Below are 576716 nucleotides of genomic sequence, written 5' to 3'. Positions count from 1 at the left end.
TCTGGCACTGAAGCAAGGATATGCATATTCTTGGTATCATTTGAAAGGAAACACTTTGAAGTTTGTGGAAATGTGAAAGGAATGTGTAGAATATAACACAATAAATCTGGTAAAAGATAATACAAAGAAGAACAAATGCAAGACAAATAATAATCCAGCCCAGGTGCAATATACATTTTGACCACTAGATACAGCAGTGTATGTGCAACGTTTTAGACTGATACAATGAACCATTGCATTTCGGTTCAACATTTTGTATCAAGAATGCCCAAATATGCCTAATTTCTTTATTAATAACTTTTGATGTTCAAAATTGTGCACTCTCATCCAACAAAAGCATGGTATTCTTTCACTGTAATAGCTACTGTAAATTGGACTGTGCAGTTAGATTAACAAGAATTTAAGATTTCTGACAATATCAGATATGTCTATGTCCTGGGAAATTTTCTTGTTACTTACAACCTCAGGCTAATCGCATTAGCCTATGTTAGCTCAACCGTCCCGTGGAAGGGATACTGATCACGAAGACGTTTTAAGGGCTTGTAAAGCATTTCACAGTAACCTGTTCTATTCAGCGCATGTGACAATTAAAACATTTGATTTGAATACTTATGTAAATGTGATATATAATTTATTTTTTATAAATGTGCAAATAAAGTGGGGTATTGTGTCTAGATGAGGAAAAATGATTTAATCCATTTAGAAATAAGGCTGTAAGGTAACAAAGTGTGGAAAAAGTCAAGGGGTCTGAATACTTTCTGAATGCACTGTATTCCACCTACCTACACAAATTACTCATCATACAAAATACATTTGCAAGACTAGCCTCCCCCTCTAATTACCTGACACCATCTGCACCTTTTATTTAAGAAACTCAATATCTTCTATATTTACGACATTAATGTACGCCCATTATGCACTTTAATCTACAAATACTCATACCTCCCAGACAGTTGACCTAAACCCTTCAATGGATTCTTCCAAGTTAATTCTTAAATCCATCTATATAACACAAGTCACGATAACCTTCACCCTCCCCACTGCCGCACCCCACATAGTCAATTCTCTATCAGATATAGAGGTAACATAGTCTGGAATTCTCATCTTCACATTGCCAAAACATCATCATCCCTCAATAACTTCAAGGGAAGACTGGGGGTCAGACTGATGAACCAAACTAGTCAGTAATCTCCTCCATATAGCCTAACTCTCACACACTCACATGCACACACCCATTTAAACAAAACAAATATACATACAGTACCAGTCAAATGTTTGGACACACCGGTTCCCAACCCTCTGTATTGCAACCACTATCTAGAGTCTTGAGTCATAATAATGCACTGGAAAATCAAGATCAATCACGGATTGCTCCTCCTGTTAAAAGCCAGAAAGAATGTTCTAGTGCAAAAGGAAATCAGGAAAGTGAATGCTTAGTTGGAGGCTAGGGAAGGCACCAGCACTGAGTCAAATTAGTGCAATTCAGTATCTACCACAGAAGACGACTAGCTCTTATCCTCTCTGCAAGCAAATAGGATTTGACCTGGATTTGAAAGTCTACTGAAAATTTTAAAAAACTTGACCAGCATGTGTTGACAAATGGCATAAGGTATGAAGTTCACAATTGGGCCAAAAAGTCAGATGGAGTTTACAGATATGCAGCCCTAAGTATTTTAGTGTCCAATTTTGATCTTTGTCTGGACAGTGAGCAACAGACAATAGGCTTCTCTAAGAGAGTAGTTTTAAAACTTAAAAGAGTGAGGGGTCCATTTAAGGTGTTTGTCCGCTTGGCAGAGAAGCTTTCATACCAGGAGCAAGTGTTTACATTGCCTGATTACCAATAACCCCCCAAAAAGTGACCCCATGCTAGAGGTGTAGGCATACTATCACCAGTGATGTCCAGTGAAACCGACATTGATGTTGAGGGCAGCACCATATCTCTAGTGAAAGACGAATATATAACCTCAAAAAGGCGATTGATAGAAAGCGACTTGTCATCAAGATTTGAAAGAGGCAAGAGGCAAAGAAAGAGAGAGGAGTGCAACTTCAGAGTGCTTATAGGGACAACAAGTTCTTGTTCAGTAGATACAAGAAGCTATCTAAGATGTCTGTGTGTAACGAGGGAGAATGTGAGAACTGAAACAGACCCCAGGTTGGTGAAGTTAAAGGAGAAAGTGTGCTTTTGGAAACAAATGTACACAGAAACTAAGGATGAATTGGACTCTTTCCTCACCCAAAACGTACCAACACTTAAAAAGGGAGAGTTAACTGGCGGATAGCATCCAATTTTTAGGTGCATACACCGCCACCTACTGTACTGGTGTGTGAGGCCATTCACGGCCTTACTACATGAAATTATTTGATACAGTAATACAAAATTGTGAAAAATTCAAATTGCCCTGCTAACTATTAGCCCTCTCAAAAAAATATCACAAAATAATACACCACCCAATTCCACTATTTAATTCAATCTAGTCCTACTCCAGACCAACGGTCTGAGAGAACATAACACTACCACTCAACACCCCCTGTAGCTGTTCTGCAGTAAATCCTCTCAATCCCAAGTACTTCTCTGCCGCTGCCACCGCTACCACTATTTTCTGTGACTTTCGATCCATTCCTGCAGTACAATTGACAACCATGGCTATACACGCTAAAAAAAGTCCACCTTACTAAAGAACATATTCTTCCCATCACTCTCTCCTGCCTACTCACAAATCCTCTCAGGATCCATCACCCTGTACCCATCTTACTCTAATACCTTCTCACTGCTTTGGCATACAACACTTTCTGTACTACTCTAACCATGGAAACCTCAATCGGCCTTTCTCTCACCGGACACCTCCGGTCTAACACACACCCCCACAACTAACACACAACTTTCTCCACAGATACCACACATTCCATCATCTCATGCCCTCCTGCACACTTCTCACATTTAGGCATCTCCCTCCTACACATTGCTGCAACATACCCATACACTTGAAACCTAAAACCATAGTATTTTCGGAACATAAACTCTCACGGGATAACTAACATTTCCTACCTTGACCTTATCTGGCATATAAACTCAGCATGACAGATAATGCCTTTTCCGTTTCCCCACAATCTCCACCGGCTCTACGTCTCACCAAACGGCAGTGTCACAGACACCGGGAATCTTCAATTTCAACTGCTCCTCCTCAACACTTAATGCCGACCCCGTTGTAACACCTCTCATAGGCGCCCTGCTCCAGAGAGCTAAGCAAGTCACAATTCTTGTCCCTAATCTCGTAATCCGGAGCACCCGTTCCCTCTGAGTGGAGGAAACACAGTAAATCATCATGAGTCTACTCAGAGTTACCTTCACCAACTCAACAGTTCCCAACCTCTCCTCCACCCAGCCTGACACCACATATGGGCTCCCGAGTGGCGCAGTGGTCTAAGACACTGCATCTCAGTGCAAGAGGTGTCACTACAGTCCCTGGTGCGAATCCAGGCTGTATCACATCCGGCCGTGGTTGGGAGTCCCATAGGGAGGTACACAATCGGCACAGCGTCGTCCGGGTTTGGCCGGGGTAGGCCGTCATTGTAAATAAGAATTTGTTCTTAACTGACTTGCCTAGTTAAATAAAGTTTAAAAAAAATATGGATCAGCCAAAATGCAAGGATCTATTCTCTCTACAAATCTTACTGGGACTGAATCATCCTTATCATCCTCGGGATGAGGCCCGGACTCAGGGGTCCTCACCGCAGGTACTTCATCCTCACTCTCGCCAGGTTCCATCTCTGAAGTACTTGGGAGTGTATCCCTCTTTTTGCACTCAATGCCAAACTTCCTCACCATACTACTTCCCTCTACACTCAACTTCTTCTCAGCAGTCATCACTGCAACTGCCACAGTTAATTCATCCTCACTCTCGTCACGTTAAACTTCCTCCTCAAAGTTTTCCAAAAGCACTTAATCTTCCATTCACTCAAAACATATTCCACTTTTCTCCTTCTTTTCTTGTCTACCGTCTTCTCCTTTACCAGATCTCCCAGAAGGCTTGTGCAATCCCCTACTCCATATTTATACATAAAATATTCCACTTTCTTCCTTTTTTTCTTGTTCACCATTTGCAGCATGTCCCAACCCGAGCAAACTCTTCTTCTTCTTTGGCAGCTGCTATGTTAGTTCTCTTAGCCTGCTATATAAACATTAAGCTGACCCCCGCTGCACCCTATGGCCAGTCTAAGCAATAATGGAACGCTGATGTTCCACCCATCGCTGTTGATCACCCCTTTCTTTTGCAACGCCCACTTTCAGACACACTCAAGGCACGGATAGAACAATGAGCCAGATATTTCACAGGATGTATAAATGTGAAGCATCCTGTTGGCATTTCCACTCACTGCTAAATATGGTGATGAGAGGAAGCCCAGGGGCCGGCAAGTGGGAGAAGATGGAGAGAGATGGATTTTGGCCTAGATTCTGCACATTTTCTCATCGATGAAACATTTGATCTCCATACAGTTTTCTGTTTCCCAAATTCTAATCTGTAACAAACAACGTGGACTGCGTTTTGTAGACTTTACCCTTTGCCAAAGTTGCGTTGTTTAGAAGGACTGCAAGGGCAAATTGAGTTATTGCACACGCTCACATCAGAGTAGTCATTCCCTAACGGAAATATGCAAATAAATACTAAAACGTACCAATAGGATTTCACTATCTCGTGCGTGACTCTGCACACCTCCTTGCTTGTTCTATCATTCATTTGCTCCCATTGGAAACGACAGGATCTATCTTGGGTTAGTTATAAAAAATCTTTGCTCCAAGTATGAGATTAATCATACTTGAATCTGGAGCGAGAACGACGAACTCGGAATCATAACACTTGAGCGGAGTTCCCACATCCGGAAAAGGAAGCTAGGTTACCCAGAACCACAACTTGTCTATGTTTTTGTGATTAAGATGCTAGCTAAGTGTCTCGAATGACTTTTAAATGTTTCGATATGCACCGTCGGACTCAGTTAACCAGTTACCCAACTGGAAGATGGGGTATTTTGCCGTAGGACCAAATTTTTTTCAAATTCCCAACTGTCGTATGGAAGGCTACTCTCTTGGTCAGTTGTTATAGGCCGAACGTTACACTTGGAACCAACTGTATTTACACCACTAACGTTATTTATAATATTATAGAACTTATTTCCTCAGAATCTCCTCATTTTCTTTGTTGTTGTAAAAAGGGCTTTATAAAATCAATTTGATTGATAGGATTAAGGAGATAGGCCTGGTCAGCTACTTGGAAATGACTAGGTCTAGCCTAACTTACTTCATTTAAATGGACCCTGGCTGTCACCCAGATAGATAGTTTAGTTGGTGTGAGATGGATGTAGATATAAAGCCAGAGGAGGAGGTGGAGATATCCCCAGTTATCATTTGGTCTGACACTTTGATGCAGGTTATTCATATGCTGAAAATTGGTACGACACAACAAAACAAAGCCTTATTTGTGGTCCGTTAGAAGATACAAAATCAAGTGATAGGGAGATTAAAACGAATTCAACAACTGTTGGTGCTCAACTTCAAACAGCTGTAAACGTCAGGGATGCAAACTAGTCACCTTTTGGCGACCTTCGTGATTTGTGTAGATCCGATGAGAATTTTTTTTTGAGGGGGCTTAGGATCACTATTGGCTGTAAGCGAACGAGTGATGCCGGTTTGGAGCAATACTGGCTGTATCCAAGGCTCAGCCAATCGTTCACATAACAACAGAATGCAGCATGTGACTGAAGAGAGAAGAGACAACCGATTTGCTACAGTAGTTACAGCAACATTGCATGCTCTTGAAAGACAGCAGAGAGTGAAAAGGCAGTTTTCCAGTTACAGCTGCATGTCCCCAGAACACTAGTGAAGATGTAAGTGAGAAGCCTGGCCACGGAGATGAGGGTGAGAAGGTGATGAAGCGTACTTCATGAGCTGTAACCGAAAAACAACAGGCATTTAGAAAGTTTGAGGTGAGGGAGAAAGTAGCATTTTTAAGAAAAACATGTCACAAATGAAGAATTGTAAAAGTAAGTGATTATAATACCTCTTGTGGCTAAACAATGCAAGAAAAAAGAAGCTACTCCACCTGCAAGATCGTCAAAAAGATTGGATTTGAAAAGGATACAAGAGGCAAATGATACAGAGGAGAAGATGGTTAGCAAGATCGGTGTGAAATATCTGGTCGTTGATGCAGGAACAGTATGGTCTCTGCATGCTGAAGAGACAACCTCTATCGAAACCGATGAAACAGCCAGGATAATGGACCCACTGACCTCTGCTTAAAGGTATTGGGACCGGTTCTGAAAAGAAATTTGAACAAATCCTCGCTGAATACAAATCAGACATCCTACCACTGATAGTTGAGAAACATGTTGCCTTTAGTTCCACTGAAAAGACAATGATGTCCCTTGTAAGTCAGCATTTCTGTGGCTTACATTTGATTGATGGTTTAGTTCACCAGGAAAAACGACTCTTGTAATTTGGGAGAATATGATTTTAGGAGATAAAGAAGTAGGAGTCCATAGCTCCTGTAACATTGGGACAACAGAGTTTGGAACAGTCTGGAACAGTGTGTTTGGTGAATTATGTGTGTGATGCTGTGCAAGAGCTTGGATGGGCAGAGGACGGTCAGCTCGTTGCGTTCTAAACCTTTTTGACCAGAAAAAAAAGAGAATTTGATGAAGTTCCTTTGCCTCTATCCATTGGACAGAGAATTGATGGTCTGTTTCATAATTATGTTGGGGTGTATAGCATCCAGGATGATTTGGTTGAGTTTACCAGTATGTACAGAGCTGAGAGTAGTTTGCTGCAGCAGGTTTTGCTGACTTGGAGGTTCTACAGTTCAAGGCCGGATGCAGAGCTCTGGGTCTGGTTTTCATTATCATTGATCCTCTCTGGAGAGCCTTGACTTTGAAGGGAAACGCGTTGGAGACGGAAGAAAGATACCAAACCCTTGTTACCAAGCTCAAGGAATGGCATGGAAGATGGGAGAGACCTTGTTGAAGGAAATGTATGCTTGTTTGATGACATTGAGGAACCCAAGAACCTTGTGTTTGACAGGCTTACCGTGTGGTCAGACAGACTTTTTTTTGAGTTGACTGTTCAGATTGTTGAGTTGATCCAAGCCAGTTTTCTGAAGGTATGCTGTATAGTCGATCTAGATCTCCTGTCAAAGAAAAATGATCGATTCAGGAAGGATTTGGCAATATTCGATCAATTGCAAAAAGCTAAGCCATAGGCAATAAGTATTGCCATTGAAGGCATGGACATGTGCAAGAAGAATCACACTTGGGATTGGCTGACCTTTTTGGATGTTTTGGATGAACCAAAAAATAGTGTCAATGATGAACGCATCCCAGACAGCGTAGGCAAAGGAAGAAGAAAAGTGCACTGCCACACCTGCAGACGAATGGAAATTGTAAAGGAATAGACATGGCAGACAGGATGAATGAGACTTTTTTTATTTGTTTGTTATTTATTTATTTACTAATGAACTAATGAACCACAGTACAGAACATTTTAATAGCATGGCATTGCCTTGACAGCTCTTTCAAAAAAATGACAATTTTCTTTCTAGCCACCTTCGCTTTTGTATTCAGACTGGTGAAAGATAAACAGCAATGCAACCTCAGACAAGAGTTCAGACAAGAAGTAGATGCAAGTTTTAATATAGTTACATTATATACCTATTTTAAGATCTACTGTATAGCCTAATGATGTCCAAACGTAGTGTCAGTAACTGTTGAACGTCGAATAATGTCCATTCAGTACCACATGTAGTTGGGAATGTGAAGGGTTCCACGTGCTTACCTGTTTTTATATTGTTTTAAAATCCAATATGGAGGTTTTTCACGAAATGTGCTGTCAGGAAAAGTGCTGGGGCTTAATCTAAATCATTTGTAGATTCCCTTGGCCTTCTATTCACGTTTGATGCCTGGTCTTGTTTTTGAAAAGATTAATTGAAAGAAAAAAAAAGAAAATTATAATTTTGAAAGGAGACCAGTCATTATTTAGTGTTATTAGCTCATTTCTGGACATTCCCCCCCCCTCACTTTTTTGTATGACCATGGAATTTGCTACTTGAAAAATCAACTTAAATAGAAACAAGATGGAGAGCAAGATTGTCAAAATGAGAGAATCACGCTTTATTTACATTTTTTATGCAAATTTTTTTAAATCATATTTTGGTCATCCATTTTTGAGAGCTTGTTTTATCTCTATATTTTTGTTGGAGATAGAGATGTTTTCATTAAGACAAATGCACACTGGACTGCAGTGCTTTTCTATCTGCTGCAGCATGCAATCTTGCACATTACTGTAGACTTCAGGAAGAACATGCTTTAATTTGCAAAAGGTGAGTGAGCTTCATTCACTTTGAAAACTATTCACTGTTTCAAATAAGTAGCTATTTTGTTAATTCAGGTTTCATTAAACATTTGTACCATGACTATGCATTCTGTCTTTCTGCAGGATGAGTTCCAGGTTTGTGATTTTCACCATGAGAAATTCTTATTGAAGTTGAACCAGTGACTGTGAGTACTGTATATTAGAGGTCTTCTCAGATCCAGAAATTGAAATCGGAACCAAATTGGATCTGTGAAATTCCCATCCCGACACAGGGCAGGACCCACATTGTTTTGCGTGAAAATCAAAACTCCATTCGATTCAGGTCCGAGGTGGACCAGATCCGACTCAAAATATATCCGAGATGAGGGAGATTTGGATCCAAATCGGGTCAGGTCTGTATCGGGTATACCCATAGGTATCCGAAAGAAAAAGATGAAAAAAATGCAGCGCTTTATTGCCACGCAACCCAGCAGAATTGTTTAGACTTGTCTGCCAGGCAGTGAAACATTAATGTTTCACATGCATTTTCTGTTATAGGCTAAACTCTAAAAGTATAAAATAATGCAGCGTAATATTTTCATAAATGACATCCCTAATTTAATATGTCAACACAATTTCTAGCGAAGGGGTGTGTGGCGAAGACGCACTAGTAGGCTGCCTCTCTCTAGAATGTGCTCTCTGTCTCCCTCTAAGAGGCTGACTACACCGCTCGCGTCGTGTGCGCGAGTGTTGTAAAATAAATGTAGAAATCTATATTATTCAATTATTGCACCCACACTGCTCGCTCGCGCCAACGAGCGTCTGCGTTGCCAAGCGTTAAAATAGAAGTCAGTTCTATTTGTGACGCAGATCACGCTGCAAGTCCTGCCTCTCCCATCTCCGAAAGTCTCAACTTCACAGGAGAGTCAATTTTTTACATTTTTTAAAATAAAAATGTGTTTTTGGGCAGAAATGCCTTCTGGGACATGTGAACTTTCATGTGCCTTAATTTTTTTTATTTTTCTAGGCAAGTCAGTTAAGAACAAATTCTTATTTTCAATGACGGCCTAGGAACAATGGGTTAATTGCCTGTTCAGGGGCAGATTTGTACCTTGTCAGCTCGGGGATTTGAACTTGCAACCTTTTGGTTACTAGTCCAACTCTCTAACCACTAGGCTACCCTGCCACCCCAAACAAACTTGCATGCCATATGAATAAAATGGTTCAATTACGAAACTTGTTGGTTCAGCCACAGAACGAGAGGCAACCTTCCCACTATCCATGATTGGCTGAGATAATGAGTGGGCTGGACATGCCGAGAGAGACGTTTTTTGCCTGGTGTGAGACAGCTGATGTGTTGTGCACTGAAGTCCACAAGCAAAGTGAAAACACGTAGATAGTTGTGAGAAGGAATTATATATACAACAAGGAAAGTGATCATGCTGTTTTTATGTGGTTGCTATGAAAATTAACCTTGTTTGTGTGTGATCAGGGATGTATTCATTCTACCGATTATGTTGAAAAACATTTCTTAAACGGAAGCAAATTCATAGATGCCAAGGGAAGCCAGGCTTCCACCCAAAATTGACCAATATTTTTTAAAAATTTTTTTTATATAAAAAATATGTATTGTTCGTCTCTCTGTGTTTCATAATTTTTCTTCAATTTGCAAGAGGCTGAATGCATCTCACAGGAGGACTATGAGCAAGTGAAACAGCGCCCTCTGTCTCTATGTTTAGGCCATGTATCTGATGCTGTCTGGTCCAAACGAGAATGACATTGTTGCTGCTGGTAACATTGAAGGCAAGAGAAGCCAGCTAGCATCTGGCGTACCTTGACAATAAAAGTATAAAATTAGCCAATCAGCTTTGAGCTAAACTAAGCGAGCGCAATTGTGAATGGTCATGGAGCACAAGACAAGTGAAGCCAGTTGGAATCCTATCAAATCCCATTGAGAACATATGTAATTTACAGAAAAACTTGAATTGTCCTGGAGCACAAAAAAAAGTGACAAGTGAAGCCAGTTGGAATCCTATCAAATCCCATTGAGATAATATGTAATTTACAGAAAAACTTGAATTGTTGCATCTCGTTGTGTTTTTGTCATCCGAGGGCTAGATAGCCAGCTAGCTAAAAATGTCCTTTTCCAAAATTAGCCATGGATGGAAATAGGGATTTGGACTTGTGGTTTTACTTAATTCTCCATACTGGCCAATGATTATAATTCCGATTCTGATCCAACCATTAATTCATACATTGTTGTGCCCCTGGCCTGAGTGGATGGAAGTTCAATATGTAGCTAGATGGAGAAGGCTAGTGTTAACTCGCTAACTTTGCCCATGAATGGAAGTTAGGCTAGCGAGCAAGCATTTTAGCCCGGTAGCCTAGGACAACAAAAAATAAAAGTGTGTATTGTGTGACAGTGGTAGGACATTTCGTCAACATTAAAGAGAGGAGGATGGCATTGGCTTTCCTGTACAAGTAAGGTGAGTCAACATGTTTTCTACTTGCGTGAACGTGCATACACGGATACACACGCACACACACACACACACACACACACACACACACACACACACACACACACACACACACACACACACACACACACACACACACACACACACACACACACACACACACAGAAATCAGAACCATGGACAGCAACATCATATTTAGTTACGTTGATTGGACTAAAATGTTTTTGGTATCTTTTAGTTGTCACTGTATTAGACTAAGCGTAGGTGATTTATTTGATGATGTTGAAATGATGCTGGAATAGTGGAGGCAGCTCCTGTTTCCTTTGCGACTTGCTGTAACTCTCTGTGGTTCAAAATCAATAGTTGTTTAGTGGTCCGAAAATGTCAAACACATGAACTTGCTTGACCATGCTGTAGGTCATGTACCCATGTCCGTTTACTGTACGTGTAATATGCTTTGTGGATTTCACTGGAAAGAGGTTGCCATATGGTTTTGTGATAAACAAAGTTGTGCTATAAGAATTTATTCTGCCACTGTGTCTTCTTATTGTCTCTGATTTAGGCCTATAATATATATCACGGTCGCAAGGCATATGAACTAACAGGTTATAGAGCAAACAACACAAATATAACAACACATAGGTCACTGACTTCCCCAGTGATTTTACCCACGCACCTCTACTGCCAATAGAAACTCTCATTTGTGACTGTTGGACTAATGATTGCACACTAAATCAGCTAGATGCAGGCAAGAGTGTGCAAGGTGGTATTGAATGTGTCACTGTCAGTCACTTTGATTACTCAAAATTCTTTCGACCCGTCTACCTACGTTGTAAACTTTCATTCATGGGCTAGGTCGTAGCAACCTCATGATGGGTAGCCTAAACCTATCAATGTTACATTGAGCTGGGCAAATGAACGATAGTTATCCAATAGGCTGTGATAGAAATAAGGCCATGCTCATGAAAAAAAAATCATCCTCACTCATTTTAAACGGCACCGACCACCACTGAGGTGATTTGCATTGTGGACAATGTAATGGGTGGAGTAAAAGGCCAGCAACACTCCGTATTATTATTGAAATGAAACCATATATAGATTCTACAAACCCTACAGGCACCTCATTTGACCACAGTAAAAGCCCAGCAACACTTCCTATGACCTAGTTTTTTTGTTCAAACTCATCTGAATTGTATTCTAGGGACTCTAGTGAGTAGACTGGACCCGGGTTTTTTTGTTTTTCCTGTACAGTGCAATTTGTTTGTGCAATACAACAAATATACAGTAAGACTTTTCATAAACATGACATTTCAAAATTGCATCCTTTAACAACAGCACCAATAAATAAACAAGAATCATACAATGCAAATAATGATAAAAAAATAAATAAAAATGAATTGCATATTTTTTTTACCAGTAGGCTTTTAGTATGCCATGATCAAACCTACAGTGTTATTGCACAACATGCTACGAAGCATCATCTTGATATGTGCAACAAAAGTTCAACATTCACCTTCTGCTACCATTTCTGTGTTCACATACAGTTTGACACATATGTTCGATAAATCCTACGTATGCACCATAGAGAACGCATTGCAACTGCCTCTGCAAAGCAATGATGCAAGGCAAACGCAGAGTTCCATCAGAAATTAATTTATTTCTGGTGTATCCAAAATGTAAACCCTGTCGGTGTGATCGAGGCGTAAGGGGGATACGGGTGTGTTCATACAGGAACCAATGTGGTGCACTTAGGTGTGGCGTTAATGCAGGAACCAATGGGATGCTATAGCATACACATACCGTTTACAGCGTACTTTTATTTTGGAGGCTAAATTTGAAAACCGGAAGTATTAATGGTGATCCAGCTCGTGTTGCTACCATGACGTTATTCAACACTTCCTGGAACTGAGTCGAGAACCACAGAGTAAAACAAGGAAACAGAAATGGTGTTACCGCCACCTTCTGTACTGGAGAAGGAGCGCAATGTAAACTGATTGCGGAGCTCCTGAAACGTGTTCGCCCAACGGGAATTCAAATGTGTAGGCTACTATTTCTACAGTACTGATATATTTTAAAGCGGTTCTAGTTTTACAACGGGAACCTCACGCACAACTAGAGAAAGGGAGAGAGAGGGAGAGAGAGAGACTGAAAGTTAGGCTACTCACCGAGTATCCTACAGGGAGGACCATTATTGACGAGAAAAGATAGAGGTAAGCCTACATTTCCCTGGCAATATTGTTATTTCCAGCCAATTCCCAGATTGCAGACCTAGCTAACATACTAATTGATGTTAATGTTTTGGGCAAACTATGTTAATTTTATATTTTATGACACACACACAGATAATAACTATTTATTATTATGACTGCAACTTTAATACTTTTTGGGAAGTGTTTTGGATACATGGTCATGGCAACAAGCAATTTCTTATCATCATGGCAACATCTTCAAAAATCACACAAATATTCCAGAGGAGAGTTAGCATTACAGTGGTATCTTTCCTTCACATAGGCTACTTAGTGCTACTAATTTACTAAATCAATATTTATCCAATCCCATAGCAACCACATGATGATTCAAATTTATCTCAGCTTTAGTTTTTTTCAAATCAAAATCAAATCACATGTTATTAGTCACATGTGCTGTATACAACAAGTGTAGACCTTACAGTAAAATGCTTACTTTTACAAGCCCTTCACCAACAATGCAGTTTTAAGAAAATATTTAGCAAAAAAAAAAAAAAAGACAAGAAAATACAATAATGAGGCTATAATATACAGTGGGTAGCTGTGGAGTGAGGAACAAGAATGGGTGTCAGAGAAACATTCCCCTGTTTCAGGATAACATACAGAAATAAACTTTCCATAGAGAATAACATTTCAGAATTCCAAGCATTCCTGGAGCTGTCACCTCCCTTGTATTGGCTTTCCTTCTTTTGGAAGAGTAACATTGAGCCCCACTGACTGCCCAACTCATACCCACAGATAAAGCCAGGCTGATCAGCCCTACAGTACAATTTCATCATAGGACAAGAATACTTTATGTGGTCTTACAGGCTGGTATAGGAACTTTGGATTTTTTTCTATTACAAATGTCTTAACTTCCATTCTCTACAGTGTATTCGGAAAGTATTCAGACCCCTTGGTTTTTTCACATCTTGTTACGTTTTATTCTAAAATATTTATATATATATATATACATTTAAACGTCCTCATCAATCTACCCACTGTACCCCATAATGACAAAGTGAAAACAGATTTCTAGAAACGTTTTCAAATGTATATAAAAAAAATAAAAACAGATACCTTATTTACATAAGTATTCAGACCATTTGCTATGAGACTCTAAATTGAGGTCAGGTGCATCCTGTTTCCATTAATCATCCTTGAGATGTTCCTACAACTTGATTGGAGTCCACCTGTGGTAAATGCAATTGATTGGACATGATTTGGAGAGGCACACACCTGTCTATATAAGGTCCCACAGTTGACAATGCATGTCAGAGCAAAAACCAAGCCATGAGGCCGAAGGAATTGTCCATAGAGCTCTGAGACAGGATTTTGTCGAGGCACAGATCTGGGGATGGGTACCAAAACATTTCTGCAGCATTGAAGGTCCCGAAGAACACAGGGGCCTCCATCATTTTTAAATGGAAGAAGTTTGGAACCACCAAGACGCGTTCTAGAGTTGGCCGTCTGTCAAACTGGTCAGGGAGGTGACCAAGAACTCGATGGTCACTCTGACAGAGCTCCAGAGTTCCTCTGTGGAGATGGGAGAACCTTCCAGTAGAACAACCATCTCTGCAGCACTCCACCAATCAGGCCTTTATGTTGACCAGACTGAAGCCACTCCTCAGTAAAAGGCACATGACAGCCCACTTGGAATGCCAAGCGTCACGTTTGAGGAAACCTGGCACCATCCCTACGGTGAAGCATAGAGGTGGCAGCATCATGCTGTGGGGATGTTTTTCAGCTGCAGGGACTGGGAGACTAGTCAGAATTGAGGGAAAGATGAACTGAGCAAAGTACAGAAAGTTCCTTGATGAAAACCTTCTCCAGAGCGCTCAGGACCTCAGACTGGGGAGAAGGTTCACCTTCCAACAGGACAATGACCCTAAGCACACAGCCAACACACCGCTTCACGGCAGGTCTCTGAGTGGGCAAGCCAGGACTTGAACCCGATTGAACATCTCTGGAGTGACCTGAAAATAGCTGTGCAGCGACGCTCCCCATCCAACCTGACAGAGCTTGAGACAAACTGCAGAGAAGAATGGGAAATATTCCCCACATACAGGTGTGCCAAGCTTGTATCATTATACCCTAGAATACTGTAATCATTGCCAACAAAGTACAAAAATGTCTAAAAACTGTTTTTTTGCTTTGTCATTATGGGGTATTGTGTGTAGATTGATGAGGGGGGAAAAAACAATTTAATCCATTTTAGAATAAGTCGGTAATGTAACAAAATGTCTAAAATGTCAAGGGGTCTGAATACTTTCCAAATGCACTGTGTGTTTTGACCAACCAACTGAGGACCATCAAAGTGATGTAACTCTTGTTGTTGATGTTGTATATTGCAGCAAAATGCTTAAGAACGTGTCGGTGTTATGACAATGCCGAGCTTGGTAAACGTAGTGAGGGCACAGACACCGCCTCCTCCATATGCGCTCCCACGCTTCAACAGGCCAACGCGGGTGAACTGATGAACTCTGACTTCTCACTTGGCTGTAGCCCACTGTTTACATTGACTTGCACGAGCCGAGAGCAAATGGAACAGGCATACCCCAAGTTTTGGCCTTTTCTATTTAGCCATGTTTTTTTTCTCCTGTTGTGTTCCCTAACAAGGCCAAGGTTTTAAAAAAGTATTTGAAAGGGGGAGGGGGGTGGAGAAAGTAGAGGGAGTGTTTACGTTATGCTCCTGCAGCTGGTGTTGTTTTTGTCCTTGAGAGTTTTGTGGGCGACTTGAAGCTCCCTCTTGGTGTGCCAACATTCGGGTCGGGATAATTATCACAAACACTGGCTCCACTGAGGGTGAACATGCCAACCCAACTCTGTATAGTAGGAGTGTGTATGTGTGTAAAAGAGAGGGAGAAAGAGGTCATAATAAATAATACATGTTTTGTATCATCAGTTGCACACAAGGTCCAACCGAAACTTGGCTTCTGCTTTTAACCCAACCCCTCTGAATTGGAGATGGGCGGGGAGGCTTTTTGTTGTGGGGGGTTAACTGCCTTGCTCAAGAGTAGAACGACAGATGTTTCACCTCGGGGGATTTGCACCAGCAACCTTTTGGTTACTGGCCCAAAACTCTAACCACTAGGCTAAAGGTGTGTGTGTGTGTGTGTGTGTGTGTGTGTGTGTGTGTGTGTGTGTGTGTGTGTGTGTGTGTGTGTGTGTGTGTGTGTGTGTGTGTGTGTGTGTGTGTGTGTGTGTGTGTGTGTGTGTGTGTGTGTGTGTGTGTGTGTGTGTGTGTGTGTGTGTGTGTGTGTGTGTGTGTGTGTCCTTTTAAGTGGAAGGAACAATTTGTACATACAGGTGCTGCCTTCTAAAGGGAAAATATAAAGGGAGAGGGGATGTACAACTAGTACTAGACGGGCACTGTACTGCATACACACACTTCACAAAATGTACCATTGTGCCTCTTGTCAGGTTGGTTGTGAGATCAGATGCCGATGTGATCAAGGCCATGCTGGACCTATTTTGAAGTGTCTTTTGTTTGTTTCCTATTGTGTGGGAGAGTGCTGACGTTAAGTGGAGTGTAAAACCAAATGCCTCAACCACACACTCTTCCTCCCTCTTAGTCTCACCAACACACCCTTTACACAACAATAAACATTTGGGCAACAATGACAGCATCTGTCTCTTGCTCAGTCTCTCTTCTTTCTCTCTCTCTCTGTCTCTCTCTCTCTCGTTTTCAATTATATTTATTTTGTATTTCAGTGAGACTACATTGATTTACTCTTTGCTGCATTTCAAATGCTGTTGTCCAGAATGTCACGAATGAATGTTTTTTTTGCCAATCATTCTGTGGGAAGTTCCCTCAGAATGAGTACACTTTGCAATAGAAGGCTCATTAATATTTTGATGGTTTACATGGGGCTATTTAGACCTCTGGAGAGTGACAGGGTATCAAGAGTTTATCTTGATACCCAGTAATCTGGCATAGTAGTGAGATTGAGTGCTTGTAAAGATGGCGGCTTCATTCAGTCCACAACTCAATACTCCGATGGTAAAACTCTGTCACACATGAATGTGTAATCAGCTGACTGAGGAGCTTTCTTGCAGATCTGATCGGTTTGATCAGGTGGTATTGTATATGCCTGGTGTATACTGTGATAATGCTCCTATGCTATATTGTATAGCGCCTTTTAATGAGCAAAAAAGCTCTTTACTGTATGACATTAAGTATTGTAACACTAAAAAATGCTTAACACGCTGTTGTGAATTTGGGGGATAGAGCCAGGAGCTGGACTTGAACCAGGGGACCTCATGCATGTCAGCACAATTCACACGCACTTTGTTGAAGAGCCTGCTCTTGATAGTCAGCAGGCCGCAGAGTGCTAGATTTGGCGACATGGTTGCTGCATTATCTATCTATTTATTGCAAATAAGTCCTTTTTAAAGACTAATTTTCCATTCCACCTTTTCACCTCATCCTCCCCGCTGCTCTCCTTGCAAATATTATAAATACAGCTGAAGTGTCACATCAAACACCCATTCCAGTTCAGGGTGTTTGATGTAATTATATCCTCAATTAGCTCCCAGTGTCTGTCGCACGTTGTTCGCATTTAAGCATATTATACTGAACAAAAATATAAACACAACATGCAACAATTTCAAAGATTTTACTGAGTTACAGTTCAATTGAAATATATTCATGAGGCCCTAATCTATAGATTTCACATGACTGGGCCCAACCACTTGGTAGCCAGGCCCAGCCAATCAGAATTATTTTTTTGTAGAAGCACCATTTAGGCGATTACAGCTTTTTAAAATATTTTTTTTATCCCCAATTTCGCGGTATCCAATTGTTTAGTAGCTACTATCTTCTCTCATCGCTACAACTCCCGTACGGGCTCGGGAGAGACGAAAGTTGAAAGTCATGCGACCTCCGATACACAACCCAACCTAGCCGCACTACTTCTTAACACAGTGCGCATCCAACCCGGAAGCCAGCCACACCAATGTGTCGAAGGAAACACCGTGCAACCCAGGAGTCGCTGGTGCGCGATGAGTCAAGAATATCCCTACCGGCCAAGCCCTCCCAAACCCGGACGACGCTGAGCCAATTGTGTGTCGCACCAGGGACATCCCGGTCGCGGCCGGTTGCGACAGAGCCTGGGCATGAACCCAGAGTCTCTGGTGGCACAGCTGGCGCTGCAGTACAGCGCCCTTAACCACTGCGCCACCCGGGAGGCCAGGCGATTACAGCTTTGAGTCATTATGGGAATGTCTGTATCAGATTTGCACATCTAGATTGGGGGATTTTCTCCCATATTTCCATGCAGATTTTCTTAAGATCTGTTAAATTAAGTGGGGAGCTGCGGTGAACAGCAATCTTCAAGTCTTTCCACAGATTTTCAATGGGATTCAAGTCTGGGCTTTGGCTGGGCCAATCAAGGATTTCACATTCTTGTTTTGAAGTCATTCCAGCATTGCTTTGGCTGTATGCTTGGGGTCATTGTCCTGTTGGAATACAAATCTTTGCCCCAATTTAAGGTCGTTTGCACTCTGAAGCAGGTTCTTATCAATAATTTGCCGGTATTTGGCACCATTCATTGTTCCCTCTATCCTTACCAGTCTCACAGTCCCTGCCGCTGAAAAGCATCCCCATAGCATGATGCTGCCACCACCATGCTTCACGGTAGGGACGCTGTTAGACGGGTGATGAGCTGTGCCTGGTTTTCTCCAGACAGCGCACTTTGCATTCAGGCCAAATAGTTACATTTTTGTCTTACCACAGATTATTTTGCCTTATGCACTCAGAGGATTTCACTTGCCTTTTTGAAAACTCCAGGTATGCTGTCATGTGCCTTTTTCTCAGGAGTGGCTTCCGTATGGCCGCTCTCCCATAAAGCCCAGATTGGTGAAGTGCTGTAGAGACTGTTCTCCGTCTGGCAGATTCTCCATCTCAGCCAAGGAACTCTGTTGTTCTGGCAGAGTGACCATTAGGTTCTTGGTCACCTCCCTGACCAAGGTCCTTCTTGCCTGGTTGCTCAGTTTGGTTGGATGGCCAGCTCTAGTCAGAGTCTGGGTAGATCCATACTTTTTCCATTTCCCAATGATGGAGACCCCTGTGCTCTTGGAAACTTTCAACACTATACATTGTTTTATACCCTACCCCAGATATATGTCTCATCTCAGAGATCTACGGACAGTTCCTTGGACTTTGTGGTATAGTTTCTGCTCTGACATGCTCTGTCAACTGTGGGACCCTATAGACAGGTGTGTTTCTTTCTAAATCATGTCCAAACAATTGAATTGGCCACAAGTGGACTCCTATCAAGATGTAGTGACATCTCAAGGATGATCAAAGGAAATTGGATGCACCTGAGCTCAATTTGGAGTGCCATAGCAAAGGGGTGTGAATACTTATGTAAATGAGATACAGTATGTGCTGTCTGTCATCTGGGGCTGAATTCCAAATGGCCCAGGCGCACAAGGAAGACACAACGGACAATTCCCAAGGATCAGTCAGCCCTTCCCCTCTCTAAGGGGCCAAAATATATTTCTCTCGCTACAGTATCCAGAGGACCGATTTTAATGTGATATAATAATTCTACAGCAGCCATGTCTGGAATCTATCTAAACTTGTCCTCTGAGGATAACCTTTATGCCGTCCTATATGGATGTAGGATCTCTATGGTAACTTGTATCTGTACCAGTGGAACTCTTAAATGACTCGATACAAAGGGATTTTATTGTCTTCTCGGGAATTCTGTCTTATTTACGTTGGTCTCATCCCGCCACACAAGCCTTTATATGCTGTGACACCCTGTGGAGATTGGGCCTGGGTGTTCAGGTTACTGTAAACTTGGTATCGTTTGATTGGCCTTCAGATGTTATACATCGTTTGACCTTCAGATGTTACCAGTGGAATTAAACACCTTTGTTCTGTCTCTTATACTATATCTAGTCCACGGAGGAAGGTTGTATGATCAATTCTAATTTCCTAGGCCTCTGGCCTAGTGGGCATCTCTTTGTTCATGCTTTGTCTTGTCAGTTAACCTTTGGATCTACAGTGCATTTGGAAAGTATTCAGACCTCTTGACTTTTTCCACATGTTGTTACGTTACAGCCTTATTCTAAAATCCTCATCGATCTACACACTGTACCCCATAATGACAAAGCAAAAACAGGTTTTCATCCATTTTTTCAAATTTATAAAAAATAAATACCTTATTTACATAAGCATTCAGACCTTTTGCTATTAGACTCAAAATTGAGCTCAGGTGCATCTATTTCTGTTGATCATCCTTAAGATGTTTCTACAACATGGTTGGAGTCCACCTGTGGTATATTCAATTGATTGGACATGATTTGGAAAGGCACACACATATGGTCCCACAATTGACATTGCATGTCAGAGAAAAAAACAAGTCATGAGGTTGAAGGAAATGTCCATAGAGCTCCGAGACAGGATTGTGTCGAGGCACAGATCTGGGGAAGGGAACCAAAAAAATGTATGCAGCATTGAAGGTTCCCAAAAACACAGTGGCCTCCATTATTCTTAAATGGAAGAAGTTTGGAACCACCAAGACTGTTCCTAGAACTTGCCGTTCGGCCAAACTGAGCAATTGGGGGAGAAGGGCCTTGGTCAGGGAGGTGACCAAGAACCCGATGGTCACTCTGACAGAGCTCCAGAGTTCCTCTGTGCAGATGGGAGAACCTTCCAGAAGGACAACCACTCTGCAGCACTCCACCAATCATGCCTTAATGGTAGAATGGCCAGACGGAAGCCACTCCTCAGTAAACGGCACATGACAGCCCACTTGGAGTTTGCCAAAAGGCACTTAAAGGACTCTCAGACCATGAGAAATAAGATTCTCTGCCTGTCAACTCTTTTGCCTGAATGTCAAGCTTCACGTCTGAAGGAAACCTGGCACCATCCCTACGGTGAAGCATGGTGGTGGCAGCATCATGCTGTGGAGATGTTTTTCAGTGGCAGGGACTGGGAACAGAATCGAGGGAAAGATGGAACAGAGCAAAGTACAGAAAGTACAGAAAGATCCTTGATAAAAACCTGCTCCAGAGCACTCAGGACCTCAGACTGCGGCAAATGTTCACCTTCCAACAGGCCAATCACCCTAAGCACACAGCCAAGTCAATGCAGGAGTGGCCTCGGAGGGAAGTCTCTGAATGTGTTTGACTGGCCCAGCCAGAGCCCGGACTTGAACACGATCGAACATCTCTGGAGAGACCTGGAAATAGCTGTGCAGCGACGCTCCCCATCCAACTTGACAGAGCTCGAGAGGATCTACAGAGAAGAATGGGAGAAACTCACCAAATACAGGTGTGCCAAGCTTTTAGCGTCATACCCAAGAAGACTCGGCGCTGTAATTGCTGCCAAAGGTGCTTCAACAAAGTACTGAGTAAAGGGTCTGAATACTTATGTAAATGTGATATTATATTATCTGCAAACCTGTTTTTTCTTTGTAATTACGAGGTATTGTGTGTAGATTGATGAGGGCGAAAAAACAAACAATTTAATCAATTTTAGAATAAGGCTGTAGTGTAACAAGATGTGGAAAAAGTCAAGGGGTCTGAATACTACCTATAATTATGTTTTGTTAATGTCAGTATTGCCGAGTAGCTTAAGCTTTATGCCTTGTATGTGAATCCATTCATTTTTGCAAAGTTAAAATACTTGCTTTGATATTCTTTTCTCATGACCATTCCTTGATCTTAGTCAGCTAAACGCATAATACTTGATTTCACACAGTTTTTCTAGAATGTTAAATTTGGTCAGCTATTCAGTTTAATAGACTTTGTTGACATACACAGTACATAGTCTTATCATTTAAAATGTTTTATTAGACCTTTATTTAACTTTTACCTTGTCAGCTCGTAGGTCGCATGTGAGGTATACAGTGCCTTCAGAAAGTATTCACACCCCTAGACTTATTCCACCTTGTTGTTTTACAGCCTCAATAAAAAATTAATTAAATAGATTTTTTTCCCTGATCTATCTACACACAGAATCCCATTAATGACAATGTGCAAACATGTTTTTAGACATTATTTGCAAATGCATTGAAAGTGAAATACAGCATATGCCAATTACCAGACACTTTTATCCAAAGTGACTTATAGACTTAATGTCTACATTTTCATATGGGTGGCCTCATTGGGAATCAAACCGACGATCACAACTCCGCAAGTGCCGCGCTTTTCCGACTGAGCCACACCGGACTCCATGTAGGGTACATGCAGATCACCCGTCATGGATGGGTGTTTCATCTTGCGAAGAGTTGCTCGATGGTGATTTGCTGTCTTCATTGAGGCAAATAGAGATCCATGGTTGGAACAAGTAAGTACACTAAACGCAACAAATCAAATCAACCAAATGGAAACTTCTGTAAATGTGTTTGCTTCTATTAGTTTCACCCCTAACAAGGTCCTCCATTATATCATTAGCATGCATGGTCCCCCACACCACAGTCCACAGTGACTCGCTCCCTCATTGAGAAGTTCACAAGGTGCTGTTTTACTTGCTCAGCTCGGGGTTTAGTTGCCATGGCGACAAATCTGTTGGAAATCGGGAAGAGAGTGTTGATGCTGGAGCTTTCTTTCGAAAATACGTTCTGGGTAAAGTTTGCGACACGGTTCACACAGCCATAGATTTTCCTAGATCAAGTATTCCCCCTGTTTTTGAAAAAATAGTGAGCCTGATCAGAGTCCCAGGGCAAAGTCTCTCTCTCCTACTCGGACTCTCTCTATCTACCTCTTACTCTCAGTACCTCTCCTGCTCTCTCTATCTACCTCTTACTCTCAGTACCTCTCCTGCTCTCTCTGTCTACCTCTTACTCTCAGTACCTCTCCTACTCTCTCTGTCTACCTCTTACTCTCAGTACCTCTCCTGCTCTCTCTCTCTCTCCTCAGTACCTCTCTCTCTCCTTCTCAGTACCTCTCTCTCTCCTTCTCAGTACCTCTCTCTCTCTCTCTCTCTCTCTCCTCTTCTCAGGACCTCTCTCCTCTTCTCAGGACCTCTCTCCTCTTCTCAGGACCTCTCTCCTCTTCTCAGGACCTCTCTCTCTCTCTCCTCTTCTCAGGACCTCTCTCCTCTTCTCAGGACCTCTCTCCTCTTCTCAGGACCTCTCTCCTCTTCTCAGTACCTCTCTCTCTCTCTCTCTCTCTCTCCTCTTCTCAGGACCTCTCTCCTCTTCTCAGGATCTCTCTCCTCTTCTCAGGACCTCTCCTCTTCAAAGGACCTCTCTCCTCTTCTCAGGACCTCTCTCTCTCTCTCTCTTTCTCAGGACCTCTCTCTTTCTCAGTACCTCTCTCTTTCTCAGTACCTCTCTCTCTCTCAGTACTCTCTCTCTCTCTCTCCTCTTCTCAGGACCTCTCTCCTCTTCTCAGGACCTCTCTCCTCTTCTCAGGACCTCTCTCCTCTTCTCAGGACCTCTCTCCTCTTCTCAGGATCTCTCTCCTCTTCTCAGGACCTCTCTCCTCTTCTCAGGACCTCTCTCTCTTTCTCAGGACCTCTCTCTCTTTCTCAGTACTCTCTCTTTCTCAGTACCTCTCTCTCTCCTTCTCAGTACTCTCTCTCTCTCTCTCTCTCTCCTCTTCTCAGGACCTCTCTCCTCTTCTCAGGACCTCTCTCCTCTTCTCAGGATCTCTCTCCTCTTCTCAGGACCTCTCTCCTCTTCTCAGGACCTCTCTCTCTTTCTCAGGACCTCTCTCTCTTTCTCAGTACCTCTCTCTCTTTCTCAGTACCTCTCTCTCTCCTTCTCAGTACCTCTCTCTCTCTCTCTCTCTCCTCTTCTCAGGACCTCTCTCCTCTTCTCAGGATCTCTCTCCTCTTCTCAGGACCTCTCTCCTCTTCAAAGGACCTCTCTCCTCTTCTCAGGACCTCTCTCTCTCTCTCTTTCTCAGGACCTCTCTCTCTTTCTCAGTACCTCTCTCTCTTTCTCAGTACCTCTCTCTCTTTCTCAGTACCTCTCTCTCCTTCTCAGTACCTACCTACCTGCCTGCCTGCCTGCCTGCCTGCCTGCGTCCATCCGTCCGTCCGTCTGTCTGCGTCCGTCCGTCCTTCCTCAATTGTTTTCTGAACATTTAATAGATTAGCCTGATTTGATATTGTTAATCTGCAGTAGTTGACTGACTCTCATTGTTTTTTGTGCAGTTGAATTACTCTTCCTGGTGTCTTTGGAGAGAGTGAAGATGCAATTAGGGATAATGACATGCCAGCTGTCAAGCGTTCCTATGCTTGGAGAGGGAGGCAGGGGACGTTATTTATGAAACAGACACATATATTTTGTGCTCACTCTGGCATTGTTTACTTCCTGGGTGACAGTGGTGTTATGGCTACTTTGATTTAAAAGCTGAATGAGGCCACAAAGGACTTACTGCATCAGCAGGTTTGACACTGTCGGGATATAGTGTAACGTTTCTGTGAGCGTGCAGGGTTTAAATTGACCACCAGTGGGAAAGATAGTCAAACAGAAATGTGTCTCACCTCATCTAAACATTGTCAAGAAACATCATGGTAGTGTGTGTGAATGAAATAGTCTGAGGGATTGTGTGTTTGGTAGTTATTTAGTGTTTTGCCCTTCTTATCATTACATCAACTACTGGAGTTGGTTCCCTCGTCCCACAATTACCCTCTGTCGATCTCATTCCCCAAAACATAAATAGGTGTTCTACTCTACACTCCCCCTCTTTTCTCACCTCCTTTCATTTCCATATGTGCTCCAGTTTTCTTTCCTGCTATTTATTTTCGCCAGTCACCAGAACATTAGCATAAGTCAGATAGATATGCAGAAAAACAAAACAAAAATAGACCGACCTGAGACAAATAAGCCAATTGGGATGTATTACGTATTATGACTATCAACATTCTGTTGGAGCAAATTGTCTGCCGATTAAATAAGTTGTCCATCCTCCCCACTTCTCCCAGCCACCACTGTTGTGTAGGCCTACTGTTTAACATCTTTGGTTTGGAGTCATGTTGGACAGCTATGTCCTGGGAAATGTTCTTGTTACTTACAACCTCATGCTGATCACATTAGCCTACGTTAGCTCAACCATGGTTTTAAGTAACAAGAACATTTCCCAGGAGATAGACATACAGTGCCTTGCAAAAATATTCGGCCCCCTTGAACTTTGCGACCTTTTACCACATTTCAGGCTTCAAACATAAAGATATAAAACTGTATTTTTTTGTGAAGAATCAACAACAAGTGGGACACAATCATGAAGTGGAACGACATTTATTGGATATTTCAAACTTTTTTAACAAATCAAAAACTGAATAATTGGGCGTGCAAAATTATTCAGCCCCTTTACTTTCAGTGCAGCAAACTCTCTCCAGAAGTTCAGTCAGGATCTCTGAATGATCCAATGTTGACCTAAATGACTAATGATGATAAATACAATCCACCTGTGTGTAATCAAGTCTCCGTATAAATGCACCTGCACTGTGATAGTCTCAGAGGTCCGTTAAAAGCGCAGAGAGCAGCATGAAGAACAAGGAACACACCAGGCAGGTCCGAGATACTGTTGTGAAGAAGTTTAAAGCCGGATTTGGATACAAAAAAATTCCCAAGCTTTAAACATCCCAAGGAGCACTGTGTAAGCGATAATATTGAAATGGAAGGAGTATCAGACCACTGCAAATCTACCAAGACCTGGCCGTCCCTCTAAACTTTCAGCTCATACAAGGAGAAGACTGATCAGAGATGCAGCCAAGAGGCCCATGATCACTCTGGATGAACTGCAGATATCTAAAGCTGAGGTGGGAGACTTTCCATAGGACAACAATCAGTCGTATATTGCACAAATCTGGCCTTAATGGAAGAGTGGCAAGAAGAAAGCAATTTCTTAAAGATATCCATAAAAAGTGTCATTTAAAGTTTGCCACAAGCCACCTGGGAGACACACCAAACATGTGGAAGAAGGTGCTCTGGTCAGATGAAACCAAAATTGAACTTTTTGGCAACAATGCAAAACGTTATGTTTGACATAAAAGCAACACAGCTCATCACCATGAACACACCATCCCCACTGTCAAACATGGTGGTGGCAGCATCATGGTTTGGGCCTGCTTTTCTTCAGCAGGGACAGGGAAGATGGTTAAAATTGATGGGAAGATGGATGGAGCCAAATACAGGACCATTCTGGAAGAAAACCTGATGGAGTCTGCAAAAGACCTGAGACTGGGACGGAGATTTGTCTTCCAACAAGACAATGATCCAAAACAAAAAGCAAAATCTACAATGGAATGGTTCAAAAATAAACATATCCAGGTGTTAGAATGGCCAAGTCAAAGTCCAGACCTGAATCCAATCGAGAATCTGTGGAAAGAACTGAAAACTGCTGTTCACAAATGCTCTCCATCCAACCTCATTGAGCTCGAGCTGTTTTGCAAGGAGGAATGGGAAAAAATGTCAGTCTCTCAATGTGCAAAACTGATAGAGACATACCCCAAATGACTTACAGCTGTAATCGCAGCAAAAGGTGGCGCTACAAAGTATTAACTTAATAAGGGGGCTGAATAATTTTGCACCCCCAATTTTTCAGTTTTTGATTTGTTAAAAAAGTTTGAAATATCCAATAAATGTCGTTCCACTTCATGATTGTGTCCCACTTGTTGTTGATTCTTCACAAAAAAATACAGTTTTATATCTTTATGTTTGAAGCCTGAAATGTGGCAAAAGGTCGCAAAGTTCAAGGGGGCCGAATACTTTCGCAAGGCACTGTATCTGATATGGGCAGAAAGCTTAAATTCTTGTTAATCTAACTGCACTGCCCAATTTACAGTATCTATTGCAGTGAAATAATACCATGCTATTGTTTGAGGAGAGTGCACAGTTATGAACTTGAAAATGTATTAATAAACCAATTAGGCACATTTCGGAAGTCTTGATACAACATTTTGAACAGAAATGCAATGCTTCATTGGATCAGTCTTTAACTGTGCATATACACTGCTGCCATCTAGTTTCCAAAATGTAAATTGTGCCTAACCTGGAAAATTACATTTTGGCCTTTCTCTGCATTTCAAAGATGATAGACAAAAACAACAACAAAAAAACACGTTTTTTTCTTTGTAAACTCAGCAAAAAAAGAAATGTCCTCTCCCTGTCAACTGCATTTATTTTCAGCAAACTTAACATGTGTAAATATTTGTATGAGCATAACAAGATTCAACAACTGAGACATAAACTGAACAAGTTCCAAAGGCATGTGACTAACAGAAATTGAATAATGTGTCCCTGAACAAAGTGGGGTCAAAATCAAAAGTAACAGTCAGTATCTGGTGTGGCCACCAGCTGCATTACGTCCTGCAGTGCATCTCCTCCTCATGGACTGTACCAGATTTACCAGTTCTTGCTGTGAGATGTTACCCCACTCTTCCACCAAGGCACCTGCAAGTTCCCGGACATTCCTGGGGGGGAATGGCCCTAGCCCTAACCCTCCGGTCCAACAGGTCCCAGATGTGCTCAATGGGATTGAGATCCGGGCTCTTTGCTGGCCATGGTAGAAGAATGACATTCCTGTCTTGCAGGAAATCACACACAGAACGAGCAGTATGGCTGGTGGCATTGTCATGCTGGAGGGTCATGTCAGGTTGAGCCTGCAGGAAGATACCACATGAGGGAGGAGGAGGTCTTCCCTGTCACGCACAGCATTGAGATTGTCTGCAATGACAACAAGCTCACTCCGATGATGCTGTGACACACTGCCTCAGACCATGACCGACCCTCCACCTCCATATCGATCCCGCTCCAGAGTACAGGCCTCGGGATAAACGCGAATCCGACCATCATCATCACATGTCCTGGTTAATTGAACAAGCATGGGAAACAGTGTTAAAACCCTTTACAATGAAGATCTGTGAAGTTATTTGGATTTTTACGAATGATCTTTGAAAGACAGGGTCCTGAAAAGGGGACATTTCTTTTTTTGCTGAGTTGATCTTTTGCTAGATCTAATGTGTTATATTCTCCTACATTAATGTCACATTTCCACAAACTTCAAAGTGTTTCCTTTCAAATGGTATCAAGTATATGCATACCCTTGCTTCAGGTTCTGAGCTACAGGCAGTAAGATTTGGGGATGTCATTTTAGGCAAAAATTGAAAAAAATAGTTTTTTTTAACGCAACTCAGGCTGTGAAGATATGTGTTATCTCACAAGCTATCGACCTGCCGTGCAAAGAGGGAAGATCAATGTTGGACTCACCACTTTTTTTTGTATTATTTCAAACTGAATCGTACTCTTTTATATCATATAAAAATATATACCATTTTAGCAGATGCTTTTATCCAAAGCGACATACAGTCATACGTGCATACTTTTTTTTTTATACATGTAAAGACAACATGACTGAAATGGTACTATATGTTTATTGGAAAGATGTGTGGAGGAGTGGCCCACAATCTGTTGGAGTGCTTATCTCTCTATATTACTGTATTTCTTTCTATTTGATTGTTTTCCTATTGTTTATTATTATTATTATGGTTCTGTGTGAGTCTACTAATTAGCATCCTCTTTCTCCATGCAAACAGTCCTCCACTAACTCCACCAACAGCAATTATGATTTTGATAATTATGTTCTCACAGGCTTTTGTCCTTGAAAGAATTCGTAAGAATATACCTCCACTGTTAACTAGTCTCAATTTCTTTGCTACTTAACAACTTCGGTGCTGTTTCAATTAACTTTTTAGTACATTAGCTAAACATCCAACGTCTAGTTTTGATTTAATTTGGTTCAACGGGAAATTCAATGGGAAATTAACAAAAAAAATTCACCATGTCATTGGATTTAGGTTAAAAGTTACATTTTTTTTTTAAAATCCCTTATGTTGATGACTTTTTTTTGTGGGGGACACACACTTTAATTCAACCTGTTTTTTTTGCCCAGTGGGAAGTGTATTTGATTGTCTTCTGTGAGTAACTTTTTCGGACTCCTTTGAGTTAGTCTATTTTGTTATATATTTTTTTTGAAGCGAGCTAAATTGCAAACACTCGCGAATTGAAGTGAACATAATTAGTGCTGGATTCTATCAGACCAGTACTGCGAAACAAACATGATGTCTGTTTCAACCAGTCACTCTGTTAGGAAATGTGGGGGAGCATATGCAGAGGACTATAATATAATTCATTAATTTCAAACATTAATTACTTACCAGCCGGTGTTTCAACTAGTAAACACGATCGTCCGGGTTACGGCACCGGAACTCTTATGTTCCCACAGCGGGGGTGTGAACTGCAGCAATAGAATGTCTAATTATATTTATACGATAATTAATTCTATATGGTGAGAACCTCTGAGGAACTCTGCATTTCCCACTAACAGTTTTAACTCAATGTCTCTAAGCTTGCACTGATTATGATGAGGCCAGCTTTACCACAGTTGAGCTACGCCTGCAGTGAGAGTTTGATTGAATTCTACACTCTTAGAAAAAGAAATGAACTACTCTTAGAAAAAGAAAGGAACTATCTACAACCTAAAGGGTGCTTTGGTTGTCCCAATAGAAGAACCCTTTGAAGAACCCTTTTTGGCTCCAGGTAGAACCCTTTTCATAGAGGAACCAAGAGAAGCAAATAGGGTTCTCCTATATTCTGAGAGTTTAGCCCTATGCCATTGGCCATGTTGTTTGGCCTTAGCTCACCAAGCAACACTGTCTGCACCAGGAAAAGCCTGCTAAGCTGGTAGCTACCATAATCAAACAACAGCATATTGGTTCTCATTCTTTATACTGCCAGGTTAAGTGGATGATAAATACCCTTGGGAACCGGGAATCCATTACACGTGAATGCAAGACAGATATGAGGCAGTAATGTGTTTGTATCTGCTGAACTATCTAGTGCAATCTAACGTGGAGAGGGTAATGAGGAATGATCCTTGGGAAGGAAATGGTTTTGGTTATAATCAAAGACGAAGTAACGCACAGTACACACACACACACACACACACAACTGCCCGCTGACCTGACATTGAGGGCACCCCAATACTCTCTGTCTTAATCTGCATTTACCACTCTCTTTTACCATTGTCACTTTCCTTGCTTTCCCTCTTAATCAAGTTCTCTGGTTGTCGCCAACACCTGTCAGAGAAAGCTAGTGACGAGATTACTCATACTGCGATTTCAGTCGCTTCACCGTAATTCACCTGCTATACTGTGTTAACGCCATGATGTAAGTGAGCCCAGTGGCTTGTGTAGGTGTGTGCGGGGCTGTATGCATGCTTAGATGTGTGCCAGGTGCGTTCAGAACAGGCCTTCTGCATTTGTGTAAGATCCCTTTCATACCAAGATGTTTTTTTCTGCCAACTTTACCATACCGCCAACTTTTCCTTATATCTGAAGGGTATTGCCGGTATCAAAGCTGAAACTTTTATTTCGACCTAACAACCTAGTAGTCATTTCAGTAAACTTCTGCTTAAGGCGTCCAAATTCTTCCCATCTGAAAATGTTTGTGCATATATATATAAATATATATTGACAACCTTTCTGTGATGTTTTTGTTCGTTTTGGTCTGCAACAAGGGTTTTCCGGCTGTTCGTGCGCTTACAATGTTTGTCTCACGGCAAGCCGAAGTAGGTACGTTGGTGATTAGTCAACAGTAGGGATTATTCAACAAACCTTTTAGTTAGATGTAAAATCGTGCGACTAAAATCTCATTGGCAAAAACGTCAAAATTAATGACAGATTTATTTTAGATTTATTCTGGCTACGACGTCTCAAGATAGACACAGAAATATTGTCGATTTATTTTTTCTTCTTCGTTTTTTTCAAGCAAATATCTTTTGAAGGGAGTTTGCGAGCACACTTGCTAGGCGCCAGCCGAACAGAAGCATGCCTTTAGTATGAAACGTAGCCTTAATGCTGAGGCGGCATTGGCACGCACTATGCTCTTAAATGGTTCTCTCTTGATGGTTGCTAGGCAGCACCAGTTAACCATCCTCCTGCCAGTTCTAAACTTTGTCAAGCATGCAATGTCTCACCGCATAGCCCACCACCAAGCATGTACTGTTTTCTTAACCCCAACTGGATGGATCCATAAAGAACTGCAGTGGGAGTAAGTATCACTGAATGGCAAAAATATTGGAATAAAGTAGGCTATTGAAATTCAAGGTATGTATCAAGTTGTTGCTTACTGAAACTCCCGAAGTCATCCAAGCAATAGTGTGGTCAACTAGATGATGAGCTCAGCACCGTTTTGATTGGGACAGATCCATTGCGGGGACTGAATCTCCGTTTTCATATTGGTTAGCCTACAATTACTCTGGGGAAATGCTAGCTAAGTTGAGGTGAGTGCTGCTCATGATCATCTTGTCTAGTTGGCTCATCTATTGGAACATTTTGCCAGCATGTTATGTAGTTTAACAAGTGGATGATTTTTACTCTTCAGGCGCTTAGTAGCTTAGGCCTTCTCTCGACCAAAAGCCTGAGACCACTGACTTGTCTCAATCAATGTGAGTTTGTTTCAATGAATCTGTCTGTATAGGCTATTTGGTTAATTGGTTTCTGGCTGGGCAAAAAATGGTTTCTGGTTGGGCTCCCGAGTGGCGCAGCGGTCTAAGGCACTGCAACTCAGTGAAATAGGTGTCACTACAGACCCTGGTTTGATTCCAGGCTGTATCACAACCAGCTGTGATTGGGTGTCCCGTAGCGTGGCGAACAACTTGCCCACTGTCGTCCGGGTTAGGGTTTGGCCAGGGTAGGCCGTCATTGTAAATAAGAATTTGTTCTTAACTGACTTGCCTAGTTAAATAAAGGTTAAATAAAAAAAAACAAGTGGATGTGGTATAGCTCATCAATTCGTTTGCTCATCTATCACTGATCAGAAACATTCAGCATGCAATAATGTAGCCCAAATCAAGTTTAGGCCTTTCATTTTGCACGATCGCATATAGGCAACGACACAAGCCCGCGGAGGTTGAAATATTAACGTGGGGGTCACATGCTTTTGAAAATAGGATTGCTATTATTTTTTATCAGTAACATGATGAAGATACTCTCAATGTAAGACTGTACGCCTGCTCCCTAACAAAGTGGGTAGGAAAAAGATGAGACATGGGCTTTTTATCTCTTTTTTTAATATGAAAGCTGTCCCACATCTTCCCGTGACACAAGTTGTATTTTATTATGTTAAGTTCCATTATATACTTACTACAAAATATATGTGTGTTGACTGTGATCGAGGCAGATGTGCCTTGTCTGTTTTAATGAATAAAATAATTAACTATTGATTTCATTCTTATATTTTACCTTTATTTAACTAGGCAAGTCAGTTAAGAACAAATTCTTATTTTCAATGACTGCCTAGGAACAGTGGGTTAACTGCCTGTTCAGGGGCAGAATGAGGGGGTTTGAACTTGCAACCTTCTGGTTACTAGTCCAACGCTCTAACCACTAGGCTACGCTGCCATTTGAACGTAACATAATTCAATTCAAAATATACCATGCTAGTGTTTTAAAAAATACATTTTTATTCATCTTATAATGTTTCTTAGCACCCACCTAAACAAGTGAATAATGGATTTACTTTTGATGATGTATATTCAATGGATTTATTCAAATAAACGCCCACCCACATCTGCGCACCACTACTACCACTTGTCACAGGCATGCACACGGGAGGTATAAAAGGCATATGCTGGCAAGAATGAGGTAAAAATGCCTGTTTGTAAGGGGGTCATATAAACATTGCCCATTTTTTTTTATATAGGCAAAATACCATAATTCCTGTGTAAAAGCAGTATAAGTGTGCGTGTGTGTGTGTGCATGTGCGGTGCGTGTGTATGTGTGGGGGGGAGTGATCTATGAGTGTGTGTATGTGTGATAGATGGATGATGTGCTGCAATCCTTACACTCTGTCCTCAACAGGGATTTTCTCCCCTAATCTCATCTAATTCCTCTTGAGACAATGGCTGCAGGATTAGATTTGCGATGAGCCAACACCTCCCCTAACCCCAGTTTTGTGTCCCTGTGTCAGTCTCACATACATCCTCTACTGTCACGTTCTGACCTTAGTTATTTTGTTGTCTTTGTTTTAGTATGGCCAGGGTGGGTTGCCTATGTTCTTTTTGCTATGATTTGGTATTTCTGTGTTTGGCCTGGTATGGTTCTCAATCAGAGGCAGCTGTCTATCGTTGTCCCTGATTGAGAACCATACTTAGGTAGCCTGGTTTCACTTTTGAGTTGTGGGTGATGATTTTCCGTGTCAGTTATTGTTCCACATGGAACTGTTTCGGTTTTGTTATTTCAACTTGTCGTTCATTGTTTTGTTCAGTGTTCATTATTCTTATTAAACAATATGGACACTTACCACGCTGCGCATTGGTCCTCCAATCCTTCCTACTCCTCCTCTTCGTCAGAATCGTTACATCTACCCCGTCTCAACACCCCATTCATTAGAAACTCACTCATTCCCAGTAATGTTCGTAATCTGCATTTCCGGATGCAGAAAGAAAGCATTCCTCGACTCTGCATAGAAATTGAGCGGGGAAGATTATTCTCCAAAACAGGGAAATAAATCTGATGTCGGTGAATATGGATTAGGCTCGTAACATCACTGAGAGATCTGACAGATATGCATACATCCTGATTGTGGCGGGTGAAGAGGTTTTCACAGGGGCTGTTCGAAGGTGTGACGAGATCAGCATCAGGCTGGCACCTTTTGACACTGTCCCCGGCTGGGAAGTGTGATGGATGGATGGCAGGTGCCCTCTCACATATCACTATAGTTTATTTAGGGCCGAGACCGATGTTCTGTTTTGATGTTTGTTTCACTATTAGCTGTAATTAAGAAGAGATAACAGACAATGTGCTCACTTACAAATTATTCTTTAAAAAAAGTTGGGTGCTGGATCCACATTTGTTAAATCCATTTAGTGCTGTGCATGGTTTCCTGCAGTGTAAGTTTGATTGAATACCACCCAGTGTTGATATACAGTTGAAGTCGGAAGTTTACATACACTTAGGTTGGAGTCATTAAAACTCGTTTTTCAACAACTTCACAAATTTCTCGGTAATTTTCCCAACAATTGTTTGCAGACAGATTATTTCACTTCTAATTCACTGTATCACAATTCCAGTGGGTCAGAAGTTTACATACACTAAGTTGACTGTGCATTTCAACAGCTTGGAAAATTCTGGAATGATGTCATGGTTTTAGAAGCTTCTGATAGGCTAATTGACAATATTTGAGTCAATTGGAGGTGTACCTGTGGAAGTATTTCAAGGCCTACGTTCAAACTCAGTGCCTCTTTGCTTGACATCATCAGAAAATAAAAATAAATCAGTCAAGGCCTCAGAAAAAAAATGGTAGACCTCCAAGTCTGGTTCATCCTTCGGAGCAATTTCCAAACGCCTGAAGGTACCACGTTCATCTGTACAAACAATTGTACGCAAGTATAAACACCAAGGGACCACGCAGCCGTCATACCACTCAGGAAGGAGAAACATTCTGTCTCTTTGGTGTGAAAAGTGCAAATCAATCCTAGAACAACAGCAAAGGACCTTGTGAAGATGCTGGAGGAAACAGTTACAAAAGTATCTATATCCACAGTAAAACAAGTCCTATAATCGACATAACCTGAAAGGCCGCTCAGCAAGGAAGAAGCCACTGCTCCAAAACCACCATAAAAAAGCCAGACTATGGCTTGCAACCTCACACGGGGACTAAGATCGTACTTTGTGGAGAAATGTCATCTGGTCTGATGAAACGAAGATATAACTGTTTGGCCATAATGACCATCGTTATGTTTGGAGGAAAAAGGGGGAGGCTTGCAAGCTGAAGAACACCATCCCAACCTTGAAGCACGGGGGTGGCAGCATCATGTTGTTGGGGTGCTTTGCTGCAGGAGGGACTGGTGCACTTCCCAAAATAGATGGCATCATGAGGAAAGAAAATTATGTGGATATATTGAAGTAACATGTCAAGACATCATTCAGGAAGTTAAAGCTTGGTCGCAAATGGGTCTTCCAAATGGATAATGACCCCAAGCATACTTCCGAAGTTGTGACAAAATGGCTTAAGGACAACAAAGTCAAGGTATTGTAGTGGCCATCACAATGCCCTGACCTCAAACATTTGTGGGCAGAACGGAAAAAGTGTGTGTGAAACCTGACTCAGTTACACCAGCTCTGTCAGGAGGAATGGGCCAAAATTCACCCAACCTATTGTGGGAAGCTTGTGGAAAGCTACCCGAAACGTTCGACCCAAGTTAAACAATTTTAAGGCAATGCTACCAAATACTAATTGAGTGTATGTAAACTTCTGACCCACTTGGATTGTGATGAAAGAAATAAAAGCTGAAATAAATAATTCTCTCTACTATTATTCTGACATTTCACATTCTTAAAATAAAGTGGTGATCCTAGCTGACCTAAGACAGGGAATTTGTACTAGGATGAAATGTCAGGAATTGTGAAAAACTGAGTTTAAATGTATTTGGCGAAGGAGTATGTAAACTTGCGACTTCAACTGTAAGTGTGGAACTGTGTTTAGATATGCACTGCCCAGTATGACTGCAAATCAAATACAAATCAGTTCCATGGAGGCTGTGTGTGTGGAGGCTTTGTGGTAGATTTGATGAATTATTAAAGTTCCATTTCCTTTGTCGTTTCACACTAGGAGAGGTAATCTACCGTTGCTCTTCAGAGGTGAACAAATATAGATGTCAACCGTTGTTTTTCTCTTGGTTTCTTTTACTGGGTTTGGTATCTGGTAATTGTACTGATCTCCGTTGTATGGAAAGTCAATTTTCCCCTGCCTCCTTCCAAAATAAAACCCTTGGATCTTTGTCCAATTAAACATTTTCCACTACATGGGACTCACCATATATTTTTGTGCAGCTGAAAAACAGAGGCAATAGAAAGATAATATGTAGTAAAATATATGAATCTTTGATGGAAAATGTGGACATTTTAAGGACATATTTTGGCCAGCTTGAAGGAATTAACTACATAGTCATATTTTATTTATTTAAATCCTCCAACCAACCTGTACTCCAGTCACGATCCACCACTGGGTCTCCGACCCACAGTTCGGGACCATTCATCTACATCCCATTGAGACAGTCCCGCTCTCAATATTCAAGCGTTGATCATTAACATTGATCTAGCATGCCATTGACTTGGCCTCAGCATGAAAGTATTGATGTCACTCCACAACTATTACCATTAGTTCACTTCACAAAATAATAATGTCACGTCCCAGCGGTATAGATTACTCTTCTATTAAGTGTCCTTGTCTAGGACGTAGGGGGTCTGCTAATTTATGATGACTACATTACAATGTAGTCTCACAGTCTTCTCCCCTACTTTAAGAATATGGTATTTCCTGGTCATTTAGTCTGTTTATTGAAAGTGGCTTCTAACGTGTAGAGCATTTAACCACCTGCTGAGCCTCAGAGTTTCACTGTAAACTGTCAACGGGCCAACTGGCCGACCAAGCGACATGTATAATAGCCTGGTACTCATTCATTCTCTGTGGGTCTGAAATAAAGCCAAGCCTACAATAGCAAGGGTATAGAGGTAGAACATGAATGTGTCTGTATGTGTATAGTATTTACATTAAATGATGCATATTGTCTGAATATGTTTGATGTGCTTTACCCAAATGTACAAGAGGTCAGTTTTCCCCTTCTCACCTGGACCAGCCTCCACTGCTATGTTAATTTATCATTACATTGTCATAATGTAGTTTATCATTGCTTTGTTTTGTATTTGAGATGGGGCTACCAGGCATGGTTCTCTACGCCTGCAGAAGGGAGGTTATGCTGTAAACTGGACTGATACGCATATCTACAGGGAACTGTCCTACATTCCAGGACGTTTATGCCTTCCTTATTTTGTATGTTCAGCAATACGTGAGGATTTATTTAAAATCATTTTTGATAGGTATATTACACAGTATAGGATTGCGCTTTATATCAACACAAATGCTATGTTTTAGATGATCCACACAATTACCGAACATCAATAGCAAGCAATGAACAATTATAGGCTTATCAGTAACTCGCCGCCTTGCAGTCTAACATGTGCGTCTAAGAACAAACGGAAAGTTCAATATTCTGCTACTGGCATCTTGGTGAGTAAAATTCAAGTTCAATCATAATGGGCCTTTTTGTTATTAAAAACAAAGCTTTCGTCACAATTCATTGTTTTGACCCGGATGGTCGTCGGAGTTGTGGAGCGTGTTGTTGTTTTGTCTGATTGTCTGTCAGGTGCAGCAGTGTGAGGCAGTGTGTTTCCCATCTATATTAATGCTTTTGCACGTCTAGGGAGAGTTGCTTGCAGCATGGGATTCTAGCTGCACTGTGTGGGTATGTTTGGTCCTGTCGGGGGATAGAGGTTGAAAACACGACTGTAGTCAAGCGTATATAGAGTGCAGGTTTGAGTGAGAGAAGCACCGTGGAATGTGGAGTGAGATGGAGAGAAAGAGAGAGAGGGAGCACTAGCTTCTTGCTGGTATGTTATTAACCAAGGAGCAGGTCCTCTTTTGTGTGGGGTTAAGGCTCACGTGTTTGTGTGTGTCAGAGAGAAAGAGAGAGAGAGAACGAGAGAGAGAGAGAGGGATAGAGAGAGAGAGGGAGGATGGGATGCAGGAAGCGGATTGGCTCAGCTCTGTAGTAGGGTGTGGCTATAGGCTGTGAATGACTGTTCCAACCCATCTCACTGTCGAATTTGGGGACAGTTATCAAGGAGTAGAAGGGGAGCGCTGAAATAGTGTGAGTGAATGCGAGACAGTAAGCGAGAGAGGGAGGGAGGGAGAGAGAGAGCGAGAGAGGTAGGGAGAGAGAAAGAGAGAGAGAGCGAGCTTTAGACAGGCTGGACGGTTGCTATGACACTGCAGTCTTTTTTTTTCTCCAAGGAATGTGTGTCTTCTTCTTCTGGCCATGACCCTGGCGGATACTTTACTCTCGTTACCAACCGATAGAGAAAGAGGAGAAAACAAACGAACAGGCGCACAGAAGGGAGGGAGAAAAGAGGAGGAGAGGGAACCCTGCCCTAATACAACGCACTACTGGCTGGACTGTGGAAATTAAGGAAATGTGTCTTCATCAGAACGGATAGACAGAAAGGGAGGGAGGCCGAGGTGAAGAAGGAGAGAGGCAGTGAGACAAGTAGCAGGTAGACCTGCAAAACAGCAGCTGCGGGAAGGGGGGACAGAGGAAAAGCAAAGTGGGAGTTAGAGAGGAGGAAAAAGAACGAACAGGAAAACCAGACAAGGAAAGTGGTAGAGCGTTCACCTAATGGAAACCAAAGAATGCTCTCATTTCAGTTACCTATCCTTTTCTCGTGCATCTTTCCCTTCACTCATTCCCACACATTCACACTCAGTGTTGTCTCTTGGTCTGCACATCTTCTCTCTTTTGAACTTTTCTGCATGTGAGGGAAAGTGAAGCCAAGACAATGGGCACTGGTGAACATTCAGAATAAATTCCAACTGGATGGAGTACTAGCGTGCGTTCTTAATGAAGAAGTGGTTCTGGTGTAAAAGAGACTGATTTGCTAAAGCACTATCGTCGTCAACAGTAGCTGTTTTCTCTGCCAGAGCGCACCTGCTCCGGAATTTCTAATGTTACCAGGTGTGACATATCACTCAGCCGACCGACCAGATTAGAGCAGTTCGGGTAGTGCCAAGCGCTCCTGCGATTATGTGCGTCCGATTGATCTAAGATTAGCAGGAATTGGAAAAACGAAAGCTTATTTTTCAAGTGATAGACAGCTGTACAGTAGTTGTGGGATTCAGGAAAGGAACATAATAACGAACAGGTGTTGTAGGATTAAGCAAAGGGAAACCGGAATATACAGGTGTTGTAGGATTAAGCAACGTAAGAAATTTGAGGTGATGTGTTTTAATCTTAGCTGGTCTATCACTGCAGGGGCACAGTTGGACTACATGCCTGATCAGTGTTTTCACCACAGAAACTGAAGCACGTAGGCTGGTTAGCTTAGAAACTATTGGGAACAGTTGCTGTTCCACATTACTGTCACCACAATTCTGAACATTTGTCCCCTGAGGACACATTGTTTGGACTTTGTGTCTCTGTTCAGGTCTTAAGTGACTTTTTTTTGTGTGGGCTCTCAAAGACCACTTGAAGCTCTTGAAGGAAGGGGTTGAATTAAAACTTCAGCTGTCGCTAGCGTCTCACCTCCAGTTCGTACATGAGGCGCTCGAGCACGGACGAGACGCCGTACCGGCGCAGTCCCTCACTGGACAGCAAGCCCGAGACGCCGCCCTTCACCTCGGGCTTCCACAGCTACAGTGGCGAGTACGAGTATAAACGTCCGCCCTTTGCGTTTGGCTTCCACACGGCGCCTGGGCCGCAGGCGGCTAAAGGCCGCTACAACACCTCGCAGGGGAAGAAGTATGTGGTGTTTTACCTGGACCTCTCCTTCATCTTCCTCCTAGAGCTGCGGCGCTGCAGGATGGCTGAGGGCTGCATGAGGGGCCTGCGTTACGGCATGGTCTTCTTCAACCTCCTCTTCTGGGTGAGTCCAGCTTTTTGGTATTTGGAGTGTGTGTGTGGTGGGGGTGTTTTTCAATGTGGCAAGTCTTGGTGAGTCCAGTGTGTGTGTCTGTGTATGCGTGTGTGTCTGTCTGACTGTGTCTGTCTGTCTGTATAGGTGTTATATGAGTGATTGTGTGGGTGTGCTTCATTAAATTTAGTTTTTGTATTTCTATGTGGGTATAGTTCTGCCTGTTTGTGTTCAGAAAATGCATGCGGAAACCTGTTTGTATCACGACTATCACTTTATTGAAATGGTCACTCTCTAATTCGTTATCCCATCTATCTTACTCTTTTGCAAAAGTGGCTGCTGTGAACTCGGTCCGTCTACGACACGATCCTATCTTTTTACACTTGGGGGCTCTTGACTGTCTGTGTCTGTTTGACCGTGTCAGTCTCACGGCAATAACGTCCGTCCCCTCACTCCTTTTTGACGCCTGCACAGCTCTCAAATGTGACCATTATGCTTCAAATTCACAGCTCTTTCTCTTCTTTAGCATTCTCTCTCTACTCGCCCTTCATGACTTTCCTTTATCCTTTTCTCTGCATGCCCTGGGAATTTGGGTCTCTACAATGTGCTGGTCCTATGGTCCCCTTTGACTAAAACTGGCAGAGCTCTTCAACTGGAAATTGTTGGCCTTTTGAAAGTCTGGAGCGAAATGACAGGGATGTTTGTTATATCCTCTGTATATCCTCCCCCCCAACACACAGCTTAAAAGGGAAAGTTCACTGGGAAAAAACATTCTAACTCTTGCCTGGTCCTTTGTCAGTACCCAGACTGTTTTTAGGCCCATTGCTTGAGTATTTAGATGTAGGTAATAAGCTGATTCTACCCCTCCTTCCCCATAGAAATCCCATGCAACGTCAAAGTCCATCATAAACACCTCCCAAAACATACTGCTCTGGCCGCTTTATTCATGTATCATGTTATTTTTGTATTGAAATCCAAGAAGTGGATTCATGCGAGTCGGGACCTAGGTCGGCGTGGCTGAAGGATGTAAAGCAATCAATTTTCTGTTCTCACTCCCTCACAGTATTTACTGCCCTCGTCAAATTTGATTAGAGTAAAGAATGTCAGATTCGAGAACCAAGAGGAAATTGAAGACCTGCCTTATTTTCAGAATGGTACTGTAGTACCATATTGTTTTGAGCCGGAGTATACTGAGGCTGTTGTTCCGTTTGCGGACTGACCGAGAGAAAAGAGAGACAGGAGCGAGCAGATGTTGAGGAAACACAGGCTCTTCCCAGAACGCACGGCGACTGTTGGTGCAGTTGCTGGACATACCAACAGACCTTTTCCGATAATGGAGGAAATAGAACATCAGACTGACGATCCAGCTGAAGATGGCGTGTGTGTACATAACTAAACCACTATGATTTCTTGTCCCTCATCAATCCTGGTGTGTTGGAGACTTTCTTTAGAATGCCCAGGATCACCTTGGAAACGCCATGCCACACTTCACGGTCCAAACGGGAAGCTCTCTGAAGTGTAAGTGTTTTGGCCAATATTACTCACAGGGTATATTTATATTGCTCTCTAAAATGGAAATAAATAGCTGTATTTTCGAGTATCCTGCCTACACCCCATAATGTAACTGCCTACTATAGTCCCCTTCAAGTTTGTCTGACAATGATGACATGCTGGCTAGGTAAACAGTGTCTACAACGAGTGGATGTGAGCCATAGAAAAATAATGTATGGGACACACGCACTTCAGTGTAATAAGTATAAAGTCAATAGTGGTAGTAGAGGAGAACATGTTGCTTGCGATTGCCAGTCTAGCTTTTATACCAATAACATCCTAACTAGCCTGTAAACCCACAAACAAAAAGAAGACAAACAGCCTCACACTTGACCACTAACACCCTTTGAGCAGTGAGTTGGCTAAACATTCTTCAAGTATACAAGACCAAGAGAGCCATCAATAGCATTGTGGCAGGTAGCCTTTCGGTTAGAGTTTTGGGCAAGTAACCGAAAGGTTGCTGGTTCGAATCCCAGAGCCGAGAAGATGAAAAATCTGTCTGTGCCCATGAGTATTGCTCTTAATCTTAACTGCTCCTGTTAGTCGCTCTGGATTAGAACGTCTGCTAAATGACATAAATGTAAATATATTGTGCCATCATCAATACGGCTAATTATCCCCCGGCTTGTAATATTTTATGTTTTATAGGCCTAGGCCCATTTATTTTCTGAAATTCACTGAAGAGGATGGTCCTCCCCTTCCTCCTCAGAGGAACCTCCACTGCTGCCTATCCATGTGGTAGGCCCACCATTTTGTTAAACAGGCTGTTTGCATTGGCTTTTTTTTGTCCAGATTCCTATGACGAATCAATTTGACTTTTTAAGCTATGATCAATTTGTCAAACTTGAAACCACTGATAATAACAATGGGATGAAACTCCTGGACAACAGTTGTGATTGTCTATTATATACTGGCCATTTTACTTCGACCTGTCCTGTTTTTAGGATATGTTGTTTGTTAACATGACAGCACATTTTTTTTTTGATTGCGTGCCATTTAGATTAGGCTATTTGATCGGAGAAGCATGATGTTAAAAGTGTCCGTCTCATTACATTGTCATACATCTTATCTCCAGCCTGTAAGCTACAGAAAAGGCCACATACTCTTTCTACCATATCCTATATCTGCTACATGATTTATCATAGATATTATTTTTGACAGAACGTTGGTGGAGAGCCGCAGCGATGCATCTCTCCAACAGCACCCTTGAGAGGAGTGCTGGGAATGGAGAAGCAAAATATTTTGCACCTCCTGCCTTTGACCAAGTGGGCAGTGCTTATCACAAGGCAGCATCAGCGCTCACCCAAAAGTCCATTTGCCACTGGTTGAGAGAAATTGTCATTGTTTTTAGGCAAAATTCTGTGAGGTTTTATGTGTTGTTGGAGGTGCGTCTTGGTCAGTTTAGCTCAGAAAACGCCGCCCTCGTCAATCTGCAGCAATATGCAGAATGACAGGATAGGCAGTAGGACAGGATAACATAACGCTAAGGATTGGGTAGAGAAGAGTGTCTGAACTGAAGACGTTCAACTTTAGAACCCGGTTGGTCCAGCAGGCTGTCAAGTGGGGGGAAGATTAACAGGTCATATACAAAGACCCATACTTCAAAGTTGACACACCAAACCTACCTCCCAACATCGCCCCGGTTGAAAAACCAGCCAAGGAGGAGCTGGTGGTGAAAACCGTTCAGCCTAACTTTTGCTAGCCTAATGATGGCAGTGTAATATTGTGGAACGCCATCAGTTACGTCATGCAATCATCGGAAAATTCCAGAAAATGATGTCATGGCTTTAGAAGCTTCTGAAAGGCTAATTGACATCATTTGAGTCAATTGGAGGTGTACCTGTGAATGTATTTCAAGGCCTACCTTCAAACTCAGTGCAAAGGCTTGACATCATGGGAAAATGAAAAGAAATCAGCCAAGACCTCAGAAAAAAATTGTAGATCTCCACAAGTCTGGTTCAGGCGTTTGGAAATTGCTCCCAAGGATGAAGGTCCCACGTTCATCTGTACAAACAATAGTACGCAAGTAAAAACACCATGGGACCACGCAGCCGTCGCTCAGGAAGGATACGCATTCTGTCTCCTAGATATGAACGTACTTTGGTGCGAAAAGTGCAAATCAATCCCAGAACAACAGCAAAGGACCTTGTGAAGATGCTGGAGGAAACCGGTACAGAAGTATCTATATCCATAGTAAAATGAGTCCTTTTTTAATTTTTAATTGATTTATTTCACCTTTATTTAACCAGGTAGGCTAGTTGAGAACAAGTTCTCATTTGCAACTGCGACCTGACCAAGATAAAGCATAGCAGTGTGAACAGACAACACAGAGTTACACATGGAGTAAACAATAAACAAGTCAATAACACAGTAGAGAAAAAAAAGAGTCTATATACATTGTGTGCAAAAGGCATGAGGAGGTAGGCAAATAATTACAATTTTGCAGATTAACACTGGAGTGATAAATGATCAGATGGTCATGTACAGGTAGAGATTTTGGTGTGTAAAAGAGCAGTATGGGGATGAGATAGGTAAAATTGGGTGGGCTATTTACCGATAAGACTATGTACAGCTGCAGCGATCGGTTAGCTGCTCAGATAGCAGATGTTTGAAGTTGGTGAGGGAGATAAAAGTCTCCAACTTCAGCGATTTTTGCAATTCGTTCCAGTCACAGGCAGCAGAGAACTGGAACGAAAGGCGGCCAAATGAGGTGTTGGCTTTAGGGATGATCAGTGAGATACACCTGCTGGAGCGCGTGCTACGGGTGGGTGTTGCCATCGTGACCAGTGAACTGAGATAAGGCAGAGCTTTACCTAGCATGGACTTGTAGATGACCTGTAACCAGTGGGTCTGGCGACGAATATGTAGCGAGGGCCAGCCGACTAGAGCAGTGGTGGGTGGTATAAGGTGCTTTAGTGACAAAACGGATGGCACTGTGATAACCTGCATCCAGTTTGCTGAGTAGAGTGTTGGAAGCTATTTTGTAGATGACATCGCCGAAGTCGAGGATCGGTAGGATAGTCAGTTTTACTAGGGTAAGTTTGGCGGCGTGAGTGAATTAGGCTTTGTTTGCGGAATAGAAAGCCGACTCTAGATTTGATTTTCGATTGGAGATGTTTGATATGAGTCTGGAAGGAGAGTTTACAGTCTAACCAGACACCTAGGTACTTATAGATGTCCACATATTCAAGGTCGGAACCATCCAGGGTGGTGATACTAGTCAGGCGTGTGGGTGCAGGCAGCGAACGGTTGAACAGCATGCATTTGGTTTTACTAGAGTTTAAGAGCAGTTGGAGGCCACGGAAGGAGTGTTGTATGGCATTGAAGCTTGTTTGGAGGTTAGATAGCACAGTGTCCAAGGACGGGCCGGAAGTATATAGAATGGTGTCGTCTGCGTAGAGGTGGATCAGGGAATCGCCTGCAGCAAGAGCAACATCATTGATATATACAGAGAAAAGAGTCGGCCCGAGAATTGAACCCTGTGGCACCCCCATAGAGACAGCCAGAGGACCGGACAGCATGCCCTCCGATTTGACACACTGCACTCTGTCTGCAAAGTAGTTGGTGAACCAGGCAAGGCAGTCATCAGAAAAAGCAAGGCTACTGATTCTGCCGATTAAGAATATGGTGATTGACAGAGTCGAAAGCCTTGGCAAGGTCGATGAAGACGGCTGCACAGTACTGTCTTTTATCGATGGCCGTTATGATATCGTTTAGTACCTTGAGCGTGGCTGAGGTGCACCCGTGACCGGCTCGGAAACCAGATTGCACAGCGGAGAAGGTACGGTGTGATTCGAGATGATCAGTGACCTGTTTGTTGACTTGGCTTTCGAAGACCTTAGATAGGCAGGGCAGGATGGATATACGTCTGTAACAGTTTGGGTCCAGGGTGTCTCCCCCTTTGAAGAGGGGGATGACTGTGGCAGCTTTCCAATCGATATGAAAGAGAGAGGTTGAACAGGCTGGTAATAGGGGTTGCGACAATGGCGGCGGGTAGTTTCAGAAATAGAGGGTCCAGATTGTCAAGCCCAGCTAATTTGTACGGGTCCAGGTTTTGCAGCTCTTTCAGAACATCTGCTATCTGGATTTGGGTAAAGGAGAACCTGGAGAGGCTTGGGCGAGTAGCTGCGGGGGGTGGGCGGAGCTGTTGGCCCGAGGTTGGAGTAGCCAGGCGGAAGGCATGGCCAGCCGTTGAGAAATGCTTTTTGAAGTTTTCGATAATCATGGATTTATCGGTGGTGACCGTGTTACCTAGCCTCAGTGCAGTGGGCAGCTGGGAGGAGGTGCTCTTGTTCTCCATGGACTTCACAGTGTCCCAGAACTTTTGGAGTTGGAGCTACAGAATGCAAATTTCTGCCTGAAGAAGCTGGCCTTCGCATTCCTGACTGACTGCGTGTATTGGTTCCTGACTTCCCTGAACAGTTGCATATCGCGGGGACTATTCGTTGCTATTGCAGTCCGCCACAGGATGTTTTTGTGCTGGTCGAGGGCAGTCAGGTCTGGAGTGAACCAAGGGCTATATCTGTTCTTAGTTCTGCATTTTTTGAACGGAGCATGCTTATCTAAAATGGTGAGGAAGTTACTTTTAAAGAATGAACAGGCATCCTCAACTGACGGGCTGAGGTCAATGTCCTTCCAGGATATCCGGGCCAGGTCGATTAGAAAGGCCTGCTCACAGAAGTGTTTTAGGGAGCGTTTGACAGTGATGTGGGGTGGTCGTTTGACTGCGTCTCCGTAGCGGATACAGGCAATGAGGCAGTGATCGCTGAGATCCTGGTTGAAGACGGCGGAGGTGTATTTGGAGGGCCAGTTGTTCAGGATGACGTCTATGAGGGTGCCTTTGTTTACAGATTTAGGGTTGTATCTGGTGGGTTTCTTGATGATTTGTGTGAGATTGAGGGCATCTAGCTTAGATTGTAGGACTGCCGGGGTGTTAAGCATATCCCAGTTTAGGTCACCTAACATAACAAACTCTGAAGCTAGATGGGGGGCGATCAATTCACAAATGGTGTCCAGGGCACAGCTGGGAGCTGAGGGGGGTCGGTAGCAGGCTGCAACAGTGAGAGACTTATTTCTGGAGAGAGTAATTTTTAAGATTAGTAATTCAAACTGTTTGGGTATGGACCTGGAAAGTATGACAGTACTTTGCAGGCTATCTCAGCAGTAGACTGCAACTCCTCCCCCTTTGGCAGATCTATCTTGGCGGAAAATGTTATAGTTGGGTATGGAAATCTCCGAATTTTTGGTGGCCTTCCTGAGCCAGGATTCAGACACGGCAAGGACATCAGGGTTAGCAGAGTGTGCTAAAGCAGTGAGTAAAGCAGTGAGTGTCTGATGTTGACATGCATGAAACCAAGGTTTTTTCGATCACAGAAGTCAACAAATGAGGGTGCCTGGGGACAAGCAGGGCCTGGGTTTACCTCCACATCACCCGCGGAACAGAGGAGGAGTAGTATGAGTGTGCGGCTAAAGGCTATCAAAACTGGTCGCCTAGAGCGTTGGGGACAAAGAATAAAAGGAGCCTGAAGGGACGCTCAGCAAGGAAGAAGCCACTGCTCCAAAACCACCATAAAGAAGCCAGACTATGGTTTGCAACTGCACATGGGGACAAAGATCGTACTTTTTGGAGAAATGTCTTCTGGTCTGATGATTCAAAATAGAACTGTTTGGCCGTTATGTTTGGAGGAAACAGGGGGAGGCTTGCAAGTCGAAGAACACCATCCCAATCGTGAAGCACGGGGGTGGCAGAATCATGTTGTGGGGGTGCTTTGCTGCAGGAGGAACTGGTGCACTTCCCAAAATAGATTGCATCATGAGGCAGGAAGATGATGTGGATATATTGAAGCAACATCTCAAGACATCAGTCAGGAAGTTAAAGCTTGATCGCAAATGGGTCTTCCAAATGGACAATGACCCCAAGCATACTTCCAAAGTTGTGGCAAAATGGCTTAAGGACAACAAAGTCAAGGTATTGGAGTGCCCATCACAAAGTCCTGACCTCAATCCTATAGAAAAGTCGTGGGCAGAACTGAAAAATCGTGTGCGAGCAAGGAGGCCTACAAACCTGACTCAGTTACACCAGCCCTGTCAGGAGAAATGGGCCAAAATTCACCCAACTTATTGTGGGAAGCTTGTGGAAGGCCACCTGAAACGTTTGACCCAAGTTAAACAATTTAAAGGCAATGCTATCAAATACTAATTGAGTGTATGTAAACTTCTGACCCACTGGGAATGTGATGAAAGAAATAAAATCTGAAATAAATCATTCTCTCTACTATTATTCTGTCATTTCACATTCTTAAAATAAAGTGGTGATCCTATCTGACCTAAGACATGAGAATTTTTACTAGGATTAAATGTCAGGAATTGTGAAATACTGAGTTTAAATTGATTTGTCGAAGGAGTATGTGAACTTCCGACTTCAACTGTATTTAGCAGTCTTATGGCTTGGGGGCAGAAGCTGTTTTAGGGTCCTGTTGGTTCCAGACTTGGTACATCAGTACCGCTTGCTGTGCGTGATGCAATCATTTCCATGGTAATGTGAAATGTTCATTCAAATGATGCTAACTGATGTGGCTCATGCAAAGGAATGTATTTTCTGTCATTTCAGTTGAGTTGATTAAACAACCCACAGCACAGATTGATGGGTGCACTTCCTGCTTTTCCTTACCGCATGGCTCCTATGGGTACGTTTGCAATAGCCTGCAGTCCACCCATTATGACATCGTTGTCTTGAATGGGATCACCCATTCTATTCAATGAGGGGATTAGATTAATCTGGCCCAGGCGCGTAGAATTCTGTGGGAAGATCTCAATTGCATACTCCTTGCATCCTCTCTCGTCTCTTTGTTTGACAATTCAATGCCGAGACACCAGTCATTGTTTATGTAATATTAAATACATAATTTTTTATGCATTTGAGTTAATTTCGGGAAATTCAGCATTTTGATATAAAAATACAGAAATCTAAATACTCAAACAATGGAACCAGAGACTGTCTGGGGTACTGACAAACAGCAAGGCAAGTGTTTTATAAAGGGCCCGTAAGTGTTTTGTGGTGAACTTCACCTTTAACGCCTGGCTGTTTGTTTATTACAACTGTCAACACTATAAACATACTTTCACAGACAAAAAGCATACTCCTTACCAGCAGACAGAAACTCAAACACACACACACGCACACATGCTTTCTCTCGCTCTCTCTCATATAAACACACACTGCACCTAATACATTTTTATGAAACATATTTTCCTCATACACAGACAATAAAAAAGGTCACAGCCAAGGTTATTATAGTTTGGGGTTTTTGTGTTTGTTTTTATTGCTATTAGTTTTAAGAGTTTTATTTGAAATTCAGTTTAGTTTCAATTAGATTTCAGAGTCTTTTTACTCATTTCTATTTAGTTAAATTTTTATAAAAACAAATATATATTTCAATTTTATATTATTTAGTGTCAGTTTTTGTGTTAGGGACAGAAAGTAACCTATGCCTGTGAGGCTTTTGGGATGGATTTTGGGACATCACTTCTTGCCACTGTGGGGAAGTAATACATGAAGTGATGGTTCAGGTCATAGGTTAGGTTAAGATTTAAAGGTTTTATTTTAATTTTTATTTAACCTGTTTACTGACTTGCCTTTCAGAGTCACTTTACTAGTTTTATAAAAACAAATGTCATAAGTGCAAAATCTTATTTACAATGACATCCTACTAGGGAACAGTGGGTTAACTGCCTTGTTGAGGGGCAGAACGACAGATTTGAACCTTGTCAGCTCGGTGATTCAATCCAGCAACCTTTCGGTTACTGGCCCGACGCTCCTGCCACGAGGCTACCTGTCGCCCCAAAGGTAGACTCATGTAATGTAATGTATGAAGTTAACAGTGGTAGTGGTTCAATTTCCGCAACATCCAGGAGCATTGAAGCGTGACTCTAAACTTCTCAGCTGTTTTGGTCCCGTAGCTACCACGTTGTAGCAGAATGAATTGCACCCGTGCACATGCACAGATACTCTGTGTGACATCAACCCGACTGGGCACAAACTGGTTGAGTCAATGTTGTTTTAGCGTAATTTGTCAACGTATTGTGATGTGGAATCTATGCTGTAAAATACATTGGATTTATAAAAAGTAATCAATGTAGTTTTGAGGGTTACATGTATGTTAAATTTGTACCTTTGAAAGAATGTCCGCTCTTCAATGTAATATCCACTATAAGAAAATAACTATAGGCAGGGCAGCACCTCTTACTGGAGAGTTGAACTATCTACAGCAGTGGTCACCAACCAGTCGATCACGACTGGTCAATCTCCAATGCTTTCCTAGTTGATCACCAAACATTTCTGTAAAAACAAACAACGATAAAGACTTGCATTCCAATTTTTTATATACTTTTCGCGCTGTTCGTGGTAGGTGCACTTGATTCAACAGCCCTAGCACCAGGAAGGCAAAGTGTTCCCAATTTGAACCATTTCATGTGTCTGAAAGTAGAACTCTGCCTACCCGGCAGCTCGTGTCTGCAGTTTTCTTTAGCCATAGACTGCAAAAACAAGCCTCAAGCGCACAGCGAAGTTGATACTGTAAGATTTCAAAACTTTTAAAACCATGACTAGAGAGTAAAAAGCGTCTGTTTTATGTGTAAGTTCATGTTTAAGTTGTTATCCAGCACTGTCAACACTTTGTTCAACGTTTTTATAAGCCGTTATCACTTATGGTGATTTTCATTTATTTTTTGTTACTTTTTGAGTCAAAGATAGTTTTTCAAACAGGATTGTTAATTATTTTTTTTCAGTGTACTAAATTGTTTTTTCATGATTAGTTTTAGTTTACTATTGTAAAAATATTTTAAGATAATTCACAACACAGAGGACTAGAGGTCAATCGGGAATTAACAATCAATGGAAATAGTTGTCTTTCAGTTCTACATCTGTTTTAGAATCGCTGTAGGAGTTTCAGTCCTGGACTCATAGCTGGTTTTCATTGGTTCAAATGGTCTATACATTGACCTTGGTGCAGGATACTTGTTATTTGGCCATTGGCCCAATTTTACTGCAAGGAATTCTAATTGGTCAACCACAGACTAGGGTTGGGGGTTATAAATTGCATAATGTCGCTTTGTTCTGTGGAGAATTACTGAGGACAGGGACGAATGAACATCTACTTCCCAGCATAACATCAATGATTTGTTCTCTTTGAATAAACCTATATTTCTCCCCCTGATTTGCTTTGGGGTCTGTGTTATTGAAGAATAACATCAACTGATAACACTTGGGACCATGACCCGGATGAATTGGTCGTGACCAACAACAAGGAACAACTCATGAGCTGTGTGTTGACCCTGGGTGAAAGAGAGAGGGCTGAGCGTAACCCACCATGGGAGTCAACTCTTAATCTCCTGATTGATGACATATCATATTCCTGGGTGAGTCTAGACCTATGTCATTTAAAAGAACCAAAGCAGATTAAAATGAGTGAATGCAATGAGTGATACGTATCTGTGATGTATAGGGGTTTGAGTCCTTTTATTAAAGGTTAGTCCTTTTCTCTATTGAAGGTTTGAGTGCTTTTGTTAAAGCCCTATCAGTTAAATAAGCCATAATTGATTAAGGGTGTGAAACCTTCCTGTTGCATAGAAGTGAGTTGCTATTTGAGTAGCAATTTTTTTACGTGTGTGGGAAATGTAAGCCTTGTGAGCTGTTGAAGTGAACACAAGTTTTTATGGTTAACCAGGCCCTGCAGAAACAATTAGTGTTCTAGAAGATAAGAGGTTAGAGTCCTCAAGGGGTTGTATGTATGTAATATATATAAATGAGGTTAAATAAATATATAAGATATATATTATACATCTTTTGACGTTAATGTAATGCCATTTTTAAGTGAGAAAACCACTCTGGAGAAGGGCGGAATGGCTGATACGGATGTGAATATAAAAGAGATTTTGAATTCACTGTCTCGTGATATAAAGAACCATTTCAAAGTAGAGGAGAGTAGGCACGAGATAATAAATTGATATTCTGTCATTGTTGACAAAGATGGAATATGTCTGAAATTCAAAATGCTTGGGGAAAAATACAGAGAATGTCTAACTCATTGACATTGCAGAGAGATATAGAGAGTTTGAGGGTTCTTGGCGAACAGATAAAAACCTTAAAAGGAGAAATTCAACTATTGTAGGAGGAGACACGGGTGAAAAAGTAAGACTTTTGACCCCCACCTGTGGGCTCTCTGTTCCCTCCATCTATTCCTCACACTGAATTGCGCAAGGCAGATCAGGTTTCAAGCATCTGGTCAGCACTACCTGGCTTTGAGTCAACAGATTCTGACAGCGGTGACGAAACAATGTCTTAGGCCAACCAGAACACAGGCTGTAAAAAGGTACTAAAGACAAACCTCCAGTGACAGTAATCACACACAAATCAGCATCTCCAAAACAGTTGGATGAATGGTCAAAGACTGAAGCATCCACGAGACGTGGGTATGAAGACGTGGGACCATTTGAAGCAATATAAGAAACTCTACAATCACTATCCTTATGATGGGTTACAGTTATTAGCCTTTGTTTTAAGCAGCCGTGAACATGGTGTACTTGAAGAAAAGGTTTATAGAGCAGAGGTGGTTAGACACAGTGGGTTACCTAACATGGAAGATGGAGATGCACTCAATTCCTCCAAAATGGGGCAGTCACCCATCAGTTGATGCAATCCATACATAATGATTTGCGGAAAACAAATTGTTTCCACAACTACTGACTGGGAGAGACAAAACTATGGCAACTTCATTTACAGGCGGTCACGACTGGACAGGGACATAAATCAACATGATGAACGAGCTGTCATCAGAGTTGTGCAGGTTCCATGTGAAACCGACATTATTCGTTCAGCAGAAGAGAAAGCCGGTGTATGTCATTATTGCGGGATTTCTGGTCACTGGCAACGAGATTGTCGGGAAAGGAAACCTGTCCTTATGAGGAATGGACAGAGGAAGCAGAGTCCATCTAAGGGAAAATTATAAACAGAACAACAGCCCCAACGACACAATGCTAATGCAGAAATATAAGAAGCTCTTTCCGGCTCAGCAGCAGAGTTTGCTGGATTCCATGGAGGTAAAACTAACAGACCCACTCTTACATCCTATCTCAGATGGTGTACATATGAAATCGGATGGAATATATGTGAACATGATGGTTAACAACTTTTTTGTTTATTGTTGTCGATATGAGTGCCCATATCTTATGCAAAACATATATGTCCTCAGTACACGGGCAAGAAGATGAGAGCTACAGGGGGGGGATATGAAACAGACCAAACCATTATACATTTCTATTGGTCCAAATGAAGAATAATGCAGGGGTGTGGATAGGTTCCTTTGAACAACCTATTTTAGGCCTTAATGTTATAATGCAACTTGACTCTCCACTGAACATCTCTGAAGGAAAGGTGATGTGGCAAATTAGATAACTGCAGGGCTTTACAGTTCAGAACCATCCTATTTGGACTGCGAAGAAAAACGAGTGTGGAACATTGGATATGGAACCAGTGTGCTTGACAGGTGTTGTCCCACCTTGCACAAAACAATATCCCATTAGCAAGGAAGCTATGGGCGTTACTAAAGTAGTGATTAAAGATCTATGGGACAGGGTTATAGTTGAAAAGACACATTCTGCCTCTAATAGCCCAGTATGGCCAGTGAAAAAAAATCAACTATAGGAATGCAAATGGAGCCATCTCCTAGCTCACTCCAATGTTGCCTGACACCTAAACCATTGTTTTCCTCAATATCACCTGCTCACTCTGGGTTCTCAGTTATTGATATGGCTAATGGGTTCTGTTTGGTGCTCTTACATCCAGAGGTCTGTCCATGGCTTGCCTTTTCTGTGGCTGGTCAACAGTATCAGTGGACTAGGACTCCTATGGGCCTTAATAATAGTCCGTTGATTTACCATCAGGCATTGCGGAGACATCTCCAAGATCTCCCTCAGATGTCATACAATATGTTGATATATTGTTGGCATCAGAAGATGAGGAAAGGCATGTTAAAATCACTGTTAGACCACTTGCATGCCAAAGGCCATAAAGCTGGCCCTAAGAAGGCCCAACTCATGCAATCACAGGTTATCTACCTTGGTCAACTGGTCTCACAGGGAAAGAGAGTGATGACACAAAGTCGTACGGCTGCCATACAAGCTGCCAAGGAGCCCACTACTATTAAAGAACTTCGCTCCTTCATGGGAATGTGCAACTATAACAGATGCTGGGTGGACCCCTTCGTCAAAAATTGCACAACCCCTTAATGACCTCCTCAAGGGAGGCCCTGATTCAAAAGACTCTGTAGCCTTCACGGAAGAACAGCAAAAGGTTTTTGGCAAGTTTAAACTAGCTCTGTCATCAGTGCCGGTTGTGGGCATTCCGGACTCAGGCCAACCGTTCACCCTCTTTGTACCTGAAAAAGATGGCCACATGACCTCAGTGCTGACACAAGACCACAGTGATTGTCAGAATCCTGTAGGCTACTATTCGAAGAAGCTGGATGTTGTGTGTTTGGGAAGGGGTCCCTGTCTCAGAGCTATGCAGTCTGCTTACGTCACTGTGTCGATGGTGGCATCGCTTGTTCTCCACCACCGTCTTACTATCAAGTATCAATCTGTTCATACTCTTTTGACTGCTCGTTGGAACAAACGGTCAATTGTGTTGGAGGCTCCTAACATCATCATCCAACGTGGCACACCATGCAATCCATCTCCTCTGATGCTTCCCCCAGATGCCACATTACATTGAACACAACTGTTGGGAGTCGGTTTTGGATCAGCTCTCTGACGGGTTTATTAAGAGTCATCCGTTGGAAAACCCTGAGTTGATCTTATACACAGACTGTTCAAGCGTTGTGGAGGTGGGTGTGAAGAAACTAGGCTGGGCAACGGACAATGGGATAGTGACAGGCACATTAGCTGCAGGAACATCAACACAGGTGGCGGAACTGGTGGCTTTGACAGAAGCACGCAAACAGGCGGAAGGAAAAAACGGCTAATATCTACACAGACTCAAAGTATGCTTTCAGGAGTTACCCATGATGGTAAAACTAATATGTAACAGGCACACTGGGTCCAAAATGGGAAAGTCCTTATCAAGTTTTGATCATAACGAGGGTCGGCATATTAGGGAAATCTGTGTGAAATATCAATTTCTCTTGAAACGCGGACATGTTACTTTCACTTTTTAGTTTCCTTCGTTACAGATGATGAGAATCTACTGTCTGAATGCTGAAGCAATGTCCCTTAACCCAGGGACTGTACTTAAAACGATACAAGATCACTGGTGAAGTGTTCATTGGCGACGTCCTCATCAACCAGTGGAACAGAAGAAGAGTTCCTCACTACCGGCAGACTGTCAGAACATCATTTCTAATAGTTATCTATGTGGGACTGATACCAGTGTGGAAGAGCTGGTCATTTTTAAAGGACTATGTGAATGATTACCTTGACAATAGGACGATTGAATGTTATTGTCTCGCAGACAAGTGAAAGATGTTTGAAATGATTTTCCTTGTGAGTTTCCTCCTAAGACAGGATGTGGGTGGTGTTTCCAATTCTAACACAGAGATGCATCAGCAGGATGAGGGACACTCGGGCGTCAGTACGTTTTGAGCTCTTTCTCTACACTATGCCGCAGGCAAACATGGGGTACATGTGCTGAATGCCGTACTTACATTCCTGATAATTCTGAGGAAATAACTGACCTAATCCAAAAGATCAGGACTGAGGTCGCTAAACATCATTACAATCCAGATGATCTAGGCTCAGTCGTGTGGTTGTCTTCCACATTCGGCACATGGGGAAGTTTTTTGGTGAGCATGATACTTCCAATAGCGGGAGTTTATTTTTCTTACCCTCATCCAGGTTATCAAGTGTGCTATTGCCCGATGTTTGTCTGCTAAATTCCGACGGTTACGTGACAGGGGATACCATAAGATTCATCAACCGTCTGCGTTATTGAAGAATGAAATCAACTGCTACCACTATAATAACCTTGGTTACAGCGAGGATTTTTGTCCTTTTGATGTTGAAAGCATGTAAAAAGGGGATTGTGTCAGGTGTGTGTCAAATAGGGAGTGTATAAGAGAGACTTTGCGTGTGTGTGTGTGTGTGTGTGTGTGTGTGTGTGTGGCCTTTCTGGCACTAAGACACTCCATTCAAATTGAAATCCAATAAGCGTTCACTTACTCCGGGGCTAAATTCAGTTATCCTTATGTTAATCTTCCCCATTACCTTAACTGACTGAAATATGCTTAATACATTCTCATTCTACCCTGGACTATTAGCGTCTTCTGAACTGCAGCGAGGCACAAGAGTCAGTCCTTCCCAGACAAGCTGTAGAAAAGACAGGGGAAAAAAGCGACCAGCCCCCAAATGTTGCCAGAAGAATTACAATAACAGTGGGCCTCCCAAAATACGCCAGGATGCACGGCGCTAATCATATAGCTTTCAGCAGCCTCAGCGCACTTGAGCCACAAAAGGCACACACACACACACACACACACACACACACACACACACACACGTACAGTAGCAGCAAAGACCCCAATAAGTCACTTAATTACTGTCACTATGTAATAAATCTCGTTAGTGCGGACTTGGTGTACTCATACTGCGGGGACCCACGGGTGAGACCCAGGCCTTGCGCCACGAGGGTGTAAAAAGTTTGAATATTGTGCCCCCTCAGTTTTATATCCCTATTCTGTCCCACAATAGGCCCCCTCCGTCATGCCCAACCGATTTGTTGTGTATGCTTCATTCATGCAACTCCCTTGCATGCATCATACGTACGTCATACACATTTTACCGGTTTGAATTTTTTGGGGGGCTTTCGCAGTAGAGGGGGGGGGGGCAATTTGACTGTTTAGGTTTACTTTCAATGTTAATTACTACCAACAACAAAAAAATGATGTTTCACCGCACAGCTAGATGGAATTTAGCTAACGTTAACAGATAGGTAGCTAATAGCATGGATATTAGAAAGCACAATGGCAGCATCAGATCAAAGCGGCGAGGAGAGGGAGAAGCCTGCCACAGAGACCAAGGCCGCTGAGCAGAAGCTAATCACCTCGGCCAAGGCCGCTGTGCCGACGCTAATCACCTCGGCCAAGGCGGCTGAGCCGACGCTAATCACCTAGGCCAAGGCTGCTGAGCCGACGCTAATCACCTAGGCCAAGGCTGCTGAGCCGACGCTAATCACCTAGGCCAAGGCCGCTGAGCCGACGCTAATCACCTAGGCCAAGGCCGCTGAGCCGACGCTAATCACCTAGGCCAAGGCCGCTGAGCCGACGCTAATCACCTAGGCCAAGGCTGCTGAGCCGACGCTAATCACCTCGGCCAAGGCCGCTGAGCCGACGCGAATCACCTAGGCCAAGGCCGTCGAGCCCAGCAGCAAATGTACCTGCACAACCGTCTTGCAGCCTGGTGACACAGGAGGTAACCAACCCGAGGAGGGGCCTGCAAACCTCCAAGATACCCAACCTGCCTGTACTGTGGGAGAAAACTGGCATTTTGTAACGCGTGGTTTAAAGGCAGAGAGTGGCTGGAATATTCCTGCAAGGAAATACAAGCACACGGACACCCCCGCTCCAAGCAAATGGCAAAGAGTAGTGAGCAGTAGTCTGAAAGAATATGTGGTCGAAAACAACAATGGGCCAGCAAGAAGAGGATAATGAGAGGGAGTGCAAAAGACTGTTTTTCAGCACTCTGGATGCTGTACTGGGAGAAATGTCAGCAAGATTTAACAAACGAAACAGCCAACTGAGGCCCTGTGTGCCTTGCACCCAGGGAATGAATCCTTTATGGATGTGGAAAATGTGAGACCACTGCTGGACTTCATCTCTGGAGATTTTGTGGCAATTGAGTTTACTGTCGCACACCAGTTTCTACAGACTGAAATAGCCCAATCTGGAGAAGAAAATTGGACTAACATTATGTAGAGCATTTTGGATAGATACCCTGGGCCTCTAACAGCTATGCCTACTATGATGATGGCACTGAAGCTGGGATTAACATTTGGAGCATCCACAGCAATTTGCGAGAACTCTTTTTCAACGTTGAAAAAATGTATTCAGTGAGCACAGACGGAGCATGTTGCACAGGAGGAAAGCACATGCTGATTCAACTGGCATTTTGAGAGGGATCTTGCAAGCAACTTCCCTGGGGAGTGGAACGAGAGATTTCTGAGGAGGTTGAACACAGCACCAAGGAGGCTGCAAATATTTTGAATCTGGGTAAGAACAGGCAGCCTGGCTGGCCTGGTATTGTTTTGTCATTTGCTAGCTTTTGGAAAAGTGTGGCACATGTCAGAGGCGTAGACGTGACTTTCTTTATTGGCAGGTCTACTGCTTGGTTTCTGTGACGTGATAGGATTGGAAATGTTTGGTTTGTTATATAATGGGGTTGTTTTTAATGTTGTTATATAGTAGAAGAGGTGCTCTGCATTACATTGATGAGGGTAGGCAGACCTTGACCAATGGTTGAGTAACAATGTAGCCATAGTGTTGCTATAAACAACTCGTTGCTATAGAATACACATTTCTCTTATCATACGCAGTATAGTACGGCACTCTTGTGGGAAGACAGCTTGGTACTTGTGTCCAAGCTCCATTGTACTGATAAATTGTGGTAGTGCATTGCACATTATTGTTTGCTTTCCGCCATTGGAAGTACATTGTATTGGCATGTGGAAGTGTTATTGCTGCAATTAGCAACTGTTTTGCATTGCATTGATGGGTATCGTGCGTGTAGCGTTGTCGTAACTTGCCATCTCTCGAGACGGTTATGCATTTTTGTATGTTTGTGAAGCGGTGCAGTGTCCTGTATTCTTGTGACTAGACAGCCGTGCGTGGCTGCAAATACATTGTGTGTAATTGTACTCTCGATTATTATCCATCCTGTGTTACCGGCAAGCGAAAATAGTTGTGCCCTCTTAGTAATTTCTGATGCCCCCTTTCCGAGTTAATCCAGCTGCCGGGCCTGGTGAGACCCAAATGGAGAGGAAGACAAAAAGAAATGGAGTATGAAAAACAAAAACGAAAAAAGAGAGAGATTGAAGTTCCTAGTACTCAAACGTTTTTTTTTTGTTGCCTGTGTTATGTAGGTCAGAACCCAGCAGTCTACAGGATCCATAGGCTCCCAATTCCTGGAGTTCTGTAGTTCTTAGCTCCACTCTGTCTTCCTTGATTTAGTCAGATCAATGGAAATTTCCCTGCCTTGTGAGCTGAGTTTCCCCTGGCCTCCTCCAGACCATCGATCATATTCAGTAGGAACATACAGTAACTTGCATTGTAGCTCAGGCTTATAGACCACAGTTTGCTGCTTTGGTGGAGGTTGGTATGTGTGATATATGCATCTGCAGCTGTATGTGTTTTAAGCCAGTCTCATGAGAAGTAAGACAAGACATCCCCTGGGTTGCATTTGTAAAGTGGAAATGTAAAAAATGTATAGAGATGATTGTTGCTGCATTGTGGTATCAATGTTTATTTCAGCTCATGTAAAGTGTTGGTTCCATGTTTCACGTTGCGTTTTATATTTTTGTTCAGTATAGATCTGAATCAGGTGGGATATGTATATGCCGTACGGTACAACTCGCTAACAGAAACTAGTCCTTCGGATTGATTGCCTTAGTTTGTCAGGCAACATTATGTCAAACCTCATGTTTCCTCCTGTTGACTTAGAACAGTGTGGTCCTGGACCTGGGTCCCAAAAGGATGCACATGTGTGTCCCCCCTAGCATTACACACCTGATCCCACTCATCAACTCCTCATCAAACCACTGATTGTAATGCACCATATGAATCTCTGGATGTCCAAACGAACAAGCCATGGAGTGAAAGTTAATTTGAAGAGAAATTAGACACCTGTTCCAACACACTCGTTCATCTTTGGACACGTAAAGGCAGACTCGTTTACGTTGACATTTCTCACCCCATATCGCTTTCCATTACCGCCGGTAGAGAAATTGTGTCTCGAACTCTTGCATTTGAATTTTTTTTAGATCAATTGGTTTATTATATGTTCAAGCAATAGGCAGAATAAACATAATTGGACAAATATCAATTGGCTTGTCAGCGAACATCCAACACGTGCTCACATCATAATCCATAATGTGGTATATTCATAGTACATACACAGACCTACCACTCTTGATGAGCAAAGGGGTTTACTCCACCCGAAATCTGTCTACGTTAAGCAAATCATGAATTATTAAGCAAGTGAGGAGTTTTTCTATGGGAGGAAATGAGAGTGTGTTGAATTTAGTCATGATAAAAATGAATTGCTCTTTTGATACACAAGGCTTATTTGATATAATAGAAATATATTCATTAAGTTGTTACGGATGTACTGCGTATACAAAACATTTGGAACACCTTCCTAATGTTGAGTTGCACCCCCCTTTTGCCCTCAGAACAGCCTCAATTTGTCAGGGCATGGACCCTACAAGGTGTCGAAAGCATTACACAGGGATGCTGGCCCATGTTGATTCCAATGCTTCCCACAGTTGTGTCAAGTTGGCTGGATGTCCTTTGGGTGGTGGACCATTCTTGACAGACACGGGAAACTGTTGAGTGTGGAAAAACCCAACAGCGTTCCAGTTAACCCTCTAAATGGAACACACTATCCATGTCTCAATTGTCTCAAGGCTTAGAAATCCTTCTTTAACCCGTCTCCTCCCCCTTTATCTACAATGATTTGAAGTGGATTTATCTAGTGACATCAATAAGGGATCATAGCTTTCACCTGGTCAGTCTATGTCATGGAAAGAGCGGGTGTTCTTAATGTTTTGTATACTCAGTGTAACATCCCGGCCTCTTTGAGAAAAAAAACATTTTATATCGGAGTTGTCGCTATTGAAATTTGTGACGGTCTACACTCTTAGGAAAAAAAGTTGTTATCTCTAACCTAAGAGTGTATGCATATTTTTGAGGCTAGCATCTCACTCTCCGTTGAATACAGGCGTTTGACATCAACACCCCTCATCGAATATTCAAAAGGTATTCAAATAATGAGATGTATCCACTAATTCAAAGAGAGGAATAGGTGGGAGCTTGAGAGCACGCCGTTCGGCTCTGTCGACATTGTTAGGGAGCAGACACAAGCATCTCTTCACACTGGGCTCCCGAGTGGGGCAGTGGTCTAAGGCACAGTATCTGCGTGCTAGAGGCGTCACTACAGACACTCGGGTTCGAATCCAGGCTTTATCACAACTGGACTATATTGGTAGTCCCCCAGGGCGGCGCACAATTGGCCCAGCGTTATCCGGGTTTGGCCGGTGTTGGCCGTCAATGTAAATAAGAATTTGTTCTTAACTGATTTGCCTAGTTAAAAAAGGTTAAATTAAATTAACAATGAGACATGTTAAGGGTCTGTGGCCTTGGATTACACAAGGTAAAGCTACAGATATACCACGGCTACTGGGAGCCAGTGGGAAAGGTACTGGTCCCCTTAATAATCCTACAACAAAATTACATCACTAGGGTTTACAGGGGTATAGTACACACTACTAAACAAGAGCAAGAGCGACTGTGAGAGTAAAAAGAGAGAGCTGTTCCAAACGAACAAGCCACGGAGTAAAAGTAATGTCAATTTGAAGATAAATGGATTCTCTTTGATAAATGGGGTGGCTGTTCCAACACACTCGTTCATCTCTGGACGTGTAAAAGGTTTTATGGGAGGCACGTTTTATGTAGAAATTTCTCACCCCTTGTTGGTTGCCATTACCGCTGTAGAGAAATTGAGAATCCCATTCCTTTTTTTTGGGGGGGGGGGATCAATTGTTTATTATATGTTCAAGCATAAGGCAGAATAAATATAATTGGAAAAATAACAATTGGATTGTCAGCACATGTCCAACACATGATCACATGATGTTCAATAATACGGTATATTTGTAGAACATGCACAGACCTACCATGCACAGACCTACCACTCTTGGTCAGTCTCCCATTCTAAATACATCTGAACTCTGGAAGTTGTGGTTTAGGGCTTATTCAGTGGAACTGGTTTCAATGTTTCACATAGAAAGGTAAATGGATAGAGTGGATGCAAATCTCCATTCTACACAACAGAGAATCATGGCTGGTCTAGACAATACATCTCTATCTGATCTTTCTATAACCTTCCACTCTGCTGAATAAGTACTATGGTTTGATTTGCTAATGTTAATCACACATTTACAGCCTGAGAAAGGTTCTTTGTCACCGGCGGTTTCTGAACAAACCTTCACCGTTGTCAAGAAAATACATCAACCACAATTGAATTATGCGAACGACATTCACCTCATGATTACATCCATCCAGCACCTGCCACGGTTGAGCTAGTCTCGTATCGCTCCAGAATCACAGTGCTTTGAAGTCATAATGGAGTGAATAGGCAAAAAGACTACTCCCGAAAGTGATTGAACTGGGATGCAGTGCCTAACTTTGTATTTTTTAAGGCCCTATGGAGAGAACATTTTTTTATATAATGATTGCCCAGCAAGAACGATTACCCCCCCCAAAAAAAAAAAAAAAATAGAATATATTTCTTGAAGGAACTCAGTCCGGCTTTCAACTTACTCTTGAAAGTTGTAATAGTAGAAATTGGGTAGTGCATCATCAGTTTTCCTCTTGTCACGGCAGTCACCTTCGAGAGCTATTTTTTTGCCCATAGATTTTGTTGTAATGTTTGAGTCACTCAAATATTGCATCAATAAACATTAGACATGGCGAAATGTATAGAATTGCAAGACAATTAGCTTTTAAACTGTAACATTTTCTCTGCAACCCCATGACAAAATGTGTATAATTGCAGGAAACCTACAAAAGGTGTATCTCCGCCAACAAGAGGAGTGTGAACAGTTTGTGTCATGAACAGTGCTTGTGCCCATATAAATAGTTGTGGCGTGCAGGGTGGTGCGGGATGTTCCCCAATGCTAGAAGGGGAGCCTGAGTGGAAAAAGTTTGGGAACCCCAAACTTAATGGGTTGTCGTTTAGAATGCACTGTGGTTTGTTGATCGGCTAGTCTGTCAAGTGTCTTGCTCAGGCATACCCTCTCGAACACGTTTGATTACCTTACTGGGTTTAACAGATGCCAACCAGGTGATGACATATGTTGTGCATGAGGCAAAGACTGCTAGTGGTTTGGTTGTAGGGTAGAGCATATATTTGAGCAGCTTAGAGTTGTCAGAGCGTAGTGAAGAATCAGGCTTCTAATCAAGCAGGGAGCAGGATCGACTGCTGAGCTTTGGAACATACTGTACAGTACCAGTCAATAGTTAAAACCTCTTAAAGAGCTTTAAGATTTTTTTCAGCTTTTTGTTAAAAATCGCGCAAAATTTCAACGTCCTGCTACTCATGCCAGGAATATAGTATATGCATATGATTAGTATGTGTGGATAGAAAACACTCTGAAGTTTCTAAAACTGGCAAAACCCCAAAGAAAACTGTTCACAAAAAAACAAAAACAAATATCCCTCCGCCAGTTCTCTGTATTGTCTATGGCAAGGGAAAATAGATAGCGCCCAGTTTACAGTTCCTACAGCTTCCACACGATGTCGCCAGTGTTGGGAATTGGGTTGAAGTTAATCCTTGGTGAAATGAGGAATAGGCACTTCCTGTCATCGGGTACACCAAAGGAAGTTATGAAAGAGAGAATATCAACCATGATTTCAAGACTTGCTGCTATTGAATACAGATCGCCCCGTGATCAATTTGATCGATTATTAACGTTTACTAATACCTAAAGTTGGATTACAAAAGTAGTTAGAAGTGTTTTGTCAAAGTTTATAGGCAAAAAAAAATCTATTTAAAAAAATGACGTTGCGTTTTGAAAAGCTGTTTTTTCCTGGATCAGACAGGCTTCATAAATGGACATTTTGGGTATACATGGACGGATCGAAAAAAATACCCAATTGTGATGTTTATGGGACATATTGGAGTGCCAGCAAAGAAGCTCGTTAAAGGTAATGAATGTTTTATATTTTATTTCTGCGTTTTGTGTAGCGCCGGCTACGCTAATTATTTTGTTTACGTCCCCTTCAGGTATTTTGGGGGGTTGCATGCTATCAGATAATAGCTTCTCATGCTTTCGCCGAAAAGCATTTTAAAAATCTGACATGTTGGCTAGATTCACAACGAGTGTAGCTTTAATTGAGTACCCTGCATGTGTGTTTTAATGAAAGTTTGAGTTTTATCGAGTACTATTAGTTGTCACTCTGAAATTTCCCCTGATGTTGATCCCTGTACAGGGACAGCAGCCATAACTCGTTTAATTAAGGGGTTTTCTTTATTTTTACTATTTTCTACATTGTAGAATAATAATGAAGACATCAAAACTATGAAATAACACATGGAATCATGTCGTAACCAAAAAAGTGTTAAACAAATCAAAATATACTTTAGATTCTTCAAAGTAGCCATCTTTTGCCTTGATGACAGCTTTGCACACTCTTGGCATTGTCTTAACCAGCTTCACTTGGAATGCATTTCCAACAGTCTTGAAGGAGTTCCCACATATGCTGAGCACTTGTTGCCTGCTTTTCCTTCACTCTGTGGTGTGGTAAAACTCATTCCAAACCATCTCAATTGGGTTGAGTTCGGGTGATTGTGGAGGCCAGGTCATCTGATGTAGCTCTCCATCACTCTCCTTCTTGGTCAAATAGCCCTTACACAGCCTGGAGGTGTGTTTTGAGTCATTGTCCTGTTGAAAAACAAATGATGGCCCCACTAAGCGCAAACCAGATAGGATGGCGTATCGCTGCAGAATGCTGTGGTAGCCATGCTGGTTAAGTGTGCCTTGGATTCTAAGTGTCACCAGCAAAGCGCCATCACACCTCCTCCTCCATGCTTCACGGTGGGAACCACACATGCCGAGATCATCCGTTTACCTACTCTGCATCTCATAAAGACACAGCAGTTGGAACCATAAATCTCAAATTTGGACTCATCAGTCCAAAGAACAGATTTCCACCAGTCTCTGTTTCTTGGCCCAAGCAAGTCTTTTCTTATTATTTTTGTCCTTTAGTAGTGGTTTCTTTGCAGCAAGGCCTGATTCACGCAGTCTCCTCTGAACAGTTGATGTTGAGATGTGTCTGTTACTTGAACTCTGTGAAGAATTTATTTGGGCTGCAATTTCAAAGGCTGGAAAATCTAATGAACTTATCCTCTGGAGCAGCGGTAACTCTGGGTCTTCCTTTCCTGTGGCGCTCCTCATGAGAGCCAGTTTCATTATAGCGGTTGATGGTTTTTGCGACAGCACTTGAAGAAACTTTCAAAGTTCTTGAAATGTTCTGGATTGACTGACCTTCACGTCTTCAAGTAACAATGGACTGTTATTTCTCTTTTCTTATTTGAGCTGTACTTGCCATAATATGGACTTAGTCTTTTAACAAATAGGGCTATCTTCTGTATGCCATCCCTACTTTGTCACAACACAACTGATTGGCTCCAATGCATTAAGAAGGAAACAAATTCCACAAATTAACTTTTAACCATGCACACCTGTTAAAACTTCTTAGGGCTGCAATCCCGTTAACGGGATTGATATGACAACAGCCAGTGAAAGTGCAGAGCGCCAAATTCAAACAGAAATCTCATAATTAAAATTCCTCAAACCTACATGTATTTTATACCATTTTAAAGGTAATCTTGTTGTTAATCCCACCACAGTATCCAAATTCAAATAGGCTTTACAGCGAAAGCACCACAAACGATTATGTTAGGTCACCGCCAAATCACAGAAATATTCAGCCATTTTCCAGCCAAAGAGAGGAGTCACAAAAAGCACAAAGAGATAAAATGAATCACTAACCTTTGATGATCTTCATCAGATGACACTCATAAGACTTCATGTTACACAATACATATGTTTTGTTCGATAAAGTGCATATTTTGATAAAATATCAGTATACATTGGCACGTTATGTTCAGTAGTTCCAAAAACATTAGGTGATATTGCAGAGCCACATCATTTTACAGAAATACTCATTATAAATGTCGATGAAAATACAATTGTTAGACATGGAAATATACATACACTTCTCCTTAATGCAACTGCTGTGTCAGATTTCAAAAAAGCTTTACGGAAAAAGCAAACCATGCAATAATCTGAGAACGGCACTCAGAAAACAAAGATATAACCGCCATGTTGGAGTCAACAGAAATCAGAAATAACATTAGAAATATTCACTTACCTTTGATGATCTTCATCAGAATGCACTCCCAGGAATACAGTCCGTAGAAACATCAAACGATCTATAGAATCAATCTTTAGGATGTTTTTAACATAAAACTTCAATAATATTCCAACCGGAGAATTCCTTTGTCTTCAGAAAAGCAAAGGAATGGGAGATGTGAAATGTGCGTGAGCAGCGCGTTACTACTGGCAGACCTCTGACTCATTTGGTCCCGCTTCACAGCAGCATCCTCAAACAAGTTTCTAAAGACGGTTGACATCTAGTGGAAGCCTTAGGAAGTGTAACATAACTAATATCCCACTGTGTATTCAGTAGGGGATGGGTTGAAAATTGACCAACCTCAGATTTCCCACTTCCTGTTTGGGTTTCTTCTCAGGTTTTTGCTTGCCATATGAGTTCTGTTATACTCACAGACATCATTCAAACAGTTTTAGAAACTTCAGAGTGTTTTCTATCAAATACTAATAATCATATGCATATATTAGCAACTGGGACTGAGGAGCAGGCAGTTTACTCTGGGCACCTCTGGGCACCAGAATCAGACCAAGGTGCAGTGTGGTAGGCGAACATTTTAATTTATTAAATATTCACCAAAAAAAAAACGTAATTTAATGGAAAAAGGCTGCTTAAAGTATGATCTCCAAACAGAAACAACGATAGACAGCTGCCTTTGATTGGTAACCATTCCCGGCCAACAAAGAAATAGATAACATAGATTGCCCACCCTAGTGACAAATATATTTAGATTTGTTTAACACTTTTTTTGGTTACTACATGATTCCATATGTGTTATTTCATAGTTTTGATGTCTTCACTATTATTCTACAATGTAGAAAATAGTTACAATTATGAAAAACTCTTGAATGAGTAGGTGTGTCCAGACTTTGACTGGTACCGTAGATATTTGTGTATCATGCTTGCCTTTTCCCCTCTTGCTTTATTTTGTCTCTCTCTCTTTCTCAAAACTCACGTGCACACACACACACACACACACACACACACACACACACACACACACACACACACACACACACACACACACACACACACACACACACACACACACACAAACACACTGGCAGAAGACATGGACCCTAATCCCCTGCCAGGCTATAAAAATAGAGGGTTTATTAACACAGATAAAAATTCATCTTCTTATCGACAGAGGAAATTGAGAGAGCGAGTGTTTCCGGAAAGAAATAAGAGGGAGAGGGGAAAACAGAAGGAGAGAGGAAAGCTGGAGTGGAGGGAGAGGGGAAGCAAGTAGGCATTAAAGTTTTATCCCAAGCAGGGGGAAAATGATAAAGTAAGAGCAGGGGATCAGGGATGTAGTTGGGAAGTGGCTCAGCGTGGAGTGGGTTCTCAGCTCCGCAATTCTCCTGCCCTCGAGAGAGACAAAGCCTGGTTTTCGTCCCTAATGCCCTTGTTCAGTAATTGAGCCAGCCTGGTTCTGCAGAGCAGAAGTCCACAGAAAGCTGCCTTACTGCCTGAGCAGTAAACACAGAGACGGACAGCCCAGCCCGTGCGAGAAAGGTGCCTCATATTAGAAAGACAAACACTAAGCACACAGTGGCATAAATGAATTAGGACGACCCAAGCTATATAACGATAATGCATTAGGTTCAGCAGGGAGTCCTAATGGCATCGATATAGAAAGAGCAAATCTGTAAACACTGCGGGGCCCGTGAGCGGTCCGACTGCCTCGGGAAGAAGGCAAAGAAGAGGGTGGAGACGAGGGACGAGAGAAGGATATAGGGATGCATATCGATGGGTCGAGGGAACAGGTGGAGTAACAGCAGGAGGCGTAGGGGGAGGGGAACATTATGGAAAGGGTCAGGCCAACTGATTCATAAACCACCTTGATGATCATGTAAGGACCGGAATGAGTTTGTTAATGGAAAATGAGCTCCATGCTGTAATAAATGGAAGCAGACTCAATATGGATACAGATTTCTGTAGCAGTTCGCACCAGTCCATCCTAATAGCCGAAGGCCTGTGTTATTCACAATTAGTTGATGCGTCTATTGATCAGTATATCTAGTAGCGCAGGTATGAAATAATAGACAAGTATTTTGGTCTGATTTATTATTTATTAAAACCCAGGATATATTGATACAATTATACACTTAATATGACCTTGCTGGCTGCCACATAGGCAAGGTTTCTAATATTTAATGGTCCCCTCCTAAGTTATGCACGGTATCTTTTTTGCTCATTGGGAAGCCTCCCTTTCCTCCCGATCTGTCTGTTTCTGCTTACATGGATGGGGCTCTGTCTGGCCTTACAGTAATGTGCTTCAATGCCGGAGATAAAGAAACACACTTTTCAAGGAGACTGGTCGATTTGAATCATGACACATTCTTTTGAGATCCTATGATTTTCAGGATGCTTTAGTCACATTACTCAAAATACACCTCCTTTGTGGTTATCACAATGAAACGGTCAAGTGTCGCCTCTTTTCCAAAATCAATATTTTGGTGGAGGAGCATAAGTGGAAAATACAACTGAGTCTGCACTGGAGCGAGATAATTACAGGGGTCAGCCACAATGCAGCAGCATTGGAGCGATGGACAGTGGACAGTGGACAGTGGACGGTGGACGTTTACACCTCGGCCAAATACATTTAATCTCAGTTTTTCAAAATTCCTGACTTTTAATCCTAGTAAAAAATTCCCGTCTTAGGTCCGTTAGGATCACCACTTTATTTTAAGAATGTGAAATGCCAAGAATAATAGTGGAGAGAGTGATGTATTTCAGCTTTTTAAAATTTTATCACATTGCCAGTGGGTCAGAAGTTTCATCATTTTCTTGAGTTGTCCAAGCTGTTTAAAGGCACAGTCAACTTAGTGTGTGTAAACGTCTGACCCACTGGAATTGTGATACAGTGATTTATAAGTGAAATAATCTGTCTGTAAACAATTGTTGGAAAAAATTACTTGTGTCTCATGCACAAAGTAGATGTCCTAACCGACTTGCCAAAACTATAGTTTGTTAACAAGAAATTTGTGGAGTGGTTGAAAAATGAGTTTCAACCTAAGTGCATGTAAACATCCGACTTCAACTGTTTATGTCCATTGGGGTGGAGGCAGAGTAAAGACAGTTGACGGGGTGGGGTGGAATGACCATAGGGGGAGCAACAGCATGACCACTGAGTGAAATGAAACAAACAAAAAAAGTAATAATATGCATATTAACAACTGCAACAGTGACAAATGTCATTGGAAATTTGTGGAGTGGTTGAAAAAACAAGTTTTAATGACTCCAAACTAAGTGTATGTAAACTTCCAACTTCAACTGCAGGTGTTAGCCTAAGTCATTTAGGTGTTGAGTGCCTAATGGCAGTAGACGGTAGGCTTTCTAAGATTCAGATTCTGATATTTGTAGTCTTTTGCTTTTTCCCAACCCCAGTCCGGGCTAGAAAGACACCCATGTGTTGGTTGGAATCACAGGGTCAGCAACAGTGCAGTGCCACATGAGCAATTTAGGTGTTAAGTGCCTTGCCTAAGGGCAACAGATGTACTGTACATGGTAACAGCAACCATCAGCTTGCCACTTCATGTCTCATTCCCACTGTTGCCAGGCCTGACATTCAACTGGCAACCCTCCGACTCTGGTTCACATGTCTAACCTCTAGCCTAGGCCTTGTTTTTGTGTGCTTTTAAATAGAGAATGATTACAGGATAATTATATCTTGAAAGGCCACACCATCTACCAATGTAGAGTAGTCACTAGTGGCTTCCTTTTCTCTCTTCAAAATATTTGCTAGCGAGTCGCTGGCATACACTAGCAGAGAGGATACTGCCAAGTATATTCCCTCAGCCTTGACTGCCAGTCAAATGATGTGTACTCGAAGCATGCGTGGACCAACTGTCAAGTGTCTTCACGGACATTTTCAACCTCTCCCTGACCGAGCCTGTAATACCTACATGTTTCAAGCAGACCACCATAGTCCCTGTGCCCAAGGAAGCGAAGGTAACCTGCCTAAATGATTACCACTCCGTAGCACTCACGTTGGTAGCCATGAAGTGCTTTGAAAGGCTGGTCATGGCTCACATCAACAGCATCCTCCCGGACACCCTAGACCCACTCCAATTCACATACCGCCCCAACAGATGACACAATCTCAGTCGCACTCCACACTGCCCTTTCTCACCTGGACAAAAGGAACACCTATGTGAGAATGCTGTTCATTGACTACAGCTCAGTGTTCAACACCATAGTGCCCACGAAGCTCATAACTAAGCTAAGGACTCTGGGACTAAACACCTCCCACTGCAACTGGCAACTGCTTGGCATCTGACCGTCAGCCGCTACAGAGGGTAATGAGAACGGCCCAGTACATCACGGGGGCCAAGCTTCCTGCCATCCAGGACCTATATTATAGGTGGTGTCAGTGGAAAGCCCATAAAATAGTCAGAGACTCTAGTCACCCAAGTCATAGGCTGTTCTCTCGGCTACCGCACGGCAAGCCGTACCGGAGCACCAATTCTAGGACCAAAAGTCTCCTCAACAGCTTCTACCCCCAAGCCATTAGACTGCTGAACAATTCATAAAGTCGCCACCGGACAATTTACATTGACCCCCTCCACCCCCTTTTGTACACTGCTGCTACTCACTGTTTGTTTGTTGCCTATGCATAGTCACTTCACCACCACCTACATGTGCAGATTACCTCAACTAGCCTGTACCCCTGCACACTGACTCGGTGCTGACGCCACCCTGTATATAGCCTCGCTATTCTTATTGTGTTACTTTTTATTATTACTTTTTATTTTAGTCTACATGGTAAATATTTTCTTCTTCTTGAACTGCACTCTTTGATTTCATTTGAAATGAACTGGGCTCTTCTGCGGCTAGCCAGCTAGTTGATGCTGCAGCTGGTGATAGGACTGTTAATTATGTATGGCTTTTCTAAATGCTTAGCAAAGTAAGCAGGCCAATGGCGTGCCAACTGATTGTAAGTCAGACTCCAGCAGCCCACACCCCCTAAGCAGTCTCTAACTCACCCACGGGGTAGCCAATGATGCGTCATTGTGACAGCCTTAAGCTGTGACCCGTGACAATGTGGATTGTTTCGTGCTGTTTTAGATCAGCTCATAAATGATGCAAGCTAAGCCAACCACCTGCCATTCCCCTTTAATAATGACTAGGTATTCTATCATGATGGCCCTAGTGTAGCTCTTATGACGGTGGCTATAAGTGAAGTGTTATTTTACCATGGTTCTTTTAAATGAATACAGTACTATTGAGACTTCAGTCATTACAGTTCCGCCAAGAGCCACGTACCGCTCGTGTGTATGATCAGGTCACATCTTCCGATGCACTCGTTTTTGTTCCTTAGCAGATGCAAAGTTGTTTGTCAAAGGGGAATTTACAACCCCAACGCCATTTTGCTCCCACCTCATTCCGTTTGACGCTGAACCCTGTTGAAATGTTCGACACTAACTAACCTTCCCACTAGCCTGAAACCCCTTCTATAGTAATCCTCAAATGTGCTCTTCCCATGCCACTCTCTTCAGAGCAGCATTGGCTGGTTGAGATGCCCCTGCTACTTTTATAAGCTATTCACCCAGGGTAGATTTGCCATTTGGAGAGAAGAAAAAAAAATGTGTGAACGTGGGATGATTAAGGCTGCAGTGGGAAATATGGACTACCATAGGGTGGACGAGAGAAAGGGAGTGAGGGAGGGAGGGAGGGAGAGAGGGAGGAATGGAGAGAAAGAGAGAGAGGGGAACAGGAGGAGGAAGGAAGGACAAGGGAATTGTGTCCAGTCTCACTCAAATTGAGTGTTAACACACACACACTCTGAGATTGAACTAGGGAAGTCTGCACGCACGAAAACAGACACACACACACACAGTGAGGTGTCGTGGTCGGGGGTGTTTGATTGCTAGCTTATGAGTTGGAACACATTTTGATAAATGATTTTCTTAGGTGCAGAGATTTAGTGCCTCCATGGTAGGGGCCCTTGGGAGTGCGTCCGTTAACTGAAACGTAGGGAAAATGACCCATTTCAGGATAAGTCACCAGCCTAATGAAACTCCAATGTGTGCTCTTCAGATTCGCCGAGTCCATTTTTCCTCCCATCGCTCTCTAGCCTCCACGAGTTGAGCCTGTTTTTCTCTTCCCCTGTTCCTTCTGCGTTGCACATGCTCTCTCTTAATCTTCTTCCTTCCTCCTTCCCTTCCTCTCACCGATTTGTTATGCTGCTCCCGCCAGGCTATTGTATAGGTCTCACGGGTCACTGTTTGCTTCTATGTCTCTTTGCTCTCGCTCGCGCTCTTCTTCCTCAGCTCCATTATTAATGTGTTATGCAACTGCCATTCTGCAGTACACTTCTCGTTGCCAGTGGCGTGTATTCATCGATGCCAAGGGAAGCCAGGTTCCCACAAAACATTTACCAAGAAGAAGAAAAAAAACATACAATTACTTGATTTAGTCTTTGTGTTTTCATCATTTTCCTTTGAGTTTGGGTCACTGTGCATCCCCCCCCAAAAAAGTGTCAAGGGAAACTAGTTTGGATTTTGGCTTCACACCAATTACATCACATCAAAAGCAAAAAGTCATTGACAGAAGAAAACTTGAATTGTTGCATATCATTGTGTTGTTGTCCTCCAGTGGCTAGCTAGCTAACTAAAATTGTCCCTTTCCTAAATTAGCCATAGATGGAGATAAGAGATTTGGACTTGTGGTTTTACCTAATTCTCCGTACTGGCCAATGATTATAATGGGGATTCTGATCCAACCATTAAGTCATACATTGCTGTGCCCCCTGGCCTGAGAGGATGGAAGTTCAATATGTAGCTAGATGTAGGCTACCATGGACAACCACATCATATTTAGCTTTACGTTGATTGGACTAAATCGTTTTTTGTATCTTTTAGTGGTCACTGTATTAGACTAAGTAGAGGTGATTTGATGATGTTTCGGTTGAAATGGTGCTGCAATAGTGATTTAGTGGAGGCAGCTCCTGTTTTCTTTGCGACTTGCGGTAACTCTCTGAGGTTCAAAATCAGTAGTTGTTTTGTAGTCCAAAAATGTTGGGAACATGAACTTGCTTGACCATTCTGTAGGTCATGCATCTGTTTGTTACATGCAATATGCTTTGTGGACTTCACCGGACAGATGTTTCTCTCCGGTTTTGGGATGAAACAAAGGTGTGGTTGAATTTATTCAGCCACGGTGCCTTCTTTTAATCTCGGCCTTAGGTCTATATACAGTGGTGAAAGTAGGTCTTCCCGGTGCGATTACATATACTGTAGAACCCCTATTCATTCAATAGGATCTCTGTGGGCCTAGTCATAAAGAATTTGTCATTAAAACTTAAAAAAAAAAATATTGTGTCATATAAACACAAACAGTCATGATATTTTCATCTGACTGTCAAACAATCACTTCAAAGGGCTCCTTTACTAGGCGGAACGCGCACGTTCATCCACTCGCAACATATTCCCAGTCTCCAAACAGTGATGAATGGATAGAGACATCTGTTACACAAAAACACCACAAAAGTATCGTCATTAGGCCAGAATGTATGCGTCCACTGCTGTCTGCGTGCGTCTCGGTGTCGGCCACTCATCTCTGCCTTTTCCTGTGTTCTCCATGAACCACATCGCATTTTAGAGTGTTGGCCATACCACCCGTTTTGAAGTCCATTCGCTCGTTTTTCATGCCTCTGACAATGCGGTGAGGATTTTAAAAAAAGAGGTGTAAAAGCCTACAGTTTAATTGGCATTTTGTTTTAGTTGTTGTGATAGGCTCGTGTTTTTTTCATTTTGCCGGGACGCCGTACTGGACCGCCTTACCTTCACCCCTGCCTACATCACGATAGCAAGGCATATGAACTCGCAGGTAATAGGGCAAACAACACAATTATTGTAATGTGGCTTTTTTCCCCCCTTCCTGGCTTTCCCAATGATTTCCCCATGCCCCGCTACTGCTTCATTGGTCATAGTTATAACTAACAACCTGACGTGTCCAATGGGAGCAAATGAATCATAGCGGGCAGAGCAAAGCATGAGGTAGCAAGAGCGCATTGATATTTGCATGTTTCCGTTAGGGAATGCCTACTCTGTGGAGTTGCGCACGTGTCATAACGACATGTACCCTTGCACTCCTTCTAAACAATGCAATTCTTTGAAACTTTGGCAACGGGTAAAGTCTACAAAACTTCATCCACTCTGTTTGTAACAGATTCTCGTTTTGGGAACAGAAAACTGTATCGAGTTCAAAATGTTTTATCGATGAGGAAATTTGCAGAATGTCGGCCCAAAAAAATCCGTCTCGCTCCATCATCTCCCACTTCCAGCCACGGGTTCCTCTCACCGCCATATTTGGTAGTGAGTGGAAACGGCAACCAGATGATTCACATTTACACATTCGGGGAAATGTCTGACTCATTGTTCTATCTGTGCTGTTACTTCTTTCTTTCTTCCTTCCCCCGCTGTTTGATCTCAGACTCTCATTGTTGGCTCAACCCTGAGAAAATGTCATGTCACTAATGTGTGTCATCCATGATGCCTTTATCTCTCAGGCACACAGAGAGTACGTCTGAGTCCGGGCCATATGGAACCCTTATCGAAGAGGATGAAAGAAATCTGGAAAGAAAAGAGTGTCACATTTGTGTTTGATATTTGATTGGCAAGTACAGTAAATAGCTTCTGATGTTACTTTTTTTAAAGGTTGTGTGGTAGACTTTTTGTAGACATTCTTACCAGGCGGTGTCAGAGGAAGATTGTCAAAAACCGCAGACAACCTAGTCATAGACTGTTCTCTCTGCTACGGCAACGGCAAGAGGTACCGGAGCCAAGTCTAGGTCCAAAAGGCTTCTTAACAGCTTCTACCCCCAAGCCATAAGACTCCTGAACAGCTGGGCTATCCAGACCCCTCTTTTACGCTGGTGCTACTCTCTGTTTATTATCTATGCATAGCCACTTTAACTCTACCTACATGTACATATTACCTCAATTATCAGGACTAACCGGTGCCTCCGCACATTGCATCTCTACCAGTACCCCTTGTATATAGCATCACTATTGTTATTTTACTGCTACTTTTATTTTCTATTTTTACTTATCTATTTTTTACTTAACACTTATTTTTTTCTTAACTTTTTAAAGCATTGTTGGTTAAGTGCTTGTAAGTGAGCATTTCACTGTAAGATCTACATCTTTGTATTCGGCGCATGTGACAAGTACATTTTGATTTGATTTGACATCAGGAATGCCCACCAGAGCTGTTGCCAGAGAATTGAATGTTAATTTCTCTACCATAAGCCGCCTCCAACATCGTTTTAGAGCATTTGGGAGTACGTCCAACCGGCCTCACAACTGCAGACCACCTATAACCACGCAGCCTAGGACCTCCACATCCGTCTTCTTCTGAGACCAGCCGCCAGTACAGCTGATAAAACTGTAGGTTTGCACAACCAATGATTCTGACAGTTTGTGCAGCATTTCTGTCTCCGGGAAGCTCACCTGCGTGCTCGTTGTCCTCACCGGGGTCTTGACCGGACTGCAGTTTGGCGTCGTAACCGACTTCCGTGTGCAAATGCAAAACCTTCGAATGCACAGAAATACCGTGGCGAGATCCTGAGGCCCATTGTCGTGCCATTCACCCGCCACAATGACCTCATGTTTCAGCAAGATGATGCACGGCCCCCATGTCGCAAGGATCTGTACGTAATTCCTGGAAGCTGAAAATGTTCCAGGCCTGCCTACTCACCAGACATGTGTACGACAGCGTGTTCCAGTTCCTGCCATTATCCAGCAACTTCACACAGCCATTGAAGAGGAGGGGGTCAACATTCCACAGGCCACAATCAACAGCCGGATCAACTCTATGTGAAGGAGATGTGTCGCGCCGCATGGGGCAAATGGTCCTACCTTTTTGTTGTTGTTGGTATCTGTGACCAACAAAGGCATAACTATATACCCAGTCATGTGAAATCCATAGATTAGGGCCTAATTTATTTATTTAAATGGACTGGTTTCCTCATATGAGCTGTAACTCAGTCAAATCTTTAAAATTGTTGCATTTTGCATTTATATTCTTGTTCAGTGTACTTCCAATGGTTTACGAGCTAGCTTAAACACAACGTTAGCAAAATTATCCTAGCATATTAATGCCAGAGACCCGGGCCTTTGCTGAGTGACATGAACAGAGTTGATTGCTGTTAAGGGGGAGTGTGACAAGGTCTGACGAACATGGCAGCTACCACAACAAATCACTGTTCTCTCCAAGCAGAGTCGATAATATAATGAGCCTAGACTCTGGGGTACCTGTGTGTGAGCCTTGTGGGTGTGAGTGTGTGCTTTTGCCGTGTGTACAGTACATGCTATTGTGTGTGTGTGTGAGCCGTGATTGTGCATGTGTGAGCCATGTGTGTTTGTGTATGGTACCTGCTATTGGAACAAGGGGGTAGGAGTAGGAAGTAGAGGGAGGAACAAGGGAGAATCCCCTAGAGATGAGAGCATTATTGATTACCATTTGCGTGCTTCTCTCTTTCTCAACCCCCCTCTCTCTTTCCTCCTTTCCCTCCCTCGCTCTTTTTCCTTCCCTTCCCATCTCTCTCTCCATCTTTCTTCCTCTCCATCTCTATTTCGTCCTCGCTCCCTCTTTCTAACAGCCACAGTTTATTTATAGGGTTTTGCAGGGGCTGTGTTATTTTGTTTGGTGCCGTGCTCCAAAAGAGACAATCGTACCCCGCCTTCTGTAAACCATGCTTGCTGGAGCTCTTCCCATCTGCCGAGATCACAGCATCAGTGTGAAGAGATGAGCTTTCTTCTCTAATAGGCCTACAACCAACCACTGCATCAACGCAAGAAGCTTTGGAACTCGGTGGAATTTCACCAGAGGCTTGACACATATTATGCACCACCGCTGTGTACTTGTGTTCACAGAACCTGAAATGGTCTAACCACATGTACACCATAGTGAAGAAGGCATGACACCGACTCTTCAACCTCAGGATGCTGAAGAAATGTGGCCTGTCCCCTAGGGCCCTCACAGTGTTCTACAGGAGCACCATCAAGGGCATACTATCGGGCTGCACCGGAGCCTGGTGCGTCAACTCCACCGCCGCGGACCGCAAGGCTCTTGACAGGGTGATACGTGCAGCCTAACGCACCATTGGGTGCACACTGCTTGCCCTACAGGACACCTACATCACCAGGTTTCACAGGAAGGCCAAGAAGATCATCAAGGACCCCAGCCACTTAAGATTCTCCCAGCTTCAATCACTCAGACACACACAGTACAAGAGCATCATGGCAAAACTGAAAGACTGGCCAATAGTTTATCACATCCGGCCGTGATTGGGAGTTCCATAGGGCGGCGCACAGTTGGCCCAGCATCGTCCGGGTTTGGCCGGGATAGGCCGTCATTGCAAATAAGAATTTTTTCTTCATTGACTTGCCTAGTTGAAGGTTACATTACATTTTATAAAATTCAATCCTCAAACCATCAGGCTGCTGAATAGTCAGCTACCCTCCCCCCTGCTACTCCCCCCCCATGTACATCCCCAACTCTTCCCCCTAATGGACACCCCCCCCCCCACACACACACACACACACCCTCAATTCACACTTACAACAACAGAAAAAGACTGTTTAAAGATGCTAGAGGAAACCGGTAAAAAAAGTATCTACAGTGGGGCAAAAAAGTATTTAGTCAGCCACCAATTGTGCAAGTTCTCCCACTAAAAAGATGAGAGAGCGCCTGTAATTTTCATCATAGGTACACTTCAACTATGACAGACAAAATGAAGAAAAAAATCCAGAAAATCACATTGTAGGACTTTTTATTAATTTATTTGCAAATTATGATGGAAAATAAGTATTTGGTCACCTACAAACAAGCAAGATTTCTGGCTCTCACAGATCTGTAACTTCTTCTTTAAGAGGCTCCTCTGTCCTCCACTCGTTACCTGTATTAATGGCACCTGTTTGAACTTGTTATCAGTATAAAAGACACCAGCTGATAAAAATCATTCCCACTACTATTATTCTGACATTTCATATTCTTAAAATAAAGTGGTGATCCTAACTGAACTAAGACTAGGTTTAAATGTCAGGAATTGTGAAAAACCGAGTTTAAATGTATTTGGCTAAGGTGTATGTAAACTTCCGACTTCAACTGTATTTTTTGTCATCACTGCCACAGTTACTATTAAGTATGTAGTGTAGCTCCCTTTAGTAACCACGAGCACAACCGTTCCTTGATTTTAACTGGCGGCTTTATTCTGTAGTTTTAGTCAGAATTATCACCTTCCGTGAGAACTATAAAGTAAATGAAAAATACAGTTAAGCACTCTCTTACAACCTTATCTTACGAGTGACTTATTAGCTTGGTATAACTCTGAAGTGCTTACATGCATAACATTTTAACCGGCGTTATAACGGGTTCAGATTAAACACATGAATAAAGGAAAAAATACCTCATTGGCTGCTTATTACAGAAGGGAGGAAATCAAACTTCACACGTATTATTCCTGGCATGAATTCACACTTCATCCTAACATACACTCTTCAACCTTTATGAACTACACCCAATGACATGAAAACTTTGCTAACGCAGCGCAGGATTGCCTTCCCTCCAAAAGTGTGTTGCTACAATAAGGATCCCCGTTACAACAGTATTAGCTACGTAGTTCCGCTTGTATTATCATTTCCCCCGCAAAGCGGACACGTAAACAATTCAAACAAAAGACAACGACATAACCTGTAAGTCTAACTGTCAGTTACATATAGTGCTATTTCTATTGTTGTTTATGACCATTTTCATTATTTTATCTCACTAGTCCTGCATGTTGGAGCTCGAAGCCTAAGATTTTCTCTGTCTGCTGCAATCACACCTGCCACTCTGTGACTATTAAACACTCTCAATCAGTTTCAAACCCCCACTTGGCTATACTACTGAAAAAGCTATGGTCTCAAGATGCGATGCATCCTCCTCCTGGATTGCGTTCTTGTTAAAGACAAGCGTTTAGATTTAGATTGAATTGGGCCCTCAGTCTTGAACGAACCGCCGACCTGAGTGATAAATTGCATTTTTTACGTTCGACCAAGGTCTCAGAACACTCTACATTGTATGTGAGGTGAATGCCCTCCTCCACCACCAATGTGTAGCCCCCACTGGAATATGGTGATGAGGAGGCTAGCTACCAGCTGAGAGCTCTCTATTCAACATGAAGGGGAAACATTATAGTACTGGGGATGAGAGCATCTTAATATTCAAGACCCTTTAGCTTTTCAAGACAGTACTAGGGGGATGTAAGCAAGCTCACTAGCACTACCAGGAGGTGTTCAAGAGCTCCACTGGCTCTCAGGCTGTGTGCCTCCATTTGTTTTTGTTTTGTTTTTTGGTGGGGGTATCATTATTATAGAGTATTATTTTTATGAACCTTGGCTCTACTCTACAGGGAGATTACTATATATTGCTTTGTATCAGCTGCAGAGTCCATATAGTCATTGTTTTTTGTTTAAAACATTAAAATGCTGAGAGCTTTACTGGCTTTGCTTTCTTCTGGCATAAATTGCCACCACACTTTATTATTCTTTATGACGACACCAAATCACATCCTGAAACACGTGCTCCTTTGGTGCTTTCTTACGTTGCTTGAGAATAGGAGTGTCTAAATTCCAATAACTGAGACCTGGATTTAAATGAGAGATTTACCCACGAGCACAAAAAAACCATAGATGCATACTTGAAAGCATTTTCCCTTTATCTATTCTAACTCCCACATATACAAGCAGATTGTGGGAGATGTCACAGAGCGGAGGGGAACATTTGGCAGATAATACAGCATTACTGTGGGGACTCCTGGATAGAGATCTATAACACAACATCGGGAGGATAGAGATGATGTTATGATTACTGATATGTAAGAAGATACAAATCAGTAGCCTGGTCGCAGATCCGATTGTGCGGTCTTGCCAACTTCTATGGTGATTGTCATATAGGAGTTGGCAAGACCAAGCAAACAGATTTAGGAAGAGGCTAAAAAAAAACAGTTGTTTGGCCCAAGTTTTAGCTATAGACACCAGAAGGCCTCCGAGCGAGTCAGCTCCCTCTTCCAACCCACTTAACAAAGAATGAACAATCTGCTTAGACTCACTAATTATTTTGGTGTTTGTGTTGAACCAACTCGCTGCTGGTGAGAGATTCAATAGGATGAGTCCTTTACTGATTTGATCAATTTGTCCAATTAATCACCGGTAATTATGCAGAAGTTCACCATAATTACCGTTGCAATATTTTCCATGCCGAATAAACAATTAGTTTTAATACACATCTAAATCCGATTATAAGTGTACTGGGTTTCTGTTGAGGTTACAGGACTGCTGAGATGTAGCCTATAGCCTTTAAGTATGGTGAATTGTTCTTAGCTGCTGACAAGAAACGACTTCCGGTGATCAACAACTTTGACGTTTCATCAAGTTCAGATTGAACCTGATGATGCGGGATGCAACCTGTCCCGAATTGAATAGTCAATAAAAACCTTGATGTCATCTCGCAAGGAGGCCTACACCAGCTCTGTCAGGGGGGCAATGGGCCTAGATTCACCCAATTTATTGTGGGAAGCTTGTGGAAGGCTACCTGAAACATTTTACCCAAGTTAAACAATTTAAAGGCAATGCTACAAAATACTGATTGTGTGTATGTAAACTTCTGACCCACTGGGAATGTGATGAAAGAAATAAAAACTATTTTTCTGACATTTCACATTCTTACAATAAAGTGGTGATCCTAACTGACCTAAGAGAGGGAATTTTTACTTGGATTAAATGTCAGGAATTGTGAAAAACGGAGTTTAAATGTTTTTGACTAAGGTGTATGTAAACTTCCGACTTCAACTGTATCTCCCTCACTAACTTTAAGCGTCAGCTGTCAGAACAGCTTACCGATCGCTGCAGCTGTACACTGCCCATCTGTAAATAGTCCATCCGACTACCTACTTCTTCCCCATATTTGTTTTTCTGCTCTTTTGCACACCAGTATTTCTACTTGCACATCCTCATCTGCACATATATCACTCCAGTGTAAATTGCTAAATTGTAATTACGTTGCCACTATTGGCCTATTTATTGCCTTACCTCCTCACTTCATTTGCACTCACCGATTTGTCTATTGTGTTATTGATTGTATGTTTACCTTTCCCATCTGTACCTCTGTGTTGTTTTTGTCGCACTGCTTTGCTTTATTTTGGCCAGGTTGCAGTTGTAAATGAGAACTTGTTTTCAACTGGCCTACCTGGTTAAATAAAGATGACATTTTAAAAAATGTTTTAGGGAAGACCCAGATGCAAACAAAAGTGTGACAGGGGGCAGGCAAAATGACAGGGCAAGCAAAACGACAGGTCAAGGGCAGGTAGAGGTCAGTAATCGAGTGTGGTGTGGCAAGGTACAGGATGGCAGGTAGAATGGTCAAAAACAGGAACTATAGAAAAGACAGGAAGCAGCGGAAAACCACTGGTAGACTTAACAAACAAAACAAACTGGCAACAGACAAACAGAGAACACAGGTATAAATACATTGGGGATAATGAGGGGAGATGGGAGACACCTGGTGGGGGGTGGAGACAAGCACAAAGGCGGGTGAATCAGATCAGGGTGTGAATTTCTACACCACTAAGACATAGACTGGCAGATTATATTCCAAGCAATAAAATAACCAGTTGAAAGTCATTTTATGGTGTGTTCATGATGCCATGCTCTTATCAAAACGAGTTGGCACAGCTCATCTGCTGGCTAAAATATGTCATAATTAAGGTTTCATCATTATACTTTCTCTCAAGCATGTGCTTTTCAATTATAAATATTATAGGCTACATTGACATTGTTTAGAAGTAGATATAGAACTGCCATCGTTTACTTTTGATAGTTACTTTTTTGTTGCTTTTTCCCATTTTACCACAAGGACATCAGACATCATAACACCGTCGTCAGTAGACCAATTTAACAAAAGTAAGTGCTCAAGTATAACCAACACACTGATTTATACTCATCTATTGAAAGGGACGGCAGTCTGGCTTCACAATGAATAGACTAGAGCCTTGGAGAGTTTTATTTTTCTCAGCAAATAAACTCTTTAAAAGGATTATGGCAATGAGTCTGCATCGCAAATGGCACCCTATACCTTATGTAGTGCACTACTTTTGACCTGGTCACATAGAGCTCTGGTCAAAAGTAGTGCACTATATAGGGAATAGGGTGCCATTTGGGATACAAGACATGTCTCACATCTCACACCATGGATTCATGAACTACGAAAAGAGGGAAGTGTAGTCTCAAGGAGGGCAGACGGGAGTTCTTCGAAGACTCCCGAGATAATTTCCTTATCAACCCTCTGGCGCTGACCGGCGTTCTGATCTGTACATCTCTCTAGTCTCTCCGTCACAGTTCAGGGTTAGAGGGCAGCCCACATACTGTAGATGGCAGTATGAGGCCCTCTCAGCAAAAGCATGTTATGGAGATGTTGTACTAACTGAGGCACAGAACATGTGATATTTTAAGTAGAGGTTGACTGATTAATTAGGGACGATTTAAAGTTTTCATAACAATCGGTAATCTGCATTTTTGGACACCGATTGTGGCCGATTTCTTTTTACATTTTATTATTATTTAAAAAAATAAAAAAAAATTTTAACTAGGCAAGTCAGTTAAGAACATATTCTTATTTTCAATGATGGCCTAGGAATGGTGGGTTAACTGCCTTGTACAGGGGCAGAACGACAGATTTTTACCTTGTCAGCTCGGCGATTCAATCTTACAACTGTCCGGTTACTAGTCCAACGCTCTAACCACCTGCCTTACATTGAACTCCATGAGGAGCCTGTGTGGCAGACTGACAACCTGTTATGCAAGTGCAGCAAGAAGCCAAGGTAAATTGCTAGCTAGCATTAAAATTATCTCATAAAAAAACAATCAACATTAACACAATCACTTCGTTAACTACACATGGTTGATGATATTACTTGTTTATCTAGCGTGTCCTGCATTGCATATAATCGATGCGGTGCCTGTTAATTTCTCATTGAATCACAGCCTACTTCTCCAAAAGGGTGATGATTTAACAAGCGCATTTGTGAAAATAGCACTGTCGTTGCACCAATGTGTACCTAACCATAAACATCAATGCCTTTCTTTAAAATCAATACACAAGTATATATTTTTAAACCTGCATATTTAGTTAATATTTCCTGCTAACATGACTTTCTTTTAACTGGGGAAATTGTGTCACTTCTCTTGCGTTCCATGCAAGCAATCAGGGTATATGCAGCAGTTTGGGCCACCTGGCTCGTTGTGAACTGTGTGAAGACCATTTCTTCCTAACAAAGACCGTAATTAATTTGCCAGAATTGTACATAATTATGACATAACATTGAAGGTTGTACAATGTAACAGCAATATTTAGACTTAAGGATGCCACCCGTTAGATAAAATACAGAACGGTTCCATATTTTACTGAAATGATAGTTTCCGGATTTGACCATATTAATGACCTAAGGCTCGTATTTCTGTCTGTTATTATGTTATAATTAAGTCTATGATTTGATATTTGATAGAGCAGTCTGACTGAGCGATGGTAGGCAGCAGCAGGCTCATAAGCATTCATTCAAACAGCACTTTCATGCGTTTGCCAGCAGATCTTCGCAATGTATGACTTCAAGCCTATCAACTCCCGAGATTAGGCTGGTGTAACTGATGTGAAATGGCTAGCTAGTTAGCGGGGTGCGCGCTAATAGTGTTTCAAACGTCACTCGCTCTGAGACCTTGAAGTAGTTGCTCTGCAAGGGCCGTGGCTTTTATGGCGCGATGGGTAAAGATGCTTCAAGGGTGGCTGTTTTCGATGTGTTCCTGGTTTGAGCCCAGGTAGGGTCGAGGAGAGGGACGGAAGCTATACTGTTACACTGGCAATACTAAAGTGCCTATAAAAACATCCACTAGTCAAAGGTATATGAAGTACAAATGGTATAGAGATAAATAATCCTATAATTCCTATAATAACTACAACCTAAAACTTCTTACCTGGGAATATTGAAGACCCATGTTAAAAGGAACCACCAGCATTCATATGTTCTCATGTTCTGAGCAAGGAACTTAAACGTTAGCTTGTTTACATGGCACATTTGCAAGAAGGGCAAGGAACGTTAGCTTTTTTACATGACACATATTGCACTTTTACTTTCTTCTCCAACACTTTGTTTTTGTATTATTTAAACCAAATTGAACATGTTTCATGATTAATTTTAGGCTCAATTGATTTTATTGATGTATTATATTAAGTTAAAATAAAAGTGTTCATTCAGTATTGTTGTAATTGTCATTATTACCAGTAAATAAATAAATTGGCCGATTAATCGTTATCAGGTTTTTTTTGGTTACCTAGCATGTCCTGCGTTGCATATAATCGATGCGGTGTGCATTCTCAAAAAAGGACTGTCATTGCTCCAACGTGTACCTAACCATAAACATCAATGCTTTTCTTAAAATCAATACGCAAGTAGATATTTTTAAACTTGCATATTTAGTTAATATTGCCTGATAACATGAATTTCTTTTAACTAGGGAAATTGTGTCACTTCTCTTGCAACAGAGTCAGGGTATATGCAGCAGTTTGGGCTGCCTGGCTCTTTGTGAACTGTGTGAAGACTATTTCTTCGTAACAAAGACAGCCAACTTCGCCAAACAGGGGATGATTTAACAAAAGCGCATTTGCGAAAAAAGCACAATCGTTGCACGACTGTACCTAACCATAAACATCGCTACCTTTCTTAAAACCAATACTCAGAAGTATATATTTTTAAACCTGCATATTTAGCTCAAAGAAATCCAGGCTAGCAGGCAATATTAACCAGGTGAAATTGTGTCACTTCTCTTGCGTTCATTGCACGCGGAGTCAGGGTGTATGCAACAGTTTGGGCCGCCTGGCTCGTTGCGAACTAATTTGTCAGAATTTTCCGTAATTATGACATAACATTGAAGGTTGTACAATGTAACAGCAATATTTAGACTTAGGGATGCCACTTGTTCGACAAAATACGGAACTGTTCCATATTTCAATGATATCGAAATGATAGTTTCCGGATTTGACCATATTAATGACCAAAGGCTCGTATTTCTGTGTGTTATTATGTTATAATTAAGTTCATGATTTGATATTTGATAGAGCAGTCTGACTGAGCGATGGTAGGCAGCAGCAGACTCGTAAGCATTCATTCAAACAGCACTTTTGTGTGTTTTGCCAGCTGCTCTTCGTAATGCTTCAAGCATTGAGCTGTTTATGACTTCAAGCCTATCAACTCCCAAGATTAGGCTGGTGTAACCGATGTGAAATGGCTAGCTAGTTAGCGGGGTGCGCGCTAATAGCGTTTCAATCGGTGACGTCACTCACTCTGAGACTTGGAGTAGTTGTTCCCCTTGCTCTGCAAGGGCGGCGGCTTTTGTGGAGCGATGGGTAACGATGCTTCGAGGGTGGCTGTTGTTGATGTGTTCCTGGTACGAGCCCAGGTAGGGGCGAGGAGAGGGACGGAAGCTATACTGTTACACTGGCAATACTAAAGTGCCTATAAGAGCATCCAATAGTCAAAGGTATATAAAATACAAATGGTATAGAGAGAAATAGTCCTATAATAACTACAACCTAAAACTTCTTACCTGGGAATATTGAAGACTCATGTTAAAAGGAACGACCAGCTTTCATATGTTCTCATGTTCTGAGCAAGGAACTTAAACGTTAGCTTTTTTACATGGCACATTTGCACTTTTACTTTCTTCTCCAACACTTTGTTTTTGCATTATTTCAACCAAATTGAACATATTTTAGGCTGAATTGATTTTATTGATGCATTATATTAAGTTAAAATAAGTGTTCATTCAGTATTGATGTAATTGTAATTATTACAAGTAAATAAATAAAAACTGTCCAATTAATCGGTATCGGCTTCTTTTGGACCTCCAATAATCGGTATCGGTATCGGTGTTGAAAAATCATAATCGGTTGAGTATGACATTGTATCGACTGAGGCACAAAGCATGTGGTATGTACGTATGTAAAGTGTGTCGATAAAATAGGGCATTGGAGCATGTATCATATCTGTTTTACCTTGTCATTGTTATTTCATGTACATTACTGCAGTACCCTTGTCTGTCTGTCTCTGTGTCTATCAATTTCCTTGTCTTTTCTTCCCCCCCCCTCTCTCTCTCTCTCTCTGATTCCCTTCTGACTTCTCTCTCAGGGGGTATGATGATAGGCTTGTATGAGGAGAGACAGCAGTATAATCATCCTCTAATTTCCAGCTGTTCTAGTATTCTGATCATGGTGGAGGGTGATGGATGACTTGCACCAACCTGTCTAAGTGATTAGAGCGGCAGCACACAGTGCTTCAGAGCAGTTTTATTCATGACCTGCCCTACTTTGACCTCAAGAGCTGATTTAAAACCGATCTGGTGTGGTTGTACAGTTGGGATAGAAGTTAGGGAGAAAAACAATAATCACATATTTAACCACGCAAATCGAGTCTCCCTGTCTTGGTTGAGCATGCCGGGCAATGCATTTCCTGGCATCGCCTTGGGATTTGTGTGTGTTGTGTTGTGTGTAAATGTATATGTATGCACCAGATAATCCCAAAGTATTTTATGTTGTGTGTTTTTTTTAATATGCTACTCACTTTTTCTATTTTTTCTTTCCTTCTTCTTTTGTCTATCTCTCTCCTTCTTTCTCTGACAGTTGGGGGGTTGTGGAATACTGGGCGTGGGGGTATGGCTGTCAGTGACCCAGGGCAACTTTGCCACACTCTCCTCATCCCTCCCATCCCTCTCAGCAGCCAATCTACTCATTGTGGTAGGGACCATCATCATGGTGATTGGTTGCCTCGGCTGTGTCGGAGCAGTCAAAGAAAGTCGCCCGCTGTTGCTGAGCGTGAGTATCTGCCACTCTTGATGACAAAAATACCCTTGATAATTAGTATTTATAAACATTCACATTTCTGCTGTAAGCATCATGTTATATTCACACCTTTACAATTTAGCAGATGCTTTTATCCAAAGCAACATACAAATGTCAACATCAACAAACAGTGACACATTGTGTATATTTGTCAAGTCTCGGGAGAAGACCCAGATGCAGACAGTTTTAAAGTAACAAAATTGTATTACAAAAACAGGGGGCCAGGCAAATGACAGGTTAAGAGCAGGCAGAGGTCAGTAGTCCAGAGCAGAGTCCGAAAGGTACAGAACGGCAGGCAGGCTCAGGGTCAGGGCAGGCAGAGGTCAGTAATCCAGGGTGGTGTCACAAGGTACTGAATGACAGGCAGGCTCAGGGTCAGGGCAGGCAGAGGTCAGTAATCCAGGGTGGTGTCACAAGGTACAGAACGACAGGCAGGCTCAGGGTCAGGGCAGGCAGAGGTCAGTAATCCAGGGTGGTGTCACAAGGTACTGAACGACAGGCAGGCTCAGGGTCAGGGCAGGCAGAGGTCAGTAATCCAGGGTGGTGTCACAAGGTACTGAACGACAGGCAGGCTCAGGGTCAGGGCAGGCAGAGGTCAGTAATCCAGGGTGGTGTCACAAGGTACAGAACATTTACATTTAAGTCATTTGGCAGACGCTCTTATCCAGAGCGACTTACAAATTGGTGAATTCACCTTATGACATCCAGTGGAACAGCCACTTTACAATAGTGCATCTAAATCATTTAAGAGGGGAGGGGGGGGTGAGAAGGATTACTTTATCCTACGACAGGCAGGCTCAGGGTCAGGGCATCCAGAATGGTCAAAAACCTGGAAAGTTAGAAAACAGGAACTAGAAAAAGACAGGAGCATGGGAAAAATGCTTGACGAAACAAAACGTAATTGCAACAGACAGAGAACACAGGTATAAATACACTGTGGATGATGAGGGGAGATACCTGGTGGGGGGTGGAGACGAGCACAAAGACGGGTGAAACAGATCAGGGTATGACGATATTCAGTATATGCGGCCCGTGCGGGAATCAAACCCACAACCAGCACCATGCTTCAACCCAGTCATTGGAACCACACATTCATAACTCCAAACTCCATCTTCCCATTTAAAAACACTATTTCAAGTCACAATTGTCTGTGGTTGATAAGAACAAGTCTCACATCGTATAACAAACCATATAATTTTATTTACTTCAAACAACTGTCTGTTAATTTAGCCTTTAAACCTAGGTTTTAAATAAAGTTTATGACACCAGCGCAGCAGGTGGCTCAATTACTGGCCCCATGGGACCGACCATGAAACGTATCGCAGAGCAAAAGCCCATCATTAGTATCAGCCTTCACATTCTCCCAGAACACCTAGCCGGTTCAACCACTGTGTCGATGTGATTGGAAGACGATATTCGCTAAGGCTTTTTCCGCAGCGACTGACGAATCATCTTGAGCCTTCACATCAATTTCAAAAGAGACAGCTCTAACCCTCTGCTTTCATTACAAAAGCAATTAGGGGCTTCCCGACTTGCGCAGTGGTCTAAGGCACTACATCGCAGTGCTAGCTATGCCACTAAAGATTCTGGGTTCGAGTCCAGGCTCCAGGCCCGTCCGCGACCGGGAGACCAATGGGGCAGCGCACAATTGGCCCAGTGTCGTCAGGATTAGGGGAGGGTTTGGCCGGCAGGGATGTCCTTGTTCCATCGCGCACTAGCGACTCCTGTGGCGGACCGGGTGCAGTGCACGCTGAGTCGGTAGCCAGGTGCACAGTGTGTCCACCGACACGTTGGTGCAACTTCCGGGTTAAGTAGGCATTGTGTCAAGAAGCAGTGCAGCTTGGCTTGGGTTGGGTTGTATTTTGGAGGCTCTCGACCTTCGCCTCTTCCTGATCCGTACGGGAGTTGCAGCGATGAGACAAGACTGTAACTACCAATTGTATACCATGAAATTGTGGAGAAAACAGGGTAAAAAAACAATTAGAGATTTGATAACTGAACTGATCATTGAGGGGGAAATAGATCAAGATTTGACCGTGCTAATTGCTGTGGTGTTTCGTGCCTGATATGTGTTGTAATTCAAAGTAATAAGGTTGAGTGGTCATTTGTAACATGGCAATAACTTACAACAGTTGTGTACTAAACGTCTTGTAAGTCTATTAGTGAGGTTATGTTTTCATGTTTTATTCTATTATCTCCATGAGATTCATTGGAGAATACAAAGCATTTTTTCAATAGCCACACTAGCATATCACAAAAATATGTCATAATGAAGGTTTCATCATCTATACTTTCTGTCAAGCATGTGCTTTTCAATTATAAAGATGGTAGGCTACATTGACATTGTTTGGAAAAATATATAGAACTGCCATCGTTTACTTTTGATAGTTACTTTTTTTGCTGCTTTTGTTAGTTTTCATTTTACCACAAGGACATCAGACATAGCATAACACCCATCAGCAGACCAATTTAACAAAAGTAAGTGCTCAAGTATAACCAACACACTGTATTATACTCATCTATTGAAAGGGACGGCAGCCTGGCCTCACAATGAATAGACTAGAGCCTTGGAGAGTTTTCTTTTTCTCAGCAAATAAACTCTTGAAAGGATTCCGACACTGAGACTGCATCGCAAATGGCACCCTGTTCCCAAAATCATATCAAATGTTATTTGTCACATACACATGGTTAGCAGATGTTAATGCAAGTGTAACAAAATGCTTGTGCTTCTAGTTCAGACTGTGCAGTAATATCTAACAAGTAATCTAACATTTTCACAACAACTACCTTATACAAACAAGTGTAAAGGAATGAATAAGAATATGTACATATAAATATATGGATGAGCGATGGCTGAACGGCATAGGCAAGATGCAGTAGATGGTATAGAGTACAGCATATACATATGAGAGGAGTAATGTAGGGTATGTAAACATTTATATAAAGTGCCATTGTTTAAAGTGGCTGGTGATACATTTATTACATCCAATATTTTATTATTAAAGTGGCCAGAGATGAGTCAGTATGTTGGCATCAGCCACTCAGTGTTAGTGATGGCTATTTAACAGTCTGATGGCCTTGAGATAGAAGCTGTTTTTCAGTCTCTCGGCCTCCGCTTTGATGCACCTCTACTAACCTCGCCTTCTGGATGATAGCGGAGTGAACAGGCAGTGGCTCAGGTGGTTGTTGTCCTTGATGATCTTTTTGGCCTTCCTGTGACATCGGGTGGTGTAGGTGTCCTGGAGAGCAGGTAGTTTGCCCCCAGTGATGTGTTGTGCAGACCTCACTTCCCTCTGGAGAGCCTTACGGTTGTGGGCGGAGCAGTTGCCGTACCAGGTGATGATACAGCCCGACAGGATGCTCTCGATTGTGCACCTGTAAAAGTTTGTGAGTGTTTTTGGTGACAATCCGAATTTCTTCAGCCTCCTGAGGTTGAAGAGGCGCTGCTGCACCTTCTTCACCACGCTGTCTGTGTGGGTAGACCATTTCAGTTTGTCCGTGATGTGTATGCTAAGGAACTTAAAACTTTCCACCTTCTCCACTACTGTCCCATCGATGTTGATATGCTGTTTCCTGAAGTCCACGAACATCTCCTTTGTTTTGTTCACATTGAGTGTGAGGATAATTTTCCAGACACCACACTCTGAGGGCCCTCACCTCCTCCCTGTAGGCCGTCTCATCGTTGTTGGTAATCAAGCCTACCACTGTAGTGTCGTCTGCAAACTTGATGATTGAGTTGGAGGCATGCATGGCCACGCAGTCATGGGTGAACAGGGAGGACAGGAGAGGGCTGGGAGCGCACCCTTGTGGGGCCCCAGTGTTGAGGATCAGCGGGGTGGAGATCTTGTTTCCTACCCTCACCACCACGGCCCATCAGGAAGTCCAGGACCCAGTTGCACAGGATGGAGTCGAGACCCAGGGTCTTGAGCTTAATGACGAGTTTGGAGGGTACTATGGTGTTAAATGCTGAGCTGGAGTCGATAAACAGCATTCTTACATAGGTATTCCTCTTGTCCAGATGGGTTAGGGCAGTGTGCAGTGTGATTGCTATTGCGTCGTCTGTAGACATATTGGGGCAAATTGGAGTGGGTCTAGGGTGTCGGGTAGGGTGGGGGTGATATGGTCCTTGACTAGTCTCTCAACGCACTTCATGATGACAGTTAAATTTCTTGAGAACAGGAACAATGGTGGCCCCCTTGAAGCATGTGGGCACAGCACTGATTGAATATGTCCGTAAATACACCAGCCAGCTGGTCTGCGCATGCTCTGAGGACGCGGCTAGGGATGCCGTCTGGGCCGGCAGTCTTGCGAGGGTTAACACGTTTAAATGTTTTACTGACGTTTTTATTTATTTTATTTTTTTACCTTTATTTAACTAGGCAAGTCAGTTAAGAACAAATTCTTATTTTCAATGACGGCCTAGGAACAGTGGGTTAACTGCCTGTTCAGGGGCAGAACGACAGATTTGTACCTTGTCAGCTCGGGGATTCAAACTTGCAACCTTTCGGTTACTAGTCCAACGCTGTAACCACTAGGCTACCCTGCCGCCCCAGTGAAGGAGAGCCCACAGGCTTTGGTAGAGGGCCTTGTCGGTGGCACTGTATTGTCCTCAAAGCGAGCAAAGAAGTTGTTGAGTTTGTCTGGTAGCAAGACATCGTGGTCTGCGACGGGGCTGGTTTTCTTTTTGTGGTCCGTGATTGACTGTAGACCCTGCCACATACCTCTCGTGTCTGAGCCGTTGAGTTGCAACTCTACTTTGTCTCTATATTGACGCATAGCTTGTTTGATTGCCTTGCGGAGGGAATAGCTACACTGTTTGTATTCGGTCATGTTTCCGGTCGCCTTGCCCTGATTAAAAGCAGTGGTTCTTGCTTTCAGTTTTGCGCAAATGCTGCCATCAGTCCATGGTTTCTGGTTGGGGAAGGTTTTAATAGACGCTGTGGGTACAACATCACCGATGCACTTGCTAATAAACTCGCACACCAAATCAGCGTATTCATCAATGTTATTGTCCGACGCTATACGGAACATATCCCAGTCCACGTGGTCGAAGCAATCTTGAAGCTTGGAATCCGATTGGTCGGACTAGCGTTCAACAGACCTGAGCACGGGCGTTTAGGTCTATAGGCTTGAAGCAACAAAATGGAGTCCTGGTCAAATCTTCCGAAAGGAGGGCGGGGGAGGGGTTTGCATGCATCACAGAAGTTATAATAACAATGATCCAGTGTTTTGCCAGCCCGGGTCGCACATTCAATATGCTGATAAAATTTAGGGAGCCTTGTTTTCAGATTAATGTTGTTAAACTCCCCAGCTACAATAAATGTAGCCTCAGGATATGTGGTTTCCAGTTTCCATCGAGTCCAATGAAGTTCTTTCAGGGCCATCGATGTGTCTGCTTTGGGGGGATATACACGACTGTGATTATGATCGACGTGAATTCTCTTGGTAGATAATGTGGTCGGCATTATATTGTAAGGAATTCTAGGTCAGGTGAACAAAAGGACTTGAGTTCCTGTATGTTGTTGTTATGATCACACCACGTCTCGTTAATCATAAGGCATACACCCCCACCCTTCTTTTTACCAGAGAGATGTTTGTTTCTGTCAGATCGATGCATGAAGAAACCAGGTGGCTATACCGACTCTGAAAACGTATCCCGAGTGAGCCATGTTGCTGTGTAACAAAGAATGTTACAATCTCTGATGTCTCTCTGGATGGCAACACCTGCTCGTATTTTATCTACCTTGTTGTCAAGAGACTGGACATTGGCGAGTAGTATGCTCGGGAACGGTGCGCGATGTGCCCGTCTATGGAGCCTGACCAGAAGACCACTCTGTCTGCCCCTTCTGCGACGCCGTTGTTTTGGGTCGCTGGCTGGGATCCGATCCATTGTCCTGGCTGGTGGACCAAACAGAAGATCCGGTTCGGGAATGTCGTATTCCTGGTCGTAATGTTAGTGAGTTGACGTTGCTCTTATATCTAATAGTTCCTCCCGGCTGTATGTAATAAAACTTCAGATTTCCTGGGGTAACAATGTAAGAAATAACACAAAAAAACGAAATACTACATAGTTTCCTAGGAACGCGAAGCGAGTCGGCCATCTCTGTCGGTGCCTGACATGAATGTTTTATCTACAGTGGGGCAAAAAAGTATTTAGTCAGCCACCAATTGTGCAAGTTCTCCCACTTAAAAAGATGAGTGAGGCCTGAAAGTTTCATCATAGGTACATTTCAACTATGACAGACAAAATGAGGGGGAAAAAATCCAGAAAATCACATTGTAGGATTTTTAATGAATTTATTTGCAAATTATGGTGGAAAATAAGTATTTGGTCAATAACAAAAGTTTATCTCAATACATTGTTATATACCCTTTGTTGGCAATGACAGAGGTCAAACGTTTTCTGTAAGTCTTCACAAGGTTTTCACACACTGTTGCTGGTATTTTGGCCCCTTCCTCCATGCAGATCTCCTCTAGAGCAGTGATGTTTGGGGGCTGTTGCTGGGCAACACAGACTATCAACTCCCTCCAACGATTTTCTATGGGGTTGAGATCTGGAGACTGGCTAGGCCACTCCAGGACCTTGAAATGCTTCTTACGAAGCCACTCCTTCGTTGCCAGGGCGGTGTGTTTGGGATCATTGTCATGCTGAAAGACCCAGCCACACTTCATCTTCAATGCCATTGCTGATGGAAGGAGGGTTTCACTCAAAATCTCACGATACATGGCGCCATTCATTCTTTCCTTTACACGGATCAGTAGTCCTGGTCCCTTTGCAGAAAAACAGCCCCAAAGCATGATGTTTCCACCCCTATTCCACCCCTATGCTTCACAGTAGGTATGGTGTTCTTAGGATGCAACTCAGCATTCTTTGTCCTCCAAACACGATGAGTTGAATTTTGACCAAAAAGTTCTATTTTGGTTTCATCTGACCATATGACATTCTCCCAGTCTTCTTCTGGATCATCCAAATACTCTCTAGCAAACTTCAGACGGGCCTGGACGTGTACTGGCTTAAGCAGGGGGACACGTCTGACACTGCAGGATTTGAGTCCCTGGCGGCGTAGTGTGTTACTGATGGTAGGCTTTGTTAATTTGGTCCCAGCTCTCTGCAGGTCATTCACTAGGCCCCCCCGTGTGGTTCTGGGATTTTTGCTCACCGTTCTTGTGATCAGTTTGACCCCACGGGGTGAGATCTTGCGTGGAGCCCCAGATCGAGGGAGATTATCAGTGGTCTTGTACGTCTTTCATTTCCTAATAATTTCTTCAAACCAAGCTGCTTACCTATTGCAGATTCAGTCTTCCCAGCCTGGTGCAGGTCTACAATGTAGTTTCTGGTGTCCTTTGACAGCTCTTTGGTCTTGGCCATAGTGGAGTTTGGAGTGTGACAGTTTGAGGTTGAGGACAGGTGTCTTTTATACTGATAAGTTCAAACAGGTGCCATAAATACAGGTAATGAGTGGAGGACAGAGGAGCCTCTTAAAGAAGAAGTTACAGGTCTGTGCGAGCCAGAAATCTTGCTTGTTTGTAGGTGACCAAATACTTATTTTCCACCATAATTTGCAAATAAATTCATAAAAAATCCTACAATGTGATTTTCTGGATTTTTTTCTCTCATTTTGTCTGTCATAGTTGAAGTGTACCTATGATAAATTACAGGCCTCTCTCATCTTTTTAAGTGGGAGAACTTGCACAATTGGTGGCTGACTAAATACTTTTTTGCCTCACTGTATGTAGTGCACTACGTTTGACCTGGTCACATAGCGCTCAAGACAACTGTGAATTCGGGAAAAAACAGGGTCAAATCATGATGATGTCAATGATCTTCAGGTCGGAGCTCTAGGAAGAGACCCGAGTTCCCGATTTGCAATTCCGAGATGACCCGTTCAAAGCTTATTTTCCCCGTCTGAGTTTTTTTTCCAGTTTCCAGTTGTCTTGAACTCACTGAAATCTGATTTCCCAGTTCTGATTTTCCAGTTGTTTTCAGCGCGACAACAAACATGCTGGATTGACACAATGGCCAATTTTTTATGTTTATCCTTTTAAGCTTGGAAAAGAGACTTGGGACCACACACACACTTCACTGAATAGCTGGCTAGTGATTGCTTTGCAATGCTTGCAGTTAGCCACTGATTACTTTCAAACCACACATTGCTGAATTTGTGACTTCCAACTTGTTGTGTGATGTTTATGGCCGATGAGCACCGATACGTTTTATCTATAATTTCTCTTTTGCAAGTAGATTGTCGACTTAATTCATGATGACTGCTAGCTTGCAACTTAAGATTTCGAAAGTATGACGTTGACATGATCAGTCCAATCAAAGCTGCTATAGATATAACATCATTTGACCTGTGGCCAATGACCTTGAGCCTTCTTGGATGTGCACTTCTAATGTAACTCTATGGCAGCATCCAAGGGGCTTGAATTTTCGAGCTCTACTCTTAGATTTGACGGTGACGTAGTGTCTCCATGAGTGACAGAACACTGAGCCAATCACGGTGCAACTAGAGAACATTACCAACCCATATGCTCCGTATTTTCCGCTGGCTGCCCCACCACCACAGAAAGCACTGAGCTAGGCTGAAACACATGCATTTTCGAGCTGCTTTACTCAAGAAGGCACAAAAAAAGACCATGTTTGTATGCGGCTTTATGAACTAAATGTATTTTTAATTTTTTACATTGTTTGCAAACTGATATGTGACACGTATTAATGCCAAAATAGCATGCAAAATCAGCTAGAAAGGTGGGGCTCAAAACAGGCTCTGCACCACCTGCCCTGAATGATGTGTCACCACTGAGCCTTGCCCTTGTGCACACATTTCAAGTGGTTTGCTCGTATGCATATTGAAACAAAGCTTTAGGCACACAGTCTAAGTAGTGTACTAATATGGAACGTAGCCTAACAGCCATCTTGGTGGACTGCCATACTTTTACACTGGAGAGTGCTCCTTCTAGTCTGAATGCTCTGAAGTGGTCTTGTAGGGACAAATTTCAGATCCGATAACACATTTCAGTCCATTTGAACCAGGTCGCTCTAAACTGGGTTGTCGAGCGTTCCATTATGGTTAACCTGCAACCTGGGCTCTAAATGAAATGTTTCATTGGTAGCACCAGAATATTATATTTCTATAATTGATTGAGATACAGCCTATATGAATTCTAGCTACTTTAAGCACATGTTGTTCCCTAGAAAGAAGAAACTATCCACTGGGCACACTGGTTGAATCAACATTTTTTCACGTCATTGAATTGAGGTCTGTGCCCAGTGGGTAATATGTGACACTGTAAAGGCATATTGTTTATTATAAAAGCTCAAATGTTGATACAAATACCTGTCATTGATATTACAAAGTTTTTTGTGGAATAATCGGTTTCTGCATTGTGTAAAAGCACTGTTTTCCTATTGAGATGCATTACATTGAAAATTGTGCACTGTCTCTTTAAAAACGTCAGGTTGGTGACGAAGACATGCAAGAGATCTGTCATTTATTCATTGCTATGACCTTTTCCTTTCTGTCTGTGGCCCCAAATGTTTGGAGATACTGGTCATGTTACCAGGTTGTTAGCTAGCTAGCCAATGAGATGAAATGACTGAACAGAGTGTAAATGATGCGCAAGTAGTTTTAGTAATGCCCAAGACATGGCTAAGGAATGTAAAATGTGGTCCCTGCGATCCACTATAGGTAGATAAAAATATTGTGCCGGGAATATGGGTCGGACCTTTTGACCTAGTTGGGCTATAAGCAAGCCGTTTTCGCTGTAGTCATGGTGCAACCACGACGCTATCAAATCTGCACTCGCCTTATTATTACAGCAATTATTATCTGGGAGATTTTTTCCAAGGGGCACAGTGCTCCCAAAATAAAACTCCTGGTCGCACAGAAAAATATTTTGTTGCATATGCGAACAAATTGGTCGCACTTTAGAGCCCTGCCTCCAGCTAAAAACAGCCTTTCTGGAAGCGTCTACCTCCACCGCAGACTCACTGCATTAAATCACAGTCCAGGAGTAAAATCTCCACTAAATCTCTATGGGTGTAAAATGCGACGTGCAAGACTGGCCCAAGATCAAAGGTGATGAGCTGGAGGTTGGCTTTTAGTTAGTGCACCAAGGCCAGATTCCGGCCCAATCTTGAAAAACACCACCGCATTGCTTTCGCCTAGCCAGTCCTTTCAGATCAGTGGCTACAGAACAAAGCAAAAAGGGGCTGCCATTCGAGAGTATTTTGGGACCTGGCACAGTTGTAACCTCCCCGCCACCCCAAGTTAGTTTGTTACCGGTCCGACGCAGCTGAATTCCTCAAGGTATTGATTTGGGAGGCACCGTCTAACAGTGGCACACCTTCAGTTTCTCCCTTGTCCGTCTATCAACAAAGAGCCTCGGTAGCTTTCATGCTGAATGGGAATCACAGAGAGTCGATAACCCCCCCCTCCGAGATCAATGGCAGACCAGCAGTTTGATTATAGTTCTCCTCATCGCTCTCCCTGACAAGGCATTGATCTCCACTAAACTGGGATATCAGCAAAGCCTGACGAGGGGAGAAACAAGTCATGACATAAATAACAGGGCTGGTTTGGCTACTCGAGTGGGGGCTTCCCTCACAGCCATGTACATGTGCTCTCACAGTACCAGTCAAAAGTTGACACAGCCACTCATTACCAAGATGAAAACAAGATATTTTGTCACCCGTTTTAAACAAGATACAAAGATTTGAAAGCACAGGCAAAACCAAGATGAGATGGCATCAAAAAGGCTCTGTTTGTCATGGCTAGCAGTTCAGACGTCTTTTGTCCTCGTCTTGTCGTATCCCATATATAGTAAATATTATATATATATATAAATATATATATATATATATATATATATATATAAACTTTTTCATACAGTCTGCCCTTTCTGTTTTTTTTTTAATTTTCCATAAACTCATCCTCAAAACACCCGAACTGCATCACCAATTTATATTTATAAAAAAGTATAAAAAAGTATTATTTATCTCAAATCTGTACTCCTCCAAGAAGCTAGCCAGAAATTCCAAGAATTTTATTTAGCCAGAAACTGCAGCCAGAAGTTCAAAAAGCATATTTTGAAAATCTGCCAGAAGCTAGCCAGGGGCTAGCCAGGAGCTAATCCAGAAGCTAATCACAAGCTAGGTCAGAATTGCATAGCCATGAAGCTAGCCAGAAGCTAATCCAGAAGCTAATCAGAAGCAAGTTAAAGCATTATTTTAATTTTATTTGCGATTTTCGATTCCGGAGCAAACATCAGTTGTTCCGGAGCTAGCCAGCTGAGGAGTTCCATCAATCACTCCTGGGCTGCGGTCACCTATCCGGACCCGTTTTGCTGCCTACGCGGAGCCCCACCGGGCCTTCACGGCTGGACTGCCGACTTTATCTACCCGAAGGAGTTATCCGGCTGGTTCCTCCGTCGCGACGTTGCCTGGGCGCCCATCTGCGGCCTGCTAGCCATTAGCTGTCTTATCGGCTGCTATCTGAATAGACAATCGGACAATTTATTTATTTTTATTTTTATTGTTATATATTTTTTTCTTCTTCTTGGGCCTCTAGCTATATCTATTGTTTTTATTTTTGTTGTTGTTGTGTGATTTGGATTAATCCCCTCTACCACACGGAACCCCACTAATCTACTGACAGAACGCAAGAGGTGGCTAATAACAGACGTCCATCCTATGCTAGCTTGCTACCGATGGCCTGGCTAGCTGTCTAAATCGCCGTGACCCCCAACCAACCTCTCCACTCTCCGGACCCTTTTGATCACTCGACTAAGCATGCCTCTCCTTAATGTCAATATGCCTTGTCCATTGCTGTTCTGGTTAGTGTTTATTGGCTTATTTCACTGTAGAGCCTCTAGTCCTGCTCACCATACCTTATCCAACCTATTAGTTCCACCACCCACACATGCAATGACATCTCCTGGTTTCAATGATGTTTCTAGAGACAATATCTCTCTCTTCATCACTCAATACCTAGGTTTACCTCCACTGTATTCACATCCTACCATACCTTTGTCTGTACATTATACCTTGATGCTATTTTATCGCCCCCAGAAACCTTCTTTTACTCTCTGTTCCAGACGTTCTAGACGACCAATTCTTATTGCTTTCAGCCGCAACCTTATTCTACTCCTCCTCTGTTCCTCTGGCAATGTAGAGGTGAATCCAGGCCCTACAGTGCCTTGCTCCACTCCTATTCCCCAGGCGCTCTCTTTTGATGACTTCTGTAACCGTAATAGCCTTGGTTTCATGCATGTTAACATTAGAAGCCTCCTCCCTAAGTTTGTTCTATTCACTGCTTTAGCACACTCTGCCAACCCGGATGTTCTAGCTGTGTCTGAATCCTGGCTTAGGAAGACTACCAAAAATTCTGAAATTTTAATTCCAAACTACAACCTTTTCAGACAAGATAGAACTGCCAAAGGGGGCGGTGTTGCAATCTACTGCAAAGATAGCCTGCAGAGTTCTGTCCTACTATCCAGGTCTGTACCCAAACAATTTGAACTTCTACTTTTAAAAATCCACCTCTCTAAAAACAAGTCTCTCACCGTTGCAGTCTGCTATAGACCACCCTCTGCCCCCAGCTGTGCTCTGGACACCATATGTGAACTGATTGCCCCCCATCTATCTTCAGAGCTCGTGCTGCTAAGTGACCTAAACTGGAACATGCTTAACACCCCAGCCATCCTACAATCTAAATTTGATGCCCTCAATCTCACACAAATTATCAATGAACCTACCAGGTACCTCCCCAAAGCCTTAAACATGGGCACCCTCATAGATATCATCCTAACCAACTTGCCCTCTAAATACACCTCTGCTGTCTTAAACCAAGATCTCAGCGAGGCCTCATTGCCTGCATCCGTAATGGGTCAGCGGTCAAACGACCCCCACTCATCACTGTAAAACGCTCCCTGAAACACTCCAGCGAGCAGGCCTTTCTAATCGACCTGGCCAGGGTATCCTGGAAAGATATTGATCTCATCCCGTCAGTAGAGGATGCCTGGATATTTTTAAAAAATGCCTTTCTAACCATCTTAAATAAACATGCCCCATTCAAGAAATTTAGAACCAGGAACAGATATAGCCCTATGGCGTTCTGCATTAGCATCGAACAGCCCCCGTGATATGCAGCTGTTCAGGGAAGCTAGAAACCATTATACACAGGCAGTTAGAAAAGCCAAGGCTAGCTTTTTCAAGCAGAAATTTGCTTCCTGCAACACTAACTCAAAAAAGTTCTGGGACACTGTAAAGTCCATGGAGAATAAGAACACCTCCTCCCAGCTGCCCACTGCACTGAAGATAGGAAACACTGTCACCACTGATAAATCCACCATAATTGAGAATTTCAATAAGCATTTTTCTACGGCTGGCCATGCTTTCCACCTGGCTACTCCTACCCCGGTCAACAGCACTGCACTCCCCACAGCAACTCGCCCAAGCTTTCACCATTTCTCCTTCTCCCAAATCCGTTCAGCTGATGTTCTGAAAGAGCTGCAAAATCTGGACCCCTACAAATCAGCCGGGCTCGACAATCTGGACCCTTTCTTTCTAAAATTATCTGCCGAAATTGTTGCCACCCCTATTACTAGCCTGTTCAACCTCTCTTTCGTGTCGTCTGAGATCCCCAAAGATTGGAAAGCAGCTGCGGTCATCCCCCTCTTCAAAGGGGGGGACACTCTTGACCCAAACTGCTACAGACCTATATCTATCCTACCATGCCTTTCTAAGGTCTTCGAAAGCCAAGTCAACAAACAGATTACCGACCATTTCGAATTTCACCATACCTTCTCTGCTATGCAATCTGGTTTCAGAGCTGGTCATGGGTGCACCTCAGCCACGCTCAAGGTCCTAAACGATATCTTAACCGCCATCGATAAGAAACACTACTGTGCAGCCGTGTTCATTGATCTGGCCAAGGCTTTCGACTCTGTCAATCACCACATCCTCATCGGCAGACTCGACAGCCTTGGTTTCTCAAATGATTGCCTCGCCTGGTTCACCAACTACATCTCTGATAGAGTTCAGTGTGTCAAATCGGAGGGTCTGCTGTCTGGACCTCTGGCAGTCTCTATGGGGGTGCCACAGGGTTCAATTCTTGGACCAACTCTCTTCTCTGTATACATCAATGAGGTCGCTCTTGCTGCTGGTGAGTCTCTGATCCACCTTTACGCAGACGACACCATTCTGTATACTTCTGGCCCTTCTTTGGACACTGTGTTAACCACCCTCCAGGCAAGCTTCAATGCCATACAACACTCCTTCTGTGGCCTCCAATTGCTCTTAAATACAAGTAAAACTAAATGCATGCTCTTCAACCGATCGCTACCCGCACCTGCCCGCCTGTCCAACATCACTACTCTGGACGGCTCTGATTTAGAATACGTGGATAACTACAAATACTTAGGTGTCTGGTTAGACTGTAAACTCTCCTTCCAGACCCATATCAAATATCTCCAATCCAAAGTTAAATTAAATAGCAACAAAGCTTCCTTCACTCATGCTGCCAAACATACCCTTGTAAAACTGACCATCCTACCAATCCTGACTTTGTCGATGTCATTTACAAAATAGCCTCCAATACCCTACTCAACAAATTGGATGCAGTCTATCACAGTGCAATCCGTTTTGTCACCAAAGCCCCATATACTACCCACCATTGCGACCTGTACGCTCTCGTTGGCTGGCCCTCGCTTCATACTCGTCGCCAAACCCACTGGCTCCATGTCATCTACAAGACCCTGCTAGGTAAAGTCCCCCCTTATCTCAGCTCGCTGGTCACCATAGCATCTCCCACTTGTAGCACACGCTCCAGCAGGTATATCTCTCTCGTCACCCCCAAAACCAATTCTTTCTTTGGCCGCCTCTCCTTCCAGTTCTCTGCTGCCAATGACTGGAATGAACTACAAAAAGCACTGAAACTGGAAACACTTATCTCCCTCACTAGCTTTAAGCACCAACTGTCAGAGCAGCTCACAGATTACTGCACCTGTACATAGCCCACCTATATTTTAGCCCAAACAACTACCTCTTTCCCTACTGTATTTAATTAATTAATTTATTTTGCTCCTTTGCACCCCATTATTTTTATTTCTACTTTGCACATTCTTCCATTGCAAATCTACCATTCCAGTGTTTTACTTGCTATACCTCCCTTAACCTTTACCTCCCTTATCTCACCTCATTTGCTCACATCGTATATAGACTTGTTTATACTGTATTATTGACTGTATGTTTGTTTTACTCCATGTGTAACTCTGTGTCGTTGTATGTGTCGAACTGCTTTGCTTTATCTTGGCCAGGTCGCAATTGTAAATGAGAACTTGTTCTCAACTTGCCTACCTGGTTAAATAAAGGTGAAAATAAAATAAAATATAAAAATTCCAGGGTTTTTATTTATTTTTACTATTTTCTGTAGACTAATATTGAAGACAACAAAATGATGAAATAACACATATGGAATCATGTAGTAACCAAAAAAGTGTTAAACAAGTGAAAAATATGAGATTCTTCAAAGTATCCACCCTTTGCCTTGATGACAGCTCTGCACACTCTTGGCATTCTCTCAATCAGCTAGGCTACCTGCCACTCCATTTTCTTTTCTCTCTATGACCCCTTCAGCCTTGTGTTTTTAAAATGATCGTTTTCCCACATGATTGCATAACGGTAATGCAGCATTTCCTCAACTCTGTCCTGGGGACCCCAATGGGTGCACGTTTCGATTTTTGCCCTAGTACTACATGGCTGATTCAAATAATCAACTAATCACATCAAGCTTTGATTATTTCATTACTAGGGCAACAAACAAGACGGGGTCCCGAGGACTGAGTTTGGAAGACACTGAAGTAATGCATTAATAAAGCCGGGACACGCAGCCCGTGTGTCTGGAAACAAAGGACAAGCTCATAGAACAGCTTCTTCCTGGTTGAGTCGAGGAGAGAGCAGAGGCAAGGTCTTCACTAAGTCAGCCATTCTTTTATAATATAGAGTTTTTGTTTTTTTAATCCTCCCTGCTTTGGTCTCCCATTCAAACAAGCTCTGCCGAGCAGTCCTTGAAGGCGACGTCCGCCCAAACCTGACGAGGACTGTGAGAACCACTCTAACTAGCTTTTCACACTTAGAAAGTCCTGAAAATGACGCTTTAACAGTTAGAAAAGACAAATGCACCATACACCAAGACTGCAGTAAACCAAAGTATTGTCTTCACAGACTTAGTCGCTGTCACGCTCGTTTAGAGATGGATTGGACCAAGGTGCAGTGTGGTAGAAGTACATCTTTCTTTATTTTAAATGACACCGAAAAACAACAAAATACAAAACGAACGTAAAGTTACATGCAGTGCAGAAAGCAACTTCACACAAACAAGATCCCACAAACTAAAGGTGGAAAAAAGGCTGCCTAAGTATGATCCTCAATCAGAGACAACGATAGACATCTGCCTCTGATTGGGAACCATACCCGGCCAACAAAGAAATAGAAAAACTAGAATGCCCACCCAAATCACACCCTGACCTAACCAAGTAGAGAAATAAAAAGTCTCTCTAAGGTCAGGGCGTGACAGTTGCACTCGTAAACTCACACTTTCACTCCCTTGACATTCGAAAACTCGCTGTCATTCCATCACCCTCCCATGTTCTCTCCTTTCCTCTCCATTTGAGATTAGTCAAGTATTTTTCTGCGAGAGGGACGGAACGATTGCTTTGCGGGGGTAGGATGTAGGTGGTAACTTTTTCGAGCGCTCGCGTGAGGCCTGTAGGGGGGAAACGTATTACTCAGAAACTATCTAATCGAGACAACGATCAAGAAGGTAGGGTTTGTTGATTTAAAATATGTGAGCATTTCCAAATATGAAAGGCATACAGGTTAGGTTATATATCACGTAAAATATTGGGACAGGAAATATTTTGTTAGTGTTTTGGTTCTGTACTACAGCACTTTAGATTTGAGATAATCAATGACTATGAGATTAAAGTGCAAACTGGCATCTTTAATTTGAGGGTATTTTCATCCGTATCGAGTGAACCGTTTAGAAATTAAAGCACTTTTTGCACATAGTCCCTTTATTTTAGGGGACCAAAAATAATGCCAAATTCACGTGTGTATTTAAAGTAGTAAAAAGTTAAGTATTTAGTCCCATATTCATAGCACGCAATGACTACGTGACTCTACAAATTTGTTGGATGCATTTGCTGTTTCGGTTGTGATTTAGATTATTTTGTGCCCAATAGAAATGAATGGTAAATAATGTATTGTGTCATTTTGGAGTCACTTTTATTGTAAATAAGAATAGAACGTGTATCTAAACACTTCTACATGAATGCGGATGCTAACATGATTACGGACAATCCTAAGTGAATAATGATGAGTGGGAAAGTTGCAGATGCACAAATATACACCCAAGACATGTTAACCTCTCACCATTACAATAACAGGGGAAGTTAGCATTATTGGGGGGTATGATATTTGTAGAGTCACATGATGTAGTCATTGCGTATTAACGAATAATGGACCAAATAATACATTTTTTACTACTTCAAGTACACATATAAGTGAATTTGTCCCAATACTTTTGGTCCCCTAAAATGGGGGTACTATGTACAAAAAGTGCTCTAATTTCTAAACGGTTCAACCGATATGGATGACAATTCCCTCAAATTAAAGCTAACAGTCTGCACTTTAACCTCATAGTCTTTGTATCAATTGAAAGTGCTGAGGTACGGAGCCAAAACAATAATACATGTGTCACTGTCCCAATACATTTGGATCTCACTGTGTCACAGCCCAACCTGTCTCTCTGAGTATTACTGTCCCACTCCTCTCCTTCTCTGTCAGTCATAAATAAATAAATAAATAAATATATATATATATATATATATATAAATATATAAGGCGGAATGATCCAAAGGGGTTGGATCTCCCATGTATCTTCAACTCACTCTTCCTGACACTTTTGTCTCTCAAGTTAAAGTTCTAATGCTCTCTCTCTCTCTCCCCCCCCCACACACAGTTCTTCTTCCTCCTCCTTCTGATCTTCTTCTTGGAGATTCTGTCCATCACGCTCTTCTTTGTTTACCAAGACCAGGTAAGGCGACGTCTCGCTCTTATTTATTTTACTGTGGTCGAGTCCGGTACAGTTTTTAAGTATCACAGAATAATAACATAATATATATTGATTTAAACTAATCCAATATGCTTTTTTCCCCCCCTGTACAATAAGCAAGTCTGATTGAAAGGCAGAGGAGCAATGGCTTTTCAACATAAATCAATCTCAACACATCAGAGCATTTCCGACTTGGGAAGGTATTAATAATGCATTTCGCGCACATCCTGCTTCTACATACGCACGCATACGCTGGCATGCACAGACACAGTAATGCAATTCACGGTATTCCAAATTCAATCCGTCTAAACAAGCGTTGCTCCAATGACGGGACACCCTCCAATTTATCGACCACTCCACTCCATTATGCATGAGTTCTGGCGTCCTCGCTACCCCGGGGGCCAGGACAAAGGCCATTGGTGTCTAAAGTCTCTTTCTGTACCTTTTTAGTAAATAATGATCCTATCCTTTTGATATTTTTCTCCACCCTCTTTATTTCCTTTGAGTGTATTACATTTTCCCCCACTCTCGTACTGTGTATAGCCTTTTATCTGTGGTTATGTAATAAAACACATACAGGCTCTGTTAAATCGGAATCCTCTGCCCCACAGCCATTATAATCCGTTGGTTTGTCTCACTCGCTGTGTAATTCTAGAAGAGTTCCTGGATTGGTAGCATCTTCCTGGGCTCTCAGCCACTACATCCCATCCGTTATGAATGTTAACTTACCTCCGTCCCCACCCTAGTCCCTATGTCTATGCATTCCCCTGTTTCCCTATCCTCCATTCCGTGTCTGATTTATTTTGTTTCAGTTCTTACTGTTCTACACAAAGCAGTGCAACGAGAAACTGAGTAAACGAGAGGAGCACTATAAGAGTCAGGCGTACTGTAGATGTACTGTAGGACTTGTTAGGATGGAAGACAAAGGGGGAATGGTCCTCTAGTGGCTATTTTAAATGGACTCTACATTGTTCTTGAACAGCGGGGAGTTATTCCACATGTACATAAGAGCTATATATTAATGTTATTGTTGGGAAGGCTATTTTTTTAAGTGTTTTCCATTCCGAGTACTGGAAGGGAGATGTGTGTGTGTGCTGGCTTTTATGGCAGCCCAGCACTAACACACATGATTAAGCACGGTCTTGGTGATCAGATGAGTTGGTACGTGACGTTAACGGTTATGTCAACTTGCGTTATAGCCAAATGTATCAGTTCCCACTGCAAATCTGTTACATTAAAACAGCGTACAGTATGTTGTTGCCTTTTTCAGAAATATTCAACCTACCAGCAACATTGATTCAACATGATTGAGAAAGTATGAAATAACGAGGAAACTTTGCCCAGAGGGCTGATTCCCTGATTCCTCATCAGTATTCTGTTGCCGGGTCTCATTCCCACAACTCTGCTGCTCCACTGATGGACTGGAACACTCCCAGCTGTCTCATCACCACATCAGCCTGTGGCACCTAATGCCAGCCTACAGCTGCCAACCTTGCCGTCTTTGACTGACTTCAATCCCTGTAACTCCAGGCAGTCATGCCAGTACCACCTCGTCCAGTGTTTCCCAATCCTGGTCCCGGGGACCACAAGGGGTGCATATTTTTGTTTTTGCCCAAGCATTACACACCTGATTCAAATAATCAACTTATCATCAAGCCTTTTGATTATTTTAATCAGGTGTGTAGTGCTAGCTTTGGGGGAAAAAACTCAAATGTGCTCCCCTCAGGGGTCCCCAAGACCAGGATCGAGAAACGCTAACCTAGACTCATCACCAGCTAGTCACATAACCACCTAATCAAATAGGGTCACTAAAAAAAAGTTACGGCAGCCAGGCAGGGTTTCCTTTCCAACTAGGAAACCTTGTCAGTCAAACCAATTGAGTTACTGTAGGAAAAGGGTGACCCGTCCGGTGTCCATAAACACGTCTGTTTCTCAAACTAGACACTAGTTCAAGATGGCGGCAGGGCAGCTTTGCCGAGCGTGTTGTGTCACACTGTTTGTTTGTTTCAAGTGTTACACGTTTTTAATTACTTAGCACAACCATTATAGGCTGCATTAAACAACAGGCAAAATCTCAAATCCTACAGGGCCGGTGTGGTGCCCTCCCTGAAAGCCGAGAGAGGATACATCTGTGCTGTGACTGACGGTCTCGACATGTTGAGCCGACTTGCCTTGGATACTCCTCTACGGTCAGGTTTTTAATCGGTGTTTCGACATTCTACCGGAGTCTCCTGGGCTACCTAGCCCAGGATACCCCTGCCGGGTGGACTAGCAACCAGTGATTGGCTGGTCTACTGGGCCCGCTCTGCCTCACTGTGCGGTAGCCTACTGCAAGGTGACTGGGTGCATTGACCAGACCCACACACTGGGCAAAATCCCCTGTCAGTACATTCCTGCAGCGGTTGTTGAACGCGCTGACCGCTCTAAACTAAGGCAACAACGCTCAAAAACAAATCTCATCTCCCTAACCCAGAGATACCTCTAAACCCTACTTTGACTGATAGTATAGCAGCTTTTATCTTTCAGAGGGATCAGATTGTGTTACCATTTGACTCTTACTGTGACAGGCACATAAAACCTTCTCATCTACAGGGTTTGGTCTGGCTGGAAACTGTTTGCTGTATCAGATGACTGTAGTTTGGATTATTTTAAATCATCTAAGTGCAGAGAGATTTTAGGAAGAAACAAATTGAGGTGTTTTATTATTCTTCTGCTTTTGGTGTCAGGAAACATTCACCCAAACCTAGGCCCATTGGCTATGGATCAGGAAACATTCACCCAAACCCAGGCCCATTGGCTATGGATCAGGAAACATTCACCCAAACCCAGGACCATTGGCTATGGATCAGGAAACATTCACCCAAACCCAGGCCCATTGGCTATGGATCAGGAAACATTCACCCAAACCCAGGACCATTGGCTATGGATCAGGAAACATTCACCCAAACCCAGGACCATTGGCTATGGATGAACTTCCCACTCCAAATGATTTTAAAACTAGATCAGGGTTGGGACTGATGCATATTAATGTGAGGAGTTTGATGCTGAAATTGGACATGATAAAAGTCTGGGTTCACACTGCTGACCCAGATGTCTTAGTACTGTCCTAGGCCCGGTTTAAGAAATCTGTTCTAAATCAGTCTATAGGCTTGGATGGTTGTAATGTTTTGCGATGTGACCGACAAAGTAAGGGTTGGGGGCATATTAATGGGGTCTTTATCTAAATTATAAATCTCCATCTGCAAAAGTGGATTTTCTGGCTGAACTGATTTTAAGTTGGGATTAGTTATCTCCAAACTCTGAGGCCATAAGGGGACTGTGCAATACATTTCATTTTACTCAAATGATGAATGAGGTTACAAGACTCAATCCCAAAGACATCTTTAATTGATGTTATTCTAACAAACAATCCACATAAATACTCGGCCGTTGGGATTTTTGCTAATGATTTTAAGTGATCATTGTGCAGTTGCTTGCATTAAAGACACCAAAATCCCCAAAGTGCCCTCTCGGTTCATATTCAAACAACATTTTGGGCAGTTCTGTAAGCATGCTTTCCTGCATGAACTTCTTGCATACAACTGGGACAGGATTGCACTTATTCCAGATATCAAAGAGGCATTCTCCTATTTTCATTCTATGTTTTCTACCATCTGTGATAAATATGCCCCTCTCAAAAAGTACCGGGCAAGGGGTAGACAATCCCTGGTTTACAGAATTATCTGATTTGATCCAAAAACAAAATACACAGTGGGCCAAAGCCAGGAAGGGTAATTCCCAGACTGAATGACAGTTATTCAGGGCACTGAGAAATCAGTGCACCTTGTTAATATGAAAATGCAAATCTAGATTCTATTATGAATATACCAAGGAAAACCTCAATAACCCGACAAAATTATGGAAAACCATTAAATCCATGAATGTTAACACAAACTCCTCTGGTCTTCTGCTGAAATTGACCTCAAATTCAATGGATGTGACTAACAAGAATAAACTGCTTGACATGTTTAATGAGCATTTTGCTAAAGCTGGGCATTTATTTGATAATGAACTCCTTCCAACCATCTCAAATGAGGTTGTGAATGAAACTGCCACATGCCGGCCTACGGGTCATTTATTTCATTTTACAGAGATTGAGCTTTCAGGAGTTGTAAAGGAACTCAAATCTAATGATATTAAGAAAGCAGCTGGCCCAGATGAATTAAACCCATATTTTCTAAAAACAAAAAAACGGTGCAGAGATCATTGCTGCCCCTCTCACTCATATATTAAATCTTTAATTGGTGAGTAATACCATTCCAAAAGTCTGGAAAGCAGCCGATGTCACGCCTTTACATAAAGGTGTAGATCCGTCCCAGTTGGAGAACTATCTAAACTGCCTGCCCTGGCAAAAGTTTTGGAAAACTTGGTGACCTCACAGTTCAAAGACTTTCTTTATAATAACTCAGTTTATCTCAAATCCAGCCGGGATTTAGAGCCAATCATAGTACAATTACAGCTGTAAGTAAGATTGTAGGTGAAGGAGAATCACTGTTTGACTTTTTGACTTATCGAAGGCCTTCGACACTGTTGACCATGCCATGCTGTTGTATAGGTTAAAAAAGGTTGGTTTAAGTGTTGATGCATTGGATTGGGTCCAAAACTACTTTTCTGACAGAACACAGTGTGTAACTCAGGAGGGTATGAAATCTGAGTTTCGAAGACTTACAAAAGGAGTTCCCCAGGGCTCAAATTTTTAGGTCTGATCCTTTTTACACTGCATATAAATGATTTAGGGAAGACTGTTGACTCTGCAAATCTCCATCTTTATGCTGATGACACAATTATTTATTCTAGCGCATATAATATTGAGAAGGCTTTTCAGAACTTACAGTTGGCCTTTGATGTTATTCAAAGGCAACTTTTCAAATTGAAACTTGTGCTAAATGAAAGGAAAACAAAGATTATGGTTTTCTCTTCCCTGAAAGTAAACAGATGGACTCACGTGCAGATTTTAACTATAAAACACCAGCAAATTGATAGGGTGACCTCCTATAATTATATTTGGATTTGATTCGATGAAAAGTTGAATATTAAACAGCACATTGATACCTTGACCAAGGAACTGAAGTTGAAATTTGGTTTCTATTACGGGAACAAATCTTGCTTTTCAATGTTAGTCAGAAAATATCTTGTTCAAAGCACTTAAAAACAAAAATAAAATCTGTGCTGGATTATGGGGATATTGTCTATATGCAGGCCTCAGAAAGTACCTTAAACTCTGGACACAGTGTATCATGGTGCTTTAAGATCTATTGCAAATGCTAGATCCCTCACCCATCACTGTGATCTGTACGCTATGGTGAAAGGGACCTCTCTCTCCACCAGGAGGCTAAAGCACTGGTACACTTTGGTACAAAGCATTGATGGGACAACTCCCTTTGTATCTCTTGTTCTTTACTGGCCAGATCAGTCTCTCACTATAGTCTTCGTTCACAGTCGCGGCTGACTTTGTCTGTTCCTAAGTCTAGAACCGAGATGGGGAAGAAAAAAGAAAACAAATCCCATAATGCCTTCATCCTGGAACATGTTCAGGAGATCTTAAAGTTAGGGGAGTTAGTCTTTGCCTGTTTTTAGTTAAGACTCTGATCGACAACTGCAGTTGTTTCTGATCTTCAGTTGTATCTTTAACTTGTGACACGTTGTCTTTTGTGTGCATTTTGTATTTTTCTGTAATGTTTTATGGACTCGCTGCTATTTCCCTGTTTTGCTTTCTTGCCAGGTCACCCTTGCAAAATAGGTTTTTAACCTCAATGGGTTTTACCTGGTTACATACATTTGTTTTTAAATAGGACAGACTCAATTCAATGGAAGTTGTCAGTCATTTTCAGTTAGTTTACACATTATAAAATAAATAAATTATGCATACAATTGCTCAATTCACTGAGACACCTGTCAATATTATTCTCATATTTTAAATGAAAGACAGTGATGTTTTCTTCAATGTCACTGTTTCTTTTAGAACTGACGTTGGCATAACTCAGTTTGTTGTATTTAATCTTAGTATGAATCATATTTCTTAGATTAACAAGGTGCACATTTTACCTCAGCAACATGGGACTTCTGAGGTTCAATGTAGCAATTTGAAATTGAGTCATGTAACCCACTGCCTGAATGAATTTCAAGCATGGAAAAGTTTCATTTCACGCTGAGAGAAATGTTTAATTGGTAAAACGCACCACTAATCATATTGATTTACCCATTAAATGAATGGAAACATGAAATGACTAACTAATTGGACTACCCACAAAACATGTCAAATGTTCTGCTCTTTATGTGAAAAGGAGGAACCCATTGGTGAAATCCTGTAGTGGTGTTGACAGTAAAAAACAACAACACCTGGGTTCAAATGGCATTTGTTTTGCTTCAAAAGCTTTAGCTGGACTTCTGGCAGGAAGTCAGCAAAGCAGCATTGAGGAAAATAGGCTGTGGATAACAAAACGTGCTTCTGTCAATGTTTTCCTATGAATACATATGAATGCATTTGAATGAACATACAAAATTAAGGGGAATGACTCCAGAGAGAATAGAATCCAAAAAAAGGCCCCATTTTGACACTATTCACCCATTGCAGGGAGCATTCACAGACGAGCATAGATAAGCAGTTTGCCATTTTGGGACGATGCACAGAGCCTTCCCCTTCTCTTCATATTTCCTGATTCCTTGTCCAATAAACATGTCACACAGTACAATGTCTGAAGTACAGTGCATTCAGAAAGTATTCAGACCCCTAGACTTTTTCCACATTTTGTTACATTTGAGCCTTATTCTAAAATGTATTAAATATATCCACCCCCATCAATCTACCCACAATACCCCATAATGACAAAGAGAAAACAAGTTTAGAAATGTTAGCTCATTTATTAAAATAAAAACAGAAATAACTTACTTATAAGTATTCAAACCCTTTGCTATGAGAGTCGAAATTGAGCTCAGGGGCATCCTGTTTCCATTGATCATCCTTGAGATGTTTCGACAACTTGATTGAAGTCAACTTGAGGTAAATGCAATTGATTGGACATGATTTGGAAAGGCACACCTGTCTAGAAAGGTCCCACAGTTGACAGTGCATGTCAGAGTAAAAACCAAGCCATGAGTTCAAAGGAATTGTCCGTAGAGCTCCGAGACAGAATTGTGTCAAGGCACAGATCTGGGGAAGTGAACCAAAATATTTCTGCAGCATTGAAGGTCCCCAAGAACACAGTGGCCTCCATTCTTTCTTTCTTTAATTTTACCCCCTTTTTCTCCCCAATTTCGTGGTATCCAATTGTTTTAGTAGCTACTATCTTGTCTCATCGAGAGACAAAGGTTGAAGTCATGTGTCCTCCAATACACAACCCAACCACACTGCTTCTTAACACAGCGTGCATCCAACCTGGAAGCCAGCTGCACCAATGTGTCGTAGGAAACACCGTGCACCTGGCAACCTTGGTTGGCGTGCACTGCGCCCGGCCCGCCACAGGAGTTGCTGGTGTGTGATGAGTCAAGGATATCCCTACCGGCTGAGCCCTCCCTAACGATGCTGGGCCAATTGTGCGTCGCCCCACGGACCTCCCGAACTCGGCCAGTTGTGACAGAGCCTGGGCGCGAACCCAGAGTCTCCGGTGGCACAGCTGACACTGCAGTACAGCGTCCTTCGCCACTGCGCCACCCGGGAGGCCCCTTCATCATTCTTAAATGGAAGAAGTTTGGAACCACCAAGACTCTTCTGAGAGCTGGCTGCCCGGCCAAACTGAGCAATCAGGGGAGAAGGGCCTTGGTCAGGGAGGTGACCAAGAACACGATGGCCTCTCTGACAGAGCTCCAGAGTTTCTCTTTGGAGATGGGAGAACCTTCCAGAAGGACAGCTATCTCTGCAGCACTCCACTAATCAGGCGTTTATGGTAGTGGCCAGACGTAAGCCACTCCTCAGCAAATGGCACACGACAGCTCTTTAGGTGCCATAAGGCACCTAAAGGGCTCTCAGACCATGAGAAACAAAATGATCTGGTCTGATGAAACCAAGATTGAACTCATGGGCCTGAATGCCAAGCATCACATCTGGAGGAAACCGGGCACCATCCATACGGTGAAGCATGGTGCAGCAGGTAGCCTAGTGGTTAGAGTGTTGGACTAGTAACTGAAAGGTTGCAAGATCAAATCCCCGAGCTGACAAGGTAAAAATCTGTTGTTAACAGTTAACCCACTGTTCCTAGGCCGTCATTGAAAATAAGAATTTGTTCTTAACTGACTTGCCTAGTAAAATAAATAAATGGTGGTGGCAGCATCATGCTGTGGGGATGTTTTTCAGCTGCAGTGACTGAGAGACAGGATCAAGGGAAATATGAACGGAGCAAAGTACAGAGATCCTTGTTGAAAAACCTGCTCAGGGCCTCAGACTGGGGCGAGGGTTCACCTTCCAACAGGACAATGACCCTAAGCACACAGCCAAGACAACGCAGGAGTGGCTTCGGGACAAGTCTGTGAATGTCCTTGAGTGGCCCAGCCAGAACATCTCTGGAGAGACCTGAAAATAGCTGTGCAGCGATGCTCCCCAATCCAACCTGACAGAGATTGAGAGGATCTGCAGAGAAGAATGGTAGAAACTCCCCAAATACAAGTGTGTCAGGCTTGTAGCGTCATACCCAAGACGACTCAAGACTGTAATTCTTACCAAAGGGGCTTCAACAAAGTACTAAGTATAGGGTATGAATACTTATGTAAATGTGGAGGTTTTTTTTTTCTGACAACCTGTTTTTTTCTTTATGGGGTATTGTGTGTAGATTGAGAAGGGGGACGAAACAATTGAATCAATTTTAGAAAATGGCTGTAACGTTACAAAATATGAAAAAAGTCAAGGGTTGTGAATACTTTCCGAGTATAATGTCTGAAATAAAACTGTTTTCTCCTCTCCCTTCACTGCACTGACTGGAAAAGCTTTGCCAGTTGTTGAAAAATGATTCAAAATCCTTCCTTGAATCTCTAATCTTATATGGCAGGTTTAGCTGTCCTGTGGTGACCCGGCATATTATAAGTCAGTGTGTTCCAAGGCAATACACAGATAATATGCTCATGTCTCTCCCCCTACTGTATTTAAAGCCCCCTTTTCCTTTCAATTATCTCTCACTTTCTATGTTTCTTCCTGACTTGAGAGAAAATTTACATGTTTGTCTGTAGTGCTGGTTTCACTGGAAAGATACTTCTTTCACAAGTTCTCTCCTTCTGTTGACCTGATGCCATGAATGACGCCATTTGAGCGTTTTTTCTTTTTATTGAAATGGAATTTACCCCGCCTACGACAATGCGTTTTCTACCCACATAATGCAAACTTAGTTTATGTTTACTTTCAGGTCGCAGCTGCAAAAGCAGTGAATTATGGTCTTCCGTATTGTTTTGGGGGATTTTGTGTGTACCTTATCTTATGCTGCCTCTGCTATTAAAACTTCTTATGGCTGAGATCCCGCTAACGGGATCGATATGACAACAGCCAGTGATAGTGCAGGGCGCCAAATTCAAATAACAGAAATATCATAATTCAAATTCCTCAAAACATACAAGTATTTTACACCATTTTAAAGATACACTTCTTGTTAATCCCACCACAGTGTCCGATTTCAAATAGGCTTTACAGCAAAAGCACCACAAACGATTATGTTAAGTGAGTGCCTATTTCCAGCCAAAGAGAGGAGTCACAAAAAGCACAAAGAGAGAAATTAATCACTAACCTTTGATGATCTTCATCAGATGACACTCATAGGACTTCATGTTACACAATACATGTATGTTTTGTTCGATAAAGTTCATATTTATATAAAACAATCTCAGTATAAATTGGCGTGTTATGTTCAGTAGTTGTAAAAACATCCGTGATTTTGCAGAGAGCCACATCAATTTACAGAAATACTCATCATAAATATTGATGAAAATACAAGTATTATACATGGAACTTTAGGTAAACTTCTCCTTAATGCAACCGCTGTGTCAGATTTCAAAAAAGCTTTATCGAAAAAGCAAACCATGCAATAATCTGAGTTTGGCACTCAGAGACCAAAACAAGCCAAACAGATATCCGCCATGTTGTGTAGTCAACAGAAGTCAGAAATAGCGTTATAAATATTCACTTACCTTTGAAAATCTTTATCAGAATGCACTCCCAGGAATCACACAATAAATGTTTGATTTGTTCGATAAAGTTCATCATTTATGTCCAAATACCTCCTTTATGTTAGCACGTTCAGCCCAGTAATCCAAATTCATGACACGCAAGCAGACGAGCAGAAGAAAAGTCAAAAGGTTCCGTTACAGTCCGTAGAAACATGTCAAACGATGCATAGAATCAATCATTAGGATGTTTCTACCATAAATCTTCAATAATGTTCCAACCGGAGAATTCCTTTGTCTGTAGAAATGCAAAGGAACAGAGCTCGCTCTCACGTGAACGAGCGTCACCAGCTCGTGGCTCTCTGGCAGACCTCTGACTCATTCCCCTCTCATTCGCCCACACGTCACAGTACAAGCCTCAAACAGGGTTCTAAAGACTGTTGACATCTAGTGGAAGCCTTGGGAAGTGCAATATGACCAATATCCCACTGTATCAACCAGATTTCCCACTTCCTGGTTGGATTTTTTCTCAGGTTTTTGCCTGCCATATGAGTTCTGTTATACTCACAGACATCATTCAAACAGTTTTAGAAACTTCCGAGTGTTTTCTATCAAAATCTACTAATAATATGCATGTCTTATCTTCTGGGCCTGAGTAGCAGGCAGTTTACTCTGGGCACCCTATTCATCCAAGCTACTCAATACTGCCCCCCAGCCATAAGAAGCTAATTTATTTCCTGCTCTCTCTCCCATTCTCTCTCCCCCTTTTCTCTCTATCCCATTATCCCATTATCTTGCTCTCTCTGGCCTTCACCTACGCTCTCTCTCTCTCCTTCTAAGTAATTGATGCCTCCCTCCTTACCTTGCCTGGTGTAGTCAAGGAGGCGACGGCAGTCCCAAGGTCAACATCGATACCGAGCTAACAGTGAAACAGCAGTTCACACTCCCTACTAATGAGAGTCTATTAGGCTCAGCTTGAAAAGTCAAACTTTGAGTAGAAGTTTTAAAAATATCAGATTTGATTAGCCTTTCACCAGACATATTTGAGTTACAGCAGTGTCAGCAGAGGCATGATTGGAAGTCTGAGACAGTATCTGCTCAGGGCCATATTCTGACTTGAGATAGCACTAAACTCAAATTTGTCTCCCATTAACGTCAATGAATGACGCAAAAGTCAGAGTTAAGTTGCTCCTGTTATTTTCAGAAAGGGAATACAAGACAAGTACAAAGCTAAACTAATAAAATTGTTTTTTAGTAACTTCCCCTGAAGGCCTTACCCATGCTCTTTGATCCTTTGTGTTACCTTTGTGTTTTACATTGTACCAGTATATTATATTGCTCAGAAAAAATATCAGGTGTAGAGTCTATTATTCATGCTACATTGCGGCTGTGTTGAAACGGATGTAAACAGATGTGATTTAGTCGAGTGGGAAAACCCTTTTGACAGTGGGTTGAACAGACCACTGAGGGTATCAGCCTGTAGCCCTCTACATAAACATGCCAAAAGACTACATTACTCTACTGGCACAGTTTAGGAGAGCAATGACAATCAATCAGATTGATAGCTTGTTTGTTGACTGTCTGAATGTATAAATAAGGTTAAGTCATGTGTTTCGGAGACAGAGCCAGAATTCTTGTGTGTGTGTGTGTTTTGCATGAGTAAGGAAGTTTATGTCTTCACCTTGATGTCTTTGTGTGTCTTGTATCCAGATTGATCACTATGCCCAGAGGGATTTGAAGAGGGGACTCCAGCTCTTTGGCACCGAGGGCAACGTGGGCTTGACCAACGCTTGGATGATCGTACAAACGGATGTAAGTCCTTAAGCAGAGTGTTTGTGTGTGTGTACACAAGATGGCACCGATAGAGATGGCAGTTTTGTTTCTAGTCCTTAGGAAACTGTACAGTATTTCGTTTTTTTAATGTATTATTTCCTACATTGTTAGCACAAAAACTCTCAGCTTTCACGCTTCAAGATTGCTTCAATCACGTAGACTGGAATATGTTTCGGGTAGCCTCAGAAAATAACATTGACGTACATGCGGACTCAGTGAGAGTTTATAAGGACGTGGATAGGAGATGAAAGCACGTACCACCGCATTTAATCATGGCAAGGCGACTGGAAACATGGCTGAATACAAACAATGTAGCTATTCCCTCCGTAAGGCAATCAAACAAGCAAAGTATCAGTATAGAGACAAAGTGGAGTCACAATCAATGGCTCAAACACGAGACATATGTGGCAGGGTCTAAAGACAATCACGTATTACAAAAAGGAAACCAGCCCCATCGCGGATATCGACGTCTTGCTTACAGACAAATTAAACAACTTCTTTGGGCGCTTTGAGTACAATACAGTGCCACCAACGCGGCCCGCTACCAAAGACCTTGGGCTCTCCTTCTCCGTGGCCGACGTGAAAAAAACATTTCAACGTGTTAACCCTTGCAGGGTGGCTGGCCCAGACGGCATCCCTAGCCGCGTCCTAAATGCATGCACGGACATATTTAATCAATCCCTGTCTGCTGTCCCTACATGCTTCAAGATGGCCACCATTGTTCCTGTTCCCAAGAAAGCGAAGGTTACTGAACTAAATGACCATCGCCCAGTAGCACTCACTTCTGTCATCATGAAGTGCTTTGAGACTAGTTAAGGATCATATCACCTCCACCCTACCTGTCACCCTAGACCCACTCCAATTTGCTTAACGCCCCAATAGGCCCACAGACGATGAAATCACCATCACACTCCACACTGCCCTAACCCATCTGGACAAGAGGAATACCTATGTACGAATGCTGTTCATTGACTACAGTTTAGCATTCAACACCATAGTACATACCAAACTCATCCTTTAAGCTTGAGACCCTGGGTCTCAACCCCGCCCTGTGCAATTGGGTCCTGGACTTCCTGACGGGCTGCCCCCAGGTGGTGAAGGTAGGAAACAACATCTCCACTCCGCTGATCCTCAACACTGGGGCCCCACAAGGGTACGTTCTCAGCCCTCCTGTACTCCCTGTTCACCCACGACTACGTGGCCATGCATGACTCCAACTCAATAAACAAGTTGCAGACGACACAAGTGGGCTTGATTACCAACAACTGTGGTGTCTGGAAAATAACCTCTCACTCAATGTCAGCAAAACAAAAGAGATGTTTGTGGACTTCAGGAAACAGAAAAGGGACCCTATCCACATCGATGGGACGGCAGTGGAAATTTTAAGTTTCTCGTGTACATATCACCAAGAAACTGAAATGGTCCACGCACACAGACAGTGTGGTGAAGGCGCAACAGCGCCTCTTCAACCTCAGGAGGCGGAAAAAATGTGGCTTGTCACCGAAAACCTTCACTAGCTTTTACAGATGCACAATTGAGAGCATCCTGTTGAGCTGCATCACGCCTGGTATGGCAAAAGCACCACACACAACCGCAGGGTTCTCCAGAGGGTGGTGCGATCTGCACAACGCATCACTAGGGGCAAACTACCTGCCCTCCAGGACACCTACAACACCCGACGTCAATGGAAGGCTTTAAAAGACAATCAAGGACAATAACCACCCGAGCCACTGCCTGTTCACCCCACTTCCATCCAGAAGGTGAGGTCAGTACAGGTGCATCAAAGCTGGGACAGAGAGATTGAAAAACAGCTTCCATCTCAAGGCTATCATATTGTTAAACAGCCACCACAAGCACAGCGGCGGCTGCCTACCTACAGACTTGAAATCATTGGTCACTTAAATAATGCCACTTGAAGAATGTTTTACATATCTCTCATTACTCATCTTATATGTACAGTTGAAGTCGGAAGTTTACATACACTTAGGTTGGAGTCATTAAAACTCGTTTTTCAACCACTCCACAAATTTCTTGTTAATTAACAAACTATAGTTTTGGCAAGTCGGTTAGAACATGTACTTGATGCATGACACAAGTCATTTTTCCAACAATTGTTTACAGACAGATTATTTCACTTATAATTCACTGTATCACAAGTTTACATATACTAAATTGACTGTGCCTTTAAACAGCTTAGAAAACACCATGGGACCACGCGCCGTCATACCGCTCAGGGAAGAGACGCGTTCTGCCTCCTAGAGGTGAACGTACTTTGGTGCGAAAAGTGCAAATCAATCCCAGAACAACAGCAAAGGACCTTGTGAAGACGCTGGAGGAAACAGGCACATAATTATATATATCCACAGTAAAGCAAGTCCAATATCGACACAAGCTGAAAGGCCACTCAGCAAGGAACCACTGCTCCAAAACCACCATAACAAATCCAGACTACAGTTTGCAACTGCACATAGGGACAAAGATCATACTTTTTGGAGAAATGTCTGATGAAACAAAATATAACTGTTTGGCCATAATGACCATCGTTATGTTTGGAGGAAAAAGGGGGAGACCTGCAAGCCAAAGAATATCATCCCAATCGTGAAGCACGGGGGTGGCAGCATCATGTTGTGGGGGTGCTTTGCTGCAGGAGGGACTGGTGCACTTCACCAAATAGATGGCATCATGAGGTACAAAAATTATGTGGATATATTAAAGCAACATCTCAAGACATCAGACAGTTTGGTCGCAAATGGGTCTTCCAAATGGAACATTTCCCCAGGCATACTTCCAAAGTTGTGGAAAATGGCTTAAGGACAAAAGTCAAGGTATTGGAGTGGCCATCAGGAATCAGGAATTGCGAAAAACTGAGTTTAAATGTATTTCTCTAAGGTGTATGTACATTTCCGACTTCAACTGTATATGCTGTATACTGTATCCTTCACTATCTATTCTTTACTATCTATTGCATCTTAACCGCTCTGTCACTGCTCATCCATATATTTTGTACTTATATATTCTCATCCCATTCCTTTACTAGATTGTGTGTATTAGGTTTTGTGGAATTGTTCAATATTGCCTGTTAGATACTGCTCTTCTGTCGGATCTAGAAGCATAAGCATTTCGTTACACTCGCAATAACATTTGCTAACCATGTGTATGTGACCAATAACATTTTATTTTATTTGAAGCAGGGCACTTAAACCTAATTGCTCTTGTAAGTCATCCAGAGCGTCTGCTAAGTGACTAAAATGTCAAATGTAAGTCAACTTGTCCTGCTTAGACTGCCCCCTGGTGGTCAACAGTAGAACAGTACAGTCTTAAATTAGTCTGGTCCGAGATCGGTTTATGACACTGAATGACAATGTCCATAGGAGTTAGCAAGACAGCACAATCAGATCTGGGGCCAGGCTAGTGTTAAAACAGTTCAAGTTGGAGAAATACAGTACTGCATGCTAAATACATTATCATATGTACCACTTCATAGGGACAAGGGATTATACAATCAAACCTGATTCCAACCAATAAGAACAGCCTTCGATTCTTTAAATAGGCTGTCAATCAGTAAGAGGAATGCAAATTGGACCGCACGGCTCCCCGAAGAACAACATTGTTTGTTTCCACACTGACTTTGATCTGCTCGGCTTTGTATTATTCATGACCAAAAATCCAATGCTCAAATCATGGGCAAAGGAAAGTAGGAAACACAAGGTGAGGAAAGATAGTAGAGGAAAGGTTGAACAAAAGGAGCTAATAAAAATGTTGCTGGTGAAAGCTGCCGATAGACTTCAAAAGATACATGATATCAGACTTTGGGCTGTTTATCACAGAAGGGGCCACTTTTACATTAGAGTCCAGTATGATTGTTTGTAGTGTGCATTAGTTGTGTGTGTATGTGTATGTGAGTGACCATGTGTTCAACGTGAAATTCTAGATTGAGTCAAATGTCAAAACTGCAGCAAGAAAGGTTCTCATTCTATAAAACCAAGCTTACCCTCTCCAAACCCCACTGAATACATTACCACACTGCAAAATGTTAATCTAGTTCCAATTCAGTAATGGCCCATTTGGAGTGATGAGGGAGAACTATCTAAAAAGAAAAAAACAATGTGACAGATATGTTTAACATGTCAGTGCCTGAGAACGATCTCCGTTTATGAATCATGCAGAATGGTTTTAGTGTGTAGCATGTTCGGTTTTCCTCTCTGTTCTGTCATTGACATGCAGTGTCCTTGTCTGGTGTAGTTCCGCTGCTGTGGTGTGACCAACCATACGGACTGGTTTGATGTGTACAACGCCAGCCGTGTGCCCGACTCCTGCTGTCTGGAGTACAGCGACAACTGTGGCCTCGAGAACCCAGGGACCTGGTGGACTGCAGTAAGATGCACAGGATAAAAACATGCACGAACAAACACATATGCACACACACACACTGTCTCTCTGAAATGAATACACACCCGCATGCACACTAGTTCGTTCCCAAATGTTATTCTGTAGTTTTTGGTGCCCAAATGTTTAAAAACATTTTTTTTGTCTAAAAGCCTCCCTTGTGACCAACCAGCTAAGCAAAACATTATACTGCAAAAAATCTCAGACAATCCACACAGTCCACAGAGCTTTTGCTAAAACCCTTTACTGCACAAGTAATAGCACACTCTTAAATGGCAAAACAGACAGTCAAAAATGTATCATAAAGAATAAAGGTTTACATCTAGGAGAAAGCTCAGGAATAATTTTATATTTTTTGGGGGGGGCACATTTAACCCCTTTTTTGGGGGCACAAAACTACTTCCATACATTCATTCATTTTTTTAAACTGGTCCCGGGTTACCTTTAGACTAGTCCCGTGACACTTGTGGGAGTCATATGAAAAAAAAATGGAGAACACCATAGTGGGGTCATAGACTGATTCTCAGGATGCTTACTGGTCTGACAAATAGAGTAGTATTTCCACAGATATATCTCTAGACAGATTTTGATGTGGATTTGTTTATGTTAATCAACTCTGTTTTGAAATCTCGGCTTCGAGGTCTGCAGCAGCAGTGCTGACTTTCTTTCGCCCCTGGTAGTTCGTTAATATATAATTACTTGATTAATCCCCGTGTTCGGCGAGAGAATCCACTCAACTGGTGTCCCAGGTCTAAATCCATGATTATAGGGAAGACTGAAAAACAGCAGTGCTAAAGACCAACAGGCTGACTACACCGCTCGCGTCGTAACTTCCGGCGCCGACAGAGATGGCCGCCTCGCTTCGCGTTCCTAGGAAACTATGCAGTTTTTTGTTTTTTTACGTGTTATTTCTTACATTAGTACCCCAGGTCATCTTAGGTTTCATTACATACAGCCGAGAAGAACTACTGTATATAAGATCAGCGTCAACTCACCATCAGTACGACCAAGAATATGTTTTTCCCGACGCGGATCCTGTGTTCTGCCTTGCAAACAGGACAACGGAATGGATCGCATGCAGTGACCCCAAAAAACGACTCCGAAAAAGAGGGAAACGTAGCGGTCTTCTGGTCAGACTACGGAGACGGGCACATCGTGCCCCACTTCCTAGCATTCTTCTTGCCAATGTCCAGTCTCTTGACAACAATGTTGATGAAATCCGAGCAAGGGTAGCATTCCAGAGAGACATCAGAGACTGTAACGTTCTGTGCTTCACGGAAACATGGCTCACTGGAGAGACGCTATCCGATGCGGTGCAGCCAACGGGTTTCTCCACGCATCGCGCCGACAGAAACAAACACCTTTCTGGTAAGAAGAGGGGGGGGGTGTATGCCTTATGGCTAACGAGGCATGGTGCGATGAAAGAAACATACAGGAACTCAAATCCTTCTGTTCACCTGATTTAGAATTCCTCACAATCAAATGTAGACCGCATTACCTACCAAGAGAATTCTCTTCGATTATAATCACAGCCGTATATATCCCCCCAAGCAGACACATCGATGGCTCTGAACGAACTTTATTTAACTCTTTGCAAACTGGAAACCATTTATCCGGAGGCTGCATTCATCGTTGTTGGGGATTTTAACAAGGCTAATCTGAAAACAAGACTCCCTAAATTTTATCAGCATATCGATTGCGCAACCAGGGGCGGAAAAACCTTGGATCACTGTTACTCTAACTTCCGCAACGCATATAAGGCCCTGCCCCGCCCCCCTTTCGGAAAAGCTGACTACGACATTTTGCTGATACCTGCCTACAGACAAAATTTTTAAAAAGAAGCTCCCACGCTGAGGTCTGTCCAACGCTGGTCCGACCAAGCTGACTCCACACTCCAAGACTGCTTCCATCACGTGGACTGGGACATGTTTCGTATTGCGTCAAATAACAACATTGACGAATACGCTGATTCGGTGTGCGAGTTCATTAGAACGTGCGTTGAAGATGTCGTTCCCATAGCAACGATTAAAACATTCCCTAACCAGAAACCTTGGATTGATGGCAGCATTCGTGTGAAACTGAAAGCGCGAACCACTGCTTTCAATCAGGGCAAGGTGTCTGGTAACATGACTGAATACAAACAATGCAGCTATTCCCTCCGTAAGGCTATCAAACAAGCTAAGCGTCAGTACAGAGACAAAGTAGAATCCCAATTCAACGGCTCAGACACAAGAGGCATGTGGCAGGGTCTACAGTCAATCACGGACTACAGGAAGAAATCCAGCCCAGTCACGGACCAGGATGTCTTGCTCCCAGGCAGACTAAATAACTTTTTGCCCACTTTGAGGACAATACAGTGCCACCGACACTGCCTGCAACGGAAAAATGCGGTCTCTCCTTCACTGCAGCCGAGGTGAGTAAAACATTTAAACGTGTTAACCCTCGCAAGGCTGCAGGCCCAGACGGCATCCCCAGCCGCGCCCTCAGAGCATGCGCAGACCAGCTGGCTGGTGTGTTTACGGACATATTCAATCAATCCCTATACCAGTCTGCTGTTCCCACATGCTTCAAGAGGGCCATCATCGTTCCTGTTCCCAAGAAAGCTAAGGTAACTGAGCTAAACGACTACCGCCCCGTAGCACTCACTTCCGTCATCATGAAGTGCTTTGAGAGACTAGTCAAGGACCATATCACCTCCACCCTACCTGACACCCTAGACCCACTCCAATTTGCTTACCGCTCAAATAGGTCCACAGACGATGCAATCTCAACCACACTGCACACTGCCCTAACCCATCTGGACAAGAGGAATACCTATGTGAGAATGCTGTTCATCGACTACAGCTCGGCATTCAACACCATAGTACCCTCCAAGCTCGTCATCAAGCTCGAGACCCTGGGTCTCGACCCCGCCCTGTGCAACTGGGTACTGGACTTCCTGACGGGCCGCCCCCAGGTGGTGAGGGTAGGTAACAACATCTCCTCCCCGCTGATCCTCAACACTGGGGCCCCACAAGGGTGCGTTCTGAGCCCTCTCCTGTACTCCCTGTTCACCCACGACTGCGTGGCCACGCACGCCTCCAACTCAATCATCAAGTTGGCGGACGACACAACAGTGGTAGGCTTGATTACCAACAACGACGAGACGGCCTACAGGGAGGAGGTGAGGGCCCTCGGAGTGTGGTGTCAGGAAAATAACCTCACAGTCAACGTCAACAAAACTAAGGAGATGATTGTGGACTTCAGGAAACAGCAGAGGGAACACCCCCCTATCCACATCGATGGAACAGTAGTGGAGAGAGTAGCAAGTTTTAATTTCCTTGGCATACACATCACAGACAAACTGAATTGGTCCACTCACACAGACAGCATCGTGAAGAAGGCGCAGCCGCGCCTCTTCAACCTCAGGAGGCTGAAGAAATTCGGCTTGTCACCAAAAGCACTCACAAACTTCTACAGATGCACAATCGAGAGCATCCTGGCGGGCTGTATCACCGCCTGGTACGGCAACTGCTCCGCCCTCAACCGTAAGGCTCTCCAGAGGGTAGTGAGGTCTGCACAACGCATCATCGGGGGCAAACTACCTGCCCTCCAGGACACCTACACCACCCGATGTTACAGGAAGGCCATAAAGATCATCAAGGACATCAACCACCCGAGCCACTGCCTGTTCACCCCGCTATCATCCAGAAGGCGAGGTCAGTACAGGTGCATCAAAGCTGGGTCCGAGAGACTGAAAAACAGCTTCTATCTCAAGGCCATCAGACTGTTAAACAGCCACCACTAACATTGAATGGCTGCTGCCTACACACTGACACTGACTCAACTCCAGCCACTTTAATAATGGGAATTGATGGGAAATGATGTAAATATATCACTAGCCACTTTAAACAATGCTACCTTATATAATGTTACTTACCCTACATTATTCATCTCATATGCATACGTATATACTGTACTCTATATCATCGACTGCATCCTTATGTAATACATGTATCTCTAGCCACTTTAACTATGCCACTTTGTTTACATACTCATCTCACATGTATATACTGTACTCGATACCATCTACTGTTTCTTGCCTATGCTGCTCTGTACCATCACTCATTCATATATCCTTATGTACATATTCTTTATCCCCTTACACTGTGTATAAGACAGTAGATTAGGAATTGTTAGTTAGATTACTTGTTGGTTATTACTGCATTGTCGGAACTAGAAGCACAAGCATTTCGCTACACTCGCATTAACATCTGCTAACCATGTGTATGTGACAAATAAAATTTGATTTGATTTGATTAAAATAAATGTAGAAATCTGTGTTATTCAATTATTGCGCGCGCCAAACGAGCGTCTGCGTTGCCACGGGCTAAAATAGAAATCCATTCTATTTCTGACGCAGATTGCGCTGCAAGTCCTGCCTCTCCCATCTCCTTATTGGTTTGTAGAAGCAGGTACCCACGTGCCGTCTCCTCATTGGTTATACCCACGTGGGTGACTGAAAGACGAACAAGGTCGGTGGCGGTAATGCACCTAATTTATGAAAGTTGCCAATCGCAATATAAAGTCAAGAGAAGAAAAAGCCTGGAAGGAGGAGAGAACTAGAAACGATTCGTTGACGGTTTTATGTGTGAATTAATTGGCGGAGTAGAGGACCTTGTGCATTTCAGGTAATATAACAACTCATTGTTTATATCCCAGGACAAATTAGCTAGCAACAGCAAGTTAGCTAAATAGGACAAATTAGCTAGCAAGTGCCCAAATTCCCCAAATTAACATAATTGGTTCAGAGTTTGTTCTGATATTTTAACCTGCGTGTCATGATTGTGTTTGGTGTGGGGGGATAAAATACATTTATGTACAATGGTGCATGCGTGCAGCTGGTTTGGGTTCCCTTGTAAGGCGTAAATTATTTATGCCGTGTACCATGCCAAGCTCATGCACTCTGTGCCAGTCCCATCACTGTCTGCCATTGTCTATGCCACTATCTTGAATTATTACAACAACCACTTTGAGGATATATAAACTATTCAATGTTTTTTTTTTACATAAGGACTTGTAGTTGTCTAGTGGTCCATCATCCTTTTCACTGTGTTACACGTAATGAATGTTGGAAAGGGAGAGTCTGAGAAACTTTGGTTGATGTCGCCTATGTGTATATCCCGTTCATGTTGGCCATGAAAAATTCAGCTCACTCACTTGTCTAAATGTTGTCCCAGCACAGAGCGATGGTATCTGCAAGTCACTCCCATCCTCCCGTCCATCGCACTAGATAGGGATGTTAGCCATCCCAGGGAACAACAGAGCAGAGGTGGGCGAAATGTGGAAGGCAAGGGACCCACTTAGCTAACATGACAAGGAGATGATTTTCAGAGGAAAAGGCGTGTGTGGGATGCGTCACTGTGCAGGCTAGTGTATAAAAGAGTCTGTTGTCTACCAAGACAAGCACCAGATGGAGTGAATGAGGAAACACATTCAAATGTTAGTTTTTGTTTTCTCTAACCTTTCGAGTAAAATCACTTTTTTCTATGGCTGTTCTATTGACTGAAATGAAATGGAATTGATCCCAACCCTGCTGTAGGCTACACTTCGGGGGTTTTATATAATGCGCTTTAAAATATTTGTTTCCATTCTTGTGTGCCTCCACAGCCATGCTACGAACGGGTGAAGGATTGGCTACAAGAGAATCTGGTGGCCCTGTGGATCTTTGCTCTGTGTACGGCACTCACACAGGTACAGACACTGGTGACACCATTATACGCTTTACAAGCATTTCGCTACACTGCTAAACACGTGTATGTGACCAATACATTTTATAGAGAGATGTCTATTGACAGGGAACCACAGCATCTTAGCTTGGCTCCAGAAGATCGGCATTTTGCTTTTCCGACTTTGACCATTGGTTGTCATTGCTATACACAGACCCCATTCCAAATATCTGTGCATCTGAACGTTTTACGGTAGCTTGCATTGGGGTCAGACAATGGCATGACGACAAAAGTCAGAGGAGTTGGTTAAAAGCACATATTGTATAGATCTGGAACCAGGCTAATATCACTAACAATTGATAAGAAATTAGATGATTTGAAAGTAAGCCACTATTGTCAACTATTACTGTGAATTCAAATGCATGAGGTTGTACCTTTTTATTCTCAATGGAGACTGGCCGGTATCTGAATACCCATACTAGCTTATTATATACTTAAACTGCATGCTATGTACTCATCGTCGCATAGTAAAAAGTATACAGTATGCCGCGACCGCAACGTAGTGGTGAGTACGTGGGGCGGGGCTGAGTGCGGGTGGATTTTTCTTGCATCGCATTATCCAACAGTATACCGTAGCCCATATAGCCATTCTATCCTATTTCAAAGGGACTGAAGACAGAAGCAAATCATTTGGTCCCATTTCAACATATTTCTTAGTGAAACCAAAGTGCTGTATCGTATACATTAGCCTAGTACACACACCAAAACTTTTCAAATCAAAAGGCTATTGCACAGAAAAACGCGGACAGATGGGCGCATTGCAAATTCAAAACGCTGGACAGCAACATAATGACCTAAAGCACTGATCATTGGGAAGGAGTTAAGGCTTGATCCATACATTAAATAATGAAACAGGTAGCCTACAAAACCTAAACAGTCCATATGTTCAAAACAAAAAGCCTGATTAACATGACATCAATAACGCAGCCACATCCCGAGTCCCCGGTGCCGACACGCTCAGAAATCAACATGTTTCAGTATTTAGTTTAAAAGCTCTGATGAAGGCCAAGAGAACAAGAAACACTTTATGAGAAAACAGAAATCCATGTTAGGTAAAATAAATAATTGTTTTTTTAAGTGATGTAGCCTACGATGCCAAATTCGTGAACACCAGCGCAGAAGCTTCGCTATCGGCATCTTCCCAATTAAGTAGCATAGTTTTGTTGTTTGGTTACTTGACGAGAACTTGGGCTCGTCACTCACAGCGCCCCTCTTCCAATGCATTGTGGGAAAGTGTGCATCGAATTCTACTAGATGATGAGCTGAAATTAGTATAAACATCCTAGATTTTCTTAAATGTACACTACCTACTCATTCCAAGGTTTTTCTTTATTTTTACTATTTTTGACTTTGTAGAATAATAGTGAAGACAAATAATCACAGACAGTGTCACCAACAAAGCACCCCCACACCTCCTATGAAACAACACATATGGAATTATGTAGTAACCAAAAAAAGTGTTAAACAAATCAAAATATTTTATATTTAAGATTCTTCAAATATCCACCCTTTGCCTTGACAGCTTTGCACACTCTTGGCATTCTCTCAACCAGCTTCACCTGGAATGCTTTTCCAACAGTCTTGAAGGAGTTCCAACATATGTTGAGCAGTAGTTGGCTGCTTTTACTTCACTTCATTTGGTTGAGGTCAGGTGATTGTGGAGGCCAGGTCATCTGATGCAGCTCTCCATCACTCTCATTATTGGTAAAATATCCCTTACACAGCCTGGAGGTGTGTTGGAAAACAAATGATAGTCCCACCAAGTGCAAACCAGCGCAAACCAGCTGGGATGGCGTATCGCTGCAGAATGCTGTGGTAGCCATGCTGGTTAAGTGTGCCTTGAATTCTAAATAAATCACAGACAGTGTCACCAACAAAGCACCCCCACACCATCACACCTCCTTAATGCTTCCCAGTGGGAAATACACATGCCGAGATCATCCGTTCATCCACACCGCGTCTCACAAAGACATGGCAGTTGGAACCAAAAATGTAATGTCCATTGCTCGTGTTTCTTGGCCCAAGCAAGTCTCTTCTTATTATTGGTGTCCTTTCGTAGTGGTTTCTTTGCAGTAATTCGACCATGAAGGCCTGATTTACAGTCTCCTCTGAACAGTTGATGTTGAGGTGCCTGCTACTTGAACTCTGAAGCATTTATTTTGGCTGCAATTTCTGAGGCTGGTAACTAATGAACTTATCCTCTACAGCAGAGGTAACTCTGGGTCTTCCATTCCTGTGGGGGTCCTCATGAGAGCCAGTTTCATCATAGAGCTTGATGGTTTTTGCGACTGCACTCGAAGAAACCTTCAAAGTTCTTGAAATGTTCCATATTGACTGACCTTCATGTCTTAAAGTAATGATGGACTGTTGTTTCTCTTTGCTTATTTGAGCTATTCTTACCATAGCATGATTTGGTAAAAGACAAAGCCCATATTATATTCTGTATACGACCCCTACCATGTCACAACTGATTGGCTCAAACGCATTAAGAAGGAAAGAAATTCCACAAATTATTCCAGGTGACTACCTCATAAAGCTGGTTGAGGGGAAAATGCCAAGAGTGTGCAAAGCTGTCATCAAGGCAAAGGGTGGCTATTTTAAGAATCTCAAGTATAAAGTATATTTGAAAAATATAAAATATATTTTGATTTGTTGAACACTTTTCCAATTACTACATGATTCCATGTGTTATTTCATAGTTCTGATGTCTTCACTATTATTCTACAATGTAGAAAATAGTAAAAATAAAGAAAAACCCTTGAACGAGTAGGTGTTCTAAAACTTTTGACCAGTAGTGTATATACTATAAAACTTTCTATTTCCGCATACTGAGAATGAGTCTTAATTTCTGTAGCAAATCCCCATAGCTGATTATCAGCTGTTGTCAAAGCCGAAATGAGTATGACATTCGGGCATTTAAAGTAAACTAGATTTCCTGCTATAAAATGTAAAAACATTTGCGTACTCAAACGGCCTACTATTTAGGACGCAAGTACGGGTATTTGGACACGGGCCACTTTATTGATGATGTAGTTGTCTCACATTGATTTTGGTTGTGTATGTGATCCCTTTGTGTAGATTCTGGGTTTGGTGTTCTCTATGACGATGTTCTGCCATGCAGTCAAAGTGGAGACCTTCTACGCCTAGCTTTGCCCCCAAAGGACCCTGGGAATGAGGGCGGCACACGCACCCGTCCCACAGACCCTGTCCCTCTACTCTTTCTCAGCGACACCCTCGCAGACCAATCCTCATGTCACATCTTCACAACAACCTGTACTGTTAAACAGCCACAATGCCATATCGGGAGCTGATGGATGGTTTTTGCTCAATTAAATGTTATTCGCTCATTTTGTGCTCAACGTGTACATGTAATATGTAGAAATACGCATAGAGATGTAATCCTTTTTTTTTTTTTAAAGATGTTTTAAATTATTTTGAATCACTCTATAATCTAAGTGTTTTGAAACAAGAGGAGAGCTAAGGAATGCAGGTCGGGAGTGCGTTTAGTTAAACAGGCCATGCAAGTACTAAAGTGCATGGCTCTTATAGTGGTGTTTACTGAATGTTTGGCTCGTCCAAATCGACTTATCCTTGAGGTTTTTTTTTCTTCCACCATCAAGAAATATAGTAAATTAGAATCCATAATAACTTATTTAATGAACTAGTTAACCTGGAGGGATTTATTACATATAAAGGAATATAAGTATAGCAACTTCAATACTAAGAATGTCTGGATGTTCACAAAACCCTAAATTAGACAATGGTTCCAAGGATCATCTCAAGTGTTGCACAGAACAAAACCAACGAGTCATCCTAGGTACTAAAATGTCTCGATCTCGCTGTCACAGACTCTGTCAAGATACTCGACAACGTCTCCCTGCTGTGGCCTAGGGGCATTTCTTTTTCACAGTTCTCATCAATGTTATTACATTCACATTGACCCCAACTTCTGTGTGACCCCATGAATAACCATTCCTTTTTTCCCCATGTCTACAGTAATTTAGCTATTTCTAGCTTGGTAGATCAGTCTTCCATACCAAATGCATGAGAACATCAGAAAACTCCAAAAACAACGTTTGATTAGTGTTTGTGGTCACAACCGGCCGTGATCGGGACAATTGGCCTAGCGTCATCCGAGTAGGGGAGGGTTTGGCTTGGGGGGGGCTATTGAACATTGGCTATTCGCGCTCTAGCGACTCCTTGTGGCTGGCCGGGGCACCTGCAGGCTGACCTCGGTCCTCAGTTGAACAATGTTGCCTCCGACACATTGGTGAAGCTGGCTTCCAGGTTAAGCAGGCAGTACATTAGAGTGTCTAGTTTGAGAAACAGACGCCTCACAAGTGCTCAACTGGCAGCTTTATTAAATAGTACCCACAAAACACCAGTCTCAACGTCAAATCCAATCAAATTTTATTTGTCACATAGACATGGTTAGCAGATGTTAATGCGAGTGTAGCGAAATGCTTGTGCTTCTAGTTCCGACAATGCAGTAATAACCAACAAGTAATCTAACTAACAATTCCTAAACTACTGTCTTATACACAGTGTAAGGGGATAAAGAATATGTACATAAGGATACGTCAATAGTGAATAGGCGACTCCGGGATGCTGGCCTTCTAGGCAGAGTTCCTCTGTCCCGTGTCTGTGTTAATCTTTTATTTTATTGGCCAGTCTGAGATATGGCTTTTTCTTTGCAACTGCCTAGAAAGCCAGCATCCCGGAGTCGCCTATTCAGTGTTGACGTTGAGACTGGTGTTTTGCGGGTACTATTTAATGAAGCTGCCAGCTGAGGACTTGTGAAGTGTTTTTCTCAAACTAGACACTCTAATGTACTTGTCCTCTTGCTCAGTTGTGCACCGGGGCCTCCCACTCCTCTTTCTATTCTGGTTACAGACAGTTTGTGCTGTTCTGTGAAGGGAGTAATACACAGCGTTGTACCAGATCTTCAGTTTCTTGTCAATTTCTCGCATGGAAAAGCCTTCATTTCTCAGAACAAGACCAGACTGAGTTTCAGAAGAAAGTCTTTGTTTCTGGCCATTTTGAGCCTGTACACACATGCTGACACTCCAGATACTTAACTAGTCTTAAGAAGACCAGTTTCATTGCTTCTTTAACAACAGTGTTCAGCTGTGCTAATATAATTGCAAAAGGGTTTTCTAATGACCAATTAGCCTGTTAGCTAATCCAAGTTTAGCATTTTAAATGTGGCATTGGATGCTGATAATGGGCCTCTGTACACCTCTGTAGATATTCCATTAAAAGTCAGCCGTTTCCAGCTACAATACAACATTAACAATGTCTACACTGCATTTCTGATCAATTTGATGTTAAGGGACAAAATGTTTTGCTTTTCTTTCAAAAAATATATATATATATATATTATACATATATACACACACAAGACAAGTATATGGGGGATTGGAAATTATGCAGACAATTACATTGATGGAAGCTACAATATTAAACCTGATCTATCCCCCCCCCCCCCAAAAAAAAAAACTACAATTAAAAAAAATGGGAAAACCTCCTACGTCTTCAGATGCTACAGTTAAACACTAGCCAGTGGAAGGTAACAGGTCTATTTCCTGTCCACCTCAACATTTTTGACTGGACAGGTGTGCACGCGCACACACGCATGCACACACACATGCACACACGTAGGGGGAAAATATTAGAGTTAGAATATTTTTTTTACATCAGCAACAAACATCTCTACATTTCTAGGGGTTAACGATAACAGTGTCTTCAATGGTAAAAATGAGTGGTAATTGAAAAATGTTATGATTTTGATATTTGGAAAATACATTAAATTGACATATTTCCATTTGATCTTTTAGGCACATCATATTGACCAAAAATGGAATAGACAAAATCATATAGCCTATTTTATATTAGCATTCAAAACTATCAATTATAATTTTTTCCCCCTCATTTTTCTAAGGTATTGTTTATACAACGTTTTGCAGAATGAAATGAGGTGCACCATCTCATGTTAAGGTGTCCAAATAAAATAAACAAAAAACAATACTTTGTAACAATAATAGTAAGGCAACTACTGGTTAATAACAATTGAATAGTAATTTAAAACCTAAATAGCATAAAAATGTTATGTACAACTACTAACAGACCTAAAACGAATAAAAACTACTGCTAAACTACTAATAAAATGAATAAACCTAAGTACCTAGAATATATACCCTACATGCAATCATATTTATAAATATCTTATCTAGGGTGTAGTAAGTTATAACACGCTTTGGTGATTACATTTCACTTCCTTAAGTTAAACTATATTTTTGTTCAAATTAAACAATAAAAAAAAGTGAGTTACAATTCAAGTAAATCTGTCAATTAAAATAAATTCATTAGGCACTAATCTATGGATTCCACGACTGGGAATACAGATATGCATCTGTTGGTCAAAGATACTGTACCTTAAAAAAAGGTGGATCCGAAAACCAGTCAGTATCTGGTGTGACCACAATTTGCCTCATGCAGCACAATGTCTCCTTTGCATAGTGTTGATCAGGCTGTTGATTGTGACCTGTGGAATGTTGTCCCACTCCTCTTCAATGGCTAAGTTGCTGGATATTGGCAGGAACTGGAACCCGCTGTCATACATGGCAATCCAGAGCATCCCAAACATGCTAAATGGGTGACATGTCTGGTGAGTATGCAGGCCATGGAAGAACTGAGAAATGTTCAGCTTCTAGGAATTGTGTACAGGTCCTTGCGATGTGGTGCCGTGCATTATCATGCTGAAACATGAGGTTTATGGCGGCGGATGAATGGCACGACTATGGGCCTCAGGATCTCATCACAGTATCTCTGTGCATTAAAATTGCCATTGCTCATGAAATCAACACTTTACATTTTGCTTTTATATTTTTGTTCAGTATACACTGCATGACCACCAAACTGCAGCCCGCTTAACTACCTCCCCCAGTCACTACAGGCACCCTAAAGGTTATACTAAAATGTTTCACATATCAAAAGGGCTGTATGTTATTTCATTTGAACTAATTTCCACATGCTTTTCTCCCCCCTACTCTCGCCACCTTTTGGAGACCTCCGCTATTGCGCCTCGAGTTCATCATAGACCTACTTTCTGCAAACCTCTCCCTCCACTCAGCGGATCCATAATTCATTCCCATGTTCGCTTGCCTTTTTCCTTTCCCGCACTTGACCTATAAAACATATACGTGCGCTCGCGGTCATCCTCTTTCACCTCTCCACTCCCTCGTTTTTTGCGTCTCTGAAGCCGCTGACAGTTAATGAAACATTAAAGACGGAGAGCTGACTCGGAGTGCAAACATGAACATGGCTGAACTGGAGATATTTCACAGTCTACGAAGATGTGTCTGTACGAAGATGATTGGCCTGGGAGTACATCCATGGTATTGTCCTGGAGACTGAGGTCATCTAGTAGAGTTGCTTTGCCAATTGTTTTGTCAGTGTTCATTAATTACAACTACTTAATTTGTTTTAAAAAAAGGTAGTATAGCCCTAAGCTACACGGTGCACAGCTCTGTTCCTTGAATGCTGCATGCAGATTTCCATCATTGTTTTTTATAGGGACTGATTTCCACATTGGAAACAGTGGTGCACACTCTCCGGCCAATCACAATACAGTACCAATTAAGTACCAGATAGAAACGAAAATCAGGTGCGCGTTCAGCAGGACTCACAATTTTGGAAGATAGACATATGTTATCGAGGACAAACATGCCTCTGACACGATGAGGAATCATGTCGGCTCTATTCGCGGCATTTCTATCGACAACGTTTGGCAACTGAACGTGGTGCAGCCCTTGTTGGACGTAAGGGCCTGAGTTCTGCACCCCTGCTATAGAATAATGACATTTCCAAATTAAGGCTTTAACCGGCAGATTATTTTATTGTCAAAATGTGTATATTGCCATGGCTGAATTTCTGTAGTTTAATGCTTCCCTTGTCTCCCCCTTCTGGCTCTTGGGATAAAATCCAGAGTGTGGTTTCAAAATGTATATGGCAAGGTAAGCGAGATCAAATGAACAAACGTACAAAGAGGGAAATACATAGGACTATCCATACCAAACTTTAAATTGTATTTCCAGCCAGGCACTAGCATTTCGTCCCATCCTAAATGTGTTTCGACATGATTCTTCTGCCCCCCACTGGCTTGAGTATGGAGAGTAATATGATGTCTCTCCTATTGCAATGGATATATCCCTTAAACAATGTTAACCTACATGTTGGTCCTATTATTGCTCACACTATTTCTATTTGGCACAAAATAGCAAAAGAATGTAACTGGGAAACTAAATGGCATGCCCATATTCAATAATGCTTTGCGATCTGGAGGGCATTCCCCCCCCAAAGATCCAAATGTGGAATCTGTACCCTTGCTAATATCATTGACAGTAATGGTTGGAGAACATTCTAAGACTTGGAAAACACACATTGCCAGGTAACTCCTTTTTTGTCTTCATATTTACAATTTAGGTCAGCTATTTACAATGATGGGATTTATAAATAATTTATCTGGGCTTCCAAAAGGACTGATCACTATAATATATATAAGTTTGGAAAGCTCATATACTGAGCTAGACTTTAAAAAACTATGGTCCACAGATTAAGTGAATCCAAACAACCCTTTAACTGGAACAGAATATGGAGAAATATGACCTTGGCATCCCGTAATCCGAACCGTCAACCTTGTACATTTTAAGTTAGTTCATATCCTGTATTTAACATCAAGAAAACGTTTTAGGATGAAAATGTCCCCAACACCCAACTGTTCACTGTGTCCCCTAAATCAGTTAGCCAGACTCCTTCATATGATGTGAGAGTGCCATGTAGTTAAATGCTTGTGGGAAAAAGCCCCCAAATTCATCTCAACTTGCATTAATGTAAATATTCAATGCATTGCATCTACTGTGTTACGATGATAGCTCCTTGAATCTCTCGATCAGAGACAATTACTACTGACACAAAAAAAAAGATGTTGGCTCTTAGATCAAGGAACGAGTTAAAGAACAATTTAGACCTGGACAAATATACTTGACTCTGTAAAGAATAATCTCAGCTAAAGCCCAATACATACAAATAAACAATCTACACTGAAGCAAAATATACACGCAAAATATAAACGCAACATAAAGTGTTGTAAAGTGTTGGTCCCATGTTTCATGAGCTGAAATAAAAAATCCCAGAAATTTTCCATACTTACAAAAACCTTATTTCTTTCAAATTTTGTGCACAAATGTGTTAGCATCCCTGTTAGTGAAGATTTCTCCTTTACCAAATAATCTTGACAGGTGTGGCATATCAAGAATCTGATTAAACAGCATGAGCATTACACAGGTGCACCTTGTGCTGGGGACAAAAGGCCACTTTAAAATGTGCAGTTTTGTCACACAACACCACAGATGTCTCACGTTTTGAGGGAGCCGTGCAATTTGCATGCTGACTGCAGGAATGTCCAACAGAACTGTTGCCAGAGAATGAAATGTTCATTTCACTACCATAAGCAGCCAACAACGTTGTTTTACAGAATTTGGCTGTACGTCCAACCTGCCTCACAACCGCAGAACACCTCCACATCCGACTTCTTCACCTGCAGGATCGTCTCGGGGGGGGGGGGGACTTATGCCATAGATTAATGCCTAATTAATTAATTTAAATTGACTGATTTCCTTCTAAGAACTGTAACTCAGTAAAATCTTTGAAATAGTTTCATGTTTACGTATCTTTTCACTTTCACCCAACACATACAGTGCCTTCTGAAAGTATTCATACCACTTGACTTATTCCACATTTTGCTGTCACAGCCTGAAATCAAAATTGATTTCTCTACCATCCACACACAATACCACAGAATGACAAAATGAAAACGTGTTTTGACATTTTTGCAAATGTATTGAAAAAGAAAGAGAAATATCTCATTTACTTAAGTATTCACACCAGAGTCAATACATGTTAGAGTCACCTTTAGCAGCGATTACACCTGTCTTTCTGGATATGTCTCTTAAGAGATTTTCACACCTGTACTGTACAAAATGTGCACATTCTTTTAAAAATGATTTAAACACTGACAAGTTGGTAATCGTCATTGCTAGACAGACATTTTTAAGTCTTTCCGTAGATTTTCAAACCGATTTCAATCCAAACTGTATCTAGGCCACTAAGGAACATTCAAGGTTGTCTTGGTAAGCAACTCCAGTGTATACTTGGCCTTGTTATTGTCCTGCTGAAAGATGAATTTGTCTCCTAGTGTCTGTTGGAAAGCACACAACCAGATTTTCCTCTGATTTTGCCTGTGCTTAGCACTATTTTCTTCATTTGTATCAACAACAAAAAACTCCCTAGTCTTTGTCAATGTCAAGCTTATCCATAACATGATGCAGCCACCACCATGCTTTAAAATATGAAGAGTAGTGCTCAGTGATGTGTTGTGTTGGCTTTGCCCCCATTTATTTGTACTTTAGTGCCTTGTTGCATGTTTTGGAATATTTGTATTCTTTCAATTATCTTAGTATTGTTGTTGATCCATGCTCAGTTTTCTCCTATCACTGTCATTAAACTCTGTAACTGTTTTAAAATCACCATTGGCCTCATGGTGAAATTCCTGAGTGGTTTCCTTCCTCTCCGGCAACTGAGTCAATAAGGACGCCTGTATCTTTGTAGTCCCCCATATTATTGCTTGTATGTATCAGTCAAAAGTTTGGACACACCTACTCATTCAAGGCTTTTCTTTATTTTTACTATTTTCTACATTGAAGAATAATAGTGATGACATCAACACTATGAAATAACACATAAGGAATCATGTAGTAACCAAAAAGGTGTTAAACAAATCAAAATATGCTTTATATTTGAGATTCTTCAAAGTACCCACCCTTTGCCTTGATGACAGCTTTTCACGTGTTATTTCATAGTGTTGATGTCATCACTATTATTCTACAATGTAGAAAATATTACAAATAAAACATTGAATGAGTAGGTGTGTCCAAACGTTTGACTGTTACTGTATATAGTGACTGAAGAAAGTATTTACACCCCTTTTACTAATAAGTCAAGGGCTATGAACACTTTTTGAAGGCACTGTATACAATGTTTTAATTTCTTTGCTTTCAGGCCCACAGGAAAGGGGTGTTATGGGGAGGATTTTCTCTGGTTGCCTGGATAGGGTTACAGGAGGGAGGATCTATGTACCTTTAAATATTATTGCCCGTCTGTGATCTGAAAAATTATAATAATCAAAAGCTGTTAACAACAAAAAATAGTTTTTCACCTATGAGAACATAGGTACTTTTAGGTTAATAAAAATATACTTACAGTTGATGTGCCAGCTTGTGAGGATTAAAATAGCCCACAGAATTCTGCTATTTTAACGCATACAGTTGAAGTCGGAAGTTTACATACACCTTAGCCACATACATTAACTCAGTTTTTCACATTTCCTGACATTTCATTCTAGTAAAAATTCCCTGTCTTTGGGGTCAGTTAGGATCACCACTTTATTTTAAGAATGTGAAATGTCAGAATAATAGAAGAGAATGATATATTTCAGCTTTTATTTCTTTCATCACATGCCCAGTGGGTCAGAAGTTTACATACACTCAATTAGTATTTGGGAGCATTGCCTTTAAATTGTTCAACTTCAGTCAAAATTTTCAGGTAGCCTTCCACAAGCTTCCCACAATAAGTTGGGTGAATTTTGGCCCATTCCTTCTGACAGGGCTGTTGTAACTGAGTCAGGTTTGTAGGCCTCCTTGCTCGCACACACTTTTTCAGTTCTGCTCAAAAATGTTCTATAGGTTTGAGGTTAGGGTTTTGCGATGGCCACTCCAATACCTTGACTTTGTTGTCCTTAAGCCATTTTGCCACAACTTTGGAAGTATGCTTGGGGTCATTGTCCATTTGGAAGACCCATTTGGAACCAAGCTTTAACTTCCTGAGATGTTCCTTGAATATATCCACATAATTTTCCTACCTCATGATGCCATCTATTTGGTGAAGTGCACCAGTCCCTCCTGCAGCAAAGCACCCCCACAACATGATGCTGCCACCCCCGTACTTCACAGTTGGAATGGTGTTCTTCGGCTTGTAAGCCTCCTCATTTTTCCTCCAAACATAACGATGGTCCTTATGGTCAAGCAGTTCTATTTATGTTTCATCAAACCAGAGGACATTTCTCCAAAAAGTACGATCTTTGTCCCTATGTGAGGTTTCAAACTGTAGTCTGGCTTTTTTATGGAGGTTTTGGAGCAGTGGCTTCTTCCTTGCTGAGCAGCCTGTCAGGTTATGTCGATATAGGACTAGTTTTCATTGCGGATATAGATACTTTCGTACCAGTTTTCTCCAGCATCTTCACAAGGTCCTTTGCTGTTGTTCTGGGATTGATTTGCACTTTTCGCACCAAAGTATGTTCATCTCTAGGAGACAGAACGCGTCTCCTTCCTGAGTGGTATGATGGCTGCATGGTCCCATGGTGTTTATACTTGCGTACTATTGTTTGTACAGATGAATGTGGTACCTTCAGGTATTTGGAAATTGCTCCCAAGGATGAACCAGACTTGTGGAGGTCTTGGCTGATTTCTTTTGATTTTCCCATTATGTCAAGCAAAGAGGCACTGAGTTTGAAGGTAGGCCTTGAAATACATCCACAGGTAAACTTCCAAATGACTCAAATGATGTCAATTAGCCTATCAGAAGCTTCTAAAGCCATGACATCATTTTCTGGAATTTTCCAAGCTGTTTAACAGCACAGTCAACTTAGTGTATATAAACTTCTGACCCACTGGAATTGTGATACAGTGAATCATAAGTGAAATAATCTGTCTGTAAACAATTGTTGGAAAAATGACTTGTGTCATGCACAAAGTAGATGTCCCAACCGACTTGCCAAAACTATAGTTTGTTAACAAGAAATTTGTGGAGTGGTTGAAAAACGAGTTTTAGTGACTCCAACCTAAATCTATGTAATCTTCCGACTTCAACTGTAGCTGCTGAAACCCATCTGTGGTCACATCTACAGAGACATTTGGGCTGGTGAGTGTTAATATCTCAGTGTATTACATAGAACAGTAGTTAGTGAGTGCATTAATTATGCTTCAAAGTTATCAAGGTTGCATATTTATTTTATCATTTTTTATTTAACTAGGCAAGCCAGTTAATTGAAAACGGGTCTGTTTTCAATACAGGACAACAACAAACTAACACTACTTTCCTAGTCTTGCCCAACTCTCAACATTGTTACACTGTTTCAAGATGGCCGTACTTCTTCATTTCACAAAGGAATAACCTCAACCATTTTCCAAAGACTGGTGACATCCAGTGGAAGCGGTAGGAACGCCAAACAAGTGCCTTAGAAATCTAGTTCCCCAATGAAAACTCATTGAATAGACAGTGATCTAAAAAATTACATTTAAGTCATTTGGCAGACGCTCTTATCCAGAGCGACTTACAAATTGGTGAATTCACCTTATGACATCCAGTGGAACAGCCACTTTACAATAGTGCATCTAAATCATTTAAGGGGGGGGTGAGAAGGATTACTTTATCCTATCCTAGGTATTCCTTAAAGAGGTGGGGTTTCAGGTGTCTCCGGAAGGTGGTGATTGACTCCGCTGTCCTGGCGTCGTGAGGGAGTTTGTTCCACCATTGGGGGGCCAGAGCAGCGAACAGTTTTGACTGGGCTGAGCGGGAACTGTACTTCCTCAGTGGTAGGGAGGCGAGCAGGCCAGAGGTGGATGAACGCAGTGCCCTTGTTTGGGTGTAGGGCCTGATCAGAGCCTGGAGGTACTGCGGTGCCGTTCCCCTCACAGCTCCGTAGGCAAGCACCATGGTCTTGTAGCGGATGCGAGCTTCAACTGGAAGCCAGTGGAGAGAGCGGAGGAGCGGGGTGACGTGAGAGATCTTGGGAAGGTTGAACACCAGACGGGCTGCGGCGTTCTGGATGAGTTGTAGGGGTTTAATGGCACAGGCAGGGAGCCCAGCCAACAGCGAGTTGCAGTAATCCAGACGGGAGATGACAAGTGCCTGGATTAGGACCTGCGCCGCTTCCTGTGTGAGGCAGGGTCGTACTCTGCGGATGTTGTAGAGCATGAACCTACAGGAACGGGCCACCGCCTTGATGTTAGTTGAGAACGACAGGGTGTTGTCCAGGATCACGCCAATGTTCTTAGCGCTCTGGGAGGAGGACACAATGGAGTTGTCAACCGTGATGGCGAGATCATGGAACGGGCAGTCCTTCCCCGGGAGGAAGAGCAGCTCCGTCTTGCCGAGGTTCAGCTTGAGGTGGTGATCCGTCATCCACACTGATATGTCTGCCAGACATGCAGAGATGCGATTCGCCACCTGGTCATCAGAAGGGGGAAAGGAGAAGATTAATTGTGTGTCGTCTGCATAGCAATGATAGGAGAGACCATGTGAGGTTATGACAGAGCCAAGTGACTTGGTGTATAGCGAGAATAGGAGAGGGCCTAGAACAGAGCCCTGGGGGACACCAGTGGTGAGAGCGCGGCGAGGAGACAGATTTCTCGCCACGCCACCTGGTAGGAGCGACCTGTCAGGTAGGACGCAATCAAGCGTGGGCCGCGCCGGAGATGCCCAACTCGGAGAGGGTGGAGAGGAGGATCTGATGGTTCACAGTATCGAAGGCAGCCGATAGGTCTAGAAGGATGAGAGCAGAGGAGAGAGAGTTAGCTTTAGCAGTGCGGAGCGCCTCCGTGATACAGAGAAGAGCAGTCTCAGTTGAATGACTAGTCTTGAAACCTGACTGATTTGGATCAAGAAGGTCATTCTGAGAGAGATAGCGGGAGAGCTGGCCAAGGACGGCACGTTCAAGAGTTTTGGAGAGAAAAGAAAGAAGGGATACTGGTCTGTAGTTGTTGACATCGGAGGGATCGAGTGTAGGTTTTTTCAGAAGGGGTGCAACTCTCGCTCTCTTGAAGACGGAAGGGACGTAGCCAGCGGTCAGGGATGAGTTGATGAGCGAGGTGAGGTAAGGGAGAAGGTCTCCGGAAATGGTCTGGAGAAGAGAGGAGGGGATAGGGTCAAGCGGGCAGGTTGTTGGGCGGCCGGCCGTCACAAGAAGCGAGATTTCATCTGGAGAGAGGGGAGAAAGAGGTCAGAGCACAGGGTAGGGCAGTGTGAGCAGAACCAGCGGTGTCGTTTGACTTAGCAAACGAGGATCGGATGTCGTCGACCTTCTTTTCAAAATGGTTGACGAAGTCATCTGCAGAGAGGAGGGGGGGGGGGAGGAGGATTCAGGAGGGAGGAGAAGGTGGCAAAGAGCTTCCTAGGGTTAGAGGCAGATGCTTGGAATTTAGAGTGGTAGAAAGTGGCTTTAGCAGCAGAGACAGAGGAGGAAAATGTAGAGAGGAGGGAGTGAAAGGATGCCAGGTCCGCAGGGAGGCGAGTTTTCCTCCATTTCCGCTCGGCTGCCCGGAGCCCTGTTCTGTGAGCTCGCAATGAGTCGTCGAGCCACGGAGCGGGAGGGGAGGACCGAGCCGGCCTGGAGGATAGGGGACATAGAGAGTCAAAGGATGCAGAAAGGGAAGAGAGGAGGTTGAGGAGGCAGAATCAGGAGATAGGTTGGAGAAGGTTTGAGCAGAGGGAAGAGATGATAGGATGGAAGAGGAGAGAGTAGCGGGGAGAGAGAGCGAAGGTTGGGACGGCGCGATACCATCCGAGTAGGGGCAGTGTGGGAAGTGTTGGATGAGAGCGAGAGGGAAAAGGATACAAGGTAGTGGTCGGAGACTTGGAGGGGAGTTGCAATGAGGTTAGTGGAAGAACAGCATCTAGTAAAGATGAGGTCGAGCGTATTGCCTGCCTTGTGAGTAGGGGGGAAGGTGGTGAGGTCAAAAGAGGAGAGGAGTGGAAAGAAGGAGGCAGAGAGGAATGAGTCAAAGGTAGACGTGGGGAGGTTAAAGTCGCCCAGGACTGTGAGAGGTGAGCCGTCCTCAGGAAAGGAGCTTATCAAGGCATCAAGCTCATTGATGAACTCTCCGAGGGAACCTGGAGGGCGATAAATGATAAGGATGTTAAGCTTGAAAGGGCTGGTAACTGTGACAGCATGGAATTCAAAGGAGGCGATAGACAGATGGGTAGGGGAGAAAGAGAGAATGACCACTTGGGAGAGATGAGGATCCCGGTGCCACCACCCCGCTGACCAGAAGCTCTCGGGGTGTGCGAGAACACGTGGGCGGACGAAGAGAGAGCAGTAGGAGTAGCAGTGTTATCTGTGGTGATCCATGTTTCCGTCAGTGCCAAGAAGTCGAGGGACTGGAGGGAGGCATAGGCTGAGATGAACTCTGCCTTGTTGGCCGCAGATCGGCAGTTCCAGAGGCTACCGGAGACCTGGAACTCCACGTGGGTCGTGCGCGCTGGGACCACCAGATTAGGGTGGCCGCGGCCACGCGGTGTGGAGCGTTTGTATGGTCTGTGCAGAGAGGAGAGAACAGGGATAGATAGACACATAGTTGACAGGCTACAGAAGAGGCTACGCTAATGCAAAGGAGATTGGAATGACAAGTGGACTACACGTCTCGAATGTTCAGAAAGTTGATTGAAATGATACAGTACTGCTGGAGTAGGCTAGCTGGCAGTGGCTGCGTTGTTGACTTTGTAGGCTAGCTGGCAGTGGCTGCGTTGTTGACACTACACTAAAATAAAAGCAATCTGAATGGTTAGTCCTCTAGGTTTTGCCTGCTACATAAGTTCTGTTATACTCACAGACATGATTCAAACAGTTTTAGAAACTTCAGAGTGTACTAATAATATGCATATCTTATATTCTTGGCATGAGTAGCAGGAAGTTGAAATTGGGCACGCTATTTATCCAAAAGTGAAAATGCTGCCCCCTATCCCAAAGAGGTTTTAAAGGGATAGTGAGGGAGGAGTGGATGGATAGATAGATAGATGGAGGAACTGATTTGAATATTTTGTGTAGCCAGATAAGTGTGTGTAGGTCAAGAACAAATTCTTATTTACAATGACGGCCTTCCCGAAAGTCCAAAGGCCTCCAGCCGGGACGGGACCTGGGATAAAAAATATTTATATCTAGGACAAAACATGCATCACGACAAGAGAGACAACGCAACACTACATAAGGAGAGACCAAAGCCAACAACATAGCAAGGCAGCAACACATGACAACACAACATGACAGCTGCATAACATGGTAGCAGCACAAAACATGGTACAAACTAGAGGTCGACCGATTAATTGGACTGGCCGATTCCAAGTTTTCATAACAATCGGTAATCTGCATTTATGGACACCGATCATGGCCGATTACATTGTACTCCATGAGGAGACTACGTGGCAAGCTGACTACCTGTTATGCGAGTGTAGCAAGGAACCAAGGTAAGTTGCGAGCTAGCATTAAACGTATCTCAAAAAACAATCTTAACATAATCACTAGTTAACTACATTGTTGATGATATTACTAGTTTATCTTGCTTGTCCTGCGTTGCATATAATCGATGCGGTGCCTGTTAATTTATCACTGGATCATAGCCTACGTCGCCAAACGGATGATTTAACAAAAGTGCATTTGCGAAAAAAGCACTGTCGTTGCACCAATGTGTACCTAACCGTAAACATCAATGCCTTCTTTAAAATCAAAACACAAGTATATATTTTTAAACCTGCATATTTAGTTAAAATAAATTCATGTTAGCATGCAATATTAAACTAGAGAAATTGTGTCACTTCTCTTCTCCGGGTATATGCAACAATTTGGGGCCACCTGGCTCGATGCAAACTAATTTGCCAGAATTGTATGTAATTATGACATAACATTGAAGGTTGTGCAATGAAACAGGAATATTTAGACTTATGGATGTCATCCGTTAGATAAAATACAGAATGGTTCCGTATTTCACTGAAAGAATATTATTTAGTTTTATTTGACTGAAATGATAGTTTCCGGATTTGAGCATATTAACAACCTCAGGCTCGTATTTCTGTGTGTTATTATGTTATAATTAAGTCTATGATTTCATATTTGATAGAGCAGTCTGACTGAGCGATGGAAGGCAGCAGCAGGCTCGTAAGCATTCATTCAAACAGCACTTTTGTGCATTTGCCAGCAGCTCTTCGCAATGTATGACTTCAAGCCTATCAACTCCCGAGATTAGGCTGGTGTAACTGATGTGAAATGGCTAGCTAGTTAGCGGGGTGCGCGCTAATAGTGTTTCAAACGTCACTCGCTCTGAGTAGTTGCTTTGCAAGGGCCACAGCTTTTGTGGCGCGATGGGTAACAAATGCTTTGAGGGTGGCTGTTGTCAATGTGTTCCTGGTTCGAGCCCAGGTAGGGTTGAGGAGAGGGACAGAAGCTATACTGTTACACTGGCAATACTAAAGTGCCTATAAGAACATCCAATAGTCAAAGGTGTATGAAATACAAACGGTATAGAGAGAAATAGTCCTATAATTCCATCAACCTAAAACTTCTTACCTGGGAATATTGAAGAATCACGTTAAAAGGAACCACCAGCTTTCACATGTTCTCATGTTCTGAGCAAGGAACTTAAACGTTAGCTTTTTTACATGGCACATATTGCACTTTTACTTTCTTATCCAACACTTAGTTTTTGCATTATTTAAACCAAATTGAACATGTTTCATTATTTATTTGAGGCTAAATTGATTGGATTGATGTATTATATTAAGCTAAAATAAAAGTACTGTAATTGTCATTATTACAAATAAATTAAAAATTAAAAAATGTTATCGTCCGATTAATCGGTATCGGCTTTTTTCCGTCATCCAATAATTGGAATCAGTTTCGGCGTTGAAAAATCATATTCTGTACAAACATCATTGGGCACAGACAACAGCACAAAGGACAAGAAGGTAGAGACAACAATACATCATGCAAAGCAGCCACAACTGTCAGTAAGAGTGTCCATGATTGAGTCTTTGAATGAAGAGATTGAGATAAAACTGTCCAGTTTGGGGGTTTGTTACAGCTCGTTCCAGTCGCTAGCTGCGGCGAACTAAAAAGATGAGCGACCCAGGGATGTGTGTGCTTTGGGGACCGAATCAGGTTTAGTTTGGTAGCTGGGATGAAAGAGGAGCGATTACGATAAAGGAAACCAAGTCTAGATTTAACTTTAGCCTGCAGCTTTGATATGTGCTGAGAAAGGAACAGTGCACCGTCTAGCCATACACCCAAGCACTTGTATGAGGTGACGACATCAAGCTCTAAACCCTCAGAGGTAGTAATCACAACTGAGGGGAGATGGGCATTCTTCTTACCAAACCACATTACCTTTGTTTTGGAGGTGTTAAGAGCAGAGAAAGCTTGTTGGACATTAAGAAACCTTTTTCGAGCGTTTAACACAAAATCCAGTGTTGTGTCTTTGGCTATGCCGGATTAAGTGATATGACATGCTATTCTATAAAATAATTTATCCGTTATTAATATCACCTGATTGAGCTAATCATGTAAATGTAATTAACGAGAGAGTCGGGGCACCACAAAATAATATTTATAGAGCTGTTATCTTCCGAATAAACTCTTAAAGACCTAGTAATATTTTACATGAATAGCAGTCAGTATTAATTGTCACCTTAATTTTGTCTCATCTGAAAGTTGTAAATTCTTGGTTATCTTCACGAACCCTGGCTAACAAGTTGAATCAGCGATAGAAAATTGGGTTTAATTATTTATTTACTAAACACTTAACTAATCACACAGAATTACACATACAAATAATTAATCATAACTTGATTACATCATAAAGGAAAACGTCCCTAGCGGGCAGAACAGGTATGACAGCTTGTTACACAAAAGAAAAGGGGCTGGGTTTGAGTGAAAGAGCGGGAAGACTGAGTAACAAAGGAAGAAGCTGTGCTATCTCATGCATTCTAAATTACCGCCCATTTGGAAAAGGAAAATGCAATAAATATTTACTCTGAGCTGCACGTCAGTAGGTTGGTGGTAGATGGAAGGCCGTATTGCCAAACCGAGTCCTTTGTCCTTTGAAGAATGTCTCTGGTGGTCAATTGGATACTTTGTAGTAACGTCGTTGTGTGATAGACGGGATACTCTGTCTGTTTCTTCCTAACCCTCGTTTGCAGCTGCTGTTGCTAACTCAACGGCTAGGAGGTATCACTTCTGTTGTGAATAAGAGTTCAAGGTTCATACTATTCGCAACCAAAGCTCACGCTGATGTTGGCTTCGCTCTGTAGTTATTATCTGAACCATTCTGACATCGGACCGTCACATCCTCGGAACAGGAGGTTACATTTTCGTCAAGGCTTTATATAGTGGAGCGAGAAGGGTGTGTCTGAAAAGTTTTATAACCCATGACCCTTCACAGGGGAGGGCCACTGATTGAGCAGAGCCCTAACCTTATGAAAACCCAATTCTCACATTTTTGAAGCTAAAAATCACATTTTATCCCATCACGAATAATTTCACATTCAAACATTTAAATTGAACAACAATTCCATGTGAATCCAATAACTCTGGTGTGTAGACTTTCCACTGTAGAGTTTATGTCATCTTATCATTGATGAGAATGTCTGGTCGGATTACCAGAATAGAGTTAATTTCCCCCCACCTTCTGATGTTCGCAGAATCTCTATGTTAACCAAGGGGTTTGCAAATGTAACATCAGTAGGGTAGAGAGAGGAAAAAGGGGGAAGAGGTATTTACGACTGTTATAAACCTACCCCCAGGCCAACGTCATGACACCGGGAAGAGGCCAGCTGAGTATAAGACTGTATCATCTGCATATTATTGGATATTCCATTGTTGTTTTTATGGTTATGTGGAATAACTATCAGACCATAAAACTCAGCCTATGAGGACAAGCTTATTCCATCAGTAATCCTCCCTCGTGCCGCCAAATGTCATATTTAAAGCAATTGACAAAGCAGGCCTTCACTGAATATTTTATATGGCTATTCACAAAACATCTAAGCTAATTATGACAATGACTTGTAGTCAAATTTGATATTTGCTGTATGTAACTCAACCCTCAGAACAGTACATGTAATATTCAAACATTTTTATTTAACTAGGCAAGTCAGTTAAGAACAAGTTCTTATTTACAATGACAGTCTAGGAAGAGTGGGAGGAACGACAGATTTTTACCTAGTCAGCTCAGGGATTCGATCTAGCAACCTTTTGGTTACTGGCCCAATGCTCTAACCACTAGGTTAGAATCAATCTTTAGGATGTTAACATAAATCTTCAACAATATTTAAACCGGAGAATTCCTGTCTTTAGAAATGCAATGGAACGCAGCTAACTCTCACGGGCACGCGCGAGACTGAGCACATGGCATTCGGCCAGACACCTGACTCAAACAGCTCTCATTCAACAGCTCTCCCTTCACAGTAGAAGCCTCAAACAAGGTTATAAAGACTGTTGACATCTAGTGGAAGCCTTAGGAAGTGCAATTGGACCAAATTTACACTATCTTGGATAGGCAAAGAGTTGAAAAACTACAAACCTCAGATTTCCCACTTCCTGGTGGATTTTTTTCTCAGGTTTTCGCCTGCCATATGAGTTCTGTTATACTCACAGACATCATTAAAAAAGTTTTATAAACTTCAGTGTTTTCTATCCAAATATACTAATAATATGCATATCTTCGCTCCTGGGCCTGAGTAGCAGGCAGTTTACTCTGGGCACCTTATTCATCCAAGCTACTCAATACTGCCCCCCAGCCATAAGAAGTTTTTAATACACAAGTTAATTTAGTCCAAATACTTTGGTATTTGGGGGGAGGGAGAGGCGGGTGAGCTATGTACAAAAATTGCTGTAATTTCTACATTTTAGTCATTTAGCAGATGCGCTTATCCAGGGCGATTTATAGGAGCAATTAGGGTTAAGTACTTTGCTCAAGGGCACGTCAACAGATTTGTCACGAGTCGTTTTGGTCGTTTCGAACATTTCAGCTACTGACCCAACGCTCTTAACCATTAGGCTACCTGCCACCCGATATGGATGAAAATACCCTCAAATTAAAGATGACAGTCTGCACTTTAACCTCATCGTCACTATCATTTCAAAGCCAACGGGCTACAATACCTCAATCAAAATGGATAAGTTCCCATCGCTTTCATCGGATGATAGACGCAACAAGGCCAGGATCACCCACTCAGCTGCTGTAACGCATGTTCGCCATCAAACAAAGCACTGACAGACAAGGGAGAACCTGCCTAGAGAGAAAATAAATTAGGCATGCTGTTAGATTTAACGAGGTTTGGTCCTGGCGGAGGATGTTACTGACGTTCTGGTGTACAGTTGACGTCGGCAGATAATGCCTCTCTGGGGTTTCTTAAGAGCCCGTGTAACTACATATACACTTAAGCACCTCTGTTCAGATACAGGGGACATGTGGTCCAGTTTCCTCTCGTGTAGGCAGTAGTGCTTCTCTGTTCTAGGGCAACAGTTGGTTGCTGGCAGTCTGGCACCACCATTTTAGTAGATGTAATTCCGTCAAGGGTCTTGCCTACATCAGGGACCGTATGTAATATCAAGCGTCGGAGTGCTGATTTAGGATCTGTTTTTCCTTTTAGACCGCATCAAAAATAGATGAGCCGAAATGCTAAATTAATACGGGCCCAGCGCTATTCAATTCCAGCCTTCTCCCCGGCAGTTAATTAATCATTGGATTGACCAGAATTACAACCTGGTAGCCCAGAAACGCTGTAGATTAATGTCATGTAATAATTATAGCTAAGTACTTATCTCATAGCCCATGCATAGCTCATTCTGGTTCCTTTGGAACCCTGAGGTCTCTGCACACTGTCACAATATGCACCATGACTACCTACAAATACTCTTGACTTAGATTTATTAGCATTCACCCCTTTCTTATGCCATACGTGTCCCCATAGTCAAAATAGAGTTAAGAGAATAATTCCTCTACAGGAGACAATGCAACAACAAAAAAGTTCATAGTGCATTGTAGTAGTAATTTATCACAAAGGGCCATTACTGCACTCAGTGACATCGTTTAAGTCACGCAGTGATACATTTGTCATTTAGCAGAGGCTCTAATCCAGAGCTATTTACAGTAGTGAGTGCATACATATTCGATAAAAGAATGTCACTGTTGGTTGGCATGTGCGCTTCTATAAATTGCTTTTGAAATTATACTGTGGTGTAGGACTCTGGACATACTTTGAAACCGACTTAAGTTAATGCTCAGAAGTGAAAATTAAATGAATATCGTCATTCTGTGGAAAGATTGGAGACCTGAACTCAAGAGGTACACAGTACTAAAGCAACCTTTATTAAAAGAAACATGGAGAAACGTCAATGACAAAATAGCGAAGGTATCGTTATCCTACTTTAGTGGATCCCTGTCAAATCCATGAGTCATCTTTCCTCGTCCTCGCACTGCAGTGATTTGCCCCCCCCCTTCTAACCAGTCCCTTTGCCTGTCATCGTTATGGTCAACAGACCACTTTTGTTTATCCAAGCACCTGTGAAGTATTGATGTGGGATCGGATTTAAAAAACATTGTCAATTAATTTGAAGTCCGGAGGACGGTCATGCAAACACCTTTTTATTTATAAGTATTTACAGAGCCCTAGCCACCCCTCCACCCGACTCCCCTCCGTAATGGCCTGAGTCTGAGTGGGAGGGGCTAGTGGATCCTTGTCAGCTCCTCCACAATCTTTATGACCTCGTCCACGGTGGCTTCGCGCTTCATTCCGCTGCCGTCGTCAATCTGAAATGCAGACGAGGGTGTTGTCAGCTCACTGTCCCAGTAGTTTGCATTAACCCGCAAAGCTATGGGACACGTGCATCTAAGTGGTACCTTTATCAAGCGTTACTGCAGTCCAAGAAGTGCGAGCGAGCTTGTGTGTGTGTTTGAGAGAGTGAACGAGTGTGTGTGTTTCTGTGTGAAAGCGTGTATGTGTGAGAGTGTATGCGTGTCCGTACCTGTAGCGTGCTGATCACCTCTTGCATCTTGGCGCGGCCCAGGTCCAGGAAGCTCTCGATGAGGTCCCCGTCGATGAAGCCCGTGGCCTGCTCGGTCTTACGCTCCGTATGGAAGGACCTCCAGGTGCCAGAGTCAAGGAAGACAAATAACACACACACATCCCTACAGCAAAGCCAGTCCTCTTACCGAGAACTCTGCCCTTTTGAGTACCAGAACCTGCATTTTTGGGGGTTTGAGTACTCATAGAATGTTCACTCTAAAATATGGGCACCTGGTACTGAATAATTTAAATGAGTAGCAGCCCCTGAAATGAGAACTGGCACCTTTTTCAAAGGAAAGTACAGTGCAAGTGATTTTAGACCACTATGAGAGTCTCTCAAACGTGTGATTCTTAGGGCTGGCACAATTAGTGTATAACCGTGAAACTGACGGTTATGGATGAAGACTGTCTTGAAAATAAAACAACAGTCATATAAGAACGAACAGCTGACTGAAGACGGGACAGCCGGGAATTTGTGCAGTTGAGTCCGTTTCTAACATGATGAAACTTTGTTGCTCCTTCCTGAAACAAGCAAGTGTTGTAGCAAACAAGTCTTTGGTTGCCTAGGCAACAGCCCCTCCCTGCAGCAGCACAGAAATAGTGTACAGAAGTCAATAAAAAGGGGCTTGGAAGCTCTAACCCTTGCCATTTGACTGGTAAAATGATGGGTACACGCAATGGCTGCCTGGTATTGTTTTCTTTTTGAGCTTACAGCACCGGGTATTCCCAGGCGGTCTCCTATCCAAGTACAATCCGGGCCTGAACCTGCTTAGCTACAGTCCACAAGCATATATTGTTTTTTACTCTATTTTCTCTCCGAATTACTGCAACTCCTAAATGAGCCCGGGAGAGGCGAAGGTTGAGTCATGCATCTTCCAAAACATGACCTGTACTTATCACACAAACCTGAAGTCAGCTGCACCAATGTTTTGGGGAACACCGTATGACTGACAACTGAAGTCGGCTTGCAGGTGCCGGCCCTGCCACAAGGAGTCACTCGAGTGCGATGAGCTAAGGAAGGCCCTCCGGCAAAACCTTCCCCTAGCCCCAGTCAGCTCTGAGCCAATTGCACACTGTCCTATGGAGCTCCCGGGATCGTACCCCAGGCTGCAATGCATTGCTTTTGACCGCTGCGCCACTCACTGGTATTGTGATGCAATAATTTCCATGGTAATGAAGAATGTTGATTCAAATGATGTTCACTGATGTGGCTCATGGAATAGAATGTCATTTTTGTAATGTCAGTTCAGTTGAGTTTAAAATCAACAAATCACAGCACATATTGATGGCTACACTTCCTGCTTTGCGCCTCGCAATGGCCACCCATTATGCCATCATTGACTTGAATTGGGACGCCCGTTCTATTCATTCTATTTTTATGGCAGCACATGCAGTCAGGAGCGAATGAGTGCCTATTCGAATGGTTATTACAGTGACGGCGGTCATTTGGCTGGCCAATTACCATGATCCAAAATCCCAAGGCCGTCAACCCTATTGTTACTTCCCCGTATCACCTACACACGGCTACTTGTCAACTTCAGGCCGTCGCTTCATTCACGCATGACACGGTAAAACACGGGGCCTTGTCATGCATTCATTTACGGGCTTAGGCATGTTATGACAACCTTTACCATTCTGACAGAGCACGTCGAGGTCGGTGGTACCAAGTTGTCACCCATGACAGTGGTGCTCACCGGTTCTGAAAAGGCACTTTCAGTGTGATTTCATAGGGGCAGGTCCACACACACCAGAAGGAAAGGATATAAGCTGTGCTCGATCTTGCCCACGCTCTTGATGACCTTGTTGAGTCGGTTCTGCAGGTCCAGCAGCAGGCTGTACCAGCCCTCGGACAGAGAGGTCACAAGACCTAGAGACATAAGACAGGTGGCTTGTCATTTATGGGAGAAAATAAAAGAGAACCGAAATAGATATGTGCAGATCCGTATGCTCGTGGTGCTCGCCACTCATACCTAATGGAGGAGAAAAGATGGAAGATGAGAGGGAATTTGAGAGTGGGTTGTCTGACTGAGGGAAGGTGGCATTTTTTCCCGTCCAATTTGTGCCTACTGAATATGTTGTTGTCCACAAACACAAATGCCTTGTGCAGCTTTTTGCGGGGGGGAATAGTCATTGCAGAACTTCAGTGAACACTCCAATCATCATTCCCCTTTCTTTATGACCACAGCTATGAAAGAAATTGAGAAAGTAAATTGACTTTGATTTTGGAAGTCACATGTAAATTACGAGCAGATGCGTCCTCTCCACTGCCCCCACCTCTCGTCCTAAAGATGGGTGCTTATGTAGTTGAGGAAAATCTGTACAGCTTCGCTGTAACTGTACATTGCCTAAAAAAAAAAAATCATTAAAAGACACGGGGGAATTCGGGACCTTGAAATTGGCATCAGTACAGTCTGCACCAGAAAAACAACATTTTGAAACCCAAGTGCTGCTACAGCAACATGTCCAATAAGAACACAGATCTCTCTTGCGGTCTCAAACTGTTTTGTGCTAATACATACTCTACAACCCTGGGGTGTATTCATTACGGCAAACTAACAAACCATAGCTAAATGTTTTGCAATGGGAAAAAAAACAAGTGTTTCTTATTGTACAAATGCAGGTTAGGCCCTCCCGGTTTCATCCCATTTGCTTCCATTTTGTTTCTAGTGAACACAGCCCTGGCATGTGGCACTGGGGGGGGGGGCCCATTACCGATCATGCCGTTGACGGTGCCGAAGAGCACGGAGCCCTGCGTGGGGGTGGAGCTCTCGCCCAGGTTCTGCAGCACCAGTGACCCATGGGAGAAGACGTTGACAAACTCCCCCAGGTGGAACACGCCCACCTCCTGCAGGTGTTGTCGCTCCTCGTCTGTCGTGGCCGCGCTGCCAAGGGAGAGAGAGGGGGAGAGAGCTCAACATCTATTTTGGTCCTAATTATTTCATGCTTTGGCAATGTGTACCCATTCACTTCATTCTAAAAAAAGCTACATTTCAGAGAGAAAGTCAAAAATATATTTCTTTAAAGTGCTAATTATTGTACCCATTTATCTACACATTTCTGCGTTGGCAATGGGTACCTGTGTATTTCGTACCAATAAAGTAGCATTGAATTGATTATGATTGGGAGAAAGTAATGCGAGAAAGAGAGAGCGACTGATACAGAGGCAGGCAGAAAAATATAAAAATGGGGAAAAGCAATAGCAGCAGATGTAGAGGAGTGGCAATGAGTAAGAAACAAACGAGCACGAGGGAAGAGGTAGTAAGAAATTAGATGGTGACAAACAGAATGATGACCGCCGAAAATGAAACAGCACAGGAGGAAGAACGAGGGAGAGAAGACAGAAAAGGTGGCAGTAACAAACACGTGAGAGATAGACAAAGGTCAATGGAATTCAGTGATCATGGATGATTAACTTGACGGCTTATGGATGATGGCGGTGAGAGTGTGAGGACATGTCTAGCCCCGGGCTCCATCTCAATTAGTCTTTCTGCGATTCTACGCATACTACTTATTTGCCTCCTAATCTTCCTTCTGAGGCGAGAGGATTCCAGAAAGAGATCAAGACTCCCACCGCACCTGTCTTTTTGACACACAAAGAGGTTGAAGGCATTCTCCGCCCCCAGGAAGTTGTCATCGTCCAGGATCTCCACAGCACTCATCCAGTTGGGATTGAAGTCACGGGCAATCTGAGAAGAGTGACAGGTGAAAAGCAGGCTTATCACCAGTGCCTCAATTTCTATTCAATAAACTTTATTCACCCAAGAGGTGCAATTATTGATAACAAACAATGGTTCCAACTCATCACTCAAGTTCTTATTCATTGCAAGTGTTTGGTGTTGAATCCTCCTTGATAAAAAGCCCATGAGAAATGAGGGCGACAAAATAAAAGTATTCAAATCTATATTTTGGAGAATGCTGTATCCAAGGGGGAAAACTGTTTTATGAGCAAAACCAAACAAATTGTCATTTAGACCTTGAAGTGTGGCGTTGAGCACATCCACCATCCTCTTAAGGAAAAAGGGTGGACACCGGCAGGGCCTCTCTTAGTATCATTCCTTACCTCCTCAAAGTTGCCCTCCATGGGTTTATAGGCCAGCAGCAGCACAGACCTCATCAGGTCTCCCACCAGGATGAAGTCTCCTTTGGTCTTTAGGTAGAGTGCCATGATGTTGTTGTAGTGGTTACACTCGGTCCTCAGCTCCTTCTCAGCGGTCCACTCGTACAGACGCACCTGGGGGGGGGGCGTGTGCACATTGACAATGCGTTGATATTGACATGCACAATTGTCGAGGAGCAGAGTCCGGACGCTGCAGTGGAGTTTCGGAGTAACAAGGACTCGAAAGCACCGAGGTTGTTTTTGTAGGAGACATGCATATCATACAACTACAAGAAATACATTCTTCAATGTTCCTTTAGATTCCAACGTTCCATTGGAAAGAATACTACTGGATAGACATAAATTGTCCCTAACACCCTTTCCATATGGTTGTGGGCCCCATAACTAGTTTCACCGCGGCAGCCATTACGGGTCAGTACGGGTCATTGTAGAGGAAGCACTGAATTTGACAAGGCAGCAACACCAAGGTGTTTTCAACTCATTTTAACGTCAGGATTGAGAAATAAAACTGAAACCGCAGAATGTCTCCTTTAAAAAAAACTAATATTTTTTTTGTTTTTTGTCAAGTACCATGGGGCGAATCCTAACTTTCACTTAAATCAAATATTCACTTAGTGATGCATCAATGGCAAAGAGAGACATCGTGAAAGTTTTAATTTAAGTGGAGGTAAACATTTCCCCTCCATGCGAGTGTCTACAACTGTAGCCTATGAAATAGGAGCTGGCCTTGAAAAACATCTACTTTCAAAACATCAAAAGTGAAATGCTCACTGTGCTGTTGATGCTGGCCAGCAGTTTGCCATTGAACTCCACCATGGAGTAGACGGCTCCCTTCACCTCCTTCTCTGCAACCGTCTGCAGCTTACCTACACACAAGAAGAAGAAATAACAGTCTGGGTCAGAGCCGGTGCTGCAGTAGCCTGAAATCCAAACGGATACGTTTTGTTTAACCATTTATTTCACTGTGAAAGAAAGGTGAAACTGAGCATAATGGTTTAGATTCCAGGCAATTCTTTTAAACAAACGGAGAAAAGTAGCACATCAGTTTGGTTTTCAGGCTCGTGTTATAGCTCTCTGATACAGTATTTTCACAGCATTTGTTCACTCGGAGTCATTCATCTTCGTGACTGAGTTGATTATCGATAGGAAGGTGCTATCAGGCACTATCAAGGGAGGAAGAGGCATGGAACAAGTGAGGAAAAAGGTGAGAGAATGAGTGAGAAAAAGACAAAGGGAAGAAAGACTAGAAGAAAGCGTGAGCAAAAAAAGATGAGGGGGGTGAGAAAGAATAATAGGAACGAGAGAGCGAGAACAATGAGGATGGAAGAAAGAAGAAGTTAGCCCTCACCATCAGTGTAGTGGAAGACGATGATGCGGCCTTGCTTGGGCTCCGCCTCCTCTGGGTAGACCATTGCTGTGCCAACGATAAAGTAGACCGAGAGGTCCCTGCCCAGGCGGCAGGACACCATGCTGAGGGCGTACTCACTCTGGAGGAACTGGTGGGCGTGGAGCACTGGGAGGACGAACACACGTGTGGAAAATCACGCAATTGAGGACAACTCAACACAAAAAAAGTGAGAATTTGGTGTGCTCCTCCAAGAGTACAATCACCAGCACAATCACCATTAACTCACTTGAAAGTGTTTTCTTTAGTCAAGACGTTTTAAAGAGGGGGGGGGGCTTACCTTCGAAGGTGTGTTGGTCGACTACCAGGAGGCTGTGCACCTCCACCTCCTCCCCGAAGGAGGTCTCGTGTGGAGAGGTGCTGCTGGGGAACAGCTTACTGGAGCTCACGCTGCTAGACAGAGCCTGGGGGAGAGGTAGGGAGAGAGGAGATATGAAAGGCAGAGAAAGTGGGAAAATATGAAAACCCAGACTATGCACACCCACAAGGCCAGGGGAAAAAGGGAGTAGGTTCTTCCTCATCCACAAGTTTTCTTGTAAATAATGATTTCTCTCTCTTTTCTTAGTTTTTTGTGCAATAAACCTAGACTAAAGTAATCTGGACACATTGTCAGCCAAGCGATGTGCACCACTACCATTCAAGCCCCCCCAAAAAAACATAATTGCACTAAAACTGCTAAATAAAATACAGTAACTCTCTGAAAGCTGATATTTCCGGACGGTTCTTCTACAAAACACGCAGTTGCACTTCAGTCACGATGCATCATGAAAACGCCGTTGAATACGGGAAATGAGGCTCACGGCCGAAATGAAAAAAGGTCTTAATCCGTGATCAGCACTCCTACCCTGAGAATATTTACGACTACGGGGCCCAGAACAGGAGATCCTGGCAGTGGTACACTGAAATGGTGGTCTGCAGCTACCTGAGTGCTAGCGCTGGGGCGCACCGCTGCCGTGGTCCCGCTGGCGTCCTGCATCTCCACGCGGCTGGACAGCACCCCGAAACACTGAGACACTTCCTGGTAACAGATCCTCCTGAGAGGGAGGGAGCGAGAATAAAGTGGAGATAAGGAGGGGGGAGTGCGTGAATGAAAGAGTAAAAAAGAAACAAATAAATATTTCACTCTTGATTTACCCGAGGGGTGAATCCATTGGATAGATATACTTCTACTCTAACTAGTTCTATGGGTCTTGCTCCCTCTTACCTGGGAGACTCGTAGAGGGGAACCGTGCGAATGTGGAGCTTCTGGATCTCGTCGATGGTCCCGATGGTGAGAGTGCTGTTGTTGGCCAGCGCCAGACTGCCAAAGACACAGAAGCGCAGGTTACAACCACACACCAACAACAGGTACGTTACATATTTATGTCTAGCTTTGCTATCATTCCTGTTCTTTCTTTAGAGTCGTTGAATGAGAAAAATAATCAACGCACGACTCCGTCTCCTCTCCAACACTTGCACTGGTCTGAAACCACAGGACAGATGACAGGGGGGAAAAAAGGTTTCTGTTGAATTCGGCCCCACATCAGTCCAAACAGAGAAGAAGTGCTAAGGATGCCACTTTGGACTACTGAGACGAGCGTGACTGACTAACCTGTCGGGGTAGCCCTCGGAGTTGAGCGGACACATGTAGTTAACCTCCTTGAGGTTGACATTGGAGAAGACCAGCTTGTGGTTGGAAGAGTAGATGACGGTGGGCCGGTCGGAGCAGGCAAACACGTTGGAGGTGGACAGCGAGCGGAAGGTCCTCAGCACTGTGGGCTGGGTGCCCAGAGTCACCTTCTTCCGCTCGCTCAGCACGCCTGTTGGCAACACAATAGGGTCAATGCCAACCGTTTAACAATAAGTTTGCAAACCTGCCAGGGGTAAGTGCACTTTCAATTCAGTCTGTTCAGGAGATAAGTGGCAATTCCAATCCAAAACCCTTTCCATTTATAATATACACTGAGTGTCAATAACATTGGGAACATCTGCTCTTTCCATGACATACACTGACCAGGTGAATCTCTTATTGACGTCACATGTTAAATCCACTTTAATCAGCGCACATGAAGGGGATTGTGTATTTGTCCCATTCAGAGGGTGGAGTCAACATGGGCCAGCATCCCTGCGGAACATTTGACACCTTGTAGAGTCCATGCACTGACCAATCGAGGCTGTTCTGAGGGCAAAAGCAGGTGCAACTCAATATTAGGAAGGTGTTCCTAATGTTTTGTACACTCAATTGTATTTCCAATGAAGAGTTTGACATTCTCAATACATTTTCAGGATTCTGAAACAGAATCGAACTGCAGCTGTGAAGACAAATGAACGGGCCTACGAACAGCCTCCTATTTGACACATCTTAACCTAATTTGTTCTATCAATGAATTAGATTATGGTGCAGTTAACTGTCTGGAATCTTTAGGAAAATGTTGACTCGAAAGGCAACAGAAGTATGTTTCTCCAGAAACCTGTCGTCAGGTCCAGGCCGAAGTAGAAGAGAGCTCCGTCTCCCAGGGCACACAGCAGGTAGTAGCTGGCCTCGAACGTCGTCATCAGGATGGAGCGAGGGATAATTTCTGTACACACACACACACACACACAATCATGTCAAATGTGTGAAAAGCTTCAGAATAGTAGCAGAATTCCACTGTCAATTCAAAAACAACTATTATTCATCCTCCGAGAACAAATAAGAAGGCATCGACAGCTAGGTCTCACAATAACATCTTCTGCGTGGTTGTGCAACATTGCAAAAATGGATCGAGGACGTTTGAAACCAGCAGTAGAGTGCTTCTGTCCCTTAGGATTCCCTCCCCTTTCATGGCCAAGTCACACAGGCTTTCAATAGGAGGGGTATATTAACACATCCAAAAATAATAACAGAAGGACAAAGAGAATGTCCAATACAGAGAATGTGTGGCCAATTCTTCACTGCTCCCAATCATGATATCTTTATAAAAATGTTGATATTTGAGAAGCTTTATTAAAAGACCATGGTCGGGAGCAACAAAACAGTGGGCGGACATTAGGGACGGGCATTTGAAAAATGTCTGGGTTCGAGTACTCTGGAAAATAAATGTTGCATACTGGCATGTTAGCGTGAAATGGGGCTGCAATAACAGTTGCTCCAATTACTGGTTGTTCTGATACTCAACTAAAAACTAAACTAATATTTTCAATGACAGACTCCAAACAACAAACAAATCTTAGCATTAGAACTGTTGTCAGTGCTTATGAATTGAACCCGCTAAATAGTTACATTTATTAAAATGTTGTCAATTAATGGTTACCAAATACAAAATCTGGAACTGAGTACTAGTACCCATCCCAGTGGGAAATGGGCTTTTTTCTCAGTTACACAGACTCACCTGGCTACACAAAAGGTTCAAATCAGTTCCTCCATCTGTCCATCCCTCTATCCCTTTAAGTACACAGTTGAATCTCCATCTCACCTCCTCCGAGCATCTCCTTGTGCAGGGCGGTGAAGCAGGGCAGCTTGAGGACCCGGGCCGATATGTCCGTCCACAGGCCCACGGCGCAGAGGGGCGACTCTCCGCCCTCCCCTAGGGGCGTGATGTCTAGGCAGGCCACCTCATGCTCCATCTCCACTGTGCTGAGGGGGGACAGAGAGAAGGGCATGGGATTGGATTCATTTTTGTATTCCATTAGTTCAACAACAACAAAAAATGACTATAGCTAATAGATTTATTTGAGTTTTTACTCCAAATACAAAACAACTTAGACACACAAAAACAATGACTACATCTCACCTGGCCAGACATACGCCTTAAATTGTACCAATTCGTTTTTCCTCTTTCTCCCATGCGATTTCAATAATAAATCATTGGATTTTTCCATTGTGTTAATGACACCGGATTGATTTAAACGTTTTTTCAGGATGAGTGATGAAGAGAATAGACCACCCCATTGGGTATCTCACTACATCCTCATATGGGATTGGATTTATGAAGTCTTTTTATAGGTGCTCAAAGTACTTTAACGTTGTGTAGCTGAGTTCGACTTCATTGGATATTTGTTTGGCCCCAGTGTGTGGGTACAGCCAACTCTCAAAAAGGAACGGCTTTTGCTACAGCTCAGCAACAACAGTGTTTGCTGGACCAGACCACATTAGTAGAGCCTTCCTTGGCCAGCAGTGTAAGACTGTCCTCGGGCATGGTGATGGCCTGTAGAGCTGACCCAACTGGGTTCAAAGTGTGTGTGTGTGTGTGTGTGTGTGTGTGTGTGTGTGTGTGTACATACAGAGCATTCGGGAAAGTAATCAGACCCCTTCAATTTTTCTACATTTTGCTACGTTACAGCCTTATTCTAAAATGAATCAAATAGTTCAGCCGCCCTCAATCAATCTACAAACAATAACCCATGACGACAAAGCAAAAACAGGTTTTTAGAAATGTTGGCAACAAAAACAAAACTTAACAAATGAACAAAAAAAACTTAAATATCATAAGCATAAGTATTCAGACCCTTTACTCAGTAATTTGTTGAAGCACCTTTGGCTGCAATTACAGCCTCGAGTCTTCTTGGGTATAACACTACAAGCTTGGCAAACTTGTATGTGGGGAGTTTCTCCCATTCTTCTCTGCAGTTCCCTTCAAATTCTGTCAAGTTGGATCAGGAGTGTCGCTGTAGAGCTATTTTCAGGTCTCTCTAGAGACGTTCGATTTGGTTCAAGTCCAGGCTCTGGCTAAGCAACTCAAGGACATTCAGAGACATGTCCTGAAGCAACTCCTGTGTTGTCTTGGCTGTAAGCTTAGGGTCATTGTTCTGTTGGAAGGTGAACCTTCGCCCCAGCCTGAGGTCCTGAGTGCTCTGGAGCAGGTTTCTCATCAATGATCTTCCTGTACTTTACTCCATTCATCTTTGCCTCGATCCTGACTAGTCACCCAGTCCCTGCCGCTGAAAAACATGCCCATAGCATCATGCTGCCACCACCACCATGATTCCCCATAGGGATGGTATTGACCAGGTGATGAGTGGTGCCTGGTTTCCTCCAGATGTGACAATTGGTATTCAGGCCAAAGAGTTCAATCTTGGTTTCATTAGAGTAGAGAATGTTGTTTCTCGTGGTCAGTCATATAGGTGCATTTTGGCATACTCCAAGCGGGCTGACACTACCATAAAGACCTGATTGGTGGAGTGCTGCAGAGATGGTTGTCCTTCTGGAAGGTTCTCCCATATCCACAGAGGAACTCTGGAGCTCTGTCAGAGTGACCATCGGGTTCTTGGTCACCTCCCTGACCTTCTCCCCCGATTTCTCAGTTTGGCCTGGCGGCCAGCTCTAGGAAGAGACTTGGTGGTTTCAAACTTCTTCCATTTAAGAATGATGGAGGCCACTGTGTTCTTGGGGACCTTCAATGCAGCAGAAAGTTTTTGCTACCCTTCCCCAGGTCTGTGCCTCGACAAAATCCTGTCTCGGAGCTCTACGGACAATTCCTTCGACCTCATGGCTTGGTTTTTGCTCTGACATGCACTGTCAACTGTGGAACCTTATATAGACAGGTGTGTGGCTTTCCAAATCATGTCCAATCAATTGCATTTACCACAGGTGGACTACAATCAAGTTGTAAAAACATCTCAAGGATGATCAATGTTAACAGGATGGACCTGACCTCAATTTAGAGTCTCATAGCAAAGGGTCTGAATACTTCTGTAAATAAGCTATTTTTTAATTTTTTATTATTCTAAAAAACAGTTTTTTCGCTTTGTCATTATGGGGTAGTGTGTCGATTGATGAGGAAAAACATTTTAATACAGTTTAAATACATTTAAAATGTATTTCCAGGCACTAGCATTTCATCCCATCCTAAATTTGTTTAGACATGATTCTTCTGCCCCCCACTGGCTGAGTTTGGAGAGAAATATGATGTATCCTATTGCACTGGAAATGGAGGTCTTAATTGACATATCCCTTAAACAATGTTAAACTACGCTTTATTATTGCTCACACAATTTATCTTTAATTAGTAATTAGCGATGGTTTGAGAACATTCAAAGGTTTGTAACCCCCCACATATTTTAAACTTTAGTCAGCTATGTTGGCCTATGGAGTCCCTTGGGAAACCCAACTACTGGCCTATCCAATTATGGAATATAGAAATAATTTATCTTGGCTCCCGAAAGGACCGATCACTATAATATAGGTTTTAAAAAACTTTTGGAAAGCTCATACGCTGAGCTAGCCAATATAAAAAGTATGATCCACAGATAAGTTATTCTGAACAGCGCTTTAACTGGAACAGAATCTTCAGAAATACGACCTTGGCATCCCGTAATACGAACCATTAATCTTTTTTTAAAGTTTGTTCCCTGACCGTATTTAACACCAAGGAAAAGTTTTAGGATGAAAATGGTCCCAACTCCCAACTGTTCACTGTGTCCCCTAAATCAGGTAGACAGACTCCTTCATATGATGTGAGAGTGGGCAGCATTTAAACACATCTGGGACAAAGTTACAAAATTCATTTGAATTGAGTGAATGTAAATATTCAATGCGTTGCATCTGCTGTGCTACTTAAGATGATAGCTCCTTGAATCCTTGAATAACCTAAAACCCAAGGCCAGCTCTACACTGGAGTTGCTTACCAAGAACACTGTGAATGTTCCTGAGTGGCCAAGTTACAGTTTGGACTTAAATCTACTTGAAAATCTATGACAAGACCTGAACATTTTTGTCGAGCAATGATCAACAACCAATCTGACAGAGCTTGAAGAATTTTGAAAAGAATAAATGTTGCTCAATCCAGGCGTGGAAAGCTAGAGATTTACCCAGAAAGGCTCACAGCCGTAATCACTGCCAAAGGTGCTTCTACAAACTATCGACTCAGGGTTGTGAATGACTTTTACTTACTTATATTTCATTTTCAATACATTTGCAGAAATGTTTTACTGTCATCATGGGGGTATTGTGTGTCGATCAATTTACACACACACACAATACCCCATTAATTTAAATGATTTTGAATTCAGGCTGTAATAAAATGTGGAGTAAGTCAAAGGGTATGAATACTTTCTGAAGGCACTGTCATTTCTATTGATTCACACGTATTTACAATTCAGTTGGTATGGGGCTCACAAAGTCTCTGGTGCTGTTTAACAACACTGTCAATAAAGTCCGAATGGATTTGAGTTGTGTGTACCTGATCTGTTTGAGTTCCCCAGAGAGGATCTGGAGATAGTAGAGGGCGCGACCCACGGCCAGAACCACTTGGGAGGAGTTACATGCGGCCAAGCTGATGTTCCGGCCCTGGGGCTCCTTCCACTCAGACACCAGGGCCTTGCTGTCCTGCATTACTAGACGCACACCGCCTGACGTGATCTGAATCACACACACACACACACACACATAAATATATCAGCACCTTTGTTCGATTCACTATTTGAAAACTTTGTGTTCACACGTGTATTTGTTTGATTTACAACAGCACATAAAAAAATAGATAATTAGATTTATCAAAGTAAAAAATGGTGTGGATTAAATTATTCAAAATTCTAATTAATTTGTTTTTTTGGCAAGTGATTTTTGTTTATGTGTAATTTCTCACTTGTGGTAAGAGTCAGGTTTGTGCAGGTACAGCCAATTAGCAAAAAAATAATTATGAGTCAAAATTATACCATATATTGTCAAAAATAGTATCCCAATATGTAGCTATCGATTTTTTTCCCTCATAATTAGTGTGCGTGTGTGTGTGTACCTGGATGAGTTGCTGGTGGGCCACGTTGCCACAGTAGAAGGTCTGCAGGTTGTCCACAAAGCCAGGCAGCTCAGTCTCCTCCACCTCCTCCCCATTTAGCATCAGCACCCTGAGGACACACAAACACAGAACAACTTATTATATACTGAACCAAAATATAAAAGTGTTGGTACCATGTTTCATGAGGTGAAATAAAAAAATCCCAGAAATGTTCAATATGTACAAAAAGTTTATTTCTCTCAAAATTTGTGCACAAATTTGGAATGTCCACCAGGGCTATTGCCAGAGAATTTAACGTTAATTTCTCTACCATAAGCCGCCTCCAATGTAATTTTAGAGAATTTGGTAGTACGTTCAACCCGGCCTAACAACTGCAGACTACGTGTGACCACGTCAGCCCAGAACCTCTATATCCAGCTTCGTCACCTGCGGGATGGTCTGAGACGAGCTACCCAGACAGTTGATGGGTTTGCACAACAGAATCATTTCTGCAGACTGCCAGAAACGGTCTCAGGGAAGTTAATATGCGTGTCCATCATCCTCACCACGGTCTTGACTGCAGTTCGGTGTCGTAACGGACTTCAGTGGGCAATGCTCACAGTCGATGGCCACTGGCACGCTGGAGAAGTTTGCTCTTCACCGATTAATCACGGTTCAACTGTACCGGGCAGACCGCATGTATGGCGTCATGTGGGTGAGCGGTTTGCGGATGTCAACTTTGTGAACTGAGTGCCCCATGGTGGCAGTGGGGTTATGACATGGGCAGGCATAAGCTACAGACAACGAACACAATTGCATTTTATCAATGGCAATTTGAATGCACAGAGATACTATGACGAGATCCTAAGGCTCATTGTCGAGCCATTAACTTTTTTTTGTCACTTGTCCTTTGGACAAGTATGACATATTTTTTACTAGTCTGAAAGCTGAAGTCACTTGACCCAACAACAACGGTCCGTAACACCATCGGCCAAAGGGGTGACTGAAAATGAGTGAAGTACAAAAGATGAAGCTCGTAGATGGAGCGAGTGTCACAGTGCCTGGCTAGCTGTGCGGTCCTGTGCTGGGTTTTAAATCATTGTGGGCTGTAGAGCAACTCTGCTGTCCTCAGAACTTGATAATTATAAACCGATTCACATTTGTACCCCATCCTCCTCTCTTATTAGGCCTAGACTACTTATATGTGCTGTTGTAGATTGCACATTGCTAGAATAACACGGAAGGAAATCTGCCAACTATGCATTTCTTTCATTAGCATTCCTCAGCTGTTGCCTAAGTTTCCTTTTGACTCCTCATTTGATTTCTCCATCGTGTTATTGTTTGCTCAATTTCACTTCTTGTGGCCTAAAATATTTGTCACTCAAAATAAATATCAGAATAGTATAGACTCCAAATTTCATAATAATTCACATTTAAAAACAGCAAACTTTAAGACATTAAACACTTTTTGAAAAATTCAGAAAATACTACTCGTAACTTTAATTTGTCTTAATTGCTTTATGATATTTTAGCTAGTAGGATTAGGCTTTTGTTCATGTCACATATATATTATTCTCTTGCTTTGTGTAAATATAACATTAATTGAAATGATATAGCAAATAGGAATATAGGCAATTTACTCAGAATGCCGAGCACGCACTGTCCTGTGGCAGTGTCGCCGCCTGATCCGATTATGGTCAGAGTAATTGTTTGATGTTGTGATTTTTTTTAAACTTGTCCATCCGGACAACTGAAATCTACATTCTGGTTATCCGACTATTTATTTGACTTACCACGGAGAAGCAAACAAAACTTAAATGTCGAGCCCTGCATTCAACCGCTGCCATCACCTCATGTTTCAGCGTGATAATGCACGGATCGGTAAACAATTTCTGGAAGCCGAAAATGGTCTGCACAACTCACCAGAAATGTCACCCATTGAACATGTTTGGGATGCTCTGGATTGACGTGTATGACAGCGTGTTCCAGTTCCTGCCAACATCCAGCAGCTTTGCACAGCCATTGAAGAGGAGTGGGACAACATTCCACAAGCCATAATCAACAGCCTGATCAACTCCATGCAAAGGAGATGTGTCGCGCTGCATGAGGCAAATGGTGGTCACACCAGATACGGATAGATTTTCTGATCTACATTGCTACTTTTTATTTGTTTAAGGCATCTGTGTTCCCAGTCATGTGAAATCGATAGATTTGGGCCTAATTCATTCATTTCAACTGACTGATTGTTGAATGAACTGTAACTCTTTAAAATTGTTGCATGATGCATTTATTTTGTTATTCAGTGGAAATAAGCAATTTACATTGTAAAAATGGCTGGCTCACTCAATATGATTATTTGGCTTTTCCAACCAATAAGATCCAAGCCAGGCGTCTAGATGCAATCCTATTTAATTCATTCATATGTTTATATTATGCCACAGTTTGCTCATCTGCCTATTGTCATGTTGCATATGTATTTTAGTATCTTCTAATGATTGTATTGTTTCCCCTTTTAGAATCAGCTGTGTCTGTGTTTGCGTGGTGTGACAGTGTTCAGTATGGGCACCAACATGTTCTGACCAGACAGCACTATAGTGGGAAGATCTCAGTGAATCAGTTTAAGTGTAATAGTAAGTGAGGACATTCACAGTCGACTGCTCAGACAAGATCCAGCTGCCCGATTTTTCATGGTCCTAGTCATCGCCGGATTTAACAACCAACAGCTTCTTCATGCAATTTTGATCATTTCAACCTTTATAAACTTCTTATGTTACAATTGGTATAAAAATAAAAATAAATAAATCCATGTCAATGTCTGACGCTCGAAATTAAATAAATGTTTTGTCTGTCTATTCTCCCTTTTGTTATAATAGGTGTCAAATCAACAACAAGATCATATAAACAAGATATGTTGGCATTAGGCTAGGCTTCACCAGATTGGACAGGGAGTGATTGCATTGTGGCCAACACGAGCAGAACCTTTCTATAAGGCAACCACTGGTTGTCTCACCTTGTCTGGCCGACGAAAGACAGGACCAGCATGTCGTCTGTCTCCTCCCAGCCTCTGAGCGAAGGGGCCACAAACCTGGGAGGACAACAAAATAAATATGGAGGAAAATAAATGTCAAGTGTTCCACTGAACTAGAATACAAGCAGCATTCTATCTGTTTCATTAGGGCAAACAACAGAAAATGTTTCAAAGTATTTTGCAACAGAAAACAAGAATGAGTTTCTTATTTGGACTACTATTGGATTAAGTCCAGGTAGTCTCCTCCCGGTGTTAGTCGGTTTTCTTCCATTTAGGTGCTAAGTAAACAGGGACCTGAACTAGAAAGGAGTCAACGCTGTAGCTTAATTGATAGTTTCTCATTGATTGCCCAAGTAAACTAATTGCGTCTCATAACCGTGTTCAAGAGTAACAGGACGATAAAATAAAAAAAAACTACGACAATTCAAAAACAGCAAAGATTAGACAGATGCAAACAATATGGATAAAATCCCACTGATCCCATTTCCATTGGCACTTTGAAGTCTACCCAGGTTGGGGTGGCCTTGGTGGGTTAGCTCAAATTGCATTTCCACCGCCTGCAGAAATGAGAAATGTCATGTTGCTAGGTAGCCAATATGTGATTACAGCTGGCTTCGCTAATGTTGCTAGCTAGCCAGACATTGAAGAATTGAATTCAGCCTCAACCATGCTGTAACTCACATTATCCCATACTCCTGACAGTGCCAGCCAGACTCAGAGCCATGTACTTAGCTTGCTGATGTTAGCTAAACGGTTAGTGTCTTCTCTAGCAGAACAGGCTAGCCTCTTAGACGTAAATGGGAAAATGTAGATTTCTGCTTAAATCGACATACCCAAAAGTAACTGCTATTCATGTGTAATTACATGATTCTGACGAGTCAAAACTTGGTGTATTTGGAAAAAAGACAGCTGGGAGATTGAGGAAATTATCAGAAGATAGGAATTATAGTTCAGAATATACAAGATCAAGCACACACACACACACACAAAAAAATCAAATAGTTTTTTTTACTTTGAAACTAATCTTTCATTGACAAGCTATAAGTGAATTATTGATGCCCAGAGCTGGAAAAACAACACATGGCTTCCAAAACGTGAACAATATCAGACGAAAATGGAATTGATAGACCAAACAACTAGAAATGGCCAGATAGCTTAGTAAGTGGTGTCAGGTGTGGTCATAGGACATTTCCAAGTGTCCCCAAACCTCTCCAAAGTGGCATATGTCTGTAAATGAGAAAATTCCAGTGCCATTACAAAATTTGCAATCCCTAAATGCTATTTGTTAAGTATAACACCACAATTGCTACTGTATCAACCTCACTCAAACATTGTGGTGGTGTTATGGGGTATCAAGGGTACATGTGTCCAAATGTGGTAATTGTACTTTTTTTGGCACACTGGATGTGCCTAAAAGTGATTGTTCACTATAAAAAACTACATTTCTAGAACAGAAACCTCTCAAACATTGTGGTGGTGTTTATCATATTTTTCATAAACAAAGATAGTCACTCGGACATTCGATGTTGCCATTAGGTCATACATCATCAGATACCATTCGCAATAGGCTAGAATTGTTCCTGCCAACCTAAGGATGAATGTCATAACCCCCAAGTAGCTAAGGCTCAAACACAGACCAACTCGAAGCTTATCTTGTAAGATGTTTGCCGTTTGTTGAAAATGTTGTGTAAAATAAACATTTTGTCTCTCAGGGCTGGTGATCAATAACGGTAGGTCACAGGCAGACAAATAAGACATCCTCGTGATCTGTGGAGTCCCAGCCTTCGGTGTGAATCAACGCGTTTCGTGTCTATTTCGTTAATGCTTCACAACGCTAACCGGTGTCATGACGTTGGTCTGGGGGATAGGTTTATGACAGTCATAAATACCTCTTCCCCCCTTTTTACTCTCTCTACCCTACTGATGATACATTTTCAAAACCCTTGGTTAACCTAGAGATTCTGGGAACATTCAGAAGGTGGGGGGGGAAATTAACTATATTCTGGTAATCTGACCAATTGAACATATGCGGTGGTACTTAATGAATATGATGTCAGTTCGGTTGTAATCTGAGACATTCTCATCAATGATAAGATGACAAACTCTACAGTGGAAAGTCTACACATCAGAGTTATCAGATTCACATGGAATTGTTGTTCAATTTAAACGTTTGAATATGAAATTATTCGTGATGGGATGAAATGTGATTTTAGCTTCTAAAATGTGATATTTGGGTTTTCATAAGGTAGGGCTCTGCTCAATCAGTTGGCCGCCCCTGTGAAGGGACATGGGCTATAAAACTTTTCAAACACACCCTCCTCTCCCTTCCTATATAAAGCCTTGACGACAATGTAACCTGTTCCGAGGACGACGGTCCAATGTCAGAATGGTTCAGATAATAAGAATAGAACGAAGCAAACATCAGCGTGAGCTTTGATTGCGAATAGTATGAACTTTGAACTCTTTTTCACTACAGAAGTGATACCTCCTAGCCGTTGAGTTAGCAACAGCAGATGCAAACGAGGGTTAGGAAGGAACAGACAGGGTATCCCGTCTACCATACAACGAATGGACAGAGACATTCTTCAAAGGACAGAGGACTCTGTTGGGCAACACGGCCTTCCATCTACCACCAACCTACCGAAGCTCAGATTAAATATTTATTGCATTTTCCTTTTCCAAATGGGAGGTCATTTAGAATGCATAGGATACTGTATTTACGATAGCACAGCTTCTTCCCTTTGTTCCTCAGTCTTCCCGCTCCTTCACTCAAACCCAGCCCCTTTTATTTTGTGTACCCAGCTGTCATATCTGTTCCGCCCGCTGGGTGTTTTCCTTTATGACGTAATTTGTAATCAAGTTATGATTTAAATATGTGTAATTCTGTGTGATTAGTTAGGTGTTTGGTAAATAAATAATTAAACCCAATTTTGTATTGCTGATTCAACTTGTTAGCCAGGGTTCGTGCAGATAACTAAGAATTTACAACTTTTAGATGAGACTGAATTAAGACGACGATTAATATTGACTGCTATTGATGTAAAATATTACTAGGTCTTTAAGAGTTTATTCGGAAGATAACAGCTCTATAAATATTATTTTGTGGTGCCCGACTCTAGTACATGATTAGCTGAATCAGGTAATATTAATTGAGAAAGTATTTTATTGAATAGCATGTCATATCACTTAATCCGGCATAGCCAAAGACACAACACCGGATTGTAGGTAGCAACCATCTTGAAATGTGGTCATCGGCTCAGCCTGCCCTTACACATTCGTATGTTCATATATGGTAGTAAGTCACACCAAAGACTTTAAGGCACAGATCAATAGCCAAGATAGTCAGCTTTCCACAGACACCCTGCTTTTGCAGATAAGGGCTACCTTCTAATACCAGACTGAATTACAAATAAAACATCTAATAAGGTCCAAAAATATATGGGATTTACATACAAGAGGATAGCTAGCTAGCTTAATTCCTACCTTGCTTACCATGGCATTGGCTATTAGCTAGCTAGCTAACCAAGCAAGCCAGACGACAGGTTTGATATGATGTAGCTAGCGAACATTAAATACGGCCTGGTCAGCTAAAATTCCTGCTAGCTTAACTAATTTCAACTGATTTGCAAGCTAATACTAATACAAGCTAATGAATGAAGGATCCAGCTATGGTGGTAACTCACGTCATGTCTGACAACTGCATGTCCATGTGCTAGCGAACAGCAACAAGCCCAGACAAGCTAGCTAAATGTTGTCAGCTTCAGGCAGTGATCAGCTTGGTGGTTGTATAGTAAAGGTGTCACCAACCCCCGATTCTAATTGAGCTGGCACCAGTTGTGAAACTGGGCTGCGCTGGCCTGGGTTTCCCTCTACCCAGCTTGAATTTGATAATTCCATTCAAGCCAACTCGAATTTGGCCCTAATGTATCAGAGGTAGAGGCACTTCCATATATTGCTTATACCAATTCAACTCCTTCAGATCTTCAACTGTCCAGGGGTATAGGGGCTAAGGGTTCATTGGGTATTTGTCCAGGGAGAGCAGCACCCCCCCCCAGAGGGCCTAGAAGCCCTCACACTGACCTTTGATCCCTGGCAAGTCAATGCTGGCGTGCTCGTGGATCCCGATACCATTCCGGATGATCCTGAGGGAGCCCTCCTTGAACGCTCCAGAGCAGGTGACCAGCTGGCCCTGTCCCTGTCTCTCCAGGTCCACCACACACATGTCCACGATGGGCCCCAGGTTTGTGAAGGTCTCCATCACCGCCACGTACGACCCTGAGTCGTTACTGTCCACATTGAGCTGGAGGGGAATAATAATTTCCATTACACGCCATAACAATAATGTGACAACTCCAGATAAACAACATGTGGACTTTGACCATACTTATTTTTCTTTGAAACCAAGGCGGATGATGTCCACCACTCAGTACAGAAAAAAAAACAGTGAGGCTTGCTTATCCTTTCATATACTCTTGAATTTCAAAACAGGTTTGATCTGTACCTTTCGATTACTGAGTGATGGCCATTTTTATTTTTTTCACCTTTATTGAACCAGGTAGGCTATTTGAGAACAAGTTCTCATTTAAAACTGTGACTTGGCCAAGATAAAGCAAAGCAGTGCGACAAAAACAACACAGAGTTACACATGGGATAAACAAACGTACAGTCAATAACACAAGAGAAAATCTGTATACAGTGTGCGCAAATTAAGGAGGTAAGGCAATAAATAGGGCATAGTGGGGCAGTAATTACAATTTAGCAATTAACACTGGACTGATAGATGTGCAAGTAGAAATACGGGTGTGCAAAAAAGCAGACAAACGGGTGGGTGTTGCTATGGTGACCAGTGAACTGAGGTAAGGCGGAGCTTTACCAAGCAAAGACTTATAGATGACCTGGAGCCAGTGGGTTTGGCGACAAATATGTAACGAGGACCAGCCAACGAGAGCATACAGGTCGCAGTGGTGGGTAGTATATGGGGCTTTGGTGACAAAACGGAGGCACTGATAGACTGCATCCAATTTGCTGAGTAGAGTGTTGGTGGCTATTTTGTAAATGACATTGGTAGGATAGTCAGTTTTACGAGGGTATGTTTGGCAACATGAGTGAAGGAGGCTTTGTTGCGTAATAGGAAGCCGATTCTAGATTTAATTTTGTATTGGAGATGCTTAATGTGAGTCTGGAAGGAGAGTTTACAGTCTAGCCAGACACGTAGGTATTTATAGTTGTCCACATATTCTAAGTCAGAACCGTCCAGAGTAGTGATGCTAGTCGGGCGGGTGGGTGCGGGCAGCAATCGGTTGAAGAGCATGCATTTAGTTTATCTAGCATTTAAGCGCAGTTGGAGGCCCCAGAAGGAGTGTTGTATGGCATTGAAGCTCCTGTGGAAGTTTGTTAACACAGTGTCCAAAGAAGGGCCAGATGTATACAGAATGGTGTCGACTGCGTAAAGTTGGATCAAAGAATCACCCGCAGCAAGAGCGACATCATTGATATATACAGAGAAGAGTCGGCCCGAGAATTGAACCATGTGGCACCCCCATAGAGACAGCGAGAGGTCTGGACAACAGGCCCTCTGATTTGACACACTGTGTCAAATCGCTTGGTGAGCAAGGCGATGCAGTTATTTGCGAAACCAGGGCTGTTGAGTCTGTCAATAAGAATGCGGTGATTGACAGAGTCAAGCCTTGGCCAGGTCGATGAAGACGGCTGCACAGTACTGTCTTTTATCGATGGTGGTTAGGACCTTGAGCGTGGCTGAGGTGCACCCGTGACCAGCTCGGAATATAACAGTTTGGGTCTAGAGTGTCTCACCCTTTGAAGAGGTTTCCTATATGACCAGCCTTACCTTGACCAACTGGGAGTCACCCAGTCTGGAACCCACAAACACCACACCGTTGTCCAGGTAGGTCAAGCACTCCGCAATTGACGTCTGCAAGGGAGGGAGGGATGCACACAGACATTACTCTTGAGCCCATCTCATATGTCAGCAACTTACAAAAAGTGCCCGGTGTACACTTTTTGTTTTTCACAATACACACTCGGATAAGTCTGCCATTGAGACTCAATTGTGTAATGTAGAGGTTGAACGTCAAACAGGAAAGAAGCAGAGAAAATGGAGAGAGTTGAAGAGAGACATCATTGAAAGCAAGATGAGACGACAGAGCCAGATAAAAAAAGAACAAGAGATCATAGGGAAACAGAAAAAACAAGAGACATCAGAAAGAACAAGAGAGAAGGCTTTACATGGAGAGAAGGACAGATAAAAAGAACAAAAGACAGACGTTGAGAAGAAATGAGACAGACCACAAAAAAAAGAGAAAACAACCAGAAACACAGAGCAAGGGAGACAGATCACGAGAAAGAGACAGAAGGCCTACAACACGTACCTCTCCAAGCAGCTCGACGCGGAGGTCCTTGAGCACCACGGCCCCGTCCATCAGCTCCTCCTTCTCCAGCAGCAGCATAAACAGGCGGCCCTCCATGTCCCCCAGCAGGTAGCGCGAGCCGTTGGGGTCCACACGGTTGTGACAGACAATGGTGCTTTGCTGTTGGGGAAAAGGGAACAGAGGTGGTGGATGAGGGGAGTTTCCCTCTGATCTACGTAAAGTGCTTTGAGCATCTGGAGAAGTGACGTACTCCATATCCAATTCATCCTTGCTATGAAGGTGCATGATGTTGGAAAAGAGTTGAAAGCCTCTGCATTGTTTTGATTTAGGGTGACCTTACCTTGATGGTGGGAGGTGCGATGGCCAAGTATTTATCCCCGTTGTGGTAGGTGATGGATTCTTGTCCAATGATTATAGCCCCCCCAAATGGTTCTGGGACTAAAATATACAGACAAATACATGAACAACCAAGTCAATCAACGAACAAGGGAGTCACATTCAAATACGCTCGAAGAGGAAGAAGTAGAAGAGGACCCTTGGGCGCTGCAGTTCCAGTGGAAGTGATCTTTAAACACTCATCTAAGAGTTTCGAACATCAGAACACAGTCAATCTCATGAGGATTGGACGACAGCCCTGATGACCATTGTCGAAACCTGCCTGAACATTCTCTTTCCTCACCTGGGATAACCATAGAAGCCTCCGCCTCCACGTTCTCCTGTTTCCACGGCCCCTTGTTGAACTCCTTCTCCCTCAGCGACACCTCGTAGGTCTTTACATGCCGTCCTTGAGGGTCCTCCAGCACAAACACACAGATACAATCAGACTGACACTCGCAGATAGTTCTGCTAACTAAAGCACACATTCCCCCATTTACCAGACTGGCACTACTGTCTCATAGACACATCCCCTCTGACTCCCCAATGTTCTCTCACCAGCATGAAATTCCTACTCGTGCATTTTTTCAACTCCTCCCCAACCACCCCCTAAACATACACCCATATAAATGCATACACACAACCGCTCCAACATTGTACCCCTTTCATCCACCACTTCCGACCTGTGCCTCGCCCACCCTATTTTACCTCCTCCCCTCCCTACCTGATAGATGAAGCAGACTGTGGGCGCCTGACAGCCGTACAGGAAGTGGACGTCGATGACCTGCAGCTCCTCCAGGCGGATATTGAAGGCCTTGAGTTCTCGGTTCTCCCGGTCCAACGGGATCACCTTGAATAGGCCGTCATACAGCCGCAGGCCGATCATGCGGCACTCAGGGTCTACAATGCCGATGATGCCTGTCTCCGAGGGACGCCCGATGCGGTCCTACGCAAAAATAAATAAGTCGGTCAAGTTAAGGAGTCTCACGGCATCCTATTGTTTCAGTCTGCAGAGTATTCCTGTTGTAGTTTTGCAGAACATACTTTGATTTCCAACAGCTAAAAGACACTGGCTATGCTCGTATTTATTTTTCTCCTACCTGCACGTTGCCGTGGGCGCGGGTGATGATGTCGATGGTCTCCCCGTTCTGTTTGTACTCCAGGATGCAGGCGTTGTATTTGGCAGTGAGAATGAACAGCAGGTCCTTGCTTTCGCCCTGCAGTCAAAACAGACAAAAGGTTCCTCTCCATTGAAGCTCGTGAAAACATATGTCCATGTTCACATTCGGCACCAGGAGAAGTTTACAACTTGTATTGCTGTTACAGAAAGAAACCAGGGTCTTGTTCAGAAGGACACACCGTAGTTGAACCTTCCGCAGCGCAAAACATAATTTGGTGTTCTTATTGAACAAGTTCAGGTAGTACCTCCCTGTTTCAAAATGTTCTATCTATTGAAATGACTAACATGCACACACAAACATACAGGTAGTAGTACTCACCTTTGGCCTGAAGAGCTCCATGACGGCGATCTTGCCGTACATGCCCACCTCTTTGACAGGCCGGAGCCCTTCCGCTGTGACCACATAGATCTCCAGGCGTGTGTTTTTAGCTATGAGCAGATTCAGGTCCTCCGCAGAGGTGAAGTGGCCTGGAGAAGAGAGGGTGGTCTGGTCAGTCGGACTAACTTTTTCTAATAGTGAAATGAGTATTTCTTAGGAGTGCTTTCCGTATGACTAGCAGATCACGTTCCTGTATTTTAAAAAGGCACTGGGAATACTTTTCTAGCTAGGCAGACCATTTCTACTCACAAAATATGCACTAAGTTGCACTGCATTGATAGCGTGATTTATTGAATTAATAATATGGAATTTGCTAGTGTCATAATGCCTTAAATTAAGCTTTGTTTTTAATCACACGTGATTTTAACCTAGAAAATAATACATTGAATAGTTTGCCAATATATTGGCAATCAAAATAAATGCAGGGTAACGTTAGCTAGCTAGTTAACTAAATCTCCTACATCCTCAACTATGCAGTGTCCCCGATTGTATAATTTGCCAATGTATTGTGTAGGTGGACATATTGACTGGCACTGCAGTGGCCTGTCTGCTACCTGTGTAATTTAGCAACACTGACGTTCCAAACCTGTTTTAAGATTCTTGGTAAACTGATAAACAAGAAGATAATTGCAATCCAATTGACTGACGTTAGATAGCAAACAAATTGACATCGACAAACAGCTGAAGACAGCGAGCGCTGGCTTCAAAACATCCCGGCTGCGCAGGAGCACCCACTGACTCGTGCTATTTGGAGCTCACTTGAATGACAATTGATAACTAGCCATACGATATTAGTCGACCACATGTCCCGTGGATGGTTATTCAAAATGGCTATTTAAGGGACTTGATAGACTTGCTGGCAATATCAAAGGGAGCCTGGCCTGCAAGTGCCTGTAGCTTGGCTTCAGCTTAACGTTGTAGTGGATGAGGTTGCCACGATATGCTGGTGCGCGAAGCTAACAAGAAACAAGAACAACACGTTTACCGGTGATGCAGGCATTGACTGCCGTCGGTTTCTGCGCTGTTACCACGTAATTATACGACATGGCGTTCCAGGACAGAATAAGAAACACCAGCGAAATTGTATCAGTCCTTCTCAAGTGTTGAAACCATGGATATTAAAATGATGATAAAAAAAAAAAAAAGCGGAAGTGGATTGCTAAAAGCTCTAGATCGATATTTACTTTCACAGCGCCCCATGTGGCTCGGATGTCGAATTTTGTCGTTGGTGCGTTTATTTGTATAATACGGTGTGCAATGTCCATCTGCATTGGACAGAAGATGAGGGCTCCATAACTTCAATTATTTGGCTTACCCCGCTGTAATATGACGTTTTTTCACATCGGTCTTTAAATGGTCAACCTCAGCAGCAGAGAGCCAAGTGACTGAGGAGGACTAGAGATCTTTCAGAGCCATGGCATTGTTGCTCACGGTTGATCAAGCAAAATGCCCCTGTAAACGACACTTAATCTACTTACTGTATTAATCCATAATGGTCAAAGTGGCAGGCATTCTAGTACTGTGTGTGTGCACATACGCAGTTAGGTTAACATAGGACTGACACCAGAGATGGTAGAGAAAGCGAGACAACTCCCTCATTTTTTTCGGGCACGGGCCACTCCGGTCTACTTATTGTTCCCACCACATGGATGGGGTGTCAGAAGTGAGACATCTCCCTGGCAATTTTTTTCTAGTCAGGGTGTATGGGGAGAGTGGGGAGAGGACAATAAGTAGACCAGAGCCATTGGTCTCACACTGGAAAAGCATACTCACGGGAGAGAGGGAACACCCATTTACACAGAAAGGAACCTTGACCATTTTTCCAATGGTAAACTGCCTGAGTAAGACATCTTGGTTTATCCACCATCTTTGCTGACACCTTCATAAACACATGGCCTGAGGTGACATCAATGCCATCAAAAACACTGGCCTGTGGACTGTAGGCTAAAGACTAAATCCCTGATTAATCCCAGTTATAAGAATAGAGCCCTGTCTGTGGCTCCTTGAAAGCAAGCATGCTTGGTGTGTATTTTTACTGTAGAGCACTATTTATGGGGTGGGTTAGGAGAGATGTGGTGATAAATTGACTGACAACATCCAGTTCTACCTTCAGTAGTATATAGACTGACGCAGGTCTTTAGTCCCCTATTCTGAGACATATTGCATCTGCACAGCATACATTCTGTTCACCCAAATTGTTTTTGGAGATTTTGCATGCATGTGACTGTTTAACGGTTTGTCTTTTTCCATCTGTTTAATCCAGTGGGTTTACGTCAATGCAATGACTGCATAGGGTCATACGAAAAAGGTAAGCTCAGTCACAATGCTGAGAGCTTGTGACGTAAATTGATGTGTCACATAAATGTGTGCTTATGCTGAGCGCATGTGTGTGCATGCGTGTGATATAGGATTAACATTGGTAGTATTTACTGAAAGGAATACTGAGCACAGACACGGTTTATCAGTGTATGTACTGTCTGGGTTTTGTTTAATACATTAGTACAAAAAGCAGCAAAAAAAGTAAGCATTTTAAACACATAAAACATTATTGGTTTTTTCTTTTCCAGTCATCTTCACAAGAAAATCTGGCACACAAACTCACAAATCATCCCACATAAAAAAAAACAACAACACATAATGATTACATTGATAGATAAACGACACAGACAAACCCAGTTTCAAAGTGTGAAAAAAATACCACTTGTTGTGTGAATGTCACATCAAACTATGAGTTCCCACATGTTAGCATCAAAGTCATCATGGTATAACGTTCTGTCCATTAATCAAGGCCCTAAACCAGTTTGCCTGTACATCTGGCTTGCTCTGCATAGTGGCTTACCGTATCCAAGCAGAATCTAATTTTTGAAGTTAAAGTTGCCCCATGTCTGATAGAGCACAGAGGTCTTCCCTCTGGTTTTCCCCCTCCACATAAGCTCAGGCCTGTGCACTGTAGCGTCCATTTTAGCTCTGCACATACTGTAGCAGTGTCTCTCTGTGTCCGCGGGACGGGGAGGGCTTTATTTTGGATCTGTCCATGCTAGTTTCATGTCCACACACTGCTCTTTGCTCACTGGCGGGCCCTGGCATTGGCAAAAGCGTCTCTGAGCCAAGGCGAGTCTTCATAGAGCCGAGGGTCACCCAGGTACTCTGTGGTGCGCTTGTAGAAGTAGTAGTACAACACGGACGCTGCACACAAACACACATCACACGCCAATGAAATACAGACGTCATTTGGTTTTGAAACAGAAAAGACGACAAACAAACAATAAATCCTCTGAACCAATTAGGAGATGAAGGGAATGAAAAGCAGACCCATATGGCCGTCAAGGGTCAACCTGGTACCTATCTACGACGCTACACAAATAAGCAGTGTGAGAGCTGGGTGTGCGTGTGTTTGTGCATGTGTGTATGACAGATGTAGTACTACACGCCTTCAATAAGTATTTACCGTTGTAGCACTGATCTCCACCTTATTTGATTCAATGAAGGCACCCAAGATGGATTGCGTTTCAGGCCTAAAAGGTTTCCTAACATGTGATGAAAAGACAGCCTCACCTATTCTTTGGAAGACAAAAAGCACTTGGAGACCATCAGTCCACACATAGCGGTTTGATTTTAGCCAGCGTAGATTCTGCAGAGATAGACACAACCCAATACACCACACAGTTTGAGGGATAGCATTCTTTCACTAAAACATATAAATGAACCATAATTTGATAGTAAATTACAACACGCATGTAATAAACAATTCTGACGGCCTACAGAAAACTTGAAGCCATTATTAAGCTCGTCAGGGACTCTAGTCAACTGAGCCACGGACTATTCACTCTGTTACCGCCTGGCAAGCGGTATCGGAGCATCGGGTCTCAGAACAAAAGGCTTTGAGACAGCTACTACCACCAGGCCATCAGACTGCTGAACAGCTAATCCTAGCTGTCTGCCTGCACAGACCTGCACCTTGGAGACTATTTGAACCTCAAAGATGATCCGCACTTTAGAGATTATTTGCACTGACTACCAACACATCCATCCCTTACACACACACACACACACACACACACTTGACGTTCGTATATTTGAATCATTTAGCAGACGCTCTTTTCCAGAGGGACTTACAGTTAGTGATGGTGGGACAATCACATATCTCAGTCACATCTCAATCATAGTAAATACATTTTTCCTCAAAGTAGCTAATCACAAGGTCGGTGCTAGTTGGGGGGGGGGGGGAGAAAGTCAAGTGTGAGTGGTACACACACAGTCAACCCTGCTGTTCTATTAAATACTATTTATACCACTGCTAGACCAAGTCCCTCACTGCCCACTTTATATTTGTAAATGCAGTGTAAATACAGTCCATTATTACTACGCATATTATCTCTTACTTGTTATTTTTGACTTGACTCTTTTTGATGTTGATATTGACTAATGTGCTGCATTGTCGAGGGAGCTAACACGTAATCATTTCGCTGCACCTTCCATACCTGCTGCAAACTGTGTATGTGACAAATAAATGTTTGATTTGTATTGGCACACACACACAGCATACCATGATCCAGGAGTGTAGGGAGATGCTGAGGGTCAGGTAGAGGGCGGAGAGCAGCAGCAGGGCCCTGAAACGCTCCAGCAGCAAGGACACCAGGCCCACCTGGAACACGTAGGTGTTGAACAACATCAGCAGAATGATGATCAGGTTAAACAGGATGGCTATGTCCTGGATACTGAGAGAGAGAGAGAGAGAGAGAGAGAGAGGAACTTCCATTTAGTTACAGTCACGTTAAACGAATGAAGACACGCACACACTGTGCTGAGGGTCCAGATTTGAGAAACATTGAGTCAATCTACATTCTCTCCCACCCTTTCTACCTCTTAATTGAAGAAGCTTTGCATAATGAATTTACATCAGAGTCCTCCCCCTGGCTCTCCCATCCTTCCCCGCGTCTTACATGAAGAGCACCAGCTGGACGACGGGCGCGGCCCTCAGCAGCTCGCTGAAGGAGTTGACGAACAGGTCAAAGGTCAACAAGCTCAGCTGGATCAGCAGCACCAGGGAGTAGTTGTTGGTCTGTAGCATCTCCGGGCCGAAGGCTGGGCGCCCGGGCTGTGTGTGGCTCCGAGCAGGATCCAAGGTGGCGCACATTCACACACACATGCAGACAGGGAAACATACACACTAACTATACAGACACAAGTGCACACATGCAGAAGTGCCAGCTGCCAGCTGCCGGTTTGAGCTTCTGCACGGCAGCTTGATGTGTCCAATATATCTGTTTATGTAGAGCAGATGGCGGTGCAGTGCGCTTGTTGTTCCTAATTAAGGACTATTCTACTGACTGAGGAGCTCGGAGGCCTGCTGTCGGCCAGAGACATTGGAAGAGCTCTCTGAAAATGCTATTGTTAGCTATCAGCATGTTGAAAGTGGAGAGGGTCCTGTTTCCAGCCCACAGTAAAATCGTTGTAGCTCACAGTTCCTTATGGCATGGTGTTAGCTTTGAGAACCTGCAGGCAAAGGCGACATTCGCTTTCCAGTTCTACCCGCATCATCTTTCTACTGGCTGTAAATCCATTCCACAGCTATATTCAACAGAGACTCTGTAGTAGAGAAAAACAGAGTGAGCAGAGAGTAAACAATATACAGTGGTAAAAAAATAATAATCATCAGTAATACCTAAACTGCAGAATCAAATAATCCAGGTAGTTTAAAAAAAAAATATATATATATATATATGAGAGAGAGAGAGAGAGAGAGAGAGAGAGAGAGAGAGAGAGAGAGAGAGAGAGAGAGAGAGAGAGAGAGAGAGAGAGAGAGAGAGAGAGAGAGAGAGAGAGAGAGAGAGGAAATCTATCCTCCTGACCAGATTTTTTTTTTTTTGTGGAAATAGTGTGAGAGGAAGACAAGTGAGTGTCGTCAGCTCAGCCAACCCCATTGAGACCGTGTCTGTGCCTCGACCTAGCTTGGGCAAACCTAAACATGGCGGTGTTCGCTTTAGCAATCTCACTGGAATAAAGACCTCCTTCATTCCTGCCATTATTGAAAGAGATTGTGATAACTCACATCTCAAAATAGGGCTACTTAATGTTAGATCCCTCACTTCCAAGGCAGTTAAGGTCAGAGTACAAAAATTAGTTAACCACCTCACTGAGGAACTCAATTTAACCTTTCGCAATACCCTAGATGCAGTCGCACCCCTAAAAATAAAATCATTTTTCAAAAGAAACTAGCTCCCTGGTATACAGAAAATACCCAAGCTCTGACGCAAGCTTCCAGAAAATTGGAACGGAAATGGCTTTACACCAAACTGGAAGTCTTCGACGAGCTTGGAAAGACAGTACTGTGCAGTATCGAAGAGCCCTCACTACTGCTCGATCATCCTATTTTTCCAACTTAATTGAGGAAAATAAGAACAATCCAAAATGTATTTTTGATACTGTCACAAAGCTAACTAAAAAGCAGCCTTCCCCAAGAGAGGGTGGCTTTCACTTCAGCAGTGATAAATTCATGAACAACTTTTGAGAAAAAGGATCATGATCATTAGAAAGCAAATCCTCTTTAAATCTGCTTATTCCTCCAAAGCTCAGATGTCCTGAGTCTGCACAAATGTGCCAGGACCTAGGATCAAGGGAGACACAAGTAACTCAACACATTGCTGAAAACAATCATAGCCTCTAAACCTTCAAGTTGCATACTGGACCCTACTCCAACTAAACTACTGAAAGAGTTGCTTCCTGTGCTTGGCTCTCCTATGTTGAACGGCTCTCTATCGACCGGATGTGTACCAAACTCACTAAAAGTGGCAGTAATAAAGACTCTTGAAAAAGCCAAACCTTGACCCAAAAAATATAAAAAACTAAATTGGCCTATATCGAATCTCCCATTCCTCTCAAATTCTTTAGAAAAAGCTGTTGCACAGCAACTCACTGCCTTCCTCAAGACAAACAATGCATACGAAACAGTTCAGTCTGGTTTTAGACCCCATCATAGCACTGAGACTGCACTTGTGAAGGTGGTAAATTACCTTTTAATGGCGTCAGACCGAGGCTCTGCATCTGTCCTCGTGCTCCTAAACCTTAGTGCTGCTTTTGATAACATCGCTCGCCACATTCTTTTGGAGAGATTGGAAACCCAAATTGGTCTACACGGACAAGTTCTGGCCTGGTTTAGACCTTATCTGTCGGAAAGATATCAGTTTGTCTCTGTGGATGGTTTGTCCCTCTGACTGTAAATGTTGGTGTTCCTCAAGGCTCTATTTTAGGACGACTATTGTTTTCACTGTATATGCTACCTGTCCCAGACCTGCTGTTTTCAACTCTCTAAAAGACAGCAGGAGCGGTAGAGATACTCTGAATGATTGGCTATGAAAAGCCAACTGACATTTACTCCTGAGGTGCTGACCTGTTGCACCCTCGACAATCACTGTGATTATTATTATTTGACCTTGCTGGTCATCTATGAACATTTGAACATCTTGGCCATGTTCAGTTATAATCTCCACCTGGCACAGCCAGAAGGACTGGCCACTCCTCATAGCCTGGTTCCTCTCTAGGTTTCTTCCTAGGTTCTGGACTTTCTATGGAGTTTTTCCTAGCCACCATGCTTCTTCATCTGCATTGCTTGCTGTTTGGGGTTGTAGGCTGGGTTTCTGTACAGCACTTTGTGACATCAGCTGATGTAAGAAGGGCTTTATAAATAAATTTGATTGATGAGAGGGATTAATAGTCTTGGTTGATCCAACTTTGTTTCAACATATTGTAATGTTACACAAGGTCACTGGAGGGCAAAGACTGTTACATAGACAGACAGGCAGGCAGGCAGGCAGGCAGGAAGGCAAGCAGGCAAATGACAGGTGTAACCCACTGAGTGGAAAAATCTTCACTGTATGAACTATTCCCCTTCTTACTGTCACTACCTGGCGCTTAGGTCTGTTTCCCAAACACAAACACATGTACACACACACAAAGGGTTACTCAAGATACTTGATAAGACTATGTTCAGTGGCGGATTGAGGTAGAGGCGACATGGACAGCCGCCCAGGGCGGCAGCTTGCCGGGGGCTGCACGGAGCACCCGCACCAACAAATTTGGAATAGTGACATTTGCGCGATCAGTTTTCTATCGATCATTTGCACTTCACGTCAATGATATCATGTCACTGTGTGGGACTGTGGGTCAATTAACCTTGTCGGAGTGGGCGCCCTGATTCTAGTTTGTGAGCTAGGCAGGCTACTGCCTGGGAAGGTCTCCCACTCAGAAGTACGAGATGGGGAGGGGTAGGTTGACCTCAGGTCTCCCCACTGGAAGGTAGGGGGAGCGGGTAATCTATCAAATAGCGCACCTCTAACTTTGTACAGTACTAATACAAATTAGTCAAATCAGTCACATTAAGAAATGCTAACAAATAAACCAGGTTCTCTTCTTTATAAATGTGTTATTCTATTTTGTGTATGTGTGATTTGGGATTTGTGCAATTTAGTCTTATTTGTGTGTTTTTGTTAGCAATATGGTAATAGTGTAATAATTCAATTTGCTTTTTTATTTGTATTTACATGCTATGTTTTCTATTTGTCTGTGTTACTTCTTTTTGATATGTATGAGTCTTATTTTTGTATATATTTTTATATTTATATAGTTTTAAATGTTATGATTATTTATTTGTGTTGTTCCAAATGTCTGAATAAAAATGACAGGTAGTGCTGAATGGGGGGGTTCGCCCAGGAAGCCATACAGGCTCGAACCGCTACTGACTATGTTGCATGAACATCCAGGACAGTATCATTGAGTGCTCCAATCATACGCATCTTAAATCAGTCTGTTTTTAATTTCCCAAAATATTAATACCCTAAACTGGCCTAAATGTGACATGACATGTGTGGATGTAGACCTATAAGGCCGTGTCGAGACTTGACATTTCATGCAGCTTTAGTATTCTGATCATAGCGCTCTGATCACGGAATTCCGAACGCGTCATGCATCTACACCTATATATACACAATGTGTCTACCGCATCCGGATAGCTACTGCACTATTTTCAAATGCCAGTATGCATTCTACAAATGGTGGAATAAGCTAAATATAATAATAACACAACAACTGATGGCAGTAGCTAACTACTGTAGCTAAATAGCCAACCAACCTCTGTAGCTAGCTGGTAAGCAATTCTAAAGAGATCGCAACAGGTTAGCATAACTCGAGCCAAACAAAACCTTTTTTTTCTTCTAAATATTCGCTAGCATTTGTGAGGCCAGCAAACAGATTCCTCACACGCTAGGAACGTTTTTCCCAGAGAATAGTTGGCTACAGTAGTTAGCAGTACCTATCAGTTGTTGTGTTATTATTATATTTTGCCTATTCCACCGATGACGTCGCCCACTGTATGCACTTTCGATAGCCTGATTGCATCCAGAGTGTGGAGAAATCTGCATACAATGCATCCCAGACCAACTCCTGAAGTGGTCAGCCAGATCTGAACACAATCAGACCACAAAGCGACTTTCAGACCTGTCTTTTCAATGCAATCTTCGTATTCTAATTGCAGATGTCGCATGTAAGTGTCAAGTGTAAACAAATGAGATACATGGCAAATACTTTATGTTGACGATTTGGCCCTAAATAGTCCATGGCTGACAAGATACAAATAACAAGAACTGGCATCATATTTGGGTCTAAATTATGCTGTATTTCCGTAGGTGTGTACAATACTTTAGGTGTGACTGATTTGGCTTTCCAGGCACAATAGCAACCATGGGATAGTTCTAAAAGTGCAAACCCTCCCCATCCGACACTGACACCAGGTGAGCTAAACCAAGTGCACCTAAAGTAACTGAAAAAACAACAACAAATACAATTAACCCATGTCTGACTGGCTGTCTAAACTAAGATCACTTCTTAACAGCGTTGGTTTAGGCACCGCATACTGTAACTTAATTAGTTAAAGTAAACTGGCCCATCTCAACACAATTAACAAGACCTGAGCTTTTGCACCTTGTAAAAGTCACTTGTCTGGTCTGAGTGGCACATTGGCAACCTCACTGCCGCTGTCACCCGCTGGGTTTGTTTCACACAGGTGAACGGATTGTGACTGTGTGTCTATGCTGCCCAATGCCATGCTCACAGAATTTATTTATAGTTTTTCATGTAACTGTCCCGTATTCTTTTCAGACAATTGCTTTTGTTTTGTGGTGTAATTCTCATTTCTGGATAAGGCTTAAAATACAGGATAACATTTTGCTATATCACATGATTGCGCAAAACACAGGGCCCGAGTCATATCATTCTTGGCCAGTCAAAAGTTTTGTTGATACAGGCAGTCCAATTCTGATCTTTTTCCCAATTAGTGGCAAAATATCCAATCTGATGGGACAAAAGACCAATTAAGTAGCACAAGATCAGAATTAGACTACCTGTGTAAACAAAGCCTAATTGGTCTTTTGACCAATCACATCAGATCTTTTCAATTCAGATCTTTTTCTGAGCTGATCTGATTGGTCAAAAGACCAATTAGTGAATAAAATATCAGAATTGGGCTGCTTGTGTAAACGTAGAGATGTCTGCTTGTTGAGTGGACAGGCAGCGTCCACTGTCTCCTTCTCATACTAATACAATCAAACAATTACGGAGTGTTGGTGCAACTGCGGTTTGTGACAAAGCCAGGTAGAGCACTATAGTCCTTACACTTGCTGTGATGGCATCCTGTGAGGCTGGCTCACTGTCCCAACAAACCTCCTAATGACTCCACGTGGACTTTAATGACCTGAGACGCAATCGACATATTTATAGCCTCACACTGTGGCAGGTGTGAGGTGGATTAGAACTAGTTTCACACATTGAAGACTCTAGGTCAAGCCTTGCTGGTCCGATGCACAGACTGTTGCTGTAGTTGTAACCTAGTAAACTTACTCACAGAAGCACTTGAACAGTGACAGTGACAATCCCAATAAACTGTGCCCAATAATAACAATAATAGGCTACACTTTGTATCATCATTATAATTGTATACATACGGAAAGTTGACGCCATAAGACAAAGATTGTAATTACATATTTGATATATTGATTTGATTTATTTCCCCTTCGGATTGGAAGATGAATAGCAACTCTCATTCAAACAACCAAACACTTAACTGTGTAAATAGTGAGCCAAAACCTGCTGGTTACAAGCCAAAAAACAAGCCATCTAGCCAAGCCAAGTAAGGTTTACTGTTGTCATTGTGCTGTTAAACTATGTTGATGTATACTGAACAAAAATATAAATGTGACATGCAACAATTTCAAAGATTTTACTGAGTAACAGTTCATATAAGGAAATTGAAATAAATAAATTAGGCCCCAATCTATGGATTTCACATGACTGGGTAGGGGTACAGCCATGGGTGGGCCTTGGAGGGCATAGGCCCACCTACTTGGCAGCCATGACCACAGACTGGGGATCAAGGCCCTGGCAATCAGAATGAGTTTATCCCCACAAAAGGGCTCTATTACAGACAGAAATACTCCTCAGCACTCCAAAACCTCCCCCTCCTGAGACAATCCCCCAGGTGAAGAAGCCAGATGTGGAGGTCCTGGGCTGGCGTGGTTACACATGGTCTGCGGTTGTGAGGTCGGTTGGACATACTGCCAAATTCTCTAAAATGACGGAGGCGGCTTATGGTAGAGAAATTAACATTAAATTTCCTGGCAACAGCTCTGGTAGACATTCCTGCAGTCAGCATGTCAATTGCACACTCCCGCATTGCACACTTCCACAACTCCCCCCATCTGTGGGATTGTGTTGTGTGACAAAACTGCACATTAAAAGTGACCTTTTATTGTCCCCAGCACAAGGTGCACATGTTGATGTGCACATTCTTGATATGACACACCTGTCAGGTGAGTGGAGGATCTTGGCAAAGGAGAAATGCTCACTAACAGGGATGTAATCAAATTTGTGCACAACATTTTAGAGAAATAAGAGTTTTGTTCATATGGAAAATGTCTGGGATTTTTTATTTCAACTCATGAAACATGGAAACACTTTACATCTTGCATTTATATTTTTGTTCAGTTTAGTATATTTGAGTTAGTTAGGCCTACAACCTTATATTGACCTTGTACCTGATAATGATGTTGTCAAATTTTGCTTTTCGGCTTCTGCCGTGTTTTCAAAGCCTTAGCAACAAAAAGATTGTGAGGGCTAGGTAGTTAATCTCCTTAAGAAGCAACCTGACAGCTTGTTGTCTACGGGAAATGGTGAGCAGTAGTGTCAAATTTAAGATATTCTGAAAAAGCACCACATTGAAATTAAAACACATGATAAAATGAAGCTAGTACCTGAAATGTCCCTTTTTGAGATGTTGAGGATTTCTCTACGTGGCGTCTTCCCACACGTTAATTCTCTCCAAATTACGCAAGCTCTCCCGACCATCCACAACACAGCAGTGCACAGACCATCCGCACATACGCAACCTGCGCGTCTCCCTTGGTGACAGGTTTTTGCCGCGCTACATCCATAATAGATGGGCGTTAATTTTTGTACTATGGAACAAACCTCTGCAGCCTTTTTCTATTGCAAACATATTGCGCTCCAAATGTAATAGGCAAACAGCCTAGGCCCTACTTCAACGACATTTTTGTATAGCAACAGGAACAAATGGGCTATTATCATTTAATAGATCAAACTTAAAGTAAGATAAACAAAAGGGTATCTTCATGGGGTTTTCAAATGTGATGAAGGTCTGTTTGCAAATATCTTAAACGTAATATCCTTACATTTCAGATGATGCTAACAGTAGCTTTGCATATATAGCCGGCCCTATATACAATATTACGGTAATGCATAACATGAAACCGACCCTAAGGTAAACCATTGCCATCTAGTGGTAATACAACGTTTAGACTTGACGATTAGTAGGCTGTGTACGTACAGTGCATTTAGAGTTCAAACATTGCACATAGGCAATATGTTACCCCATTTCAAGTCGGTCTAATTTTACAATGAAACAATCAGTCAATCTGTCTCCTTTGAAATTAAATGAACACAGAGCATAATGATATGATATGGGATGTCAGCCTAAAAAGAAAGAATGTGCACAAAATCAGTACCAATAATTATGAAGATGCCATCATACTCAGTTCCAACTGTTGGCTCCCATACTCCCTTGTGTCATTTTCTTTATACGGTTAGGCGCATATGCTTTTTCGATTGATATAAATATATTTTGTTTGCCTGCTTACTTTTAGTATATCATTTATTTGTTTTATTTAACTAGGCAAGTCAGTTATGAACAAATTCTTAATTTCAATGGCGGCCTAGGAACTTTGGGTTCACTGCCTTGTTCAGGGGCAGAACGACAGACCTTGTCAGCTCGGGGATTTGATCCAACGCTCTAACCAGCGATCCAACGCTCTAACCACTAGGCATTCTGATAGTATGTTTTGTTACCTTTTTGAAAGATCATAAAACAGTAGCAAGTAATTTCCATGTAAAATGACCCATTAGCACCTACATGTGAAGTTCATAGGAGCATGTCAAATTTGGGTGTCAAATGAAGCCTACGAGTCTATATGAGTTGAGTTGAGTTTATTTTTATTTTTACAGGCACATTGCACATTAATCAACGTTTCAGTAAAAGTGCCGGTTTTAGCCAGCCGGCTAATTTTCAACCGCAGTCCCTGGGCAGGTTATTAAAAACAATTACAATATAGACAATAGCAACATAGAACAAGCAAGACATAGCAACATAGGACAAGCAAGACATATCATACAGACAGAGCAACATAGAGCAAAAAGCAGCAAGACAAAATTCATAAAAGCAACAAAGTGTTTCCACACCTCACAAGCTACAGACAACAGACAACATGGAAAGCGGCAACACACAGCTAGGGACCATGTTCACAAATCTGATTGACCTTTAGCCATGTCTTCAAGCATTTTGTGAAAGTGTGATATGTGTGTCTGATGGCAGTGTACTCCAAACATGGGAAGCTCTCACAGAGAATGCAGATTTACTAAAGGTGCTTTTCCTTAGGGGAACTATACAGTCACCTCTCATGGCAGACCTTGTGGATCTGCTGCCATATGTCTGGGTTTTCTGTTTAACAAAAATATTGAGTGGAATGGGAGCCAGGCCATTAAGGATCTTGAATACAAGACATGCGTCGGTGTATTGCACAAGATTTTCCCAACTCAAGAGCTCATGCTTTCTAAGGATGTGACAATGATGATGGCTATTGGGCTTCCTATCAAGCACTTTGAGAGCCTGTTTGTAGACAGACTGAATAGGTTTTAATGTTGTACAGCAAGCTTGGGCCCAACTAGTCAAGCAGTATGTTAAGTGGGGGAGTATCATAGAGTTGAAGTACAGTTTTGCTACCTCTGTAGTCAAACAATTTCGTATAAATCGGAAATTAGCTAGGTTGAATTTAGTTATTTGAAATACCTTTTTCACATGCTTTTTAAAAGAGAGGTTGGAATCAAGTATGATGCCAAGGTACTTAAAATTGGATACCACCTGGAGCTTCTCCCCTGACACATAGACATCTGGCTCAGTAGCATCTGTTGCCCTCTTTGTGAAGAACATGCAAACAGTTTTTTTCACATTGAGATGCAAACACGAGTCACTGAGCCACTTTGTAACCTGGACCATTACAGTAGTGAGTTCTTGTGCAGCTTGTTGTTTTCTCTTTGCATGCACATATATCACTGTATCGTCTGCATACATTTGAACTTCAGACCCAGTACAGACAGAAGGCAGATCATTAATGTACAGGCTGAACAGGAGGGGCCCCAGTATTGACCCTTGGGGCACGCCCACATCATAGCTACGATAGGGCGACAGCTCATTGCTCACTCTGACACACTGAGTTCTGCCTTCAAGGTATGATTTCATCCATCTCAAGGCATCAGGGGAAAAGTTGAACTTTGACAATTTTGTGATGAGAATCTCATGGTTAACAGTATCAAAAGCCTTCCTTAGGTCCAGAAACACAGCCCCAACAGCACCCCTTTGTCCATCTTGGACTTCACATTTTCCAGAAGAAAGCAGTTGGCCGTTTCTGTGGAGTGTTTCGCTCTGAAGCCAAACTGCATGGAGTGTAATGTGAAGGGGCTGTTGTTGAGGTGGGCAATCAGTTGTTCTGCTACACACTTTTCAACAACCTTTGACACCACAGGTAGTTTACTAATGGGCCTGTAGTTACTCACGTCAGCAGGGTCGCCTGATTTAAAGATGGCCGTTATTATGGCTGACTTCCATACCCTTGGAAACACACCGAGACCAATAGATGTGTTGGTGACCTTAGTAATGGGGCCAATGAGTGACTCTTTGTAGTTTTTAAGAAAGGTAGAGTCCATCCCAAACATATCTTTGTGTTTATCATTAATTATCATTATCATTAATTTATTATTATTAATTATCATATCATTAATAAATTAAGGAATATACATTTTTCAACCGTTTTCCATCCTAAAAATGTGGAATAAAGCAAAGGCTTTGATTGCTGGTAAAACAGATGGAAACAGGTCTTAGAAAACATCTACCAGAAAAAGTATATACATTGCATTCGGAAAGTATTCAAACTCCTTCACTTTTTCCACATTTTGTTACATTACAGCATTAATCTAAAATTCAGTGCCCCCTCATCAATCTACACACAATACATCATAATTACAGAGAATAATCTGGTTTAGAAATCTTTTGAAATTTGATCAAAAATAAGAAACAGGATGATGAAAGTTCACAGAAATAACAAGTAAAGGTAGAACTATCAATTAGTTATAGTGTTTTTACGGATATCAATTAGTGATTAAAACTCAAAGCAAATCTGTAATCGAATTTCTGACAAATCTGTAAGGGAATATCTGCAGTTAAATTGGCTACAATGGGAAATCATAGTAGTCACAAACCACAGTTGGATTCACAAGTTTGGACAGCACAGTACAGTAAAATACTGCGATGTAGAGTTCAGTAAAGAAAAGTAGAGTGTATTTCAGTACAATAGAGTAGAGTTCAGCACAGTACACAGCAGAGCACACTGGAGTTGAGTACACTATAATGTACTGTATTGTACGGAACTCTACTGTACTGTTCTGTGCTGTACTAATCAAATCAAAATGTATTTCTCACATGCGCTGAATACAACGGGTGTAGACTTATCCGTGAAATGCGTTCTTACTAACCCTTCCCAATAATGCAGACTTAAAAAATAATAATGAAAAGAAAATTTGCGCTACAGTGAACAAACATATAAATGCAAGATGTAAAGCATAGGTCCTATGTTTCATGAGCTGAAATAATAGATCCCAGAAATGTTCCATACACACAAAAAGAGCATTTCTCCTTTGCCAAGATAATCCATCCACCTGACAGCTGTGGCATATCGAGAAACTGATTAAACAGCATGACCATTATGCAGGTGCACCTTGTGCTGGGGACAATAAAAGGCCACTCTAAAAACAGCAGTTTTGTCACACAAAACAATGCCACAGAAATGTGCTCGGTTTCAATTGTACTAGGAGTTGTGTGGGCGAGTGGTTAGCTGATGTCAACATTGTGAGCAGAGTGCCCCATGGTGGCGGTGGGATTATGGTATGGGCAGGCATAAAATACGGACATCGAACACAATTACATTTTATCGATGGCAATTTGAATGCACAGAGATACCGTGATGAGATCCTGAGGCCCATTGTCGTGCCATTCATCCGCCATCATCACCTCATGTTTCAGTGGAATAATAATAATAATAATAAATGTTGCAAGGATATGTACACAATTCCTGGAAGCTGAAAATATCCCAGTTCTTCTATGGCCTGCATACTTACCAGACATGTCACCCATTGAGCATATTTGGAATGCTCTGGATCGATGTGTACCACAGCGTGTTCCAGTTACCGCCAATATCCATCAACTTCATACAGCCATTGAAGAGGAGAGGGACAACATTCCACAGGCCACAATCAACAGCCTGATCAACTCTATGTGAAGGAGAGGTGTCATGCTGCATGAGGCATATGGTGATCACACCAGACACTGACTGGTTTTCTGATCCACGCCCCTACATTTTTTTAAAGGTATTTGTGAACAACAGATGCATATCTGTATTACCAGTACTGTGAAACCCATAGATTAGGGCCTAGTGAGTTTATTTAATTTGACTGAGTTCCTTATATGATCTGTAACTCAGTAAAATCTTTGAAATTGTTGCATGTCACGTTTATATTTTTGTTTAGTGTATATACAGGGAGTACCAGTACCAGATCAATGTGCAGGGGTATGAGGTATTTGAGGTTTGGCTATTTAGCAGTCGTATGGCTTGGGTGCAGAAGCTGTCTCGGAGGATCTTGGTCTGTGAGCCGATGCTATGGTACTGTTTGCTGGACGGTAGCAGAGTGAACAGTATATGGCTTGGCTGGCTAGCGTCTTCGGCAATTTTTCGGACCTTCCTCTGACACCGGCTGATACAGAGGTCCTGAATGGCAGGGAGCTGGCCCCAGTGATATAGTGGGCTGTCTGCATCCCCCTCTGTAGCTCTTTGCGGTTGAGAGTGGTGCATTTGCCATACCAAGCTGTGATGCAGCCAGTCAAAATGCTCTCAATGGTGCAGCTGTAAAACTTGTGGAGTATCCGGTATCCCATGCCAAAACCTTTCAGCCTCCTGAGGAGGAAGAGGAGTTGTTGAGCCTTCTTCACGACTGGGCGGGTGTGTTTGTGAACCATTAAGTCCTTAGTGATGTGGACAATAAAAAACTTAAAGCTCTCGATCAGCTCCACTACAGCCCTGTCGATGTGGATGGTGGTCAGACCCACCACTGTCGTCTCGTCAGCAAACTTGATGATGCTGTTGGAGTCGTGCGTGGCCACGCAGTCGTGGGTGAACAGGGAGTACAGGAGGAGACTGAGCACACACCCATGAGGGGCCCCCGTGTTGAGAGACAGGGTGGTGGATGTGCTGGTGCCTATCTTCACCACCTGGTCCATGCAGTCAGGAAGTCCAGGATCCAGTTATTCAGTCACATGTTCCCCAGGTTGATGATGAGCTTGGAGGGGACTATGGTGTTGAACACTGAGCTGAAGTCTATGAACAGCATTCTCACATAGTTATTTCCCCTCTTGTCCAGGTGGGAGAGGGCAGTGTGAAGTGCAATTGAGATTGCGTCATCTGGGGATCTATTGGGATGGTATGCGAATTGGTGTGGGTCCAGGGTGTCTGGGTTGATGGTATTATGACCAGCCTTTCAAAGCACTTCATAATAATAGATGTGAGTGCTACAGGGTGATAGTCATTTAGGCAAGTTACCTTGGAGTTCTTAGGAACAGGACAATGGTGGTCAGCTTGAAACATGCTGGAATTAGGGGGAGATTGAAAATGTCCTTGAAGACATTTGCCAGCTGGTCTGCACATGCTTTTGTAACAGTATTGCTTCCGTCCCTCTCCTCGCCCCTAACTGGGCTCAAACCAGGGACCCTCTGCACACATCAACAACAGTCACCCACGAAGCATCGTTACCCATCGCTCCACAAAAGCCACGGCCCGTGCAGAGCAAGGGGAACCACTACTTCAAGGTCTCAGAGCAAGTGATGTCACCGATTGAAACGCTATTAGCGCACACCACCGCTAACTAGTTAGCCATTTCACATAGGTTACACTCACCCCCCTTTTGACCTCCTCCTTTTCTACAGCAACCAGTGATCCGGATCAACAGCATCAATGTAACAGTACACCTTCCGTCCCTCTCCTTGCCCCTAACTGGGCTCGAACCAGGGAACCTCTGCACACATCAACAACAGTCACCCACGAAGCATCGTTACCCATCTCTCCACATAAGCCGCGGCACTTGCAGAGCAAGGGGAACAACTACTTCAAGGCCTCAGAGTGAGTGACATCACCGATTGAAACGCTATTAGTGTAGTGTAACCGATGTGAACTGGCTAGCTAGTTAGTGGTGGTGCGCGCTAATAGCGTTTCAATCGGTGACATCACTTGCTCTGAGACCTTGAAGTAGTGGTTCCCCTTGCTCTGCACGGGCCGTGGCTTTTGTGGAGCGATGGGTAACGATGCTTCGTGGGTCTCAGAGCGAGTGACATCATCGATTGAAATGCTATTAGCACACACCACTGCTAACTAGCTTCCAGTTCACATCGGTTACACTTTGAAAACGCACCCTGGTATTCCGTCTGCCACGGAACCGGTTTGAAAGATGTACTCACATTGGTCATGGAGAGTGAGATCAAACAGTCATCCGGAACGCAGTGGCTTTCACACAACACTCAGTGTTGTATCCTTTGTATCGAGCATAAAAGGCATTTAGTTAATTTGAGAGTTCTGCATCACTGGGCATCTCACGGCCAGGTTTCTCTTTGTAATCCGTTTTAGTCTGCAAGTTCTGCCACATACAACGACCATCGGAGCCAGTGTAATATAATTCCACGTTCCTCCTATATTTGTCCTTTTGCATGTTTGATGTCGGAGATCGTAGCGTTTAGCCCCGCGCGGATATTGCCTGTATTCCATGGTTTTTAGTTCATCGGACCACTTCTGTATTGAGCGCATCACTGATTTTTCCTAATTGAGCTTTTGTTTGTAAACAGGAAGCAGGAGAATATAATCATGGTCAGATTTGCTGAAGGGAGGAGGAGAAAGGGCCTTATAAGCGTTTCTGTGGGTACAATAAAAGTGGTCTAGAGTTTTAGTGCCCCTAATGGCGCAGGAGACTTGTTGGTAAAAGTGAGGTAGAATGGATTTGACTCCCGGCATTAAAGTTTCCGCCCACCAGAAACACTACTTCTGGGTGAGCGGTTTCTTGTTTGTTTACGGCCCCATGCAGTTCGTTGAGTGCCAAAGTGGTGTTGGTTTGTGGAGGGATGTATACAGCCTTGCTGAATATGGATGACAACTCTCTTGGTAGATTAAAGGGTCTGCAGTTTACCATGAGGTATTCTATATCAGGTGAGCAAAATGTTGTGATTTCCTTCACGATGTGTTTATGAAGAGACACACTGTACTCTACTTTGCTGTTCTTGGATGTCCAAACTTGTGAAACATAGATGTCTATGATTGGTTCAGACTTGGTCCGAACCAGACCAACCAAATTTGGTCTTTTTTGGGGACAGAGCTCATTCAAATAATAGCCAGTGTGTAGAATAACACCCAAACATGCAAAGGAGGATATTGCATATTTTTACATTTGTGTACCTATTTAGGATACATCACCATTAATAGAATGACATTCATATCCATAACTATGCATTTCTGTGTAGTATAAATCAGGGACACATGATGAAATTCAGTTACCTCAATTATGTTACTTGGTGAAAATCCAGTTCACTTACTATATAGTTCAATAAGCAAAATAGATTTTTTTCAAAGTCAATGTGTCATGTCATAGCCAGCGGACACGCCATTCTTTCTGCAGACATCCTTGAATCTTAATTCAGAGCAGGTATTTAACAGTTTTCAGGAAAAAACGGGAACACACAGAATAGAGCGCACAGCTCTTCCAGCTCTTCCAGATAAGAGCGTCTGCCAAATGACTTAAATGTAAATAATAACATTTACAGTGAACTTCTTAAAAGTAGTCCTTGTGCATAGAGTTGTAGCCTATGGTTTGTTCAACTTTGAAATCAATATTTTTTGTTTGGCAATACGTTTAAAAAATCCGTTCCCCGTTCGCAAAGCAGCAACAGAACTGCCTCAGGGCAGAAAAAAAAAGCAAGGTGATTGGGGTGGAGTCGACACGACCTACAGTGCAGTCACAGACTCCAGTGGACTAGCAACTCACAAGTTTAGCATTTTGCGCTTTGGTTTGGACAATTGAAGGATTCCCTGAAAAAGATTGTTTTAAACGTCTCTATCTATTATTTTGGATACATCAACGCCTTGCTACTTGTAACAACACAGCCGCAGGTAGGTACGGAGCAGCAGCTTCAAGCTTGTTACTTTGTAAAACATTAACATGTTCGACAGCCACAATGTTGCAATTCACAGGAAAGTTTAATTTAAACGTTCCGTTTTGGATTATAAGGCAGCCTATTTATTTATTATTTTAGTGATACCAAGCAGGGTTTAAATGTCAATTTGAACGTATTACTGCGGGAAAGTGATTGTTGTCTAGCTAACGTTAGCATGTAGGCTAGGTTAGTTCACAGGAACACAGTAATTATATATTATTTGTGAATCGGAGTTACGCAGTCAACTGCTGTGATTAGGTACGCCAAATATTCTTTCGAACAGGGATCATCAACTAAATCTCCCCCTGCCAGACTTGCTTGTTAGTGGAGATTTCCTCTCTTCACTCCGTTGTCACTACATTTCACTGATCTTCGTAGCAGAAGGCATGTTGTGTGCGTCCTTCAAGGCAGCTGTCAAAGATTATGCTGCGTTTCATTTTTTTTATGGCTGTTTGATCGCGGGGGAGGCACTAGTAAAGTCTGCAATTTTCGGTTTGGCTATTTGTTTGAAGTGTATTAGTCTATAAATAAATCTCTTTGCAAAATGCGTCATCTCCCCCATGTCTTATTAACTAGTAGTTGTTCTGAAATGTTTATTGCTTGCCTACATTTTACTCCCTCTATGGGCGGAGCATATAATTGTAAATCATTCGTAGACTGCAAATTGACCGCAAGAAGCCTGAACAGATATAATATTTGACTAAAACATTTCGTTATTTCAAACCTTGGCTCACATGTTGTATGGTCACATACAATGCCATGCAAAAGTATTCACACCCTTTGGAATTATTTTCATTTTAATGTGTTACAAAGTGGGATTAAACACTAATGTCAAAGTGTAAGATTGTTTTTGTTTGTTTGGGGGGGTAAATACACAATTCATAACTCAAATCTAGTCGTTGTGTAAGTATTCAGCCCCTTTGTTTAGGCAAATTTTGAGAATGCTTGAGAACATGGTTTATTACCCAACCTATTTTCTTTTGTTCTTTGTCATGTAGCCTATTTTGTATGACAGTTGCACGCAATTCAAAGGCTATAATTGTAATTTATAGAGTTTCAATGATTCAATGGGGTGCTTCATTTGAATTTCCTACAACCCCCATCAAAATAATTATGTTTGGAATTGTTAACAAACTATTGTACACTGTAATAAGTATCAAATCAAATTGTATTTGTCACATGTGCCGAATACAACCTTATAGTGTAATGCTTACTGACAAATTCTTAACCAACAATGCAGTTTTAAGAAAAATACATAAAATAAATAAAAGTAACAAATAATTAAAGAGCAGTAGTAAAATAACAATAGCGAGGCTATATACAGAGGGTACAGGTGCGGTGGCACCAGTAAGTTGAGGTAATTGAGGTAATATGTACATGTAGGTAGAGTTATTAAAGTGACTATGCATAAACAGAGTAAAAGAGGGGGGGGAATGCAAATAGTCTGGGTAGCCATTTGATTAGTTGTTCAGTAGTCTTATCGCCTGGAGGGGTAGAAGCTGTTTAGAAGCCTCTTAGACCTAGACTTGGCACTCCGGTACCACTTGCCATGCGGTAGCAGAGAGAACAGTCTATGACTAGGGTGGCTGGAGTCTGACAATTTTTAGGGCCTTCCTCAGACACCGCCTGGCATAGAGGTCCTGGATGGCAGAAAGCTTGTCCCCGGTGATCTACTGTGCCGTAAGCACTACCCCCCCGTAGTGCCTTGCGGCCGGAGGCCGAGCAGTTGCCATACCAACCAGTCAGGATGCTCGATGCTGTAGAAACTTTTGAGGATCTTAGGACCCCATGCCAAATCTTTTCAGTCTCCTGATTAATAATAGGTTTTGTCGTGCCCTCTTCACGACTGTCTTGGTGTGCTAGGACCATGTTAGATTGTTGGTGATGTGGACACCAAGCAACTTGAAGCTCTCAACCTGCTCCACTACAGCCCCGTCGATGAGAATGGGGGTGGGCTCGGTCCTCCTTTTCCTGTAGTCTACAATCCTCTCCTTTTTAAAATGTTTTAATTTTTTAAAGAATTATTTATTACAAAAACACAAGGAAGGGGTAACATTAAAGTATTACATGAAGGACAAGCAATACAGCATCAAAACACTATCAGTCTTTGCGCAACAGAGCCATCTTTATGTGTTTTATTTATTTAGTTTTTATTTTTATTTAACCTTTATTTAACCAGGTAGGCTAGTTGAGAACAAGTTCTCATTTGCAACTGCGACCTGGCCAAGATAAAGCATAGCAGTGTGAACAGACAACACAGAGTTACACATTGAGTAAACAATAAACAAGTCAATAACACAGTAGGAAAAAAAAGGTCTATATACATTGTGTGCAAAAGGCATGAGGAGGTAGGCAAATAATTACAATTTTGCAGATTAACACTGGAGTGATAAATGATCAGATGGTCATGTACAGGTAGAGATATTGATGTGCAAAAGAGCAGAAAAGTAAATAAATAAAAACAGTATGGAGATGAGGTAGGTATAATTGGGTGGGCTATTTACCGACAAGACTATGTACAGCTGCAGCGATCGGTTAGCTGCTCAGATAGCAGATGTTTGAAGTTGGTGAGGGAGATAAAAGTCTCCAACTTCAGTGATTTCTGCAATTCGTTCCAGTCACAGGCAGCAGAGAACTGGAAAGAAATGCGGCCAAATGAGGTGTTGGCTTTAGGGATGATCAGTGAGATATACCTGCTGGAGCGCGTGCTACGGGTGGGTGTTGCTATCGTGACCAGGGAACTGAGATAAGGCGGAGCTTTACCTAGCATGGACTTGTAGATGACCTGTGTGAGGGTGCGTGTGCGTGATATAAAATAAATGTCATAGTTTCCTTTTCCATGATCACAATCTTGTGAAGCCTGAACCCTCCAAGATCCCCCCACAGTTCCCCAAAAGTTCTCCCTCAACCATTCGAGACACCTATCACAGCCCCCCCCCCCCCCCCAGAAAAAAAACAATGAATCCCATAATGAACTGAAGAGAAAAAAGGAAAAGACAGAAGAAAACAGCAAACAACAATGCAAAAAATAATACATTTAAAACAAAGGACATCAAGGACAACTGAAATCATAACAGCAATGCCTACTTTATATGTTTGTGTGCATGTCTGGCACTATTACATGTATGTGTGTGTTCTTGTATGTGTTTATTTGAATGAGTGTGTGTGTATATGCATGTGTACAAACACCTGTACGGCATCAGCCTCAGGTAAACCGGCATTAGTTGTAAAAACACTGCCACTTAGTGTCATTCAAATGTACTTTTATTATATTTTATTTTGACTTTTTCCCCCTTCATCATTCTCTCTCTCACACAGCAACTCCACTCCCACTTGTCTCCAATTCCACATACCAACCCTCAGCTTCCCTCAGCCCATCCCATCTATCTCTGCTGGCCACCCACTTTGTGTTTCTACGCAACACATACCATTCAACTATGCTGTGATGTTTAACGTACAATTTTAATCTATCTAATCGAATATAATCTACAGATTGCGTGTTGAAGATAAATACTTTTACTAAGATTTAGTATATTAGTAATTGACTGACCCGGTCTCTCCAGATCTCCTAACAGTACTATTTCTAGGGCCAATTTTAGATCAATGCTATTTTCAGCCATACCTGAGACCAGAAACAGGCTACCTGAAGGCAATACCAAAATAAATGGTTTATTGATTTTGTATCCTCACAACAAAATCTACAGAGCTTCGATGATTTTATGCCCCAAATATTCAACATTTTGTTGGTGGAAAGAATTCTATACAATAATTTTTGCTGAAAAGCACAAAGTCTTGAATCTTGCGTTGTTTTATATATCAACTCATACACCCTGGACCATGGAATCGGTACATCAAAAATCTCTTCCCAACTATTTTGTCATCTGTATGGCACAGTTGTCAACATCCTGGTCCTCAAATGAAACTGGTATACTTTCCTATTTATGCTAATTTTATTCCTCCGACAGTTTTGATCCTTTATATTGGGCAGACAGGCCAGTTCCCTACCTCCTCCCGCTGCCACCCGCCTCCTCCATTTTTGGGGCAATGCTGTAATCAATTGGTTGTACTCTTGGATTGAGCAGACCTTCCTGTACAATTCTGATAACTCCATGAAGGACACAACTCTACCATTACATTTTACAATATAATTTAAGAACAAAATACCCTTTTCAAACATCTTTCCCATAAATACAGCTATTTGAGTTCAGCCATAATATTTGTTCTATCTTTTCAGGGGGATGAAATTGAAATTGTAGCTAGCTCTGCAATGCTTGTTTGAAAATGACAGATACTTAGAAAAAGGTATAATTTTGAATTAATCGAAAATGAGACATGGCAATCTGCACAAAGGCAAAAAGGCCATTTTTAAACAGTGGATGAGCTTTTCTTATTGATCTACTTGAGAACCATTTAGGGTTCAAATAAAACTTTTGAATGAGTGAAGTTTTTAGAGAAGTGTTTGCTTTTATATTTAATAATCTCAACCCACCCTATTCATTATATAGATAGGATCATTTTATTTTGTCTGGTTTAGCTTCCCAGATAAAGCAAAATATTTTTAATTACTGAAAAATATAAGAATAATTACTGAAATTGAGAAAAATCAGGCATTTATAAATAAAATCCAGGCTTACTTTATCAAAATGCCTTTTCAAAATCCGCTATAAATACCAATCATCTCCTTTGTTTTGATCACCTTGAGGGAGAGGTTGTTGTCCTGGCACCACATGGCCAGGTCTTTGACCTCCCTATAGGCTGTCTAGTCGTTGTCATTGATCAGGCTGTTGTGTCATCGGCAAACTTGATGGTGTTGGAGTCATTCTTGGCCGTGCATTCATGAGTGAACAGGGAGTACAGGAGGGGACTGAGCACACACCCATGTGGGCCTCCTGTGTTGGATCAGTGTGGCGGATGCGTTGTTACCTAACCTTACCACGTGGGAGCGGCCCGTCAGGAAGTCCAGGATCCAGTGGCAAAGGGAGTTGTTTAGTCCCAGGGTCCTTGGCTTAGTGATGAGCTTTGAGGGCACTATGGTGTTGAATGCTGAGCTGTCGTCAATGAATAGTATTCTCACATAGGTGTTCCTTTTGTCCAGGTGTGAAAGGGCAGTGTGGAGTGCAATAGAGATTACATCATCTTTGGATCTGTTGGGGCGATATGCAAATTGAGTGGGTCTAGGGTTCCAGGGATAATGGTGTTGATATGTGAGCCATTACCAGCCTTTCAAAGCACTTCATAGCTACAGACGTGAGTGCTATGGATTGGTAGTCATTTAGGCATGTTACCTTAGTCCCTGTGCCCAAGAACACTATGGTGGTCTGCTTGAAACATGTTGGTATTACAGACTCAGACAGGGAGAGGTTGAAAATGTCACTGAAGACACTTGCCAGTTGGTCAGCGCATGATAAGCCATATGGCCCTGCGGCCTTGTGAATGTTGCTCGCTGTTCTGATTTCTAGAAGATCTTTTCGGTCATAAGACACGTTGGCAGAAACATTATGTACAAAATAAGTCACATATAACGCAAAAAAACATGCACAATTGGTTACGGGATTGTAAAACGTCAGTCATCTCCTTCAGCGCCATGCCAGTCGTTTGAAAAATACCCCAAAACCTATATATTAATTATTTGAATGTCTTTTATTTATCATTAATAATAGTTTGACTTAACACGTATAGGCCTATAGCCAGTATAAAAGTATGCGAATGTGAAGGAACATGGTTTTCTTCTGTCAAGTCCTAAACATGTCTGGAACTGGAAGGGTTCAATGCCTTCAAATACTTGAATGATCTGTCATGCACAGGAGAGAAGTCAGTGATTACTCATGGGGGGTAAGTTGGGAGCCTATTTCATACAGGTGTGGTGTGTCTGGGGGTATTTCTGCTTGCCAGTTGTCTTGTATTGAAGGTAGGCTCAATTAAGATTTGAAGGAAAAAGGGGGATTTCAGTGTTCAAAATTTGAATATTCATGTACGTTCTCAGTGTTTTGAACCCTGTGTATTGAAAGAGCATTTAGATTTTTGTATGTCTCAGATTTGGAATTTTAAGTCGGACCTCTTTAGTGCATTGTCCTCCTCCTGTATACATTCTGTTTTCTTTACTCAGCTGTACCATCTATGCACATAATACAAGAATGAGTTCCTGTCAAAGGTTTGTTTGAATTTAATCGGCAGGGACACACTAAAGGGGTCCACCCTAACAGATGGTCAACAGACACAGGGCAGGTTCAGTCAACTGACCCCCACACAAATACAGCCCTACACACACTGTAAAACCACGAATGCTTGATGACGTAATCTACATTGTCTGCTAATGCCAAATGTAAGCATGATGTGCTTACTTAATAAGTTGCTGGATATGGAGTTCTCTATATTAGATGCCAGAAAAGTTATTCCACCAGAAATAGCTTTGGCTACTGTATGTATTAACGTTTTGGAGACACACAAGTGTGATAGGGATGTTAATGTCAGCAAGTTCTATTCATGCCCGCATCATTTTTGTGGGCCATGTGTGACTTTAAAAAAAACTTTTATGTATTTTTTTGGTGACCATGCCCTCCTTTTGCCTGTGGATATAAACTCTATATGATCTCACTGGTTTTATGCTCCTCAACCCACCTGAAAGGACAGACACGAATGAACTCAATGACTAAGCGTGTAACTCATTGGGGTGTTGACTATATATGTTCAGGCCAACTTTTGATCTCGTATATAGAGAGATAATGTTATAGATATGACCTTTTATCAAATAAATCCAAATCAATTATTGGTAACATGAAATAAGTATGCACTCTCACAGTAAAAGACGGTAATGGTCGGATCATGCAACATGAGAACGCATGATGCTGCTGTGCTCAGTGTTAAAGTGAATGTAAGCCCATTCAAACAGCTCAGTACAGCACAATGCAAATGCGTCTTCATTCCACAGCTGTTGTTTGCTTTGTAACCTCTTCCCTATGCTGGCCGGCGGTAGCATGTTACATTAGGCTCTGAGAAGGCTGTCTGCATTTGTGTCTGTGTGCGCACGAGTGGTGTAGAGAAGGCAGTGAAATTACAGTAGAGAAGGCTCTTATATTTGCATTACGGAAAGCTTAGACGAGTAAACTCTGGTATGGCCTGTGTGTGTGTGGGAGAGACAGACGGGGGAGAGGGCAGGTCTAGACTTGACCGATGAGTTAAAGGTGCTGTATGGTCAATCCAACGTCTGCTTTGGCCGTGCAGCATTTACGGTGATGCGTCCTAGGCAGATGTCACGGTATTCATACTTCTTGCTCTTCGGAGCAGTGCAGAGATGTTGTGAAGGAAGTTGACAAGAAGGTGAGTTTGTGTTTATACAGGACCTCCCGCCCCCACCTACCGTCAAACAATCATGTCAATGCGGAGCCCTCCGCGTTGTTACAAAATTTGGGAGGCGCACGGCGATGTGGTACGGAGCTCAATTTGGCCTTTGCATGCCTCCGGAGGCTCCGCAATAGCGTCACACCCTCCATAAGGAGCCTCAAACCACATTTTCGGATCAAGCATATTTTGTCTCTTAGCCTGAAAGGTTGGGTAGAGAGGATTATGATGAACTTGGAATGAGTTTTGTCATGGAGTTTTGTGAATGTGCGTAGCTTACCTTTTTTTAATTAATAACAAATCCCTGTCTTAGGATCACCACGTTATTTTAAGAATGAGAAATGTCAGAACAATAGTAGAGTGATTTATTTCAGCTTTTATTTCTTTCATCACATTCCCAGTGGGTCAGAAGTTTACATACACTCAAATAGTATTTGGTAGCATTACCTTTAAATTGTTTAACTTGGTTCAAATGTTTCAGGTATATTTTCACAAGCTTCCCACAATAAGTTGGGTGAATTTTGGCCCATTCCTCCTGATAGAGCTGGTGTAACGGAGTCAGGTTTGTAGGCCTCGCACACGATTTTTCAGTTCTGCCCACAAATTTTCTATGGGCTTGAGGTCAGGGCTTTGTGATGGCCACTTCAATACCTTGACTTTGTTGTCCTTAAGCCATTTTGCCAGAACTTTGGAAGTATGCTTGGGGTCATTGTCCATTTGGAAGACCCATTTGCAACCAAGCCTTAACTTCCTAACTGATGTCTTGGGATGTTGCTTCAATATATCCACATAATTTTCCAGCTTCATGATGTCATCTATTTTGTGAAGTGCACCAGTCCCTCCTGCAGCAAGGCACCCCCAGGACATGATGCTGCCACCCCCGTTCTTCACAGTTCAAACAGTTCTATTTTTGTTTCATCAGATCAGATGACATTTCTCCAAAAAGTACGATCTTGTCCCCATGTGCAGTTGCAAACCGTAGTCTGGCTTTTTTAATGGCGGTTTTGGAGCACTGGCTTCTTCCCTGCTGAGCGGCCTTTCAGGTTATGTCAATATAGGACTTGTTTTACTGTGGATATAGACACTTTTGTACCTGTTTCCTCCAGCATCTTCACAAGGTCCTTTTTCTGTTGTTCTGGGATTGATTTGCACTTTTACGCACCAATGTACGTTCATTGACAGAACGCGTCTCCTTCCTGAGCGGTATGACGGCTGCGTGGTCCCATGGTGTTTATACTTGCGTACTATTGTTTGTACAGATGAACATGGTACCTTCAGGCATTTGGAAATTGCTGAAATTGAATTTAGGCAATTACTGAACTGATCAATTGGCTCAGTTGGGAACAGAACCCGGTTTCAACCGGTCCCAAGATGAAAGTGATCACTGCACACGGACAACTGCAGCTGTTGGATAACTTCAGAGTTCGTATCTACACCATAATCAAGATGCTGGATGGACTGCAGCTATGTCTGACACAGCTCTATCATGGACAGGAAAGGAGTGAAAATGGGACGTGCACCTGGATACAATGCACCTCATTTTGGCCAGATGTTCTGCTTGCTTACTTCCCTAAAGTGACTTAGACTCGACTACTATTCCCCTATTACTTTACTTCAGAGATTGGAAACCACCAGCCTAGCTATTAGTTACTTTGTTTACTTCCTGTTGTCTTGGCTTCTTTTCTTGAAGTCCAATAGTAAGACGCTCCTTCGTCCCGCCTCTTCTAATCATCAATCTTAGAACCAATGGATTACAGACAATATGGAAGACCTTTGCGGTAGAACGAAGTATGTCTTTTATTTTTTACATTTTATATTTAACAAATTTATTTGGCAGTTCAATGCAGACACACCAGTGGTTGTTTTATGTTGCGATAAATTAACATTGTAACGTATTTTAAAAATACAGAAACCTTAAAACTGACTGGGTTGCGTTACTGACAAATGTCCACGCAAGTGTTTATAAAGGGCCCAGAAGTGTGTTTGGGGCAACTTACCCTTTAAGCCCAGTTTGCATTGAAACATTGGGATAGTGTGTTGATATCCCTAATATTTTAATGAACACAAGCATACATGTATTTTTGTCAAGATTTAAGTATGCATCTAGCCATCTGCCAAGATTAGGAACAATTAGAAACTTCTGTACTCCATGACGTTTGGAGTGGACAGGTAGTAGTTGATGCAGAGCGAGAAGAATTAGATCAGGGTTCATGGATATCAGGGATAGAATACCGACAAGTGGTGGAGAAAAATGCAAACAAACGAAGGACAAGAAGATGACTATTGTGTGACTGCGCGTGCACCTTCGATTGGGGGCATTGTTATATTGTCATCATTCACCCAGGTGTTTCTGTTTTTATTCCTTTGTAATGCAACAGTTGAGAGGGAGATTTGAAACTTTCTTCAGATAGGCTTTAGGGATGTCAAGTTGAACTAATTAACTAAAATAGCATTGCAGCAAATGTGAATGAGCTCTCAGTTAATTCATAGAAATGTGTGTGTGTTATGGTCTTTGTATGGCTTCTTAAATAAAGTCACAACTTCCCATGAAAAAATTATATTTCATAAAAACTAGGGCAGTATGTTAAAAATATTTTAAGACATTATCTAAAAATAAGCTAAATCAAAAAGTTCACTTTTGAGCTATTAATAATATTTTTTACATTGAATAAATCTTATTTAACATGTTTTATTTCATAGTATAAATATACTCCATATTTTAGAGCACACTATAAGGAGTATAATGACACCAAGATGTTGTTCCTACCATGTATGGCTCACGGTCCATAGGGCCTTAAAGGAGGCCTGTATATGTCAAATAAAGGATTTTCTCAATAATGGTTTGTGATATGAATGTAAAAAGCATGTTAAACATCCTTACTCCAATAACGTTTTTATTTGAGAATTGCCAGAACGAAAAAAAAATATATATATATGATTCCTCTGTTTCTGGGGAACTGGCCCCAAAAAAACATCAACAACAGATTCAAGGTTAACTGTTTGAACATTTTCAAATCCACTTCTCTCTTTCTCCTGCAGCATGGGGGCACCACCAACAGCGTACGACGAGAAGAAGGAAACATGTGGGACCGTCTGTCTGAAGTACCTCCTATTCACATTCAACTTCCTTTTCTGGGTGAGTCTGTCTGTCTGTCTGCCTGCATGTGACTTTCATGCCAGGAAGACAACCCCTGTGAGAAAAATGGTCTTTTGTAATCTTTCCGGTGTCCACAGACCAACACAACACCACCAGCCATTCCATCCCACGTTCCCTATCACACAACTGTGCTACCCAGCCCACTCGACTAAACAGCTAGTCAGCCACACTGGGGGAATCCACCAGGGAAATCTCAAATTCTACTACAATTACTATTCTGTTCCTTTACAATGTTGTCAGTGTCAAGATAACATTATGTCGGGGCGATATTTAAGTTAGCAGCAGCTACTGTATTTCCTCTGTGAAATCTTATTTAATTTATCTAATGCAGTGCCTTCAGACAGTATTCACACTCCTTGATTCCCCCACACCCCACAAAATTTGTTGTTACAGCCTGAATTTAAAATGGATTAAATCGAGATTGTGTCGCTGGCCTACACCCAATACGCCATAATGTCAAAGTGGAATTATGATATTGGACATTTTTACAAATGTCTTAAATTAAAAGCTGTAATGTCTTGAGTTATGTATTCAACCCCATTGTTATGGCAAGCCTAAATAAGTTAAGAAATAAAAATGTGCTTAACATGTTGCATGTACTCTGTGTGCAATATAGTGTTTATCATGACTTGTGAATAACGTCCCCATCTCTGTACCCCACACATACTGTAAGGTCCCTCATCCTTCGAGCAGTGAATTTCAAACAAAGACCAGGGTAGTTTTCCAATGACCCGCAAAGAAGGGCACCTATTGGCACCTAAAATATAAAAAGCAGACATTGAATATCCCTTTGAGCATGTTGAAGTTATTCATTACTGTTTGGATGGTGTATCAGTTCACCCAGTCACTAGATAGATATAGGTGTCCTTTCTAACTCAGTTGTCAGAGAGGAAGGAAACCGCTCAGGGATTTCACCATGAGGCCAATGGTGACTTTAAAACAGTTACTGCGTTTATTGGCTTTTAGGTTCTAATTAAACAGAGTAAAACACTCACGGACAACTATGAAAAGCTCAGACCAAGTTTATTCACACAAGTGCTGGTATTTAACCCTTTCTCCTCTGCTGAGTCTCCTTACACATCTGAACAGCAGAACCATCACCGTTAAAGGAGAAAACTGAGCATAGATCAACATTGTAGTTACTCCACAATACCACCCTTAATGACAGCTTGAAAAGAAGTAAGCCTGTACATAATAGCATGCATCCTATTTGCGAGGCACTAAAGTAAAACTGTAAAAAATGTTTGCTAAGAAATTTTGTCCTGAATACAAAGCGTTCTGATTCAACACATCATTGAGGACCACCCTTCATGTTTTCAAGCAGGGTGTTGCAGCTTCATGCTATGTTCATGCTTGTCTTCGGCAAGGACGAGGGAGTTTTTTGGGGGATAAAGAGAAACGGAATAGAGCTAAACACAGGAAAAATTCTTAAGGAAACCTGGTTGTCTCCTAGCCAACAGATACTGGGAGACAAATCCATCTTTCAGCAGGACTTTAACCACAAGTCCAAATATACACTGGAGTTGCTTACCAAGACAGCATTGAATGTTCCGGAGTGGCCTAGTTACAGTTTGATTTAAATCTACTTGAAAATATATGGCAAGACTTGATTATGGCTGTCGAGCAATGTTCAACAACCAACTTGACAGAGCTTGAATAATTCAAAAAATAATAATGTGATCATATTGTACAATCCAGAGGTGGAAAGCTCTTAGAGAGTACCCAGAAAGACTCACAGCTGTAATCACTGCCAGAGGTGATTCTAACATGTATTGACTCGGGTGTGAATACTTACTTAAATTGGATATTTCTGCATTTAATTTTCAATACACTTGTAAAAATTTGTAAAGACATGTCCTCACTTTGTCGTTATTGGTTATTTTGTGTAGATGATTGAGAAAATAATACAATCAATTTTGAAGTCGGGCTGTAAGACAACTCGATGTGAGATAAGTCAATGGGTATGAATGCTTTCTGAAGGCACTGTATATATTTATAGTTAGGCAGTTTTCAACCAGAGAATATTTTTGGGGGCTCAGTTCCTCTTTAATCTTCAAATGGTATTGATATTAAGCAAAGTGTGTCCAAGACACTATCTTATTAATTAAGCATGCGTTGATGCTTGTCTAACATAACCTTTACTTCCAGTGTGTGTGTGCCAGGAGAGCGCAACTGCCGCCCTCATTTAAGCTACAAAGTTCAAGGCCGACCGCGGTATTGCAGGCATTGTTTACAGAGAACATAATAGTGAATAAGAAAATGGCAATCTTTGTGTACATATTTTTTTTAAATTTAAGACAATCATGGTACCAATAATTGCTTCTATTACATCAGGTGTATGTCCTTGATCCGATTTATTGGTTCGCTTGTTAATACTGCAATGTCAGACAAAACACACTTATTAAAAAGTGTCAGAAAAGAATTCACTCCATCCTCGTCTGCCTTTATGCAGATGAAAATCCAATGCACATAGAGGTTACTTTGAAATTAACAAAGAAAAGGAATTACTGTGGCTAATGTGGGTGGGGTAGGCTAAATAATTACAACCGGAATAGTCCAAACTAAAAAAACAGTGATAAAAGAATTGAAAAATGCTAGGCAGAGCATGCCTAGAGCTTGTGGCTAAGCAGTACCAGAACAAAAATGGAGCAGGAGAGAAGGCCCGTCGTGCCTAGTTAAATAAAGTTTGAATATTTTTTTTACAAGATTTGAATTGTTTTCATTTAGATAGGATTTTGATTAACCACATCACATTGATTTTGCGATATGAAGACTTTATTATGAAATAAATTAAAGTGTTCCACGAAAATGTGCATATGAAAATGGGGCGGCAGGTAGCCTTGGGCCAGTAACCGAAAGGTTGCTCGCTTGAATCCCCAAGCTGACAAGGTAAAAATCTGTCATTCTGCCCCTGAAAAAGACAGTTAACCCATTGTTCCCTGTTAGGTCGTCATTGTAAATAAGAATCAAAGGACTTCTGACTATCCGGATTCATTTCATCCCTTTCCTCCAGTTGACATCGGTAGTTGACTTTCTACAGGCGCTCACCTAAAACAAACATAGACCTGAAACAGCTTGGGATGCTTGCCTTGTTAACCTTTTCTAGGGCAGGCATTCCGCTAGCGGAACCCCTCGACAACATTCCGCTGAAAAGGCAGCGCGCAAAATTCAAAAAATATATTTTTAAATATGTAACTTTAACACATTAACAAGTCCAATACAGCAAATGAAAGATAAACATCTTGTTAATCTACCCATCGTGTCCAATTTCAAAAATGCTTTACAGTGAAAGCACAACATATGATTGTTAGGCCATAGCCAAGTCAAAAAAAACAAAGCCATTTTTCCAGCCAAAGATAGGAGTCACAAAAAGCAGAAATATAGATAAAATTAATCACTAACCTTTGATGATCTTCATCAGATGACACCCATAGGACATCATGTTACACAATACATGTATGTTTTGTTCGATAATGTGCATATTTGTATCCAAAAATCTGTTTATCTGTAAATCTGGCGCATTACGTGCAGTAATGTTTTGATTCCAAAACATCCGGTGATTTTGTAGAAATACTGATAATAAAAATTGATAAAAGATACAACTGTTATTCACAGAATTAAAGAGACTTCTCCTTAATGCAACCGCTGTGTCAGATTTTTTTTTTATGATGGAAAAAGCATAATCTGAGAACGGTACTCAGAGCCCAATTCAGCCCGAGAAATATCCGCCATTTTGGAGTCAACAGAAGTAAGAAAAAACACGAAATATTCACGTACCTTTGATGATCTTCATCTGAAGGCACTCCCAGGAATCCCAGTTCGACAATAAATGACTGCTTTGTTCCATAAAGTTTCATAAAGTCCATCATTTAGCCGTGTGTTCAACCCAGTAATCCATCTTCATGAGGCGCGAGCACTTCATCCAGACAAACTCGAAAGGTTCCGTTACAGGTCGTAGAATCAAAACAAATGATGTATGTAATCAATCTTTAGGATGTTTTTAACATAAATCATCAATAAGGTTCCAACCGGAGAATTTCATTGTCTGAAGAAAAGCTCTGGAACGAGACCAAACTCTGTCGGGAGAGTGCGTCACAAGCCTGAGACACCCTGCCAGACCACTGAATCAAAGAGCTCTCATGAGCCCTTCCTTTATAGTAGAATCCTCAAACCAGTTTCTAAAGATGGTTGACATCTAGTGGAAGCTCTAGGAACTGCAACTTCATCCATATCTCACTGTGAATTCAATAGGGACTGGGTTGAAAATTGACCAACCTCAGATTTGTCACTTCCTGTTTGGATTTCTTCTCAGGTTTTAGCCTGCCACATGAGTTCTGTTATATTCACAGACATCATTCAAACAGTTTTAGAAACTTCCAAATGTTTTCTATCCGATACTAATAATAATATGCATATTGTAACGGTTTTAACTTGAGGTTATTATTTATAGGGGTGCCAGGTAGGTTGTGCCTACCAGAGAAAACATTGGTTTCTCCTTTTGGTTTGGGAGGGAATGAGTCCCATCTGGTCCGTCAAGTCTACACCAATACAAAGTACTTATGTAAAAGTCATGATGGAAATAAACTTTTCATAAACCCTTAAAACATTGGAAAGAACTTCAAAAACAACTATATTCTTTTGCGTGGGTTGTATTAGCAACACCAATGATTACACACACACATATATAATAATATCACAATGAGTTCTGGTTCCTCCAGAAATGTCCTGTACCTCGGGCCTAAAAAGAGTCCAGCCCGGTAAAGGAGTTCAGGGAACTCAAGTGACTTCTGTCACGCAATGTTTGTCCGTTCATTCAGTGTAGCGTAAACGCAATATTAATCATACAATTATTTTACCACAGAACTTTAAAGCGTATCAACTCTTACTAAGTCCTCAACTACAACTAACTACATAAATCATCACCGTATACATGACATCAAAACAAATGAAATACCGTATACAAAAAGGTTGTAGTCAGTCGGTCAGTCAGACAAATCCAATCCGCCAACAGATCTCCAGTGGAGAAAGGCCACAAAGAACAGAGAGGTGTAGTCCACGGACGCAAAGAGTGGATCCGATCCTGGGTAAACTCTATTAGGCTACAAAACACACGTTTTAACGGCAACAAAACAAATGGAAGAGACGCTTCGGAACTGAGGGTTGAACACATCCTCATCACAAAACCCCACTTTTGCGCAGCTGATGCTGGCTATTTAATTGGGAATTAAAGGGAAAGCACCCTTTTGGAAGGAGAAGCACTGAGACGATTCAGAAAAATTCAGGGCCGTCACAATATATTAGCATCTGGGACAGAGTAGGAGGCAGTTCACTCTGGGCATGCTATTCATCAAAAAGTGAAATACTGCCCCCTATCCCAAAAAGGTTCAATAAAGGTCAAAAAATAAATAAAACATCTGAACTTGCACTCCGATAAGTAGAAATTGTACGAGAACTTGGCCCTTGAAATTGAAAAGTTGCGGACTGCTGGTGTAGCCTATTACCAGCAACTTCACGAGCTTAAAGGCAGAATATGGAAGGGTAGTGGGAGGAGGGGGGGTCGGGAACAGTCTTACAGTGTACAGTACATAAACATCAGCAGGACTGACTGCGCGTGTGTTTGTGTATGTTTCACAGACTGAATGTCATTGACATCGAGTATATTGCCACCCATTTCCTCTACTCCCTTAGTGCATGAATGGCCCTGCCTTACAAGGAGATCAGTATCTGTGTAAGTGATTGAGTTGGCACGGGGACAGGTTTTTTGGCGCAGTGCTGCAACATCTGCTGACAGTACAAGTGTATATGTACATGTACTATACAGTCAATTTAAGCGCTTGTCATAATATTCAAACTGTGGACGGTGATGTATTTTCTAAGTTGATATAGGCCTACACTTCTAGAGGAAATTATTGTGTTGCGTTTTAAAGAATACACACCAAACACTGGCATCTTAATTGACACTCATGGGAACTATTCCACAGTTTTTAATACTACACAAGAATGAATGGCTATGAGGATTGAAGCTGGCAGTGGTTCATTTGTTTGCCACTGTAGGTGGTGTGCTGTAGCAAGTTATCTGCTTTGGTTTTCGGGATGATCGATCTATGTCTGTTTTTTGCATATTGTTTATAGGGTTCATCCCATTTAGTCAGCTGGTTTATTGTTTGGTCAATAGGCTGTTGGTCAACCGAGATTTTTTTAGTTAAGCAGTAGTGGACTGTTCCATTGTGAAGGCCATGGGGGTGGCACTGTGTAAATCAGTCTGAGACAAGCATAAGACAAATTGTCTATAAATGGGGAAAGTATAGCACTGTTGCTACTCTCCCTAGAAGTGTCTGTCCTGCAAAGATGACTACAAGAGCACAGCTCAGAATGCTCAATGAGGTTAAGAAGAATCCTTGAGTGTCAGCTGAAGACTTACAGAAATCTCTGGAACAGGCTAACAACTCTGTTAATGAGTTTTCGATACCTAATACACTTAACAAGAATGGTTTTCATGGGAGGACACCACGGAAGAAGCCACAGCTGTCAAAAAAAACATTACTGCACATCTGAAGTTTGCAAATGTGCACCTGCATTTTCCACAGCGCTACTGCCAAAATATTCTGTGGACAGATGAATCTATACCATGTGTGGAGAAAAAACGGTACGCACACCAACATCAACCTCATCCCAACTGCAAAGTATGGTGGAGGGAGCATCATGGTTTGGGGCTGCTTTGCTGCCTCGGGCCTGGACAACTTGCTATCATTGCCGGAAAAATGAATTTCCAAGTGTATCAAGACATTTTGCAGGAGAATGTTAGGCTATCTGTCCGCCAATTGAAGCTCAACAGACATTGGGTGATGTAACAGGACAACGACCCAAAACACAAGAGTAAATCAACAATGGAATGGCTTCAACAGAAGAAAATACGCCTTCTGGAGTTGCCCATAGTCCTGACCTCAACCCAATTGAGATGCTGTGGCATGACCTCGAGAGCAGTTCACACCAGACATCCCAAGAATATTGCTGAACTGAAACAGTATTGTAAAGAGGAATGGTCCAAAATTCCTCCTGACAGTTATGCAGGTCTGAGCCACAACTACAGAAAACATTTGTTTGAGGTTATTTCTGCCAAAGGAGGGTCAACCAGTTATTAAATCCAAGGGTACACATACTTGTCCCACCCTGCACTATGAGTGTTTACATGATGTGTAGAATAAAGACATGAAAATGTATAATTGTTTGTGTGTTATTAGTTTAAGCAGACTGTTTGTCTATTGTTGTGACTTAGATGAAGATCAGATCAAATGTATGCAGAAGTCCAGGCATTTCCAAAGGGTTCGACATACTTTTTCTTGCCACTAACTCTGGGTCTTCCTTTCCTGTGGCGGTCCTCATGAGAGCAAGTTTCATTATAGCATTTGATGATTTTTGTTCCTGAACCCTGGAGGAAACTTTTGAAGTTCTTGACATTTCCGCATTGACTGATCTTCATGTCTTAAAGTAATGATGGACTGTCATTTCCCTTTGCTTATTTGAGCTGTTCTTGCCATAATATGGACTTGGTCTTTTACCAAATAGGGCCATCTTCTGTATACCACCCCTACCTTGTCACAACACAACTGATTGGCTCAAATGCATTAAGGAAATCAATTCCACAAATTAACTTAAGAAGGCACACCTGTTAATTGAAATGCATTCCAGGTGACTACCTCATGAAGCTGGTTGAGAGAATGCCAAGGCAAAGGGTAGCTACTTTGAATAATCTCAAATATAAAGTATGTTTTGATTTAACACTTTTGCTTATTACATGATTCCATATGTGTTATTTCACAGTTTTGATGTCTTCACTATTATTCTACAATGTAGAAAATAGTAAAAATAAAGAAAAACCCTGGAATGAGTAGGTGTCCAAACTTTGGACAAGTACTATATATTGTTGTGGAAATTCATGGATACTGGGAGACACTTGGACAATTATTCAAACAATACATTTTTATTTATCATCGATTAATTATTGCAATAATGAAGCTGGTCGCCCGCTTGTGTTGCTGAGAGCTTAACCTTCCAGAGGAATCCTGGCTCTTGTATATCTGACACTAAAAATGCTTAATAATGGCAAAAGCCACTTTGGGTTCATCTCGTGGTTATCTGCACTTGGTGTTGTTTTACCCCCAGCCCAGGTGACCGGATGATGAGGAACAATAACCTGTAGGAGTAGAACAAAACCCTTATCTCGATCTCAGTTCCACCCACCACACTTTGTCTATGGAATGCCCGAATTTAGGTTTTTATCACCAAGTCAACTATCAGCTCAAGCCCCAGAGGCCCAACTCAGTCCCACAGACACAGATGAGAGAGTTCTCATCACAGCTATTCGATACATAAACAGTATTAAAACAATATAGTAATTATTCTATTACAATCCTCCATTTTGAGACTTCTCTCAACTTAAAAAGACATTTTAAAATAGCGCTAAGAAATGATCTGCAGTGTAAGTCTGTATGAACCAATATCATCATGTTGGTACTGAGCATACTCCCATTGGTCCGCATGGTAGAAATAGCCATTTCCATCCCTATAGCACCATCTGAAGAAACTGAAATTAGCATTATCTTGTTGGCTAAATTCAGGTCGTGACTATCGTTTTAAGTAAAATTTCTTCAAGTTAGTGCCTATTGAACATGACCCAGGACAAGCATCGTGATCCCGCAACACCTATGGACTCTATGTCCCACTTTCTACTGACTCTGAAAACCCCTAAAAGAAAGATGCCTAGGGTCCTTGCTCATCTGAGTGAACATGCCTTAGGCATGCTGCAAGGATGCATGAGGACTGTAGATGTGGCCAGGGAAATAAATTGCAATGTCCGTACTGTGAGACGCCTAAGAGAGCGCAACAGGGAGACAGGGAGGACAGGTGATCGTCCTCGCAGTGGCAGACCACGTGTAACAACATCTGCACAGTATCGGTATATCCGAACATCACACCTGCGAGATAGGTACTGGATGACAACAACAACTGCCCGGGTTACACCAGGAACGCACAATCCCTCCATCAGTGCTCAGACTGTCCGCAATAGGCTGAGAGAGGCTGTAAGGCAGAAACCTACCGTCGCTGGACCAGACAGGACTGGCAAAAAGTGCTCTTCACTGACGAGTCGTGGTTTTGTCTCACCAGGGGTGATGGTCGGATTTGCGTTTATCTTTTTTATCTCCCCAGTTTCGTGGTATCCAATTGTTAGTAGCTACTATCTTGTCTCATCGCTACAACTCCCGTACGGCTCGGGAGAGACTAAGGTTGAAAGTCATGCGTCCTCCGATACACAACTCAACCAATCCGCACTGCTTCTTAACACAGTGTGCATCCAACCCATAAGCCAGCCGCACCAATGTGTCGGAAGAAACACCGTGCACCTGGCAACCTTGGTTGGCGCGCACTGCGCCCGGCCCACCACAGGAGTTGCTGGTGCGCGATGAGACAAGGACATCCCTACCGACCAAGCCCTCCCTAACCTGGATGGCGCTAGGCCAATTGTGCGTCGCCCCACGGACCTCCCGGTCGCGGCCGGTTACGACAGAGCCTGGGCGCAAACCCAGAGTCTCTGATGGCACTGCTGGCGCTGCAGTACAACGCCCTTAACCACTGCGCAACCCGGGAGGCCTGGATTTGCGTTTATCGTCAAAGGAATGAGAGTTACACTGAGGCCTGTATTCTGGAGCGGGATCAATATGGAAGTGGAGGGTCCATCATGGTCTGGGGTGGTATGTCACAGCATCATCATTAATGCAGCTGGTGGCCACACCAGATACTGACTGTTACTTTTGATTTTGTCCCCGCCCCCTTTGTTAAGGGACACATTATTCAATTTCTGTTAGTCACATGACTGTGTAACGTATTCAGTTTGTCTGTGGAACTCGTACAGTTTATGTCTGTTATTGAATCTTATGTTCAAACAAATATTTACACATGTTAAGCTTCCTGAAAATTAAAGCAGTTGACAGTGAGAGGACGTTTCTTTTTTTGCTGAATTTAGTTATTACCATACTAACAACTTACTCAAATCAATTAGTCAGTTTTAAAAGTCATTCAGTTTTCAAATCATAATCAAAACACAATTATCCAATGCACATTTTTAGGATGACATTTGCTCAGTGATTCACATTGAGTGGTAGAACCGAAGTTAAAACCCTCCATTTAACCCACATCCATGCTGACAGAATGTACATTTATATTAACATACAATATATTAATCTTTATAATTCTACTATTTAACTTTCTCATCACGACTATAATTACAGATCAGTATCTCAATGTATACTTAGTCTACATTTCTATAAATCTAGCAGTGTGTAGACTTCCACAATCAACCTGATACCCCCTAAATAACCATTTTTTCTAAATCTAAATCAATTACAGGCACAGTTGACCAACCCCCACTTTCCCCGGGCACTCAGTCTTCTGGCGTCTCTTCATTGTCTTCTTCAGATAGCTTCACAGTTTAAAGTGGATGGCCCATGATGATAGTGTCCCAATTTCAATGTCTCACCTGAGCCGCCACCACCTCTACTACCCATTATGTCTTGTCCATTTGCCAACCAGTATACCAGCGACAAGATAAGTTTTGGAACGGATCTCTCTCCATGCTCACTCCACGTGGACTACTGCCACACTCCTGGGAGAAAAGAGCAAGAGCAAAGGCAGTTGATGGCTTCGACTGCATGCTGTGTACAGGTTGCTGGCTTGGACTCAGGTCTCTCGATAGAAGTGGTGCAGGACGTGGACGTATTGAACACCATTTCCTCAGCCGGTTAGAGTTTTTTTTTGAGGTCCACACGGTTTGGTCAAATGGTCCCTTCCATGCATACCATCTGTAGTTACCTTCGCCATAATCTCGATCAGGACAGATCAGAACAACAATTTTAGTTTAGGCATTTCTTTTTCAAGAAATCCAAACATGATTTACTGTATGACAAATTATTACTACTACCAATATTCTCCGTGCAAATTTCTAAGACCAATGTCAAAGAAAATAACAACACTGTTGAATTTTCCTTCTCAAATGGGTTTACACTCCCCTATCACATTGAGAGGAGTCACGGGGTCAGGGAGTTAGAGGCCTAATCCTTAGGGAGAAATCCTGATCATCCAGCAGCTGCAACAAAACAAACAAACAATACACTCCTTCATATCACTCGATACACTTCTATATATCACTCGAGGTGTCAACTTCAATCCAAAAACCTCGAAGGACTGGTAATTCCCCCATTTTGACACATGACTCACAATGTGATTAATGTTTAAAAACCAACACTGCAAATCAAATTAGAATTAGTACCATTTAACTCTATAAATGTATATTTTTTTTATACCCATAACTTGATTCAAGGAATAGAAAAATAGACTAGAGACAGGTCTATCCTTTTCGTGGTCTGAATCACACAGATAACTATTAATTATAAACTCCGTAATTATGAGTATTACAAATTACCTTCAAATCAGTATTACATATGACCTTTAACCTCTTGAAACTCCCCATCCCGGATCCGGGATTGTGACTAAGCCTCAGGCTCATTAGCATAACGCAACGCTAACGATTTCTGAAAATCGCAAATAAAATTAAAATAATGCGTTTGCTCTCAAGCTTAGCCTTTTCTTAACAACACTGTCATCTCAGATTTTCAAAATATGCTTTTGAACCATAGAAATTGACTAATTTGTGTAAGAGTATGCAAAGCTAGCATAGCATTTTGTGTAGCATGTAGCACGCAACATTTTCACAAAAGCCAGATAACCAAATAAATAAAATCATTTACCTTTGAAGAGCTTCTGATGTTTTCAATGAGGAGACTCCCAGCCACATACCAAATGCGCAGTGTTTCCTGAAAGCGTCTGTGTGTAGGAGAAATCGTTCCGTTTTCTACATTGCGCCTGGCTACCGAAACGAACCGAAAATGCAGTCACCTACAACGTGAAACTTTTTCCGGATTAACTACATATTATCGACCGAAACATGGCAAACGTTGTTTGGAATCAATCCTCAAGGTGTTTTTTCACATATCTCTTCATTGACATGCAGTTCGTGGAAGCTTGCTTCTCTCTCTGCCCCATGGAAAAATACTGGCAGGTGACTTTTGCGCACCAATTTCGGCGCAGGACACCGGGCGGACACGTGGTAAATGTGGTCTCTTATGGTCAATCTTCCAACGATCTGCCTACAAATACGTCACAATGCTGCAGACACCTTGGGGAAACGACAGAAAGGGCAGACTCATTCCTCTTGCGTTCACAGCCATATAAGGAGATCATGAAAGACAGAGCCTCAAAAATCCTTGTCATTTCCTGGATGCCAAGTCATCTTGGTTTTGCCTGAAGCTCACGTTAAAGGGCACGCACAGAGAAGATATTTGTATTTCTGGACACGTCAGAGTGTTTTCTTTCGAACAGTAGCAATTATATGCATAGTCGAGCATCTTTTTGTGACAAAATATCTTGTTTAAAACGGGAACGTTTTTCTTCCAAAAATGAAATAGCGCCACCATAAGTGTAAGAGGTTAAATCATCAACCAAATGTCACTTGGCTTTCCAGTGAGGGCGATCAAACCACACTAGAAAGTCATGTCAAAGGTCATTCAAACCCTTCAAATAAACATTTCATACATTTCGTATCCCAGGTTACAGTAATTTCTTCAGTACATTTCTTATCAAAGAATTCACGTGTTCAATTAACACACAAAAAATAAAAACTTCATAAAATTCCATTTGTGTGCCCCTTTTAGATGCCTCAGCTGTAATATATGAAAAACCCACTAAAACCAAATGAAATCGACCCCTCACAATAAGGCAGATATGGCATTAAAAACAATAACAAATATTCATAATATAAGGTAAAAACCCCAAATTTGCCAGGCCTTATTAAATGTGGGAGCTCCCTTAACATACATACTGTAGTGGACTTCCATCAATCATGGAAGAAATAATCCTACTCAAAACACATCAGATAATGGTGTTCTATTAAGTGGAATGGACACCTAAAGTAAGCAATCGGAGATACCCTTTCCGGTGTTCTTATCATTGCCCCGGAAAAAAAAAAATTCAAGCCGCATGGGCTATTTTATTTAAATGTGTTACCCGGACAGAGGAAATCCCATAAGCGTTTGTTGTTGAATTGGTTTGGGTACAGAGTCCATGTATAACATAGTAAATCTTAGGTACTCCACCATTCCATGTGCGTTTTCAATGACTCTCCATCGCCATACTCCCAGTGGAACCCAAAAAAACGTTAGTTTCCTGGACGCTGCCTGGCCGTTCATGGGAATAATGCTCCACACATGTCCTCAACGGTTCTCGAGACTTCCAGAAATGATAGATAACGCTACATATCGAATCAAAATTTAAATCAACTTATTTTACACATTTCTATATCTTATCTGAACTTCAGATTAACACATCTCCACACTCGCACAACTCTCATATCACATTCACAAACACAGGACACACAGGGGAATGAGACGGACAAGAGGAAAAACCAGTTAGCGTTGTTTTCAGATATCAAACCCTGTCTATATGAACAGGGAAACCCATACCAATATCAAAATATTGCCTAATTAGTGGTCCCAAAATGGGTGTTGGATCCACACTGGGATATCGCATTCTGCGATAACTGTGGTATAGATTCTTACATCTATCTAAATGTGCAAAACTACCTACGGAGTACCCATGTCTCCTATCTAACACAGTCCCAAAAACCCAATCTCAAAACACTCACAAAAACACCTCACAATAGTAACCCAAGGTATACCTGTTTACCTCATTTATCAAAACATTACACGTTATAATTTGAACTTCACCAAGCCGAGTGCTCTCGCAAGATCACTTGCGCTCTAGTCCCTTGCTCTACAGTCGTGGACATAAGTTTTGAGAATGACACAAATATTAATTTTCCACAAAGTCTGCTGCCTCAGTTTGCATGATGGCAATTTGCATATACTCCAGAATGTTATGAAGAGTGATCAGATGATCGCATTTCAGCCCTGCCACGAAAGGACCAGCTGACATGACTGTGATTCTCTCATTACCACAGGTGTGAGTGTTGATGAGGACCAGGCTGGAGATCACTCTGTCACGCTGATCGAGTTTGAATAACAGACTGGAAGCTTCAAAGGAGGGTTGTGCTTGGAATCATTGTTCTTCCTCTGTCAACCATGGTTACCTGCAAGGAAACACGTGCTGTCATCATTGCTTTGCACAAAAAGGGCTTCACAGGCAAGGATAATGTTGCCAGTAAGATTGCACCTAAATCAACCATTTATCGGCTCATCAAGAACTTCAAGGAGAGTGGTTCAATTGTTGTGAAGAAGGCTTCAGGGCATCCAAGAAAGTCCAGCAAGCGCCAGGACCATCTCCTAAAGTTGATTCAGCTGTGGGATCGGGGCACCACCAGTACAGTGCTTGCTCAGGAATGGCAGCAGGCAGGTGTGAGTGCATCTGCACGCACAGTGAGACTTTTGGAGGATGGCCTGGTGTCAAGAAGGGCAGCAAAGAAGCCACATCTCTCCAGGAGAAACATCAGGGACAGACTGATATCCTGCAAAAGGTACAGGGATTGGACTGCTGAGGACTGGGGTAAAGTCATTTTCTCTGATGAATCCCCTTTCCGATTGTTTAGAACATCTGGAAAAAAGCTTGTCTGGAGAAGACAAGGTGAGCGCTTACCATCAGTCCTGTGTCATGCCAACAGTAAAGCATCCTGAGACCATTCATGTGTGGGGTTGCTTCTCAGCCAAGGGAGTGGGCTCACTCACAATTTTGCCTAAGAACACAGCCATGAATAAAGAATGGTACCAGCACATCCTCCGAGAGCAACTACTCCCAACCATCCAAGAACAGTTTGGTGATGAACAATTTATTTTACAGCATGATGGAACACCTTGCCATAAGGCAAAAGTGATAACTAAGTGGTTCAGGGAACAAAACATCTATTTTGGGTCCATGGCCAGGAAACTTCCCAGACCTTAATTCCATTGTGAACTTGTGGTCAATCCTCAAGAGGCGGGTGGACAAACAAAAACCCACAAATTCTGACAAACTCCAAGCATTGATTATGTAAGAATGGGCTGCCAGTCAGGATGTGACCCAGAAGTTAATTAACAGCGTGTCAGAGCAGATTGCAGAGGTCTTGAAACAGAAGGGCCAACACTGCAAATATTGACTCTTTGCATCAACTTCATGTAATTGTCAAGAAAAGCCTTTGACACTTATGAAATGCTTGTAATTATACTTCAGTATTCCATCGTAACATCTGACAAAAATATCAAGTCATTGAAGCAGCAAACTTTGGAAATTAATATTTGTGTCGTTCTCAAAACTTTTGGCCACGACTCTACATATTAACCTCACCAGTCCTACTGTGATAAACCCAATATAACGGATACACCTGTTCTGAAAGCCCCTAGAGTCTTCAACACCACAAAGCAAGGGGCACCACCAAGCAAGCACTATGAAGACCAAGGAGCTCTCCAAACAGGTCCGGGACAAAGTTGTGGAGAAGTACAGATCAGGGTTCGCCAGAAGACATGTGGGAGACTCCCCAAACATATGGAAGAAGGTACTCTGATTAGATGAGATTATAATTGGGCTTTTTGGCCATCAAGGAAAATGCTATGTCTAGCGCAAACCCAACACCTCTCATCACCCTGAGATCCCATCCCCACAGTGAAGCATGGTGGTGGCAGCATCATGCTGTGGGGATGTTTTTCATCAGCAGGGACTGGGAAACGAGTCAGAATGGAAGGAATGATTGATGGCTCTAAATACAGTGAAATTCTTGAGGGAAAACTGTTTCTGTCTTCCAGAGATTTGAGACTGGGACGGAGGTTCACCTTCCAGCAAGACAATGACCCTAAGAATACTTCTAAAGCAACATTTGATTTGTTTAAGGGGAAACATTTAAATGTCTTGGAATGGCCTTGTTAAAGCCCAGACCTCAATCCAATTGAGAATCTGTGGTATGACTTAAATATTGATGTACACCAGCATGTTGGTAGGCATGTTGTGTAAATCAAATGATACAAACCCCCCAAAAAGTCCAGGTTGTAAGTCACAAAATAGGAAAAATGCTAAAGGGGGGTGACTACTTTCATAAGCCACTGTAACTCTGATTTAGGTGTTTACATGTCCTAATAATTCAAAATATTGCTCAGAAAAGCAGGTCTTAATCAGCATATGCTTATTTCGATCATGACCTTATGTGATTTAAGCAGAGTAAGGTGTCTACATGACTAATGCCATAATCAGTTTAATATCAAATGATTAGTGTGCATGTAAACATTTTAGTATTTGAAACTCAAACATTAGTTTCTCAACTCCTTTTCTATAATCCTACAGGCTCTGTATCATTCTCTATTCCTTATATTCCAATGCATTCGACATCATGCAATGGCCACCATGGTATTGGCCAGCTGGTATTTGAGGACTTCTCTGGTTTAGAATCTTATTGCAGAGCCCATTGTACAACAGTTTTTAGAGAATATTTTATTGCAAGGTATGCTATATGTGTAGGCTATGTCATATGTATTGGCTAATATGCAAATGCAGCTGTTTTTTTATACCTCCATTCTAGCATACAGTGCATTCGGAATGTATTTCGACCCGTTTATCCACTTTTGTTATGTTACATTTTAGAATAAGCCTTTATTAAATAGTTTTTTCCTCCTCATCAATCTACATACAATACCCCAATGGACCACGACTCCATTTTGCTGATCCCTGCCTACAGACAGAAACTTAAACAAGAAGCTCCCACGCTGAGGTCTGTCCAACGCTGGTCCGACCAAGCTGACTCCACACTCCAAGACTGCTTCCATCACGTGGACTGGGACATGTTTCGTATTGCGTCAGATAACAACATTGACGAATACGCTGATTCGGTGTGCGAGTTCATTAGAACGTGCGTTGAAGATGTCGTTCCCATAGCAACGATTAAAACATTCCCTAACCAGAAACCGTGGATTGATGGCAGCATTCGCGTGAAACTGAAAGTGCGAACCACTGCTTTTAATCAGGGCAAGGTGTCTGGTAACATGACTGAATACAAACAGTGCAGCTATTCCCTCCGCAAGGCTATCAAACAAGCTAAGCGTCAGTACAGAGACAAAGTAGAATCTCAATTCAACGGCTCAGACACAAGAGGCATGTGGCAGGGTCTACAGTCATTCACGGACGACAGGAAGAAATCCAGCCCAGTCACGGACCAGGATGTCTTGCTCCCAGGCAGACTAAATAACTTTTTTGCCCGCTTTGAGGACAATTCAGTGCCACTGACACGGCCTGCAACGGAAACATGCGGTCTCTCCTTCACTGCAGCCGAGGTGAGTAAAACATTTAAACGTGTTAACCCTCGCAAGGCTGCAGGCCCAGACGGCATCCACAGCCGCGTCCTCAGAGCATACGCAGACCAGCTGGCTGGTGTGTTTACGGACATATTCAATCAATCCCTATACCAGTCTGCTGTTCCCACATGCTTCAAGAGGGCCACCATTGTTCCTGTTCCCAAGAAAGCTAAGGTAACTGAGCTAAATGACTACTGCCCCGTAGCACTCACTTCCGTCATCATGAAGTGCTTTGAGAGACTAGTCAAGGACCATATCACCTCCACCCTACCTGACACCCTAGACCCACTCCAATTTGCTTACTGCCCAAATAGGTCCACAGACGATGCAATCTCAACCACACTGCACACTGCCCTAACCCATCTGGACAAGAGGAATACCTATGTGAGAATGCTGTTCATCGACTACAGCTCTGCATTCAACACCATAGTACCCTCCAAGCTCGTCATCAAGCTCGAGACCCTGGGTCTCGACCCCGCCCTGTGCAACTGGGTACTGGACTTCCTGACGGGCCGCCCCCAGGTGGTGAGGGTAGGTAACATCTCCTCCCAGCTGATCCTCAACACTGGGGCCCCACAAGGGTGCGTTCTGAGCCCTCTCCTGTACTCCCTGTTCACCCACGACTGCGTGGCCACGCACGCCTCCAACTCAATCATCAAGTTTGCGGACGACACAACAGTGGTAGGCTTGATTACCAACAACGACGAGACGGCCTACAGGGAGGAGGTGAGGGCCCTCGGAGTGTGGTGTCAGGAAAATAACCTCACACTCAACTTCAACAAAACTAAGGAGATGATTGTGGACTTCAGGAAACAGCAGAGGGAACAACCCCCTATCCACATCGATGGAACAGTAGTGGAGAGGGTAGCAAGTTTTAAGTTCCTCGGCATACACATCACAGACAAACTGAATTGGTCCACTCACACAGACAGCATCGTGAAGAAGGCGCAGCAGCGACTCTTCAACCTCAGGAGGCTGAAGAAATTCGGCTTGTCACCAAAAGCACTCACAAACTTCTACAGATGCACAATCGAGAGCATCCTGGCGGGCTGTATCACCGCCTGGTACGGCAACTGCTCCGCCCTCAACCGTAAGGCTCTCCAGAGGGTAGTGGGGTCTGCACAACGCATCACCGGGGGCTAACTACCTGCCCTCCAGGACACCTACACCACCCGATGTTACAGGAAGGCCATAAAGATCATCAAGGACATCAACCACCCGAGCCACTGCCTGTTCACCCCGCTATCATCCAGAAGGCGAGGTCAGTACAGGTGCATCAAAGCTGGGACCGAGAGACTGAGAAACAGCTTCTATCTCAAGGCCATCAGACTGTTAAACAGCCACCACTAACATTGAGTGGCTGCTGCCAACACACTGACACTGACTCAACTCCAGCCACTTTAATAATGGGAATTGATGGGAAATGATGTAAATATATCACTAGCCACTTTAAACAATGCTACCTTATATAATGTTACTTACCCTACATTATTCATCTCATATGCATACGTATATACTGTACTCTATATCATCGACTGCATCCTTATGTAATACATGTATCACTAGCCACTTTAACTATGCCACTTTGTTTACATACTCATCTCATATGTATATACTGTACTCGATACCATCTACTGTATCTTGCCTATGCTGCTCTGTACCATCACTCATTCATATATCCTTATGTACATATTCTTTATCCCCTTACACTGTGTATAAGACAGTAGTTTAGGAATTGTTAGTTAGATTACTTGTTGGTTATTACTGCATTGTCGGAACTAGAAGCACAAGCATTTCGCTACACTCGCATTAACATCTGCTAACCATGTGTATGTGACAAATAAAATTTGATTTGATTTTGATTTGATTTAATGACTAAGCAAAAACAGGATTTTAGATCTTTCAGCAAATTTATTTCTGGAGAGCACTTCTTTGTCTTCTTTCAGCACCTACTGGAGAGCACTTCTTTGTCAACAACCATACACCCTCTAAAGCCTTAGTCCCACCCATCTCTTTTTAAGGATTCACATCTGGCTGACCTAACCACAGCAGTCAAGCACCCAAGCTAACTAGCTAATGTTGGATAGTTTGCTAGCTGCTTCCAGACACAAATGAGAGAACAGCTCACTCTGACCATTTTACTCACCCTAGCAGAGCTGGTTAGGCTGTTTTTATGTTATCCAGAGCGTTGGTGACTGCAAATGTGCTCCTGGCAACAATTGTTTAGCCAACGTTTACTGACACTGGCCATATTCAATGGATGTTAAGCGTTCGTAAATTCGTCAGTTATTCTGCGCTCTGGCACACAGAAGAGAGTGTTCTGAAATCTGAGTAGATAGCCAGAGCGAATTTACCAGCCATGTCGATCAGCAGTTGTCGCAGTGACATCATGAACATTCTATTCGTATTAAAATGGTTATTTGCATAGTGGAGTCTTTTGTTTAGACATGAACCATAATCCCAACTCATAACGTTACTACCCTGCATGAATCTGCAGGAAACTAACCAACCAGGTTCAATGTTAGCTAGCTAACATTAGGCTATAACTAGCAATACAAATGGCTCTGTGATACGAATAATATAACTACACAGATCATACATGTAACTTTAGCTAGCTCGCGAGCCAGCCAGCTAGCTAGGTAATAGTACACTTTGTCGTTTTCATTTCAAGTTAATCTGAACTGTATACATGGATGGACACTTCTCCCGCTCTGTCACGGATGACATGGTTGCCCTTAGTTTGAAGATATAATCCGGAGACAGGTGTTTTATACAACAGTTTTCTGTGTGTTCTCTTTGACTCCATCTGCATATTTGCAATCAAACGCCAGAATTTTGATTGCAATGATTCCATAACTCAGTCCTCCAGAAAGTGGAGAGCAACACTTGTGCAGTTCTACAATGTGATATCTTTGTCCTCCCAGCTGGCAGGGGGCGTGGTTATGGCGGTGGGCATCTGGACTCTGGTGGAGAAGAGCGACTACATCAGCCTGCTCTCCTCCGTGACCTACGCCGCCTCTGCCTACATCCTTATCCTAGCCGGGGCAATCGTCATGGTGACTGGAGTGCTGGGCTGCTGCGCCACCTTCAAGGAGCAGAGGAGGCTGCTGAGAGTGGTGAGTGGTCACCCTCAATTATGCAGACATTTGCATGCGCACACACACAGACGTGTGACACAAGTGGAAATTCTGTCCCAACCGGGACGCAAACTTCCAATCCTCCACACCGTAACACATAAAAGTTTATTTGCGGCATGCACAGGATACAACCGGTGTAAAATTCTTACCTTGAGAGCTCTTTCCCAACAATGTAGTGATAAGAATGATATATAGATAATAATCAAGAATACAATAAACATGTAAGAAACTCAAAGAAACATAAGAATGCAAGTATATACATGTCAGAGCCAGTACCTTATTCAATGTACAGGGAGACTGGGGTGGTTGAGGTAGGTTTATGCATAAAAGTGACTGGTAGTAGGATATACATACAGTGGGGGAGAAAAGTATTTAGTCAGCCACCAATTGCAAGTTCTCCCACTTAAAAATATGAGAGAAGCCTGTAATTTTTATCATAGGTACACTTCAACTATGACAGACAAAATGAGAAGAAAAAAATCCAGAAAATCACATTGTAGGATTTTTAATCTCCCTCGATCTGTGGCTCCACGCAAGATCTCACCCCGTGGGGTTAAAATTATCACACAACGCCGCCAGGGACTCAAATCCTGCAGTGCCAGACGTGTCCCCCTGCTTAAGCAAGTACATGTCCAGGCCCGTCTGAAGTTTGCTAGAGAGCATTTGGATGATCCAGAAGAAGATTGGGAGAATGTCATATGGTCAGATGAAACCAAAATAGAAATTTTTGGTAAAAACTCAACTTGTTGTGTTTGGAGGACAAAGAATGCTGAGTTGCATCCAAAGAACACCATACCTACTGTGAAGCATGGGGGTGGAAACATCATGCTTTGGGGCTGTTTTTCTGCAAAGGGACCAGGACGACTGATCCGTGTAAAGGGAAGAAATCGTTGAGATTTTGAGTGAAAACCTCCTTTCATCAGCAAGGGCATTGGATATGAAACGTGGCTGGGTCTTTCAGCATGACAATGATCCCAAACACACTGCCCGGGCAATGCAGGAGTGGCTTCGTAAGAATCATTTCAAGGTCCTGGAGTGGCCTAGCCAGTCTCCAAATCTCAACCCCATAGAAAATCTTTGGAGGGAGTTGAAAGTCCGTGTTCCCCAGCAACAGCTCCAAAACATCACTGCTCTAGAGGAGATCTGCATGGAGGAATGGGCCGAAATACCAGCAACAGTTTGTGAAAACCTTGTGAAGACTTACAGAAAACATTTGACCTCCGTCATTACCAACAAAATATTAAGATAAACTTTTGTTATTGACCAAATACTTATTTTCCACCATAATTTGCAAATAAATGCATTAAACATCCTACAATGTGATTTTCTGGATTTTTTTTTCTCATTTTGTCTGTCATAGTTGAAGTGTACCTATGATGAAAATTACAGGCCTCTCATCTTTTTAAGTGGGAGAACTTGCACAATTGGTGGCTGACTAAATACTTTTTTGCCCCATTGTATGTTATAATTTTGTTTACTATTTATATAATTTTTCTTTCCTGCTACTGAAGAATGGTCTTTGTTGAAACACACAGCACAACATCTACTCTTGCGTTGGGCATGGTTGGTGAGCTTAGTCTAAGTACTGTGGGGGTGGTTTGAAGACTCCATTGATGCAAACCAGTTCTGGGAGAAATGGAATGGTGTAAATGGAAAATAGAGAAACGACCTAGCCATTCAAAATGGCAACATTTGGGAAGATCACTTTGAAAGTCTCTATGGAATGATTCCATCAGAAGACTTTACTTTAAACCAAAAAAGTATGCAAGAAAAACTCAGCTCATTAGAACACACAATAAAATAAAAAAAACAGAACCAAAGTGATGACCTCCTATTTGACAAATTTGAAAAATGTAACAAAAACACAGAATAAACAAAATTGCTCAAAAGATAATACAAATTGGAAGAATATCTCTACTCTGTCAGAGATACAAAATAGATGTCAACAGTGAAGAGGCGACTCCGGGATTCTGGCCTTCTGATCAACTTGATGTTATTTTAATGGACAAAAAATGTGCTTTTCTTTCAAAAACAAGGACATTTCTAAGTGACCCCAAACTTTTGAACTGTTGTGTTTATACAGTATTCTACACTATCTATTGCATCTTAGCCTATGCCTAGAGACAGCTCGCAGAAGGAGATCACAGAAGGAGAGAGGGCTTGCACAAGGAGAGCACAGAAGGAGAGAGAGCGATAGCGCAGAAGGAGCTCAAGCTCATAGGTGAGCACAAAAGGAGAGAGCTCGCAGAAGGAGAGCGCAGGAGAAGAGAGAGCGAGAGCACAGAAGGAGAGCATGGAAGGAGAGAGCTCACAGACGGAGAGCACAGAACGGGGGCGAGAGAGCTCGCAGGAGAGCACAGAAGGAGTGAGAGCGAGCGCTCACAGAAGGAGAGAGAGGGGTTTGGTATGAGCACTGTCCATTGTTCTGGGAGTGCATTGAAATAGAGGTGGGCCTGAGAGTGGAGGGAACTTGTTTCCCGTCCAAACAGACACAATTTATACTGGCTGTTCCACTGGATGTCAGAAGGTGAATTCACCAATTTGTAAGTCGCTCTGGATAAGAGCGTCTGCTAAATGACTTAAATGTAAATGTAATACCACGGGTGAGTCATAAAATCCCAGAGGCAATGAGTGGAGAAACTGACCGCACACTCTCACTGACCAGAGCCCTACAAGGCTGTCATAGACGCAGCTGAACTGTGGTGGAAGCTGAGCCAAACTTAAAGGGGTAGTGCACCCAAATGACATGATTTGTTCTTCTTTTCCTCACCTTTTTGAAGTAATTAAATATGAATGACTGTAATTTACAATAACACTTTCATTACTTAGCCTGTGGTGGCCATGGCTAACATTCACATTGATTACTCTAAAGTAATAGTTGGTAAGGTGCCCTTGTCTCAGAATGAGAAGAATACCCTGTAGACCTTTTTCTTCTTTATTTAAACATGGTGTAAATTATGTCTACACCAATGACTGCTGACAACATGTTGCCAAGTAATTTTCATTCGGTGAGGAACATAACTAGTGTTATGACGTTATCCTGTTGGGGGAGGTTTATGACCCCCATAAATACCTTTCCCCCTTCTCTCCACTCTACAGAATGGTTTCTTGAAAATCCCTTTAACATAGAGAGAGTATGGTGACATCAAAAGGGGAAAGGTACAATATTTCTGTAATCCAACCAGTTGAAAGTGTCTTTGGTACTTAAAAAATATGATGTCCGATCAGTTGGTGTCTTGGACATATCTGATGATAGGACGACATAAATTGTATCTTGGAAAGTCTACACATTCTAGTTATCAGATTCACATGGAATTATTGTGCAATTTAAATGTTTAAATATGAAACTATTTGTGAAAAGATTAAATGTATTTTTAGCTTCTAAATGAGAATTGTTTTCATAAAGTAAACTATGCTCACTCAGTGGCCATGCCCAAGTGAACAGATATTGATTGAGAACTATGAAGCATGCCCTTCTCTCCCCTGATCCAAAAGCCGTTGATGGGAGTCAAACCTTAGTTACCGACGACGTGAGGACTGGTGTCCCATACGTTTAAAAGGGCTAATTTCATTGTGAAGGTGACGATGACCACGCTGGAAGGATGAATTTTGACAAGACCAGCCAGAATACAGCACTAGCTGAGTATTGCAAAATGGTATGAACTTTGAACTCTTATTCACTAATGAAGAATTGATACATCCTAGAAGTTGAGTTATCAGCTGCAGCTGTAAACGTACATGGCCTAGGAAAGGACAGACAATCTCCTGAGAAGACGGGGTACAACATATCCGCTAAGCCCAGACAGATTCTACAAAGGACAAAGGCGATCTCCGCTGGGCAAACCAGTCTTCCATCTTCGACCCATCTATCAAAGCGCAGCTCAGTGTAAATATATATCTTGCATTTTCCTTTTCCGCATGGGCGGTTATTATAATGCATAAGATTCTGTATTTACGTCAGCATAGCTTTTCAAGGTCCGATAGAGACCCAAACTCCATTGCACCTTCCCACTCTTTCATTCAAACCCAACACCCTTTCTTTGTGTAACCAGCCTTCTGATTGGTAATCAATGTATGATCCATCCTGTGTATATGTAAATCTGTGTGATTTATTTAGGTAGTTAGTAAATAAATAATTAAGCCAATTTTTGAATTGCTGATTCAACTCGTTAGATATGGTTAGTGATGATAACCAAGAATTTTACAACGTTCAGATGAGACTGATTTTATTTTACCTTTATTTAACTAGGCAAGTCAGTTAAGAACAATTCTTATTTTCAATGACGGCCTAGGAACAGTGGGTTAACTGCCTGTTCAGGGGCAGAATGACAGATTTGTACCTTGTCAGCTCGGGGGTTTGAACTTGCAACCTTGCAACCTTTCGGTTACTAGTCCAACACTTTAACCACTAGGCTACCCTTGTGACAATAAATAATTGACTGCTATTGATATAAAAGATCTTAGAGTGGATTCGGGAGATAGCCGCTTTATATAAACTAATGCCACTGTGGTGCCCCAGGTTATTAACGAGTTAATTGTTGCATGGTTTAATTCAATCACGTGATCAATCAAACGTTAGGTAATCGATTTGATAAAATAGCATGTCGTATAATTTAATCAGTCAGAGACACGACACTAGGTAAACGGAGCCTGTATGGTGTGTGTGGTTTTGTCATGCGATGACCTGCATGCAAAAATTTGAATTTAAGTGATATCTAGGTATTCACATAGGACAATTTGTTTTCCCATATCAAATTGAACATGGAATTTTGAGGAAACCAATACTAAAACCTCAATGAGTTTAGTTATTTAGTAATAATAGGATCTCTATCCAGTCCTTACCCTGACCTTTTGTGCATTATATTCCTTAGTGAAGGGACAAGGGAGGAGTAGTTGAAATGGCCTAATCCAGTATTTTTCATTCACTTTGGGTAAGGCTTCTCAAACTATTGTGTTATCTGCTCCTGTTCTAGATGGGTCTTTGCTGTATGTCCACTTTCGATCCCAAACATATGCTGTGGCTTTTGTGTGCAAGTGTGTGTGTTGGAATGCAGAGTGCATCCAAAGGAGTTAAGATTAGGCCGATGAATCATGCTGAAGGAATTAACTTGTCAGGAGGGAAGGGAGAGCAGGTATGTGTGTGTGTGTGTGTGTGTGTGTGTGTGTGTGTGTGTGTGTGTGTGTGTGTGTGTGTGTGTGTGTGTGTGTGTGTAACTTAAACCTGGCAACGAGAGGCGAGAAGACTGCTGTTGAATCTGTGTGAACTACCTCCGATGTTTGACTCAGCAGCTATATCGGCTTTCTGTCAAACTCAATGTATATCACAGGTGTGTGTGTCTCTCTGTGTGCGTGTTAGGGTTGGGCAATATCAGTCTTTTCCTATCATGATCATGTACCAATAAAACATTGATATATGATGCTATCGTCCCCTATTGGCCAACCTCCCCAAATTATATATTTCTAAGTATGAAAAAAACAGCTAAAATTAAAGTAGGGCTACAGTGAGGAAATCGAATGCAACTGAACAAAAGATAATGTTGTTGAAAGCCTGGGCAGAGGCTAAGTGCAGGCACATCTTTTCTAATATTGCTTTCTGGTGGATGAGTGTTAACATGGAGCGTGTGTGTGTAAGTGTGGCGCGCTGTGATGGAGCAGTGACTGTCTGATGAGGAATGGGCTGTGTTACCGTGGTGACGTGAGCTGGATGGAAGCAATCTACCGCAGACCCATATCTGCAGTATACAGTTGAAGTCGGAAGTTTACATACACTTAGGTTGGAGTCATTAAAACTAGTTTTTCAACCACTCCACAAATTTCTTGTTAACAAACTATAGTTTTGGCAAGTCGGAAAGGACATGTACTTTGTGCATGACAAAAGTCATTTTTCCAACAATTGCTTACAGACAGATTATTTCACTTACAATTCACTGTGCCACAATTCCAGTGGGTCAGAAGTTTACATACACTAAGATGACTGTGCCTTTAAACAGCTTGGAAAATTCCCGAAAATGATGTAATGGCTTTAGAACCTTCTGATAGGCTAATTGACATCATTTGAGTCAATTGGAGGTGTACCTGTGGATGTATTTTAAGGCCTACCTTTAAGCTCAGTGCCCATTTGCTTGACATCATGGGAAAATCAAAAGAAATCAGCCAAGACCTCAGGAAAAAAATAGTGCAAATCAATCCCAGAACAATAGCAAAGGACCTTGTGAAGATGCTGGAGGAAACCGGTACAAAAGTATCTATATCCACAGTAAAACGAGTCCTATATCGACATAACCTGAAAGGCCGCTCAGCAAGGAAGAAGCCACTGCTCCAAAACCGCCATAAAAAAGCCAGACTACGGTTTGCAACTGCACATGGGGACAACGATCATACTTTTTGGAGAAATGTCCTCTGGTCTGATGAAACAAAAATGTAACTGTTTGGCCATAATGGCCATCATTATGTTGGGCAGCATCTTGTTGTGGGGATGCTTTGCTGCAGGAGGGACTGGTGCACTTCACAAAATAGATGGCATCACGAGGAAAGAGAATTTATGTGGATATATTGAAGCAACATCTCAAGACATCAGTCAGGAAGTTAAAGCTTGGTCGCAAATGGGTCTTCCATATGGATAATGACCCCAAGCATACTTCCAAAGTTGTGGCAAAATGGCGTAAGGACAACAAAGTCAAGGTATTGGAGTGGCCATCACAAAGGCCTGACCTCAATCCTATAGAAAATGTGTGGGCAGAACTGAAAAAGCGTGTGCGAGCAAGGAAGTTTTAACCTGACTCAGTTACACCAGCTCTGTCAGGAGGAATGGGCCAAAATTCACCCATCTTATTGTGGAAAACTTGTGGAAGGCTACCCAAAACAAGTCAAACAATTTAAAGGCAATGCTACCAAATACTGACTGAGTGTATGTAAACTTCTGACCAACTGGGAATGTGATGAAAGAAATTATAGCTGGAATAAGTCATTCTCTCTACAATTATTCTGACATTTCACATTCTTAAAATAAAGTGGTGATCCTAACTGACCTAAGAGAGGGGATTTTTACTAGGATTAAATGTCTGGAATTGTGAAAAACTGAGTTTAAATGTATTTGGCCGAGATGTATGTAAACTTCCGACTTCAACTGTATATATGACTGGTCTACCGTCTTTAGAACTGAATATTTATTGCTATATGAAAGAATAAAAAATACAATATTGTTTTCTAAAAGAAAAGAGAACCACATTTCTGGGATCTTTTATTTGAAACATGGGAACAACACTTTCCGTTGCCTTTGTTTTTGTTCAGTGTATGAAATGTATGGCTCACCTTTTCTCACTATTTGGCCCACTTTTATTCAAGGCTAGAACTATTTTTTTCTTCTTCTAGTGGTTCTAATGCTTCTGATTTTGATGTGCATTTTGATAACATACACCTTTTTTCACTTTTGAATGTACATTGTTGTTTACAAGGTGTTGTAATGAATTTTGGCTGTTCTGTGACCACTCCCTCCTCAATCTCGGGTGGAAAATGCTTTGATCAAAAGAAGACTTTGTTTCATTGTATCTTCGGCCATGCAGCTGAACCGCGCTGGAGTTTGAAAATCTTTGTTCCATTGAACATGCCATACAAATAAAGGTATTTTAATGAATTATATGAAGAGTGTCTTGATTCTCCTTTCTTTTTGATGACAAATTGACCCCTTTTACCAAAGAGCACCTTCTATCTATGAAGACCTATTATTGTGTACCATAGCAGCACTTTCCTTATTTTCTTTAGTTTGTTCTATCATAAAGCTTTTATTGAGAATAGCCTAAGCTATAGACTTTCATTGTTATTTTTGAAAGTCACAACTTTAGGCTAGAATGTTTGGGAAATACACAACTGCTCATTAAGCTTGGGCGATATCCAGATTTTCATATAGTCATACTGTCCTTCTCTCATCCCAGGATTTATGTTATTACCGGCATAGCACACAAGGGGGCACAAATAATGCAAGAAAATCCCATTTGTGCCTCTAGTACCAGAATGCTAACAAAATTAGCAAAAACTAATAGCGAATTCACATAGACGCTGTTACCTAAATGCTAACGAGCGTAAACGAACATAAAGACAGGCAAATCCAGCACATAAAGTTATGCAAGCATAGCTTGTAGCTGCCGAATGTCGTTTTTCGGTGAGTGTGAACATTGTACAAATGAAATTGAAAGAGGGAGACTGCAAATTATGAAGCTTTTCTGGAGTAATAGCAGCATGTGTACACTGAGCAGAGGAGAAAAGTTCGGAGGAGGAATAAAATGCTAGTTGGAAGCACAGCTGTGCAGATAACTCATCCAGAGCTCTTTGACTTCTGGCAGAAAACCATACAAGTGTAACTTCATCACCTCATGTGCACTGCACAACAGACTCCGCCATCTCCCTTTGTGCTATCTACAAGTCTCCCTTTTGTGCTATTTATAAACAAACACGACTGGCTGTATGGTTCTGGGGAACTATGGTAAGCTTCATAATATGAAATCATGTGACAGGTCAAATGAAGAACCCAATCTGCTTTATTGCCTAATTTATTGCACAAATTAATGGAGGTATTAACTGGAGGTATTAACTTAAAGTAGCTACAATTATTCCAATTTATTGAAAAACTTCAAATAAGTTGTCTTGATGGTTTTGAAAAACTATCCCTTGGCTTTTTTCCAAATACCCCTGTATAAGGTATATACGGTATGCCGCCCAAGCCAACTGTTCATAACTTTAACTTGAATTAAAGCTTTTATGATAGGTTATTGGCCATTTGGTTATCAACCACACTTGGAGGGATTTTCCCAGCTCGCAACTTGATTAGATTTTACTATAGGCTATTGATATTGTTTGTCCTCTAACATTATTAGTCCCCTGTCTGCGTTACGTTTTTAGGCTATTCAAATAACTTTTGGAGAAAAAGCCATGCATAAAACGATGAAGCGTAGCCTTCAGTCATATTCATTTTGCCTATCGAATGGAGAGAGAAGAGAAATATAGGCTTTGTTTTATTTATTATTCAACGGCTTAACATAAGATGGTTAAGGAGTGTACATTTCTACATTAAAAAATAAAGTTTAGGCTACAGTCTAAAGCCCATGCATCCAACAGATGTTTTCTGACTGGACATTTTGCGCTTCTTTGGCGGACTTCTCCGCTCTGTCTGGCCTACATTGCTCGCTAGCATTCTGTGTCATATATTAAAAAGGTAATAGCCAGTAGGAATAGTCAAATTACTCAGAACATCACTTGTGTGCTGCCCTGCTTTGCACTGCGAGACACCGTTCTTTACTGCAGGGCGCCAGCCATCGTCTGTCATATCACGATGTCGTTGCCATCGACGATGATTGACGGCCATTGTTGACGGTGACGACGTCGTGAGATGACAGACGAGGGTTCAGCCTACGCTATCGTGATATCACCCAACCCTAATGTGTTTTGTGTGTGTTTCTTCAACACCTTTGTGACCGTGTCAACAGGCATTGATCAGTCAGCTTTCTCAGCATTCAAGATCAGAGCCACTTTGGGAATAGACAAAGACCAACTCCACTTAACACCAAAGATCAGCGGTGAGCCAGGAGATTTGGGTCAAGGTTTTCCTCGATTTTATCGCCCCATCTGTCTAATGCTAAAGGAACTTGGCGGTGAATGCAGACCCATGCCCTACCTCTGTGTCTGCTTAAATCAGATGGGAGATAAAACTCTAATCTAACTCTGTGACTGAAAGGAAATGGCCTCCCTTAAAGTACAAGGCATCCATACAATTTAAATGTAGTCCATTTGCAGGGCAAATGCAGAGCACACATTGAAGGACCACATACAATATTCTGCCACAGACCCCCCTAGGATCTTACCCTTTTACCATCTTGGCTCTTGTGTAGATTTGTAAGGATTTGATGGGTATCAAGTGAAAATTCCACCTAGCTTGTTAGAGGGCAAGGTTGAGCTATAAACATATTGCTAGTACAGAATCAATCCTTCCAGAGCTACACACGAGTTGATGGGATATTTTTGTATCTTACGTTAAGCACTAAGGATTTCAAATGGAATTGGACCGCTACATCTCGAAATAAACAGACAAGTACTGTGCTTCTTTCCTAAAAGGGACAGGGGATTTGATTAGATATATTTTTTATTCCCATATTAAGAGGGCAATCAGTTATTGCTACTGTGCCTTCAGAAAGTATTCACACCCCTAGACTTCTTCCACATTTTGTTGTTCCAGCCTGAATTCAAAATGGATTAAATATAGATTATTTTTTTTACCCATCTGCACACAATACCATGAAATGTTTGAAAATGTATTGAAAATGAAATACAGAAATGTCTTTTGAAAAGTATTCTCACCCGTGAGTCGATACTTTGTAGAAGCACCTTTGGTATCGATTACATCTGTGAGTCTTTTGGGGTAAGTAGGAGTCTAGAGTTTTGCACACCCGAATTGTACAATATTTGCCCATTTGTTCTTAAAAAAAAATGTTTCAAGCGCAATCAAATTGATTGATGATCATTGCTAGACAAACATTTTCAGGTCTTGCCATAGATTTTCAAGGCAATGTAATTTGAAACTGTAACTTGGCCACAATGACGTCTTGGTATTGTACTGCTGAAAGGTGAATTTGTCTCCCAGTGTCTGTTGGAAAGCAGACTGGTTCAGGTTTTCCTCCAAGATTTTGTCTGTGCTCATAGCTTTGTTCTGTTTATTTTCAACCAAAGAAACTCTGTAGTCCTTGCCAATTACAAGCATACCCATAACATGATGCAGCCACCATGCTTGAAAATATGAGTGATACTCAGTGATGTGTTTGATTTGCACCAAACATAATGCCTTGTGTTCAGACAAAAAAAAAAATATTTGCAACATTTTATACAGTATTGCATTATTGCAAATAGGATGCATGTTTTGGAATCTTTTTTATTCTGTACAGGGTTCCTTTTCACTCTGTCATTTATCTTAATATTGTGGAGTAACTACAATGTTTATCCATCCCACAACCATTAAACTCTTAACTGTTTTAAAGTCACGATTGGCCTCATGGTGAAATCCCTGAACAGTTTCCTTCCTCTCCGGCAACTGAGTTAGGAAGGATGCCTGTATCTTTGTATTGACTGGGTGTATTTATGCACCATCTAAAACCTAATTATTAACTTCACTCGGCCGTGCCCTTCTTTGAGAGGCATTGGAAAAACCTTTTTGGTCTTTGTGGTTGAATGTTCTTTAAATCCACTACTCGATTGAGGTACCTTATAGATCATTGTTTGTGTGGGGTACAGAGATGGGATAGTTATTAAAAAATAATGTTAACCACTTATTGAACACATACCCGAGACCCATGGCAACTATATCAGACCCGACTTAGGTCTGAAACAAAAGTCATCATTTAGAACCCGGACCCGCTTGGCTCCTGGGTCGGATCTTGGAATTTTGGGTCTGTTTGACCCGTGAAGACCTCTTTAATATGAGCCCAAGCTAATACCAAATATGTTCGTACTTTAGCAATGATTTCACTTTTTTCAAATTACAAGTGGTCAATACATCATTAGCCGTATGGGTCTATATTGCATGCAAAAGAGATTGTATAAAGAAGATGAGCAAATCCATTGTTTAGTTTTTATTCAAAGTATACAGATACAAAACAATAGATCATCAACCCTCCACCACCCACAACTCAACATCCTAGTATCCTAGTATTTCAGTCACCACTATGGCTGAGGCGAAGTATAAATGCTGAAGCTAGTTAGCTAAATACATTGCATGGGCTGAAATTGACATAATAAAGATCAAATTTGTCAACATAATTACACGACAGACTGCATAACGAATTCATGTGGTGCTAAGCAAAGTAGGCTGGCTAACTTTCTACAATCTGTCAAAAATCACTCAATGTGTAAAAAAAAAAATATAGCCAAACGCTTTGCTGAAACAGTACAATTAACATTAGATGACTAGCTCAACATCTACACAGAGTGTACCAAACATTAGGAGTACCTTCCTATTATTGAGTTTACACGTTGGCCATGACTGTCTTGATCTGTGGTCTAAAGATATCATGTTATCTCGAAAGCATTTTATCCTCTAATCCTTGCCACTCTATTATGGCCATTTAGAGCTATTTGAATGAACAATATTGAACCTTTTTAAAGGAGATGTCCTGGGAACAAATACACGCCCATTTAGGCAAAGGAGTGTTCGCTCACACACTCCTTTGCGTAGTAACCCTGTGCACTTCCAGCCCGATAAACAGATGTTTCCCATGATTCTAACCATAGCTTGGACCCAGAGGGGTTGTGATAACTTTATGCCTTTTCATAACTGATTTTTGGATCATCTCCCTACCAACTTGTTAAACTTAAACTTAAACCATTATCATTGAAGGGCAAACTACCTGGGCCAGTTGTTCAGGGATGTTGGCAATGAAGATGAACTCATGGATACAATTTTTACAGTATGTCTCTGCATCCAGTGTGAAGGAAGTTGGAGTTAGTTTTGCAACCCAATGCTAACTAGCGTTAAGGCAATGACTGGAAGTCTAAGATAACAGTTTGCATGCTAGCTGTTACCATCCATTGATTTCCAGTCATTGCGCTATAAATGTTACCATTAACTTCCAGTCATTGCGCTAACGCTAGTTAGCAGTTGCGCTAACGCCAGTCAGTAACTTCAAACTGCATGCAGGGACATAAAAATTGTATCCACGAGTTCATCTGGCTTTGAATCTTCATTGCCAAAATCCTGAAGCATCCCTTTAAGGGCGACATACTGTTTGTACAGCTCCGTTGACATTTCACCACATAATCAATACGCCACAAATTAAAACTACGATTGGCGGACATTCTTAGTCCATTTTCTCAAAATAACAAAAAGACAACGGTGACCCCCACTACCACCAATCGACTGCTCTGCTAAATTTAACTCCAGCTCGACTAAATTAGATTTGCCTGTTTTAACTGTGAAGTCCATAAACAGAGGGCCAGGGATATCCATTTCAACCTAATCCCCTACCTTTCATTGTCTCCCCACAGTACTTTGTCCTGCTGCTGTGTATCTTCCTCCTGGAGATCCTCGCCGGTGTCCTGGCCTACATCTATTACCAGCAGGTAATGAATGACTTGATTCACCACCTGATTCCACTGCCAGGAACACCTATCTATTCCCAGAGCCTGTCCAGAGACAGAAGAGTGTCTCTTTGTACAAACTGAAACCCAAACAAGGAAAGGTTCACGGATAATTCCCCACTCTCTTTCTCCATCTGTTGCTTTTCTCTCTCTCTCTCTCTCTCTCTCTCTCTCTCTCTCTCTCTCTCTCTCTCTCTCTCTCTCTCTCTCTCTCTCTCTCTCTCTCTCTCTCTCTCTCTCTTTCTCCCGCTCTGCTTTCCCATGCCTGCAACATCTTGTTGTAGCATTTCTGTGGTGTGATAATAGCACTAAGATGTGATTCCCACTACTGGCCTTGTCACTACCACACACCCCTGCTGTGTCGATGTTAGACCTGAAGGAATGTTATCCTACCAGCTTGTTGTGTGTCATTTGAACTCTCTCTGTGTAATTGTCTGCTCATGTTCCTTTGGCCTCGTCACCCTGTTTTCATCTCACTGCTGCAATGTTTCCCACGCTGTCAACAGGTCAAATAGAAACCTATTATATTTCTCTCTCTTCCTCTCCCTCCCTCGTTCATTTATTCCCTTTATCTCTCTTTTTACGTTCGGACTTGGCTCTACATTCTGTGGTTGCCATAGAAACTGTGGACCAGCTAGACGTAGGCCCATGCTCTCGCCTAAGTTTTGCGCTACTGTTATAAATGAATGAAAATGTACTTCTTCTTACCTTTTATGTATATCATTTCCTCTTTCCTTCTGTAATTACAGTTTTAGCTATTCTGGACCTTTTGATACAGTGGATCATTCCATTCTATTAAATCGACAATGAGATGCATTACATTCCTTCAAGTATTATTTTACTGATAGAAGATTCACAGTCATTGGTGAGCTTATGTCTGCTTCTCCCACTACCTTATTCTCAATGTGCATGCTTCCACTTAGTCCTATTCAGAAAGACAAATGTCCCTTTTTGTTCCAGTTTAGTGCTAACATACCTGATTGAAGTCATCAACAGGGTGTGTTAGAGTTAGGCTTGAACAAAAGCCTGCGCTCAAATACCGTAGTTTCCCCTTCCTGGGTATTGTATATGCTTCTGTTTCTACCGTCTGCTGGATAGCTGTGTTGTAGTCTGACCAAGGTCATGTTTACTGTGTCCGTTCTCTCATATCCCCTGTGTCCCGTCTACCTCTGCAGCTCAATGAGGAGCTGAAACAGAACCTGCGGGAGACCATGGTGCAGAAGTACAGGCAGCCAGAGCAGGAGCACATCACCAAAGCAGTGGACAAGCTGCAGCAGGAGGTAAGAGAAGGCACCATAAGCAGACTTGAGGAGTTTGGTTGGAAGTTTTTGGAAATATTCATGCGGGAATTTGTCGATTTTTCTCCAATGTGCATTAATATTCAGCTTTTTTATGTTTACTTTCATTGAATCTACTATTGTTTACACTGGCACTGATATGTGTTTTCATTATGCATGGTTGCAGTATGTTATTAGCCCTACGCGTAACTCGTCATTATGAAACCTTCTACTTTGAAAGAGAGCCCGTTGTTTTGTATAAGGATTTGGTTCCTGAACTGAGTATCATTCATCTCGTCTTCTGAAACAACTGCAAGACAACTGGGAAAGCATGCACCACCCAGTTTGTGAAATGCCCTCTCCTCCCCCTCTCCCTCTCCCGCCAGTTTAAGTGCTGTGGCAGCAACAGCTCGTCGGACTGGAGCGAGAGCGTGTGGATCCGCACCAATGAGGCGGATGGCAGGTTGGTGCCGGACAGCTGCTGTAAGACCCAGACGCTGGGCTGCGGCCACAGGGACCACCCATCAAACATCTACAAAGTGGAGGTGAGCGTCCGATATAGGGAGCAGCTGGTGTTGTTGAGTTTTAGAGTGCTTGCAATTCATAGTGCAAATTCTGCTTGAGTTCAGGTTTGTGTATCAAGATCATAGCTGCGGGAAGTACTGGTGTGCTGTCATTTTTTACGTGGGGGGGGGGGGTTAAATATGCCTAAGAATCAAAAGTCAAGGGAAAAGGTATAAATCATTTCATATTCCTTATATTTAGCAAACCAGACGGCACAATTTATTTTTATTTTTACGGATAGCCAGGGGCACACTTAGACAATCATTTACTAACGAAGCATTTGTGTTCAGTGAGTCCGCCAGATCTGAGGCAGTACAGATGACCAGGGATGTTCTCTTGATAAGTGCGTGAATTGGACCATTTTCCTGTCCTGCTAAGCATTCGAAATGTACCGAGTACTTTTGGGTGTCAGGGAAAATGTATGGAGTAAAAAGTATATTATTTTCTTCAGGAATGTAGTGGAGTAAAAGTTGTCAAAAATATTAATAGTAAAGTACAGATACCCCCAAAAAACTACTTAAGTAGTACTTTTAAGTATTTTTACTTAAGTACTTTACACCACTGTAATCTGATAATACTTGTGGAATATAAAAATACTTGCCTGTTTTCCAGTTTCTTGAAATACATTGCAAATTCAGCTTATTTCTATTTGTAAACTGAAATGGTCTATTCAGTCCTTCAGTCCTTTAACTTTTAGTAGATGCTCTCATCGAGAGCAACCTACAGTAGTGAGTACATAAATGTGGGATCGAACACACAATCCTAGCATTGCAAGTGCCATGCTCTACCAACTGAGCCACATCATCACAAACCACTTGATGTCTCATTGTACTCAATTTCTCTATTGTGCATTGTTCATGGTGATACAGGTACACACCGAGATGACCAGCCTATGTGAAATAGTCATTTACTTTAAGTGGTTTGTAAGGATGGTAAATGAATACTGCATAAAACGTGGTTGTGTTCCGTGTTATTTGATCCAGAAAAATATTTCATTTGACGTGGATGTTTTTTTGTCTTTTGCCCATAACTTTGCACGTAAATGTTTGAGGACAGGGTTTTGTTCTTTCTGGATACCATTAGAATGACAATCACAGAGAAAAAGACAAGGCAACGACTATTACAATTCCAATTATTGAAGCCCACAAGATACTGTTCTTAATTATACAACTACCTTTTTTTTTTTTTTACAAAGCCCAGATGCTGAAAATAGGTTTTTGCCCGCGCTATGGACATCTATATCGGTCCTCTGATACTAGTAAAGGCCCAGTGCACTACTTTAGTAAAACAAAACAATTCTACAGTACCAGTATATCTTTTTTTATTTGTTAATATATCTTTTTAATTCAGATCTTTCAGGGGGTGATTCAGCACCCTCAGCACCCTTACTTCCCGTGGCTAACATCAAGATTGAAAGTCAACTTAAGTCACACACACCTTTCCTCTCTCTCCAGGGGGGTTGTATCACTAAACTGGAAAACTTCATTTTGGACCACCTGAAAATCATTGGAGCGGTGGGCGTGGGCATCGCCTGTGTACAGGTGAGCAAAAATAAGCCATTTCACTGTTTGACAGCACAGAGAGGACCCAATATGGCCACTGTAAACATCAGAATCCTTGCCTTGGTCTCTTAAAATTCAGGGGTAATGGTAGAAGTGTAAAGCAACCAAAAGTCATTTTTCAGTTTCATTCTGAATTATGTGGACACTGAAACACTTAAGCGTGTATTCTTATGTGGCCTCAGGCATATATGTTGAAATGTGCTGGCACCAACTGAAACATGTACAGTTGAAGTCGGAAGTTTACATACACCTTAGCCAAATACATTTAAACTCAGTTTTTCACAATTCCTGACATTTAATCCGAGTAAATGTTCCCTGTTTTTGGTCAGTTAGGATCACCACTTTATTATAGGAATGTGAAATGTCAGAATAATAGTAGAGAGAATGACTTATTTCAGCTTTTATTCCTTTCATCACATTCCCAGTGGGTCAGAAGGTTACATGCACTCAATTAGTATTTGGTAGCACTGCCTTTAAATTAACTTTGTGTCCAACTTTTCGTGTAGCCTTCCACAAGCTTCCCACAATAAGTTGGGTGAATTTTGGCCCATTCCTCCTGACAGAGCTGGTGTAACTGAGTCAGGTTTGTAGGCCTCCTTGCTCGCACACACTTTTTCAGTTCTACCCACACATTTTCTATAGGATTGAGTTCAGGGCTTTGTGATGGCCATGCCAATACCTTGACTTAGTTGTCCTTAAGCCATTTTGCCACAACTTTGGAAGTATGCTTGGGGTCATTGTCCATTTGGAAGACCCATTTGCGACCAAGCTATAACTTCCTGACTGATGTCTTGAGATGTTGCTTCAATATATCCACATATTTTTCCGGCTTCATGATGCCATCTATTTTGTAAAGTGCACCAGTCCCTCCTGCAGCAAAGCACCCCCGCAACATGATGCTGCCACCCCTGTGCTTCACAGTTGGGATGGTGTTCTTCAGCTTGCAAGCATCCCTCTTTTTCCTCCAAACATAACAATGGTCATTATGGCCAAACAGTTCCACTTTTGTTTCATCAGACCAGAGGACATTTCTCCAAAAAAGTACGGTATTTGTTTTTTATGCCGGTTTTGGAGCAGTAGCTTCTTCCTTGCTGAGCGGCCTGTCAGGTTATGTCGATATAGGACTTGTTTTATTGTGGATATAGATACTTTTGTACCTGTTTCCTCCAGCATCTTCACAATGTCCTTTGCTGTTGTTCGCAACAAAGTAAGTTCATCTCTAGGAGACAGAACCCGTCTCCTTCCTGAGCAGTATGATGGCTGCTTGGTCCCATGGTGTTTATACTTGCATACTATTGTATGTACAGATGAACGTGGTACCTTCAGGCATTCGGAAATTGCTCCCAAGGATGTACCAGACTTGTGGAGGTCTACAATTTTTTTCTGAGGTCTTGGCTGATTTATTTGGATTTTCCTATGATGTCAAGCAAAGAGGCACTGAGTTTGAAGGTAGGCCTTGAAATACATCCACAGGTACACCTCCAATTGACTTAAATTATGTCAATTAGCCTATCAGAAGCTTCTAAAGCCATGGCTTCTAAAAGTCTGGAATTTTCCAGGCTGTTTAAAGGCACGGTCAGCTTAGTGAATATAAACTTCTGACCCACTGCAATTGTGATACAGTGAATTTTAAGTGAAATAATTTGTCTGTAAACAATTGTTGTGGAGAAATGTGTGGAGTGGTTGAAAAAATCAGTTTTAATGACTCCAACCTAAGTGTATGTAAACTTCCTACTTCAAGTGTGTGTGTGTGTGTGTGTGTGTGTGTGTGTGTGTGTGTGTGTGTGTGTGTGTGTGTGTATTTATCTCCTCTCTCTCTTCTCTCTCTCAGATTGTGGGGATGGTGTTTACTTGCTGTCTATATCGGAGTTTGAAGGCAGAGCCTTACTGAGAGTAGAACACGAAGAGAAGGAAAAGGGAGGGGTCTAGTCTCTGCCACCCAGTGTCATCATATTCCAGCGGTCTACCACTGTGCCATGCAAACAGAAGATGACGATATGTGTAATGGTCAAGGATGCACTTATGATAGTGTCTCTCAATCCATTCCTTAGGGGGACCATTTTGGTTCTAGCCTAGCACTAAGTCCCCTGATTCAACAAATCAAGGCCCCCCCCCCCCCCATAAAATGGAGAATCAGATTTATGCAAGCCGTTACATGCTATCGGATCCACAATGCTCTATATTTTGGTATTGTGCAACAACAGAGCAGTTGGTGTAACCTAGTGTGATGTCAAGATCAGTGGACCAAAATGGCCCGTGCATGAGAACAGCTTGCCTTAACATTGCAATATTTATGACTGTGGCTTAATGAGCGAGAACTGACCTCTGGGGCCGATTACCATAGCAACGCGTTCTTTTTCATCAAGTAGCTATTTATACATCTACACACGCCTTTCACACTGTTTCTCTCAACTTTTTAATTGTTTTTTAAATTTATGTTTTAACACAAGGGATTGCTACACTTATGCCAAAGTTGTCGTCAACACTGACTTTGTGTAACATCATATCAAACTGACTGCATGCCTTTTTCATGTATACTGAACAAATATATAAATGCAACAATTTCAAAGATTTTACTGTGTTACAGTTCATAGAAGGAAATCAGTCAATTGAAGTAAATTCAACAGGCCCTAATCTATGGATTTCACTTGACTGGGCAGGGGTGCAGCCAAGGGTGGGCCTGCACCCCTTCCTGCACCACTGGAGCCAGGTCCAGCCAATAAGAATGTGTTTTTCCACACAAAAGGGCTTTATGACAGACTCCACCCCTCCCCCCTCAGATGATCCCGCAGGTGAAGAAGCCAGATGTGGAGGTCCTTTGCTGGCGTGGTCTGCGGTTGTGAGGCCGGTTGGACGTACTGCCAAATTCTCGAAAACGATGTCTTATGGTAGAGAAATGAACATGTAATTATCTGGCAACAGCTCTGGTGGACATTCCTGCAGTCAGCATGACAATTGCATTCTGCCTCAAAACTGGAGACATCTGTGGCATTGCGTTGTGTGACAAAACTGCACATTTAAAAGTAGCCTTTTATTGTCCCCAGCACCTGTGTAATGATCATGCTGTTTAATCGGCTTCTTGATATGCCACACCTGTCAGGTGGATGGATTATCTTGGCAAAGGAGAAATGCTCACAAAAAGGAATTTAAACCATTTCTGGGCTCTTTTATTTCAGCTCATGAAACACGGGACCAACACTTTACATGTACATGTTGCATTTTTATATTTGTTCAGTATATATTCTGATTGTCTTTGTGTGCCTTTGAAGATAATAAAAAATGTTAAGGTTTGCTTTTATTCAAACCATAAATGTTATTTTATTGTGTATTTAACAGACCAATAGGAAGATTTTATTATAAGTGTGCCTCAAAGACGCCACAAACGAATAAACTGCTGTATTTCTGTTGGTTTTCCTCTATACATGGAAGTATTTAGCTGAAATAAACACAATTTAACCTGTTTGACAAATTTTTCAGGTAAATTAACAAGGTGTACAGTGGGGCAAAAAAATATTTAGTCAGACACCAATTGTGCAAGTTCTCCCACTTAAAAAGAGGCCTGTAATTTTCAACATAGGTACTTCAACTATGACAGACAAAATGGGAAAAAAATCCAGAAAATCACATTGTAGGATTTTTAATGAATTTATTTGCAAATTATGGTGGAAAATAAGTATTTGGTCAATAACAAAAGTTTATCTTAATACTTTGTTATATACCCTTTGTTGGCAATGACAGAGGTCAAACGTTTTCTGTAAGTCTTCATAAGGTTTTCACACACTGTTGCTGGTATTTCGGCCCATTCCTCCATGCGGATCTCCTCTAGAGCAGTGATGTTTTGGGGCTGTTGCTGGGCAACACGGACTTTCAACTCCCTCCAAATATTTTATATGGGGTTGAGATCTGGAGACTGGCTAGGCCACTCCAGGACCTTGAAATGCTTCTTACGAAGCCACTCCTTTGTTGCCCGGGCGGTGTGTTTGGGATCGTTGTCATGCTGAAAGACCCAGCCACGTTTCATCTTCAATACCCTTGCTGATGGATGGAGGTTTTCACTCAAAATCTCACGATACATGGCCCCATTCATTCTTTCCTTTACACAGATCAGTCGTCCTGGTCTCTTTGCAGAAAAACCGCCCCAAAGCATGATGTTTCCACCCCCATGATTCACAGTAGGTATGGTGTACTTTGGATGCAACTCAGCATTCTTTGTCCTCCAAACACGACGAGTTGAGTTTTTACCAAAACGTTCTATTTTGGTTTCATCTGACCATATGACATTCTCCCAATCTTCTTCTGGATTATCCAAATGCTCTCTAGCAAACTTCAGACGGGCCTGGACATGTACTTGCTTAAGCAGGGGGACACGTCTGGCACTGCAGGATTGAGTCCCTGGCAGCGTAGTGTGTTACTGATGGTAGGCTTTGTTCCTTTAGTCCCAGCTCTCTGCAGGTCATTCACTAGGTCCACCCGTGTGGTTCTGGGATTTTTGCTCACCGTTCTTGTGATCATTTTGACCACACGGTGTGAGATCTTGCGTGGAGCCCCAGATCGAGGGAGATTATCAGTGGTCTTGTATGTCTTCCATTTCCTAATAATTGCTCCCACAGTTGATTTCTTCAAACCAAGCTGCTTACCTATTGCAGATTCAGTCTTCCCAGCCTGGTTCAGGTCTAGAATTTTGTTTCTGGTGTCCTTTGACAGCTCTTTGGTCTTGGCCATAGTGGAGTTTGGTGTGTGACAGTTTGAGGTTGTGGACAGGTGTCTTTTATACTGATAACAAGTTCAAACAGCGGCCATTAATACAGGTAACGAGTGGAGGACAGAGGAGCCTCTTAAAGAAGAAGTTACAGGTCTGTGAGATCCAGAAATCTTGCTTGTTTGTAAGTGACCAAATACTTATTTTCCACCATAATTTGCAAATAAATTAATTAAAAATCCTACAATGTGATTTTCTGGATTTTTTTTCTTCTCATTTTGTCTGTCATAGTTGAAGTGTACCTATGATGAAAATTACAGGCCTCTCATCTTTTTAAGTGGGAGAACTTGCACAATTGGTGGCTGACTAAATACTTTTTTGCCCCACTTTAGGTAGCTATGGTATGTCAAATTAACTGTCAAAGGGAGTCAAAGTCATACATATATTATTTGGTAGGAGCTACCAAATGTAATTTTTGGTGAGTTTGGAAATTTACAAGCGAACGTGAACGAGAGACATTGAGCAAATGAACAGCACTGGAGCAGCATTTTTACATGCTGTGTCTGTGGAGTCACTAGGGCAAGGGGTGGGAGGTGCAGACAGGCTGAAAAGATAGCAGTGGCAGCTGTACAGATAACTCATCCAAAGAGCTTTGACTTCTCAAACATGGCGGAAAACCAACACATAATGATTCCCCCGTCACCTTAATAATTCAGCCACAAAGATAACTTAGTTTAACTTTCAGAATTCTTCATTTTTCATGCAGGCAACAAAATGTTAAACTCATAAGAAATATCTTGCTTTGTTTTGCAAACGCAGATCTAAAATGCTTATTGTGATTTCTAACTTTAACCTCTTGATTACTCCCCATCCCAGATCCGGGATTGTGAATAAAGCCTCAGGCTCATTAGCATAACGCAACGTTAACGATTTCTGAAAATCGCAAATAAAATGAAAATAATGCGCCTGCTCCCAAGCTTAGCCTTTTCTTAACAACACTGTCATCTCAGATTTTCAAAATATGCTTTTGAACCATAGCAAATCACTAATTTGTGTAAGAGTATGCTAAGCTAGCTTAGCATTTTGAGTAGCATTTAGCACGCAACATTTTCACAAAAACCAGATAACCAAATAAATAAAATCATTTACCTTTGAAGAGCTTCGGATGTTTTCAATGAGGAGACTCTCAGTTACATAGCAAATGTTCAGTTTTTCCTGAAAGAATCTTTGTGTAGGAGAAATCGCTCCGTTTTGTACATCATATTTGGCTACCGAAACGAACCGAAAATTCAGTCACCAAAACGTCAAACTTTTTCCGAATTAACTCCATAATATCGACCGAAACATGGCAAACGTTGTTTAGAATCAATCCTCAAGGTGTTTTTTCACATATCTCTTCATTGATATGCAGTTCGTGGAAGCCTGCTTTCCCCTCAGAATCGCATGGAAAAATACCAGCAGCTGAAAAAGACTTCGACTCCAATTTCGACGGAGGACACCGGGCGGACACCTGGAAAATGTAGTCTCTTATGGTCAATCTTCCAATGATATGCCTACAAATACGTCACAATGCTGCAGACACCTTGGGGAAACGACAGAAAGGGCAGGCTCATTTCTCTCGCATTCACAGCCATATAAGGAGACAATGGAAAACGGAGCCTCAAAAATCCTGCTGGTTTCCTGGTTGCCGTTTCATCTTGGTTTTGCCTGTAGCTCCCGTTCTAGGGCACCCACAGACAATATCTTTGCAGTTTTGGAAAATTCAGAGTGTTTTCTTTCCAAAGCTATCAATTATATGCATAGTCGAGCATCTTTTTGTGACAAAATATCTTGTTTAAAACGGGAACGTTTTTCATCCAAAAATGAAATTGCATCCCCAGAGTTTCAAGAGGTTATTAAGAAAAACATTAGGGAAAAGTACCTGGTTACATTCTTTCTATGATAAACAGAAATATGCAAAAGAAATCCTTGCTTTTTCATTGTAATCTGATTTAACCTACTTGTGTTGCTGCCAGACAAATAGCGTTGCACTTCTGTTGTCATCTGATAATTGAAGATATTTTCTCTCCAATGTGTTGCACTAATGTATTTTCTGTGAAGGAAAACTGTAGTTGCATGTCCCTGATCACTCGATTGAAGCAACAACAACAACAAAACTGGTCTGTCAATATACAGCTGGATTCACCTTCTCCTGCTTTCTCCAGTTGTGAAACTTACAAACAGACGTGACTGACTCAACTCTTCTGGGGAACTATGGTAAACTTCATAATGTATAATAATGTGACCAGTGAATTGAAAAACGCAATCTGCTTTATCTTCTAACATATTGCACAAGTTGATTGCAGGTATTTACTTAAAAAGTAGCTACAAATAATAGGTATAGAGAAACCTTTATTTTTTTTAATTTTTTTATAGTTTCAACAGTATTGACGCTATAAACCATCCTGTGGCGATTTCCAAATGCCACGGTATACCGCCCAAGCATAGTATGCGATGATAAGTTGACTGAAAATATATATATATTTTTAATTAAAGGTGCTGAGTTCTGGACCCCCCTTGGCATAACAGCCTTCTTGTAGTTGAACCAGTTTACATTAGCCTATAGCCCTAATATCAATAAGCTCGTCTAACTGCATTGTGCTTGTGTATTATTTGCCATTTAGGCCATGTCCCTCTTGTCTCCTCTGACAAGAGGAGAACTGACATGTAAGCCGACGTTGAGATGAGGGCTGTATTACAAGTTGTTGACTTTCAGGCCATGCGATTGACTTATACGACTCATAATTCATAACTGTGTTACTGTGGATGCGTTTACACAAGCAGCCCAATTCTGACATTTATTCCACTAATTGGTCTTTTGACCAATAAGATCAGATATTTTTCAGAGCTGATCTGGTTGGTCAAAATAGTTAGTTACAGAAAATATCAGAGTTGGGCTGCCAGTGTAAACACAGCCTGTGGGTCTCTGTAATGAACTCAGCAGCAGCTGCCCAAAAAGCAATCACTCTTTCCAAACACCAGGAGGCAGCACTTGCCAGATAATTATCTTGGAACGTAGAGTATTATTCTCGAGCTTTGTCCCTTGTGACACAGTCTGATGAAAACAACTGGAAAGAGTGCCTCCAAATCTTCAATATGAATTCTGTAGGGGAACAAAATGTGTATCTGTCTGTCTCGGGGTGTTGGGGAAAAGGAAGAAGACAATTGTCCATTGGATTCTATCTACAGTTGAAGTCGGAGGTTTAAATACACTTAGGTTGGTGTCATTAAAACTAGTTTTTTAACCACTCCACAAATTTCTTGTTAACAAACTATAGTTTTGGGAAGTCGGTTAGGACATGTACTTTGTGCATGACACAAGTAATTTTTCCAACAATTGTTTACAGACAGATTATTTCACTTATAATTCACTGTATCACAATTCCAGTAGGTCAAGTTTACATACAGTAAGTTAACTGTACCTTTTAAACAGCCTGGAAAATTCCAGTAAATGTCAAGTCATTAGAAGCTTCTGATAAGCTAATTGACATCATTTGAGTCAATTGGACGTGTACCTGTGGATGTATTTCAAGGTCTACCTTCACACTCAGTGCCTTTTTGCTTGACATCATGGGAAAATCAAAAGAAATCAGCCAAGACCTCAGAAAAACATTTGCAGACCACAGGTCTGGTTCATCCTTGGGAGCAATTTCCAAACGGCTGAAGGTCCCACGTTCATGTGTACAAACAATAGTATACAAGTATAAGCACCATGGGACCACGCAGCCGTCATACCGCTCAGGAAGGAGACGTGTTCTGTCTGCTATAGATGAACGTACTTTGGTGAGAAATTTTCAAATCAATCCCAGAACAACAGCAAAGGACCTTGTGAAGATGCTGGAGGACAGGTACAAACAGGTACAAAAGTATCTATATCCACAGTAAAACAAGTTCTATATCGACATAACCTGAAAGGCTGCTCAGCAGGGAAGAAACCACTGCTCCAAAACCACCATAAAAAGCCAGACTACGGTTTGCAACTGCACATGAGGACAAAGATCATACTTTTTGCAGAAATGTCCTCTGGTCTGATGAAACAAAAATAATACTGTTTGGCCATAATGACCATCGTTATGTTTGGAGGAAAAAGAGGGAGGCTTGCAAGCCCGAAGAACACATCCCAACCGTGAAGCACGGGGGTGGCAGCAGCATGTTGTGGGGGTGCTTTGCTGCAGGAGGGACTGGTGCACTTCACAAAATAGATGGCATCACGAGGCTGGAAAATAATGTGTATATATTGAAGCAACATCAAGACATCAGTCAGGAAGTTAATGCTTGGTCGCAAAGGGGTGTTCCAAATGGACAATGACCCCAAGCATACTTCCAAAGTTGTGGCAAAATGGCTTAAGGAAAACAAAGTCAAGGTATTGGAGTGGCCATCACAAAGCCCTGACCTCAATCCAACAGAAAATGTGTGGGTTGAACTGAAAAAGTGTGTGCGAACAAAGAGGCTTACAAACCTGACTCAGTCACACCAGCTCTGTCAGGAGGAATGGGCCAAAATTCACCCAACTTTATTGTGGGAAGCTTATGGAAGGCTACCCAAAACGTTTGACCCAAGCTCAACAATTTAAAGGCAATGCTACCAAATACTAATTGAGTGTATGTAAACTTCTGACCCACTGGGAATGTGATGAAAGAAATAAAAGCTGAAATAAATAATTCTCTACTATTATTCTGACATTTCCCATTCTTAAAATAAAGTGGTGATCCTAACTTACCTAAGACAGGGAATTTTTACTAGGATGAAATGTCAGGAATTGTGAACATCTGAGTTTAAATGTACTGATTATATTGCCATTCTGCAGTTTCTCTGGATGAAAGCCCACTTAGCCCTGCTGCCAGTAGAATGCTGGTTACTTGTCCAACACTCCGAAGCCCTAAATCAAGCACCATCAGCACGCTAGAAATGCCATGCATGACAATTCGCAAATATTTCATCCGGACAGAAGCATACCTCACGGGGCAGTTGTCCAGTAATTTGCACCCACCACGTCAAACAGTGTATCTTGACCTGTAGGTCAAACGTGTTTGGAAAAAATTTTTTGGGGTGGGGCTCCCTTTCTATACTTCTCACCTTTGACCTTTATTGGAAGGTGTTGTTGTAACGGGGACGGAGACTTGGTGTCACCGCAGGCATTCCCCCTCAGGGTAACTCACCAGCCAGGGGGAGGGGTCTTGGGTCACGGTGTGCAAGAGGGTCGATGCAGAGTTGTGTGTCACCTAAGCACATCTTCCATCTTATTCAAAATTCTAAAAGCGTTGTATTTTTTGAATGTATTTTTTTTATACAGCTTCACGAAAAGACCGTTATGAAAAAGCTGGCCATGTGTTAATTTATTTAGGATTTACGGAGTTGAGGCCTACTGTTTAAGATACAGTACTTTTTCATATTCAGTGGAGACTTGTGTATGTTTATCTTGTGCCCTGTAGATGGCAGCCTTCAGTCTAGAAAATGGGGGAAAAAGGATGCTCTTGTTTTGGCTGTCGAGCTGCAGACTTGAAATTGAAATTTAATTGAAATATCTAGCGTGAAGAAAATCTATTTCAACCTTAGTTGTGAAATAAATCTACATATCTGCAAGGCTCAGCCTGTCTAGCCTCATAAACTACATTCACATTGCACACATACATTCACCCAAAGAGACGTTGCCATTGCTATTAATAGACACACACACACACACACAGGCCCACATACACGTGTTTATTATACAGAGACACACTATCCATCATTAAAAAGTAGAAATGTCCATACACGTTATTCAGAACATACTCTCAATGTCCCATACTTAAAAACATAACAAATGCATTCACACACATTTAAAAACTAACTTAAATCACTAACACATAAACACACACACTAAAACAATCCCAGTAAGGGGTCCGCAACACAAAGTGGATGATGAACATGAGACCGGGGATAGGACAAGCTTCATTATCCCTGAAAGAAGATCCATCAATTATCAGTTTCCTTCCACTCTGTCTGGTCCAACTTCAGTTGACTGCCTCAACATTAGGACTACTTATTATATTCTTGGCTATTTTTACACTGTTATCAAGGGTGTTGTGAAGCGCTGACTTCACATTTTGCTGCTGATTATGTAACTTGTTTACATTTCACCAATTGGAGAGGGACTGGCTCTGCTAAGTGTTCGAGTTTGTGCCATGATGGCAGCCCTCAAGCTCCCTGCAGACTAGCCAAAACACTGCTACAAAGAGAATAGGGTGACACGAGGTATTTTTGTCTAGTGTGCCAAATGTGGCATAACGTTTATGTCACCTATATATATGATATGTAATTATATTGTAAAATGTTATGATTGAATGATTTTGTGAAATATTTTGCTCATGAGTGGGGCGGCCCTTTCTGTCCAATGAGGTAATTTACGGACAATATTTGTGTCCATTTCACAGTTTTGCAAGTGCACCCTCATAGACAATACTAGTTCTGTATAGTATGTTTAATGAAGCCTCCATTAGATGTACTTCAAGATGCTTCAAATGTGACTCACTTTTCGAATTTACATACTATTTATTTTGAGAACAATATTTCAGATGTTTCTTTTTGCCCTGGGTAGCAGAGAGCTGCTGAGATCTGACTATAGTGCTTCCCTTCTCTGTGTCATTGAGGGAGAAAGCGGAGGGGGAAGCGGGAACGCCGCTGGGGCAGAACCCGTCCGCTTCTATTTGTCACCGCCGACTCCCGTGGCCGGCAGTGAGACGACTTACGTCCGCCCGCTCTGCCCGCTGCTCTGCCCGAACGGACGCTATACCAAGGGTTTCTGGGAGCCCGCACCTCCACCATTGTGTATCTGCCAAACAGAACCCGGGCTGGGCTGACCTGTTGCACCATGAACCCCACAACCCTAACCCTCTCCCCCCTTTTCACACACACATGCCCACCCCCCACATGGTACATGGGCACAAAGAAGGTGGTGAGGGTAAATGAGGAAAGGAGGGAGGAGGGGGTTGGAGGTTAATGTAGTCAAGCAGGGCAGGCTGGCAAGGAGGGATGGCAGGCGGGAGGGAGGGAGGGAGGGAGCCCGCTTGCCTCCCCCTTAGGCCAGTTCCTCCCCTTCCACATGAGTCACTCCCGAACACACAGGTCATCGGCTCCCTCAACATGGTAATGAATGAATTCCAAAGCATGCTGAATTAAACTGCAATCACAAGATGGGCCTGTGATGTCTTAGTCAAGCTGTCTCTTGCATTAAGGTTATATAATTGAGGCAGTGGGAGATGGAGGGCGACCCGACTGTGTGTAGGAGGCATAGGGTAAGCCTATAGACTAGCTCGACTTCTATCCCTCGGTTTATGGTTACGCCCCGATACTAGCATGCCCATTGGAGGGTTTCAAAGAACAAGATCAGAGGAGGAGGCATGAAGCGACATAAATGGGATATTAGTGTTGATAATTGAATTGATTCATTAAAGTCATTTTTTTAAGTTTGTGTTTTTTCAGGATGGTAGTGTATATATTAAATGTGTGATATTATATGTAAACAGACCATATTTTTTGAATAGAGCAGCAGAGTGCATTTGAAAGTTGAAAGAGGGCAATTTTCTGTTCATACATTGGAAACGTACGATTTGGAAGGAAATTCAGTACAATCAAACTCCCAAACTGTTCCATGGTCTGAATTCATTCCTATGGTAACTGGAAAGAATGGCAAGCTAGAAAAATGCTGTTGTCTTTGTGTTGCGCACAAATCTATCTAGACATACTCCAAATAACAGCATTAGAAAACGGAGCAGTACGGTTCGTGCCATTTTCTGCTTGAAAAGCAGACAACATATAAAAACACAATATTCATTGGATAACGCCAACTCAATAGTGATGATGAGACATGTTAGACAGACCACAAACCGTTTATCACGTGCTTATGTCCCCAGCTTGGTTGCTGTGGTAGGGAGTCTGTGCAGTGAATGCAAGGCCCCATGCTCACTTGTGCAGATGTGTTGTCGTTTGCACCCTTTGTTGCTTTCCTGGCTGGGGGGGGGGCTGTCACTGCTATGACTGATATCAGCATAGACTGAGAGGAGGAGTGTGTGTGCGCCCGGGTGGGTGGGTGGGCGTGCATGTGTGTGTGTCAGAATATAATATAATACAACTTTATTATCCAATGTGTGTATGTGTAGGGTGTACGAGGGGCTAGGTTAGTTTAGTGGTCCACCTTTGTAATGTGATTTTTGGACGAGATGCACAATGGAAAACACGACCACAGTTCCCCCAGATTTAATTTCACTCAGTCATGTGGCCTCCAGCACTCTACTCATGCTTGGTTCAAACTCATTTTTCCTTTCAAACAACCACGTTGTTTCCAACACAGTCATACCCTTCTGTTGTTTTGGAGACCTATTTAAATTCACTCTAGTAGAGTGAGCATACTGTGATGTTAATCAGTCAACGATGAAACACACTCACGCAAAGAAAGACACACAGCATCGTATGCAGAAGGGGAATGATCTTATATATTTTTTTGCTGATTTTTATATTTCCCAACTCTTCGGCATTTAAGGTACAGTATTTCATAGAGGGTCAAATCCTTACTTACTTGAAATATGCACCAATTGACATTTGATGCATTACCATATTTAAGTTTGGAGTGAGTGAGCTGATCTCAAGTTAGATTTTAGACCTCCAAGAGTTATATTGTTGAGACTGCCTCTAAATGTTAATTGCATTTGAAAACAAGGTCTTCTCATGCTATCTTACATTTTGAGTTGATTCGTTTTTGTAATAAAAAATATATACATTCCGGCAATAAGTCAGATTTTTAACTTGCATTGGTTGTATTAATTTGGTACCAAATAGAAGAGAACGGACTGAAACAGGGCTGGATTACGTTTCAAAGCGCTTTTCCATTGCATGCGCTTTTCCACTGCATGCGCTTTTCCACTGCATGCGCTTTTCCATTGCATGTGCTTTCCATTACATGTGCTTTTCCATTACATGTGCTTTTCCACTGCATGCGCTTTTCCATTACATGTGCTTTTCCATTACATGTGCTTTTCCATTACATGTGCTTTTCCACTGCATGCGCTTTTCCACTGCATGCGCTTTTCCACTGCATGCGCTTTTCCACTGCATGCGCTTTTCCATTACATGCGCTTTTCCATTACATGTGCTTTTCCATTACATGTGCTTTTCCATTACATGTGCTTTTCCATTACATGTGCTTTTCCATTACATGTGCTTTTCCACTGCATGCGCTTTTCCATTACATGTGCTTTTCCACTGCATGCGCTTTTCCACTGCATGCGCTTTTCCATTACATGTGCTTTTCCACTGCATGCGCCTTTCCATTACATGTGCTTTTCCACTGCATGCGCTTTTCCACTGCATGCGCTTTTCCATTACATGTGCTTTTCCATTACATGTGCTTTTCCATTACATGTGCTTTTCCATTACATGTGCTTTTCCACTGCATGCGCTTTTCCACTGCATGCGCTTTTCCATTACATGCGCTTTTCCACTGCATGCGCTTTTCCATTACATGTGCTTTTCCACTACATGTGCTTTTCCACTGCATGCGCTTTTCCACTGCATGTGCTTTTCCATTACATGTGCTTTTCCATTACATGTGCTTTTCCATTACACGTGCTTTTCCACTACATGTGCTTTTCCATTACATGTGCTTTTCCATTGCATGCGCTTTTCCATTGCATGCGCTTTTCCATTGCATGCGCTTTTCCATTGCATGCGCTTTTCCATTACATGCGCTTTTCCATTACATGTGCTTTTCCATTGCATGCGCTTTTCCAGTACATGCGCTTTTCCATTGCATGCGCTTTTACACTGAATGCGACCCTGGTGATGGAGGATCTGTTGGCCTGCTGTGTTGGTTTGTTCCAGAACAGACTCATGGAATCAGCCCCTGGCGTCTCCCTGGAGAAGCCAAATTAGATGGCTGTAATTTTGAACAAGTGGAAGAGAGCAGGCACTAATGATATCTAATGTAGGTCAGGCTGATTCATACAGGAATCAGCCTTGCAAAACAAAATCTCTCTGGCTGACTATATGGAAACCGCCAGACATGTGAGGGCTGACTCTGACGGAGCAGCCTGACTGCCATCCTTTCGTCCGTACCCAGCTCATTGAACTCTGCCTCCATCTATCCATCATGTAGTGTTGTGCATCCTATCTGCATTGACAGTATAACTGCCTAGCCAGACACATGACTCACGTCATTATGGTTTTATGGCTAATTCAGTGGGAGATATTTAGATGCATTAACATTGTGCTATGCCGGTGGAATACTGCAATGTGGTTGTTCATGTGTGTTTGATCAGGATTTAAACCTGGTTCTCCTGCTTGCCACAAGACTGTGTTACCTACTGTAGCTCAGCAGGCTATGTTTTTAGGTCCCAGACAAGGTTACTCATCACCGAGTGTGGTTCCGCAACAACCCCGCTATAACTCACCCCACCTTTGACCTTCTTTTCATCAAGACGTATTGTGTGATTTGTAGGTTCCGATTAATCATTTGCATCATGATCACGATGAAAGCTCTATTTTTGACCAGACCTTTTACTAAAGGCTACTGACTGAGTTGATGTATAGGGTTCAACATTGTTAATGGGCAAGTAATGTGATTAGGTTGTCAGTGTTGACTGGTTTAACCACAAAAAAACGTGTTTTGATATGACAAAAAGGAGCAGTTGGGGATGTGCTAAATGATTTCTGGAGGCACAGGATAACTGCAGTGCAGGTTTAAATAAATCCAGACGATTGTCTATGGGGCTACTAGATTATACAGGACTTTGGTGAAATTTGAATTCATGCCCTTTTCCTTTGTGCTATCAGATGTTATTGGCCATGGAAACCAACATGTGTACGAGTGTGCTGATGCACGGTTGTCCGCTGAGTTTGTCTAGGGGAGGGGGTGTGGTTCAACCAATGCATTCCTCTCACTGAAAAACATCATTGTCTGTGGGGTTTTTTACACGTCATTTCTGTATTTTAGGGGCCCTTACCCCGTCTGCAGTTTGTAACTTTTAAACAGGGCAGCAGACTATTCTATGAACACCCCTGTCAGGGTCCATCAAATCAATTTGGCGTGTAGGCATTGTTTCATCCCCCAAAATACAGAGATTACATCGCCGTGCAAAGTACAAGGGATGACTCTGAACGCCTTTGCTTTGTGGATGACCTAGTGTTTGTACATTTGCTTTTAGGGCATAGACAGCCAGAGGTTAGTATCTGTTTGACTTTGAATGTGTTGTGGGAGTGCACATTCTTTCCTGAAACTAAGGTGAAGTATTCCAGGAAAATGACAGGCTGTGATTAATAGCTTGTCATGTTGATTCTAGGGGATGTGGTGTATTTGTCAATCATGTTAAATGTTGTTTTTCTTTTTTTTTCTTTTTGGAATGGATGCAAATCATTCAGTGTTAATATCATTTATTTAGAATTTTGTAAATATTGGTGAAGGGCCTAATTTTTTTTGTTAAGTAAAGGAGTAGGGGGCTTTACTTACTTTTCTCTCACTCACACAGGCCGAACGCGCGCGCACACACACACACACACACACACACACACACACACACACACACACACACACACACACACACACACACACACACACACACACACACACACACACACACACACACACACACACACAGTATGTGCATCTCTATGACCTTTAACCTGATCCTTTCCACTGAGCTCATTTTAAGCATCCCCTCTGACATTGAGCTGACTTGCACTACTCAATATCCCTCTCAGCCTATGACCTCTAACACTTTTTATTTTATTTTAATTTTACCTTTATTTAACCAGGCAAGTCAGAGTTAAGAACACATTCTTATTTTCAATGACGGCCTGGGAACAATGGGTTAACTGCCTGTTCAGGGGCAGAAGGACAGATTTGTACCTTGTCAGCTCGGGGTTTTGAACTCGCAACCTTCCGGTTACTAGTCCAACGCTCTAACCACTAGGCTACCCTGCCGCCCAGGGGTCACTCTCCTTTCCAGAGTGACCCCTGTCCCTTTGTGTACTATATCCATCTCATGGGATGTTTAAAGGACAGGCTTTGTGACAGTTGTTATTTCAAGGGTTTGGCCATGTCACGCACTGTGAACCCAAAACTGTTACACAAGCCTTGACCCCCCCGTCGGATAATCGAACTGTAACCAAACAGCAGCATTGTTGTGTGTCTCTGTGCCCTTTGGTCTCACGAAACACAACAACACACAGTCGTCTCCCAATGCTCTTATTGTGATGCTATGGATGACAAACAGATTTTGGTCACACCGTACAAAGCTGCATACCGTAAATAAAACTGATCTCATCCAACAAGCAGCCTGGAGACTTGAGAGATGGCGTACTGTGTAAATGTCTTTGAACATGCTTTGAAAAGTTACCTGAAAACATTTATTCAGTTTGTACTCTACTCTTCGTGAGAGAGACCGTTGAGCCGAAAGGACCGCCTTGAATCTGTCAAATCTGAAAGCCTGTGTGACATGGTCCTTCTCTGCCAGTACATGCTACAGTCAACATATTGTATACATTAAAAACACCTGTCAGACACATTGGCTAAAGAAGGGCTGGCATCAGTAAGAATGGGGAGGAAGGAGAGTGGGGCCATCCATCACCTTCTGCTGCTGTTAGGTTAGACAGCAACTGATATATTTAAGCAATAAGGCCAGAGGGGGTGTGGTATATGGCCAATATACCACAGCTAACGGCTGCACTTCTGCATGAAGCAACGCGAAGTGCCTGGATACAGCCATTAGCTGTGGGATATTGGCCCTATACCACAAACCCCTGAGGTGCCTTATTGCTATTATAAACTGGTTACCAACGTAATGAAAGCAGTAAAAAGAAAAGTTTTGTCATAACCTTGGTATACAGCCAATTGGTTGTCAGCCAATCAGCATTCAGGAGTCGAACCACCCAGTTTATAATGGCAATGAACAATATTGGTTGATTGTATCAGAAAGACTGATGATCGCATCTGCTGGCCGGCTCCCTTGGGGTGTTGGCAGTCCCCTGAAGTGGAAGTTGCATCTTTTTGCTCCAAGATTTGAATGGCACTCCCAATTAACTTGGCAGTGGGCAATGGGGATGGGCATGGTTAATCGAATATCCGGATATCCGAACGGACGTTTGTACTCAATTACTTGAGTGAGTATTCATAAAGAATAATCCTTGTGACATTTTTACTGACAATGACATACCATAATATTTGACATTCTTAATTTAATAAAACAACAAACTTTTGAATGTAGTTGTCATACTACATTCCCTCCAGGCGGCCCTGACATCAGTATGCTATTGCCCCCACTTCCAGTAGCAATCACAGGACGCTCACCTAACAGAGTTTCCACAAAACGTGACACAATGCAAAACATTTTTTTGTAACGGAGTTAGTTATATCATGGCGAAAATCTGACTTCTCTTTCGCTGTTGCTTTTCAAACTACCGTAAAAAAATAAAAATCAAATTTTATTGGTCACACACACATGGTTAGCAGATGTTAGTGTAGCGAAATGCTTGTGCTTCTAGTTCCGACAGTGCAGTAATATCTAATAAGTAATCTAACAATTCCCCAACAACTACCTAATACACACAAATCTAAAGGGATAGAATAAGAATATGTACATATAAATATATGGATAGCCGAGAGGCATAGGCAAGGTGCAATATATGGTATAAGGTACAGTATATACATATGAGATTAATAATGTTAACATATCTTACATTACTCAAGTGCCGTTGTTTAAAGTGACTAGTGATCAATTTATTAAAGTGGCCAGTGATATGAGTCTCTATGTATGCAGCAGTCTCTCTGAGTTAGTGATTGCTATTTAGCAGTCTGATGGCCTTGAGATAGAAGCTGTCTCTCGGTCCCAGCTTTGATGCACCTGTGCTGACCTCGCCTTCTGGATGGTTGCGGGGTGAACAGGCAGTGGCTCGGGTGGTTATTGTCCTTGATAATATTTTTGGCCTTCCTGTGACATCGGGTGCTGTAGGTGTCTTGGAGGGCAGGTAGTTTGCCCCCGGTGATGTGTTGTGCAGACTGCACCACCCTCTGCAGAGCCTCGCGGTTGAGGAAGGTGCAGTTGCCGTACCAGACGGTGATACAGCCCGACAGAATGCTCCCGATCGAGGTGTGCATGGCCACGCAGTCATGGGTGAACAGGGAGTACAGGAGGGGGCTTAGCACACCAGTGTTGAGGATCAGGAAGTTGAAATATTGTTTCCTACCTTCACCACCTGGGGGCGGCCCATCAAAGGTGGAGGTGGAGGTGATGTGGGGGCGATGTGATCCTTGACTAGTCTCTCAAAGCACTTCATGATGACAAGTGAGTGCCACGGGGCGGTAGTAATTTAGTTCAGTTATCTTTGCCTTTTTGGCTACAAGAACAACGATGGCCATCTTGAAGCATGTGGGGACAGCAGGGATAGGGAGCGATTGAATATATCCATAAACACGCCAGCCAGCTGGTCTGCGCATGCTCTGAGGACGCGGCTAGGGATGTCGTCTGGGCCAGCAGCCTTGCGAGGTTTAAATGTCTTACTCACGTCGGCCACGGAGAAGGAGAGGAGTGGGGGGGGGAGGGTCGCAGTCCTTGTTAGCGGGCCACAACGGTGGCACGGTGTTATCCTCAAAGTGGGCAAAGAAGGTGTTTAGTTTGTCTGGAGGCATCATGTCCTCTGTTTACCTTTGCCGTGTGCATTTACAGTACATTATTCTGATTGCTCGAGAGTCAGTAGCTACTTATTTATATATTTTGGGGAATTTATATCCCCAAAAAATGCCCCGAAATTATTTGAATAGTAAAATAATTTCAAGTGCCAATCTCTAGCAGGGCAACGAGAGATAAGTCCTGAAAATCAATAATGTTACAGTCCACTATTTTTAAGGCACTCCCAATAATTTATTTGTGTAATTCTAACCTAAATGTATTCCTTGTGACCAATATGTGAATAACATTACAATATCACAGAGTTCAGGTGGGCCTTTGCGCTTCAGCAAACAAAGGAAAGGAGGGGTGCTCAACAACAATGACAAAAATCATGAGAAGGGCTTACCAAGACTTCCAAAAGGACAAATTCGAGGTAAAATGGAGTTGGAGCACTCAACACAAAAAAAGGCAGAGATTGATTTCTTATTGCTCACTTTAATCCATTGTATAGGATGTGGACAGGTGACTGACGTTTCGACGTCTTCCTCTGGAAGTCAGGAAGCAGGTGCAGAAGGTGAATTTTTAATAAAGAAACGACATCAATAAACAAACATGAGAAGCGGGCAGAACGTGAGAGATAACAGTTCTAATGACTGATGTCAACTGAGGGCTAAATAAAGGGGGAGTAATTGCGGAGTAAATGATGACCAGGTGTGTGTAATGATGGGGAACAAGTGTGCATATTAATAGTTGCCAGGAATGGTGGTTAGTAGACCAATGACGTTGAGTGGCGGAGGGAGGGAGGGAGCAGGAGCAAGCATGACAGTACCCGCCAGGGGAGGCAGAAGGGTGTCGCGGGGGACGGCATCAGACAGGGGAACAGGAACCACCGGCCTGAGGAGGGAAACATGAAAGGATTGTGAGATCCGGTAGTTTGTGGGGAATTTTAGGCGATAGGCTACCTCATTGACCATCCAAAGGACCTTGAAGGGCCCCGCAGACCAGGGGCTCAGCTTCCGGCAGGGCAGGGGGTTCCTGGTGGAGAGCCAGAAGCGATCACCAGGATGGAACACAGGCGCCTCACTGCAGTGGCGGTCCACCTGATCCTTCTGCACTGAAAGGGAGTCAGCTTGGTGGAGGAGTGATGGAATGCGCTCTGGGCGTATTCTGCCAAGGGAAGGAATTGGGCCCACCTCCCCTGCCAGTCCTGGCAGTGACTCCTTAGGCTCCCGGTTGGTCCTCCCCACCTCCTGGTTGGTCCTGTCCCCCTGCCTGTTGGACTGAGGCCGATACCCGGATGTGAGGCTGACCGTGGCCCCCAGCTTCTCCATACAGGCTTTCCAGACCCGTGACGTTAAATTGGGGACCATGGTCGGAAATGATGTCCTCCGGAAGGCCATAGTGCCGGACGACCTGCTGGAATTGTTCCTCAGCGACCTGGAGAGCGGTAGGTAGACCAGAGGGAGGGATAAAACAGCAGGATTTAGAGATTATGTCAGCAACAACCATAATAGTGGAAAACCAAAGAGGAAGATCAATTACAAAGTCTATGGACAGATGTGACCAAGGTCACTGATGCACGGGAAGGGGAAGTAGTTTCCCTGCTGGAGCGTTCAGGGGAGACTTTGATTGGGAATATACAGAGCATGAGTTGACAGTGCGCAACGTCCTGCGCCAAGGTGGGCCAACAGTATTTGTCGGAGAGGGATTGGATGGTGCCGATTATACCTGGGTGTCCAGGGGTGAGGGATGTGTGTGCCCAGGTCAACAGCAGATCTCTCACCCCATGGAGACGTAGATGCGCTCTGGAGGGTAGGAGCGGGATCCCTCTCCAGACCCTGACGGATGTTCACATCTACGTCCCAAAACACGGGGCCAACTATACAGGAGGACAGATTGATGAGCTGGAGGACACTCACAGGACCCTCCACCAACGTAGAACCACAGTGTGTGGGAAAGCAAGTCCTCCGGCATCCTGGTCCACAGGCGGTGATTCTCATCCTTGACCAGGAGATAGTGGGGTTATGAAGTTGAAGCCACGGGAGGCTGAGGATGATTTGTACGGGTGCGGTGATGATGAGGAAGGGAAGGCTTTCCTGGTGCATGAGTCCTACATTGAGGGTGAGTGGAGATGTGATGTGCCGGATCCCAATGATCGCTTATCCAGGGCTTGGACAGGAAAAGGAGATGAGAGAGGGTATGAAGTTATGTTCATGGAGGAGGCGAGGGCCTGGTCGATGAAATTCCCGGCAGCACTGGAGTCCACTAGAGCTGTAGAAACAACACCTGAGGGACAACCAGCAGTGAAATGGGAACCAGAAAGGGTTTGGTGGAAAATGATGATGATGATGAAATACTCAGGCCTGCCCTGGGAGACGGAAGATCACAGGGCCGCCCCTCTGCTCTAGTGGACCCTCTGTTAGGACACACTGGACACTGTTGAAGCTGGTGCCCCTTCTGGTCACAATAGGGACAGAGCCCCAGCTGTCTCCGGTGACGCTGCTCTGCCGTGGAGAGGTGTGTGTGGCCCCTACCTCCATGGGTTCAGTATCCGGACAGCCAAAGGAGTGAGGCGAATGGTGAGGTGGGCACCGGCGCTCCCCGAAGAAGATTATCCAGACAGATGGCCAACGATGAGGGCGTCCATTGATAGGTTGTCATCCCGACTTGACTGGACCTCTTCGCAGTCCTCTCCGGGAATAGAGTGCGGAGCGCTGGCTCATTCCATCCGCTGGAGGCTTTCACAGTCCGATAGGTGAGGGCGTATTCCTCAGGAGTTGGAGAAGTCACTCACCTTCCCTCTCTGCCCTCTGAAGGATGGTCGAAGACCGCCCTGAATAGAGCCATGAACCTCCAATAGGAACCCAGCTCCTCCTCCTCTCTCCCAGACAGCCATAGCCCACTCCAACGCCCACCTGGTCAGTAGGGAAATGACGTGGCAATCCTAGACCTTGTGTGGTGGGGGCTCCCGTCTGATAGGCGAAATAGAGAGAGCACTTGAGTAGGAAGCTGCAGCATTTCGATGGAGTACCTTCATACTTCTCCGGAAGGGACACTCGGGCATCGCTGACCTGGACGGACGGCTGGGTAGGCTGGAGGACTGGCTCACTGTGACTAGCCGTGGTAGGAGGCACTCTGTTACAGGTATGGAGAGGCTTGCTGGTGGTGTCGAGGCAGTGGAGAACTTCGGAGGACCTCCTCCATGGCCTTACCCAGTTGCGCCAGCTGGTTGTGGTGTTGGTGGAGTAGATGACCATGTTCCTTGACCGTCTGGAAGATGCTTCCATTTTTTTAGAGGTAGTATTTTGTAACATATATGCTGTCAGGAAGCAGGTGCAGAAGGTGAGTTTAGTAAAGAAACGATACCAATGAAGAAACATGAGAAGCGGACAGAACATGAGAGAAAACAATACCCTTTAATGACTGATGTGATCACGGAGTAAATAATGACCATGTTTGAATAATGATGGGGAGCGGCTGTGCGTAATAAAAGTTGCCAGGACTGGTGGTTAGTAGACCGGCGACGACGAGCGCCGGCGGGAGGGAGCAGGAGCAGGCGTAACCTCCTCAGAGTGACCTGACCATTGCACTTAGCTCCTATTTATCGCCTAGTGGCTCATTGAGACACAAGAATGTAAGAAAATAATCATCTGTTTCAAAACATTTAGAATGATAATATGTTTCAAGGTTAAATGGCAAATTATGGCACAAAATAAAACATATAAATAACGTGTCTTGTTAATCAATAGGCCATGTGAAAATATACACAGCTGATATTTGGGTGTCTGTGAATCCGGAGACACAGACACCCCAAAAAAATCAAGGCAACAACATTATAGAAACGAGGACAGTGAAAAATCATTGCTTAGCCCTTTTGGGTCCACAGTGTCTGAGTACTGCCAGAATGCCTCTCTTTGTTTCAGTTTACGTACGATATCACCTCTTGGTGAAATGGGGACGTGTTCTATGGCTACAAAGCGCAGGGAGAAAGGTGGGCCTTGGTCGACTTTGATGAAGTGGCACACAATAGCATAGTCTGTGTATTTGTTTGAAATAGCAACCTTATGTTCTGCAATGCGAAGTTTCAATGCGAAGTTTAGTTCGACCAATATAAGCAGCCCCGCAGATGCATTTGAGGATGTACAGTATTTGACATTTGTGGTGCTAAAATGAATGCAGCTTTGGATTTTGTGTTCTTTACCTGTTCTTGTGTGGTAAAAAAACGTTTGTATTGGTCATACTGTCATAATGTACACAGTGGCCATGCTTAATTACAATAACACATGTCGGGTAACAATTCAGTGTTCTTATTACTGTGTAATTACTCTCGTAAGTACTGTGCAACAACTACTGTAATTACTCATTTTCACATACAGCTGTAACCATAACCTGAGCTCTAACCCTTACCCTACCTAGTGTAAGGCAAGTGAAGTGTAATGAGTGATTACAATACTTTTTACACTTTCCAAGAATAATTACACAGTAAAGCCTGACCCAGTTTATTCATAATTTAAGAACATGATACAAACCCTTACACTCAGAGCTGAGTGAGAGAACCACACATGGCAATACACAGTCTGCATTGAGGAATAATGCTTGTGTCACATCTACTCCCGTGCCCCCTCTCCAGCACTCGATGTCGCCGGTCTACTAACCACCGGTCCTGGCAACCCATCATTATGCACACCTGGCAACCCTCATTACGCACACCTGCGCTCCATCATGAGGCACTCCTGGACTCCATAACTACCGAGTTAACTACCCCTTTATCTAGCACTCCCTAGCATCACTCTTCAGGCAGTATTGGTTATGTTTCCTTGTCAGCCGTTTCTCTAGTTTTGCATCGTTCGACGTTCATTATTATTAAACTCACTAACTGCACCGGCTTCCTGACTACCGAGTCAAATCTAATTTTATTGGTCACATACACATGGTTAGCAGATGTTTTTGCGAGTGTAGCGAAATGCATCAACGTTACAGCTTGACTAAGCTTCCAACTAGCACATTGTGTACACAGGTTTAGCTCATGCACTACACCCTTGACAGAAGGCAGATTTTGGGAGTGTGCCTCAATGGACACTGGACAGGGAATGTAGTTGGACATGTGTTGTTAATTGAGGCCATAATAAAATTAAATAGACATTTTTTAACATTAACCTCATTGTAAAGTTTCATTGGAATATTTCAGGCCTGTCCTATTCAATTATGGTAAACACGCCTGGGAATTGTGGGAAAGCCAAGCAGCTGCAGAACTAGCCAACCCCCCGTGTTTAAAAGCCTATTAGTAAGTTTGTGACGTTTTCCCCCATTGCCAAGTGTGGCTTTGGTGAAATGAAACTAATACGTCTTTTGTGTCTGGGGTAACAAAGACACTAAGTACATAAAGGCACAAAACAAAGACCACAGATTATCCCTCATTTCAACAGCACTACTACTGACACTATCCAAAAGTATTGACAAAAACAAAGCCTCAAATCCCCCCCAAATTACCGGCCACAAATTACAAGTACACTGTGGAGAAAACCAAGATTTTCTCGTTAGACCGATTCTGATTCACGCCACTTGAATGTATGTGCGTACTTGTAGAAATAACATTCCGGAGGACAGGTAAGCTCTAAGGCTTAGACTAAGCAGATGTAAGCATGGAGAACATTGTGCTGGTCGCTTCGCCCTCGAGCCAACACCCATCTTGAAATCAACGGACCGTGAACAATATAATGCGTTCTACAATTCCTAAACCCGACATCTGTAAACAAACATAACAAACATTGATTGGAGATATAATGCACGTCAATCTGTGGCATGTGGTGTTCTATTAATGGATGCTTGAAAACCCTAAGAACATATGGGCAGATTTTGGCAGGAATTTTACAGCCCAGCAGACAATAGCTCGCCTCCACCCCTCCTATTCGACATGACTCATTACCTTTGTATGTGGACTAAAACCATTATCCTAACATATTTTGCATTGTTCTACAGTAAGTTGTTGTACATTTGGTACATGGTATAGAAAGGACTCCCTCAACAGGTAAATCTATTTCCTCCTCTCCTCCTCCTCCTCCCACCAAAACTTTACAGGACTTTATATTTCCTTCGGCCGAGCAGCAACCCATAAATCTGGTCTCGCAATCTCTCACATTACATTTAGGAAAACACCTATTCAGTTTGATCTATTCAAATGAATATGCTTGTTTTCCCAAGTAATGTTTAGTGTTTAGCGAGTCATATGCTGTATGTAGTTCCTGCCATTGACGTTCATTTGAGAGTCAGTACCTGACATTGTCTCTAGTCTCCTCCACACACAGTAGTCATTGACAGGTGGTGTTTACCTCTCTCCTGCTTTACGGGCCCGCTCAAGTACTGCCAGGGTCCACGGAGTAGGAGTGGAGAGCGCTGGGTGAGTGTGCTTCGTAGGAGGACACATTCGCAGCTGACTGCGCCTCGCAACGTCCGTCCATACAGCCCTCTCTCTTTCTTCCAACAATGTTGCATAATGAAGATTTTTCTCCCCATGTTACATCTACAAATGTGCTGAAGTAACAGTCACTATTAATCACATAATCAACACAACAGTGTTGCATTATCATCACAACAGTCATGAGTTGTTATGAATGGTTTATAGCAAGGCTTATCATGGTCTTCACCACCTAGGGGCCATGCACTAAGTGCATATATAGCTATGTGTTTATCAATGCAGTTTAAACAAAAGCAAGCAATTATGATTGCTTATAGCAAGCCTAATAATGCATGATGGTGTGCCAGAAGATGCTATTAAATGCATTCACAATACATGATTACACAGATGGTTTGATTCACAGAAATTGTTACCACAGAAAGTGCACCTAGTGAGAACACACAGGGTGCATACCAGGTAAAGAAACATCAGAAGAGAAGCACTCAGTCAAGAGAGAGAACATAATGAACCTGAACAAGGCCACATCTCATTAGATGGGCTATGCATATGAATGAAGCCTGGTTAAACTAGACTAAACTTACCCCTGTGAGCACAGCACTCAGTCTTGTTTAACCAGGCTAAGCACATAAGCAGCAGGCGCATTAATCCTCATGCAAGACCAGCCAGAGGGGAATTGAGCTGGACTTGGACACGATGAGGCGCTGCTGCCATTAACCTGTCCTGCCTTGTAATAAATAGCTGTAAGCATATGGCAAGATGCGTGCACTCAACCACTTTGATAGGGTGCCAACTCATTTTGTTGGGTATTTTTTTTATTGCTGACTTATCTGCCTGGCCTTTGCTATAACACTATTCTTCAGCAATGAAAACAAGCACACATTTATACTCGGATTGCAGGGCTGAACAACAAAAGACAGCATATATTTTTTTATTATTTGTTTTGGCTTTGGTTTGTGTGCTCGTTTGATAGCCACTTTGTGAGAAGAGACGGAAATCCGCTTGCAGAGTGGAAGGATGTCCTGGCCCAGCTTTGAAGAGTTGATTGATTAAAAGGATGTGACGTGAAATTGTCACTACGAACTAACACTTGTCGTCCTATGTGAATGCATTCCCCTTTATTGGCAGCAGGGCTAAAAATGAACAGCTTTCGAATTTGGGAATTGAATTTAGATTGATTTTCTAAACTGACATTGGTTCAAGTGGAATCGACACAAACTCTGCAACAGTATTTTCCAAGAGAGGGAGAGTTCTGTTGTTGAATGATGTGGTCAGATTTGGAGAATTTTCAATTCCAATTGACCACTTATTGGTTTGGAATGAATTGGAAAGTTCCAATAAGTAACTTAATTTTAGGTCTTGAAATTGAAATTGAACTGGATCGCTTTCTATTACTCTTTGACTTATTTAATAGGCCAAATATTTTAGTTTATATGTTTTGAGAGTAAATCCAAGACATCCTAGGCAAAAGTCCAAAGGTCCTATTCCTAGATATATAACTTAGGATAATTACACTTTTGGATGGTATGTACTGCTGGCCTGATTGACAACTTGTGCCAGTTTACTCCTGCTCCTGATAAAGAGGTTCCCATACCAGGAGGAGATGTTGAAAGTGAGAACATGGACAGTGCATGTTTGCTTGCATTAAGCTTCCCAAGTAGGAAGAGATGCTGTTCTTTCGTCTTGGACATTGAGGTCAAGGAAGCTATTGTCAAACCATGGAATGAGGCTGTCAATGAACTGGGAGTAGCTTAAACTGGATTTGCCCACCAGGCAATCGACCAGAGCCACGTCGTTGGAGTATTTGATGCATGTCATTTCATTTGTGTATATGGAGAACAGGATATGTTTTTTATTTATTTATTTCACCTTTATGTAACCAGGTAGGCTAGTTGAGAACAAGTTCTCATTTGCAACTGCAACCTGGCCAAGATAAAGTGTAGCAATTCAACACATACAACAACACAGAGTTACACATGGAATAAACAAAACATAGTCAATAATACAGTAGAACAAAATAAAACAAAAAGTCTATATACAGTGAGTCCAACTGAGGTAAGATAAGGGAGTTAAGGCAATACATAGGCCATGGTGGCAAAGTAATTACAATATAGCAATTAAAACACTGGAATGGTGGATGTGCAGAAGATGAATGTGCAAGGAGAGATACTGGGGCGCAAAGGAGCAAGATAAATAAATAAATACAGTATGGGGATGAGGTCGGTAGATAGATGGACTGTTTACAGGTGCAGAGATCTGTGAGCTGCTCTGACAGCTGGTGCTTAAAGCTAGTGAGGGAGATATGAGTCTCCAGCTTCAGAGATTTTTGCAGTTCGTTCCAGTCATTGGCATCAGAGAACTGGAAGGATAGACGACCAAAGGAGGAATTGGCTTTGGGGGTGACCAGTGAGATATACCTGCTGGAGCGCGTGCTACGAGTGGGTGCTGCTATGGTGACCAGTGAGCTGAGATAAGGTGGGGCTTTACCTAGCAGAGACTTGTAGATAACCTGTAGCCAGTGGGTTTGGCGACGAGGTCGCAATGGTGGGTAGTGTATGGGGCTTTGGTGACAAAACGGATGGCACTGTGATAGACTGCATCCAGTTTGTTGAGTAGAGTGTTGGAGGCAATTTTATAGATAACATCACCGAAGTCGTGGATCGGTAGGATGGTCAGTTTTACAAGGGTATGTTTGGCAGCATGAGTGAAGGATGCTTCGTTGCGATATAGGAAGCCAAATCTAGATTTAATTTTGGATTGGAGATGCTTAATGTGAGTCTGGAAGGAGAGTTTACAGTCTAAGCAGACACCTAGGTTTTGTAGTTGTCCACATATTCTAAGTCAGAACCGTCCAGAGTAATGATGCTGAATGGGCGGGCAGTTGCGGGCAGCGATCGGTTGAATAGCATGCATTTCATTTTACTTGCATTTAAGAGCAGTTGGAGGCGAGTTGTATGGCATTGAAGCTCGTCTGGAGGTTAGTTAACACAGTGTCCAAAGAGGGGCCAGAAGTCTACATAATGGTCTCGTCTGCGTAGAGATGTATCAGAGAATCACCAGCAGCAAGAGCAACGTCATTGATGTATACAGAGAAGAGAGTCGGCCCGAGGATTGAACCCTGTGGCACCCGCATAGAGACTGCCAGAGTTCCGGATAACAGGCCCTCCGATTTGACACACTGAACTCTATCAGAGAAGTAGTTGGTAAACCAAGCAAGGCAATCATTTGAGAAACCAAGGCTGTCGAGTCTGCCAATAAGAATGTGGTGATTAACAGAGTCGAAAGCCTTGGCCAGGTCGATGAATATGGCTGCTTTCCAATCTTTGGGAATCTCAGACAATACAAAAGAGAGTTTGAACAGGCTAATAATAGGGGTTGCAACAATTTCAGCAGATAATTTTAGAAAGAGAGGGTCCAGGTTGTCTAGCCTGGCTGATTTGTAGGGGTCCAGATTTTGCAGCTCTTTCAGAACATCAGCTATCTGGATTTGGGTAAAGGAGAAATGGTGGGGGCTTTGGCGGGTTGCTGTGGAGGGTGCCGGGCAGTTGACCGGGGTAGGGGTAGCCAGGTGGAAAGCATGGCCAGCCATAGAGAAATGCTAATTGAAATTCTCAATTATAGTGGATTTATCAGTTGTGATAGTGTTTCCTAGCCTCAGAGCAGTGGGCAGCTGGGAGGAGGTTCTCTTATTCTCCATGGGCTTTACAGTGTCACAGAACTTTTTTGAGTTAGTACTACATGATGCAAATTTCTGTTTGAAAAAGCTAGCCTTAGCTTTCCTAACTGCCTGTGTATATGCAACTTTTCCCTGGAAAGTTGCATATCACGGGGGCTGTTCGTTGCTAATGCAGAACGCCACAGGATGTTTTTGTGCTGGTCAAGGGCAGACAGGTCTGGAGTGAACCAAGGACTATATCTATTCCTATTTTTAACTTTTTTGAATGGGGCATGCTTATTTAAGATGGAGAGGAAGGCACTTTTAAAGAATAGCCAGAGGGGCCTGTTGGAATCCTCGGGCAGATTATGTCGGTATTCCAGTCGTAGAGGATCGGTGGGGTTCCTTGCCCCGTATCGGCAGTAGAAGGGGTCCGGTTATTGTAGCCCAGGAGTGAGCCGGGAGATGGGTCTAGCATGGGCTAGCCCCAGGCTAGTTGGTGCTAGTTCCGGGACGGAAACGTTAGCCAGGAATAGTCAACCCGGGTTGCGATTAGCTAGCTGTGATGATCCAGATGAAAAGGTTTGTGGTAGGAATTCGGGGATATGGAGAGAAAAATAGGTCTGGTATGCTCTGGTTTGAAGCGCGTTGTACGAACTAGGTAAGCTGATGACCGCTAGCAGTAGTTAGCTGATTGATAGCTGGTAGCGAGCTAGCTTCAGTTGAGGTATTCCAGTTCGGAGGTAAATTGAAATACTTTAGGAAAAAAAACAGATCCACACCACATTGGGTGAGGCGGGTTGCAGGAGAGTATTTTGAAGTTGAGGCTAAGGAAAAATATTAAAAAGAACGTGAAGAAAAAGATATATACACATGGGAAGAGACAATACAAAGACAAAGACGTCTGATTGCTACGGCGTCTTGGATACAATGGGGTGACATGAGGTCTCTAAAGTCTTTGCATACCTGGATTGTACAATATTTGCACAATATATCATTTTTTAAATTCTTCAATCTCTGTCAAGTCGGTTGATGATCATCACAAGACAGCCATTTTCAAGTCTTGCCATAGAATTCCAAGACGATTTTAGTCAAAACTGTAACTAGGCCACTCAGGAACATTCTATGCAACTCCATTGTATATTTGACCTTGTGATTTAGGCTATTGTCCTGCTGTAAGGTGAATTTGTCTACCAGTGTCTGTTGGAAAGCAGACTGAACCAGATTTCCTTAAGTATTTTGTAAGTGTTTTAAAGTCACCATTGGCCTCATGGTGAAATCCCAGAGCGGTTTCCTTCCTCTCCGGCAACTGAGTTCGGAAGGACACCTGTGTCTTTGTAATGACTGGATGTATTAATACACCATCCAAAGTCTAATGAATATATTCACCATGCTCAAAGGGATATTTTGTAATCATGCTTATATCATGCTCATATCTGAAATAAAATGAAAATAAAACTACTTCCGGAGCCGACAGAGATGGCCGCCTCGCTTCGCGTTCCTAGGAAACTATGCAGTTTTTTGTTTTTTTTACGTGTTATTTCTTACATTAGTACCCCAGGTCATCTTAGGTTTCATTACATACAGCCGAGAAGAACTACTGTATATAAGATCAGCGTCAACTCACCATCAGTACGACCAAGAATATGTTTTTCGCGACGCGGATCCTGTGTTCTGCCTTACAAACAAGACAACGGAATGGATCGCATGCAGCGACCCAAAAAACGACTCCGAAAAAGAGGGAAACGTGGCGGTCTTCTGGTCAGACTACGGAGACGGGCACATCGTGCCCCACTTCCTAGCATTCTTCTTGCCAATGTCCAGTCTCTTGACAACAAGGTTGATGAAATCCGAGCAAGGGTAGCATTCCAGAGGGACATCAGAGACTGTAACGTTCTGTGCTTCACGGAAACATGGCTCACTGGAGAGACGCTCTCGGATGCGGTGCAGCCAGCGGGTTTCTCCACACATCGCGCCGACAGAAACAAACACCTTTCTGGTAAGAAGAGGGGTGGGGGTGTATGCCTTATGGCTAACGAGGCATGGTGCGATGAAAGAAACATACAGGAACTCAAATCCTTCTGTTCACCTGATTTAGAATTCCTCACAATCAAATGTAGACCGCATTATCTACCAAGAGAATTCTCTTCGATTATAATCACAGCCGTATATATCCCCCCCAAGCAGACACATCGATGGCTCTGAACGAACTGCATTCATTGTTGTTGGGGATTTTAACAAGGCTAATCTGAAAACAAGACTGAAAACAAGACTCCCTAAATTTTATCAGCATATCGATTGCGCAACCAGGGGCGGAAAAACCTTGGATCACTGTTACTCTAACTTCCGCGACGCATATAAGGCCCTGCCCCGCCCCTTTCGGAAAAGCTGACCACGACTCCATTTTGCTGATACCTGCCTACAGACAAAAGCTAAAAAAGAAGCTCCCACGCTGAGGTCTGTCCAACGCTGGTCCGACCAAGCTGACTCCACACTCCAAGACTGCTTCCATCACGTGGACTGGGACATGTTTCGTATGCGTCAAATAACAACATTGACGAATACGCTGATTCGGTGTGCGAGTTCATTAGAATGTGCGTTGAAGATGTCGTTCCCATAGCAACGATTAAAACATTCCCTAACCAGAAACCTTGGATTGATGGCAGCATTCGCGTGAAACTGAAAGCGCGAACCAACATTTAAATGTAAATGTTTCAATCAGGGCAAGGTGTCTGGTAACATGACTGAATACAAACACTGCAGCTATTCCCTCCGTAAGGCTATCAAACAAGCTAAGCGTCAGTACAGAGACAAAGTAGAATCCCAATTCAACGGCTCAGACACAAGAGGCATGTGGCAGGGTCTACAGTCAATCACGGACTACAGGAAGAAATCCAGCCCAGTCACGGACAAGGATGTCTTGCTCCCAGGCAGACTAAATAACTTTTTTGCCCACTTTGAGGACAATACAGTGCCACCGACACTGCCTGCAAAGGAAAAATGCGGTCTCTCCTTCACTGCAGCCGAGGTGAGTAAAACATTTAAACGTGTTAACCCTCGCAAGGCTGCAGGCCCAGACGGCATCCCCAGCCGCGCCCTCAGAGCATGCGCAGACCAGCTGGCAGGTGTGTTTACGGACATATTCAATCAATCCCTATACCAGTCTGCTGTTCCCACATGCTTCAAGAGGGCCACCATTGTTCCTGTTCCCAAGAAAGCTAAGGTAACTGAGCTAAACGACTACCGCCCCGTAGCACTCATTTCCGTCATCATGAATTGCTTTGAGAGACTAGTCAAGGACCATATCACCTCCACCCTACCTGACACCCTAGACCCACTCCAATTTGCTTACCGCTCAAATAGGTCCACAGACGATGCAATCTCAACCACACTGCACACTGCCCTAACCCATCTGGACAAGAGGAATACCTATGTGAGAATGCTGTTCATCGACTACAGCTCTGCTTTCAACACCATAGTACCCTCCATGCTCGTCATCAAGCTCGAGACCCTGGGTCTCGACCCCGCCCTGTGCAACTGGGTACTGGACTTCCTGACGGGCCGCCCCCAGGTGGTGAGGGTAGGTAACAACATCTCCTCCCCGCTGATCCTCAACACTGGGGCCCCACAAGGGTGCGTTCTGAGCCCTCTCCTGTACTCCCTGTTCACCCACGACTGCGTGGCCGCACGCACGCCTCCAACTCAATCATCAAGTTTGCGGACAACACAACAGTGGTAGGCTTGATTACCAACAACAACGAGACGGCCTACATTGAGGAGGTGAGGGCCCTCGGAGTGTGGTGTCAGGAAAATAACCTCACACTCAACGTCAACAAAACTAAGGAGATGATTGTGGACTTCAGGAAACAGCAGAGGGATCATGTCTGTTCCCCCCCTATCCACATCGATGGAACAGTAGTGGAGAGAGTAGCAAGTTTTAAGTTCCTCGGCATACACATCACAGACAAACTGAATTGGTCCACTCACACAGACAGCATCGTGAAGAAGGCGAAGCAGCGCCTCTTCAACCTCAGGAGGCTGAAGAAATTCGGCTTGTCACCAAAAGCACTCACAAACTTCTACAGATGCACAATCGAGAGCATCCTGGCGGGCTGTATCACCGCCTGGTACGGCAACTGCTCCGCCCTCAACCGTAAGGCTCTCCAGAGGGTAGTGAGGTCTGCACAACGCATCACCGGGGGCAAACTACCTGCCCTCCAGGACACCTACACCACCCGATGTTACAGGAAGGCCATAAAGATCATCAAGGACATCAACCACCCGAGCCACTGCCTGTTCACCCTGCTATCATCCAGAAGGCGAGGTCAGTACAGGTGCATCAAAGCTGGGACCGAGAGACTGAGAAACAGCTTCTATCTCAAGGCCATCAGACTGTTAAACAGCCACCACTAACATTGAGTGGCTGCTGCCAACACACTGACACTGACTCAACTCCAGCCACTTTAATAATGGGAATTGATGGGAAACGATGTAAATATATCACTAGCCATTTTAAACAATGCTACCTTATATAATGTTACTTACCCTACATTATTCATCTCATATGCATACGTATATACTGTACTCTATATCATCGACTGCATCCTTATGTAATACATGTATCACTAGCCACTTTAACTATGCCACTTCGTTTACATACTCATCTCATATGTATATACTGTACTCGATACCATCTACTGTATCTTGCCTATGCTGCTCTGTACCATCACTCATTCATATATCCTTATGTACATATTCTTTATCCCCTTACACTGTGTATAAGACAGTAGTTTAGGAATTGTTAGTTAGATTACTTGTTGGTTATTACTGCATTGTCGGAACTAGAAGCACAAGCATTTCGCTACACTCGCATTAACATCTGCTAACCATGTGTATGTGACAAATAAATTTGATTTGAAATGTTCTGGTCATTTGCCAAATAAGGGGTCTTCACAATGAATGCTTGTTTTCTGTGGCCTGCCCATCATCGAGTTCAGTCCTCTCCAAGCCTCTCTTGCATTGCCCACACTGAATTTCTCCTCAACCTTGTTTTTGAAATAAATTTAAGCAGTTCTTATCTTGCATCTGATGTCCTTTCAATTTCCCTGTGTCACCCTGGGCAAAGGTTATTCTCTTGAAATTAGGACATTGTTTTAATTCTTTGTTCACCCATGTTTTGTTGTTGTGGGAAATTCTAAAATCATCTCGCGAGTCCCTCGTCCCCCGCTCGTTTTCGTTTTGATGAAGGAGAACACAGCAAGCTGTCGTCTCGTTTGCTTAATCCTGTAGTCTGCCTGGCAGGGTTAGTTCTTTTGTCCAGTAGTAATTTTATTGGTTTAAAGAACTCTGGAACAGAGTCTTCACTCAGTACATCAAGACTTACTTTAACACAGCACATGTTTTTTAGACCACTAAGGGGAATGACCAGATAACATTCTTGAACCCCCCCCCAGATAACACAGATCACGTCTAGTGGCTGAGAGTTCATCAGGACAACACAGTCTCACAGATCACATTTTTTAATCCCCATGGAGGTTTCAAGTGTCTTTTTGTAACCTTACCCATTTACATGTGTGACCGACTGGCTATTGAGCCCAGGTTTTTAGGTAAGGTTACTTGTCATTTGATGAGTGTTATGTTCACCCTTAGGCTTACAGTATTCTCCACTTCACATTGTCTACCACGTCTCCTTTATTCCTTTCGATTTAGTTATTCAGTTTGCCGCAGATCATTTATAAACAAACTCTCAGAACTTCAGGTTCCTCATTGCCTGTATGTCTTCATGAATATTTGCATGCATTTGCATAAAGAGAAAGTAGCATATGTTGAAAGAAATAGGGAATAACTGTAGGGGTGCATAAAAGCACAAATGGCTTTGAATATCTTGACAAGAAAGAGTCTGTGACTTCACATAAAAAGGAAACCAGAGCACTAAAAGCTTCTCCTTGCTTTGTTTTTACGTAGGCCTACTCTTCCATACAAAAGAGCACACGGCTTCCACGTCGTTGTTTATCCTTTACTTGCACCAAAGATGTTTATAACTAACCCAAGATAGACCACACTCTTTCATTTCCAATAGGAACAAATTAGTCATAGTGGGCAGAACAAGAAAGGATAAGGCAGAGCCAAACACGAGCTAGTAAGATCCTATTGGGCCATTCTAGCATGTATTTGCATTTTTCTGTTAGAGAATGCCTACTCTGTGAAGTGTGAGTGTGCAATAACTCACTTCGCTCTTGCTCTTTTTCTAAACAATGCAAAGTTTTAAACTGTGGCAAATATTAAAGTATACAAAACTTAGTCTAATCTGTTCTTAACAGATTCTAGTTCTGGGAGCAGAAAACTTTGAGATCAAATGTTTCATTGATGAGAGCATTTGCAGAATATTGGCCAAAATCATCTCGTTCCATCTTCTCCCACTTCCGGCCACTGGGCTTCCTCTCACCAACAAATGAAGTAGTGAGTGGAAATGCCAAGCTGATGCTTTACATTTATACATCCGGTGTAATATCTGTCTCATTGTTCTATCTGTGCTTATTCAACGGGTGGGTCTAATCCTGAATGCTGATTCAAACCAGATTCCAGCCGGTGTCTATTCCACAAGTTACCACTGGCTAAATCTATGACGTTAAAATTCCTATTTATTCTGTTCCATTTGATTGTGCAATCCACTGTCTCATCAGCCCAGCCAAGCAATTTATAAACTTGATCTCCACTTTAAAAGCAGCTAGACATTATCTCACATTTCTTTTAAACTAATATTTAGTTTTCAACAGCGAAGATTTGTAAAAACCTTGTCTGTCTCTCCATTTGCAACATTGTTTCAATATTGAAATTCAATCTCCAGCTGTCCCATAGTAATGAATGTGTCGGGACAAGACAAACAGGCATGCAGCGTTTCTCAGCAGGCATCATTTTTATGGATATTTACAATGAAATGTCAATTGAAAAAAGGTAAAACGAAACAAAATGCAGCTAGTTTGCAGTCTTTCCAGCTTCAGTTTGAAGTGATTATGTTAGCTGGATTAGACCCACCAGTTGTATAATTTCCTATAGCGCAAAGTATATCAGCACAATGTAATTCAATTACAATAGTTCCATTATTTCTTAAGCTGCTTTTGAAAGTAAAAGTTGAATTGGATTGTGGATGGTTTGGTTAGATAAACTTGCAAGTCTGTTTGTTTGATTACCAAGGCAACTACTGTCGCTATCTAGTAAACTACCTACTTCAGTGGATGTTGAACACATTTATACCTGCAAATGAACACATTTTTTTATGGCAAATGTGTTCAATTGTAGCCATCGTATAAAAGGGATAATCAACTCGGGACTCTATGTGTTCTCTGGGAAATAATGCAACTCTGTGGAAGGTTAGCACCTTGTGTAACACACCTTCCACATCGTTCATTATTTTCCATAGAATGCATAGCCCTTCGTTGATTATACCTTACATAGTGAATTCATATTGCATTACATGCATGGCAGTTAATATAAAGTGTTAGCTTGCATTTGACTATTTCAACACGAATAGCAAACAGTATGCGACAGGTCCACTTAATGTCATTTGGAAGCAGCATCTGCTGAAGCCAGAGGTCATGAGGCTTATGTACCCAAACATGTGGTGAGAAACAGAAAGGAAAGACATCTCCCCATCACATGCAATTAGAAACTCATTACGAAAGTGTGGCTTTTGGGAAAACTTTTCCATCTGTCTGAATCATTTTGACATACCGTGTCCTTGAAAATGCCGCTTAGAGTGGCAAAGACACTGGCTGTCGCTACAGTGCTGTACTAACGTTTGAGTTGAGTTCATCTGGCACTTGGACTGTGTTGGAAAAAACTTAAAAGGTGAGTTAGAACATTGTGGTGTCATCATTTCCGCCTGAGTGTCATTTGATTTTGTGGACATTTATTGAAGCAGTGGACATTCTAAAGCGATATGGGTTTTTTGACACCATTTTGACTTTGCTGTTGCCAAAAGGTTTTATTACATCCAACCATCATCCTACTATTAAAATGGTCTTGGCCAACAGGATGAAGTGAATTTAATGACAGGAATGTGAATATTTGGTGGAATCGTTTGATTTTGGGGTTTTATCTTTCTTTTTGCTTCATTTACACCCAACATTTGAGCCTGTTCTTGCATGTGGGAAAGCCTGGAATACCAGTTGAGATATTACGTGCCAAGAGAAGTGTCTGTGTTTTAGATGCGCTTTAATGACTCACAGAAGCATTCTACAAGCTTCAAACGTGGGGAAATTCTGAGAAACAAAATCATTCAAATGTGTAGCAAGGTGTGATAACATATGGCGTACTGTATTGTCGAACCATGTACAAGTGACTCCAAAATAAAACATCATGCTTGGTTGATTCACCCTTGCTTGAATCTTATCTCCATCCTCTACAATTTTCTTACAGGGCTATAGAATTGCTGAACAATAGGCGATGATAAGGGCCTTGGCTATGGATGTCCCATATGTCCAAATGCCTATGCATTGCCCCAGTTACAATTCCCATTCTTTAACATTTGGCGCTGTGGTCTAAGGCACTGCATCTTAGTGCTAGAGGCATCACTACAGACACCCTGGTTCGAATCCAGGCTGTATCACAACCGGCTGTGATTGGGAGTCCCACAGGGTGGCGCACAATTGGCCCAGCATCGTCCGGGATTGGCCGGTGTAGGCCGTCGTTGTCTATAAGAATTTGTTCTTAACTGACTTGACTAGTTAAATAAACGTAAAATAAAAACATTTAAAAAGAAAATGTATCCCAAATTACTGCGGCCACAGTGGAGCAGTTGGCATCTCTAAGAGAATCATTAAGGAAGCCTCCTCTCTGTTTCCTGGCAGAGGCCCGAGGCTGGGCCACTGGGTATGAGACGACTTGCCATCTGCTGCATAATACCAAGCCTCACATGAGTCTCGTTAAGTCTTGCCAAGACTTCGAGCCACAGCCTCTCGGTATCACCGCTCAGTACTCAATATAGTGGGGTTCACAACCAGATATCCCTAAACACAAACACACAGACACTCAGATCACTTTCCACTTGTAATAGAAATATCTACCAAGAGACTCATACGAAAACAAGCATCCTTTGTTTTTATTTCCGTTAAGTTCATGCCCCGAGTGACACAGTGTTCTAAGCAACTGCACCGCAGTACTAGCTGCGTCACTACAGATCCTGGTTCGATCCCAGGCTGTGTTGCTACCATGAGACCCATGAGGCGGCGGACAATTAGCCCAGTGTGGTCCGGGTTAGGGGAGGGTTTGGCCTGTCGGGTTTAGCGACTAGCGACTCCTGTTGGCGTGCCGGGCGCATTCACGCTGACACGGTCGCCAGGTGTACGGTGTTTCCTCCGACACATTGGTGTGGCTTGGCGGGGTCGTGTTTCGGAGGACGCGCAGCTCTCGACCTTCGCCTCTCCCAAGTCCGTACGGGAGTTGCAGCGATGCAACAAGACTGTAACTACCAATTGGACATCACAAAATAATATATATTTTTTAAAGTTCCTGCCTCATAAGTAGCCCTGTATAATCCACAACTCATTTGACTTCTGCTCTACGCATTCCTCCGCCCCCTTTCCCGCTCCAAATTTGATAAGGGGGGGGGTGGTCATTTTGCCAGGGGATCATTGGAAGAACCTACTGCATGTTTCTTAGTCAAGATGGGGATGGTAGGGGGGGATCAGTTGAATAGCAAGGTGACATGTGAGCGAGAGGTCATTTGAGTATGTTTATTGGTTCCTGGGTGATAATGAGGAAGGCTGACATTTACTTGGTGGCCATTCTGTTTCAAACCTTCTGGTCATTTTCCAACAAGCTCAGACACAAAGCAACTGTTCCGCTCTTCTATTGACATTATATTCATTCTTTCTTTGATCTGATAGGCAGTTGCGACTTCGGCATGTATATATTTGGAGGGGCAAACTCAACCAATTTTTTTGTAGATGCATGCCAGCGAAGCCACTACACAACACAACACTTAACAATACACTACATGCAGTATAACGGTGACAAACGGCGTCCACAAACTGTTAGGGCCTTTAAAAAGCTGTCCTGACAGCTGTGCTTTCCTTCAGCACCATGGAGTGAATCATTACCACCGCCACACCTGGCTATCAGCGGAGCCTCGTCTGGCAGTGAAACAGTTCATTCAGCTTGATTTCCTACATTTAAAAAAAATCATAGCTGATATGGCTGACTTGCAGGAATAAATATGCTTTCTACTGACTCCTTGTGGATTTGTGTAACTCGATAAGAACCGCATTCTCCTTCAATAATAACGAATGCTGACGTGAGTTTTGAACCATACACAAAACGTTATTACATGTATGTTCAGACAATTCATAGTGTTCGCTCTTATATCGTTAACACAACTCTAATTTATAAGCAATTACAAGCAAAAGAGCTGCGTCGAGAGAGAGAGACGCAGACTCAGCGGTTAACCTACCATTTGAAAGGAAGGAAAATACCATCAAGAGGACTTTTATAGACAATACTGACGCACAGACGTCGCATTATGCAAAGAAAACAGAAACCCTCGCAATATGAACTGGAATTACATGGGTCTATTAACTGAACTTTTTGTTAAACACAAATATTTGAATGGGAAGAGACTGTCACTGGCAAACATGGATACCCATGACCCAACTACATTATATAGTATCCCCTCCTTGTGAAGAAAAGCACTTGAGCTAATTATAATACACAAAGTAAGGGGCATGGACTCTTCAAGGTATCGAAAGCTTTCCACAGGGATGCCGGCCCATGTTGAGTGAGAAAAACCCAGCAGCATTACAGTTCTTGACACTCAAACCAGTGCGCCTTGCACCTAGTACCATACCCTGTTCAAAGGCACTGAAATCTTTTGTCTTGCCCCTTCACCCTCTGAATGGCATCCATGCCTCAGTTTCCTCAAGGCTTAAAAATAACTCATCTACACTGATCAAAGTGGATTTAACAGATGATATCAATAAGAGATAATTGCTTTCTCCTTGATTCACCTGGTCAATCTATGTCATTGAAAGTGCAGGTATTCCTAATGTTTTGTACATCCAGTGTATATACGCAGTATAAAAAATAGGAGATGTACAAACTATGGCATAAGGGAACGATGAGCGGATAAGAGGCAAGCTGTAATTTCGATTAAGATATGAGTTAGCTGAGACGGATATAGCCTATATGACTATTCGTTCAGCAATTTTGAAATGGACAGCGGGAGAATTCGGATCATGGGCCGTTCTTAAAGTATTCTCCCTGTACACGTGTGCTTACTCTTTTTTTTCCTACTGTGTTATTGACTTGTTAATTGTTTACTCCATGTGTAACTCTGTGTTGTCTGTTCACACTGCTAGGCTTTATCTTGGCCAGGTCGCAGTTGCAAATGAGAACTTGTTCTCAACTAGCCTACCTGGTTAAATAAAGGTGAAATAAAATAAAAAATAAACACCAAGTCGGAACAGTACGCTAAATAACGGGTACACATAAGCAGACAATGAAATCTCTTACAATATTTGATGATTTGATTTCTCTAAAACAGGCTAAAGGCTACATGTGCACCATCAAGTCAAAACAATAGTTCTGTGGGGGAGAGGGACTTAAGTCTTTGGGTGAGACACAACATTCGGAAAGTATTCAGACCCCTTCCCTTTTTCCACATTTTGTTACGTTACAGCCTTATTCTAAAATGGATGAAATAAAAAATGTTCCTTATCAATCTACACACAATACCACATAATGACAAAGCAAAAACAGGTTTTTAGAAATGTTAACTAATTTATTACAAATAACAAACAGAAATACCTTATTTACATAAGTATTCAGACCCGTTGCTATGAAACTTGAAATTGAGATCAGGTGCATCCTGTTTCCATTGATCATCCTTGAGATGTTCCTACAACTTGATTGGCGTCCACCTGTGGTAAATTCAATTGATTGGACATGATTTGGAGAGCCACACACCTGTCTATATAAGGTCCCACAGTTGACAGTGCGTGTCAGAGCAAAAACCAAGCCAGGAGGTCGAAGGAATTGTCTGTAGAGCTCCGAGACAGGAATTGTGTCATGGTAGAGATCTGGGAAGGGTACCAAAATATTTCTGTAGCATTGAAGGTCCCCAAAAACACAGTGGCCTCCATCATTCTTAAATGGAAGAAGTTTGGAGTCATCTCTTCAGTGGGTCATATGATTGAGTGTAGTCTGGCCCAGGAGTGGGAAGGTGACTGGAAAGGCTCTGGAGCAACGAACCGCCCTTGCTGTCTCTGCGTGGCCGGTTCCCCTCTTTCCACTGGGATTCTCTGCCTCTAACCCTATTACAGGGGCGGAGTCACTGGCTTACTGGGGCTCTCTCATGCCGTCCCTGGAAGGGGTGCGTCACCTGAGTGGGTTGATTCACTGATGTGGTCATCCTGTCTGGGTTGGCGCCCCCCCTTGGGTTGTGCCATGGCGGAGATCTTTGTGGGCTATACTCAGCCTTGTCTCAGGATGGTAAGTTGGTGGTTGAAGATATCCCTCTAGTGGTGTGGGGGCTGTGCTTTGGCAAAGTGGGTGGGGTTATATCCTTCCTGTTTGGCCCTGTCCGGGGGTGTCCTCTGATGGGGCCACAGTGTCTCCTGACCCCTCCTGTCTCAGCCTCCAGTATTTATGCTGCAGTAGTTTATGTGTTGGGGGGCTGGGGTCAGTTTATTATATCTGGAGTACTTCTCCTGTCCAATTCGGTGTCCTGTGTGAATCTAAGTGTGCGTTCTCTAATTCTCTCCTTCTCTCTCTTTCTCTCTCTCGGAGGACCTGAGCCCTAGGACCATGCCCCAGGACTACCTGACATGATGACTCCTTGCTGTCCCCAGTCCACCTGGCCGTGCTGCTGCTTCAGTTTCAACTGTTCTGCCTTATTATTATTCGACCATGCTGGTCATTTATGAACATTTGAACATCTTGGCCATGTTCTGTTATAATCTCCACCCGGCACAGCCAGAAGAGGACTGGCCACCCCACATATGCTCCCTCTAATTCTCTTTCTTTCTCTCTCTCGGAGGACCTGAGCCCTAGGACCATGCCCCAGGACTACCCGACATGATGGCTCCTTGCTCTCCCCAGTCCACCTGGCCGTGCTGCTGCTCCAGTTTCAACTGTTCTGCCTTATTATTATTCGACCATGCTGGTCATTTATGAACATTTGAACATCTTGGCCATGTTCTGTTATAATCTCCACCCGGCACAGCCAGAAGAGGACTGGCCACCCCACATAGCCTGGTTCCTCTCTAGGTTTCTTCCTAGGTTTTGGCCTTTCTAGGGAGTTTTTCCTAACCACCGTGCTTCTACACCTGCATTGCTTGCTGTTTTTTGGTTTTAGGCTGGGTTTCTGTACAGCACTTTGAGATATCAGCTGATGTACGAAGGGCTATATAAATAAATTTGATTTGATTTGATTTGGAACCACCAAGACTCTTCCTAGAGCTGGCTGCCCGGCCAAAGTGAGCAATCGGGGGAGAACGACCTTAGTCAGGGAGATGACAAAGAACCCGATGGTCACTCTGACAGAGCTCAAGTTCCTCTGTGGAGATGGGAGAACCTTCTAGAAGGACAACCATCTCTGCAGCACTCCACCAATCAGGCCTTTATGGTAGTGTTCAGACAGAATCCACTACTCTGTAAAAGGCACATGACAGCCTGCTTGGAGTTTGCCAAAAGGCACCTAACGTACTCTCAGACCATGAGAAACAACATTCTCTGGTCTGATGAAACCAAGATTGAACTATTTTGCCTGAATAACAAGCGTCACATCTGGCGGAAACCAGGCACCACTCATCACCCACCTCTGCCAATATCATCCCTACGGTAAAGCATGGTGGTGACACCATCATGCTGCGGGAATGTTTTGCAGTGGCAGGGTACTGGGAGACTGGTCAGGATTGAGGGAAAGATGAACGGAGAAAAGTGCAGAGAGATCCTTGATGAAAACCTGCTCAGGACCTCAGACTGGGGCGAAAGTTCACGACCCTAAGCACACAGCCAAGACAACGCAGTAGTGGCTTTGGGACAAGTCTACGAATGTCCTTGAGTGGCCCACACAGAGCCTGGACTTGAACCCTATCGAACATCTCTGGAGAGACCTGAAAATAGCTATGCAGTGAAGCTCACCATACAATCTCACACAGAGCTTGAGAGGATCTACAGAGAAGAATGGGAGAAACTCCCAAAACACAGGTGTGCCATTCTTGTAGCGTCATACCAATGAAGATTCGAGTCTGTAATCGCTGCCAAAGGTGCTTCAACAAAGTACTTTTGTATATATTTTTGTGCTTTGTCATTATGGGTTATTGTGTGTAGATTGATGAGGGGGGGGGAAAACGATTTAATATATTTTAGAATAAGGCAGTAACATAACAATGTGGAAAAAGTCAAGCGGTCTGAATCCTTTCCGAATGCACTGTACACTTAGTGTTACTTTCTTAGCTACACTATACACATGTTTTCTCCCTGGCATAATACATCACTTCTGCAGCAGCGGACATATTTCTGGACTCACCGTTGTTGTGCTGTGCTTGAACAAGAAGGTGGTGCGACAGTCCTTCTTGTGGGCAAACTTCTCAATTACTTTGTCATTCAAAGTCTGGCATTCTCTGAGTGAAGTCATGCTAGTTCGACAGCATGGCTAATGCATTTAATCTTTTCTGGCCGATGTTTTCTGGCCGGTGTTGCGTGTGAATGTTTTTAAAGGGGTTGGTCGTCATAATGCCTTTGTAGTCTGTAATCAGTTTGAAACAGCTGCATCTTGGAGCTGCTTTACTCAAGAAGGAAAGGGAAAGGAATAGGTCATACCTAGTCAGTTGCACAACTTTTAATGCATTCAACCCGAAATGTGTCTTCCGCATTTAACCCACCCCACTGAATCAAAGAGGTGCAGGGGGCTAAAGAGACCTAGTTTGTATACTGCTTTATTAAGGATTTCTTTCTTTAAATTGTTTGCAATTATGTGACACAAATTAATGACAGAATTACATGCAAAACAGGCTAACTTGTATTTATTTTAAACAGGTGGCTCTGTGTCATGTGTACTCCATCTCCGGCCTCTAACGGCTGCTCGTTATGGCGCACACCTGTTACCATCGTTACGTGCAGCTGCGCGTCTACAGACGCACCTGGACTCCATCACTTCCTTGATTACCTGCCTTAATTTTGTCACTCCCTTTGGTTCCTTCCCCAGGCGTCATTGTTTCTGTTTCATGTGTGTGCGTTGTTCGAGGTTCTTGTTTTGTATTATGTTCTGTTTATTTTATTAAAACATTCCCTCCCTGAACTTGCTTCCCGACTCTCAGCGCACATCGTTACACTCTGCTCTGAATGGCGGGTCTACAAACATAGAATGTCTATGTCTGTATTAATCATCAAACCTCTGTTAAAGGTTAAGATGAAGATTTGGACATCGTATTTGGGATGAATAACTGAGTTGCTGAAGACAGTTTCTGGGCCCCCCGGGTTAATTTGGTCTTGGATGCATGCCTTTTTCCAGTCATGCATCAATGATTTGGAGCCTATATAGCCTCTGGATGTAAAGATGGAGAACATAAATCTGTCCTCAGAAACTGGCGCTGGATCCGTCTGGTAACTTACTTTGGTCAAAGTTAGGTACAGGTGGGCAAACATAGATCCTATCCCAGTGCTACGTGCATACGTACCTGTTTAGGTCGGCACCTTCTCCCCGGATTTAGGAGCTTTCAGAACAGATGCTGAGAAGGCCAATAACGCCGAAGGCAACATTACCGTAACAGCATGAGTCTATCAGTTTAGCTGCTCCCCAATGCCAGCTCCCTGTCAAGCGCGTCGCTGTCAACGCCGTGTGTCATGTCTGCAGCTTTACTGCAAATTCATTAGCCGAGCAACTCTGAGAAATTAAATAGGTTTCACATTTTTTTCCTGCTTCTTCATTATGTTTCAAATCGAGCGTGGTTACGTGAGTCCACGCTAAATTCATTTTATGTAAAGCCTGCGCTCAGAAATTTCTCAGAACCAGAGGATGCTTTTTGTTTCCCTTCGAGCCATTTCGTTTCTATTTTGGTCTGTGAGAAAAACAAGATTTAAAAAGGTCATGCTAATTTTAGTATGGTTCTTGGAGGAGGATTGTGTATGACTTTTGGTTCACACTCGTGCAAACAATCAAAGCAGACCTCAATCATGTTACAGTTGTGCAGCGGATTACAGTCGAGTATGAGTGAATTAGGCGAACGTTACATCTGCACATGCCGCATGCTTGAGTGTGTGTGTGTGTGTGTGTGTGTGTGTGTGTGTGTGTGTGTGTGTGTGTGTGTGTGTGTGTGTGTGTGTGTGTGTGTGTGTGTGTGTGTGTGTGTGTGAGGTCTTTGATGAATGCATCTATATTCCTCTAGTGCGTGTGACTTGAAGAAGAAGTGTTCTGATTCTCTCTTTCTCTCCTCCTCTTCTCCTCGTCAGGGAAGTCTGGAAGATGTCAGCCTGAAATGTATCTCAAAACAAGCAGTGACAGCAAACAACTGTGTCTCAGCTTAGCCAAGACTAGCGCAGACTGCTATCGCTCTCTTCAGTCAGGGTGCCACTCAACGGCCAGTCAACTCTCTCTTTTTCACAGATTGCCAATTACAATTCCCAAGTTATCCACATTAAGGACATAGATTTATTGATATATCCACAGATAATGTATCTATTTAGAAGGACTTTCCTAATGATTATTTTACTGTCCTGGTCCCCTGTAAAGGTCATTAGCATGAGTGGATGGTCAGGGGCTGGAACATAATTGCAAATAATTTGTCGACTGCAAATTGACTACAAGAAGCCGAAACAGATATAACATTTGACTAAAACCTAATAATTTCAAACCTTGCTTTCATGTGTGTACAATCACATATACAGCATCTCTCCATTATGCGAAGAAAGACTTTGGAACAGATTTCCAAAATGTAAATAATTTGGATCTGATTTTCTGGTGTTTTTACAGTCTTTTATGTCAGAAAACTTGGGGGGCCAAACAAAATCACCTGTGGGCCGTCAGTCAGGGAACCCTGCCATAGACGGTGACAACTTGCTACACAGGAGAATTTTTATTGTTGCCCGGCTAACAATAATGAGTAGTTAGGACGTCGCGAAATGGTCGCCAAAAGTCATCAGGACATTGTGTTATGAACGTGTGGAGGTTTTGTCTAGTTCCCGGTTTGTCCCGGGGACGTCCCCAGATCAAACCGGGAACTAGAAAAAGGTCCCCTGGAACACGTTCCCTTGTGATCATCACACGACGCCCTAAAGACTAGTCAAATGAACCTCCTGAGAACGTTATATAAAGCTCCTGACATGGTCCTCAGTGATGTCCCCGGGAACTTACAGGGAACTAGACAAAGGTCTCCCAGAGAACGGTCCCTTGGGACCATCATGCGACGTCCTAAGGACTAGTAAAATTAACATCCCAAAAATGTCCTAATAAGGTCCTCAGGGACGTCCAGGGAACTTACAGGGTACTAGACAAAGGTCCCCCAGAAAATTTCCACCAGAGTGCTGGAATCAGGACGTTCTCAGGATGTTAATTTTACTAGTCTTTAGGACGTTGGAACTTACAGGAACTAGACAAAGGTTCCCCAGAGAACGTTCCCAAAGCAGCATCTCACAGCATCCTCGGGACTAGTAAAAATGAAAGTCCTGAAATGGTCCTCAGTGACGTCCTGGGAACTTACAGGGAACTAGACAAAGGTCCCCCAGAGAATGTTCCCTTGGGACCATCACTCAAGGTTCTTAAAATGTCAGCCAAAACCTTTAAGGGACCTAATGGGAATGTCACTGCATGTCCTCGGGAAATCCCCTGTTTGCTGGGTATGCACTTTACCTGAAAATCCAGTTCCATGTTTTGATTGAACAGGGTCTTAGCCTTTAGTTCTTCAAATTCTGTGCACAATAAAACGTTTAGCCTTTTCAATAAGATCAACCTCTCTTTCAAAATGGAGGATATGGATGAGAGCTCTCCTCTGAATCAGTGCTGGAATCAGACTAGCCCCTTGCCAGGGTATGTTTTTTTGCTCCAGACAAACCATGCCGGCAGTTACCATGACAACAAACAAAATGTTCCCTTCACACCTCACCCAAACGCATTTCGCTGCCAGAGCAACACAGCGCCCTCTCTCTACGTACAAACGGCTTCATTCCTGGCAGCGTCCTCAAGAGACAAGGGGATAAGCTCAGACAGAGCTCCTGCAGACAATTGGAGCAAAACATCACGCGTTACATAACGCCTACTATCAAACTGATGTCTTATTTGCAGCCCTTTCATTGATAGGCTATGACGAGCCCAGAACATTACATAGTCATGGGGAAAGTGCACACATGAATGGCTAAACCATTTGGATGAACTACACTAGGTCATACACAGGCTCATTCTGTAGGTAACTGCTAAACCTAAAACTAGCTCAGCAAGGTGATCAGAGTGTAATGTATCATGACGTGTGTATTGAATATGTTTGTCTTTACCATAGATCTTCAATGATTGGCTTTCGTAAAAAGTCTGGTATATAGTTCAGCAAAGTTAATTTATTTTGCCTTATTCAAGCCGCCATAAAAAAAAATTTAAAAGATCTTCCCAAACATCCTTTTTTACTCACTCTTTTCTTTTGCAATGGTAGACAGGGTGTTGAAGGAGTGAAACTACCTCATCATAAGCACTCCTCACATTACCTAACAAAACATGTTTTTAATCCATCCAAGAATATAATTCTCCACAACCTTGTGGTTATCTTGGATCTGGTGGGATTATGGAACAGTAAAGACATAACAACATGCTCCAAAACTCTGGCTGGCAAATCAACGCAATAGGTCAAGACCTCATTATTGGAACTTGACCTCCCTTTGGCAGTTGACCTGTGACCACCTAACCCCAAACACACAGAGGTGCTATGATGAATGTACTGTTGTGAGTTGATTACAGATGTTATGAATTCAGTGTTAGGGGTTCAACCACAGATATTGTACGTTACTGGGCTTAATTGTCTACCTGTTCACCCCATAGTACCAGTTTGTTCCAACTTTATATGAAGGATCACAATTTGTAAGTACTAGAGAAATGCCAATTAACAATGTATACTTGCAATGTAATTACAATGTACTGGTTTATGTAACTACCCTGTAAATGCATGATTTTAGTGACACAAGGTGGGAGCACATTATTTTCTGTTATCTTGGGTATCACCTCTACCAAGTTAGGCAGTCCCAACATAAAGCAATTTCTGCTTACATTTAGATTGTATTTGTTTTGTGAGATGACGGCCAGTTGACAAGTGAACAATGACTGGAAAAGCCTATTTGTATTTTCATCGATTTTTTCCCCCCACTCAAATACAAGTCTTCTTATTACATGTTGTGACACTTCTCATCTTCTCTCAAGTTTGCTTTTCAGTATTCATAGTACAGTACGTAAACATGGGGAAATGCTTCCCGTTCTCAGAATGTGGACATGTGCAGGGTTAGCAGTCGTGTCAACAAAGATAATGCTTGAACATTGCTAATGCAGGTGTAATTAAATTCACCCTTAGGTTAGGTAAACAAACTTTTATTTAGTCTTTTGCAGAAAAAACATCTCACCGCAAACACTAGTGCATCTCAAAACCTCTTGTGTACATTATTCAGGTGAAGCCCTTTAATGTGCTCACCTTAGCCGTTTCACATGTATTAAATCACTACGTTTGATGAGTTGAGAGAGCAAAACAAATGCTATCGCTCCACATCCAAGGTCAGGGCCAGTCACGCTGTCTGCAATGCTTTTGTAAACACACCCTAAGGGAAGGTTGGTGCTTGAGTCATAGCACGGTTGTCTTTGACTATTAGCGTTTTCAAACCAGTACAAGGGCATCTTATCCATTGGCCTTATCCATCAACTTGACATGTTTTTTGTCACCTATTGACACGAGGGGTGATTTTGTAGGACACATACATACGTCATCTTCATTTCTCTGACAACCTGCTGTCCAATTGTACAGACCACTATTGCAAATGGTAAGATAGCTCATAGGAGGGATGGGAAGTTACAGTGATGTGTAGAGTAGTAGACCGGTACCATTGGGGTTTTGGGGTGTCCCATTTCAGGGGCCGGTACCGTACAGAGGCATTTTGTTTCCCAGTGCTCCGAGTGGAAGGAGGCAGAAAAGACGAACGTCACATTTGCTGGCATGGGAACGTAGCACTGGGCCTACCATGTGCAGGGATATTGTTCTCTGTCAAGTCTTGTGTTACGCCTTTGAGTGATGGAGCCTATTCCTGGAAGACGGTGGTAGGCGCAAACAAAAGCGATGGAACCAACAACAAACATTACTCTATATGCGGTTTGGGGTTGTTTCTGTATGTGTTGCGCATGTGTGTCCCGTCATGTGCTCGTGTGCGCTGCAAGTGTATGTGGCCAGAACCTTTTGTATCCCCCTCTGCAGGTTCACCCAGTTTCAGAGGACAGCTGTGATGGGCGCCCGGCTATATATAACTCCACATAGGTCTAATTTACGCACCCGTGGTCTTGCCCCAGTGTCACACATTGACCTTTGAGAGAGAACACTATCGCACACAATGACAAGTGCATTATTTCCTCATTCCCTTTCTTAAAGGGGAGAGGACACTTCAGATACACCTGAAGCCAGGGTAACAAAATAATTGACTCCTTGATGATCAGTATGATAAGAATCCAGAATCGTCAAGGGGACAATTATTTTGTTACCCTTGCTCCAGGTGTATTTCAAATGTCGTGTCCCCTTTAAAAAAACGCAATGAAGTAGTAATGCACTCATCAACATTTCAAATACTTTAGGTATTTGTAAGATTTTTGGCTTCAGTGGTATTTGTCTAAAAACAGCTGGGTTAAATGTCCCTGTGGTGACGCTTGTGGTTTGGCTGCTGCAAAGCAGTGGCTGCTGCTGTGGACGTGTCCCTGTGGAGCCAATTTGTGAGAAGCACAGAGAGCAGGTACAGCTCAATGCCTTTGTCGAGGGCTTGACTGATGCGGCTGGCGCTTGTCCAAGAGTCAAGCAATTGTAGCACGACAGACCCATTTAAAATATTTAAAACAGCGCCAAACATGAACGACTCAAGCATCAGGTTTCAAAAACAACAACCTAAAGACGCCTGTGGAAGAAAACGTCCTGTTTTTGTGATCCTCAATCTCTAGTGACGGAGGTGAGCTGACACTGAGTGAGAGACGAAAGCGGCCAGTCATTAAATAAAACATGCTGGATCCTTTTATCTAACTGAACAGTAACTGAGGGAAAGACTCAGAGCCAGCGAACCACTACTTCCACGTTGGCGTCAAATGTTACATGACATTAACACTCTGCTTTTGTAATAAATAAATCATTAGGTAACCAAAGGGACAGTTCACATTCATTCCAACCAGCAACAGTTGGATGGTTGACGATTTTGATGGGAGTTTAAGAGATTACATTGGTTGTAGTCTCGCGTTGCCATACCTTCAAAATCACATAGTTTTTTATCGCAAAAACAGTCTGAATGTTGATTGGATGTTACATTTCAAGAACCCTCCCCCCACACGCCCATAGAAGGGGTGCTGTGTGTTATGTGCATCACTGTTTTCCATCCTGTAGGACACATTTTGTGGAGAGGAGTTGCTAGTTTCAAGTGCTCGCTTTGAAGTTCTCAAGTGTGGCTGATAGTCTGTGATTTATGTTTCTAGAAACTGAAAGTGGATTATGCTGGTAAAGTCAAACATCACAACACATTCTAAACAGCTCTGGTGACAATTCCAATCATCCATATGGCTACTGGCTGCACTTTGCTATCACTGGAAAAATCTTGAATTACTATTAGTTTGTTTTATTAAGGATCCAAAAAACGGAGGCAGTGGGAGAACCTATTCAAGTAAGTAAATACATTTAGAAAATGTGAAATAATGTATTACAGTACTAGTAACAGGCCCAAACCATGATGCTGCCACCACCATGTTTGACAGTGGGGATGGTGTGTTCAGGGTGATGAGCTGTGTTGCTTTTACGCCAAACATAACGTTTTGCATTGTTGCCAAAAAGTTCAATTTTGGTTTCATCTGACCAGAGCACCTTCTTCCACATGTGGCTTGTGGCAAACTTTAAACGACACTTTTTATGGATATCTTCAAGAAATGGTTTTCTTCTTGCCACTCTTCCATAAAGGCCAGATTTGTGCAATATACGACTGATTGTTGTCCTATGGACAGAGTCTCCCACCTCAGCTGTAGATCTCTGCAGTTCATCCAGAGTGATCATGGGCCTCTTGGCTGCATCTCTGATCAGTCTTCTCCTTGTATGAGCTGAAAGTTTAGAGGGACGGCCAGGTCTTGGTAGATTTGCGGTGGTCTGATACTCCTTCCATTTCAATATTATCGCTTGCACAGTGCTCCTTGGGATGTTTAAAGCTTGGGAAATCTTTTTGTATCCAAATCCAGCTCGGACCTGCCTGGTGTGTTCCTTGTTCTTCATGATGCTCTCTGCGCTTTTAACGGACCTCTGAGACTATCACAGTGCAGGTGCATTTATACGGAGACTTGATTACACACAGGTGGATTGTATTTATCATCATTAGTCATTTAGGTCAACATTGGATCATTCAGAGATCCTCACTGAACTTCTGGAGAGAGTTTGCTGCACTGAAAGTAAAGGGGCTGAATAATTTTGCACGCCCAATTTTTCAGTTTTTGATTTGTTAAAAAAGTTTGAAATATCCAATAAATGTCGTTCCACTTCATGATTGTGTCCCACTTGTTGTTGATTCTTCACAAAAAAATACAGTTTTATATCTTTATGTTTGAAGCCCGAAATGTGGCAAAAGGTCGCAAAGTTCAAGGGGGCCGAATACTTTCGCAAGGCACTGTACATAACAATGGCTAACTGTGAACTTTAACACATTCACACAAAGCAACTGTGCATATCAGCTGTATTTTTGTAAGCAACATTTGCTAACATATGTAGGTCTACCAGTTTATTTGATACACCACCCTGTTCACGAAAATGATTTGCTCCACGTAGCTGTGGCTTGCTATATAAAGCAGGCAGACAAGGCATTCAGTTACTGTTCGGTTGAATGTTAGAATGGGTAAAACGAGTGACCTAAGCGACTTTGAGCGCACCAGGCGCACCAGTTGCAGAATCTCAGAAACGGCCGACCTCCAGGGCTTTTCAAGCACGACAGTGTCTAGGGTTTACCGAGAATGGTGGGACAAACAAAAAACATCCAGTTTGTTGATGAGAGGTCAAAGAAGAATGGCAAGAATCGTGAAAGCTAACAGGCAGGCCACAAACAGGAAAATAACGGCACAGTACAACAGTGGTGTGCAGAACGGCATCTCGGAAGGCAGAAATCATCGGTCCTTGTCACTGATGGACTATTGCAGCAGACGACCACAATGGGTTCCACTCCTATCACCTAGAAACAAGGAGAAGTGGCTCCAGTGGATACGCGATCATCAACACTGGACAATTGAGAACATCGCCTGGTCTGACAAATCCCTTTTTCTGTTGCGTCATGTCTATGGCAGTCAGGATTTGGCGTAAACAGTCCACGGCCCCATCCTGCCTGGTGTTAACAGTACAGGCTGGTGGTGGTGGTGTAATGGTGTGGGGAATGTTTTCCTGGCACACGTTAGGTCCCTTGATACCAATTGATCAACGGTTCCATGCCCCGAAGAATTCAGGCTGTTCTGGAGGCAAAGGGGATTCTGACCCGGTACTAGATGGGTGTACCTAATAAACTGGACACTGAGTGTATATGCCATGGGTTATATGTGTATTCCTACGTACTGTAACCACATGTTCAATACAGAAACATAGTTAAACATCATATACATAATGTTTCAACCAATGACAATTGGAGCAGGCCAATCCTGCTGGAGGTCTGCTGGGTGTGCAGGGTTATGTTTCAGCCCAGCAATAACACACCTGATTAAACTTATCCAACCTAATGAGTTGATAATCAAATGTGCTATTACTGGGCCGGAACACCCAGTAGGTCAGGGATCAGTGGAGCGAGGTTGGCCACCGCTGGTATGGAGGTTTTTTTGTTCACCTGAAATTATGCTACTTTTTACTACTCAATGATCTATTAATTTTTAGACCAGGGGTTCCCAAGCGTTTTCACTCGGGGCCCACCTTCCAGCATTGGGGAACATCCTGCGCCAAGTCTATTTCAATGGGCACAAGCACTGTTCATGACACAAACTGTTCACACCCCTCTTGTTGGTGGAGATAATTTTATAGGTTTAAAGTAATTTTCTTGTCTGTGTTTCTCTGTTGTGTTCTCAAATGAACGTTTCCTTTTTGTCTAGTTGTAAGATCTCCCATCTGTTTTGTTTGATTGTCACTGTCTCAGTATATCAGCTATCTGAATCCATTTAGCAGCTTATCATATGGCATGTATCATCAATGCAACCATAGGCCTACAGCATGGTGGCATTACTGGCCTTATGGGGATCTGTCATCTGAAACAGAGAATTGCTAAACGTTACATGTTCTCAATTTAAAATGATACCAGCAGACAGTGTATCTGAGGCAAACCATATACCAGATGTTGCATATGGCTTTTAAGTGCTGACATATAAATATGTTTAGTGCAAATCCAACCCTTGTAATTTAGGAACAAAGAAAAAAGGCTTTGAGGTTTGAGGGAGATAGAGCAACCATGTACTGTCTATGTAGTCCTATCACTGACCCTGGATAAGCTAGATACTGGGCTCACAGCTAACCTTTGAGGTCAATAACATTCTTTATTTTTTATTTTTTAAATGGATTTCTAATCGTGACCGAAATTGAACAAGCTAGTAGCTCACGGTACAAGGTTAGCTGACATTTCTCAAAATGAACCTCATTGTGGCTAGCTACTTCCTGTCCCTCATGCTAGCCTGCATAGCCAAATATCACTCCATAAACATATTAATTATTATTAATATATTATTATTATATTATTGATATAGCCAGCATCGTAGACCATTTCTCCCGTGCTGCAGCCTTAGCTCATCTCAAAATAAAGTAGAAATGCCGTGAAAACCAGCGTGCTTCAAACGTTCTAAAATGTTTTGTCACCAGTGCTTGTATTGTAGACATCTTTAGTCCTCACAGCACTCATCTGGTGAGAACCTTTGGAGCTCTGCCCAAGCAAGGCATTTGAGTGGTTTGACGTGGTTCGACCTCTCTTCAACTCATTTCTGCCATGGAACGTGTTTTCGGGAAGCCTGGTTAGCGACGAGGCTACACTGGTTATCGTCTCGAGAAATCCATGTAGGACATTGTTGTGGACTAACACATTTTAGAAATGGTCTTGTCAAGAATATCTTTCAAATGATGAGATAAAGAGAAAAAGAAAATTGTCAAGAGTGGTTTATACAGAATATTTCTGGTTATTGGGAAGCCTTCGAGGCAACTGGGTGACAGACGTAAGAAAGCTTGGAACATTCTAAAAGACCCTGGGTGACACTGTCTGTTTCCAAATTTGGAAAAACTAGGATGAGTCACAGAATGCCTATGGCAGCAATAAGCATTTTTAGGGAAACATCTTATTCCGAATTGAATTCATCAAGTCCTTATTTATTGTAATTGCCATATGCGTCTTTGGATTTGGAATCCTTCCAAACACTATATATCAACATCTATAGGAGAGAAAATAATGCAAAACATGTTCTTGCATAAGGACATAACCAGTAAATGATGAGGTGACATATGAATACCACTCACAGATCACGTTGTTGCAATACCTTTGAGTCACTCTCGCAGTCGTTTTTTATTTCATATATTATATTTTTCTTTATTCAACATTGCACATACTCCGTTTGATCACGTCTCATAGTGCTGCCTACAAAAAATGATATTAATGTAGAAAATCTAAAAGTCTGAAGATTTAACTAAATAAATAAAAATAAAAATATAGGTAGGAAATGAACGAGCTCCAAAGGGAGTACACAGACAGGAAGTAACCGCAAGAAAAGAATACAAACATCTCAGATTAGGATGCACTTTTCAAAAACAAAGCATCATGCAGAAGAAAAGCAGGGCTGACCAAAACATGGGCACTTTATCACATGTGGACTGTAAAAATATTATACACTTCCTGAAATACACTTCAACAGAGTTGTTTTAATATCAAGTTCCATTTTGATTTCACTCCCTTTAATGACCCTCCAGTGTTCATGAAAATGAATGGTTCAAATACACACACATACGCAGACTGCATTAACATTGAGTTACATTTTAACAGAAGAATAACCCATGCCATTTCCATGTGGATGTTCACGGTAAACGTACTTAGTGATGGTACAATGATTCCATGGCTGAAACGTATTACAGTAACAAACACACACACACACACATCCTAAATACGCCCACACACACATAACATGCACACACATGCATACTGACGCAACACACACACTTTCACACTCACCATATACGCATGCCGCTACTGTGGGTTATCTATCCTGCTGCCTAGTCAATTTGCCCCTACCTATATGTACAACACATAGCTACCTCAATCACATCGTACCTCTACACATCGACTCGGTACTGGTACTCCCTGTATATATCCATGTTACTTTTACTCTTTATTTTTATTTGTTATTCACTGTGTATTAATTCCTCGTGTATTTAAATGTCGTATTACATTTTTTTTTTTGTATCTTTAACTCTGCGTTGTTGGAAATGAACCCGCATGTAAGCGTTTCACTGTTAGTCTGAACCTGTTGACTGTGAAGCGTGTGCAGAAAACATATATTTATATATACTATGGACCCTTAGCAGCTCCCACGTCTATACCGAAGAAGGCACTACTTTCAAATGTATGCAATTGTTAAAACATGTCTTTGTAATGATTTTGAAGTGAGGAACTTGATTTGATTTGTATGCATTTGTCATACTTGGGGCTGTATGTATCAATCGCGTCAGAGAAGGAGTGCTGATAAAGGATCAGTTTTGCCTTTTATATTACCATGAATAAGATAACCTGGACAGGGGAACTGATCCTAGATCAGCACTCTGAGACACTTTATGTGAGTACGGGCCCAGGTTAGTGTTCAAAGACAGACCAGGTAGTTGTACATTTTCTGGACCTTTTCACTGTAACTAGTCACACCTTGAAGCAGGCCTCATATCTATACTAAGGATACACATAGATATTGTAGACAGGGCTAAGCCCCATCTTTGATATTACGGCATTGTAAAAAGCCTTTTCTTTGACTTTGTCTTTTCAGTTCAGTCCAATCACAATTAGGCCATTACCATAATATGTTACCATAATGTGGTCAAATATCATTGTTGGATACTCAGGCTATACCAATTACTTACAATGTTTTTTGGATTTTTTAAATATTCTCATCATTATGCAAAGTGCTTTAGGCCGGAACATAACACTGACTGATATTTTCAAAAGAAGCCACCACTTCGGAGTTGTACTACGCATTAGGTAGTTAACTAGGAAGAAGGTCAGCTTTGCTAACAGTATACAGTATCTAACAGTATACAGTATCTAACAGTATACAGTATCTAACAGTATATAGTATCTAACAGTATAGCAGCATCGTAATATACTAGAAAAACTTGATTTTGAAAGATACATCTTTCCCTTAAGTTACTGCTTATTCAACTACAATTTGGGAATCCAGAGTAGTTTAGCTTAACTATGGCAAGACACAGCAACTCTTTGCCAGGCACACTAAATTATACCATTAATTGCTGAGGGATTTAGATTTAAACTTATACACTGATTGATAGACATCAATTTTCAGAATGTGCATACGCTTTGTGTTTGCTTCAAAATGTAGAACAATGGGACTATGGGATCAGGGAATAGACAGCGCTTACTCTTTCTGCGATCAAGGGTAAATAGCCCAATGATGCTTAAGAATTTGATAACAAAGTCAATTTTAGCAGAGGCTAGCATGGTAAGTTTGATAAGGTTTTCTGAATATTGAGGAACATCTTGACTACAGCCCTCTAACTATTTTGTAATAGAGGGATATATCATAACCAATAACAATAGACACATATTGGTGGAGTGGTGGTGGTGGTGGTGGTGTGTGTGTGTGGGGGGGGGGGGGGGGGGGGACTGATATCAGAGCATTTTCCATCTCCGGATTCAAGTGGTCTATGTCTTTTCAGACAGTACAATGAAATATGTTAGTTTTCTTTTTATGGAAGAGAATATATAAATGCAGTACATTGTCTATGCAAATAATACAGTATAAAATATTAGGTTCCACCCCTTTCAATAACATAAAAAAAATAAAGAACTCTGTGTAGTTGATGCTCTAAAGCACAGTCATCATGGGCCAACCTCACAATAATAGACAGTACGCCCAGGAGCGAGCATTACTAAGTTCTTGGCTGTTGACTGAATGTAAGAAGGATGGGGATAAACACAAGATGGCATTTATGTTTTAAAAAAGCAAACACTTGATTTGTCTGACAACGCTGCAACAAGCAAGCAGTGCATACAAATCTGTGTCTTTGAAAGCAGGCCTAAAGAGAGTGGGCGGATTTTCTACGAGCAGTTATATGAGAACAGCACAAAAAAAGAAGAAATAGCCCACTTGTCAAAAAACTCAAATTGAAGTGGAAAATCATGGATCTTGTTGGAGCAGCATCCACAACATGTTCAATGTTCATGTAAATAAAAATGGAACATGACTTCTGAAGATCTGAACATTGTTAACAGTCAAACTAAATAGAATTGTCTCGAATGTCATGATTTGCGACAGATCGTAGGACACGTATATATAAACATCAGCATATGTACATATATGTTCTATTCAATGTGTATCTATTTTCACGACATCTCCAGAGGAAGTGTCCACCACGTACAATAAATTCAGGGTTTAAACTTTGGTTAAGTAATATAGTCAAGGCTAGGTTTAAAAAAATATATATAACACACTTCCATGTTACTTTGCATACAGTTAACTTCAAATGGATCGAGGTTTGCGTCAACAAAGCAGCTGATCAATTCTATCACTAACATAATACAATTTGCATCGTAGGGAAAACCCTTTGTGTCACTTCGGTAGATCATTCTGTGTGTGTGTGTGTGTGTGTGTGTGTGTGTGTGTGTGTGTGTGTGTGTGTGTGTGTGTGTGTGTGTGTGTGTGTGTTTGTGTTTGTGTGTGTGTGTGTGTGTGCGTGCGTGCGTGTGTGCGTACCTGACATCTTTTGTGTTTGAGAGTGTGTGACCAGATGCTTACAGTATGTGAAAAATAGAGGAGAAAAATAATCAGATATGTTTCATGTATATTGAGTCATTTTGTCTAATTTTTGACTCCCTACTCCTTTCTGAATTGGAATATGGTTGTCATAACATGATGTTGTGAATTGAAAGACATTGTAGCTGGTAGCTGAGCGTGCAGCTCCGCCTCAAGCCAGCCTTATTTTGGTTGACAATACGAAACAAGATAAAAATAGATTGACTCATTCTGCTGGCTGCAAGTAAGCAGAGAGCAGCTCCACCATTTGGTTATCAATGACACCTACAAAGCAGACCCAACTAAAACATTGTCGACATTACAACCAAACATTTTTTCTCTTTCTTATTAAAATATTCACATCTCTTCCTTACAAGACACTGTTTCACACATAAAGAAAAACATATTTGAACTCGGATAAGTCTCTAGTTCCATCACTTCATATATAGGTATATATGTAATAATTAAGGCAATCATTTGGGACATGACTTACTCATTTCCCTGCCTCCAGGTTTACTAGGAAAGATTTTCGTTCCTTGTGCACTCCGTATAGTGTCCCAATGTCTAATTTGTCCATTCAAACTTCCGATGTCCGATCGCTGGGTTCACTCTTGCAGTAGATCTGTGGTTATCGATGTCCGTTGTCTCACCCCAGATGACCAGTCATAATATTTGCTCTTTCTCTGACAATTCCAAGAGTACCAGCCAGCACATCCTCTCCTAAGCCATCAACTGACAGCACTGTAACAAAAGATAAACAGGACATGAATACCAGGTTATCATTCCAGGTTATCTTCAAATGCCAGGTTATCGTCCCAAGTTATTGTTCAAGGTTATCTACAGATACCAGGTTATCGGGGACCATTCCAGGTTATTTATGAATAGCAGGTTATCATTCAAAGTTATCTACAAATACCAGGTTATCAAAGACCATTCCAGGTTATCTATAAATACCAGGTTATCATTCCAGTTATCTATAAAGACCAAGTTATCATTAAGGTTATCATTACAGGTTATTTATGGGTACCAGGTTATCATTACAGGGTATCCAATGCCAGGTTATCATTCCATGTTATCTACAAATACCAGCTTATCATTCCAGGTTATCAATACAGCATATACAATATCTATCAGGTTAGCAGGTGGTGTCGGCGTTCATGAACATGAAACCATTCCCGTATTAGAATCTCATGGGTACCAATACACTGCAGTCTCTTCTTTATTAAGGTCCAGTGGAATATCTACAGCGTATCACAACAGATAACAATCGCCCGGGCTCAGCCATTAAGTCTGAGTTATTGGGTCCCTGACACGCTTTTGCACGCAGTTCAGCTCGGGGCCAAACACCTCGTGTAGTTCCAAAACATTAACCTGGACTGCCAGTGCCAGGGGTGGGAACCGGAGGCCAACATGGAGGGGTGTGTCGTGGCATCCTGCAGCCGTCAGTTCCACTACTGGTGAACCTCATGCTCCCTCTGAGGCTCGGGCCTCATTGGGAAAATAAACCCAGGTTTAAACATTTGGATCGATGAAATGTATTAAAGGTATTTTTTATTGTGAACATGGACACGTCTCGTAATATCTATATATGAGACATTGAATGAATTAGCAGTACAATTCCATAGCTTTTCTCGTCCTTTTCTGTGTAATGTAATGTAAATGTACCTAATTTCATGTGTATTTATTTAATAGTAAAGACGTTCTCAATTCAAGACAGCCCTCTTCTTTGAATGAAATAGCTGGTGTTTCAGTATATCAGCAATTGCAGGATTCCCAGATTTCTCACACCATCTAGGCCTAGACCCAGACGTTCTGTGTTAACTCCAAGCTATGTCAGAGAAGAGGCAACTACAACTGTCTTACTGAGTGGTTGTGTTGTGAACGGTCAGGTTCAAGGAGAGTCATGTCTGTCCTTAGGTTGCTCTCCGAAATAACTGAATTAGCATTGCATTTATGTGACAAGTCCGGCTGTCTCATTTTACAACACTGAAGCCAGAACAACTAAGTAGAAATAGGCTCCCATATTGACACGTACAGACAATACATGAAACTCCTTCACATTCTCCTGCTGCATTTTGTTGAATTCAGGTGTCAACAATCAACATCCGTTAGCTTTTAATAAGTGAAACATACAGTAAGCTATAGAGAGTGTTGTAGAGAGTTTCTTCTGATGACTTTACGGCTATTTTATGATTACTTTATGGCACTTAGAGTGCAGTTCAAAAAAGTTTGGGGTCACATAGAAATGTCCTAATTTTTTGAAAGAAAAGCACATCTTTTGTACATTAAAATAACATAAAATTGGTCAGAAATACAGTGTCGACATTGTTAATGTTGTAAATGGCTATTGTAGCTGGAAACGGCAGATTTTTCATGGAATATCTACATAGGCGTACTGAGGCCCATTATAAGCAACCATCACTCCTGTGTTCCAATGGCACATTGTGTTAGCTAATCCAAATGGATCATTTTAAAAGGCTAATTGATCATCAGAAAACCCTTTTGCAATTATGTTAGTACAGCTGAAAACTGTGCTGATTAAAGAAGCAAAAAACTGTTCTTCTTTAGACTAGTTGAGTATCTGGAGCATCAGCATTTGTGGGTTCAATTACAGGCTCAAAATGGCCAGAAACAAAGTACTTTCTTCTGAAACTCATTAGTCTATTCTTGTTCTGAGAAATTAAGGGTATTCCATGCGAGAAATTGCCAAGAAACTTAAGATCTGGTACAACGTTGTGTACTACTCCCTTCATAGAACAGCACAAACTGGATCTAGGAGTAGAACATAGAACGTAGGAACATATGAGTAGCAAAGGGCTATATTTTCACAGGTTGCACACTAGCTAGTGTAAATTCTACAATGGATTATACAGTATCTCCCCTGTCTATACCTAAGAAGGCACAACTTTCAAATGTATACAATGGTTAAACATGCCATTATAATGATTTTCACGAGTTTTATGAGTGTATTCACTATTGTTTATGTGTCTCAAATCTTCAATACTGCCACAGGAGTTAGCGTAAATTAAAAGTGGAAATCCCAGTCTCAATTGAGCTAATTGTGCGTCCACAATGCTATCGTACAGCTACTGTATCCCCTGCCATGATATACCATCATTGTTGATGACAACACTTAAAACTATTCCCCTGAATAGGTAGAGGAGAGGGAACGTAAACCTCTGACATTACAGACTACTTTGTATTTTTCTCCTTAAGTGTTGTATGTGACAAACCGATGCTGGAACTAACGCCACACTCAATGAGCTGCATATGGCCTAAAGCAAACAAGAAAAGGCACATCCAGAGGCGACGTCTCTCGTGGCCGGTGATTTTAATGCAAGGAAACTAACATTTGTTTTACCAAATGTTTACCAGCATGTCATCTGTGCAACTAGAGGTGACAAAACTCTAGATCACCTTTACTCCACACACACAGAAAAGCATACAAGGCTCTCCCTCCCTTTGGCAAATCTGACCATAACTCTATCCTCCTGATTCCTGCATGCAAGTAAAATCTCAAACAGGAAGTACCCGTGCTCAATACAGAAGTGGTACGATGAAGCGGATGCTAAGCAACAGGACGGTTTCGCTAGCACAGACTGGAATATGTTCCGGGATTCATCCGATACCATTGAGGAGTTTACAACATCAGTCACCTGCTTCATTAATACTTCATTAAGTGTATCAACGACGTAGTCCCCATAGTGACAGTACGTACATATCCCAACCAGAAGCCATGGATTACAGGCAACATCCACACTGCGCTAAAGGCTAGAGCTGCCGCTTTCAAGGTGTGGGACACTAATCCGGACGCTTATAAGATATCCTGCTACGCCCTCCGACGAACCATCAAACAGGCCAGCTTCTACCCCCAAGCCATCAATTCGGGACCAAGATTGTATTCAACTACAATGGCTCTGAAGCTCGTCGGATGTGGCAGGGCTTGCAAATTACCACGGATTACAAATAGAAACCCAGCTGCGAGCTGTCCATTGATGCAAGCCTACCAACGAGCTAAAAGGATTCTATGCTTGCTTCAAGGCTAGCAACACTGAATCATGCATGAGGACACCAGCTGTTCCAGAAGAATGTGTGAACACCCTTTCCATAGCCGATGTAAGAAAGATCTTTAAAAAGGTTAACATTCACAAGGTCAGACGGATTACCAAGACGCGTACTCAGAGCATGTGCTGGCCAGCTGGCTAGTGTCTTCAGTTACATTCTCAAACTCTCCCTGACCCAGTCTGTAATACCTACATGTTTCAAGCAGACCACCATAGTCCCTGTGCCCAAGAACACCAAGGTAACCTGTCTAAATGACTATCGCAGTGTAGCACTCACATCTGTAGCCATGAAATGCTTTGAAAGGCTGATAACGGCTCACATCAACACCAACATCCCAGACACCCTGGACCCACTCCAGTTCACATACTGCCCCAACAGATCCAACGATAATACAATATCTGTTGCACTCCACACTGCCCTTTCCCACCTGGACAAAAGGAACACCGACATGAGAATGCTGTTCATTGACTACATCTCAGCGTTCAACACCATAGCGCCCCCCAAGCTCACCACTAAGTTGCCTCCCTCTGCAATTGGATACTGGACTTCCTGACGGGTTGAACCCCAGATGGTGAGGGTAGGCAACAACACATCCACCATGCTGACCCTCAACACAGAGGCCCCTCAGGGGTGCGTGCTTAGTCCTCTCCTATACTCCCTGTTCACTCACAACTCCGTGGCCGCGCACGACTCCAACACCATCATTAAGTTTGCAAAGGACACGAGTGTGGTAAGTCTGATCACCGACGACGATGAGACAGCCTACAGGGAGGAGGTCAGAGACCTGGTAGTGTGGTGCCAGCACAACAACCTTTCCCGCAACATCATCAAGACAAAGGAGCTAATCGTGGATTACAGGAAACGGAGGGGCAAGCATGCCCCTATCCACATCGACGGGCTGTAGTGGAGCAGGTTGAGAGCTTCAAATTCCTTGGCATTCGCATCACTAAGAAATTATCATGGTCCACACACACCAACACAGTTGTGAAGAAGGCACAACCATGCATTTTCCCCCTCAGGAGGCTGAAAATATTTGGCATGGGCCCTGAGATCCTTAAAATGTTCTTTGGCTGCACCTTTGAGAGCATTTTGACTGTTGTTGTGGCAACTGCCTGGATTCCGACCGCAAGACGCTACAGAAGGTAGTACGGACAGCACAGTACATCACTGGGGCCAAGCTCCCTGCCATCCAGGACCTGTATACCAAGTGGTGTCAGAGGATGGCCCTAAAAATTGTCAGCGCCACCCAAGTCATAGACCGTTCTCTCTGCTACCGCACGGCCAGCGGAACCAATACAACAAGTCTGGAACCAACAGGACCCTGAACAGCTTCTACCTCCAAGCCATATAGTTACTCAATAGTCCGGGAAGCTAATGGTTAACTCTTTAACTGTCTGCATGGACCCTTTTTGGACTAAGTATTTTGGCTCATCATATGCGCTACTGTTACTGTTTATTATTTATCCTCTTGCCTATTTTCTTTACCCCTATCAGTATGTACATATCTACCTCAATTACCTCGTACCCCTGCACATCGACTCGGTACTGGTTCCTCGTGTTAATATTTGTCTATTTTTCTCTCTCTCTGCATTGTTGGGTAGGGCCTGTAAGTAAGTATTTCACTTCCAAAGCATCTGACAAATACAATTTGATTTGAAACATACATAATAAATGATATCAAATATACCAATAAATGTGAGGAGCAACATATATCTCTGACTGGACTTCCCCTTTAAGGGTTCCCTTTACATTTAGTTGAAAAGGAACTCTTTATTTGCAGTAAGTACAGGACTGAAGGAGACTAATGATGGAAATGCAGGTCTAAAATACCTATCGTCAGTCCCTTTACTCTGACAGAGATTGATATGAATATTTTGCCAAGGGCACAAGGTCAAACAGGAGCCTATCACCATGCAAAGGGTGGTGGATCAGTGTGCTCATTGACTTCAGAAGCCAAAGCTGATGCCATAAATATATCCTTAAGCGCAAAACCACAAATTCCATTTTGGTAACAGTTTACTTAAAACCTGCAGGTATATTGCATTATGATGCAGTTATTTGTTTTGTGTTTTCTTTTTGATTCTTCACTTTATTTATTCCTAGTTTCTTTTTATTCTGATGTTTCTCCCCTGTGTACTGCTTGTCTGTACTGCTTCTACGTTGCCTTGTACTTTATACAGGATAATTTCTCACAAAAACATATGTCGTTATCATGAGCATGAAGGACCCCACTTAAATCTATTATAATCATCTCATAATAAACCACATTAAATACCAGCCTGGTATAGGAGTAATCATTTCAGAAGTTGAGACATGAGACATTTTAAACTATTGGCATGTGTTTTATTATGCAAGCTAACTTCCAAACATAGCTTTCCAAGGAGCGATGTAACCGCAGTAAGACTATAGCAGCTCCTTTTTAAATTGCTGTGGAAAAGGCCATGCTTGGGCTCTCTTCGAGCTGCAGCACTATCACACAAACTTCTCCAAATAACAATAATAAAAAAGGAAAAAAGCATTTCCTGGCCAGAGGAAAATCAAATAATAGCTTAAAATAATGTTTACCCTGTGACATTTTATTCACAACATTATTTCCTACTTTCGGGAATCTGCAACACCAACAATATTCTTCTCCGATGTTTCACCTGAGTTGAAAGCGTGATGAATGCTGATTATTTGTCAAGGTCCTTTGCTGTTGTTCTGGGATTGATTTGCACTTTTCACACCAAGGTACGTTCATCTCTAGGATACAGAACGCGTCTCCTTCTTGAGCGGTATGATGGCTGTGTGGTCCCATGGTGTTTATACTTGCATACTATTGTTTTTACAGATGAACGTGGTACCTTCAGGCATTTGGAAATTGCTCCCAAGGATGAACCAGACTTGTGGAGATCTACAATTTGTTTTCTGAGGTCTTGGCTAATTTATATTGATTTCCCTATGATGTCAAGCAAAGAGGCACTGAGTTTGAAGGTAGGCCTTGAAATACATCCACAGGTAAACTTCAAAATCACTCAAATGATGTCAATTAGCCTATCAGAAGCTTCTAAAGCCATGACATAATTTTCTGGAATTTTCCAAGCTGTTCAAAGGCACAGTCAACTTAGTGTATGCAAACTTCTGACCCACTGGACTTGTTATACAGTGAATTATAAGTGAAGTAATCTGTCTGTAAACAATTGTTGGAAAAATGACTTGTGTCATGCACAAAGGCAGTTAGATGTCCTTACCGACTTGCCAAAACTATAGTTTGTTGACAAGAAATTTGCGGAGTGGTTGAAAAATGAGTTTTAATGACTCCAACCTCTGGCTTCAACTGTAGTAATGTACCTGATCTATCCTACTCAGCTCCAGCGCCGAGGTCTGTGTGTGCCAAGAAGGGCGCAGTGACATCCAGACGGTAGAACCTCCCAAAGGTGTGATGGGAAGCCCAACTAGCCGCCAAACAAATCTCAGAGACGGAGATACCCCTGAACAGTGTCCAAGACGTAGCAATTTCTCTAGTGGAAAGCGCCTTGACACCCAGGGGAGACGGCAGTCCCTGACAACTGTAGGCCTTGGTGATAGCCTCCACTACCCAGGGGGAAAGGCGTTGTTTGGACAAAGCCCTACCCCGAGCAGGTTTGGTAAAGCAAACTAACAGTTGGTCACACCCCCGGAATGGCCTCATCCTGTCCATGTCGATGTGCAGGGTTTACAGTGGACACAATGTGTACAGGCGCCGCTGCTCTGGGGAAGAGAATGGCAGCGGATATAAGGGAAAGAGATTAATGGCTTGACTACTATATGTCATTTAGGGCATATTGTAACCTTGGAGTAGTTGGGGGCAAACTGAGCGCGTGAAGGATGAACTGAGAGCACATGAAGGTTGCAAACATGCTCAGTGGCCACGGTGAACAACAGTACCATCTTATAAGATAGAGTCTTAAAACTTCTTCGGGATCAGTGTCCCTTACACGATAAGGTTGAGCTAACGTAGGCTAATGCGATTAGCACGAGGTTGTAAGCAACAAGAACATTTCCCAGGACATAGACATATCTGATATTGGCAGAAAGCTTAAATTCTTGTTAATCTAACTGCACTGTCCAATTTACAGCTATTACAGTGAAAGAACACCATGCTATTGTTTGAGGAGAGTGCACAATTAATATACAAGTTAGGCATATTTGGGCAGTCTTGATACATTTTTTTTTTTACAGAAATGCAATGGCTCATTGGATAAGTCTAAAACGTTGCACATACACCGCTGCCATCTCGTGGCCAAAATTGCACCCCTGCTGGAATAGTACATTATGGCCTTTCTCTTGCATTTCAAAAATCATGGTACGAAAAAATACAAACGTTTTTGAACGGTTGTTTTTTCTTTTTCTTATCTTTTACCAGATCTATTGTGTTATATTCTCCTACATTCCTTTCACTTTTCCACAAACTCAAAATGGTTTCCTTATAAATGGTACCAAGAATATACATATCCTTGCTTCAGGGCCTGAGCTACAGGCAGTCAGATTTGGGTATATCACTTTAGGTGAAAATGGAAAAAAAGGAGGGGGCTCCTTAAGAGGTTGATGCACCGTCTCCAGGGGTTCAAAACCAGCGGCAAGTGGCTTGGAGACCGTACGGATACCTTTATAAAACAACGAACCAGGGGGTGAGTCCTGGGGGGTGGGGGTCAGGCCCACAGGAGGAAAGGCTATTGGCGCAGCTGTCTAAGGCACTGCATCTCAGTGCTAGAGGCGTCACTACAGACCCTGATTCGATCCTGGGCTGTATCACAACCGGTCGTGATTGGGAGTCCCAAGTTAGGGTTTGGCCGGGGTAGGCCCTCGTTGTAAATAAGAATTTGTTCTTAACTGACTTGCCTCGTTAAATAAAAGGTTAAATACATTTTTAAAACATTTAAAAACAGTGTACAGAAGCACTGTAGAGGAGCGCAGTGATCTCTCATCGCAAAGAACAAGCGACAGTGTGCATTGTCCTGCGATGCCTACAGATCGACGGCAGAGCTCTGCCGTAGTGTCCCCACACCTCCTCGACAACTTCAGGATGAAGTCGCCACTCCCCTAGTAGGAGGTTTCCCTTTCCATGTACCTTGCGCTACATTTAAGGACATCTGGACGCAATGTGCACATCTAGCGTGGTCCACAAAAGCTGCCATAGTGTGGTCCATACCGAAGCAGGCAGCACATAACTGATGGGAATCAGAATGGGCCATGTAATTGCTGCAACTGCCAGGACAAGCCTTGCTAGCCTTGCGTTGCTTTCTCTCCCCCTTCCCTGATGACTTGGTCGTTAAACCAGTTGACATCTCGTATCGACCGGTGGGGGAGCGATGGATACCCGCACCACAAGCTGCTATTCAACAGGTAAGTTGGACGAGGTAGCATTAGCTGGAAGTCAGGTAAGGAGAAAAAGAGAGCTTTATTCACCAGGGGAGTGGGAAATAAAGTCATTCTATATACTTTCAGGTTAGTGAAAGTAGCTCTAAGAGTGATGCTACCTAATTAGCTGGCTATAACCACCACCATAGGTAGCTAGCCAAGCCAACGCGTGTTAATATCATGTGCCGACTGTGTTTAAACCAAGTAACTTGAGGTTACAACTTTGAAGAAACAGCCCCGCTCCTGTTAGCCAAACAAAACGAATGTCAGCTTAACACCTTTGACATGTGTGGTGCCGTTCGCTATCTATCGAGATAGGACACTCAACCATTCAGCTAGCTAACTCTGAACTGTGGGAACCAACCCAATTTGAGCATCATTATTTCTATATAGCCTACACTTTCTCGTTCTGAACTTCTCATGCGAGTGGGACGGGTGTGGTTTCGTGACAATGATCACAAGAGCAACTGCTCGCTGATTTAACAGCTCCAACATAGTTATACCTTCGACACCGCCAATGCATCAAATTAAGCAACAATAATCTTTGGGGCCATACTTGCGAACATTAGAAATAGTTGTTTAAACCTTTTATCCGTCTCAAAATGCGCATCAGCCAATTAAAGTAATTGACGTAGTTGCATGTGTGATCACACACAAGGAAATACATTTTCCCACCAGTGGTGTGTTTCCAACAAACTGACTTGTTGCGGATAAAAAACTGTGTGTGATGACGTGGTGCACACAAAATGTACTTTTCTCTTAAGTTTTAATGTACCAAATGAAAATGTATTTATGTTGCATTTCAATGTATTTATGTTGCATTTTTAACTCTACCGTTAGTTTTGTCACAAACTGTTGCGTTAAACAGCAAATGTGCCTACTCTGGTCTTGTCACGTGTGCTCTAGCCAACAGCTGGCAGATACAGTGTGGGTAGACTGCGGATAGGCCAGTGTACATGATGAGATTATTATGGATAAAAGCGAGAATATTTGTATTTGTCAAACGGCAGTCAAGCATCGATCATCATGTCACCAGAATAAGACCCTCAATATATATTGGAAAGAAACATCAAGATCACTGTGCACTTTCACCAGCCTGTAAATTTCATCATAACTTATTTCATCTGTAGCCTAATAAACTGCATGCTTTCCTGAGTCGTAGTGGGAAAATCACACACCAAGTTTACCTCAATATAATGGTTATCGTTTCCACCGCCATTTATTGCATTATTCATTTTATTGACACATAAAGATCCCCCCTTGTCGAATGAACAAAATTATCTGTTGGCATTTATAAATCTGTAACGAAATGTTCTGTTTCCATCACAGTTGTCATAATTTTTTAAATAAATAATGTATAGAACTACTGTGAAATCTAAAGAAAGGAGACTACTCAGAGACAGCGAGTGGTTGACTCTCGTTTGCATTTGCCCCCACGGCTCAAGCTGCAGTCACAGCCAACAGACAGCTTTTGACCACTGGTTTAAACTTCAAAGGATTTTTGTTTGACTCCAAACTTTGGTTGCTTTCTGAATCTATTTCACTAACCACGTTTCAATCCACAGTTTTTATGTGAGTGAAGTCCTACCATATAAAACAAAATCACGACAGCTGTAATGGAAACAGGAAGTTATGGTACAATTTGATTAATGCCAACTGATAATTTGTTCGTGCCACATGTTGGGATCTTTTTGTGTCGGTAAAATTAATTATGGGAGAAATTGAGGTGGAAATATATATATGTCAGAAGGTGAATTCACCAATTTGTAAGTCGCTCTGGATAAGAGAGTCTGCTAAATGACTTAAATGTAAATGTAAATGTAATGTATAGTAACCCTAGGTGTAAAATAGTAAATAATGGCTACTTCTCAGAAAGTTTTAAACTATCAAGAGGAGTAAAACAAGGTTGTCCACAATCGGCAGATCTATTTATTATGGCCTTCATAATGTTAGCTTTTAAGATACAACAATAATATCAAGGGATTAGAAATACAGTAGTGTCATTGTATGCTGATGAATCATGTTTTCTTTTAGATCCACAATTTGGATCCCTCCACAGCCTCATAGACGATCTAGATAATTTTTCTAACCAAATTATCAAATCAAATTGTATTTGTCACATGCGCCGTGTAGACAGGTGTAGACCTTATAATGAAATGCTTACTTACAAGCCCTTAACCGACAATGCAGTTTTAAGAAAAATACCTAAAAAAAGAAATAAAAGTGACAAGTATGACTAGGGTGGCTAGTCTTAATTGTTAGGGCCTTCCTCTGACACTGCCTGGTATAGAGGTCCTGGATGGCAGGAAGCTTGGCCCCAGTGATGTACTGGGGGGAGCCGTACACACTACCCTCTGTAGTGCCTTGCGGTTGGAGGCCGAGCAATTGCCATACCAGGCAGAGATGCAACCCGTCAGGATGCTCTCGATGGTGCAGCTGTAGAATCATTTCAGGATCTGAGGACCCATGCCAAATATTTCGTGCCCTCGTCAAGACTGTCTTGTTGTGCTTGGGCCATGTTAGTTTGTTGATGATGTGGACGCCAAGGAACTTGAGGATCTCAACCTGCGCCACTACAGCCCCGTAGATGAGAATAGGGGAGTGCTCAGTCTTCCTTTTCCTGTAGTCCACAATCATCTCCTTTGTCTTGATCACGTTGAGAGAGAGGTTGTTGTCCTTGCATCACACGGTCCTCCCTATAGGCTGTCTCATCGCTGTCAGTGATCAGGCCTACCACTGATGTGTCATCTGCAAACTTAATGATGGTGTTGGAGTCGTGCCTGGCCGTGCAGTCATGAGTGAACAGGGAGTACAGGATGGCCTTGTAAATGTTGACCTGCTTTACTCACATCGGATGCGGAGAGCGTCAACACAGTCGTCCGGAACAGCTGATGCTCTCATGCATGTTTCAGTGTTACTTGCCTCGAAGCGAGCATAGAAGTAATTTAGCTCATCTGGTATAGTAGGCTTGTGTCACTGAGCAGCTCTCGGCTGTGCTTACCTTTGTAGTCTGTAATAGTTTGCAAGCCCTGCCACATCCAACGAGCATCGGAACAAGTGTAGTACGATTCGATCTAAGGCCTGTATTGACGCTTTGCCTGTTTGATGGTTTGTCGGAGGGAATAGCGGGATTTCTTATAAGCTTACGGGTTAGAGTCCCACTCCTTGAAAGAGGCAGCTCTACCGTTTAGCTCAGCACGGATGTTGCCTGTAATCCATGGCTTCTGGTTGGGGTATGTACGTACAGTCACTGTGGGGACGACATCATCGATGCACTTATTGATGAAGGCAGTGACTGATGTGGTGTACTCCTCAATGCTATTGGAAGAATCCCGGAACATATTCCAGTCTGTGCTAGCAAAACAGTCCTGTAGCTTAGCATCTACTTCATCTGACCACTTTTGACCAAGTCACTGGTGCTTCCTGCTTTAATTTTGCATGTAAGCAGGAATCAGGAGGATATAATTATGGTCAGATTTGCCAAATGGAGGGCAAGGGAGAGCTTTGTACGTGTCTCTGTGTGTGGAGTAAAGGTGGTCTAGAGTTTTTCCCTCTGGTTGCACATTAACGTGCTGTTAGAAATGAGGTAAAAAGGATTAAAGTTTCCCTATATTAAAGTCCCAGGCCACTAGGAGCGCCGCCTCTGGATGAGTGTTTCCCTGTTTGCTTATGGCGGTATATAGCTCATTGAGTGCAGTCTTAGTGCCAGCATCGGTTTGTGTGGTAAATAGACAGCTACAAAGAACTCTCGAGGTAGATAGTGTGGTCTACAGCTTATCATGAGATACTCTACCTCAGGCGAGCAAAACCTAGAGACTTTGTGCACCACCATATCGTGCACCAGCTTTTGTTTACAAATATACATAGACCGCCACCCCGTGTCTTACCAGAGGCTGCTGTTCTATCTTGCCGGTACAGTGTATAACCCTCCAGCTGTATGTTATTCATATCGTTTAGCCACGACTCGGTGAAACATAAGGTATTACAGTTTTTAATGTCCTGTTGGTAGGATATACATGCTTTTAGTTTGTCCATTTTATTATCCAGCGATTGTACGTTGGCCAATAGTACCGATGGCAAAGGCAGATTAGCCACTCGTTGCTTGATTCTCACAAGGCACCCCAATCTCCTTCCGTAAAACCTCCATCTCTTTCTCCTGCGAATGACGGGGATGAGGGCCTGTTCGGGTGTATGGAGTAAATCACTCTCGTCCGACTCATTAAAGAAAAATTATTCGTCCAGTTCAAGGTGAGTAATCGCAGTTCTGATGTCCAGAAGCTATTTTCGGTCATAAGAGATGGTAGCAGCAGCATTATGTACAAAATAAGTTACAAAACAAACAAAATAGCACAGTTGGTTGAGAGCCCATAAAACAGCAGCTATCCTCTCCGCCGCCATTATTAATTATGATGTGTACTACTATATTACGTATAGGATGATGACAAAATACAATGTTTACATTACCATGTAGTTTACCAATAAAATGATCTGATGGTGATGTGGATATACTCGGTATACATATCCCAAAATAAATAAATGATCTCACTCCAATCCATTTTAATAGAAAGTTAGCAAAAATTGATAAGATCGTGCTACAATGGAAAGGCAAATATCTGGTTCTCTAGCAAGTTAGTAAGAATGTCTCACCCTATGTTCAAGAAAGGCCTTTTTCCCTTTATTCAGATTACAACCTCTCACTTTCAGTTATTTGAAAAGGAAATCATCTCCCAAATATCGCTATTTTTAAAATAAGCCATAGAAAGTTGGTTGCAATTTTCATTTAATCCACCAGAAAAGACAGAACAAATAATACAACAAATATTGGGGTTAAACTCAAATATACAAATTGATTAAACTTGATTTATTTATGTATTTTTCTTCAATTGCAGTCGAAAAAAACATCAAGCGCTTTGATGAAACTGGCTCTCATGAGGACCGCCACAAAGACCCAGAGTTACCTCTGCTGCAGAGGATAAGTTCATTAGTTACCAGCCTCAGAAATTGCAGCCCAAATAAATGCTTTACAGAGTTCAAGTAACAGACACATCTCAACATCAGCTGTTGAGATGAGACTGCGTATATCAGGACTTCATGATCGATTTTCTGCAAAGAGCCAAGAAACGCAGAGTAGGTGAATGGATGACCTCTGCATGTGTGGCTCCCACCGCCAAGCATGGAGGAGGAGGCGTGATGGTGTGGGGGTGCTTTGCTGGTGACACTGTCAGTGATCTATTTAGAATTCAAGCCACACTTAACCAGCATGGCTACCAAAGCATTCTTCAGCCACACGGCATCCCATCTGGTTTGCGCTTCGTTGGACTATCATTTGCTTTTCAACAGGACAATGACTCAACACACCTCCAGGCTGTGTAAGGGCTATTTGACCAAGAGGGAGAGTGATGGAGTGCTGCATCAGATGACCTGGCTTCCACAATCACCTGACCTCAACCCATTTGAGATGGTTTGGGATGAGTTGGACCGCAGAGTGAAGGAAAAGCAGTGAACAAGTGCTCAGCATATGTGGGAACTCCTTCAAGACTGTTGGAAAATCATCCCAGGTGAAGCTGGTTGAGAGAATGCCAAGAGTGTGCAAAGCTGTCATCAAGGCAAAGGGTGGCTACTTTGAAGAATCTCAAATATAAATATAAGATAAAGAACAAAATATAAATACAAAATAAAGAAAAACCCTTGAATGAGTAGGATGTCCAAACTTTTGACTGGTACTAGATATATATATATATATATATATATATATATATATATATATATATATATATATATATATATATATATATATATATATATATATATATATATATATATACAGTACCAGTCAAAATATATGTATCACATCCGGCCATGATTGGGAGTCCCACAGGGCGGTGCACAATTGGCCCAGCGTCGTCCGGGGTAAGCCATCATTGTAAGTAAGAATTTGTTCTTAAGAGACTTGCCTAGTTAAATAAAGGTTATATTTAAAAATATATATATATACAGTATATTTTCCCAAACATATATGGGGGATTGGAAATTATGCAGACATGTACATTGATGGAAGCTACAATTGATCTGCAATATTAAAGCTGATCTTCGCCCTAAAAAAAATGTAAGAATAATAATTCTCAACAGCCGCACTCAGATTCTTTGAAATAGATTTCTATTGATGTTCAAATGGGGTGCATTTCAAGTGGCTACAGACCAATATGGAGAGAATTGAAAACCTGAACTAATGGAGAGGATACTGGCTGTCATGAAGGGCTTCAAGACAATCAAGAAACTATAATGGAACGCTGTGTACTGTAGTATGGAGAGAATTCAAACAGACAGCTTTAGAGACCCAACAGACAAACGTAGCTCGGGGGGGGGGTGCAGCCTTCGCTTCCTGCACACTGACACTAATCCAAAGGCTGGGGGATTCTTGCCTCATTCCCCTGCAGGCACTGCTCTCAGATCAGTCCTGACATTCACAGTCACACAAAGCAGACTATAAATATGCAGGCCACACACGCACATACAAATAATCAACATTCGGTTCACCATTCTCAAGCTCATTTTAAGCCCACAGCCACCAATTGTCAGCTGAAAAAAAATCATACGTCGTTTTGCTACGATTCATCTATGTAGATTTATCAGCAATGTACCGTTTGCTGGCATGGTTGAGTGCCCACACAGACACTGTTGTTTCTTTTTCTCATTGGCTGTCCTGTGCTGGTCAGCTGTGCTGTCCAAGGCAGCCCATTGCAAGCAAGCGTGGCGTATGTGACGGTTGTGCGCCTCAAGTTGATTCAAAGCGACAAAGGGGGGCTCCACTCAGAAAGCACATGTGCAATGCACTGTGAGTCATATTACACCACGACAGAACATCACAGCAAATTAAAGGCATGGCGCTGGCAGGGTTGGCGGCGGTCAGAAGACATCATTAATGCAAAGATGCCCTTGTCCCCTCTAAAACAAGCTCCGTGCACATGGATGGCAGGACTGGCAAGAGCAGATCCACGAAATACAGTATTTATGGGTGAATTCACTACAAGCTGACTGAAGGAGCTGATACATCCGCAACTCAAATCACTTCAGTCCCACTAAAGCTTTTTTTCTTGGGACATTGCTGTGAGATTGAAGAACCGATGTTTAGACCCTATTCTACTGGCTTACAAGTGGAAAGCAAGCCTGGCTACAGTTGTGACAGGTTGCTAGGCAGTGCGAAACGTCTCCAAATACACTGTGTTTATGGGATGTCGGGAGATCATCGCTGGTATAATAGAAGTCCATAGCAAATATATACCGAAGATATTGAAATCATCACAAATAATGACAGCTATACACAGTTATACATGTGCAATTCTACCGTGATTTTGTTGTCCACAGACAACTTCTTAAAGGACCCGGGCATCATTACTGCCACAGAGTGAGAGGTTCAACCATGAATAACTAATCATTATTTGTGCACCAGCATGTCTAACTTGTAAGCTTAGGAAGGATATACTACTATAAAGGGCCATATTTATAAAGTGTTGACAACCAAGTACAACGTTTACACCGATTTGCTCAGTTGGGGTTAAAACACCTCCCTAAAAAATAGAAACAAAACATCAAAATGTGAGGATAAAAGATGCACTAGCAGGACAACCCTGCATCGTGTGAAACCACAGCCGAAATGGTAAAGTCCAGCTAGCATGTCTGATTTTCAAGCCTCTACATCCAAAAGCAGGAACAGTTACATGTCTGTGACTCCCTAGCAGAGGAGAAATGCCAGAGTGGTTGATTTATAGCCTGACTTCCGACATAATAAATCACACAGATGCATCTGAAACAAAAATGATATCAGCTGTCATCTCTACCCAGACTTCCATCCCTCCTCTCCGAAGGAATTCATCCTGTCAATGACCTTCATCCATATGAGAATGATAAAGCCATTTGTTTCCAATGGATTGCAGCTCATGCAAATGCTCTGTGTGTGTGTGTGTGTGTGTGTGTGTGTGTGTGTGTGTGTGTGTGTGTGTGTGTGTGTGTGTGTGTGTGTGTGTGTGTGTGTGTGTGTGTGTGTGTGTGTGTGTGTGTGTGTGTGTGTCAGTAAAGTATTGAGTTAGCGTGCAGTAGGTCCCTGGTTTTATCCCAGTCATGGTTAGGCAGCAAACCCCCAATATGCTACACTGGTGTCAGAAGTGGGATAGATGGCCGTGGTCAGGTATTTTACATGAATGTTTTATAACTAATTAGGCCATGACCTTACTGAAGTCGCAAGACTTCACAAGAGTGGCATGATCGTTATTCCTTTTCCAGTCCTCTTCATTACCACAACTCTGTCTGCCTATTGGATCATATTACTCTGGTGTCTGGACACAGCTTTCTTTGCAACGCCATTGGCCACAAGTGCCTTTCCTGACTGCACGGCACTGCTGAAGCTCCTTTGCCTAATCTTACCATAACACCTTAGAAACAACTTAGTCCTCTTTCCTTGCCACAATTGCCTAACACAGAAGGCCAATGCAATTAACAACCATTTGGGTTAGGGATGCCAGTTGGTCACACTGTACATTAAGTATAACTTACAGTAAATAAAGCATGGATGTCTCTTCAAGAGACGTATGGTTGACCCACCTACACACATTAAATAAATCGTTTGGGTTCAAGCAAGAAACTCATAAGACATGACACACATAAATAAAGTCAAATGCAAATGAAAAGTGCTTTGTACACTCCATTTGGCACGAATAGTGAAAAATCCCATCACATAATTATCTTGGGCCAGGAATCCAGATAGCCAGGGAACGCTGCCCAGGCTTCTGGATCTGACTGAAACATTTGGACTTCATTAATGAGAGGGAGAAGGTGGATGTGGGGGGGTGACAAATGGGGTGCTGAGAATGCGAACAGCTAAGAAAAACACAAACAGTTGATTTTCTCTCTTTCTTGTCTTATTCCATTTGATTAGCTAGTTTGGGTTAAATGCTAAATGGACTGGGAGCGGGTGAGCGTGACTAGCCAGTGTGACTGATTACGCGATGACCGTTCACACTGGAACTTTCAGGAATTTTCTATGTGTGAAGGATATGGTCTCACCTAACGCTTCCCTCAATAGTGCCCCTTTGTAACAACCAAATGCTTTTACTGTAACACCCTAGAACTTCCTGGAAGTGATCCTGTTGGTCAGAACCACAGGTCTCCAGTGGCTATCCTACTTCCAAGGAACCAATCGGAGCAGCATTACTTGATTGATGGTCGGTGAGGAAAGTCGATAAAGGGGTGAACGAAGACGTCTTGAAAACCAATACAAATGTCAATGTGGGTGATAACAGTATTCATGATATCCCAATTAGGAGTGAAAAAATGTACAGAGAGCGATGTGTAAGTAGGAGGTCAATAGGTGTTGGCAGTGCCATGTTCAGGAGCTTTGGGATAGTTAGAATAGGAGAGCTCTATCATCCAGAGTGCAAAACACACTACACTGATATACTGTGTCCCTAGGCCTAGGGAATACGGTTATTATTCCACTGTTATTACACCGTTCCTCTAACCTTTCAATTCACAAAAGTTGTGGGGGATACATGTCAAAAACAAACACAAAGAAACGCAGGTACACACCCAAACAAGAACAAACACACACTTCCTTTGCGTCCATAACGGTGTGAAATGTTGTTGCGCCACATTTGGAAGGATAGCAAAGTGCCACATTTTAACACGTGGCGTTGCAACTGGGAAAGTGTGATGAATAATGCAACCCCACACTGAGAGTTAAACCACGCTCCGCAGTCAGAGGACAGAGCCCACTTAAGGGCACACAGCATGTAGCACATCAAAAAGGACCAGAAAAGTGATATGACGAGTTTCCCCGCTTATTGCTGACTTGCAGTTGGATTTCAGACTCCAACCCACAGGTGCTGTAAATGCCAGATGGAGTCTCAGAAATAAATCTCTCGTATTTTAAGCGTTGTAGTCTGCCAGTGGTTTGTTTAGGGGAAAACTGCACTGTGTACTTCCCTGACACATATTTTCCAAACAGAGAGTGAGAGCTGGAAAAACACTCTCAAACACTTAAAAAATACACATATACAGATGAGCGTACACACACACTCACACACACACGCACACACACACTTTGCTCAGACACACTATACATCAGAACATTTCAGTCGCGGTTGCTATGACAATGCTTTCATTTACCACAAACATTCTCATCTGCAGCTTATCGTGGTCCCCGGCACCCTTGGGAAAAGTGTTTTTAACTTTATGCCTGGGAAAGCAACAGTGGAAAAGCATAAGCCTCAACTGATTGATCAACTCTGACTTCCCAATCTGGGTTCCAAAGCTACACCGGCGAGCCTGGTATACAATTAAACCTTTCAGATGTTAATATTCCCAATTGTTTCAATACAAAATTTGGAAAATGACGTAATACTCAATGATGAAAGTATGAAAATGTCATTTTGTTGGCATATATACTGAGAGAAAACCAGAACTCTCATTGAATTGAATTGGAGCTCTTACATTGAATTACAGATCTTTATACTCCTCTTTTGAACTTAAATTAAGACAAAGGTCATCTCGTGCCACAAGGTTCTCTCTGTTCTCTGTCATGACACCTCTTGGTGTGTCTATACAGAATAAAGATAGCTGGCAATGCAACAACAAATGGCATCAAGACAGGTTATTTTCAAAATACAAAATCTCTCCCCGGTACAGCAGGAAATGCTATCAGCTATTTATAGCCTCAAACGCGCAATTTTTGAGCCGGCACTCAAGGGAGGGCACAAAACCCCAATTAACTCACTGGAAACTCACCAAGGCAAACAGTGAGATTAGTAATGATAAGGCAAACGCTGGAATATTTTATTTTATCTCACAAGGCTGCCAATATCCCCTCAGATGTGCCGTACAACAAAGGTATTTGGCCATACTATTTTTAATCTCCTAAACAATAGCAGTAAACAACAAATGCTCGTTGTTTAGTAGACTAAGCGTAATAGGCTGCGGGGAGGAAATTTGACCGTTTTTAAGTGGATAATGTGGAGAATGGAGAATCCTTTGGTGACCTAAAGTGGGATAATTGTTAATGAACAGCACTTTAGCCACTTTGTTCAGAATATTGCACATTTGATAATTTCTTTACAGCTCAGTAATGTTGTTAAATGTAGATGTTCTGTAGCTTTTGGAACATTGAAAGAGTAGGTCTAATTCTACGTAGGACATAGATTAAGCTTAGTTCTAGACTAAAAATCTGTGTCCAGGAAACCAACCCAAAGAGTACTCTGTGCATCTTCAGTATTTCTTGACTTGCAGTGAAAAGTACAGTAGACTGGCTATGTGATCAGTTAATCGATGTCAAATGGTTTGAACGTATTGATAAAACCATTAACATCAATACACTTCAACTAACTGCAGTACAACCAGCTTCCAAGTATACAATAAAAAACCTGCTACGTTATCTGGAATTAAGGATTGAAGATCCCTTTATAAAGCAACAATAAATAAGAAAGATATAATACTTTGCCTCACATCATTGCTAGATAAATGTAATTGCTGTATAATCATTTACACTAGAGATCAATCTTTAATCATTATCTTTCCACCTGCAGGTGCAGCAGAGTTGTTTCTCAAGTATGGGTAAAAAGGATTACGGATGAAAATGAATAAACCATTTGTTATTTATAAAAATGGAGAGGGAATTTTCCATCACTGCCGAGCAGTGTTTTAACGTGCCAGCTGACGAAAGAACAGAAACCCATGACTGTATAAAAACCCAGATTTGGCTTGAGGGAGAAAAGGACTCACTGTTTGAGAAGTAAAACAAAATCCTAAAAGAGAACTTTGTTGTTTCCTGCGTAATCCACCAAAAAAAAGTGAAAGCCCTCCCAAAAGAATTCTGTGGATCTGGTCCAAATCAAATGAAGAGACATACAAAGCCCTTCAGCAAGGACTGTTACTTTTAAAGAGAAGTAGTTTTTGCCAGGGGGCATATCTGCAAGTCTCCATCAAAACCTCTGTGAGGAATCCAAAAACCAATGATATTTGACCATTCAAGGGCTTACTGGTACATTTGTGTAACATGAGTTTTTTATCAAATCAAAGACAAGGATAATAGTAAAGCAAAGGTTCCCACAACGGATCCTTAGGAAAATATATCCCAAACATTTATGGTCGGGGGTAACGACGATGTCTATGTTATCAGACGAAGCCATGAGGGACTCACAAAGTGAATAAATCATTCAATTATGGATGTTATGACATCAGCAATATAAAGTAAACAACAGCATTCTCCACCCCTCAGCAGTATTTCTGTAAATACGTATCTCGGTTGGTTTAAAAACAGCTCCCTTTGACTCTGTACTAGACCAATTACAACCATGAGTTTCAACTTTTTTTTGAAAACGGCCAATTGATTTTGGGTAACACTACATTTAAGCAGACTTTATAAAGGGTTTATAATGGGATTATAAGTATCTTATGGACTGTTCATTATTCATCTATAGATAATAATAAGCAGTTAGAACTAATATTAGTCTCACAATTTGTCAATCACAATTTCAATGAACGAGTATAGCTATTTATTATAAACCACCTATAAACGTATAATACATAGTCTATAAACCACTTTACAAACCCTTTGCAAAGCATACCTTCATGATGTAAAGTGTTACCTGGTTTGAATCATTTCACTTTGAGAAAATATGATTCTGCTTGCTTCCCTTGACCTAACCATATAGTTGAAAAAAAACAAACACGTGGCATGTCAAGCACTATAAAAATAAGGGTACTCTTTCATTTATCAGAATGTTCATCATTTTTACTGAACAGCAACTCCCATGCACTTTATGTGGGGGATCTTGGTCTTTGTAGTCCTCCGGGCTGCCTTCTGAGTCATCAACAGTGAGTGGAGGCCCCTGTAGGCTGGCTCCTTGTGTACAGCACACATGCACCGATACACCCAGGGCCCTGGAGAGCTAGCATTAATCACTCCATGTAAAAGCTTCCAGTCACTCCAAAGCAGGAGAGCACAGAGAGGGAGTGGGAGAATGGGTCTTCATTTCTACTGGGTCTTCATTTCTGGCAGCCATTTTGGCTCCACCTGGACTAGAGATGCCACTGCTTTGATTTTGGGAATGCAGGCTTACGTTTACATAAGCTGATCGATACAGAGGGAGGCTCTGATCACGTATCACGGCTCATCCAGGGTTGATTGTTTCAACGTCCATTGGGGATGGCCTTGATTAGTCACGAGTGAAGAATTAGTGTGCTCGATTACATATATCCCCGACTAGGAACATGATCACATTGCTCATTACATTTCATTACATATGGTATCCAATGCACAACGTGTGCTTTTAATCGAATTGTAAACCATGATTTTACTTAGGATCGAATCATGGAAAAACAAATGAATTAAGTGGTTTACCTTCTTCACATATTTTGTAATTTCGTGGTTGGATTACACAAATAACCTTGTTGCATTATCTACAGGCCTTCGTGATATCAACTACTATTCAAAACTCCATCTACTTGACGTTTTTGCCTTGTTACTTGACCAGATTGTTCAACTCTGCGCAACCAATCTTGCATTTGAACACTACATGAGTAGTTTACACTGTACAGCTCATATGATGTTGTTCGTTAGGTGTTTACGACAACCAGCGAAACTCCGCTTACTCATTCATTGCTTATCTCAGCGCTCCGTTCAAGACTCCCACATCTGATGACACATCTGGAGCCACTAAAGTTTACCAGCAGGCCGCTAGCCTTCCAGTCACCAGCCCGCGTCGTCAGGAAGAAAAAGTTTCACGGTTGAGCAGCTGTTGCGTTGGATTAAATCCCGAGCTTGTTAATACACTACCACTGCATCTCTGCAGGGCCTTCGCTTGCACCCCGAGGGACAACCAAGTCTGAGTAAGACTCCATGTGACATCTCTGGGAAGTGCTTACCTGTCCAGCGGTGTGCCAGGATTTAATTTCCTCCTGCCCCAGTTACATGTGTGACTCCAAACTTGAGTCAATTCTGTGGACTATATACACACTTCCGAGCTCCGCTCATTAAGACTACAAAGACTCACAACGACAAAGACTCGTAGTCTACAAAGACTTGGTAGCATTTTACGTCACCTTACCGTAAATCATGCTTTTTCATTAGTCTGTAATAAGAGTGTAACTACTGTCATTACACTGTAACATCACGCGACCACCGTTATCGCCATACGTGTGAGTCAGGAAACCCTGGAACCCTACACTAAAGCATATGTGTGACTAGCACAATTATCTACACGTCTAGAATGAGGTAACATAATCGACTCCTGTGCACATTGTCAGATGAATTCAGCTCACCGGAAAGATCCGCCGTGAGATTTTGTGTTGTTAACAAAGACTTGGGTTGTTATCTTTCAATGGAGGCATACTATGTGACTTCAACATTGAAACCTCAAGGGGGGTAGTTCCATTTACACAGAGGTTAGTCTCGTAAAGCTCCCACGTGTACATTAGTCAATCTCTTCTGCAATTGAGAACTACAGTAGGATTGTTTCCATACAGATTAGCCTTTCAGTTTCCATGCGCACACAATATTTGTGTAACTTGGAATTTCAATGCAATATGACATAGCATCGTCTATAAATATGTCAGACGGAGGCACAGACATACTGCACATGTCCAAAGAGTTCTCTGTAGCTCTACTGGTTGAGCATGATGCTTGCAACACCAGGATAGTGAGTTTGATTCCTGGTACCATCCGTACGTAAAATGTATGACCAAATAAAATATTTCAGGCCCCACTGATTTCTTCACATTTTATTGTGTTACAAAGTGCGATTAATTTGTTTTTGTCAACAATACACACAAAATACTATGTATTGTCAAAGCGGAAGAAAAATGCAAAAAAAATCAATAAATTAGTCAATAACTAAAAATTGTTAAAAATAGTGCATACAGTGGGGCAAAAAAAGTCTTTAGTCAGCCACCAATTGTGCAAGTTCTCCCACTTACAAAGATGAGAGAGGCCTGTAATTTTCATCATAGGTACACTTCAACTATGACAGACAAAATGAGAAAAAAAGTCCAGAAAATCACATTGTAGGATTTTTAATGAATGAATTTGCAAATTATGGTGGAAAATAAGTATTTGGTCACCTCCAAACAAGCAAGATTTCTGGATTTCACAGATCTGTAACTTCTTCTTTAAGAGGCTACTCTGTCCTCCACTCGTTACCTGTATTAATGGCCGCTGATTGAACTTGTTATCAGTATAAAAGACACCTGTCCACAACCTCAAACAGTCACACTCCAAACTCCACTATGACCAAGACCAAAGAGCTGTCAAAGGACACCAGAAACAAAGTTGTAGACCTGCACCAGGCTGGGAAGACTGAATCTGCAATAGGTAAGCAGCTTGGTTTGAAGAAATCAACTGTGGGAGCAATTATTAGGAAATGGAAGACATACAAGACCACTAATAATCTCCCTCGATCTGGGGCTCCACGCAAGATCTCACCCCGTGGGGTCAAAATGATCACAAGAACGGTGAGCAAAAATCCCAGAACCACACAGGGGGACCTAGTGAATGACCTACAGAGAGCTGGGACCAAAGTAACAAAGCCTACCATCAGTAACACACTACGCCGCCTGGGACTCAAATCCTGCAGTGCCAGACGTGTCCCCCTGCTTAAGCCAGTACATGTCCAGGCCCGTCTGAAGTTTGCTAGTAGAGAGCATTTGGATGATCCAGAAGAAGATTGGGAGAATGCCATATGGTCAGATGAAACCAAAATATGACTTTTTGGTAAAAACTCAACTCATCATGTTTGGAGGACAAAGAATGCTGAGTTGCATCCAAAGAACACCACACCTACTGTGAAGCATGGGGGGGGGACATCATGCTTTTGGGCTGTTTTTCTGCAAAGGGACCAGGACGACTGATCCGTGTAAAGGAAAGAATGAATGGGGCCATGTATCGTGAGATTTTGAGTGAAAACCTCCTTCCATCAGCAAGGGCACTGAAGATGAAACGTGGCTGGGTCTTTCAGCATGACAATGATCCCAAACACACCGCCCTGGCAATGAAGGAGTGGCTTCGTAAGAAGCATTTCAAGGTCCTGGAGTGGCCTAGCCAGTCTCCAGATCTCAACCCCATAGAAAATCTTTGGAGGGAGTTGAAAGTCCCTGTTGCCCAGCAACAGCCCCAAAACATCACTGCTCTAGAGGAGATCTGCATGGAGGAATGGGCCAAAACACCAGCAACAGTGTGTGAAAACCTTGTGAAGACTTACAGAAAACGTTTGACCTCTGTCATTGCCAACAAAGGGTATATAACAAAGTATTGAGATAAACTTTTGTTATTGACCAAATACTTATTTTCCACCATAATTTGCAAAAAAATTCATTAAAAATCCTACAATGTGATTTTCTGGATTTTTTTTGTCTCATTTTGTCTGTCATAGTTGTAGTGTACCTATGATGAAAATTACAGGCCTCTCTCATCTTTTTAAGTGTGAGAACTTGCACAATTGGTGGCTGACTAAATACTTTTTTGCCCCAATGTAGGTATTCAGCCCCTTTGTTTAGGCAAGCCTGAATTTGTTCAGGAGTAACATTAGGCTTAACAAATCATATAAAAGTTACATGGACTAAAATAACTTTGAAATAATAGGGGTTGACATGATTTTTAATTGACTAACCGTTCCTCACATACATACAACATCTGTAAGGTCCCTCAGTCAAGTATTGCATTTTAAGCACAGATTCAACTACAAAGAACAGGGAGGTTTTGGAAAGCCTCATAAAAAAGCGGCAGGTATTGGTAGATAATTAACAATAACAAATCAGATATTGAATATATTTTCAAGCATGGTAAAAGTTATGTTGTGGATTATACTGTATATTAAACCACCCAAACACCTCAAAGATACAGTCATCCTTCTGAACTGAGCTGCAGGACAGGAAGGAAACTTGTCAGGGATGTTGCCATGAGGCCATTTGTGATTTTAAAGCCGCTACAGAGTTCAATGGCTATGATGGGAGAGGACTGAGGATGGATCAACAGAGAGAAAAGAAGAACACAAAAATACCAAATAAAAATTCCAAAATATGTATCTTCTTTGTAACAAGGCCATAAACAATACTGAAAAAGCCAAGGAAAACACTGGGCTCCCGAGTGGCGCAGCAGCCTAAGGCACTGCATCTCAGTGCTAGAGGTGTCACTACAGACCCTGGTTTGATCCTGGGCTGTATCACAACCAGCTGTGATTGGGAGTCCCATAGGGCGGTGCACAATTGGCCCAGCATCTTTAGGGTTTGGCTGGGGTAGGCCGTCGTTGTAACAAAGAATTTGTTCTTAACTGACTTGCCAAGTTAAATAAAGATTAAATGAGAAGCGCTATGTTTGGAGCAAATCCAACGCATCACTGAGTAACTGTTTCCTTATTTTCAAGCATGGTGGTGGCTGGATCATGGTATGGGTATGCATGACATCGGCAAATGCTGGGGAGTAAAAAGAAACGGGACAGGGCTAAGCACAGTTAACACCCTAGAGCAAACCTGCTTCAGTTTGCTTTACACCAAGCACCTTCAGCAGGACAACAGCCCACAACACAAGGCCATATCTAAACTGAAGTTTCTTGCCAAGAAGACAGTGAATGTTCCTAAGTGGCCAAGTTACAATTTTGACCTAAATCTGCTTGAAATACTATGGTAAGACTTGAAAATGGCTGTCTAGCCATGATCCCCAACCATTTGACAGAGCATGGAGAATTGTTTAAAGAATAATAGGCCAATATTGCACAATCCAGGTGTGTAAAACTCATAAAGACTTACCCAAGAAGACAGCTGTAATTGCTACCAAAGGCGTTTCTAACATGTACAGTATGGACTCAGGGAGCTGAATACTTATGTAATGACTATATTGTATTTACACATGTTTCATTCATCTTAAATAAAGTTATGATTGTTCTTCCACTTTGACATTCCAAAGTATTTTTTGTAGAGTGTAAACATTTTTTGTTTTTGATTAAATCCATTTTAATCCCACTTTGTAACACAAAAAAAATCCAAGGGGTCTGAATACTTTTGCAAGGCATTGTACATTGCTTTGGATAAAAGCATCTGCTAAATGGCATATATTAAACTCAGTCTTTCAAAGATCATTCGTAAAAATCCAAATAACTTCATAGATCTTCATTGTAAAGGGTTTAAACACTGTTTCCCATGCTTGTTCAATGAACCATAAACAATTAATGAACATGCACCTGTGGAATGGTCGTTAAGACACTAACAGCTTACAAACGGTAGGCAATTAAGGTCACAATAATGAAAACTTAGGACACTAAAAGAGGCCTTTCTACTGACTCTGGAAAACACCAAAAGAAAGATGCCCAGGGTCCCTGTTCATCTGCGTGAACGTGCCTTAGGCATGCTGCAAGGAGGCATGGGGACTGCAGATGTGGCCAGAGCAATAAATTGCAATGTCCGTACTGTGAGACACCTAAGACAGCGCATAGGGAGACAGGACGGACAGCTGATCGTCCTCGCAGTGTCAGACCACGTGTAACAACAACTGCACACGGTCGGTACATCCGAAGCATCACACCTGCGAGACAGGTACAGGATGGCAACAACAACTGCCCGAGTTACACCAGGAACACACAATCCCTCCATCAGTGCTCAGACTGTCAGCAATAGGCTGAGAGGCTAGACTGAGGGCTTGTAAGCCTGTTGTAAGGCAGGTCCTCACCAGACATCAAAGGCAACAAAGTCGCCTATGGGCACAAACCCACCGTCGCTGGACCAGTGCTTTTGACGCGGTTTTGTCTCACCAGGGGTGATGGTCGGATTCGCGTTTATCGTCGAAGGAATGAGAGTTACACCGAGGCCTGTACTCTGGAGCGGGATCAGTTTGGAGGTGGAGGGTCAATCATGGTCTGGGGCGGTGTGTCATCGGACTGAGCTTGTTGTCATTGCAGGCAATCTCAACGCTGTGCGTTACAGGGAAGACATCTTCCTCCCTCATGTGGTACCCTTCCTGACATGACCCTTCAGCATGACAATGCCACCAGCCATACTGCTCGTTCTGTGAGAGATTTCCTGCAAAGACAGGAATGTCAGTGTTCTGCCATGGCCAGTGAAGAGCCCGGATCTCAATCCCATTGAGCACGTTTGGGACTTGTTGGATCGGAGGGTGAGGGCTAGGGCCATTCCCCCCAGAAATGTCCGGGAACTTTCAGGTGCCTTGGTGGAAGAGTGGGTTAACATCTTTCAGTAAGAACTGGCAAATCTGGTGCAGTCCATGAGGAGGAGATGCACTGCAGTACTTAACGCAGCTGGTGGCCACACCAGATACTGACTGTTACTTTTGATTTTGACCCCCCCCCCCCCTTTGTTCAGGGACATATTATTCCATTTCTGTTAGTCACATGTCTGTGGAACTTGTTCAGTTTATGTCTCGGTTGTTGAATCTTGTAATGTTCATACAAATATTTACACATGTTAAGTTTGCTGAAAATAAACACAGTTGACAGTGAGAGGGCATTTATTTTTTGCTGATTTTCTATTGTATTATACTGTATAACATAAACTGTACTAGAGAAGGCCCAAACATACATTTACTATGTTTTTGAATCAGAGCAAAGTTTGTACCTGTTATTCCCAATGGAATAAAACATAAAAGGGAGAGATAACTTTGTGTGAAGTGTTTTTATCTTTTTGATCAGATCTGACCCACTCTGTAGATTCACAGTGTTCCACACATACAGTACGTAGCTTCAGTCAGACTGGTTGTACATACAGCCTCAATGGGGAAATGCACTAAACCAAATACAGTGTACACAAATTGAATTGCCAGGGTCACCAAAGGTGGCATATAGCAACAGCCATCCAAATGAACACTGAATCCTTTGAATTGATGCCTGGAGATGAGGAAACCCCATGAAAATCTGAAAATCTTACACTAATTTATCCTACTCATCATATGTGGTGAGTGTATGGTAACAATTGACACTGCAAAGACTGTCTTGCACATGACATCAGAGGTCAAACACACTCATAATAATGTAAACTTTTGACATCTGACTTAACATTGCCCTGTAATGTCCCAAACCCTTTTTAACCAAGCTTCTTGATGGCAAACAGTATCCGTAGCCGACACAGGCTTACCATTTCGTTGTCATAAGTCGGGTAGCGTAACCATTATGACGGCACGGGTCACGTAAAACAAGTTTAAATTGAAGGCGTTGATGCCATGCTGGGGAAACGGCAAGCAGATGCCGTTAACCTTTTTGATGAGGATTTGCTCCACAGCAACTTTTTAACACAACTAATTACTTGATTGATGCAGTAACAAAACACATTGAGCCAGCCGCTTTGTGTGTCTGGATGTACCATTTCAAAAGAACAATGAATACCAGTGAATGTGTTTGTCTGACAGGCGATGACAGGTTTTCTGGATAAAGACACAGAGCTCTGAGTGTAGAGAATATACAAATATTGCTTTGTACAACTCAGTTTTGAAATATTTTATTATTATATTAGGCAGAATGTCAAGGCCCCAAAAGTATCAATGCTGTCAACATCAAGAGTGTGTGTTTGTGCGTGTGTGTATTGGGGCTGTACAACCAAGTAGTTTCGGGTGACAGATTAAATGAATGCTATCCGCAGACTAGTAGTGGCCCGTGCAGCACATGATCGTTTGTTTTGATACAGTTGGCCTAGTCTATTCATATTTAATGGCATCACTACCGTCAATGAAAAAAGTGTGTCAAGTTATCCCTTTCTTACTTTTTGGATTGTTGCATCATTGAATGTAGTTCGAAATGTATGTACCAGTACAGTATATCCTTCTAGACATGTGGGTGTAGTATGACAGTACCTGACCTGATTCAAAAACATGCAGCAAGCAACCAAGTCTTTCATCAATTCATTTGGAATGTCTCAGAATGGTTCCAGTGTGTCGCATGATGTGTACGGTGACATCAGTGTGTGTGTGTGTGTGTCAAGCTCATGTACAGAAAACCACATCACATGGTGATTGTATTTAAAAGGTGAACATACCTTGGAAAACAACCGCCTGCTGGAGATCTTGGTGCTTTCTGGGATGACCAACAGACCTTCCTTTCTCATTTTAGAGAAATGTGCACTGTCCAACGAATAAGAGATTAAGTTCACAAACCCAAAGTTTCCACGATGACAGTCATTTTTTCCCCAAATAAGCTTCAGTCAACGTCCGTGTAAAGGGATATTGTCAGTTAGTTTGAGGTGGTTTTAAAGGGACGGAGTTGTAGTGGCGCAAGATATCCCGTGCAGGACCTCTCGTGACAGCCAGTGTGGAACAATTTCTCATGTCAGTCTGCAGAGTAGCTAGTGTAACTCCTGTGCTTCACCTCAGTGTTCGGTCAATACAAGGCTTCTTTTTTGTCCTGATCGTTGCAAAGAATGTTGTTTGCCAAGAGTCTCCCTTGTTGACCCCAGTGTGCTGCCAAAATAGGCATCGTGCTCATTTACTCAAGAATCTCACAAATGATTTAGCTATTTCAATGTTTCCGATCGATATTGAATGATTGTTTTATTGTGTACACAGAGGGGTTAGACCTACACTGAAACGCAATAAGAATTGATTATTGTTCAGAATAAAAACATCTCAATGCTCATTATGTCAGACAAAGGGTGTCTAGGTTGCCATATGTCCTACAGTTCCTGTCTCTCAGCATAACTTCCAAGTCTATCTCTCTTGAAAGTCAGCGTCTCAAACAAGCTTTTACAATAGTGCAAACTAGGCCTACTATAAACTTGGACTTTATCGCATAACAGCAAAACAATTACTACATCTCCCCTTTCATTATTGACAAATGAAACTGATAAAGTGCATATGCATTAGCCTGTCCCTTACATATTTTCGATTTCATTTGTAGATTTACGAGGCCCGGATAGGTAGCCTGTATCTGATACCATCGGATTACATTGGTCATAATAGTTATAAATCCGTAGGCCTATATTCCTCTAAGCAGAATAAAACACCATGTTTGAGCTTCCCAAGGTCTAGCTAAATATAAAGTGTGTGTGTGTGCATGCGCGCAAGTGCGCACTTGTGTGAGTCGGACCACCTATGTGTGTGTGATATGACAGCATATATTTCTTCACGAGAATAATGTTTTTTTTTTGTCATCACACGTCAGTTTGTTGTGACTTTGAACTTGTACTGTTTTTCCTGCCAATGTCTGTCCCGTTTCCTTTACTCAGGCTTGTATCCACCCCACACAGCGACTCCGTTACCCCCTCTTCCATCTCCATGTACTCTGCTTTATCACCCAGCGAAGAGCCCGAGGGGGACCCTTTGAATCTTTTAAGAAAGTTGGGGAAATATGGGCAGACAGGTGGTGGGGCTTCAACAACCGGTGGAGGGTCTGCTTCATTATCAGTCTCCCTGTGGTAGAAGTAATTGAAGTTGGATACAATGACGGGCACTGGAAGAGCTATGGTTAACACACCCGCTATGGCACAGAGCGAGCCCACTATCTTGCCGCCGACAGTAATTGGTTTCATGTCTCCATATCCGACCGTGGTCATAGTGACGACAGCCCACCAAAAAGCGTCGGGAATACTTGTGAATTGAGACGCGGGTTCGTCTGCCTCAGCGAAGTACACTGCACTTGAGAACAAAATAACACCAATAACAAGGAAGAAAATCAGAAGCGCTAGTTCCCTCATACTGGCGCGGAGGGTATGTCCGAGGATCTGCAGTCCTTTGGAGTGCCTGGAGAGTTTAAAGATGCGAAAGACTCTGACAAGGCGGATTATTCTCAATATTGCAAAACTCATTGCCTGGTCCCCTTTGCCTTGCTGTTGAGCAAGATCTGTGCCGAGCGTGATAAAATAAGGCAAAATGGATACAATGTCGATAGTATTCATAATGTTTTTAAAGAAATCCGTTTTACTTGGACTTGCAAAGAAGCGCACTATAATCTCAAATGAAAACCAAATAATGCATACCGTCTCCACAATGAAAAAAGGGTCGTTAAAAGGAGTCTGTCCATGAGGTTCTGTCGAATTGTCTCGTGGTTTAAGGTATTCTTTTTCGTCCCTGAACTCTGGCAACGTTTCCATACAGAAAATGACTATTGATATAACGATGACTAAAACGGACACGACTGCAATCCCTCTCGCAGGTTGTGAGCTCTCTGGGTATTCAAAAAGAAGCCAAACTTGGCGTTTGAACTCGTCCTCTGGTAAGGGTTTCTCTTCCTCTTTGACAAAACCCTCATCCTCCCGAAACTTCAGTATTGCCTCCTCTCCGAGTTCATAGAATTTCACCTCCTCAGAGAAGATGTCAAAAGGTACATTTTGGGGTCTCTTCAATCGCCCCCCTGACTGGTAATAATAAAGAATTGCGTCGAAGCTTGGTCGGTTCCTGTCAAAAAAATATTCATTCCTTAGAGGGTCGAAGTACCTGATTCGTTTGTCCGGGTCTCCCAAAAGCGTGTCAGGGAACTGTGTGAGAGTCTTAAGTTGAGTTTCAAACTTTAGTCCGGACACATTAATAACAACTCTTTCGCTGCACCCATACTCACTGTAAACATTTGCGTATCCTGATTGGGGACGTCTGTCTGTGAGTGAGACAGTCTCTTCATCATCCATATTACAGAGAAAACTGGAACTCTTGCTTCCCCTGTCCTCCTCTTCCCCGCCTTCCGCCTCGTCCTCTTCTATCATATCCTCCTCTGATCCAAGTAGCGCCAACTCCGAGTGGCGCAAATCCCCACCAAGAGTCTGGCGACTCCTTCTCCAACGTCCTACGCCGCGTTGCTTTTTCCTTTCTCTGAGAACCTGCTGCTCGGACTCATGGTAGTGCTGCTGTGGCTGTTGCGAGGAGGAGGGGCGCGAGGCGGTACTGCCGCTACTGTTGTTGGCATTTGATGAGGAGGCGGTGCGAGACTGATGCTGCTGGTGGTTGTTAAGGAGATGGCCAGAGGACTCCCCTCCCTCTCCACTTGCTGCACCTTCCGCAGCGGCTGTTGCCTGTTGTACCTGTCTCTCCCTTTCGTGCTCCCTTTCCCGTGCGCGAGCATACCCGTAAGGCAGTCGAGTTTTGCACCCATTATCTGCACCTATCATGGCAAACTCCATTTTGAGGAGGGTGTAAATTCAGTTCTGAGTGAATGATATAATCCCTTTAGCGACGACTCGTGTAGGACAATGGAAAGTAGCAAATTGTAGCAAAGGGCGCACAGGTTGGTTGATCCTGCTTTGACAGATAGCAGGCACCTGTTATTCAGTGTGTCTTAGGTGAGTTAAGAATGCGTAATTAAAGGTCCATTTTTGGAATATAGTTCACACTGTCGTTGACAAAAATCACATGAATATATTTTTGTAAACTGACTCCTCGTTTATTTTATGACATCATTATTACAGCCAAGTGAATATAGGCTGTGGATGGGTAGGCTAGATATCACCAGATATTGGACAATATATTCACAAAACCACCTAATTTGTTCCTCAGGTGCTTAACTCCAGTGTGAGTACTTTCAGAAATACGGCATCTTTGCCTTTTCGTGGTCCCTCCTGGTTGCCATTTTAGGTGATGAGAAAACCGGCCCTTTTATGCTGTACACCTTCAGTGATTCTGAATGACTTTATTCCTCTGACGTCTTCAGCAGCTGCAAGGGAGAAACAGCAGTTCGATTAGACAACCTACAAATGTATGTATTCAAATGCATGTCCCCTGTTTGGGCGATGCATGCACTATAGCCGACGTTGCATCACCAATCTAAGAGCAGAAAACACAAGTCTAATAATAACAGTAATTATAATGACAATATTTATAACACGAATTAATAATTAATCATACTAATAATAATAATAACTAACATGGCGACAGAAGACAACGCATGATAACTGCAACATTTGTCTGTGTAAACATTCTTTAAATTACGCACGGAATTGTGTTCACTCTGTTAAAAAAATGCCCCACCTTCATTCATTTAGACATTCCACTTACATATGATAGAGGCCGAACGAAATCGTCTCAGCACCTTACAAAATGTGCTGTAGGTGAGGATGCAATTCCTTGGTTTGCCCAATTTCGCATCTTGTTTTGGGAATATTAAAATCCCTCGACGTATCCAACCGGCGAACATATCACCTTTACATCTGTGTTCGATTGCACTCGAGGGATTACACTTTTTGGACGCGTCTCGGCGTTGTCTTGTCTCAATTCAACAGGATCTATTTATTGAGTATCATCCCCATTCCCGAAAAAAAAGATCCACCGCTGCATCGGTGCTGGCAGCAAAAATATATATAAAACGCAGGTCTAGCGAGTATCAATAGCTCAGCCTGGTCAAAGAAGCTGCGTCGCAGAGAGGGCAAATAAAAGTTTATGTTGATATGTGAAATCGCCCACGGTTAAGTAAGCGCATCACACATCTGTCCGTTGCCTCTACCTCCCCAATTTCCCATTGTGCGTGTTATTGAGGAGTTGTGCCTCGTCCAAGTCGAGTATGTGCCGCAGCGCAGGCAGAGCTCGATCATCCCCCAGTGGATAGAGCGGGTCACTACGCACCTCAGCCACCACCACTTCTAACACTGGGATGGTCAAATGCAACTGTTGCCATCGATCAAAGGTAACCCTCCAAAATGCCATTGATATCATTTGACCATCTATTATGCAACCAGATCGAAAGACACGGGGCACATGCATCCTGCACCTGATGAGCACCTCACCTAATAACATCTCAAAGCTAATGCAAAGCAAAAAAAACGCATAAAACAGGAATAACAAATTATATAAAATGGAAAGCAAATATGTGTCTCTATTCAGCTTCAGATAGAAGTAGAGGCAGATATGGACCTGTCTTCAAAGTATTGACCTATCGGACTACTTGCAATTAACTTATGCCTACATTTAGAGAATTTCATTATCGAATAGAATAGTATATAGGCCAAAGTTAACCTGATGTTATGGTAACTGTATACTGATATTCTAATGGATATTATTTATATATATACACAGTGACTTCGGAAAGTATTCAGACCCATTGACTTTTTCGACATTTTGTTATGTTATAGCCTTATTCTAAAATTGATTAAATAATACAAATACTTAGAAATCTACACACAATACCCCATAATGGCAAAGTGAAAACAGGTTTTTAGAAATGTTTGCAAATTTATTAAAAATAAAAATACCTTATTTACATAACTATTCAGAACCTTTGCTATGAGACTCGAAATTGAGCTCAGGTGCATCCTGTTTCCATTGATCATCCTTGAGATGTTTCTACAACTTGATTGGAGTCCACCTGTGGTAAATTCAATTGATTTGTCACGGAAAGGCACAGATCTGTCTATATAAGGTCCCACGGTTGACAGTGTATGTCAGAGCAAAAACCAAGCCATGAGATGGAAGGAATTGTCTGTAGTGTTCTGAGACAGGATTGTGTCGAGGCACAGATCTGGGGAAGGGTACCAAAAAATGTCTGCAGCATTGAAGGTCCCCAAGAACACAGTGGCCTCCGTCATTCTTAAATGGAAGAAGTTTGGAACCACCAAGACTCTTCCTAGAGCTGGCTGCCCGGCCAAACTGAGCAATCAGGGGAGAAGGGCCTTGGTCAGGGAGGTGAGCAAAAACCCGATGGGCACTCTGACAGAACTCTAGAGTTCCTCTGTGGATATGGTAGAACCTTCAAGAAGGACAACCATCTCTGCAGCACTTCATCAATCAGGCCTTTATGATAGAGTGGCCAGACAGAAGCCACTCCTCAGTAAAATGTACATGACAGCCCGCTTGGAGATTGGCTCCTAAAGACTCTCAGACCATGAGAAATAAGATTCTCTGGTCTGATGAAACCAAGATTGAACGATTAGGCCTGAATGCCAAGCGTCATGTCTGAAGGAAACCTGGCACCAACCCTACGTTGTAGCATGGTAGTGGCAGCATCATGCTAAGGGGATGTTTTTCAGCAGCAGGGATTAGGATACTAGTCAGGATCAAGGCAAAGATGAACTAGCAAAGTACAGAGAGATCCTTGATGAAAAAATGCTCCAGAGCACCCAGGACCTCAGACTGGGCTGAAGGTTTACCGTAGGACATTGACCCTAAGCACACAGCCAAGACAACGAAGGAGTGGCTTCGGGACAAGGCTCTGAATGTGCGTAAGTGGCTTAGCCAGAGCCCGGACTGGGAGAAACTACCCAAATACAGGTGTGCCAAGCTTGTAGCGTCATACCCAAGAAGACTTGATGCTGTAATCGCTGGCAAAGGTGCGTCAACAAAGTACTGAGTAAAGGGTCTGGATACTTATGTAAATGTGACATTTCATTTGATTGATTTATTTTATTAACAAAAATGTCTAAAAACCTGTTTTTGCTTTGTCATTATGGGTTATTGTGAGTAGGTTGACGAGAAGAAAAAGGTTTTAATCAATTTTAGAATAAGGCTGTGACTTAACAAAATGTGGAAAAGGTCCAGGGGTCTAAATACTTTCCGAATGCATGATTTACGTACAGTACCAGTCAAAAGTTTGGACACACCTACTCATTCCAGGGTTTTTCTTTATTTTTTATATTTTCTACAATGTAGAGTAATAGTGAAGATATCAAAACTATGAAATAACACATGTGGAATCATGTAGTGTAATAAAGTGTTAAACAAATCCAAATATACAGTTGAAGTCGGAAGTTTACATAAACTTAGGTTGGAGTTATTAAAACTCGTTTTTCAACCACTCCACAAATGTCTTGTTAACAAACTAAAGTTTTGGCAAGTTAGTTAGGACATCTACTTTGTGCATGACACAATTATTTTTCAAACAATTGTTTACAGATTATTTAACTTATAATTCCCTGTGGCACAATTCCAGTGGGTCAGAAGTTTACATACACTAAATTGACTGTGCCTTTAAACAGCCTAGAAAATTCCAGAAAATGATGTTATGGCGTTAGAAGCTTCTGATAGGCTAATTGACATCATTTGAGTCAATTGGAGGTGTACCTGTGGGTGTATTTCAAGGCCTACCTTCAAACTCAGTGCCTCTTTTGCTTGACATCATGGGAAAATCAAAAGAAATCAGCCAAACCTCAGAAAAAAAATTGTCGACCTCCACAAGTCTGGTTCATCCTTGGGAGCAATTTCCAAACGCCTGAATGCACCACGTTCATCTGTACAGACAATAGTACGGAAGTATAAACACCATAGGACCACGCAGCTGTCATACCGCTCAGGAAGGAGACGCTTTCTGTCTCCTAGAGATGAACACACTTTGGTGCAAAAAGTGCAAATCAATCCCAGAACAACAGCAAAGGACATTGTGAAGATGCTGGAAGAAACAGGTACAAAAAGTATCTGTATCCACAGTAAAACAAGTCCTATAGTGACATAACCTGAAAGGCCGCTCAGCAAGGAAGAAGCCACTGCTCAAAAACCGCTGTAAAAAAAGCCAGACTACGTTTTGCAACTGCACATGGGGACAAAGATTGTACTTTTTGGAGAAATGTCCTCTGGTCTGATGAAACAAAAATGTAACTGTTTGGCCATAATAACCATCCTTATGTTTGGAGGAAAAAGGGGGAGGCTTGCAAGCGTAAGAACACCATCCCAACCGTGAAGCACGTGGGTGGCAGCATCATGTTGCAGGGGTGCTTTGCTGCAGGAGGGACTGGTGCACTTCACAAAATAGATGGCATCATGAGGAAAGAAAATGATGTGGATACTTTGAAGCAACATCTCAAGACATCAGTCAGGAATATAAAGCTTGGTTGCAAATGGGTCTTCCAAATGGACAATGACCCTAAGTATACTTCCAAAGTTGTGGCAAAATGGCTTAAGGACAACAAAGTCAATGTATTGGAGTGGCCATCACAAAGCCCTGACCTCAATCCTATAGAACATTTGTGGGTGTAACGGTTTTCTATAGGTGAAGGAGAGTCGGACCAAAATGCGCTGTGGCTATTGTGATTCATATTTTAATGAAACAAGGAAAAACACAAATCAATACGAAAACAACAAACGTAACATGAAAACCGAAACAAGGACATAAGGACAGGAAAAGGAACAATCACCCACAAAACCCAACACCAAACAGGCTACCTAAATATGGTTCCCAATCAGAGACAATGACTAACACCTGTCTCTGATTGAGAACCATATCAGGCCAAACACAGAAACAGACAAACTAGACACACAACATAGAATGCCCACTCAGATCACACCCTGACCAAACAAAACATATAGACATACAAAGCAAACTATGGTCAGGGTGTGACAGCACCCCCCCCAAGGTGCGGACTCCGGCCGCAAAATCTTCCTTTCCTGTGGTGGTCCTCATGGGAGCCAGTTTCATCATAACACTTGATGGTTTTTTCGACTGCACTTGAAGACGTTCTAAGTTCTTGACATTTCCTGGATTGACTGATCTTTATGTCTTAAAGTAATGAGGGACTGTTAAGGCTATCTTCTGTATGCCAACCCTACCTTGTCACAACACAACTGATTGTCTCAAACACACTGAGGAAATAAATTCCACAAATTAACTTTTAAGAAGGCACACCAGTTAATTTAAATGCATTCCAGGTGACTACCTCATGAAGCTGATTGAAAGAATGCCAGGAGTGCGCAACGCTGTCATCAAGGCAAAGGGTGGCTACTTTGAAGAATCTAAAATCTAAAATATATTTTGATTTGTTTAACACTTTTTTGGTTACTACATGATTCCATATGTGTTATTTCATTGTTTTGATGTCTTCACTACTTTTAGAAAATAAGTTGAAAATATGAAAAATAAAGAAAAACCCTGAAATGATGTTACAGTGAATAAATGTAATGCCCCAAACTAAACTGGTGTTCTGGTCTGTCCTCTCTCGAGGTTATGGCGAAGGTGACCACAGATGGTATCTAGATGCATGGAAGGGATAATTTGACCAAGAACAGTGTAAACCTCACCCCTTCTAACTGGCTGAAGTAATGGCAACAATGGCGTTCACTATGGCCCTGTCCTTCATCACTTTTACCGTGAGACTTGAGTCCGAGCCAGCAACCTGTACACAGCATTCAATCGAAGCTCTCAACTGCCTTTTCTCTCTTGTCTTTTCTCTCAGGAGTGCGACATGAGTCCACGTAGAGTGAGCATGGAGAGAGATCCCATCCAAACGTTTCTCATGCTGCTGGTGTACTGGTAGGAAAATGTACAAGACATAATGGACTGTAGAGGGTGCCGGCTCAGGTGAGAGATTTGTCTGCTTTGAAATCGGGACATTGTCAAGGGCCATCCACTTTGAACATGTGCCATTGGGAGGACGAACTAAAACACTATCTGAAGAAGAAAATGAAGAAACGGCAGAAGAATGAGTGCTGTGAAGGAAGGGAGTGGTCAACCTTGCCCATAATTGATTTAAGCTTGTCCAACATTATTTATTTGGGGTATCAGGTTGATTAAGGAGGTCTGTACACTGATAAATGTGTAGTAATTTAGACTAAGAACGCATTGAGTTGGGTTGGATAATTTATCAATAGTTCTAATTATGATTTGGAAAGGCGAGGCTTCTAGAGATAGAGTAATGCCCCTAAAATGTGTGGAGAGCCACTAGATTGGAGCTTGGGCTAACCTTGCCCCAATCTCATTCTTATCAAGGTTGGTGTGAAAGTGTTCTCTCTCTTCCCTGTGAAAGTTAAAATGGTTTCTAGGTCGTGTGGAACATGTGAGTGATCATTGTTCCAGATGAGGGATTGTTGGAAACTGACACATTCTTTTGTAACTGGCTAATTGACTTGAGCAAGTTTTTAGCATGTTTCTAACTATATAAGTGGAGCAGTTAATGTGTTATGGGTTAGATGGAATCATGTATGTGCAAATGTATTTGTATTTGGCAAATGTATTTGGCAAAGTAGAAGGAGTCCTGAGTGAAAGGGACCAATGCCGGCCTTGAGTAGAGGCCCATAAGTAAATAGTCATCGTGGAAGGAGAGCACTGCTAGGCCCTGATTTGGGTCTGGTTAAGTGGTGAACTTAACAAAAATGCCCTAAACCAAATTCAGGAGATCTCTAGAGACGTAGAGAGAATTGGTAATACTAAAAGAACTTACTCTGCAAAACAGAGAAGCTCTTGACTATATTTTGGCAGATCAAGGGGGCACTTGTTCAGTCATTGGTGCTGAACATACTTTGTCCCAGATCACTCTTCTATAATGATTGATTTTGCCGAATACATTGCCACTGTTGCTAAGAATAATTCTCCACAACCAGAGTGGACGCCTGCAACTTGGTTGGAATCGCTGTTTGGAAGTTGGGGATCTCAAATTGCCAAAATGTAACATTCTGTGTATGTGTGTGTGTTTTTTACGAATTCACTCTCGTTAATAGAAGTATATACTTTATTATGTTGATAGTATTACCATACTAATTAGATTGTATAACCCAGAATGAAGGGTTTGAAATGATGAAGTGTCTCGTTTAATGTGTTGATTTCCCTTACTTTAATAGAAGTATAGAACGTTTTGATAGAAGCTATAATCTAATGCTTACCTTAAAATGTAATGATAATTATCACAGATTGAGTGATAAGAAGAGGTAATGTGATGGAACATTTTTATGTTTGTGCTTTTCTAATAATGAATGTCTGTGTTCCATTTTTGTGCTTTTCTAATAACCAATTTCTGTGTTCATACAAGTGACTGATTGAACGAATCCTCACTATCAGTATCAGCAATTTGGCAGTATGCCCAGAATCATGCAAATATAACTTGTCTGTGTGTCACTTCAGACCTGTACTTTAAGCATCTAAGTTTGACTCTGACTTCTCCAGTTAAGTGTTAATAAACAAGGATAATTTGACTTTGAGTGTCCCTGTGTAGAATTTCCATAACAGTCACTACAACTTGATTGGACTTCACCTACGGCAATTAAATTGTTTGGACATTATTTAGAAAGAAACACACCTGTCTATATAAGGTCCCATAGTTGACAGTGCATGTCAGAGCAGAAACTATACATTGATGTCCAAGGAACTGTCTGTATAAACCATGGCTGCTGCCCAAACGGTTACTGTTATTAGGCTGTAGTGCGTTTTCATGTTGAAACCTCCAGGACTGACTTTACTGAATGCAGCCACAGCCTGGCCAGCTAGGGACATGGCTAACTTTCCCTACCATTGCTTCATTGGCAACATAAGCTCCATATCTCTTTGCACCAGTGCAAAGTGTACATTTTGGAAACAATTTATTTGACAATCTGGTTAACAATATGGTTAACTTATTGTTTAGTTCTTGTCCATCAGCAGACCTACAGACACAAGCCACCACCCTTAGTTTTGTCCATCCAGTGGTGTAAAGCACTTTAGTAAAAGTACTTAAGTAGTTATTTCTGGTATCTGTACTTTACTCATATTTTTTTACAACTTTTACTTCATTATATTCCAAAATAAAATAATGTAAGTTTTACTACATACATTTTCCCTGATACCCAAAAGTACTCATTACATTTTGAATGCTTGGCAGGACAGGAAAATGGTCCAACTCACTGACTTATAAGGAGAACAATTGGGTACTTTCCCTACCACTGGGTTCATCTTGTGTGAGCATGGTTGGTGAAGGTGTCAGAAATGATAAAATACTAGAGTCCCTCACTAAGCATATTCCCCTAGCAAAGTATTAATAATTAACTAAAGAATGCTTAGTCAGATTATTGCACTTTCTCGTGAAAAATATCCTATGACAAATAAGATTCCTTCGAGATATGCCTTGATTTACCCATCTTATGCATTGGGAACTTATAAAGGGAGCCAATGGTTCAGAGGGGAATGCAATAATGATGATGCACCACAGAATGGGATTGTCAACCAAGTGCTTTCATAGGCATTGGTCAAATAGACCAGAAGTGTTATTGTCAACCATTGGAGGCATTGGTCAATCACTGTATTTTTGACTGACAGAGTTTGAACCCGGGACTTCTACAAGTGTAGTCACACAACCATCTCTGTTACATATCAATGTATCCAAGGAACATCTATAGTGCGGACAACACTGTCCGAGTCTTTGAAATGACACAAGATTTGGCGTGCTGTCCTCTTTCTGAGAGCGGGCTGACAGGCACCTACAGTATTGAACATGCAGACATTATATGGGTTTTTCCATGCATTAGCGGTGTTACATGTTGGCTCTAATGGGAGCACACACATTGCTGATCCATTTAAGCCATTCTGCCTTGTGTTTTGATACAGATATTCTAAATACACGAGCTTGCTCCCCTTGTGTGGGTGTATTGACCTTGAGTTACAGACCTGAGCCTATCCGCGTACCAAAGGAGCTAAACCACTATATTTACACATAGACAGACAGGTAGGAAAAACCTCACTATTCCAAGGCAACGGAGCTTAAGAGATTTGAGTCCACCCCCTTGCAAGGTTTAAGAAAGGTCCTTGTCGGATGAAAGCAGTCAAAGATGGAGCAATACCCGTATGATAATATTTATAGGTGCAGAGAGGATAAAAGAGCTGGGGCAACCCTCCTTCGTCACTAAATCAAAAGGAAGAACCCAACAGGTGAGCATGTTGACTTTGCAGACTTCTGTCTACACTGCTGATCTCATTGACTATCTCTGCCTGTAAATGTAATTCCTTAGTGTGTGTGTGTGTGTGTGTGTGTGTAGCCTAGTGTATATCTGAATGGTGTGCGTGTTTTCCCTGAATCTTTATGTTTGACTGTAATGTTTGTATTTGTCATGCTCAAAACAGATGATACAGCTTGTGGAGAGAGGAATAACGTGATCTGGAAGGGTTCAAAGACAGTATGCACTTGGAATAGTTGGAAAATATTTTCATCACTTACTGAGATCTTTTCAACGTGACTAATCTGAGTAGAAGAAAAATATGGGAAAACTATCATTGATAAATTGAGATTGCAATGCTCATTTGAATTCTAATTGTTTTAAATTGCGTGAATGTTAAATTGTCACTATTGTTGAAAAGTTGAAAGCCTTTCATGAGATTTGATATTCAAACTAAGATTCTGATGTAATGTCATCTTAATTGTCTCCCCTTTTCACCTTCTAATTTACTTTGTTACCTGGGCTGTAGCTGTTTCTAATGCAATAACATAATACTACAATAATAACAATACATTTTTCCTCATTTCAAAAGACTCAGTCTAGCACATCATTTTAGGGCGTTACCGATCATTTGATAAACTAATTGACGGTTTAATATGAACATTTAATGTAATCTAATTCAACATCATTTTGGTGATACATTTGTCCTCCCTTCTTCCCTCCCCTGGATGCCCGCATTAAATTACATCAAATGAAGTTTTATAGACGATCTTATCTTGTCCATGGCAGAGTAACAATAGCCTTAATTAAGCTCATTCCATTCATCATGACCACAAAGGTCTAAGAGGGCTATGTTGATGTAGAACAACATCTATTCTCTTTCCTGATGAGCTAAGTAGCTTCCAACGGCATGCTGTCTTTTTCCTCCCAAATCTACTATTGGTTTTGGCTGGTGACCAAATAGAAAATGACTCATCTGACCTTGTCTGTATTCTTTAGGTGATTTCAGTATATCTCAGATTTTGACAGCATTATCTCTGACAAACATCTTCAACAGACCCACAGCAATTTAAATATTTTTATTTCATTGTTTTATGTTGAACCTTTATTTAACTAGGCAAGTCAGTTAAGAACAAATTCTTATTTACAATGATGGCCTACACCGGCCAAAACCGGACGACACTGGGCCAATTGTGCCCCGTTTCTATGGGACTCCAAATCATGGCCGGCTGTGATACAGCTTGGAAAAGAACCAGGGACTGTGGTGACCCGTCTTGCACTGAGATGCAGTGCCTTAGACCACTGCACCACTCAGGAGCAATGTCCTCTGAGTGGTTGTGAATCCCTGATTGAAATGGTAGATAAAAAGTCCATTGGGAGACCAAGAGGGGATGTTATTTGGTCTGAGAAAATCTCAGTAAGGAGACCTGACATTATGTCCATAATCATATTCAGGTTATAAATAAATAAATAAAATGTATCATATAATAGAAGTGATACAATGGGTGAGGTACTTTGTCTGGTGCTTTGGCAAATGTGGCACACATAACCCTATATGCCACCCTTCATATAGGATTACATTTTCTCAACGATTTGGGGTGGGAGTCTGAAGGCCTTATAAGATATACTTTGTTTAAAGTGTGACCTGACATGCTAACCAGATCGATCACGAGTGTCTACGTGCTACATTGCATGCATGTTGATTTTGTCCACCCACACCAGACGTAATCAGGACATGCAGGTTGAAATATCAAAACGAACTCTGACCCAACTATATTAATTTGGGGACATGTCGAAAAGCATTAAACATATATGTCTATTAAGCTAGCTAGCGTGCTGTTGCTAGCTAATTTGTCCTGGGATATGAACATTGGGTTATTATTTTACCAGAAATGCACAAGGTCCTCTACTCCGACAATTAATCCACAGATTTTGTAACGCTTGCGCATGTGCTGAGAGCGGTGTGGTCAGAATGTAACATGCCGATCAGAGCGCTAGCGCATGTGCCATCGCAAGCATGTTGATTTTGTCCACCCACACCAGACGCGATCAGGACACGCAGGTTGAAATATCAAAATGAACTCTGAACCAACTATATTAATTTGGGGACAGGTTGAAAAGCATTAAGTATTTATGGCAATCTAGCTAGCTAGCTTGCCTTTGCTAGCTAATTTGTCTTGGGACTGGACTGTGGACCTCAGTTCACCTTTCAATCACCCATGTGGGTATATGCTCCTAAAAACCAAGGAGATGGCACATTGGTAACATGCTGACCACACCGCTCGCGTTACAAAATAAATGTACACATACATGTTATTCAAATCATTGCACCCACACTGCTTGAGCGTGTCTGCATAGCCAGGCTCTAAAATAGAACTTGGTTCCATTTGTGATACTTGATGTGCTGCAAGTCCTGCCTCTCCCATCTACTCATTGGTAACATGCTTACCACACCGCTCGTGTCACATGCACGGGTGCTGCAAAATAAATATACACACACATGATATTCAATCATTACACCCACACTGCTCGTGCACATCTGCGTAGCCAGGCGCTAAAATCTATTCTGCTTGACACGCTGCAAGTCCCGCCTCTCCCATCTCCTCATTGGTTTTTAGGAGCATATACACATGTGGGTGATTGAAAGATGAACTAAGGTTCAGACTCCAGTCTAGTTGTTGGTAGTAATGTACCTTAAAGTTGGTTGCCAACCACCATATAAAGTCCAAAGAAGAAGAAGCCTGAAGGAGGATAATTAATCTGTGGAATAATTGTTAGAGTAGAGGACCTTGTGCATTTCAGGTAAAATAACATCCCATGACAAATTAGATAGCAACAGCAAGCTAGCTAAATTGCCATACATTTTTTATGCTTTTCAACATGTCCACAAATGAATATAGTTGGTGCAGAGTTTGTTTTGATATTTCAACCTGCATGTCCTGAACACCTCTGGTGTTGGTGGACGCAAGCATGCGAGCGGTCTGATCAACATGTGTTTCCCTGCTGTGTCGCAGATTCCTGAAGGGACCTATTCTCCTTGTGAAAGCATTATGTACTGCACCCACTTAAAGACGCTGCAGCTGGTCGTCATGGCAACACTGTGGGTGACACCAGTGAGGGCGGGGACAGACTGCAGGTATGGCTGCCGACTGAACAACATGACCATCACCGTGGAGAGAGAGGACTGTCACGGAAGCATCACCATCACCACCTGCGCCGGCCTGTGCGAAACGACGGTAGCTAAATCGAGATAGACAGTACTTATTTAGGGTTGTGTGTTTATTAGATGCCAAACTGGACAAGACTGACTGAAACAGGGAGGGCCTACTTGGCCAATAGGAAACACATTTCTATTTTCTGATGCACAGTGTTCTGTTGAGTGCCCTATTGAACACACACCTGTACAATTGTTTTTCATTACATTGAGTTATATATTTTTGGTCTCAAGTGGCGCATTGGTCTAAGGCACTGTATCTCAGTGCAAGAGGCATCACTATAGTCCCTGGTTCGAATCCAGTCTGTATCACATCCGGCCGTGATTGGGAGTCCCATAGGGCGGTGCACAATTGGCCCGGGGTAGGCAGTCATTGTAAATAAGAACTTGTTCTTAACTGACTTGCCTAGTTAAATAAATAACAAAAAATATATATTCTGTTGCATGTGAGCTGTTGTGTAATATATTGTAGTGCAGCCATGCTACATTTTCTGCTGTTTAATTTAATTGCCTAGGAGTATGTGCTAATTAATTCTACTGTTTGACTTTGCACCAGCAGCCCTTTGATATATACTGAACAAAAATTGAACACAACATGCAATAATTTCTAATATTTTACTGAGTTACAGTTCATATAAGGGAATCAGCCAATTGAAATAAATTCAATAGGACCTAATCTATGGATTTCACATGCTTGGGTAGGGTTCAGGCCCACCCACCGGGGAGCAAGGTCCAGCCAATCAGAATGAGTTTTTCCCCACAAAAGAGCTCCCCCAGACAATCCGCAGGTAAAGAAGTTAGATGTGGAGGTCCTAGGGTGGTGTGGTTACACATGGTCTATGGTTGTGAGGCCGGTTGGACGTACTCTAAAAGATAAATTAACATTCAGTTCTCTGGCAACATTCCTCCAATTTAGCTAGCTTTCCTCCAGTCAGTCTTCTTCAAAACTTAAGACATCTGTGGCATTGTGTTTTGTGACAAAACTGCACATTTTAAATTGGCCTTTTGGTGTCCCCAGCACAAGGTGCAATGATCATTCTGTTTAATCAGTTTCTTGACATGCCACACCTTTCAGGTGGATGGATTATATTGGCAAAGGAGAAATGCTTACTAAAAGGGATGTAAACAAATTTGTGCATAACATTTGAGAGAAATAGGATTTTTGTGCATGTGGAACATTTCTGGGATTTTTTTTAAATTTCAGCTCATGAAACATGGGACCAACACTTTACATGTGGCATTTCTATTTTTGTTCTGTGTAGATCACATTGGCACCAGAAGAGTAACACTATGAATCATGCAATAATTTAAAAAATATGGTTTCCATTAGTCAAATCCCAGATCGGTTTGAGTTGTCTTGCCAAGCCCTATGGTTATTGTCATGCCATGAGTTGACTATACATTACAACATATCTGGGACCAGGCCAGTGTTCAGATGATGTCAACTTACCTGTTTTTGGCAGGACCTGAACTATCAGAGCACATGGCTGCCACGCTCCCAGGGGGTGTGTAACTTCAAGGAGTGGTCCTACGAGAAGGTCTACCTGGAAGGCTGTCCATCCGGGGTCGACCCCTTCTTCATACCCGTGGCCAAGAGCTGCGATTGCATCAAATGCAAGACGGACAACACCGACTGTGATCGCAAAAGCATGGCAACACCCAGCTGCATCGTAAACCCACTAGAAATGTAATACTGTAGTTACGCTGTTGCAGCAGCCAGTTTGTTTAGCAACGGTTTGACTATTCTATGGTACCGTTTCCATTGTTGATGTGCTATCGCAATAAAACACTACTTTGAGTAAGTCTAAAAGTATTTGCTTTTAGAATATACTTAAATATCAAAAGTTAAAGTATAAATAATTAAACAAACCAGAACGCACTCACTTTTTTATTTACAGATAGCCAGGGGCAGGTTCCAACAAGATATAATTTACAGATGAAGCATGTCATTAGTGAGTCCACCAGATCAGAGGCAGAAGGGATGTTCTCTTGATAAGTGTGTGTGAATTAGACTATTTTCCTATCCTGTTAAGCATTACAAATGTAACAAATACTTTTGGGTGTCAGGGAAATGTATGGAGTAAAAAGTACATTCTCTTTTGGAATGTAGTGAATTAAAAGTAGTCAAAAATATAAAAAGTACAGATAACCAAAGAAACTACTTAAGTTGTACTTCACAAATGTGACTATGGGTCATTTATCACTACCCAAAAATATACCTAATAGGTCACAGAAAATAATTCTGAAATTGCACAGAACACCCTGTAATGGAGATTATCTGTGGTAAAACAGCAGCACTTGTTTTGACCGCTTAACACCTTGTGGACATTTCTAGGAAACTGTTGCCAAACCACACACATGATACTGAAAAGGCCACCAGTCATCACCGATAATTACTATAAACTTTTGGAATCTGGACACTCACATTTTTTAAAATATGAATTAAGACCAATGTAATTGACAGCTGTGGGCACAAAGAACATATGTAATCACTAATCAAAACAAGTGGAGAATTGCAAAAACCATGAGGAAAGGCAGAAAATGAAACATGGAAAATTCTTCAGGCATGCATACTTTCGAAAAAGGTGGAATCAAATCACCGTCATATACCTCTTTTTCCTTGCATGAGTTCTCGTAAGCGAGGTACCGGCAAAGTGTATGCGCACACACTTTGTTGAATTGATCCTCCACGGGTACAGGAACTGAACTACATATGAAATGTTTATAACACTTGAACACTTGGTTGAAACCATTGTGGGCGTATTATTTCTTATTCATTTACTCTTGATACAACTTGTGATAATCAAATCAAGTTAAGTATCTTTTGGCAACTTCAGACCATTTCTTATTCGGTGCCTTCTCTTTCTACAGAAAACAAAAATGAGAAAAATAAACAGTCATCGTTCAAGGGTAGGGGAGACTAGCCAGCATACTTGTTGCGGATGATCTCTCCCCCCTCCACCTCAACCTGCTCGTAGAGCCACTTGCGGTCACAGCGGCACTCCACGCCACACCTGCGGGAGCTACACTCGGGGCAGGGGTAGAAGCAGCCCATGCAGTCCGCGTCCAGGCAGTCACACATGTCCTTGCCACAGGAGAGCAGGCGGCCTTTGTTGTCATACACTTTGCTCTTCGCACCAATAGTCGGTCTGCAAATACAAAAACAATGGGAACGTCTGACCTGCATGTGACTATCGTCTGCGCCTTGCATCATTTACGGAATGACACTGCTTTCTGCTGGTTAACCTTCTCATAGATACACATTTTTACTGACTAGTCTCTCCGGTAAAAAAGGCAACCATTTGAAATGCATTAATGAAAACAAGCATGCGCTGCAGCCTTCGAGGAAGGTAGCAGAGCAGTGCACCCATGCAGTGATGGATTCTGGAAACATGTTTCCACTCTTACCGGTCAGTGTTGGAGGAGATTCCTCCTCGTCCTCCACCCCGTTTTTTGCCATCACCTCTTCCCTGCAAAAACAAAACAAGAACTTTGAGTGAATGTTGATAGATGAAACAGGGGGTGAAAACAAAAGGCTCTGAAAAACAGCACTTAACTGTGCAAATATTCACCAAAAAAACTTGCTTTACTCTGCAACAAGATTTACACTAACATTCATTTAGAGGGGTGACACCCATCTGTGAGAGGTGATAAAATAAATAACTAATAGACACACCTTGCCAGTATCCCGGGTACTATGTCGTTTCTCCTTGACCTTGCTCTTCTCCAGCGTCTTAGCCCTCTCCCGGTCTGACGGTGCACCGAAGCGGTTAGCCGCATTTGTGTCCTTGGTCATCATACCCCTTTTCCGTAATTCAGGCTGCAATATTTTTTAAACATTTTTCTTGTAGTCTAGCTGAATACAAAACAAAAGACAGTAGGCTAAACTGGGTTGAGCAACTAGGAAACCATACATTACCTTCGATGAATCAGCACCGAAAATGGTGGGCACGGCATCTTCCCTAAGAAACTGTTTGCCATTGTAGTCTCGGAAACAATCTGGGTTAAAATGTTCTGAGCAGAGGCAAGTGTTAGGTGTAGGGATGAAGTTTTTCATCCCCAAACTTTGTACCCATTGGTTGGCAAGCTGAGGCTTACTGATGGGGAACCTGAGAATAGGACAAGAAACACTGCTTAACACAAGCATGCATTCTCTTGCGTACGCATAAACACACCAAATGTAGCTAGCTTGCCAACTCAATAGCGGCTAGCTGACAACATTTGAAGAACGACTTAGCGAACGTTAGCTTGAAGCCCTTTACTCCTTACCTGTAAAATCGTATTTCTGACCCTTTGATAAACTTGTTGGTGCAGCCGTTTACTGCACAGGTGACAGGCATGATGAATTTCGCGCTTATGCGGTCTGATGTCAATTTATTTATTAGCAATATAAACTATCGGAAGCACAGCTTCCAGTCCAACGCATGTGTCGGTTCTTCGTCTATGATAAAATTGCGGTCTGCAAACAAAAGTTAAAGGTGCATGCCGCCACCTACTGTGCTGGAGTGTATCGTAAATCATGGTTTACAAGATTAGCTTCACATTTCTAAATCCTTTTACCGAACTCAGTACTTTTGAGAATATTTTGTTGTTGTTGCCCTTACTAACTTCCAATACACCCTCCCACATCACCAAAATCCCTTCCACACCCCACCATCCTCAATGACTCGACACTTCAATTTTTCCATCTCTGTTCCTCTGCATACACATCACGGACAAACTGCCTACATTCAGACTTGAAATCATCGGCCACTTAAATAAATGGATCACGAGCCACATTAATAATGCCACTTTAATAATGTTTACATATCTTGCATTACTCATCTCTTATGTATATAATATAATCTATTGCATTTTGCCTATGCCGCTCTGCCATTGCTCATCGATTTATTTATATGTATATATTCATAATCCATTACTTAGATTTGTGTGTATTAGGTAGTTGTGGAATTGTTAGATTACATGTTATTTATTGCTGCACTGTCGGAACTAGACGCACAAGCATTTCACTACACTCGCAATAACATCTGCTAACCATGTGTATGTGACCAATACAATTAGATTTGATTTTAACATATAACAATATTACAACACATGCTCCACCATTTCATCGACCATACACTCCATACACACACAAACCATTCACATGCTTGCCAGCCAGCTGTAATGACGAGTTCAATGTACCAATGTCCTAGGTGCAATGACGAAAACACCCCCTCATCCTTCCTAGTCTGACCTATGAATCTTGGTCCACCGACCTTCCTTTGGAGGACATATACTGTAAATGACGGGCCTTTGGCTCAGAGTCCCATCTCCTCTGCCACACATCTATCAAAATGGCTCTGATCTTACATTTCACCTCACCTCTAACGAGTGGAACATTAATATCAATTATATCTTGTTTTAAAGCACTTTTGGCTAACTGGTCTACAATTTAATTCCATTCCACACCCGAATGGGCTGGGACCCAGCAGAATCTCACATCTACACCCAGCCTCTCAATTCTGCATTATAACCTTAATACCTCCAATAGTTGGTCACTCCTATTAGATTTTCCAGATGATAAACTATTTAATACACAAAGGGAATCTGAGCCCACTATAATTCTGACAGGTTGTAGGTCCTCCACCCACTTGGAGGGCAACTACTATTGCCAACAATTCAACTGAGTATACTGACAGTTCTCTGTTAGTCTTCTACATATCTGCACATCAAATTCAGGAAAGTAAACGATAGCTCCTGTGCGACCCACTATTTGGGTCAATGGATCCATCTGTAAAAAGCGCTAAAAATGCATAACAACTTTTACCAATGTAATTGTCAACCATATGACTGTCTTCTGACTAATCTTTCATTTTCTCTACCAAGGTTAGATCAACAACAGGATCTTGGAGTAACCATATTTATTTATTTTTCTCCTTTGCACCCCATTATTTCTATTTCTACTTTTCACATTCTTCCACTGCAAATCTACCATTCCAGTGTTTTACTTACTATATTGTATTTACTTTGCCACCATGGCCTTTTTTTTGCCTTTATGTCCCTTATCTCACCTCATTTGCTCACATTGTATACAGACAAATTTTCTATTGTATTATTGACTGTATGTTTGTTTTACTCCATGTGTAACTCTGTGTTGTTGTATGTGTCGAACTGCTTTGTTTTATCTTGGCCAGGTCGCAATTGTAAAATAAAGGTGAAATAATAATAAATAAAAAAACATTCATAACCAGAGACCGAACGCATAAGATCCACCACTTTCTAACACTTTGTTTGAACAATTATGACATGCTCTTTCAATGTAAACTCAGCAAAAAAAGAAAAGTCCTCTCACTGTCAACTGTAATTATTTTCAGCAAACTTAACATGTGTATATATTTGTATGAGCATAACAAGATTCAACAACTGAGACACAAACTGAACAAATTCCACAGACATGTGACTAACAGAAATGGAATAATGTGTCCCTGAACAAAGGGGGGTCAAAATCAAAAGTAACAGTCAGTATCTGGTGTGGCCACCAGCTGCATTAAGTACTGCAGTGCATCTCCTCCTCATGGACTGCACCAGATTTGCCAGTTCTTACTGTGAGATGTTATCCCACTCTTCCACCAAGGCACCTGAAAGTTCCAAGACATTTCTGGGGGGAATGGTCAAGCCCTCACACTCCGATTCAACAGGTCCCAGACGTGCTCAATGGGATTGAGATCCGGGCTCTTCACTGGCCATGGCAGAACACTGACATTCCTGTCTTGCAGGAAATCACGCACAGAACGAGCCGTATGGCTGGTGGCATTGTCATGCTGGAGGGTCATGTCAGGATGAGCCTGCAGGAAGGGTACCACATGAGGGAGGAGAATGTCTTCTCTGTAACGCACAGCATTGAGATTACCTGCAATGACAACAAGCTCAGTCTGATGATGCTGTGACACACCGCCCCAAACCATGACGGACCCTCCACCTCAAAATCTATCCCGCTCCAGAGTACAGGCCTCTGGGTAACGCTCATTCCTTCGACGATAAGCGCAAATCCGACCATCACCCCTGGTGAGACAAAACCACGACAAAAGCACTTTTTGCCAGTCCTGTCTGGTCCAGCGACGGTCGGTTTGTGCCCATAGCCGACATTGTTGCCGGTGATGTCTGGTGAAGACCTGCCTTACAACAGGCCTACAAGCCCTCAGTCCAGCCTCTCTCAGCCTATTGCGGACAGTCTGAGCACTGATGGAGGGATTGTGCGTTCCTGGTGGCAGTTGTTGTTGCCATCCTCTACCTGTCCCGCAGGTGTGAATTTCAGATGTACCGATCCTGTGCAGGTGTTGTTACACGTGGTCTGCCACTGCAAGGACGATCAGCTGTCCGTCCTGTCTCCCTGTAGCGCTGTCTTAGGCGTCTCACAGTACGGACATTGCAATTTATTGCCCTGGCCACATCTGCAGTCCTCATGCATCCTTGCAGCATGACTAAGGCATGTTCAAGCAGATGAGCAGGGACCCTGGGCATCTTTCGTTTGGTGTTTTTCAGAGTCAGTAGAAAGGCCTCTCTAGTGTGCTAAGTTTTCATAACTGTGACCTTAATTGCCTGCCGTCTGTAAGCTGTTAGTGTCATTCCACAGGTGCATGTTCATTTATGGTTCATTGAACAAGCACGGGGCACTGTGTTTAAACCCTTTACAATGAAGATCTGAGAAGCTATTTGGATTATTACGAATTAGCTTTGAAAGACAGGGTCCTGAAAAAGGGATGTTTCTTTTTTGAGTTTATATCGCTCATTGAACCATATACCCAAATATTTGTACTTCAAAACTCTCCCCATAGGCTGTCCATACAGAAACAATGGTATATTATCAGCAACTGTTATGTACTTGAGTGAAGACCCAAAAGCGGTTTTAACAGAAAACAGAGTTCTTTAATGAAAAAACAGGAATGGCATAAATCCTCTTCCAACGTGGTCAATGGAACAAAAAGAACGTTAGTATAATGCAGGATGCACCTGCCAGGCAGACTCCGACAGGATAGGACAAGGTGGAAGCAAACGCGACGACAGCTTGCTTCTGGCATCAAAAAACACAAACAAGAATCAGACACTGAAAGTAGCAGGAACAGAGAGAGAAATAGAGACCTAATCAGAGGGGGAAGAGAGAACAGGTGTGAAAGAGTGAATGAGCTAGTTAGGGGAGATGTAGAACAGCTGAAGAATGAGAGACAGAGAAGGTAACCTAAAAAGACCAGCAGAGAGAGACAGAGTGAAGAGAAAGGACAGGAACAGACATAACAAGACATGACAGCAACTTTCTTGTTTGAGAAGAACATACAGCAGGATTTCGCCACCCACAATTTTAAACTCCAGTTAATTGACCATCTTTCAACATACAATATCGCTTGTTGAATAGAAGTTCACATGAGAGATATTCCTTCTCCTCTTCCAAATATCTCCATCCTCAGCATATAGGCAAGTCCCAATACCCTTACCTACATTTGAAAACACATCATTAATCAAAATGTTTAACAAAACAGGACTGATAGCACTACCTTGAGGAATACCATTGTCAATTCCATAGGCATCAGATATATTTAATCCTATTTTAAAACAAAGAGCGATTAAATAAGGCCAAAACACAGTTATATAGTCTCCCACCAATACCAATTACTTTCAGTGTCTGATTCTTGTTTGTGTTTTTTGATGCCAGAAGCAAGCTATCGTCTCGTTTGCTTCATCCTTGTCCTATCCTGTCGGAATCTGCCTGGCAGGTGCATCCTGTACACTACTAACTGTCTTTCGTTTGCACTGTGTCCAGTTCATCTGATGCTACGTGAGATCAGGTACCACTGTTCCTCTATGACCCGCGCCTACCCAGAGCGACCTGAAGCCTGTCGCCGCTAACCCAGCTATTCTCCTCTGCTGCTAAGAAGGGGACTCTCTTGTTATTTATCAGAGGGACTTTATGTTTCATTTGTCGCCCTCTCTGCGGGTTGTCTATTTTTGCCATTATCAACGTCTGAAGAGGATCTATGTCTTTCCTATGTTCTCATTAAAGAACTCTGTTTTTGTTAAACCGCTTTTGAATCCTCACTCAAGTGCACAACATTCACAACATGTGACAGACCAATACCTCACGAGGCTTCTCCTCTCTTAGCTGAGACCTTGAAACTGAGATATCTTTAGTTTGTTCTCAAACAACATCGTTCGTTTTCAAAACACGGTGTGGGCGTACTGCCAAATTGTAGCCACTGATAGGGGTGATTTGTACAGTCAGTCACTTGCATGAACACAGAAATTGGTTATTATAACAGCATATGAATAGAACACAGAAACGTGTTATAAAGAAAAGCACAAACACTAAAATTCCCATTACAGTAGCCCTTCTGCACATTTCTCAGACCTTGGACCCTCCCTCCTACACACTGTTGCCACATGCCCATAAGCTTGACACCTGTAACATCTTAATGTGTTCGGCGCATAAGTTTGTACATGATACCTTTATATATCCTTTATTCACTGTCAGGCAAAGACTCAACTTCAAAACTCAAAAGAACAGACAATGACTCTTGTTTCCCCACTCTCACCACCCTGTCTGCGTCGCATCAAACGACGAGCATCACATACACCGGGAATCTTTGCCCTCAGCTGGTCAACTTCTATATCTACTGCTACCCCAGTTATCACTCCTTTCATTTGTGCCCTTGAGAACGAAACTATTCACTTTTATTGCCCCCGTTTTACTTCGAGCGCATTCTTCCTCTGCCCAACAGAACCACAATCAATTATCACTAGACCACTTCTAGTTACCCTCACCGATTCCACATGACCAAACTCTTTTTTCACCCAACGTGAAACCACAAATGGATCAGCCAAAAGGCGAGTCACTTTTTCCATAAACTTCACTCCTACTGTCACAGACTCTTCTTTATCCTGATCATCCGTGCACACCTCGGTCTCCAATAACTTTACCACATTTACCACCTCCGATACTTCACCCTCATTCACTTCCATTTCTCATCCTGTCTTCAGCTGCCTCTGCTTACATTTTGTCCCCTTCTTCTTTAACAAACCATCTCCCTTTTCCCCTAATATTCTTATCCGACTCAATCTCCCCCTCTCTTTCTCTGTTAGACCTTCTCTTCCTCTCAATTTCCCTTCATTCCTCCTCCGTTTTCCAAGTATACGTCTCCTCATTATAAAACTGCACTACTCCTGACCGCCTTCTCCAGGGACTCTGTTCCATTTCCTCACTTTAGAGCGGTCACTCGACTATTTTATCAATCTAATAGACAATCTTTGTTTCCTTTAATGTGTGCACAACCTACCGGAAATGATATCCTTTATTCTCCATGATATCGTGATATTGTTTATTCTCCATGCCCATCTGTTCCAATTTATATTACAAAGCAACAAGGGAAACATGTAAATACATTATTTATGACCGTGTTATCTTTCGGCTTGCATTTCTATTTCCTGTAATTTATGTAATCCAGGGCTCATATGTAAAAGAGACATTGGTCTCAGCATGACTCCCTGATAACGGTGAAATAAATAATGCGTGAATGATATCAATGATACTTCCAGAAATATTGCCGCGCTCAGAACAACTGGGAGCTTGGAACTCCGAAAAAAAAAACGAACTCCACTTGAACGAGCTCGATTTGTACGGTCATCCGACTTGGAATTCCAACTCCAGAACTCGGGCCTCATTCTAGATCTCCGACTTTCCGACACGAAGAACACTGAGGCCATGATTTGACCGTATTTGTCCGAGTTCACAGGTGTTGTGAACGCAGCATACATTGCGACCCCTCTTCAAAATGGACCGAGTTTACAAATTGTTGTCGTGACGTCATGTGCAATCGATCAGATCAGTTTTGGTCAAGGCCGGTGGGTGGTGCAGTTAAATATGTGGCATTCGCAATAATGTATTCATTTTAGCTGTATCTAGGCTATGTGTGTTAACACTGACAAATCTTTGTGGCTTCGGCTGAAATGTATTTAGGCCTAGCTCTACCTATTTCCTGCTCAAGTCACATGATTGACTACACCGACCGTGCAGCAGGACTTCGTGGGATCTGTCTGGCTAGTCGCTACGAAACAGGGTGACTATCGGTAACAAACTCAGGCAAGTCACCAAATCTGACTTTTTGTGTTGCGTAGGATAGTTTATTTTCTTGAAATGCCAGTTTGGACACGATACAGTTGTATTTTTCTACTTCTGTCTACTGGAATAGCTAGCTGACGAACTTGGTAGCTAGAATCCACCACCGCCAGCCAGAGTTAGCCCTTGAGCCATAGCTAACAGTAGCGTGCTAAGCAGGCATGTTTTCGTTTACCGATAGAGCTCTTATTAGCTAGTTAGCTCTTCTAAATAGCTAGTTATAGAAAAACAGCGTACGAGCCACAGAATAACGTGGTTAAGGCAATGCCTAACAGTTAAAATGTGAAGTGTTTATGGAGTTTAAATGAGTTATGTGGCTAGCTTTCTGCGTTAATAAACAACTTGCTAACAAGTTAGCTAGCTACTAGTAGTTACCTAGCAAACGCTACCTAGTTAGCTAACTAACGTCAACATCACTGATGTCATCAGAAATCCATATAGTTTGCTAGCATTTAGTTAACTTGCTATCTAACTGCCCTCCGATGGTCATGATGACATGATTGCGAAATAATAAGTTGGGATCTTGCCATAAGATTGCAACACAACTTCAATAGCTGGACAGTGACAGTGTTGTCACAGATTGTTCACCTAGTCGGCTAGGGGATTCGAACAAGCAATCTTTAGGTTACTGGCCCAACGCTCTTCACAGCTGGGCCACCCTGCTGCATTTGACAACTTGATGGTGACTAATGATGCCTGCGCTCAATTTGTCAGACTCATAATTTTTACAAATGAGATTAGTTGTGTTTTTGATCATGGTTGTTCAATGTGATTGTGATACATAGTTAGCAGATTGCAACGGGCTACCAATGTTGTGATGTTCCATTAGCGGTTACAGGATAGGTACTGTTTGGCTTAGCACAGATAATTTGCAATCAACCTTAACTTGGCAACACTATCTTAGTTCTCGATTAGGTCAAACATGTATATTTTAAAATGTCTAATTCCACGTGGTTCGTTTGTATTTCGAAAATGCTCTAATACTTCATGAAGCCCCCCAAAACGTAATCCAACAATGTGTATGCTACCATCTTGTCTTATTTCAAATCTTCTCTCATCAAATCAAACTTTATTGATAACATACACATTTAGCAGATGGTGTAGCAAAATGCTTGTGTTCCTAACTCCAACAGTGCAGTATTATCTAACAATACACACATCTAAAATGGAATTAAGAAATATATCAATATTAGGATGAGCAATGTGGCATTGACTAAAATAGAATACAGTATATACATATGAAATATGTAAACATTAAGGTGACCAGTGATTCCATATCTATGTATATAGGGCAGCAGCCTCTAAGGTGCAGGTTTGAGTAACTGGGTGGTAGGTGGCTAGTGATGGCTACTTAACATTCCTGATGGCCTTGAGATAGAAGTGGTTTTTCAGACTCTCTGTCCCAGCTTTGTTGCTCCTGTATTGACCTCACCTTCTGGATGATAATGGGGTGAACAGGCCTTGGCTTGGGAGGTTGATATTTTTGGCGTGCCTGTGATATCAGCTTCTGTAGGTGTCCTGAGGGCAGGTAGTGTGTCCCCCGGTGATGCATTGGGTAGACCGCACCACCCTCTGGAGAGCCCTGTGGTGGCGGGCGATGCAGTTGCCGTACCAGGTGGTGATACAGGATGTTATCAATTGTGCATCTGTAAAAGTTTGAGGGTCTTAGGGGCTAAGCCAAACATGTTTTCAGCCTACTGAGGTTGAAGAGACGCTGTTGTGCCTTCTTCACCACACTGTATGTGGGGGTGGACCATTTCAAATCGTCAGTGATGTGTACACCGAGGAACTTGAAGCTTTCCACCTTCTCTAATGCGGTCCCGTCTATGTGGATATGGGCATGCTCCCGCTGCTTTTTCCTCAAGTTAACGATTAGCTCCTACATTTTGTTGATGTTTAGGGAGAGGTTATTTTCCTGGCACAACTCCGCCAGGGCACTCACCACCTCCCTGTAGGCTGTCTCGTCATTGTTGGTAATCAGGCCTACTATGGTTGTCACCTGCAGACTTGATGCTTGAGTTGGTGTGTGTGGTTACGCAATCATGGGTGTACAGGAGGGGACTGAGTACGTAACCTTGTGGTGCCCCTGTGTTGAGGATCAGTGAAGTGGAGATGTTGTTTCCTACCTTCACCACCTGGGGGCGTTCCAAGTTGCACAGAGCGGCGTTCAGATTCAGGTCCCCGAGCTTGGAGTGTACTATTGTGTTGAAGGCTGAGCTATAGTCCATGAACAGCGTTCTTACATGGGTATTCCTCTTTTCCAGGTGGGATAGAGCATTGTCTGTGGATCTATTGGGGCGGTAAGCAAATCGAAGTGGGTGTAAGGTGGTTATGATCTTTTAGCTTCTTGATGCACCCATCCCGTTAGCGGGATCATTTTGGTCAACATCCGCTGAATTGCAGAGTGCTAAATTCAAATTAAATTACAAAAAATATATAATTTTCATGAAAGCCCAAGTGCAATATTGCAAAACACAGCTTAGCTTGTTTTTAATCCACCTAGCGTGTCAGATTTCAAAAAAGCTTTTCGGCGAAAGCATACCAAGCGTTTATATAAGGACATCTCTCTCAGGAGACAAAACATTACAAACAGTTAGCAGCCAAGTAGATTGGTCATGAAAGTCAGAAAAGCAATAAAATGAATCGCTTACCTTTGATCTTCGGATGTTTGCACTCACAAGACTCCCAGTTACACAATAAATGTTCCTTTTGTTCAATAAAGATTATTTTTATATCCAAAATACCTCCATTTGATTGACGCGTTTTGTTCAGAAATCCACAGGCTCGAGCGGTCATGACATCGCAGACACCAATTCCAAATAGTATCCGTAATGTTCGAAGAAACATGTCAAACGTTTTTTATAATCAATCAGGTTGTTTTTACAATATATAATCAATAATATTTCAACCGGGACTGTAGCTTCTTTAATAGGAGAGAGAGAGAAAATGTCTGCTTAAAGCTGTTGTGCATGCAAAACGCTGCTGGCACCCAGCCATCCAACGACACGATGTGATCTTTCTCGCTAATTTTTCAAAATAAAACCCTGAAACTATGTCTAAAGACTCTTCACACCATGGGGAAGCCATAGGAAAAGGAATCTGGTTGATATCCCTTTAAATGGAGTGAAGGCAGGCTATGGAACAGAGCTTTCAGGACAAACAACACGTCCAGGTTTTATTTTCCTCAGGTTTTCGCCTGTAATATCAGTTTTGTTATACTCACAGACAATATTTGAGAGTTTTGGAAACTTTAGAGTGTTTTCTAGCCTAATTCTATCCTAACAATTATATGCATATTCTGGGCCTGAGAAATAGGCAGTCTCATTTGGGTACATTTTTCATCCATACATCAAAATACTGCCCCCTACCCTATAGGTTAACTAGCCTCTCAAGCGCTTAATGGTGACAGAAGTGAGCGCTAAAGGCGGTAGTCATTACTTCAGTTACCTTTGCTTCGATGTGTAGGGTTATTGAGGTTGGACAGGGATGAAAGGGATTTTGGGATGGGGTAGGGTTTCTTGGGTACAGGACCAATGGTGGACATCTTGAAGCATGTGGGGACAGCAGACTGGATTTGGCGAGAGATTGAATATGTCTGTGAACACTCCAGCCAGCTGGTCACCGCATGCTCTGAGGATGTGGCTATGGATGCCGTCTGGGCTGGCAGCCTTGCGAGGGTTAACACTCTTAAATGTCTTATTCAGGTAGGCCACAGATGAGAGCCCACAGTACTTGGGAGTGGGCCGCGTTGATAGCACTGTGTTGTCCTCAAAGTTGGCAAAGAAGGTGTTTAGCTTGTCTGGGAGCAGGACGTCGGTGTCCGACTTGGCTGGTTTTCCCTTTGTAATCTGTGATTGTCTGTAGACCCTGCCACATACGTCTCATGTCTGAGCCGTTGAATTGTGACTCCACTTTTAAATAAAATGTCTTTGTCACATACACATGGTTATCAGATATTAATGCAAGTGTAGAAAAATGCTTGTGCTTCTAGTTCCAACCATGCAGTAATATCTAACAAGTAATATAACGTAACAATTTTACAACTACCTTATACACAGAAGTGTGAAGGAATAAATACGAATATGTACATAAAATATATATGGGGCGGCAGGGTAGCCTAGTGGTTAGAGCGTTGGACGAGTAACCGTTGCAAGTTCGAATCCCCGAGCTGACAAGGTACAAATCTGCCGTTCTGCCCCTGAACAGACAGTTAACCCACTGTTCCTAGGCCGTCATTGAAAATAAGAATTTGTTCTTAACTGACTTGCCTAGGAAAATAAAAATATAAATGAGTGATGGCCGAACGGCATAGGCAAGATGCAGTAGATGGTATAGAATACAATATAAATATGAGATGAGTAATGTAGGGTATGCAAACATTATATAAAGTGGCTAGAGAAATTGATTACAACAATTTTTCCATTATTAAACTGTCTCTGTACTGATGTTTTGTCTGTTTTGATTGCCTTATGTAGGGAATAATTAAAAATGTTTGTATTCAACCATGATTAAATGCGGTGGTTTGCACTTTCAGTTTAGCGCGAATGCTGCCTTCTATCCATGATTTCTGGTTTGGGTAGGTTATAATTAGAGGTCGACCGGTTATGATTTTTCAACACCGATACCGATTATTGGAGGACCATAAAGCCGATACCGATTAATCAGGCGATTTGTATTTTTTTTTTTACATTTACATTTTTTATTTATTTTTATTATTATTTATTTTTTAATTTGTAATGACAATTACAACAATACTGAATGAACACTTATTTTAACTTAATATAATACATCAATAAAATCAATTTAGCTTCAAATAAATAATGAAACATGTTCAATTTGGTTTAAATAATGCAAAAACAAAGTGTTGGAGAAGAAAGTAAAAGTGCAATATGTGCCATGTAAGAAAGCTAATGTTTAAGTTCCTTGTTCAGAACATGAACAAGCAGAACAAGCAGGTGGTTCCTTTTAACATGAGTCTTCAATATTCCCAGGTAAGAAGTTTTAGGTTGTAGTTATTATAGGAATTATAGGACTATTTCCCTCTATACCATTTGTATTTCATTAACCTTTGACTATTGGATGTTCTTATAGGCACTTTAGTATTGCCAGTGTAACAGTATAGCTTCCGTCCCTCTCCTCGCTCCTCCCTGGGTTCGAACCAAAAACACAACGACAACAGCCACCCTCAAAGCATTGTTACCCATGCAGAGCAAGGGAAACAACCACAGGCTCAGAGCGAGTGACATTTGAAATGCTATTAGCGCGCGCTAACTAGCCAGCCATTTCACTTCGGTTACACCAGCCTCATCTTGGGAGTTGATAGGCTTGAAGTCATAAACAGCGCAACGCTTGACGCACAACGAAGAGCTGCTGGCAAAACGCACAAGAGTGCTGTTTGAATTAATGTTTATGCGCCTGCTTCTGCCTACCACCGCTCAGTCAGATACTTAGATACTTGTGTGCTCAGTCCGATTATATGCAACGCAGGACACGCTAGATAATATCTAGTAATATCATCAACCATGTGTCGTTAACTAGTGAGTATGATTGATTGTTTTTATAAGATAAGTGCTAGCTAGCAACTTACCTTGGCTTTCTGCATTTTACATAACAGGCAGTCTCCTTGTGGAGTGCAACAAGAGGCAGGTTGTTATTGCGTTGGACCAGTTAACTGTTAAGGTTGCAAGATTGGATCCCCCGAGCTGACAAGGTGAATCTGTTGTTCTCCCCCTGAAGGAGGCAGTTAACACACCGTTCCGAGGCCGTCATTGAAAATAAGAATGTGTTCTTAACTGACTTGCCTAGTTAAATAAAGATTAAATAAAATTACAGTTTTCCGATTGTTATGAACTTGAAATCGGCCCTAATTAATCGGCCATTCCGATTTTAATCGGTCGACCTCTAGTTATAATAGTAATTGATTGAGACCGGTATGTCCACACCTTCTATAAGATAATGGCGGTCCGCAAACAAACGTTAGAGGTCCACCTACTGTACTGGATGGAGTGTGTCGTCAATCATCCATCCCTGTCCAACCTCAATAACCCTAAACATCAATCTATCCCTCTCTTCCACATACTGGTACTTAGAACAATACATCAACACATGCTTCACTGTTTCATCAACCATACACTCCAGTGGGTCCACCGCAAAGTGCAGTATGTCATTATGACACTCACCTGTAACGATCAATGAGAAAATATTTTAAATAGACAAGATGGCGGTGTACACGATGTTGGATTACTTCATGAAGGAAAACATGGATTTATTTTAATACCGGAGCATTTTCTAAATTCAAACTACCCACCTGCAACTGGACACTGACTTTTTAGAAGATACAGTGCATTGGGAAATAATTCAGACCCCTTGACTTTTTCCACATTTTGTTAACAGCCTTTTTCTAAAATGTATTTGTTTCCCCCCTCAATCTACACACAGTCCCATAATGACAAAGCAAAAACAGGTTACATTTACGTAAGTATTTAGACCCTTTACTCAGTACTTTGTTGAAGCACATTTGGCAGCGATTACAGCCTGGAGTCATCTTGGGTATGACGCTACTTGCTTGGCACACTTGTATTTAAGGTTTTTCTCCAGTTCTTCTCTGCAGATCCTCACAAGCTCTGTCAGGTTGGATGGGAAGTGTCGCTGCACAGCTATTTTCAGGTCTCTCCAGAGATGTTTGATCGGGTTAAAGTCCGGGCTCTGGCTGGGCCACACACTCCTGCATTGTCTTGGCTGTGTGCTTAGGGTCGTTGTCCTGTTGGAAGGTGAAGCTTCGCTCCAGTCTGAGGTCCTGAGCACTCTGGAGCAGGTTTTCATCAAGAATCCTGACTAGTCTCCCAGTCCCTGCTGCTTAAAAACATCCCCACACCATCATGCTGTAAGGTTTCCTCCAGACGTATCGCTTGGCATTCAGGTCAAATTTTTCAATTTTGATTTGATCAGACTAGAGATTCCTGTTTCTCATGGTCTTAGGTGCCTTTTGGCAAACTCCAAGTGGGCTGTCATCTGCTTTTTACTGAGGAGTGACTTCCGTCTGGCCACCCTACCATAAACACCTGATTAGTGGAGTGCTGCAGAGATGGTTGTCCTTCTGGAAGGTTTTCTAATCACCACAGAGGAACTCTGGATCTCTGTCAGTGACCATCGGGTTCTCGGCCACCTCCCTGACTAAGGCCCTTCTCCCTCGATTGCTCAGTTTGACTGGTCGGCCAGCTCTAGGAAGAGTCTTGGGGGTTTCAAACTTCTTCTATTTAAGAATGATGGAGGCCACTGTGTTCTTGTGGACCTTCAATGCTACAGAAATGTTTTGGTACCCGTCCCGAAATCGGTGCCTCAATCCTATCTCAGAGCTCAATGGACAATTCCTTTGACCTCATTGCTTGGTTTTTGCTCTGACATGCACTGTCAACTGTGGGACCTTATATATATTTCTGTGCCTTTCCAAATAATGTCCAATCAATTGAATTGGACTCCAAGTTGTAGAAACATCTCAAGGATGATCAATGGTAATCGGATACACCTGAGCTCAATTTAGTCTCATGGAAATGGGTCTGAATACTATGTAAACAATGTATTTCATTTGTAAAAAATGTCAAACCTGTTTTTGCTTTGTCTTTATGGGGTATTGTGTGTAGATTGCTATTTTATATAAAATATCAATTTTAGAATAAGGCTGTAACAAAATGTGGAAAAAGGTTTGACCAACTCGAAAATGAAGATAGTATTGTTATGGTTGATCTCAAATTTTCGGTGCTTCGCCAAACCTTACCTATCCTGTAACGGCTAATAGAGCGTTGCATTAGCCCGTTACTAGCTAGCAACGGTAGTAATTGTGTCAATGTCTACGTGTGGGGGGGGGGGGACTTTAATTTGAGGTGACTTTTCTTTCCTCGGTGGGTCATTAGAGGCCAAACTCATATAAATATAATGACTCGAACTCATACTTGTTCTGTACCCAAAATTCCTTGAAGTGTGATTATGGATGGCCAAAATCTGCTAAGGTTACCTTTCACACGCTGTTGTTGGTGCTGAGTATGGAAGACTTTTTGCTTAACCAGTAGTGACATCCGCTGATGTTGTGACACTCAGGAGAAAAAATAAAAGTTACACCCAATATGCTTACTGGCAATAGATGTTCTACTGTGATGGAACTGTCTCCTGCTGCCTTTCACTGTGAGACTGTATGTACACACACACTCCCATGCATGCTCGCCAGCAAAGGAGGTACTGAAACTTGGGTATAAGCAACATAAGATTTCTTAAAGCTTTGTATGGCTTCTTCACCATTGTTGAGTAACAATCCTATGTTTACAAATGAGGGGACCGTTCCCAATAGTTCTCAGAACAGGCTTTGAATAAAGTGGGTTAAAGGGCATATTCCTAATTTCATACCTCAGAATGTCTGCTCCCCCTAGCCATGGAAATAAATTAATGTCATCTATTTAAAGTTTTTGAATTGGGCCTCTTCAGGAATCAATGGGTGTATATCATGAAAAAAAAAAAAAAAAAATGGATGTAGCAAATGCAGATATCCCCTTTAAAAAATATATTTTATAATGTATTGGGAATGCCTCCTATGATTTAAATTCCACCAGTCTTTGAGAACAGTAGCACCCCTTTCCTGGACATAGGTTCCTGATAAGCTCTACAGAACATTGGACTTGTATTGTGCAAGGGAGGGAGGTTACTTTAGGTCAGTGGCCCACAGCCCAAAGATCCTCATTCACCCAGTCAACTCAAGCTTTCAAACCAGCTGCAGCCTTCCTGTCCTCTAAAGTGGAAATTGTTAGCCGAGGACACAGTACATTGACCAGTACATTTAAATAGGCAAAAAGTCTTGAAAGGAACAATCCTTCTTTAATTTTTCACCAACGGCAGCCCAGGCACTTGTTTTGCCATAACTAAGAAATGGTTCTGGAGAATTGTAGACCTAATCTATTACATTCATAGATGGTACTATGGATACAACTTACAGTCCACGATATCAAAAATATAGTTTTAAACTTATTTTGAAGCTTGTTTACAAACAATGGAGTAAAACAAGTATAGCCTATTTTATTTGGGGTGGTCAATAGTGATGCAGGTAAAATCAATAGTTACATATCACAATATTATATTGATAATTTGACTCTCAATAATTGATTTGTAAAAAGCAGGGGTGTAATGTACTTAATTTAAAAATACTTTAAAGTACTACTTCAGTAGTTTTTGTTACTTTACTATTTATATTTGACAACTTTTACTTCACTGCATTCCTAAAGAAAATAATGTACTTTTTACGCCATAGATTTTTCCCTGACACCCAAAAGTACTCGTTACATTTTGAATGCTTAGCAGGACAGGAAAATGGCCTAATTCACACACTAATCAAGAGAACATCCCTGGTCATCCCTACTGCCTCTGATTTGGAGGACTCACTAATCACAAATGCTTGGTTTGTATGTAATATCCTAGTGTTGGAGTGTGCTGTCTGGTTTGCTTAATATAAAGCATTTGAAATTATTTATAGTTTTGATGCTTAAGTATATTTAAAACCAAATACTTTTACTCAAGTAGCATTTTACTGGTTGTCTTTTACTGATTTTTCTATTACGGTATCTTTCTTTTACTCAAGTATGACATTTGGGTACTTTTTCTACCACTGGTGCTAAGTAGCGTTAGCTAATGTTAGTTGGCTGTACTTGCACATTAACACTGGTAGTTTATCCTATAGCTTGTTACCCATCTTCCTTTTTAAATAGTAAGCCAACACATTTTCAGCGCTTTTACTTCCATGACTGATCAAAATACATTTTCTTATGCTCTGTCTTGTTTCTCAGCAGCAGCCATATAGTGAGCAATATGTTTGGAACATCAAATTGCAATTAAATCGCAGTATCTAATCGCAATACATCTAGAATTATGAGAATTGAAATGCATAATGCATCGGCACCAAAGTGTCTTTATCATATCGTGAGGTCCCTGGCAATTCCTAGCCCTAGTTATCTTGGTAAGACTGTTGTATGCTCATGCGGAGTCGAGCGTAGCGGTGGTTCTTGAAGAATCAATGAATTTTGAACATCTGTGTGATTCTCATGAAACCAGCTTTAACCATGGCTTAGCAAATTGAGTTAGAAAACCATGATGCATCTGCAACGGTGAACTATAATTCTGAAGACTAAGATGCCAAGTTTATGGCACTGTCTTATATAATGAAAAAAATGTCACCCCAAAGTCTCATTACCAAAATTTGTCCGTATTAAATCTTCAGGTCATTTTTTAAATTGAATTTTACTTTTGAAAAACCTAATTTATTTGAATAAAAAACTGTTGCTGTAGTTGGTCCATAAATTGTTTACATTGAACTATCATATTTATTACTTAAACACCTGTGGACACGTTTGTCAATTAACATAACACTTTTTGAAGTTGCTGTACAAACTCAGTTTTTCAATACATTTTCATCAATGATGCATCAGCCATTGGAGTAGTCCTTAGTTGAGCACAAATTCATTTAATTTCTTCACTTATGTTTTCAGAATGAGGATATTTTTCTAGACACTTGACCTTCTCATTACCGAAATGACTAAATTTCAAATTGGGAAAAACTTAGAGAACCACCTTACCGAGATGGCGGCATTACACTTTAGTGATGCTGACTCATAATGGCGGTCTGCCTGCAACAAGGAGTCACTAGAGCACGATGGGACAAGGACATCCCAGTGGGCCAAACCGTCCCTTAACCGGAACGTCGCTGGGACAATTGTGCGCCGCCTCGCGGATCTCCCGACTGCGACACCTCTAGCACTGCGATTCATTGCCTTACATTCACTTATGTTAAAGCTTCGACCCTACTTTACATCATCTGAGGTTTTTGTGTTGTGCCTGCCATTGAGACATGCTCTTGAATACAAGGTGGGTGTCATTTCAATTATAGAAACATAATTCATAGAATGGACCTATTCCTTCAGACCACTGCAATTTAGCTGGTACACATTAACATTATTGAAATGTAAGTCAAATGGTTGCATTGTGGAGCCCTGAAATGTGTCAACATGCATAGGTTATTCTCATTGAGCGTGGCAACGTCCTGTTAACGTTTTATCCACTATCTGTCCATCGCTGTTGTAGTCTGGGAAGACAATGTTCCCAAACTGGAGATTTAAACTAGTTTCTGGCTGTGCCTCACAAAAGCAGTTTCAAATGCGCCAATTAGAATTTTTACGGAATGGCCTGAAATATTTTTCTGCTCAGATTTACTTGAGGCATAGTCCTACAATAGCTTATAGGCCCAGTTTATTTTTATTTTGTACATTTGTTAAATGTATTAATTTGGGTTCAGTGCGGACAGACCTGAGGTCCCCATACCGAACGGTTCAGTACAAATGGTGTACTATTACACCATAACTTGTGATTTGTTAGTTCTCTGTTCACTAGCCTACTTTAGACTTTGAGAAGGCCACTTTTTTGTATTGTGTTTGTGAGGAGTGGCTGGTTAGACTCCAAGATGAAATTATTTGAGCAGCACAAGGCCCTATTGGGATTTCAGAACCATGCAAACGACCAATAGTTACCTCGTCAGTGTTCCTGTTTTCACTCTGCCTTTCCTCCATCTCTCTGTCTCCCACAGGGTATTGGCTAGCAGAAGGGTTTGTGTTTCTCTCAAGATATGCTTGAGTCATAAAACTTCCACGAGACTGAGGACAGAGGGATTTATTTTTTTGAGCGGAACACAAACAGGCCTGTCCTTAAAGCTGTTCGCCTGTCAATGCCGGGGAAGCAGCCACATTGAATGAGGTTTCAGTCTCACATGGGCAAGATGGACAGATCATAACAAGACATTACTTCAAAGGTATGTTGAACACCAGATGCCCAGTTTAACTGACTCTCTGGTCAATCTCTTAAACTCGCTGACAAGTTACTGACATGCAATACATTTGTGCCGCTCAAACGAATAACAGGACTATGCTAAGTAAGTCTTTTTCTTTAATTTTGTACATTTTTTTTATTATGCCTACATTTGCCCAAATGGTTGAATTGAGTCAATGAAGATGGGGGCAGATGGCATTTTACATTTACATCACAGGAATTTAGCAGACACTCTTATTCAGAGATTTACAGGAGCAATTAGACCGATTTTTGGTCCTAATCAGCTCGGGGATTCAAACCAGTGACTTTTTGGTTACTTGCACAACGCTTTTAATCTAGGCCATCTGCCGCCCTGCATTTTTCTTAATTGTTTACGTTTGATGTAGGACAAATACTGGCGTTTTGTTGCAGGTACAGCCAACTAGTGCAAAAATAAAATTGTGCCATTGTCAAAATTGTACGATATCTCAAACAATATCCTTATAAGTAACTATCGATCCCCTCTTCCCCCATCATTAGTTTTGAGGCTATACAGTTTGTTTAAACTTACGTTGTTTACAAACATTGGAGTAAAGCAAGCTTATTTTGGGTTCTGATGGGGACAGTTGGACTAAGCTCATGAGGCATTTTAAGTTTATGTTCTTGAAAGAATCAATGGGTATCAATCAATCGTTCCACGAATAGAGTACTATTCGAATCCCATATTCCATGGATATTTTAAATCCTGTTATAAGTTATTATAAAGTGCCCCTTTTTAATATAGACCACATGGACATTTCAATAAATCATCTTTTTATATGAAAAAAGACTAAAGTGCTAAAATGTTGTCATATTTTTTTCCCGACTTCTATGAAGATTTCAACCCACTAAACCACAATGTCTCCTAGCTATGGACAATTCCACTGTAATAAAATTGCGCGGAGACACTTAAAATGTATACCAATCAATAACCATTTGATTTCAAACTCTATGCACAGACTACTTTTAAGACTTTACCGAGAACATTTGACAAAAACACATTTACTCGAAGAACTGTGGAGATGCAAAGTTTGGTAGCAGAATTTCACCCCCCCCCCCCCCCAAAGTGACCACCTTTTCCCAGAACCGTTAAATATCTGCTTCAAATTAAGATTCAAAGATGTCTGCAGAAAGAATGGGGTGTCAACTATGACATGTTGTGTTTGAAAACATCTAATTTGGTTATTAAACTACAGTAGTGGATTTACACCTGGTAACAGAATTGTGGTAACGGAATTTCATCATGGGTCCCTGCATAATTATGGATATGAATGTCATTCTCTTCATGGTGATGTATCCTAAATAGGTAGACAAAGGTTGAAATATTTGGGTATTATTCTACACTGGCTATTATTTTAATGAGTTCCACCACCAAACAAGACCAAATTTGGTTGCTTTGGACCGGCCAAATCTGAACTATTCTGTTGCAAAGTTTGGACATCAAAGTACAGCACACTATAGCTCAGAGTATATTCAAGTAAAGTATACTACACTACATTAGTGTACTCAACAGGGGTGTGTTAATGCAGAATTTAGCATTTTTTTTTTTTAGACTTTTTGTTTTTGCCACAAACGCAGATCTAAAATGCTGTATATTGTCAGCACACATTTTGCACGTCAGTTGCACTTCTCCAATTGGATGAGAATTCACACACGGGCATTTTATCAGCAGACCAAGCTCTGACTAAAGTGTAACTACTTTTCTCAGTGTAACCTACTTTTCTCTGGTAATATGCAAGATTAACTTCAAGTGAAAATTAGGAAATGAAGCTGGCTACATTCTTTTTATGATAAACATTATAAATATGATGGCGATGCATCGTTTTTGCCAAAAATACCCTTTTCCATTGTAAGCTCATTTTAAATGTGGCTGCTATAAATAGAATTGCACTTTGGTTGCCATCCTGATGAAAAGGAAGCTATTTTCTGCCGAATGTGTTGCGCTAATGTATTTTCTTTGAAGGAAAACTATATTCTAACACCCCTGATCACTCTATTGAAGCAGGAAAATACACTGACTTTCAATATAAAACAAACATTGTTTTTTATTGTTTTTTTAAGGTCTGTTTTTAAAAAAAATGCAGATTTCTGATCTGCTCAACCCTAGTGTGCTCTACTGTGTACTAAACTACTCCATTCTATTGTACAAGGACTGTTCTGATCTATACTCTATAATACAGTAAAGAAAAGTAGTAAAGTACTATACTCTTACTGTGCTGTACTGTCTAAATTTTCGAAACCTAGACGTCTATGATTGGTTCAGATTTGGACCAGACCAAATCTGAACCAATCGTGGACGTCTAGGTTTGGACCAATTTCAGGACCAAAAAAACGTTTCTGGACGTTGAAATTAAGGCCAGGTGACAGACCGACAATTTCAACTACAATACATTCAGAAAGTATTCATACACCTTGACTTTTTCCAAATGTTGTTACAGCCTGAATTTAAAATGTATTAAATTGAGATTTTGTTACTGGCTTACACACAACACTCCAGAATGTCAGTGGAATTATGTTTTTAGACATTTTTACAAATGAATGAAGAGCTAAAATGTCTTCAGTCATGTGTTCAACTCCTAGAAATTAGCTCAAGTCGCATGGACTCTCTGTGTGCAATAAGTGTTTAAAATTTATTTTTGAATGACTACCTCATCTCTGTACCTCCATACATTAAATTATCTGTAAGATCCTTCAGTCGATCAGTGAATTTCTAACAGTCAACCACAAAGACCAGAGGTTTCTTAATGCTTCGCGAAGAAGGGCACCTATTGGTAGATGGGTAAAAATGTAAAAAGCAGACATTGAATATTCCTTTGGGCATGGTGAAGTTAATCATTCCACTTTGGATGGTATATCAATATATACCCTGTCACTACAAAGATACTTCCTAACTCCATTGCCAGAGAGGAAGGAAACAGCTCAGGGATTTCACCGTGAGTCCATGGTGACTTTAAAACAGTGTAGAGTTTAAAGGCTTTGAGAGTAGAAATCTGATCGTCAGCTTTGTACTTACACCACAATACTAACCAAAACGACAGAGTGACAACAAGGAAGCCTATACCAAATGAAGGGTGAAAACCGCAGCCCTGGTCCCAGCAATCTTGCCACCTCGTCAATTTCGAATAGGCTAATTTTTGCACAAGAAATAGGTTAAATTACTAGAGATTCTTAAGTGGCCAATTTTTATATATTAGGCTAGCTGTCTTTTTGGGCTATATCAGCCACTAGTGTAGAAGTAGTTGGGTTGAAATATAGGAGAGTGGACACGTACTTGACTAGAGCTACGTTTTGCATAACTTTTAGGAGCATTTTGTGCAAGTGGTTGTGGCAGGTAGCCGAGCGGTTAGTTGGGCCAGTAACTGAAAGGCTGCTGGTTCGAATCCCTTAGCCTACAAGGTGAAAACCTGTCTGTGCCTTTGAGCCCTTGATAAGAGCATCTGCTAAATGACAAATGTGAGCCGGATCATTTTCAAGCAGTGTAAAGTGTATTTCCAGTCGATGTTGGAGTCTAAACTGTAGCCTGTTATATTTAGGAAGTTAAAGACGACTGCGCCGTGCTTCCCCGCCCCATATAATAACCTAGTCTACAGGCTATTTAATTGAGATCACACGTATAGGCGCACTTGATATTTCACGTTTTCTACGTGATCACTTCTTTATGGCGTTAAAGTACAGTCTATTGGCTCTCGTATTATAGTATGATATTATTGTATTAACCCCAGGTGCAGATTTGATTTCGTAATGACAAGCTGCTGTGCAGAAGATGTCCACACTGGCTGGGACTGATTTCACATGTTTGTCATGGTAAGAACCCCATGTTGTTTTAGTCGTGATCTGACTGGGTACTTGTCCTTAACTCCCATTCATCAGCTGGGTTCTCAGTCGACCCCGCTTGTCATTGCACTGACATTGTAGGGCACCCCACATAGTACACTACAGAATGAAAAATAATGTAGTGACAATTTTAGATATATGTTCTTTAAAAAAATTATATTTGAACTGGCTTAGTCATGAAAATAAATGTTTAAAGAAATTAATTTTTACCCTGTCATAATCCAAACCCATCTGTTTCAGGGATGTGAAGTATTATATTGTTTGTTTTCAACCTCCTAGAACCAACCGTGTAACAGGAAGACGTTGCTATTTGTATACATTGTCATAGAACCTCGCGTTACCAGCCGATCGGCAGTAAAACATCTACTTTTTATAGCTTTAAGTTGTTAAATTATAATTGTATTATTTTACCACTACAGATAGGCCTATATCATTGACATTTAGGACTGATTTCAGGTGTAATTGTTGCATGTAGTTAGAGCACATTTAGGCCTAAATGTGAACGTCTCACAGTCTTGTGACTTTTTTAGAAAGGTGATGTGGTCATGTATGATTTCAAAAGTAAAGCCACAGCAAGTGACTGTAAAGTGGTCTAACATCTCAATGTGTAGGTTTTCCGCCCACTCTGCCTATAGTGGGTGAAATGTTTTCTTATGGTATAAAATACATTTTACTAAGGCAAATATGATTATTCTTGTTCTGAATTGTTCAGTGGGGTCTTTTTTCGAAAACATAATTTAACATTGTCTAATATATCCAATAATAAGCACCGGGCTCTGTTGACATAGCTTTTGAGGATTTGACATTTTTGTGGTTGTCTTCAAAGTTGTTTCCGCAGGTCGCAAAAAGCTAAATTAGCATGACACAAGCAGAATTAAATGTAAAAGGATTTGAAAATGAAAAGCTTGGTATACGCTCAGTGCTCGGTTGACATTTCAGAGATGCGCTTGCTTTTGCAAGAAATCTTTTAAAAAAATTACAGGAATTTTGAATTCATATGAAAAGCGTATACTAAAATCGGAAAAATATTACATGACGTGTCTGAAAATCGATATCCATATAACCTCTATGTCCTGCGGATTCGAGAAGAAAGATAATGAGTTCAACAGGCAAGTGAGCCTGTCAGGTCGCCGGTTGCCTTAGTTATTGCACGGAATCTAGCCTTGCTGAGGGGGGAGGGGCTCCTTTTTTATTTAGTCACCCTTATTCTGCCCATCCTACAAGGGTAAACGCACCAATACATTTTGAACAGATTATGATAGGGACATGCGGTTTGGACCATTGGTTTGGAGAGGTGGAAAGGTTGTTCCCTTGTCATATAATTGCTACATTTACTATCAATATATCATTAAAAAAAATTGTTTTCCACAATGTAATTTTGGCAAAAAAAAAAAGTGTTGTGAATATTGGGTCACGACTGAAACAACCTGGTTCAATTTGGGTCCTGAGGCAAAACCCAGTTGAGAACCACTGATCTACACAATTAACATGGTTATTTTATCCATTGGTCAAAAAATGCATTTTTGATTGGACACCCTGCAATGTGTGTTTCTGTATCGCAGGTGAAGTGTTCGACAGGGCCTCAGAGCTGCAACTGGACTGCCTCTGCAGTGGTGACAACCACAGCATTGCAGAAATGAAGCATGAGGGCAGCCTCCTCCCCCTGGAACCACCCCACCATGCAGGGTTTTCCAGCCCCCCCCAGAAAGGGCCTTCCTCACTAGCTGAGAAGAGCAGCCCGCTGCTCATGGAGCCCAGCAACATCAAGGCTGACCCCGCCGGCGACATGCCTGCCAACACAGGTGCGCATGTTTTTGTATTTATTTAACCTTTGTGGATAAATAAAGTCCCATTGAGGTCAAGATACATATTTGTGAGGGAGACCTGGCACCTGTGTGTCCAGTGATGTCCTCAAACCAGTCGGACTGGTCCAAGCGTCAGGCTAATCCGTTTGTTTTCGACAAAGTCTCATCTTATTTTTTTACATTTTTTATTTTACCTTTATTTAACCAGGCAAGTCAGTTAAGAACAAATTCTTATTTTCAATGACGGCCTAGGAACAGTGGGTTAACTGCCTGTTCAGGGGCAGAAAGACAGATTTGTACCTTGTCAGCTCGGGGGTTTGAACTTGCAACCTTCCGGCTACTAGTCCAACACTCTAACCACGAGGCTACCCTGCCGCCACAAATTTTGGACACCTACGCATTAAAGGGTTTTTCTTTATTTGTACTATTTTCTACATTGTAGAATAAAAGTAAAATACATCAACACTATGAAATAACACACATGGAATCATGTAGTAACCAAAAAAGTGTTAAACATATCCAAATATATATTCTTCAAAGTAGCCACCCTTTGCCTTGATGACAGCTTTGCACACTTTTGTCATTCTCTCAACCAGCTTCACCTGGAATGCTTTTCCAACAGTCTTGAAGGAGTTCATATGCTGAGCACTTGTTGGCTGCTTTTCCTTTACTCTGCTGTCCGACTCATCCCAAACCATCTCAATTGGGTTGAGGTTGGGTGATTGTGGAGGCCAGGTCATCTGATGCAGCACTCCATCACTCTCCTTCTTGGTCAGATAGCCCTTACACAGCCTGGAGGTGTGTTGGGTCATTGTCCTGTTGAAAAACAAATGATTGTCCCTCTAAGCGCAAACCAGATGGGATGGTGTATCGCTGCAGAATGCTGTGGTTGCCATCCTGGTTAAGAGTGCCTTGAATTCCAAATAAATCAGTGTGTCCAACAACGCACCCCCACCTCCATGCTTCACGATGGGAACCACACATGGAGAGATCATCCATTCACCTACTCTGCGTCTCACAAAGACATGGCAGTTGGAACCAAAAATTTCACATTTGGACTCATCAGACCAAAGGACAGATTTCCACCATTCTAATGTCCATTGCTTGTGTTTCTTGGCCCAAGCGAGTCTCTTCTTCTTACTGGTGTCCTTTAGTAGTGGTTTCTTTGCAGCAATTTGACCATGAAGGCCTGATTCATGCAGTCTCCCCTGAACAGTTGATGTTGAGATGTCTGTTACTTGAACTCTGAAGCATTTATTTGGACTGCAATTTCTGAGGCTGGTAACTCCAATGAATTATCCTCTGCAGCAGAGGTAATTCTGCGTCTTCCTTTCCTCATGAGAGCCAATTTCATCATAGTGCTTGATGGTTTTTGCAACTGCACTTGAAGAAACTTTCTAGTAACTTTCTAGTTCTTGAAATTTTTTGTATTGACTGACCTTCATGTCTTAATTATCTGAGAGTGTCAACATAATGGCAACTGAGATCTTTTATAGCAAAGATCCACCCCCTAGTCGACATGATAAACCACTGGTCTTAGGAAAACTGCACAAATGAAGATTTTACTTTAGAGGAGTATCCCATAGGCAGACAGCATTAGCTATGAATTATTGTTCAGTTTGGTCTCCTAAACGAAGTTCTTATCTGGTTAGTTAGACACATTCCAATATGATGACAAGGCTGACCTCTCCCCTCTCTAGGGCCCAAGTAACTTTTACCACATAAGCATACTTATGAAAATTGATAAAACATCTATTTATCAATGTTACCTAAAGGATTCTGATTCTGCCACAATAAGACCTGGGGGTAAATTGTATGTAATTTGGTTTTGGAGTAATGAAGTTTATGCACAACTTTTTGTATCAACTGATATCTGGCATTGATGGAACGAGTGAATTCTAGACAGGGTTTCCCCATAGATCATATGAAATCTCAATATTTAACTCTTTCAATTCTTTTTATTTTTTACCCCAATTCTCCTTGATGACCAGTAAAGGCCTGTGTGTAGTTGGAGAAAAAGGAGACAAAATGAGATTAGGTGTTTTGAATTGGGAGGGCGCTGTAGCAAATCATAAAATAAATGTTTTACAGGGAGGGTGTCAGCATTTTTACTTTCCACTTTGCTATCCTTATACCTTATACCACCCACCACTGCGACTTGTATGCTCTAGTCGGCTGGCCCTCGCTACATATTCGTCGCCAGACCCACTGGCTCCAGGTCATCTACAAGTCCATGCTAGGTAAAGCTCCGCCTTATCTCAGTTCACTGGTCACGATGGCAACACCCATCCGTAGCACGCACGCCAGCAGGTGTATCTCACTGATCATCCCTAAAGCCAACACCTCATTTGGCCGCCTTTCGTTCCAGTTCTCTGCTGCCTGTGACTGGAACGAATTGCAAAAATCGCTGAAGTTGGAGACTTATCTCCCTCACCAACTTCAAACATCAGCTATCTGAGCAGCTAACCGATCGCTGCAGCTGTACATAGTATATTGGTAAATAGCCCACCCATTTTCACCTACCTCATCCCAATACTGTTTTTATTTATTTACTTTTCTGCTCTTTTGCACATCAATATCTCTACCTGTACATGACCATCTGATCATTTATCACTCCAGTGTTAATCTGCAAAATTGTAATTATTCGCCTACCCCCTCATGCCTTTTGCACACAATGTATATAGACTCCCCTTTTTTTCCTACTGTGTTATGACTTCTTAATTGTTTACTCAATGTGTAACTCTGTTGTCTGTTCACACTGCTATGCTTTATCTTGGCCAGGTCGCAGTTGCAAATGAGAACTTGTTCTCAACTAGCCTACCTGGTTAAATAAAGGTAAAAAATAAAATTAAAAAAATGTGTCTGTCTTGGAAGTAACGGAAAAAAAGGTGAATGGGGGTGTGAATGTATTCTTTAATTGGACGAATTATGCTAATTGCTTATCTATGTAGAAGTCTTCAATTGTGGCCAGTCCCTTCTCCCTCCATTCAAGAAATACCTTATCAGACCGAGATGGAACAAAATAATGATTTAAAAGCATATTGGGGTGTATACAGAGGTATCAGGCACCTTGCAAACATGCTTAATCTGGTTTAAAATTCTTTAAGAATTTCTCAAAGAAAAGTTGTCAGTTTGTTTGGAAGAGAGGAATTTGTGACAGAGTTGAGTTGCATATTTAGCCACAGGGGGGAACAGTGTCCAACTTATCAGGGAAACCCAGTTGCTGGTATGTTAATGCCCTGGCATTTGCAGCCTAGTAATAATGCTTAAAGATGGGTAGGCCTAAGCCACAACTTTCCTTGGGCTTTTGCAAGTGGGCCTTTATGAATACGGTGGTTTTTGTAACCCCAGACAAATGACAAGGTTGTTGAGTCCAAAGTCTTAAAAAGAAAAATGTGAAGATTCTGGAAAAGATTAAGGAACCTGGGAAGAGAAACCCCATCATGGAAAGAAGCAATATACTCCTGCTCTGTTTTTTGTTGTTGTAGCTTTGCAACCAGCTCACTGTAGTTAAGATGAGCTTTGGATTTCTAGGTATTTTTAGTGCCAGGCAAGTTAAGTGGTCATGCACCATTTTAAATGGTATCCTCTCTAGCACACTTGTTGTAAAATTATCCGAGATGCACATGAGATCCCTTTTCCCTCAATTTATTGAATAGCCAACAGTGAAGAGGCGACTCCGGGATGCTGACCTTCTAGGCAGAGTTGCAAAGAAAAGGCCATATCTGACTGGCCAATAAAAAGAAAAGATGAAGATGGGCAAAAGAAGACGCTGCAGAGAATCTGCCTAGAAGTCCAGCATCCCGGAGTCGCTTCTTCACTGTTGACGTTGAGACTGGTGTTTTGCAGGTACTATTTAATGAAGCTGCCAATTGAGGACTTTTGGCGTCTGTTTCTCGGCCTCCCACTCGTCTTTCTATTCTAGTTATAGCCAGTTTGCGCTGTTCTGTGAAGTAGTACACAGCATTGTATGAGATCTTCAATTTCTTGGCAATTTCTTGTGTGGAATAGCCTTCATTTCTCAGAACAAAAACAGACTGAAGTGTTTCAGAAGAAAGATTTGTTTCAGGCCAGTGGGTCAGAAGTTTACATACTCAATTAGTATTTGGTAGCATTGCCTTCAGGTTATGTCAGGTTTGTATAGGCCTAGGCTCACACGCTTTTTAGCGTTTTAGGTTTATGTAAACTTTCCACTTCATTGTGTGTGTAATTGTTTTTGCAAACTTGGAAATGAAACGGTAACAATTAAAACAATTTTTAAAAAGCGGTGATGGCTTCCCGGGTGGCGCAGTGGTCTAAGACACTGTATTACAGTGCTAGTTGTGCCACCAGAGATTCTGGGTTTGAGCCCAGGCTCTGTCGCAGCTGGCCGTGACCATAAGGCGATGCCCAATTGGCACAGCATCGTCCGGGTTAGGGAGAGTTTGGCCGGCAGGGATATCCTTGTCTCATCGCGCACTAGCGACTCCTGTGGCTGGCCGGGCGTAGTGCACGCTGACCAAGTCGCCAGGTGTACGGTGTTTCCTCCAACACATTGGTGCGGCTGGCTTCCGGGTTAGATGTGTGTTGTGTCAAGAAGCAGTGCGGCTTGGTTGGGTTGTGTTTCGGGGGACGCATGGCTCTCGGCCGTCGCCTCTCCCGAGTCCGTGCGGGAGTTGCAGTGATGTGACAAGACTGTAACTACTACCAATTGGATACCACGAAGTTGGGGAGAAAAAAGGGGTTAAATAAAACAGAGAGGAGATCTGAAGGAGCACTTCTACTCCATGCGCACTAGCGCCTCCTCAATACTTAGATTTTTCTATATTTCCACAGAGGGTCAGCCGGTGAAGAGGAAGAAGGGTCCAGCCCCCAAGATGATGGGGAACGAGGTGTGCAGCGTGTGCGGGGACAAGGCCTCAGGCTTCCACTACAACGTGCTGAGCTGTGAGGGCTGCAAGGGCTTCTTCCGCCGCAGCGTCATCAAGAGCGCCCAGTACTCGTGCAAGAACAACGGCCGCTGTGAGATGGACATGTACATGCGCCGCAAGTGCCAGCAGTGCCGGCTGCGCAAGTGCCGCGAGGCGGGCATGCTGGAACAATGTGAGTTGTCTGTTTGAGCTACAGTTCCCTGTGGCAGCCATGTTTTTAATTATTTTTTATATACACCTTTATCTTCAAAAACACCTGTGCTTTTTTATTTTTTACCTTAGATATGTAGGGTTTGTGCTAAAAAAACGTAGAAGATGCACTAATATTAAATGTAGAGATACTGATTGGAGATGGCTTGGCAAGAGATCTATAAAAAGCTGTAGTACATCATTGAAATTGACCTCCCAAAACTATGGTAGTATATCTTTTTCCTACTTGTCATAATATGCAATCTGGTTTCAGAGCTGGTCATGGGTGCACCTCAGCCACGCTCAAGGTCCTAAACGATATCTTAACCGCCATCGATAAGAAACACTACTGTGCAGCCGTGTTCATTGATCTGGCCAAGGCTTTCGACTCTGTCAATCACCACATCCTCATCGGCAGACTCGACAGCCTTGGTTTCTCAAATGATTGCCTCGCCTGGTTCACCAACTACTTCTCTGATAGAGTTCAGTGTGTCAAATCGGAGGGTCTGCTGTCCGGACCTCTGGCAGTCTCTATGGGGGTGCCACAGGGTTCAATTCTTGGACCGACTCTCTTCTCTGTATACGTCAATGAGGTCGCTCTTGCTGCTGGTGAGTCTCTGATCCACCTTTACGCAGACGACACCATTCTGTATACTTCTGGCCCTTCTTTGGACACTGTGTTAACAACCCTCCAGGCAAGCTTCAATGCCATACAACACTCCTTCCGTGGCCTCCAATTGCTCTTAAATACAAGTAAAACTAAATGCATGCTCTTCAACCGATCGCTACCCGCACCTGCCTGCCTGTCCAACATCACTACTCTGGACGGCTCTGATTTAGAATACGTGGACAACTACAAATACTTAGGTGTCTGGTTAGACTGTAAACTCTCCTTCCAGACCCATATCAAATATCTCAAATCCAAAGTTAAATCTAGAATTGGCTTCCTATTTCGCAACAAAGCATCCTTCACTCATGCTGCCAAACATACCCTTGTAAAACTGACCATCCTACCAATCCTCGACTTTGGCGATGTCATTTACAAAATAGCCTCCAATACCCTACTCAACAAATTGGGTGCAGTCCATCACAGGCAATCCGTTTTGTCACCAAAGCCCCATATACTACCCACCATTGCAACCTGTACGCTCTCGTTGGCTGGCCCTCGCTTCATACTTGTCGCCAAACCCACTGGCTCCATGTCATCTACAAGACCCTGCTCGGTAAAGTCCCCCCTTATCTCAGCTCGCTGGTCACCATAGCATCTCCCACCTGTAGCACACGCTCCAGCAGCAGGTGTAGCTCTCTAGTCACCCCCAAAACCAATTATTTCTTTGGCCGCCTCTCCTTCCAGTTCTCTGCTGCCAATGACTGGAACAAACTACAAAAAGCACTGAAACTGGAAACACTTATCTCCCTCACTAGCTTTAAGCACCAACTGTCAGAGCAGCTCACAGATTACTGCACCTGTACATAGCCCACCTATATTTTAGCCCAAACAACTACCTCTTTCCCTACTGTATTTAATTAATTAATTTATTTTGCTCCTTTGCACCCCGTTATTTTTATTTCTACTTTGCACATTCTTCCATTGCAAATCTACCATTCCAGTGTTTTACTTTGCCACCATGGCCTTTTTTTGCCTTTACCTCCCTTATCTCACCTCATTTGCTCACATCGTATATAGACTTGTTGATACTGTATTATTGACTGTATGTTTGTTTTACTCCATGTGTAACTCTGTGTCGTTGTATGTGTCGAACTGCTTTGCTTTATCCTGGCCAGGTCGCAATTGTAAATGAGAACTTGTTCTCAACTTGCCTACCTGGTTAAATAAAGGTGAAATAAATAAAAATAACTGTTCTGATTTTGTGTGTTCCAGGCGTTCTCTCAGAGGAGCAGATCCGAGGGAAGAAAATGAAGAAGAACGAGGAAGAGATTGCACGCACGTCTGCCGTGGTGACCCCCATCCCGGTGCCGGAGGTGGTCCCGCTGGAGCCCGAGCAGCTGGAGATGATCGAGAAGCTGGTGGCCATGCAGAAGCAGTGCAACAAGCGCTCGTTCATCGACCGGCCCAAAGTCACGGTGATTGTCTCTGAGTGTCCCAATTATTTTGATGCCACAGGGCAAACTACTAACATATGGCATGCTAGATATCTTAAACAGTTTTGCTTGATTGACAGTTGCACTAATGTAGGGATTGGTTTGAAATCTTCATCTTGATATGGAGGTGGAATGCACCATTTCTGCATTCCACAACATCTCCGCTTGTTCAAAGACATGTTATCCAAGAATACTGCACAAAATATTGTTGCTGTTGAATTTTGGGCAAATTAACTGTCATCTAGCCAATTTTTGGTAGTTCTGCATGGCTGAGCACATGGCGAAATCTCTGCATTGTATTAGGTGTTAAACATTTTTATTGAATAATTCATTAATCTATTGACGTCTGTCTCCATCTAATTTCCAGCCGTGGCCCCAGAGTCAGGACCCCCAGAACAGGGAGGTACGGCAGCAGCGCTTTGCCCACTTCACCGAGCTGGCCATCATGTCGGTCCAGGAGATAGTGGACTTTGCCAAGCAGTTGCCTGGCTTTCTAGAGCTCACCAGAGAGGACCAGATTGCCCTGCTGAAGACCTCAACCATTGAGGTGAGTCATGGTTTTTCTCCTCACCATTTAACTTCTTTCCTCTCATGTTCTCAGACAGATTTGTTAAAGTGGTAAATACAGTAATAACAAATGCCGGCTTGATATTGTCTTTTGCCGATTTTAAACACTCTTTCACCTAATTAAAATAAAAAAAATTCAACACTTCTAGTCAAAACCACTGTGGGGGGGGGGGGGCTCTATATCATTATGTTGGTTTTCAGGATCATATGTCAAGTAGATGATCTACTTTGCAGGATATATCTCACTTGATCCCCAGTCACTGATGTGCCTTGTTTTTCTGCAGATCATGCTGCTGGAAACATCGCGGAGATATAACCCTGCCATTGAGAGCATCACGTTCCTGAAGGACTTCAGTTATAACAAGGAGGATTTTGCCAAAGCAGGTACAGCATCATCTTTCCTTTTTGTCTGAGATGTTCATGATCCACATTCAAACGGCATTCAGTCAAAAACAAGCTGCTCGCCTTCAATCACCTCCTGTTCTGTACCCCATACTCCAGGGTCTCCCACCCTTTTTTCCTCATGACCCCCTTGTTAACATTAAAAAAAGGCATTTGTTGTTTTTGAAGCTCATTTCCTGCAATTCCATGTAGTTTTTAACAAGATTCATGACATCTTTTAGGTAGGCTATTTGAACTCTGAAGCATTTATTTGGACTGCAATTTCTGAGGCTGGTAACTCCAATGAACTTATCCTCTGCAGCAGAGGTAACTGGGCCTTCCTTTCTTGTGGAGGTCCTCATGAGAGCCAGTTTCATCATAGTGCTTGACGGTTTTTGTGACTGCACTTGAAGAAACTTTCAAAGTTCTTGAAATTTTTAGTATTGACTGACCTTTCATGTCTTAAGTAATGATGGACTGTCGTTTCTCTTTGCTTATTGGAGCTGTTCTTGCCATACTATGGACTTTACCAAATATGGCATCTTCTTTATACCACCCCTACCTTGTCACAACACTGCTGATTGGCTCAAATGCATTAAGGAAAGAAATTCCTCTAATTACTGCAACGTAACAAGGCGCACCTGTTAATTGAAATGCATTCCAGGTGACTACCTCATGAAGCTGGTTGAGAGAATGCCAAGAGTGTGCAAAGCTGTCATCAAGGCAAAGGGTGGCTACATTGAAGAATATATATTTTTTTTTTGCATACTACATGAGTCCATGTGTGTGTTATTTCATAGTTTTGATGTCTACACTATTATTCTTACAATGTAGAAAATACTGAAAAACCCTGGAATAAGTAGGTGTCAACTTTTTACTGGTATTGTGTGTGTTTTATGTATGCATGCATGCATACAGTACACAGGCTGGAGGTGTATTTACATATATAAAATCACACACACACACACACCCCCTGAAGTCTAGGAAGGCCCTGCACCCACTCAAGGGAACTTTGGTGCAACCCCTGCCATACTCTGTGGAGACATTGACCTCTTACCCTTAACCCATATTTATTTCCCTCTCTCGCTCTCATCCCCCTCAGGGCTGCAGTTGGAGTTTATCAACCCCATCTTTGAGTTCTCCAAGGGCATGAATGACCTGCATCTGGACGAGGCGGAGTACGCTCTGCTCATCGCCATCAACATCTTCTCTGCAGGTCAGAGGTCAAGTGGTATGCTAGTGTGGAACAGAGCTCATATGCAAGGTACCTTTATTACGAAGGTCTGGACATCGACTTAATCATTTTGGGACGATACCAATATGAAATATTTCCTTTGCGATATCGATTTTTAAGCTATTATCGGCCTATACCAATATGGTCACTGATATATATTGTGCATCCCTAGTAATAATATGCGGAAGCTTCCAAAAACATTTATGGGAACAGTGCCGTTTTCAAAGATTCTACAGGGTTTGCAGTGAAAATATGAAGTTACGTAAAGGTGGCTGTAGATATTTTGAAAAACTCTTCAGTAAATAGAATGACAGTAAAACAGTTTATGATACGGTACCTTCAGAAAGTATTCCCACCCCTTGACCTATTTAAAATTGTTACAGCTTGAATTCAAAATGGACTGAATAGATCATTTTTCTCACCCATCTACACATAATACTCACATAATGACAGTGAAAATAAGTTTTTAGAAATTGTTGCAAATATATTAAATACAGATATCTAATTTAAATAAATATTCACACCCCTGTTAGTATCACCTTCGGCAGCGATTACAGAGTCTTTCTGGGTAAGTCTGAGCTTTGCACACTAGTGCAATGTGAAAATATTTGCACTGTCAAGTTAGTTGTTGATCATTGCTAGACAGCCAGTTTCAAATTTTGCCATAGATTTTTAAGTCTATTTAAGTCAAATCTGTAACTAGGCCCCTCAGGAATATTCAGTGTTATCTTGGTAAGCAACTCCAGTGTATGTGTGTTTATTGTCCTGCTGAAAGGTGAATTTGTCTCCCACTGTCTGTTGGGAAAAAAATAGGTTTTCCTCTTGGATTTTTACCTGTGCTTAACTCAATTCGTTTTTTTTTGCCCACAACATTCCTAGTTCTTGCTGATGACAAGCATACAGTTGAAGTCGGAGGTTTAAATACACCGTAGCCAAATGCATTAAATTCTAGTAAAAATTCCATGTTAGGTCAGTTAGGATCACCAATTTATTTTAAGAATGTGAAATGAATAATAGTAGTAATTTCAGCTTTTATTTCTTTCATCACATTCCCAGTGGGTCAGAAGTTTACATACACTCAATTAGTATTTGGTAGCATTGCCTTTAAATTGTTCAACTTGGGTCAAACGTTTTGGGAAGCCTTCCACAAGCTTCCCACAATAAGTTGGGTGAATTTTGGCCCATTCCTCCTGACCGAGCTGGTGTAACTTGGTCAGGTTTGTAGGCCTCCTTGCTGGCACACGCTTTTTCAGTTCTGCCCACAAATGTTCTATAGGATTGAGGTCAGGGCTTTGTGATGGCCACCCCTCCAATATACATTGACTTTGTTGTCCTTAAGCCATTTTGCCAGAACTTTGGAAGTATGCTTGGGGTCATTGTCCATTTGGAAGACCCATTAACTTCCTAACTGATGTCTTGAGATGTTGCTTCAATATATCCACATAATTTTCTTTCCTCATGATGCCATCTATTTTGTGAAGTGCACCAGTCCCTCCTGAAGCAAAGCACCCCCACAACATGATGCGGCCACCCCTGTGCTTCACAGTTGGGATGGTGTTCTTCGACTTGCAAGCCTCCCCCTTTTTCCTCCAAATATAACGATTGTCATTATGACCAAACAGTTCGATCTTTGTCCCCATGTGCAGTTGCGAACTGTAGTGTGGCTTTTTTTTTTATGGGGGTTTTGAAGCAGTGGTTTATTCCGTGCTGAGCGGCCTTTCAGGTTATGTGGATATAGATACTTTTGTACCTGTTTCCTCCAGCATCTTCACAAGGTCCTTTTGCTTCTGTTCTGGGATTGATTTGCACTTTTCGCACCAAAGTACGTTCATCTCCAGGAGACAGAATGCGTCTCCTTCCTGAGCAGTATGACTGCTGCGTGGTCCCATGGTGTTTAAATTTGTGTACTATTGTTTGTGCAGATAAACGTGGTCCCTTCAGGCCTTTTGGAAATTGCTCCCAAGGATGAACCAGACTTGTGGAGGTCTACGATTTTTTTTTTAGGTCTTGGCTGATTGCTTTTGATTTTCCCATGATGTCAAGCAAAGAGACACTGAGTTTGGATGTATTTCATGGCCCACCTTCACAGGTACACCTCCAATTGACTCAAAGGATGTCAATTAGCCTGTCAGAAGCTTCTAAAGTCATGACCTCATTTTCTGGAATGTTCCAAGCTGTTTAAAGGCACAGTCAACTTAGTGTATGTAAACGTCTGACCCACTGGAATTGTGATACAGTGAATAAGTGAAATAATCTGTATGTAAACAATTGTTGGAAAAATTACTTGCACAAAGTAGATGTCCTAACCGACTTGCCAAACTATACAGTTGAAGTTTACATACACTTAGGTTGGAGTCATTAAAACTCATTTTTCAACCACTTCGCAAATTTCTTGTTAACAAACTATAGTTTTGGCAAGTCGGTTAGGACATTTACTTTGTGCATGACACAAGTAACTTTTCTAACAATTGTTTACAGACAGATTATTTTACTTATAATTTCACAATGTTGTTGATCTCCCTACCATAGCCACTAAACTCTAACGGTTTTAAAGACCCCATTGGCCTCATGGTGAAATCCCTGAGCGGTGTTCTTCCTCTCTGGAAACTGAGTTGGGAAGTATCTTTGTAGTTACAGGGTGTATTGATATACCATCCAAAGTTGAATGAATAATAACTTCAATAAAATCTTTGTGGTTGAATCTGTTTTTAAATTCACTGCTCGACTGAAAGATCTTACAATTACAATCTGTATGTGTGGGGTACAGAGACGAGGTAGTCATTAAAAAAATCATGTTAAACTCCATGCAACTTATTATGTGACTTGTTAAGCAATTTTCTTATTTTGGCTTGCCATAAAATTGGTTGAATACTTATTCTCAATCTTTAAGATTTTTTAAAAAACATTCCACTTTGACATTATGGGGTATTGTGTGTTGGCCAGTGACACACAATCTAAATTGAATCCGTTTTAAATTCAGGCTGTAGCACACACTAAAATGTGGAAAAGGTCAAAGGGTGTGAATAACTTCTGAAGGCACTGCATGTGTTTGTTGATGAGTTCACTATGAATGTGTTTTATTTTCCACTTTGGTGAACTTTCCGTGCCATTCACTCACTTATTTTCACTCGCCTCGCTGGTCCCTTCTGTTTAGAATTCTTCCGCATTTATGCAAAGAGTTATGGGATTTCAAAATATGAATGTCTTGACCTGGGTACTACAGAGACCTTGCCCATATGTAGGAAATAACATTCAACAGATGTCTATGCATTGTATTGGATATAAAATGTGAAGCTGTATTCGTATGTTCCCCAGACCGGCCCAATGTGCAGGACCATGAACTGGTGGAGAGACTACAGCAGCCGTATGTGAACGCACTTCGTTCTTACATCATGATAAAGAGACCAAACGTGAGTGCCCTACTTTTATATATGATTTAACTTGCACAAGCCACCATGTGTAGGTTTTGAGGATGTTTCAGTTTTCACATACACACTTATTTTTTTATTTCACCTTTATTTAACCAGGTAGGCTAGTTGAGAACAAGTTCTCATTTACAACTGCGACCTGGCCAAGATAAAGCCTAGCAGTGTGAACAGACAACAGAGTTACACATGGAGTAAACAATTAACAAGTCAATAACACAGAAAAAAAAAAGGGGAGTCTATATACAATGTGTGCAAAAGGCATGAGGAGGTAGGCGAATAATTACAATATTGCAGATTAACACTGGATTGATAAATGATCATGTACAGGTAGAGATATTGGTGTGCAAAAGAGCAGAAAAGTAAATAAATAAAAACTGTGGATGAGGTAGGTGAAAATGGGTGGCCTATTTACCAATAGATTATGTACAGCTGCAGCGATCGGTTAGCTGCTCAGATAGCTGATGTTTGAAGTTGGTGAGGGAGATAAAGGTCTCCAACTTCAGCGATTTTTGCAATTCGTTCCAGTCACAGGCAGCAGAGTACTGGAACGAAAGGCGGCCGAATGAGGTGTTGGCTTTAGGGATGATCAGTGAGATACACCTGCTGGAGCGCGTGCTACGGATGGGTGTTGCCATCGTGACCAGTGAACTAAGATAAGGCGGAGCTTTACCTAGCATGGCCTTGTAGACGACCTGGAGCCAGTGGGTCTTGCGACGAATATGTAGCGAGGGCCAGCCGACTAGAGCATACAAGTCGCAGTGGTGGGTAGTATAAGGTGCTTTAGTGACAAAACGGATGGCACTGTGATAAACTGCATCCAGTTTGCTGAGAAGAGTGTTAGAAGCAATTTTGTAGATGACATAGCCGAAGTCGAGGATCGGTAGGATAGTCAGTTTTACTAGGGTAAGCTTGGCAGCGTGAGTGAAGGAGGCTTTGTTACGGAATAGAAAGCCGACTCTTGATTTGATTTTCGATTGGAGATGTTTGATATGGGTCTGGAAGGAGAGTTTGCAGTCTAGCCAGACACCTAGGTACTTATAGGTGTCCACATATTCAAGGTCGGAACCATCCAGTGTGGTGATGCTAGTCGGGCAAGCGGGTGCAGGCAGCGATCGGTTGAAAAGCATGCATTTGGTTTTACTAGCGTTTAAGAGCAGTTGGAGGCCACGGAAGGAGTGTTGTATGGCATTGAAGCTTGTTTGGAGGTTAGATAGCACAGTGTCCACGGACGGGCCGGAAGTATATAGAATGGTGTCGTCTGCGTAGAGGTGGATCAGGGAATTGCCCGCAGCAAGAGCAACATCATTGATATATACAGAGAAAAGAGTCGGCCCGAGAATTGAACCCTATGGCACCCCCATAGAGACTGCCAGAGGACCGGACAGCATGCCCTCCGATTTGACACACTGAACTCTGTCTGCAAAGTAATTGGTGAACCAGGCAAGGCAGTCATCCGAAAAACCGAGGCTACTGAGTCTGCCGATAAGAATATGGTGATTGACAGAGTCGAAAGCCTTGGCAAGGTCGATGAAGACTGCTGCACAGTACTGTCTTTTATCGATGGCGGTTATGATGTCGTTTAGTACCTTGAGTGTGGCTGAGGTGCACCCGTGACCGGCTCGGAAACCAGATTGCATAGCGGAGAAGGTACGGTGGGATTCGAGATGGTCAGTGACCTGTTTGTTGTCTTGGCTTTCGAAGACCTTAGATAGGCAAGGCAGAATGGATATAGGTATGTAACAGTTTGGGTCCAGGGTGTCTCCCCCTTTGAAGAGGGGGATGACTGCGGCAGCTTTCCAATCCTTGGGGATCTCAGACGATATGAAAGAGAGGTTGAACAGGCTGGTAATAGGGGTTGCGACAATGGCGGCGGATAGTTTCAGAAATAGAGGGTCCAGATTGTCAAGCCCAGCTGATTTATACGGGTCCAGGTTTTGCAGCTCTTTCAGAACATCTGCTATCTGGATTTGGGTAAAGGAGAACCTGGAGAGGCTTGGGCGAGGAGCTGCGGGGGGGCCGGAGCTGTTGGTCGATGTTGGAGTAGCCAGGCAGAATGCGTGGCCAGCCGTTGAGAAATGCTTGTTGAAGTTTTCAATAATCATGGATTTGTCGGTGGTGACAGTGTTCCCTAGCCTCAGTGCAGTGGGCAGCTGGGAGGAGGTGCTCTTGTTCTCCATGGACTTCAGTGTCCCAGAACTTTTTGGAGTTGGAGCTACAGGATGCAAACTTCTGCCTGAAGAAGCTGGCCTTAGCTTTCCTGACTGACTGCGTGTATTGGTTCCGGACTTCCCTTGAGTCCGCGTAGAGAGTTGAATTCAATTTTGAAATTCCAGTCGGTACAGAAAATGTATTGAAATTCAGGTCATGAGTGAGGAAAATCCTAATTGAAAGTAAACAGGAAAATGTTGGGTTAAAAAAATAATAATGGTCCCCAACCCTGAATGACAAGTGGGGTTAATATTAATCTCTCTTCCTTCTAGGATCATCTGATGTTTCCACGCATGCTCATGAAGCTGGTCAGCCTCCGCACCCTCAGCAGCGTCCACTCTGAGCAGGTCTTCGCCCTGCGCCTCCAGGACAAGAAGCTTCCGCCGCTGCTATCTGAAATCTGGGATGTCCACGAGTGACTCCAGCCGACACCCTCGCGGAACTCTGCCTCGCTCCGCAAACCTGCGTACTGGGACGGACAGAAACATTGGGTTTGTCTTTCGAGTGTCTCGGAAAAAAAGACTTGAGAATGAAGCGATGCCTCCCAGGATACCCAAACACGACGGATCAAACCTACAGATCGGTTGCCAGATTGAATCAGTTGCCAGATTGGAGGAACTTTTTTCTTCTTCTTTATCTTCTATGCAGTTTGGGGGGGTAGTGATGGCACTCTGTCCTGCAGACTGGGACACTAATCTCATGGGGAGGTTGGGGCAAAGAAATAGAATTACCAATTTATATTCATTCTATTTCTATGGGTTGAGGATTGTGCACACCTGAAATCTCTCCCTCGTCCATTTTGTTATTGAAGGTGAGACAGGCTTGTGGTGAGATTGTGCTGCCATGGTCAGTGTGGCTCAGACTTGCTAGCCAGTGTTCACTATTACATCTACTGATATCTGTTGATAGTCTCGTGATCGGCCTATCTATAACGACAATTGCCATGAAGCTTTGAGAAGGTTTTGGCAATGCCCCCCTCTCCAGATCCACATCATGGATGATAACCCCAAAGTGAAAATAAACAGAAAAATACATGTTATAGCCCTGCGTTGCAATGGGATAGGATACAGAGGTATCCTAACTGCTGCCCAATGTTAAGCAATGTGTCTTATTGGTGTCCACTGTCCAGATGACTGGTAGGTCACCTGCTTGATTATTGTTGTGGTCTAGCAGTTTAATAGTCAGCCATCTGATTTGTTCTCCTCTCGGTGAAGGAACAAGAAAGCAATTCTGATTGGTGTTGAATTGTTTAAGGTAAAGTGATTGGAAGTGTTGGTATAGAGATGCGTAGCCTACCACTTTCAAGTGCAGGACCCCCACCAACCATTTTGTAAATGCACTCAAACATGGATTTACATGTACAAAGTATATATTAATATGACAAAATATATATTTTAGTATGCCCACAAGTGAAGACATCCATACAAAATGAGTTGTACACTCACTTACGCACAAGCAAGCAGTGATTTTAAATTATTTTTTTAATGTAAAAGCATCACTGGATATGTGAGGGCCAAGCTGAGGCCTTATACACTGGAACAACTTCAATGCTACGTTAGGGAGTAGTAAGCTTCGGCCAGGGATAGGCTTCTTTGATGCAGCTGGGGGCACAAAAACGGAACTCCACATGCAGTGGGTCTGCGTACGCACAATCTCCCCCACCTACCTTGTGAGCAAAACATTTTAGCCCCCCCCCCCCTGACAGAGAAGAGAACAAATATTTAGTTTTACAACTCATTTCCTGGAATTCTACACACTTTTGCCATAGGCTGGAGGAAAATGTTTGCGGTTTTTAATAACTGATGGGCCCCACACTGGTTGTTAATTCGACCATGCTTACAAGTTTATATAGCTGGCCGCTAGACTAACTTAACAATTTAGCTGACGTGAGCAAATTGACTGCTCATGTACAACCAAATTTCACATAGAATATACAAAGTCTCAACAGTAAGTTGAGGCCCTGACTGAAATTAGTCCGAGGGGTCCGCCAGTTGCACATCCCTGGTCTAGTTGTATGTACTCTCCTCCCTTCCCCCAAATCAGCATGGTTCCAGACATCTGAGTGGCAATTTCATCCAGATGTCTAAAATGTGCTTTGCATCCCACAATAGTTGGAATATCAAAATAAGTTAAATTGCGCTCCTTGTGTGGGCACTGCAGTACTTTCTGCAACGGTAACAATTTTGGGTTCCACTATAACGTTCATGAATAAACCACTGTAAATGTTTAGAAATGCTTACAAATAAAAATGAATTACTCAATAGTTTTACCCTATTTATAGATGGTGGTTTGTGAATGTTTATAATAGTCTTACCCATTTCTGATTCCTAATAAGTTCATAGGATTTCACTCGACGAAGCTGTTACTCATCAGTTCCCCCCCCATGATGCTGTTTCTATCACAGTCCTTTGTATGATGATTACTTTGCTAATGTGACATTTATGAAAACAAATGTTCAGAAGGAATTAGAGAAGGAAAGCTTTTCTTTTTGTTGATGCGATTTCTGATTGACTGAGTTTTTTAAATGTTATTATTATTATTTTTTGTCCATTACTGACCCCACTTTACAACTCAGATCAGTGTGAAATAGAGGAGAGTTGAGGACTCCAAGACAAAATGGGGGAGATTTATCATAACAGTTGCGCAATATGTCAAAGTAGCACAGCGATAAGGGAGTAAGCTATTTGGAGCTTTCAGTTAAGAGAAGAAAATCAATGCAATTATTTAACAAATATGTGTAATATTAGGGTTGGTGGTTTTCTATTTGTAGTTTGTCAACCATCAGGTTTTTATGGCTACTTGTTTTATTTAGTTGGGTTGATATTGAGATTGATTGTCTTTGATGGAGCTGACTCATAGCCTGAAGATGGTTCTTCTACACACTATTCAAAGGGTTTGCTCTTCCCTAGGCATGCGTGTGTGGAGCCATCTATTTTGAATTGCTCTTGAGACTTAAATTGCAAAACCATATTATCCCAGTTTCATATTTTTCCTTTCAATATGTAACTCATACCAGCAAATGATTGTCTACATTGAAATTACATCATAAATCACATACAAGGTATGTGATTTAATGGTGCGGGGTCTTTTTAGTCTAAATTATGTTTTCAGTTGTTTAGAATACACAATGTTAATTATTGTTAATACTGTAGGTAACTCAAAGTTGACTGTAATAGCATTTACAACGTTCTGATGTGCAGAACTCATTTAATCCCTTCTCTACATCTTAAAGGGTGACGCTGTAAACCATATTGACATAGAAATGCAAACTTATTTGAATATTTTTAACACTTTAAGACCATCTATATTCTGCTTTATATGTATAAATTAAAACCTGACAGATATTGTAGCCTATTGCCAGATTATATATTTGTGTACGAACTGAAACCAAAAACCACTAATTTTCCAGATTTATTACAATTTCAAAGTGATTTGAGTTAAGCTTATTCAAAATAAATGCTTTATTGTAATTAGTTCTCTTAAATATCACGGCCAGTCAAATAAATTGATTGTATTTATTTACCCACACTTGTTTGGGTGTTCTGTTGTCAAATAGAGCAGTCAACAGGTTATGGCTATTTATTCATTTTTATCAAAAGAGCTTGTAAAATACAGAATGAATTTGGGCAACTTGGAATCTTTACCTTGGTATTTTACTGCATTGACAGGGATTTACTTTCTTACACAGCGGGCTTCATGCAGTTATAGTTATAGTCCTTTCAGGGTCTATTTTCTTGTCATTTAAATGATATGCTTAGTGACATCCCAAATATACTGAACAAAAATATGAATGCAACATGTAAAGAGCTGAAATAAACGATCCCAGCAATGTTCCATGCGCACAAAAGCTTATTTCTCTCAAATGTGCAAAAATGTGTTTACATCCCTGTTTCGGCACATTTTGTGTTTGCCAAGATAATCCACCCACGTGACAGGTGTGGCATATCAAGAAGCTGATTTAAAAAGCATGATCATTACACTGGTGCACCTTGTGGTGGGGACAAAAGGCCACTCTAAAATGTGCAGTTTTGTCAACACAATGTCACAGATGTCTCAAGTTTTGAGTGTGCAATTGGCAAGCTGCCTGCAGGAATGTTCATTTCGCTACCATAAGCTGCCTCCAATGTCATTTCAGAGAATTTGTCAGTACGTCCAATCGACCTAAACTGCAGACTACGTGTAACCAAGCCATCCCATGACCAACACATCCAGCTTCACCTGTGGGATCGTCTGAGACTAGCCACCTGGACAGCTGATGAAACTGGAGTATTTCTCTCTGTATTAAAGACCTTTTGTGGGGAAAAAACTCTTCTGATTGGCTAGGCCTGGCTCCCCAGTGGGTGGGCCTATGCCCTCGCAGACTCACCCATGGCTGTGCCCCTACCCAGTCATATGAAATCCATAGATTAGGGCCTAATCAGTATATTTAGTTGACTGATTTCCTGATGAACAGTAACTCAGTAAAATCTTTGTTCAGTTTACATTGTAACAATGACTAAAGTTACACTAAGCAAGTTTTAGTTGCTAATGAATTCAGTGTCGGTAATGTTTTCTTGAACTATACAATCCTTGAATTTCTGGACAATATTTAGGGACCCTTTATGTCCATTAACTCATTTCAGTTAATTGGATGTCAAGGCCCTGCATTCAGCATTGGACTAAGAACTGACAATAAATCCACCCAATGTGGCACAATGCAATCATTTGACAAATGCATGTAAAATGTGTTTTAAAAAAGTGTTCTGCTGTAGTGGCAGCAAAGTGACTTTCTAACTCTGTCCAGTCTCCCAATAACCAATGTGAAGCTAGCCATAGTAAGGATTACCTACAATAAAAAGTCCCTCATTGAAAGTGATGCAAATGGATACAAATAAACTTCAGAATTGCATACTTGTATTTCTCTGTACAGCCTTACCTATGGATTGGGGATCAATGAAATGGAGTGTCAGTTTACTCTGTGACACCTACAGAACACAACTGAAGTTTACGCAAATATTAGCATTGTAGCTCTTATAGCGGGGCTTTGACTGTGGGGAAATCACCTCCCCAGTCAGCCTATTGTGCGTATTGACATTTATATTGCACTGTACAGCCTTACTTATGGATTATGGATCAATAAAAGGGGGTGTCAGTCTACTCAGTGACACCTACAGAACTGAAGAGTTTACCCTCATATTGTGGGACTGAAACTACTGTGAAATGAGCCACATTAAGCTTACCAGTCCAGCTCAATATGTATTGGTCATTCATATTGCACTGTACAGACTTACTTATGGATTCTGGATCAATGAAGTTGGGTATCAGTCCATACAGTGGCATCCACAGAACATAACTGTGGATGCAATATCATAGCTCATATTGCGGGACTTTGACTGTGGGAAATCACTTCCCCTGTCAGCCTATTGTGCATATTCATATTGTACTGAAGTGATTTCCCACAGTCAATGTCCTGCAATAAGAGCTACACCGCTAATATACACTGCTCAAAAAAATAAAGGGAACACTAAAATAACACATCCTAGATCTGAATGAATGAAATATTATTAAATACTTTTTTCTTTACATAGTTGAATGTGCTGACAACAAAATCACACAAAAATGATCAATGGAAGTCAAATTTATCAACCCATGGAGGTCTGGATTTGGAGTCACACTCAAAATTAAAGTGGAAAACCACACTACAGGCTGATCCAACTTCGATGTAATGTCCTTAAAACAAGTCAAAATGAGGCTCAGTAATGTGTGTGGCCTCCACGTGCCTGTATGACCTCCTTACAACACCTGGGCATGCTCCTGATGAGGTGGCGGATGGTCTCCTGAGGGATCTCCTCCCAGACCTGGACTAAAGTATCCGCCAACTCCTGGACAGTCTGTGGTGCAACGTGGTGTTGGTGGATGGAGCGAGACATGATGTCCCAGATGTGCTCATTTGGATTCAGGTCTGGGGAACGGGCGGGCCAGTCCATAGCATCAATGCCTTCCTCTTGCAGGAACTGCTGACACACTCCAGCCACATGAGTTCTAGCATAAGTCGCTCTGGATAAGAGCGTCTGCTAAATGACTTAAATGTAAAATGTAAATTGTCTTGCATTAGGAGGAACCCAGGGCCAACCGCACCAGCATATGGTCTCACAAGGGGTCTGAGGATTTCATCTCGGTACCTAATGGCAGTCAGGCTACCTCTGGCGAGCACATGGCTGACCCACCGCCAAACCGGTCATGCTGGAGGATGTTGCAGGCAGCAGAACGTTCTCCACAGCGTCTCCAGACTCTGTCACGTGCTCAGTGTGAACCTGCTTTCATCTGTGAAGAGCACAGGGCGCCAGTGGCGAATTTGCCAATCTTGGTGTTCTCTGGCAAATGCCAAACGTCCTGCACGGTGTTGGGCTGTAAGCACAACCCCCACCTGTGGACGTCGGGCCCTCATACCACCCTCATGGAGTCTGTTTCTGACCGTTTGAGCAGACACATGCACATTTGTGGCCTGCTGGAGGTAAATATACAGTAGGCTGACTAAGCCCAAAGTCAAGGTCCTACAATAAGAGCTATGATACTAATATTTGTGTAAACTATTCACAGTTGTTCTGTGGGTGTCACTGAGTGGACTGATGCCCCATGTGATTGAACCACAAGCCATAGTTAAGGCTGTACAGATAAGTATGCCCCCAATGCAATTATGAAGTCTAATACATCCACTGTGCGATTTCAACTGATTGTTATATGTATATAACATGCCCACCTTGTTTAACATTATATTGTCCACATATGACTTGATATGATTCAACTGTGTCCGTTTGCATCGCTTTCAATGAGGGACTTTTATTTTGAAGACAAACCGCAAATTCAGTCTGCCCCCACCCGCGGAACCCCTGTCCCTGCAGATGATCTGGAGGAAATGTTATGAAGACGGGTTTTATGCGAATAATCATTCGTGTGCAAGCAAACTAGCATTTCACAGGCTAAAATTAGGCGTGGATTTAAAAATACACATTGAAGAGCTGTTGAATCGCCATCTCTGGAAAATGGATCCAGGATACTTATTACATCTCGCTATTTGAAATACGTCTCAATTCATCTCCTCACTGGCTTTCTTTCTACCACCAACAACATACCAGGCCGACGACAGCTAGCGAGTATTGCTAGCCACCTAGCTAACACTGCTAGGTAAGATGTTCTTGCATTTTCAATTCGCACCTTGGTTGATCATTTCACAACCATCACAAATGTGACAACGTCAATGAGTACAGATCGACCAAATATTATGTTACTTGCCATAGTAAACAAACTTAAAGATAGACAGTTCGCTACTTACGATAGCTAGCTACTTACGGTAGCTGTTAGCTAATGCACTCGTGACGTACGTATAAGTGATGGAGTTGGGTTTGCTCTGTACCTGTCCTGAAGGACGCTGAATATAGATGGTGCTTAACACTGGAACAACAATTACATGCGGGTCGTTGTAGATATAATATCCACGTCCTTATTGTAATTAAACACGGGACTTGTCAACCATTTGGAGGTAACTTTTCCGTTTCACATAATTTAAGTCACCTTCACCACTGTCTTCCTTATTCCGTCAAGACAGCGTGAGGTAGTGTCATAGTTTAGCTCTATCGAGCCAGCAAATCAGGCTATGTGTAGCTTGCCGAGAAGGGCGCCATTACGACCCGCAATTTGGGGCGTTCCTGCATTAGCAGGAACCCCTCTGTATACTTCTATTGGTCCGTTTTTAAGCTGGTACAGAGGCGGGAGTGGGATGGGGGGGCTTCAGTACAGTAGGTGGCGGTAATGCACCATAACATTGGATGCCAACCTCTGATAAACCCCACGGAAGAAGTGACGGGGCAACAATCCTTAGCTGGTGACGGGAAACTAAGCTCCCTGAAGCATTGAGGCTTTTCACTCAATTCTGTCAAATAGGTCCGTTACTCGAGTCTTTGACCAACACGCTTACTATTGGCACCTGCTGGTCAAAAGAATTTAGAGCAGCCAAATTATTATAGATGACGTCCCACATCCTGTGGCGTGTGTGCAAAGTAGCCTTTTTGTCTTCTGCCAAACCGATCAGGTGGTTGTTCAACAAAACGAAGCTTCGGATGACATTGATCACATGCTTCTGATAAATTGATACAGACATCGGCACCCTGCTTTGAAGTACACTTGCCAATTTCGACGTGTGCCTCTGCGCTCCAGTATCAAACGTAGCATCACTAGGTAGATGGTGTCCATTGCCCCCGCCTATCGGCAGGGATGCAAAGTAGTCACCTTTTGGAGAAATTTGCCGTTTAGAATCCAAAATAGGGGACATACGTGTTCGTGTAGATACGACGAGTGATGTGCGTTTGTAGCAATATTGTCTGTATCCAAGGCTCAGCCAATCGTTCACATAAGAGCAGAATACAGCACGCGACTGAAGAGAGAAGAGACAACCAATTTGCTTGTTACAGCATCATCGCGTGCTCTGGAAAGACAGCAGAGAGTAGGACGGCAGTTTGCCATTTACAGCAGCACGTCCCCTGAATGATAACAAGGAGGTAGGTGTAAAGTCTGTCCATGGAGGGGTGAGAAGGTGATGAAGCGTACTTCATGAGCTGTAACTGAAAAACAACTGGCATTTGGAAGGTTTGGGGTGAGGGAGGTGTGGTGGAACAAGTATTGTTAGCATTGTTAACTATCCTGCTAACGTAAACTTGCTTAAACTCGTACATCGCCTTGGTCAGTATAATTGCCCTTACTTTAACGCCCCAAAAACGAAATACTTCCAGATCAACTGTAATGTCAATACCATTGTAAAGCACAATTTCTCCCCATTCTAACAGAATTCTGCATAATTCAAGCAGGCAATGAGCCCCGTTGGGTCTTTTTAAAAATGGCGGGCGGGGAAGCAAAACTAATGCGTGATAGTGAGAAGGAGAGATCGCGTGTGGGAAAATTGCATTTTTTCACCTGATCTGTACAACCTATCACCTTATTGCCTCTAAAATGTAAATAAAACACTGTAAAGAGTTTATATAATGTGTCATTGCATACCTATTTGAAGGTTTGTGTCGAATTTGAATAGGGTTTTTAGGGCGGTGCTAAAGTGATCTTAGAAGTAAACAGCAGCTTTGAGAATGATGGCATGCAATGATGACGCAAAAAAAATGACTAGGAATCCCCCCTTACCCCCGTCACTGTCCATTTCTTGTTTTTAAAGGTTTAGAGAAGTGCTACACCTGGTGGAGCAAGATTGTAAGACAGAAATAGATGCTTTATGCGTGCTGTACGTTACGACATGACACGCCATGATGTAACGGAGGGTCCGTTTTTTAAAACTTTTCTCCAATACTATAGAGCCATTACCATGTCAATCAACGCTTGAATAGAAACCTTGTTCACACCCCCGATTTTGACATCAACACAATCGCTACAGTCCCATTAGTTTTCTTTGTAGCCTCGTTTGAATGTTGCGGTTGCGCACATTTGTACGGAATGGGGTGAGTTTACGTTAGCTGGATCGAATTCTCCGTTAGCTAGCCAGAGAAATGTTGAGCAACATTAGCCAACTTCACTGATCAAATAATTGAGTTTATGGTGTGAAAATTAGCTGGCTAATAAAGTCAGGTAGCTAACGTTAGCTAGCTAATGTTACAACATCAGATGAGCTTACATTAGTAACCTAACCAATTTGCTATAGTATTAACTGGTATAACGTTACGACTCCTTGCTGTTCCTCAAGTTATAACGCCTTAGTTGCTTACTGGACCCTGGCAATCTGTAAAATGTTGACTAGCAAACTCGCTAACTAACTACTATCTGTGAACTAATGTTTTCCCTCTACAATAATATTGTGGTTCATTTTCAGGATGAGAGAATTAGGTGAAAATGAGGCGTTGCTTGTTTAATTTCTTGTGACTCCACATCCCGGGTCCGGGAGCGTATTCATCGCCTGACACTAATTAGCATAACGCAACGGACATAAATCTTCCTAGAAAATCTTCCTATTCATGAAAATCACAAGTGAAATATATTGGAACACAGCTTAGCCTTTTGTTTATCACCCTGTCATCTCAGATTTTCAAAATATGCTTTACAGCCAAAGCTAGACAAGCATTTGTGTAAGTTTATCATAGACTAGCATAGCATTATGCCTTGCTAGCAGCATGCAACCTTGTCACGAAAATCAGAAAAGCAAATCAAATTATATCGCTTTCAAAATATGGGGCACTTGCAAATTGGATTTTTCTCGGGCTTTCGCCTGCAACATCAGTTCTGTTCTACTCACAGACAATATCTTTACAGTTTTGGAAAAGTTAGTGTTTTCTATCCAAAGCTGTCAATTATATGCATATTCTAGCAACTTGTCCTGACAAAATATCCCTTTTAAAACGGGAACATTTCTTTCCCCAAAAATGAAAATAGTCGCAACAGGTTTTAACAAGTGGATTCAGGGATCAAGTGTAGCTGGAGCTGGGCCTGGTTGGAGTGAGTGGGGAGTATTCCATTTTTTACTGTGTGAATGTTATTTTTTTGCACACATGTAGCCTTGTGCACTTAATCGATGTCTACTATAGTTGCCACTATAATAGAGCAAAATAGAATGCCTGTTTGTTTCATTCTATTTCAACTTTAAGACGTTTTTTTCTCCAAGTGCAATATTTAGATGTGTATGGTCATAAGCATTCTATTATAAAGGCTGTCATGGCTAACTGCAATATTAGTGTAATGTTTTTTCTCAAGACTTTAGTGTCATGTGTAGTAAAGTCTAGGCAACAAATAACATTGTATTGCTTCCTTTAAATGTTTCAGCTGTGAGTTAGGTTCACATGAACCACTTTCTATTTTACACACACGGACAGAGCATGTAGAGCATATGCTTTGTTGTTTAATTAGCTAGGGATTTTTTTGCATGTTTCAGTGAAGAAGAAAAAAAGTGTCACCGTTTTGGGCCCTCACCAGTTTGCATCCCTGATTGGGCACAGCTTTCCGGCAGTTTTGTTAACGATGGCGAGGGCAGGTGTTCGGCAGGCAGGAGCGAAGGACACTGGGTGAGCCCTTTAGCTAGCTAGGACTCCTGTACACAGCAGGTGGGAAAGGTCGCTAGCTAGCACACAGGTAGACTGTACGTCACTCCCTCCTGTCTGGCACTGTTTTCCCGCAGTTCTGTTATCAAAGACGAGGGCAGGTGTTCAGTGAAGGACACCGAGTGCTAACAATAGCTAGGACACCAGTAGAAGGTGTATTTGGCCCCCGCCTGTCGGGCACTGCTCTCCCGCAGTTCTGTCAACGATGGCGAAGGCAGGCTGGAGCAAAGGACACGGTCTTGAACTGTCGAGCTACAGTTGCACGTCAGGCAAATTATGATGACATTGCAAGAATGAGAAAGAAGCTCAAGCCTATAGCTTAAATACTTTCATGAGTACTCCTCAAGCAGTTTTGCTTGTACTAGTCGGTGTCTTCTTCATTTGATAAAGGCATAATATTGTGTTTTTAATGTTTTTTAATTTAACCTTTTTTAAACTATATTAGGCCTATGTCTGAATGCTGACACACTAGCCACAACATCAAGATCTGTCCCTTTAGGGACCAAGAGAGAGAGAGCCACATTTGTTTATTTACTTTGAGACCATGGCCAGCCAGCTGGTGTGATGGAGTCATTTTCATGTTTCGAAACACATTCAAGGGCACCAATTTCCAGTGAATGGTGAAAATGCAGTACTTCAGAATATTCCCAACTGTACAGCACTTTTGTGTACCTATGTTTTAATGTTTCTAGGTGTCTTTCTGCAGTTTTAGTTTGTTCTCAGCAAAACTATCAAGACGTTGTCTTGTCCAATAAAGGGGCAATCTGGCTATTTTAAAAATGTGAGGCCACTGCAATAGGTTACATCCTTTCCATCTTGGTTGCAGTTCAGTGTTACTGGTAATAGTTGGTTTGCATGTTGTGTGAATCATACCTCCCCCCAATGCTTACATAACCAGTCAGTGCCTCCTGCAGAGTAGACAGCTCTGACCAGATTCAGCTGTTGCCTTAACCTGTGCCATTATTTAGCCTGTGAAGATGATTTGATTTGTGGGGGTCTGCTTTCTCCCACATGGCTCAGTCATTACGCTAGCCTGCTCTCCAAGAAAGGAAGGCTTTGATTGCTTGACCCAGGTCTCACCTCTTGTCAGATGAGGCAGCTGAGAGGTTTACAGTGTATCTTGTGTTTTGCCAGTGTTGCTGTTGCATTGGTAAACTTTGACCTGGAGCTCTAGCTCTGATACCCCTACCCTAAAATGTGTATTTTCAATAACTCTATTTCAATATGTCACAAAATTGTGCAGCTATTGAAACCTGGCATGCAACGCATAGTGTACACAGTGACGTAGACAATGCATAGTGAAGAAGGTTGTTGGTTTTGGTGGGGAAATTGTGTATGTTGTGAGCTCTGTATGTTGATGCTGGGGGTATTCTGCCCTTGAGTTGCGTTCCCATGCAAAACTAGACAGATAGCTAACAACTAAGTCTTCAATAAAACTCCCAAGGCGTGAATATATTGAAAACGTTTATGTTGTGAAACTGCAAAATACAGAAAAGAATATACTTTAGTATTCAATTCACACCGACACACTGTAGCTGTACATTATACATTTGAAGTTGCATAAATACAAAGCATGTGCTAAGGTACCATGCATCTGGCATGATGCCAAACCATATATCTAATTGTTACTCATATGGTAATTGTCTCCTTTCATTACTCTAATAATGTACAACCATTTATGTAGAATAACAAAGCGTATTACACTAGGAACAGTAACAACTACAGTATTGTATATTTTACAATTAGTTTGCATGACGCACAACAAAGTAATACAGCTAACGACATACATGAAAGGCATTGCAATTTGTGAGTAAATGCAACCAACCAACATTGATATGTAAGCAACTCTATCAATAACAAGATTATCATCATTCGCTAAATGCTTGAATCGAACTTACAATATTTTCCAAGGCTGAAGCATGACAAGAAATAACTACATTGAAAGACCTGCACCGTAGCGTTGTTTGTAGCTGTTTGTAGCTGCTTCTATGCGTGCAGAACAAATTCTCTACTTCCTGTTTGCGTAGTCTTTCTAAGTACCAGAAACATCCACTAGGGGGCAAATAACACCATTGAACACAATGAAAATCCAATTTAACCATTGTAATAAAATAATATGTTACCTTCTAACAGGATGGCAGCACAGGGGGCCTTCACGTCCAGGCCAGATATAAAAACTATGGTGTTGTCATTAAATGTGGCATACTGAAGGTGGCAGTTAAATGTTTTTTGCTATATATTGGACAGAAATGACTGGCCCAGCTAGGCCCTAACTGTAAACATAAAACAATACATTTTCCAATCAAAAGGACATTTCTTTATCAGTTTAGCTATGTGGCATTTCCAGACAGAATTTGCTAGGGGGGGGGATTCATAGTTACATATCACAATATTATTTTGGACTAATTTATATTGATACTTGGAGTCAAAGTATCGATTTATTTTTATATACACTGAACAAAAATCTAAATGCAACATGTAAAGTGTTGGTTGTATGAGCTGAAATAAAGATCCCCGAAAAGTACCATATGCACAAAACGCTTATTTCTCTCAAATTTTATGCACAAATTTGTTGACATCCCTGTTAGTGAGCATTACTCATTTGCCAAGATAATACATCCACCTGACCGGTGCAGCATATCAAGAAGCTGATTAAACAATAGGATCATTACACGGGTGCACCTTATGCTGGGGACAATAAAAGGCCACTCTAAAATGTGTGGTTTTGTCACACAACACACACAATGCCACAGATGTCTTAAGTTTTGAGGGAGCGTGCAATTGGCATGCTGACTGCAGCAATGTCTACCAGAGCTGTTGCCAAATAATTTAATGTTAATTTCTCTAACAATTAACCACTCAACATTATTTTAGATAATTTGGCAGTATGTCCAACTGGCCTCTCAACCGCAGACCACATGTAACTACGCCAGCCCAGGACCTTCACATACGACTTCTTCACCTGCGGGGTCGTCTGAGTGGGGAGTGCTGGGGATTATTTATGTCTGTAATGAAGCCCTTTTTGTGAGGGAAAATTAATTCTGATTGGCTGAGCCTGTCTCACATGTTGGTGGGGCTATGCCCATCCATGGCTGCGACCCTGCCCAGTCATATAAAATCCATAGATTAGTGCCTAATGAATTCATTTCAATTGAATGATTTACTTATAGGAACTGTAACTAGGAATGTTGTTCTCTCTCTGTGTGTGTGTGTGCATATATGTATACTGCTCAAAAAATAAAGGGAACACTAAAATAACACATCCTAGATCTGAATGAATGAATGAAATATTCTTATTAAATACTTTTTTCTTTACATAGTTGAATGTGCTGACAACAAAATCACAGAAAAATTATCAATGGAAGTCAAATTTATCAACCCATGGAGGTCTGGATTTGGAGTCACACTCAAAATTAAAGTGGAAAACCACACTACAGGCTGATCCAACTTTGATGTAATGTCCTTAAAACAAGTCAAAATGAGGCTCAGTAGTGTGTGTGGTCTCCACGTGCCTGTATGACCTCCCTACAACACCTGGGCATGCTCCTGATGAGGTGGTGGATGGTCTCCTGAGGGATCTCCTCCCAGACCTGGACTAAAGCATCCGCCAACCCCTGGACAGTCTGTGGTGTTGGTGTATGGAGCGAGACATGATGTCCCAGATGTGCTCAATTGGATTCAGGTCTGGGGAATGGGCGGGCCAGTCCATAGCATCAATGCCTTCCTCTTGCAGGATCTGCTGACACACCCCAGCCACATGAGGTCTAGCATTGTCTTGCATTGAGAGGAACCCAGGGCCTAATGATAGTCAGGCTACCTCTGGCGAGCACATGGAGGACTGTGCGGCCCCCCCAAAGAAATGCCACCCCACACCATGACTGACCCACCGCCAAACCGGTCATGCTGGAGGATGTTGCAGGCAGCAGAACGTTCTCCACGGCATCTCCAGACTCTATGTCACGTCTGTCACATGTGCTCAGTGTGAACCTGCTTTCATCTGTGAAGAGCACAGCGCGCCAGTGGCGAATTTGCCAATCTTGGTGTTCTCTGGCAAATGCCAAACGTCCTGCACGGTGTTGGGCTGTAAGCACAACCCCCACCTGTGAACGTCGGGCCCTCATGGAGTCTGTTTCTGACCATTTGAGCAGACACATGCACATATGTGGCCTGCTGGAGGTCATTTTGCAGGGATCTGGCAGTGCTCCTCCTTGCACAAAGGCGGAGGTAGCGGTCCTGCTGCTGGGTTGTTGCCCTCCTACGGCCTCCTCCACGTCTCCTGATGTACTTGCCTGTCTCCTGGTAGTGCCTCCATGCTCTGGACACTACGCTGACAGACACAGCAAACCTTCTTGCCACATCTCGCATTGATATGCCATCCTGGATGAGCTGCACTACCTGAGCCACTTGTGTGGGTTGCAGACTCCGTCTCATGCTACCACTAGAGTGAAAGCACCGCCAGCATTCAAAAGTGACCAAAACATCAGCCAGGAAGCATAGGAACTGAGAAGTGGTCTGTGGTCACCCCCTGTAGAACCACTCCTTTATTGGGGGTGTCTTGCTAAATGCCTATAATTTCCACCTGTTCCTCTATTCCATTTGCACAACAGCATGTGAAATTTATTGTCAATCAGTGTTGCTTCCTAAGTGGACAGTTTGATTTCACAGAAGTGTGATTGACTTGGAGTTACATTGTGTTGTTTAAGTGTTCCCTTTTATTTTTTTGAGCAGTGTATATATATTTTTTGCTAGGGAGCGTTAGTTAGCGCTAGTCAGTTGTACCTGCTCCAGAACTATTTTTCATCTTATAGCTTGTTATTCATCTTCTTTTTAAATGGTTAGCCAACATGTTTTCAGCACTTTTGTTTCCGTGACTGATAAAAACTCATTTTGTCATGCTCTCTCTCTCTGCAGCAGACATTACATTTACATTTAAGTCATTTAGCAGACATGCACTACATGAACGAAAGTATGTGGCCACTTGCCCGTCAAACATCTAATTCCAAAGGCATGAGCATTGATATGGAGTTGGTCCCCACTTTGCTGCTATAACAGCCTCCACTCGTCTGGGAAGGCTTTCCGGTAAATGTTGGAACATTGCTGTCGGGACTTGGTTCCATTCAGCTATGAGCAGTAGTGAGGTCGGGCACTGATGTTGGACGATTAGGCCTGGCGGCGCAGTCGGTGTTCCAATTCCTCCCAGATGTGGTTGAGGTCAGGGCTCTGTGCAGGCCAGTCAAGTTCTTCCACACCGATCTCGACAAACCAATTCTGTATGGACCTCGCTTTGTGCAATGTCATGCTGAAACAGGAAAGGGCTTCCCCAAACTGTTGCCACAATGTTGGAAGCACAGAATTGTCTAGAATGTCATTGTATGCTATAGCATTAAGATTTCCCTTAACTGGAACTAAGGGACCTTAGCATAAACCATGGAAAAAATCCTCAGACTATTATTCTTCCTTCACCAAACTTTACAGATGGTACGATGCGTTCCCCTGTCATCTGCCAAACCCTCTTGAAGATACTAACACAGTTCTTGAAGTTTTCCATATTGACTGACCTTATCTTAAAGTAATGATGGACTGTTGTTTCTCTTTGCTTATTTGAGCTGTTCTTGCCATAATATGGACTTTGTCTTTTACCAAATAGGGCTTTCTTTTGTATACCCCCTACCTTGTCACAACACAATTGATTGGCTCAAATGCATTAAGAAGGAAATAAATTCCACAAATGAACTTTTAACAAGGCACACCTTGAAATACATTCCATGTGACTACCTCCATGAAGCTGGTTGAGAGAATGCCAAGAGTGTGCAAAGCTGTCATCAAGGCTATTTGAAGAATCTCAAATATAAAAATATATTTTGATTTAACACTTCTTTTTTGTTGTTGCTTACTACATGATTCCATATGTGTTATTTTATAGTTTTGATGTCTTCACTATTATTCTTCAATGTGGAAAAGGGTCCAAATAAATCCAACATTACCCATGACGGAGAACGGTTGATTGTCAAGGGCAATGAATTCTATTATCTTGGCTTTAATGGATTTTGTCTTTTGAGTTGTATGTCGTGCATCCCTAGTTGAATCCAGTTGGAGGAAGGCAGCCTAATGGTAGCTTGTTTCTTGTACAGGTTTTAATTATTTTGTAACTGTTGTCTAGGCCCCCGAGTCATTGAAATTCAGCGTCTGAATTTCAGTCTTTTGCAGTCTGTTGTGTGCGACAGGCTGTTTCAGCCATAGCCAATCTAATTGGCAAACTGTTAGCAAATGAATGGCACGAACAGCCTGCGTTTCATGTCTCCATCTCCGGGCACACACACTATGCAGACGGTGTGGTGCTTTTATTTCATTCTCCGTGGCTATTTCTTTTTTTGCTGAGCACTTAGGCCTAGTAGGCTGATATTTGAGGATGCCTTTACTAGAGGTCGACCGATTTAATTGGAATGGCTGATCTTGCAACCTTACAGTTAACTAGTCCAACGCTCCAACCACATGTTCACATTGCACTCCACGAGGAGACTGCCTGTTACTCGAATGCAGTAGAAGCCAAGGTAAGTTGCTAGCTAGCATTAAACTTATCTTGTAAAAAAACAATCAATCAATCAATGACCATGTAAATCTCACTAGGATAAGGTAACGTTTATCAACATATTTTTTTATAAATCCACTCTACAATTTTTTTTTTTATCTTCGCTTATATTTAGCCAATATTGATCAGAATTACCTTGTCCTATGGATATCTACACAATTATAAAATTGGCAAGGTGGTGTAAGCCTACACGAAACGCAGACCTTATTTTAAGTGAATCTAAAAATATCCTATGGAATAAATCAATGAAGGAACCGCTTTTCAGATTTTGCTACAAGGTGTCATGGGAATTATGACTCGCATTTTAGTAGTCAATTCTTACCATGCCCATTATTAAAATAGGCTTTCCTGCATGTAGAAATGACAGTTTTTCTTTTCAACATTCATCACAGGTAACTCAAACAGTTGAGAGTATTTGTCTCCTAAGCAGACTCCTCAGTATCATTGTCACTTCAGAGCTGTGTGTGTGTTTTACAGATGGCAGAGAAAAGCAGAGCACCAGTGTGGGACTATTACATGGAATTGGCACCAGGGAAAGCAAGGTGTCTTATTTGTGATAAAGATGTAAGCATGTGGTCAGCAACGGCTAAATCAAAACATACCACCAACCTGTGGAATCACCTTAAGAACACCCATCCAAAAGCCCATAACATGTATTATATTAAGTTAAAATAAGTGGTCATTGTTCATTCGGTATTGTTGCAATTGTCATTATTACAAAAATATGTGTGTGTGTGAATTTTTTTTTACATTTATTTTTTATATATCGGACGATTAATCGGTATCGGCTTTTTTTTTTGTCCTCCAATAATCGGTATTGGCGTTGAAAAATCATAATCGGTCGACCTCTAGCCTTTACCCATCAGATCAAACACAACCTACTTTAACATATAGGCTACTTGTAAGCTGATCTGGTTGTGGAGTGTTTGTCTTTCTGGGTGTAGTTTCAAAGGCACCACTTGCAAATGTATCTAGTTTCGAGTGCAGAATGCACTGAGTAGTCCAGATGTAGGCACTGGACTACTTTGTTAAATGATCACGTTGTCTGGCTCTAGATGTAGCCGAAGCCCAGTTTGAATTATAGATGCTAGGTGGAGCTGACATTTTATCACCATTTTAAGAAGGCTACTGGGAACAAGATATAAAGCGTGCACAGTTTCTACACGGCCACATAGATTTGTTATTTGCTGACACTTCACTGCTGAGGTCCCTAGTGCATTAGCGCCCACGCATTTGTAAGTTAATTATGCTACTCCGAGAAGGAAGGTAAACAAACCAGTGAAGGCGGCTCAGGCAGTATTTGCTCTGTTATTGATAGGAGAAAAAAAAAGCTAGGCCTACGTACATGCAGTGGCATCTTAAATGAAGATTCTAGACCGTTATATGCCTAGTTGCTTTGTTGGCAATTCAGTGTGGGCCTTTTTTGACTGAGAATAACCTTCCATGGACATTTATTTGTACCAGCCTTTGATGTCTGCATAATATTGTACGGGTATGACCTGAAATTGAGCACGCAATTAAGCTTTATCAATATCCCAGGCCTGTGGGTAGGTAATTAGGCTTTATTGTGAAAGGAGCAACTTAAGAAATGAGCCGCGGGCGGCATTTGAGGAAATTGAATGAACTCGAGCTGCTTTAATCAAACATTAGGCTACCTTTCAGTGAATGGCCAGTTATGCCTATTTTAGATCACAGCCTCACTTTTTATGAACCAGTTCACATTATTCTTTGAGTCTACTTGAGGTACTTGTCCTCTTCCGTTCTTTGCTAAGTTTGTTTGCCTGTCAGGTTTTCTGTTGATGCTTGCCATTTGGTCAGGCCTTGTCCAGAGCCATATATAGGCTAAATTCTTCCTGGTTTTTGCTTTGTAGCTGTCATGGTAAATTTACAAATTTGACCTCATCATATTTTGTAAAACGGTCCATTAGCCTAGATAATAAAACCTTTGGCGCCACTGATAACATGGTGCCCTGCTCACTAACGTTCTCTGATTTAAGAATAGCCGGCACACAGCTGAGCAAGAAGAAAGCAGGGTTGGGTTGCTATGATGACTATGCTGACTGTTATTACCTCAGGCCGATAGGGCTGTAGGCGGAATAAAAAATGATTGACTGGGAAGCAAGTAGGTCACATGACCAGTTGAGCAAAGACGTTAGATTTTTCTCTCAGATCCACCTTGTTTTTCACACACTCAGTAGGCTAATATTTCTTCAATGAATTATGCCTTAAGCCTAGTTTATATGTACATGCCTATGTACAGTTTATATGCCTATGTACAGACACATTGAAGAACTACAAGTAGCTATACACTATGGTCTTGCGTAGGAAACCTACACAGACATGTGCAGCCCCACAATTCATAATTTGACACAAGAATGCAGGCTCTCCATTTTGCGTACTGTTTTGTGTTGCATACGTCATTTATAAACCAGCCTTATTTTTTTTTAGATGGGAAAGGTATGGCAAGCCTAAAATAAGTTCAGGAGTAAAAATGTCCTTTCAAAGTAAATAATAATAGAGTGCAATAATAGCTTTAAACATGATTTTTGAATGACTACCTCATCTCTGTACTCCACACATATAATTATCTGTATGGCCCCTCAGTTGAGCAGTGAATTTCAAACCCAGAGTCAATCGCAAAGACCAGGAAGGTTTTCCAATGACCCGCAAAGAAGGGCTCCTATTGGTAGATGGGTTTAAAAAAAAGTCAATGAATATCACCTTGAGCATGGTGAAGCTATTAATTACATTTTGGATGGTGTATCAATACACGCAGTCACTACAAAGATACAGGTGTCCTTCCTAACTCATTTGCCGGGGAAGAAGGAAACCATTCTGGGATGTCAGCATGAAGCCATTGGTGTCTTTTTAAAACACTTACGGCGTTTAATGGCTGTGATAGGAAAACACTGAGGCTGGATCAACAACACTGTAGTTACTCCACAATACTAACTTAAACGACAGAGTGAAAAGAAGGAAGCCTGTACAGAATAAACTATTTCCAAAATATGCATCCTGTTTGCAATCAGGCAGGCACTAAAGTAAAACTGCAAAAAATATGTCAAAGAAATTAACTTTGTCCTCAATACCAAGCGTTATGTTTGGGGCAAACACAACACATCACCTCTCTTCATATTTTCAAGCATGGCAGTGGATGCATCATGTAATGGACATGCTTTTTTTTAAGGATAAAAAGACATGGAATAGAGCCAAACACAGGCAAAAACCTAGAGGGAAAACCTGGTTTAGTCTGCTTTCAAACAGACACTGGAAGATTAATTCATCTTTTCAGCAGGGCAATAACCATTTATTTTTACAAATATTTTACTATGTAGCTAATATTGTTTTAATTAGAATAATTTTCAGTTTTCTCTGTGTACCTGACCTCCTTTTGTTATTCAGTCTTCTTTAACAGAAGATATTTGAAATACTTTGCATCTTCAGTTGAGCCACGAGTTCACCTTCTGGTGAGGTGAGAAAAGTAATTAATTGGGGCATTTTAATGTAGGCTTTCTAAAACATTACAGGGAAACCACTAGAGCTGGGAATTGCCAGGGACCTCACAATACGATATTATGATACTTAGGTGCCGATACTATATGTATTGCGATTCTTGTGATTTTCACAATTCTGTATGTATTGTGATTTTATTGCGATTCGATGTTCCAAACATATTGCTCACCATATGAGGGACGAGCGAGCCATGAGAAAACACGTTTTGATTAGTCATGGTGGAAATGAGGGTTGAAAACACATTGTGCTCCCTATTTAAAAGGAATATGGAGAACAAGCTATGACGGACAAGTACTGGAGTTGAATATAACATAATACAGAGCTATGGTAAGTGTCCACTTTGAGAGCGCACACTACTAGATGGGGTTGGGGTTGTCTGTCAATTAGGCTATAGTTGACCTTTGTTTGTAGTGTCTCCTGACTCTCCAGTTACTCCTCTGATGGGTGCTGTAGCACTGGTTTTAGACTACAATCCTCGATTCCACATGTCAGACACACACCTCCATTAAGTTGATTCAGTCTCTTTTAGTATGTTAAAATCTGTCCTGTAGCCTAAACTGTACTTGGAGACATGTTTATGTCTTGTGGTATTTACTATCCAAATGGCCCATTACTGGTAACTTACTATGTCATCCCAGCTATCAATCTCCAATCTCTGTCCACAGGTTGATTTGTGAGCTATTTTGCCTCTTAGCAAAAAAATGCTTTACGAGCAGAAGGGTCTGCACTAATCACTGAATCATGCCTTCATTTACACCTCATTGCCAACGAGGCAGATTGATAGTTTTTCTGGTTCGAGAGCTGCGAGAGACTTGCAACCCGAGCGATTCTCCACAAGCAGGATCTAATCAGAGTATTTCATTATATTACAGTAGTATTTGTCTTATCGGAATGTGCTGTTTTGGAAGAGGAGTACTAGGGGTTTGAATGTGACACAATGTGATCTATAGCCGATGATACAAAACAAACTCACTGGTCCATTTCCTGATTCATGTTGAATTGCAACGTGTGTTTTGAATTCCTATGTCCTAGTCATTGGGTTGGTGAAGTTGTTAAGGTGGATGTGGATAAAGCTTATTTCCACATTTCATATCCTCTGTCCTTTGGGCTACATCCCCATAAATCTTCAGTTGGATTACATCTCATGCTCTCAAACACTTGAGGCATGTACTCTAAATATACAGTATTTGACACAGCTACTCATTCTTTATTTGTAATATTTTCTACATTGTAGAATAATAATGAAGACATCAAAACTATGAAATGACACATGGAATCATGTAGTGACCAAAAAGTGTTGTACAAATATATTTTATATTTGAGATTCTTCAAAGTAGCCACACTTTGCCTTGATTACAGCTTTGCACACACTTGGCATTCTCTCAACCAGCTTCACCTGGAATGCTTTTCCAACTGTCCTGAAGGAGTTCCCACATATGCTGAGCACTTGTTGGCTGCTTATCCTTCACTCTGTGGTCCAACTCATCACTGCTCGACTAAATAAATCTTGGTCGACCAAACATTTTCCAGTCGACTAAATAGTTTCAGCCCTAATGCTAGTAGAATGCTGATTGCCTAGCCCAATGAGGATATAGCAAGAATTTGAAACGGTCTGTTGGAGATGCAAGTTTGTGGTGTTTTTATCTCCAATTCATGTTTTGCCCACATACAAGTATAGGATGAGTCAACATTATTATCCTTCTTTTCACTCTGTTAGTATTGTGGAGAAACGACAATGTTGTTGTTCTACCCTCAGATTTTTCTTATCACAGCCAATATACTCTGTAACTGTTCTAAAGTCACCATTGGCCTCATTGTGAAATCCCTGAGCGGTTTCCTTCCTTTCTGGCAACTGAGTTAGGAAGGACGCCTGTATCTTTGTAGTTACTAGATGTACTGATACACCATCCACAGTGTAATTAATAGCTTCACAATGCTCAAAGGGATATTCAATGTCTGCTTTTTATTTTTATTTTACTCATCTAGCAGTAGGTGCCCTTTGCGAGGCATTGTAAAACCTCCCTGGTCTTTGTGGTTGAATCTGTGTTTGAAATTCACTACTCAACTGAGGGACCTTACAGATAAGTGTATGTGTGGGGTACAGAGAGAGATGAAGTAGTCATTCAAAAATCATGTTTAAAGCTATTATTGCACTCACAGTGAGTCTGTGACTTTTTAAGCACGTTTTTACTCAACTTATTTAGGCTTGCCATAACAAAGGGGTTGAATACTTATTGAATTTGTAAAAAAATTCTTAAAACATAATTCCGCTTTGACTCCGCTTTCACTGGCCTGTGTAGGCCAGTGACAATCTCAATTTAATCAATTTTAAATTCAGGCTGTAACACAACAAAATGTGGAAAAAGTCAAGGGGTGTGAATACTTTCTGAAGGCACTGTATATAAATGAAGGCATGGCACATTGCACAAGCCCTGTGGTTTTAAAATGGCTGTGTTCCGATGTGAATCTGCGCATGTTTAGAGCGCCGCCATTAGGTAAAAGATCAACAACAACAAAAATCACTTTTTTGTCCTTTTTGAACAGTAATTGGCTTCTAAATCTCTTCTCTTAATTAAAACACAAACAAAACCATTTTTACATCTTAGATTTGGGCTTTGTAGTAATCCTATTGTTTCTGACACCTTTATCAGAATCTCACAGTTCTTCCCTTTCTAAATGTACTAGGCAGGTGTTTATAATTTCTACAGTTTTGAAACTGAAATGTACTTTGAGGTTAGTACAGAATATTGGGGCTCTTGCTTTGTTTCTAGAGCAAGGCTAATCCCAGCAGGATTGATTGCTCCCGCCCAGTTGACTGAGTGTCTCATGCTGATGCCTCATCCACTTCTGAAGGGTCTTTCCAGATTCGCTGGCTGTGCGCTCCTGAGCTAATTATCCATCAGTGGTACCTTTTTGGGGTAACTAAAGGACATGCACACACACACACAGCAGTGTAGGTCTGTCATACGAGGATATAACACAGCCACAGAATCTAGCCTTTTATTGGTTAGTTTGCCTCGAACAGTCACCATGGTTAATTCTTTAAAATATATGTGTGTGTGTGTGTGTGTATTATGTATGTACAGTTGAAGTCAGACGTTTACATACACCTTAGCCATGTACATTTCGACTCCGTTTTTCACAATTTCTGACATTTAATCCTAGTAAAAATTCCCTGTCTTAGGTCAGTTAGGATCACCACTTTATTTTAAGAATGTGAAATGTCAGAATAATAGTAGAGAGTGATTTATTTCAGCTTTTATTTCATTCATCACTTTCCCAGTGGGTCAGAAGTTTACATACACTCATAGTATTTGGTAGCATTGCCTTTACATTGTTTAACTTGGGTCAAACATTTCGGGTAGCCTTTCCACAAGCCTCTCACAATAAGTTTGGTGAATTTTGGCGCATTCCTCCTGACAGAGCTGGTGTAACTGAGTCAGGATTGTATGTCTCCTTGCTCTCACATGCTTTTTCAGTTCTGCCCACACATTTTCTATAGGATTGAGGTCAGGGCTTTGTGATGGCCACTCCAATACCTTGACTTTGTTGTCCTTAAGCCATTTTGTCACAACTTTGGAAGTATTCTTGGAGTCATTGTCCATTTGGAAGACCCATTTGCGACCAAGCTTTAACTTCCTGACTGATGTCTTGAGATGTTGCGTCAATATATCCACATAAATTTCCTCCCTCATGATACCATCTATTTTGTGAAGTGCACCAGTCTCTCCTGCAGCAAAGCACCCCCACAACATGATGCTGCCACCCCCGTGCTTCACGGTTGGGATGGTGTTCTTTGGCTTGCAAGCATCCCTCTTTTTCCTCCAAAAATAACAATGGTCATTATGGCCAAACAGTTCTATTTTTGTTTCATCAGATCAGAGGACATTTCTCCAAAAAGTACAATCTTTGTCCCCATGTGCAGTTGCAGACCGTAGTCTGGCTTTTTTATGGCGGTTTTGGAATAGTGGCTTCTTCCTTGCTGAGCGGCCTTTCAGCTTATGTCGATATAGGACTCGTTTTACTGTGGATAGAGATCATTTAGTACCCGTTTCCTCCAGCAACTTCACAAGATCCTTTGCTGTTGTTCCGGGATTGATTTGCACTTTTTGCACCAAAGTACGTTCATCTCTAGGAGACAGAACGTGTCTCCTTCATGAGCTGTATGACGGCTGCGTGGTCCCATGGTGTTTATAGGTACCATGGTGTTTATACTTGCGTACTATTGTTTGTACAGATGAATGTGGTACCCGCAGGCGTTTGGAAATTGCTCCCAAGGATGACGCAGACTTGTGAAGGTCTACAATCTATTTGGTCTTGGCGGATTTTATTTTCTTCCCATGAGGTCAAGCAAACAGGCACTGAGTTTGAAGGTAGGCCTTGAAATACATCCACAGGTACACCTTCAATTGACTCACATTATGTCAATTAGCCTATCAGAAGCTTCTAAAGCCATGACATCATTTTCTGGAATGGTCCAAGCTGTTTAAAGGCACAGTCAACTTTGTGTATGTACACTTTTGACCCACTGGAATTGTGATACAGTGAATTATAAGTGAAATAATCGGTCTATAAGCAATTGTTGGAAAAATGACTTGTGTCATGCACAAAGTAGATGTCCTAACCGACTTGCCAAAACTATAGTTTGTTATTTTATATATATATACACACACACACACACACACACACACACACACACACACACACACACACACACACATACACACACACACACACACACACAGGGGCAAAAAAGTATTTAGTCACCCACAAATTGTGCCAGTTCTCCCACTTAAAAAGATGATTCCTGTCATTTTCATCATAGGTACACTTCAACTATGACAGAAAAAAAGAAAAAAAATGGCAATGACAGAGGTCAAAGATTTCTGTAAGTCTTCAAGGTTTTCACACACCGTTGCTGGTATTTTGGCCCATTCCTCCATGCAGATCTCCTCTATGAAAACTTGAAATCGGCCCTAATTAATCGCCCATTCGACTTCAACTGAGTATATCAAATATTAGGAACACCTTCCTAATATTGAGTTGCTTCCCCTCCCCTTTTGCCCTCAGAACAGACTCATTTAATACATTGTAATACATTCTTATTTTTTAAACAATGGCAATGCTAGCTATTCTCTCTTGGAATTTGAAAGGCCTGAACTGTCCTATTAAATGTTCCAGCTGTCTTGATATCCTAGCAAGAAACCATGTTGAAATAGCAATGCTCCAAGAAACACACCTGGTTCAAAAGGAGAACCATTTGTACAAACTGTCTGCTTTTTCCATCAGCCCCAAACAAAACTAAAGGTGTAATCATAATGATGCATGAAGGCTAACTAACGAAAAGGTTGGTTACAAAAGAGACAACTGATCATAGATTCTTAAGATATTTGCCCAGGGTCGACATATTACCAATGGTAATTGTCCGCACTGCTGAGGTGGGAACTCTCTTTTCTGTAGAGTCTGTGAAACTGCATGGCACACGCTACCTCAAATTAGTCATTTTCTAACAGACGTGTTCAAGTTGTCATCGCAGTATTAGCTAGACGAGCTCGAATTACAAAAAATGGTTAAACAATTAAGCCTTGTGGTTAGCTGCTTTTTCAATTTACCGTCAGTTTTAGGCAATAGATTGCCATTCAAAACATTTACTGTTACCCTTGCTACTTTAGCCTTGTTCACACTGCAGGCCTTAATGCTCAAATCAGTTTTGTTTTTCAAATCCGTTTTGGAATGCTGACTGTTCAAACAGTAAGTTACAAGTGATGAAATTGCATTTGTGTGTATTCAGACCTCAGTCATTTGCTGACGTGGCTATGCTAGTTGTCATAGTAACGACGGGTGTGAGCGCAATGTTGTAGGTTGATTGGTGGTGCTTGTGCTTCCTATCACGCAGAAGTGATGTCGCAAGCTAAGCTAACTTTCAAAACGAGTCCTTTTTGGCTAACCACAGCATTCAACTACCTAGCTAGGTAGCTGTTCAGCTTTCTAGCACATTCACAATTTTTTTTGTAAACAATTAACAAGCAAGTTAGCTTCCACATGTTCTTGTCAAACTGTCAACAGAGTCGCTAGAAAGCAACAAAATATGCCAAATAACGATCTAAAAATACACTTGAGGGCATATAAATCGCATGGCCAGGAATCAGATTTGTATGTGGCTTGAAATATCCCATTCCATGTGCTTTTTGGCTGTTCAGACTGCAGGAAAAATTAAATATTTGAGTTGGATGTGCCTAAAAATAGGTTGAGTCACTTCAAACTGCCAGTGTGAACAAGGCTTTAGTGAGTGAATAAAGCTGAAAACCATAACCGTAACATACTACATTTTCTTGTTTTGCAGGTTTCCCCATTTGCTTTTTCTCAGATGTCCACAATGAAAACTAAGGTCCTGCATGCTCCACCCACACCTAGCCCTTCCTCTTCGTGATTGAACAGCTGCTGACTGACCAGAGAGGTGCAAAATGTCTGTGTTGCCATGACTTAAAGACATCAATCAAAGATGGAGAAAAAGAAAATGTGCCCCCGTCTACTGGACTACCTGGTGGTGGTGGGAGCCAGGTGAGGACTTCATAGGGTTGGTTGGGAGATAACAGTCCAATCCTAAACTGATCCTTACTACCTCACATTATATCGTTAGGCCTTTGTTTTTTAAATTCAAGACTGTTTCTAATGCCCATTCTCCTTCCATCCTACCTTCCAGGCAGCCCAGCACTGACAGCGGGTCCCAGACCCCCCAGCTCCTCCGCCGTTACCCGCTGGAGGACCACCCAGACTTCCCTCTGTCCCCGGACGTGGTCTTCTTCTGTCAGCCTGAGGGATGCCAGAGCATCCGGCAGCGCCGGGTCAGCCTGCGAGACGACGCCTCATTCGTCTTCGCACTCACTGACAAAGACTCGGGCATCACGCGCTATGGTATCTGCGTCAACTTCTACCGCTCCTTCCAGCGAGGGGGGCACCGCCGCGACAAGGCGGGTAGCAGTGGAACGGCGGCACAGACAGTGGAAGCGACCAGCGAGGGTTCGGATGGCAGCGGGGGCTGCCCCAATGCCTCCACGTTGCCGATGCCTGCCAGTGCCGACACAACAACCACACCTGTGCCAGGCATGGAGCCGGGACCACCTGGTGGCGAGCCAAATGCCGGCAGGTCCCCTCGGCACAAACGCAGCACTGCCAAGATGGTCAGTCGGAACCGCGACAGCACGCTGACCTCGCTGTGCATGATCAGCCACTACCCCTTTTTCTCCACCTTTAGGGAGTGCCTGTACATCCTCAAGAGAATGGTGGACTGCTGCAGCCACAGGTTGACCCAGCGCGCCGGCCTGCCCCGCGCAACTCAGAGGTGAGACCTATGCATAGTGCCAGGCTTATCAAACGATGGAGCCCCCTGGTTTCCATTTCTTTCAAGAGATTTAGTTGAGTAAATTCACAACGTTGCTAAAACTATCCTAAAACTACACCGGCCAGAACACTTCCAACCGTAGTACTAACCCCACTCATGATATTTTAATGGACAAGATGTAATTGCCCCACTCATTATATTTTAAAACCACTCTGGTCTGAAATGCCGGCGGATTAAATTCTTGGAAGTGAAATGGACACTGGACAGTGAGAACCTTGTGGGTAGTGTCATCAGTGAGTCAGCAGGGCCTTATCTCCTAACAAATGCTGCAGGAAATGTGTGGTTCCCCTGCTCTCGAAAGACACACACACACACACACACTGGCACGGCCTATCATGCTGGTGTTCATGCAAGGCAATTGATGAAGATCCGTGACCATTGTGTGCATTCATCTTTACGCACACAGGGTATTGAGACATTCCCATTTATTATTTATGCAATAATGTTTATTAGTTAACAAGTTCTATTATGTTTTCTTAGATATATTGAAAATAATTATTTGAATAATTTTAACTTATTACAGTAACTTATTTATTTGCTTCAATTGGAAGTTTTCCTCCCTCAAACAATCCTCTCTCCTTTCCTCTATAACGATCAACACCACAATGGATCCATATATTGTCTGCCCAGACAATATTAACAATTGTCCCTCTAGTAACAATTGTCGCTCAGCTCCAGGAAAAGCACAGCGTAGCCAATTCCTGTGTGTAGTAGTAGCAGCAGATGTCGGTAAACAATAGTACCCTATCAGAAGCAGAGGGGTGTAAAGCTCTGCTTCGGGTTAATGAAGACCTCACTCACTGTCGTGACATTTTCCCTGGTCTGAGTATAGCGCGGTGACAAAGACCGAGAGAGAGACCCAAGGATCGTGCTCAGGGATCTAAATTTTTAAAATGAATTGGTAGCACTTGTGCTCCTAACTTTCAAAAAGTTAGGAGCACCACATACATCTTAAAGTACCAGAAAAATAGATGTGTAAATTGATTTAGATATAGCCTGCATTGCGCCTATATGAATCCTACTTACTTTTGAAGCACAAAAAAAAGTGTTTTTTTTCAAACGACTCTTGTAGTTTGACTTGCGATATAGATCAAAACACTTGGGTGAACTGTTGGAATCATATAAATAGTATTCAAAGTTCTACGGTTGGTGTTTGGCATGACAACAAACTAAAAAGCCAGCTAGGAGTTATGACAGGGTGGGAACCAACGTGTTGGTCAGTGTTTCCCAGGGGACCCTAATCACATTTAAATAGATGCTGCATTTGGACAAAGATTTTAGAATAGGCTGTCTGATTCAGAACATGGCGTTGCACAAACAACATGCTGATCTACACCACCACTGGTAACAACCTGAATGAAAGCTAATGTTTGCTTTGCCCAAGCTTGAGCTTTTAGCTAAATGGCATTTTAGCCAGCTAGTTAGCGATCAGCATTATTTTAGGCATATACCAGCTTCCTTAGACTAACTTGGGTTTTGCAGAGAGTAAGATACACAAAGTAATAGTATAATAGGGAAGACCTATAGATTTATATTTAGAAACTGCCTGGAAATGCCATCGTTCTTGTTTTGGAAGAATATGTGGAGTGTATGAATTGACACCATGCTGAGAGAGAAAGAAACGGCTGTGGAGGAACCAAAGACCATAATTCTGTGGAGGAACTGTGTGCTCTCTGCTTGATTAACAGGGGCCGGGGCTTGGTGTGTGTGTGTGTGTGTGGTTCGGGAACTGGCAGGAAGCAGTCTTATTCGAGCAGTGTAGAGAAGTGTTGCTTAGACATTTATTTACTTGTGATTTTCTTTTAGTCGCGCTGGTGTACCCAAAATAAAACCCCAGGTCGTACAGCAAAAATATTTAGTCGTATATGCGTCCAAATTGCTCACACTTTAGAGCCCTAGCCGTGCTGCCTTACATAACACTGTGAGGGTCTGCTGCGTTGCTGGCTGCTGCGGCGCACACACACACATATACACACAGTCACACTTACACACTCTACACTACAGTCTATGGCATACACACACACACACACAGCGCTCGCCTGACAGATTGAGGGCTCTGACTGCCTTCAGGGAGCAGCTGCAGTGGGCGGCGGCCCAGGGCGAGCTCTGACGAGCTACTGATTAATCTCCCTCCCTAGCCAACAGACGCCAGGCAATCGCAAAGAGGGTTTTAATGCCGCCACGTTGTGTGTACAGGTGTGTACATTCAGAGCGGAGGGCTGTCGACATATCGGCGTCTTGTTTGCTCATTACACAATGACAACGTACAGTAGAATGCAAAGGGAAGGGTGTTTTGTCTGTGTAAATGTCGTTATAAGGCTTTAATGTAGCACTCACTTAATATTAGAATAATGTATGTGTACAGGTGTTGCAGGAGCAGCAGTACGGTTTGATTGGGTGGATTTGTTGACTGTCTCCTGTCAGGGACACCATTTCCCTCTGCATGTCACAGAGGCCTCGACATGTGTATCTAAACTGTCAGTTTGTTGACTGACTTGTCATTCTGCCATCAGGGACACCATGTGGCGCGTGTTCACGGGGGCCCTGTTGGTGGAGGAGAAAGGCAGCCAGCTGCTGGCTGACCTGCGGGAGATCGAGTCCTGGGTCTACCGCCTCTTGCGCTCCCCGGTGCCCGTGGCGGGCCAACGGCGCGTAGATGTGGAGGTGCTGCCCCACGAGATGCAGCCGGCACTCACCTTCGCCCTGCCCGACAACTCTCGCTTCTCCATGGTGGACTTCCCCCTACACCTGCCCCTGGAGTTGCTGGGTGTGGACGCCTGCCTCATGGTGCTCAGCTGCATCCTACTGGAGCACAAGGTTAGGTTAGGGGAGAGGGCGGACATTTTGAATGGAGTTTACCCTGAGAACTGAGTAGTTATTTAGGATGCAAAATGATTTGCAAATCAGTTAGTTGGTGCAGTCGGTGAACAGCGACTTAGAATTTATGTTCTCAAACAACTCTGGGCGCGTTCGACATTTCAGCCAACTTTAAAGGCAAGTCAAGACTGACTGATCTACAAATCACCTTACATCATAAACAGCTACTCAATATTATTTGTAGATCAGTCAGTCACAATTAACCCATGATACATCAAGCTTTTGATACTCTCGAGCACGGCCTCTGCCTTAAATAAGGCTATTGCTCAGTCACATCAGCACATTGCCTCCTAGGTGGGTCAGTGGAATGAGTACTGTTGTGTGTGTCCCTGGCCTCAACTGCCAAACTCAGCAAAAAAAATAAACGTCCTCTCACTGTCAACTGCGTTTATTTTCATGTGTAAATATTTGTATGAACATAACAATATTCAACAACAGACAAACTGAACAAATTCCACAGACATGTGATTAACAGAAATGGAACAATGTTTGTCACCAAAGCCCCATATACTACCCACCACTGCGACCTGTACGCTCTCGTTGGCTGGTCCTCGCTACATATTTGTTACCAAACCCACTGGCTCCAGGTCATCTATAAGTCTTTGCTAGGTTAAGCTCCGCCTTATCTCAGCTCACTGGTCATCATAGCAACACCCACCCATAGCACGCGCTCCAGCAGGTATATTTCACTGGTCATCCCCAAAGCCAACACCTCCTTTGACCGCCTTTCCTTCCTGTTCTCTGCTGCCAATGACTGGAAAGAATTGCAAAAATCACTGAAGTTGGAGACTTATCTCCCTCACTAACTTTAAGCATCAGCTGTCAGAGCAGCTTACCGGTCGCTGCAGCTGTACACAGCTCATCTGTAAATAACCCATCCAACCAACTACCTACCTCATCCCCATATTTGTTTTTGTTTTTCTGCTCTTTTGCACACCAGTATTTCTACTTGCACATCCTCATCTGCACATCGATCACTCCAGTGTTAATTGCTAAATTGTAATTACTTTATCCCACGTGTCATTACTTTATCCCATGTGTAACTCTGTTTTTGTCGCACTGCTTTGTTTTATCTTGGCCAGGTCACAGTTGTAAATGAGAACTAGTTCTCAACTGGCCTATCTGGTTAAATAAAGGTGAAATTATTTTTTCTTAATCTGTAAAGTAATGCAGCTTTTGAAGTTTGTCTAAGGTCCATCTCTAGGTGACTAGAACTGTCAATCAAATCTCGAGCTGCCTGCCTACAAACTACTCTCTCCTAACTTTACAGTTTAAATACTACTACATTTTAGTAGAAAGAAAACACATTTCCATCTAGGAATCGACTCCCAAAATCCGGTATCCTTGGAACGAAGGAGACTGATTAGTTGGCTTACTTTTGAGAATATAAACACTCGCTTCTTTCATAGCTAGCTACCGAGGGACGGAGAGAGGCACAGTATAGGAAGGTCGGCTACCAGGCAGACTGTCAGAACGGTGCACTAGGCCTATCAGCAATCAAAGCTGTATCTCACCTGAATACTGTATTCCGCAATTTCTTGGCTTGTAATGTCTCGCAACTTCAGTAAAGCAGGGCCTATCATCAATGAATAGGCTAGGATATTCTACACGCAACAGACTGAAGACTGTACACACACTTGCATCATTAGTGAAGAGAAATAGCAGGCGAGCCAGCTGCACTGTGATTTTAATTTTGTAGAAAAAAAGAAGAAAAAAAAAGTTGTTTGTCCGTTTAGGGTTCTTTCTTAACGTTAAGGATCCCAATATCTTTTTCAAGTTTAAACCTTCTCACCCCTACTGTAGTTCCAACTCTTGATAATTGAATAAAAGGGCAGACTCAAACATTTTGTTCACAATCTCACTAGATTATTAAAGACCAAGTCCCACACCACACAAACTGATTTTATATGTAGCAGGGGGTATTCAACTCTTGCCCTACGAGGTCCGGAACCTGCTGTTTTTTTTCTGTTCTACCTGCTGTTTTTTTCTGTTCTGCAGTCACCACTGTAATCGTCACGCTCCCTTATTCCGTCCCCTTTGTTTCACTGTCTGAACACCCGCAGTGACAACGCTCCACCCCCTCCCATTTACTGTAAGAACAATATGTCAGGTTAACCTTGAAGGGCCTCCTTTCGCTGTTCAAGCTTAAACATGCCACTGTTTGTAGAGTGAAAACAGCAGATTTTGGTCTGTATGTTTACTGTTGAAACAACCACACAACTAGTCAATGCTACTTCTCTTATTGTGAAGGAATAAAACTCTTTGGGAGAAAAATGAAGATACTTTCTCGGGTGGTAGTCATTGAATTGATCTTGTATGGAATAAAAAGCATGTGATCACCTATGGCCAACCAGTCTTCTGAAGTATTTGTTGTACATTGTATAATTGAGAGAGTTTGTTTTGATTTGTCTTCCAGGTGGTCCTCCAGTCGCGGGACTACAATGCCCTGACCATGAGTGTCATGGCGTTTGTAGCCATGATCTACCCCCTGGAGTACATGTTCCCTGTCATTCCCTTACTGCCCACCTGCATGGCCTCCGCTGAACAGGTACGTCAACAAACCAATGACTGCAGCACTGGTAGTTGTAGTACTATTCGGAGAACAAATAGAGGGCTTTTTAATAGCTGGAACCAGAGGTTGTGTTTTTTAAAGGGATGCACTTCTACACACGTTTGGGGGGAAAATGAAGGAATTCCCTTGCCGTAATTGATTGCCTTTTGAAAGTTTCACTATATTTTTTTATTTGATTCATTTTGCCAATTTTATCATCTATTGCTTTTTTTTTTGTCAGGGCATTTGTGATTGTAGATGTTGAAGAGGAGATTAGTCCCTGTATTATGTTTGAATCCATGCCTAGTGGAGTTCTAGCCCACTAGCTTTAGTCTATGTTGTGAGGCTCCTCCTATTGGAGCTATTCTTGCTTGTGTGCGTGCTGGTTTGATTTTTGTCTTGATCGTGACGTCATACAATGTCCTTTCTCTCTCCTTTTGTAGCTTCTCCTCGCCCCCACCCCTTACATCATAGGTGTGCCTGCCAGCTTCTTCCTCTACAAATCCGATTTCAAAATGCCCGACGATGTGTGGCTCGTGGACCTGGACTGTAACAAGGTAAATGCCGCAAAATGGAGGTGCGCTTCAGCGTCCCCGCAAATGGTCTCTGCAGATCGTTTCTTTTCTTTGGTAGATCTTTGCTATTCTTTGGCAGATCTTTGCTATTCTTTGGTAGATCTTTGCTATTCTTTGGCAGACTTATGCTGTTCCTTCGCAGATCTATGCTGTTCCCTACTCCATTTGAGTTCCATACAGCATTATCTCTGATTGAGAGACAAGATTCTAGACACTTGCTTGAGATGTCTTTATTTTCACTGCTAAATCCCTTTTCGGGTTCAGTTCTCTCATTGTGACAGATGTTGTGTTCGGCTCGACTTGATGCAGGAGGGAAAAGCCTTGCTCTTGTCATCCTCATTTCAGACCTGTGCAGAAACTGACTTCAACATAAAAGTCCTCCCTCTCTGTGAGACAGAGAGAGCATCAGTGTTTTCAGTGCTAAAACACCCACCCACATCCCAGTCTGTCTTTCTAGGGGCAAATTCCTTCCCTTTCGTCTACTATTTTAGTAGGTAATGGTGACCGATGTATGCTTTCATCATTTGAAGGGGTATTTGTGTACTCTTGTACGTCTGTAGTGTACATTTAGAAAAAAACTAACATTTGACAGTTTGAGCATGCTTTGTTGCTCCACAGGTCAAAGCACCCACCAATGCAGAGCACCTACCCCCTCTTCCTGAGCCGGAATCCACAGAACTCAAGAAACACCTGAAACAGGTAAATATAGCCTGTCGCAACATAACCGATAGCACTATTTTCAGTGGTCGTTCATTAAGCATGTATGTTAGCACTGCCAACCGTTAACTCTGTTTATTTCTACCTCTTGTATTGCTTTATTACGTAAAAATAAATAAAAAATAAACTGCGATATTGCCGCATGTGTTATATTAACTATTTGTTTTCAAGTGATCACCTTCTCTTCTTTCAGCTTTAGTTATGTTTCAAGAGAGGTTTGATGAATTGCGCCAGGCACATCAGTGTGCTTGTTCTCTTACCGTGTTGTATGCACTAACTATGCATATAGTGTGGGAGCATTGTGGAGTTAAGCATTGTAATGTCCTAACGACAATAAGTGTTTTTTGTTTTCTCGTTTTGTTTTCTTCTGTCTCTCTCTCTCTCTTTCCTTTGCATGCGCTAGCTCTCTAAGGTAAAAAAAAAATCAGCTACTAGGTCTTACTCCCTTGGACCCCAGTAACAGCTGTAGCAGTAGAACTGACCGACTCCTCTAAGCCCAGAACCTCAAATAACTACGTTGATGAGAAGCTGGTTCTGATTCACCATCCTCTCTTACGTGTGTTGTGAAATGCCAATCAAACATTGCACTCTGGTACCACGTCACAGCTTGGCATTGTAACTAAAACCACCTTGAATTATCAGCGACCGTCTTAGTTACCCCCACCCGCCACCTTGACATCTAGCTATCATTAGCACATTTTGCCATTTTAACTATTCCGACCCAACATTGTCATCATCTAAGTTTTTGAGTTTATTTAATTTGAAAGTGCATATTCAACACAAGATGCTTTATGAAGAGAAGTTACACGAAAAGAAAAACGAGACATGAATCCGCCATATGAACAAATGTCACATTTTAAACATTCTGAGGCATGATTCCTCATCGCCCTTTAAAAAATGCGTCTCAACTCATCACCAAATGTTATTCAGCGCTTGTTTTTTAACATCCAAACCCAGTAACCCCGATTTGAATCCCCAGTCACACCTCGTCATGTTGAAAATCCCTGCATATCATAGTGTGTTGATACGCTTTGAATCAGAACCAGTGTTGTTACTTGTGTGTGTGATTAGACTTGGCCCTATCCCAGAGTGTGTGCGATTTGATTTAAGATAGACCTGTGTGTTGGCAGAGCCAAAAATCTGTTGTGTTAACAAGCCATTTGATTTGAAACAATATGGGTAAAGGTGAGTTTTCATAGGTTCTATTGTTTTAAGGGTTAAAGCTGTCCTCAGCAGTCCTCAAAACAGTGACAAACAAGTGGTAGCTGGTAGGTCCTTGCAGTCCCACACAGAGAATGGGTTAGTGTACACTGAGTGTACAAAACATTAAGGTACAACTTCCTAATATTGAGTTGCGCCCCCTTTTGTCCTCAGAACAGCCTCAATTCATCGGGACATGGACTCTACAATGTATGATGCTTTCCACAGGGATGCCAGGCCACTCCAATGCTTCCCACAGTTGTTAAGTTGGCTAGATGTCTTTTGGGTGGTGGACCATTCTTGAAAAGCCCAGCAGCGTTGCAGTTCTTGACACACTCAAACCTGTCTGCCTGGCACCTACTACCATACCCCATTCAAAGGCACTTACCTTTTTTATCTTGCCATTCACTCTCTGAATAGCAAACATACACAATCCATGTCTCAATTGTCTCACTGCTTAAAAATCAATCTTTAGGAGCCACTTCATCTACACTGATTTAATGTGGATTTAACAAGTGACATCAGTAATGGATCATATCTTTCACCTGGATTCACCTGGTCAGTATATGTCATAGAAAGAGGTGTTTTGTAATGTTTTGTACACCTAGTGTATGTCAGAAACTCACAGGTTAAGAGTTGGGGGGGGGTTGTGTGTATGGAGAGTGTAAACAAAAAGCCAGATGATTTTTAATTTACAACAATTATTGTCAAGAGATCTGCTCTCTTCTGTGCCTCAGTATCACCTCTCCATCGTATCCACTGGCTATCCTCCCAGTTGGTAACCATCGATAGACTCTTTAGTCTTCAGTGGCTAACTTGCGTTGGGTGTGGTGAATTACTGTTCCTTTTTGGGTGTTGTTTTGTCGCACTCATGTTTGTTTGTGTCTCTGTCATGGTTTGTTCTCTTCCTCTCTTGCACCCCCCTCTCTCTCTCTCTACTTCTCTACAATATTCTCTCTCTTGTTCTCTGGCTATGTCCCAATTCTCTAAAACTGCCCCTTTCCTGTTCTCCCTTCTTTTGCAACCACTTAGCTGAAAGGGCTGTATGTGGAAGCAACAGGGAGGCATCTCCATCTCCCCACTAGCCCACTTATTGGCTAGTCAAGGTTCCGACGTCGCTTTCAAGCATCCCGTCCTTTCAGCTGTTTAGTAGTCAGGATTGAGAGGAGATGAGGAAAGGAATCCATTTAAAGGGAATTGGACCACACAGCCTCCTATCTTGACCCTTTTTTTTTGTCACGTGTGGTTTCAATTCTGCTCAGCAATTGGTCAGCTCAGCCTTTTCATGTGATCCTCTTCCTGGCATCTCTCTTGTCCCCCTCCTCCCCTTCCCTTCCCTAGTGTCTGGTTAGGTTGACCGTGATCACCCAAAAGCAGATCTTCTCCTCTGACAATAAGGTTGCTAATTTTTCCTTCTGCGGAATGTGCCCACGCTCCTTGCACGGATATTCTTCCTAACCAAACTTAAATATGTTTTGTTGTTGCTTGTTATTGTTTCCTCCAAGTGTCATACACTATTGTTGAGATGTTGTAACAGACTGGCGGCAAAGAGATATTTCGTAAGACCCACCACTGGCTGCTTAGTTTTGGCTTGAGCATGCCTGAATGTATTCACATCTATCTTGTCATCAGTGAGTGTTCTTGTAAGCAAACACAGTGGATATGCAGATTTCTGTTATAACACATAGGTTGCGTCCAGGACTGAACCTGGCCATTAAACGATCCACTGTGCTAACATCGTGCAAAACCCTGAATGAGTCTTGTTGCAGTCCCAGAGTGCTAGTGAATTCCCTCTGCTGTTTCTTCTTCTGCCGACCTTTCCGAAGTGACGCTCCCATTTCAGGCATCTGCAAAAACATGCACTCTTCAGATTCATTTGCTGGGGAAAGGGGCTTCCTCATTTTATCCCACACGCTCACCTTTCAGCTAATAACATAATCACATTGTGAGTCCTCCTAGCTTAGTCCTTGTGTTTTATTAATGATTTATTCTCAAGTGAGAACTTACATCATACAGACAAAAACATAATAAAGCAGCACAATACATAAACAAATAAATGATAAGTTGTAACTCAATTTTCTCAAATTACTCTCTTGCACCGTTTTGAACCTCAAACAGACATTTCCTAACTGGTCCTAGTGAGACCATTCTGTTGCACTACCCTTCAGCTGATGCCTGAGGTGAGGGTGCCCCCTAGTGGGTCCGAGTGACCCCTCATCATCACGACAGTGTGTTGATTAAAACCTTCCTCACCTCTACCCGCTCCAGGCCCTGGCCAGCATGAGTCTCAACACCCAGCCCATTCTGAACCTGGAGAAGTTCCAGGAGGGCCAGGAGTTACCCCTGCTCCCCCCCGGCCAGAACAAAGCGTCGCCCTCCTCCACCGAGTTCAACCCCCTCATCTACGGCAACGACGTGGACTCTGTGGATGTGGCCACCAGGCAAGGCTTGACAAAGTTTCTCTGTCCCTTTTTATCCATGCGAGGCAATTTGTGAGGTTGGTTCAATTTGAACTTCGACCCAAGCAGAATAATCCAGTCAGGACCTAGACACTCCTCCCATTTGGTTCCTGAATATTGTAGATAATAGATATGAAGGGCTATTTACATATGCACAATTTATGGATTGACCCCTGTTCCTACTTGAAGTTTCTAAAATCTGAAGTGTATATTTGTATTTGTATTTATTATGGCTCCCCATTAGCTGCTGCCAGCAAAATGAAGGCAGATATACAACATCAAAAGCATTACAATACATTCATATCAGATTTCCCAACATTGTGTGCCCTCAGGCCTCTACTACCACATATCTATAACACAAAATCAGTGTGTATAGTGCATATGCTATCGTGTGTTTATATGCATATGTCTATGTTTGTTGATTCACAGTCCCCGCTGTTCCATAACGTGCATTTTTATATGTTTTTTTTAAATCAAATTTTACTGCTGGAGTTACTTGATTTACTGCGTGAGTTACTTGATGTGGAATAGAGTTCCATGTAGTCATGGCTCTATGTAGTACGGGTCGTCTCCCATAGTCTGTTCTGGACTTTGGGACTGTGAAGAGACCTCTGGTGGCATGTCTTGTGGGGTATGCATGGGCTGTGAGCCTGTAGTTCAAACATTGCATTCAACATGCAAATACTTTTCATAAATATAAAAAAAATATATATATATAATATAAAAATATAAAAATATATATATATATATATATATAATATAAATATAGTGATGAAGTCAATCTCTCTTCCACTTTGAGCCAGGAGAGATTGACATGCATATTATTGTTAGCTCTCTGTGTGCATCCATTGGGCAAGCTGTGCTGCCCTGTTCTGAGCCATTTTCCTAAATCCCTCTTTTTTTGCACCTGACCACAACTGAACAATAGTTCAGGTGCGACAAAACTAAGGCCTGTAGAACCTGCCTCGTTGATAGTGCTGTTAAGAATGCAGAGCAGCGCTTTATTATATACAGACTTCTTCTCTTTCTACATTGTAGAATAATAGTGAAGACATAAACTATGAAATAACTCTGAAATAATATGGAATCATGTAGTAGCCAAAAGTGTTAAACAAATCTGAATATATTGTGCAACACAACAGCTCAAACTGGCTCTACCTAGAATAGAAAGAGGAGTGGGAGGCCCCGGTGCACAACTGAGCAAGAGAACAAGTACATTAGAGTGTCTAGTTTGAGAAACAGACGCCTCACAAGTCCTCAACTGGCAGCTTCATTAAATAGTACCCGCAAAACACCAGTCTCAATATCAACAGTGAAGAGGCGACTCCGGGATGCTGGCCTTCTAGGCAGATTTCCTCTGTCCAGTGTCTGTTCTTTTGCCCATCTTAAATCTTTTCTTTTTATTGGCCAGTCTGAGATATGGCTTTTTCTTTGCAACTCTGCCTAGAAGGCCAGCATCTCGGAGTCGCCTCTTCACTGTTGACGTCGAGACTGGTGTTTTGCGGGTACTATTTAATGAAGCTGCCAGTTGAGGACCTGTGAATCATCTGTACGCCTATTTAGATATTCCATTAAAACAATCTTCTGTTTCCAGCTACAATAGTCATTTACAATATTAAAAATGGCTGCTGTATTTCTGATCAATTTGATGTTCATTTAATGGACAAAAATGTGCTTTTCTTTCAAAAACAAGGACATTTCTATGTGACCCCAAACTTTTGAACAGTAGTGTGTATTTTGATTTGTTTAACACTTTTGTGTTCCATATGTGTTATTTCAAAGTTTTGATGTCTTCATTATTATTCTATAATATAGTAAAAACCCTTGAATGTGTCGTTCTAAAACCTTTGACCGGTAGTGTATGACTCAACAAAGTCATAATGTCATGTGAAACAATGTGTTTAATATGAACCTCATATCAAAGACGCATGTCTCTCGCATGTAAACTTGATAAACAAGAAAGCTTTTTGAATTGAATTAAATATGAACCATTGAAGCGTTAACACACTCACCTTTCCTTCTTACTCCAACAGGGTTGCCATGGTGCGGTTCTTCAACTCCCCCAATGTGCTCCAGGGTTTCCAGATGCACACACGTACGCTGCGCCTCTTCCCCCGGCCTGTGGTGGCATTCCAGGCCACGTCCTTCCTGGCCTCGCGGCCCCGACGCTCCGGCTTCGCTGAGAAGCTGTCGCACACCCAGGCCGTGGAGTACTATGGCGAGTGGGCCCTCAACCCCACCAACCTGGCCTTTCAGAGGATCCACAACAGTAAGTCCCTTACCCTAGCCTACACACCTGCTGTTCTGCATATACCATGCACTGACTGACAATTGGTGTATTTGTGTTTAGAGCTGACCCGAACCATACTGTGCTAGCTTGGATATTTATAGTGTGATGTAAAATGGAAGCCCTTTACACTCGTACCCGTATACGAGTTGAAAATGGCAGATTTGTGCACTAATTGTCTAAATTGGAACGTAGTGGATGTACAGTAACATGCTATATATGAAGTTGGAGCTCTGGCTCTGCGCTTCACAGATGACGCGGATGCTACACTACAGGACTGTTTTGCTAGCACAGACTGGAATATGTTCCGGGATTTATCAAATGGCATTGAGGAATACACTGCCTCAGTCAGACATAAATAAGTGCATCGATGACATAGTCCTCACAGTGACTGTACGAACATATCCCAACCAGAAGCCATTGATTGCAGGCAACATACACATCGAGCTAAAGGCTAGAGCTGCTGCTTTCAAGGAGCGGGAGAACAATCCGGACACTTCTAAGAAATCCCGCTATGCCCTCAGACGAACCATCAAACAAGCGAAGCGTCAATACATGATTAAGATTGAATCCTACTACAACGGCTCTGACGCTTGTCGGATGTGGCAGGGCTTGAAAACTATTACGGACTACAAAGGGAAACCCAGACGCAAGCTGCCCAGTGACGCAAGCCTACCAGACGAGCTAAATGCCTTTTATGCTCGCTTCAAGGCAAGCAACACTGAAGCATGCACGAGAGCACCAGCTGTTCTGGATGACTGTGTGATAACGCTCTCGGTAGCCGATGTGAACATTCACAAAGCCGGTGGGCCAGACGGATTACCAGGGCATGTACTCAAAGCATGCGCGGACCAACTGTCAAATGTCTTCACTGACATTTTTAACCTCTCCCTGACAGAGTCTGTAATAACTACATGTTTCAAGCAGACCACCATAGTCCCTATGCCCTGAGAAGCGAAGGTAACCTGCTTAATTGTTTACCGCCCCGTGGCACTCACGTAGGTAGCCATGAAATGCTTTGAAAGGCTGGTCATGGCTCACTTCAACAGCATCCTCCCGGACACCCTAGACCCAATCCAATTCGCATACCGCCCCAACAGATCCACAGATGACTCAATCGCACTCCACACTGCTCTTTCTCACCTGGACAAAAGGAACACCTATGTGAGAATGCTGTTCATCTACTACAGTTCAGCGTTCAACACCATAGTGCCCACAAAGCTCATCACTAAGCTAAGGACTCTGGGACTAAACCCCTCCCTCTGCAACTGGATCCTGGACTTCCTGATGGGCCTCCCCCAGGTGGTAAGAGTAGGCAACAATACGTCTGCCACGCTGATCCTTAACACCGGGGCCCCTCAGGGGTGTGTACATAGTCCCGTCCTGTATTCCCTGTTCACCCACGACTGCGTGGCCAAACACAACTCCAACACCATCATTAAGTTTGCTGACGACACAACAGTGGTAGGCCGGATCACCGACAATGATGAGACGGCCTATAGGGAGGAGGTCAGAGAACTGGCAGTGTGGTGCCAGGATAACAACCTCTACCTCAATGTGAGTAAGACAAAGGAGCTGATGGTGGACAACAGGAAAAGGCGGGCCGAAAAGGCCCCCATTAACATCGACGGTGCTGTAGTGGAGCGGGTCGAGAGTTTCATGTTCCTTGGCGTCCACATCAACGAACTATCATGGTCCAAACATACCAAGACAGTCGTGAAGAGGGCACGACAGAACCATTTCCCCCTCAGGAGACTGAAAAGATTTGGCATGGGTCCCCAGATCCTCAAAAGGTTTAGTTATACGCTGTTTTCTCTGCTACCGCACGGCAAGTGGTACCGGAGCGCCACGTCTAGGACCAAAAGAGCCCTCAAAAACTTCTACCGCCAAGCCATTAGACTGCTGAGCAATTCATAAAAATCGCCACCGGACAATTTATATTGAACCCCCCCCTCCCTTTTGTACACTGCTGCTACTCGCTGTTTGTTTGTTGCCTATGCATAGTCACTTCACCTACATGTACAGATTACCTCAACTAGCCTGTACCCCTGCACACTGACTCAGTGCTGACGCCACCTTGTATATCGCCTCGCTATTCTTATTGTGTTACTTTTTATTATTACTTTTTATTTTTTTGCCTACTTGGTAAATATTTTCTTGTTCTTGAACTGCACTGTTGGTTAATGGCTTGTAAGTAAGCATTTCACGGTAAAGTCTACACTTATTGTATTCGGTGCATGTGGCAAATAAAGTTTCATTTGTATGGGTTTTGACTGACAGACGTTCTGAACTTTACCATCAAGCGACTAGAAGTTGCTCCCATCCCCCCTGGTAATTGGACATCTTTAGCACATTTGTGGTTGTCTTAGTGAGGGAAATGCTGTAAATAAAGATGACTCGAGGTATTTTGAAAGATGAGACGTTGAGGATTATGATAGGTACCGCTTTCATGTCATAAAATCAAGCCAAACAACCGTGAGTCCAAGTGTGCAATTGTACATTTTACAATTCTAAAAATCATATACTATGTTTGATGTACCGTTACAACATGACATGGTGTCATCTAATCATTTTCCAATTATCTCCAAACTGTTCTCTTTCAATTGCTACCATTGTTATGTATATGCTCGAATGCTTCCCACAGTTGTTGGCTGGATGTTCATTGGGTGGTGGACCATTCTTGATACACACAGGAAACTATTGAGCATGAAAAACCCAGCAGCATTGCAGTTCTTGACACAAACCGGTGTGCCTGGCACCTACTACCATACCCGGATCAAAAGCACTTAAATATTTTGTCTTGACCATTCACTCTCTGAATGGCACACATACACAATCTATGTCTCAAGGTTTAAAAATCCTTCTTTAATCTATATCCTGCCCGTCATCTACACTGACTTGAAGTGGATTTAATAGGTGCCATCAATAAGGGATCATAGCTTTCACCTGGATTGAACTGGTCAGTCTGTCATGGAAAGAGCAGTTGTTCCTAATGTTTTGTGCACTCAGGTATAGTTCAATGAGCGATACAGGCAGTTTGAAGGTTTCATAGTGTTTCTGAGCATACCTCTGTGTTCTGCAGACGTGTATGACCCATCTTTAATCGGAGACAAGGGCAAGTGGTACGCCCACCAGCTGCAGCCAGTGTTCTACCGTGTGTATGACGGCAGCTCCCGGCTGGCTGAGGCCATGAGCGGACCCCTAGAAGATGAGGCCAACGACTCGGACCCCACAGACGACAGGTAAAAAATAAAACAAGACCTCCACGGTTGGAAGGTATGTTTTTTTGATACTACTGTGATAATATAATTGACAAAATGTTAAATTAACGATTTTTTTCAGCGCCAGGTACTGTCAATGTGGAAAACATGTTAGTGCGCCATTTAGCTGTGTAAAAAACTAGATCTGAAAGGAGGTCCTTTCCAGTGTTTGATCTGTGCACGTGTGCATCATTTGTGTGTTTGTGTGTGTGCACGTGCGGCCGACGGAGACAGTGCAGAAGAAGCAACATGGTAGGCCATAGAATGTTGATAGACAACACATTAGCCACTAGATGGCGTACTCTAAACATTAACTAGTAGATATGCCAGTTGGCTCAATAGTTAGCTTGCTGGTCTTGCTAGAAATGATGGTATGAGTTGAGGTTAATTTTAGTCTGAGAAAGGGTTAGTTAACGTTTTTCAGTTAGCCTTCTGTAGACATGTAAGTTGTCACCAGGATGGGGTCCGGGGTAATGCTACTCTGTTTTGTCTCCGTGGCAGTGACAGTGAGGCTGGCTACGATGACTCCAGTTCTTCCTACTCGTCACTTGGAGACTTGGTGAGCGAAATGATCAAATGTGACATCCAAGGGGACACGCCAAGTAAGTATCTGTGCCATTTCACCAAGGCTGCATTTACCCAGGAAACCCAATTATATTATTTTGTCCAATTATTGGCAAAAGACCAATTAGCTGAAAAAAAGATCAGATTTGGGCTGCCTGTGTAATTGCAGCCCAAGAACCACCCAGCTTACACATGCTTATTGTTATGACCAAAAAAAACCGGTAAATTCCACTGATTATAATAACCGACAATTGTTTTCATCTTGAAAAATGGCAACCTAAAATGACCAATTCCTTTCAGAAACCGTCACGAGCTAAACATTTTGTTTTGTGACCCTTTTGCCATCAACACTAACTAATATCTGTCTTTTGGTGTCGTAGACCTGGATCCCCCTACCCACGCTGCACTGGGAGACGCCAGCGAAGTGGAGTTCCAGGACTTCCAGGAGTTCAAGGGAGGAGACGGTCCCCTCCCCCAAGAGAAGGCACTGCCCGAGGGGGGCGACGGAGCTCCTGAACCTCCTGATGGACAAGCCCTCCGCTCGAGCTCCAGCACAACCGCCAGCTCCAGCCCTAGCACAATCATCCAGGGAGTCAACAATGTCAGTGAACCCCTCAATTTACATCTGTATAAAATGAGTTTTTTTCTTCTTCTTCCTTCTCATAAAGTGTCAATCTCGTGTATTGAATATCAACCATTAGTGTCCATTGATTGATGTTCATTGTGTCCAGGAGCAGGCAGAACCAGTGGAAATGGAGGCATTGGCCAGTGCAGCTCTACAGAACCCTGTCCCGGGATTGGGCGCTCCACCCTTCTCCAGACCTCCCCCAGACGCTGCCCCGGTGGGACCAGCCAATAAGAAGGGAGAGTACGACAACCCCTACTTTGAGCCTCAGTATGGCTTCCCCGCTGAGGAGGACCCTGAGGCAGAAGACCAAGAGGAGACGTACACGCCGCGGTTCAACCAGAACCTCAATGGCAACAAGTACGTTACAACACACCTACGTTACAACACACCTACGCCATAACGATGTACACACAAACAAGCATCATAAGCCGCACATTCTGAAAACATAGTTAAAAAAAAACTAACTGAAGTATACTTATATCTCTTAAACACACTCACTCAATTAAGTCTCCGCTTCTGAATTCTGCGTCTGTGATATGCCTCTGGTGTAGCAGTCGAAAAACTAAGCTAACAAAGCGTGACAGACCTCTAACATTTGTTCTGCTCCACAGAGCCCAACGCCCCCTGAGGCCCAGCAGCCTAAAGCTGCCTGGAGAGTCGGACGGAGAGGGCGACTCCCGCAACAGTTCTCCAAACTCCACCATCTCCAACAACAGCAGTGATGGCTTTGGGGGCCTCATGTCCTTTGCCAGTGAGTCTCCTTAACCAGGGTCAATTTCAGTTGTATGATCGTCACAGATCTGAAAGGGCTGGATAGGTGACGGTTAGACTTTGTCCTCCAAAGCGGAGCTTTTTTGCCCTTCTGCTCGTCTATCCTGTCCTATGGGATCTTTGGACACTGAAGGGGGAATGGGTAAGGGTTACCCAGCGGGCAATACTGGTTGCTGGTCTTCTCAACCAGGAAGACAACCAGAAATATATAGTTTACAACCAGAAATTAACAATATTTGCCAGCTAGGTTGGGATTGAAATGGAACTTGACGATGGGCTGCAAATCATCACGGGTAATACTATAGGATGGTGAAACGTGGTTAAATGTTGGTTGCTTTGATAGACTTCATCAGCGACGCTCTCCCTTTCACTGCAGGTAATCTGTACAAGAACCACGGTTCCAGCTTTAGCCTCTCCAACCTGTCTGTACCCAACAAGGGGGGGCTGAGGGAGAAGGCCGCTGGGGCTGGGCCCTTCCCCAATCTCAAAGGTACAGTACTAATGCAGCCCTTTGCCCTGTTTTGTCCACCTTTCACGTTACTGTCACTCCTCCTTCATCTCTCTTTCTATCTCTGACTTTTATCCATCTCATTTCCTTCTCCATTTCACTCTCTGTGGCTGTATTCCACTCATTTCACTCTCTGTGGCTGTATTCCACTCCTATCTGTTTTCTGTACAGTTTTTGTGCCCTACAGCCGATTGCGGTCAGGTTTGTCAGTTGAAGGCAGTAAAGGCAGGCTGTTTACTAAAAACAACAGAATGGTGTCGGAGTATACAAGTCATTAAAACCAGTGTAGACCGCTGATTGGCCAGCTCAATGAGCCAACATGATGTGATGTTCTATGAGGAAATAACAGGCATTTTTTAAAACTGACTTTGAGGTGGGGGGTTTTTCCCCTCCAATTTATGCTTTGGCCACAAATACAAGTATGGGATGAGTTAACAACATGATTCGGGTACGGGTTAACAGAATATTACTTTTCAAAGTAAGACAGTTAGGCCTTCACTGGACAGTTAGGCCTAATTTAACCTGGTGTGGAGAAGGAAGGAGCGAAGATGACATAACAATGTGTAACTCTGACTGACGTTGAACTTCTTTAACATCAGCATATTTCTTCCTCAGAGGCTGTTGCTTTGTTTGCACTACGTAAAGTTAGTATTGACAGTATGTCAAGTAAGCATTCAGTGCTCATGCTGAGATGTCTGGCATGCCAGTTTAGGCTACACAGTATTAGCATTTATGCAACTTCACCATGTAAATGTCTATTTTATTTCCTTTTGCCTTTTCCCCTCTATTTTAATTTACAAAAATATTGAATATTTTAATTTTGACTTAGAGGAGGAAATTGAGGAAGGTTTGTAGAAATCTTTATTTGGATTTTTTTAATGAATAAATAGACTTTCATTCTAAATTTGTATTTGTCTGTCTGTGGACTGTCATGTTGATGTAAGTTAGGCAATAGGTGGATATTGAAGACCCCGTTTTCAATGTTCCCAATCCCAGATGGTTGCCTGATTTTGTTATGGGAACATTTGTGAGAGAACATAAGAAATGCATGTGTTAAACTCAATAACCCCACGCTGTGTGAGACAGCTGCCATAGCAACAACATTTGTTTCTTTTTTCCTTTTGATGGTGATTTTGTTTTGTCTTGACTGTTCAGATGACAGCCCGGCTAGTACCCCGGGTAGCCCGGGTCCAGACAGTCCGGGTATGTTATTGTCTGGTGTGGTAGTTTGTTTTGCCCTACAACTAGCTCCATCTTTGACCCCCTTGATCCTACCTGAGTCCATATTACTCAGGTTGCATACTAGGAGATATACCTGTATTTTCATTCATGTATATCCATATCCTTCCCTCTGTTTCCTTGTTATTCCTCTCTGTTTGGTGGGAGTCTGATGCGCTATGATGCACACATTTATAGACGACAGATCTCTTAATTTGCATACATATTTTATGTGGCATTTTCACATTTAGTGTTTTTTTTCTCTTGGTTTCCCAGCAGGGTTGGGCTCAAGTCCGTTTTCAATTCCACTCAATGTTTGAGGATGAATTGACATTCAGTTCCTTACCCATTGCTTTCGATGAGGATTTTTCATTTCATCGATTGAAGTACAATTGATTACCCAAGTGGACTGGAATTGAAATGAAACTGACACCTGATCTGCTTGCTCTGTGCGGTCTGTTACCTTGCTCGCTCGCTTGTTCGGTGGCTCTCCATCGTTCTTGTGTGTTCTCCGTCTGAGGTCTCTGTGGTCCGAGAGCCCATAAACTCGCTCTCTTCTGGACGTAGACACTTAAAATTGGCAAATGCTTTCTCCCACCCCTAGATGGTCTAAAAAGATATAGGGGTCCTAACAAAAACCACATGTAGGATTGGTCATGAAATTTAATGGCTATTACCTTTTGAGATTAAGTCCCAACATTTCTTTGTAAGAAATGTCCTTCCCCATTCCTTGGTCTCCCTCGTACTTTCTTTTTCTCCTTTTTATTTTCTGCACTCTTTGTGCGCTCTGTCAATGTGTTGCTGTGCATGTGTGTTGTGGGTTGATGTTCAGACTGGTTCGGTCTGGGCCGGTGTCCCTCTCTGTCCCTCTTTCCACTTCTCTGCACTAATTCTGGGTTTTGTGTCCAGTATTTGGACTAAATTCTCTAATGGAGATAATTACAGAGGCCGGTCCGGTGAGTGGAGAAGGTGGGTTCCGCCCTTTAAAACTGCGTGGGCTGCATGCTTCTCCTAGCCAGTCAACTACATCTCCCAGCATCCTCCTCACTCACCCTCTCACTCCTCTGTCACCTGACGTGCACCATCGAGAGATCATTCATCGTCATACATCGAGTCGGTCCTGTTGTCTTTCACCATCCATAGTGACTGTTCCCCCAATCACTAACCTTTGCCGAGTCACTCCACCCATCCACACGTCTTTGCGTTAGTTTGAGTTGGGCCCTCACGATCTTAGCTTGTTAGAAGCTGTGCATCCCATATTGACAATTGTGAAGATGATGCCATTATTTTATTTTTTGTGCCAATCTAAGTCTCTGCATTCCACAGTATTGTATGGGACCTGACAAGATGTTGATTCGAGTTGGTCAACATCAGCTTTCCCATTATTCTTCAAGCCAAGCAAGAAGCTATATTTGCTTGTTTGGCCACCTCTTTGGTCTCACACATACACACCTAGACCTCCCATCACCTTGCCAGTGGAGGCAGGCCGTAGCCAATCAAAACTGCTACCCTGTAGGTAAGGCATGACATCATTCTTCCAGTGCTGGCAGTTAGTTTTAAACACTGTTCCATTGTTAATTGAATTAAGGAGTGCGGTCTCGCAGCACCAAGAGTGCTGTTCTGTCTTACTTCCTAAACTCATAGTCACCGGTTTTGATTGGAGTTGTCATTGGACACTTAGCTGGCTTTGCGGTTACTGAGCATCTGTACCAGTACCACAGTGATCAAATGGAATGGAATAGTTTGAAGTGCTTTGATGCATGTTGTACGACTTATGGACGATGCTTCGGAAAATGTGGGGCAAAATGGCTTCGTTGTCAGGTGAGGTTTTGGTAACATGCGGTGATAGAGCCTACAATCATGCCTATGTAATGCCATGGTAAAATTGGATATACCGGTAACAGCCGTTGTCTGTATGACAAGGATCCAATGCATATTTGGTGGATGTATTTATTTGTATCCTCACATTCAAGACATTACCTTTAGCTTAAATGTTCAAAGTGTCAAACAGGCTACCCACGGGGCAAAAACTGGTTGAATCAACGTTGTTTCCACGTCATAAAAAAAAAGTCATGCTGAATCACTGTGCAAAAAGTCATCAACGTAAGGGAATACATTTTTTTTTTTGGTGTTGATTCTCTTTAGTTGACAACTCAACCAAATGTAAATCAAAAATAGACGTTGAACGGTCTGTCCAGTGGGTAAGCTATGTAGGCGCAACAATATTATAATCAGTTTGATAATAATATTGTTCACAGGCCAAATCTCTGCAGGGGATCCACCATACTATTATATGCCATGGCACTGTGTTCATGTGTCTGTCAAACTGTACAAGGTGACTAACCGTATGAACACTACAGTGTGGAGCGTTCCGTTAGCCGTGTGTATGTGTGTGTGATTGTTGACCCATCTGTATTTTGTTGTTCTTTTTCTGCATGACACACAACTTGTCTTGTTGCCATGCAGATCCCGCTCCAATCTGATCTCGCCTCTGTTCTCTGCCAATGTGTGATGCCCAAACACAGCGCCATATTGACTCCTTCTGTGTGGCGTCCCAGTTGATCTGTCCCTCACCTTCTTAGTGTCTGAATATGAAACCTGTAGCTCAGCTAGTCATTAGTTAGTGTCCCCGCCACTGAAAATGTATGTGTGTGAGTGTGTCCTTTCATGTATGCAGGATGTGTCCCATCTTTGTCTGTTAGTCTTTGATGTGGTTTTCTAATTAGTACATTGTAGACTGTGATTTAGGGGCTTTGTAGTGAAGTGTCTTAGCTCCTCCTGTATCAAGTCGGCTAGTTTTTCTGTTTGTATGTCCCCGACTTGTCGTTGGTTATGGTTTTGTGTTTTCCATGGTATTTACTATGTTCTATATGACTCCTGCAGGAGGCGCCCGCGGTCCCCCCAGGGCGCTTGTTGACCAGAAGTCGTCGGTCATTAAGCACAGTCCCACGGTCAAGAGAGAGTCCCCTTCACCCCAGGGTCGTGCCAACAACACCAGGTAACAGACCTCTATGAGACTGTATTACCAGGACTTTGCTGTCATGGCATTCTTTGACAACTCACGCTGACTGCCATATTTGAATTAGTTTACCACCTTCATGGCATAATGACTTCATGGTATCCTGTTGGCCATCAAAAAAACTAAAGCTGGTTGTCATAAACTTTCTTACCAATATAATGTCAAATGACAGACCTGGATAGGTGATATATCAATCCTCTTTAGGAGAAGGGTTGTCTAACTTAAGAGCCAGTGGTGATGTATACAACAAAGGGGAGTGTGATCTGAGTGACTGAACCAGAGCTGGGTCTGTCCCAGTGAGAACCAGCAGTTCCTGAAGGAGGTGGTGCAGAGTGTGTTGGAGGGCCAAGGCGTGGGCTGGCTCAACATGAAGAAGGTACGCCGCCTGCTGGAGAACGAGCAGCTGCGCGTCTTCGTGCTGAGCAAGCTGAACCGTGCCGTCCAGTCCGAGGAGGATGTCAGGCAGGAGGTCATCCGTGATGTGGTGAGTGTAGAAAGGAATTGGGCAAGAGAGGGGGAGAGAAGATGTAATTGTGTTTTTAACCTTGATTTTGAATTAAAGCTGAATAACACCTTTCAATTAAACCGTGCGTGTGTGTTCTACTCTTCAGGAGATTGGCAGGAAGGTTTACAAGGGCATGTTAGACATACTGAAGTGCACAGTTTCTAGTCTGGAACACTCGTACACCAATGCCGGGCTTGGAGGCATGGCCAGCGTCTTCGTTCTGCTGGAAATCGCACGCACCCACTACCAAACCAAAGGTAATGTTCAGAAAACCTATAGTCAACTGAAAGTGTCAACATTTTCTCTCAAAGGACACATTTAATCAGCATGTCATGCCCCCTCCCAAACGATGACTTAAATATTTCCTCTGGAAAAAAATGAAAGTTACTGATGCTTTATTCTTGTTTGAAAGAAGTGCTTAACAGCGTTTCATACACTCCACTTAAAGGCAACGTAAGTAGTGGATAGGAAAAGCAGTGCAATCTGGATAATTTCTGGTTCCAGACTTTTTTTGTCTTTTTCTTTTATCAACTCATCTGAAAAGTAAACAATATGTTTTTACAGCAGTGAGTTCAGGTTTAATCTCTGAGTCAGTACCGCCAAAGCATGCCTAATCTTTAGGTGACCTTTGCAGTTTAATTAAGCATTCACTGAGCGAATTACAACTAGGGATGTGACAAACGATAAAAAAAATAAAAAAACATTTAATAAAAATTCTACTCAAAATCACAATGCAGCTTTGTTACTGCCAGCAACGGGTTGGGTCTCGGTGCATCCCTTTTAGATGGGTAAGCATTGCACATCTACTGCCATTACTATACCTCAATTCCACCTTGCAAAGTTTGCATTTCCTTCCTCACGTAACTTCTTAAAATATTGCAATCAGGACTTCGCTGCTTGCCTTTCTCTACCATTTTTCCAACCGTTACCGACGATGACGTACTGTTGGAGCATCGACTCCAAAATAATTGATTCTTCGACTCCTTGCATGTCGACTCCCATTTCTAAGTGCTAAGATTGGATTCTGCTAGGAATCACTCCTAAAATGTGGATTTTTTTGGGAACGGAAGAAATTGATTAGTTGCCATACTTACGAGAATACACTCACATATTTCATAGCTAGCTAGCAGAGGGAGGGGAGGGGCACAGTATAGGCATGTTGGTCACCAGGCAGGTAGACAGAACCTACCTATCGGCAATCAAAAGCTGCATCTCGCAATTTCTTGGCCTACAATGTCTCGCAACTGCAGGGCCTATCATCAATGAATAAACTAGAATATTCTACATGCAACAGACCGTAGACAGAACACATGTAATCATTAGTCTAAATAGTTGCAAAACATTTTGCATCTTCTTAGAGATCAAATCCCGTTAACGGGATCGATTTGACAACATCCGGTGACATGGCAGAGTGCCAAATTCGAATTAAATTATTAGTAATATTTTACTTTCATACAATTTACTTTCAAGTGCAATACACCAAATTCAAGCTTTATTTCTTGTTAATCCAGCCACCGTGTCAGATTTCAAAAAGGCTTTACAGCGAAAGCAAAACATGCTATTATCTGAGGACAGCACCCAATCAAACAAACACATGACATTCATATTTCAACCCGCCAGGCATGACACAAAACTCAGAAATAACGATATAATTCATGCCTTACCTTTGAAGAGCTTCTTCTGTTGGCACTCCAATATGTCCCATAAACATCACAAATGGTCCTTTTGTTTGATCAATTCCATCGTTATATCTCCAAAATGTTCATTTATTAGGCGCGTTTGATTCAGAAAAACACCGGTTCCTACTCGCCCGACATTATCTAATAAGTTACATGTAAACTTTGTCCAAACATTTCAAACAACTTTCCTAATCCAACTTTAGGTATTTTTTTACGTAAATAATCGATAAAATTTAAGACGGGATAAACTGCGTTCAATAGCGAATAAAATGATAGTGGAGCGAGCTTCAGGTCGCGCGCCCAACCACAACAGTACACTTCGCTATCCACCCAGATAGGAAATGGCTACTTCTTCATTACTCAAAGGAAAAACATCAACCAATTTCTAAAGAGTGTTGACATCTAGTGGAAGCAATAGGAACTGCAACCAAGTGCCTTAGAAATCTGGATCCACATAGAAAACCCATTGAAACACTGTCACCTCTTCAACAACAAAATCCTGGATGGTTTGTCCTCTGGGTTTCCCCTGCCAAATAAGTTCTGTTATACTCATAGACATTATTCAAACACTTTCAGAAACTGTTTCAGAGTGTTTTCTATCCAAATATACTAATAATATGCATATCCTAGCTTCTGGGCCTGAGTAGCAGGCAGTTTATTTTGGGCACACTTTTCATCCGGACGTGAAAATACCACCCCCTAGACTAGAGATGTTAATTAAACAAGTTTCTATTGGAAAATGCAAGTAGCTTCCAACCTTTTTTGTTCCGTTTAAGAAACATTTCGCAGTATGGGCATAATGAATACGCCACAGGCATCCAGAAAAAAATATGTGCATAGACTGGTTGGTTGTTTAGCAACAATGATGATGCATGCGCAACTATGGGGCAAAACAGACTGGGTTGGCTTAGATTGTTAACATGTAAACTATATTTAGTCTCCAATGTTTATTGAAAACAAACACATTTGCACAATGAGCACTTTTTGTCTCTCAAATACATCTTTACAGTTGTTGATTAGCTAGCTTGTGAATTATTGCCATATTCGCATTGACATGAAATCAGTCAAATTACCTCAGAACAAGACCTGGTATCAAGAACAAGATGAAACTCGCTGAAATGTGTCACTTACGATTCCCCACATGGCAGTTTCTTGTCAGTGTTGGTAGCCATCTGGCCATCCAGAATCACAACTCAAAGACTTCTGCCCAGCTTATGTATGCACATCATTTTCTTAATGTTAAAGATCCCAATTTCGTTTTAGCGCTTGAACGTTCACACCCCTACAAAACAACCGTCTATTCTAACCTTCAAACCTCCTACTGCAGCTCTACACTGTTTCTTTATTCTCTCGCTACTATCTCTTTCCCTTCTTCCCTATTCTTCTCCCTTTCCCCCCTTGGTGGCCCCAGTAGACCCAGAGAAGCACAAGAGGAGCCCCAGTGACTCTGCAAGCAGCCCGGGCAGCAAGGACAGCCCGTCTGCTCGCATGGAGGGCACCAGGCCCCCGGTGCTCCTCCTCGTTCCCCGTCTCCAACTGCCGCACCCCACCTCGGGGGGAAAAGACACCCACCACTTTGACACCCGGAGTCTGAACGAGGAGAATTTTATTGCCTCCATTGGTGTGTAGCCCACCCCATCCCCCCCTTGCATGCGCTCTGAGAGCACCCCTTGCCCCCATGCTCACCAGTCTAAACCCTACCCTACCCCTTGACCCACCTCTCTCCAACCAGGCAACAAGGGGAGTGCTTTCCCCTTAGAAAAAGAGCCCCTTATGATATTCCATCCACTTTGACCCACACCACTGATGTGCGCCCAATGGGTCAGCATTTAAAGCTGTAAAACTCTGAAATATATTTGGAACATAAATACACTATGCTGGTTTGCCGTAATATTTGTACACAGGTTGCACATTTGCACATCATGCAACTCCAACCAAATTTGACAAATAACCACATTTGAATTCCAGATCTGGCCTTGGATAATATGTTGCTACGTGTGTGAGATTGGAACAGCTTTGAGCGGTGTAGGCGTGTGTGAAATATTGCATTGAGTCTCCCCGGCCTGGATGTGTTATGTGTTCCTCCCACCCTCTGAATGTTGAGTGCCCCTGTTTGCCACCTCGTGGAGTCCTCCTTTGTTTGCCTCCTAGCACCTTGACTGTGCATGTCTCCGTTTTCTGTTGTCTTCTCGAAACTCCAAATCTGCAGTACCGTGCTAAGGAGTCTGACCACCTGTCTCTGCCTTTACTGCAGGTTTCCTTAAAGCGTGCCGTACAAGTAGAAGTTCTCTCAGCTCTAGCATGGAGGGTGGAGCGTCACTCCCCAGTAAACAGGCCCAAGGAAGAGACAAATGTCATGCTCACCGTTAGCAAGCCACAGTTGGCATTTAGTTTAGTGATAGGGCTAATTTAACACTGACCATTGTGGAAAAGGAGTGAAACATTGCTTCTCCTTTCGACCACCATTCTACTATCTCAAATGTTGCTTTGGGTCTGTATACAGGGGACAGATTCACCCAACACCCTCAATCTCCCCACCTACCAACCTACCCTCACTTCACCAGCCCCTTTTCTCTCTTTGGGAAGATGCAGCTTCAATTCTACAGAATGTCTTTTTGAGACTTGCACCCCTGCTTCTGCAACAGCTCCATTCAACCTGCTGGCTAGCAGGTCGGCCACTCCATCCCCATTCCATGCCCTTCACCAAGCCCTGCTGCCTCTGTCACACTGGTTCTGGAGAGCCACACACTGCTAGCCAATAAGTTAACGCCTCGGTCACAGAACATTTTCAAGGAACACCAGAATTCTCCCTTGTGTGGTTCTCCAGGACCATGGTCCAGGAGTGTTGGGTGTGTTGTAATGTTACACCTCAGTAGCAGTAACTGGCAATGGATCTAACTCTGCATACAGATAATTATGTCATAGTTTTCCATATTGCCAAGCTGAAATGTGACTACTCTCAGACATTACAAAACATCCTCAATTGTTAAATTAACATATTTTTTTAATGCTTAATTTTGTTTTATGTTATGGTTTATCTAATGCTCATCCTCCATACCTGCCTACTCAACCAGCTCTCTGACACTCTCTCTGTCTTTCTCTCCTTGCTTGCAATGCATCTTGGGTAGAATTGTGGAGCAGGCACCATGAAAAGGATAAGCAAAAAGCTATGGAAAAACAACAGAGTAAGATATTTTTCACACACAAAAAAAGACTGGGGTATTGCACAACTGCCAGGTCTTAACATTTCCATGCCCTTTTCTCCACCTTTTCCCAACCTACCTATGTTGATTAGTCACAAATGATTTAAATAGTTAATGTAAGTGATCATGTTGACATAGATAATGATTCTAGGACTTTAGGTCCATAATCTTGATTTGAGGTGTGTACGTAACGTTTTGTAAATTTGGGGTGAATCATGTCTTGATATCAGTGGAATAACTGAGTTACGCTTGCATATCTCAAATCAGGAGTCATAATATAGGGAGTTCCTCTTTCTTTCCATAGATCTACTCTGTCATATGTTTGCCAACAACTTTTTCCATTCCTATTCACTGAGTTGTGAAATAGTCATTGGGAATGTAGTCTGTCAGACCCATACCTAATCCCAAACATTCCCTATTTTCCTGGGCTCTTGAGGTTCTATCAAAGATAAGTAAGTTGTGGCATTTTAATTTAGCAAATGTGCTTTTCAGGAAAAGCACTACATAGCAAGAAGTTAAATTGTACAAAAAAACAAACATAACTGAGCCATGAATGAATACACAATAGTTTGTTAGAGTACCAACAACTCTTGCAGGTTTGTTGGCTGCATGACCAAATGTATCACAGAAGTCAAGTCATGGTTACATTTGCATTGAACATTTGTACATTTGCACCATTGTAATTGACTGTACTTTCTTCCAATGTAAAGGTTTGATATCCTGGACTCTTCAAAATGTACAGATTGCAGGCCAGCATTTGTTTTAATTGTAGTAACATTTTCCTAGAGGTGCATTATGTGAGTCAAAACAAGGTGTTTCTGCAACAACTGACTGGTATATTAACAACAGCGCTGTTGGTCAATGCTTGTCTAAAAGAAAACTTGTGCAGAAAATGTTATCTCCTATTTTGACTGTTGCTCAGTTTGTCTGCATGCCTAACTGCCTGAGTCTGTATGTCAATTTTTGTAACTTTGACCTCTTTTATATTGGTATCTGCCTTTGTCAATTACAGTTTGATGTACATCTATCAATATTCCTACTGATTTTGCACTCTCCACTTGCCTCTGAATAGTCACATGCTTGGTCTATTGAAATCTGACAGCTGGGTCATGTTCATTAGGGCACACATAACAATGTTTTGCAACAGAAAACAAATGAGATATGATCTCTCTGTTTTGAGCCATTTTCTTCTGTTTTGGCCTACTGAACATGACTGATTTATTATACATTTCTTTGCTTCCTGAATATAAAAAAACAACAGCTGTTGTAACTGTTGTTCATTGAATTCCACAACAAAAAAAGAAAGGCAAGATCCTCTGGCTAAATGAAGTGTCCCTATTGTAGGGCCAGTATTTCCGGTCAATCCCAAAGTGATGGTATTAGAGGTCAGACACACCAATAGCGTTTGCTGGACGAGAGTACCTTGCATCTCTGAACATAATTTGCGAACTGAGTGCGCACCAATTTTACATGGAGAATCGTGTGAAAAGTGTCGTCATTCAAATCTGAAGACGAACGCTAAATCCACATTCAGTGCGATGTGTGCAAGCCTTTCAATAGCAGTTAGGTCACCAGCCCCCTCCCTCACTTCTCTGCCAGTTGCCAATCATGTGACACTCCATACGGGGGCAGTGTGGAAGTGCGCATGGCACCCGTGCTGACAACAACATGTATCCTGCAGGAGCGGAGGGGGCTAAGAAACAGCACCCTGCGCTGACTGACACGGAGGAGAAGAAGTCCCAGATCAGTGCTGACAGTGGCCTCAGTGTCACCTCTGGATCCCAGGTCTGTTCTTTTCCAAAGCCAGCTCTTGTAACTAAGTGAAGAATGCACACGTTGAATCTGACACTTGTTTCACGCCGGTTGTCCCCCAACTCTGGTGCTTGTCTGCTGGTTCTCATTCTTTTCAAAATGTCAGACATTTTCCTGTCAAAATGTAACGAGTACTTTTGGGTGTCAGGGAAAATGTATGGGAAAAGTACATTATTTTCTTTAGGAATGTAGTAAAGTAAAAGTTGCCATAAATAGTAAAGTACAGATACCCCAAAAAACAACTTAAGTAGAACTTTACACCACTGTCTGTCTGCTCACCTCTCTTTCTCGGTCTTGCTTTGCAGAAGAGTGAGACAGAGTCTGTGACCGGCACTGAACTGCCAGTCCTTACCAGAAGCACCAGCCAGGACTCAGAGGCCAGCACAGTGGTAGGGCGCGGCCAACACAGAGAAACAATCTCAACCCAATCCTTAGCCCCTCTCAACCTTACCTCAGTGTGACTCATCACAAGGCCCGCTTATCCCAAAGCGCAATTTTTATCCTTAGTCTTACATGGTTTACACTCAAGGTTCTACAGACTCATTTAAGATCAAGCCATACATCCCCAGTAACACTTATCCCAAACCAGGTTGCTTCCCAATCTTACTAAATTCCGAGCTTGATTCATTTCTAGTCTTTGCTAACTTTAGTCCTACTCATCTCTTGTCTTGCTTTGTCTCAGCCTGGCACAATGGCTGTTGTCAAAACCGTACGTGTCATACTAATCTACCTCTTCCCCAGTGTTTCTTAGCCTTAGTGTAACTCAGTGATCCTCAAGAAAACCTGTAGTACTGCAGCTCTCCAAGAGCAGGGTTGAGGAGTACTGATCTAACTCTTGCCTCTTTTAGCCTTAGTCAGTGTGAGTTCTCTGTCTCAGTATGCCTGATATTCACTCGTCTCCTGACACTTTGATCCCTGACCCCTCCAGATAAGTAACAGCTCAGGGGAGACACTGGGAGCCGACAGTGACTTGAGTAGCACTGCTGGGGAGGGCTTGGGTGGCAGGCAAGCCCCCCATCTCAACCTCTCCAGGGGAACACTGTCCGACAGCGAGGTTGAGACCAACCCGGCTACCAGCTCAGTGTTTGTGAGTGGAAAGTCCTTCCTGGCTGATCACACTGCTTGATTCACCAGTTAATATTAGTGCAACTGTTTTGTTTTTTGGGGTGTTTTTGATAAGTGCAAATGCATGCGGTACATGAAGTCTGCCTGTGGATGCCAATCTTGTAAATGCAGGAAAATCTTGAAAGTCTTTGGCAAGATGAATTTATCCCATGATTTATGTTTTGTGGTGTTTTCCCAGGGTAAGACCCAAAAGATGAAGCCTGGTGTGAAGGAGGCGAAGAATAAACTTGTGCCTGTCGTGGCTAAGGGGCCTCCCACCCAGCCCTTGGAAGACATCAGCATGAGGATTTACCTATGTGATGGCCTGCTGGGTACGTTCCAGATGACTGATGCTTTAGAAAGTCTGTGGTTTAACATCTATTCCAGTGCCGCCTTTAGTTTCCCTCTGTTCAACTTTGTGGTAAAAAGTTACAGTAGATATCTAGTAGCCTCAGTGAGATGTTGCATGCACAAAGTAAACAATATCAGGTCAGTCTCCGCAACATTGAAGAACGTTGAAGCGCGAGGCTAAACATCTCTGCTGGCTTGCATCGTGCTCATCTCACATCTGCGGTGCTGCTCGTTGTAATGTCATCTTGCTGAGTGAATCCTTCCTATAAGGAAAAACACACATACATACACACATACATACATACAGTGGGGCAAAAAAGTATTTCGTCAGCCACCAATTGTGCAAGTTGTCCCACTTAAAAATATGAGAGAGGCCTGTAATTTTCATCATAGGTACACTTCAACTATGACAGACAAAATGAGAAGAAAAAAAATCCAGAAAATCACATTGTAGGAATTTTAATGAATTTATTTGCAAATGATGGTGGAAAATAAGTATTTGGTCAATAACAAAAGTTTATCTCAATACTTTGTTATATACCCTTTGTTGGTAATGACAGAGGTCAAACGTTTTCTGTAAGTCTTCACAAGGTTTTCACACACTGTTGCTGGTATTTTGGCCCATTCCTCCATTTCTTCAAACCAAGCTGCTTACCTATTGCAGATTCAGTCTTCCCAGCCTGGTGCAGGTCTACAATTTTGTTTCTGGTGTCCTTTGACAGCTCTTTGGTCTTGGCCATAGTGGAGTTTGGAGTGTGACTGTTTGAGGTTGTGGACAGGTGTCTTTTATACTGATAGCAAGTTCAAACAGGTGCCATTAATACAGGTAACGAGTGGAGGACAGAGGAGCCTCTTAAAGAAGAAGTTACAGGTCTGTGAGAGCCAGAAATCTTGCTTGTTTGTAGGTGACCAAATACTTATTTTCCACCATATTTTGCAAATCAATTTATTTAAAATCCTACAATGTGATTTTCTGGATTTTTTTTCTCATAGTTGAAGTGTACCTATGAAAATTACAGGCCTCATCTTTTTAAGTGGGAGAACTTGCACAATTGGTGGCTGACTAAATACTCTTTTGCCCCACTGTACTTGAACTCTGTGAAGCATTTATTTGGGCTGTAGTTTCTGAGGATGGTAACTCTAAGGAATTCATCCTCTGCAGCAGAGGTAACTCTGGGTCTTTCCTGTGGCGGTCCTCATGAGATCCAGTTTCATCATAGCGCTTGATGGTTTTTGAGATTGCACTTGAAGAAACGCTCAAAGTTCAAAGAAATGTTTTCGGATTGACTGACCTTCATGTCTTAAAGTAATGACTGTTGTTTCTCTTTGCTGATTTGAGCTGTTCTTGCCATAATATGGACTTGGTATTTTATCAAATAGGGCTATCTTCTGTATACCACCCATACCTGGTCACAACAGAACTGATTTGGCTCAAACGTATTAAGAAGGAAATAAATTCCACAAATTAACTTTTAACAAGACACACCTGTTAATTGAAATGAATTCCAGGTGACTACCTCATGTAGATGGTTGAGAGAATGCCAAGAGTGTGCAAAGCTGTCATCAAGGCAATGGGTGGCGACTTTGAAGAATCACAAATTTAAAATATATTTTGATTTGTTTAACACTTTTGGTTACTACATGATTCCATATTTGTTATTTCATAGTTTTCATGTCTTATCCTACAATATAGAAAATAGTAAAAATAAAGAAAAACCCTTGAATGAGTAGGTGTGTCCAAACCTTGTGAGTGGTACTGCATATCAATCTGATACGTCTAACTCTTTCTCACTATTTGACTAACACCGCATGAACTGTACTATAAAGCGTGAAGGTAGGTCTTGAGTGAATGAGGTTGGGTATATTTATTTGTGCTTCCACCCCTTCTCTCTCTCTCTCTCTCTTTGCTTGGTTTGTCATTAACCCACTCAGCTCTGCGCTTAACCCTCTTTGCTCTGCTGCTCCTCTTCCTCCCTACTGCGTGTCCCGGGAACACCTTGCAGGGCGCGACAAGAGCTCCATGTGGGACCAGCTGGAGGATGCTGCCATGGAAACGTTCTCTCTGAGTAGGGCTGACCTCTTTCACCTTTTGACCTTCTATGTTTGTGCTTGGATGAAATGCCCACCTGGGCTTTGATGTGCTGCTTTGATCTTTACCGCCACTGGGTTTCCCATCACACTGAGTGGTTGGTGTTGTAAACAATGTAGTAGGGCTCCTATGGACAAGTAGACAAGAGACTGTCTCTTGGTTGACAAACCATTTTCAACAATCACATGGTCTGCTGTGTGTGTTCGTATGGGTGTGTGTTCGTTTGTGTGGGTGTTTATGTGTGTGCAGTTATGTAAGGTTCTGTGGGATCATGTGTATGTAAATGCATGTCTACTGGTGAGTGTGGGGTGACATGTACAGTAGTTGTCAGTGTGAAGGTGATTTTGACCTGTGGATGATTTTGTAGACTAGTTTTGTGTTTTCTTGTGTGTCCTTGTGATTGTGGTCATAATGTGTTTTTGTGTAAGTGTGTGTCCTTTTGGATACAGATAAGCAGTGGGTGTTGTATTTATGTAGGTAAGGAGCGCTCTACACTGTGGGACCAGGTCCAGTTCTGGGAGGATGCTTACTTGGATGCTGTCATGTTGGAGAGGGAGGGGATGGGTATGGACCAGGGACCTCAAGAGATGATTGACAGGTACAGGTTGCCTATTAGAGAGGATCTGTATTTTTGAAATGACAGCCATCCTTGTATAGCTGTGTTTCCTGTTTAGAGGCTGATGGTTACCACTGTTTACACAGATACCTGTCACTCGGGGACCACGACCGTAAGCGCCTGGAGGACGATGAGGACAGGCTGCTAGCTACTCTACTGCACAATATGATCGCCTACATGTTAATGGTTAAGGTGGGTCTATCACACACAATGTATCACTCCGTAACCCCCGTATGTCAACTGCAGCAACTACGAATGTTCAGATATGTAGGCATCGCATTTCTTCTGACGTCTCTTGCTAAGTTTGTATGTCCTTCTCTGTCTGTCCAGGTGAACAAGAATGACATCAGGAAGAAGGTGAGGCGTCTGATGGGGAAGTCCCACATCGGCCTTAGCCACAGCCAGGAGATCAACGAGTGTCTGGACAAACTGGCTAATTTGGTAAGAAAGAACCAATGATTCTCTCTCTTCAATAAAATATGAGCCACTAAGGCAGTCAACTGCTCTACCAAGTGGCATAAAGATTCAACGTTTTATGTGGTCCTTCGAGCCAGATCCTTTTATGCAACACATGTTTTTAGTGTGTGTGAGAATATTAGTGTTGCTAATATTTGTTTAACCCTCTAGAGTCTAAGCCCTGTCTAAGCCGGAGATGAAACATTTGATTTGGCCATTATTGCTTTTAGCCCATAGAAAAGCGTTGAATAACAGATTCAATACATGGAACAACAATACCCCCCCCAAAAAAATCTGAAATCTGAAAGATCAGGAAATGTATTATTATTATTTATTTATTTCCATGTGTTTAACCCCTTATTCAAGGCAATTAACAATCTCCATATATACTTCCATTGATTAAAAAAAATAACTGATACCGGGGACCTTCAGATGAGTCTTGAGGCCTTGTGGGCATCCTAGAGCAAAACAACCAACATGAACGTGTTTGTGAGAGACTCGCCTTTCCACAGAGAGGGGTCATTACTGTGTAGCCCAAACTGTTCAGAGGTTACAGACAGAAGTTGGCAGATGGGGATGTATCAACTTCGTAGAGCAAAACGGAGAACATGAGTCATAATAGTTTTATAGGCCAAACCATTCAGATGCTACAGACGTTTTTCTGAGAAGACTGATTTTCTGGATATCTCATGGTCTGACAAACACCGTTCTTCTAATTCTGCCACCTTTCACCACAGATGTGGAAGGGTGATCTCGGCGGATGCGGTGGATTGAGACGCAGCCCATGCAAAAAAGAAAAACAACAACATATCTCTAGCTTAAACAGATTAATTTTGATGGGGATTTGTTTATTATGTTAATTAGATTTCCACGGGGCCGCAGAAATTGTAGGAGAAGGGTCAAAAGTCTTGTTCACTCACATTTCAGAATGGTCGCGAGCTGTCCATCAGACCTAGCGGAAGCCGTCACATCAAGAAGCAGACCTTTGTGGTGCATGCTGGGACAGATACCACGGGGGACATCTTCTTCATGGAGGTATGAGAAAGACACTTAAAGCATTCACTTTCCTGGCCCTTCCTTGTACATGCAGTAGGCCTTGTTCATGTTTTTTTTAAATTGTGCCCCCAGAGATGGCCTGACGAGTATCTGAATAGATCGAATTTACAAATCCTCGTCAAGAACTGTCAAAACTCTACAATTTGTAGTTTCAGTAGATCTAGCGTTTAGCTCTACAGTGGATATCAAATAATTGCATCCTTTGCCTCTGTCCATTTCCCCCATTCAGGTGTGTGACGACTGTATAGTCCTGCGCAGCAACATCGGCACAGTGTATGAGCGCTGGTGGTACGAGAAGCTCATCAACATGACCTACTGCCCCAAGACCAAGGTCCTGTGTCTGTGGAGACGCAATGGCCAGGAGACCCAACTCAACAAGTTCTACACCAAGAAGGTGAGCCCCTACCATTAGCGCTTCGAGTACTGAAATGCAACAAGCAGTTATGAACACCTTTTGATCTCTGTGTTAGTGCCTGTGATTAAGGTGACTGTAAATTGTGACTTTCGTGTCAGACTTTGTACAGCCACTTTTTGTATTCCATAATCTGAAATTCAAATGTTTTGTTGTCTAGTGTCGCGAATTGTATTACTGTGTGAAGGACAGCATGGAAAGAGCTGCTGCCCGACAGCAGAGCATTAAACCAGGTATGTGGGTGTGCACGTTGGCTGGAGTCTCTTTCTTTGAGGCACCACCAATGTATTCTTGCCCTGCGTTTTGAAAATGGATAGCCCTAGGGCAGTGGTATTCAAAGTCTGGGTCGGGACCTCGAGGAATTACAGTGGGGCCACCAAAATATATTTAAAAGAAATGAAGAGTACAGATTAATGTATGAGACAATATATAAACGTTTTTGAGAAAGATCATTTGAAAAATGAATTATTGAGTAAATGTAATTATTGGTTTCTTTTCATTTTGATAAGAGAGATGAAAATGTCATGAAATAAAGGTTATTTGTTTGTGTAAAAATTGAAATGTGCCGATTTTTAAGGTTGTCATTACATATGGCCGACAAAAAATGGGGTCCCCGATGAAGACGTTTGTATACCGCTACACTAGGGGCTAATAACAGTTAGTAATAGTACATAGTCTATGGAAAAGTAGAACTTTGGGATGTAGGAATAACTCTGAGTGAAGGTGAGCTCTACCCTACTGCTTTATTGTCCAATAAATTCTATAACCATTTGAGTCAATCAGCTCAGTTGGCCAAGTAAAGACTTTTCTGTCTGTCATCACTAACACTTTTCAAAAGAGATGTACAGTGGAATGGATAGGGGAAGGATCCTTTGGTTTAAGCGATCTGCCCCTCTCTCCATAGGTCCAGAGCTGGGTGGAGAGTTCCCTGTGCAGGACATGAAGACTGGCGAGGGAGGACTGCTGCAAGTCACCCTGGAAGGCATCAACCTCAAATTCATGCACAGCCAGGTAGGAGGCCTGTATTACCACATGCACATGCAAAACCATTTAACCTCCTTCCAACCACCTCAATTCTTCTCCTCGTTTTCTGTTTTCTTTCTTTCTCTCTCTCTCACTCACACACACACACACACACAACAGTGGCTCACTTCCTCTAAGGTCCCTTTAAAAAAAGAGAGAATAGAAGGCATTTATCTTTGACATTGATACATTTTTATAGCCTACTGAATTGAGTGAAAAAGCAGAGTACCAGTCACTGTTTTGATCAGGACCTTAGAGGAATAACTCATTTTTGTGCTTTGTCTTTCTATGATTTAAAATATGTTATGATTTATTTGTGCAGTCACTAAGATGTATGTTTCAAAATGAAAACACATCCACTTAAACATTTCTGTTAAAGGCCTTCCGAGTGGCGCAGCAGTCTAGGGCATTGCATCGCAGTGCTAGAGGCGTCACTACAGATCCGGGTTCAATCCCGGGCTCTGTCGCAGCCGGCTGCGACCAGGAGAACCATGAGACGGCGCACAATTGGCCCAGTGTCGTCCAGGTTAGGGGAGAGTTTGGCATGCACGCGGCATGCACGAGGACTTCAGGTCCCCAGCTGTACACTGTTTCCCCCGGCTGACTTCCGTGTTAAGCGAGCAGTGCGGCTTGGCAGGTCGTGTTTCAGTGGACGCGTGGCTCTCGACTTTCGCCTCTCACGAGTCAGTATGGGAGTTGCAGCGATGGGACAAGACTGTAACTACCAATTGGATATCATGAAATTGGGAAGAAAAAAGGGGTACTTTTTTATTTATTTATATATATATATATATATATATATATATATCATAATTGGACATTTAAAAAAAAATATATATATATATATATATATATTAATACAAAAATATTCTGTTCATACTTAGCATTCTTAGTTGTGGTGCCCAAACCTTGTCGTTTGTGGGGCAAGGCGAGTGTTCTGTTTGTGTAAGAGCGATTTGTGCATCAGAGGTAAGACAGATGACCTTGTGCAAAGACTTTTCATTAATAATTGCCATTTTATTTTGCCGTTCTTTTAAAGTTTTGTCCCCTTGACCTGCATATTAAAGTTAGATGAAAAATACCTCAAGTATTCACAACTTTTGGGGTTGGGGCAATTCCATTTCCTGAATCAACTTGAGTAAGAATATAATTGACCTCAGTCCACAAGTAGGTATTTTTGGACCCAAAGGAAATGCTTGGATCTGAAATAACAATTATACAATTGCTCCGCCAATGATTGAGGGTCATAGGAGTGGCACTCATTTAATATAACCATAGTGAAGAAACACACTGGACATATCACACTGTAGGATTGGGGCAAAAACACATTGAATCAACACATGGGAATGCCTACTCATAAAGTAATACTCTATTGTAGTAGATTAGAAAACACATTTTTTCACCACTACATTCTTTATGAAAGGTCCTAGCTCTTTGAACTGCCTTCTTGATTTCTTTAGATCACACAGTGCACCTAATTGAAAGGAATTAAGGCTAGACATCGCAGTGGCCAATCGAGAGTGTATTTGATTGTGCCTTCTTTTTGAAGCAACACCTAACAGGTTAGAACACATTGCTATGGTTGAAGAACAGTTACATCATCATATCGAATTGAACAAGGGTACAACAGTCATAATGTTGTAATACCCTTTCCCTACTACAGACACTTAACCTAATTTACCTTTTAGGAACAACACATACGTGCTGCTTGGAAAATTCAAATCACCTCTTTTTTCCCCACCATCAGCTCTGCAGGAGCTCATGCACCAGTAGTAGATGTCATATTCATAGACATCATTCATGCAATAAAACATTTTTTTTTAAAACAAACACTTAACAGTCTTGTTTTAAAGAACTTTTTCATATAATAGTTTGTGCCCAACCCATTACGTTTTGCCAGTGCATGCCCACCCAAGCTTCCAGTGACAGACGGGTCACCGTAGGGTTAAATGTTGGGCATGTTACAGGGGGTGAGGTTGTTATAGGTAGCCTGTTTTGTTGGGGAGGCGATGTGGCTGACTGCCCTCTTGTACCTGTACTACTGAGCTGTTGGTGCCAGCCCTCGTTGCTGGAGGAGGGGGCATGGAGGGCATTGGGGGCGGGAATGGGTTCCCAGCCGTCAAAACTGGTTGAAATTATGTAATTACAACCAGAGTATTGGTTTTGGTAAACTGGTAGTAATTGTCATTTTCTGGGTTAGGCCCAGGAACGAACCAAAAAAAAGTCCAGCTGTTTAAAGTATAGACTAGACCAACTTTCAGTAGTTATTTTCCCACCTTTCGTAGTTTAGCACTTCATCATTCCAGTAGAATTTTCTGTGACAGGTATATTAGCATTGATAGCTGTTAATACGTCAAGTCCCGTCCATTAGGTTGATAGTGCAGCGCCCTCTTTGAGCGTCGTCCAGTGTTTGCTCTCCTGTCCGATAATAATCCAAACCGTTTCTCTTCCATGCTCTCTCCCCCTGCAAGGAGTGGAAGGTACACAACCTCTGCCGTGTTTGCTTGTTAGCGGTTATGACTTTTTTTGGGGGGGGTCTTTTTCCCCTCAATTTCTTTAGCTGTGTGTGGTCAACTTTATTTTGTGTCCTCATCTCTGTTTTCATATGGAATTTCCATGTATGCTAAGCATTACATGGGCCACAGTGCATTTGCATCAGTAGGGAAAACGGAAATGAATTCGCAGACGCCATTGCTTCACTGTTGACAACAAATGGCCACAATAGATGAAGTGTGCATCAGCAAAGCTAAGGCACTATAGTGTGAACAAATGACCATATTATAGTTTCATTCAGCCAGTAATCATTAATAGCACTCACTTCATCATAGACCTTCCCACAATGCATTTCTCCTCACCTAACCCCAGCCCATGTAAGCATTCAAACATGGAAACTTCTGTTCTGTGCTGTCCTATTTCATTTTGGTAGCGTTTTAAAAGCTTGCATATACCATCTTTTGTATTTCTTTCCCTTTTAGTATTGACTAGATGATAATTTAACATTGTTCATTTTCTCTCTGAAATGTTTCATTTCAGCATGTTGTCATTGAGTTACTAATGTTCTGTCTTGTTGTTTTTTTTTGTTTTTTTTGTTTTAGGTTTTCATAGAGCTGAATCACATTAAAAAGTGCAATACTGTGAAGGGAGTCTTTGTCCTGGAGGAATTTGGTAATTACCACATCTATTGATTCTAGGTCTGTACTCGACACGGCAGTAACTCAGCTTCACGACAGACAAACGCTGACGCACAGAGTTAGCAACTGTAACGACTCAGGGTTCAGTGGATTCACACCAGCTCTTGCTTACCTCAGGGCAAATATAGTCAGTGCTAGAGTTAGGCAATTTGAGAAGTCCAGCCCTCACAAATATGAATGTTTGCTTATTTTCATATTTATTGCTGATTATAAAACAAGACAAAACAGCCCTATTTGTGAGGTTTGTCTTCATTTGCTGTGTTTTTAGTTTTTAACCATGAGGTCTTAGGAGTCAGGCCTGCTGTGTTAAGATGGAAGACTTGATGCACCGCTTGTTTCTGCATCAGATTTTTGTAAGGATCAAATGTTGGAAGTTAGAGCTTTAGGGTAGGAAATCATTTTAGGGTTCACTCGACCAAGTAAGATGCTATGTGCATGAGAGGGAAATTCATCAAAGCCCAGAGCAGTGGGAAGCGGAGCCACAGATCGTATTTGAACTGTTTCAAACTCTCATTAAGAATAAAGGACACATACGTTAATGATGTTCTCAGTTGAAGCTGAATTATCTCGCTCGATCTTCAGGATTGAAGGATGCTAACTTGTTGGAAATGGCCACATTTCTGAAAGAAAAGGAAATTGTACTTTCTTAGGCACGTTCAGGTAGGATCTCAGCCATTTTCAAAACGTTTTCTCTCAATAGTGCCTACTAAATGTGACTGGGGATTCCTTTCCTGAGACCAGGGCTAGTATTTCGATATTTCGAGCATTTCCTTCAAGATGTGTAGAGTAGATGGTTTATCGTGTCTTTTTTACACTGCCATATTTGAAACAGAGAACCAGTGACCAATGAGATTGTTAGGAGAGGCCTAGATCTGTGAGGTTATAGCCCCCATTAATATCAGCGCTGGACTGGGTTACTGCCGTGTCTCTGTGCTGCTTTTGTAATACGTCACCCTCATCCTTGCCGCTATGAAAACCTTCATTCTCCAGCAGGTAAAGTGCTGTCACCTTTCTCTTCTCCTTTCCTCACTTAAGAGCATTCCTCCTCTCCGCTCCCGCCTTCTCTCATGCCCCTCCTTCTTTATACAGAATCCCCCTCGTTCCTTTCTTGTAAACTTTGGCTGGGTTTCTGCCTGTCCTGACAGTTTATTAAACAGAAACTTTCTGCCCCTCTCATCACTTTTTTTTATTTTTAAAGCAAACCCCTCTAGGTGTTGTTTTTTTCCCTCAATGCTTTGCGGTTTCGAGGCCAAGGATCCTGGCTACTTGACTTGACAATGTGGGGAGCAGAGGGCTTTGACTGCCCCTCCCCCTTTTTTCCCGACCCCTACTTATCGTTGTCCCCTCTTTCAAGGGTTCACAGTTACTAATGAAAAGTCTGTCCACCGACACTGGCTTTGAACGTGGTCTAGGGAGTTGGGCCTCATTAAAAGGACACTTTGGGATTTTGGCAGTCTACTTCCCCAGAGTCAGATGAACTCGTGGATACAATTTGTATGTCTCTGTGTCCTGTGTGGATGTAGTTTTGTGAGCCCATAAACTTCCAGTCATCACACAAACGCTAGCTTGCAATTGTTTTAGTTAGCAACTTCCTTCAAACTGCACGCAGAGACATAAAAATTGTATCAATGAGTTAATCTAACAGTGGGGAAGTAGGTAAAGGGCCTCCATGCCAAAATCCTGAAGTATCCCTTTAACAGCTTATGTATTTGTGTCTTTAAGTAGTCTGTTTCTTGGTTGGCACACTTTTTTTCCCTATAATGTCTTGCTTTGTTTCTTTCCCATTCTCCACATTTGTTTTACATTGTTGTTGCTGTACACATTTGCTCGCACTGTGTGACTCTGATTTGTTTTTGTATTTTCAAGGCATTAGTGTGAGTTCTTTCATTTTCCGTGGGCCACATATGTCTTTCTTTACACAATCATTTGGATGCCTGTATTCTAATGGCTTGCTGCTACAAACAGTTGAATCTATTCACCAAAACAAATCTAGGAACAGTAAGTAATGGGGGCAGTAAAAACCACTTTTTAGGAAACAACAGAACCTACACTACTGTTCAAAAGTTTGGGGTCACTTAGAAGTTTCCTTGTTTTTGAAAGAAAAACCCATCTTTTGTTCATTAAAATAACATCAAATTGATCAGAAATACAGTGTAGACATTGTAAATGTTAGAAATGACTATTGTAGCTGGAAATGGCTGATTTTTATTTTATGGAATATCTACCTATGCACACAGAGGCCCATCAGCAACCATCACTGTGTCCCAATGCCACATTGTGTTAGCTAATCCAAGTTTATAATTTTAAAAGGCTAATTGATCATTGGAAAACCCTTTTGCAATTATGTTAGCACAGCTGAAAACTGATGTCCTGATTAAAAAAGCAATAAAACTGTCCTTCTTTAGACTAGTTGAGTGTCTTGCAAGAGGTCCAGTACATTAGTGTCTAGTTTGAGAAACAGACGCATCACAAGTCCTCCACTGGCAGCTTCATTAAATAATACTCGCAAAACACCAGTCTCAACATCAACAGTGAAGAGGCGACTCCGGGATGCTGGCTTTCTAGGCAGGGTTTTCTGATCAATTAGCCTTTTTAAAATGATCAACTTGGATTAGCTAGCACAACGGGCCATTGGAACACAGGAGTGATTTTTGCTGATAATGGGCCTCTGTGCACCGTTTCCAGCTACGATAGTCATTTCCAACATTAACCATGTCTACACTGTATTTCTGATCAATTTGATGTTATTTTAAATGGGTGTTTTTCTTTCAAAAACAAGGACATTTCTAAGTGAACCCAAACTTTTGAACTGAAGTGTGTATATATATTTTTTTTATCCGGTGAGAAACTGAGCCAGCTCATACAGGTATACTGTTTGACATGTACCACAAGGATAAAGCTGGCGGCAAGCTTGAAGCGAGGTCGAAGTTTGGGTGGTTCTCGGAAACGAAGCTAAATAAACAAACTAGCCAGCTGTTTTGGGTCCTGTGTGGCTCAGTGGACTGGGCAGACTAAATCCTCTAAGAGCATGGCGCTATGCAACGCCAAGAAGCGTATGCAAACATGGTGGGTTATATTCACACCGCTGGGACCACCCATATGTAAAAGTAGTGGCCCCAGCCGACTTGTAAGTCGCTTTGGACAAAAGCGTCTGCTAAATGGGATATATTATTATATATTATTTGTCAGAGCTGTTTGCAGTTGGCCACTTGCTGTGGACTGGGCAGACTAAATCCTCTAACTTTGTGATCTCATCTCTGGTGAACTATGCAGACAGTCTTCAAGATGGTAGTCCGGTATGCAAACATGGTGGAAACATAACCAAACTGTCCCCAAGTTATATTCACACAAGCAGTTTTCCATATTTAGCTTGAAAGATGATGGCTAGCTACCTAACTTAGAGGTGGCTGTTTGCCAGTCAGCATAGCTTGTGGAATACTATGTGTGTTATGCCCTGGGAGTGCGACCCTAGCCCCCTGTGTCTTCGGTCAAGAAGACGATGCAAGCCGTTGATTCACTGTGAACACTTTAATTCCACAGTAACCAGAATAATGGTGAATATGTAGTCGTGCAAATTTCTACTAGAGAAAAGGAATGATAATACAACATTAGTAACGTATAATAACTCACTAGATGAAACATTGACATAGGAATACAATAGGAAATAAGCAGGGGAAATATGCATAAACATACAGAAAAGAATATGCATAAATAGTCATTAGGAATGTACACAAACATAATGGCAAGAATACCTAAGAAATGTGCATACATAAATAAGTGGTTGGGATATATTACATAATAGGTGATACACATGTAAACAATATGCATATATTGTTTGCAATAATAAACCGTGCCACTAGGCAGCAGGTGAGCCCTGTAATGGCTCTAATAACAAAGGCTGGCTGACATCCGTGAACATGCCAAATAGGGCGGTGCTAGAAAACGACACCTCTTTAACGGCTGCATACAAACTCAAAGTACACCGCCCTCGGCCCTGAACTCTTAAGCCCTTGAATGGCATTTTACATCGTCACGTCCGAGTGTTCCTTAAATGTCCCTTGCCCAAGCGAGGGAGAGTGTTGATCGAAGAGGCAACGTCCTTGGTGGAAATCTTGAAGTTTGAACTTAAAAACAACCAACCTTAAGGCTATTCATGTTAACGACGCTTGGCCAATTGTACGCTGCCCTATGGGACTCCCAATCACGGCCGGTTGTATATACAAATTTCATAATTCCCAAAAATATGTTTATGAATCTAAGCTTTTATAGGCTCCTCGCTATGAGACTAAGCCAATTTTACAACGCTAAAATCAATGTTGTCTAGATACGTTTTTTTTTTATCAAGCTAGGTTCATAATTTTTTTATGGCATGCCGAAAATGCAGCCTTGTTGATTAAATGTAAAACTTTGCGGCCACCAGAGTTTGACATGTGACTAAAGTTTGTATTGAATTGTGGGTCATATCAACCCTGCAAGTGGCAAGTTCTTCACTCGCTCCGTCGAGCAAAATCGAGGGCCAAGGGGGCAACGTTTGTGAATAAAACTACATCTGGTTTCAATGGGGATTCCCAGAGGGAAAGTTACTAGACAAGGGCTGAGGGACTAAACATCACGTATTTGGACTGCAGCCTAGTGAGTGATTTTATTTCCCCATAGAGATTAACAGGCACAAATAACATGCAGGGTGTAAGCATACATGGTAACAAAAGGGATAGTAAGTAAAATTATATGGAATATAAACCTGTAATGGATATAACAAAATGCTGTTCTGACCACGGTTTACCGCAACGGTGAATGGACCTGTCAGAGGAACAGTAATGGAAGCCTACATAATATTACAGCTAAACAAGGAGCGTGGACTATATGTTGTAACCGAATACTGATATATTAATTTGTAATAGGCAATATATAAAGGTGAGTAGGCTAGCATAGGCTGACCGGGATAAGTTAGCAAGGCAAAATTGTAGAAAGTTATCTGTGGGGATATACAACAGGCATAGCAAAAGTATTGTAATCAGATTGTAGATACTTTAGAGGATTACTTTTTGGATTACATGTAAGGATATTTGTAGGGGGAAAAAACATGACACCGTTTTCTCTCTTAAGTTTGTTCCACCTGAGTGAGTCTGACCACCAGTCAGAGACCACTATGATAATCACCAAATGCATTTGGAAACGTTTGTCTTCTTCTCAGTAGCGGTGCATGGGTAATATCACTGGGAAAGCCAAGCCAGGACCATGCGGACGCCTCCGAGCGATCGGGTAGGCTGTTTGGAATATTTGACCTACAGCTTGGTCAAGCAAGTTAATGTTTACGACATTTTCGGACAACTAAACAACTATTGATTTAGAACTAAGTAGAGTTATCGCAAAGAAAACAGACGCTGCCTCCAATATTCCAGCACCATTTCAACTTCAACATTTCAACAGCATCTATGCTTAGTCTAATAGTGACAACTAAAATATAGCAAAAAACATTATAGTCTGATCAAAATGAGCTAAATATGATGTGGCTGTCCATTATTCTGATTTGTGTGTGCATGCAGAAAAAAAACATGTTGACTCACCCTACTACAAGCATTTCACTACACCCGCAATAACATCTGCTAAATATGTGTATGTGACCAATGCAATTTGATTTGTTGAGAAACACCAATGTCTTCCTCCTCTCATTCATGTTGACGAAACGTTCTATGACTGTCATACAATATACACTTTTATATTTTGTTGTCATAGGCTACCTGGCTAAAATGCTTGCTCACTAGCCTAACTTCCTTTCGTGGGCAACATTAGCTAGTTAACATTAGCCTTCTACATATACAGTAGCTACATAGCTATTGAACTTCCATCCTCTCAGTCCAGGGGCACAATGTCTGAATTTATGGTTGGATCAGAATCGCTTTTATAATCATTGGTCAGTACGGAGAATTAAGTAAAACCAAATCCCTAACCCCATCCATGGCAAGGAAAGGGCCAATTTTAGCTAGCTAGGCTAGCCACCGTAGGACAACACGAAATACAACAATTGAGGTTGTTTCTGTCATTTACGTATTTTTCTTGAAGCGATGTGAAATCCAAACTGGTGTCCCTTGACTTTTTTTTTTTTTTTTTGGTGCACCAGGAGCATTCACAGCTGCGCTCACTCAGTTCAGCGCAACGCTGATTGGCTATTGTTTTCTTTACCAAATTATGAAGGGAGGCCAAATGCTCGCTGGCTTGCATTCAATGCTACTGGTGGCAACAATGTCATACTCTTTAAGACTGTGTAACTCTGTTGTTTTTTGTCCCACTGCTTTGCTTTATCTGGGCCAGGTCGCAGTTGTAAATGAGAACTTGTTCTCAACTGGCCTACCTGGTTAAATAAAGGTGAAATAAAACATTTAAAAATGTAAATGACCAGACAGCATCAGATAGATGGCCTACACATACGGAGACAGAGGGGCGCAGTATCGCTCTCTCGGATGCTTTCTCCATGATAATACATTCAGCTTCTTGCAAATTGAAGGAACATTATGAAAACAAATACATACATAGATATATATATATATTTTTTTGTACATTTTTCAAGGAAGCCAGGCTTCCCTTGGTATCCATGACTACACACCACTGCTTCTAATGCCTCATAAGGGGAAAGTAATCTAAAGGTAACTGAAAGTAATCAATTATGTTACTGAGTTTGGGTAATCCAAAGGTTACTTTACTGATTACAATTTTGGACAGGTAGTAACAGATTACATTTAGAAAGTAACCTACCCAACCCTGCTGGTGACTGAGGGCAAAGGGGATTCTTCACCTAGCTAGCACACTAGCTAGCTTATTAGCTGGCTAGCTACCTACAGTGGCTTTCTTAGCACATTATTGAACTTCGCTTCGCAAAACTATAATTTGAGATGGTTACGAAGAACGTATTTTGCCTGCAAGAACCACCCAAAGTTGCACTTCGATTCTACTGTCCCTCCCTCTTAAATATCAAATATATTTGCTAGACCTAGCAGTGGCAGAAAGTTAATTTTGAAAATGCCACACTTTTTTTCAGATAGTATATGAGAGTATCCACCGTCTTAGACTTCAGATTTTCATCATGCCCAAGTGAAGCGTGTCCGGTCCAATCTAGCATATGCCCAAAGCAAATCAGGTAGCATCATTTTTGTGCTAAGTGTGAACTCTGAACCAGTTCAGTACTTGTGTGGACTCTTGGCCCACAGCCTCTTTTGGGTACCCTCTCATAGTCTGAAAACTCTTATCACATGCTACACCCGCTGCAACACCCAGCTCTAACACTCTTTCTTAAAGGGGGGTTTCAACCTCTTGAATCCTTTGTTTTGTCTCTTGCACCTGCACTTGTAGTTCCTGAAACTAAGGAAGTGGTGATCCACAAGTACAAGACACCCATGGTGAGTTAAACTCTTCCGCTCTTGTGGCTGACGCCATACTCTTGGCATTCAATTGCCACCAGATCTGTTTTAACAGTACTGCATTGCATATACAGTTGATGTAGGAAGTTTACATACACTTTGGTTGGAGTCATTAAAACTTGTTTTTCAACCACTCCACAAATGTCTTGTTAAACTATAGTTTTGGCAAGTCGGTTAGGTCATCTACTTTGTGCATGACACAATACATTTTTCCAACAATTGTTTACAGACAGATTAATTCAGTATCACAATTACAGTGGGTCAGAAGTTTACTGTGCCTTTAAAACAGCTTGGAAAATTCCAGAAAATTATGTCATGGCTTTAGAAGCTTCTGTTAGGCTAATTGACATCATTTGAGTCAATTGGAGGTGTAGCTGTGGATGTATTTCAGGGTATACCTTCAAACTCAGTGCCTCTTTGCTTGACATCATGGGAAAATCCAAAGAAATCAGCCAAGACCTCAGGAAAACAATTGTAGACCTCCACAAGTCTGGTTCATCCTTGGGAGCAATTTCCAAATGCCTTGTTTGGAATTTGGACCGAATCACAAACAATAGTACGCAAGTATAAACACCATGGGTCCACGCAGCTGTCATACCGCTCAGGAAGGAGACTCGTTCTGTCTCCTAGAGATGAACGTACTTTGGTGCAAAAAGTACCAGAACAACAGCAAAGGACCTTGTGAAGATGCTGGAGAAAACGGGTACAAAAGTATCTATATCCACAGTAAAACAAGTCCTATATCGACATAACCTGAAAGGCCGCTCAGCAAGGAAGAAGCCATTGCTTCACAACCGCCATAAAAAAGCCAGACTACGGTTTGCAACTGCCCATGGGGACAAAGATGATCATACTTTTTGGAGAAATGGTCTGATAAAACAAAAATAGAACTGTTTGGTCATAATGACCATCGTTTGGAGGAAAAGCACGGGGGTGGCAGCATCATGTTGTGGGGGTGCTTTTGCTGCAGGAGGGACTGGTACACTTCACTTCATTAAGCTTTGTCTTAAATGGGTCTTCCAAATACACAATGACCTCAAGCATACTTCCAAAGTTGTGGAAAAATGGCCCAAGGACAACAAAGCTATTGGAGTGGCCATCACAAAGCCCTGACCTCAATCCTATAGAGAATTTGTGGGCAGAACTGAAAAAGCGTGTGCGAGCCAGGAGGCCTACAAACCTGACTCATTTACACCAGCTCGGTAAGGAGGAATGGGCCAAAATTCACCCAATTTATTGTGGAAGGCTACCTGAAATGATTGACCCAAGTTTCTTTTTTTTTTTGTATGTAAAGTTAATGCTACCAAATACTAATTGAGTGAATAAAAACTTCTGACCCACTGGGAATATAAAAGAAATAAAAGCTGAAATAAATCATTGTATTATTCTGACATTTCACATTCTTAAAATAAAGTGGTGATCCTAACTGACCAAAGACAGGGAATTTCTACTAAGATGAAATGTCAGGATTTGTGAAAAACTGAGTTTAAATGTATTTGGCTATGGTGTATGTATGTAAACTTCTGACATGATTATGAAGAGTAATCCCTTTGACATTACTGCTAAAATGCATGTAATATTAGTTTTTTTCAAGAAGCCTTTTTATTTAATCTCTTAAGTATTTTTAAAATAATGTAATCCCCTTTTTGTTCATAACACGATTAGTTCTACAGAGCCATGACACCAAATAATAAAGTGAAAGGCGGCAGAAGTAGTATAACTATGCCACAAGTAGCTTGGTCAAAGCTACACTTCCCTCATGTTCCCTGTTTTTTTTCTTGCTCTCAAACAGGCACACCAGATCTGTTACTCCGTCCTCTGCCTTTTCTCCTACGTGGCTGCGGTGAAGGGGAAGGAAGCAGAAGGCAAGCCCAAGCTTCTATCTCCAAGACCCCTGGCCAGCTAGCCTTACAACCCCTCCAATCTACCCCCCCCCGCCCCCGTGCCTCTCACTCTGCAACAAAGTGGAATCTCGGCCCTACTATGACTTTGAGTTCTGACAATCCTTGATCCTACACACCTCTTTGCACCCTGTAAGTACATCTCCAAGAAATACCCTCTACTCTTTGCGCCTTGCCATGTAAGTAAAATCCGTATGGTGTTTGTGTGTATGTACATGTGATCCCTGGTCTGTGGCATCGTGTGTACACCCTTCCCAACCATGGTCACGTCCACTAGGCTCCTCCCATACAGGCCCAGCCTGATGTCTTGGCCGTAAGCTTGCTTGATCTTCAAGGCGACAGTTCGTTCCCCATCTCTTTCTTCTCTCGTCCTGGCCTGCTGCCAAGGTCTTATTGGTTGTTTTTAATGGGATGGAGACAGCAAGAGGGAGGGATGTGAGCCATAGCCCTGCAAGTCGATAAGAAAGCAACCAACCGCCCCGTCCACTCTCTGCGACTGTGTGATGAATATTCTATGTGGTACTACTGTAAAACTCCAGTTTGTCCAAACCGGTGAAACGTTTAAAAAGTACTCTGGTACTGACGGTTGTCACTTTGTTAATAAATGCTACTTCTGCATGGTGCATCAAACACTGCACGTAAAAGCTTTTAAGGTTTCATTCATTTTGATCCTAAAATATCTTGTGTGGTCCAAGATGTGTGCATCTCTTTAGCTTGTCCAGTGTTGCGAAACTACTGTAGTAGTTCTACTGTCAAATGTCTTGTCTGTGGTCCTCTGTATTGAATGTTACTATGGAGAGAAAAAATGCTGTACATTTCAACATAAGATGTTTTGCAAAGTGTGGTTTATTCACTAGATGTGCAATACTTTACGTAGTTAGCCAGAGCCAGATCATTGTTCTGATTTCTTTTTTTTTTATCTTGGCAATTCTGGCTTATACAGAGCAAAGATTGTAAAAAAGGACTTCATTGTCGTACATATTTATTGAAGTAAATAAATATGACCTATTGTTTATACTTGCGAAATCACTATTTGGAGATTCTAGAGATGTGTAAACCTACTGCTGTTATGGTTTTGTCTGTTGGAGAGGTGTGTTAAGTCTTCATGTTGTGTCTGTATTGTAGTAAGATAAATCCATTTCAGCCCAACTGAAAGTGGTGTGTATGTGAGTGTATACATGCATTGTATTGTTTTGCCAGATCAGCAATATATGAATAATACAGCTATATGATCAGGATATTGTTTTTAATGTTTACGTGGCTTTTATTTTTTAGAGATGAAATGCGTGTAAGGAACATATTGTTACAACTTCCATGAGGTAATTATTTAAGGTATTTCATTATTGACAAAAACACTGGTGTAAATATGAGAGTAACTGGATGAGGAGTGTCTCAAAACAGTTTGAAGACGGTAACCGAACATAAGATATAGTTTGTTAGACTAGTTACATATGAGAACATTACGAAACGGGAGTATTTGAAACCAACCAACCCAATTATTGTGCTAGCTAGCCTACTGCTGTTGAGAAATTGTTGTAAATATGTGTTGGAAAAAAGTATTTATAGAACATGTACAGCTTTGGCAATATCAAAATAAAAGTTGTCAACCAAAGCCCTCCATTTTGTCTCAAATCATTATTTTGCCAAAAAGTTTGGATGAACACCAAAATGATGTAGCACATATCCAATGTGCATACATATATTTGGAAAACATAAGAATGAAATCTAGAGTAATATTTGTGAAGATTTAATGCAATACTTGCATGGTCTAAGACAATACCCTTTTTTTAAATTATCATATTTGCCGGTAAAAATAAGCCTTTTATAGAATGTCATTAAATTAATAATTCCACATGTATTTTTAAATACCACATAAATGACTGAAATCCCATTCTAAACATTGACAGAGATGGGTTTAAGTGTTAATCTTACAATATTTCCCCAATGCCAAATCAGTGTCTTGTTTGCATATAATTAAATCTGAGACGTCATTAGGAATCTAAACATGGTACTTTCAAAAGTTAGGCCGACCTTTCCACCCCAGACAGAGTAGGCTTACCGACGCATAAAAATGTATGCCTCAACTGCTGGCTTCTGTTCTTCCATGTTTAACCCAACGAGGGAAGGTCAAGTGTTTCCCTAAAAGCTGTCTGGGTTTAAACATTATTTTAGCCTACAGAAAGTGAATAGCTTAATCAATTGATAGTGACAGAATGAAATTACTTCCCAAGCAAAGTCTATGTTATGTCTTCTCGGGCTAAAGAAGATTGAATCTCAGCCTCAATGTCAAAGAAATGAAACCATGATATTCCCATATGCATGGAGTAATGTCTTTCCCGGGTATTTTTTGTTTCTAGAAACAAGCATAAAGCATCTCGGGCCAAGGCACTGTTAAACATCACTTTTTAAATTTTATTCCAAATCTTAAGCGAACAAAAGTCAGTGATTTTTGCCATTTTCTTTAATAAAAGGTAGGTGGGATGGCATCCCCATTCATACCACGTCAATTCGAGTCTTGGTTATAACTTAACAGCCTGTCATCGACATGGAGGTTGGATATTTAAAGAGCAGGTGGAGGAACAAGCGACAAATATATGGATATAGCATTCTATTGCCTAATTTCATCTATCAAACAGGTAGACCTACCTCTTTCTTAAATAGGAATAAATAGATTCCAACACAAAGCCCTCTTGTTAACGAAGTCCCATTCAAATGAAGACTGCTGAAATGAATGTCTACTTTCAGCACCATGAGCTGTCTATTTCTGATTGATTGTGCCCGCGGCTGCTGCTTCAAGTTTCAGCAACACGATGTAAATTACTCGAGAAACATATTGTTGTGCTCTCCTTCTCAAACTGAACAGAACATAGGCTAGTCTATGCGCAAGATTGTTTTTTACATTTGTAGAAGCCTCCTGAGAACTGTAGCCCTACACAGCACAGCCATTGGTTAGGCAGCACACAAAAATGTTTTTGATCAGCAAGAGCAGGCAGGGGCTCCAGGTTGGAATATCCATTGCGGTGTGTAACGCAGCCAAGTTGTATTTACACCATCATCAGCTATCTTAGAAACATAACTTTGCTCTGTGCTTCTCTGAGCATGCACTTCGTAGGCTATGGATCATTTGATTGAGACTACACTAAAGAGTCTATATGCACACCTGATATTGAGCACCCAGTGGAGAATCAGAGAAAAGGGGCGGCATCCGGCACACATCAAAATGTAGCCTAATAAGTAACTCATTCTAAAACATTGATCAATATTGAAATTACACATTACATGACCCTCCCACTGGACTAGATAACAAAAAAAATACTAAACCCTCCCCTTGACTGAAATTGAAAAAGCAAGACCCTACCCCAATTTCCTCCAGGTAACCATTCTGTACATTTAGATTAATCCCTTAGCAGATGCTTTAATCCAAACGTGCATGTGCATACATTTTACATATGGAGAGTTATTGTAAAGAGAGTTACTAAAAAAAGGATTGATTTCTGGGGCTGATACAAGTGCTATACACAATTTTTTTCCTTAAGGTTAGATGGCTGAAACTGAACTATACTACTGGATACAAGAGGTAGAAAATGTCAAAAACTTCATCACCTCTTGTTGATATGACACCCTTAAGACATTGAGAAGTTGATGTAAAGTGCTACAACATTTTGACCAGCAGAACACAGGCCGATTAGAAAAATAGCTCAATATGTTTGCTTACACAACCCTAGGAACAAAGGCACTATAGTCTACCAGCTTCATACAGTTAAAGACAGATTCTTCGTAGGTATGCTACTTATAAAGGGGAGTGTTTATCATTTAGGGAAGTGCTCAACCCTTTTCCCCCATCTTCTTGCACTTTGCCCACATGTCACTCTGTTCAAAAGACTGGCAGCCATCTTGACCCACACACGAGTAGCGGTAGCCCGCTAGACAATTAGACTCTGCCTCTTTTGGCCGCTCATAAATTATGTAGATCAGGGCTCTCCAACCCTGTTCCTGGAGAGATAACCTACAGGAGGGTTTCACTCCCAGTTGCAACTAAACTGATTCATTCAGCTTATCAATGAGCTAATTATTAGAATTAGGTGCACTAGATTAGGGTTGGAGAGCCCTGATGTAGATTGACGCGGTTCTATATATTTGGAGGAGGCTTTGTTCTGGGGGATTGGCGGGTCTAGCTCTCTCCGTGGACAGACTTGAAGAGTATCCGCAGGCGAGACATGACTTCGTCCCAGTCCAGGTAGGCTCCCTCCAGGTGTCTCATCCGGTCTGGGTGGCTCTGAAAGCTCTTCCGCCCATGGAGCAGGCGCCAGTTGTCAAAGGTGACCAGGTCGCCTGCAGGAGAAGGTGGAGGGATATGCCGACTCAGTACTCAACCAATATTATACAGATATTTCAAGATGAAAGTTAAAACGACCAGGCTACCTCTTAAGTGCTAGTATTTCACATAAAAGATAACCAATAGTCATAGACGTCTACCATCTCTGCAATATTTTACAATACAATCCTATTCATATTGCCAACTTTTATCCAGGGAAGCTTCACTTTAACTGCTAATGTTGAAAGGGCACACTCATGCACACACACTAACCAGGCTCCATCTTGTAGGTGAGCATGTTTTCTGGTCGCATCATCAGCTGGACGTAGGCCTTGAGGGAGCTGTAGAAGGCCTGGACCTGGTGCAGGGGGAGGTCCAGCACAGAGTCCCTGGTGGCATTATTGTAGTTGATCCGGACCACCCGCCCATCACTGTCAACACTGTTCAGAGAGAGGAGGGGTGCCACTGTTAGTAAGTGTGGGTGTGTGTCAACCTTTGGGAAAACTATGAAAAAGATTGCATGTTGGACATCTAGATCTTGTTGCATAATAAGACTCAGCAGTTGTCAAGTGTCAGATGTACATATCTGATACAATCATATAAATATGATCAGTAGCAGTATATATACAATTCCCACAGTGACCTTGCTCGCTCACTTAAAATCATCTTCTTTACCCATCAGTTGGAGGCTATGTTCTCTCAAAAAATGTTGGGCACAGAGCAACATTCTGTGCAACTTCCGGGGAGCGTTTATGGTGAACACTGAGGCTGTACCCGCTTTACGTTACAGTTTTAACAGTGGCCAAGTAGGCTACTGTGGCTATTTGATCATAAATAAAAAACAATGGAGAAAAATGCATCCCATAACAGCAGCAAATGTGTGATGTACAAAGTAGGTCTACATTCCATGAGACTTTTGAAAAACACACAACCACTCACGCTGTAAACACAGTCCAGTTCAAAGTGAATGGCACAGATCCATATATGGCAATGTGCGGGCTGATATTTATTCTGCGCAGCAGTCCAAGGGGAGCTGCGCGCTTGCGCACAGCTTAGAGTGAACATTGGTTGAAGGTTGTATATTATACATTTATACTGCAGTTTACATTCTGAGCAGCAGATGGCGACAAATATCCTTCAAGCTCCTAAATCACATCCATGTAGCTTTAAGATAATCCTGAGAATGTGACTGTCTGTCTGTATTTTGGTCCATGTGCTTCCTGGAGCAGTTCTAGACTGACCTCTGTCAAGTCACATTAATATGTAAGCTGAGTGATGGCTCTTATGTGTGCAAAAAACAAGCCAATGCATCCATGTCTTATGTATTTTAATGGTGTGGCGCTCACTCACTCTATGATGTGGTTCTTGGACTGCACCATGAAGTCGCAGTAGTCGGACCCTGTGTCGGTGAAGTCCACCCGCAGGGAGGTGAGGGTCCTGAAGGCCTCGGGGTCTTCTCTCCTCAGCTGATCTGCCATGTGGAAGCCGTCCACCGCTTCACTCTCCCCGCCCTCGCCAGCCTGGCTCAGGCAATGCAGGAACTGCACCTGCAAACAGCCATACAGGATATTAGTACCGTTGCTAAATGCCATCCCATACAGGATACAAACATCTATATGACTCAGGTGTCTGACTGATAGTGAGAAAGGAGAGGATTAATGTAGATTTCATGAACATGATGGTGGATCCTGTCTACTCACTCCAGGTGGGTAGTGCAGTGCTGGATAGTCAGTGTGGAGACTGAGTTTGCCAGAGGTGTAGGCCACGTTGTTAGCCTGGGATTTGTCCTGCACCTGCCATGTGTGCCTGTTAAAGGAATGAGAAAAGTTGAGAAAGGTCCATTAGTAATGATTATTAACTAATTATCTCATCACAAAGGTGTTGAGCACTAATGACCAAGGCATTCTCTTTGGAAACATTAAAAAGGTTCGCGAGCAACAGGACATGGAAAAAGTTACTCATCATCCTACATTTCTAGTATTTTGTTAAATGGATACTGTTGAAATAGTATGTCAATTGTGACCCGATTCAGGAAACTAGGCGTATGTCGCAAGTCGCGACTTCACAGGAGAGCCGTTTGAACGTACATTTTTTTTTAATCAAAATGTGTTTTCAGACAGAAATGCCTTCTCTAACATGTGAGCTTTCATGCCATCTGTAAATACGAAGAAAGTTGTTAAATTAAGAGCCTATTTGGTTGAGCCAAAGAAAACGTCAGGAACCTTCCCGCTATCCATGATTGGCTGAGATAATGAGTGGGCTGGACATGCTGAGAGGTGAGTTTCAGATTGGTCTGTGGTGTAACATCTTGTGTCTATAAAATTAGCTGCTCGTTATATGCAGATAATCCTTTCTACTGCAGTTCTTTTCTAAAGATATAACGTTAGCCATGGAGAACTGCAAATATGTTGCTACTGCTCTCAACGTTGCTGCCCTGAATTTATCAGGGGCTGTCGACAAAGGTCAGTGGGAAAAAGTTGCGATGGACTACTTTCTGGAGGACGATCGTGCCATGCTGACTCTCACGGACTCTCACGGAAAATGAATCAGACAATGAAGAAATCCCTGATTTAGGTAAAAACATTTTAATTGAAGAAGATTCTAGAGTCTTCTGATGACAGTGATGGCGAAGAAACGGCGATCAACAGTGTTGTTATCACGGAAGAAGAACACGGAGTTTTGAAATCAGTGGAACATAACAAGCCAAACAAGCTGTGCAAACTAAACGGAAACAACACAGGATGTCTTATGAAGGGGTTGCAGTCTGCCATGAAGCTTTCATCCATGTATATGGGTAAGAATCGAGCTACAGTTTCAGATATAATACATTTCTAATTTTGTCAGAAAGTTGTTTTCCTTGAAAGTTAAGACTTGCTGTTAGCTAGCCAGCTGGAGCTAACGTTAACATTAACAACTTTAGCTATGACAATTGGTTTGTATTGCTAGTAACGTTTGGGATTATAGTTAATTTTTTATCTACCTAACGTTAACGTAACATGTCCAAACATAAGAACCCAAGTTAAAGCTTGCTGTTAGCTGAGGCTAGATGACTGGCTGGCTTGCTAGCTAACATTAATTTATGTGTATGAATTGTGTGTAACGTTAGTGATGTTTTCTCAGAATGCCATTTCGCATTGCTAGTTATAGCGTAATGTTAGCTAGCATTGAACTAGCTAACCCCCCCCCCCAAACAGACACGTCGATGGCCCTGAACAAACTTCATTTGACTCTATGTAAACTGGAAACCATATATATATATATCCCGAGGCTGCATTTATTGTAGCTGGGGATTTTAACAAGGCTAATCTGAAAACAAGGCTCCCTAAATTCTATCAGCATATCATTTGCGCAACCAGGGCTGGCAAAACCCTAGACCATTATTATTCTAACTTCCGCGACGCATATAAGGCCCTCCCCCGACCTCCTTTTGGAAAAGCTGACCACGACTCCATTTTGTTGCTTACAGCCTATAGATAGAAATTAAAACAGGAAGCTCCCACGCTCAGGTCTGTTCAAAGCTGGTATGACCAATCAGATTCCACGCTTCAAGATTACTTTGATCACGTGGACTGGGATATGTTCCGCACTGTCACAGGAGGGCCAAAAAGAACATCAAGGACAACAACCACCCAAGCCACTGCCTGTTCACCCCACTGTCATCCAGAAGGCGAGGTCAGTACAGGTGGGACCGAGAGACTGAAAAACAGCTTCTATCTCAAGGCCATCAGACTGTTAAACAGCCATCACTAACATTGAGTGGCTGCTGCCAACATACTGACTCAACTCCAGCCACTGGAAAAATGTATGTAATAAATGTATCACTAGCCACTTTAAGCAACACCACTTCATATAATGTTTACATACCCTACATTACTCATCTCATATGTATATACTGTACTCTATACCATCTACTGCATCTTGCCATCTTGATGTAATGTATCACTAGCCACTTTAAACAATGCCACTTTATACACTGCTCAAAAAAATAAAGGGAACACTAAAATAACACATCCTAGATCTGAATGAATGAAATATTCTTATTAAATACTTTTTTCTTTACATAGTTGAATGTGCTGACAAAATCACACAAAAATTATCAATGGAAATCAAATTTATCAACCCATGGAGGTCTGGATTTGGAGTCACACTCAAAATTAAAGTGGAAAACACTACAGGCTGATCCAACTTTGATGTAATGTCCTTAAAACAAGTCAAAATTAGGCTCAGTAGTGTGTGTGGCCTCCACTTGCCTGTATGACCTCCCTACAATGCCTGGGCATGCTCCTGATGAGGTGGCGGATGGTCTCCTGAGGGATCTCCTCCCAGACCTGGACTAAAGCATCCGCCAACTCCTGGACAGTCTGTGGTGCAACGTGGCGTTGGTGGAGGGAGCGGGACATGATGTCCCAGATGTGCTCCATTGGATTCAGGTCTGGGGAACGGGCGGGCCAGTCCATAGCATCAATGCCTTCCTCTTGCAGGAACTGCTGACACACTCCAGCCACATGAGGTCTAGCATTGTCTTGCATTAGGAGGAACCCAGGGCCAACCGCACCAGCATATGGTCTCACAAGGGGTCTGGGGATCTCATCTCGGTACCTAATGGCAGGCAGTCAGGCTACCTCTGGCGAGCACATGGAGGGCTGTGCGGCCCCCCAAAGAAATGCCACCCCCACACCATGACTGACCCACCGCCAAACCGGTCATGCTGGAGGATGTTGCAGACAGCGGAACGTTCTCCACGGCATCTCCAGACTCTGTCACGTCTGTCACGTGCTCAGTGTGAACCTGCTTTCATCTGTGAAGAGCACAGGGCGCCAGTGGCGAATTTGCCAATCTTGGTGTTTTCTCTGGCAAATGCCAAACGTCCTGCACGTTGTTGGGCTGTAAGCACAACCCCCACCCGTGGACGTCGGGCCCTCATACCACCCTCATGGAGTCTGTTTCTGACCGTTTGAGCAGACACATGCACATTTGTGGCCTGCTGGAGGTCATTTTGCAGGGCTCTGGCAGTGCTCCTCCTGCTCTTCCTTGCACAAAGGCGGACGTAGCGGTTCTGCTGCTGGGTTGTTACCCTCCTACGGCCTCCTCCACGTCTCCTGATGTATTGGCCTGTCTCCTGGTAGCGCCTCCATGCTCTGGACACGACGCTGACAGACACAGCAAACCTTCTTGCCACAGCTCGCATTGATGTGCCATTATGGATGAGCTACACTACCTGAGCCACTTGTGTGGGTTGTAGACGGTTGTAAAGGTTTGACCCGAGTTAAACAATTTAAAGGCAAAGCTACCAAAAACAAATTGAGTGTATGTAAACTTCTGACCCACTGGGAACTTGATGAAAGTTATAAAAGCTGAAATAAATAATATTCTCTACTATTATTCTGACATTTCACATTCTTAAAATAAAGTGGTGATCTTAACGGACCTAAAACAGGGAATTTTTTTACTAGGATTAAATATAAGGAATTGTGAAAAACTGAGTTTAAATGTATTTGGCTAAGGTGTATGTCAACTTCCGACTGTATGTGATAAGTGCGTGTGTAACAGTATATAAAGTATGTTAATGTACTGGTGTGAAGGCACTTTGGCAGTGGTACTTAAGAAGCACTTTAAAGTATTTTTACTTTAGTATTTTTTGGTGGTATCTGTATACGTTACTATTTATATATTTGGCAACTTTTACTTCACTACATTCCAAAATAAAATGTACTTTTTACTCCATTCATTGTCTCCGACATCCAAAAGTACTTGCTACATTTTGACACACTTATCAAGAGAATATCCCTACTGCATCTGATCTGGCAGACTCACTAAACAGAACTGCTTCATTTGTAAATTATGTCTGAGCGTTGGAGTGTGCCCCTGGCTATCTGTCAATAATTTAAAAAACCATCTGGTTTAATATAAGGAATTTGAAATGATTTATACTTTTACTCTAGTATGACAATTTAGTACTTTTTCCACCACTGGATGTGGCTGGGGGTTATATCATTTATTTCACATCAATTTAGACTAGTGTGTCTGGGTAAGTGTCATCTAATATTTATCAAATATTTTTAGCACCTGGACACTTTGTTTACCTGGAATCTTTCCTTATTGTAGGCTACTACCACTTTTAGTCTTAATCTTTACTACACTACTCACGGTTTAGCACATGACCTCATGTGAATCCTTAACGAGATATGTTGGGTTGGCTTAAGAGGGTGTGAACAATGCTGAATGGGTGTAGACCAAGTATTCCCAGTATGCTGTTACGGTTTTCTATGTGCGAAGGAGAGTCGGACAAAAATGCGGCGTGTAGATTGCGATCCATGTTTAATAAACTGACGTGAACACGAATCAATTACAAAACAACAAACACAATGAACGTAACGAAAACCGAAACAGCCTATACTGGTGTAAATAAACACAGAACAGGGACAATAGGACAATCACCCACGAAACACTCAAAGAATATGGCTGCCTAAATATGGTTCCCAATCAGAGACAACGATAAACACTTGCCTCTGATTGAGAACCACTTCAGACAGCCATAGACTTATCGAGAACACCCCACTAAGCTACAATCCCAATACAAAACACACCACATACAAAAACCCATGCCACACCCTGGCCTGACCAAATAAATGAAGAAAAACACAAAAATACTTCGACCAGGGCGTGACACGCGCAATGTCGTCATGGGTACACAAAATAAAAATACAAATTTGCATTAAATAAAACTTCTTTTTTTTATTCCAATGGGGCTATACATTTGGGTGAGGCTTTTTTCTCGTCTGAGTAGCCCATCTAGTGTTCAGCAAAATAACAACACAATGTTAAATACAGGTAGCGTAGTCAAATAATGAACATCCAATCACATTAACCATTACTCTCTCGCGGGAATTCCACTAACGGATTGTATGTAGCCAAACGTAGCTGTTGCTCATGTTGGTATCTGTACTGATGGCGCAAATGCCATGACAGGAAGACATAGTGGAGTGGTAATGCGTGTGCAAGCCATGCACTATGCAATGATATGGGCAGCGACCAAGTAACGCTTTTACAACATGCAGAAGTGCACTGGTTATCAAGGGGCAAAGTATTGACAGATTTTTTTTTAAATTGAGAGACAAGCTTGAAGTTCTCTTTACTGACCATAATTTTCACTTGTCTGACCGCACGACTGGCCTATCTGGGTGATGTTTTTTCTCGTCTGAATAATCAATCAAGGATTACAGGGACTCTCCGCAACTATATTCTAATGTGTGGGACAAAATTGAGGCTATGATTAACCTGTTGAAACTCTGGGGGCGCTATATCATTTTTGGATAAAAAGACGTGCCCGTTTTAAGCGCAATATTTTGTCACAAAAAGATGCTCGACTATGCATATAATTGGTAGCTTTGGAAAGAAAACACTCTGACGTGTCCAGAACTGCAAAGATATTCTCTGTGCGTGCCCTAGAACGTGAGCTACAGGCAAAACCAAGATGAGACGGCATCCAGGAAATGAGCAGGATTTTTGAGGCTCCGTTTTCCATTGTCTCCTTATATGGCTGTGAATGAGAGAGGAACGAGCCTGCCCTTTCTGTCGTTTCCCCAAGGTGTCTGCAGCATTGTGACGTATTTGTAGGCATATCATTGGAAGATTGACCATAAGAGACCACATTTACCAGGTGTCCGCCCGGTGTCCTGCGCCGAAATTGGTGCGCAAAACTCAGCTGCAAGTATTTTTCCATGGAATTTAGAGAAGAAAGCAGGCTTCCACGAACGATATATCAATGAAGAGATATGTGAAAAAACACCTTGAGGATTGATTCCAAACAACGTTTGCCATGTTTCGGTCGATATTATGGAGTTAATTCGGAAAAAGTTTGACGTTGTAGATGACTGAATTTTCCGTTCGTTTCGGTAGCCAAATGTGATGTACAAAACTGAGCGATTTCTCCTACACAAAGACGCTTTCAGGAAAAACTGCACATTTGCTATGTAACTGAGAGTCTCCTCATTGAAAACATCCGAAGCTCTTCAAAGGTAAATGATTTTATTTATTGGTTATCTGGTTTTTGTGAAAATGTTGCGTGCTAAATGCTACTCAAAATGCTAAGCTAGCTTAGCATACTCTTACACAAATTAGTGAATTGCTATGGTTCAAAAGCATATTTTGAAAATCTGAGATGACAGTGTTGTTAAGAAAAGGCTAAGCTTGAGAGTAGGCGCATTATTTTCATTTTATTTGCGATTTTCAGAAATCGTTAACGTTACATTATGCTAATGAGCTTGAGGCTATAACTGTATACAGGTTTTTTTCATAGCCAAACGTGAACAAAACGGAGCGATTTGTCCTACACAAATAATATTTTTTTGAAAAACTGCACATTTGCTATGTAACTGAGTCTCCTCATTGAAAACATCCGAAGCTCTTCAAAGGTAAATGATTTTATTTATTTGGTTATCTGGTTTTTGTGAAAATGTTGCGTGCTAAATGCTACTCAAAATGCTAAGCTAGCTTAGCATACTCTTACACAATTTAGTGAATTGCTATGGTTCAAAAGCATATTTTGAAAATCTGAGATGACAGTGTTGTTAAGAAAAGGCTAAGCTTGAGAGTATGTGCATTATTTTCATTTTATTTGCGATTTTCAGAAATCGTTAACGTTGCGTTATGCTAATGAGCCTGAGGCTTTAGTCACGATCCCGGATCCGGGATGGGGAGTTTCAAGAAGTTAAGAAGTTGGAGCTCTTCTCTGTCTGCATTAACAAGGAAAACACACAGGTCTTTCCATCATTGTATGATTTTTTTGTGTGCCAATAAACTCAAGCTTATGGACAATGTCAAATATGATATAGCGAAGCACCTGAGTGAGTTGGGTGCGCAATTACTCAGGTACTTTCCCAAAATGGATGACACAAACAACTGGATTCGTTATCCCTTTCATGCCCTGCCTCCAGTCCACTTACCGATATCTGAACAAGAGAGCCTCATCGAAATTGCAACAAGCGGTTCTGTGAAAATGGAATTTAATCAAAGCCACTGCCAGATTTCTGGATTGGGCTATGCTCAGAGTTTATTGCCTTGGCAAATCGCGCTGTTAGGACACTGATTTCCTTTGCAACCAGGTACCTATGTGAGAGTGGATTCTCGGCCCTCACTAGCATGAAAACGAAATACAGGCACAGACCATGTGTGGAAAATGATTTAAAACTGAGACTCTCCAATACAACCCAACATTGCAGAGTTATGTGCATCCTTTCAAGCACACCCTTCTCATTAACCTGTGGTGAGTTATTCACAAGGTTTTATATGTAAGATGGTGAAATAAAGAGCAAAGTTATTGATTATTATATTATTATTTGTGCATTGGTCCTATAAGAGCTCTTTGTCAGCCGGGTTGTGACAAAAACTCACACTCATTCTTATGTTTAATAAATGTATCGTATAGTGTGTGTGGCAGGCTTACAATGATGGCAAAAAAACTACATTTGAGAGAGTGCTGACCCTGGTGCTAGAGGGGGTACGCAGCTGGAGGTGGATGTTTGAAGGGGTACGGGACTATAAAACGTTTGGGAACTACTGGTGTAGACAGAGGAGAGCTCTCCAGTAGGTACCAAAACATTCAAAAGGCCCTTTTCTCTAAAGTGAGTGTATCAACTTTCAAAGCAGAATTACTTTCCCGTTGTTCCTCAAAAATGCTGTGTATGATATACCATTTTGTTGCACTGAGTTTCTACTTTTATCCAATGTAAAAATAAAAAAATAAAAAAAATTTTGCTTCATAAGACCGAATCCAGGTGATGAATAACAATTATACTAGGTCTCTTCTTTGCTCTTGGCATGGAGTCTCTGTGCTCAAATATATGCAAATATGTGCCCTGGTATTTTGTTGTGTCTCCTGGGTTGTTATTTGTGGAAGACATAATCAGCTTCTTTTTTTAAATAAACAAAAACTGCAGCTCCTTTAATGACATGTCTCTTGCTTTGGTTCGCAGCTGTTAGCTTCCACCGACCTGGGCTTAACTGCTGGCTGTGGGATGCTTGTTGTTCCAACCTTAGCTTTGATTATTGGCCAACGTGCAATCATTGGAAAACTAACTGGATGATCTACAATTAAGACTATCCTACCAACGGGACATTGAAAACTGTAATATCTTATGTTTCACCGAGATGTGGCTGAACGACGACACGGATAATATAGAGCTGGCTGGCTTCTCTGTGCATCGGCAGAACAGAGCAGCTACGTCTGGTAAGACGAGGGGCGGGGGTGTGTGTCTATTTGTCAATAACTGCTGGTGTGCGATGTCTAATATTAACGAAGTCTCGAGGTATTGCTCGCCTGAGGTAGAATACCTCCTAATAAGTTGTAGACCACACTATCTACTTTCTCATCTATATTATTCGTAGCCATCTATTTACCACCACAAACCGATGCTAGCATTAAGGCTTCACTCAACGAGCTGTATAAGGCCGTAAGCAAACAAGAAAATGCTCATCCAGAAGCGGCACTCCTAGTGGCCGGGGACTTTAATACAGGCAACCTTAAATCTGTTTTAGCTAATTTCTACCAGCATGTCACATGTGCAACCAAAGACAAAAAAACAACTCTGGACAACCTTTACTCCACACACAGAGACGCATACAAAGCTCTCCCTTGCCCTCCAGTTGGCAAATCTGACCATAATTCTATCCTCCTGATTCCTGCTTACATGCAAAAACTAAAGCAGGAAGTACCAATGACTCGCTCAATACGGAAGTGGTCAGATGACGCGGATGCTACATTACAGGACTGTTTTGCTAGCACAGACTGGAATATGTTCCGGGATTCATCCAATGGCATTGAGGAGTATACCACCTCAGTCACCGGTCTTACTACACCGGCTCTGACGCTCATCGGATGTGGCAGGGCTTGAAAAATATTACGGATTACAAAAGGAAACCCAGCCACGAGCTGCCCAGTGACGCGAGCCTACCAGACGAGCTAAATGCCTTTTATGCTTGCTTCGAGGCATGCATGAGAGCACCAGCTGTTCCGGACGACTGTGTGATCACGCTCTCTGTAGCGGATTTCAACAAAACCTTTAAACAGGTCAACACTCACAAAGAGATTACCAGGACGTGTACTCAAAGCATGCGTGGACCAACTGGCAAGTGTCTTGACTGACATTTCCCACCTATCCCTGACTGGGTCTGTAATACCTACATGTTTCAAACAGACCACCAAAGCCAAGCTTTCTGACATCCAGACCGTATATACCAGGCGGTGTCAGAGGAAGGCTCAAAAAATTGTCAAAGACTCCAGTCACCCAAGTCATAGACTGTGCTCTCCGCTACCACACAGCAAGCGGTACCGGAACGCCAAGTCTAGGACCAAAAGGCTCCAACCTCTTATGGATACATCCCTTTGTTCTCAATTTCCGCCTGAAGACATACCCTAATCTAACTGCCTGTAGCTCAGCCCCAGAGGCAAGGATATGCATATTCTTGATATCATTTGAATGGAAACATTCTGAAATTTATGGAAATGTTAATTGAATGTAAGAGAATATAACACAATAGATCTGGTGGAAGAAAAGAGAAAGAAAGAGCATACGTTTTCTGTTTTTTATTGTTGTAGCATCATCTATCATATGTACTAGAATAGCCACACAGTCAGATAGGATGCTGGAGATAATTTTGATAGGTAACACAAGAGGGCAACTGTAGGTGTGCAAAGTTTCAGATTGATAACTTCAGGAATGGGTGAGCTACATGACATTTAGCATGAAGTCACCCAGGTGTCCCACACAAGTTGCCCAAATGTACCCAAGTGGCCGAATTGGTGAAATGACCTATAACTATATACAACAGTGCAAATAACTATATACAACATATCAAAAAGCAATTCTAACACACACAAAAAAAATGTTTAAAAAAATATTAGAAAATAAATATTTAACAGCTTCTACCCCCAAGCCCATAAGACCACTGAACAATTAATCAAATGGCCACCCAGACTATTTACATTGCCCCCCCCCCCTGTTTTGACACTGCTGCCACTTACTGTTTATTATCTATGCATAGTCACTTTACAAATTACCTCGACTAACCTGTACCCCCGCACATTGACTCGGTACCGGTACCCCCTGTATATAGCCTCGCTATTTTCTTGTGTTACTTTTTGATTTGATATATTTACTTCAGTTTATTTAGTCAATATTTTCTTAACCAACAATGCAGTTCAAGAAATAGTTAAGGGCTTAGAAGTAAGCATTTAATGGTAAGGTTGTATTCGGCACTTGTGAAAAATACAATTTGATTGAGTGTATTTGGTAATACCTCGGGCTTAACGTCCCCTGGATGAATTTTGGACTGGCCTCACCGTCTTTGTCCCTGTGCAAGCATTACTGAACTAGAACAGTCCAAGTTGAGATGGATTGAGGACTTACCTACCAAAACTCAATTAGCTTGCATGTCCATAAAACTTCTGGTTGATCCAGACTGAAGGCAACAATAGTAAGTGTAGCGTTCAGTCTGGTTTTACCAGGCTGCCCATGTTATCCTCAGTATACAAAGGAGCGGATAGCTGAGAGTAGCAATGGTTTCTATAATTAGGATGCTTAGGAAAAATCGGACATGATGGCAAAGTTCAACAAACGCACCCTAGTAAATCTACTGCGATGGAAATATAAAGCTGTGTGGATAATGCAGAGCTTTTAGAAATTATATTACCGTGGTTAGGTTTAAGAGTATATGACGCTAATAAGGTCAGAGGGCATGGTTTCTCACCCATAGAACGTCAGTCGGAGGTATCCGATCCTCTGGCTGAGTCGGGCCACCTGACCCTGCTCCACCGGCGCCCCCTTCAGGTAGACAATGCCCACGCGGCGTAGAGCCAGCAGCCAGGCCAGGGCGGCCTTGTCGTCGTGGAGGACCTCCTCGAAGTTGGCCGTGGGGATTCGCAGCTCTGAGTCCCAGTACGTACGCTCTGAGAGAGCCAAGGAGATAGATGCACTTCATTAAAGTATTGTATCATCCTGTATGGTCTGTATCATACCGTCCTGTATCGTATCAGTTTGTCAAAGTTCCCAGGTTTTTCAGAAATTCCAGATGGATGCTCCCCAGAATCAGAAGGGAATACACTGGGAGGGAATCCTTCAACTGAAAATCCTTGAAGCAGGATTTCTGAAAAACCTGGTAAAGTTCCGGAATTTTGCAACGTCAGAATTTTGCAATGCATAGAGAGTGCAACTTTAACTCTGGAGATGCAAATTTCAGCCACTTTCTACCAATATTGACAACTGACAGTTTCTGCTCTGTGCAGGGATTGAACTGCCTGGGGTGCAGGTCGGGGACAGAATAGAATGTCCTGGTTTGATTGCCTTGGTTTCAGGACAGCTCAGGTTGTCATAACCATATAGACAGACACCACAGCCTGTCAATGAACAATGGACTCTAACGACAATATGTGTAATGCTCCCGGCCACAGTCTGTACTGTCTGTTTATAATATGTGTGTGTCCATGAAACATTTCCTCCAAAGGATAGGAGGGAGGGAGGCCAGCCCGCTATGGTTGAATACTCTGTGAGGAGGAAAGGGAAGGGGGAGAAAGGGGTGAGAAGAGTGCATGTCTTGACTGACAGCAGTGGAAAAAGCCTCCCACTGCTTCGCTTTGCACCAAGCTGGCTCCAGCCCTTTTTCCATAGTGTCTCTCCAGTGGCATGAGCTCAGTTGTGTGTGTGTGTGTGTGTGTGGGGGGGGGGGGGGGGGTACAACAAACCTCTTCAGTAGCAATTCATCAGGATTAAGTGTGGAAAAAATCCAAGTCAGATGTCAGAAAGCTCGACTTTGCAGCTTTGCCGTGAGTACAGCTATGGTAACACATGGAGTCTCTACGTGTCTAGGGGCTTTGCAGGAATATGCTGCAGCTTGATTGTCACTCTGGGGGATGATCCTGACCCTTTTCACCTGCAACAGTGAGTCATCGAGATACATTGATTTCTTTCACTGATACTGAGGACTTAACCCACAGCAGGTTTTTACCTCTCCTTTCAAGCCGTCATCTCCCAAACAACTCTCTGTCAAAAAGTCAAGAACCCCCCCAATCCAAACTCTGTAAATGAAGAGGGTTGAACATTTTTGGGAAGGGAAATAAGATCTTTATTAAAGGCTGGCTATTCTTGAGGGTCACCGACAAAAAGAGAAGGTTGAAGTATGAGGAACTTCTAGAATAAAGAAGTTAGTTCCTTCCAATGTTACAAGTAGTCCCTTGAAATCAGACTAGCCAATGGGCACCATTTGACCAGCCGGTATGTACAGTGCCTTGCGAAAGTATTCGGCCCCCTTGAACTTTGCGACCTTTTGCCACATTTCAGGCTTCAAACATAAAGATATAAAACTGTATTTTTTTGTGAAGAATCAACAACAAGTGGGACACAATCATGTAGTGGAACGACATTTATTGGATATTTCAAATTTTTTAACAAATCAAAAACTGAAAAATTGGGCGTGCAAAATTATTCAGCCCCCTTAAGTTAATACTTTGTAGCGCCAACTTTTGCTGCGATTACAGCTGTAAGTCGCTTGGGGTATGTCTCTATCAGTTTTGCACATCGAGAGACTGAATTTTTTCCCATTCCTCCTTGCAAAACAGCTCGAGCTCAGTGAGGTTGGATGGAGAGCATTTGTGAACAGCAGTTTTCAGTTCTTTCCACAGATTCTCGATTGGATTCAGGTCTGGACTTTGACTTGGCCATTCTAACACCTGGATATGTTTATTTTTTAACCATTCCATTGTAGATTTTGCTTTATGTTTTGGATCATTGTCTTGTTGGAAGACACATCTCCGTCCCAGTCTCAGGTCTTTTGCAGACTCCATCAGGTTTTCTTCCAGAATGGTCCTGTATTTGGCTCCATCCATCTTCCCATCAATTTTAACCATCTTCCCTGTCCCTGCTGAAGAAAAGCAGGCCCAAAACATGATGCTGCCACCACCATGTTTGACAGTGGGGATGGTGTGTTCAGGGTGATGAGCTGTGTTGCTTTTACGCCAAACATAAAGTTTTGCATTGTTGCCAAAAAGTTCAATTTTGGTTTCATCTGACCAGAGCACCTTCTTCCACATGTTTGGTGTGTCTCCCAGGTCGCTTGTGGCAAACTTTAAACGACACTTTTTATGGATATCTTTAAGAAATGGCTTTCTTCTTGCCACTCTTCCATAAAGGCCAGATTTGTGCAATATACGACTGATTGTTGTCCTATGGACAGAGTCTCCCACCTCAGCTGTAGATCTCTGCAGTTCATCCAGAGTGATCATGGGCCTCTTGGCTGCATCTCTGATCAGTCTTCTCCTTGTATGAGCTGAAAGTTTAGAGGGACGGCCAGGTCTTGGTAGATTTGCAGTGGTCTGATACTCCTTCCATTTCAATATTATCGCTTGCACAGTGCTCCTTGGGATGTTTAAAGCTTGGGAAATCTTTTTGTATCCAAATCCGGCTTTAAACTTCTTCACAACAGTATCTCGGACCTGCCTGGTGTGTTCCTTGTTCTTCATGATGCTCTCTGCGCTTTTAACGGACCTCTGAGACTATCACTGTGCAGGTGCATTTATACGGAGTCTTGATTACACACAGGTGGATTGTATGTATCATCATTAGTCATTTAGGTCAACATTGGATCATTCAGAGATCCTCACTGAACTTCTGGAGAGAGTTTGCTGCACTGAAAGTAACGGGGCTGAATAATTTTGCACGCCCAACTTGTTCAGCTAACATCACTGATTGACTCCAGATCAGTATTAACTACCTTCACTGTTATGTTTTAAACCGAGTACCATTATGTTTTGAACAAACCGATTTCAATCCTTGAGGGCCAAGAAAAATGTAGAGAGCGAGAGTAAGGAGAGAGGAAAAAATAGGAAGGGAGAGACACATGGAGACAGAGAAAAAAGCGAGAGAAAATGGAGAGTGGAAAGGAGCATAGAGAGAGTCCGAGCAGAGAGCGCTCTAACCCCGGGTAGGCCCTTTAGTGGGTGATGGATGGGATAAGAGAGCGGCTGGCTGGGCAGTGGGCCCGGGCCGGAAGGGTTCAGATGGTGCAGGGCCCAGAACGTTCTGCTTGGTTATTGGTGTGTAATGCTCGACACTCAAATTCTCACCATGCGCAAAAATCGATGCTCTGATTTCCTGGAACGTGTAGCGTTAGTCCACCAAGCCAATCAGCGATTAGTCTCTCTGACTCTTGCATAGTTTCCAGCCGTGTTTAACAGAGATACAATGTCAGGCTGTGTGTGTTTCCTTGAGAGAGAGCCAGTGCCTGTCCTAGTACGTATGTGTCGAAGAACGCAGGAGTTTTAAATGTGACACTGTTATGCTTGTGTATGTACGTGTTATCTGTCTGTTTGATGGGAGTGTGTATTTGTAATTCCTTTCCTCCTTTCCTCCCTTCCGTTGGTCTGCTGTGGCTTTTCCAGACGAGGAACTCCTTCTCTCTTGTTGTGGAGTTCCCCAAAAAGCTGCTCTGTGTATAAGCGTGGTCTTTCACAATTCAATTACACTAGATCAACTTCCTCACAAGGTCAACTGTGGAGTTCAGTTCTTTTCGACTGGAGGTATTTAGATGGCGTATTGTACGTGGTAAAGGCCTTCACAAACATGGTGGCATTCATCAGTGCTTTCATTGCAAAGAGGGCTGATGCCAGTGAGTGTGCCCACTACAATTATCAGGACAAGCCTGCAGCTGTACTGAAATTTTAGATGAATGGAATTGAGTGTTATAATCAGCCAGAGAAATGTTACCCAGTTGAATACGGAGGTTTCCCGCAAAATAACTACAATCCTGTATCCAATCATGTGAGAAGTGAAGTCGCATAAACACACAGCCACACACACACACACACACACACACACGCGCGCAGGTCGCTACATTGTAGCTGTTGAAGTCCCATTTACAAAGAGCCTGTGTCTTAAACTGACGTAGCGCAGCTAGTCCTTCTCTGGAGAACGCTTCCCACCCTCCATCCAATACAACAAACTAACCTTTCTCTGTTTAATGGAGAAACCTGCACAACAGAACCACCTCTGCCTTCTCAGCTTTAATAAGGAGTCTTGTGACCAATTCCAAACCGACCCCCTAATCCCTACCTCGACCCCATAGTGCTTTTTATAGATCTGGAAGACTTGGATAGGGAGTCCGAAATAATAGCTTTCCCCTCTTGTTATAGCTCGACCTAACCCTCAGATGGACTGGATGGAATTTCCCCAGGTTGCTTACACCTATTCAATCCATTCAGATCTTTAATATCCTTATCACTCTCCTGAGCAGTAAAACTGACCTGAGCTGTGCTGTGCTGGCCTGGTTACACATCCACCGAAACATACCATACGCATCCAAGTGTGTGTGTCTGTGTTTGTGTATGTCTGTACGTGTGTGGCGCTGTGTGTGTGTGCGTGCGCATGTGCTCAGCGGGAGAGATTCATCTTCTTGATCGACAAATCAGTGTGTGTACATGGAAATAGTGAGGTTTGGGGGAAATATGTGTGTTTTTCCATTGATGCACCGGTACAGCTATGTTATTAGGAGCCTTGTTTTTTTTTCAAACTGATGTGTTCTCACGTATCGGCCACAAGAGCCTGTAGGTTCAGAGGGAGTCTAAATTCATACCAGATGAGTCAAGGAAGACACAGACTCCCATTAAGTCAAAGGAAAGACATATCAGCTGCTGTTTGGATGAGGGGAACCAATCAAGTCCCATTAGGACTAACTGAGGCCAATTTGGGGTTGAGCTGATAAGAGTACTTTAGACAGCAAACCTAGTGAATGCAGTATCTATGCCGTTAAGTAACTTTTTAAAATTTTTACATTCATACTTGTGTTCATCTCTAAGCCAAGCTAGTTATCAACTAGGTCTTCATTAAAAAGTGAAAGAATTCTATTCTATTTTATTACGATTTACAAACATGGCTTGCTTGCTAAAACTACATCAGATCAGAATGTTCCATTCCTTGGTGGCCAAACAGGGACAGTCTTAAATATCTATCTCATTATACCACTAACAACTGGCCCAGAGTCAGATTAGGCCTGTTTATCTCGTGAAAGGATGCTTTAAACTGATGCATGGCGAGTTGATCCAAAATCTGCACCACAGTGAAGAGAGTGACTCCGTAGGCACTATGGTAGTGACCAAGCAGACCGTGAGTAAAGGTGTTGACACATTTCAAATCAAATCTTATGCCACATGCGCCGAATACAACCTTATAGTGAAATGCTTACTTACAAGCCCTTAACCAACAATGCAGTTAAGAAAATTAAGTGTTAAGTAAAAAATAGACAAATAAAAGTAAAAAATAATTAAAGAACAGCAGTAAAATAACAATAGCGAGGCTACATACAGGAGGTACCAGTATCCATGTGCGAGAGCACCAGTTAGTCGAGGTAATTGAGGTAATATGTACATAGGTAGAGTTAAAGTGGCTATGCATAGATAATAAACAGAGAGAAGCAGCAGCGTAAAAGAGGGGGGAGCAATGCAAATAGTCTGGGTAGCCATTTGATTAGCTGTTCAGGAGTCTTATGGCTTGGGGTTAGAAGCTGTTAAGTATTTTGGACCTAGACTTGCGGTAGCGGAGAGAACAGTCTATGACTATGGTGGCTGGAGTCGGACAATTTTTGCGGGCCTTCCACTGACACTGCCTGCTATAGAGGTCCTGGATGGCAGGAAGCTTGGCCCCAGTGATGTCCTGGGCCGTACTCACTACCCTCTGTAGCAGTCGGTAGAGAAGAGTCCAGAGGAAGATGTGTGAGAAAGGATAAGCAAGCCAACACTGCTTCGTCACCTCACGGTAGGTAAAAGGCTCAAAGTACGCTAGCCAGAAAGTGAGAAAACACCACGTCATTCACGAGGATAATCCTCATCCTCCTCAAGCATTCAAAGAGAGCTTAAGGACACAGTAGTGCCAGGTTACAGGCTTGATTACTGTTCACAGGATGCGGTGAGTTGGAACAGTTGATAAACATACAGAAGATAATGACTACTACATTTAGAATAAAAGGTGCTATCTAGAACCTAAAATGGTAATTCGACTGTCCCCATAGGAAAACCCTTTGAAGAACCATTTTTGGTTCCAGGTCAAACCCTTTCCCCAGAGGTTTATACATGGAATCCAAAAGGGTTCTGCGTGGAACCAAAAAAGGGTTCTCCTATGGGAACAGCCGAAGAACCCTTTTTTCTAAGGGTGTACTGATAATGTTAATAATGTAGACCTAGAAAGACCATGCCTAATAATAACGGGAATAATAACCACACTACTGTTGGAATATAACGAGTGCTATCTGATATTTCCCATGGAGGGGTGATTGAAACAGATCCACAGCCACCCAAAAGCCACATCGACCAAGACAAGGGTTTTAGAAACCGAAAATTACGATAGTACCATTCCTTGATTGCCTTCTTATTCCAAAGGTATAACAACTCACGGTTGCTAAGGTCCTCGGTAAGCTTCACAGGAAGTGTAAACACTAACAAATATCATGATGACAAACACTCCTTGTAGATTCCAATCTCCCTGTGCACAAAACAAGTCTTTGAGTGTTTGCTTGTATACTATACACACTATGGCTTCAAACTCTAGCCTAGACGATTAACGTGAGGTCAGAACCAGAGCTGAGTTTAAAAATAGTACTTGAAATAATTTAAATACTAGTGCAAACCCCACTCGCCTGGCACTCGAGGCAGGCTCGAAAATGCCAAATAGCTTACTATTTAAATCCAAGACTGGTCAGGACAAGGTCCCCTCAGTTGCATGGGGTGGATAAACAACAGGGCAAGTTGGTTCAACGAGTTGAGTTTGGCTTAAAAACGGTGTCTCTAAACATCCACTTCCATTCAGCTTCCCTTTAATTAGTTTTCCATATGGCAGAGTCAGAGGAGGGGGGGGGGTTGAACATGACTGCACACAGACTCCACACCTTGCCGAAGGTCTCAAGTTATTAAGCCATTTCACATACGGCCACTGCATACCTCAGTGATGTAGTCTGGTCTACATGTGTGAAAGCGACATCCTCTGGGCTAGAGATTGACAGGCTGCACACTTTCACAGCAGCAGCAGCGTCTGGGGAACCCCATATAATTAGAAATGATTGGAGGCATGTGGTCCATTTCCATGCTGTGTAAATAAATGAAATATAAATGTTTTTAGTTTTTTTAAGTAAATGCTTAGGGGGAAACTCCTAATTTCTACAAACACCAAAAGGCAAAAAACAAGTGAGGGGTGATTCAGTCTGAGTAACACCCCCACAGCTCATATTATCATATTAACCCCGGCATCTCCTGCGTGTGCTACACTTTGACAATCTTACCGGTCTTCTGGGGGAAAAGGAAAACATACAGATATTCCAAACTAGGTCTGTCTGTGAGTGAAATAGAGAGTGAAATAGAGAGTTAGAGAGAGTGAAATAGAGAGAGAGAGAGTGAAAGAGAGAGAGAGAGAAAAAAAAAGAGAGAGCGGGGCCTATAGGGAGCTAGGTAGGGATGTGAACAAAACTTGAGTAACAAAACTTCCAGATGTGAACATTGTTTCACCATCCATCCATCTAAAAGCGTAAACTTTTCCAGGGTTTTTGGCAGGAGGAATTTCAGACCAGACCTCAGGAGGATATAATTAAACCCAGAGACAAGGGGGCTGGTGCGCGTGTGTGTATGTGCGTGTGTGTGTGAGAGACAGAGCCAGACAGAACATGAGCTAAACTCTGTCTGGTAGGAGCACTCCTGGTGCTGAGCTAGCAGCAGTTGAAGAACAAATACCCTGCACTTAGAAAGTGTGTGTGTGTGTGGGGGGGGGGGGACCTCTTACACCGGTACTAAAGGAGAGAAGGAAGGGGGGGTGGGAAGGTTGCTATACACACACACACTGTCTTTAAATCACTCTAGAGTGGAAACAAAGCAGGAGCCACTGAAACCTGTGGATCCTTCAGGACCACGTGTGGAAACACCATCTAGTCTCTCCTCAGTTGAAGTGCAGGTCCAGCCTTCATTTCGCCTTCAATACTGCCTTGCCCACTGCTCTTTCCACGACATACAGTAGACTGACCAGGTGAATGCGATGATCCATTATTGATGTCGCTTGTTAAATCCACTTCAATCAATGAAGGGGAGGAGAAGGGTTAAAGAAGGATTTTTAATTACGACACGGCGTGTGGTGCATGAAATGTATTCTTGGATGTAACACATATTCAGGTTTAAGTCTGTGCTCAACACTTAGCTAACCAGCTGGCCATTTAGATCACTTGTAACAAGCAAATACTGATATACAGTAAATACGCTTATTGGTATCAATAATGTTTTTCTAAAGTACTTGTGGCCTGTAGCATAAGTTGTTTTAAAGAACTGAAAATTCAGTTAGTATGGCACAAAGAAAAATGTCAATCAAAAAGTAACATTGGAATTTTCACAACAGGGATGCTTGGTTTAAGTACTGTATGAGGGCACAGAATCTTACTTTTTTTCAGATAAATTCTTCAGGGACATTTTCAAGAACAAAAAGCATTTATCTCATGGGTCTTCAGAGCACTGTAGCAGTCAGCTACTGTAGACAAAAATAGAATGGACACTGTCAGCATGGGTGAATTTGGCATTGTGTGTGTAGGCCCTACCAGTTTGGGATTGGATCAAATTCAATAATTATGTATTTTTTAAATGATTTATCCTGATTTATTCCAGAATATCTACTTTCAGCGACAGTGGGGAAATTGCCGTTCTTGGCATAATAGTCCTACCGTTTAGGAAGAGCTCCTCTTGTAGAGCTTGTCTGGCAGCAGGAGAGAAGCACCGTTTCCTCAGCCATTCTGGGTCAAACTCGCTGGTGTGCTGGTCCGGCCACACTATGGACACCTGAGGACAACCACAGAGGTTGGTTAAGTGTTTGCGTAAGAATCCCAAACCTTTCCCAAAGGAAGCTCACACTAGTGTAGCACATGGGGATGTGTGAAACTTGCTCCTCAGCCTGAAGTGTCCCCACTTGCACCTCTCTCAAATGATGTGCACAAATTTGTTTACATCCCTATTAGTGAGCATTTGTCCTTTGACAAGATAATCCGTCCACCTGACAGGTGTGGCATTGAAGCTGACTAAACAGCATGATCATTACACAGGGGCACCTTGGAGACAATAAAAGGCCACTCTAAAATGTACAGCTTTGTCAGAGAATATAATGTTAATTTCTCGATCATACCTCACTCCAACGTCGTTTTAGAGAATTTGGCAGTATGCCCAACCGGCCTCACAACCGCAAACCACATGTGGCGCTGTGTGGGCGAGAGGTTTACTGATGTCGTCGTTGTGAACCCGAGTGGCCCATGGTTGCAGTGGGGTTATAGTATGGGCACGCATAAGCTACAGACAATGAACACGATTGCATTTTATCAATGGCAATTTGAATGCACAGAGATACAGTGACGCGATTCTGAGGCCCATTGTCGTGCCATTCATCCGCTGCCATTACCTCATGTTTCAGAATGATAATGCATGGCCCGATGCCACAAGGATCTGTACACAATTCCTGGAAGTTGAAAATGTCCCAGTTCTTCCATGGCCTGCATACTTACCAGACATGTCACCCATTGAACATGTTTGAGATGCTCTGGATCACACGTATGACAGCGTGTGCCGCCAATATCCAGCAACTTTGTACAGCCATTGAAGAGGAGTGGGACAACATTCCACAATCAACAGCCTTATCAACTCTATGAGAAGGAGATGTGTCACGCTGCATGAGACAAATGGTGGTCACATCAGATACTGACTGGTTTTCCTATCCACTCGCTTACCTTTTTTTTAAGGTATCTGTGACCAACAGAATCATATCTACAGTCCCAGGCAAAAGTTTGGACACACATTCTCATTCCAGGGTTTTTCTTTATTTTCTACATTGTAGAATAATAGTGACTACATCAAAACTATGAAATAACACACATGGAATCATGTAGTAACCTCACATGCGGAGGTCATCCGTTCACCTACTCTGCGTCTCACAAAGACAAATTTGAACTCATCAGACCAAAGGGCAGATTTCCACCGGTCTAATGTCCTAGCTCGTGTTTCTTGGCCCTTGGCAAGTCTCTTCTTATTATTGGTTTCCTTTAGTAGTGGTTTATTTGCAGCAATTAGACCATTAAGGCCTGATTCACGCAGTCTCCTCTGAACAGTTGATGTGTCTCTTACTTACCTCTGCAGCAGAGGTAACTCTGGGTCTTCCTTTCCTGTGGGGATCCTCATGAGAGCCAGTTTCATCATAGCGCTTTATGATTTTTGAGAATGCACTTGAAGAAACTTTTCCAGATTGACAAACCTTCATGTCTTAAAGTAATGATGGACTGTTGTTTCTCTTTGCTTATTTGAGCTATTCTTGTCATAATATGGACTTGGTATTTTACCAAATAGGGCTATCTTCTGTATACCACCACTACTTTGTCACAACACACAACAGATTGGCTCAAATGCATTAAGAAGGAAAGAAATTCCACAAATTTACAGGTGTGCCTTGTTAAAAGTTAAGTTAATTTAAATGGATTCAGACCATGAAGCTGGTTGAGAGAATGCCAAGAGTGTGCAAAGCTGTCATAAAGGCAAAGGGTGGCTACTTTGAAGAATCTCAAATGTAAAATATATTTTGTATAACACTTTTTTGGTTACTACATGATTCCTTATGTGTTATTTCATAGTTATGATGTCTTCACTATCATTCCACAATGTAGAAAATAGTAAAAAATTAAGAAAAACCCTTGAATGAGTAGGTTTGTCCAAACTTTTGAGTGGTACTGTATATTCTTAGTCATGTGAAATCAATAGATTAGGGCCCAATGAATTTATTTCAATTGACTGATTGGGACAAAGGCAATGCATCTCAGTGCTAGAGGCGTCACTACAGACCCTGGTTCGATTCCAGGCTGTATCACAACTGGATGTGATTGGGAGTCCCTTAGCGCAGCGGACCACTGGCCCAGCATCATTCGCATTAGGGTTTGGTCAGGGTAGGCCGTCATTGTAAATAAGAATTTGTTCTTAACCGTCTTACCTAGTTAAATAAAAATAAAAATATGAACTGTAAATCTTTGAAATTGTTGCGTTTATATTTTTGTTCAGTATAAATTAACTTAAGTGGAGTAGGATGAGTGCCATTAGATTGACATGGATATAAGGTCTGTTTTACATTTCCCTCCTTATGGTTAAATTGAGGAAAGATAAGTTAATCCAAGATATGTTACCTTGTTGTTGTCAGTAACCTGCACCCGGTCGACCCCAGTGTGGATGTCCAGCTGGGAGAGCAGCAGGCTGCGAGCCTGGGCTGACTGCAGGGTACAAAGTGGGCATTGACAGTTGTCCCTAAGCCATGTGTACGGGTACAGGCTCTGTCCGCTACCCTCCCACTCAACCTCCAGCAGCCTTTCCTGCTCCAGGGCCCGGACCTGCCTCACCCCAGGGCTGTCCCCTAGGGCGTTGGAAGGGAGCGGGGAGGGTGCCTGGGTCCCGTGCCCACGGAGCTGCCTCCAGGTCAGGTGAAGAGAAGGAGATGAGGAGATGGCAGCTGCCCAACCAGGCCTACCCCCAGCACTCAAGTCATAGCAGGCCAAGACGGAGCTTCGCTTGAGCATGGTCGGCAGGGAACATCGTGCTATAGTGGTCGTCCACATCCTCGAACCGGGACCTCCGGATGAGAGCAGAAGGGTTATTGGAAAAGACAGTACACACTGGGATCCAAGTCATCATAAATATTCCAAAGGTTAATAAGAGTACAGGTCAAGACACATGTAGGCATGTATTACTTGTTGTTTTTTTACTTTTATTTTGAAGTTATTTTTGAATTATTGTTTTAAATGTATTGTATTATCTAGGCATATTTCACCATAAATGGAATTGAGATGTTTAAAAAAAGTCACATTAATTTAAATAGTTCAATTTAAAATAGGCTAGTTTGAGGCAAAAGGTGTAATAATACTAAATGCACCTTGCTACCACACTGATGAGGAGAACAGGGACCTTACAATTTGTTGTATCCAAAATTGCTTTAATTTGCTATTTACAAGCGCGGCAACATTGGCTCGTCCCTAGACACCACAGCCAAAGTCAAAAACCCGGACCATTTCTACAATGTATCTTCTTAAATGTGATTTTAAACATTACCCTAACCTTAACACAATGTTAACAACAAAAAACGTGTTTTTTACGATATAGACCATTTTTGACGTTGTGGCTGTGCTATCTAGTGGAAACCACAACATTGCGCGATACAATTGTTGTTGTAGTTGTTATAATACTGTTCTGTGATACTGTGCATGTTTCCGCTTCGGAAACTAGGTGAAAGGTCAATACATGGGCAAGAGTCCCGGAAGCAGCTCGCACCAGAGTTAGAAAAAAAGGCTAATATATATAATAGATCGCCTCATTTTTGTTATTCCGTACTTTGAGAAACCTTAAACTATATATATATATTTTAACTATTTGTACTTATGAGAGTCTGAACTGCTAGGCTAGGTTTACTGTAGCTATCTGCCCAGGCTAGCTCTCGTTCTACTACTAGCTAACGTTACCATAGCTAGCTACTATTACCATTTAATTTAGCCTCCAATGACAAAATAGTTGACACTGGACGCTCGCTTGCTGATATTAATTGAATGATTTACGAAAAGCCTGTTTTTAGCGAGCTAGCTAGCATATATCCCATACATTTACGTGGAGACAGCGAGCTAACGTTACTGTATAACTTATTTAACGTTACCTTGCTTTCACTACGCAGCCAGACATTCCAGTGACAACACATGCTATATTTACCGGTAACATTACAATATGTAGTATCTAAAAAAAAGTATGAAAAATGGATGTACCTGTATTACTTTGGTAGGCTTTTAAACTTTTGAATGTTCTTTGTCAACGAAGCGTCTATCAAAATTGCAGTGCCGACTGTCAAACTAGGGGAAAGGTTAGCACGTGGGTGAATGACATAACCACTGTCGTGGAGGCATCAGAGATTTTGAGTCAGTGAACTTTGCTGACATGACATCAACAGACCAGGGTTATCGTGTCCCAATATCAAGGTTGGGAATTTAGGAAGTCGATCACAATTACAATAGCTATGAATCATTCTCCCACTCGGTTTGCATATTACAGAATATGGCAGAGCAATCTCTTACCTCAGCTCTTCAGTTGTGTCAGTTTGCACTTGTCCAGTGTAGTTGGTCAGTAACCGGTTGAATTAAACTAGCCTGTGGTCTGGAACTGGGTGCAACACCTGCTTAAAATTATATTCACACTACTCAGAACCCTGTTAGTGGAGAGTGACAGTATTCTAATTATTTCCTTAATACTGTCTGTTACTTACCCGGTATTGACTTAGAAAATACTTTAAACAATAATAGCTACATTGTAATAGAATACTAATTATCTTCCGATACAATTTGTTGCCAGGTAGTTTCCATTTGTGTTTAATTATTTTATGAAAGTGCTAGATGATTAACTGTTACCACACGAGTAGTGTAATTCTGCAAGAGAACATGCTTTAGTCCGCTGAGCAAAAGCCTAGGCATTTGATCTGGGAGCTAACACAAGTCGTCAGGTATCATTTCCAGCAATTCTAGGCTATTCCTCCCTCTTGCCTGGCTCTCCTCCTCGCAAATGCACACAGGCTACTTCCTCATGGGAAAACAGTGGTGTGTGTGTGTGTGTGTAATAACACACTTCTTGGTGGGCATGTCGGGGCACTTTGAAGTATGTCCTTAGTCTTTTGTAAAGTTGCGAACTACCGTTTGTCCTAGAAAGCTGTGCAAATCACTGGTTTCACCAGCTGTAGTTCAGTCTTGTCTATAATAACGAGGTGGCCAAACCCCTGAGTAGAATGTCAAACATAAAATCTTTATTAAAAATCGGAACAGACAACCTGTTAGGAATGTTGCCACAGACAGTGTTTGAAGTCCATGAGTGCTGCCTGCAGTCTTAAGAGTTTATCATACTTGTTGCCACACATACATATATCATTTCGAAAAGAAAAACAATAGATATTGCAGATATTGAAACATATTAGCCTAAACAAAAATAACGAGTACAATTAAGCTCTTCTGTCACATAGATATTGACATGCACAGCATTTATTCCCATAACATGCTCTGAACATTTCCCCAAACTATATTGCATCCACAACAAGGCAAAGGGATATACACATCATAAGTCACAACCGTATACGTTTAAACAAGGCAAGCATTGTTCCAAGTATTATATAAAACTCTTGTTAATTGGCCTTACTGTAAAAAGAAAAATGCAAATTGTTATACATTGTAAACATTTCAATCATTTCCAGACAAATTCACTCAAGCTGCCAAGTGGATTCTGTAGGTAGGCCATGTCACATACTCTATAAATAACACCTGTTGCGACTGTTAGACAACGTCATCGCGATGAATGAATAGTCATCTTTGAAATCCCCCGTCAGAGCAAGGCATCGACAATTATCAATTGCCAAGGCATTTTAACGCAACGCCATATTGCAAATGCCCAAGTAATGTTGCCACAAGTAAACCATAGGCCAACACAAAATGAACTGACAACATTGTCACTGAATTACATTTCACCCGACATGCGAAACCCCCCTATGTCTATTGTATTTTTAGAATAAATAAAACTTGTATCATTTCTGTCTGCATGTTTTATCTCTCCGTTAATATAAATATGCAATGAAATACAGGATATTATTTACGTCAGACTACTTTTATAGCTCGGTTTAAACTAATTTACCCAAGTTTAACCTTCATGTATTCATTTTTCAATCGGCTCAATCTGGTCCCGTGACTTCGAATTATGAGAGAGAGAAGCTCGTGTTTATCCTTCAGCCCCACCGATATGTACAGTGTTTCTTTTAGTACGTCTCTTGTGTGGACAACCATGTTCAGAAAGTCGTCGTTTATGCGGTGCTCCTCCTTCAACTCGTTCTCCTGACTCTGTTTGAATTTCACCTCCAGTTCCAACAGAGACTTTTCGGAGTTTGTAAAAGCCTCGCCAATCTGAGTCGTCTCCCTTCTCAAATATTTTCCATAGCTGTCCTCCCCGTCCAAATCAAATGAAATGCTTTTCCCGATCCCCTCTAGCACCCTGGCCGAGTCTTCGATGTGTCTCTTGATGATCGTGAAATCATCTCGGATTACGGAATCGTGGTCCTCGTCAAGACCGCATTTTCGGTCGTCCGTCATTTTAAAAAGCATTTGACATTTTTCCGGATCATCGTTATTCTCATAGTCGCCGTCTGGCACAAAGTAGTGATGGAACGTGCCGTTAGACATCTCGGGATACAGAGGTCCGTTAAAAAACGCACCGCTAAGCGGTAATGAAAACATCCCGATAGCGAGTAAGTGTAGAAAAGCCATTCTACCCACTTATTGGCAATGCGTGAGCAATAGAATATACGTTCCTTTAGAGCGCATAAAATATGATTAAATTCGCTCACCAATCAAACATTTCTAAACTTGCAATGCATGTGGTATCCATGAGCTAAAATACCGAAAGTAACTAGGTGTCCAGACAGGCTTTGTGATATTTGTAAATCTTCTTTCAGGTCGCTCCTCGTTTAGCCTATGCAGCAAGTATTGCCAACTATTTTTCAAGGAAAGTAGCAGTTGGATCAGCCACAGACAGTCACGTGAAGTTTGAAATACGTTCTCTTAACTTTACACATAGAAACCCCAAAGATTTCACGCAGGAGTAGCCTACCAAACGCATCAAACAGAGAAATGTTAAAGTGCCTGACCGTAGCTTTGTGACTCAATTTCAAGATCAACATCTGGATTGCTCAAGCACCGCGTTTGGTTTTGACTAATGATAGCCTACCCTCTCTCAAATCTCAAATTACATCCATGCTCCGTCACTTAAAAGGAAGCGCAGTTTCAATTGACTGCAGGCCGGTCCTGGCCGATATGCAGCCTAGACAAGACCAAACAAATGCTGCCCTCCTATCCCCACAAAGTAGAATACAGTCTCGGCCCACAATGCACTTTAATGAATGCCTTTCCATCTGTTAGCCTACTTTTGTAAAACAGGCACGTTACATTAGCTTTATAGTCCTGATACCTGACAGACTGGAGACTAATTATACTGAACAAAAATTAAATGCAACATGCAACAATTTCAAAGATTTTACTGAGTTACAGTGCATGGAAGGAAATCAGTCATTTGAAATAAATTCATTAGGCCCTAATCTATAGATTTCATTCATTAGGCCCTAATCTATGGATTTCACGACTGGGCAGGGGTGCTGCCATGGGTGGGCATAGGCCCACCCAATCAGAATCAGTTTCCCTACTAAAGGGATTAATTACAGACAGAAAAATACTCCTCAGCACCCCCTCCCTCCCTCAGACGATCCCGCTGGTGAAGCCAGATGTGGAGATCCTGGGCTGGCGTGGTTACAAGTGGTCTGAGGTTGTGAGGCCGGTTTGATAAATTCTCTAAAGTGATATTGGAGGCAGTTTGTGGTTGAGAAATTAACATTAAATTCTCTGGCAACAACTCTGTTGGACATTCTTGCAGTCAGAATGCCAATTGCACGCTCTCGCAGAACTTGAGACATTGGTAACAAACTGCAGAACTCAAGGTGTCCCAAAAACATTGCACTCGCCCTCCCAAACTAAGTATTTTCACGTGACCCCCTCCCCCCCCCCTTGTACTGTGAATAACATTGAACACCCTCCTCCCCCCTTATAGAATTAACTGAAAATAATGTTTACAACCACAAACAATAACTTTAGTGACCCTGTGTTAATAAACCTGGATAGACTTTGCCACTTCACCATGCTTTTGTGGCAGTCGATGCCACACATTACTACAGGCCAGAAGGTTGAGGGTTCACGGACTTATGTTCCCCAGCAAGAAAACCAAAAATGTTGCTCAAAAAGGGGGAACCAAGAAAGAATCACTGACAACAACCAGAATGAAACAGGTGGGGTTTTAGGAGGGATTCTAAAAGACACTCATGGGTGTATCCACTGAAAGGACCTAAAAGACACACACCATATGAGCGCCCACTAAATTTGCCCACTAAGGGGCAAAAAAACCCACACCAAACTTAAAGACCGGAAGCAAACCAAAAAGGTAGCAAAACAACATCATTGTTTGTCTACAATTCAAAATAGGGAGAACCAACTAAAGGTGTTAACCCTCCACATCTATCAAAACAATCTGAAGCACTGATCCTGGGCCAGCACAGGTGAAACATCTTCCCACTAATGAGACGGCAACCTGCACAGGTGTAACACCTACTGTCTAACGAGGTGACACCAATCGGCGCGCCCTACCTGCTAACAAGTTGTTTGTACGAATGTCCAACCTCAAAACATAAATGGAGCAGGCAAGAGACAATGATCAGCTAGGGGGCAATCAGATTTTCTACATTTTGATGCCATATTTATAGTTATATAAAATACAGTATATGCAATGACTATTCCACCAACAGGTTTCACCACAATAAATAGACTATGTCAATCTCGACAAACAGAAAATACATCCCTCCCTACCTTGTTGGTTTACCCAGTATCAAAGGCTTGTTTTGACAATCTCCGAATGTCATTAAACATTTTGGTGTTTTGTAACAGATATCTCATTCCATTCATCAATTGGCCACTGCACAGTTAAGATTTATTGATTGATTTACTGTTTAATTTTTCAGAAAGAAAATACACCTTTCCTTTTTTGAAGTGACTTGGATTGCACGATAAAGTCAGGGAATTATTTCCATTGTGGTCCCTATTTTTTTTACATAAATACGTATATAATTACACTGAACAAAAATATCAACGCAACATGTAAAGTGTTAGTCCCATGTTTCATGAGCTGAAAGAAAAGATCACAGATATTTCTCGCAAATTATGTGCACAAATCTATTTAAACAATTTTAAACAATCCCTGTTAGTGAATGTTTCTCCTTTGCCAAGATAATCCATCCACCTGACTGGTGTGGGATATTAAGAAGCTGATTAAACAGCATGATCATTACACAGGTGTACCTTGTGCTGGGGACAAAAAAGGCCACTCTAAAATGTGCAGTTTTGTCACACAACACAATTTTGAGGGAGCGTGCATTTGGCATGCTGACTGCAGGTCAGAGCTGTTGCCAGAGAATTGAATGTTCATTTCTCCACCATAAGCCGTTTCCAACATTGTTTTGGAGAATTTGGCTGTACGTCTAACAGACCTCACAACTGCAGACCATGTGTAACCACACCAGCCCAGGACCTCCACATCCGGCTTCTTTACATTCCGAATAGTCTGAGACCCGGACAGCTGATGAAACTGAGGAGTATTTCTGTCTGTAATAAATTCCTTTTGTGTGGAAAAACTTATTCTGATTGGCTGGACCTGGCACTCCAGCGGGTGGGCCTATGCCCTCTCAGACCCACCCATGGCTGCACCCCTGCACAGTCATGTGAAATTGATAGATTAGGGCCTAATGAATTTATTTCAATTTACTGATTTTCGTATATGAACTGTAACTCAGTAAAATAATTGAAATTGTTTCATGTTGCGTTTATATTTTCATTCAGTATATAAAAATATCAATATCATGTAGTGATCACCATGTGCAATGTCAAGCGTCAGCTGGAGTGGTGTATAACTCAAATGCATAGCACCAACTGTAAAGTTTGATGGAGGAGGAATAGTGGTTTGGGGTTGTTTTTCATGGTTTGGGCCAGGCCCCTTAGTTCCAGTGAAGGGAAATCTTAACGACACAGCATACAATGACATTCTAGATGATTCTGTGCTTCCAACTTTGTGGCAACAGTTGGGGAAGGCCCTTTCTGGTTTCAGCATGACAATGCCCCTGTGCAAAAAGCAAGGTCCATACAGAAATGGTTTGTCGAGATCGGTGTGGAGGAACTTGACTGGCCTGCACAGAGCCCTGTCCTCAACCCCATTGAACACCTTTGGGATTAATTGGAATGCTGTGTTTATTTTCAGCAAACATAACATGTGTAAATATTTGTATGAACATAACAAGATTCAACAACTGAGACATAAACTGAACAAGTTCCACAGACATGTGACTAACAGAAATGGAATAATGTGTCCCTGAACAAAGGGGGGGTCAAAATCAAAAGTAGCAGTCAGTGTCTGGTGTGGCCACCAGCTGCATTAAGTACTGCAGTGCATCTCCTCCTCAGGGACTGCACCAGATTTGACAGTTCTTGCTGTGAGATGTTACCCCACTCTTCCACCAAGGCACCTGCAAGTTCCCGGACATTTCTGGGGGGAATGGCCCTTGCTCTCACCTTCCGATCCAACAGGTCCCAGACGTGCTCAATGGGATCACGATCTGGGCTCTTTGCTGGCCATGGCGGAACAATTACTTTCCTGTCTTGCAGGAAATCACGCACACAACGAGCAGTATGGCTGGTGGCATTGTCATGCTAGAGGGTCATGTCAAGATGAGCCTGCAGGAAGGGTACCACATGAGGGAGGAGGATGTCTTCCCTGTAATGCACAGCATTGAGATTGCTTGCAATGACAACAAGCTCAGTCCGATGATGCTGTGACACACCGCCCCAGACCATGACGGACCCTCCAACTCCAAATCGATCCCGCTCCAGAGTACAGGCCTCGGTGTAACGGCCATGCCTTCGACGATAAACGCGAATCCGACCAACACCCCTGGTGAGACAAAACTGTGACTCATCAGTGAAGAGCACTTTTTGCCAGTCCTGTTTGGTCCAGTGATGGTGGGTTTGTGCCCATAGGCGACGTTGTTGCCGGTGATGTCTGGTGAGGACCTGCCTTACAACAGGCCTACAAGCCCTCAGTCCAGCCTCTCTCAGCCTATTGCGGACAGTCTGAGCACTGATGGAAGGATTGTGCGTTCCTGGTGTAACTCAGGCAGTTGTTGTTGCCATCCTGTACCTGTCCTGCAGGTGTGATGTTCGGATGTACCGATCCTGTGCAGGTGTTGTTACACGTGGTCTGCCACTGCAAGGACGATCAGCTGTCCATCCTGTCTCCCTGTAGCGCTGTCTTAGGCATCTCACAGTACGGACATTGCAATTTATTGCCCTGGCCACATCTGCAGTCCTCATGCCTCCTTGCAGCATGCCCAAGGCACATTCACACAGGTGAGCAGGGACCCTGGGCATCTTTCTTTTGGTGTTTTTCAGAGTCAGTAGAAAGGCCTCTTTAGTGTCCTAAGTTTTCATAACTGTGACCTAAATTGCCTACCGTCTGTAAACTGTTTGTGTCTTTAACGACCCTTCCACAGGTGCATGTTCATTAATTGTTTTTAGTTCATTGAACAAGCACGGGAAACAGTGTTTAAAACCCTTTACAATGAAGATCTGTGAAGTTATTTTTATTTTTACGAATTATCTTTGAAAGACAAGGTCCTGAGTTTATTTATTTTTTGCAGAGTTTATGTATATATAAAGGAAGAGAAGCTTAGGACTAACCCCAGAGAGATAGAGATATGCCGGTGGCATGCTATGACACCAACATGCATTTCTTTATGTCAGATGGCTACTACGTCTGCAATACAGATATAGACGTACAGAAGGATGGTAATTCGTAACTCTCCTAGGCCTGAAACAGTCTTCCTCACCTTAAGTTCAACTGTCAGAGTCAGTTGGAGCGCCAGGGCGTACTGCCTTCATATCATAGGCCTGCAGTAGCTAAAGCTTAATAATAGCCACACCATACCAAACCTTCACAAACGTTTCAAAACTTTATTATGGTAATATCAAAAGTAAGTCCAGCCATTGTTTATAGGGAAAATACGAGCTGAAGAGCAAATGTAGTAAGCCAAGGAAAAAACGCACTACCCTCCCCGGTGCCCCCCAAAAACCCATGCAACCCTCCCCAAAGTTAAAAGAACAGTTTGACAACCCTCCCCTATTTTGGACCACCCCTCCCACCAGTAAATTTCGACCTGTCCCTAAAGTAAATTTAAATACATTTGCCAAAATTATATAATTACTCCTGTCTTTACAGAAATAAATAAAATACTTCAACAGAAAGCATGACAGCCACAGAGGATGCTGAGCTTCTTCATTTTTTTGCTGTGGAATGTTTCAAATCACATGCTAGTAGGCTTATGCCTAGTTCCGAAGTCCGCAATTTGGGCAGCACGTGGCAATTGGCCTAGCTGATTATAAGCATCTAAAATATGTGTGAAAATAATGTGTCTTGAATTGTTGACAAATGGTGAAGATATAGGCACATCTCTCTCCAGAATGATCTCAGCTCTTCAGAATGCGTTCATCTGTCTCCCGGCAATTCTTGCACATTGTTTCACAACCAAAACAAACAGCAAATGCATCCAACAAGTTTGTAGAGTCACAAACTTTATGTAATCATTGCGTGCTAGGAATATGGTACCAAATACTAGAGCTCTGTAGAGCTCCAAGACAGGATTGTGTTGAGGCACAGATCTGTGTACCAAAACAGTTCTGCAGAATTGAAGGACCCCAAGAACACTGTGGCCTCCATCATTCTTAAATGGAAGACGTTTGGAACCACCAAGACTCTTCCTAGAGCTGGATTGAACTAGCGTCACGTCTGGAGGAAACCTGACACCATCCCTGCGGTGAAGCATGGTGGAGGCAGCATCATGCTGTGGGGATGTTTTTCAGTGGCAGGGACTGTGAGACTAGTCAGGATCGAGGGAAAGATGAACGGAGCAAAGTACAAAGAGATCCTTGATAAAAACCTGCTCCAGAGCGCGGACTTGAACCTGATCCAACATCTCTGGAGCTACCTGAAAATAAATGTGCAGCGACGCTCCCCATCCAACCTAACATAGCTGGAGAGGATCTGCATAGAAGAATGAGAGAATTCCCCAATTACAGATGTGCAAAGTTTGTAGCGTCATACTGAAGAATGCTCGAGGCTGTTATCGCTGCCAAAGGTGCTTCATTAAAGTACTGAGTAAAGGGTCTAAATACCTATGTAAATGTGATATTTCAGTTGTTTTATTTTGATAAATTTGCAAATAATTCTAAACCTGTTTTTGCTTTGTCATTATAGGGTATTGTGTGTAGATTGAGGGGGGGAAACTATTTCATCCTGTTTAGAATAAGGCTGTAACATAACAAATGTGGAGAAAGTCAAGGGGTCTGAATACTTTCTGAATGCACTGTAGGTGAATTTGTCCTAATTCTTTTGGTCCCCTAAAATGGGGAGACTATGTACAAAAAGTTCTGAAATTTCTAAACGGTTCACCCGATACAGATGAGAATAGCCTCAAATTAAGCTGACCATCTGCACTTTAACCTTTTAGTCATTTCATCATTTCAAATCCAAAGTGTTGGTGTACAGAACCAAAACAACAAATATCTCCCTGCCTAATGGGCGACCGGTCCTGATTGACTGTCTGACAGGACTTGTCATCATAGTGAGAGAAGTCAAGTTCTCTTGGAAACCCAACACCAAATTAATATGCATCATCCAAAATAGGACACAGGGTAAGATGTATAACATCAATAATTTGCAATGGGTCAAAAAGGTCATTTAGCTACATATTTTTGTTAAACTATAATTGGTAATTTTTTAAAGAATAGCCTATTTTAGCCTACATGATTTTGTATGGAACTAATTCACAATATGTGCACTTTGAAGTGGAACATTGATTGTGCCAGTCTAATTTAAAACATGTAGGCTTGCATGTCCTTTTTATGACGGCTAGATTGACGTGGCCACAATAAGTGCTAAATAATAGATAGGCTTACATGAAAACCACATTTTAAATGTAATCTTTGTAGTTCTTGATTAGTTCTTTTTGAGGTCGGTTCGGTTTCGGATAATCACGGTTTCCAATTTCAATAGATACTATGTATTATGTGGGTTGAATGCTGTAACAACAGAGAATAAAAATCCCATGACGGTAGTGACTGCCCATTACTGCTTATCACTTATTAAACATCATTTGTTCACATTTACTTTAATGAAATATTTCAGTTGTTGTATTTGTTACATGTGTTATTTGATGACTTTATTATTTTATTCCAAGTCATCATCTCATCTCTATAGAGCTGCTGCCTATGCTTTCTGACAAAATCTCTATTTTAGTAGTTCTTCAAAGTAAATAAGGCCTACTTTTATGACTGCTGAACACCAACTATCAAAAAGAAACAGACTGGACAAGTAGGAGCGCAATGGATTATGGTCATTGTAGTTAATTACCACATTTTCTGCGCTAAACTATGTAGAATATTGGTCTGTTGGAAACTACATCTCCCTACTACATCGCATAGTTCAGGCTTGATCTGATTTATGTCTAGAGAGACTGTGCAATGTGTGCATTGCACCTGTCAGTACTGCACATGTAGCCTAAAATGGGCATAACTGGTTCCTATTTTTGAGTGTGTGTAATAAGACAAAACAGTTTAGTTTATGCCTGTAATACATGTTACATAAAGAGTACATCTGAAAATAATTGTGTACATTTTGAACGTTGAGTAGTATATGAAAGGTTTTTGTTGACATACTGCTCAACATTTGATGGCAAGTAATCTATATTTGAAGACAGTTGTCCTCAACTATACACTGTACCTCTATCACTTTCCTCAATCCTATTTATGGTAGTATTGTTTTAGTAAAATTTCTACACAGGGTGAACAGACCCATAGACGCCTGGCTTTATTTCCTTCTTATAAATCAAATCAAAGTTTATTTGTCACGTGTGCCGAACATAACAGTGAAATGCTTACTTACAGGCTCTAACCAATAGTGCAAAAAAAGTATCAGGTGAACAATAGGTAAGTAAAGAAATAAAACAGTAAAATGACAGTGAAAAACAATAGCAAGGCTATATACAGTAGCGAGACTATAAAAGTAGCGCGGCTACATACAGACACCGGTTAGTCAGGCTGATTGAGGTACATGGTACATGTAGATATGGTACATGTAGATATGGTTAAAGTGACGATGCATTTATGATGAACAGAGAGTAGCAGTAGAGTAAAAAAGGGGTTGGCTGGTGGTGGGCGGCGGGACACAATGCAGATAGCCCGTTTAGTCAATGTGCGGGAGCACTGGTTGGTCAGGACAATTGAGGTAGTATGTACATATGTACATGAATGTGTATTATATTGATAAAAATATGTACCATATTAGACTGTGCAGATTCTGGTCAATCATATCCAGGGTTTTTCAGTTAAAAACATGCTGAAGCACATTATGGTGTTTCAAAGCCTTTTTTATTTTGCCCAAATGTTCCAGCTATAGGCCTATTCATTGAAATAATATGGAACCACTCCTCTACAAAAATGTGCGCTTTGAGAGGGAGAATTAGGAGTGGAAAAGTGGTGAACCACAATTTTTCAAGTTGGAACATCTACATTCAACATTTTTTGTGCCACAAGGTGTCATTAACTGAAAGTAGCATTGCCAAGATGGCTGTCAATCCTTGACCCATGGCGAAAGGTGGTCACGGAACTTGAACCCATCAAGTCCTATTCATGGTGACATGGTATTTAAGGAAATTCCGACTGCTTATTGCTTTCTTAAAGCAGGAAATTACTATACATGTAGCACCCTTTGTGCCCCAAAAGGAATCCAAGATGGGGTGCTATTATTGTACTTGCAAACTTAGTGAACGGTCTTGATTGAACAGAGTATGAATATATATATAGTATTTAGTGCTACCTAAGTCCCTTCCCTTTATACTGAAGAAGTCCTTCTGTTTTTTAAACGTCATATCCCTGTGCAGTCTAAGCTCTCCACCTGATGATATTCTAGACAGTCCTGGTGAGTGAGGACTTCGATGTCATGATCCCCATGAATGGAGCCTGAACAGACCCTTGTCTTGCATTTACATCACCACGTCTCTGCTATGGCCTCTCACTTTATATCCTCCATGAGAAATATTGTCAATAGCGGAACTAAAAGGGGGTCGCCAAAAGTTTTTTAGCGTGAAGTTTGTCTCCAGTACATATTTCTCATGGACTTTGAGAGGTGTTTGAGGCTGCCACTACTGCACAATGATAGGGGCAGATGTATTATTCTCACACAAATGGGTTGTTTGTATTAAAACATTCTATTATCATCTGACAAACATTTATGGGTGATTTTGAAATTACGGGCACTTTTGTAATTTCTATTTTCTTCGTTTCTATAAGAAAATGTATCAACAGAAATACTCTTCTCATTTTGTCAGGAATCACAAACTGGTATTGGCTGTGACCATTTTATTCGACAATACATGGTTTTTACTCAGTTGTCTAATAACACCTTCTGCAGATGTGGTTACCATTAAATCCTAAAACATTTTTGTTTAAAACTGAATGACATACCCAATGAGGTTTTTGATTATTTGGTTAATCTGTACTACTACATTAAGAAGTAATTATTTGAATTCCTTAATCCATAAATATGGGCCTGCACTGGCTGTGCTGTATACCAGCACGTAGGCTACCATCAATAGTGCAAGTTTCTTGTTAAAATGTATATATGGTGAACGAATATATAAATGTAACATGCAACAAAGGTTTTACCAAGGAAAATCTGTCAATTGACATTAATTCATTAGGCCCTAATCTATGGATTTCACATGACTGGGAATCCAGATATGCATCTGTTGGTCAAAGATACCTTAAAAAAGGTAGGGGCGTGGATCAGAAAACCAGTCAGTATCTGGTGTGACCACTATTTGCCTCATGCAGCGCGACACATCTCCTTTGCATAGAGTTGATCAGGCTGTTGATTGTGGCCTGTGGAATGTTGTCCCACTACTCTCCAATGGCTGTGCGAAGTTGCTGGATATTGGTGGGAACTGGAACACGTTGTCGAACACGTCGATCCAGAGCATCCCAAACATGCTCAATGGGTGACATGTCTGGTGAGTATGGACATTTTCAGCTTCCAGAAATTGTGTACAGATCCTTGTAACATGGGGCCGTGCATCATTATGAAACACGAGGTGATGGCGGCGGATGAATGACATGACAATGGGCCTCAGGATCTCGTCATGGTATCTCTGTGCATTCAAATTGCCATCGATAAATTGCCATTGTGTTCGTTTTCAGTAGCTTATGCCTGCCCATACTGTAACTAAATATTTGTATATGTAAAATAAAACATCTAAATGAAAAAAAAAATGTTACCATTCTACCCCTTGAGACACAAAAAAGGCTGTTATTGCAAAATTGCCCTTACATACATAATCATAATTTAGAGACAATGCAATAGGATGCATTACATAATTTTCAAAATCCAGTCACACATGCCGATTTACTTACTCACATTATGTGGAATAAATGTACTGTATAATAAGAGTCAAGATTGTGTCCCTCTGCCTTTTTTATTTATCCAAACTCTAGTGTGTGCCACTGTAAGGTAATGGCAAAAACCCTTATAAGTCTGGAGAAAAACAACAACATCCACTCAAAAGGCTTAGTCTGGCAAAGAAATTCCAGTCTGGTGTCTGTCAAGATGAAATCCCGACAGGAACATTCGAAAAGTGAGTCACAAGATACAAGGGTGTGTCTGCTTAACTTCGTTAGAACCCTGTTGTGGCACACAACATATTGCACATGAAGCATTCAGGATTGACTCATAAAATCCTACAAAGGGGCTCATGACCTCACTGTCATTATCCTGCAGAGACTGGAAAAGAGGTTTGGGGTGGAGATGTGTTGTCCGTGATGAGTTCTGCAGTCAGCCAGAGACTCTCCAGAGACTCTTTGAACTTTTATGACAGAGCTAAACACAAGATGCCCCTTGGCCTCTTTACATCCCTTTAGGTCCGGGCCCCTCCTGAGATTTCCTTGTATCTGTGCAAAGAGGAGGTCCTGGCCACACTTACATTATATAGGCCTTAGACCAGAGTAACCACCTTACCAGTTAAATAACCTATATAATAACCCTGGAACAAGTTAGAGCGTTCAAGCAGGTAAGGAATATTTACAAAAATATAACATTACTGTAGTTTGTAATTGCCTGTAGGCCTTACTGCCTGTACATATAAGCATTCTGCTACACTCACATTAACATCTGCTAACCATGTGTATGTGACCAATACAATTTTATTTGATATTACAGGTTACCTTTCTTGGGTAAATACATTTTGAGAACCTTCAACATATCTAAATTCAGGATTTATAGTTTTGACTGTAGTTATAGTACTAGATCAATGGACACTTCCAATGTTTCTACTTCACAAAGCGTTCTTCTCAGCAAAATGTCACTGACTAACGCTTTACCAAATTCTGATGCACCCACATCTCTGTACAGAGCCCACAGTGAGGTATGTGGTGAGGCTGTAAATCCAGCCTTATGCAACACCAATGTGAAACGTACCAACTTTGATCTCCTTCCCTTGCAGATGGCCATGAAAATCTATTTTGACTTTAATATAGTGTAGTCTCAAGCTCAACTCACCACATCCTTATTAGTCACCTCTATATAATATTAAAGACCATATGACTAATCAAGTTTTGAAGGAAACACTTTTGTAGAACCACTTTGTTCAATGCATCAGAGGGACCAATCTCACACAAGTTATAACATAGCATCTCAGGAGAAGCAGGCAAAATTTAATAAACTCACAAACTTCACATGAACTTGTACCTACGCCATTTGAACTGATCTGGACTATATTTTTACCACTATTTATACAGAACCCGATAAAGCATACTGTAGCTGTTTCGGCCTCGCAGAATTTTCCGTGAAATAAAAGTTTTCATTATTTGCAGCTCTCTGTTTAAGCACCATGGTATTGGACGGCAAAGAAATCCTTCGATGCCAGAGAGGCTGTCACTGCAAATAAAAGGCCAATGAAACACAGCAGGACCTCTTTGGGCTCTATTTACTTTGCCTTTACAAGATATGATGGAGATTAAGTCGTTTTTGGTTTTATTGGTTTCTCGCAGTCGTACACCAATTTGCAATCATAACATCAATCATGAATAATGATCAAATAGTAAAAACCTAAACTACCAAATCACTTTTAATACAACACAACTCTAAAAAATGCAATTATAAAAAACAACAATACTACAAAGACCAGGTTTGGGGTGGCAGCTTTAGAAATTACATCTTTAGAGTTCTTAGGAATGCATTCTAAGGCCCCGGGACTATATCAAATCAAATTTGTTTATATAGCCCTTTACAAGATATGATGGAGATTAAGTCGTTTTTGGTTTTATTGGTTTCTCGCAGTCGTACACCAATTTGCAATCATAACATCAATCATGAATAATGATCAAATAGTAAAAACCTAAACTACCAAATCACTTTTAATACAACACAACTCTAAAAAATGCAATTATAAAAAACAACAATACTACAAAGACCAGGTTTGGGGTGGCAGCTTTAGAAATTACATCTTTAGAGTTCTTAGGAATGCATTCTAAGGCCCCGGGGCTATATCAAATCAAATTTGTTTATATAGCCCTTCGTACATCAGCTGATATCTCAAAGTGCTGTACAGAAACCCGCCTAAAACCACAAACAGCAAGCAATGCAGGTGTAGAAGCACGGTGGCTAGGAAAAACTCCCTAGAAAGGCCAAAACCTAGGAAGAAACCTAGAGAGGAACCAGGCTATGTGGGGTGGCCAAGTCCTCTTCTGGCTGTGCCGGGTGGAGATTATAACAGAACAAGGCCAAAATGTTCAAATGTTCATAAATGACCAGCATGGTCAATAATAAGGCAGAACAGTTGAAACTGGAGCAGCAGCACGGCCAGGTGGACTGGGGACAGCAAGGAGTCATCATATCAGGTAGTCCTGTGGCATGGTCCTAGGGCTCAGGTCCTCTGAGAGAGAGAAAGAAAGAGAGAAGGAGAGAATCAGAGAACGCACACTTAGATTCACACAGGACACCGAATAGGACAGGAGAAGTACTCCAGATATAACAAACTGACCCTAGCCCCCCGACACATAAACTACTGCAGCATAAATACTGGAGGCTGAGACAGGAGGGGTCAGGAGACACTGTGGACCCATCCACGGACACCCCCGGACAGGGCCAAACAGGAAGGATATAACCCCACCCACTTTGCCAAAGCACAGCCCCCACACCATTAGAGGGATAACTTCAACCACCAACTTACCATCCTGAGACAAGGCTGAGTATAACCCACAAGGATCTCCGCCATGGCACAACCCAAGGGGGGGGGGGCGCCAGCCCAGACAGGATGACCACATCAGTGAATCAACCCACTCAGGTGACGCACCCCACACATCAGTGAATCAACCCACTCAGGTGACGCGCCCCACATATGGTGTGTGCATTGATCAGTTTAGTGAAGAATGGAATAGGAGAGTTCTGATACCGGCCTGTGCGTGTCATGGGAGTGTTCAATTTGTGGCTGTTGTGGGTTGCCCGTCTAGGAGTCTGCTGTCTAGTTGAGGGGAGCCAGTCTGTTTGCTGGGAGTTCTGCAGCAATTTAGCAAATGTCAGGCACATCTGTTCCCGTCTTGCTCTCGAAGGACATAATTCTGAGGGTTTCGAGGGCTTCCTGGTAGTGAGTGTATAACCCGCCCAGAATTATTCTGTAGGCTCTCTTCTGGACACGCTCCAGCTGAGCAGTCAGGGTTTGAGTGAGGCTACGGTGTCAGGCAGGGACAGCATACTCCAGAACTCGTCTTACGTAGCCAATGTACATTGAGTATACAAAACATTAAGAACACCTACTCTTTCAATGACAAGGACTGACCATGTGAATCTAGGTGAAAGCTATGATTCGTTATAGATGTAATTTGTTAAATCCACTTCAATCAGTGTAGATGAAGGGGAGGAGACAGGTTAAAGAAGGATTTTTAAGCCTTGAGACAATTGAGACATGGATTGTTTTTTTGGTATAATTCAGAGGGTGAATGGACAAGACAAAAAAAATAAGTGCTTTGAATGGGGTATGGTAGTAGCTGACAGGCACACCGGTTTGTGTCAAGAAATGCAACGTTGCTGGGTTTTTCCACGCTCAACGGTTTCCCCTGTGTATCAAGAATGGCCCACCACCCAAAGGACATCCAGACAACTTGACACGACTGTGGGAAACATTGGAGTCAACATGGGCCAGCATCCCTGTGGAATACTTTTGATACCTTGTAGAGTCCATGCCCCGATGAATTGAGGCTGTTCTGAGGGCAAAGGCTGGGGGTGCAACTCAATATTAGGTAGGTGCTCCTAATGCTTGTTATGCTCAGTGTAGATGGATTGTAGATCTGCTGTGGTTACATAGAGCCGCTTAATGTACTTGAGGAGGAACAGCTTCCTGCTGGTCCTTGTGCTCATGGTGTCAACCTGGCTGCTCCAGCGCAGGTCCTGCTGGACAGCGAGACCCAGCACAATGACCTTTGATGTCTCCGACAGGGGGACGCCATCGATGAAGAGGGTTGGTGTAGGGGGTGGGTTTTTAGGGATGGTGATATGCATCACTAGAAATTGTTAAAACGAGTGGCTGCCCGGATCTTTAATTTAAAGACTCTTTGCTCCCTTCGGTCTCAACGTAGACGTTGAACGTTGATCTGAAGCCATTCTTGTGATTATTGTGATTGGCTACATAAGCCTACAAACATTTACAAATTTTATCTATGATCGTATGCTATGCATTCATGTTTTTGGTATGTTATTTTTTATCTGAGAATTAACCAATGATATCAGGCCACACCCGGCCATGATTACAGACACCTGTGTGTGTCCTTTGACACTATATAAACTAGTCACCCTGCAGGTTTGTCATTATACCCTGATGAAGACAGCTTGTCTGTCGAAACGTTGGTTATTATGTTATTAAATTATTGCATCTGAGCTCCTAGAGTGTGCGGCGCTCCTTTAATTTTTCAAGTGTTCCTCTCCGCTAGCCAGCACATCGCCTAAATTGGTGTGCGTTTCTTTCGCCTCTAGATATGCATCACTAAACATTTATTTTCATTGAAGAGCATGTCGTTGGCAGCAATCCAGGTGCTGAGCGTGTCCAGTTGCTTCTGCATTGATGAGGGTTGCAGCAGTTTCCTGGTTTCATGCAAATTCATGTCATCACACAGGGTTGGCAGGTGCACGTGCATCATCATTGATGGGGGAAAGAAAAAGGACAGGTCCAAGGAGGGTCCCCTGAGCCACCTCACATGTGAGGGACTCTCATTTATATAGGGCACCACGATTGCACACACACCCGTTGTCTCCTGCCAGAGATAAAGTCCCAAATCCATTGGACTATTTCAGGCCTCACCCCTATTGATAGGATATTTTTGATGACAGTAAGCTGGACATGCGAACACACACGTTTACACATTAAACACACGCTTAGAGAATGCCAAGGGTGTGCAACGATGTCTTCAAGGCAAATGGTGGCTACTTTGAAGTATCTCAAATATTGAATATATTTTGATTTGTTTAACACTTTTTTGGTTACTACATGATTCCATATGCATTATTTCACAGTTTTGATGTCTTCACTATTATTCTACAATGAGAAAATAGTGAAAATAAAGAAAAACCCTTGAATGAGTAGGTGTGTCCAAACATTTGACTGGTACTGTACACACACACACACACATTCTCTCACACACACAAACACACAACTACATAGGCTACACGACATGCACACATTCAACAGCCATACAAGCAGACATGCATGCACTTATGGATAAATGCAAACCAATTTTACAAATCACATGGTAGAAACATGATTGCTATGTATGAGCAATTATAAAGTGGATACCATTAAAAGGGTTAAATCAGACTGTTAACAACAGTGAACTTGTACAACACAAATTATAGTAGATTGCACCACAGTTTTCTTTGCCTGGCAGCCATTATAATTGCAAATTTTCTGATGTTCAAAGAGAAGAAGCATGATCCATCCCTACTGTACCTATCCCCCTTTTTCAGAGGATGCATGTGTATCCTTAGTGGAAGCAAAGATTGCATAGCACCAATATTGATGTCTTCAAAATGTATCAAAGTACGCTTAAAATGTCAGGATACATTTTTTGTCATGCACTCTATTCCACATTTCAGCAAAGGAACATTGGTTCACAGTGAAAGTGTTTCACTGAAACAATGTGTACATTTCCTACGGGGACAGGTGTGCACAGAGACAGCTTGATCGTGTCCCAAAAAATAAGCAAATTTATTACAGAACAATAAAAGGCCTTTTCGTTGGGGGAGTTGAACGGAAAATGGAAATCGGGTGATTACTCTGGTAACATTTGGCTAGCAAAGCTGTCAGATAGCAGGCCAAGCAATACATTTATTAAGATGTGTGTTTTTCACAGCGCCAGATCTCTTACATAAATTGATCCATAGCACAGAACGCAGGCGTGGCTGCAAACGAAGCCTGACAAAAACCCTCTTTATGGGAGCTTTTAAGAAGCCCGGTACAAGTCAAATTAAACCTACGTCACCATGCCGTCGTTTTCTTCGAATTATCAGACACATGTGCTCCATGTGCACTGTCCAATGGTGATCTCAGCAGCCTTTGCTATCAGATATGACGGCCACTATAAAAAGTGACCAGAGGGACTTTTACTGTGGGGAGTAAACTGGCGTGTATATATATATATATATATATACAAACACCCCAGTTATATATATATATATATATATATATATATATATATATATATATACAGTGCCTTGCGAAAGTATTCGGCCCCCCCTTGAACTTTGCAACCTTTTGACACATTTCAGGCTTCAAACATAAAGATATAAAACTGTATTTTTTTGTGAAGAATCAACAACAAGTGGGACACAATCATGAAGTGGAACGACATTTATTGATATTTCAAACTTTTTTAACAAATCAAAAACTGAAAAATTGGGCGTGCAAAATTATTCAGCCCCCTTAAGTTAATACTTTGTAGCGCCACCTTTTGCTGTGATTACAGCTGTAAGTCGCTTGGGGTATGTCTCTATCAGTTTTGCACATCGAGAGACTGACATTTTTTCCCATTCCTCCTTGCAAAACAGCTCGAGCTCAGTGAGGTTGGATGGAGAGCATTTGTGAACAGCAGTTTTCAGTTCTTTCCACAGATTCTCGATTGGATTCAGGTCTGGACTTTGACTTGGCCATTCTAACACCTGGATATGTTTATTTTTGAACCATTCCATTGTAGATTTTGCTTTATGTTTTGGATCATTGTCTTGTTGGAAGACAAATCTCCGTCCCAGTCTCAGGTCTTTTGCAGACTCCATCAGGTTTTCTTCCAGAATGGTCCTGTATTTGGCTCCATCCATCTTCCCATCAATTTTAACCATCTTCCCTGTCCCTGCTGAAGAAAAGCAGGCCCAAACCATGATGCTGCCACCACCATGTTTGGCAGTGGGTATGGTGTGTTCAGGGTGATGAGCTGTGTTGCTTTTATGCCAAACATAATGTTTTGCATTGTTGACAAAAAGTTCAATTTTGGTTTCATCTGACCAGAGCACCTTCTTCCACATGTTTGGTGTGTCTCCCAGGTGGCTTGTGGCAAACTTTAAACGACACTTTTTATGGATATCTTTAAGAAATGGCTTTCTTCTTGCCACTCTTCCATAAAGGCCAGATTTGTGCAATATACGACTGATTGTTGTCCTATGGACAGAGTCTCCCACCTCAGCTGTAGATCTCTGCAGTTCATCCAGAGTGATCATGGGCCTCTTGGCTGCATCTCTGATCAGTCTTCTCCTTGTATGAGCTGAAAGTTTAGAGGGACGGCCAGGTCTTGGTAGATTTGCAGTGGTCTGATACTCCTTCCATTTCAATATTATCGCTTGCACAGTGCTCCTTGGGATGTTTAAAGCTTGGGAAATCTTTTTGTATCCAAATCCGGCTTTAAACTTCTTCACAACAGTATCTCGGACCTGCCTGGTGTGTTCCTTGTTTTTCATGATGCTCTCTGCACTTTTAACGGACCTCTGAGACTATCACAGTGCAGGTGCATTTATACAGAGACTTTATTACACACAGGTGGATTGTATTTATCATCATTAGTCATTTAGGTCAACATTGGATCATTCAGAGATCCTCACTGAACTTCTGGAGAGAGTTTGCTGCACTGAAAGTAAAGGGGCTGAATAATTTTGCACGCCCAATTTTTCAGTTTTTGATTTGTTAAAAAAGTTTGAAATATCTAATAAATGTTGTTCCACTTCATGATTGTGTCCCACTTGTTGTTGATTCTTCACAAAAAAATACAGTTTTATATCTTTATGTTTGAAGCCTGAAATGTGGCAAAAGGTTGCAAAGTTCAAGGGGGCTGAATACTTTCGCAAGGACTGTCACACCCTGACCATAGTTTACTTTGTATGTTTCTATGTTTTGGTTGGTCAGGGTGTGATCTGAGTGGGCATTCTATGTTGGATGTCTTGTTTGTCTATTTTCTACCAGCCTCCGAAATTGCAGCCCATATAAGGAGACTGCGTGAATCAGGCCTTCATGGTCAAATTGCTGCAAATAAACTACTACTAAAGGACACCAATAATAAGAAGAGACATGCTTGGTCCAAGGACACAAGCAATGGACTGGTGGAAATCTGTCCTTTGGTTTGATAAGTCCAAATTTTAGATTTTTGGTTCCACTCTGAGACGCAGAGTAGGTGAACGGATGATCTCTGCATGTGTGGTACCCACACGTAGGGGGGGGATGTGTGGAAGTGCTTTGCTGGTGACACTATCTGTGATTTATTTAGAATTCAAGGCACACTTAACTAGCATGGCTACCACAGCATTCTGCAGGGAAATGACATCCCATCTGGTTTGTGCTTAGTGGGACTATCATTTGTTTTTCAACAGGACAATGACCCAACACACCTCCAGGTTGTGTAAGGGCTATTTAACCAAGAAGGAGAGTGATGGAGTGCTGCATCAGATGACTTGGCCTCCACAATCACCCAATCTCCACCCAACTGAGATGGTTTGGGATGAGTCGGACCATAGAGTGAAGGAAAAGCAGCTAACAAGTGCTCAGCATATGTGGGAACTCCTTCAAAATGGTTGGAAAAGCATTCCAGGTGAAGCTGGTTGAGAGAATGCCAAGAGTGTGCAAAGCTGTCATCAAAAGCAAATGGTGGCTACTTTGAAGAATTTGAAAAATATAAAATATATTTATATGCATGACATATATACATGATTCCATATGTGTTATTTCATCTGGGATACCTTCCAGGGGTTGCTGGCTGTCAATGATCCCAGTCAACAAGTCTACCAGCTCATCTGTCTCTGGTCTTACTGGAGGTCTACCACCAGTCTTGAAACGCTCCCTACGAGCAACAACATTTGTCTTCTTTAAGTAGATTTGTATGTTTTTCCATAGGACCTTCGAAAGACAAGACAATTTAGAAATTATATTAGTAATTATATATGATATTGTTTGGGTTACATTTCTGTCACACAAATACTGTGTAGTGTTACACAAGAAAACAAACATTTAAAAGTGACTGATTTGTAAAAGTGGGCCAACAATAAATACAGTATCTTACCTGAAGTGGTTCTTGTGTCCTTTTGTTTACTTTTTCATTTGAGTTGAATTCATTACAAGTGGTAGTCCAGGCATTCCTTTTCTTGTTTTCTGTTGATGAATCATGCTGTTTGCGTCCTTTTGTTGCGTCCTTTTGTTTACTTTTTCATTTGAGTTGAATTCGCTACAAATGGTAGTCCAGGCATTCCTTTTCTTGTTTTCTGTTGTTGAGTCATGCTGTTTGTTCTCAATAATTGTTTGGTTTGACACAATTCGCTTCAAGAGGATTTTTTCAGTCACTGAAATTCTTTGAACGTTTTCTTTTACCTACGTCCATTGTTTGGTTTCGGTGACTTGCTCCAATTCCACACAATACTTATGTATTAGTGTCCCATCCCTGGTTTTTTAAGCATCTGTTTTGGCTTCACAAAGTTGAACTGGTTAGTCCTTAGTCTGGGACTCCCTAGTCTAGAACTAATTTATCTGAAGTTAAGCAACGTCTCAAAAAGCAATTTTTTTAAAATCTGGATTAATTTAAGTAGAATTAGTCTATTCCGGACTGAAATTAAACTCGGTCTCCGAAAGCGCCCCATAGTGTGGAAACGTACATTATAACATAGGAAATCACGTTTTTGACTACACTTTGCCTTTAAGTGAGGAGGCTGCGGGATGTGTAATTGGTGAGCATGTTGCACACCCTCTTGTTCTTATGTAGCCACAATAGAACAAAAGAAAGATTGGGTTGGAACTTGCTCCATTTTGTTGCTTAGCAATCACTTTAGTAAATACAAGAATCCATCTTCATCTTTGCCCTACCTACTAGAACTCCTTCCTTCCTTCCTTCCTTCCTTCCTTCCTTCCTTCCTTCCTTCCTTACACACACACACACACACACACACACACACACACACACACACACACACACACACACACACACACACACACACACACACACACACACACACACACACACACACACACACTTCCTGTGACATACCCATGACTTTGAGTGGTGATGTACAGGTTTAAGAATTCTGCTTCGGGATATATGACTCACTGTCATTATGGAAACATTGGAAGGAAGTTCCATCTTTCAAGCTGAACAGAATGTTTCTCATGTAGGGCCACTCAAAGCAAAGTAACATTGAAGCAATTACACTACCATTACCCTGCAGGAACAGAAAGGACACAACACAATTACAATATCCTTATCCTAAAAGGACGTGGAGGGAGTATGATTACCTCTCTTACTCTTTAAAAATTAGTTTCACATTGCTGAGAGGAAGAGAGACAGAGAGAAATGGAGAACCTTAGTTTTACCACTTTGCCCCCAAAAGATTACCTCATTTGTGAGTCTAGTAACCCTTAACCATTCTGTTTCTTTAGGAGAGCCATAATCTTTAAAATATAATGGTTTGCATATGGCTGTCTTTAAAGGATGGCATCGCTCTGCGATGTGACCTTTTCACAATCATTAGATGACGATGACAAGCGAACAAGCGTTGTGGCATAGGAGTAAAAAAGCCAATAAAGGACACAATGACTTCATTCACAGCAGGAGAAAAGGAGAACATTTTAATCTATTTTTACATAGATCTATTATTGATTATAGGCATTAATCATGCAGCTAGGTGTTGTTGTGCCAAACTACAGTATTAGTGCATTTGCATTTGAGTAATTCACAGTAAGAAAAGGTTGACTGGTCGCTGATGTGTTCAAAGCTGTGCACAAAGCCCAAAGCCAGCTGTTATTAGCCCATATCAACTACTGGTACTGCTAGGACGCCTGTCAGTCAATGAAAAGACAGCCATTCCCCCTACACAACATAATATTATATAATAGCAGGGAATGGGTCATACCAGTTCACATTTTTATTGAATGTCCTCCAACAAATATCCACATGCTTTTAAGAGTTCCTTTTAACGGCCTGTTGGTGTTTTATGACCCCCCGGGGCTGCCGTGGCGAGAATCCGAGCCCAACATCCAGTTCCAGCCTCCAACGTGCCATTCAATATTTAGGGGATAAGCTATATCTCCCTCTTTGAGAGGTAAAGATAGGAAAAACAGACTTCAGAACAGATTGTCAGACCCTTTAACAAGGAGCATTTGCTTTCGCCAAGCACCACCAACCACACAACGTGGCTTGAGAGGGAGAGAGTGAATTATCAGACGCCAACTGATGTTTATAACGACGCTAGACACAGTAGACAGAGAGCCAGCACATTTCAGAATGGAAAGAGCAACCAGAAAAACAAGGCATCCATCTTTTTTTATGAACTGAATTGTAAGAGTAGCTAGATAAGCAGAATATGATATTCTTAGGAGAAGCACATTTTACATCCCGACTGAGGCTGAGTGGAATCTTTCTTACCCATTCATCATAGTCGACAGAGAGGACCGATTAATCATGAGAGCAATTTGTTCTGAATTGTGGATACTGGTTCAACGGTGCACCTGATCTCACTTCTGATCTTTCAGTTAAATGAAAGCAGACATCAAGTGGACATCAACAACTCTATAAAAAAAGCTATTAATGACTTTGGCTCTCCTATGATCAAGAGGGGCATATTTCTATTTCACATAGAATTTGACATATGTTTAGCTTATAGCATGTTTAAACACTTATTCTACAAAAACATCAATACCCTTTTCCTTAAAAGTCCCAATTGATAAATGAGAACTAAATGAGTGCATGTGATGATAAATACAGTGGGGTCTGAAATTATTGAGACCCTTGATAAAGACTAGCAAAAATGACCTCATAAAAGAAATAATAAATGCATGTATTTTATAAGAAAACGATTGCTCAGAGAAATGTAAAAAATGTTCTCAAAACAGGTAGGGGCCAAAGTTATTGACACCCCGGTTTTCAATACCTTTCAATACCTTGCCTTTGGAGAACACATTATAAGGGATCTTAGTCCATTCCTCCATACAGAATCCTTCCAGATACTTGATATTGTTCGTCTATGCTTATGGACTCCGCTCTTCAATTCAAGCCTCATATATTCAATGTTGATTTTGTGGCCAATTAGCCATTTATTTGTGGATTTTGATGTGTGTTTGGGGTAATTGTCTTGTTGCAAGATCCACTTGTGGCCAAGTTCTTTTCTGGTTATGCATTCTAAATTCGACGCAAAACCCACCACTGCTGTGCATGACAAAAGAGAACTATCTTCATGTCATCTGGCCAAACCTCAAGTTTACATCACTGCTCTTTCTTCTCCCATCTCCTCAACACCATGTAGAGGAACTAGTGCATTTGGGCTCTTGTCGGACCCTGGCCTTTGTGCAACAACACTTTTGGTGGCCTACCATGGTTCCTGACATCTACGCGCTCGTCGCCGCATGCATGATCTGCGCGCAGAAGAACACACCCTCAACACTCTTTCTCGCTCTGCCACGGGTCTCTCGCCCTTTGAGTCTTCCCTGGGTTATCAGCCCCCCGCTCTTCCCTGAGCAAGAGGTCGGCATACCTTCAGCCCAGATGTTTGTCCGCCGCTGTCATCGTACCTGGAAGAGAGCCCGTCGGCCCTTCTCAAGACCATCTCAAGGTATCGACGACCGCCACCGGACCCCAGCTCTCCGGTATCGTCTCAGGCAGAAGGTATGGCTGTCCACCCGGGATCTGCCTCTCTGGGTAGACTCCCACAAGCTTTCCCCCCTGTTTATCAGCCCTTTTTACCCATCTCCAAGGTCATTAGACCCTCTGCTGTTCGTCTTCTGTTGCCTCGTACCCTGCGTATACATCCCACTTTTCATGTGTCTACAATCAAACCTAGACATCAGCGTAATAATGTACGCTATCTTTGAGCGGTCCTAGAGGAATGAAGAAGGTTGCAGCTCGAAAACGAGGGAGCAATGGGGAAGAAAGGCCCAGCAGGTTCTGGAATCTCCATCGTAGCGCTCCGGGGGAGGTAAGCGGGGTTTCCGGGAAACCAGGGTGACAGCGCTGCTACCAGCCGTTTATAGAGGGGCTGGGAGGTTACCGTCATGGTAGGATGCCTAGTAGGCAACCCACGGGATTGCTCCTGCAATGCCTCCAAGGCTTGGTCTTGACGTTTGGCCACGGCCTGCAACCCTTCCATCAGACCGTGAAGCGACTCTTCGTGCCTACCAAAGGTGGCTCCTTGGGAGATGGTGTTGAGGAGCTGGTCCAGGTCTGCTGGGTCAGTCATGGCCAGTTCGTACTATCAGGTACCAAGTGCAGACTGTGTTAAGTAACAATGTTTATTGTAACAACAGGGGCAGGCAAACGACAGGTCAAGGCATGCAGGGGTCGATAATCCAGAGTAGAGGCCAAGATACAGGACGGCAGGCAGGCTCAGGGTCAGGGACAGGCAGAGTGGTCAGGCAGGCAGGTACAAGGTCAGGACAGGCTAGGTTCAAAAACCAGGAGGACGAGAAAAGAGAGACTGGAAAAAGCAGGAGCTGAGACACAAAACGCTGGTAGGCTTGAACAAACAAGACGAACTAGCAACAGACAGATAGAAAACACAGGTATAACTACATGGGATAATGGAGAAAATGGGCGACACCTGGTGGGGGGTGGAGACAATCACAAAGACAGGTGAAACAGGGCGTGACAGTTAGACTGGAGGTGAAACCCGGAGGACAGACTGGCCGATGACCCAATGAGTGCAGAATGCTTTCCAGAAACAGGACGAGAACTGAGGACCGCGGTCAGAGACCATGTCCACGGAAGTCCATAGAACCCGGAAGACGTGCTGAACCATGAGGTGTCCGTCTCCTTGGCAGATGGTAGCTTGGGGAGGGGAATGAAATGGGTGGCTTTGGAAAATCTGTCCACCACAGGTAGTGGTGTTGCCATCAGACGGAGGGAGACCAGTGACAAAGTACAGGGATATATGTGACCAGTGACAGTGAGGGACAGGAAGGGGTTGAAGTAGGCCAGCCAGAGCTTGCCAATGAGTCTTATTCCGAGCACAGACAGTGCAGGTGGTGACGAACGCAGAGACATCAGGGACCATAGTGGGCCACCAAAAGCGTTGTCGCACAAAGGCCAGGGTCCGGTTGGAGCCAGGGTAGCAGGCAAGCCTGGAAGAATGAGCCCATTCCAGGACCGGGGAGCGGGCCACATCTGGGACAAACATCCGGTTTGCCGGGCATGGAGTTGAGATACTTGGCGGTGTAGAGATATTCCAGGTTCTTGTGATCAGTCCAAACAATGAACGGATGTTCCACCCCCTCTAACCAATGCCTCCACTCCTCCAATGCCATCTTCGCCGCGAGTAGTTCTCAATTCCCCACATCATAATTCCTCTCCGTGGCACTAAGACGATGGGAGAAGAAGGCGCAGAACGCTGGTACAGGACAGCCCCCACTCCGACATCCTAAGCGTCTACCTCCACCACACACTGACAGAACGGGTCCGGTTGGATTAACATGGGAGCTGTGGGGAAGCGGTGCTTAAGGTCCAGGAACACCCGGTCAGCAGCTGGGGACCACGTGAACAGGACTTTGGGAGAGATGAGGGCTGAAAAGGTAAAAGCCAGGGTGCTGTAACCCTGGATAAAACGGTGAAATTGGTAAATCCTAAGAAGTGTTGTAGCTGCACACTGGACGTGGGTTGGGGCCAATCCACCACCGCTCTCACCTTTCCAGGATCCATCTGCACATTACCAGCAGCGATGATGTATCCAAGGAAGGAGGTGGTAGAGCGATGGAACTCCAGAGAATGCTGGAGAACCTGTCGAACGTCGACAACGTTTTCTTGAGATGAACAGGAAAAGACAAGGATGTTGTTGAGGTATACGAACACGAACCGGTTCAACATGTCGCGGAGAATGGCGTTAATTAACCAGTTTCTGGAACACAACAGGAGCGTTAGTAAGGCCGAACGGCATCACCAGGTATTCGTGGTGCTAGCAGTGTTGAAGGCTGTCTTCCACTCGTCACCTTCCCGTATCCACACCATATGGTAGGCCTTCCGCAGGTCCAACTTAGAGAAGATGGTGGTCTCTTGGAGCGTCTCGAAAGCCGTGGCGATTAGTGCTAGTGGGTAGCGGTTCTTAACCGTGATGTCATTGAGACCTCGGTAGTCGATGCATGGGCGCAGGGCTTTGTCTCTCTTCTCAACAACGAAGAACCCTGCACAGGTAGGGGAGGCAGAAGGACAGATACACCCTGTAGCCAGGGAGTCCTCAATGTACATCTGCATAGCCTTGGTCTCCCGACCCGACAGTGAATACAGCCATCCACGGGGTAGATGTAGTGCCCGGGAGAAGGTCAATCCCACAATCATAGGGTCAATGCGGAGGAAGCAAAGTGGCCTCGGCCTTACTGAAAGCATTCTGGACGTCCTGGTACTCCATGGGATCAACGGAGAGGTCCGAGGCTTCTTCCGAGCCCACAGGATGACGGTCCGGGGCAGGCTGCACCTACTTCAGGCAATAGGCGTGGCAGAACGGCTCCAGCCCATGACAGCACCGGCAGTCCAGTTGAAAAGGGGATTGTGTCGCTGGAGCCAAGAAAACCCCAATACCACGGGTATCTGAGGATACTTAATGAGCATGAACTGCATAGACTCGCTGCGGTTCCCTGACAGTCACAGGTAATTGGAGAAGTATTGTGGGTGACTGCCCATAGAGCGCCCATCCAGCGCTCTAACGTCCATGGGAATGGAGTGGGGCTGAGTGGGGATGCCCAGCTCTGACACCAGGGTAGCGTCCATGAAATGCCTGGCAGGATCCTGGGCCGGCAGGGCAGACAGCGGTCAAACCCAGAAAAACAAGGGCTAGAGAGACACAGGAGTACGGAAAAAACATGCTGGTAGGCTTGACGAGACAAGACAAACTGGCAACAGACAAACAGAAAACACAGGTATAAATGCACAGGGGATTATGGGGGAAATGAGCGACAACTGGAGGGGGATGGAGACATGCACAAGACAGGTGAAACAGATCAGGGTGTGACAATATATTGATAATAGCACCTAAATACAAACAATCATTGAAACAGTTATTGCATCTACAGAATGTAACATACGACACACATTGTTTTCTAATTTTACTGTGCTGTTCCCAATTACATGAAAATTCTCAGGAAATTGCAATGCCAATTGGACAAATAGACTAATGTTAAAGATTTGGTGAATGTGAACTGAATTCCTATGTTAATAATTTTAAGTAACATAAAAGAAGAGCCAATTCACATTCTGTTAATGTTTTGTTCTTCAGTAGGTTTGCAAGTTAGGATATTAGTACTGTGGTAGCCATCCCTCCATGATCATTGAATCCCAACACCTGCAAATAGGTTGTAATTGCAGACCAAACTGTGTCCTTTAAAAGGTGCAATTCAGACACACAATGGAGTGTTTGAGTGTCTTTTGAAACGCAGCCACGAGCCATGCTTATTTGAGCTCAGTGAGCAGTGAGCACACATGCTTTCCATATGCAGTAAGCATTTTGTGTGGTAGTTGGCAACACAGCTGAGCCGGTGAGGTAATCGTTGGACTGTGGTGTCGGTGAATTGTGGCAGTGGTGCTAAACTCTGTGCCGTCTGCCAAAGTGCCCACCACAGGAACGGACCCATCTGCCGAGTGCCGGAACCATTAATGCCCCTATTAATTCCCTGATGCTCGTCCTGGCATCTTTATGGGCACAGAAAGCTCTGCTGGGCAAACGTTACTCAAGGGAAAAGGTGCTAACTGAAATACAGTGGGTAGTTTCCTGATTGGAGAGACCTATTAGAGATACTTTCGTGGTAATAATAACATTCCAAGTAAGAGAAGTCTTTCTCGCAGACTCTCTCTGCGGTGATGCTCTGATGGACTGTATTTGAACATTTCAGAGTATTGTGCATAAAATAACATCCAGATCCTTAACTTTGAGAAAGAGATTCCTGGAGGGAGGGAGCAGGGCGGTGGAAAAAACTCTGTATTCGCAGCCACGTGCTTAAAAATAATAGAGCCCTGCATATCACTTATGAGTAAGTACACACATTTATTTGACACTTCTCAATATAACTGCTGACCACATACCTATACTGCGGTCAATTTAACCTAATGAACCTTTAGTTGTTTTTTTAAAACCACCTTAGTTACATTGACATTTTGTGGTTGTAGTGCCTTTCACCTTTTTAAATCCACCCTTCTAGTGGGATAAACATAATCCAGATTTTTGGTATCATCCTAATCATTACCTGTGAGTTTTGAAAAATGCAAAAAATTACATTGAATCCTGATTAAAGGCCAGATTCGATTACCAAATCCTAAAATAAAAAATAAAAAAATAAAAAATAAATAATAATAAAAATATATATATTTGAGATTCTTCAAATAGCCACCCTTTGCCTTGATGACAGCTTTGCACAATCTTGGAATTCTCTCAACCAGCTTCATGAGGTGGAATGCATTTCAATTAACAGGTGTGCCTTGTTAAAAGTTAATTTGTGGAATTTATTTTTCTTTGTAATGCGTTTGAGCCAATCAGTTGTGCTGTGACAAGGTATGGGGGTATACAGAAGATAGTGCAATTTGGTAAAAGACCAAGTCCATATTATGGCAAGAACAGCTCAAATAAGCAAAGAGAAACAACAGTCCATCATTACATTAAGACATGAAGGTCAGTCAATACGGAAAATGTCAAGAACTTTGAAGGTTTCTTCAAGTGCAGTCGCAAAAACCATCATGCGCTATGATGAAACTGGCTCTCATGAGGACCGCCACAGGAATGGAAGACCCAGAGTTACCTCTGCTGCAGAGGATATGTTCATTAGAGTTACCAGCCTCAGAAAATGCAGCTCAAATAAATGCTTCACAGTATCAGACACATCTCATCATTAACTGTTCAGAGGAGACCATGTGAATCAGGCCTTCATGGTTGAATTGCTGCAAAGAAAACACTACTAAAGGACACCAGTGATAAGAATAAGAGACTTGCTTGGGCCAAGAAACACGAGCAATGGACATTAGACCAGTGGAAATTTGTCCTTTGGTCTGGAGTCCAAATTTCCAACCGACATGTGTCTTTAAAAAACGCGTGTGGTTGAACAGATCTCTGCATGTGTATTTCCCACCATAAAGCATGGAGGAGGAGGTGTTATAGTGTGGGGGTGCTTTTCTGGTGACACTGTCTATGATTTATTTAGAATTCAAGGCACACTTAACCAGCATGGCTACCACAGCATTTTGCAGCAATATGCCATCCCATCTGGTTTGGGCTTAGTGGGACTATCATTTGTTTTTCAACAGGACAATGACCCAACACACTTTCAGGAGAGTGATGGAGTGCTGCATCAGATGACTTGGCCTCCACAATCCCCCGACTTCAAACTAATTGAGATGGTTTGGGATGAGTCAGACCGCAGAATGAAGGAAAAGCAGCCATCAAGTGCTCAGCATATGTGGGAACTCCTTCAGGACTGCTGGAAAAGAATTCCAGGTGAAGCTGGTTGAGAGAATGCCGAGTGTGCAAAGCTGTCATTAAGGCAAAGGGTGGATATTTGAAGAATCTCAAATATAAAATATATTTGTTTAACACTTTAAATTTTTTTTTAAATAATATGTTTATTATTTTACAATAAAAAAATCAAATAAAAACGACAGCAATACTAACAATGACATTCATTGTACTGTAAATAAGAAAACCCTTGAACAAGTAGGTGTTCTGAACTTTTGACCAGTAGTGTAGGACGGACATTTCAAAACATACTTCCTTTTGATACATTTCTGTACTGCCATGTATGAAGGATAATAGAATTAAGGCCAAATTCAATGTTTCATCAAATAATAATAACGAAAAAATGTATACCTACTGTATAGTGTCCTCCAATTCTAAATAAAATATCTAAATGATCCATGGTATGACCATCTTAAAACAATTCCATATGTTAGTTTAGTAGATATCGCCATCTAAGGGCTTAGACCTACAGGGGTTAAGCTTCATCTTCAGAGCGGTGGACCAACCCATTAACTTGAGAGATCTTATACAATTTGTGACATTATATGCCTCAGAGCTATGACATATTCTCAAAAAAAAACAAATTTTTAAATGCTAGAGTGAGAATTTGCCATGACATTGCATTGTAGTTACGTGCGTTCATTCTCCTAGCCTCACAAAACAAACCCTTCACAGTCCAACTTGTCCACAATGCATTAGGAGCGGTGCCTATTACACAACTCTTTCCATATTGCCGTTGAAACAGCGGTGTTGTCATTTGCAGCATCACTTGAATCTAGTTTCAGTTTTGATGAAAAGGATGGACCCTTCTGCAGCATACATTGCAGTAACCTAACAAAGATCTAAGAAACAGTGCCAGTCACCCACTGTGCTAAAGCTTAGGCATTGTCTTCAGAGCTAACACAAGTCTACAGGTCTCAGGCAAGGTTAGGCAAAATTAGGTGAAACGCTGTCCTGTACTAAACTGCGTTGAAGTTTGCCAAAACTCAAAATCTCTGATCATGTGGTGAGGAGTAGAATAGGGAAATAGTCCCAGTGACTCACTTCCACAACAAGAGAAATATCTTCACAAAAAAAATGAAAATTAGGTCACTGGAATCCTCTGCTGGATAGTTTGTCATCTTTCCCATCTTTCAAAATCACTTCATCCCTTTTCTTAATGTCAGATCATTTGAGGGAGAAAGAGAGAGAGAAAGATTGAGAGAGAGAGAGAGCGAGAGAGAGATGAATGGAAAACTGACTCAGTTTTCCCTTCATCTCTCTCTCTCTCGATCTGTCTCTCTCTCTCTCCCTCAAACAGTCTGATTTCAGATAATGGCTAGGCGGTGATGTCATCGCAGAGGAATTCCTCTCCCTCTCTAGTCCTCTCTCTCTCCAGGCCTCTCTCTCCAGGCCTCTCTCTCCAGACCTATCTGCTCCACTCCACATGTTGTTGTTGCATAGTGGTCTGTTCTCACCATGTTGACAGGCCTGCTCTGTGTCTGCTAATGTCCTTCTGGAGAATCCTGGGTCGTATTCATAATGCACCATGGAAGAAAACGGACTGAAACAGGAAGGGACTACCTAGACCTACCCAGTAAGAAACACTCATTTTTGTTTTCCGTTGCAAAATGTTGTCACACGTTCTCCATTGCATGCCCTTATGAATACGACCCAGTTTCATCTGCTCAAAGATCACCACAAGCAATCTGTTATATGAAGACATCCCAGGAGACACTCCAAACCACAATAAACAGGGTATTAATTTAACAGTTGTTCATTTTACAATGATAGTTAGACGTTTAGAATGATTGTAACTCAACATGTTCATAATGCTACAGTTAATAGCAGATCGGGGACTTGTAGAGCTTAATACTTAGCCTATGATGTTTCAATATAATTACCCCCAGAAGTTGAATAATGTTAAATGAGGATAACACATTAGTCTTACAGCAACAAAAAACATATCAGACATAACATTAGTCTGTTTTAGACTGAAATATGTTTTAAAGGGAATTCACAGCGTGCTTCTACTAGGAATATCAATCCAAAGGGTGTCATTCAACTGAAGAAAACAGTTGTGCATGACTGACTTAGTAATAGCGCAAGCATTTTTACTTCTAGAGAGCCATGACCAGGCGTGGAGCACCAGCGAACAGTTCTACTCGAAAACATTGGGTGATGAGTTATTTATTAACTCTCTCAAAGTCATGAATCTAACCGAAAAGTAATTTTGTTTTCCTTCGAAATGTGAATAGGATAAATGCGTTTGAAAAGTGTACAGTATGCTGACGTCCAGCTAACAGATATTTCCCTTGTCTGTTAGTACATTGTTTAGTGCTGACATCTGGTGGCATTATAGAATTTCATACTGGTGAGACTTGGGAAAAGTAGGCATTCATACTGCGGAGGACATGGAAAATGGTGACAATTGCTATACAAAGAGACTATGTGGAAAGCAGTAAACGCTTAGAAACTGTATAATAGAGCAAGTTAGTATTTCTGGACACCTTATACGGGATCGCGGGATGGTTGAGCTGACGTGCGCTAATGTGATTTGCATGACATTGTAAGTAACAAGAACATTTCCCAGAACACAGACATGTCTTATATGGGCAGAAAGATAGATGTGTGGTTAGTGTATTTTCTGTAGCAAATTATCCACAATTTATGAAATTCCTGGGAGTTTGTAAACTAAACATTTTTATTACCATATCATTTCTGTATGTTCTCTCTAGTTATGTACTTGAAAATGCATCAATTGACCAATTTGGCACATTTTGGCAGACTTGATCCAACATTTTGAATAGTAATGCAATGGTTCATTGGATCAGTCTAAAACTTTGCACATACAGTGCTGCCGTCTAGTGGCCAAAATCTAAATTGCACTTAGACTCCTAAGTGATATAAAGGCCTGTCTCTTGCATTTCAAAGATGATGGTGTAACATCTGCATCCAACTCACACCCTCAAACACCTAGATCCCCTGAACGCAACTCAGTCTCCAGATCCCAATCACTTGAATTCTAATCACCTGTTCACACACCTGTATGTCATTATCACACACTATTTACTTCAGTTCTTTGCACCCCATCACTGTGAAGTATTGCTTGTTTTGTGACACACGTCTTTCGGACCTCTGTTTTTCCAGTGATAGTTTTTGCCTGCCTCACTGATGACGCCTTTTGTCTATTCTCTGCATGTACTTTAGCCTATCGGATTTCCTGTTATCTACCTATTGCCTGATCTCCCAGGACGACATTACTAGCCTTTTCCCTGCCTGTACCTTTTCCCATTTGGACTCCCTGTGTCTGCCCCTGGACCCAGCTATCTGCCTCCTCCTGTGGTCCTTTGCAATATACACCTGCGCTTGAAACCAGCTCTCCGTCTCCCCTCGTGTTCATTACAGATGATTACAAATTTTATTTGAAAACGCGTTCTTTTATTTGTATTATCTTTTACCAGATCTAATGTGTTATATTCTACTACATTTATTTAACATTTCCACAAACTTCAAGGTTTTTCCTTTCAAATGGTGTCAAGAATATGCATATCTTTGCTTCAGGTCCTGAGCTACAGGCAGGTAGATTTGGGTATGTCATTTTAGGTGAAAATTGGAAAAAAGGGGCGGATACTTAAGAGATTTCATCAGGTAAACTGTAAATGACACACCTTCACATACATACAGTACACGCATGTCCATGCACACAGACACCCACCCACACAAAAGTCAATGAGTCAATGGAAGGGGCACTGACTCTGTGGTCAGTTCTTCATGATTGTAGACATTTCCACATGATTTCAGATGGATGCCTAATGTGCAGGATCCAGTTACTCCAGTCTCACCTTATCCTACATCTAACCTCTCTATCGTGATTCTTAGCAATGTCACTTTGGTGTTGGAAATCACTATCTTTTAACCTATTGCATTATTGCTGTATTATATGATTTGTATTATGTGATCTATTTCATGTGGAAGCAGCAGCACTAAGACAAATGACCCCTCAGGGACAATAAAGTTAATCTTATCTTATCTTTATCTTTGGGTGAGACGAGGCTGAAAAATTCATCCCACCAACCCTTTCATCGATTCCATGCCACTTTTCACCAATACTCACATGGAAATCATATGATGGTGGCTTACGGAGATAGGTGGGATGGACTGAGAGTAGGTGAGGTGTGGGTTTAAAAGCTCATGTTCTGTAACAGTTATGACTTAAACCCCAATTTATAATGTATAAGAACTATCTATCTAGATGTAATGTATATCAAATTACTTTATTCTTGCTATGTCACTACTGTACATTAAAAAAAAAGCCATGTATGTAGAATGTATACGTAACAACATCCCATAGCAGGGTTATGAGATATTTCTGCTTCATAGTTGGACGTATAAACGTCACGAGACTTCCAAAAGCAATTTACAGCTCAATTTGAACGTATTCACTTTCATTGACTATATGCCAGATGTTCAAATCCCTTATAAACACAAAGAACAACCCTTGGATAAGGCTACTATTGTGAAATGATCTTACCTCTTACATAATATTCTTCATTTTATTCTATTCAACAAAAGCATATTGATTTGTAATTACACTCTTTGTTACACTTGTGTAATAACCTATACTTTGTTATTTAAACTCTATTACCATGCAATTATAAAACTATTATAACTAACTCCATTGTTGTTACTAGTTATTACTGTTTATTTACATAGGTATAATAAGGGCAAATTAAGGTGTTACCAGAATATTATTCACAGGCAGTATTTAAATATAGAACTCAATGTACCTCCTGTTTCCTGAAGCAGTCTCCTTTTGTTACTGAATGTTTTCAAGTAAATATGCCACTTAGAACTTATGAACACAGTCAGGGGCATTATGCTCCCCAGAAATCTTAGGATGGCTGTGGTGTGGTCCAGAGGGAGAATTTAGCCTTTTCCTGCAGAGCCCTAATCATTATGCTTAATGTAAAAAAAATATGTCTGTTTTTCTGCATATCTGAGCATACCTCTTGTGCTTTCTGCATCCTCCTGACTGGTGATTTTTTTTAAAGAAACAAAATATGCTTCTCTGCACAAATCTGGGTAAAAGATTGAAAGGAAAGTTAATGTTTTTTTTTACATTTAGTTATTGCTTGCTTTTCTAAAGTCTACCAACCTTGCAAGCAGGCATGCCAGCTAAAATAGTTAGACTAGCTACTCTAACGTGATTGATAGCCTGAAATGGCTTCTTGGTAGCTAATTATAAGGTTGGGAGATTGGGAACCTATCTGGTCTAGCTAAAGCCAACTTAATACAATTCCTAGGTGGCTAATAGTTTTACAGAGAAACAACAACAACAACAACAAAAACGACAACAAAAGTAAAAAAAATATTAAACAGGACAAATCTGAGTCGGCACGTGCCCTTGTGCCCCCTATGGGCATGATGCCTCTGAACACAGTTCAACCTCCCACACACTGCATTTAGTCTATGTGCTTCAAGTGCCACTTCTCCTTGTCTCCTTTACTTACACTGTCAGACGCTAGGTTCTATTGGCTCAGTTAGCAGAGGCCTACTGTACGTTCCGCCACGTTCCTCCCTGAATAAAACGACAACAAGAATACCAGGTTGTAACGTACAGAACCTGTAACGACACAAGAGTAGCCCTACGGCAAATTGTTGCCAAATATAAACCAGAGACAAGGCACGGATGAAAGCGGTACTGCCCTTTTGTATCCGTGACGACAGCAGACATTCCAAAATCACAAGGGAGGAATGTTCCGAGGACCTGGGGGCAGATGCTTTGCCCAAAGGGGGGAATTCAGGTGCTGCACACCTGGAAACCAAACTCAACCGAAATAAACGGATGTGTAGTGTACATCTCAGCAACAGAAGCTAAACTGTAAAACCATGACATGTTTAAAATAACCTTAGTTACCCTAGAGACAGTATCATGTTACCATTTAGGGATTGGCTGGAGGACAGGGTGTTTGTGTCAGGTGTAAAATCAGGTAGAACAGGTTCCTGGTTGTTCTGATCTGACTTCCCTGCATTGCCCCGCCCCTTCACTGGCCTATCGTTCCCTCTAACTCATACGCCGGCTGTTTCGTGGAGAGATCTCACTGCCTTCCTCACACCTGTTCCCTGTAACCACCTGACCGAGCACCAGAAAAAGGTATGTGGCGATGGTGATTTTAATAACGTAGCGCTATTTCACCATTTCTTCTCTATGGGAGATGTATGGTAGACGTTGAGTTGTTCTGACACTTATATGTGTTAGGTATTTTTGTAAGGTTACAGACTCGCCAGAAATTTGATTAGTTCAATGATAACGCCACAAAGCGAATGAGAGAAATCCATCCGATTGTAAATGTCATACCACTTTCGAATGAAACAGAATGATCATATTGCAGTGTCGGGGTTTAAAGTTGCTCTTAGTAGTTGTCCACCAGTCAGGCAAACCAATATACATGTGTCATCCCATCCAGACTATTCTTTTATCAATGCAGATTCAGGTAATTGTCAAGCGTATATGGGTTTCTTGCTTAATGTCTGAGGGGACTCAAATGGTGTTATTAACCCAACTTTATTTTGACCAAACCAAATATGTAGAGTTGGAAGAGGACACAAACCTAACAAACCACAAACCTAACACTCAGAATGATTGAAGGAGGATAACATTTCACCAAATGCATAGTCTACAATGACTGAGTTAATCATGACACTTTCTCTATGATTAAATTGAAATAAAATAATGTATGATAAGCAGTCCCAACAGACGGAATACATTATTTCAAATATGTTATTTTGTTTTTTATCATGCTATCAAAATCTGTTCAACCCTTGGCTTTGAGGATATTTCTGAAGGGGAAATGCTAGCCAGAACATTCATGTGTGCTTTGACAACACTGCAGAATGCATATTTAGTATGCTAACAGGAAATATCGCCGTTCATCCCAGATTGACTCAACTAAAGTACATGGGAGTCTCCCCATAGTTACACCCTGAATGATTATTGCATTGACATTCATTTAGTCTATTGTCCCCAAAACTGAGTTGGCAGACTCTTATCATATTGATTACAAAAACATTGGGAGTTTGCTTCCATTCAGGGGCAATAATTTTCCTCCTAACCCTGACCAGGCCTTATAAAAATTGAGGTCAAAGCCAAACTGATAGCATCAACACTTCATCTCCTGGATTGGTATGAATATATTATAACTCTATTAAAAGATAACGGTAGAGTCAAGTCAGCCAAACCCCCATGAGAGCTTGCTTTTTTTTTGTATTACAGGGTGACCATTTGTTTCAGAACATGGGGAATATGAAATACTTCATGGGAATCTTGGGAATTCATAAAGTCCTTGTCTCGCCTTAATCAATTTAACTATTCATACATTTAATTCATTCTTGGTGACTGGTTGCCTAAGAAAAATGATGTACAATACTGTATATTCTCTACTTATAATCAATGGTGGCCTGCAGACCAGGCCAAAATGGGACAATACATTTTTTTAATTATTTTTTTTACATTTGTGGAGAACCAATGTATCTAACAAAAATACTTTTGTTTACGTGTTGATTGTTGTTCAGAACACAAACGAGAGAGACGGGATATGGACCTTTATTCAATCATCACCGCTGTTTTGCTTCTGCAACTGCAAGGTTTTCATGTGGCCTTGCTCCAGACACCAACAAACTCTCCAGGACGGACGATCGATCAAAGTTGGCTTCGTCAACTGTTCAAATCCAAGCTCAACAAGACATCAGAAGCTCCGTTCAATGACTTGGATGATATGAACCAGGAGGGTACTGAGTCAACAGATGACTCTGCTTGGGGTATCACAGATGGTTACATGTCATCTAGTGGGGAACAGGACGACATCCAGGACACAAATGAGACTTCTGGTGATGTTATGATTGGCACCACAATGCCACCAGAGTTGCCAGATGCTACAGCGGAGGACCCAGAATCGCCAGCGACCGCTGTTGAATCTCCAGAAACCACTGTTGCACCAGAACCCCCAGTGAGTGTTGCCTTAAACTCAAGCCAAGTTTTCAATGCAACTGGAGAGGACAGTGGACTCCAAACTACCACCACCACTCCAATCACAGAAAACTCAAATGGCTCTAATTACATGTCCAATGACACTGAATTGAATGAGACAATCACAGCTCCAGACACCAATAGCACAGATGAGGCCGGTCTAGATCCTGATGCTGAGAATGGGGTAACCAACACTACAGAGGACAGCCATAATGTAACGACTGCAGTACCAGAAGGACCAGAGCCATCAAGTGAACCATCCACAGCTTCCCCCACCACAGAGCTCTCCTTGGATTCACCTGGGACTACAACTGCCAAAATCATCCCAGAAACTACAACAACCACAGGTCCCAGCACAACGACAGACATGATGGAAACTGGTGCCGCTTCAGGGAACAACTCTGCGAGAGGTGAGGAGACAGTGTCTAAGTATCTGGTACATTCTTTGTCTCAAGGGTACCTGCTGTGTGCACCTGTAACCTACTTACTTGCTTGGTCAAGGGAGCCTGTAACAACTTTTAAGGAAATACCAAGAGATCACAACAATGTTTAAATTTGGATATGTTCACTTCACATAACCATTGTGATATTGTTTTAAATGTTTTGGGAGAGGCATTCATGAATGAGTCAGCAACCAGACAAAGACAAAGCAGTCAAAAAGTTACAAATAACCACCGAGTATTCGATTTGAACATCGGAGGGACCTAGTTAGAAAGTAACACAATATCCAACAACGCTCAAAGGGCAGTTATCTTATATCACCATCGTCTTTTTTACAAACCGCTTTCTTTCCGGTCTCTCCCTGACCCACATTTGACAGATCTCTATTTTTTTTCATTGTCAAAGCACAAACTCCCCTTCTTTCACCGGCTGGGCAGGGTTGAGTTTCAGACACTATCTACATGCCCACAGTGAGTAGAGGCTTCCATTACAAATGCCTTCTCCAGGGGACAAAATACCCCTGTGTTAGCCTGTCTACAGGAAGGAGGAGGTCAGTAACTGAGGTTCATTACTGCAGTACAGGGCGTGAGAGTACTACTCTCCAGTTTCTAACATACTTAGCAAGGGAATTTTTGAGTGGGTGAGTGATGACATTCATTAAAGGAGGATATCCCTAATTTTGACAGGTTATAACTGATTTACGTGTATTTCTTCACGCAATTAAAATTCAATTGCATCCTTTTCAAAAATGTACACACGATTTGCCAGGTACAGTCATGAATTTGAATATGTAGTAACTACTTCTGTCAAACTTGACTATAAATAATTGGAAAAGTGTGCTGAAAAACATTGTTACCATTGGGAGAAACCTCATACATTTCTGCCAGTGATTAGTTTATACTGTGGCTTGTTTGACCTGTTTGTTTATCTCATTTGCATGTGGCTTTACAGATTTTCCATAGTTAGTACAGCATGCTAGCTATGTATTGCAGTCTCTTTATGCAATACTTATTAATCAATTGACAACGCGTACTGGCTATTACCTTTTCTTTAGGGAACATGGAGAGAAAAGGTGTAGAGTTTCACACAACCATGTCACACAAAAGTACACAATATCTGGACCTAGATCATATTTTCTCTATTCATGGGTTGCACCTCCGTCACTTGATAGCGTCACGCCATTGTTACACTAAAAATAAAAGATTCCAGGAGGATCCTTTAGGGATTCTTCAAATTGAAACTGTAGAGTAACACCTATAAGTTATTTGAAGAACCCTTTAAAACGAGTCTGGCGTGTTGCTGTTGATGTCCTCTGTAGACTATGAATAGCCAGAATGATTTTGCAATGCATGGTGATCTAACAGGTTTCCTGTTATATTCATCCGAGGTGTAGGGAAGGTGAAGTCTGTGAATACAAGAAATATATAATTATACAGATGATTAACAAAGTGTGCACACAACAGTATTCATACCTTGTTTTTTGTGGTAAATGTGAATGAAAACAAATGGTTAACTTATGACTAAGGTTTTCATACACATTCCTTGTCCATAGTGAAGAGGACTCTGGGATCTTCATTGGAGAGGTAAGGGAGGAGGAAGATGGCTGCTGTGACAGAGTCCTATGAGGTTTTAGAGAATTTAAATGAACTGTTGAGCATACATGTGATCTGCATATTATTATGAGGCAAACCACTACTAATTGTACATACAAAGGCACACACAAATAACTGAGCAGTTCAGGCATCTGCGCACAATGCAGCTATATTTTAAAGATATTCTTACCTCTTTGTTGATTGATATCCATTGAATTGTGTCCATTTTCTGTATTAGAAAGAATTGTAAAAAGGGACAAAGTGTCCAACAACAGCCATTTGAAAAAATATGAAAGATAGATGGTATAAATCATAAAACAATATAAATTTAGATCATACAATAGAGAAACCTGACCTTAAATTGAGGAGATCTTTCAATTTTCCAGTTAAATGCCTGTACCTGCTGTCATCTCAAATCCAAATGTTTCAGTTGGGTAGTTAGGTTCCTGCAAGAACCACCAAGAACTTAAAAGGTTCCTCGATGAAACCCACCTCAAATGTGGTTCTTGGAAAAACCTTTTGGGGGAATTTTTCAGTGCCAAGAACCGTAACGTTCTTCGATGAACTTTGATGATCTTAAAAGAACCCTTGATGAACCCCACATTTTTAGAGTGAACATTCATTCTAAAGACACCTCAGCCACAGTAGACCCCAAAAGTTGAGTGGTGCCCAGTCATCTCAAACGGTGACTAATGACTGTTTCATCTAAAATTACACTACATTCTTAGAAAAAAAGGTGCTATCTAGAACCTAAAGGGTTCTTTGGCTGTACCCATAGGAGCACCCCTTGATGAACCCCTTTTGGTTCCACGTATAAATAACCCTTTTCGGTTCCAAGTAAAACCCTTTCCACAGAGGGTTCTACATGGAACCCAAAAGGTTTCTACCTGGAACCAAAAATGGTTCCCATATGGGGACAGCCAAACAACCCCTTTGGAACCCCCTTTTCTAAGAGTGTATAGCGGTGACATTGCGTAACAGTTGGCAAATAATTAGTAGGAAACAACTTTGCCATTGTTATGATGTCAACAGTATGCATGTCAATCTTTCTTGAATCAAAGTAGAGAAGAGATTGACTGCATCAATTTCTGTTTTTGTGAGAAATACTATTGTGTTAAATTTCTAATTGTTTGTATAATCAACTTACATAGCTCTGAGACGTACTTACCTCACCAGGGGTCTCTTGACAGTCCCCAAATCCAGAACCAATTAAAGGCAATTCACAGTATTATGTAGAGCCATGATCACATGGAACTCCCTTCCATCTCAAAATGTTCTTTAAAAAACAAATAAACAACACCTCACTGCACAAAGTGTTCTTATTTTGTTCTTATTTTTTTATTTCAAAATTGTGTAGTTCAGTCCTTGAGCTGTTCTTGTCTATTGATGTTCTGTATTATGTCATGTTTTGTGTGTACCCCAGGAAGAACTAATGGGGATCCTAATAAAATAAAATACAAATACAAATACCAAATTTACTTTAGACAGATGGCAATGTTGCCGTTAGCTAGCAGTTCTTAAAAAATACCTAGCATTCCCAGAGTTAGCTAGCTAAAATCCGATGCTCTCCCCACAATCGTAGCTAGCTAGCTAGCTAACGTAATACTACATCTAATGTTAATCTGATGACAAATGTTTTTTCTACTAAGTATTTGCCTCCTTTAGAAATGGCAATGGTATTTCCAAGCAACTATAATGCAGTTCTTCATCAGTGACAGTTGACAATGCATTGAGTGGAACGTTCAGTCAGGAGTCAGGCTTAAACATTCAAAACAATATTGTGATGAAATGTGTAAGCCAGGACCATGAATACCCCACTTTACGCCAAATGTAAACGCAGGGTGTGCTCCTTTAACATTGTTTTAAAGTGTTGCGAGAAAATAGAAAGTGAGGTTAACAAGCTTAGTCTTCAGATAAGGAGATGTCAGGGAAGTAAACATTTGAATTTCCAAATGTGATGACCGAGATTATGAAAGCTTATTCGAAGAGGGGAAATTGTTGTTCATGGTAAACATGTTGTGACTGACAGTTAAATAGTCATCAGTAGCACCTTAGAGGCTGCTGCCCTATATACATAGACTTGAAATCACTGGCTAATAATGGAACACTGGTCACGTTAATAATGTTAACATATTTTGCATTACTCATCTCATATATACTGTATTCTATTCTACTGTATCTTAGTCTATGTATTACTCATCTCATATATTCTGTATTCTATTCTACTGTATCTTAGTCTATGCCACTCCTACATTGCTCATCCAAATATGTATATATTCTTAATTCCATTCCTTTCCTTTGGATTTGAGTGTATTGTGTGTATTGTTGTGAAATTGTTACATATTACTTGTTAGATATTGCTGTACTGTTGGAGCTAGAAACACAAGCATTTCGCTATACCCGCAATAACATGCTAAACACGTGTATGTGACCAATACATTTTGACTCAAGACATTTCAGCTTTTCATTTTTTATGAATTAAAAAATAAATAATCTAAAAACAAAGTTCCACTTTGACATTATGGCTAGATCAGTGACACAAAGTCTCAATTTCAATTCATTTTAAATTCAGGCTGTAACAGAACAAAATGTGGAAAAAGTAAAGGGGTGTGAATACTGTCTGAAGGCACTGTATCGATTGTGTGATAATTTCACAAATTATGTGAAACGACAATGAAATACTGATACACTTTACACTTTTCATTTGTCTGACATTGGTTAATTATTGGTTTCACTAATAGATTCAACGTGATTAAATAGATGGAAACCTTTTACTGAAATGCAATGAAACCTGTTATTTTCACACATGGTAATTGCACTGATTGTGGTAGTCTAATTACATGGCTGGGAAATAGTACTGTCTATTGAGTTGAGTCTAGTCATGTAAAAGAGGGCTCTATATCCTTTTGTACATTTATTTTTAAACACACATTTTTTGACTCAATTATAGGAAGAATGGTACTTTATTTGGTTAGTACCAAGTATATGGTTTGTACTGTATATGATTTGTAGATGTTCAATAACTTGTACAACATTTCAATGTTCAATAACTTCAACAACATTTCAACTTACTGTCCTCTAACCCTAACCTTAATTCTTACCCTAACACTTATTCTAAACCTATCCCTAACGATAACCGTAACCGTAAGCACTTGCCTATCAACAGATACTTTATTAATAGTATGACCATCTGTAGATAATCTATATGGAACTGTCCAAATAAAGTATGACCGGAAGAATATTTTATGATACATAAATATGTTACTCCAGACAAAATGTATTGCACCATATATTCGAATTCCACCAATATTAGAACCTTGTATTTGCAATGTTTTTCCCTCCTCGTTTTCATGTATATTTTTGCGATGAATGTATTTTTGTTTTCAAAGGCTTGGCCTCAGATGCAGTGCAGAACAAGAAGAAGAGTGAGGCATGGGGTGCCATCCTGGGCACAGGAGTGGCAGTGTGCTTTGTGGCGATGGTGGTCTTTGTCATCCGGAGAAGGAGAGGCCGACGGGATTTCACACACAGGAAGCTGGTTGAGGAATTCCCCTCAGACCCAGGTAGGCAGTTGCCTTTTATGATTTCCTGGCATATTTTCTATCTGATAGCACTGAATAAATGAATAGGAAAGCACCTGTTGTCATAAATCGGCCATGCAAAATCTATTTTTCTCACTCCTAGTTCAACAACTGGACAACAGTGAGCCTTTGGATTTGAAATATGATGGTTCAGCTTACTACAATCCTGGATGCCAAATGGACAACATCCAAATGGCCAACTTTCCACGAGGACATCAAAATTGAAAAGGGCTCCAAGTCTAACTTTAAACACGTTAAAGAAGACTTTCATATACAAAATACTTATTGAGACCCAACATATGCAATAACGTGCATAAATATCTTTAACAGAATGTTAAGTCATAGATTTTTATTATTATTATTATTATTTTCTTCTTCTAAGGGGTGGATCAGCTTAATATTGCGGAAAGATTGTTGCTTCCATCAATGTAACTGTCTGCATCATTTCCCATCCCCCATATATTTTTTGGGGTAAATATATATATATCCATATACATACACATATAAATATATATACACATACACATACCTATATACACATACTTTTTTTTAGAATATGCCTTTACCCTAACCCTAACCCTAACCCTAACCCTAACCCCTACCACCCTTCCCCCAACTGGAGTAAACTAATAAACACTTAGGCTTCTACCTTCAGTATATGCATCTTATACACATTTTACAGACACCATCTATTTTACAGTAATTCTATTTTGTTTGTTTTTAGTCCTTCCTCTATTTCCGATGTCCATCCAGTTTGATTTCTATTTGTAACAGTGCTATTTCACAAAATTTCTCAACCTATATACATTTTACAGACCCCGTATGTTTTACATTGGTTATCTTGTTATTGGTCCGACCCTTCAGCTCCATCCGTTTTGGATTTCTATTTGCCATATATTTTTCAACTGTGCTGTGATGTTTGACAAAAGTACAGAACCTTTCTATTCTCATAGCTTCTATAGATTGTAAATTAAAAATAAAACATTTTTTGCTAAAATAATTATTATATTATTGATTGATTGACTATGGCTTTTCAAATGTTAAGTTATAGATTTACTGCACCCTAATGCGTTGGTTATGTGGGCTTAGGGGTGTAAACCAAAAAACTATGGGAATTTGAGAATATGTGTTTGGAGATTTATTTATTATTATTTTGGAAAATTGGAATTATATGTTTACGCACCTGATTTAAGGTTTTGTTGTGTTGTTATTTCCAAAAGTACAACCCCCAGAATGAATACAAACTTTACGTAACTTAGACATACACAAAAATCTTGCATTGATCTCAATGGGAAAAATATAATGCATGGATCTCAAGTTAGGATTCTAGATACTTCAATTCAGTCTATAATAGAAGCAGTAAAAGTCAAAAATTAAGACTTGATTGTCTGCTATATTTCCAAGATGGTTTGACAAAGGGAACTAAAAATGTCTTAGACATGAAGACCTGCACTAAAATAAGGTTATTTCTTTACCTTATTCTATTTCACAATTTAACCACAGGTAAACAGTAACATACTGTTTAATAATTTTAATCAACCCAAATTAGAAGTTATTATTATACTGTACCTCTGTCTATTACATCCTTTCTCAAGGGGATTATGTGTAAAGAGCAATTGCCACTGCCATTATTTTTAATGGCTGACTATTAAAGCCAGGGTTGGAAGACCTTTTAAGTTATCAAGAAACCTGGAATTCTTATTTGAAAGAATAAAATGCCACCTTTATTTATGTAAAAAGCTGAGGTATGGGCATGGAGAAATGTAACCACTCTCAATTCAAATTGAGAGCGATGCATGCAAGGAGTAACCATTCATGATATCACAATTATAGTTTTAACCATGCTTTGAGGCTAAACAGTGTTTGTTTAGATTTACATTATTTACCTTTTGGGTTCTGATGGGGTAAGACAGTTGAACTAAGCTCATGAGGCATTTATAAGATATACTTATTGGCATCCTTGATAAAGTCGAGCAAAGAAATACTGTATAAAATAAATAATACAAATACTGAGCAATATATTTTAAACTAATACAATTGCGCAGAGAAAGATATTTTGTTTAACAAGTAACAAGTAATACAAACAAAAAGATAGTAGGGCGGAAGGTAGCCTTGCGGTTAAGAGCGTTGGGCCAATAACCGAAAGGTTGCTGGTTTGAATCCACAAGCCAACTAGGTAAAAAAATATGTCGATGTGCCCTTGAGAAAGGCACTTAACCCTTATAGCTCCTATAAGTCGATCTGGATGAGTGTCTGCTAAATTACTAAAATGTAGATAGGGGTCAAAATTATTGACACCCCTGTTTTCAAAACTCTAGCACCCTTCCCTTGTGAGGATAATGACACCTTTTTGTCAGTGGTTTAAAGTGCTTAAGGAAAAATAATTTAAAGTACTACTTAGCCATTTTGGGGGGTATCCGGACTATATTATTTATATTTTTTACAACTTTTATTTTTACTTCACTACATTCCTAAAGAAAATGAAGTAATTTTTACTTCATACATTTTCCCTGACACCCCCAAAAAATAAGTTTTAGCAGGACAAGAAAATGGTCCAATTCACATACTTATCAAGAGAACATCTGACATGGCGTACTCATTGAACACAAAATGCTTGGTTTGTAAATGTCTGAGTGTTGGAGTGTGCCCCTGGCTATCCGTAAATAAAATAAAACATTTACTTGTGCCATCTGGTTTGCTTAATATAAGGAAATTTGAAATGATTTATACTTTGGGAGGGATCCAGGGTGGCCCGCTCATTAGGCAGGATTAGGCAGCAGCCTATGGTGGCAGATTGACATGGGTGGTATTTTCTGAGCTAAACTGACCAAGACGCACCTCCAACAACACATAAAATCTTATATATACACTGAACAAAAATATAAAACGCAACATGCAACAATTTCAATGATTTTACTGAGATAGAGTTCATATAAGGAAATCAGTCAATTGAAATAAATTAATTAGGCCCTAATCCATGGATTTCACTGTCTGGTTTTCTGAGGCAACAGAATAGGGTTCTTAGAACTCTGTGTCTGTGTGAACTGGGAGGAGCCTCTGAGATTAAACGCTGTCAGTCGATTTACAATGGCTTCATTCCATGATTAGTGTCTGTGTGCCTGTCTGTCGGTGCCAGGGAGACCCAATCTCCAGTTTATTTATCCCATATGGAAGATGAACACTTGACATAATCATTTGAGGGAAGGTGTTCTATGTTACATTTAGTATTTTTATATAAACAAGTAGTAAATGACCTAGAGACAGAAACCTGGCGCAATGTAAATCTTGCTGTCTGTTGCTTGACATCTCAATGTACCGTTGTATAATTCTAGAGATAAATTGATTCATATTATGTAATATAAATCAATTTGTTATCTCATGAAAGCACACAAATCTTTCATTTTAGGCAAACAATACATGCTTTTACTCTGCTTTGGCTTAAGAGCACCCCTCGGGCAAAAGTTCTATATAGCTTCTTTAACATAATTGCCTGAACGAGCAGCGGAGGACAGTTGCAACAGGTTTGGATGTGTGCTCTAGATACACAGTGATCCAGCTCGTGGATCTCGGTGAAACACTGAGAGGAATGGCAGGCATGCCTTACTCTCTAACTGCAATTTGGGTCAGTCCAGATGGAGCTGAGAGAGGTGCAGCTGCTATCACAGAGGGTGTTCAGGAAGCGACTTTCCTCTCTTCACCCCCACCAACCTGCTCAGTTGATTTTGATAAAGAGAAAACTGTCTTTCTAAAAAAGAAAAAATGGTTCATGGCAGTGTATCGCATCTCCTTTTCAAAAGGGGGCGCCATAGCATAAGTAATACTATAATACTGCTAGTGCTGAGAGATTTGGTTTAGCAGCTGCCTACCTGCTGCTTGCGGCGTTACAGATTCTGTGATAGAAATGTTAAGGTCATTTCCAATTCAGCCGACATATGCAGAATTTACCATAAATGCAGTCTCCGCTGAATAGCTGAACTTCCGCAATGTGGATTGAGTAGAGCCCCAGGTGTTAGCCAAGCCTGGGTAGCTGCTAGTTGCAGGCCAGACAGCACAGAATGGAGGAAAACAAAACACACGTCAGCATTAAGGAGGTCAGCTAAATTCCCTTTTCTTGTAAGGGAACCAAGCAGCTGTCAAGGAAAGGCTTGCATGCCTATTGTGCAAAGGCAGCCTCAAAGCCCGTAGCACATCCATTGAGACAGAGGTGAAATTAACAATCACGTTACGGAGGAAAAATGGCAGGTTTCCTCTTTGCAAAGACAGATTGATGCGAAACTGGCACCCTGCATGTATGTATTTGTTGTTTATCCACTGTGCAGTTTGGACTCCCATGAATACGGGGTATGAATGAATATACACTGTGTACAAAACATTAGGTACACCTTCCTAATATTAAGTTGCAACCCCTTTTGCCCTCAGAACAGCCTAAATCCGTCAGGGCATGGACTCTTCAAGGTGTCGAAACTGTTGCACAGGGATGCTGTCGTATGTTGACATGTTGACCCAAGTTGGCAGTATGTCCTTTGGGTGACGGATCAATCTTGATACACATGGGAAACTGTTGAGCATGAAAAACCCACCAACATTGCAGTTCTTGACACACTCAAACCGGTGCATCTATTACCATATCCCGTTAAATATTTTCTCTTGCCTATTCATCCATGTCTCAATTGTCTGGTCTCAGAGCAAAGTCTTAAAAATCCTTCTTTAAGCTGTCTCCTCCCCTTCATCTAATGAAAAAAGGTGAAACATCTACATTGATTGAAGTGAATTTAACAAGTGACATCAATAAGGGATATTAGCTTTCACCTGGATTCAGCTTGCCAGTCTACATCATGGAAAGAGCAGGTGTTCCTAATGTTTTGTACATTGTGTACTTCACGCATACAACTCAGAGAGATAGGAGCGCTCCATTTGAGTTTTTAAGAGCCACTTTAAGCATGTTTTATATATATATATTTCATACACTTTTCATCATTTTTATATTTCATACGACATCAAAGTGATGTGCTTAAGCACACTAATTAACCCTCAAAACAGACTGCCCTTTACTAGTCCAGCAATCCTTCGAGACCAGAAGTGCCTCTCTCATTCCATGGAGGTCCTAGTGTCTGCAGGTTTTGTGTTTTTCCTTTCAATTAAGCCCTAGACAACCAGGCGTAGGGAGTTCCTTACTAATAAGTGGTCTTAATTCATCACTTAAGTACAACCAAGGAGCGAAAACTCGCAAGCCCTCCGCGGAATGAGTTTGGCACCTGTGTTCTAGACTTTGGAGGTCCTTTTTGATGTACTGTAGTTATGACATAAAAATGGGTGCTGTTTTCCCCTCTACTTCCTACCTCATATTGACCAGTTGGGAATGGTTATATATAGTTCCTTGAGCAGATTTCCCTGAGTACAAAGGAATCCACACAATTCATGAATTTATTTGTGCGTACACTTGGTTAAAAAAATGGATTTCCATACCAAGAGTGTTGAATGATTTATTTATATTTGTTTGCCAAAAGAAGTGTTGACCTGAACAATTAGTGTGATTCAAAAGTAAGAGGACAATGAACAAAACTGCTATTATGAAATACAACATGATCTGAAAGAAGCAGGGTGGCTAATAGCTAATAATATCGAGTCACATGCATCCACACACACAATCTAGAGAAAATTAGGCACTATTCGCTGTCTGGCAGCATAATCAGAAACCAATGAAAACCAGACTGGTTTCTGGAGAGAATTTCACTGTCCATAAACAAACAAGATAGTTTAGTGCTGTGTCTGAAATCGTTAGACTATTTGTCAAATCCTTTCATTCTTATTTCGTCAATTTCTCACCACTCTCTCAAAGTGCAGTGGAGGAAAAGGAGGTCTTAGGGAAGGGACCTTCAACCTTCCCTTCAACTGCGCTTGAAAAGGAGGTGAGGAAATGAGGGTAAACAAGGACGGTGGCAGCAAGGATTCGACAGCTAGTAATATTTTGAGACAGCTCAGTGCTGTTTATGGCCTCTCTGTTGGGAAGGAGTTAATTTAACTTCATGCTGCCCCATTGTGGGAGTCCTCATTTCTCCTCTAAGCTCCACCGCCTTTAGATGTGCAAGGCAGGCAAAATCCTGCCACGGTTTCTCACATCTCACATTGCTCTCTCCTCAGCACCACAGCTGGATGCCCTTAGCCTATTGACAGGGTCTCAGACTGTTCTCCTGGAGACGGCACCTGAGGCCTTGTCGACAGACAGCTTTTATTTTATAACCACTTCAGGAAAAGGAAGACCTTCTTAATTCGAGACTGACAGTTGGTTCAGGCGATGGAATTCATTAGCAAAAGCTGACGAATAGAAAATAGTTTGATGACCCCATGAATACCAAATATTTCCCATCAAAACAAATGTGTGCTGCATTTTAAGCCAGTGGGACCAACACATATAAACCGTAGGTATATCTGAAAGTAAGTACTAAATAAATAAATGAAGATTTGGGCCAAATAGTAGGCTTACTGTGTAAGACAAACCCCCACAGCAAAATCAACACAGACTTCTAACTAATGTGCATTATATCCTCATATCGCTTCTAACCAATTCAATGTGTGCAAGGAGCCCACCTCAGCACCTCCGCTCACACGAAAAATGAGGGGGTAACGCACCAGCGGAATTCACTGGGGAAAATGTAGAACAAAAGTAATCAATTATCACACCTCTCACTGCATTCCCTTTGCTTTGGCCCCTTGATTATGTAAGGGAATTAGCTATTGATCAGCTAAGTGAGCCAGCAGGACGGTCACCAGTCAGCCACACAACTCGACGCCATTCCACCAAAGTAGAGCGTCGCTAGTTAAATCATGCCACATTTCACTTGGTTTGTGCCTGAGTTATGACTGAGGAGTGAGTGAATTAACACCCGCCTAATTATATATGGGAGGGAGGCTAATGCCAAGGTCAGCAAAAGTGAGGAAACAAGGCCAGATCTCACACTTTGAGATGCACCGTGCATGCTGCAGCTCTCTCAAAGCACCGCTCTTTATCACAACTATGATCTGTTATCCACCGGCGAGGACCTCTAGGTTTTCACTGTACGCGAGACAGATATTTAGAAACAAAATCCAATCTATTCAAGTCCAAAAGCCAACAGGTAGATTCAATACGATACTCGATAAGCAGTGACGGAATTCACAAAACAAAATAAAGTGTTGTATTGAGTGATTTTGTGCTCCATACGTGAAATGGACTTTTCTGTTCCCAGATACCGTTGTGCTCATAAAAGCTAGTGCTCCGGGAAAAATCTGTAAGGAGAAGCTACAGTACAGTAATGGTGGCCTAAGAGCAACCGATCACTTCATGTGTTCATATATATGAGAATTTAGGACACCGGGAGAGGAGATGTCTGTTGCAGGAGATAATAAAGATGTAGCCTATCACTGTACTCTACTCCATTGACAATAACACACGCTTACTACTGCATAACATCACACATGAGATTGAGTCATTCTGTACTGTCAACGTTCTTTTGAACATTGTTAATAAAAGGTTCAGAAATACTGTCAGCCTTATGCACCTAGCAAGGCAGAGTGAGGGGAACGATAAACGTTTCTCAAAATAAAAGCACTTTGAAATTAAGGAATTGATAGCCTCACATTTTTACCACAGCATGCATGAACAGCTAAATTAGTAGCTGTAAATGAAGCTGTAAAAGGCAGCTAACTACTAGCGCTTCTCAGTTGCCACCTTTATTACAGTTGAATAGGTGACTCACTTGAGGGTTACAATGGGTAACCTGGTCTCAGAGCAAAATGTATTATGTTTTACCTAAAGTCTGTGCCACTCCATTTAGTATGATACAGAATGTTACTTTACAATTGGTTACATTACACTGGCCTACCAATATAATAGCAGTTCTACAATATTATACACATTGTAGGACGTATAGTACGTTACGAACAACAAATCATATGATATGTCATGAATTGCAATTTGTACAATATGTTACACATTTGCAAATACGTATGATATGTTAGACATTCCAATTTGTTGTGGCTAATGTTAGCTAGGTGGCAAATGCTAACATTAACTAGATGGCTAACGTTAGCTAGGCTAGGGGTTAAAGGTAGGGGTTAGGGTTTTCCCAGTGGCCTCGTTTTCCCAGTGGTAGCCATTTTGAATGGGCTATTTGCTTTAGCTCAGTCTCTCTATGAGGCATGGAATTATCATGCTACAGTTGTCTGTTCACACTGATTACTGTTATGCCAGCTTCAAAATATTTTTTTTTATAGGCTCAGGAATAAACAAAGTCTAAATTTAAAAACCTTGGTTTTTGGGCCCTAGTGAATTGTGGTGTCCTGCACCACAGTTGGGAACCAACTAAGTGGCATGTTCTGCTGTCAGTAATTTATGTCCTGCATTATTAGCCCCTTTCTTTTGCATTAAGTGTTCCTCATTGCCAGCTACTGGTTCCTGTGTGTTTCCAGGTCCCCGAGCTCCCATAGTGTGTATCATGCTGTGGCGAAGGCAGGAAGCTGATTAAATCGGCTACATCTGAGTGCACAGAGGACACTGAAAGCTATTCGGAGCCCTGCAATGCAGAGGATAATACTCTTTCAGATGGCATACTGTCATCAAACCAATGTTATCTTCCTTAATGCCATTTTACTCATTCACATCCCCCACAAAGGTGGAAGACAGACAGACTCTTCACTGACTTCAAAGCAATGTTGAAGGACCTGAATCTGTTTCTCAGAGCAAGGACACACAGTACATCACACACTGAGCTTTTAGAACACAAATCAAAGGGCCTGTTTTTTCTTTACTAGTAGCAGCAGTAGTATGTAGCGCAGTTGATAAGAGCATGGCATTTGCAATGACAGGATAGTGGGTTTGATTCACGGGATCACCCTTAACGCATAAGTCAAATATTTGTACGTTGCTTGGGATAAAAGCGTCTGTAAAATGGCTTCTAGTTGTCGTAGTAGCCATAGTATTATCAATCCAAATCATTTGTGTAAGTTCCAGAAATCACATGAAATTCAGCTTGCAGCCACAATTCCATCATGTAAGTAATAACTGTGTGGCTGGAAGACTCTATTGAAACGTTGCTCTGCCAACCAGACCCAAACCTTATAAAACTCAACACCAACCCAACCCAACAAACCACTTACAGTGCCTTCAGAAAGTATTCACACCCCTTGATTTTTCCACATTTTGTTGTGCTACAGCCTGAATTTAAAATAAATTAAATTGAGACGTTTTGTCAATGGCCTATACACAATACCCAATAATGTCGAAGTAAAATTGTTTTTCGAAATGTTTAAACATTTATTAAAAATGAAAAAATGAAATGTATTAAGTATTCAACCCCTTTGTTATGCAAACCTAAGTAAGTTCAGGAGCCAAAACGTGCTTTTTTATTTTATCCTCTATTTAACTAGGCAAGTCAGTTAATTAAGAACAAATTCTTATTTAGAATGACGGCCTACCCCGGTCAAACCAAGACGACGCTGGGCCAATTGTGTGCCGCCCTATGGGACTCCCAGTCACAGCCAGATGTGATTCAGCCTGGATTCTAACCAGGGACTGTAGTGACGCCTCTTGCACTGAGATACGCCACTCGGGAGCCACAAAGACAGACTCTTAACAAGTCACATATTACGTTGCATGGACTCATTATGTGTGCAATAATAGTATTTTCTATGAATTTTGAATAACTACCTCATCTCTGTACCCCACATATACAATTATCTGTAAGGTCCCTCAGTCGAGCAGTGGATTTCAAACACACAGACCAGGGAGGCTTTCTAATGCCTCGCAAAGAAGAGAACCTATTGGTAGATGGGTAAAAATAAAAAAGCAGACATTGAATATACCTTTGAGCATGGTGAAGTTATTCATTACACTTTGGTGGTGCATCAATACACCCAGTCACTACAAAGACACAACTGACACAACTCAGTTGCCGGAGAGGAAGGGATCTGCTCAGGGATTTCAACATTAGGCCAATTGTGACTTTAAACAGTTACAGAGTTTAATGGCTGTGATAGAAAACTGAGGATGGATCAACAACATTGTAGTTACTCGACAATACTAACCTAATTGACAGATTGAAAAGAAGGAAGCTTATACCTAATACAAATATTCCAAAACATGCACCCTGTTTGCAACAAAGCACTAAAGTAATACTGAAAAAATGTGGCAAAGCAATTAACTTTATGCTCCTGAATACAAAGTGTTATTTTTAAAGCAAATCCAATACAACACATTACTGAGTATCACTCTCCATATTTTCAAGCATATTGGTGGCTGCATCATGTTATGGTTATGCTTGCAATCGTTAAGGACTGGGGAGTTTTTCAGGATAAAAAATAAACTGAATGAAGCTAAGCACAGGCAAAATCCTAGAGGAAAACATGGTTCAGTCTACTTTCCACCAGACACTGGGAGATGAATTTGCCTTTCAGCAGGGCAATAACCTAAAATGAAAAGAATAATGGGCAAATGTTGCACAACTCAGGTGTGGAATGCTCTTAGAGACTTACCCAGAAAGACTTATAGCTGTAATCACTGCCAAAGATGATTCTAACATGTATTGTATCAGGGGGTTGAATACTTAACTAATCAAGATATTTTAGTGTTTTATTTTACATTTTATTTTGTGAAGATTGTTGACAAAAAAGTCAAGGGGTGTGAATACTTTCTGAAGGCACTGTATGTCATCATAATTATATGACAATAGCTAGTAGCGTTCATGTACCTGTGCAGTCATGAGGAAATAATTAGCTTCAAGCTGGACACAGGAGCAGCTGTGACAGCCATTCCCGAGAGGTTCTTCAAACGGAAACAAGACGGCAAGCTGGCCAAGCCAACCTAGATTCTGTATGGGCTAGGTTGAGAGGCTGAAGTACCATGTGAAGTTCAGAGCATGTTGGGAGCATGTCGGGAGTGCGTTGGTTGAAATTCCCCGGGGAATCTTCTTCTAATTATTCTTGGAGGGTTATTGGCAGACTACAACCAATATGGTGTATTATTGCCACTTACTGTACAGGATAGTAAGCATGGGAGGGGGGGGGGTGAATGACCTCATACAAAATACAAAAATAGACACACAAAAAACATCCCACTCCTGCAGTCACAGCCCAATTCAAATCACATCCCTACAGGCTCAAGGGCATGTGAGGGCAGAACATTCTTCGACAGGATTCCTTGCATGGCCTCGGCTATAAAATCACTGAGTCCCCAAAAAACTTTCAGCTGCTCTCACAACTATGCAAATGTTCTCAGGTTTCTTCTCCAGTTATGCTGTGCAGTTTATGACCATTACTAAATGATACAAAGTCTACCTTTTTAACATGCATTATAACGGGTGTGGTATATGGCCAATATACTGTACCACAGCTATGGGCTGTTCTTATGTCAAACGCACCCTAAAACACTTCAGCGAGCAGGCCTTTCCAATCGACCTGGCATGGGTTACCTGGAAGGATATTGACCTCATTCCGTCAGTAACCAGATGCCTGGTTATTCTTTAAAAGTGCCTTCCTCACCATCTTAAATAAGCATGCCCCATTCAAAAAATGTTGAACCAGGAACAGATAGAGCCCTTGGTTCAATCCAGACCTAACTGCCCTTGACCAGCACAAAACATCCTGTGGCATACTGCATTAGCATCGAATAGCCCCCGTGATATGGAACTTTTCAGGGAAGTTCAAATCAAATCAAATTAAATTTTATTTGTCACATACACATGGTTAGCAGATGTTAATGCGAGTGTAGCGAAATGCTTGCGCTTCCAGTTCCGACAATGCAGTAATAACCAACAAGTAATCTAACTAACAATTCCAAAACTAATATCTTATACACAGTGTAAGGGGATAAAGAATATGTACATAAAGATATGAATGAGTGATGGTGCAGAGCAGCATAGGCAAGATACAGTAGATGGTATCGAGTACAGTATATACATATGAGATGAGTATGTAAACAAAGTGGCATAGTTAAAGTGGCTAGTGATACATGTATTACATAAGGATGCAGTAGATGATAGAGTACAGTATATACGTATACATATGAGATGAATAATGTAGGGTATGTAAACATTATATTAGGTAGCATTGTTTAAAGTGGCTAGTGATATATTTTACATCCTTTCCCATCAATTCCCATTATTGAAGTGGCTGGAGTTGAGTCAGTGTGTTGGCAGCAGCCACTCAATGTTAGTGGTTGCTGTTTAACAGTCTGATGGCCTTGAGATAGAAGCTGTTTTTCAGTCTCTCGGTCCCAGCTTTGATGCACCTGTACTGACCTCGCCTTCTGGATGATAGTGGGGTGAACAGGCAGTGGCTTGGGTGGGTGTTGTCCTTGATGATCTTTATGGCCTTCCTGTAACATTGGGTGGTGTAGGTGTCCTGGAGGGCAGGTAGTTTGCCCACGGTGATACGTTGTGCAGACATCACTACCCTCTGGAGAGCCTTACGGTTGTGGGCGGAGCAGTTGCCGTACCAGGCGATGATACAGCCCGCCAGGATGCTCTCGATTGTGCATCTGTAGAAGTTTGTGAGTTTTTTTGGTGAAATGCCGAATTTCTTCAGCCTCCTGAGGTTGAAGAGGCGCTGCTGCGCCTTCTTCACGATGCTGTCTGTGTGAGTGGACCAATTTAGTTTGTCTGTGATGTGTATGCCGAGGAAGTTAAAACTTACTACCCTCTCCACTACTGTTCCATCGATGTGGATAGGGGGTGTTCCCTCTGCTGTTTCCTGAAGTCCACAATCATCTCCTTAGTTTTGTTGACGTTGAGTGTGAGGTTATTGTCCTGACACCACACTCCGAGGGCCCTCACCTCCTCCCTGTAGGCCGTCTCGTTGTTGTTGGTAATCAAGCCTACCACTGTTGTGTCGTCCGTAAACTTGATGATTGAGTTGGAGGCGTGCGTTGCCGCGCAGTCTTGTGTGAACAGGGAGTACAGGAGAGGGCTCAGAACGCACCCTTGTGGGGCCCCAGTGTTGAGGATCAGCGGGGTGGAGATGTTGTTGCCTACACTCACCACCTGGGGGGCGGCCCGTCAGGAAGTCCAGTACCCAGTTGCACAGAGCGGGGTCGAGACCCAGGGTCTCGAGCTTGATGACGAGCTTGGAGGGTACTATGGTGTTGAATGCCGAGCTGTAGTCGATGAACAGCATTCTCACATAGGTATTCCTCTTGTCCAGATGGGTTAGGGCAGTGTGCAGTGTGGTTGAGATTGCGTCGTCTGTGGACCTATTTGGGCGGTAAGCAAATTGGAGTGGGTCTAGGGTGTCAGGTAGGGTGGAGGTGATACGGTCCTTGACTAGTCTCTCAAAGCACTTCATGATGACGGAAGTGAGTGCTACGGGGCGGTAGTCGTTTAGCTTAGTTACCTTAGCTTTCTTGGGAACAGGAACAATGGTGGCCCTCTTGAAGCATGTGGGAACAGCAGACTGGTATAGGGATTGATTGAATATGTCCGTAAACACACCAGCCAGCTGGTCTGCGCATGCTCTGAGGGCGCGACTGGGGATGCCGTCTGGGCCTGCAGCCTTGCGAGGGTTAACACGTTTAAATGTTTTACTCACCTCGGCTGCAGTGAATGAGAGACCGCATGTTTCCGTAGCAGGCCGTGTCAGTGGCACTGTATTGTCCTCAAAGCGGGCAAAAAAGTTATTTAGTCTGCCTGGGAGCAAGACATCCTGGTCCGTGACTGAGCTGGATTTCATCTTGTAGTCCGTGATTGACTGTAGACCCTGCCAGATACCTCGTGTCTGAGCCGTTGAATTGAGATTCTGCTTTGTCTCTATACTGACGCTTAGCTTGTTTGATAGTCTTGCGGAGGGAATAGCTGCACTGTTTGTATTCGGTCATGTTACCACTCACCTTGCTCTGATTAAAAGCAGTGGTTTGCGCTTTCAGTTTCACGCGAATGCTGCCATCAATCCACGGTTTCTGGTTAGGGAATGTTTTAATCGTTGCTATGGGAATGACATCTTCAACGCACGTTCTAATGAACTCGCACACCGAATCAGCGTATTCGTCAATGTTGTTGCCTGACGCAATACGAAACATGTCCCAGTCCACGTGGTGGAAGCAGTCTTGGAGTGTGGAATCAGCTTGGTCGAACCAGCGTTGGACAGACCTCAGCGTGGGAGCTTCTTGTTTTAGTTTCTGTTTGTAGGCAGGGATCAGCAAAATGGAGTCGTGGTCAGCTTTTCCGAAAGGGGGGCGGGGCAGGGCCTGATATGCGTCGCGGAAGTTAGAATAACAGTGATCCAAGGTTTTGCCAGCCCTGGTGGCGCAATCGTTATGCTGATACATTTTAGGGAGTCTTGTTTTCAGATTAGTCTTGTTAAAATCCCCAGCAACAATGAATGCAGCCTCAGGATGTATGGATTCCAGTTTGCAAAGAGTCAAATAAAGTTCATTCCGAGCCATCGATGTGTCTGCTTGGGGGGGAATATATACGGCTGTGATTATAATCGAAGAGAATTCTCTTGGTAGATAATGTGGTCTACATTTGATTGTGAGGAATTCTAAATCAGGTGAACAGTAGGATTTGAGTTCCTGTATGTTTCTGTGATCACACCACGTCTCGTTAGCCATAAGGCATACACCCCCACCCCTCTTCTTATTTCAATACAGCAAGAATACAAATTAAACACGCATTATTTAGCGAGCTAGTAATTAACAATATATTACAATATTCTAGAAGTGTTAAATAGCTAACGCTATCTCGTCAATTTGCAAAGAAGAACTTGACTAACTTAGCTAACGTTAACGTCATTAGCTATTTTGGCTATAATGTCTTTACACGTTAGCTAGCTAACTAACAGGTCACGCAGTCCCTCTACCACCATCTCTATGATGGACGACACCTTCTCCTCCAGCTGGTCCACTTGAATGGTCTCTCATCTCCCTTCTTTTTAGCAGCCGACTTGGTCAGACCATTTCTTTTTTACTCCGTCACTGTCCCTTGCCTTACCTCCGATGGAAAAGACAGACTCTGCCACTCTCGCCCATCATTTCTTTTTGGTCTCTGCAGTGACCCCGCAGTTATCAAGTCTCTGAAACCGCAACCTTTTGCTGGCTGCTATTTCCTCCACCATCACTTCAATCTCTATTCTTGGTTATCTATTTTTGATTTTGATATAGCTAGTCTGATGGCTATAATGTGTGAAAAATAACGAAATTTACCAAATCCAATCATCCCTGTCACATAGGCTTATTTATTGGTTTCAAGCACATCACTAATGCCACATAAGACGATATTTACGAAGTTCCTCAGGAAACTACGAATTCCTAAGAACATTTTGAGTAATTGTATTTACGAACTATCTTATGAACTTCCTATTTTTTCCTTAAGAAACTTCTTACGTTTTTTCGCAAGTAATGTTTTGTGTATCCGGCCCCTGGAGTGCTGGAAAGGGAGTATACGTGACATAAATGTTAAAGGCATGTACATATGCTTGGTTCAGTATGAACGGCAGTAGCTCTTCACCTTCCATTCTATCTCCTTTTTAACATGTTGGCGCCTACTGGTGTAGAATGTGAGTATCACGTGTGCTCCCTCTCCGGCCTCTAGGTCACCAGGCTGCTCGTTATGGACTCTATCATTCCCCTGATTACTTTACCTAAATATGTCACTCCCTTTGGTTCCTTCCCCCAGGCGTTATTGTTTCTGTTCCTGTGTCATGCCTGCGCATTGTTTGTGTTTCTTATTTTGTACAATGTGTTTATTTATTAAAACCCTGAACTTGCTTCCCGACCCTCAGCGCACATCGTTACAGTGAGGTTAGGAGAGGGACTAAGATAGAATATTGAGTTTTGATGGGCTAAAAATAAATTGCTCGTCATGCAGCTTCTTACAGCTGATTTGTAATAGCTGTCATTTTTTAAACATATCACAATATAATATAATATGATTGCTTACTGGAATCTTACTAAACTCAGCAAAAAAGGAAACGTCCTCTCACTGTCAACTGCATTTATTTTCAGCAAACTGTGTAAATATTTGTATGAACATAAGATTCAACTACTGAGACATAAACTGAACAAGTTCCACAGACATGTGACTAACATAAATTGAATAATGTGTCCCTGAACAAAGGGGGGGTCAAAATCAAAAGTAGCAGTCGGTATCGAGTGTGGCCACCAGCTCCATTAAGTACTGCAGTGCATCTCCTCCTCATGGGCTGCACCAGATTGGCCAATTCTTGCTGTGAGATGTTACCCCACTCTTCCACCAAGGCACCTGCAAGTTCCCGGACATTTCTGGGGGGAATGGCCCTAGCCCTCACCCTCCGATCCAACAGGTCCCAGACATACTCAATGGGATTGAGATCCGGGCTCTTCGCTGTACATGGCAGAACTCTGACATTCCTGTCTTACAGGAAATCACGCACACAACAAGCAGTATGGCTGGTGGCATTGTCATGCTGGAGGGTCATGTCAGGATGAGCCTGCAAGAAGGGCACCACATTAGGGAGGAGGATGTCTTCCCTGTAACGCACAGCATTGAGATTGTCTGCAATGACAACAAGCTCAGTCCGATGATGCTGTGACACACCGTCCCAGACCATGATGGACCATCCACCTCCAAATCGATCCCGCTCCAGAGTACAGACCTCAGTGTAACGCGTATTCCTTCGACGATAAACGCGAATCCGACCATCACCCCATGTGAGACAATACCACAACTCGTCAGTGAAGAGCACTTTTTTGCCAGTCCTGTCTGATCCAGCGACGGTGTGTTTGTGCCTATAGGTGATGCTGTTGCCAGTGATGTCTGGTGAGGATCTGCCTTACAACAGGCCTACAAGCCCTCAGTCCAGCCTCTCTCAGCCGATTGCGGACAGTCTGAGCACTGATGGAGGGATTGTGCGTTCCTGGTGTAACTCAGGCAGTTGTTGTTGCCATCCTGTACCTGTCCCGCAGGTGTGATGTACCTATCCTGTGCAGGTGTTGTTACACATGGTTTTCCACTGCGAGGACAATCAGCTGTCTGTTCTCTCTCCCTGTAACGCTATCTTAGGTGTCTCACAGTATGGACATTGCAATTTATTGCCCTGGCCAGATCTGCAGTCCTCATGCCTCCTTGCAGCATGCCTTAGGCACATTCACGCAGGTGAGCAGGGACCCTGGGCATTTTTATTTTGGGGGTTTTCAGAGTCAGTAGAAAGGCCTCTTTAGTGTCCTAAGTTTTCATAACTGTGGCCTTAACTGCCTACCGTCTGTAAGCTGTTAGTGTCTTAATGACTGTTCCACAGCTGCATTTTCATTAATTGTTTATGGTTCATTGAACAGGCATGGGAAACAGTGTTTAAACCCTTTACAATGAAGATCTCTGAAGTTATTTAGATTTTTCAAATTATCTTTGAAAGACAGGGTCCTGAAAAAGGGATGTTTCTTTTTTTGCTGAGTTTAGTAATGATAAGTATTCAACATTAGTTGCCCTGTCTTATATTAGCTTTGACTGGCACCACCTGGTAATATGCTTCAAGACAGGGGTCACATGTGCTATAAAGGCATAGATCCCAAGTTCGTGCCAAGTATGGGCTGAATTGGGAGGAAGTGGTACTCGCTAAGCAAGCAGTGTGATACCCTTTGCATAGGCTTTCTTGTTCAAGCCCAGTTCTACCACACCTGAGTCTACTATTCTAGGTCTCGATGAACAGCTAAGAAGTAGAAACAGGTGTGGTAGCACTGGTCTGCATAACTCTGTGGGTCGTCAATAGCAATTTCGGTAACTCCTGGTACAAACACTGTGACAAATGACAAACTGCTAAGAAACACCTGTAAAATAAAAATTCATAAGACAAGTACAAAACACTTAAGAGTACATATTTAGAAATCTGACATTGGATACGTGCTCTAAATACTTTAGCTAAACATGTTCTTAGTAATTCTGTACACAGCTGTCCTACTTCAGTAAAAGCGCACACGTTCCCACATTTATAAATGGCTGTATAAATATGAAAACAGATAGGAGTACCCACAGTTTTGGATCAGAACATTCACTACAAAAATGTTTTAGAACATCTAATCATTCAAGGGTTTTTCTTTATTTTTACTATTTTCTACATTGTAGAACAGTAGTGAAGACATGAACACTATTAAATAACACATATGGAATCACGTAGTAACCAAAAAAGTGTTAAACAAATCCAAATATATGTTATATTTGAGATTCTTCAAATAGCCACCCTTTGCCTTGATGACAGCTTTGCACAATCTTGGAATTCTCTCAACCAGCTTCATGAGTTAGTCACCTGGAACGCATTTCAATTAACAGGTGTGCCTTGTTAAAAGTTAATTTGTGGAATGGTAGGGGGGTATACAGAAGATAGCCCTATTTGGTAAAAGACCAAGTCCATATTATGGCAAGAACAGCTCATATAAGCAAAGAGAAATGAAAGTCCATCATTACTTTTAGACATGAAGGTCAGTCAATACGGAAAATTTCAAGAACTTTGAAGGTTTCTTCAAGTGCAGTCGCAAAAACCCTCAAGAGCAACGATGAAACTGGCTCTCATGAGAACCGCCACAGGAAAGGAAGACCCAGAATTACCTCTGCTGCAGAGATTGCAGCCCAAATAAATGCTTCACAGAGTTTAAGTAACAGACACATCTCAACATCAACTGTTATGGTGTGTGGGTGCTTTGTTGGGGACACTGTCTGTGATTTATATAGAATACAAGGCACACTTAACTATCATGGCTACCACAGCATTCTGCAGCGATACAACATCCCATTTGGTTTGGGCTTACTGGGACTATAATTTGTTTTTCAAAAGGACCATGACCCAACACACCTCCAGGCTGTGTAAGGGCTATTTTACCTAGAATGAGAGTAATGGAGTGCTGCATCAGACGACCTGGCATCCACATTCCCCCGACCTCAACCAAATTGAGATGGTTTGGGATGAGTTGGACCGCACAGTGGAGGAAAAGCAGCCAACAAGTGCTCAGCATATGTGGGAACTCCTTCAAGATGGTTGGAAAAGCATTCCAGGTACATATAAAGAAAAACCCTGGAAGGAATAAGTGTGTCTTAACGTTTGACTTGTACAGTATATCACAAAAGTGAGTACACCCCTCACATTTTTGTAAATATTTGAGTATATCTTTTCATGTGACAACACTGAAGAAATTACACTTTGCTACAATGTAAAGTAGTGAGTGCACAGCTTGTATAACAGTGTAAATTTGCTGTCCCCTAAAAATAACTCAACACTCAGCCATTAATGTCTAAACCTCTGGCAACAAAAGTGAGTACACCCCTAAGTGAAAATGTCCAAATTGGGCCCAAAGTGTCAATATTTTGTGTGGCCACCATCATTTTCCAGCACTGCCTTAACCCTCTTGGGCATGGAGTTCACTAGAGCTTCACAGGTTGCCACTGGAGCCCTCTCCCACTCCTCCATGACAACATCACGGAGCTGGTGGATGTTAAAGACCTTGCACTGCTCCACCTTCCGTTTGAGAATGCCCCACAGATGCTCAATAGGGTTTAGGTCTGGAGACATGCTTGGCCAGTCCATCACCTTTACCCTCAGCTTGGAATACTACCCTGTGGCCCAGTCTCCGAAGGGAGGGGATCATGCTCTGCTTCAGTATGTCACAGTGCATGTTGGCATTCATGGTTCCCTCAATGAACTGTAGCTCCCCAGTGCTGGCGGCACTCATGTAGCCCCAGACCATGACACTCACACCACCATGCTTGACTGTAGGCAAGACACACTTGTCTTTGTACTCCTCACCTGGTTGCCGCCACACACGCTTGACACCATCTGAACCAAATGAGTTTCTTGGTCTCATCAGACCACAGGACATGGTTCCAGTAATCCATGTCCTTAGTCTGCTTGTCTTCAGCAAACTGTTTGCGGGCTTTCTTGTCTTTAGAAGAGGCTTCCTTCTGGGATGACAGCCATGCAGACCAATTTGATGCAGTGTACGGCGTATGGTCTGAGCACTGACAGGTTGACCCCCCACCCTTTCAACCTCTGCAGGAATGCTTGCAGCACTCATACGTCTATTTCCCAAAGACAACCTCTGGATATGACGCTGACCACGTGCACTCCACTTCTTTGGTCGACCATGGCGAGGCCTGTTCTGAGCGGAACCTGTCCAGTTAAACCGCTGTATGGTCTTGGCCACCGTGCTGCAGCTCAGTTTCAGGTCTTGGCAATCTTCTTATAGCCCAGGCCATCTTTATGTAGAGCAACAATTCTTTTTTTCAGATCCTCAGAGAGTTCTTTGCCATGAGGTGCCATGTTGAACTTCCAGTGACCTGTCAGTATGAGGGAGTGTGAGAGCGATGACACCAAATTTAACACACCTGCTCCCCATTCACACCTGAGACCTTGTAACACTAACGAGTCACATGACACCGGGGAGGGAAAATGGCTAATTGGGCCCAATTTGGACATTTTCACTTAGGGGTGTACTCACTTTTGTTGCCAGCGGTTTAGACATTATTGGCTGTGTGTTAAGTTATTTTGAGGGGACAGCAAATTTACACTGTTATGCAAGTTGTACACTCACTACTTTACATTGTAGCAAAGTGTCATTTGTCACATGAAAAGATATACTCAAATATTTAGAAAAATGTGAGGGGTGTACTCACTTTTGTGATATACTGTATATGTATATTTCTTTTGGGATATATTTTTTTAATTATTTTATTGTTGGACATAAAAGTCTGTAAATACACCAGATAACCTGATCCAAGCTATGTTAATTTTGGAAATCTGTTCCAAAGTCACCCATGCATAATAGAGAGGTATATACGTATGTCATCGTACACAAATGTAAGCAAGGTTTGACATGATTCTGTTTCAGTTAAATAGTATTTCCGTTTGGGCTTTTTTTGCAGTCAATTTGCAGTTCACAAATGATTTGTAATTATGTTCCGGGCCCCTGACCATCTGCTCAAGAAAATAAATCTGCCTTCGGCTGAATCTAGTTGGTGAACCCTGCTATAGGGAATAGGATGCCATTTGGAATGCAACGTGTATTTCAAGAACCCAACATCACTTGTTCTTTGAGGAGGGGAATCAAGGTCACTAAAACTTACCCAGTGTGTCTACCAAAGGAACTGGATAACAAACAATTATTTAGTTATATAACATGTTTGGGTCTCAGCTGGAGATGTTTTGTAATGTTATTGTTCTATTGCAAAAAAAATGTATTCTTTAGCTGGATAGCTGTGGGTGTTTTTGACACGTACTGCACAATGCTGCCCTGTGGGGCACTGCTTCACAGACGATTGAGCTTTTCCCTTCAATATGGAAGGTTCGAGGTGGCAGGGGTCCTGATCTTAAAATGGGGATAAGGGAGAGATATATATTTGAAGCAAATCAGAAAAACGTTGGCTCTTACAAAGCTATTTCCTTGCCAAGTAATGGTTAGGGGAGTCTACCTATGACAATCCTACCCATGCTAGGTTACGGAGACGTAATTTATAGATTGGTAGGTACGGCTGCTCTCGAGCAAGTCGATGTTATTTACCATCAGACCTGCCAGCAATGCTCCTTATAGAACACATCATTGCACTTTGTACTCCTCTGTAAACTGGTCATCTTTGTATACTCAGCGCAAGATCCACTGGTTGATGCTTATTTATAAAACCCTCCTAGGCCTCACTTCTGCCTATCTAAGATACTATAACTACTGCAACCATCATCCTCCACATACAGCGCCCGTTCTGCCAGTTCCATTATGTTTAACATCCCTAAAGCACACACCTGGGTCACTCCTCTTTTCAGTTTGCTGCAGCTAGCGAATTGAATGAGCTGCAAAAAACCCCACTTCAACTGGACAGTTTTATCTACATCTACATTCAAAGACTCAATCATGGACACTCTTATTGATACTTGTAACTGCTTTGCGTGATGTCCTTTGTCTCTACCATTTTGTCCTTCGTGCTGTTGTCTGTGCTTAACAATGTTTATGCCATGTTTGTGTTGCTACCATGCTGTGTTGTTGTCATGTTGTGTTGCAACCATGCTGTGTTATTGTCAAGTTGTGTTGCTACCATGTTGTGTTGTTGCCATGTTGTGATGTGGTGTCTTTTATTTTTTATCCCAGAACCTTTCCCCACGGCTAGGCCGTCATTATAAATAAGAATTTGCTCTCAATTGACTTTTCTGGTTAAATAAATCAAACTAACCAATAGTCCTGCTTTACAAATTTGAAATATGCAAAAAATTATTTGATTTGACATTTTTTATGCTTAACCACACTTATCCTTAAAAATACAGTGTCAACATTCTGAATGAGCCCGCAGTGCAGTTGAGTTTTATCTGCATTTGATTGAATTGAATCTCATTATATGTCATGGTCTCAAGCTTTGTCTAATTGCTGCTTGCAGCTACACCCTTATTATTTTCCATTTGGCTGCAAATTTTCTTTCAATAGGAACCCATTTGGGCAACGAAATTGGGCTTTATCCCCAATTTAGCCAATTGTATTTCATTATTTTCCTCGAGAGATAACCGCAGAAGATTTTTGAGAGGGACAATTTTTGTTGTTTCGAGCGATGTGCGGGGCTCGATATATCCAATCATTGCGCACATGCACTGCTGTGCTGGGTTGGAACGAAAAGCAGGAACCGCCTAAAACCTACAGCGGGATTAAAAGCAAGCTTTGCATAGCTAAACAGCTAGATCCTTTGAAGCTGGCAGTTGTTAGAGACTGCCAGTTTCGCAAATCAATAGCGACATCAAATGTGACAGCCATAGATTTAGCAACTTCTCCCCATCTCAAAGAGAAAGTTCACTTCAGTACCTCACTTAGTTTGTTCCAGTATGAAGCCTCCCAATAAGACAGTATTCACTGTGACTACTAGTGTAAACTGGCATTTCAACTCTCTTCTAATCCCCCCTCGCCTGCTTTTTGAAATCATCAGCAGTTCTGACATGTGCCGCTCTTTCCCAGGATATATGACTCTTTGTTAAAATTATAAACACTTAATCTATTGGAAATCTCTCTCTCTCTCTCTGTCTCTCTCTAAACCTGAATCATCCCGTAATAAAGAAACACAGTCCAGGGGGAGGACACTGGAGCTGCTTGTGGAATTTTAAAGATATATTATCTCAAACTGGCCTGATTTAATAAGCACTGGGGATATGGCAGTATTAAATCTATCCTTTCTCTAATGAGAATCCACCTAAATTATGATGTTTCCAACGGAAATATTTCCCCTGCTTCTTCAGGTGCAGATTGAACAGCAAGGAGTAAATCAGTGCAGGAATTTCTAGAAATGAGGAAAATTACCCAAGTTTTTTGCTGATGCATCGTAGTTTGTGCAGAGATCGTTTTGAAAAGATTTGTTTTTCTTGTCATGAAAACGAACGAATTCAGCATCCCATGGCCTCGTTTGAGTAACTTAAATGAATTACCATAAATTGCATCCTTTGTCATTTTGCCAAAATGTGTAAATCACCAGCAAGACAAGTTTCACTTCATATCTGAGCAATAGCCGCAGGTCTACAATCCTCGTGCAGGTTGGCATTTCTCTGAATCTAAGGCTATAGTTTGATAAACCGCAGAAGTTTGTTAAATGTACCTATTGATATTTGCTAATGAAATGGTTCAGAAAATGCTTTTTTTGTGCTAAAATAACTATTTTCTGTCAGCCACCTACTTTGACATAATACAAAGAACCAACGAAGGGGCTTGTTTTCTTCAATGGCCACATTTCCCTGTGGTGTAACTTCCTCTGTCTAATCCATCAAGCAATAATTAATCACACACTGTTACTGAAATAGTGAAGGGAATATGCAACAATTTCAATTTGAAAGAAAATAAAATATTTGATTTTCTGTACCCCTTGGCCTAATTTACATGTATCACTCAGAAGTATTGTAATTCCTAATTCTATTAAAAACAAAAACCTGTTTTAAGTGAGAAGTAGCCATTGGTCTGAAGCCAAAAATAAATTAAATTCACATGTGCACCACAATGCCTATTTGACCCATGCTCTACCAAGGTTTTTCAGCACACCGCTTTGACCTACTACAGTAGCTACTTTGATATTGTACTTCAAACCACTAAGCTGTTTTGTCTTGTAGTAATGAGGCACATTCCTATATTTCCTTAAACCTTTATTTGAACATATGTCAGTACATTTAAAAAAATCATAATAGCACCTATGATGAAAATTACAGGCCTCTCTCATATTTTTATGTGGGAGAACTTGCACAATTGGTGGCTGACTAAGTACTTTTTTGCCCCACTGTGTATATATATATATATATATTCCGTGCCGGTCAAAAGTTTGGACACCTACTCATTCAAGAGTTTTTCTTTATTTTTTACTATTTTCTACATTGTAGAATAATAGTGAAGACATCAGAACTATGAAATAACACATATGGAATCATGTAGTAACCAAAAAAGTGTTAAACAAATCACAATAAATTTTATTTTTGAGATTCTTCAAGGTTGCCACCCTTTGCCTTGATATCATAGTAGGTCAAAGCTATGTGCTGGAAAACCATGTTAGAGCATGTGGTGCTCATGTGAATTTCCTTTATTTTTTGGCTTCAGAGCAATGCCTAGTTATCACTTAAAACATAGTTTTTAATTGCCATGGTTTTTACACCGGAAGGTGATTATGCAACATGAATACATAACATTATAATATTTATATGTATTTATTTAACTAGGCAAGTCAGCATAATACAGTATAACAAAACAATAAAAGTTGAGTAAAAGTAAACAAAAATGGCAACATAAATTATGTAGTTGTATTTAATATTAACAGTTGATTTTCCAGAGGAAGTGTCACGTTCGTTGAAATGATCGGATCAAGGTGGTGAGCGTAGTGAGCGTACATTTGAGTTTATTTGTAATGTCGCCGACAAAACCAGAAATAACAAAAGACTGTAAAGCTACGTAGCGCTCACAGGCCACTACACATAGACAACTACTCACAATCACAGGTGGGAAAAAGGGCTGCCGAAGTATGATCCCCAATCAGAGGATAGACAGCTGCCTCTGATTGGGAACCACACTCGGCCAGAAACAAAGAAATAAAGAACATAGAATGCCCACCCAAATCACACCCTGACCAAACCAAATAGAGACATAAGAAGGCTCTCTAAGGTCGTGGGCGTGACAGGAAGGCAAAAAAACTATAATCCATTTCAGCCAATTCAGCCAACTCTGTTACCTGTAATCAAAGGGAGTTTTCACTCAAAATGAAATGTACAACATTCATCAGGACTTTGTAAATACATTTCAGGAATGACCACAACAGCTCTTGATAAGCTACAGGTTATTGCAGGCTTTTTTTGTTCAAGCCCAGTTCTGCCACACCTGATTCTACTATTTATGGTCTCAATGAACAGCTGAGGTCTAGATGAAAGGTTGAATAGTAGAATCAGGTGTGGTAGCACTGGGCTTGAATTTAAAAAAACATATACTGTATATCCCTGTGGATTGTCAAGAGCAATTTTGGTAACTCCTGATACAAACATGGCTGAGAAACACCTATCAAATACAGTCATTATACAACTACAAAACACAATTTGATGCATATTTACAAATCTGACATTGGATTGGTGCTCTAAACTATATTTTAAATAAATACGAACAACTACAAATGTTCTTCGTAATTCTGTACACAGATGTCCAACTCCAGGAAAACAGAATGCATTCCCACATTTATAAACGGCAGTATAAATATGAAAACAGATGGGAGTACTCACAGATTTGGAACAAAACATACATTTTAAATATTGAAGTATGTGTGAAGTACCATTTGTGTAGTGCAGCCCAGCCCCCGAATGACTCTTCTTATCAACTGCATGCAAGAATTTCCTACTGTACTGTATGGGTTGTCTTGGAACCCCCCCCCATTGTCTCACCTCTGAGAAGCAGAGGTTATATCCTGTAGGTCTAACATCTGATTGTAAGTTAACTCAACAGTTATGCTATTCAATCCAAACAAATCAGATGCCTATAAAAGGATCTGAAATTCTTTCTTCTTTCTCTTATGTTCTTCACCTGCTGTGGTGAGATACTCTGTCCCTCTTTCTTTCTCCCTCTCCCATGAGCTATGGGCCATGCCACAGGCTAGGGTGTCTTTGTTCTCTCTCTTATCCTGTATCCTATCCATGGAGGAAGGTTGTATAATCAATTCTCATTTCCTAGGTTTTTAGGCCTCTGGCCTAATAGGCATCTCTTTGTTCATGCTTTATCTTCTACTGTAAGTTAACCTTAAGATCTATATGCCTCCTGTATAAGTATGCTTGGTAATGCTTGTTAATGCTTGTAACTTAAGTTGTATGCCTTGTATGTCAATCCATTCACTGTACAATGCTAATTAAATATCTGCCTTTGATATAGACAATTCTCAGACCAATTCCTGCTAGTCAACATCAGCTCATTGCTTAATGCTTGCTTGTATATTTGTATTATCTTTATGGAGTCATATATAAACATGTGTCGCATGTGATGTATTTATAATATATACACATTTCAAATGTAACTGCCAACCAGTGGTGGAAAAAGTACCCAATTGTCATACTTGAGTAAAAGTATAGATACCTTAAATAGAAAGTTACTCAAGTAAAAGTGAAAGTCAGCCAGTAAAATTCTACTTGAGCAAGTCTAAAAGTATTTGGTTTTAAGTATCAAAAATATAAAATATACTTAAGTATCAAAAGTTAAATTAAAAGCATAAATCATTGAAAATTCCTTATATTAAGCAAAGCAGATGGCACCATTTTCTTGTTTTTAAAATGTATGGATAGCCAGGGGCACACTCCAACAGTCAGACATTATTTACAAAAGATGCATTTGTGTTTAGTGAGTCCGCCAGTCCAGCGGCAGTAGGCATGACCAAGTGTTCTCCTAATAAGTGCTAGAATTGGACCATTTTCCTGTCCTGCTAAGCATTCAAAATAGAATGAGTACTTTTGGTTGTCAGGAAACAATCTCTTCCTTGAGAGTCTGAGAACTGGTCTCTCCTCTGTTCCCACAATATGCACTAAGTAGTACACACCACCACACTTGCCTGCCACTCCATGAACCCAAAGGCTCTTTTAAGAGCCACCTAATAAATTAAAATAAGTGCGTATGAGTGTGTCGGGAGGGGGCTGTCAAAACTATAAATAAAATAGTAGTCAAAATGTATCCTCTGGGAGGTGAATCCACAATATTCAAATCCACATGCAGTAACTCTAAACATTACACTACAAACCCTGTACTTAAAACATTGATTTCAGCCGAACATTTAAATGGAGAGTCTAGAAGCGTTCATTACAAAAATGATTTTGTTCATTCACTCTGTACTAATTGAATGTTTATTTATCTTGCTTGGTTAAAATACAATATTCTAAAATGTTTGATTTGTTTAAAACAGACTCATTTAACCTAGTTAGCAAGCACATCATTTTCTTCTGACTGTGCACAGCATGGTGCACAATTTAAGCAACTAGAGAGGGGGGGGTTCGATTAATCTGGCCCGGTGTACACCGGGAAATGACCCATCAAGTCATCATGTGGAAGCGGGGAGAGAAGGCAGATAAGGTATTTTAATCAAAATGACTTTCGCATGTGAAAACACAAATCTCACTCATCAATTACTACACCTGCTTAATTACGTCACTTGTTTTGAGCGGTCGGACAGCCGGTCGGACAGAGTGGGACACCTGGCTCAGCGCAGGAGGCAGCCGGGTTCCAAATCCAATGCCATCAACTGTCAGCCGGTGCAAAACACATCTACAAGTCCACCCGGGCGAGATTAATCGAATCCCCTTAATGATTCTGATGCTGTCTTACCTGGCTAGTTTTGCAATGGCCATTGCATGCATTGTAAGGTAGCTAGCTAGCAGTGTGGTAGTTTCCCAAAGTTTGACATTGGCTTTGATCCTGCTTTGAACCTATTGAGCTAGCTTGCTACTGTATGTTTTGTGGAGCATGTATGATATATTGTGGTGCATGAACTGGTCATACACGTTAGCGAATGTTACAGTCTTATTTTACCTAGCTATCATAGCAGCCAAGAACGTTCGCTAGCTCATTTGTGCATTTTTAAAATTATTTTATTTTTACCACCCCTGCCCTAATTGGAGTAAACTAATGGACAACAACACTTAGGCTTCGAATTCCAGCTTATACATACTATATACATTTTACGGACACTGTATATTTACTATAGTTATCTTTTGTTTGTTTTTAGTCCCGTTCTTCAGCTAACCTCGACCCCTCACATCTATCTCTGAAGACCATCCAGTTTTGATTTCTATTTGTCATATATTTTCCAGCTGTGCTGTTTCACAAAACGTCTGAACCAAAATACATGTGACAGAAACAGTATATTTTACATTAGTTATCTTGTTATTTTTAGTCCCACCCTTCAGCTCCACTCAAGCCCTCCCAACTATCTCTGAACACCATCCTGTTTTGATTTCTATTTGCCATATATTGCTTAGGTTGGCCTGGTGGCCAGCTCTAGGAGGCGTCTTGGTGGTTTCAAACTTCATCCATTTAAGAATGATAGAGGCCACTGTGTTCTTGGGGACCTTCAATGCTGCAGAAATGTTTTGCTTCCCTTCCCCAGATCTGTGCCTTGACAAAATCCTGTCTCGGCGCTCTATGGACAATTCCGTCAACCTTATGGCTTGGTTTTTGCTCTGACATGCACTGTCAACTGTAGGACCTTATATAGACAGGCTTGTGCCTTTCCAAATCATGTCCAATTAATTGAATTTACCACAGGTGGACTCTAATCAAGTTGTAGAAACCTCTCAAGGGTGATCAATGGAAACAAGATGCACCTGAGCTCAATTTCGAGTCTCATAGCAAAGGGTCTGAATACTTATGTAAATAATAACTATTTTTAATACATTTGCAAACATTTCTTAAAAACATGTTTTCACTTTGTCATTGTGGGGCATTGTGTGTAGATTGATGAGGATAATTTTATTGAAATCCATTTTAGAATAAGGCTGTAACGTAACAAAATGTGGACAAAGGGAAGGGGTCCGAACACCTTCCGAATGCAATATATCTGTACTGTTAGTCCCTCTATTTTCTTTGTGAACATGAACTCTTTGACCTAAATTGCTTTTGTTTTATAGATGAGTATTGAATTGCATGGCCTCTAAAGGCACATTTAAAAGTGTCCATAAAATAAGGGGATCTGCTGTACGTACTGTATGTTAAGACAGAAAATTCTTCTGTCCTGGTTATAAAACAAGCTGTCATCCAATAGGCTTTGATAAAATGTCCAATATCCTCGCCCACGTGGAAATTATGTAAGAGTAATGTATATGCCAATTATTTGTTGTTCCGACCACATTCTGGCCTCTATCAACACTTTTTAAACTTTCAGTTCAAGTACTCGAGACAACTAGCTTGATTGGGCCTCCACCATGTATATTGCACTAGGTCAGGATATTTAAGCCTCCATATATATATCCACTGGTTCCAATATATCCATGATATTTGTGATTTCCTTAAGTGCATGAGGGTGATAGTCTGTATTGTGATTTCCTTTACAGTCCATAGAGGTATTTAAAACCGTATTATAATCTCTCACTAGTCTTGTACTGCTTGTAGGCTAAATTAGGCTAAATTATTATACTATCTTATATTTTTAAAGATTTGTCATTCATCATTATTTTGACCTTATACATTTATGAGCTAAATCTGTTTGTTGTCAAATAACATATTTAAAGTAATCCATATACCTTGCGGATCTGTTTAGACAATTCGCACATTCGGATCAAAATTATTGTTCATTAATATCTTCACCCCTTTTGAGTTTCTTTGCCCCCCCCCCCCCCCCACCATCCTTTTTCCACACAACTTAATCTAAAATTGTTGAATGGGTTTCCTGTAAACAATAGATATTAAATTACACGTTTAGCCAGGTAAATTCTGATCCTCTTTTCTTATTATCTGCTAAGCCATTACAATTATAACTGGCCATACTTATTTCACCATTTTACCATAATGAGATATAAGTTTCAATTCTATTTATCATCATATATGTTTGTAAACATACCATTAATAAGTACCCTACTGATTGAGTGTCCATATAGCTGTACCATGATATTTGCACTGCTACCTCAAATAGGTTTATCCACCCGTTAAAATCTCCCCCTATCCCAAGTTGTGCTGTGGTTTCTCTTTGCTTGTTTGAGCTGTTGTTGCCATTATATGGAGTCCATGGTAAGAACTACCTTATCACAACACAAGTGATTGGCTCAAACGCATTAAGAAGGAAAGAGCTATCATCAAGGCAAAGGGTGGCTATTTGAAGAATCTCAAATATAAAATACTTTGATTCGTTTAACACTTTTTTGGTTACTACATATGTGTTATTTCATAGTTTTGATGTCTTCACTACAAATCTACAATGTAGAAAATAGTAGAAATACAGGAAAACCATAGAATGATTAGGTGTTCTAGCTTTGACCGGTAGTGTATATATATATAAAAATCTTGCATATCTGAATTAGTGTCCACAATTAACAAAATAATATACGTAAAAAATGTAGGCAGTTCATACGAAGGATTGTTGTCTATAACCAGAATTGGCATTACAAAAAAATTGGCATACATTTTTTAGCAAGTAATTATTATTTTGGCAAACAATTATTGTGATTCATCCTATATTGTCCCCATCATTATTGCCCCATAGCAACAGATGTGGAATACATACACACGCATACACACACACTCATACACAGTCCCCACACTTCCCTCACGAACAACCACAAGTACAGATGTTCAACAGTTGTTCCACCCCGAGCCCAACTCAAGAGAAGATTTGATGTGCGAATGCATATACTGCACAATTGTAGCTGTTTGAAAAGGTATGCAAAATTGAGTAAGAATTGGGAGATTTGATTAACCAATGTCAAGTTGTAGCTGATACAGCTCAGATACACCCCTTTCCCCCAATACACACACACACACGTTGTCCCCCGTTGGGACCATTTTCCCAAGCATATTTGTGCGGTCAGACCTTTTGATTATTTTGTGCCACAATAATTTGCCCCCTCTCTGATTGTCAGAGTGTGACCCCCTCCTCATGGGTTACTGCAGCTAGAGTTGCCAGCACTGCCACTACCTGGGTGGTGTGCACCTCACCGGAATTTCCACCGGCTATCTTTCTTTCTTGGCTGCGTATACAGTAGGCTACTTTCAGTAGGGCCATAAAACAGATAAGGACTTATTCTTAGTGTGTGGGTCCATCAGGTGG

At 42.1% G+C, this 576716-nt stretch overlaps 12 protein-coding genes and 1 non-coding gene across 48 annotated transcripts; 6 read left to right on the top strand and 7 right to left on the bottom strand.

The window, feature by feature from the left end:
* The first annotated feature begins 12775 nt into the window (after positions 1 to 12775).
* On the top strand, positions 12776 to 130749 carry LOC135505878 (tetraspanin-4-like). Of its 3 annotated transcripts, XM_064925103.1 has the most exons (8): positions 12776 to 13025; positions 39410 to 39489; positions 85962 to 86153; positions 104204 to 104278; positions 116126 to 116227; positions 120491 to 120622; positions 126284 to 126367; positions 129481 to 130749. In XM_064925103.1, exons 2-8 carry the CDS (start codon positions 39427 to 39429, stop codon positions 129547 to 129549), a joined length of 717 nt encoding a protein of 238 aa, XP_064781175.1. In that variant the 5' UTR covers positions 12776 to 13025; positions 39410 to 39426; the 3' UTR covers positions 129550 to 130749. The 3 variants fall into 3 exon arrangements, with proteins under 3 accessions (XP_064781175.1, XP_064781167.1, XP_064781159.1); XM_064925087.1 differs by lacking the exon at positions 12776 to 13025 and having other exon boundaries at positions 37590 to 39489; XM_064925095.1 differs by lacking the exons at positions 12776 to 13025; positions 104204 to 104278 and having other exon boundaries at positions 37589 to 39489.
* An 18882-nt stretch (positions 130750 to 149631) lies between these two features.
* LOC135505870 (DNA damage-binding protein 1-like) lies at positions 149632 to 176029 on the bottom strand. Its single transcript, XM_064925078.1, is given in 27 exon segments — positions 149632 to 150095; positions 150311 to 150434; positions 152116 to 152218; positions 153064 to 153233; positions 153928 to 154037; positions 154412 to 154582; positions 155240 to 155334; positions 155817 to 155981; positions 156154 to 156277; positions 156796 to 156907; positions 157078 to 157173; positions 157465 to 157672; positions 158324 to 158431; positions 159308 to 159468; positions 163013 to 163191; positions 163568 to 163676; positions 166557 to 166605; positions 166608 to 166631; positions 170655 to 170874; positions 172423 to 172506; positions 172964 to 173122; positions 173304 to 173401; positions 173643 to 173757; positions 174063 to 174284; positions 174439 to 174555; positions 174838 to 174986; positions 175883 to 176029. Coding segments are annotated over 27 exon segments (3417 nt in total). The 5' UTR covers positions 175944 to 176029; the 3' UTR covers positions 149632 to 150011.
* Positions 154795 to 154927, bottom strand: LOC135506511 (small nucleolar RNA SNORA5). The gene has a single exon (XR_010450528.1). It is a non-coding gene; the product is annotated as a small nucleolar RNA SNORA5 (small nucleolar RNA).
* Positions 176030 to 177354: 1325 nt separating the features above from the next.
* LOC135554191 (transmembrane protein 138-like) lies at positions 177355 to 187306 on the bottom strand. The gene is made up of 5 exons (XM_064986324.1): positions 187197 to 187306; positions 179841 to 180486; positions 179444 to 179615; positions 178453 to 178528; positions 177355 to 178083 (listed from the first exon to the last, which is right to left on the bottom strand). Exons 2-5 carry the CDS (start codon positions 180032 to 180034, stop codon positions 177965 to 177967), a joined length of 561 nt encoding a protein of 186 aa, XP_064842396.1. The 5' UTR covers positions 180035 to 180486; positions 187197 to 187306; the 3' UTR covers positions 177355 to 177964.
* Positions 187307 to 195582: 8276 nt separating this feature from the next.
* LOC135505858 (CD151 antigen-like) lies at positions 195583 to 288071 on the top strand. 2 transcript variants are annotated; one of them, XM_064925065.1, is made up of 8 exons: positions 195583 to 195767; positions 206189 to 206285; positions 226606 to 226797; positions 239842 to 239916; positions 241110 to 241214; positions 241598 to 241756; positions 243230 to 243316; positions 287816 to 288071. In XM_064925065.1, the coding sequence occupies exons 2-8, from the start codon at positions 206190 to 206192 to the stop codon at positions 287852 to 287854; spliced, it is 753 nt and encodes a 250-aa protein (XP_064781137.1). In that variant the 5' UTR covers positions 195583 to 195767; position 206189; the 3' UTR covers positions 287855 to 288071. The 2 variants fall into 2 exon arrangements, with proteins under 2 accessions (XP_064781137.1, XP_064781130.1); XM_064925058.1 differs by lacking the exon at positions 287816 to 288071 and adding an exon at positions 245169 to 246806 and having other exon boundaries at positions 195584 to 195767.
* Positions 288072 to 300872: 12801 nt separating this feature from the next.
* On the bottom strand, positions 300873 to 336025 carry LOC135505850 (potassium voltage-gated channel subfamily A member 1-like). Its single transcript, XM_064925046.1, has 2 exons — positions 332433 to 336025; positions 300873 to 302714 (listed from the first exon to the last, which is right to left on the bottom strand). Exon 1 carries the CDS (start codon positions 335499 to 335501, stop codon positions 333543 to 333545), a length of 1959 nt encoding a protein of 652 aa, XP_064781118.1. The 5' UTR covers positions 335502 to 336025; the 3' UTR covers positions 300873 to 302714; positions 332433 to 333542.
* Positions 336026 to 344822: 8797 nt separating this feature from the next.
* fshb (follicle stimulating hormone subunit beta) lies at positions 344823 to 349922 on the top strand. The gene is made up of 3 exons (XM_064925033.1): positions 344823 to 344905; positions 347925 to 348146; positions 349588 to 349922. The coding sequence occupies exons 2-3, from the start codon at positions 347961 to 347963 to the stop codon at positions 349813 to 349815; spliced, it is 414 nt and encodes a 137-aa protein (XP_064781105.1). The 5' UTR covers positions 344823 to 344905; positions 347925 to 347960; the 3' UTR covers positions 349816 to 349922.
* Positions 349923 to 349997: 75 nt separating this feature from the next.
* On the bottom strand, positions 349998 to 352592 carry arl14ep (ADP-ribosylation factor-like 14 effector protein). The gene is made up of 5 exons (XM_064925021.1): positions 352394 to 352592; positions 352044 to 352233; positions 351801 to 351944; positions 351533 to 351594; positions 349998 to 351273 (listed from the first exon to the last, which is right to left on the bottom strand). The coding sequence occupies exons 1-5, from the start codon at positions 352462 to 352464 to the stop codon at positions 351045 to 351047; spliced, it is 696 nt and encodes a 231-aa protein (XP_064781093.1). The 5' UTR covers positions 352465 to 352592; the 3' UTR covers positions 349998 to 351044.
* A 6107-nt stretch (positions 352593 to 358699) lies between these two features.
* LOC135505783 (oxysterols receptor LXR-alpha-like) lies at positions 358700 to 395634 on the top strand. Of its 11 annotated transcripts, XM_064924933.1 has the most exons (11): positions 358702 to 358996; positions 359112 to 359234; positions 370885 to 371106; positions 376538 to 376777; positions 381596 to 381862; positions 383762 to 383970; positions 384350 to 384529; positions 384834 to 384933; positions 386033 to 386194; positions 389480 to 389574; positions 392073 to 395634. In XM_064924933.1, the coding sequence occupies exons 4-11, from the start codon at positions 376612 to 376614 to the stop codon at positions 392217 to 392219; spliced, it is 1326 nt and encodes a 441-aa protein (XP_064781005.1). In that variant the 5' UTR covers positions 358702 to 358996; positions 359112 to 359234; positions 370885 to 371106; positions 376538 to 376611; the 3' UTR covers positions 392220 to 395634. The 11 variants fall into 11 exon arrangements, with proteins under 11 accessions (XP_064781036.1, XP_064781005.1, XP_064781009.1 ...); XM_064924937.1 differs by having other exon boundaries at positions 358702 to 359211; XM_064924924.1 differs by having other exon boundaries at positions 358702 to 359234.
* A 3030-nt stretch (positions 395635 to 398664) lies between these two features.
* LOC135505670 (MAP kinase-activating death domain protein-like) lies at positions 398665 to 471432 on the top strand. 23 transcript variants are annotated; one of them, XR_010450305.1, is made up of 38 exons: positions 398665 to 398964; positions 419309 to 419526; positions 419669 to 420307; positions 422881 to 423184; positions 425661 to 425792; positions 426239 to 426352; positions 426989 to 427069; positions 429629 to 429685; positions 430556 to 430728; positions 432780 to 433015; positions 436116 to 436275; positions 436528 to 436545; positions 436795 to 436895; positions 437238 to 437458; positions 437589 to 437842; positions 438097 to 438236; positions 438633 to 438746; positions 442866 to 442980; positions 443299 to 443485; positions 443613 to 443763; positions 446597 to 446806; positions 448314 to 448370; positions 450070 to 450173; positions 450506 to 450589; positions 451129 to 451287; positions 451504 to 451636; positions 453659 to 453721; positions 454222 to 454342; positions 454447 to 454552; positions 454691 to 454801; positions 455744 to 455851; positions 456102 to 456266; positions 456445 to 456517; positions 457189 to 457295; positions 460403 to 460472; positions 467846 to 467892; positions 469706 to 469946; positions 470107 to 471432. XR_010450305.1 is itself a non-coding variant. In XM_064924742.1 (37 exons), the coding sequence occupies exons 2-37, from the start codon at positions 419468 to 419470 to the stop codon at positions 469817 to 469819; spliced, it is 5082 nt and encodes a 1693-aa protein (XP_064780814.1). In that variant the 5' UTR covers positions 398665 to 398964; positions 419309 to 419467; the 3' UTR covers positions 469820 to 471432. The 23 variants fall into 23 exon arrangements, 22 of the variants coding, with proteins under 22 accessions (XP_064780814.1, XP_064780799.1, XP_064780807.1 ...); XM_064924742.1 differs by having other exon boundaries at positions 437595 to 437842; positions 469706 to 471432; XM_064924727.1 differs by having other exon boundaries at positions 446600 to 446806; positions 469706 to 471432.
* Positions 471433 to 473209: 1777 nt separating this feature from the next.
* On the bottom strand, positions 473210 to 500082 carry LOC135505778 (gamma-butyrobetaine dioxygenase-like). The gene is made up of 8 exons (XM_064924912.1): positions 499963 to 500082; positions 498346 to 498785; positions 495859 to 495973; positions 486877 to 487075; positions 475830 to 475935; positions 475480 to 475676; positions 474403 to 474569; positions 473210 to 474146 (listed from the first exon to the last, which is right to left on the bottom strand). Exons 2-8 carry the CDS (start codon positions 498769 to 498771, stop codon positions 473986 to 473988), a joined length of 1371 nt encoding a protein of 456 aa, XP_064780984.1. The 5' UTR covers positions 498772 to 498785; positions 499963 to 500082; the 3' UTR covers positions 473210 to 473985.
* Positions 500083 to 500965: 883 nt separating this feature from the next.
* Positions 500966 to 503058, bottom strand: LOC135505658 (fin bud initiation factor-like). The gene has a single exon (XM_064924709.1). The coding sequence runs from the start codon at positions 502486 to 502488 to the stop codon at positions 501859 to 501861; it is 630 nt and encodes a 209-aa protein (XP_064780781.1). The 5' UTR covers positions 502489 to 503058; the 3' UTR covers positions 500966 to 501858.
* A 34863-nt stretch (positions 503059 to 537921) lies between these two features.
* On the top strand, positions 537922 to 546704 carry LOC135505647 (mucin-15-like). The gene is made up of 4 exons (XM_064924698.1): positions 537922 to 538031; positions 539450 to 540313; positions 545326 to 545499; positions 545621 to 546704. The coding sequence occupies exons 2-4, from the start codon at positions 539473 to 539475 to the stop codon at positions 545740 to 545742; spliced, it is 1137 nt and encodes a 378-aa protein (XP_064780770.1). The 5' UTR covers positions 537922 to 538031; positions 539450 to 539472; the 3' UTR covers positions 545743 to 546704.
* The last annotated feature ends 30012 nt before the right edge of the window (positions 546705 to 576716 follow it).

This window comes from Oncorhynchus masou, chromosome 2 (genome assembly GCF_036934945.1).
Source record: "Oncorhynchus masou masou isolate Uvic2021 chromosome 2, UVic_Omas_1.1, whole genome shotgun sequence".
Classification (NCBI taxonomy): domain Eukaryota; kingdom Metazoa; phylum Chordata; class Actinopteri; order Salmoniformes; family Salmonidae; genus Oncorhynchus; species Oncorhynchus masou.
This window is presented reverse-complemented; position numbering and strand designations above follow the sequence as displayed.

Excerpts from the sequence above, each read along its gene's own strand:
- LOC135505670 (XM_064924719.1), top strand. The coding sequence starts at position 419,468 with ATGGAGAAAAAGAAAATGTGCCCCCGTCTACTGGACTACCTGGTGGTG. Across the intron at positions 427,070-429,628 it reads TCAAGAAACACCTGAAACAG|TGTCTGGTTAGGTTGACCGT; the intron begins GTAAATATAGCC and ends TCCCTTCCCTAG. Across the intron at positions 438,747-442,865 it reads GCCCTTCCCCAATCTCAAAG|GAGGCGCCCGCGGTCCCCCC; the intron begins GTACAGTACTAA and ends TGACTCCTGCAG.
- arl14ep (XM_064925021.1), bottom strand. The coding sequence starts at position 352,464 with ATGCCTGTCACCTGTGCAGTAAACGGCTGCACCAACAAGTTTATCAAA. Across the intron at positions 352,234-352,393 it reads TCAGAAATACGATTTTACAG|GTTCCCCATCAGTAAGCCTC; the intron begins GTAAGGAGTAAA and ends TCCTATTCTCAG. Across the intron at positions 351,945-352,043 it reads TCGGTGCTGATTCATCGAAG|CCTGAATTACGGAAAAGGGG; the intron begins GTAATGTATGGT and ends AAAATATTGCAG.
- LOC135554191 (XM_064986324.1), bottom strand. The coding sequence starts at position 180,034 with ATGTGCGCCACCTTGGATCCTGCTCGGAGCCACACACAGCCCGGGCGC. Across the intron at positions 178,529-179,443 it reads CCCTACACTCCTGGATCATG|AATCTACGCTGGCTAAAATC; the intron begins GTATGCTGTGTG and ends CTATCTCTGCAG. Across the intron at positions 178,084-178,452 it reads TTTTGTCTTCCAAAGAATAG|CGTCCGTGTTGTACTACTAC; the intron begins GTGAGGCTGTCT and ends GTTTGTGTGCAG.
- LOC135505658 (XM_064924709.1), bottom strand. The coding sequence starts at position 502,488 with ATGGCTTTTCTACACTTACTCGCTATCGGGATGTTTTCATTACCGCTT.
- LOC135505783 (XM_064924964.1), top strand. The coding sequence starts at position 376,612 with ATGAAGCATGAGGGCAGCCTCCTCCCCCTGGAACCACCCCACCATGCA. Across the intron at positions 384,530-384,833 it reads TGAAGACCTCAACCATTGAG|ATCATGCTGCTGGAAACATC; the intron begins GTGAGTCATGGT and ends GTTTTTCTGCAG. Across the intron at positions 386,195-389,479 it reads GAACAGAGCTCATATGCAAG|ACCGGCCCAATGTGCAGGAC; the intron begins GTACCTTTATTA and ends TATGTTCCCCAG.
- LOC135505778 (XM_064924912.1), bottom strand. The coding sequence starts at position 498,771 with ATGTGGACGACCACTATAGCACGATGTTCCCTGCCGACCATGCTCAAG. Across the intron at positions 487,076-495,858 it reads AGAGGAGCTCTTCCTAAACG|AGCGTACGTACTGGGACTCA; the intron begins GTAGGACTATTA and ends TGGCTCTCTCAG. Across the intron at positions 475,677-475,829 it reads CACTGCACTACCCACCTGGA|GTGCAGTTCCTGCATTGCCT; the intron begins GTGAGTAGACAG and ends GGCTGTTTGCAG.
- LOC135505858 (XM_064925058.1), top strand. The coding sequence starts at position 206,190 with ATGGGGGCACCACCAACAGCGTACGACGAGAAGAAGGAAACATGTGGG. Across the intron at positions 241,215-241,597 it reads TGGACAAGCTGCAGCAGGAG|TTTAAGTGCTGTGGCAGCAA; the intron begins GTAAGAGAAGGC and ends CTCTCCCGCCAG. Across the intron at positions 241,757-243,229 it reads CAAACATCTACAAAGTGGAG|GGGGGTTGTATCACTAAACT; the intron begins GTGAGCGTCCGA and ends CTCTCTCTCCAG.
- fshb (XM_064925033.1), top strand. The coding sequence starts at position 347,961 with ATGTACTGCACCCACTTAAAGACGCTGCAGCTGGTCGTCATGGCAACA. Across the intron at positions 348,147-349,587 it reads CCGGCCTGTGCGAAACGACG|GACCTGAACTATCAGAGCAC; the intron begins GTAGCTAAATCG and ends TGTTTTTGGCAG.
- LOC135505878 (XM_064925087.1), top strand. The coding sequence starts at position 39,163 with ATGAGGCGCTCGAGCACGGACGAGACGCCGTACCGGCGCAGTCCCTCA. Across the intron at positions 39,490-85,961 it reads TCTTCAACCTCCTCTTCTGG|TTGGGGGGTTGTGGAATACT; the intron begins GTGAGTCCAGCT and ends TTTCTCTGACAG. Across the intron at positions 120,623-126,283 it reads CAGGGACCTGGTGGACTGCA|CCATGCTACGAACGGGTGAA; the intron begins GTAAGATGCACA and ends GTGCCTCCACAG.
- LOC135505850 (XM_064925046.1), bottom strand. The coding sequence starts at position 335,501 with ATGGAGTTTGCCATGATAGGTGCAGATAATGGGTGCAAAACTCGACTG.
- LOC135505647 (XM_064924698.1), top strand. The coding sequence starts at position 539,473 with ATGGACCTTTATTCAATCATCACCGCTGTTTTGCTTCTGCAACTGCAA. Across the intron at positions 540,314-545,325 it reads AGGGAACAACTCTGCGAGAG|GCTTGGCCTCAGATGCAGTG; the intron begins GTGAGGAGACAG and ends TTGTTTTCAAAG. Across the intron at positions 545,500-545,620 it reads GGAATTCCCCTCAGACCCAG|TTCAACAACTGGACAACAGT; the intron begins GTAGGCAGTTGC and ends TCTCACTCCTAG.